At 40.2% G+C, this 576,716-nt stretch overlaps 2 protein-coding genes and 1 pseudogene across 9 annotated transcripts; 2 read left to right on the top strand and 1 right to left on the bottom strand.

The window, feature by feature from the left end:
- Positions 1 to 88,247: 88,247 nt before the first annotated feature.
- Positions 88,248 to 88,749, top strand: LOC109563612 (peptidyl-prolyl cis-trans isomerase A pseudogene; annotated as a pseudogene).
- A 165,080-nt stretch (positions 88,750 to 253,829) lies between these two features.
- Positions 253,830 to 409,174, top strand: IMPG1 (interphotoreceptor matrix proteoglycan 1). Its single transcript, XM_019967056.2, is given in 21 exon segments — positions 253,830 to 253,896; positions 288,091 to 288,324; positions 294,549 to 294,715; positions 294,981 to 295,009; positions 297,465 to 297,516; positions 298,107 to 298,154; positions 298,156 to 298,217; positions 300,810 to 300,828; positions 302,195 to 302,347; positions 310,676 to 310,734; positions 315,116 to 315,136; positions 316,528 to 316,775; positions 318,943 to 319,019; positions 320,003 to 320,081; positions 374,224 to 374,542; positions 374,544 to 374,572; positions 374,575 to 374,765; positions 377,754 to 377,973; positions 397,544 to 397,709; positions 407,595 to 407,691; positions 409,112 to 409,174. Coding segments are annotated over 21 exon segments (2,400 nt in total).
- A 4,694-nt stretch (positions 409,175 to 413,868) lies between these two features.
- On the bottom strand, positions 413,869 to 573,438 carry MYO6 (myosin VI). Of its 8 annotated transcripts, none has more exons than XM_070795753.1 (36): positions 573,206 to 573,438; positions 509,401 to 509,542; positions 504,590 to 504,659; positions 501,267 to 501,340; positions 498,111 to 498,240; positions 496,158 to 496,263; positions 490,996 to 491,051; positions 488,289 to 488,386; positions 487,787 to 487,951; positions 483,314 to 483,394; positions 480,382 to 480,562; positions 474,985 to 475,129; positions 473,740 to 473,897; positions 472,317 to 472,408; positions 470,375 to 470,447; positions 458,638 to 458,765; positions 455,787 to 455,882; positions 455,324 to 455,497; positions 452,086 to 452,124; positions 450,389 to 450,482; positions 442,546 to 442,676; positions 442,383 to 442,460; positions 440,373 to 440,502; positions 438,308 to 438,398; positions 436,611 to 436,761; positions 434,903 to 435,111; positions 434,177 to 434,255; positions 433,137 to 433,300; positions 430,366 to 430,392; positions 429,927 to 429,956; positions 428,119 to 428,157; positions 424,303 to 424,406; positions 421,613 to 421,744; positions 418,981 to 419,007; positions 416,200 to 416,418; positions 413,869 to 415,690 (listed from the first exon to the last, which is right to left on the bottom strand). In XM_070795753.1, exons 2-36 carry the CDS (start codon positions 509,515 to 509,517, stop codon positions 415,491 to 415,493), a joined length of 3,888 nt encoding a protein of 1,295 aa, XP_070651854.1. In that variant the 5' UTR covers positions 509,518 to 509,542; positions 573,206 to 573,438; the 3' UTR covers positions 413,869 to 415,490. The 8 variants fall into 8 exon arrangements, with proteins under 8 accessions (XP_070651854.1, XP_070651856.1, XP_070651855.1 ...); XM_070795755.1 differs by lacking the exon at positions 573,206 to 573,438 and adding an exon at positions 573,068 to 573,086; XM_070795754.1 differs by lacking the exon at positions 573,206 to 573,438 and adding an exon at positions 541,717 to 542,674.
- Positions 573,439 to 576,716: the final 3,278 nt, after the last annotated feature.

The raw sequence follows: 576,716 nt of genomic DNA, 5'->3' as shown, positions 1-576,716 counted from the left end.
GTTTTCCAAACCCAAAAAAGATGTCCTTTTCATTATAGGGGACTGGAATGCAAAAGTAGGAAGTCAAGAAACACCTGGAGTAACAGGCAAATTTGGCCTTGGAAATGAAGCAGGGCAAAGGCTAATAGAGTTTTGCCAAGAGAACGCACTGGTCATAGCAAACACTGTCTTCCAACAACACAAGAGAAGACTACACATGGACATCACCAGATGGTCAACACCGAAATCAGATTGATTATATTCTTTGCAGCCAAAGATGGAGAAGCTCTATACAGTCAGCAAAAACAAGACCGGGAGCTGACTGTGGCTCAGATCATGAACTCCTTATTGCCAAATTCAGACTGAAATGAAGAAAGTAGGGAAAACCACTAGACTATTCAGGTATGACCTCAATCAAATCCCTTATGATTATACAGTGGAAGTGAGAAATAGATTTAAGGGCCTAGATCTGATAGAGTGCCTGATGAACTATGGACGGAGGTTAGTGACATTGTACAGGAGACAGGGATCAAGAAAAGAAATGCAAAAAAGCAAAATGGCTGTCTGGGGAGGCCTTACAAATAGCTGTGAAAAGAAGAGAAGTGAAAAGCAAAGGAGAAAAGGAACGATATAAGCATCTGAATGCAGAGTTCCAAAGAATAGCAAGAAGAGATAAGAAAGTCTTCCTCAGTGGTCAATGCAAAGAAACAGAGGAAAACAACAAAATAGGAAAGACTAGAGATCTCTTCAAGAAAATTAGAGATACCAAGGGAACATTTCATGCAAAGATGGGCTCGATAAAGGACAGAAATGGTATGGACCTAACAGAAGCAGAAGATATTAAGAAGAGGTGGCAAGAACACACAGAAGAACTGTACCAAAAAGATCTTCACGACCCAGATAATCACGATGGTGTGATCATTCACCTAGAGCCAGATATCCTGGAATGTGAAGTCAAGTGGGCCTTAGAAAGCATCACTACGAACAAAGCTAGTGGAGGTGATGGAATTCCAGTTGAGCTATTTCAAATCCTGAAAGACATTAGATATAAACTACACTAAAAAACTGTAAAAAACACAAGACACATGTAGAGGCTAAACAATACCTACTAAAAAACCAGTGGACCACTGAAGAAATCAAAGAGGATTAAAAAAGTAAGTAGAAACAAATGAAAATGGAAGTACTTACAATCCAAAACCTATGAGATGAGAAGTTTACAGCAATAGAATATTACCTTAAGAAATGAGAAAAATCTCAAATAACCTAATCTTATACCTGAAGCAATAGAGAAAGAAGAACATACAAAATGCAAGGTTAATAGAAGGAAGGAAATCATAAAGATTGGAACAGAAATAAATGAAATAGAGACAAACCAAATAATATATAAAGATTAATTAAACTAAAAACTGGTTCCTTGAAAAGACATATATATATATAAATTATACATATATATGTATATGTCACACACACATATATATTTATAATATATATATACATATATATATATAAATTAATGGGCAACTTTTGTGTGATCACCCAGTGAACTATGATAAGACTTTTGGTCTCTCTCAGAGCCTCACAACAAAGCTAGAGCTCTTTCTCAAAAGGGAAGGAATTGTTTGATGAAGATCTGATTTTTCTCGAAAGCCCTAGAAACCACTGCAACTATTTTTCTAATTAGAATTTAGCACAGCTACATAAAATTCTGATTCTCCCAGACACTTTAGACATCACTGGGTCTTAAGGACTGACTGGTTAGCTAAAGATCCACATAAATGATCCAATGAAAAGACTACATGAATAAGTCTTGACAATGAATTCATCTTATACTTCTGACGAAACTGACAGAGAACATTACTTTTAAAACTATAGTCACTATTGTCTAGGTAATAGATTTGAGTGGAGCTTGTGGTAAATAACCTGCCTGCCATTGCAGGAGTCATAAGAGATGCAGATTTGACCCCTGGGTTGGGACGATCCCTTGGAGGAGGGCATGGCAGTCCACTGCAGTATTCTTGCTGGGAGAATCTCAAGGACAGAGGAGCCTGGTGGGCTACACTCCATGGGATCGCAAAGAATCAGACACGACTGAGCAAGCACATAGCACATTGCCTCTGACACCCACAACCAGAATGGATTCTCCACAGTCCCTGCTTCATCACATCACTAGCTTTTAAGCTAAAGTTCTGCACCAGGGGTATTGATCAGCAGAGCCTAGATCTTATGTCCAAGCCATAGCTGAGAGTGAAGCTAAGAAAGCAAATATTTAGCTTTTTCCCAGACATTTCTGAATATAAGAAGGGGATTTAAATTCTGAGCTGTCAAAATACATATAAAAGTCCACTTCATTAGGCATTCAATCGATGTTTATTGATCTGAATTAAACTGACCCCACTTCTGTCCTTTCACATTATGATAAAATATGAGAAAGTGTGAAGTAAGGTTTAGCAGCCTGTCCCACAGCTGAGAGATGCCTGAGAATTTGACCCTGAATTTACTCCTTGCACCATTGATCTCCAGAACATCGTGAGTTAAGATACTATATAATTTAACTGTGTGCCATTCTCTAACAAAAAGATTGTATCTTATGAAGAAAATAAACCATGGGGTCCCTAAAAAACTTAAAATAAAATTACCATATGATTCTGCAATCCCACTCCTGGGCATACATCTGAAGAAAACTCTAATTTGAAAAGATATATGCACCCCAGTGTTCACTGAAGGACTATTGGCAATAACCAAGACATGCAATCACCCTGAATGGTCAAGAAGAGATGAAAGAATAAAGAAGATGTGGTATATATTCATAGACAATGTATGTGTATATGTGTATGTATGTCTATATTAGTACGTATATATAAAATTTTATTCGGCTATAAAAAAGAATGAAATAATGCCACTTTTAGCAACATAGGTGGACATAGAGATTATCATACTAAGTGAAATAAGTCAGAGAAAGATAGATATCATTTGATATCACTAATATGTATAATCTAAAAAATTGATACAAATTAACTTATTCACAAATCATAAATAGATTCACAGATATAGAAAATAAACTTATGGTTACCAAAAGAGAAAGAGGAAAGAGGGATAAATTGGGAGTTTGGGATTAACAGATACACAGGACTGTATATAAAATAGATAAACAACAAGGATTTGATATATGACACAGGGAACAATATTCAATATCTTATAATAACCTATAATGGAAAAGAATCTGAATATATATGCATATGCTATGCTATGCTATGCTATGCTATGCTATGCTATGCTAAGTCACTTCAGTCGTGTCCGACTCTGTGCAACCCCATAGATGGCAGCCCACCAGGCTCCCCCGTCCCTGGGATTCTCCAGGCAAGAACACTGGAGTGGGCTGCCATTTCCTTCTCCAATGCATGAAAGTGAAAAGTGAAAGTGAAGTCGCTCAGTCATGTCCGACTCTTAGCGACCCCATGGATTGCAGCCTGATAGGCTCCTCTGTCCATGGGATTTTCCAGGCAAGAGTACTGGAGTGGGGTGCCATTGCCTTCTCTGATATATGCATATACATATATGTATATATATAACTGAATCACTCTGCTGTACATCTGAAACTAACACAACACTGTAAATCAACTATACTTCAATAAAAACATAAAATAATCTTTTTGAACATATGGTTGAACTTCCTGTTACAAAAATTTTGGAATTCTGTATCTGTTAGTGCTATATATGTTGCAAGACATCAAAAATCAGATGAGCTTAATGAGGCGAATCTATAACCAAAAGTAGTTTCTAGTTCAGTCAGATTGATCATGCAGTTCAAAAACCATTGCCCAGAACCATTTTTGTCTTTATTTCTCTGCACTGCCTTGCACAGCCTCAGTCTCCCATATAGGTATTATGCAACACCCAATGACCCCTCCCACCAACACACACACAGCGACACAGGAACAGACTCTACCTATAATGGTATAGCCAAATAGATGCCTTAGTTATAAACCTGAGAGACTCACATGCTTATTTTAGTAACTGTTGTAGAAGAAAAGCAGAATCTTATCTTTTCCAGAAAAGCTTGGCAACTATCTCCTTACATCGTAACACCTTTGAATGACTTGTGTGTCCATCTCTGAACTCTGTATTATGACTCTGAAACTGGGATGGCCAGCTTAATTTAAAATTATGAAAACTCAACCTTGAAATCAGGAGTAGGTAAAACTGCCCCCCCAAAATTAAATGTGAATGAAAAAGGATGGTTCCATTAGAGGAAACATCTTAGAAAGTCAGGGGATTATTGGTAGAAAAGGCAGGAAATAGATATGAGAAGACACATAATAAAAGCCCAATCTGGATTGGTTTAAATTTTCTGTGTAATTACAACTACCTTCTTTTTTGAGTGATTAAGAACTATGCAGTCCATTAAGTACTATTACTACTATGCATTTTTTAAAAGATTAAGTGATTTTTAGTGATAGAATCCATTCATAGTTCCTAAGTTATTATCTTTCTCAAATCTTTATATATGCTGTTAAATGTCAATCCAAAAACTCAGAGCAGATGTTTCTATTTGACCCTATACTGATGGTACTAAGCATCGCCGTCAGGAACACCAAGCTGTGTCATATACAGATTTACAAGCTTTACCTGTGTCCCTATGCACCATGCCCTTTGATTATTCTTTAGATCAGAATTCCTCGAGACGTTTTCAGTGCTAAGAATAATCCCCAAAATTATTGTGAAAAATCTCTCAAATATCCTAAATTGAGGGCCCTGAAAATAATGATCACTTGGGAACTTCTATCTCTAAAAATGTCTTGAACTTGTGCATTTTTGTGTCCCAGTAAGAAACACCACCTTGTGCAGTGTATCTTCCTCTTTCTTTCTCCAGGAGTTCTCTTGAAACATCAAAATCAGTCCCCAAACTGTCATAGCAGCTTAAGTCCATACTTTTACAGTACAATTACATTTCATTAAAAGCCAATAGTGTGCTAAAATATTAAAAAAAAAAAAAAAAAACAACTAAATTGTGCCATCCTCGTTGACATTGACTTACTGTAGCTAAGCTCACTGTCTCTGGCACCCAACCGAGTAACCAGAATAATGCATTTTTATCTACTGGTGACAACCTTTGAATAGGAAGCAGCCTAGGAAGGAGGGGAAGGGGACGGGTATGTCACTTGGTACAGAAACAAGCAGCACAACATTTGGCTTCCTCTGCACCTGGGCTTTGAAAGAACACTAGGCAAGCTGCCAGCTTTTATTCTGATGCCCCAAAGGCAAAATACTTGCTGAGGTCGCACTGCCACTTCCAGACAGCAGAGAGAGTTTTGCCTTTGTGGATGCCCTCTCCAGAAGTTCACAGCTTGGAGTCGCTGGTTTTCTGCACTGCCCAACTTACTCAGCAAACCTGGGATGAGAGAGTGCTAGGGAAGCATTTTCGTGTATTCACTTTTCACATCCTGTCATTTGCAGTGACCTCAGGGAGACAGTACATGGCATTTGTCAAAGCAGCAGAAACAACGTGTCTGGGGGACTTTTACTTGAGTTGCTTTCTAATTTGAGATGGCAGCAATCTATAAGAATTGCTCTGGTGAGTGTGAAGGAGAAGAAAACCAGGGGCTCTCTGCCTGTGTAGCCATGTTATTTCTGATGATGCTGAATTATATTAAGTGAATTAATACTTTGAAGTCAAGCCACACCTGTCTAATTGTATATTCCTAGATCAGGAAGATCCCCTAGAGAAGGGATAGGCTACCCACTCCAGTATTCTTGGGCTTCCCCTGTGGCTCAGCTGGTAAAGAATCCACCTGCAATGCGGGATACCTGGGTTCAATCCCTGGGTTGGGAAGATCCCCAGGAGAAGGGAAAGACTACCCATTCCAGTATTCTGGCCCGGAGAATTCCAAGGACTCTACAGTCCATGGGGGTCACAAAGATTCAGACACGACTGAGCGACTTTCACTGAGAATTAGATGTCTTTGCAAAAGTAGTAAAATAGATCAAATGTTTCCTTTTATATATCTAGTTATTTAGCAAGCCACAGAGATTCTTATATTTTTACATTATTATTCACCATTAGAACAATAGAGAAAATATTTTTATTACTTCCAACCTCACCATCATCACAATAATTCTACTATCCCATACATTCCAGTCTTTCACAATGTGTATATCGAACTTACATCATAATCATGGTGTAAATCACTGTTATCTTAGAGTAAATATTAGTTTATATTCTCCCTGATTTCACAGAACATTATTTAATAAACATTATCCCAATGTTTTGCCTGTACTTCATAGAAATCATTTTATTTTATTTTATTTTTTTTTTTTTTTTTTTTTTTTTTTTTTGTGTAGTAAAGTTTTATTAAAGTATAAAGGAGATAGAGAAAGCTTCTGACATAGGCATCAGAAGGGGGCAGAAAGAGTACCCGCTTGCTAGTGTTAACAATGAAGTTATATACTCTCCAGTGAATCCAAAGAATGTCTGGAGGTTGTAAAGACCTCATCAGACCTACTCCCATAATTTACATTTTAAGATAACAGAATTAGCCAGAAGGTTTAATCCAAAGACTGTCCTTAATCCAGAGACTGTCCTCAGGCAGGATACATTATTGTTATATAATCCTAAGGAATGTGGAGAAAGAAAAAAAGTTTGTCCTTTCTTCCACCTTGAGAATTCCAGACCCCTCTCTCCTTGGGGACCCCTAGACTCCTTATCAACCTGCCTAGGAAATGACTCTCTCATTCCCCCCTTTTCTTTTAGGAGAATTATGTTGCCTAGGGAAAAGGGGCGTCGTTCTCATTCCATAACTACTTCCGAGCTGACAAGGGGCGTTGTCCCTAAATTGGTGAGGCAACATATTCTCCTAATCCTCATATTGAGGATATCTGATCCAGGGGCCCCAAATAGTAGCTGGAGGAAGCTACAGTAGTAGCAGGAGTTTGAGCAACCATTTGTAACTTAAAAGCTTTCATGCGGCTAGAAACAAATCCAGTTATACAATTACAGATGCAGGGAGCAAACAGCAAGAACAAAACAATCAGAATTAAAATTAAAAGTCACATTATGTCCATAGTTAAAGTACAAAGTTGCACCAGTCCATTTTAGGGTTGGTAGATGTCATCAGATGAAGAAGAGGCATCGCATGTGATTGTTGTCGAAGGTATTCACAGACTTGGAGAAAGTCTTTTCCTTGAAGTGGGGATGTCCACCATGGGAAGCCTTCCACTGATGAAGAGGGGAGCGCTCCGAAGACCCAGCAGTTAGACCGATTGTGGAATGCAGCATAGGAGTGAGCCCAGGACAGGAAGACATTGTCTTGAGGATCCAAGGGCAGACTCAGGATATTTGGAGTCAGCAGAAGTAGACTCATATAGATTATCAGGCCCATCCGCTGCCCTTTGCTTAATTCTAGAGCTCGGGTCAGGGCCACGAGCTCCGCTAACTGAGCACTAGTTCCCTGGGGGAGAGATTTTGCTTCTAAAACCTGTTCAGCAGTCACCACGGCATAACCTGCTTTACGCTTTCCATCCTGAACAAAAGAACTGCCATCTGTAAATATTTCCATGTCAGGATTGTCTAATGGGATATCCTTTAGATCCTCCCGAGCTGCAAGTTTAAAGTTAGGAATTGAGAACAATCGTGATCAGGTGTTTCATTTTCCTTCTCAGGAAGGAAAGTGGCAGGATTTAAATTTCCACAAACTTTAAGCTTAGTTACTGGTCCCTCTAACAACAATGACTGATACTTAAGAAGCCTACTGTCTGTCATCCAAATATTAACCTTAGAATTTAAGATTCCACTCACATCATGAGAAGTCAGTACAGTAAGGTTTCGTCCATTAATTATTTTTAAAGTTTCAGGTGCTAATAAAGCTGCTGCCCCAATTACTCTTAGGCAGTGGGGCCATCCACATGAAACTACATCTGATTCTCTGCTTAGATAAGCAATAGGTTGCTGGTGAGGCCCTCGGGGTTGTGTCAAAACTCCCAATGCCACACCTTTTCTTTCAGTGACAAACAAATTAAATTCTGACCCTGTGGGCAAGCTCAGAGCTGGAGCTTGCAGGAGAGCAGTCTGAAGAACCTTAAAAGCCTTTTGAGTTTCTGGAGACCAAACCAGTTTGTCAGTTTGGGCCTGCTGAGTTTCAGCTATAAGTTTATATAAAGGCCGGGCAAGTTCCCCATAACCCGGAATCCAAAGGCTGTGATTCCCAAAAATCCTCTCAATTGTCTTAAAGTCATAGGTAGGGGGTGATTTAGTATAGGTTTAATTCTCTCAGGGCCTATGGCCCTAGTCCCTTCTGATATGATTAGGCCCAGATATCTAACCGATTGTTGACAAAGCTGAGCCTTTTCTCTTGATGCCTTGTAACCACAGTCTGCCAGAAAGTTTAAGAAATCTTCTGAGGCTCGCGAACAAGCTTCCTCTGTCTCAGCACAGAGCAAAATATCATCTACATATTGTAACACCACTGTTTCAGAGCTGTTAAAGTTTCGTAAATCCCGTGACAAACTTTGTCCGAATAAGTGAGGACTGTCACGAAATCCCTGGGGCAAAACTGTCCAGGTTAACTGAGAAGCTGGCTGCGTAGGGTCTTCAAAGGCAAATAGGAATTGACTTTCTTCCGCCAAAGGCACTGAATAGAAGGCATCCTTTAAATCAATTACTGAGAAATATTTGGCCCGTTCAGGAATTTCAGACAATAGAGTATAAGGATTAGGCACCACGGGGTGTAAAGGAACTACAGCCTCATTTATTATTCGTAAATCTTGAACTAGTCTCCATTTGCCATTCGATTTCTTTATACCCAAAATAGGAGTGTTGCAAGGACTGTTACAGGGAATTAATAGTCCCTGTTCCTTTAAATTTTCGATGATGGGTTTTAACCCTTCCTTAACTTCAGGTTTCAGTGGATACTGCTTCTTATGTGGAAATATGTGTGGGTCTTTGAGCTTAACAACTACAGGAATAGCATTTTGTGCTCGACCCACAGATTTTCCATCAGCCCATACTCTAGGATTTATATTTTGTTCAACTAAAGGGAGAGAAAGGGAGGGCTCCATATTCATGAAAACAGAGGCATGGACCTTGCTCAGTATATCCCTTCCCAAAAGGGGTGAGGGAGATTCTGGCACAATCAGAAACTCGTGTGAAAACAGCACAGAATCCCAGTTGCAAGATAAAGAATAACTGAAATAATACCTTTTGGCTCGTCCAGACAGTCCCATTACGGAAGCGGATCAGGAAGAAAGTGGGCCAGGGGCTTCAGTAAGCACAGAATAAGTTGCCCCAGTATCTAAAAGGAAATCGACGGATTGGCCCCCCACAACTATTAATACCCGGGGTTCCTCAGGTGTAATTAGGACGGGAGCTTGTGTGGGGACCCCCGGGCACCTTCAGTCCTGATTGTCTTGAGAGTCCGACCCGGGAGACTTACACCTCTGGGGGCAGTCTCTCTTCCAGTGTGGTCCTTTGCAGACCGGACACGGAGCCAGGGGCGGCTTAGATGCCTGAGGGCAATCTCGCTTGAGGTGCCTCTCCTTTCCACAGTAGTAGCAAGCCCATCCCTTTTCACCTGGGCCCCTCTGGGCATTTTTCTCAGGCTGTTTAAGAACGTTTTTCATACCCTTGGCGAAGGCTTCTGCCTTTTCCTTTGTCTTTTTTTTTTTTGCCTTTCTTTCTTTTCCTCATATTCCCTACCATAATATACTGTCTGAGCCAGTTCTGATTTGGTCCATACGCCTGTTTTAATAGCTTACGGCGGATATCTGGAGCCGACTGAGAAATCTATCCTTTAAGATCACTTTTCCCTCTTCACTTTTGGGATCAATCTCAGTGAATCTGCGAAGGCCTTCTCTCAGTCTATCTAGGAATTTACCAGGAGCTTCTTTCTCCTGTTCTATATCTGCCAATTTGCCATAGTTTAAAGGCTTAGAACGTGCCAGCCTAAGTCCCTCAAGAATACATCTAACAAAATGACTCTGATCCCATCTTCCTTTAGCTGTGTTGTAGTCCCAGTCTGGTTCTATAGTTGGGACCGCCTGATTCCCAGTGGGGAGGGCCACTATCTCGTTCTCCCTCTTCCCTACTGATTCATTACCAAGCCATTCATCTCCATAAGCAACCGCTTTTCCCAAAACTCGAGTCTTTGACTCAGGAGTCAGCGTTTGTCCCAAGATATACATCACATCCTTCCAAGTGAGGTCATAAGGCAGAGTAACACCTTTAAAAGCTCTGATATATTTTTCTGGGTCCTCTAAATCGTCTCCCAGATCCTCCTTGATTCTTTGTATTTCTTAATAAGAGAAAGGCTTGATTAACTCTCAGAGACTATTTCTCCCGGTGGGTGTTTCATAAAGAGGCAACAGCTTGTGTGGCTGTTCCTCAGTCTCTCTGGCTGCTCTGCGCATATGATCCCAGGGATAGATTGGAGAAACCTGTTTTTCCTCTTCTCTTTGTCTCCTGTCCTCATCTCATCTCTTACTTCGATGGTCTGAGTTTCTACTGAAACCAGAGTAGTCTGAGGTCGTACTGAGACAGGAGTTGTTTGGACCTCCATGTGGGCAGTTTGAATCCCAGTTTGGAGTCCCCGGTACGGGGGCAAAGTAAGAGGACAGGAGGGAGCTGAAGATTTCACGCCCAAATCTATACCCTTAGGACATAAGTCTGGCATATTTCGCAGAGAGAAAAAGGGCAACACATATGCTACTTCTACCCATTTCCCTGTTCCTTACAGAACCGGTCTAATTGTAGAACAGTATTATACTTAAGAGACCCTCCAACTGGCCACCGTTCGCCGTCCTCCAATGGATACCGTGGCCATGCAGTATCACATAGGAAGACCAGGTGTGTCTTTTTTTAAGCCCTGGGGATCAAATCTATCCCAGTTTTTCAGGATACAGTTCAAAAGAGTGAGGCTGGAATTGTTAGCTCCCATCTGTAAGAGAGAAAAAAAGCGACCAAGGCCATTTTTCTACCGGAGGCGTCCCTCCCTGCTCTAGATGGGGGTGTAGACAGACGTTACACCAAAAGCTTTTCCTTCCTGGTCGGACTTAGTCTGTCCCTTACCGACGCAGGCGCCGTACTCGTCCCTCCCGGTTCTACCACCGAGATGGGGTGGGGATGTACCAGGGGTAGACTTGATAGCATCCCTACTTGACATCCAGCTCTTCACCCTTAACCTTGCTTGCCTCTGATGTCACCCGGGGTGAATCAGAGTAACCTTCCAGAATGCCTCCCAAGCTAAGACCGCTGTAGGAAACATTCGTCACCTGAGTGCCTGTGCACGACCTTGAGTATTTCCTGACTACAATAAGACCGACATGAACATAAAACTGAGATGGTCTTTCCAAGCATCACCACACCAGTATAACAGCCTCCTCTGATCCACTAAGAGCCGGTGTTACCAAAGAAAAAAAACCATCGCAGTCCCAATCTGAGTAATCTTTAACCTCAGAGATGTTCTGGGAGCTAGAGCTCCATCTAGCTTACGAACTTTCGATTCCTAGCGAGGCTAGACACTTTCTTGACTACCAATCCAAGTTTGGGACCTAAGCCACAGTACACAGTAACAGTATAGATCACAAGTCCCTTGAAAGTCTATGATCCGATAGATTAGGTTAGTACTTCTAATTCCCAAGGAGTTATGAAATGGTCAAAGAGACCGAAAAGTTTGACCGAGAAAGGAGAGTTCGGTCCACACGCTTTGCCCATTTCTGGTCGGTTCCCGAAGGAGACATTGGGTGCCTCTTGGCATTGGCAGGTCGGTATAACGCCCCGACAGGTTTCTGCCGTAAGCCCTATGAGATCACCGTGGAACCGCAGAGCAGAGCTCCTTACTTGTTTCACGCAGGGCATGCCATTTATTCACACAAGCACACGGTAGAGTTAGTAAAGCACAGCAGAAAACGTGTTCGCCAAGAGAACAAAGAACTAAAGCTCCAAGCTTCCTTACCTTGTCCTGAAGGATCCCGGACGAGCCCCCAAGATGAAAGGTTGTTGTTGAATCACGCGAATACACCGGGATTCTTGGCCCCCGGAGGAGAAGAATTCAATCCGGGGCCAGAGACGAGGCTTGATCGCTCAGAGCTTTTGTGTAGTAAAGTTTTATTAAAGTATAAAGGAGATAGAGAAAGCTTCTGACATAGGCATCAGAAGGGGGCAGAAAGAGTACCCCAGAAATCATTTTATTTTGTATTTTTCCATTGAATTGGTGAACAATATTTCATTAAACAATTCTATTGTTGGACATTTAAGTTGTTCCAAATTATATTATAAATAATGCTGCAATTAGCATCTTGCAGTAGAGAAATTTGGGGAAAATAATTTTGTTTTTCTAGGTACAAAAGCACCACATGCTCATTGCCTAAAACATGGAAAACAAAGCAAAACCTAAAAAAAAAAAATTATCTGTAGCCCCACTACCCAGAAGTAACTATTTTTACTTTGGTAATGTCCTTCCATGCATTTAAGGAATTTTTTCAATGTGATAATATTATATATAATATTTTGTATCCTTTTGCTTCACTATAAGTCATGTGATTAAATTCACATTTAATTCATGTGATCAATTCACTATTCATAAAGTCTGATAAGCTTCAACTTTATAAACAGTCATACCTGGGTCTGAATCCAATTTTCATAATTTACCAGATATGTGGCTTTCAGGTGGTATATAATATCTCCAGCATTAGATTGTTATGAGGATTAAATTTTGAAATGTATTTAAGTGCATTAAATGGTACTTTGAAATGTATTTAAGTGCATTAAATGGTACATATTAAGTACAGATGGCCTCTCTGGTAGCTCAGCTAGTAGAGAATCCACCTGCAATGTAGGATACCCCAGTTCGATTCCTGGGTCCAGAAGATCCCCCTGGAGAAGAAATAGGCTACCCACTCCAATATTCTTGGGCTTTTCTCTGCTCAGATAGTCAAGAATCCACCTGCAATGTGCGAGAGCTAGGTTCTATCCCTGTGTTGGAAAGATCCCTTGGAGGAGGGCATGGCAACCCACTCCAATATTCTTGCCTGGAGAATCCCCATGGACAGAGGAGCCTGGCAGGTTACTGTCCATGGTGTCACAAAGAGTTGGACACAACGGAGCGACTAAGCACAGCACAGCATTAAATACAGCAGTCTTCTCTTCCCTGAGGGTATATGGTCCAAGACCCCCAGTGATGCCTGAAACTGCATGTGGCGCTGAACCCCATCTGTATTATGTTGCTTTCTATACGTACATAACTGTGATAAAGTGTAAAAGTTAATCAGTAAAGAAGTAATGATCTTAACTAGGAATAAAATAGAACAGTTATAACAATATGTTTTACTAAAACTTACATGATTGTGGTCTCCTTCTCTCCATTGAAGTATCTTACTATGCAAATGTAATGCATTTTCCATCTCAGCTAAGTAAGCACTGTGCGGCTTGTAGTTTGAGGTGCCACATCAAAACTACCACAAAACTTATTTTCCTTCTTCACAATTTTAAAGATAGAAGATTTATTCTTACTGTAGATCTAAACAAGCTCAGCACACAATTTTTTTTTTCTTTCCTTATCCATGGAGAACTTTTACCTTTTCACTTAAAGGAAGCACTTATTAGCGTCTCTTTGGTGTATCCATGTTGCCAACATTGCTAGTCTTGCAAGATGTGGCCATTTTTCAGTGAAATCAGAGTCACATGAACATAAGCACCATGGTACCACAATAGTGCATCTGATAACCTAATGATTACTAAGTGGCTAACGTGGACAAAGGGATGCTTCAAATCCCAGAAGGGATGGAGCAGGACAGGGCCAGAGTTCATCCTGCTTCTCAGAATGGTGTGCAATTCAAAACTTAGGAATTATTCCTAAAATCTTCCATTTAATGTTACAATTAATATTACTATTTTGCATGATTTTAATTGTACCATATAATTTTATTATATAGAGAATATAATTAACTCATCCCCAATTATTGGTATTTAACTTATCCCCGCTTTTTCAGTAGTATAAAGAAAAAGATCATAAACATCTTCATTGAATAACAGTGCACTCAGTTCACTAGCTCAGTCCTGTCTGACTCTTTGAGACCCCAAGGACATCAGCAGGGCAGTTGTCCATCACCAATTCCAGAGCCTCAAACTCATGTCCATTGAGTCAGTGATGCCATCAAACCATCTCATCCTCTATCGTCCCCTTCTCCTCCCACCTGTAATCTTTCCCAGCAGCAGGGTCTTGTCCAATGAGTCAATTCTTCATATCAGGTGGCCAAAGTATTGGAGTTTCAACTTCAGCATCAGTCCTTCCAATGAATATTCAAGACTGGTTTGCCTTAGGATTGACTGGTTTGATCTCATTGCAGTCTAAGGAACTCTCAGGAGACTTCTGCTCCTGCTGCTGCTGCTGCTGCTAAGTCGCTTCAGTCGTGTCCGACTCTGTGCGACCCCGTAGACGGCCTCCTACCTGGCTCCTCTGTCTCTGGGATTCTCCAGGCAAGAACACTGGAGTGGATTGCCATTGCCTTCTCCAATGCGTGAAAGTGAAGTCACTCAGTCACGTCCAACTCTTAGCGACCTCATGGACTGCAGCCTACCAGGCTCCTCCATCCATGGGATTTTCCAGGCAAGAGTACTGGAGTGGGGTGCCATTGCCTTCTCTATGCAAGAGACTTCTACAACACCACAATTGAAAAGCAACAATTCTTCGCCACTCAGTCTTCTTTATGGTCGAACACTTACATCCATACATGACTACTGGAAAAACCATAGTTTGACTGGAGGGACCTTTATTGGCAAAGTAATGTCTCTGCTTTTTAATATGCTGTCTAGGTTGGTCATAGCTTTTCTTCCAAGGAGCAAGCATCTTTTAATTACTTGGCTGCAATCACCGTCTGCAGTGATTTTGGAACCCAGAAAAATAAAGTTTCTCACTGTTTCCATTGTTTCCCTATCGATTAGCCATGAAGTGATGGAACCAGACACCCTGATCTTGTTTTTTGAATATTGAGTTTTAAGCCAGCTTTTTCACTCTCCTCTTTCACTTTCATTAAGAGGCTCTTCAGTTCCTCTTTGCTTTCTGTCATAGGGGTAGTGTCATCTGCATATCTGAAGGTATTGACATTGCTCCCAGCAATCTTTATTTCAGCTTGTGCTTCATCCAGCCTGGCATTTTGCATAATATACTCTGCATAAAAGTTAAATGAGCAGGGTGACAATATACAGCCTTGGTGTACTCCTTTCCCAATTGGAAGCAGTCTGTTGTTCTATGTCCGGTTCTAATTATTGCTTCTTGAACCACATAGATTTCTCAGGAGGCAGGTAAGGAGGTCTGATATTCCCATATCTTTAAGAATTTTCCAGTTTGCTGTGATCCACAGAGTAAAAGGCTTTGGCATAGTCAATAAAGCAGAAGTAGATGTTTTTCTAGAACTCTCTTGCTTTTTCTATGATCCAACACATGTTGTCAATTTGATCTCTAGCTCCTCTGCCTTTTGTAAATCCAGCTTGAACATCTGGAAGTTCTTGGATCACATAATGTTGAAGCCTCACTTGGAGAATTTTAAGCATTACTTTGCTAGAGTGTGGAATGAGTGCAGTTGTGTGGTAGTTTGAACATTCTTTGGCATTGCCTTTCTTTGGGATTGGAATGAAAACTAACCTTTTCCAGTCCTGTGATCACTGCTGAGTTTTCCAAATTGCTGACATATTGAGTGCAGCACTTACACATCATCTTTTAGGATTTGAAATAGCTCAACTGGGATTCCATCACCTCCACTAGCTTTGTTCATAATGATGCTTCCTAAGGCCCACGAGTTTGAGTAAACTCCAGGAGTTGGTGATGGACAGGGAGGCCTGGCGTGCTGTGATTCATGGGGTCACAAAGAATCGGACACGACTGAGAGACTGAACTGAACTGAACTGAGGGCCCACTTGACTTTGCATTCCAGGATGTCTGGCTCTAGGTGAGTGATCACACCGTCATGGTTATCTGGGTCATGAAGATCTTTTTCCTATAGTTGTTCTGTATATTCTTTCCACCTCTTCTTAATACCTTCTGCTTCTGTTAGGTCCATACCATTTCTGTCCTTTATTGTGCCCATCTTTGCATGAAATATTCCATTGTTAGCTCTAATTTTCTTGAAGAGATCTATAGTCTTTTCCATTCTATTTTTTCCTCTATTTCTTTGCATTGATCGCTGAGGAAGGCTTTCTTGTCTCTCCTTGCGCTATTCTTTGGAATTCTGCATTCAAATGGGTATACCTTTCCTTTTTTCCTTTGGCTTTAGCTTCTCTTCTTAGCAATCTGTAAGGTCTCCTCATACAGCCATTTTGCCTTTTCAATTTCTTTTTCTTGGGGATGGTCTTAATCACTGTGTCACAAACCTCTGTCCATAGTTCTTCAGACAATATATCAGATCTAGTCCCTTGAGTTTATTTGTCACATCCACTGTATAATTATAAAGGATTTGATTTAGGTCATACCTGAATGGTCTAGTGATTTTTCCCTACTTTCTTCAATTGAAGTCTGATTTGGCAATAAGGAGTTCATGATCTGAGTCAGTCAGCTCCTGGCCTTGTTTTTGCTGACTCTAAAGAGCTTCTCCATCTTTGACTGCAAAGAATATAATCAATCTGATTTCAGTATTGACCATCTGGTGATATCCATGTGTACAGTGATCTCTTGCGTTTTTGGAAGAGAGTGTTTGCTATGACCAGTTGTGTTCTCTCGGCAAAACTCTCTTAGCCTTTCCCCTGCTTCGTTTTGTACTCCAAGGCCTAATTTGCCTGTTACTCCAGGTATCTCTTGATGTCCTACTTTTGCATTCCAATCCCCTATAATGAAAAAGATAGCTTTTTGGGGTGTTAGTTCTAGAAGGTCTTGTAGGTCATCATAGAAGCATTCAACTTCAGCTTCTTCGGCATTAGTGGTTGGGGCATAGTCTTGGATTACTGTGATATTAAATGGTTTGCCTTGGAAACAGAGATCTTTCTGTTGTTTTGAGAATGCATTCAAGTACTGCATTTCAGACTCCTTTATTGATTATGAGGGCTACTGCATTTCTTCTAAGGGATTCCTGCCCACAGTAGTAGATATAACGGTCATCTGAGTTAAATTCACCCATGCCCATCCATTTTAGTTCACTGATTCCTAAAATGTCAATGTTCACTCTTGCCATCTCCTGTTTGACCACTTCCAGTTTACCTTGATTCATGGACCTGACATTTCAGGTTCGTATGCAATATTGTTCTTTACAGCATCAAACTTTACTTCCATCACCAGTCACATCCACAACTGGACGTTGTTTTCATTGTGGCTCTGTCTCTTCATTCTTTCTGGAGGTATTTCTCCACTGTTCTCCAGGTACATATTGAGCAACTACCAACCTGAGCAGTTGATCTCTCAGTGTTATATCTTTTTTCCTTTTTATACTCTTCATGGGCTCTTAAGGTGAGAATGCTGAAGTGGTTTGCCATTCCTTTCTCCAGGGGACCACATTTTGTCAGAATTTTCCACCATGACTTGTCTGTCTTGGGTGGCCCTACACAGCATGGCTCATAGTTTCATTGAGTTAGACAAGGCTGTGGTCCATGTGATGTGTTTGGTTAGTTTTCTGTGATTGTGTTTTTCATTCTGTCTGCCTTCTGATAAGAATAAGAACAAGAGGCTTGTGGAAGCTTCTTGATAGGAGAGATTGACTATGGGAGAAACTGGGTCTTCTTCTAATGGTGGGGCCATGCTCAGTAAATCTTTAATCCAATTTTCTGTTAATGAGTAAGGTTGTGCTCCCTCCCTATTGTTTGGCCTGTGTCTCTGCTGGAGATTCCTAGACACTCACAGGCAAGTCTGACTCAGTCTCTTGTGGGGACACTGCTCCTTCCTCCTGGCTCCTGGTGCACACAAGGTTTTGTTTGTGCTCTGTTTCCCCAGGCCTGTGGACGTTCTGTGATCAAATCCCACTGGCCTCCAGAGTCAAATTCTCTGGGAGTTCTCCATCCCTTTGCCAAATCCCCAGGTTGGAAAATCTGTTGTGGGTCCTAGAACTTTCTTAACAGTGCAAGAATTTCTTTGGTATAATTGTTCTGCAGTTTTTGGGTTGTCTGCTTGGTGGTTCTGTATCCCTCTAATTCTTTAGCATTAATATATAGCAGCATAATTGTTGTGTCAAAGGATATAACTGTTTTTGAATTTTTAGTGAATGTAGCAAAAAAAGTCCAGAAAATGTCGCCCAATTTATACTCCCACACACAATTCACTGCCCTTCTGACTTGTTTACAAGAAAACCTGATTGATGTAAGGAGAGATAAAAATATATGAGCCAAATTTTCAAAAAAAAACCCTCTGTATAACTGAGGATGGAATGGATATAATTTAATATGTGCAACCAGTGATGTACTTCTTTCATTTAAATTTCATGTGCTATTACTGCTACTATATTCAGTCTGAAAATAAACTCCCTTAGAAGAAGATCTTCAAATCACAGTATCCAAAGTGTCAAACTAGGACTTTTAAAAAGTAATGAAGCATATTGCAATCACATTACTTTAAAAATATATATTATGAACTTTTGTAAGAATAAATGATTGAACACATAATAAACCAAAACTCAAGAGGATAACAAATAATCCTGATAATATTGTTGCTGATATTAGTGACAACCCATTTCACAATTTTTAATTTAATAATGTCAGATATTATATTTCTTCTAAAATATTCACATATCACAGGATAGATATTTCACATTTTTTTACTTAAATGCATAAAACTAACAGCCTAACAAGTTCACAAATATCTCATTACAGAAAAGCCATACTATATCATTAAATAATATAAAATAGTTGTGTTAAATGCATTCCTTATATTTCTGAATATTATTATTGGATCTCTGTCATAGCAAAAGCTTACACTGTACTGGAAGTGATTTAGTATCTTTTATTAAGAGATTCCTTTGTGAACACTTTAAAAAGAAGGAAATTTTGGTTTAGGTACTCTACAGGAATTATTCAAACAGCCCCCAAATTAAGATATTTTATTGATTTTCTAAATTTGGGTTGAAATTTACCAGAAAATCCCTGAATGACCAAAAGCCCTTTTGACTTTCAGACACTTATCAGAACCCATGAATTGTCAGAGACAATACATGTCCTGAGCTCTCAAGGAGAAAATCTTTTCCTAATGACTAATGGCTAATGACATAAAAAAAGATAGCACCTATCTTATCAAAGTATGCAATCATTTAAAATAAATTCCTTAAGTCCCGTAAAGATTTTCATCCTTGATAACTAGAAGGGTGATCTTTCTACAGTTCAGGCTAACATGCTAATGTCATCACCTTGCAACCCTCTACTCCCTGCAGGCTGCCACCTTGCAAATGTGAATCCATCTGTTGCAAAGTAAATCAGAAGAGTGTGGTTGAGTCAGCAAAAACCTAACACCACTTCAGAAAAGTCACTCCATTTATGCATGCCTTATAACACTGGGCTAGTAGCATTATCCACCTATGAACCAAATCAAATGTAGCTGCATCTTAACCATATCAGTTCCTTGCTAAGAGTAAGAATTCACACTGTCAGTTGTAACACTGTGACTTCATCTGTCATTAACCAAAGTGGAGTTCACTGATGTTCTAGTTTTCATTTTATTACACACTAAAATTCTCAGATTTGCTTTCATATCTCTGATTAGAATACAATATGTTAGTTAAGTTAAATATCCTCTACTCTCTATTACCTGTGTTATCTTGAATAAGTTTCTCAATCTCTATGGACCTTAGTTTTCTCATTTGTAAAATTGGAATCAGAATGCATTTCTTGTAGCATTGCTTTAGACATTTCTCGAAAGATATAGATCAAATTTATAGTTGATTGTGGCTCAGATCTCGAGCTCCTTATTGCAAAGTTCAGGCTTAAAACAAAGAAAGTAGGGAAAACCACTAGACCATTTAGGTACAACCTAAATCATTTCCTTATCATATACAGTGGAGGTGACAAACAAATTCAAGGGATTAGGTCTGGTAAACAGAGTGTCTGAAGAACTGTGGACAGAGGTTCGTAACACTGTACAGGAGGTGATGGTCAAAACTATCCCAAAGAAAAAGAAATGAAAGAAGAAAATTGGTTGTCTGAGGAAGCCTTACAAGTAGCTGGAAGAGAAGCAAAAGCAAAGGAGAAAGGGAAAGATATACCCAACTGAATGCAGAGTTCCAGAGAATATCAAGGAGAGATAGGAAAACTTTCTTAAGTAAACAGTGCAAAGAACTAGAGTAAAACAATAGAATGAAAAAGACTAGAGATCTCATCAAGAAAACTGGAGACACAAAGGGAATATTTCATGGAAAGATGGATACAACAAAGGACAGAAACAGCAAGAACCTAACAGAAGCAGACGAGATTAAGAAGAGGTTGCAAAAATACACAGAACTATACTGGCAACCCACTCCAGTACTCTTGCTTGGAAAATCCCATGGACTGAGGACCCTGGTGGGCTACAGTCCATGGGGTCACTAAGAGTCGGACACGACTGAGCGACTTCACTTTCACTTTTCACTTTCATGCATTGGAGAAGGAAATGGCAACCCACTCCAGTGTTCTTGCCTGGAGAATCCCAGGGATGGGGGAGCCTGGTGGGCTGCCATCTATGGGGTCGCATAGAGTCGGACACGACTGAAGCAACTTGGCAGCAGCAGCAGCATACAAAAGAAGTCTTAATGACCTGGATAACAGCAGTGGTATGATCACTAACCTAAAGCGAGACATCCAGGAGTGTGAAGTCAAGTTGGCCTTAGGAAGCACGGTTTGTTTGTTCATACTATGAACAAAACCAGTGGATGTGATGGAATTCTAGCTAAGCTATTTAAAACTCTAAAACATAATGCTATTTAAGTGTTTCACTCAATTTGCAAGCAAATTTGGAAAACTCATCAATGGTCACAGGGTTGGAAAAGATCAGTTTTTATTCCACTCCCAAAGAAGGGCAATGCCAAAGAATGTTCAAGCTACCACAGAATTGCACTCATTTCGCATGCTAGCTAGGTAATGCTCAAAATCATTCAAGTTAGCCTTCAACAGTACATGAACTGAAATTCCAGATGTACAAGCTGGATTTAGAAAAGGCAGAGGGACTAGAGATCAAATTGTCAACATCTGTTGGATCCTAGAAAAAGCAAGGGAATTTAAAAAGGAAAAAACTTCTCATGCTTCGTAGACTAGGCTAAAGCCTTTGACTGTGTGGATCACAACAAACTGTGAGAATTCTTGAAGAGATAGAAATACCAGACCATCTTACCTGTCTCCTAAGAAACCTGTATACAGGTCAAGAAAACAGTTAGCATCAGACATGGAACAACAGACTGGATCAAAATCGGGAAAGGAGTATAGCAAAGCTGTATTTTGTCACTTTGCTTATTAAGCTTCTATATAGAGTACATCATGCAAAATGCTTGGCTTGATGGAGTTTAAACTGGAATCAAGATTGCCAGGGGAAATATCAACAGCCTAAGATATGCAGATGATACCACTCAAATAGCAGAAAGTGAAGGGGAACTAAAGAGCATCTTGATGAGGGTGAAAGAGAAGAGTGAAGAAGCTGGCTTATGTATACCTATGGCTGATTCACGTTGAGGTTTGACAGAAAACAATAAAATTCTGTAAAGCGATTATCCTTCAATTAAAAAATAAATAAATTTATTAAAAAAAAAAAAAAAAAAACCCTCAACATTCAAAAAACTCAGATCATGGCATCTGGTCCCATCACTTCATGGCAAACAGATTGAGAAAAAGTGGAGACAGTGACAGATTTTATTTTCTTGGGCTCCAAGAAAGTAAAATCTAAATCTAAAATCACTGCAGACAGTGACTACAGCCATGAAATTAAAAAATGCTTGCTCCTTGGAAGAAAAGCTATGAGAAAACTTGACAGTGTACTAAAAAGCAGAGACACCACTTTGCCAACCAAGTCCATATAGTGAAAGCTATGATTTTTCCAGTAGTCATGTATGGATGTGGGAGTTGGACAATAGAGAAGGCTGAGCACCAAAGAATTGATGCTTTTGAACTGTGATGCTAGAGAAGACTTTTGAGAATTCCTTCGACAGCAAGGAGATCAAACCAGTCATTCCTAAGCGAAATCAACCCTGAATAGTCATTGGAAGGACTGATGCTGAAGCTGAGACTCCAATACTTTGGCCAACTCTTTGGAAACGACCCTGATGCTGGGAAAGATTGAGGGCAGGAGGAGAAGAGAGTGACAGAGGATGAGATGGATGGATGGCATCACCAACATAATGAACATGAATTTGAGTAAATTCCAGGAGATAGTGAAGGACAGGGAAGCCTGGCATGCTGCGGTCCATGGAGTTGCAGAGTCAGACATGACTTAGCAATTAAACAGCAACAACAAAATCTAGATCAAATTTATAGCACAGTATCTGGCACATAATACATTGTTCGGTTAACCATAACTATTATCATTAAGTTCAGTATTTCTTAATTAATATTGATCATTAGATTGTTAATAATACATCCTTAAGATTTTCTTCTGACAAACATTAGATGCACTAAACAATTGGTAAACATAAAATGTTGGCTTAACTTAAATAATGTCATTGTTAAATAACACTTTAAGCAGTTCAGATTTTAAAAATTCTATTTAAAACTCAATTTGAGACATGCATGCACAGCAAGTGGTAAAAAAATCTAAGAAACATGCTGTTTCTGAGTAGCCTAAGTGGCAACTCTGCAATAGTCAATTTCACATCAACAGAAACTAATAGTTCAAGGCAGAGATGGGTTCAAGCCCATTTGCTCTCAATGGACCTCCACCCAGGGCCGTAAGTCATGATATTTGAAAGCTGACCTTGATAGCAAGCAGAGCTTGCAGCCTACCCTGCTCTTGGCACTAAACACTCACTAAACTCAAGCCTTGTGCACTCAACAAGATGAAATGCATGTATGGAAAAAACCAAAACCAAATATGTATGCAAAAGCTGACGGCAAACACTGAAAATAGACCCCAAAACAACAGAACACATAAATTAAAAGCATTCAACAATCAAAAATAATGTTTTAGATATTGAGGTAAAATTTCTATCCCACTAATTTTGTGAGTAGTAATCCCCTGCTCACAAAAACCACCGAGTATTCAAGAGACCAGAATTGTCTAAATCATTTTAACTCCTTTTTTCTACATTTTTTTTCTCTCCTCTGACCTACTCTACACACAATTTCCATAACAAGCTTACCAAACATTCATTAACATATCAATTAAAGGTCATCAGTGATTTTCCATAATTCACAGGATGAAGTCCCCAATTTTGTCTGACCCCTCCCTGTCTCTGCAATTCCATGTCCTGCCCATCTCTGCCTGCCTGCACTCTGTATTTAAGCTTGACTATCACTTATACATCAAATACCCACCTTATCCTCTTTCTCTTTTGACTGCTTTGGTGCAGTCATGCTCTTCTATTATTACCTAAATAGCCTACCTTTCCCTCCAGATTCAGTCCGAAGTCAAACCGCAGAATCTGGTTGTTAACATAAATTAATAGATTCAAAAATAAATGAGGGCTGTAAGACTATGGGACCAAAACTACAGCCCTTTGATTTTTTTCAAGAGGTGCTCCTCTCACATCCACCCCCTACTCTGATGGAGGGAAGATGCAAACCCAAACTGATGGAGATTGACATTGACATTGAAGTCACTCAGTCGTGTCCAACTCTTTGCGACCCCATGGACTGTAGCCTACCAGGCTCCTGCGTCCATGGAATTTTCCACGCAAGAGTACTGGAGTGGGTTGCCATTTCCTTCTCCAGGATATTTTCCCGACCCAGGGATTGAACACAGGTCTCTCGCATTGTAGGCAGACGCTTTACTGTCTGAGCCAAGATGGAGATTAAACATCTACTAATCTGAAGACTATGAGCTCAAAATACAAATTACATTCACTTACAGAAAAGTGAAGTGTATTGCTTGATTGAGTTTTGGGTCTGCGGATGCACCTGCCCCACGTCTGCAAATCAGACCAGCCCAGCACTATCTTCCACAATGATCCTGCTGCCCAGTGATTCCTTTTTCCTCTCCAAATATTGAGAGTTTGTAGTTGGAAGCAACTACTAAAGGCAATTTCTATTTTTATATCTTTGGAGGCTTCTTCATCTATGTAACCATTCCTCAAGTTTCTGAAGGGGCCACATCTGTGTTCCACCATCCAACCCTGATCCTGGAATACTCCAGAGTAAGTCCTTTGTGTTTTGCTGAGAATTCTAAGCCACCAGGGAAACCCTTTCCCCCAGAGATGGAACACAGATGTGGCCCCTCCAGAAACTTGAGGAAAGGTCTTATAGAGGAAGAAATCCCCAAAGAGCTCAGATGGGAAAGAATCTGCCTACAATGCAGGAGACCCGAATTCAGTCCCTGGATTGGGAAGACCCTTAGGAGAAAGGAATGGCTACCCATTCCAGTATTCTTGCTTGAAGAATTCCATGGACAAAAGAGTCTGGTGGGCTACAGTCCATGGGGGCCCAAAGAGTCAGACACGACTGAGAAACTAACACACACAAACACATACCTGGGGAAACAGACTAAAGATATGAGAGGGAAGCAAGGAGCATAGATGGATACACCTGCTGCAGAGATTGACTGAACTCCTTTTGTACAAGTGATTGTTACTTTCATCACATTCCTGGAGGAATCTAAACCTCTCAGTGCAAGTGAAGTCCCTAGAGTCATGGCCCACAGTACTCCTCCACTGCCTGCCAAGATAGACAGAACACACGCTGTGCTGTCCTTAGTCTGACTCTTTGTGATCCCGTGGACTACAGCCAGAAAGGTTCCTCTGTTCTGAAACTCCGCTGGCAAGAATACTGGAGTGAGTTGCCATCCCTCCTCTAGGACATCCTCCCAACCCAGGGATAGAACCCAGATCTCCTGCACTGCAAACGGATTCTTTACCATCTGAGCCACCAGGGAAGCCCATGAATACTGGAGTGGGTAGCCTATCCCTACTCCACGGGATCTCCCCGGCCCAGAATTGAACTGGGCTCTCCTGTATTGCAGGTGGATTCTTTACCAGGGAAGCCCCAGATAGAACATACATACTCCCTTGGAAATTAAGTCCCTGCTGCTTTTGTGTAATAGATACCTTTTGTAGAACATCTGCAGATTTAGCCTAAATCAAGGAACTTTGCAGCCCAGGGATTTATTGATAGATTCCATGGGAATAAAATTCTGTTAGGGAAGGTTTCATATTTACAACAAAAAGCCTAGGGTATGCAGGTGGGAAGAAAGGTTTGCCTCTACAGCGCCTGACTTCTGCCCTTTTTTCTGTTAATACTTCATTGTGAAAGTATGAATCCAACTGTGAGTCCCTCCCTAAATAATGGTGCTTTATTCCCAGCTGTCTACCTAGAACTTAGGAATTCCATTATCAGGTGGATGAACCTGGAGCCCATTATACAGAGTGAAGTAAATCAGAAACAGAAAGACAAATAATATATATTAACTCCTATATATGGAATTTAGAAAGACAGCAGCAACGATCCTATATGCAAGACAGCAAAAGAGATAAAGATGTAAAGAACAAACTTTTGGACTCAGTGGGAGAAAGTGAGGGTGGGATGATTTGAGAGAACAGCCTTGAAACATGTACATTACCATATGTAAAATAAATGATCAGTGCAAGTTCAATACATGAAGCAGTGAACTCAAAGCTGGTGCTCTGGGACAACCCAGAGGGACAGGGTGGGGAGGGAGGTGGGCGGAAGGGTTCAGGACAGGGGCATACATGTACACCTACGGCCAATTCATGTTGATGTATGGCAAAAACCATCACAGTATTGTAAAGTAACTATCCTCCAATTAAAATAAACACGCTATTTTTTTGAAGTCAAGCATCTTCCTTGGATTAATGGTATGCAGGCTCTTCTATATGCTAAGTGTGATGTCTCGCATCACCCATCCCTTTATTTTTGTTTTACCATCTAATACATATGACAGAGTGGGACACCAAGATTGGGGTCAAGCTGAGAAGTCGCATTGCATAGGGGACCTTATTCATCCTCTAGCATTCGCAGCATGGTTTTATGGTGTTGGCACAGGGCAGCTCTTGTGTTCATGGGTCCAGGGGTCTTTGATAAATGGTTTCACCTAAATCTGTTACTTCTGTTTAAAAATAGTGCGTTTTTTAATCTTCAGAAAGAGGAGTTGTTCGCTGTGATGTGTCATTCAAATAGCCAGAGGCATCTGGAGTTTCTAACAGCTGGAACCCAAAGATCCTTTTAAAGGAAAGCCCCCCTCACTCCATGATACCACTTACACATTCTAACTCAAGGCAGAAGTTCCCTGTGGTTTGCTGAAGAGTAACACAGGACCACCCAACACTTAGTAATTAACACATCATTGAAAATCCACTATTCTTCAATTAACATTTTTATTAAAAAAAAAAAAAGCAGTAAATAAAAACAGATTTCAATCAAATCTGTCACCCAAAGAAAGAAAGGAAAGAAGGAAGTAAAAAAGAAAAGATGCCCTCCAGAGTCAGTTTAATGCCATGAACCAGCCAGGGCTGAGTGGCCAGGTTTTTCTGTATTCTCCTAATGTTCTTCAACCCTCTTTTTAGCCTTTCCTATAAACAGATAGATCTCTATTTTTTTATACTTTTTATTTATTTTTAAATAGCCTTATTTTAGGTAGGTAGAATAATGTGAAAGTGTAAGTCCCTCAGTTGTCTGACTCTTTGCGACCCCACAGACTATAGCCTTCCAGGCTCCTCTGTCCATGGGATTATCCAGGCAAGAATACTGGAGTGGGTGGCCATTTCCTTCTCAAGAGGATCTTCCCAACCCAGGGATCCAGCCCAGAACTTTTGCGTTGCAGAGAGATTCTTTACAGCTGAGCCACCAGGGTAGAAGAATAGATCTGACTAACTATTTAGGAAATTCGTAATTCCATAAAAAACTTGTAGTTTTTAATTCTGTTCAGTTCAGTTCAGTCGCTCAGTTGTGTCTGGCTCTTTACAACACCATGAACCACAGCACACCAGGCCTCCCTGTCCATCACCAACTCCCAAACCCATGTCCATCAAGTTGATGGTGCCATCCAATCATCTCATCCTCTGTCATCCCCTTCTCCTCCTGGCCTCAATCTTTCCCAGCATCAGGGTCTTTTCCAATGAGTCAGCCCTTCACATCAGGTGGCCAAAGTATTGGAGTTTCAGCTTCAACATCAATCCTTCCAATGAACACCCAGGACTGATCTCCTTTAGGATGGACGGATTGGATCTCCTTGCAGTCCAAGGGACTCTCAAGAGTCTTCTCCAACATCACAATTCAAAAGCATCAATTCTTTAGTGCTCAGTTTTCTTTATAGTCCAACTCTCATATCCATATATGACCACTGGAAAAACCATAGCATTGACTAGATGGACCTTTGTTGGCAAAGTAATGTCTCTGCTTTTTAATATGCTGTCTAGATTGGTCATAACTTTCCTTCCAAGGAGTAAGCGTCTTTTAATTTCATTGCTGCAGTCACCATCTGCAGTGATTTTGGAGCCCAAAAAAATAAAATCAGCCACTGTTTCCACTGTTTCCCCAGCTATCTGCCATGAGGTGACAGGACCAGATGCCATGATCTTAGTTTTCTGAATGTTGAGCTTTAAGCCAACTTTTTCACTCTCCTCTTTCACTTTCATCAAGAGGCTCTTTAGTTCCTCTTCACTTTCTGCCATAAGGGTGGTGTCATCTGCATATCTGAGGTTATTGATATTTCTCCCGACAATCTTGATTCCAGCTTGTGCTTCCTCCAGCCCAGCATTTCTCAGAAGCAGAAGATATTAGGAAGAGGTGGCAAGAATACACAGAAGAACTGTACAAAAAAGATCTTCACTACCCAGATAATCATGATGGTGTGATCACTCACCTAGAGCCAGACATCCTGGAATGTGAAGAATGTTCAAACTACCTCACAATTGCACTCATCTCACACGCTAGTAAATTCTCCAAGCCAGGCTTCAGCAATATGTGAACCATGAACTTCTAGATGTTCAAGCTGGTTTTAGAAAAGGCAGAGGAACCAGAGATCAAATTGCCAACATCTGCTGGATTATCGAAAAAGCAAGAGAGTTCCAGAAGAACATCTATTTCTGCTTTATTGAGTATGCCAAAGCCTTTTCTTTGATTGTGTGGATCACAATAAACTGTGGGAAATTCTAAAAGAAATGGGAATACCAGACCACCTGCCTCTTGAGAAACCTGTATGCAGGTCAGGAAGCAACAGTTAGAACTGGACGTGGAACAACTGACTGGTTCCAAATAGGAAAAGGAGTACGTCAAGGCTGTATATTGTCACCCTGCTTGTTTAACTTATATTTAACTTATTTAATTCTGGAGCAACCTTAACTGGTACTTTATTTATTTTTTTTTTTTCAGTGTTACAGCTCCATTTTATTTAGAAGATAGCAGGAGAATCTGAGACTCAAAGAGAAGAGAGTGGAGTAGTGCGTGGGGAGGGAGAAAGAGAAAGAGAGAGAGAGAGAGAGTGCGCGCATGCACGTGGGAGAGAGAGTCCGAGAGAAAGCGCTTTGGCTCCTCCTTTTATATTTTTTTCCTCCACCTGGGCCTGCCCTATGCAAATTGGGCTTAGCCAGGAGTGCTGTTTGTTCTGTTTGTTCTGCCTGAAGTCTTCACTCTGGTCCTTGGATCTTCCTTGTCTTTTAGCCGCCGCCATTTTGGACTCCTTTTCCCTATTCTACCTACCTAACATTCCCCCCTCAAGAGATGGGAGGCCCAATTCTTTGGGAATAGGGGTGTCGAAGTCTTTCTGGGTACTTCCTGCTGAACTGGGGCGGCAAGGGGTATATTGGGCCTCCCCCTCTTGCTAGTCTCAATCTTCAGAGTCCTTATAGCGGTGTCCAGGGGTGTGTGATATTTTTCATGGTCAGCTGTAGTTTTATATCTTTGTTGAACTGGCACTGCATTTTGTAGCTGGTTGACCTGGGCAGAGACAAAACAGGTTAGACAATTGACAGTACATGGAATAATCATAGGCATCATCAATATAGCATAACGAGGACTAGTAGGGACATTGGTCAATTTTAAATTCACATGGCCAGGATGGCTCAAGTCCCTCCTTGTTCAGGGATCAGAAGATCTATCTCCTGTCTGTTTTGGAGTACAGTCTCTGTCAAGCTGTATTGACTCCTTAGAGTTATCCTGAGAAATCTTATCCCCAGAAACCAGATTTTGGGGATGTTCATTAGAATGACACTCATTGGTAGTTCTGAATAGGTATCTGAGATCTCCCAGGGGCTCACAGGTGTATTGAGTGTCCTCTTCTGTTTTCTTCCATGGCTTGACTCATGAGTAGTGAATCCAGGAGTCATGTCCTGGTACCTTGACTGCTGTGGGGGTAGAAAGTATCTTTAAAGTCTCAGTGTCACATTCCTTGTTAAGACTGTTGTGATGGTTTAATGAAGCATTTTATTTCTTCTTTTTTTTTTTTTAAATTTTATTTTATTTTTAAACTTTACAATATTGTATTAGTTTTGCCAAATATCGAAGTGAATCCGCCACAGGTATACCTGCGTTCCCCATCCTGAACCCTCCTCCCTCCTCCCTCCCCATACCCTCCCTCTGGGTCGTCCCAGTGTACCAGGCCCAAGCATCCAGTACCGTGTATCGAACCTGGACTGGCGACTCATTTCATACATGATAATATACATGTTTCAATGCTATTCTCCCAAATCTCCCCACCCTCTCCCTCTCCCACAGAGTCCATAAGACTGATCTATACATCGGTGTCTCTTTTGAAGTCTCGTACACAGGGTTATTGTTACCATCTTTCTAAATTCCATCTATATGCGTTAGTATACTGTATTGGTGTTTTTCTTTCTGGCTTACTTCACTCTGTATAATAGGTTCCAGTTTCATCCATCTCATTAGAACTGATTCAAATGTATTCTTTTTAATGGCTGAGTAATACTCCATTGTGTATATGTACCACAGCTTTCTTATCCATTCATCTGCTGATGGGCATCTAGGTTGCTTCCATGTCCTGGCTATTATAAACAGTGCTGCAATGAACATTGGGGTACACGTGTCTCTTTCCCTTCTGGTTTCCTCAGTGTGTATGCCCAGCAGTGGGATTGCTGGATCATAAGGCAGTTCTATTTCCAGTTTTTTAAGGAATCTCCACACTGTTCTCCATAGTGGCTGTACTAGTTTGCATTCCCACCAACAGTGTAAGAGAGTTCCCTTTTCTCCACACCCTCTCCAGCATTTATTGCTTGTAGACTTTTGGATCGCAGCCATTCTGACTGGCATGAAATGGTACCTCATAGTGGTTTTGATTTGCATTTCTCTGATAATGAGTGATGTTGAACATCTTTTCATATGTTTGTTAGCCATCTGTATGTCTTCTTTGGAGAAATGTCTATTTAGTTCTTTGGCCCATTTTTTGATTGGGTCATTTATTTTTCTGGAGTTGAGCTGGAGGAGTTGCTTGTATATTTTTGAGATTAGTTGTTTGTCCATTGCTTCATTTGCTATTATTTTCTCCCATTCTGAAGGCTGCCTTTTCACCTTGCTAATAGTTTCCTTATTGCTGCATTTCAGTATTTCTACCTTAAACATTGATCATCAAAATTTGAAAGTAGACAAGAAAAAACAATCTTCAGACCATCCTGTTTCATGAGTTAAGTCTAACTTAAGCTATTTTCAACTTTCAGAAATGAGTGTTCACAGAGAAAATGATCAGGCACGCATTTCTGAGATGATGACCAGGAAATTACCCTCAGTAGCAGGCTCACTGCTTCCCAGGCTCTACCGCATTTGTGCTTCACAACAACCCTGAATCAGGTGCTGTTAATATTCCAGTTTTAAAGCAGGAGAGAACCGAAGCTTGGAGAGATTAATAACTACAGTCAATGTCACACTGCTGGAGAGATGAAGCAGGGGTTTGGCCCCAGCTATAGCGTTGCAGAGTCCATGGCTACATCACCACACAGAACTGCATACACTGCCATACACTGCTAAACAGTGAAATCCTACTCTCTCACCCAGGAAAGAGTAAACCCTGCTCCTGGACTTCTTAATCAGAAGCCCCCAAACTTCTGATTAAGGAAGGGAACTTGATTCTCTCAGTTACATCACCAAGATTGAGTTCTTATTTCCCAAAGTATGTATTCCAAAGACCTAAATTCAATGAAGAAATAATACTGGGCAAGCCAATGTCCTAGTTTTCATACAAATCATTTAATCTTCAAAATGACATTTCAGGTGGATTTTGTTACAGACGTTTTCATAAAAGAAAAAAAAGAGAGACAGATAAGTGATGCAATTTACCCCTTGATGCACAGATAATAGAGATAAAAGCTGGAATTTATACCCATCTCTCTTTAACTCCAAAGATGACTCTACTAGCTGAATCCACATTGGTCTTGGATGAATTAGAAGCAGCAAAATCACAGCAATCAGATGGATTCTTGTTCTAGGAGTTGATTCAGCTGCCAGTGCTACATAGTAGCCCAAACAGCAGAGAGAGAACACTGCTGAATTACCAGTTCTGATGATCCCCTGAAAAGGATGCTCCTTATCCAACACAGTTCTAACTTCATTCCTCATGGTTTACACTATTATTAGTTCCATTACACACACACACACACTCACACACACACACACACACACGTGTGTGTATATGTTTTTCCTAGAGGTTTTTCCTTTTTTATGCTCTTATAAGCACCACAAGATATGCTAAGAATTTTGTCATGTAACCAAACGGGGTTCTTGCCACAGACATTAAGAATATTTAGTTAGGGCCGCAGAAAACCATTAGAATCTGGCAACTAAATTGAAGCAAAACATGGAAACTCTTCTTCAGAAGAAACAGTACACTTCAAATGATTCATTTTATCTAACTTTGGCATTCCAAATGGATAATTTAAGTGTCAGCTTAAGACTTCAATGGATTAAAACTTCTCAGAAAATGATATTAGAGTTGTTCAGCATCTCAAGTGGTAGTGTAAAACGTCAAAGGTCATCCTTACCACTTCGTGCATATCACCATTTGCTCAGGTCAAAAACCTATGGGGCATCTCTGGTAGCTCCTTACCCTTTGTCCTTTATTCAAGTCCTTGCCCACATGAAATCTTGTAGAAACTTCACACTGAAAATAGAGCATATACCAACTAAAAAGGGTCTCTATAATAGTCCCCAAAATTGATAATATATTACACAAAGAAACCCAGCACATGCCTGCTCAGTCATGTCTGATTCTCTGCAACCCCACGGACTGTAGCCCACCAGAATCTTCCATCCACAAGATTCTCCAGGCAAGAACACTGGTGTGAATTGCCATTTCCTACTCCAGGGGATCTTCCTGATTCAGGGATTGAACCTGTATCTCCTGCATAGCAGGCAGATTCTTTACCACTGAGCCACCAGGAAGATCCATTCCAAAAACTATAACCAATCCAAGCTCTATTCCCTGATCACAAAATACTAACTCCACAAGTTACAAAAAAAAAAAAAAAAGTAAAAAAAAAAATTGTCAGGATAAGTGAAAGTGCTATCTTCCTAACTCTCTAAGAAAAAAATTACAAGAGCTAAAAAATAACAATGATGAAAATATCACAATTGAGCCTATAGAACACAGCAAAATGTGAAATAATCAGTATCAAATAAGAGAAAAAAGTAAGTAAATTAACCATTTCATCTCAAGAAACTAGAAAAAAATTTAAATTATCTTAAAGAATGCGAGAAGAAAAAATTGATAAAGAATATTAGAAAGTTAAAAATTATAATCCAGAAAACAAGCATAACCGATAAATAAATTCAACAGTTCATTCCTGAAAATAAAATAATTAACTAAAATGAATAAACCACTAGCACAATTAATTGAAAAAAGAGATGGACAGAGAAATCATAAATATATAAAAATTTTAAAAATAATGGTGAAAAAGTATAATAAGAAATTAAATAATTAATAAGAAGCAAACAATATCTAGCATAACATACAGTGTTCTAGCAGAACTTAATAGTCATTGATGAACTATTAATATGTTCTGTTCATCCAAGTGTATAACTATCACTGCAATTTAAAAGTTCTTTTTCTTAGATACTAGTCTTAATGAACCTAATAAATGAACTCCTGAAAAGGCAGAGGAACCAGAGATCAAATTGCCAATATCTGTTGGATCATAGAAAAATGAAGAGAATTCTAAAAAATGTCTACTTCTGCTTCATTGACTGTGCTAAAGCCTTTGATTGTGTGGATCACAACAAACTGTGGAAAATTCTTAAAAAGATAGGAATACCAGACTACCTTACTCCTAAGAAACCTGTATACAGGTCAAGAAGCAACAGTTACAAACGGACATGGAAACATGAACTGGTTCCAAATTGGGAAAGAACAGGTGTATATTGTACCCATGAGTACATCATGCCAAATGCTGGGCTGGATGAAGCACAAGCTGGAAACAAGATTGCCAGAAGAAATATCAATAACCTCAGATGTATATGACACCATCCTTATGGCAGAAAGTGAAGAAGAACTAAAGAGCCTCTTGATGAAAGTGAAAGAGGAGAGTGAAAAAGTTGGTTTAAAGCTTAACATTCAGAAAACTAAGATGATGGCATCTGGTCCCATCACTTCATGGCAAATAGATGGGGAAACAGTGGAAACAGTGGCTGACTTTATTTTCTGGGCTCCAAAATCACTGCAGATGGTAATTGTAGCCATGAAATTAAAAGACGCTTGCTCCTTGGAAGGAAAGTTATGACCAATCTAGACAGCATATTAAAAAGCAGAGACACTGCTTTGTCAACAAAGGTCCATCTAGTCAAGGCTATGGTTTTTCCTGTGGTCATGTATGGATGTGAGAGTTGGACTGTGAAGAAAGCTGAGCACCAAAGAATTCATGCTTTTGAACTGTGGTGTTGGAGAAGACTCTTGAGAGTCCCTTGGACTGCAAGGAGATCCAACCAGTCCATCCTAAAGAAGATCAGTCCTGAGTGTTCATTGGAAGGATTGATGTTAAAGCTAAAACTCCAATACTTTGGCCACCTCATGCGAAGAGCTGACTGATTTGAAAAGACGCTGATGCTGGGAAAGACTGAGGGCAGGAGAAGAAGGGGATGACAGAGGATAAGATGGTTGGATGGCATCATTGACTCGATGGGCACGGGTTTGGGTGGACTCCAGGAGTTGGTGATGGACAGGGAGGCCTGGCGTGCTGCGGTTCATGGGGTCGCAAAGAGTCGGACATGACTGAGCAATTGAACTGAACTGCACTGACATCATGTGTTGAATATCACAAAATAAATCTCCAAGAACTCATCCAATAGATGATAACTTATACAGGAAGGAAGAAAGTAGAAAGCTTTAACTACTGGCAATTTTAATATATGTCTCAATTGTACCTTCCTAAACCTTGATTATTAATCTGTTTGATACCCAAATTGTTTCATTCTCTAATTACCTTAGACATACTCACCAATTCTATCTCCAATTGCTCATCCTCCAAACCCTCTGAAACTTCAACCCCTCACCATTTGGGTAAGAAAATGCTAACTTATCATCCCAAGGAAAGGCAGGTTCTTTAGGATAGGGCAGGATGCTCAGTACTATCCAGAGGTACTCAGGAAACTTTGCCATTTCAAGACCCACTTAGTTGGTTATTGTCTTCCCTGGTGGTTCAAATGGTAAAGAATCTGCCTGCAATACAGGAGACCTGGGTCGGGAAAATCCCTTGGAGAAGGGAATTGCTACCCACTCCAGTGTTCTTGGAGAAGGCAATGGCACCCCACTCCAGTACTCTTGGCTGGAAAATCCCATGGACGGAGGAGCCTGGTAGGCTGCAGTCCATGGGGTGGCTACGAGTGGGATATGACTGAACGACTTCACTTTGACTTTTCACTTTCATGCATTGGAGAAGGAAATGGCAACCGACTCCAGTGTTCTTGCCCGGAGAATCCCAGGGACAGGGGAGCCTGGTGGGCTACAGTCCATGGGGTCGCAAAGAATCAGACATGACTGAGTGACTAACACTTTTACTTTGACTTTGTTCAATTTCACATAACCTGCATTTAGGAAAGACTCTCTCTCTCTCATTCTTATTCTAGAAAATTTCCTCTGGACAAAATGTCCCTCTTCCTGTCCCTGCATTTTCAGACAAAGTAAGTTCAGCACTTTCTGTAAACATTCCCACCCTTAATTCTCTCTGGCAGGTTTATAATCCCAGGAGTCTGTTAAAAATAAATTTAAAAATATGGAAAAAACAGAATGGATATATATCATTAATGGAAATGAGTCCTTAAATATCACATGAAACTGTGTGACACCTTTCAAAGTGTTGACAAAGTTGCTAAAACCTCAAGCTCTAGAAACAATGTCTTCTCTAATTTTGTTCCATCATATTACTCTTTACATCAATTGATTCAGTCAGTTGCTGTGTACTGGTCAGGCACAAGGCTGAGTGCTGCAACATGTAGCAAGTATGCTGCTGCTGCTGCTGCTGCTAAGTTGCTTCAGTCCTGTCCAACTCTGTGCGGCCCCATAGACAGCAGCCCACCAGGCTCCCCTGTCCCTGGGATTCTCCAGACAAGAACACTGGAGTGGGTTGCCATTTCCTTCTCCAATGCATGAAAAGTGAAAGTGAAGTCGCTCAGTTGTGTCCAACTCCCAGCTACCCCATGGACTGCAGCCCACTGGGCTCCTCAGCCCATGGGATTTGCCAGGCAAGAGTACTGGAGTGGGGTGCCATTGCCTTCTCCATGTAGCAAGTATAAAGAACTCATAAAACATATGGGAAGTTGATAAGACCTCTACATTATTATCCATGTCTCAAGGAAGAAAATAAATTTCAAATCCACTGGACACAGACGGCCTTTTGTTGGGTACTTGGGCAAGAAGGTGCAGGAATGCAAAAGAGACATAAGACATAGGGCATATAGTATATAAGCCCTCTGAGACCCCACAGTCTACTTAAGGATGTGAAATATCTTAAGGAACATGTAGTTAAAAAGAACTGGCAAAACAACAAAAGCTATATGGTTATGCGCTTCCTTCTTCCCAACCCAAACTTGTCCTGCTCCTCATCCTCTAAACCCATTCTGAAGCCTCTCTTCCAGGGTTAACAAACTGCCTCTCTCCTTATATTCTGCACTCACACACTTCAGACTGCCTCTGAACCTCTGAAATTGAGAGTAGTTATTCTCCCAGGCACCTTCATAGCCAGGAAGTGAAATTGACATTGCCCCTGAAATCAGTGTCATTTACAAACTATACAAAGCAGGCTTCAGTGCCTTCCCCACCCAGCGTCCATTGAAACTGAAATACACTGAGAATCTTGAGAGTTAGTGGTGAGAAACTGTCACGAGGCAACCTCAGGCTCAAGGGTAGGTTGACATTGGGTATTAGGTGCAGACCAATGGTAAGATGAGGAAATTCCAGAGAGAAAGCAGAGACGGACACAGAAACATGAGAGGAAACTTTAATGTGGCCTTTTAAAGAGGCCACAGAGAAACTCAGCTCCTGAGAACCCATCTACATCCCCCAATGGCCCTACTTTTTCTATAGTGCCAAGACTTTACACATCTACACACCAAACTAGTTTAAACTGCTTTGCATGTTTTCTCAGAAGAGACATGACCAGAACATAGGCCATTACCTCACTGCATCCATAAAATTCCTATTTTGAGCCCTGCTAGTCACTGCCTGCCCCCAACATGGATTTCTTCTAAGATGCTGATCACTCCTGCTCATGCACAGAAACTGTGACATATCACCTTGACCTTGCCTTCTGTACTGCCACCATCCTAGGTAACTTCAAAAACCATGCTGATAACAGTGACAGTAAATTTTAAAAGTCAACTTGGATGGGCTAAGGGATGCCAGGATATCTAGTAAAGAATTAATTCTGGGTGTGTCTGGGTGTTTTCAGATTTCAACATTTGAATAAGCAGACTAAGGAAGATCCACTCTCACCAATGTGAGCGTCACCCAGTCCTTTGAGGGAAGCAGAGGGTGAGACTCCTGCCACACTCCCCCCAACCCACCCTCACCCTCCTTGAGCCTGACATCAATCTTCTCCTGCTCTCACACAACAGAGCTCCTGCTTCTCAGGCCCTCAGACTCCGGGACTTATATCAGCACCCTCACCCCCTACAATTCCCTCCCTCCCATCCCAGGCCTTGGGACTGAATTATCCCACCAGCTTTCCTGGTTCTCCAGCTTGCAGACAGGACACCGTGACTTCTCAGCCTCCATAATCATGTGAATCAGTTCCCATAACACAACTCCTCTTATACTGATTCTGTTTCTCTGGAGAATGCTGACTAATACAATACCACATCGAACAGACTGCTTTACTATTTGTTCTTCATTCCCATCATGGCCACATCCCATCATAGCCACCACCAGAAGCTTCTCCAATTCCACCCTTCCCTCTCTGCACCCTCTCCAAGATCAGATCCCTTAATGATAAATTCATCTTACAGCTCATGTCTCACGTGGCCTTGCTACAGAGGTGGCAGGGCTTCCTGGTGGCTCAATGGCAAAGAATTCACCTGCTGATGCAGGAGATGTGAGTTCAATCCTTGGGTTGGGAAGAACCCTTGGAGAAGGAAATGGCAACCCACTCTAGTATTTTTGCCTGACAAATCCCAAGGACAGAGGAGCCTGGCAGACTACAGTACATGGGGTCACAAAAGAGTCAGATACGACTTAGCGACTAAAACAAAATAGATGTGGCATCACCGGCCACATCAGATGAAGCCAAACCTAATACTAGATGGGATATATTCAAGAAGAACTAAGCAAATCTGAAGTTGATCTAATGTCTTTTATTTTTAAACATATATATGCAATGATATTAAAATAAATAAATAATATGTTAAATTTTGCAATGTTTGCTTCTAAGCATATTGAAAAAATAGACATCCCAATTTAAAGATGATGACCACTTTCCATTTGTGTGAATTGAATTCTGCTAGAAGACAGTCACACGTATTCTTGATAGAGGCACAAGCTATATTTTATATCATTTTGTTGCTACGGTTCAGTTGCTCAGTCATGTCTGACTCTGTGACACAATAGACTGCAGCACGCCAGGCTTCCCTATCCTACACTATTTCCTGGAATTTACTCAAGCTCATGTCCATTATGTTGGTGATGCCATTCAACCATCTCATCCTCTGTTGCCCACTTCTCCTCCTGCCATCAGTCTTTCCCAGCATCAGGGTTTTATACATACTACAGAATAAAGTTATTATACACCCTAAAATAACAGACTGTTTTGGGAAAAGAGTGAAGGTATATTACAAAAACATTATCAGATCAGATCAGTCACTCAGTCTGTCCGACTCTTTGTGACCCCATGAACCGCAGCACGCCCTCCCTGTCCATCACCAACTCCCGGAATTCACCCAGACTCACGTCCATCGAGTCAGTGATGCCATCCAGCCATCTCATCCTCTGTCGTCCACTTCTCCTCTTGCCCCCAATCCCTCCCAGCATCAGAGTCTTTTCCAATGAGTCAACTCTTCTCATGAGGTGGCCAAAGTATTAAAGTTTCAGCTTTAGCATCATTCCTTCCAAAGAAATCCCAGGGCTGATCTCCTTCAGAATGGACTGGTTGGATCTCCTTGCAGTCCAACGGACTCTCAAGAGCCTTCTCCAACACCACAGTTCAAAAGCATGAATTCTTTGGCGCTCAGCCTTCTTCACAGTCCAACTCTCACATCCATACATGATCACAGGAAAAACCATAGCCTTGACTAGACAAACCTTTGTTGGCAAAGTAATGTCTCTGCTATTGAATATGCTATCTAAGTTGGTCATAACTTTCCTTCCAAGGGGTAATCGTCTTTTAATTTCATGGCTATAGTCACCATCTGCAGTGATTTTGGAGCCCAGAAAAATAAAGTCTGACACTGTTTCCACTGTTTCCCCATCTATTTCCCATGAAGTGGTGGGACCGGATGCCATGATCTTCGTTTTCTGAATGTTGAGCTTTAAGCCAACTTTTTCACTCTCCACTTTCACTTTCATCAAGAGGCTTTTGAGTTCCTCTTCACTTTCTGCCATAAGGATGGCGTCATCTGCATATCTGAGGTTATTGAGATTTCCCCCGGCAATCTTGATTCCAGTTTGTGTTTCTTCCAGTCCAGCATTTCTCATGATGTACTCTGCATATAAGTTAAATAAACAGGGTGACAATATACAGCCTTGACATACTCCTTTTCCTATTTGGAACCAGTCTGTTGCTCCATGTCCAGTTCTAACTATTGCTTCCTGACCTGCATACAAATTTCTCAAGAGGCATATCAGGTGGTCTGGTATTCCCATCTCTTTCAGAATTTTCCACAATTTATTGTGATCTACACAGTCAAAGGCTTTGGCATAGTCAATAAAGCAGAAATAGATGTTTTTCTGGAACTCACTTGCTTTTTTCATGATCCAGCGGATGTTGGCAATTTGATCTCTGGTTCCTCTGCCTTTTCTAAAACCAGCTTGAACATCAGGAAGTTCACGGTTCACATATTGCCGAATATGTGGCTTGGAGAATTTTGAGCATTACTTTACTAGCATGTGAGATGAGTGCAATTGTGCAGTAGTTTGAGCATTCTTTGGCATTGCCTTTCTTTGGGATTGGAATGAAAACTGACCTTTTCCAGTCCTGTGGCCACTGCTGAGTTTTCCAAATTTGATGGCATATTGAGTGCAGCACTTTCACAGCATCATTTTTCAGGATTTGGAATAGCTCAACTGGAATTCCATCACTTCCACTAGATTTGTTCGTAGTGAGCTCTCTCAAATAATATGGTACCATAATTTATTTCTGTTTCTATTGAAGTGTATTGTTTTATACTGCTGTGTTAATTTATTGCTATTTCTTAAATACATAATGCTAGCAGGGCCAGAGGCTTCCATTCCTTATACTGCAGGGCCCCGCGTGTGTACTGTGTGCGTAGTCACGTCCGACTCTTTGTGACCCTGTGGATTGTAGCCTGTCAGGCTCCTCTGTCCATGGAATTTTCCAGGCAAGAATACTGGAGTGGGTTGCCATTTCCTACTCCTTGGGATCTTCCCAATGCAGGGATCAAACCCATATCTCTTGTGCCTCCTGCATTGGCAGACATTGCTTTATCACTGAGCAACTTGGGAAACCCCATGAAAATATATCAATCCCAAACCCTGCTTGATTAGGACTATTTGTTTTGCTGTCTCCCATTTGAAATTCCAGGCATGCTTTAAAGGCTGATTCTAAATATTTCTAAAGTATCAATCATTCTGGAAACCAAAATATTGTAGAACAATTGAGAAAACAACACTCTTTCTTCATAATCATGACGCCAAAGACTTTGTATTGAATATATACCATAACTATCACGTTTGATTCTTTCACCTCTAAAAAGGAACCTGGGCTTGCTATTCCTATATTAAATGAGAAAGCTAAGACACCTGGCATATTCTACCTTTAGAATTCCTAGGAAGGTTTATGTCCTTGCCCTGTCATTATTAAATATTGACTTCATCCTCCAACATCACTTTAGTCCAATAAGTTCTAAACTGTCATTTGCTGCAGTTTTATACATTATGACTAATTTCACCAATATACATTTTACCCATTTCAATTGTCCTGTGAAGCAGTTTCTACTCGAAGGCCTTCAGAAAACACATAAACCACAGCTCTAAAGCATTCCTGAAAACTGCTTGTCCATTGATCAGTGTCAGTTGCATAAATATATTGTTTCACATGGGGCTTCCCTGGTGGCTCAGATGGTAAAGAATCTGCCTGTAATGCAGGAGATCCAGGTTCGATTTCTTGGTCGGGAAGATCCCCTGAAGGACATGGCAACCCACTCCAGTATCCTTGCCTGGACAATCCCATGGATGAAGAACCCTGGTGGGCTACAGTCCATGGGGTTGCAAAGGGTTGGGCATGACTGAGCAACTAAGCACACGCATGCACACACACACACACACACACACACAATTTTTTTTAACCTGAAGGCATCTGGGACTTAGCAATTAATACCACGTATAATTTGAATACTGAAAACAGTGAAGTTCACAGCTAATCTAAGATCTGATCTAACAGCTCAGCTCTGTCAATCAACCTGCAGGATACCTCCTAATGACCCCTAAGGGCTAATTTATATTACCTGACCCAAAGCTAAGATGTTCCTCAATGAAAAGGAATGGCTTTAGCAAGTATTTCAAGCCCTTGCTTCTTTTCTTAGGTGGTGTATATGATTTAAATAATTCTTTTGTCCTAGACTTCTATAATCTTAATTTGATTAATACACATACAAATATATTGAGTACCACTGAGTCAAATTAATGTTATGAAAACACTGCAAAGTCTGGCATCAGTGTCTAGGAGCCTAGAACTCTCACTTCTGCTCTTAAGTAAATATATTTGGATAGGAATGTTGACTCCAAAGCCAACATCTACTTGGTTTCAGTATGTCCATGGCTTAGACCTGTCATCATATCACATTATGTTACAGGCATTCCTTGAAAAACCACCTTGTCAAGTGCATTTCACAAATGCCTGATATGTGGCCCTGGCAACTTCCAGGTGTTACATGACATTCTGTGTCTGAGTAATACAGCATAATTCACAATTGGTCTGTTTCTCATTTTCAAATCAATTCTGCTGAATGACAAGGAAAAGACTGTTATATTTTGTAGATACTATTCTTTCTCCCCTTAAAGCTATCACAGAAGCTTCTCTCAGAGCAAACAAGGGCAAGTGTCACTGAGGACCAGTGTCTCCTAACAAGCATATGGAAGTTGATCTGTCCTAACACTCTGCTCATTAAGAGCCAGCCAGTCACACACACACAAAAGATCATTTAACATGTGTCCACCCCCAAAATCATTAAGTTCACTTCAACCATCTAATTTCTTCTCTATTTCATTTGGCTCAAAAGCAAAATTGGTGCAATCTTATTCACCACTGGAGATTAACTTCTAATAGAGTTGTTAGAGTACATACATGTGTATGAATTGTTTGCCATTGTTTCAGAAAATGAAGAAGTGAAGACTGGAACAGAAATTGGTACAAAGCTTCTAAATGCTTAGAGTGAGCCTGAAAATTACATTCTTGAAAGTCTTTTTTCAATTTAATGAGAAATAATGAAACAAGCATTTACAAAGAAAATAGAGAGCACAAAGAATCATTAGCAAAAGCAGCAAGCACTTTTGAGAACAAATCAGACCAAGTTGATAGCTTTTCAGTGAAATTATAACACTGATGGATAAAGACAGAAGCTATCTTATGTTTTGTGGATATATGTAAAAGAAAATGATTCTCTACTGCTCAAGTATTTTAACCACATAAACAGCAGAATAATAAAAGTTCAGTCTTTTGATCAACAAGGTCAATATTGGTCAATGTAATTCTCCTAAAGTCTTTTTCTTTTATTAGAGTATAGTTGCTTAACAGTGGTGTGTTAGTTTCTGCTACACAGTGAAGTGAGTTAGTTATACATGTACTCTTTTCAGTTCAGTTCAGTTCAGTTCAGTTCAGTTGCTCAGTCGTGTCCGACTCTTTGCGACTCCATGAACTGCAGCACACCAGACCTCCCTGTCCATCACCAACTCCCAGAGTTCACTCAAACTCACGTTCATTGAGTCGATGATGCCATCCAGCCATCTCATCCTCTGTCGTCCCCTTCTCCTCCTGCCCACAATCCCTCCCAGCGTCAGAGTCTTTTCCAATGAGTCAACTCTTCGCATGAGGTGGCCAAAGTACTGGAGTTTCAGCTTCAGCATCATTCCTTCCAAACAAATCCCAGGGCTGATCTCCTTCAGAACGGACTGGTTGGATCTCCTTGCAGTCCAAGGGACTCTCAAGAGTCTTCTCCAACACCACACTTCAAAAGCATCAATTCTTCGGCACTCAGCTTTCTTCACAGTCCAACTCTCACATCCATACATGACCACAGGAAAAACCATAGCCTTGACTAGATGGACCTTTGTTGGCAAAGTAATGTCTCTGCTTTTTATCTGGATTGGTCATAACTTTCCTTCCAAGGAGTAAGCGTCTTTTAATTTCATGGCTGCAGTCACCAGTCCCTTCCCATTTAGGTCACCATAGAGCACTGAGTTTCCTGTTCTATACAGTAGGTTCTCATTAGTTATCTATTTTACATATAGTAGTGTATATATGCCAATACCAATCTCCCAATTTATCCCACTTACCCTTCCCCCCTTGGTAGTCATAAATTTGTTGTCTATATTTGTCATTATTTTTGCTTTCCAAAAAGTTCATCTGTACCTTTAGATTCCACATATAAGCAATATTATATGATATTTCTCTTTCTCTTTCTGACTTTCTTCATTCTGTGTGACAATCTCTAGGTCCATGAAAACGGCATTATTTTTTCAATTTTTACAGCTAATATTTCAGTGTGTACATGTCTCACATCTTCTTTATCCATTCCTTTGCCAATGGACATTTAAGTCAATTCCACATCCTGGCTATAAAATAGTACTGCAATGAACATCCTGAAGTTTTAACAAGGAACCACTGGCAGTAGTAAGTTCCTGATTCAGGTAAATATTATTACTTTTTCTATGAAAATAAGAACATAAAACAAACTGAGATATTTCTCATTCACATATTTCAGTTCAGTTCAGTCACTCAGTTGTGTCTGACTCTTTGCGACCCCATGGATTGCAGCATGCCCGGTTTCCCTGTCCTTCACCAACTCCCAGAGCATACTCAAACTCATGTCCATTGAGTCAGTGATACCATCCAACCATCTCATCCTGTGTCATCCCCTTTTACTCCTGCCTTCAATCTTTCCCAGCATCAAGGTCTTTTCCAATGAGTCAGTTCTTCGCTTCAGGTGGCCAAAGTATTGGAGTTTCAGCTTCAGCATCAGTCCTTCCAATGAATATTCAGGACTGATTTCCTTTAGGATTTCCTTTAGAATCCTAAATTCACTTATTTAGGAAACCTATCCATAATATTCCCAAAAGCAAACTATAGTAATGTATTCATTTAGTTTTAAGGCACTTACACAATTTAACAACAAAATTAGCCTAGAAAATATATATTATCATAGGTTTAGAGTGAGAAAAAACTTTTCTACATTAACAAGAATGAGAAAATACTATAAATTAGCATTATAGTCTTAGTGAAACAATCAATAATTTATTTATGATATATAAAGTACTTAAGTTACTTCAGAAAAAGCTTTTGACAGCATTCAACATGCATTTATGATAAAAACTCTCCAAAAAGTGGGTATAGAGGAACAAACCTAAACATAATAAGGCTGTGTATGACAAGCCCACAGCCAATATCGCATTCAACAGTTAAAAGCTGAAAGCATTTTCTCTAAGATCAGTAACAAGACAAGGATGTCCATTCTCACCACCACTTTTATTCATTGTGGTATTGGAAGTCCTAGCCACAGCAATTAGGTAAGAAAAAGAAATCATAGTCATCCAAATTGGAAAGGAAGAGGTGAAATTGTCACTTGTCATGTCATAGATGAAATTATTTACATGTATACATAAAACCCTGACAATACCCCCAAAACCTGTTAGAACTAATAAACAAATTCAGTAAGTTGCAAGATACAAAAATCAGTACACAGAAATCTGTTATAATTGTTTACACTAGTAATTAACTATCATAAAGAGAAACTAAGAAAATCATCGCATTTAGAATTGCAAAAAGAAAAAAATATGAAGGAACAAATTTAACCAAGGAGATGAAAGACTATAAAAAATATAACATTGATGAAAACCATTGGAAAAGACATAAATAAATGAATAGAAAAATATTACCAGCTCATGAGTTGGAAGAATTAATATTTTTTAAATGTCCAAAATACCCAAAACAATCCACAGATTCAATGCAATCCCTATTGTCAGGGCTTAGGGCAGGCCACCCCCAAAATATGCCTCAGTGGCATGTTGATTACTTTGAATTAAAATTATTTAAGGAACAACTGAGGCGAGAAGGACATCCAATTCTTCTTTCTGTATTCCTGAAAGCAGGAACTAAATCTCCCAAATGAAAGGTATTCTCCTCTTACCAGGAGGTAGAAAGACATCTTTGTCACCAGAGACTGAGAATTCAGAGCCAAGAAGCCAGTATAAACAAATCTTGCTATTTCTTTACTGATGCCCTACCCAAGCTCAAACTTTCCTTACATTTTTTACTAATTAATCACCCAAACCTAAGTTTCTTTGTCTGATAAAATCCTCACAAGTTTCTCATTTATCTGTATTAAAATAAATATATAAATGTTGCCTGCTTGTAGTCATGCTCTGAACATCATTTTATGGTCTCCTCTGAACACAAAATTAAATTACTTTTTCTCCCATTAACCTGACATGTCAATTTTATTATTAATCTAGGCACAAGAACTATAAAAGGGTAGAGGAAGAAATTTCCCTCTTCCAAACACTATCAAAAATCCAATGGCATTTTTCACAGAAATAGAACAAACAGTCCTAAAATAGCCAAAACACCCTAGAGAAAAAAGAATAAAGCTGGAGACATACTCCCTGGTTTCAAACTATATTACAAAGCTACAGTAATCAAAATGGTATGGTGCTGGCATAAAAAAAAGACACATAGATCAATGGCACAGAATAAACAGTCCAGAAATAAACCCAGCCATATATGGTCAAGTAATTTACAGCAAAGGAGCCAAGAATATGCAACGGAGAAAGGACAGTCTCATCAATAAACAGTCTTGGGGAAACTGAACAGCTACATGCAAAAAAAATAAAACAGAAACACTATCTTATACCATAAACAAAAATCAAATTAAAATGGATCAAAAACTGGAATGTAAAGCCAAAAACCATAAAGAAAAAAAAACAAGGGGTAAGTTTTGAATTTGAACCAAAAATAAAGGCATCAAAAGCAAAAATTAACAAATGGAACTGCATCAAACTAAAAAGCTTCTGCACAGCAGAGGAAACCATCTATAAAATTAAAAAGCAATCACCTGAATGAAAGATAATACTTGAAAATAATACATCTGACAAGAGGTTAATATCCAAAGAACTCATAATTCTCAACAAGAAAAAAAAATAATAAATCAATTAAAAAGGGACAGAAGATCTAAACAGACATTTTCCAAAGAAGATATATTGATGGTCAACAAGAACATGAAAAGGTATGGAACATCACTAGTCACCAGGGGGGTGCCAATCAAAAATACAATGAGATATCACTTCACACCTGTCAGAGTGGCCTATAATCTGAAAGATAAGAAGTAAGTTTGGGCAAATACGTAGAGGAAAGTTAACTTTTGTGAACTGTTGGTTGGAATGTAGTTGCTGTAATCACTGTGGAAAACAGTATGGAGGATCCTCAAAAAATTTAAAATAGAACTACCATATGATCCAACAATTCCAATTCTTGGTATTTATTTGACAGAAATGAAAACATTAGTTCAAAAGGATATATGCAACACCTGTTCACTGCAACATTATTTACAATAGCCAAGCTATGGAAACAACTAAATGTCCATGGATGGATGAATGGATAAAGAAGTTGTGTCATATGTAGAAATACTCACATATGTCACAAAAAAGAAGGAAATCTTGCCCTTTGCAACAATAAATAGATCTCAAGAGCATTATACTAAGTGAAATAAGTCAGCCAAAGACAGAGAAATACCACACAATGGTTACCAGAAACTTGAGGAGATGGGGATAAAATGGGTGAATGGCGTCAAAAGGTACAAATGTCCAATTAGGAAATAAATGTCATAAGAATGTAATATAGAGCATGGTGGCTATAGTTAATAACACTGTATTGTATATTTGACAGTTGCTAAGAGAGTAAATCTTTAAATTCTCATCCCAAGAAAACAATGTACAACTACTTGTGGTGATGAAAGTTAACTAGACTTATTGCTGTAATCATTTTGCATTATATACAAACATCAGATCATTGCAGTAACCAAAGGGGAAAGTTGAGGTGGGACAAATTAAGAGTTTGAGATTAAAATATGCACACTGTTACATATAAAATAGATAACCAACAGGACCTATTATATAGCACAGGAAGCTATACCCAATATCTTATAATAATCTATATTGGAAAAGAATAAGGAAAAAAGAATATATGTATATACATATGCATGTGTTCAGTCAGTCAATCAAGTCTGACTTTTTGTGACCCCATGTACTGTAGCCCACCAGGATCGTCTATCAGTGGAATTTTCTATGCAAGAATACTGGAGTGGGTTGCTATTTCCTAATCCAGGGGATCATCCCATCTCTTGCATCTCCTGCATTGGCAGGCAGGTTCTTTACCACTGTGCCAGTTGGGAAGCCCGTGTGTGTGTGTGTGTATGTCTGTATGTGTGTGTGTGTCTGTCTGTGTGTGTGTGTCTGTCTGTCTGTGTGTGTGTGTGTATAACTGAATCACTTTGCTGTACATCTGAAGCTAACACCTTGTAAGTCAACTATATTTCAATAAAAAATTTTAATATCAAATCATCATGTTGTACATCTGAAAATAATATATTATCAGATGGCAATTATATCTCAAATTTTTTAAAAAAGAAAAAATTAGAATCCTTGTTTTTGAAGTGATAATATTAAAATGACAACACCAAGAAAACAGAAAGGAAACTTTCAGAAGAGATGCCAGAAGGAGACATGTACCAGAACACTTGTGAAACTTCTAGGATGCCAAATGAAAATTGAAACTAAGTTAAATACACATGGAGAGGGAAATCTCATATTAAAGTGTGGTGTAGTCAGTGAAATATCATACAGATAAATCAAGGGGATTAAATAAATCTACACAGGTAAATCTTAAGAAAAGCAAATTGTTCTACTGCTAAATTAAAAAACCAGCAGCTAGTTGTGAGATGATATGAATAAGATGATTCCTTTAAAACACACACACACACACAGAAACACCATATATTGTTCATGGGTACATTTATACTTGCATAGTAAGGTAATACTGCCAAAGGGGAAGTTCAGAACACATTAACTTAAGTTTAGTGATTCTTAGAGGAGGCCATCTTGAGTGGAAGGACAGCTATACTCCAAATACCTGGGGAGGAGAAAGGAGGGCTTTCACAGGTGGAAGCCATGAACCTGGGATGCAGGGGCATGGGGCTATTAGCCTGGCTGTTGAAAGGTGGGAACAGAGGAAAATGAGAAGTGGAAAGGTAAATCTGTGAACTGACTGTGGGAAACTCTTAGCCAGATCAGGCAGCCTTACCTTACCTACAGACAACTGCAAATCACTGACATTGTTCATGGAGGTACCAACACAGTTTGAGTTATTTGGGGAAGACTGGGCTGGGAATTGTGTGCATAATGGATTAAGATAAGAAATGTTAAAGGCAAGTGCCATTAAAAAGCTATCACAATAGCCCATGCATTAAATAATAAGGGTTCTGAATTCAGATGGTCTTGATAAGAGTGGAAAGGAAGGTACAGATGAATGTGTATGACAAAAAAAAAAAACTTGGAAAGATTTGGTGACTAAGAGAAAAAGGAGACATTATAGGCTGAAAGTTTGTGTTCCTCTCAAATTCATATGTTGGAGCTCTAACCCTCAAAGTGATGGTATTTGGAGATGGGGATCTATGGAAGTTAATTGGGTTAGAAGAGAGATGGCACTAGTGGTAAACAACCTGCCTGGCAATGCAGGAGACAGAAGAGATGTGGGTTTGATCCCTGGGTCAGGAGGATTCCTTCTGGAGAAGGAAATGGCAACCCACTCCAGTATTCTTGCCTGGGAAAATCCCATGGACAGGCAGACTACCGTTCATGGGGTTGCAAAGAGTTGGATATGACTGAAGTGACTTAGCACTAGGTCATGAGGGTCAGGCTGTCAATAAGCCCTTACAATAAGAGAGCTTTCCATCTCTGTCTGTCTGTCTTTCTCTCCCACTGCACACACAAAGAAGTCATGTGAACACATAGCAAGATGGTTGGTAGCCACCTACAAGCCAAGATAAGAAGCCTCATCATGAAACCTACCTTGCCAGCATCTTGATCTTGGATTTCTCAGCCTCCAGAACTGTAAGAAATAAAATTCTATTGTTTAAATCACATAATCTTGATATTTTTTATGGTGGTCTGAGCTAAGACAGGAGAGAGAGTGAAGTCATTCAGTCGTGTCCAACTCTTTGCTATCTCATGGACTGTAGTCTACCAGGCTTCTCTGTCCAGGGGATTATCCAGGCAAGAGTACTGGAGTGGGTTGCCATTTCTTTCTCCAGGGGATCTTCCTGACCCAGGGATCGAACCCAGGTCTCCTGCATTGCAGGCAGACGCTTTACCCTCTGAGCCACCAGGGAAGCCCTGAAAGACAGGAGAAGTCAAAGATAAAACTCAGATTTTCAATCTGGATTCATAGGGAAAATGCTAATGACCCTGATGAACAGGAAGGTGAGGAGAGGACCTAGTCTGGAAAGAGACCAATCTAAATATACATAATTTAGATCAGCTTCAGCCCCCCCCCCACCCTCCTCGTGCTATGTAGATCAAATGGGGTTATGTGTTCAGTACATAATAAAGATGAATGTGATTGTGTATAAAATGATAATGCATGGGCATGTCTCTGTAGGATGACCACAGAATGATTTTGCATTTGAGAAATCAAGATTAACAAAGCTGTAAGAACACACACACACAAAAATCATTTGGCACTATCTGCTACTGGTTAATGTTTGGTATATGTTTTTATTTATTCTTCTCTAATGACATTGGTAATAGCTTGCCAAAAAATTTTAGTGCCAAGATTTGAAATATTATATTTCAAATTGTTTGGATTTTTAGTATGTTTTATTATGATGTGACAGTTACACACAATAAGAGGAAAACCACTTAATACCCATTCAGACCAAGAAGAAGTTTTTGCTATTGCCAAACTTAAAATTGAAATCATACTTTTTTAAAGTAATCATCCAGGTATCAATCTGATACAACACCAAGTCTTCTGGACTGATTTTCTTTTTCTTTTACTGGGTTCATGATGGTTTGCAAATGACTGATGGAGGGCTACCCTACAGTGGTTCATGTAAAAGTTAGGATCAAGATGACCACATGTGTGCATGAGTTTTAATAATTTAGAATTAAGAGTTTAGAATAAATAATTAATTTTCTCTTGTTGGCTTTCACTAGTGTTTTATCAAAATCAACACCATTTTCTCCATTCAGCATTCTGTTTGATGAGGATATTAGTAAAAATAAGTTGAAACAAATTTTTTTTTCCATTTTTTGCTCCTTAAAAAAAAAAAAGGTCAAAGACAAAAAAAAAAATAATGTCATTGAGATCAATAGGAGAATGGAAAGGTCATTAAGTTTAAAGGAAAAGGAAAACAAGGACAAACCAACTTGTATAAATTTCATGATACATTCAATGGAATGTGATTCAGCAGAAATCAGTAGAAAAGCTGCTATATAACTAGGCTGGTGTCATCCAAAGCAGCCCCAGGTAATTAAAAATTCTGGTAGCTCAAGAGCACAATTTGAATTTTGGTAACTCCAAAAGCTGACTCTGAGACAAGTAAAAGTATTTGGAAGGTGATTGTGAAGTGAGACAAGGGCATCAGAATCAAGGGCTTGTTGAAGCACACACAGCTGTGTCCAAGGGCCCAGAGCGCACCCAGCAGAAGGTACACTTTTTGGGTGAGCTCTGAAGGTCAGCATTACCAAGAAATTCCCAGGGATGCTGATGTGGATACAGAAACCACACTTTGAGAAAAACCACTTTAAAACAGTCTGGGCATCAACTCCTATGGAAAGCCATCTCTGATGTCCTATATTTTCCCCTGCATTTCACTCTGTTGTGCTGTTCTTAGATGCTCCATCATGTCTGACTCTTTGCGACCCCAAGGATTGCAGCCCGCAAGACTCCTCTGTCCTTGGGGATTCTCCAGGCAAGAATACTGGATTGGGTTGCCATGCCCTCCTCCACGGGATCTTCCCAACCCAGGGATCGAACCCAGCTCTCCTGCATCGCAGGTGGGTTCTTTACTGACTGAGCCACCAGGGAAGCCCAAGAATACTGGAAGTGGGTAATCTATCCCTTCTTCAGGGGATTTTCCTGACCCAGGAATCAAACCAGTGTTTTCTGCATTGCAGGCAGATTCTTTACCAGCTTCACTTTGATATTACCTTGTATTTCTCTCCATCTTAGCACACTTACTACTCTGTACTATAACACTGTCTTTCCTATTCTGTCTCTCTGGAGAGACTTTGAAATTCTTTTTTAAATTTTATTTATTTATTTAATTGAAGGATAATTGCTTTACAGAATTGTGTTGATTTCTGCCAAACATCAACTTTGAAATTCTTGAAGGAAAAAAAAAATAACTGTCTCTCATCTCTATTGTTTGGGGGTTGCAATAAAATAGGCATTCCACAAATACGGGATTAAGGAAGGAAAGTCATAGGGTAGGGAGAGAGGAGACGAGTGAGAAAAGAAAAATAAAGAGGGCTTTAAATCCTTGATTAGCTCAGTGTCTTAAACTCTTCAGAAACCAGGCACTGCATTGAGGACTGAATGCATAGAGTTGATTTGGGAGGGGCAAAGAAACCAACATTGACTGGAGGGGCACAGGAAGAAAAGAGGAGGCAAACAAATGAAAGAGGCATTATAAGGCAGCAAGCACTGTCAGCGAATGAAGTGGGTGATGGAGACGCTGTTGGAAAGAGTGTAAAGTGCATGTCCTCCCAGCAAGGCCGGGGGGAGCTGGAGTGGATTACCCCAACATCCTTCAGCAATCAGTTAGGGGCTGCCACAGGAGTACTTGAATTCTCAGGCATGTTCAGTGACGGTTCTAAGGTCCTAGATGTTGGAAGTCAAGCTGGAACAGGCTGAAATGGTCAAGAGATCCCAGGAGATGGGGTGAAGAACTGACAACATCTGCTATACTCAGAGACCAAAGAGAACTTTCCAATCAGGTATGTCCAAGAGAAAAAAAAAGAAACTGGGTTGAAATATGGAAACTTGGCATGTTCTGATGCACCAGTGAATGAATCTTAGGCATTTCTATTAGAAGAATCTAATTTACAATAGCAGGAAACAATCCAAGGCAAATTAAGGAGAGACACCATCATTTTAAAAAATCTATATTTAAACCTCCCTAATATTAAGCTTTCTTAGAGACAATTTCCAGACTCAGTCATCCGAGAGAAATGAGCATTGTTACAGCTGACAAGAGAGAAAGCTCAGTTAAACAGCTCAGGGAGAGGCCCGGAGAGGCAAAGAATCTGATTCCCTGGGTCCTTAGCTAGTAACTGATAAGCAAAAGAAAAGCGAGATCCCACAGCAAGAAATCTATGAAAATATTCATCTGGCACTTAATTAATGAAATATGTGAATGCAAATATGCAAGGACATCCAACCAGTCCACCCTAAAGGAGATCAGTCTTGGGTGTTCATTGGAAGAACTGATATTGAAGCTGAAACTCCAATACTTCAGCCACCTGATGTGAAGAGCTAACTCATTTGAAAAGACCCTGATGCTGGGAAAGATTGAGGGCAGGAGGAGAAGGGGACAACAGAGGATGAGATGGTTGGATGGCATCACCGACTCAATGGACATGGGTTTGGGTAAACTCTGGAAGTTGGTGATGGACAGGGAGGCCTGGCGTGCTGCAGTCCATGGGGTCGCAAACAGTCGGACATGACTGAGCAGCTGAACTGAACTGAATGAAATATGTATTTGTCAACCCTTTACACAAGCCGCATTGCTGTCAGAAAATAGGTCATGAGAGGATGGTCATGTGCCAGGTCTCAGGTGAGCTCCTGGGACAGGCCACCAAGTGAAGGTCTTTGGGCTCTCACAGGAAATAATTTGAGAGCAAGCCACAGTAAAGTGAAAGCAGGTTTACTGACACAGATATACAATTCTTAGGCAGAATGCAGTCCATCTCAAAAGGCAAAAGAAGCCCCAAAATATGAGAAGGTTAGTTTTTATGGGCTGGGTAATTTCATAGGCTAACGAGTGGAAGGACTATTCCAACTGTTTTGGAGAAGGGGCAGATATTTCCAGGAATTGGGCTATCCCTCACTTTGTTGTCCTTTTTTAGTGGGCCTTGATACTAACTCACGTGGCATTTGTGAGTATGTCATTTAGCATATGCTAATATATTATGAGCATAGAATGAGGCTCAAGGTTCATCGGAAATGGAACCTTCCACCATCTTCTACCTAGTTGCTTCCGACCAGTTTTGTCATATCCTCAGTAACTGTGTCATTCTTTCTTTTTCCTTTTGGCCAAACCACACAGAATGACGGATCTTAGTTCCCTGACCAGGGATTGAACCCGTGTCCCCTACGGTTGAGACACAGACTCTTAACCACTGGACTGCCAGTGAAGTCCCTATGCCATTCTTTCAAAGGTTATGCCCTGGCCCCTTCCTCCTGTCTCATTATGAGTATGCTGTGGTTGGTAAAACTACATTTCCCCCCAACTTGAAAGCACTGTTATAAAAGTCACAGAAGTCCAAAATAACTACATATGTATCCAGGTACACATTTTTCATTTCTGATTATTTGCAATCATTTTTGAAACCTAGTTAATAAAAATCACCCTCAGGTAGAGTTTAACTTATGATTCATTAAGCGTTCAGTAAATGCCATCATGAGCAAAGCACAGGGCTAAGCTTTGTTACACAAATTTTTTTTTATTTAATTTTATTTTATTTTTTAACTTTACAATATTGTATTGGTTTTGCCATATATCAACATGCATCTGCCACAGGTATACACGTGTTACACAAATATTTTCATAGATTTCATGGAAGAAAACACAGTCCTTGGTCTCAAGAGATGTATGACCTGGTAAAAGAGATATGATGGCTGTGTAGAAAACTTAAGGTTGCTAAGCACCATCCCAGAATATAAGGGCTGAAAAGCCAGAGAGGGGAAAGCTTACTTCATGTGAGGGAAGATAGGACCTCCTGGGACAGGTTGCGTTTGAACAGTGTTAAAGCGCCTGCAAGACTAGGCAGTGTGGAAGAGAAATAGCATCTCATGGGTACAAAACAGCCCAGAGACATGGTGGCAAGATAATACAGATGATTTACAGACATGGATATTGAGTGCAACTTGACTCGAACGTACTGCATAAACAGAGGAAAGAAAACAGAGACAGAAACAGATCTGTAACACGCAGTGAAAGTTCTAGCGCTTCACTGTCTAATGGGGCAGCCATTACCCTCATATGGCATTGAGCCTTTGAAATGCAGCTAAAATCATATTTCAAGGTTTAGTAGAAAAGTAGAATGTTAAATATTAATACTTTTACATTGATGAGGTGTTGAACTGATAATTTAATAAAATATTGGGTTACGAATATATAACTTCCTTTTAACTTTTTAATGTGATTATGACAAAATTTTAAATTGTGTATGTGGTGCAAATTGTACTCTACTGGAAAACACAGTTCTAGAAAGAAAGTGAAAGTGGTGGTAGTCCAGCTGTGTCCAACTCTTTGCGACCCCCGTGGACTGTAGCCCACCAGGTTCCTCTGTCCATGTGATGTCCCAGGCAAGAATGCTGGAGTGGGTTACCATTCCCTTCTCCAGGGAATCTTCCTGACCCAGAGATTGAACCCAGGTCTTCCGCACTGCAGGCAGATTCTTTACTGTCACGATAGCTATAAAGCTCATACTTTGCTTCATAACAATTTGGGGGGCCTCAGGATGAAAAGTGCATGGATGGGTGACCTAATGAGATGTATGCTGCAAGACAATTTGAAGAGAGCAGATATCCTTTGGTTTAAAGAGAGGGACTAGGACAGAAAGAAGAAAGAAAACCAAACACACAAGATGTGGTGAAGTAAGTTGCAGTTGGGTGTGCAGACAAGGTTAAGTGATGCTGGGTAGGTGGCATTGGCAGTGTTTGGCCATGGACCAGAAACCATGTAGGAAAGGGTGAAGTCAAGGAGAATGCCAAATCCCTGGAAGAAGTAGCTGGAGTAAGTGTGATGATGTTAACACTGAGGGGGAATCTACTAAAAGAAAAAAGGATGGGGACTTCCCTGGTGGTCTAGTGGTTGAGATTCCACTCTTCCAATGCAGGGTAGGTAGGTTTGATCCCTGCTTGGGGAACTAAGATCTCACATGACAATGAGTCAAAAAATAAAAATTTTTGTAAAATTTTTGTAAAGGAAGACATTAAAAACAAAGAAGAAAAAAAAAGATGGGTTCAGCTTGGGACAAAATGAAATTTAGGTCCATGGGACATACCTTTGGGTCCACAGTAAAAAAGCCAAGCAGACAGCTAGAAATGTGTTAGAACAGATGCTCCTACAACTCAGGAGGTTTTCAAAAACCATAAAAAAAGAAGGAAAACATGCTAGAAGATTTATTTTTTTAATTGTGAAAAGTTATGAGAGACTTTCCTGGTGGCTCAGATGGTAAAGCGTCTGCCTACAATGCAAGAGACCCAGGTTTGATCCCTGGGTTGGGAAGATCCTTTAGAGAAGGAAATGGCAACCCACTCCAGTACTCCTGTCTGGAAAATCCCATGGATGGAGGGGTGTGGTAGGCTACAGTCCATGGGGTCGCAAAGAGTCGGACATGACTGAGCCCTTCACTTTCACTTTCATGTACTCATCATTCAGGTTAGATTGTTTTCCTGTATTTGCGTTTTGTAAGTAAATAATGGTAATTAATATTAAATTTGGTGTTGTTTTTTTTTTTTTTGGTTGAGGAGTTGAATTCTATTTTATATTTTTTATTTTTTAATTGAAGGATAATTGCTTTACAGAATTGTGTTGGTTTCTGTCAAACATCAACATGAATCAGCTATAGGTTTACGTATGTCCCCTCCCTCTTGAAACTAACACTTTATACTCAGGAAATGGAGCCCTCTTGTTCCTCCTTGATCAGACATGGAGGCACAGTCCCAAGTGCTATGAAAACCAGTATAACATTGTCATATGTCACCAGCCAATGGCCTTTTTAAAAAGTTTTAATGAGAGAAAAGCATAAAATAAGGAAAAGCTCACCCTTCATTTAGCCATCATTTATTGAGCTCCACGCTCCAAAATCATTGCAGATGCTGACTGCAGCCATGAAATTAAAAGACGCTTACTCCTTAGAAGAAAAGTTATGACCAACCTAAACAGCATATTCAAAAGCAGAGACATTACTTTGCCAACCAAGGTCCATCTAGTCAAGGCTATGGTTTTTCCAGTGGTCATGTATGGATGTGAAAGTTGGACTGTGAAGAAAGCTGAGCGCTGAAGAATTGATGCTTTTTTTTTTTTTTCCCTTCCATTTTATTTTATTTTTTTAAATTTTATTTTATTTTTAAACTTTACATAATTGTATTAGTTTTGCCAAATATCAAAATGAATCCACCACAGGTATACATGTGTTCCCTATCCTGAACCTTCCTCCCTCCTCCCTCCCCATACCATCCCTCTGGGTCGTCCCAGTGCACTAGCCCCAAGCATCCAGTACCGTGCATCGAACCTGGACTGGCATCTCATTTCATACATGATATTTTACATGTTTCAATGCCATTCTCCCAAATCTTCCCACCCTTTCCCTCTCCCACAGAGTCCAAAAGACTGTTCTATACATCAGTGTCTCTTTTGCTGTCTTGTACACAGGGTTATTGTTACCATCTTTCTAAATTCCATATATATGCGTTAGTATACTGTATTGATGTTTTTCCTTCTGGCTTACTTCACTCTGTACAATAGGCTCCAGTTTCATCCACCTCATTAGAACTGATTCAAATGTATTCTTTTTAATGGCTGAGTAATTTGAACTGTGGTGTTGGAGAAGATTCTTGAGAGTCCCATGGACTGCAAGGAGATCCAACCAGTCCATTCTAAAGGAGATCAGTCCTGGGTGTTCTTTGGAAGGACTGATGCTAAAGCTGAAACTCCAGTACTTTGGCCACCTCATGCGAAGAGTTGACTCATTGGAAAAGACTCTGATGCTGGGAGGGATTGGGGGCAGGAGGAGAAGGGTCTGGCAGAGGATGAGATGGCTGGATGGCATCACCGACTTGATGGACATGAGTTTGAGTGAACTCCGGGAGTTGGTGATGGACAGGGAGGCCTGGCGTGCTGTGTGTCCTGAGAGTATTCACTGTCTCAAAGCCTTTTCCCAGGGAAAGTGAAAAATGTTAGGAACACGTAGCTGGTATGAAAATGTGTTAAAACTTTAAGTGATAAAGATTACAACCCCGGATAGAAACAAAGCCTGAGGCAGAGTGGGGTGAAGAAAAGCACTGTTTTCTTTTCATTCTGTGATTGGTTGATTGGTTTTAGTATGAAAACAATACTAGAGTTTAACACTTTTGAGCATGCTGCATCGTTAAGTGTCTATTGTTTATGTTGATATTCAGGAACCATTTCTAATCAGTGGAAACAAAAGCTGCTCTGTTCTCTATGTGAGGTCACATCTCTAATTTTGAAATATCATGTCCATGATCAAAGATACCTACAGGATTCTCTTTACAGCTGAGAAGACTACACCTTGCAAACTAGAAGCAATATGTATCCACTCGCTAGGGAGACAAATGAAAACACCACATCAAATTCTCAAAGCATCACCTGGAACTGCATCATGGGTCAGATCCAGTTGCACAGGGCTTGGTCAGAGGTACCCTAACAACCCTAAATGGAACACTGTGATAGGTTTTGCAGGGCAGGGAAATAAGAACATTGAAGCCCTGAAGAACCATGATCTCCTGAAAGCTTGACCCCTGAGTCAAGGGAATAGAGAACACATCTTTTTTTCAACCAGAGAGATGGAAGAAAGTAGCCACAGTTCAGGTCTTCACTGATGGCTCAGCAGTAAAGAATCCACCTGCAATGCAGGAGAAACAGAAAACACGGGTTCAATCCCTGGGTGGGGAAGATCCCCTGGAGGAGGAAATGGCTACCCACTCCAATTCTTCCCTGGAGAATCCCATGGGCAGAGGAGCCCAGTGAGCTCTACAGTCCACAAACAGTCGGACATGACTGAACGAACTGATGCATGTACAGTCACAGTTTAAGAAACCAAACGCCCAGAAACTATAACCACATCTGACAGAGCAGGTAAGTTCTGCACAGTGTTAGCACTGAGCTCTGTCATTTTCATCAACTGAGGGGGAACCCACAGTTTTTTCCAGATCTGTACAGCTGGTTCTAGCAAAGCACGATGTAAAATTCCCTAGAAAAAGAAGACACAAAACTAAAAAAAGTCCAAGTGTGGTGATTTTTGACTACTGACAAATTATATAGTCACTTTAACTCGTTTCCCTTCCAAAAACAGAACAGAAAAGATAGATGTAGCGCCAAGATTCTGCTTTGTCAGAATCACAATGAAACTTTCTAGGATACAGTAATGGTACTAGGGAGAGAGGCTGATGGCAAGTCTTAAGCTTGTAATTAACTCTAAAAGGAAAAAGTATGATTGGATGATTATTCTAATAACAGAAGAATAAATGATGATCCGGTGACAGATCAGACAAAGGAGTTCTTTCTCAGAGGAAAAATATTACAGTAATTTTCATTTTAATTTGAGCTGATCTATTATTTGGTAAAACTCCATAGATCCTTAAAGAATATTAATTCAAATCTTCTAAGCTGTTGGTGAAATACACTATAACTTTTTTCTCCTTCTCATTTCTTCAAAAATCCTGACAATGAAGATGTAGTCCCCCATTCCCGAAAATGACGTTCTGTATAACCCTTATAATGATTATGGAAAATCAAGGCATTGATCTTCTCCTCATTTCTCATTGAAATGATGGCATAGTCAATCCCCTTTCCTGCTAGAACATTTGTTTAAATTTAATTACTGTACAGTTAGAAAGCCATCTTGTCACATTAAATGCAAAACATAAATTTAAAAAGATATAAAATATCTATATCCCATGCCCCCTAAATACCAGCTAGGGACAAGTCACCCTAGAACAAAGAGCATTTCTTAATTTTGATATTCAAGTAGCCATTTTTAGAGGGAGATAGCTAACCTTTACAGATCTGATATTGAAGGCCAAGCACTAGGTGAAGAGCTCTATGTAGATTATGGCATTTAATTATCATTCTATCTTATGAGATCCAAAACCAGGCATGCCAAGGATTGACAATACTGGAAATGTGAAAACGCAGGAGAAATGTACACCTCACCACAGTCTCCAACTTCCACCCCACCTATGCACACCCCCAGCCCCGGGTCTGCTGTTCCTCCACCTGTAGGGTCCCTGGGCTGGCTGCAACAGCACAGGCAGCCCTGAAATCCTGGCAGAAGAAAACACAGGCTTAAGGGGCAACTGTAAACATATATCCTGAAGATTCCCCAGGAGAAGAAAGTAAACTCTGAATGTGCTGCTTCTGAGTTTATTCTACTAAAGTAAAAAACAACATATTTAGGGATTTTCTTTCCCATCATTCATCATTTTCCCTACAAATAATAAGCAGAGAATGATAAGAATGTTGCAGAAATGTTTTATAAAAATAGCTGGGTAAAGCAAATGCGGTGATTGATTAACTATAAAGTTAGAGGCAAGGGGGAATAAAGAGCTCCCTGGGAAAGCTGAATCAGAAATGGTTACAAGTAACAGAAACCAAATTACAGGAGTTTAAGCATACAGAGGAGTGGGAGGATGCTGGAGTTTCTTCTGAAACACAAGAAAAATATTAAAGGAACTGGCCTTGGGACGGTTAGATTTAGAAAAACTGATGACAGGAGTTCCTTTAGAAATCTGTTAGTGGTGACATGTGAAAAGCTTGTGAAAAGAGCACTGATTATTAGGGAAATGCAAATCAAAACCACAAAGATACCACTTCACATCCAGTAGAATGATGACTATTTTTTAAAAGAAATGAAAGAAAAGAATGGTGAGGATGTGGAAAAATGGGAACTCTTTGCATTACTAGCAGGAATGTAAAGTGGTGCAGCTGCTTTGGAAAACAGAATGCTAACTCCTCAAAAACTTGAAATGACCATATGATTGAGCAATTCCTCTTCTGGGTATATGGGCTTCCCTGGTGGCTCAGAGGGTAAAGCGTCCTGCCTGCAGTGAGGGAGGCCTGGGTTCAAATCCCAGGTGGGTAAGATCCCCAGGAGAAGGAAATGGCAACACACTCCAGTACCCTTGCCTGGAAAATTCCACGGATGGAGGAGCCTGATAGGCTACAAGTGCATGGGATCACAAAGAGTTGCACATGACTGAGCAACCTCACTTCTCACTTCTGGGTATGTACCCACAAGAATTGAGAGCAGAAACCCTCGTGTTCATAGTGGCATTATTTACAACAGCCAAAAAGTAGAAACAACTCAAATATTCAGTCATGGATGAGTGAACAAACATATTATGGTATATACATACAAGGAAATACCGTGTGTGTGCCTTCAGTCATGTCCAACTCTGCACTCCCACGGACTGTAGTCTGCCAGGCTCCTTGTTCCAAGATCCAACCCAAGTCTCTTGCATCTCCTGCACTTGGCAGGTGGATTCTTTACCACTGTGCCACCTGGGGAGCCCATAATGGAATATTATTCAGCCTTCTAAAGAAAGAGAATTCTGACACATGCTACAACAGAGTGAACCTTGAAGACATTATGCTAAGTGAAATAAATCATAAAGATTGTATTAGAAAGTGTGATACATTCCATGACTCCACTTACATGTGGTACCTAGTCAGACTGATAGAGACAGAAAGTAGAATGGTGGTTCCTAGTGGGTCTAGGGGAGGGGAAGTAGGGAGTTAATGGGCGCAGTTTCAGTTTGGAAGGGTGAAAAAGCTCTGGAGATGGATAGTGGTATTTTCATGCATGCTGAGTCACTTCAGTCATGCTTCACTCTTTGCGACCCTACGGACTGTAGCCCGCCAGGCTCCTCTGCCCATGGGATTCTCCAGGCAAGAATACTGGAGTGGATTGCCATGCCCTCCTAAAGGGGATCTTCCCAACCCAGGGATCGAACTTGGGTCTTTCATGTCCCCTGCGTTGGCAGACGGGTTCTTTACCACTAGCACCACCTGGGAAGCCCTGGGATAGTGGTGATGGTTATACAGTAATGTGAATGTGAGACAGGCCGGGACCTGGAACCTGGGGACTTTGCTACAGTGCCTGCACCTCATGCAACAAAGCACAAAGAAATTATAAGGGACTAAAAACAACTGTGTACATGCATAGTTGGGGAAAATTAGGAACAAGATACATAAAGACCAAAAACCCTCTACCACTTCTGAAATGTCGGGAGCAAAAGCAGGTATTAAGCATGCTCGCTACACACATCACCACCAAGGGGAGTAGGGCAAATACCTAAGCCACCCCTCCAGTCCAATCACTAGACACACCCCTACCATCATCCATTTAGGGGACCAGCTTGCCTGCCCCAGGGGCCCCTGGTCAGGGAGCAATCAAGGGCACCTATTTGTTGTTTAGTCGATAATTCGTGTTAGATTCTTTTACAACCCCATGGACTGTAGCCTGCCACGCTCCTCTGTCCATGGGATTTCCCAGGCAAGAATTCTGGGCTGGGTTGCTATTTCCTTCTCCAGGGGATCTTCTCGACCCAGGGATCAAACTCGAATTGCGGGTGGATTCTTTACCACTGAGTCACCTGGAAAGCCCAGGGCACCACTTCCTGTTATTTGTTTTCACTCTCTCCTGCTGCAGCACAAGTCTCAATAAAGCCCTGTCTGAAATTTTGCCTGATCTCTTATCAAGTTCTATAAAGAGTCCAAGAACTCCGATCACTAACTTGTGTATGTAATGCCATTAAACTGTATGTCTAAAAATGTTGTGTTAGTTTTTTAAGATCACTAGATTTAGATCTGATCTTTGAAGTGTTCAGATCAGATCAGATCAGTCGCTCAGTCATGTCCGACTCTTTGCGACCCCATGAATCGCAGCAGGCCAGGCCTCCCTGTCCATCACCAACTCCCGGAGTTCACTCAGACTCACATCCATCAAGTCAGTGATGCCATCCAGCCATCTCATCCTCTGTCGTCCCCTTCTCCTCCAGCCCCCAATCCCTCCCAGCACCACAGTCTTTTCCAATGAGTCAACTCTTCGCATGAGGTGGCCAAAGTACTGGAGTTTCAGCTTTAGCATCATTCCTTCCAAAGAAATGTTACTAGCTGCCAAATGAGCGATTTCAGGAAAGATAAAAGATAAAAGCCAGGCTGTGAAGACCTAGGATTCTGGCCAGGTATGAGCAGGAAGTGGTGGACAAGTGTGTTCACTGAGGTCAGATAGGGCCCTGTACATGGTGGATGGATGAGAGAATAAACACAGAAATAAATGACTGAAAGAAAGTGAAAGTTTCTACTTTCAGATTAACAAAAAGGATCCTGCAGCTAAAGGCTCAACAATTGATATTTTCTGTTCAGCAAACAGTATCAGTTCAGTTCAGTTCAGCCACTCAGTCATGTTCGACTCCTTGTGACCCCATGGACTGCAGCATGCCAGACTTCCCTGTCCATTACAAATGCCTGGAGCTTGCTCAAACTCATATCCATCGAGTCGGTGATATCATCCAACCATTTCATCCTCTGTCATCCCCTCTCCTCCTGCCTTCATTCTTGCCTAGCATCAGGGTCTTTTCCAATGAGTCAGTTCTTCTCATCAAGTGGCCAAAGTATTGGAATTTCAGCTTCAGCATCAGTCCTTCCAATGACTATTCAGAACTAATTTCCTTGAGGATTGACTGGTTGGATCTCCTTGCAGTCCAAGGGACTCTTAAGAGTCTTCTACAACACCACAGTTCAACAGCATCAATTCTTCGGCACTCAGCTTTCTTTATGGTCCAACTCTCACATCCATACATGACTACTGGAAAAAACTAGATGGATTTTGTCAGCAAAGGAATGTCTCTGCTTTTTGATATGCTGTCTAGGTTGGTCATAGCTTTTTTTGCAAGAGTAAGCATCTTTTAGCTTCATTGCTCGGAGAAGGCAGTGGCACCCCACTCCAGTACTCTTGCCTGGAAAATCCCATGGATGGAGGAGCCTAGTGGGCTGCAGTCCATGGGGTCACAAAGAGTCGGACATGACTGAGCGACTTGACTTTCACTTTTCACTTTCATGCATTGGAGAAGGAAATGGCAACCCACTCCAGTGTTCTTGCCTGGAGAATCCAAGGGACGGGGTGCCTGGTGGGCTGCCCTCTATGGGGTCGCACAGAGTCGGACATGACTGAAGCAACTTAGCAGCAGCAGCAGCAGCAGCAGCAGCTTCATTGCTGCAGTCACCATCTACAGTGATTTTGGAGCCCCAAAATATAATCTGTCACTGTTTCCACTGTTTCCCAATCTATTTGCCATGAAATGATGGGACCAGATGTTATGATCTTAGTTTCCTAAATGTTGTGTTTTAAGCCAACTTTTTCACTCTCCTCTTTCACTTTCATCAAGAGGATCTTTAGTTCTTCTTCACTTTCTGCCATGAGAGTGGTGTCCTCTGTGTATCTGAGGTTAATGTTATTTCTCCCAGCAATCTTGATTCCAGCTTGTGCTTCATCCAGCCTGGCATTTTGTATGATGTACTCTGCATATAAGTTAAATAAGCAGGGTGACAATATACAGCCTTGACATACTCCTGTCCTGATTTAGAACCAGTCCATTGTTCCATGTCCAGTTCTAATTGCTATTTCTTGACCTGCATACAGATTTCTCAGGAGGCAGGTCAGCTGACCTTGTATTCCCATCTCAAAAGAATTTTCCACAGATTGTTGTGATCTGCACAGTCAAAGGCTTTGGCATAGACGATAAAGCAGAAGTAGATGCTTTTCTGGAACTCTCTTGATTTTTTTTATGATCCAATGGATGATAGAAATTTGATCTTTGGTTCCTCTGCCTTTTCTAAATCCAGCTTGAACATCTGGAAGTTTACAGTTCATATACTGTTGAAACCAAGCTTGGAGAATTTTGACATTAGTTTGCTAGTGGGTGAGATGAGTGCAATTATGCAATAGTTTGAACATTTTTTGACATTGTCTTTGTTCAGGATCAGAATAAAAACTGACCTTTTCCAGTCCTGTGGCCACTGCTGAGTTTTCCAAATGTGCTGGCATATTGAGTGCAGCACTTTCACATCATCATCTTTTAGGGTTTGAAATAGCTCAGCTGGAATTCTATCACCTCCACTAGCTTTGTTCGTAGTGATTCTTCCTAAGGCTCACTTGACTTCACATTACAGGATGCCTGGCTCTAGGTGAGTGATCACACCATCATGATTATCTTGGTCATGAAGATCTTTTTTGTACAGTTCTTCTGTGTATTCTTGTCACCTCTTCTTAATATCTTCTGCTTCTGTTAGGTCCATACCATTTCTGTCCTTTATTGAGCCCATCTTTGCATGAAATTTTCCCTTGGTATCTCTGATTTTCTTGAATAGATCTCTAGTCTTTCCCATTCTGTTGTTTTCCTCTATTTGCATTGATCGATGAAGAAGGCTTTCTTATCTCTCCTTGCTAGTCTTTGGAACTCTGCTTTCAAATGAGTATATCTTTCCTTTTCTCCTTTGCTTTTCATTTCTCTTTTCACAGCTATTTGTAAGGCTTCCTCACACAGCCATTTTGCTTTTCTGCATTTCTTTTTCATGGGGATGGTCTTGATCCCTGTCTACTGTACAATGTCATGAACCTCCATCCATAGTTCATCAGGCACTCTGTCTATCAGATCTAGTCCCTTAAATCTATTTCTCATTTCCACTGTATAATTGTAAGGGATTTGATTTAGGTCATACCTGAAACTCGAATACTTTGGCCACCTTATATGAAGAGTTGACTCATTGGAAAACACCCTGATGCTGGGAGGGATTGGGGGTAGGAGGAGAAGGGGAAGACAGAGGATGAGATGGCTGGATGGCATCACCAGCTCGATGGACATGAGTTTGGGTAAACTCCAGGAGTCGGTGATGGATAGGGAGGCCTGGCATGCTGCAATTCATGGGGTCACAATGAGTTGGACATGACTAAGTGACTGAACTGAACTGAACTGAATGGTCTAGTGGTTTTCCCCACTTTCTTCAATTTAAGTCTGAATTTGGCAATAAGGAGTTCATGGTCTGAGCCACAGTCAGTTCCAAGTCTTGTTTTCACTGACTGTATAAAACTTCTCCATCTTTCGCTGCAAAGAATATAATCAGTCTGATTTTGGAGTTGGCCATCTGGTGATGTACACGTGTAAAGTTTTCTCTTGTGTTGTTGGAAGAGGGTGTTTGCTATGACCAGTGCCTTCTCTTGACAAAACTCTATTACCCTTTGCCCTGCTTCATTCTGTACTCCAAGGCCAAATTTGCCTGTTACTCCAGGTGTTTCTTGACTTCCTACTTTTGCATTCCAGTCCCCCATAATGAAAAGGACATCTTTTCTGGATGTTAGTTCTAAAAGGTCGTGTAGGTCTTCATAGAACCATTCAACTTCAGCTTCTTCAGCATTACTGGTTGGGGCATAGACTTGGATTATCGTGATATTGAATGGTTTGCCTTGGAAATGAACAGAGATCATTCTGTCATTTTTGAGATTGCATCCAAGTACTGCATTTCGGACTCTTTTGTTGACCATGATGGCTACTCCATTTCTTCTAAGGGATTCTTGCCCACAGTAGTAGATATAATGGTCATCTGAGTTAAATTCACTCATTCCAGTCCATTTTAGTTAGCTGATTCCTAGAATGTCGATGTTCACTCTTGCCGTCTCCTGTTTGACCACTTCCACTTTGCCTTGATTCATGGACCTAACATTCCAGGTTCCCATGCAATATTGCTCTTTACAGCATCAGACCTTGCTTCTATCACCAGTCACATCCACAACTTGGTGTTGTTTTTGCTTTGGCTCTATCCCTTCATTCTTTCTGGAGTTATTTCTCCACTGATCTCTAGTAGCATATTGGGCACTTACCGACCTGGGGAGTTCATCTTTCAGTGTCCTATCTTTTTGCCTTTTCATACTGTTCATTGAGTTCTCAAGGCAAGAATACTGAAGTGGTTTGCCATTCCCTTCTCCAGCGGACCACATTCTGTTAGACCTCTCCACCATGACCCGTCCATCTTGGGTGGCCCCACAGGGCATGGCTTAGTTTCATTGAGTTAGACAAGGCTGTGGTCCATGTGATTAGATTGGTTAGTTGTCTGTGGCTGTGGTTTCAGTCTGTCTGCAGTCTAATGCCCTCTCTCAGCACCTACTGTCTTACTGGGGTTTCTCTTACCCAGAACATGGGGTATCCCTTCACGGCTGCTCCAGCAAAGTGCAGCCACTGTTCCTTAACTTGGACGCGGGTTATCTCCTCTCGGCTGCTTCTGCACCACACAGCAAATAAGTATATCTTTCCTTTTCTCCTTTGCCTTTAGCTCCTCAGACAACCATTTTTCCTTTTTGCATTTCTTTTTCTTGGGGATGGTGTTGATCACTGCCTCCTGTACAATGTCACGAACCTCTGTCCATATGTCTTCAGGCATTCTATCAGATCTAGTCCCTTAAATCTATTTCTCACTTCCACTGTATAATTGTAAGGGATTTTACTTAGATCATACCTGAACGGTGTAGTGGCTTTCCCTACTTTTTTCAGTTTAAGCCTGAATTTTGCAATATCTGAGCACAATATCTGTGATTCATGATCTAAGCCACAGTCAGCTCCCAATCTTGTTTTTGCTGTCTGTATAGAGCTTCTCCATCTTTGGCTGAAAAGAATATAATCAATCTGATTTCGTTACTGACCATCTCATGATGTCCATGTGTAGAGCTTTCTCTTGTGTTGTTGGAAGAGGGTATTTGCTATAACCAGTGTGTTCTCTTTGCAAAACTCTCTTAGCCTTTTCCCTGCTTCATTTCCAAGGCCTAATTTGCCTGCTACTCCAGGTATCTCTTGACTTCCTACTTTTGCATTCCTATGATGAAAAGGACATGTTTTTCAGGTGTTAGTTCCAGAAGGTCTTGTAGATCTTCATAGAATTGTTCAACTTCAGCTTCTTCAGCATTAGTGGTTAGGGCATAGGCTTGGATTACTATGATAGTGAATGGTTTGCCTTGGAAGCAAACAGATCATTCTGTCATTTTTGAGATTGCACCCAAGTAATGTATTTTGGGCTCTTGTTGACTATGAGGGCTACTCCATTTCTTCTAAGAGATTCTTGTCCACATTAGCAGATATTATGGTCATCTGAATTAAATTCACCCTTTCCAGTCCATTTTAGTTCACTGGTTCCTAAAATGTGGATGTTTACTCTTGCCATCTCCTGTTTGACCACTTCCAGTTTGCCTTGATTCAGGAAATGGCAACCCACTCCAGTGTTCTTGCCTGGAGAATCCCAGGGATGGGAGAGCTTGGTGGGCTGCCGTCTATGGGGTCGCATAGAGTCGGACATGACTGAAGTGACTTAGCAGCAGCAGCAGCAGCAGCATGGACCTAACATTCCAGGTTCCTAGGCATTATTGTTCTTTGCAGCATCAGACTTTACTTCCATCACCAGTTACATCCACAACTGGGTGTTGTTTTCACTTTGGCTCTGTCTCTTCATTCTTTCTGGAGTTATTTCTCCATTGATCTCCAATAGCATGTTGAGCACCTACCAACCTGGGGAGTTCTTCCAGTGTCCTATCTTTTTGCCATTTCATAATATTCATGGGGTTCTCCAGGCAAGCATACTGAAGTGGTTTGCCATTCCCTTTTCCAGTGGACCACTTTTAGTCAGAACTTTCCCCTGTGACCCATCTGTCTTTAGTGGCCCTACATGGCGTGGCCTAGTTTCATTGAGTTAGACAAAGTTGAGGTCCATGTGATCAGTTTGATTAGTTTTCTGTGACTGTGTTTTTCATTCTGTCTGCCCTCTGAAGGATAAGGATAAGAGGCTTATGGAAGCTTCCTGATGGGAGAGACTGACTAAGTGGAAAACTGGGTCTTGTTCTGATGGGTGTGGCCAATCTCAGTAAATCTTTAATCCAATTTTCTGTTGATGGGCAGGGCTGTGTTTCCTCCCAGTTGTTTGACCTGAGACCAAACTATGGTGAAGGTAATGAAGATAATGGTGACTTCCTTCAAAAGGACTGTGCACACACAGATGTACTCAGTGCCCCCCACCCCGCTGCAGGCCACCATTGACCCACGCCTCCACTGGAGACTCCTGGACTCTCACAGGCAAGTCTGGGTCAGTCTCCTGTGGGGTCACTGCTTTCTCCTGGGTCCTGGTGCCCACAAGCAAACAGTATATAAACTACCTAAGAACAGCTCATATACCTGTTACACACAGAGTATGACTTTCTAATTGTCTCAGAAAGAAAATACTGTGTTGAGTTAAACAAATCAGTTAGGTACCATTCAGTCTTATCTTTATCATGGTTTCTGTGGTTTTATCCCTAGAGATTTTGTCATTTTGGCTAACAATAAGTGAAATTACAAGAGAAGATTCATATGAAACATTACCCTCTGTAATTGGAAAGTAAAAAAAAAAAGTGAGACAAAGTAGAAAACAAACAAGAGAAACCAACATTTAGGTATTTACACTTTGGCAATCTTTATAGACAGGCAGTAGCAAATTTTGTTGGTGGTGGTGTTTAGTTGCTAAGTCATGTCCAATTCTTTTGTGACCCCATGGATTGCAGCCCACCAGGCTCTTCTGTCCATGGGATTTCCCGGGCAAGAATAGTAGAGTGGCAGATGATATTTAACCTCCTCCAGATTTAGTAATTTCCTTTTGAAGCTAATTGTGCTTTGACTTAAACTGCATATCACTGCATAGAAATTTATCTATAAAATAATGCTTTTATTCAAAGGGATAAAATGTTCAATTGGAACAACCTGAAGAATTATCTCCCTTACGCAGGAAAAGAGTTAAAATTAAAATAAGCAAATTAAAAGTAAATTTTTTAAGATTAAATTCCAATGTAAAAAAAATGGCAAACCTTGTAACTTTATCAAGCCTAACATAAAGAGACTAATACATAGTCGATCAATAAAGAAAGTATCATGTTACTTAATTCTCAACATCGTTCATCCTGCCAGAGGCGCTACAGTGTAAGAGTCCATCACTCAAGCCTCACAGCTACACTCCGGGGGTTTGGAGCCCACTTCTGACAGTACCCGTCACTTAATATCCCAATGCAAAATACAGATGATGACAATGAGGAGGATGATGGTGGGAGCAGTGATGATGATAAACCTAACAAGTTTGCTGTCAAGATTGGACAGGTAAGTGTTTATAGTGGTAGCTGACACATAGAAAGTGGGACAAAAGTACTACCATTGGGTCTTCTGGTCAGTGCAGGGTCTGAAATTTGCAAATTGTATTAACAGGTAAGAAACAAATGGTACCTTTCAACTACCTCCTGCTGACACCAGTCCTCCTTGTGTCACTCTGCTGTCGTTAGGAACATGCCCAGCATTTGCTCTCCCAAAAGGCGGCCTCACACCAACCCCTCAACGCCCCGTCCCTGTCCTGCCAGGCTGCTTCCTGAGATAGAGGAGGGGTGCTCTCTGCTGCTTCTGATAGCATTCAGCAGCTTCCTTAATTATTGGACAGCTTTATACATGACTGAACACTCAAATTTGTTACAATGACATGATAATGTGAACAAACCAGAGAAATTAAGTAATTGCATACAGCAAATAAAATCACTGCTGCCGAAACTATTTATGTCAAAAAGGAAGACACCTGAAGCAGGAATTCACATAAAAAGTACACTCTTTAGCACCAAAATATTTTTGTTTTACATTGTTATTAATATACACATGAGTGTGAAAAGGAAAAACTGAATATAAAAATATACACTGAACTCATGCTAGTGGTTGCTTCTGAGTAAAAGAAAGAAATATGACTGGAGCATGCGGTCAAAAGAAGCATCACCTGTACCTGGGACTCTGTTTTTCTAACTGTAAAGTCTGTATAATGGTATTATGTACCTCATAAGATTACTGTATGAGATAATTCAGCACAGTAAAATGCTATAGTAATACATATTTTTTTCATTAACCAGGTGTTTTCCAATAAATTGTGTATCATAATGTTACCTTGAAATAAAATTATCTGCTTGCATAATTTGTAATGAAAGACATTTATTTGAAATGTTATTTTTAAATACACTATTTCACTCTTCTATCCTCTCATCGGAGAAGGCAATGGCACCCCACTCCAGTACTCTTGCCTGGCAAATCCCATGGGCAGAGGAGCCTGGTAGGCTGCAGTCCATGGGGTTGCTAGGAGTCAGACACAACTGAGCGACTTCACTTTCACTCTTCACTTTCATGCATTGGAGGAGGAAATGGCAACCCACTCCAGAGTTCTTGCCTGGAGAATCCCAGGGATGGGGGAGCCTGATGGGCTGCCATCTCTGGGGTCGCACAGACTTGGACACGACTGAAGCGACTTAGCAGCAGCAGCAGCAGCAGCATCCTCTCATATTTTAACTATATTTGATCATTTCTATGTTTACAACAGACATATTGATTAAAAGTAGGTGTAAATATATACTCTAAAGAAGCTTATTTCAATGTTATCATAGGTTTTGAATCCTAATCTATCAGTAAGTATATAAAGATATTATTTGTATCTCTTAGTTATAATTTAGACATCAGATCAGATCATATCAGTTGTTCAGTCCTGTCCGACTCTTTGCGACCCCATGAAACGCAGCACACCAGGCCTCCCTGTCCATCACCAATTCCTGGAGTTCACTCAAACTCATGCCCATTGAGTTGGTGATGCCATCCAGCCATCTCATCCTCTGTTGTCCCCTTCTCCTCCTGCCCACAATCCCTCCCAGCATCACAGTCTTTTCCAATGAGTCAACTCTTCACATGAGGTGGTCAAAGTACTGGAGTTTCAGCTTTAGCATCATTCCTTCCAAAGAAATCCCAGGGCTGATCTCCTTTAGAATGGACTGGTCGGATCTCCTTGCAGTCCAAGGGACTCTCAAGAGTCTTCTCCAACACCACAGTTCAAAAGCATCAATTCTTCAGCGCTCAGCCTTCTTCACAGTCCAACTCTCACATCCATACATGACCACAGGAAAAACCATAGCCTTGACTAGACGAACCTTTGTTGGCAAAGTAATGTCTCTGCTTTTCAATATGCTATCTAGGTTGGTCATAACTTTCCTTCCAAGGAGTAAGTGTCTTTTAATTTCATGGCTGCCATCACCATCTGTAGTGATTTTGGAGCCCAGAAAAATAAAGTCTGACACTGTTTCCACTGTTTCCCCATCTATTTCCCATGAAGTGATGGGACCGGATGCCGTGATCTTTGTTTTCTGAATGTTGAGCTTTAAGCCAACTTTTTCACTCTCGACTTTCACTTTCATCAAGAGGCTTTTGAGTTCCTCTTCACTTTCTGCCATAAGGGTGGTGTCATCTGCATATCTGAGGTTATTGATATTTCTGCTGGCAATCTTGATTCCAGCTTGTGTTTCTTCCAGTCCAGCGTTTCTCATGATGTACTCTGCATATAAGTTAAATAAACAAGGTGACAATATACAGCCTTGACATACACCTTTTCGTATTTGGAACCAGTCTGTTGTTCCATGTCCAGTTCTAACTGTTGCTTCCTGACCTGCATACAAATTTCTCAAACGGCAGATCAGGTGGTCTGGTATTCCCATCTCTTGAAGAATTTTCCACAGTTTATTGTGATCCACACAGTCAAAGGCTTTGGCATAGTCAATAAAGAAGAAATAGATGTTTTTCTGGAACTCACTTGCTTTTTCCATGATCCAGCAGATGTTGGCAATTTGATCTCTGGTTCCTCTGCCTTTTCTAAAACCTGCTTGAACATCAGGAATTCACAGTTCACATATTGCTGAAGCCTGGCTTGGAGAATTTTGAGCATTACTTTACTAGCGTGTGAGATGAGTGCAATTGTGCAGTAGTTTGCACATTCTTTGGTATTGCCTTTCTTTGGGATTGGAATGAAAACTGACCTTTTCCAGTCCTGTGGCCACTGCTGAGTTTTCCAAATTTGCTGACATATTGAGTGCAGTACTTTCACAGCATCATCTTTCAGGGTTTGGAATAGCTCAACTGGAAATCTATCACCTGAACTAGCTTTGTTCGTAGTGACGCTTTCTAAGGCCCACTTGACTTCACATTCCAGGATGTCTGGCTCTAGGTGAGTGATCACACCATCGTGATTATCTGGGTCATGAAGATCTTTTTTGTACAGTTCTTCTGTGTATTCTTACCACCTCTTCTTGATATCTTCTGCTTCTGTTAGGTCCATACCATTTCTGTCCTTTATCGAGCCCATCTTTGCATGAAATGTTCCTTTGGTATCTCTGATTTTCTTGAAGAGATCTCTAGTCTTTCCCATTCTGTTGTTTTCCTCTATTTCTTTGCATTGATCTCTGAAGAAGGCTTTCTTATCTCTTCTTGCTATTCTTTAGAACTCTGCATTCAGATGTTTATATCTTTCCTTTTCTCCTTTGCTCTTCACTTCTCTTCTTTTCACAGCTATTTGTAAGGCCTCCCCAGGCAGCCATTTTGCTTTCTTGCATTTCTTTTTCATGGGGATGGTTTTGATCCCTGTCTCCTGTACAATTTCACGAACCTCATTCCATAGTTCATCAGGCATTCTATCTATCAGATCTAGGCCCTTAAATCTATTTCTCACTTCCACTGTATAATCATAAGGGATTTGATTTAGTCATACCTGAATGGTCTAGTGGTTTTCCCTACTTTATTCAATTTAAGTCTGAATATGGCAATAAGGAGTTCATGGTCTGAGCCACAGTCAGCCCCTGGTCTTGTTTTTGCTGACTGTATAGAGCTTCTCCATCTTTGGCTGCAAAGAATATAATCAATCTGATTTCAGTGTTGACCATCTGGTGATGTCCATGTATAGAGTCTTCTCTTGTCTTGTTGGAAGAGGGTGTTTGTTATGACCAGTGCATTTTCTTGGCAAAACTCTATTAGTCTTTGCCCTGCTTCATTCCGTATTCCAAGGCCAAATTTGCCTGTTACTGCAGGTGTTTCTTGACTTCCTACTTTTGCATTCCAGTCCCCTATAATGAAAAGGACATCCTTTTGGAGTGTTAGTTCTAAGAGGTCTTATAGGTCTTCATAGAACCATTCAACTTCAGCTTCTTCAGCATTACTGGTTGGGGCATAGACTTGGATTACTGTGATATTGAATGATTTGCCTTGGAAACGAACAGAGATCATTCTGTTGTTTTTAAGATTGCATCCAAGTACTGCATTTCAGACTCTTTTGTTGACCATGATGGCTAGTCCACTTCTTCTGAGGGATTCCTGCCCTCAGTAGTAGATATTATGGTCATCTGAGTTAAATTCACCCATTCCAGTCCATTTTAGTTCGCTGATTTCTAGAATGTCGACATTCACTGTTGCCATCTCCTGTTTGACCACTTCCAATTTGCCTTGATTCATGGACCTGACATTCCAGGTTCCTATGCAATATTGCTCTTTACAGCATCAGACCTTGCTTCTATAACCAGTCACATCCACAGCTGGGTATTGTTTTTGTTTTGGCTCCATCCCTTCATTCTTTCTGGAGTTATTTCTCCACTGATCTCCAGTAGCATATTGGGCACCTACTGACCTGGGGAGTTCCTCTTTCAGTATCCTATCATTCTGCCTTTTCATACTGTTCATGGGGTTCTCAAGGCAAGAATACTGAAGTGGTTTGCCATTCCCTTCTCCAGTGGACCACATTCTGTCAGATCTCTCCACCATGACCCGCCCGTCTTGGGTTGCCCCACGGGCATGGCTTGGTTTCATTGAGTTAGACAAGGCTGTGGTGCTAGTGTGATTAGATTGACTAGTTTTCTGTGAGTATGATTTCAGTGTGTTTGCCCTCTGATGCCCTCTTGCAACACCTACTGTCTTACTTGGGTTTCTCTTACCTTGGGCGTGGGGTATCTCTTCATGGCTGCTCCAGCAAAGTGTAGCCATTGCCCCTTACCTTGGATGAGGGATATCTCCTCACCGCCACCCTTCCTGACCTTCCACGTGGGATAGCTCCTCTAGGCCCTCCTGGGCCCGCGCAGCCACGGCTCCTTGGACGTGGGTTTGCTCCGCCTGGCCGCCGTCCCTGGCCTTTAGACATATGTTTAATCAAATGAAAGCATTTTCAGGTTAATTTTTAAGGTTAAGTCTAAGCCTAATCAAGCAATGGTATAAAGTGAAAAAAAAAAATTAAAAATCAGTGAGTCGTTAGGTAAACAGAACCACTGAACAAACCTCAGAGGATGGGTCTACTCATTGCTGTATCCCCATTGCCTAGAGCAGTGTGACATTAGTGGCATTTAAACAGCTGTCTGCATTTTGAATGAATGAATGAACTATTAACCTCTAAAGCTATTATTAGGCAGAAAGTTCTGGGTTTTGTAAAAGAAGTGATTCTCAACTCGGGGGGAAGAGCAACTTTCTTATGGGTATTTGGAAATATGCTGTGAGATCAGCTTGTCACAATGACTGTGCTATGGACAGTTAGTATCTGGGGGCCAGGGATGCTAAACTCTCTACAATATGAAGAGAGGTGGAGGGGACATCAGCAGGACAGTTCAGTCCAACAAAGATCTTTCAATGCAAAAGGCAAATAGCAGTCCATCAAGAGCTGCTGGAAGCATGTACCCACTGCCATGTTTGAAATGGATAGCCAGCAAGGACCTTCTGCATAGTAAAGGGACCTCTGTTCAAAATTATGTAGCAATCCTTATGGGAAAGGAATTTGAAAAAGAATAGATACATGTGTTTGTATAACTGGGTTCACTTCGCTGTACACCTGAAACCATCACACATTGCTAATCAACCATACTCCCATATAAAATAAAACGTTAAAAAGAAAAAGAATTACTCCAAGAAGCACTGGGGTGGAAGGGATAAATGAAATAAAGACAAGCAAACCAGAAAAATGAGATCAAAAGGCAGGGGCAGGACGTGGGCATCCTTCATAGTGCTCAGGAAGTCTCTGCTAAGAGTGGAGAAGGAACTGTTCTGAAAACTGAGCCGGCCTAAAAATGCCTCCCAATGTTTAAATCAGAGCTTCTGGGATACATGTACTAGCCCATAAACGACACCAAGCATCTACTTTTTATAGTTAAAAAATATGGAATAATTATAAAATAGAATGCAAATTTACTTTATATAAAGATAAGAGATTCAAAGCAATTTCACGTTTGTGGCAAGCATCTGGGGCATATTCCCAGAGCCCCGTATAACCCACTCCCACACCTTGGGTGGGTGGCACTTTAGTGGAAATTCTGCCTCAAGCCCTGAGCGGTGAACAGTTCATCAGAGGCAAACATCAGTACGAAGTATGGAACGCCGTGTACCAGGAGAGGAGCAAGCAGAAAAACTGCATCTAAAGGAAGGGAAGATGTTCAGGAGAACACAACAAAGACAAGTTCCAGGGTGTGAAATACACAAAGTACGGAAAACAACGAAACGAAGGCCATGTTTATTTCACTTATCATTTGTTAAATGTTTGCATATGCATCAGGCATCATGCTGGGCCCTAAGCACAAAATGAACAACAACAACAAAAAAAATGACCTGACGCCTAGAGTCTCCAGAAGAAGAGGACATTAAACAAATAAACCATTATTGAAACTCACGGAGCACTTAGAGAGACGATAGCAAGGGCTTCTTTTTAAAGGATGAAAAAGAACCTCTCAAAGAAGACCTCTTCTGTGGTTCTGAACAATGATCAGGAACAAGGCAATCTTTGCAGACAAGCATTCAGGGATAGAGGTCAACCTGTATCCAGGCTCGAGGCAGGACTAAGTCTCACACATTCCTTTTGCAACAACAAGGAAAGTGTGGCTGCTATCTTGGTCAGCTGGGAGGAGGGACGTGACATAAAGTTGAGGACAGGTTGGGGACATACTGCTTCGGCCTCCTATAGGAATTTGGGTTTCACCCTAATTGGGAAATCACTGAAGGGCTTTCATCAGGCCATGAGTCAGGTTTCATCTTACTAAGATCACTGCCTATAGTGTGGAGAAGAATTGAAGAGGAGACAAAAACAAGGGGTGGGGAGAACATTAAGGAAGCCAGAGCAAGAGTCAAGGTGAGAGATGATGACAGCTTGGTCAAGGGTGACAGCAACTGAAATAGGAAATACAAATAGATATGAAGCACAGAGTTGGCCATGAATTGGATATAGAGAGTGAGCCAGATGTGAGTAACAAACAAGCATGACTCTGGCATGAGTAACTGCAAGGGTGTCAGAAGCAGGCATGTTCCAAGTGGGCATGTTGGAGGAAGAAGGGTTTCAAGAGAGGTTGATCAAAGACTCAGTTCTGGACTTCCTCACCAGCAGTGCCTGAGAATCATCCTCATGGAGGTGTCTAATAATCAAATCTCCAAGTCAGAAGTGAGCTCTGGATCAGGCTGTGAATTTCAGAGCTCCAGACACACATAGGAGCCTTTAAACACCTGGCGTTGGATTGTTGTTATTTAGTTGCAAAGTCACCCCAACTCTTTGCAACCCCATGGACTGTAGCCTGCCAGTCTCCTCTGCCCATGGGATTGCCCAGGTAAGAATCCTGGAGTGGGTTGCCATTTCCTTCTCCAGGGAATCTTCCTGACCTAGCGGTCCCACCCATGTCTCTTACACTCCCTGCATTGCAGGCAGATTCTTTACCACGGAGCCACCAGGGAAGCGCTATTTAATAGGATCACCTAGGAAATGTGTGTTTGTCTCAGACCACAGAAAACACACTGAAGTCAAGTAAATATGATCCCATGGGAGAATAATGCCATTTCCAAACCTTTGTCCATTATATTTCTCTTGTCAACGGTTTTGTCTGGTCTTTCTTCTCATACACTAAAATGCAAAAGAAAAGAAACAAAAAAGTCTAAATGTTCTGGCTCTGTGTGCTTCACATTTTAATGAATGATTCCATTTCAAAATGTAGCAATAATTGCTTTTTTTATTCATGTGCTTCCTGTGTTATCTGTAATGAATGATTCCATTTCAAGATGTAGCAATAATTGCTTTTTTTATTCATGTGCGTCCTGTGTTATCTGTGAGTTGAGTAAAACGGTCACTAACAAATGTTTTTCAGAAGTTCACTGTGAATCTATAACATACACTACATTAATGTGGGAAGCATGCAGTCTACTTACACGTCTATGCTTTCATAATTCAAATCTCATCGGCCCCCAGCATCACCTTACAAGGTAAACTCAACCCCAGGCTGCATATTCTTCCAGCCTCTCTCTTCCCAAACCCACATAACAAGGCATGACTTAGCAGTCAGTGCTTATACAGCTTCCCACTGCTCTGCTATTGCCCGTGCTTTTCCAATGCCTGGGAAAAATGAAAATGCAATGTTTCTTATTCAAAAATTATGAAGACTTTGAAGGCATTACACCAATGCAGGGTCCCTCTGAGGCCCTGTGTAATTGTACAGATCTGCAGGCCCCTGGAGCCGGCCCTGGCCTGTTTCCTGCCCTGGGAATAATAGTATCTGCTTCCTAAGGTTGGTATGGGGATTAAATGAGGCAATACATGTAAAACAATTAGAGAGTGCCTGGCACATAGGAGACATAATGAAAGTGTGAGCGACACTGTTGTTGCTGTTCAGTTGCCAAGTCGCATCCGACTTTGCAACCCCATGGACTGCAGCACATCGGGCTCTGCTGTTCTTCACTATCTCCTGGAGTTTGCTCAAATCCATGTCCATTGAGTCCGTGATACTATCTAACCATCTCATCCTCTGCCGGCCTCTTCTTTTGCCTTCAATCTTTCCCATCATTCAACAACTAAAGACACTAGAGTCATTTTTGAGTTAGAAAGAGTCTGTCTTCCAAATTTTAATTTTATAATTTAAGCATAATAAAAAAAAGAGTACAAGAAAATTTTTCATTTTTGCATCTTTCATTCTTTACCTTCCTTCCACTGAAACCTTCTCCCACTACAACTCAGCACCCAGCCCTTCCAGGTCATTCCTTCTTTGGTAGCTCAAGGGAAAGCAAAGGTGTAAAGACAATGTCTATGAAATATTTCAACTTCTTCAGGAAGTTGTGGAGAAGATGAAGTACCTAAAATCCATTGGTCAAAGTCTGTTTTTGGAAAGAGGTTCAGCAAAACAGGTCTTTGAGAAAAGAGTAATGGAAAGCAACTCTGACCTGACAAAAGGGAATCTTCCCATGTTGTCAAACTTGGAGGAAAGGAATCAAGGGAGGAAAATCTGCAACAATGGGGTAAGGCCCCAAGACCATTTTTGTCCCCAGTCTGCCTTTTTTGCTTTGTGGAGGAAAAAGTACTTGGGGACTTCCCTGGTGGTCCAATAGTTAAGAATCCACCTTCCAAAGCAGAAGATCCAGGTTCAATCCCTGGTCAGGAAACTAAGATCCCACGTGTGATGAGGCAACTAAGCCGACATGCCACAATGAAGACCCAGTGTAGATAAAATTTAAAAAAAAAAAAAAAAAAAAAAAGAACTTGAACTTGGAATGAGGAACTTAGAATTCATCGTGTTGAAGTTGATTTTTTTTTAAATAGCTTGTTGAGTATTTGACACTCATCTACAATGGTAAAATTTTAGGATTAAAACAGAACAACCAATTTTATAAAGAAAAAAGGTGACTAGAGTCTTATCACTCAAGGTCTCTAATTTCTTTTTCTTCTGTATGTGTCCCTGCTTATTTTTAAGTGCATTTATTCTTTAATTGAAGGATAATTATTTTACAGAATTTTTCTGTTTTCTGCCAAATAATTAGAAGCAGAAATATAATTTCAAATATTCTGTCAATGGATATTTTAAAAGTAATAGCATTTTTTCTTAAATTTACATGAAAAATAGTGTAGGCATTTCCCCTTTCTCAGATATTTTCTTTATACCCAAAAAAGGAGGAAAAAATGACCAAAATTAATAGCAATCATTATCACAGTTGTAGTGATTTTCTTCCCAGAAGCTTAAAGTACTTTTTAAACATCATTTTATAATGAAAAGAAAGCAAATGGACTATTGAATTACTATGCTACCATCATTATTTGAATAATTTTATAGCATCTGTGGTGAATTTTAAGATAGTTGAGAACATCAGACATGTAAGAAATGCAAAATGGCAGAGGCATTTCTATTATTTTTAACCCTGAACTTTATTTTCTCTAGAAAAGTACTGGGTGATTGTGTACTGATAGCTCCTAACAGCAAATACACCAGGGTGAGCCTAAGACAAAATAACAATTTAGAAAATGAGGGACCAAATGGGAAATGTCACATCAATCTATCAGCCTGGTTCGTGACTCATATAGAAAAGATATTTCAATACTGGCATCCATGACAATCCTCATACCAGCTTATCATACAAATTAGATTATTTTGGAATAAAAATTTAGCCAGTAGTGTAGGTTGTACTCAGTTCAGTTCAGTTCAGTCGCTCAGTCGTGTCCGACCCTTTGCGACCCCATGAATCGCAGCACACAGGCCTCCCTGTCCATCACCAATTCCCAGAGTTTACTCAAACTCATGTCCATTGAGTCGGTGATGCCATCCAGCCATCTCATCCTCTGTCGTCCCCTTCTGCTGCTGCCCCCAATTCCTCCCAGCAGCAGTGAGTCAACGCTTTGCATCAGGTGGCCAAATTATTGGAGCTTCAGCTTCAGCATCAGTCCTTCCAATGAACACGCAGGACTGATCTCCTTTAGGATGGACTGATTGGATCTCCTTGCAGTCCAAGGGACTCTCTCAAGAGTCTTCTCCAACACCACAGCTCAAAAGCATCAATTCTTTGGTGCTCAGCTTTCTTTACGGTCCATCTCTCACATCCATACATGACTACTGGAAAAACCATAGCCTTGACTAGACAGACCTTTGTTGGCAAAGTAATGTCTCTGCTTTTCAATGTCCTATCTAAGTTGGTAATAACTTTCCTTCCAAGGAGTAAGTGTCTTTTAATTTCATGGCTGAAAACATCATCTACAGTGATTCTGGAGCCCAAAAAAATGATAAAGTCTGACACTGTTTCCACTGTTTCCCCATCTATTTGCCATGAAGTGATGGGACCAGATGCCATGATCTTAGTTTTCTGAATGTTGAGCTTTAAGCCAACTTTTTCACTCTCCACTTTCACTTTCATCAAGAGGCTCTTTAGTTCCTCTTCACTTTCTGCCATAAGGGTGGTGTCATCTGCATATCTGAAGTTATTGATATTTCTCTCAGCAATCTTGATTCCAGCTTGTGCCTCTTCCAGCCCAGCGTTTCTCATGATGTACTCTGCATATAAGTTAAATAAGCAGGGTGACAATATACAGCCTTGACGAACTCCTTTTCCTATTTGGAACTAGTCTGTTGTTTCATGTCCAGTTCTAACTGTTGCTTCCTGACCTGCATATAGGTTTCTCAAGAGGCAGGTCAAGTGGTCTGGTATTCCCATCTCTTGAAGAATTTTCCACAGTTTATTGTGATCCACACAGTCAAAGGCTTTGGCATAGTCAATAAAGCACAAATAGATGTTTTTCTAGAACTCTCCTGCATTTTGATGATCCAGCAGATGTTGGCAATTTGATCTCTGATTCTTCTGCCTTTTTTTTTTTAACTTTACATTATTGTATTAGTTTTGCCAAATATCAAAACTTATCCACCACAGGTATACATGTGTTCCCCATCCTGAACCCTCCTCCCTCCTCCCTCCCCACACCATCCCTCTGGGTCGTCCCAGTGCACTAGCCCCAAGCATCCAGTATCGTGCATCGAACCTGGACTGGCATCTCATTTCATACATGATATTTTACATGTTTCAATGCCATTCTCCCAAATCTTCCCACCCTCTCCCTCTCCCACAGAGTCCATAAGACTGTTCTATACATCAGTGTCTCTTTTGCTGTCTCATATACACAGTTACTGTTACCATCTTTCTAAATTCCATATATATGCGTTAGTATACTGTATTGGTGTTTTTCCTTCTGGCTTACTTCACTCTGTATAATAGGCTCCAGTTTCATCCACCTCATTAGAACTGATTCAAATGTATTCTTTTTAATGGCTGAGTAATACTCCATTGTGTATATGTACCATAGCTTTCTTATCCATTCTTCTGCTGATGGACATCTAGGTTGCTTCCATGTCCTGGCTATTATAAACAGTGCTGCGATGAACACTGGGGTACACGTGTCTTTTTCCCTTCTGGTTTCCTCAGTGTGTATGCCCAGCAGTGGGATTGCTGGATCATAACCTTCTGCCTTTTCTAAAACCAGCTTGAACATCAGGAAGTTCACAGTTCACATATTGCTGAAACCTGGCTTGGAGAATTTTGAGCATTACTTTACTAGCATGTGAGATGAGTGCAATTGTGCAGTAGTTTGAGCATTCTTTGGCATTGCCTTTCTTTGGGATTGGAATGAAAACTGACCTTTTCCAGTCCTGTGGCCACTCCTGAGTTTTCCAAATGTGCTGGCATATTGAGTGCAGCACTTTCACAGCATCATCTTTCAGGATTTGAAATAGGTCCACTGGAATTCCATCACCTCCACTAGCTTTGTTCATAATGATGCTTTCTAAGGCCCACTTGACTTCACATTCCAGGATGTCTGGCTCCAGGTAAGTGATCACACCATTGTGATTATCTGGGTCGTGAAGATTTTTTTGTACAGTTCTTCTGTGTGTTCTTGCCACCTCTTCTTAATATCTTCTGCTTCTGTTAGGTCCATACCATTTCTGTCCTTTATCGAGCCCATCTTTGCATTAAATGTTTCCTTGGTATCTCTAATTTTCTTGAAGAGATCTCTAGTCTTTCACCTTCTATTGTTTTCCTCTATTTCCTTGCATTGATCGCTGAAGAAGCCTTTCTTATCTCTCCTTGCTATTCTTTGGAACTCTGCATTCAGATGGGTATACCTTTCCTTTTCTCCTTTGCTTTTCCCTTCTCTTTTCACAGCTATTTGTAAGGCCTCCTCAAACAGCCATTTTGCTTTTTTGCTTTTCTTTTCCATGGGGATGGTCTTGATCCCTGTCTCCTGTACAGTGTCACGAACCTCTGCCCATAGTTCATCAGGCACTCTATCTATCAGATCTAGGCCCTTAAATCTATTTCTCACTTCCACTGTATAATCATAAGGGATTTGATTTAGGTCATACCTGAATGATCTAGTGGTTTTCCCCACTTTCTTCAATTTAAGTCTGATTTTGGCAATAAGGGTTCATTATCTGAGCCACAGTCAGCTCCCAGTCTTGTTTTTGCTGACTGTATAGAGCTTCTCCATCTTTGGCTGCAAAGAATATAATCAATCTGATTTCAGTGTTGACCATCTGGTGATGTACATGTGTAGAGTCTGCTCTTGTGTTGTTGGAAGAGGGTGTTTGCTATGACCAGTGCATTCTCTTGGCAAAACTCTATTAGCCTTTTCCCTGCTTCATTCCATACTCCAAGGCCAAATTTGCCTGTTACTCCAGGTGTTTCTTGACTTCCTACTTTTGCATTCCAGTCCCATATAATGAAAAGGACATCCTTTTTGGGTGTTAGTTTTGGGTGTTAATTCCACCACCTTTGTCTTGTAGGTCTTCGTAGAACCATTCAGCTTCAGCTTCTTCAGCATTAATGGTCAGAGCATAGACTTGGATTGCCGTGATATTGAATGGTTTGCCTTGGAAATGAACAGAGATCATTCTGTCATTTTTGAGATTGCATCTAAGTACTGCATTTCGGACTCTTTTGTTGACCATGATGGCTACTCCATTTCTTCTAAGGGATTCTTCCCCACAGTAGTAGATATAATGGTCATCTGAGTTAAATTCACCCATTCCAGTCCATTTTAGTTCACTGATTCCTAAAACGTCAACGTTCCCTCTTGCCATCTCCTGTTTGACCACTTCCAATTGCCTTGATTCATGGACCTAACATTCCAGGTTCCTATGCAATATTGCTCTTTATAGCATCAGACCTTGCTTCTATCACCAGTCACGTCCACAGCTGGGTATTGTTTTTGCTTTGGCTCCATCCCTTCATTCTTTTTTTTTTTTTAATTTTATTTTATTTTTAAACTTTACATAATTGCACTAGTTTTGCCAAATATCAAAATGAATCCGCCACAGGCATACATGTGTTCCCCATCCTGAACCCTCCTCCCTCCTCCCTCCCCACACCATCCCTCTGGGTCGTCCCAGTGCACCAGCCCCAAGCATCCAGTATTGCACATCAAACCTGGACTGGCAACTCGTTTCTTACATGATATTCTACATGTTTCAATGTCACTCTCCCAAATCTTCCCACCCTCTCCCTCTCCCACAGAGTCCATAAGACTGTTTCTCCACTGATCTCCAGTAGCATATTGGGCACTTACCGAGCTGGGGAGTTCCTCTTTCAGTATCCTATCCTTTTGCCTTTTCATACTGTTCATGGGGTTCTCAAGGCAAGAATACTGAAGTGGTTTCCCATTCCCTTCTCCAGGTTGTACTAGTCAGTCCTTATTAGAGAATTTTGAATGCTGAAGTCCTTTCATGTACAGGTAGAAATGATGTCATTTCTCTGAGATTCTATCAGCACATATCACTAATCTCTCTCAATTAAGTATTTAATTCCTCACATGTAGAATTTTCGTACAATTATTTGAAAGTGAGACATATAATTTTGCAATCAGTGTAACTGAGTGGATTAAAGACATTACTCATTTTACAGAGACAGAATGTAGTTCTGTGGGACTGGAATTTGGAATTACAGAATTACATACATTTTTGTCCCCACCACTTATTAGCTGTGTGAATGTGGGCAAATTACCTTAACTTTTCCAACCCTCAGTATTCTTGGCCATAAAATTGTCCTAATAACAGTGCCTGCTTCATAGGGTTGCTACTAGGAGTCATGAAATTATCTATGAGGAGCACTCAATACATATGAACTGTAGGATTTTATTTATACATTCAAATGCATTTAATAGCATATTGATAAAGAATCCACCTTCCAATGCAGGAGACACAAGAGATGTGGGTTTGGTCCCTGGGTCAGGAAGATTCCCTGGAGAAGGAAATGGGAACCCACTCCAGTATTCTTGCCTGGGAAATTCCATGGACAGAGAAGCCTGGATGACTACAGTCCTGTGGGGTCCCAAAGAGCCAGACACGACTGAGCCACTGAGCACTCACAGAAAGAATATAGTGTCTAATATAACTTGGGATAGGAGCAAGTTTAACATAACTTCAAAGATAAATATTATCGGAACCTGCAGCCATTATTACCACAACAGCCATTTTTGAACAGGCTCTGAAGAATTCACCCAGGAGCTCTCAGGAGCCACTTGGGGTAGGGAAGCAACTTGGCATAGGGAAAACTTGGCATATGGAATGGTGGGTTGTGGGGAGCAGTGGTCAACTGGGGACATAAGAGTTGGGGGGGCTAGACTGACACATCCTTCCCTCAGGCCCACGAGAGCATCACAACTTCATCTGAAGACAACTTTGATTCTTCACTTTCTCTCATGCCCACACCCAACCCATCAACTAATTATCAGTGCTACCTTCAAAATACATCTACAGTCTGACCATATCAGACCACCTCTAACTCCAACACTTTGACCTACATCTTCATTATTTTTCTGCTGTTATCCCTTCTCCCATTCCTCCACAAAACCTATTCACAGCTATAATGACCCTGTTGAAACCTGAACATGATCTTGTCACTCTTGTACTCAAAAGTTTCAATGGTTTCCCAATGAACGTAGAATAGAATCAAGAATTTTTTTCTATGAGTTTCAAGGCTATATACTCCTTTTAGATAGCTTTTCCTACCAATCTCCTGTTCAGTCTTCCTGATCCAACTTCAGTGGTCTCCTTAGTGTTCCTCCAACACATCAAACACACACCCATCTCAAGGTCTTTGCACCCATGATGCCCACCATCTGGACTACCTTTCTGCGTGGTATCCACAGGGGCACTTCCTTCATATTTCTCTTCAAATGACATTGTACTAGAGATGCCTTCCTTGACCCTCCTGCATAAACTAAATTCCTCATCACCACCACGTTCTTCTTCATACACCTTTTATTCTTCACAACACCTATCACGACCATCAGACAAATATACTATTCATTGTTTACTGCCTGATCTTGTACTAAAATGTAAATTTCATAAGAGGAGATTATTCTATTTTATTCACCAATGCATCCTAGAATCTAAATTGGGCTTCCCAGATGGTACTAGTGGTAAAGAACCCACTTGCCAATGCAGGAGACGTTAGAGAAATGGGTTCCCTGGGTCAGGAAGATCCCCAGGAGGAGGGCATGGCAACCGACTCCAGTATTCTTGCCTGGAGAATCCCCATGGACAGAAGAGCCTGGCAGGCTACAGTCCACAGGGTCGCAAAGAGTTGGACATGACTGAAGCGACATAGCACACACACAGTATCTAAATTAGTCCCCAGGACACAATAAGTGATTAACAGAACTTTATAATTGATTGGCAGAGTGAAGAAGAAAGTGGTACCCTGGACGACTTCCAATCCTGGCTCATGGAAGTGAGCAAGATGATGGTTCAATTCATCAATGCTGGGCATCCAAGAAGAGGGTCTGGTAAGCAGTATATTAGCTCTCCTTTCCTGCTTAACAAATTACCCTAAAAGATACCAACTTAACATACTAAGCACAGAGTTTCTAAAGGTCAGAAATATGGGAGCAGGTCTCCATGAAATTGCCAGCAAGCTACCTGCCAGGGCCACAGTCATCTTAGAGTCTGTTGTTACTGAAGGGTTCATTCCTAGGCTTGCTCATGTGGTTGTTGGCAGGTCTCGGATCCTCCTTAGTGATTGACTGTAGGTGTCTGTTCTTCTCCGTAAGACTGCTCCCAACAGAGCAGCTGGCTTCCACTCCTCCCCACTCTGTGCCCCACCCTCCCCATACAGTGAGATAGCCAAAGGAAAGAAAACACAAGCAAGAGAAAACTTTCAAGATGGAAGCTGCAGAGTTGTTTAACCTAACAGCATAATTGACATACCATCACTTCCTCCATATTGGTCACATAGACCAACCCTGGTACAATGTGGGAGAGGATCACACAAGCAGTTGGCCATCAGGGAGCAGGGACCCTTAGGAAGATGGCCAGGAAAGGGGACGAACTGTGACTTCAGTAAAGGACAGGCTGACATTGAAAGGTCTCTATGATATTTAAGGGGAACAAGTCAAGGAAAAGTTGGGGTATAGGGCAGTTCTAACAAATGAGGACAGGCCAGGAAAACATCCCTCTTAAGTGTGCTTCAGTGATAGTCTATGGGGTCGCCCAGAGTCAGACACGACTGAAGCGACTTAGCAGCAGCAGCAGCAGTGATAGTTACAGCTCATGATTCAGATTTATTCCATTGGGATTAAAGTTGATCTAAATTCATTTCATTTTATACTACCAATATTATTTCTCTTTTCATTGAAGTATTGTTGATTTGCAATATTGTGTTAGCTTCAGGTGTGCAGCAAAGTGATTCAGTTTTACACCAATATATATGCATGTATCTCCTTTTTCAGATAACATTGTTATTTCTGATGTGTGAATTTTGAAGAATGTATATACTTATTAAAATTAAGGAAAATCTTCTACTCTATATTTAAAGATTAATACAATTATATGTAATTAAATGAACTATTGATTCACTCTGGTAACAACACTTTACTTAGTGCATTAAGGAACATCTGTAAAGGATAAAATCAGAACACATTAAATTCATTTTCCATTTATCCTACACCACTGTGAAGTTTGAGATCATCAGGCAAAAACAACCCAACATTCCCCTATCTGATTGAAATCTTCTCTATTACTTTCCATTTCAGTGAGAAAAAAGAAAGGGTAATAATCCTTCCCATCATGCCCTGGATGCCACCTGGCCTGACCTTCTCTGAGAACTTACTCTCGGAGAATCTTTCCACTACTTACTCCTCACATCACATTCTCTCAAAGGACTCTTCCCTACAGTTTGTAAATACCTGCACATGCCCTCTTCTTAAACAACAACCTTTCTGTACCTTTCCTACCTTTTTGTTCAAGTGCAATCTTACCTGCTTCCTTCCTTTTTCTGCCAAACTTTTCAAAAATAAAATATGCTAGCAAATTCCTATATTCTTCTTTTCATTTACCATAATCCAAAGTATATTCTCATCTGATGTGCTGAAATTGTTCTCCCATAGCCATCAGTGACCTCATAGCCATCAAGCCCACTGGCTTCTTCCCATTTTCAACTTCCCCTGCAGCACTCGATTGTGTTAACAGCCTTCTTGTATAAAAACCTCCACTGGTTCACTATAGACTCTTCTGCTCCCATTCCCACTCTCTCTTCATTGTGGTTCATCTCCTGACACCAACTTCAATATGAACATCTCTTATGGATTAATCCATGGATTTCTTCTCTTCTCTCAAACTGTTTTCTTCTTTGTCAGTTTGATCCAGGCTCATAACTTGAAATACCAGCTGGATGTTGATAATTCCTTTTTATCTATGTAGAGCTCTTATTTTTCTCTCAAGGTCAGCACCACATTTTTAACTGAACTAAATACGTTTCCTCCTTCGTGGGGACACCATCCTCCTGAGCCCTAAGCTGAAAACATTTTCACACCCTTAACAGCTCACTCTCCCTCGGTTGCCCACATGTAATCAATATTCCTTCTGCCCTCATAACAGCTCTAACATCCATTTCATCCTCCACATTCTCACCACCACTAGCTTTAGACTCTTGGGATTTTTCATTTGGAGCACTGGGGAAGTCTCCAAATTGTCTCTATTTTTTTCCCCTTCACATTCTGTTTAATATGTCATTCCAGAATCTTCTAATGTCCCTAGAAAGCTTTCAGTGACTGCTTATTATAAAAGGAAATCCAAACCCTTATTCTGATCTTTTATTCTCTCCAATTAACTGATATATACTTAGATGTCACACTTTTAACCAATCTTACAAAAAGGCCCCAGCCTTCTTGATTTGGTTTCTGCTTTTGCTTGGACTCAGTGACTTAAGATTCATTACTAGTAAAGTCACTGTTTGGCCTCAGATTAATGATCAAATAGTTTATCTGTTAAAGAAAATAAATTCATGAGACCATGATACTTGTTAAAGAACAGTGAGGCAGAATTCATTTAGGGGAATGAATGAATGTCCCTTGTATAGGGACAAGGAGTTTTGCATCAGGGAAGAGAGACTGGACTCAACTCCAAATACAACAGGAAAAAGTGAGGATTAATAGCCAGGAATATAAGGGAGCAGGATGAGGGTCAGGGGATGGGAAATTACTAAGGGGAAATATGGGGGCAGGGGAATTCTGGCTAAACTAACCTAGCAGAATTCTTGCTAAAGGCAGGCCAGGGTGATCACACATCACTTGGAGATGGTAGAGAATGGGGAGCTTAAGTGTATATTGAGAGTGATTTGATATCAAGGGAGGGCTTCCCTGGTGGTTCAGAGGTAAAGAATCTGCCTGCAGCCTTGCAGACTCCACCACCCCAGAGCCTTCCATGCTGTCCATGGTCATGGTCAACCCCACCATGTTCTTCAACATTGCTGTTAATGGTGAGCCCTTGGGCCTCATCTCTTTCAAGCTGTTTGCAAAGTTCTAAAAACAGCAGAAAATTTTCCTGCTCTGAGCACTGGGTAGAAAGTATTTGGTTATAGAATTTCCTGCCTTCACAGAATAATTCCGGGACTTATGTGCCAGGGAGGTGACTTCACACCCCTAATGGCACTGGTGGCAAGTTCATCTATGGCAAGAAATCTGATGATAAGAATTTCACCCCAAAGCATACAAGTCCTGGCATCTTGTCCATGGCCAACACTGGCCCGAACACAAATGGTTCCCAGTTTTTCATCTGCACTGCCAAGACTGAGTGGTTGGATGGCAAGTATGTGGTGTTTGGCAAGATGAAAGAGGGCATGAATATTGTGGAATTTGTGCAGTGCTTTGGGTCCAGTAACGGCAAGACCAACAAGAAGATCATTGCTGACTGTGGACAAATCTAATAAATTTGACTTGTGCTTTACTTAACCGGATGTGAAGAACTGACTCATTTGAAAAGACCCTGATGCTGGGAAAGATTGAACGTGGGAGAAGAAGGGGACGACAGAGGATGTGATGGTTGGATGGCATCACTGACTCAATGGATGTGAGTTTGAGTAAACTCTGGGAGTTGGTGATGGACAGGGGCCTGGTGTGCTGCAGTCCATGGGGTCGCAAAGAGTCAGACATGACTGAGCGACTGAACTTCCTTAACCACAAGACCATTCTTTCTGCAGCCCAGGAAAGGACCCTTCACCTCCATCTGCTAGAAATATCCTATAATCTTTATGCTCTCGCTTTAGTTTTTTGGGTTCCATATTTTCCTTATCCCCTCTTCAACTTTAGTTGGATTTCAAAGTTAAATTTATGATTATGAAATAAAACCTAAACAACAACAAGAAAAGAATCTGCTTGCAATTCAGGAGACACAGATGAGTCAGGCTCAATCCCTAGGTCAGGAAGATCCCCTGGAGGAAGCTATGGCAACCCACTCCAGTATTCTTGACTGGGAAATCCCATGGAGAGAGGAACCTGGTGGGCTACAGTCCATGAGGTCAAAAAGGGCCAGACACAGCTGAAGCGACTGAGCATGGCACGGCGCATGGACAGCAAAGGTAGGGGATTCTGGCTGCACGGACAGCAGGATTGCTGCTAAAATTAACAAAGCCAAGACAGACATGGAAGCCCAAAGTCAGAGCTTAACTGAGAAGAGCTCAGAAGAGTCTGAGGAGATGATCAAAGGAGATTATCTTTGTCAATCTTAGCTGAGTTCAAATACTAATAACCTTCAAAAATTATCCCCATGTCTCATTTTTTGAAGATCAAGAAATGTTTTCAATGAAAGATCTCCCATTGGCAGGTTTAATTATTCTTTTCTGCAAGAGAACTGGTTTCTTACCACATAGTCAAGTGCAAAGTTTTGCTCTGTGTCTTTGTCTAGCTGTATCAAATTTGAAATGCATCCTTTTCCTAGTTTTCTAATGAAAAAAAATTTTAACTGATATGAAAAAAAAGTCCCATGAGACATACTTTTGCACTTACAATCACCTAATAACAAATCATTCCTTATTTATTCAGTAATAATATTTTATGATTTATTCTAGGAATTTAGAGATAAAAATCATTGATAACTAAAGCCACCGATAATTGATGCAAACTCATTGGAAAAGACCCCCGATGCTGGGAAAGACTGAAGGCAGGAAGAGAAGGGGGCAACAGCAGATGAGATAGTTGGACGGCATCATCAACTGAATGGACATGAGTCTGAGCAAACTCCAGGAGATAGTGAAGGACAGGGCATGCTGTAATCCATGGAGTTGCAGAGCTGGACACGAATATAGAGACTGAATGACAACAACAATAATTTTCGTGGGCTAGAAAGCCACCAAAAATATATAAATAATAATTCTCCAAAATATTGGCTAATTCACTAAAGCCACTATTAGATACCATACTAAAATTTAAAACTTCGCAGAGAGCAAATCTGACAAGAAAACAAATCACTCCAAGGAAAATGTTCTCCTTTTCTGCTTGATAACTGACTAAAACGGAGAAAGTGAGTAAACTGAATGATCATCTCCACAGACCAATTTCTCACTGCTACTGCTAAGTCACTTCAGTTGTGTCCGACTCTGTGTCACCCCATAGACAGCAGCCCACCAGGCTTCCCCGTCCCTGGGATTCTCCAGGCAAGAACACTGGAGTGGGTTGCCATTTCCTTCTCCAATGCATGAAAGCGAAAAGTGAAAGTGAAGTCGCTCAGTCGTGTCCGACTCTGTGCGACCCAATGGACTGCTGCCTACCAGGCTCCTCCATCCATGAGATTTTCCAGGCAAGAGTACTGGAGTGGGGTGCCATTGCCTTCTCCGAATTTCTCACAGTCTACGTGATAACTCTTTCAGGCTCTCCAGGGTACTTTCAGCTCCACCAGCCCTATCTCAGTCCTCACTTTCTTGGCTCTAAGTCTGAGCCCAGCAATCGTGGGTACCAAGCTGCTTTCTTAGTACAACTCGTTGTCAGTATGATTCAGTTGGGCATGGAGGAAACATACTTTGCCTTCATAACCAAAAGAAGTGGTTCTTTGACTCTAATTCTTAACTCTGAAAAATATTTTACTTCCTAATATTTGTAAACTTTACAAATCACATTAGTATGTTGACCTGAAAAGAAATACTTTACCACCACACTCTTGACAAGCACTGAGGAGTCACCCAGTAAAGGTCTGTCAAGAAAACACTGGACGTGGAGCCACAAGACCCAGTGTGACTCTCAGTGCTTATCAGCTCAGTGACTAGCATGGCACGTGCCCTCTTTGATTTTCAGTTTCCTCAGGTGTAAAACAGAAGTAATTACCCTCAGGTGAGAGAGTTCTCGTGCCAGTGAAAAGTGAGACACTACATGAGACAATCTTTTTGTGAAAACTATAAAGCAATACACAAGTATAAAGTATGTTTTTTATGAGGCCTCAAAAAATCTCACCTATCAAAGCCAAGCTCCTCACATCACATTCACATCTTTGGAAACTCATATTTTTCAGGTTAGAAAAACATTTAGCTCCATGTGTCTCTGTATGAAACTGAAAAGCAAATGCACTTTGATTGACTAATAGCTGTATAACTCCGAAGAAACCTGAGCTAAAATAGGACTTGGGTAATATTAAGGTGAAATTGAACAATATTAGAGGCAAAAAGTTCTGCTAGATTCCAACTTAAGGGGAAAAAATAGGAAATAAAAATACATACTTCTGTCAAAATCCCTAAAGAAGTTGCCTTTATTAGTGTCAGGAGACACACTTACAGACCACTTAAGGACCAGTTATAATCTTCCTGGAGAAGAAGAAAACTTTCAGTTCTTTCTCCACAAATCATCTCTTTTCTCATACAGCAATATCTTTCCTCAAATTTTCTTATGGCTAAGATTAGAAAGCCAATGGTGCGCTCCATTTTTTCCAATAATTAATACACCTCTCCATATTTTTCTTAAATCAAATCACATCCACTTACAGTGATGTGGCTAAGTTCTCAGGCTAGAGAGATCTTGTTTATATTTAAACATCCATCACAAATAGAAAGGATGATACATAAGTATGTCTGATTAATTGAAGCTCATCAAGTATCTAGTCATTCAATACAGGACTACACCAGAAAGATCTGGTTATTAACAATGGCCGTGGGACCATCATTATGGAAAACATTAGAAGCAGTACCAATCTTAATGAAAAGATAATCTTAACAAATCCTAATGAAAAGATAAAATCAAATTACTTTTTTTCCAGCTCTTCCATTTTTATGTCTTTCTTCCCCGACAGCGCTTCCATGCTATTCTCCAGTTGTCCATGTGGTGTAATCACACACACACACACACACACACACACACACCCCTACCATTTTGTTGTTGTTGCTAAGCCCTGTCTGACTCTTTGTGACCCCATGGACTGCAGCATATCAGTCTTCTCTGTTCTCATTGTCTCCCAAAGTTTGCTCAGATTTATGTCCATTGAATCGGTGATGCTATCTGTTTCATCCTCTGTCATCCCCTTCTCCTCCTGCCCTCAATCTTTCTCAGCATCAGGGTCTTTTCCAATGAGTCAGTTCTTTGCATCAGGTGGCCAAAGTATTGGAGATTCAGCTTTAGCGTCAGTCCTACCAAAGAGTATTCAGGGTTGATTTCCTTTAGTAATGACTTCTTTAATCTCCTTGCAGTTTAAGGTACTCTCAAGAGTCTTCTCCAACACCACAATTTAAAAACACCAATTGTTCAGCACTCAGCCTTCTTTATAGTCCAACTCTCACATCCATACATGACTACTGGAAAAAAAACATAGCTACTATATGGACCTTTGTCAGCAAAGTGGTGTCTCTGCTTTTTAATATGCTGTCTAGTTTTATCGTAGCTTTTCTTCCAAAGAGCAAGCATCTTTCAATTTCATGGCTGCAGTCACCATCCACAGTGATCTTGGAGACCAAGAAAATAAAATATGTCACTGCTTCCACTTTTTCCCCTGCTATTTTCCATGAAATGATGGGAGTGAGTGATAGTCGCTCAGTCGTGTCCAACTCTCTGTGACCCCATGGACTGCAGCCTGCCAGGCTCCTCTGTCCACTGAATTCTCCAGGTAAGAATACTGGAGTGGGGTGCCATTTCCTTATCCAGAAGTAATGGGACCAGATGCTATAATCTTACTTTTTAAAATGTTGAATTTCAAGCCAGCTTTTTCACTCTCTTCTTTCACCTTTATCAAGAGGCTCTTTAGTTCCTCTTCACTTTCTCTCATTAGAGCAGTATCATATTTCTCCCATCAATCTTGATTCCAGCTTGTGATTCATCCAGCCCAGCATTTTGCATGATGTACTCTGCAGATCGGTTATATAAGCAGGGTGACAATATAACAGCCTTTACATATTCCTTTCCCAATTTTGAACCAGCCTGTTGTTCCATGTCTGGTTGTAATTGTTGCTTTTTGACCCAAATGTAGGTTTCTCATGAGACAAGTAAGGTGGTCTGGCATTCCTATCTCTTTAAGAATCTTTTACAGTTTGTGGTGATCCACACACCTACCATGACCCTCATCAAATGCCATAAAAATCTCTATCCACCTCCTTTCAAATGCAGTGGCTTTAGTACCACTTAACTGTCTTCTGCTCATAGCAATGTCTGCACAAATACAAAAGATAAAATATAATATTAATACCATGAATATTTTTAATATTTACACATATATACATATACTTAAATAACTTTATAAATCTAAAATGCCAACTGTCTGGCACTGGCTTTTATGGATTGTGATAGTTTCAGCGCAAAAAAAGATATGTGAAAATGAAAAAGTAAGTAGATAGACAGATACAGACAGCTAGACAAATGACAGCCAAGCAGCCAGAAATTAACTGCTTATATGTCTGTGTATATTTCTAGGGATATCTCTTCCTACTGAGGGGAAAGTGAAAGTGAAGTCGCTCAGTCGTGTCCGACTGTTTGCGACCCCATGGACACCAGGCTTCTCCATCCATGGGATTTTCTGAGCAAGAGCACTGTAGTGGGTTGCCATTTCCTTCTCCAGGGAGCTTCCCAACCCAGGGATTGAACCCAGGTCTCCCACATTGTAGACAGACGCTTTACCGTCTGAGCAGAGAGTTTTTATATCACACTACTTTAGATGACATTCTAGTCTGTTATATGTGAGGTCAATCATGAGATGAAACAGCCATTTTTTCCCTGAACCAAGTACAACATCAAACAATGGACAAGACTTTTGCAAAATATTTCTTACCTTGCAAATGCCTTTTTAATCTTAGGTAAGAACACTTTCTAAAATTGGATTTGAATCCTCACATTACTTGACTTATAGCACTCCTTATTCTGAAGCCTCTTTCTGATGTCTTGGTATCTATGATAGCTTTTCCAAAGAAATCTTTTCTATTTTCTGAAAAAAACTACTTGCTTCAAGAAACTTTTCTTTAGAGTTCTCTTTCAAAGATTATTTATTTATGAAAACAGCTATAATATTGAGACCTATAGTATATAGAGAGAATTACATTATTACATTTATGTTAATCGATATTTATTCTTCTGCAACCCTTAAAATCCAGGAAGTAAGCATAATCCCAGTTCTGTGATGAAGGAAAGCACGTGTATGGCTCAAACTGACAGAGCTACATATAACATACAATTAACACACCACTTGCAGAAGCAACTGACACAATTAGGAATCAAGAGTCCTTTTTCCACTCTTCCCTACATTTTCTTGGTAATTCTGGATTTTAATTTGCTCCCAGAGACACCAATATTTTCCCTGCCTGCTTCAGAAGGCCATATTGAGAATCATATGGGACAATATATTTTAACACAATGTATTGTGTTATTATTAGTATTTATAGACAAAGAACACTACAAACTATTTTTGGCTTTTCAAGAAAATAAGCTCCCAGATTTTACCATTAACTTCCAGAATGATGTGTTTTTTTATAACTTGTTTTACAGTCTTATAGAACTGCCAAATCTTAGATATGGGGCTTAAAGACCCTAGTAAGTATAGTCTTTACCATCTGAGCCACCAGGGAAGCCCCAAGAATACTGGAATGGGTAGCCATTCCCTCCTCCAGGGGACCTTTCTGACCCAGGGGTCAAACCTGGGTCTTATGCATCACAGGCAGATTTTTTACCATCCAAGCCACTAGTGAAGCTCTAGAAGTGGTTAAGCAATTACTTAAGATCCTATAAGTTTTAAGGCACAGACTTCAAGGACAGTGGAGGCCTTCAGTTAGTTGAAGACCATAAGATGAAGTCCAGGAGGCTTAGGCAGTCCCACAAGGTCAGCACAATATGATTTCACCTCTCCTCTCTCTCATCATCTCCTAACACACCAACAGTACCTATGCAGGGAAATAAACATTCATGTCTATTCCCTCCCCAACCGCACATGGAATTCTCTCTCCACTGATTCAAATTCTACCCAAGGTCACACACTATACGGATCTCTGCCTTCCTTGGTGATCTCTGTAGCTATTCCAAACCAATGCCACTGACCAACATTTAAAGTGCTTCTTAGCATCCTTCCTTCATTTTTGCTTTTACTACTATCTGATTGTTTAATTATATATGTCTGGTTTCAACCTTTAAAGTATGAGGTCCTTATAACAGAATAAACTTGGGATTATGGACAACCATCAGAACAACCGTGCAAGTGCGTGCGTGCTAAGTTGCATCAGTTCTGTCTGACTCTTTGTGACCCTGTGGACTATAGCCCTTCTGGCTTCTCTGTCTGTGGGATTCTTCAGGCAAAAATATGGGAGTGGGCTTCCATGCCCTCCTCCAGGAGCTCTTCTCTACCCAGGGATCAAACCAGCTGTTTTCTTATGTCTCCAGCATTGGCAGATGGGTTCTTTACCACTGAGCCACCTGGGAACCCCAGAACAACTGCAGGAAAAGGCAATCAATTGCAGAGCCAATTTGAAAGATGGAGGTAAACATGAGTTAATACCACCATCCTCATAAACCCTCAAAATGTTCATAGTATTGTTTTATTAGAGTGGATGATAATTTTGTTCTATTTGCTATGAAGGACACACTTTACAATGAAATTTGAGTTTCCACCCTCCAATGCTATACTTAGACAATTTAGTCTCTACTTTCCTGAAATGCAACCAGAATCAGAACTGAAAGACTGTCCCTATTAATACTGTCACCAAGGCACATACACACATCATTTAAGACAAAAAAGTAGGCTTGAGACTATTACAGTTTAATTTTACCAAGTGTAGGTGTTGATAATATTTCTAAATATCTCTAGCTATTAGTCATTCATTTCTTCCACTTGAAATTTTCATCTTTTCAAAGTCAAGGAGAAATGAGGGAAACAAGTGGAAAGTTTCACCAAATTTTAACCCTTCTTTCCCAATTTCATCACAATCCTAGTGCTGGTCAAATTTCTAAGACTGTAAATAGACCATTGCTAAACCCAAACCTTTGACCTAAAAGAAAATAAAATATGTACAGAGACTGATCATGTTTCTCAATTGTACTTCCAAAATCTTTTTTAAGTATTATTAAATGAAATTAAATTCAATTTAAAATCACGATATAAATGTGTCTATGTATATTACTTAAAAGTCACCTTATAGACTTTATATTGTTCTGCAGTTTAATGTATTTTAGTTTTTATCTATTGGAGCAGACTAAAGGTAAACTAGAGCTCTGGTTAAAAAAAAAAAAATGCCAAGGAGATTAAATTCTGTATTGGGTTGGCCAAAAAGTTCCTTTGGTTTCTTTAAGTAAAAATAAAAGACATATTTTTCATTTTCACCAAGAACTTTATTGAACAACATATTCACCATTTTGTTCTACTACTTTCTGCCATTTTTCAGGCAACTTCATAATTCCATATTCCCAAAGATTTTTATCTTTTTTAGCAAAGAACTCTTCCAGGTGCCTTTTACAGTCTTCCAGGGAACTGACTTTTTTTCCATTAAGAGAATTTTATAAAGACCAAAATAAATGGAAATCTGAAGGTGCAATAGCTAAGTGAATTAAGCAGGTGAATCAGAAATCCCTAGCCAAACTATAACAATTTTTGCCTGGTCATCAAAGAAACATGCAATCTTGCATTATCCTGAAAGATTATGTATTTTCTCTTGATTAATTCTGGGTGCTTTTTGTTGAGCTTCCCTGGTAGCTCAGCTGGTAAAGAATCCACCTGCAATGCAGGAGACCCCTGTTCAATTCCTGGGTTGGGAAGATCCACTAGAGAAGGGATAGGTTACCCACTCCAGTATTCTTGGGCTTTCCTGGTGGCTCAGCTGGTAAAGAAGCCTCCTGCAATGTGTGAGATCTGGGTTCAATCCCTGGATAGGAAGATGCCCTGGAGAAGGGAATGGCTACCCACTCTAGCATTCTTGCCTGGAGAATTCCATGGACTGTATAGTCCATGGGGTCGCAAAGAGTTAGATACAACTGAGTGACTTTCACTTTCACTTTTGTTGAGTGCTGCCTTTAGTTGGTCTAACTGGAAGCAGGACTTGTTGGAATTATTCATTTGGTTTTCCAGAAGGAGCTCATAATAGAGGACTTCCTTTTAATCCCACCATTTACACAGCACCATCTTTTTTGGATAAAGTTAAGTCTTTGGTGTGGTTGGCAGTGGTTCATTTCACTTGTCCCACAATCCCTTCTGTTCCACATTGCTGTAGAGTATCCACCTTTCATTACCCATCAAATTTTTTTTTAAAAAACAGAACATTTTTGTTACATTTAATTAGAGAATCACACGAGGAAATATGGTCAAGAAGGTTTTTTCTTACTTATGTGGAACCCAAACATCAAAGCAATTAACATAACCAAGCTGGTGCAGATGCTTTTCAATACTTGATTTGAATATTTTGAGTTTGTCGACTATCCCCCCTGTGGTATAACTTTGGTTATTCTTAATTAATGTCTTGATCGCTATCAACTTCAACTGGTCTACTCAACTGTGGAGCATTGTCCAGTGAGTAATCCCCAGCAGGAAACTTCGCAAACCACTTTTGACACATTGAATCAGTGATAGCAGCCTTCCATACACTGCACAAATCTATTTTGCCCTTCTTGAAATAACAAAGCATAATATGCCAAAATATTTTTTATTCCATCTTCAATTTAAAATGGCTACATAAAAATTCACCAATTTTAATGTTTTTTTAAAAAATGCACACTGATATGACAGCTGTCAAAATACAATCTAACAAAATTATTTTGAATGAAATTAAAGACAACTAAGCATTATTAGAGCCATCTTATGGGGGGGGAGAATGAACCCAAAAGTATTAGGAAATAATTCTAATAATTTATAGAAACAGCTGTGACATACCTGTTGTTGAGGCCAAGTTGACATATTAGAAAAGGACACTGTGATAAGAGTAGAAACTCCAAGGCAAGTACAAATTCACATAGTGGAGAATTTAGCAAGAATATACAGGTGGAGTTCCAAAGAAATCTGTGCAGAAGTTAACCTGGGTGGAATATTTCCAGGCAAAAGTTACCTGTTTGCCATAAGCTTTTTAGAAATTGTGAAAGTAGGTTTGATTTTATTTGGATTGATAATTATTATCCCTCTAATAAAGTCCTCTAAAGGCCTTCAACTAAGATGGTACCGAATATTCCAACATCATCTGACATGAATATGCTTGTATACATGGTTCCCTTACCTGGCTCCTTCCTCCAACTGCCTAAATTTCCTCTTGGCTTCAGATTCTCTTGTTCATGCTTATTCAGGTTTGGAGATTTGGCTAATGGTTTTTCTTTCCCGTTGAGCTTCCCCAAGGCTGCTTTGGTGACCTACCTCTACCGTTTATGGGACCTGTGTTCAGCTCCTCCCATTTCAGCATGAACATCTCACAGGAGACACAGTCTACCTTATCTCTAGGATGTAGCCCAGTTTTCTCCCCATGAAAATCAGTATTATGAAAGAGTAATGTGTTAGCATGCCTCGAAGAAAGAAGGAAATGTACTATGTCACATAAGACCACAAGTTTTGAAGGGATTTTTAATTCTTACTAATGGAAAAATGTCCAAAAAATCTGAAGATTCAAGATAGCTTTCTTGAGAACAAAATTCTTGACCCAACTGAGCCCTAAGACTTTTCTCCTGCTTGTACATTCCCTTCAAGAACTGCTCTCAATTTATTTGATTTGGCCTTAAGAGTAAATAAAACCCATACAACTTGCTTAAGCAATCCAATTTTATAATGTTTTCTGTAAATGTCAATCTCCCTTCTATTTCCCTTTTCCCACTAGAATCATAATTTAGTATTGCATTAGTTCAATATTCATTTACCTTTTCTTTCCCTCTATCACCCAGCTATTTGAACATAGTAAATGCCAAAATAAAGTTTTGAAAGATAACAGAATAAGTATCATCTAATATTATATAAAATGCATTCTGAAAATTTTTTTCTTTTGAGTCTTCCAATTGTTATAAGTAAACTGATCTTCACTCTACCAATTTAACACTTCAGATAATATATACATTAGGAGATTCACAGCTCTTCAATTTTTATAACTCTCTTCCCTGAGCCAAGAAATTCCTCCATCACATGATTATATTAAATTCAGAGTATTCTTCAAACTTCAGCAAAAGAGTGGTCCCCCCAAGAAAGCCTTCCCAACACCACCAGACTTCTCTGGTCTCATGCTGTCTCTCAGGGTCTTTGTTTCTTCATGTTGCCTTCTGTGGCAACGTGACAAACATCATAACAAAACCCACCCTCACCCCCAAGACCTCACTCCCACAAAAACATATCCGTCCCACAAACACACCCTCAGAACTCTGCTGAGTAACTGCAGATAATGAAATCAGATGTTTTATCTAGCTTCATCATTGTGAAGCGAGACTGGGTGAGCTCAACGGCAGTCTGCATTACTTTAAATTATAAATGGTCTGATGAGAAATTTTAAGGCACAATGCAAAAAATTTTTAAGCATAAGATGCAAAGGAGAATGTTTTAGAGTAAAGGGGAACTTTGTAACTCCTTAAGTGAGCCATTCATTGATGTTATAAATGTCAACACTATCTTGCCAGCAACTTGTAGCCAACGAAAGCTATAAATGTTCTGAAATCCAAGTTCAAGCAGGAATCAATATAAACATACAGTTTAGAAAAAACATTCTAACTCATGAGGCTCCTATGTTTTTCAACTTACAATTATTAGTCCTTATAAAGAATATCAGCTTTATTATATCTTATCTAATTAAATCAAACTAGGCTTAATCTATTGGAGAAGGAAATGGAAACCCACTCCAGTGTTCTTGCCTGAAGAATCCCAGGGATGGGGGAGCCTGGTGGGCTGCCATCTATGTGGTCACACAGAGTCGGACATGACTGGAGCGACTTAGCAGCAGCAGCAGCAGCAGGCTTAACCTTATAGGTGGGTTGCTTTGAAGAATGTTATCTAAGTCCCATAAGTATTGAGTGCTTTCTTCATTTCCTTTATATCTGGACATAATTTGGGCTTATCTCTTTCCACACAGTACCTCCTGAAATAATTTTGACCCCTGCTAATTTTAGTTAGCTTCACACAGATAAAAGTTTGTGTGCTGAAAATGGTAAGACATTGATGAAAAAAATTGAAGAAGACACAAATAAATGGAAAGATAGTGCATATTCATAGACTGAAAGAATTAATCATTCAAATGCTATGCAGAGCCAACTATAGATTCAATGAAATCATTATCAAAATGCCAGGGTAGGACAAATACTATATGATATCTAGAATCTAGAAACTGAACTTGAAAACAGAGAGTGGTTACCAGAGGTGAGGGTGGAAGAAATGGATGAAGAAGGTCAAACAGTACAAATTTCCAGTTACCGGATACATAAGCTCTGGAGACTAATAAATAGCATGATGACATGTTAGCAATACTATATTGTATACTTGAAAGCTGCTAATAGAACAAGTCTTACAAGTTCTCACCCCACACACACCAGAGAAAAGGTAGTGTGAGTGACGGATGTGTTAACTAATCTTGGTGGGGTAATCATTTTGCAATATATAAGAATACTAAATTATCATGTTGGACACATTAAACCTACACAGTGTAATGTGTCAATTACATCTCAATAAGGCCACTTGCGTGTATGTGTGTGTGTGTGTGTGTGTGTGTGAATTCTACAACCATAGGCATTCTTCCTACAAAAACACATAATTTGCAAAAAGCAAACCAGGTAACAGTGTCTAATAATGAAATACAGCCAAAAGTAGGAAATGGCCATCCTAGCCATCTTTGCAGACACACAACAGAATAAATGATAATATTTTGCACTATGGTTAATCTTGTAAGTTGCCTCAAATCCTCTCTAAACTTTAAATCCTAAATAACAGTGCAACATGATTTTTACTAAACAAAATAAACATAAAAAATATTTGGCTTTTTTGTGATGATCCCACTATCAATCTAGAAGTTAGAAACTTGATAATCATACACAACAAATATTAGAGAAGCATGGCCTACCATAAACTGGCCTGGCCTACCATAAATGTGAAATTGTTCAAACCTTCCTAACTAGCAACAGAGTTTTGCATAAGTGACATCTAGGGGCTTAAAATGATTAACAGGAAAGCAGAGTCTTCAGCTAGAGTCCTTAAATTTTCCCCCTATTTGCATCTGAGTAATTAACATATATATAGTTCAACATCTAGTATAGAATCTATACTTAAAATGGAACTCCTGTTATTAAAAATGCCATTACCTAAGACCATTTCTTTATTTTTTTTTCCTTTTTAAAATAGCTTTATTGAGATGTAGTACACATACCATACAATTCACCCATTGAAGTATACAATTCAATAACTTTTAGTATAGTCACAGAATTGTGCATCCATTAGCACAATTTTAGAATTATAAAAGAAACCCCACATCCTTCATCCATCACCCCCAATTTAAACTATTGCAATACTGTATGAGTTCACTTATTGAAGACTTAAGAACAAAAGAATGGAAAAGAATTTAGTCCTCCCTATTCTTTAATCTCCTATCATTGTCCTCAATAGATTTCATTCTATAATCTCTTCATAGCAATGTTGGAATCCTCTTTATCTACCTTGCTTCTCCAGTAAAGCTTTTGCTGTGGTTCTATTATCTAGGAATAATGCTTGTGATACTAAAGGAAAGTAAGTTTCCACCTGAGGAAGTGGGATGGAAAAAGAGGTTAAGCTATATATTAGCTCCCTATACCTACATGGCACTCATATGAGGTGCGGTAATTCCCCTTGTCCTTGAGGGATGCATTCCAAGACCACCAGTGGATGCCTGAAATCTCGGATAGTACCAAACTCTTATAAATACTGTCCTTGTTACAATGCATACATACCTATGATGAACTTTAATATGTAAATTAGAACTGGAAAAAGAGTAACAGTAATAATGAAATAGAACAATTTTAATAATACACTATCAGTCAGTCAGTCAGTTCAGTCTCTCAGTCGTGTCCAACTCTGCAACCTCATGAATTGCAGCACGCCAGGCCTCCCTGTCCATCACCAACTCCTGGAGTTCACTCAAACTCACATCCATCGAGTCGGTGATGCCATCTAGCCATCTCATCCTCTGTCGTCCCCTTCTCCTCCTGCCCCCAAACCCTCCCAGCATCAGTCTTGTCCAATGAGTCAACTCTTCGCATGAGGTGGCCAAAGTACTGGAGTTTCAGCTTCAGCATCATTCCTTCCAAAGAACACCCAGGGCTGATCTCCTTTAGAATGGACTGGTTGCATCTCCTTGCAGTCCAAGGGGCTCTCAAGAGTCTTCTCCAACACCACAGTTCAAAAGCATCAATTCTTCGGCACTCAGCCTTCTTCACAGTCCAATTCTCACATCCATACATGACCACAGGAAAAAACATAGCCCTGACTAGACGGACCTTTGTTGGCAAAGTAATGTCTCTGCTTTTCAATATGTTATCTAGGTTGGTCATAACTTTCCTTCCAAGGAGTAAGCGTCTTTTAATTTCATGGTTGCAGTCACCACCTGCAGTGATTTTGGAGTCCAGAAAAATAAAGTCTGACACTGTTTCCACTGTTTCCCCATCTATTTCCCATGAAGTGATGGGACCAGATGCCATGATCTTCTGAATGTTGAGCTTTAAGCCAGCTTTTTCACTCTCCTCTTTCACTTTCATCAAGAGGCTTTTTAGTTCCTCTTCACTTTCTGCCATAAGGGTGGTGTTATCTGCATATCTGAGGTTATTGATATTTCTCCCGGCAATCTTGATTCCAGCACTGTAATGAAAGTTAAACGAAGGTAGTCTCTCTCTCTTTTTCAGAGTATCTTATTATATAAATTTAATGCCTTTGCCTTTCAAACTGTGGTGCTGGACTTTTGAGAGTCCCTTGGACTGTAAGGAGGTCAACCAGTCAATCCTAAAGGAAATCAACTCTGAATATTCATTGGAATGACTGATACTCAAGCTGAAACTCCAATATTTTGGCCACCTGATGTGAAGAGTCAACTCTTTGGAAAAGACCCAGATGCTGGGTAAGCTAGAGGGCGAAAGGAGAAGGGAGCAACGGAGGATGAGATGGTTGGATGGCATCACTGACTCAGTGGACATGAGTCTGAGCGAACTCTGGGAGACAGTGAAGGATAGAGAAGCCTGGTGTGCTGTAGTTCATGGGGTCACAAAGAGTTGGACACAATTTAGCAACTGAACAACAATAACAATACCGTTGCCATCTTAACTAAGCGTGTTTGGGATATTCCCTGGTGGTCCAGTGGTTAGGACTCAGGACAACCACTGCCATGGCAGCCCAGGTTCAGTCCCCAATCTGGGAACTAAGATCTCAGAAGCTGCTTGGAGCTGCCAAAAAACAAACAGAAGCACATATCATGCACTGTGGCCATAACCTTTGTGGTTTGAGATGCAACAGTAAAACTAGCAGGAATTTCTTTTTCCTTCTTCAAATTCCACAGATAGAAGATTCATTCTTATGCTAGATCTTAGCAACTTCAGTGACTTCTTTTCTTTCCTTGTTAAGTCAAGAACTTTCACCTTTTCACTTAAATATGTTATAGCTTATTTATTTTTGGCATATAATAATTGCCAGCATCACTCCTCTTGGGGTTTGCAACCATTATTCAGTAAAATAAGAGTCACTTGAACACAAGCATAGCAATAACCTACAGACAGCTTGATAACTGAGAAAGATGCTGAGGGGTTAAAAGGCAGAATACGCTAGACAAAGAGATGATTCATGTCCTGGAGAGATGGAGCTAGACTGTGCAAGATTTCATTACACTACTCAGAACGGTGCTCAATTTAAAGCTTATGAATTATCTCTAGAATTTTCCATTTGACATATATGACCGTGGTTGGCCACGCTAACTGAAACCATGAAAAGAAAAAGTGCAGATGGGCTGGGAGGACTACTGTATTTACTTATTAAAAGTGTTTAGAGTAGTTTGAGATAGTAAAAGCCCATTCATATATTAAATGTTTCATTCAAGCATGTTTATATAATTTTTATATCCAAATATAAAAATCTACTTTAAGAATTTTGATGACTTAAGAAAACAATTACATTTAGACTTCTTGATGCTTGTGTTTTTATATCTGGTGAGTAACTAAGAGATTGAAAAAAAAAACTATCTCAGAATGTTTTAATAGCTTTGATATTGTGTAAAATAAAGGCTTTGGTATTCTTCTTGGTTTTCCTTACTATGAATTAAATAGGAGTATCCAGGTATCTCAAAAATAACACTTTCTTTTCTTCAAAACAAGTCCAGGAGGATTTCTTCAATTCATTGTCAGAATTGCTCTTTATATTGCAAGAAAACACTGGAGTTTTTAAATTATTTATTTAAAGATCTTCACCTCACCCAATTATCAGCAACATGCTAACCACATCTTGAGTTTGGATGCACACTTACCTAGAAAATGGCTGTGGAGGGCCATATTCCCCTTTAGAGACTCAGGCTATTTGGAAGGAAAATTTCTAGGTTATTCCTACAGGATTTCTGGAATCAACTCTACTGGAAACTAGCCCCATAAATACTAAAACAGCTCTTCTTCATTTCCTTTACATCTGGACATAATTTGTATTCATCTCCTTCCACCCATTTTCCAGTTACAATCTAGTTAAGTCCTAACGACATGACTATTAGGAGAAACTGCTGCACTGAGAGAGCACAACTCAGGCAGCACCAGCCACACAGTGGGGATAAAAAAACCAATTCTTATGGTCAAAATACAAACCAACACATTGTACTGGAGAGAGGGAAGAGAGTCATTTGCTATACAATTTTACATTATTTTTAAAACACACATTAGAATAATTAAATATGAAAAGGTATGGAAATAAGAGAGATTTTGATCTGGTATATGGTAGGGTTATAATAGCTATTTGTTGAATGAGTAAATGAAATGCAAAGCAGCATAGTCACTGAAGAGGCTTCCACAAAGAACGCAAAATGAGAAAGACAGTGAGGAAGGTGTCCACTCTCTCCACCCCACTAGCAAGTCAAACCCTGTTGACCAAGCCCCCTCCACACATTCTGTTATTTTTCTACATCCACTTCACAGCCAATTATATCAAGTTGTTTATACCCATCATCACTACTTCACCACCTTCCATTTATTTTATACCTTATTTTTAGTCTGAAGCCATCTTCCCCAAAGCCTCAGACTGACACGAGATGACCACAGTGGAACCAAAATGGCGGCAGAGCAGCTGCATGTATGTGGGGGAGGGCAGTGGGAGAACAGGGCCTGAGATACAGCAGACATACCCAGAGTTTCTCTCACTCTTCCCAATGTGACTCAAAGGGGCCCATGGCAGAGGATGTGAGTTTCTCTAATTGGAGACAAAAGAGATGGAAATACCAGACCATCTCACCCGCCTCTTGAGAAATCTGTATGCAGGTTAGGAAGCAATAGTTAGAACTGGACATGGAACAACAGACTTGTTCCAAATAGGAAAAGGAGTTTGTCAAGGCTGGATATTGTCAGCCTGCTTATCTAACTTTTATGCAGAGTACATCATGAGAAACGCTGAGCTGGAAGAAGCACAAGCTGGAATCAAGATTGCCGGGAGAAATATCAATAACCTCAGATATGCAGATGACACCACCCTTATGGCAGAAAGTGAAGAAGAACTAAAGAGCCTCTTCATAAAAGTGAAAGTGGAGAGTGAAAAAGTTGGCTTAAAGCTCAACATTCAGAAAACTAAGATCATGGCATCTGGTCCCATCCTTTATGGCAAATAGATGGGGAAACAGTGGCTGACTTTATTTTGGGGGGCTCCAAAATCACTGCAGATGGTAATTGCAGCCATGAAATTAAGACTCTTACTCCTTGGAAGGAAAGTTATGACCAACCCAGATAGCATATTGAAAAGCAGAGACATTACTTTGTCAACAAAGGTCCGTCTAGTCAAAGCTATGGTTTTTCCAGTAGTCATATATGGATGTGAGAGTTGGACTATAAAGAAAGCTAAGCACTGAAGAATTGATGCTTTTGAACTGTGGTGTTGGAGAAGACTCGAGAGTCCCTTGGGCTGCAAGGAGATCCAACCAATCCATCCTAAAGGAGATCAGTTCTGGGTGTTCATTGGAAGGACTGATGTTGAAGCTAAAACTCCAATACTTTAGCCACCTGATGTGAAGGGCTGACTCATTTGAAAAGACCCTGATGCTGGGAAAGATTGAGGGCAGGAGGAGAAGGGGACGACAGAGGATGAGATGGTTGGATGGCATCACCAACTCGATGGACATGAGTTTGGGTGGACTCCGGGAGTTGGTGATGGACAGGGAGACCTGGCGTGCTGCAGTTCATGGGGTCGCAAAGAGTCAGACGTGACTGAGAGACTGGACTGAACTGAACTGAGGATTGACAGCACAATCTCAGACCCATGTGAATGGGAAAGCCAGTGGGAAGGGACCACTGTGCACCTTCAGTGTTGAGAACAAACGTCAGTTCAACAGGCATACTGGTACCCAGATCCAGCGGGGGCAGAGGAAGAGATGCACATGACCGGCAACTGAGACCCCTCACTGGAAGCCAGAAAGGGCCAGAGGGCAGCAGGTTCCTGCCCTAATGCTGTGAAGTTCAATCAGGATGCAGTATTGGTGAGCAAGGGTATTCCTGTCCCCAGATTCAGCAGGAAGAAAAGGAAAAAGAGATAATCTGAAAGCTTGAGTATTTACTCAAAAGACACTGACATAACCTGGATGAAACTGAGGAAACTGGAAGGACTATTGTCTTTAAAGAGCCAGATGATCAATCCTGCCACACAAGACAGGTCGCAGGAACAGATCAAGTTCACTTGCAGAGAAATAAAATTAGATGCCTGCATATCTGAGTTGTAACTGTGAATTTTAAACTTATTACATTTGAAAATGGAGAGACTAGAACCCAGAGAAATTCTATAATTAGCATCTTTCCCTGCCAGATGGATCTCCACAGAAGCTGAGCAATTTAAGCTCATGTGGCGGACGATTTCCCCTCCACAAATGACAAACAGATGTGACACAAATTTCCTCATTCTGAAGAAGGGAAATTGAGATGCAAAAAATTTTAATGATTAACCCAACTAAATTCTGTGATTCTAAGTACCCAATTTATTAGTCACAGAAATAAGATCGAGACTTTTTTTCCGCCAGCATCAGTCTAGGTGGGATAAGAAACAGAGGGTGAAGGCCGAGTGAGCACTTGTCCCACGAAAGTGAAGGTTAGGGAAAGAAGACAGCAAGGCCTTCAGTGAGAGATCAACTGAAATTAAAGTGTTTGTTTTGTTTTGTTTTGTTTTAAAGATTTAATTATGTTTTATTTGGTGGAAATTTTTAGGACTTAGGCCTGGGAGGCAGCATCTCAAGTAACCTTGAGAGAAGTGAAAGTGAGAAGTGTTAGTTGCTCAGTCATGTCCAGCTCTTTGTGATCCCATGGACTGTAGCCTGCCAGGATCCTCTGTCCATGGGATTCTCCAGGCAATACTGGAGTGGGTAGCCACTTCACTCCCTTCTCCAGGGGATCTTCCCAACCCAGGGATCGAACCCAGGTCTCCCACATTGCAGGCAAATTCTTGACCATCTGAAGCACCAGAGAAACCCTGAGAGAACTGCTCCTGAAATTACTGTTTTGAACCTGAGTTTTATGTTGCTTTAATTAAATTAGGAGCTCTCTTGTGCTCTCCCTCTCTGATAATTCTTCTAATCATTCACGAGATGTTTATTGAGGGCTTGCTGCTGCTGCTGCTAAGTCGCTTCAGTCGTGTCCAACTCTGCGACCCCATAGACGACAGCCCACCAGGCTCCTTCATCCATGGGATTTTCCAGGCAAGAGTACTGGAGTGGGGTGCCATTGCCTTCTCCTTAATGAGGGCTTATTTCTGATCAATTCAGTTTATTCCAATTAAGTGTTGACAGGAATTAGTCATGTGTCTGCCACTGTGCTAACTTCTCGGGACAGAGGAATGAAATGGACTAAAACACTTCCTGCCCCCTGGCCTAAAGCAGTGGGGAGGAGGCTTTAAGAGGTTACTGTGATTGTGATAAGAGTTAAAAAATATAAAGTATAAGGTACCATGTGGAGCATGAAATCGAATCTAATCTGGACCAGAGCCTTACTCTAGTAATGGTCTTCATAGGCTTTTATTTACAAAAAATAGATACAAATGCATCTTTCTTTGAGGTTAAAATTAGAATGCCTTTTTTTTTTAATGATAACATTTTAAAAATCAGATAGCATAGAAAACCAAAGTAATTTATAAAACTTACAGATTATTGGGATTTGAACATTCACTGAGCACAACCCTTGTGCAACATTTGAGTTCTCTCATTCACATTGTTCCCTGAAGCATCATAATTTATATACATAATATTATATATCTATATGTATACACACACCATATTTTATATCTCACTAATCACTCTTTGAAAGAGAGTGAATCCAAAACCACTTTGTCATGTAAACAGCCTAAATTGATTTTGTACATAGTATATTATAGCAGGCATGGTATTACTATGTGTTCATGTGTAATGAGTTTTTAGACCTAAAAGCTAAACATTGTTTGTGCCAATATTGAGAATGAATTGATTGAAAAAAATGTTTACATTATTTTTAAAGCCCTAAAATCTACGTAGTCTGGAACTCTTTCCGTTGTCCAGTTGCTAACTCATGTCCGACTCTTTGGGACCCCATGGACTGCAGCACATTAGGCCCCTCTGTCCTCCACTATCTCCCGGAATTTGCTCAAATTTCTGTGCACTGAGTCAGAGATGCTATCTGACCATCTCATCTTCTGTCATCCTCTTCTCCCTTTCCCTTCAATCTTTCACATCAGGGTCTTTCCCACTGAGTCAGCTCTTTACATCAAATGGCCAAAATATTGGAGCTTTAACTTCAGTATCAGTCCTTCCAATGAAAATTCAGAATTGATTTCCTTTAGGATTGACTGCTTTGATCTCCTTACAAGGGATTCTCGAGGGTCTTCTCCAGCACCATAATTCGAAAGTAAACGTTCTTTGGCACTCAGCCTTCTTTATGGTTTATAAACTCTCACATTCATACGTGACTACTGAAAAAATCACAGCTTTGACTAGTCAGACCTTTGTGGGAAATATGATGTCTCCACTTTTTAATACATTGTCTTGGTTTGTCATAGCTTTTCTTCCAAGGAGGAAGCATCTTTTAATTTCATGGCTGCAGTCACCATCTGCAGTGATTTTGGAGCCCAAGAAAATAAAGTCTGTCACTGTTTCCATTGTTTCCCTATTTGCCCTGAAGTGATGAAACTGAATGCCATGATCTTAGTTTTTTGAATGTTGAGCTTTAAGCCAGCTTTTTCACTCTCCTCTTTCACTTTCATCAAGAAGCTCTTCAGTTCCTCTCTGCTTTCTGCCATAAGGGTGGTGTTATCTGCATATCTAAGGTTATTGATATTTCTCCCAGCAATCTTGATTCCAGCTTGTGCTTCTTCCAGCCCAGCGTTTCTCATGATGTACTCTGCATATAAGTTAAATAAGCAGGGTGACAATATACAGCCTTGACATACTCCTTTCCCAATTTTGAACCAGTCAGTTGTTCCATGTCTGATTCTAACTGTTGCTTCTTGACCTGCATACAGCTTTCTCAGGAGACAGGAAAGGGGGTATGGTGTTCCCATTCCTAAGAATTTTCCAAAATTAGTTGTGACAGAATTTGGCAACATGATGGCAACTTCAGTTACTGGGAACTACAAAAATTATCTGGAGATACAAATAATTAAAAGTATATTTAACACTATAAAGTTCAAATAGTTTTACAGTAAATTAGAGTATATGTGATATTACTGACATCATAAGATTATTCTCTCACTTGCATTCTGATATGCTCTCATGAGAAAGATAACGAGATGACATTATGACCAGCACATTGGTAAGAGTGGGTAGGAGTGGGCCTGTGGGAGTGTCAGACATGGGAATAGCAAGTGTATCCTACAGGTTACATGTCAAGGACATCTGCTCTAACCGCTAAATGGTCCTCCCTGTTAGGGCCTCTATCCTCTGACCTTGGGTATTTCCAAGAACAGAAAATATCTCTACCATGAGTCTGTTGAAGAAGCAATAGAACAAAATAAAGAGAAATCAGGAAAGCAGCAGCGGGAAAACAGAAGTGGATTTCATTGAATGAATGTGATAGCTTAAGGATAGGAGGGAAAGAGGGATAACAAAAGCAAAACCGTCATTCACACACGTCCCGAATTTTCTGAACCCTTATTCACATTTGAAAATACATGTATCCCAAGAAAAATGTTTCCATCCCCCCTTTTATTGCTTAAGCCATGATAGGTGTTTTAATCCCACCAACAGAAGCATCTGTGGGTTAAAGCATGACTTTAACTCAGAACTAAATTACAGGAAGAGATGGGACAAGAGGTTGCCATGGATGTGGATCATAGCCATGTCGGTGTTGTTCTGAAGTCCCCAGCTCAGAGGAAGCTCTAATTCAGCATCTTATGGATGATGGAAGGCATGGCACATTTTTGGAGCTGGCAGGTGGAGTGGCACCTTCATAATTGGAGGCGCTGGTCTTCTCAGGGCTAGCAGATGGTGCTGTCAGCTTCAGAAACTCAATCTGTATCAATCAGTCTCCCCACAGGAAAGAGTCAACATACTCAGAAAAGTTTGGCTGAAGAGAATTTAATGAAATGACTGATACAGAGTTTCGGGAGAATTTAAAGGAACCAAACAAAAAGGTTAAGCAGCCAGACAGTAAGCGCCATTAAGTGTGAGGGGACAATAAAGGAAAGAGTAAGGTATAGCCAGGGAGAAGGGGCCCCCTGACAGAAGATACAACCTTAAAGAAATTCAGCGACTGCCAGACCACCACATGGCAGAAAAGGATAAGGAGGAATAAATGCCTAACTTCCCTCTGAACTCTGAACTCTGCTCTTCTGCTTCATGCTCCTATTGGCTGAACCTGACTGGAAGCCAAGGTGCAAAAAGCCTAGCTAATGCTGTTCGTGGAAGTCCATGTTCTGGGGTACTACAGGGCAAAGAATGGAGCAGGGAGAAGCCAGGAAGCAGGAAGTAACTCTGATGTAGCCCATAGTCTACTTATTCATCTTGAGCTTTTTATCTTCCTTAATAAATCTACTTAAATTACAATCATGGATTCTGTTGTCTATGACTTAAAAACCAGATCTGCATGTTGTTTGCACTAGAAAATGAAGACCCTTAGGAAAATTAGATGGATTGTCTTATTTACTTGGGTTTGAAGGTGATTAACATGAGGGAGGCCTGGCATGCTTCTGTCCGTAGGGTCGCAAAGAGTCAGAGATGACTGAGCAACTGAACTGAACAGAACATGAGGAAAGCTTTAATGTAGGAGCAGCTCAGTCAGTAAAGAATCTGCCTGCAATGCAGGAGAAAGTGAAAGTCACTCAGTTGTGTCTGACTCTACTACCCCATAGACTCTACAGTCCATGGAATTCTCCAGGCCAGAATACCCAGTCCAGGGATCAAACCCAGGTCACCCACATTGCAGGGTGATTCTTTACCAGCTGAGCCACAAGGGAAGCCCAAGAATACTGGAGTGGGTAGCCTATCCTTTCTCCAGTGGGTCTTCTCCACCCAGGAATCGAACCAGGGTCTCCTGCGTTGTAGGCGGATTCTTTACCAACTGAGCTACCAGGGAAGCCTGCGGTGCAGGAGACCAGAGTTCAATCCCTGGCTGGGGAAGATGCTCTGGAGAAGGAAATGGCAACCCACTCCAGTATTCTTTACAGGAGAATCCTACGGACAGAAGAGCCTGGCAGGCTACAGTCCATGGGGTCACAAGAGTCAGACATGACTTTGTGACTAAACCACCACGAGGATGAGAAAAGACCCTAATGCTGGGAAAGATTGAAGGGAAAAGGAGAGGAGGGCGGCAGAGGATGAGATGGTTGGATGGCATCACCGACTCAATGGACATGAACTTGGGCAAACTCCAGGAGATAGTGAGGGACAGGGAGGTCTGGTGTGCTACAGTCCATGGAGTCACAAAGAGCTGAACGTAACTTAACAACTGAATAACAACAAGATGATGTTACCACTAGAGGATGGTACACCACTACTCCTTGTAATGAGATGCAGGCAAATATTACCTACAGTAGCCTTGTCAACCCCATCAACTTACCCCTGTACAATGCTTCCCAGCTAAAAGGGCAGCTTGCTCCAGTGGACCTCACTGGTATTTGCAGTAACACCCATATGGATTTGCCAGTATTGTGCAATCTGTCATACATGCTTTGCTTCTCTAAAAACTGAATTCCTCCTCTCTGCAGTTAAGATTTCACAGCCTTCTTGATAGAGTTGTTGTTCAAAAATACTAGTACTTGCAACAGCAACTAGCACTTAGATACTCAGTAAATGTTAGTTCTATCTAGACTGGATGAATGGCCTTGAAGACATCTCAGCAAATGACCTGAGCGAGCCTGCATTGACTTTTTCTACTATGCATAAAGGCCTGGACATCATGAATATTTTTTCCTTGTGAATTATCACATCTGAGTTTAAATCTGTGATGCATTAGTTAGAATAACTCATCTCACTTTAGAATTCATCTGCAGTTTGAAGTTCAGGGTCAGGATATTGCATTATTATCCACACATAGCTCTGCTCTTGAATTTAATGCCAAAAAAGAGTGAAAATATAGACTCCCCGCAAAAAAACGATGCTGTAAGGGAAAATTTTTTGAAAAGGGCTTAATAATAGACTCCTAGTTTCCTTCTTTGTTTTACTTTCCTGTTACTTAACTACAGCTATAGATGCAAGAATTACAAGCAGGCAGACTCCCCAAAATCACATTTAAATTACTTCAGATTTTTTGCTTTCTTCTTTTTATTCTTGACTCCCTCTCATTGCTTTTTTCAGAGTTGCTGCCTTTTTTTCCTGCTGCAGAACCCCTTGCTTCAGAGGAAACTCACTTCCCATGGCTACAAACAGCTCCACAGAAGCAATGACTCTCTCCTTCTTCTGCATTCTTCTATTTCTTCAGCCCACAAGGAGACCTTCACCATGTCATGAAAAGTGATCTTTTCCAGGGGAGTTTAGCCTGATTTCATCTTGAAGTCCAAACTGCATTCTGGCAGTTGCATTTCTATTTTTCATCTTCCTTCTTTCAAGCTGAAGATTTTTTGCATTATTACAGAGATAAGGCAGTTGAAGCAGAAAGGACAGAACTCAGGTGAGACACTGAGATCTCTGGTTCAGTTCTGGTTTCTTGCTTCATGTATTTCTTTAGGACAAATGCATGGACACAGAATCCTTTATTCTTAAAGTCTCTTAAACAGTTCTCCTATTAATCACCAATTGGTTTCTTAAAATAATTTGGCATAGCTAAAAGGAGAAGAGTAAGGAAGTTCTGACATATGGTGAAGTTCTCCAACAGCAATTGTGAGATTACAATTTAACAGCCACAAATCTGTATGCACATCTATTAAAAGTGTCTAGAGACTTCACGGGGGAGTGAAAGTGAAAGTCTTAGTCATTCAGGCGTGTCTGACTTTTTGCAATGCTATGGACTGTAACCAGCCAGGCTTCTCCGTCCATGGAATTCTCCAGGCAAGAATACTGGAGTGTGTAACCATTCCCTTCTCCAGGGATCTTCCCAACCCAAGGATTGAACCTAGGTCTCCTGCACTGCAGGCAGATTCTTTACCATCTGAGCCACCAAGGGAAAGTCCCAAACAATGCTAATGGCAGCCACACCCAAATGGCCGGTCCAGGAACCTGAAGAATCTGAGTATACAGGCTTGTGAAGGATAATTAAAATAATTTATGATTTTGTGCCTGCAAAAATATAGACTAAGCTTTTTTTTCTAATAGCAATTTAAACTCATATCCCTACCTTTTCCAAGAAAATTGGAGATATCAAGGGAATATTTCATGTAAGGATGGGCATGATAAAGGACAGAAACAGTAAAGATCTAACAGAAGCAGAAAAGATTAAGAAGAGGTGCCAAGAATACACAGAAGGAACTATACAGAAAAGGTCTTAATGACCCGGATAACCATGATTGTGTGGTCGCTCACCTAGAGTCAGACATCCTGGAGTATTAAGTAAAGTGAGCCTTAGGAAGCATTACTATGAACAAAGATAGTGGAGGTGATGGAATTCCAGCTGAACTATTTCAAATCCTAAAAGATGGTGTTGTTAAAGTGCTGCACTCAATATCTCAGAAAATTTGGAAAACTCAGCAGTGGCCGCAGGATTGGAAAAGGACAGTTTTCATTCAAATGCCAAAGAAGGCAATGCCAAAGAATGTTCCAACTACCATACAGTTAGTCATTTCACATTCTAGCAAAGTTATACTCAAAATCCTTCAAGCTAGGTTTCAGCAGTACAAGAATAAAGAATGTACAAGCTGGGTTTTGAAAAAGCAGAAGAACTAGAGATCAAATGCCCAACATTTGTTGGATCATGGAGAAAGCAAAGGAAATACAAAAACACATCTACTTCTGCTTCATTGACTATGCTAAAGCCTTTGACTGCGTAGATCACATTAGATCACATAGATCACATATGGAAAATTCTCAAAGAGATGGGAATAACAGACCACCTTACCTGTTTCCTGAGAAACCTGTATGTGAGACAGGAAGCAACAGTTAGAACCAGATGTGGGACAACTGACTGACTCAACACTGGGACAGGAGTACGACAAGGCTATATATTATCACCCTGCTTGTTCAACTTGCTATGCAAGGTACATCATGGGAAATCCCCTGCTGGATGAATCACAAGCTGGAACCAAGATTGCCAGGAGAAATATCAATAACCTCAGATGTGCAGATGATACCACTCTAATGGCAGGAATGTGAAGAAGAATTAAAGATCCTCTTGAGGGCAAAAGAGGAGAGTGAAAAAGCTGGCTTGAAACTCAATATTCAAAAAACTAAGATCATGGCACCTGGTCTCATCACTTCATGGCAAATGGAGAAAAAGTGGAAACAGTGACAAATTTTATTTTCCTGGGCTCCAAAATCACTGTGAACAGTGACTGTAGCCATGAAACTATAAGACGCTTGCTTCTTGGAAGAAAAGCTATGACCAACCAAGAAAGTGTATCAAAAAGCAGAGACATCACTTTGCTGACAATGGTCTATATAGTGAAAGCTATGGTTTTTTCAGTAGTCACGTACAGATGTGAGATCTGTATCATAAAGGCTGAGCACCAAAGAAAGGATGATTTTGAATTGTGGTTCTGGAGAAGACACTTGAGAGTCCCTTGGACTGCAAGGAGGTCAAACCAGTCAATCCTAAAGGAAATCAACCCTGAATACTCATTGGAAGGGCTGATGCTGAAACTGAAGCTCCAATATTTTGGCCACCTAATGCAAGAGCTGACTCTTTGCATTAGGTGGACCCTGATGTTGGAGAAGATTGAAGGCAGGAGGAGGTGAAGGAGAAGGCATCTCTGACTAACAAACATGAATTTGAGCAAACTCCAGGAGATAGTGGAGGACAGAAGAGCCTGACATGCTGCAGTCCATGGGGTACCAAAGAGTCAGACACCACTTAGCAACTGAACAACAACAAAACTCTTCCACTAAGCTGACCTAGGAAGAAAGCCACGTCAGAAAGTCAATCCCAGGACTTTCAAAAAACTGGGTGGGTTTCTTTTTTTTCATTTTCTGTCTAGAATATTTAGGGACATTTAATCAAGCTACAGAATGTAAAAGAAATTAATTCTGCAATCTATTGTGACTGCTAAAAAGAAAGACACAGAAGGAAATTTCAACTATAATGAAAGATTCAATTATTTCAATTACATCTCTTTTCAAAATGAACATTCTTTTCCATCAGACATCTGCACATTAGTGCTAATTTGCTCCCCAAAATAGCATCAATTATAATACTTTAACCAAAAAAAGATAAAATACATTCACAAATTATTTAATAGTATTTATAAAATGTAAGAATTATAAACATATCTGATTGGTAAAGTTTTGTCTTTATAGTTAATTCAATTATTATCAAGGACAGCATGTAATTACACATATATATTCTCTACTTACAGTGTGTGTCTCTGTGTGTAAATGTGTATTATTCACATATGTAAATAAATTGCCCTCTCCTCACAGTCTCCTGCATTGCAGGTAGATTTTTTACCAACTGAGCTATCAGGGAAGCCCCTTCACTTCACTTCACAGTCATAAATACCCAAAGAAAACTTTTTATTTATTAACATGTCTTTGCCTTCCGAATTTCCATGAATATCTACAAGCATTGAAGATCCAAAAAAGGAATTAACTGACATTTTCTTTTATGGGGATCCATCTAGTTTGTACCTTAGCAATTGTAAATTCCAGCAAAGAGAACAGTAATTCTTCTATGGACCTTACATTTGGAGATAAAGATCAGATGTGCTTCTCCAATCAGGACATGTCATTACACAGTAAGCCTGTCTTATTATCCCCAGGCAGCGTCGGGACAACAAGTTTTCAATGACAGACAGGAATGGACTCATGAAAGCAGTCTTCAGGAAATCTTAACGAGGATGAGTAGATGAGAACTTGGCACTGATATGCAGAAGCTGGCTCCTACTGGAGTGCCAACTGGTAAATACTTGGGACTTAGGAATTAATACTTAATTTGCTAGAACAATAGTATTTTTAATTAAAATGAAAATGAGTCATAATATTTTACTTCCACCATACAAAGATTCATTAAACTTACCAAAGCAGTAATCATTATTATTACTGTTGAGTACCTGTTATACATTATAAGGTACTTTTTTTAACACATTGATATTCCACTTTATGAGTCAGAAATTATTATTAGCATTTTACAGCAGCAGAACTGAGAGGCCTAAGGAGTTTAACTTACCTAGTTTCACAACAGGTAAGACTCCAAGCTTGGATTAGAACCTTCTCTTTGACTCCAAATTCCCTCCATTTAACCACTAACATTTTATTGCTTCTTGTGCATACATAGTTCCCATGCACAGACCAACACAATTGTTTCTTTTTACCAGCTTAAAACCATCAGAACTGTGCTCTGAGCTAATCATAATGATTATTGACATGCTCATGACTAATGTGTAGTCCCAGGCTGTTTAAATTGACTGCCTTTGAGAGTTTATGCTAAACTGGGTTGTTAGTTTTAATTCATCCACCAACTAAATATTTGTATCAAAATTGCCACAATAGTCAAACCCCTTCATTACATAGTGAATCTATGGTCCAAAATCTTTCCTGCTTCTCACATCGCCTCAACATTCTGCAATGAAATTTCAGTTTAGTACTGATGACTGCACATACTTAAAAAAATTTTTTTAAGTTAATTTTTAGGTTAAGTGTTATCTTTGATCCAAAATAATATAGCAAGTCACAAAGTCCACACTTTCCTATTGGTTTCAATATCTAAAAATTGGATCGTATGATTGAATGTGGAAAATGAAACTGATCCTACAATCCGTACATCCATTTGGCCCCATCTTTATCAGTAAGAGGAACATTTAGAATGAAATCGAAATGTTCTTAGAAATAAGGCCAAGACACAGCTGATAGAACTCCACAGCAGCAATTGACAGGAAAATATCATTTACTTTCAGAAACCGGCAAATTGAATGGTGTCTGGTATGTTGAAAATGTCTTATAAATGTTAGAGAAGGCAAGGTTTAAACCTTGGGGAAGTCACTGAAAGTTCAACCTTATGATAATCACAGTGTGAGGAGAGAGATGCCCCCAGGATTTCAGGGACGTTATTAAATCTGTGGGCAGACTTCTATTGGTTCACAAACTATTCATTAGCACTTCACCTAATCCTGAGTTCTCTTGAAATTGAGAGACCCTTATCTTGTCCATTTATTTTCAAGTAATTCCAATAGGAGAATGTTATTAGATGAGTTTTAAAGATGAATAAGGGAGTTTTGAGGGCAATCAGCAACTGCTCTTTAGCTCAGAGTCATTCCTTATACCTTCAAGAATAACGTAATTTAGCTCAACTTCATTTTCAGTAGTGAATAATTAGTTATCTCACATATACAAGAAAAAAATTGCATTAAAAACTCAATTACTTTGCTCAACTGAGATTACTCTCTAGATGAAATGGCTCATTACCATAAAAACGTGTACTCCAAACAGAGCTTTCTTTGATATTATGAGAAAATACATTTATTTCATTAATAAAAAAGTGAATTTGAAACCTTATGATGTCTACTTTGATTACTCCACATTTCTCCTGATCCCAATATGTTTCCAGGGTTCACTGATTTCCCACAAGAAATTATACATGTAATTTGCTGAGGAACAGTGCTATTTTTTTTTTTTACATTAAAACAAGTTAATAGCTTATACTAGATTGTTCTTAAAGTCCTTTCCAGGGCTACATTTCAATGACCTCATGTTTATATTCCATGTATTTTCATAATTATACTGAATAAGCACACAAAAGAAGCTCTGTGCATCAAGTATATATATTTATGCTATTTTTTCTCTAAAATTTCCCTGATCTCATGTGATAACAATATTCTACTTTGTCCTTTTTCCAACCAGTTTGACAATGAGTTTTATGTTAATATCACCTGTTCCTAAATAATTATTCTCATAAACAATGGTCTTATCTTCCTGCTCAGCAAATGCACTGCTGAATCTGTGAAATTGCAACTGTTACCATGACAACAGAAGTGGCCAACAAGGAGAAGAGGCAAAGCTTTTGTATAGCATCAAGTAGAAACAGCGTGTAATTTCTTAAAGTTGTTATTCAAATTAGATTTTGTGATCTGTTTCAAAAAAAAAAGAGAAGGAAACGTGTAACTTTCTCACTTTTATTCTCTCCTATAGGTTAATAGCTCTAGGACAATCTCTCTGCACAAGATAAAATAATTCCAATCAAATTCAATTTTTGTAAGCTTAACTGGCCTAAATGGCATGGACTAACAGTATGCATAAAATAGAATTGATGCAACACTGATGCTAGTGTTTAATAAAAACAGACCAACCCAAATTATCCTCTGGTAACCCGATCCTAGTTTCACCCAGATTGTTAAAACTTCTGGGATGATAAGAAGAAAGGATTTGATACAGATGTATTTTTCTGTCAGCACATACTGCCCTCCAAGTCAGAGCACAATGTGGCTTCAGGAATAACTGAAAAGGTGGATGGGGAGGGCTAGCCGGGCACACAGACAAGGGCCCTTCACTGTGCAGCTAAAGCAGCTTTTCTGCAATTGGTTTTTCCTCACTCTGCCTCTTAGATCCCCAAGGATTTCAGAGTCTCTAATACATCCCACTCCAGTACTCTTGCCTGGAAAATCCCATGGACGGAGGAGCCTGGAAGGCTGCAGTCCACGGGGTCGCTAGGAGTCAGACACGAATGAGCGACTTCACTTTCACTTTTCACTTTCGTGCATTGGAGAAGGAAATGGCAACCCACTCCAGTGTTCTTGCCTGGAGAATTCCAGGGACAGGGGAGCCTGGTGGGCTGCCGTCTCTGGGGTTGCACAGAGTCGGACACGACTGAAGCGACTTAGCAGCAGCAGCAGCAGCAATAAGAAAACAGATAAGCGCCAAGGCCAGAGCCTGTAGAAAAATGACAACAGGCATTCTGAAGCAATTTGGGCTGACACAAATGAATAAATCTAAAACACAAACGGAAGCCAGGTGTCACTGAATCCTGGCATCCCGCCAGGATGAATTGTGAGAAGCATTGGAAGCGCTGGACACCCTTGAAGTCGGCGTGTTAAAGAGGAAACTGCACAGCGCTTGTCAAGCAGAGTAACGTAGTTTGGGAAGAGAAAGGAGGTGGAGGAAGCTGACAGATCACACAACTCTGGGCCTTCCCAAAATACAAGTAATTTTGCCCACACACGAACAATCTCAAATTGTTTGCCAGTTAATCACAGGCAAACACTGATTTTCCTCGCCCTAGGGATTGTACGAGCAAGGCGGTTAGCGTCCCCCAGGGCACCGGGGGTCACTCTTGCAGAGCGGCTGGTCCACAGTGGCTATCTGGTTTTTATTTCTCTGTGGACAGCATGTGGATTTTTTCTGATCTAAGATTTACAAATGGATTGCACCCAAGGTCCCATCCTGGGCCCAGACAAACCAGAGAGAAACGTGCAACCTGGAACAATACGGAGGAGTCTCAGGGGAGTGGAGATATCTCAGCAGCGAGAGACTCCTCCCGTCCACCCACCCCCACCCCCAACCCCAACCCCCAACAACCCACCCCTCCCCACCCCCTATGACCTCCATCCCCCTCTCCCCCCGCCCTCTCCAGACACAAAGATCCTTGGTCATGGAAAAGCAGGTAAATTCTGAACACAGCCTGGAGTTTGTCACTCTAACTGGTCTCCCAGAAACTGCTGTCTGCTCAATTAAGCTCCTGCTGGTCACTAGACTGGGCTCTGAGGATACAGAGGTGAGCAAGATAAAACTGTCAGTGAACAATTAAAACTTAACCTCTAGCACAGAAACCAAGCTCTTGCACAGCAAGCTGCTCCAGGTGGGCTCAGTGTATAAGGGGCTGTGAGACTCTGTAAGAGCACTGAAAAAGGGAGATGTAACCCGGGGAAGTCAAAGGAAGCTTCTCTGGGGAAAAGACAAATTGGGATGTAACCAGGCAGGAGCCAGAGGCTAGGGATGGAAAGATTAAACTGTGCCAAGGCCCTAAGGACCCATGTGATGGACTCAACTCCAGCAAGTCCAAAGAGGGGGTCCATAGGTATCAGAAGGTGTGGCAATTCTATCCTGTGTTTAAGGAAATGGGCCAGGGGAATTCCCTGGTTGTCCAGGGGCTTCCATGGTGACTCAGACAGTAAAGAATCTGCCTGCAGCTCAGGAGACATGGATTCAGTACTCTGGGTGGGGAAGATCCCCTGGAGAAGGGAATGGCAACCCACTCCAGTATTCTTGCCTCGAGAACCCCATGGACAGAGGAGCCTGGTGACTACAGTCCATGGGGTTATAAGGAGTCACAGAGACCAGTGTCTGCCCATATGAGGCACACAGATTATTGTTGATTCCAGCAATGGAGCCTCCAGATTCCTGTTTTCTGGATTCCCTTCCAAAAGCTCCACCTTCTCACTTCCTTATACAGAATAATTTGCATTTGACCTCCTACTCTTTTCCAGAGCTGTCCTTACACACCTCCAAAGATTCATTAATATGCTCCGACAGAGGTTCTCACGCCTTACCCATTACATAGGGAGGAACTATCAGAGACTGGATTTCATCTTCTCTACCCTCCAGTCTCTGCACATAGTTCATGTGGGATTAAAATAGCTTGCTTTCTATCCAGCTACTCACAGGAATGCGAAAAAATGTGTGGAAATTTTATTTCCTAAATTCACTTAGTTGAAATAATATTAATGAAAATATCTAAACTGAAAATGAAGTAAAAGTGAAAGTTCATTTTTTTTAAATTCATTTTTGCTTTAAATTAAGTTTTTAAAATGAAGTCTACTGCCTGGGCTTCCTTGGTGACTTAGATGGTAAAGAATCTGCACAAAATGAGGGAGACCTGGGTTAGATCCCCGTGTCAGGAAGTTCCCCTGGAGAAGGGAATGGCAACTCATTCCAGTATTCTTGCCTGGAGAATTCCATGGACAGAGGAGCCTGCCAGGCTTAAGTTCATGGGGTCACAAAGAGTTGGACACAACTGAGTGACTAACACTCTCACTTTCATACTGCCTATTTTATAAAATAGCATAGCATAGTGATTAGACTTTGCCAAGGAGACTCCCTTTTTTGTTCCTATTTCTTTCATGTTTTCTTTTCCTTTTTCCTCTGAATATGCATGCTCATTATAGAAACCTATATATAATATGTGTGTGTGTTATATACACACATATATGCACAAAAATGAAATCAATCATTTTTTCCTAAAATTTATTTTTTATGCATTTTCTATCCATAGTTAAAATGATACTATATACACAAAACTGTCCTGGTGCCTCAAAGCTCTTGAACTATAGGGGTTTTTGTTAGCCTAAAATATACTGACACTACATTAAATCAATTGCCAAGACTATGATACAAACAATGTGTGCTGTGGAATGAAGAGAACAAAGAAATCACTGGGATAGTTTTTCAGAAGACCTGTGACTTGGACATGAAGAAACAGAGAAGGAAATTTGGAAAGAGAAGTTACTCTGAAAGTGGGGAGGGCAGGCATCAGGGCAAAGCAAGGGATTCATGCTGAAGACAGAGCAGGATCATGAGGGAAGAATGTTAGAGACAGAGTTTGGGTTGCTTAAGAAGTGGTAGGACAGGCATGCTGACAAGCAGCCAGGTCTAGATATATCAGCAATTTCAATTAGGAGGTAGAAAGAGATAAACTTGGAGAAGATTTGGTTTGATCCTCATACAATGCTGTTGAATTACAGTTTTTGCCATGTTTTAAGACATGATGCTTTCTGAACTTATTTTAGAAAAGATTAGCATAATCAGACTAAGTATCTTTCAGGTAATGAGATGGTTCGTCTATTTTTGCAAATATAACTCTTGACTGCCAAAAAGCACGCTGCAATCCTATAACTAGTAATTAGATATACTCCAATAACTTTTAGATACATCATGTAAAACCATGACTAGCATATGTAAAGTTCTTCTGTACCATATTTTAACTTTAGGGGAGAGAGCTTATTAGTAGTTGCTATAATTATTCTCACTCTTCCTAAAATTTTATCCAAAAGTGTTTGTTTTCTGATTATAATCTAGCAAAAAGCAAGTGCTCAGATCAGATCAGATCAGTCGCTCAGTTGTGTCCGACTCTTTGCGACCCTATGAATCGCAGCACACCAGGCCTCCCTGTCCATCACCAACTCCCGGAATTCACTCAGACTCACGTCCATTGAGTCAGTGATGCCATCCAGCCATTTCATCCTCTGTCGTTGCCTTCTTCTCCTGCCCCCAATCCCTCCCAGCATCAGAGTCTTTTCCAATTAGTCAACTCTTCGCATGAGGTGGCCAAACTACTGGAGTTTCAGCTTTAGCATCATTCCTTCCAAAGAAATCCCAGGGCTGATCGCCTTCAGAATGGACTGGTTGGATCTCCTTGCAGTCTAAGGGACTCTCAAGAGTCTTCTCCAACACCACAGTTCAAAAGCATCAATTCTAGGAAAGATTAAATTTACTTTTGTTTTGTATTTGCACTAGAAGACTTCAACCCCATGATTTTTTTTTTTTAATTTATACAAAGACCCTGTTTCAGAAATAAAGAGAAGAATAGAAAGAGTGGAAGAAGGTGCTGCCTTCTAGAGAGAGAGTGTGTGTGTGTTAATTTTCAGTGTTCAAGGGCCTCTCATTTCATCAGTAACCTATTTATTCTTCTGTCAAAGATATAAGGTTAAAAGAAAAAATTTGCACTTAAATTTTTCATATAATTAGACTTCCTCTAGTATTTTTAAATTATCTCAGGAATGACTTACTATATTCTTATTCCACTTATTATTAACCAGCCCTTCAGTGTCAGACAGTATTGTGCTACAAATTATGTGTTAGGATAAACTCAAGGGAGTTGGCACATAAGCAAAAGCACATTACAAATTATCATTCATTCCTGTTCCAAACTGTAAATGCAATACAGATCTTAACCAACAATATCTTTTTTCCATGCATGTAATTTTTTTTTCCCCAATAGTGAAACTTAGTTTATTCAAAATCACAAATGATGCTAAAAGAAGCCCCCATTGCCCTTTGGGATCTGCCATTCTGAACAGCAAGTCCAAATGGCTTTTCCTCTGTTGTTCAGATGCTGATATTTCAGTACAAGTGTGTGAACCATAGTCAGTAGCAGCTGAAATAGCATCACACCTGCAACAAAATAATTGTTCCTTTTGGTTATCTAACTGGCTACCGCCCCCCTTTGTTTCATTGATAATGATGATCCTGCATTGTATTTTTTAATTAATTTTTATTTGAGCATAGTTGCTTTATAGTGTTGTGTTAGTTTTTGCTGTACAGAAAAGTGAATCAGATATACATATACATATATGTATCTTTTTTGGATTTCCATCCCATTTAGGTCATAACAGAGCATTGAGCAGAGTTCCCTGTGTTATACAGTAGGTTCTCATTAGCTGATCTATTTTATATATAGTAATCGTTATATGTCAATCCCAATCTCCCAATCCATCCCATCAACCCCCTTCCCTGGTTGCTATCCAGATGTTTGTTCTCTACATCTGTGCCTCTATTTCTGCTTTGCAAATATAATCATCTATACCATTTTTCTAGATTGTGCATATATATGTTAATATACAATATGTGTTTCTCTCTATCTGACTTACATCACTCAGTCTCTAGGTCCATCAATAGCTCCACAAATGATCCAGCTTTGTTCTTTTTATGGTTGAGTAATATTCCATTGTATATGTACCATGACTTCTTTATCCATTCTTCTGTTGATGGACGTTTAGGTCGTTTCCCTATTTAGAGTCAAGTAAAATGATATTGCCTGGAAAATCCCATGGGCAGAGGAGCCTGGTAGGCTGCAGTCCATGGGGTCGCTAGGAGTCAGACACGACTGAGCGACTTCACTTTCACTTTTCACTTTCCTGCATTGGAGAAGGAAATGACAACCCACTCCAGTGTTCTTGCCTGGAGAATCCCAGGGACGGCGGAGCCTGGTGGGCTGCTGTCTATGGGATTGCAAAGAGTCAGACACGACTGAAGCGACTTAGCAGCAGCAGCAGCAGCAGCAGCAAATGACACACAGCCCAGGCGGCTGAGATGGCGCACATAGCGCAGGCTAGAGGAGCTACCCCACGTCCAAGGTCAGGGGCAGAAGCCGGGAGGACCCCATGCCCGAGGGGCAGTGGCCAAGAGGAGTTACCCCACATCCAAGGTCAGGGGTGGCGGCCAGGAGGAGCTACCCCACTCTGGAGGAGCAGTGGCTGCACGGGCACAGGAGGGCCTAGAGGAACTATTCCACGTTCAAGGTCAGGAAGGGCGGCGATGAGGAGATACCCTTCGTCCAAAGTAAGGAGCAGCGGCTGCGCTTTGCTGAAGCAGCTGTGAAGAGATACCCCACATCCAAGGTAAGAGAAACCCAAGTAAGACAGTAGGTGTTGCAAGAGGGCACCAGAGGGCAGACACACTGAAACCATAGTCACAGAAAACTAGTCAATCTAATCACACTAGGACCACAGCCTTGTCTAACTCAATGAAACCAAGCCATGCCTGTGGGGCCACCCAAGATGGGCAAGTCATGATGGAGAGGTCTGACAGAATGTGGTCCACTGGAGAAGGGAATGGCAAATCACTTCAGTGTTCTTGCCTTGAGAACCCCATGAACAGTATGAAAAAGCAAAATGATAGGATACTGAAAGAGGAACTCCCCAGGTCAGTAGGTGCCCAATATGCTACTGGAGATCAGTGGAGAAATAACTCCAGAAAGAATGAAGGGATGGAGCCAAAGCAAAAGCAATACCCAGTTGTGGATGTGACTGGTGATAGAAGCAAGGTAGATCCAACCAGTCCATTCTGAAGGAGATCAGCCCTGGGATTTCTTTGGAAGGAATGATGCTAAAGCTGAAACTCCAGTACTTTGGCCACCTCATGTGAAGAGTTGACTTGTTGGAAAACACTCTGATGCTGGGAGGGATTGGAGGCAGGAGGAGAAGGGGATGACAGAGGATGAGATGGTTGGATGGCATCACCGACTTGATGGACGTGAGTCTGAGTGAACTCCGGGAGTTGGTGATGGACGGGGAGGCCTGGCGTGCTGCAGTTCATGAGGTCACAAAGAGTCGGACACGACTGAGCAACTGAACTGAACTGAACAGAAATGAAACAAGCTTAGGTGAGGGGTATTCATTGTAAGTAGGTGACCGGATACAAGCTTTCTTCATTCATTAGTTTTAACAACAGAATAGAACTTAATTATGGCCTGAAAGTTTTGACTTAGAGTGGCCTCAGTGAATAGTATCTCTGTTTCATATTTCACTGCCTCCAATATGAAGAGGTACAGATACCTTGGAAACATAAAGCTTATCCATCATCTTAACTCCGCTTGGTTGGAAAGTCTCCAAACAATTAATGAATCATTTGGAAGGAATTTAACAAATAATTTTGTGAGCAACCACTGTGCTCTGCTGTGCTAAGTTGTGTCAGACTCTTTTGTGACCGCATGGACTGTGGACCACTAGGTCCTCTATCCACACAGTTTTCCAGGAAAGAATACTATGATACACAAGCAGTTTCAAGGTATTCTGTCTGTGACTCAATTTCATTTTCAAAGCAAATTTAATTCTCCTGATTTCTTCTGCAAGTTAACTTTCCAGATTCTCTGAGCAGGGCTGCCATAAATAGGCATGTGTTATTTTTACCAATGTATTTAAACTCCAAGGGGAATCTAGTCACTTGGTAAGGTTAATCTCTTTCATTGTTTCTATTCTAATGGATAAAGTGATATCTCTTTGGGAATTTTAATTTGCACTTCCCTAATGACTAATGATGTTGAGCATCTTTTTGTGTGGCTATTTGCAAACTGTTTATCTTCTTTGTGAAGTATATTTTCAAATCCATTTCTTTTTTAATTAATTTTTTTTGTTTGTTTTCTTATTGCTAAGAACCGAGTGTTCATTATGTATTCTGGGTACAAGTCCTTTACAGATATAACATTTGCTAATATTTCCTCTCAGCATGTAGTTTGTCATGGCATTCTATTACAATCTCTTTTGAAGAGAAAAAGTTTTTAATTTTGATGAAGTCCAGATTATCAATTGGTCCTTTTATAGATCATGCTTTTAGTGTTGGATCCAAGAGATGTTTGCCTAAGTTAAGATCACAAAATTTTTCACCTATGTTTTATCTTAGTAGTTTTATAGTTTTAGGTTTCCTTTTCACATTTATCATTTATTTTTGTTTTAACTTTTGTGTATTGCTCAAATATGGACCAAACTTGTTTTTTGCACAAGGCTATCCAGAGGCCTTACAAATAGCTGTGAAAAGAAGAGAAGTGAAAAGCAAAGGAGAAAAGGAAAGATATAAACATCTGAATGCAGAGTTCCAAAGAATAGCAAGAAGAGATAAGAAAGCCTTCTTCAGTGATCAATGCAAAGAAATAGAGGAAAACAACAGAATGGGAAAGACTAGGGATCTCTTCAAGAAAATCAGAGATACCAAAGGAACATTTCATGCAAAGATGAGCTCGATAAAGGACAGAAATGGTATGGACCTAACAGAAGCAGAAGATATTAAGAAGAGATGGCAAGAATACACAGAAGAACTGTACAAAAAAGATCTTTACGACCCAGATAATCATGATGGTGTGATCACTGACTAGAGCCAGACATCCTGGAATGTGAAGTCAAGTGGGCCTTAGAAAGCATTGCTACGAACAAAGCTAGTGGAGGTGATGGAATTCCAGTGGAGCTATTCCAAATCCTGAAAGATGATGTTGTGAAAGTGCTGCACTCAATGTGCCATCAAATTTGGAAAACTCAGCAGTGGCCACAGGACTGGAAAAGGTCAGTTTTCATTCCAATCCCAAAGAAAGGCAATGCCAAAGAATGCGCAAACTACCACACAATTGCACTCATCTCACACACTAGTAAAGTAATGCTCAAAGTTCTCCAAGCCAGGCTTCAGCAACATGTGAACCGTGAACTTCCTGATGTTCAAGCTGGTTTTAGAAAAGGCAGAGGAACCAGAGATCAAATTGCCAACATCCACTGGATCATGGAAAAAGCAAAAGAGTTCCAGAAAAGCATCTATTTCTGCTTTATTAACTATGCCAAAGCCTTTGACTGTGTGGATCACAATAAACTGTGGAAAATTCTGAAAGAGATGGGAATACCAGACCACCTGATCTGCTTCTTGAGAAATTTGTATGCAGGTCAGGAAGCAACAGTTAGAACTGGACATGGAACAATAGACTGGTTTCAAATAGGAAAAGGAGTTCGTCAAGGCTGTATATAGTCACCCTGTTTATTTAACTTCTATGCAGAGTACATCATGAGAAATGCTGGACTGGAAGAAACACAAGCTGGAATCAAGATTGCTGGGAGAAATATCAATAACCTCAGATATGCAGATGACACCACCCTATGGCAGAAAGTGAAGAGGAACTCAAAAGCCTCTTGATGAAAGTGAAAGAGGAGAGTGAAAAAGTTGGCTTAAAGCTCAACGTTCAGAAAATGAAGATCATGGCATCCAGTCCCACCACTTCATGGGAAATAGATGGGGAAACAGTGGAAACAGTGTCAGACTTTATTTTTCTGGACTCCAAAATCACTACAGATGGTGACTGCAGCCATGAAATTAAAAGATGCTTACTCCTTGGAAGGAAAGTTATGACCAACCTAGACAGCATATTGAAAAGCAGAGACATTACTTTGCCAACAAAGGTCCGTCTAGTCAAGGCTATGGTTTTTCCAGCGGTCATGTATGGATGTGAGAGTTGGGCTGTGAAGAAGGCTGAGTGCCGAAGAATTGATGCTTTTGAACTGTGGTGTTGGAGAAGACTCTTGAGAGTCCCTTGGACTGCAAAGAGATCCAACCAGTCCATTCTGAAGGAGATCAGCCCTGGGATTTCTTTGGAAGGAATGATGCTAAAGGTGAAACTCCAGTACTTTGGCCACCTCATGTGAAGAGTTGACTCATTGGAAAAGACTCTGATGCTGGGAGGGATTGGGGGCAGGAGGAAAAGGGGACAACAGAGGATGAGATGGCTGGATGGCATCACTGACTCGATGGATGTGAGTCTGAGTGAACTCCGGGAGTTGGTGATGGACAGGGAGGCCTGGCGTGCTGCGATTCATGGGGTCGCAAAGGGTCGGACACGACTGAGCGACTGATCTGTCTGATCTGATCTGATCCAGTTGTTCCAGTGCCACTTGTTGAAAAAGTGATTCTTTCTCCACTGAACTGTCTTTGCATCTCTGTAGACAATTAGTTGCCAATATTCTTGTGTGTTAATTTATGGACTATTTTGTCCCATTGATCTACTGATGTCTGTCAATATTGAATCAATATGGTATTGATTATTATAGTTTTATAATGTCTTATTATCAAGTAGTGTTAGTTTCCAACTTTACCATAATCATTTTAAAATTATAAAAGTTTAAAAATGTATTCTCTATTAACCTATATGGGGAAAAACTGAAGAAAAATGGACATACGTTTATGCATAACTGAATTACTTTGTTGTATACCTAAAACTAATACAACATCATAAATGAACTCTACACCAATATAAAATAAATATATAAAAGAGATAAACAAATAAATGCCTACTGTATGGCTCAGGGAACTATATTCAATATCTTATAATAACCTATAATGAAACAGAATCTGAAAAAAGTCTATATGTATATTTGAATCACTTTGGTATATACCCAAAACAGTGTAAATCAACTACAATTAAGAAATAATAAATTATAGAAATGGAAAAATTTGTTAAAAAAATAAAAGAACAAAAGTTTCCCTGAAAAAATAAAAAAAATAAAACTTTAAAAAAAATTTTTTAAACTAAACTAACAGTTATCCTGTTATCATGGAACCCATTCACTATATCCTTTCAATGTTGAGATACAGGTGTGCTGGGCCTATACTTGTCCACACTTGTGTCTGATGAAGGCTACTAATACTCTCCTTACTTTAGAAAGGCAGTCTTGTTCTTAGAAAATACGGCAAGTGTGGCCATTTACAAACAATCTTATAAGCACCTCAAGTACTAGCAATAGGATATGGTAAAATACCCATTACTGTTCACTTTCCCAAAATAGCTTGCTCTTTGAGCACAGTTTTATTTACATACCCATGGGAATTAATTCAAACCTCAGCAAAGCAAGATGTCATTGCAGCAGCAGAACTTAGTTCATGATCTCCTCTAGGGGCTGTCTCAGAGCTGTAGCCCTTGTCTTCTTTTATCCTTTCCACCCTTCAGCACCTCAAACATAACTCTAAGACCCTCCCCCAACCAAAAGTGTCCATTAATAATTAGTGATCATCTACTGTAAAGGAATGTTTTGGGCTAAATTAAACATCAGAATGTTTACCCACCATTTGGACTTCTTCTCTCCTAAAGATAATTGATAATAATATCAAAAGAAGAAAAGTCAATCTCTTGTGGTTATTCTATTTTCAAATAGTATAAACTGTTTTCCTCAGAGACTAGTTTTAAACACCTTGCTGTTTTCTAACAAACAAAGAGAGAGAGGGCCTACAAACAGGGGCTTCCTGGTAGCTCAGCTGGTAAAGAATCCACCTGCAATGCAGGAGACCCCAGTTCAATTCTTGGCTTGGGAAGATGCCCTGGAGAAGGGATAGGCTACCCACTCCAGTATTCTTGGTCTTCCCTGGTGGCTCAGCTGGTAAAGAATCTGCCTGCAATGTGTGAGAACTGGGTTTGATCCCTGGGTTGGGAAGATTCCCTAGAGAAGGGAATGGTTACCCACTCCAGTATTCTGGCTTGGAGAATGCCATGGATATGTGTAGTCCATGGGGTTGCAAAGAGTTGGATACGACTAAGAGACTTCCACTTTCACTTTCACACCTTAAAAATAAAGTGATTTGATTAAAAGAATTAACAAAACTGGTTTTTAAAAAGCACTTTTTTACATACTTTTGCTTAAAAGAATATCATGAGAGTAAAATCACATTATCCCAAAAAGAACTCCAATGTCAGGTAAGAGATTTACAATAAAATGGAAGACTTTTATTGTGTATTAAAAGCCATAAAGTCTACTGTGTTCAATGAAAAAGCTCAAAAAGCTTGCTTTTGAAATATTCAGTGATCAAGGTGTATAGTGATAATTCAACAAATATTTATTTTATTTAGTCACTAAACATTGATTGAACATCTAGGCTGTGCTCAACACTGTGTCAGGGACTGAGGTTTCAAACAAGAATGAATCAAATGTCTTTCGTTTCATAGAAACTTGTGGATGAGATTATCGGAACAGGGAAAAGAGGGAGGAGACAGACCTGTAAGCAAATAATCATAATATCGTAAGTATGCTTTAATAAAGTCAAACACAAAGTATATTGAAAGTCCATAAGAGAAAGTAACTAACTCTATGGTGGGGGATGAAGGGGAACTACAAAAGGTCAGCTCCCTGAAAGATTCCAAAAGAGTGTGTGACACAGGAGCTTAAACCCTCATTGCAGAGAGAAAACCTACCCATATGAAATAGCTACTGATTGAAATAAACACCACTTCAAAGAAATCAGTTACCAATTAGAATTTTCTAAAAGCAGCTTTTTCTATTTAACATTTCTATCTAGAAACAACGATGCTAGTAGAAATTTTAGAAAACTCTTAACCTTGAAAATAGTAACAAGTCCTAAAATAAAATTTTATTTTTTGTTTTACTTCATAAAATGTTAACCCATATTCAAATACTGGTTGTCACTTATTTTTTAAACTAAGCTGTTAGGGAGAGGGAGTGACTGTGTAGTTATTAAAAGACCATACTATGATCAAAAGGTACCATTAAGAGAGTGAAAATGCAAACCACAGACTGGGAAATATTCATAATACATACATCTACCAAAATGTATACCCAAATATGGAAGAACTGCTAAAAGCCATAAAAAAGACAGTCTAATTTTTCAATGAGAAGAGCTAATCAACATTTCAAAACTATATATCCAAGGGACTAAAAAGCTAATTTAAAATGATCAACATCATCATTCATCAGACAAAAGAAAATTCAGTAAAAATGCCCCATCAGAATGATTGAAATTAAAGAGGTCAACAATTCCAAGAATTGAGGAGGATGAGATAAACTGGAACTCTAGTTACTGCTGGAGGGACTATAAATTTGTGCAGCCACCTTGGAAAACTGGGAAGATTTATTAAAGCCAGAGACCTGCTCTGTGTTGTGCTTAGTCACTCAGTCATGTCCTATTCTTTGCAGCCCTATGGAATGTAGCCCACCAGGCTCTGTGTGTGGGGATTCTCCAGGCAAGAATACTTGAGTGGGTTGCCATGCCATCCTCCAGGGGATCTTCCCAACAAATGTGGTATATAGATTCAACAGAATAGTATTCAGCCATAAAAAAATAAGGAAATTCTGTTATTTGCAACAACATGAATGAAACAAAAGCATTATGCTAAATGAAATAAGTCCTACAGAGAAAAATGTATGCTGTGTAATTTCACATTTGGAATCTGGAAAAAAGTTGAACTCATAGAAACAAAGAGCAAAATGGTGTTGCCAGGGGCTAGGTAGTGGTGGAAATGGGCAGATGTTGCTCAAAGGGTGCAAACTTCAATTTGTAAAATGGATCAGTTAGAAGATCTGATGTACATCTGGGTGACTATAGGTAATAACATTGCATTGTATATTTGAAGCTTGCTAAGACAGTAGATCTTAAGCATTTTCACTGTACACCCGCAAATGGTAACTATATATGGTGATGGGTGTTTTAATTAACTTGATTTATGGTAATAATTTAACACTATATACATATATCAAATCATTTAAATATATATAATTTATCACATATACCTCAATAAAGCTGGGAAAAATAAAAAATTTAATTTGAAAAGATAGTAAAAAATTAAAAATCAAAAATATTAATCATTTCTGAGTGGTAGAAGTGTTCATGATTTTTATTTTCATTAAGGTTTCTGTGTTTTTTCAAAATTTCTTCAGTGCATGTACATCATTGTTATATAGCACATTTTATTTTCAAAGTGTGTTATTAAAATGTATAGTTTACTTGCTGTTCTTGTTCTTTTTACTCTATGAATCCTTTATAAGTATTGTACGTGAGAGCTTTTTATCATAAGTACATAGATCATTTCTCAGGCAAATTATAGCTTAAATACTAGCTATTCCATCAAAATCTTGCCCCAAATCAGCAGATAATGAGCATCGCAACTGAAAAAAGTATACAAACACTTCTTCACAGCTTTAGCTGTTACCTTAATTAATTATCAATGATTCTTGATTATAGTATTAATACATTCTTAAAGTAATTCAGTTTCAAGGAGAAACTACTACCATGTACTTCACTACATGATTGTTAATTATCCAGCTCTTTGCAAAAACTTTAAGGTGTTATAGATTAGTAAATGCATTGTGAATTCCTTATATGTCCCAGGTTTCCATGGACCAATAAAATTAGTATGCTGTTTTTGTGCATCCAGAATACTAATGCAGACATTTTTTCAGGAGGCAGAAAGACAATATTACAAACCAAAGTGCTAATCCCATTGATTAAGTTTAATCTTTATTTTTTTATTCATATACATTGATGATAATGTTACTTCTGTTCCCAGTGTCTCTTCAATATAGCGCAGAGAAAAGATTGGGATTTTAGTTTGCTTGCATTCTGCTTTGCTTGTCTGGTTTGTGGGTTTCCACTTTACATCACAAGGAATGAAGTGGAAGCCAGTCTGCAGTCCCACTACCTTTGCCTGAAGACAGATACTGTGTGGTGATTAGTAAGCAGTAAAATTGGCTCTAGGGAGAAGTTTATCTTTCCCTTAACTATAGCTTTCTGAAGTCAAATTACAGCTGGTACTAAGCAACACAATATATATTGGAACAGACTTTTCCAGCCTTAAGAGGCTATTGTTCAAGGTACCTTAATGACAGGCTGTCCACAAGCTTCTGATTGACTGGTTCACAACTCTGACTCCAATGCTCATCATACTGCCTAAAGCTCAGTAGGGAACAAGAGAAGACAAGGAAATTAGCACAGAACTTTCAACAGATCTCAAGAGCTGAGAGAATTGAATTACATCGTAGAGGAGATACCTAAGCCGTAAAATAGAAAAGCTTTGAAATTGTGCACAAAAATGCAGCACAACTATGATCTATTAATGTCTTACGCTCTGTCCCACCTGAACTGACACAACAGACAGATATAGTCGGCAAAAATCCCAAAGGTCCACTCAGTACTTCATGTTGAAAGAATTCTACCATCACTATTGGATCAAAGACTAAGACCAAAACCCAGATGGGTCAGAGTCTGACCTTTGTTCAACCCCAGCTGTCCCTCAAACCTTGCCTTCTCTCCGTGATCTCTCCTCTCGCGCTCTGGGCTGAGTCTTTCTTCCATCACATTTCTGGGAGTGGGGTCTCTCACTTTTGACATATTTGCAAAATCTTTACAGAAAGTATTAAAACTTAAAAAAAGGAAAAAGACAGGAGCCACAAACAGAGATGAAATGTACAAAACAAACAGACGAACAAACTAAATGTTCTGGAAAGTATTTTACTTCAGAATGAAAAATGAACAGTTTTCACTCTGTTCATTGCAAAATACCCAGAATACAATGCTGGTCATTTGAGGAAATGTACACCCCTCAATTTCTCCATCACCCTTTTTCTTAATACTGTTTACCAAAAAGAAACTTCAACAGCATAGGAAAAATGATTTTCCGGGAGCCTGGTGGGCTGCCGTCCAGGGGGCCGCACAGAGTCGGACACAACTGACACGACTTAGCAGCAGCAGCAGCAAGATTCCCAACGGAATCAAGATTGCCTCCCCCCTCACCACCACCTTAATATAATCACTTGCTTATCAGAACACAAAAATTTGCACCATAAGGGTACATTAACTTAACAATGAGAGTCACTCTCAAAAAAAGAAAGAGAAGGAAAAAAACTTCAGTGTGGTAAATATAACATGGATTTCTGCAAGTATTAAGCGTCTAAAATAGGCAGCTAAAACTGGATTTAATATTATTTTGTAAATAAATTATTCCCTTGTCCCTAAACATAAATCTACACATTCACAATAGTCCTAGAAAAGAAATACTGTGATTAAGCATAATATATTATGACAAACTAGTTTCAAAATCCCCAAATTCAATGTCTTGATAAAAATTCTGATCAGAAAAAAATGTGACTCAATTTTAAAACATTGTCAAAACAACATCACATTTAAAATCTTCCACGGTTTACACAAATAATAAGAATTTTCAATTTTCCCATTGTGACTTAAAACACAAATAGTTCAGTTCAGTTGCTCTGTTGTGTCTCACTCTTTGCAACCCCTTGGACTACAGCATGCCAAGCCTCCCTGTCCATCACCAACTCCAGGGCCTTGCTCAAACTCATGTCCATCAAGCTGGTAATGCCATCCAATCATCTCATCCTCTGTTGTCCCCTTCCCCTCCCGCCTTCAATCTTTCCCAGCATCAGGGTCTTTTCTAATGAGTCAGTTCTTCCCATCAGGTGGCCAAAGTATTGGAGTTTCAGCTTCAGGATCAATCCTTCCAATGAATATTCAGGGCTGATTTCCTTGAGGATGGAATGGTTGGATCTCCTTGCAGTCCAAGGCACTCTCAAGGGTCTTCTCCAACACCACAATTCAAAAGCATCAATTCTTCGGCACTCAGGTTTCTTAGTAGTCCAACTCTCACATCCATACCTGACTACTGGAAAAACCATAGCTTTGACTAGATGGATTTTGTCAGCAAAGCAATGTCTCTGCTTTTTAATATGTTGTCTAGGTTGGTCATAGCTTTTCTTCAGAGGAGCAAGCATCTTTTAATTTCATGGCTACAGTCACAATCTGCAGTGATTTTGGAGCCCCCCAAAAGTAAAGTCTCTCACTGTTTCCATTGTTTCCCCATCTATTTGTAATGAAGTGATGGGACCAGATGCCATCATCTTCATTTTCTGAATGTTGAGCTTTAAGCCAACTTTTTCACTCTCCTCTTTCACTTTCATCAAGAGGCTCCTTAGTTCTTCTTCACTTTCTGCCATAAGGGTGGTGTCATCTGCATATCTGAGGTTATTCATATTTCTCCCGGCAATGTTGATTTCAGCTTGTGCTTCTTCCAGCGTTTCTCATGATGTACTCTGCATATAAGTTAAATAAGCAGGGTGACAATATACAGCCTTGACATACTCCTTTTCCTATTTGGAACCAGTCTGTTGTTCCATGTCCAGTTCTAACTGTTGCTTCCTGACCTGCATATAGGTTTCTTAAGAGGCAGGTCAGGTGGTCTGGTATTTCCATCTCTTTCAGAATTTTCCACAGTTTGTTGTTATCCACACAGTCAAAGGCTTTGGCATAGTCAATAAAGCAGAAGTAGATATTTTTCTGGAACTCTCTTGCTATTTGATGATCCAGCAGATGTTGGCAATTTGATCTCTGGTTCCTCTGCCTTGTCTAAATCCAGCTTTAGCATCTGGAGGTTCACGGTTCACATATTATTGAAGCACAGCTTGGAGAATTTTGAGCATTACTTTGCTAGCATGTGAAATGAATGTAACTGTGTGGTAGTCTGAACATTCTTCGGCATTGCCTTTCTTTGGGATTGGAATGAAAACTGACCTTTTCCAGTCCTGTGGTCACTGCTGAGTTTTCCAACTTTGCTCGCATATTGAGTGTAGCACTTTCACAGCATCATCCTTTAGGATTTGAAAGAACTCAACTGGAATTTCATCACCTCCACTAGCTTTGTTTGTAGTGATGCTTCCTAAGGCCCACTTGACTTCCATTCCAGGATGTCTGGCTCTAGGTGAGTGATCACACCATTGTGGTTATCTGGGTCGTGAAGATCTTTTTTGTACAGTTCTTCTGTGTATTCTTGCCACCTCTTCTTTATATCTTCTGCTTCTGTTAGGTCCATACCATTTCTGTCCTTTATTGTGCCCATCTTTTCATGAAATGTTCCCTTGATATCTTTAATTTTCTTGAAGACGTCTCTAGTCTTTTCCATTCTATTGTTATAGAAAGCTGTTAATTTCAATGATGACATCAGTTTTGGTCTTTAGCATTATTTTCTTCATAAAAAAATTGAGTTGTAATGTGCTCATTTCTGGTCTGATTGGTTTTCAGTATTTTATAAATGTATATTAAAAATTTCTTAAAAGCCAACATGTTTAACTATTGTGAGAGAGAATAACTATAAACAGCTTTATTTAAATCATATTTAAAAATTAAAGATTAATAGGTCTACATTTCATTGCTTATTAAGGCCAAGTATTTCTTTTTTATTTGTTTTTTAATTGGAGGAAAACTGCTTTACAATGTTGTGTTTGTTTCTGCCATACAACAACACAAATCTGCCATAATTATACAGGGAGGTGATATAAACATGAGGAAAGCATGGCAACCCGCTCCACTGTTCTTGCCTGGAGAATCCCATGGACAGAAGAGCCTGGCGGGCTACAGTCGATGGGGTTGCAAAGATTCAAACATGACTGAAGCAACTTAGCACACATGTACGCATGACTATATAATATATACCCTTCCTGATAGGTTTCTTGTGAGGATTAAGTGTGCACACAGGATGGTATATAGTAAACAGTCATTAAACATAGTGTAGGTGATGCCTCTCATTCTGCTTTGTCTCAAAGTCTTACATGTATGTATGTGTATATATGTGTATATATATATATCTCTCTCTCTCAAGAAACTCCTGGTGTAACAGGCAAATTTGGCCTTGGAATACGGAATGAAGCAGGGCAAAGACTAATAGAGTTTTGCCAAGAAAATGCACTGGTGAACACCCTTTTCCAACAACACAAGAGAAGACTCTACACATGAACATCACCAGATGGTCAACACCAAAATCAGATTGATTATATTCTTCACAGCCAAAGATGGAGAATCTATATACTGTTAGCAAAAATAAGACCAGGAGCTGACTGTGGCTCAGATCATGAACTCCTTATTACCAAGTTCAAACTGAAATTGAAGAACGTAGGGAAAACCACCAGACCACTCAGGTATGACCTAAATCAAATCCCTTATGATTATACAGTGGAAGTGAGAAATAGATTTAAGGGCCTAGATCTGATAGATGGAGTGCCTGATGAACTATGGAATGAGGTTCGTGACATTGTACAGGAGACAGGGATCAAGACCATCTCCATGGAAAAGAAATGCAAAAAAGCAAAACGGCTGTCTGGGGAGGCCTTACAAATAGCTGTGAAAAGAAGAGAAGTGAAAAGCAAAGGAGAAAAGGAAAGATATAAGCATCTGAATGCGGAGTTCCAAAGAATAGCAAGAAGAGATAAGAAAGCCTTCCTCAGTGATGAATGCAAAGAAATAGAGGAAAACAACAGAATGGGAAAGACTAGGGATCTCTTCAAGAACATTAGAGATACCAAAGGAACATTTCATGCAAAGATGAGCTCGATAAAGGACAGAAATGGTATGGACATAACAGAAGCAGAAGTATTAAGAAGAGGTTGCAAGAATACACAGAAGAACTGTACAAAAAAGATCTTCATGACCCAGATAACCACAATGGTGTGATCACTCACCTAGAGCCAGACATCCTGGAATGTGAAGTCAAGTGGGCCTTAGAAAGCATCACTACGAACAAAGCTAGTTCAGGTGATAGATTTACAGTTGAGCTATTTCAAGTCCTGAAAGATGATGCTGTGAAAGTGCTGCACTCAATATGCCAGCAAATCTGGAAAACTCTGCAGTGGCCACAGGACTGGAAAAGGTCAGTTTTCATTCCAATCCCAAAGAAAGCAATGCCAAAGAATGCTCAAACTACCGCACAATTGCACTCATCTCACACAGTAGTAAAGTAATGCTCAAAATTCTCCAAGCCAGGCTTCAGCAATATGTGAACCATGAATTTCCTGATGTTCAAGCTGGTTTTAGAAAGGGCAGAGGAACCAGAGATCAAATTGCCAACATCTTCTGGATCATGGAAAAAGCAAGAGAGTTCCAGAAAAACATCTATTTCTGCTTCATTGACTATGCCAAAGCCTTTGACTGTGTGGATCACAATAAACTGTGGAAAATTCTGAAAGAGATGGGAATACCAGACCACCTGATCTGCCTCTTGAGAAATCTGTATGCAGGTCAGGAAGCAACAGTTAGAACTGGACATGGAACAACAGACTGGTTCCAAATAGGAAAAGGAGTACATCAAGGCTGTATATTGTCACCCTGTTTATTTAACTTATATGCAGAGTACATCATGAGAAATGCTGGACTGGAAGAAACACAAGCTGGAATCAAGATTGCTGGGAGAAATATCAATAACCTCAGATATGCAGATGACACCACCCTGATGGCAGAAAAGTGAAAGAGGAGAGTGAAAAAGTTGGCTTAAAGCTCAACATTCAGAAAACGAAGATCATGGCATCCAGTCTCATCACTTCATGGGAAATAGATGGGGAAACAGTGGAAACAGTGTCAGACTTTATTTTTCTGGACTCCAAAATCACTACAGATGGTGACTGCAGCCATGAAATTAAAAGACGCTTACTCCTTGGAAGGAAAGTTATTACCAACCTAGATAGCATATTCAAAAGCAGAGACATTACTTTGCCAACAAAGGTTCGTCTAGTCAAGGCTATGGTTTTTCCTGTGGTGATGTATGGATGTGAGAGTAGGACTTGAAGAAGGCTGAGCACCGAAGAATTGATACTTTTGAACTGTGGTGTTGGAGAAGACTCTTGAGAGTCCCTTGGACTGCAAGGAGATCCAACCGGTCCATTGGGATTTCTTTGGAAGGAATGATGCTAAAGCTGAAACTCCAGTACTTTGGCCACCTCATGGAAGAGTTGACTCATTGGAAAAGACTCTGATGCTGGGAGGGATTGGGGGCAGGAGGGGAAGAGGATGACAGAGGATGAGATGGCTGGAAGGCATCACTGACTTGATGGAAGTGAGTCTGAGTGAACTCTGGGAGTTGGTGATGGACAGGGAGGCCTGGCGTGCTGCGATTCATGGGGTTGCAGAGTCAGACACGACTGAGCAACTGAACTGAACTGAACTGATAACCAAATATCTTGTAATCTCATTCTTTATCCTCTCCTTTCATGGATATATCTTTAACGAAAGATTTTTAAAGCATGGACTTGTTTCAAATCATACTGTAAATTTTGGTTGTGGTCAGACACGACCAAGCAACTAACAATTTCACTTTCTTTGAGTTCAAGCGACATATATAATTCTGTTATTCATCCCATGTTGAGTTTGAAATTCCTTTAGGAATATTTAATGGAATGTAAGTGACATTTCTGAAAAATGCTTTCTCTAGGTCAGTGTGTGTGACTCTTAATTATGGCCATTTCTGAGATGAGATTCTTTCATATATATATATACATATACACACACACACTTATGAGAGCAAAATTTCTTGAACCCAACTCTCCCAGTCAAGCTCAGCTCCATCACTGACTCATCATGTGGCCTCCAGTAAATTATTTAATCTCTCTGAGCCTCAGTTTCCTCACATGTGAAATGAACACAATAATTGTACCTTCCTCGATATAGGGTTCTCGTGAGGATTAAGTGTGCACACAGGATGGTACATACTAAACAGTCAGTAAACACAGTGTGATGGTCACATATCACACAGCGTGTGATGGTCCGTTCCACCTTATCTCCACATGAGCTCAGTGCCTGAGGAAGGAACTGGCCCTCTCTGCCTGGCAAAGTTCAGTCTGAAACACGATTGAATGGCACGTGCAAATGACTATGTGTAGAAATGTAGCTGTTTTATTTTAGCTAAAAATCTATTCAAATAAGTCTTTATCAGGTATGTATTTAAATCAATAAGTTCAAATGGTCTCTCAGGTCTGTTTCTCCCCACCACTCATACATAAATTTGGTGACTGCCTTTCCTTGTTGGAGGTAAAACAGTTCTCTTAACTCTTGTGGATTCCTCTTCTGATAAAATTTTTCAAATGCTACCCATCTTTTACAGTCCATCCTGAATAGAACTTCTGTCAAAAATCTTTTCTGACTATAACAGGCAACTTGGCACCTTGCCTTTCCTCAATTTCTAAGGGTTTTACATAGTCTGAATGTCACTTGATTCTACTGGCTCAGATTGCTGCATATCTTAAAATTGAAAACAATTTAAACAAAAACTAAAATCACTTGGAAATTATTGGAAATTATACCTTTGTGTTAATTAAACCATAGGGAAAACATTCAGAAATATATTTCTGATTTCCTCAAATCCCATAGGTGTAAGTTGTTTAAAATTACTTCTTATTTGGTGAATGCATTCTATGTTCCATACTGTAGGCTATGTGCTTTTCCTATCTTGTTTAATTTAAACCTAATGGGTCTGGGTAACCAAGAGGTAGGTTAAAATAGATGGTAAAGAGAATTATTGTTTGAGGAGTTAAACATTATGGATTTTGTTCATATTATTAATTGAATTCTCCTAACAACCTTTGATGGAGACACTAAATTCTCCCTTTATAGGTGAAAAAACTGAAGGTAAATGGGTTTAAATCACTAATCCAAGGTCATGAATTGACCAATAATTAGCAAGTGTCAAGCCCAAGGTTAGAATTCCTTGATTTCTGACTCCAGTACCTGAGGACTAAGCCCTAATTCATTCTCTGACCAACTTGTGACCTTGGGAAAGTGAGTTAAACCTGCCAGACCTCAGTCCCCTTGCTGGAAAGGAATTACTATAAAACCAAAAGCTAACATTTATTGAAAATGTACTTTGTTCATGAGCTGTGGTAAGTGGTTTATGGAAATTATTTCATTCTGTCCTCAGAACAAATTCACAAGGCACTTATTATGATCCCTGTTTTAGAAATAAGGAAAGACAAGCCCAGAGAGTGTTAAAACACTCAGACCACAGAGCTCGTGTGGTTGACCTTGACTTCATGTCCCACTTTCCTCTCCACCACGTGCTACGCTGCCTCCAGGGACTGAAAAAATCTGCCATCAACACTGCGAAGCATCAGGTGAAAGAGTGCATGTGAAATGGCTAGCACAAAAAATGTCAGCTTTGCTTACAAAATCATAGGTAATACCAACTAATGTATTAGGACAAAACTCAGCTCTAAAATATCCTTGACAAGCTCTAAAGGTTGGCCAAATTAACAAGAGGAAATTTCACAGGATAACAGCCAGGCCCTATAATTAAATTTAAAAAATCAAATGTACCTGTTCTGAAGAGAGCAGGCCTGATTAGCAGCTGGTACATAAAAGGATTTTAGTAGATTTCAAACTCCAGGATACAATACTGTAATATAACAACTCCCCCCAACAGAGTCAAAGTTATCTTAGGCTACTTTAATGGAAATTCAGTCTCCAAACAAAATGGACCATAATGGGACTCAATTTGCACTGGTTGGATCATGTCCGGAGTACTGGGGTTCAGTCAGTTTTAGAGAAAATGATGATAGAAGAGCCGAGAACTCAGAAACCTGCCACACTGGACCCTGAAGTTCCGACACTGTACCAGAAAGTTCACACTAGTGGTCATTAAATATTTGAAAGTTTTATATTCTAGATGGCCCTTTAAAGCAAAATAAGAATCATGGTTGGAAGATACAGGGAAGAATGTTCCAGTTCACTATAAGGGCAACTTTCAGAAGCAAGTAAAGTCACATAAAATTGTATGAGGGGCTTCCCAGGTGGCGATACTGGTAAAGAATTTGCCTACCAGAGACACAGAGATAAGGGTTAGATCCCTGGGGAGGGAAGATCCCCAGAAGTAGGAAATGGCACCCAAAATCACTAGGACAGTAACTATAGCCATGAAATTAAAAGGTGTTTGCTTCTTGAAGGAAACCTATGACAAACCTAGACAGTGTATTCAGAAGCAGAGACATCACTTTGTCAACAAAGGTCCACATAGTCAAAGCTATGGTTTTTCCAGTAGTCAGATGTACGGATGTGAGAACTGGACCATAAAGAAGGCTGAGCACCAAAGAATTGATGCTTTTGAACTGTCATGTTGGAGAAGACTCATCAGAGTCCCTTGACGTCAAGGAGATCCAACCAGTCCATCCTAAAGGAGATCAGTCCTGGGTGTTCATTGGAAGGACTGACACTGAAGCTGAAGCTCCAATTCTTTGGCCACATGATGCAAAGAGCTGATTCATTGGGAAAGACTTTGATGCTGGGAAAGATTGAGGGTAGGAGGAGAAGGAGGAAACCAATAATGAGATGGTTGGGTAGCATTACCAGCTCAATGGACATGAATTTGAGCAAATGTCTGGAATAGTAGCAGACAGGGGAGCCTAGTATGCTGCGGTCCATGAGGTCACAAAATGTTGGACACAACTTAGTAACTAAAGAACAACAACAAAATTGTATGAACTTCTTTAAGACTATGAGTGTTTACTTTCATTGTAGGTGTTCAATCAAAAGGCCAACAATCACTTGTCAGAAGTATTATGCAAGCAATCCACGTAAGAGACAAGGGCTCAGAATACATAAACTTACTATATTCCTTCCAGCTTTGTAATTCTATGTGCGAACAGGAGTAGGAAGATTTTAATCTGACAGAAGTTACATACTTCTGCTTGCTTAAATTATTTCAGACAGCACATTAATTGCATAGTGCCATACTCATAAGTGGCTTAATAAATAGTCTCTAAATAAAGAAAACTTTTCTACACATCAAAATAATATGTTGTCTAATAAATTTAAGTTTAAAATGTAGTTTAAATGCATCCTACAAGTTTAACACTTTATAGGCTATCAGATAAGATCAGATCAGTCGCTGGGTCGTGTCCGACTCTTTGCAACCCCATGAATTGCAGCACTCCAGGCCTCCCTGTTCATCACCAACTCCTGGAGTTCACTCAGACTCACGTCCATTGAGTCAGTGATGCCATCCAGCCATCTCATCCTCTGTCGTCCCCTTCTCCTCTTGCCCCCAATCCCTCCCAGCATCAGAGTCTTTTCCAATGAGTCAACTCTTCACATGAGGTGGCCAAAGTACTGGAGTTTCAGCTTTAGCATCATTCCTTCCAAAGAAATCCCAGGGCTGATCTCCTTCAGAATGGACTGGTTGGATCTTTTCAGTCCAAGGGACTCTCAAGAGTCTTCTCCAACACCACAGTTCAAAAGCATCAATTCTTCGGTGCTCAGCCTTCTTCAAGTCCAACTCTCACATCCATACATGACCACAGGAAAAACCACAGCCTTGATTAGATGAACCTTTGTTGGCAAAGTAAGGTCTCTGCTTTTGAATATGCTGTCTAGGTTGGTCATAACTTTCCTTCCAAGGAGTAAGCGTCTTTTAATTTCATGGCTGCAGTCACCATCTGAAGTGATTTTGGAGCCCAGAAAAATAAAGTCTGACACTGTTTCCACTGTTTCCCCATCTATTTCCCATGAAGTGGTGAGACCGGATGCCATGATCTTCGTTTTCTGAATGTCAAGCTTTAAGCCAACTTTTTCACTCTCCACTTTCACTTTCATCAAGAGGCTTTTGAGTTCCTCTTCAGTTTCTGCCATCAGGGTGGTGTCATCTGCATATCTGAGGTTATTGATATTTCTCCCGGCAATCTTGATTCCAGCTTGTGTTTCTTCCAGTCCAGCATTTCTCATCATGTACTCTGCATATAAGTTAAATAAACAGGGTGACAATATACAGCCTTGATGTACTCCTTTTCCTATTTGGAACCAGTCTGTTGCTTGTCCAGTTCTAACTGTTGCTTCCTGACCTGCATACAAATTTCTCAAGAGGCAGATCAGGTGGTCTGGTATTCCCATCTCTTTCAGAGTTTTCCACAGTTTATTGTGATCCACACAGTCAAAGGCTTTGGCATAGTCAATGAAGCAGAAATAGATGTTTTTCTGGAACTCTCTTGCTTTTCCCATGATCCAGCGGATGTTGGCAATTTGATCTCTGGTTCCTCTGCCTTTTCTAAAACCAGCTTGAACATCAGGAAGTTCACGGTTCACATGTTGCTGAAGCCTGGCTTGGAGAATTTTGAGCATCACTTTACTAGCGTGTGAGATGAGTGCAATTGTGCAGTAGTTTGAGCATTCTTTGGCATTGCCTTTCTTTGGGATTGGAATGAAAACTGACCTTTTCCAGTCCTGTGGCCACTGTTGAGTTTTCCAAATTTGATGGCATATTGAGTGCAGCACTTTCATAGCATCATCTTTCAGGATTTGGAATAGCTCAACTGGAATTCCATCACCTCCACTAGCTGTGTTCGTAGTGAGGCTTTCTAAGGCCCACTTGACTTCACATTCAAGGATGTCTGGCTCTAGGTCAGTGATCACACCATCGTGATTATCTGGGTCATGAAGATCTTTTTTGTACAGTTCTTCTGTGTATTTTTGCCATCTCTTCTTAATATCTTCTGCTTCTGTTAGGTCCATACCATTTTTGTCCTTTATCGAGCCTATCTTTGCATGAAATGTTCCTTTGGTATCTCTGATTTTCTTGAAGAGATCCCTAGTCTTTCCCATTCTGTTGTTTTCCTCTATTTCTTTGCATTGATTGCTGAAGAAGGCTTTCTTATCTCTTCTTGCTATTCTTTGGAGCTCTGCATTCAGATGTTTATATCTTTCCTTTTCTCCTTTGCTTTTCACTTCTCTCCTTTTACAGCTATTTGTAAGGCCTCCCCAGACAGCCATTTTGCTTTTTTGCATTTCTTTTCCATGGGGATGGTCTTGATCCCTGTCTCCTGTACAATGTCACGAACCTCATTCCATAGTTCATCAGGCACTCTATCTATCAGATCTAGGCCCTTAAATCTATTTCTCACTTCCACTGTATAATCATAAGGGATTTGATTTAGGTCATACCTGAATGGTCTGGTGGTTTTCCCTACTTTCTTCAATTTAAGTCTGAATTTGGCAATAAGAAGTTCATGGTCTGAGCCACAGTCAGCTCCTGGTCTCGTTTTTGCTGACTGTATAGAGCTTCTCCATCTTTGGCTGCAAAGAATATAATCAGTCTGATTTCAGTGTTGACCATCTCGTGATGTCCATGTATACAGCCTACTAATTAATTTACCATTATGTGTGACAAACCATATTTAGGTTTCCTTTCCTTTTTGTTCTGCTTTTCTCTTTTCAGGGCTGAACTGACAAACTCCCCTCACCACAAGACTCTAAATACTACTATCACTAGCCCAGATCACTCTTCTGAGCTCCATATCTGTATCTCTTACTCGATAGTTCCACTTAGATAGCCAAGAGATATCTCAAAAAGATTATTGTTGCAATTGAGCTCTTAAAGGCCAAATACCACCCACAATCTAGTCTTCCTCCAATTTTCCAAGTCTCAGTAAATGACCCATTCATCCCCAAATTTGTTTATGCCAGAAAGCTTGGAGCCCTCCATGAAAGTTCCTTCTCCTTACATCCCATAACTTGCCTGTAACCAAATAGCAATTGATCTCAAAAGCATTCCTCTATCCACTTCTCTCCATGGCTTATGCCCTCATTCCAGCCCATTCCATCCTCATCTCACACCTGAACTACTGCAAACCCTCAGAACTAGTCTACCCTGTCTTAACTGTTGTATCCTAATTGTATTATCTCTGTTATAACAGCTTATCTTTTGGTTATTTTGCATTTCTATGTAGTCTACAATCTGAGATAGATATTTGTCAGTGGTCTTTTAACATATGGAAGTGGAGGGCAGGATTTCATGCATGGAAAGAAATTCTTTGTGATATTTTCCATATTTTGATTAATATTTAATTTATTAAATTTATACATGTTAAAAAATTGCTTTACTTAGCTCCATAAGATAAATTGAAAGATCTTATTTTATTTCTGAACTTTCAGCTAAAAATAAAAACCTCGATTTCATTTGTTCTTTGAATAATACATAATAATTCATGTTTAACAAATTAAATCCTTTTAAAACATTTAATACCACTTACATACATAATTAATCAAATCCTCTTAGACAGTTCAAGTCTTAATCACCCACTCAGTATACCTGATTCTCTCAACTACATTAAACACAAAAAGGCAGACTTACAAATTGAACAAATACATTTTCTTAGACCATCACTCTTGTAAGTCTAAGTCACACATTGTTTTAACAGGTCATATTTTATTACACATTTCAAATATGTTGGAAAACAAAACAAGAATCTTTTGGGCTAAAAATGTGAAGACATATCTAGATGCCTTCTCTCCTGAAATACTACTAAAACCCAGAGTAAAAGACATTATTTTAAGCAAATCAATACACCTAATCTCAGACTTCCAACCTCCAGAAATATGAGAAATGAAATGTGGTTATTTATAAGCCACCTAGTCTATGGTGTTTTGTTACAGCAGCCTAAACTAAGACAAAACCCGCAAATATATTCGGAAGACTACAGCGCAGAATTTTGGAAGTTAAAAAGCCTAAAGCCAAGAAAGGTAGAAACCAAGTAAGTAGTAAGGAAAGCGAAGAACCAGCCCAGTTTACAGCATAGAGTCTCCAAACTGTTCAGGAACAGGCAGCACCAGGTGTTTCAGGTAGAGGGGCTTAACTGTGGAGACAATTAAGGAAAATTTAGTTTTAAAGGACATTTACATGTTTAAATCGCCTGCCCCCATCCCATTTTTGACAGAGAGTTTATACCTTTGGATAAAGAAAACAGAAGGTCTCTAGACTGAAGAATACTGGAAAGAGTTGGGGGCTTAATTATTACTTCTACACAAGGGAAAATAATGAAACAGCAGACCAGTATAAATGCAGAGATTCACGATACCCTTGCCCCATTGAGCTCTCAGAAGTCTGACAGTCACATCTTCATCCTACAAACAAGTGAGTAGAAGGCCCTTTCCTGGGAATCTGACTAGCCCAAGAGGAGTTAGGAGAGTGTGTGTGTGTGTGTGTGCACACGCACGCGTGTGTAAGCACACGGGCGCACTCACAGGCACACGTGCGCATTCAGTCATGTCCAGCTCTTTGTAAACCTTTGAACTGTAGCCCTTCAGGCTCCTCTGTCCTTGGGATTTTCCAACAATACTGGAGTAGGTTGCCATTTCCCACTCCAGGAGATCTTCTCAACCCAGGGATTGAACCTGTATCTGTTGTGTCTCCTGTACTGGCAGATGGATTCTTTACTAATGGCAGCACCTAGGAAGCCCAGTTCTAGGAAGTTTTTCTAAAAAGCAGCCTACACTAAAGCAGTAGTATTCAACTGAGAGCAATTTTCCCACCCCACTCCCCCAGGGAAAAATTTAGCAATATCTGAACACATTTTGCTGACACAACAGAAAGGAGAGTTTACTAGTATCTAGCAGGTAGAGGTCGGGAATGCTGCTATGTATCAGGACAGTCTCCACCTCTAATGACAGAAAACAGGGAAAAAAAAATCTATCTCCAATTTTAAATAGTGCTGAGGTTGAGAAATCCTACCCCAAAGAGAAATTCAAAGTTCACAATTCCTGACAATCCATCAAAGTTACCAATAAGATTTTTGTCCCCCAGATTTTTAACTGGGAACTGGGAACCAAGAATTATCAGCCCCCTGAGCAAGACTTATAACTTGGAAGATAGGAAAACAGGATCAAAATAAAAGAAACTGAGACCATGGAGGGAGAATAAAATTTCAAAAATATATTATTCATCTTGAAAAAATGAGAGAAGATACTGACTCTGTAAAAATATAAAGAATGCAATAAAGCAGTTTTGGAAACAAAATTCATGCAGGCAAAAATTTAAAAATATCAGTGAAGGATTGCAAGATAAATGTGTACAAATCCCTAGAAAATCGGCAACAAGAAAAAGAAATGGAAACAAGAAAGAAAATAAGAGAGGAGAGAATTAGTTCATGAAGTGCAACACCCATATAATATATGCTCAAAAGAGAGAAGAGAGACAGTAGAAGGAAGAAAATTATTTAAGAAATATCACAGGAAATTTCAGCAGAAAAAAAGACCTTGAATTTCCAGATTGAAAGGTTACACCAAACGCCCAGCTTACTGGTTTTAAACAGCAACTCTAGAAGATAAAAGTTAGTAGAATAATGCCTTTAAATTATAAAAGGAAACTCAATTCTCTACCCAGCCAAAATATTAGCTATTTTTGATGATATTTTTAAAGATATTTCAGACATAAAATGTATTTTAAAGTGTACCTTCCCACAGACATATGTACCAATGAATAAAATAGGGAAGCCAGAAATAAAACTTCAGGTACACAGTCAAATAACTTTTGACAAGGATGCCAAGATCATTCAGTGGAGAAAGGACAGTATTTTCAACAAATGGTGTTGGGGAAAGTGTATAAACATATGGGGAGAAATGAATTTGGACTTGTTACATAATAAAAAAATTTGAAAGTGTAAGTTAAGTTGCTCAGTCGTGTCCAACTCTTTGGGACCCCATAGACTGTAGCCCACCAGGCTTCTCCATCCATGGGATTCTCCAGGCAAGAATACTGGGGTGGGTTGCCATTTCCTTTTCCAGGGGATCTTCCCAACCCAGGGATTGAACCCAGGTCTCCCGCATTGCAGGCAGATGCTTTAACCTCTGAGCCACCAGGGAAGCCTTAAATAAAAAAATTTAAGTGGATCAAAATCTAAACATAAAACGTAAACCTATAAAACTCTTAGAAGAGAATATGTGGGAAAGCTTTATGACACTGCAAATGACAATCATTTCTTAGATGTGACAACAAAAGTATAGGAGACAAAAGTAAAACTATATAAATTGCACTAAATAAAATTTAAACTTCTGTGCTTCAAAGCACTCAATTAACAGAGTGAAAAGGCAACCTAAAATATGAGAAATACTTGCAAATCATTGATCAGTTAAGAGGTTAATATCCAGAATATATAAAGAATTCCTAATAATGCAACAAGAGCAAAATAAACAGGCCAATTTAAAAATGGGCAAAATATATGAATAGACATTTCTCTAAAGAAGATATACAAATGGCCAGCAAGCATATGAAAAATGTTCAACATCACTAATCACTAAGGAAATCAAAATCAAGATCACAGTGAGATGCCACCTCATATCCGTTAGGATGGCTACAGAAAGAGCAACAAAACTCAGAAAATGCCCATAAAATGGGCATCTTAGCACAAATGGATTTAGAATTTAGATTTCTAAATTCACAGAAATGTCCCCAGACTGAATCAAGAGAAATATAAAACATGAGCAGACCAATTGCCAGCAATGAAATTTATCAGTATTTTTAAAAACTTCCAGAAAACTAAATACCAACACCAGATGGCTTACCAAGCAGTTAAAAATGAATTAACACCTATTTTTCTCAAACTATTCCAAAATACTGATGAGGAAGGACTCATTTTGAATCCACCAATGGACTGTATACCTCATCATAATAAAGGCCATATATGACAAACCTGGGTTTCCCCAATGGCTCAGCAGCTAAAGAACTCACCAGCAATGCAGTTCAACCTCTGAGTCAGGAAGATCCCCTAGAGGAGGGCATGGCATCCCCCTCCAGTATTCTTGCCTGGAGAATCCCTTGGACTGAGGAGCCTGGTGGGCTACAGTCCAAAGGGTCGCAGAGAGTTGGACATGACTCATTAAGCATGCATGCATATGACAAAATACAGCCAGTATCATAAAAAACATTGAAAAGCTGAAAGCATTTTGTCTAAGATCAAAAACAAGACTAGGATGACCACGCTCACCAATTTTACTCAGCATAATATTGGAAGTCTTAACCACAGCATTTAGACAAGAAAAAGAAATTTTAAAAATCCAAATCAGTAGGAAGAAGTAAAACTGTCATTGTTTGCAGGTGGCATGATACTATGAAATCCTAAAGACATCATCAAAAAAACTACTAGCATTTATCAATGAATTCAGCAAGGTTGTAGGATATAAAATTAATATGCAGAAATCTGTTTATACACTAACAACAAAATATCAGAAATAGAAACCAAGAAAACATTCCCATTTACAACCACATCAAAAAGAATAAAATACCTATGAATGAATCTAATTAAGAAGATAATTACTAAGGACTTCCCTGTTGACCTAGTGGTAAAGAATCCACTTTGCAATGCAGGGGACGAGAGTTCGATCCCTGGTTGGGGAACTAAGATTTTGCATGCTGCGGAGCAACCAAGCCCATGCTCCACAACTACCAAGCCCAAGCACTCTAGAGCCTGTGCTCCACAAGAGAAACCTGCACATCACAGCTAGAGAAAGCCCTCGGGCCACAGTGAAGACCCAATGCAGTCAAAAAAGAGAGAGAGAGAGAAAAAACTATACAATGGGAAAGTCTGACAAAAACTGCTTCAGCTAGGTGATCAAGGCCAACACCAAATATGAAATCATGTTGACAGTATGCCCCCAAATGATGAAATGAGCATGGTACTTTACCTCTTATGGTCTTCCTGTCCAGAAATTCAGATTTGCACTTTTGCTCTTATAGCCACACTCTAATCATGAGAAAAATATCAGACAAGTTCTTATGGAGGAAATAAAAAACTAAATGATATTTAGTCCTGAGGTCACATGTCTGTTTTTCACCTTTTCCTTTATGGGTCATGTTGTAAAATGCTTGATCTTCTTCTGCAAAATATCTGACCAGTACTCCTCAAAACTGTCAAGGTCATTGAAAAGAAGGAAAGTCTTAAAAACTATATAAATGAAAGAAGTCTAAGGAGGTACAGTGTCTAAAATGTAATGTGGTATATATACTGAATTGGATCCTGGAATAGAAAAAAGGCATTAGGTTAAAAAGTAATCTGAATAAACTATGGACTTTAGTCAACAATAGTAAATAAATATTGGTTCACTAGTTGGAATAAATGCACCATATTAACGTAGTATAGTATAAAATACACACTAATATGTCCCCCTAAAGGGAAAATTGGGTGGGGCATATATGGGAACTCTCTGTACTCTTTGTAACTTTTCCATAAGTGTGATATTATTCTGATAACCTAAAATCTAAAAAATAAAAATGTATTAATAATAAAATAAATAGAAATAGTCAATAATACTCAGAAGCATGCAAGGTGAGTACTGAAATGACTGTTCACATTGAATGGCCAGGTAAATGCTAAGAATGGCAAAAATAAAGCCTTTTTTTTTCTCTAAGACAATATCAAATGTAGGTATTTCCTACATTTTAAAGAACTCAATAGAAGACCCAAAGCTTTCATCAGTTGATGATCATTACAATTAAATTACTTTACTGTTCCTCCCCCAAACTCTTCCTTACAATCTAATTAAATTCATTGTACTACAATTTCAGCTCATCTTCCTTTTGATTTTTCTAGATGAAGACCTGAATATGGTGGACCATAGTGTGTACTTGTGAATGCTGTACAAGTACTTAAAGAAATTATGAAAATGACCTTTAGTCTGGAGGCCAAATAACTGACCCTTTCACCTTTTCTCTCGTGGGTCATATTTCTGTCTTTAATCATCTTTGTGATTTTTTTAACCTCTTTATTAAAAAGTCTCAACAGTGCAAAAGAACAAACTATTTAGCAGACTTGCAGCATTATAACAGCATTGCTAAATTTCATCCTTCAGATTTTCCCTTTTCTTAAGTCATACTCAGACTTCTGCAGTTGAAAAAATAACGCCAAAATTTTGCCCTAAGATACAGAAATTATATTGTCACTGAAATAATATCTTTCTCCAAAATAACACTGTGCAAATTGAAATACCACTGTAGCTTTTCCAGAACCAAGTGTTTAGCATTCAAAATGCATATTTTGACTATCTTAGTACATGCTCCATAATTAGGTTATTATGGACAATCCTTACTTCAATAAATAATAAAGAACTAACCTCATAAAATAAAGCAATTACTTTCAAAATTCTAGCCTTTTCCTTTCTACAAGTAGACTCACTGACCTCTCTTTTTATAACTGCTGAGGTTAAACAAGATATGTCTGACAATGAATTATAATAACACAAGAGTCAATCCACTTAAACTGATCTGAAAAAGAATCATTTTATCTTCCTAAAGCTACCTATTATTGGTTTATCTTCACCTCATGAAGTTAATTTGACTTTTTTATATATAAAACTGCCAAAGTCTTACCAATGCTCAGGAAGGAAGTGCCAATACACTAATTTCTGGAGCGGCTTCATTTACCCAGTTTCTACATCTTTTACATTTATCATTTCCATTGTTTTTTGTAGCTAATGTGTTCCTCGGTTAAATTCATCACACTTGTGACAAATAGAAAATAAGAAATTCACAAAAATTTGACCTATAAATCAATTCATATGTTTTATTGTAATTGTATTGCACGGGTTAATCCCAATGTGGAAGCACTAAATCCACAGTTCCAACTGGTCACACTTTCTCATCAGTCTCTCACCATCTCAAACACACGATTTTTCATTTACATGGGACTAATCTAAACACAAGAATATGAAAATCTTTGCTCACTTCTGATAAAAGTCCCCTGCTTTTTCCCCCAGTTTTCCTACCTTCTCTCCCATTTTCTATCTATGTTCTGAAATTCACTTGTCCCATAAGAATCCTTCTGTAACAGACATATTCTGCCCCACTCACATTCCTCATCTCTTATCATTCTCATTCAGGCCAAGAACTTCATTGCAAGTCTGTCTGAGGAGCCTCTCAGACTAAAGAAGCAGGTATTGATGGGAAGGTCAGAGATGCTGGGAAGTTAATGCCTCAGGGGTAACTCTTCACCAGTGATGGGCAGGAGCTAGTAGGTGTGTTTGTCCTTCTGAGGGGCAACCTGGCTCTGTTCTACATAGTATTGAAGAGGTCTACGCTGACATTGAACTTCAGGTGCCCACAATGACAGTCTGTTTATTAATGCACTTAATAGCTCTTTCTTTTTCTGACAATATTCCCTGGGATCACCTCCCAAATAAAACTTCTTATGCTCAAATCCTTGTCTCAGGGGTCAATCTGAAGCCATGATCTTTATATCAATATTTATTTTTCTTTTCCATTCTCATTCTGAATACAGAGGGGTCAAAGCCACTCATTGATAGTTCTAGCTATGTTTGAGTTAATATTTAAGTTATAATCATGTAACTAGAAATCCTTGCTTGATTTCCATAAGCTCGATAAATTTAAAATTATAATATTAGAGAACTATGTTACCAGTTATTGATGTTTTTGAACTGTGGTGTTGGAGAAGACTTTTGAGAGTCCCTTGGACAGCAAGGAGATCCAACCAGTTAATCCTAAAGGAAATCAGTCCTGAATATTCATTGGAAGGACCAATGCTGAAGCTGAAGCTCCAATACTTTGGCCACCTAATGCGAAGAACTGACTCCTTGGAAAAAACCCTGATGCCTGGAAAGATTGAAGGCAGGAGACAGAGACAACAGAGGATGAGATGGTTGAATGGTATCACTGACTCAATGGACATGAGTTTGAGCAAGCTCCAGGAGTTGGTGATGGACAGGGAAGCCTGGCATGCTGCAGTCCATGGGGTTACAAAGGGTTGGACATAACTGAGTGACTGAACTGAACTGATGTTACCAGGTTCAAAATAGTTTGAGCTAAACTTTGCAATCATGTTGTTAATTTCCTGTAATCAGACATGAGCTTTCAAATTTCAGAAATATACACACTAATACTAGCATGGTCCTAGCATGAAATAGCTTTCAAATATTGGTTCATTCTTCACTGTGTGGGACATGGTATCACTAATTTGTATACCCATTTCATAAATTCTGCAATATCTAGTTGACCTTCAGGAAAATATGAATTTTCTCCATTGCCAACAAAATGGACAGTGATTAGAACTGCAAATAGTCTGATAAAACATTAAATAAGATTTAATGAAATAGTTTAAGTTAAAGGCCAGCTTTCATTAAATAATTTTGATGAGGCATATGGTATGTGAGCATCCATCTGTGCTCCTATGCGGGGTCTCACAGATATTAGGAGAGAGAGAACAGGGGTGGTCAAGACGCTCAGTACAGGAAGGCCCCTCCACTTCACAGAACCACACCCACAAAAAGAAAGTCAAAGCCAACAGCAGGGAACTGGCAAAATTGGATTTTTGTAAGAGAATTTAGTTGGAGTCTGGTGAAAAGTGTCTGTTTCATTTTACTCTAGGCCCTTGATTTCTTTTCCAAATAATTGGTACTGTTCTGAGAAATAGAGTTAATCCTCATTTAATATCCAAAGGCATCCAGTAAGGCACATTGCTGCTTCTCACCATCACACTGAGAGATTACTCTCTGGGATAACTTACAAGTATACTCAGCACCAACCAGAGCTTCTAGAGAAATATTAAGCAAAGTGGCATTTGGTCCCTATAAATTTCTAAGAGAATGAGGATAGAAGGAACTGGCATTTGGTGAGAAGACAAATAGTGATTTTCTCACCATCAACTTTTATTTTCTACATGTGTGCTAAGTCACTAATGTCTGATTCTTTGCAGCTCCATGCACTGTAGCCCACAAGACTCCTCTGTCCATGGGATTTCCCAGACAAGAATACTGGAGTGGGTTGCCATTTCCCCAGGGGATCCTCCCAACACAGGGATCAAACCTGAGTCTCTTACGTCTCTTGCATTGGCGAGTAGGTTCTTTACCACTAGTGCCACCTGGGAAGTCATTTTCTACATGAGTTGTGCTTAATAAAATGGCTTTAAAAAATATTAGTGCTCTTTGGTACAGAAATATAAAAATTCAGGGAGTTAGAATGTTCCTATTATGAAAGGCCCTAGTACTGCAGAATATCGACACTTCAAAGGGCTGAAGAAACAGAAAAAAAACAACGGGCCCTGAGATAGCTGCTCTATGAACCAGCCATCATCTAGGACTTTCTCCTAACTCCTCCTGAATAGTGTATGCATGCAGATCCAGGTGCCATCACACATTCTAAATCAGCCCCCACAATGGCAACACCATCGAAATACAGACGTAGAAATCATGCTGCAGTCTCTAGACGTGTCCACATCCCTGCAAATGGCACAGTTACGTTCCTTTCTAAGACTGAGTACTATTGCATTGTCATGCAGAGTGAAGTAAGTCAGAAAAACAAATATCAAATATTAATGTGGAATCTAGAAAATAAGGCAGATGAACCTTATATGCAAAACAGAAATAGAGACACAGATGTAGAGAACAAACATACGGACACCAAGGTGGGAAAGAGGGGTGTGGAATGAACTGGGAGGTTGAGATCGACATACAGACACTATTGATACTACGAATAAAGTAGATAACTCATGAGAACCTGCTGTATAGCACATGGAATGCTACTCAATGCCCTGTGGTAACAAAGAAGGGATATATGTATACCTGTAGCTGATTCAGTTTGGTGTACAGCAGAAACTAACAAAACATTGTAAAGAAACTAAACAATTTAAAAGAAAGAAATCAGGCTGCAAGGAGTACTTACAGGTCAACAGCGTAGTTACAAGGAAAACTTATCACAAAACTTTTCTCTTTTAAATTGGAAGATAATTGCTTTACAATGTTGTGTTGGATTCTGCCACACAACAACATGAATCAGCCATAAGTATACATGTGTCCCCTCCCTCTTGAACTTCTCTCCCACACCCCACCACTTCTCACCCCACTAAGCTGTCACAGAGCTCTGGGTTGAGCTCCCTGTGTTATACAGCAACTTCCCACTAGATGTCTATTTTATACATGGTAATGTACGTGTTTCAATGCTATTCTTTGAATTCATTCCACCCTCTCCTTCCCCTACTGTGCCCACAAGTCTGTTCTCTATGTCCACATCTCCACTGCTGCCCTTCAAATAGGTTCATCAGTGCTATTTTTCTAGATTATATATATATATATGTATTAATATATAATATTTGTTTTTCTCTGACTTACTTCACTCTGTATAATAGGCTCTAGCTTCATTCATCTTGCTAGAACTGACTCAAATGCATTCCTTTTTATGGCTGAGTAATATTCCATTGTATATATGTACCACAACTTCTTCATCCATTCATCTGTTGATGGACATCTAGGTTGCTTCCATGTCCTGGCTATTGTAAATGGTGCTGCGGTGAACACTGGGGTACATGTGTCTTTTTTTTTTAATATGTCTTTTTGAATTATGATTTTCTCAGCACATATGCCCATGAATGGGGTTACTGGGTTATATGGTAGTTTTATTCCTAGTATTTTAAAGAATCTCCATACTGTTCGCCATAATGGCTGTATCAGTTTGCATTCCCACCAACAGTGCAAGAGGGTTTCTTTTCTTCACATCCTTTCCAGCATTTAACAAACAGATTTTTTTAATGATGGCCATTCTCACCAGTGTGAGGTGATACTTCATTGTATTTTTGATTTGCATTTCTCTAATAATGAGCAATGTTGAAGATTTTTTCATATGTTTATTGGCCATCTGTATGTCTTCCTTGGAAAAATGACTGTTTAGGTCTGCCCAACTTTTGATTGGGTTGTTCATTTTTCTGATATTGGGCTACATGAGCTGCTTATGTATTTTGGAGATTAATCCTTTGTCAGTTGTGTCATTTGCAGCTATTTTCTCCCATTCTGAGGGTTGTCTTTTCATCTTGTTTATGGTCTCCTTTGCTGTGCAAAAGCTTTTAATTTTAATTAGATCTCCCTTGTTTATTTTTGTTTTTATTTCCATATTCTAAGAGGTGGGTCAAAGAGAATCTTGTTGTGATTTATGTCAAAGAGTGTACTGCCTATATTTTCCTCTAAGAGTTTTATAGTTTCTGGCCTTACCTTTAGGTCTTTAATTCATTTTGAGTTTATTTTTGTGTATGGTGTTAGGAAGTGTTTTACTTTCATTCTTTTATCCATAACTGTCCAGTTTTCCCAGCACCACTTATTGAAGAGGTTGTTTTTTCTCCATTGTATATTCTTGCCCTCTTTGTCAAAGATAAGATGCCCATAGGTGCATGGGTTTATCACTGGGCTTTCTATCTTGTTCCATTGATCTATATTTCCATTTTTGTTCCAGTACCATACTGTCTTGATGACTGTAGCTTTGTAATATAGTCTGAAGTCAAGAACAGAGCTTTTTAAGTCCACACACTGAGGCTAGATTGATTTAAAAATGTAACCTGTATTACTATAAATTTGGCAATTAGTAGCCACAAGCATAATTTAACTACAATAGCCCAAATAGGCCAAACACAAGTTTCTGTTATGATGTTGTGGCTAAAAATATGGTGGCTGGGAAAAGAGAAACTCTAGCTAATTGGAGAAGCAGAGAAGTTAACCACAGAAAGACATATTAATACAAATTGTACCTGTGTAGCCAAGAACAAACCTGATTCTGTATATGATCTATTTCTTTAGCTCTGACCCTTGTGCTCTATTGCCTGTGCTTAGTCATGCTGACCCTACACTTTTTAAAAAGACATTGCCTATAGCCTGATATATACAATATAGCCCATTCTCAAGCCTCTGACCTTTAAAGGTCCATTCATATAGATATTGAAAGTTGATTTTTTTTAAGTTGCAGAGAAGAAAGTTAAAAAAAAAATTTTTGGAGGCTTTTTTTGTTGGAGGTTTTTGGTTTTGTTGCTGTTGTTTGTTTTTCTTGTTGGAGGTTTATAAGAACACTGTGACCTAACCTATGTAGAGAGCTAAAATAACAAAGGATTCTGATACCAAGAAGCATGCAACAACCAGCCATATCCCCTTCTTTTAGTATAAAAGAAGCCTGAGTTCTAACTCAGTTAAGATGGTTCTCTGAGACAGTAGTCTACCATCTTTTCTGTCAGTCGGCTTTCTGAATAAAGTTGCCTTTCCTTGCCTCAGCAATCCGTCTCTCTATCTGTTGGCCTGTGGTGCTGTGAGCAGTACAAGCTTGGATTCAGTAACACCGCCTGAGGCCCATTGTGAGACTAGCACCGCCATTCTCTTCCCAACTTTACTTTTATTTTCTTCATGTAAAATGCATCAAGAAAAATCTTAGTCAATGACTCAACTATATTAATAGAATAATATAAAATACATGTCAACATGGTTTATGTCTGGAAGATTACTATAATATTAAAATTAGTGTCAATCTAGGATTTTCATATGTGTAAGAGACAGGAAACTAAGTAGGGAAAAAATAAAAAGTGTTCTGATCCTGAGGTCAATGAATCTAATTTCAATTCTACATAGAAAACGGCCATGACAGCAACTAACCCTCTTCCTCTGGGCTACACATAATGTCCTGTGACAGGAGATGGGGAAAAATCAATTAACATTTTATCATTTAAATGATGATTGATGATGTATTAAAATATTCATGAAGGAAGAGCATGCTTTGAAAACTGGTCAAAGCATCCAAAGTATGGGTGATGTAAGTCCATTAACTGCCTTTTGGAGAATGTATGCATTACAGATGCCATTTACCGAAAATAAGACACCATGTATATAGTGAACTTTGAAGTAATTTCTCCAACAGAATATATACCAGCTAGACACTTAAACAAATATGTGTGATGCACTGTGATGAAAGGATCTATCATTTTATCTATGCCACACCCCCACATCTTGCTTGATATCATCTTTAGGCTTTTTTAATTCCCTCAGGAAAGCATACTCTGACCCTCATGTCTGCATGAAGCATCCCTACATGTCCTTCCATCATATAGAAACCCACACTTATATCACAGCTCCTCTCTCCATGCATGCTAATTCCTGTTTACTATCTAGAAGCTCCACTGGCCAATGCACTTTGGAAGTTGGGGGCCATGCTAAGCTCACTTCCTTTTCTATCCTTAGCATCTCCCAAAATGCCTGGCACTCAGTAGGTACTGCATAAACACTTAAGTGAAATCTGTCTCAATGGGTCCAGAGTCACATTTTAATGATTAACCTATGATTATCAACTAAATAATTTTTATTGGATCAAACTTGTTAAAAATTTAAGAGTCATTCATATATACCAGCATGTCTTTGAGTCATTTCTTTACAACATTTTTTATTGCCATTAGGATAGCCATGGTGATTTTAAGACAAATAACAAATGGTAAGTAAGATAAAATCTACTGCCAAAAGAAAACTTGTAACTAGCCTCCATCCTACCTGAAACCTAGTTTTCTCATTGCTACAACTCAAGTCCCTCAGTTCCAGTCATGCATGACTCTCTGATATGCAATTCAGCCTAATTAGCTTCTACAACATCTTATGGGATAACACCACCACGACCAAAGGCCAGCATGATTACACCTCTCAGATTTCTCATAGTCTGAAACATAACTTATATCACTGAAATGCAATATGACATTATAAATGATATTTTTTAAAGGAGGCATAGTATTATGAAAGACAGAAATAGAGAGCCAGAAGTGATTACATCTGTCTATGGCAGTCTTGGAAGAAAAGTTATGACCAACCTAGATAGCATATTGAAAAGCAGAGACATTACTTTGCCAACAAAGGTCCGTCTAGTCAAGGCTATGGTTTTTCCTGTGGTCATGTATGGATGTGAGAGTTGGACTGTGAAGAAGGCTGAGAGCTGAATAATTGATGCTTTTGAACTGTGGTGTTGGAGAAGACTCTTGAGAGTCCCTTGGACTGCAAGGAGATCCAACCAGTCCATTCTGAAGGAGATCAGCCCTGGGATTTCTTTGGAAGGAATGATGCTAAAGCTGAAACTCCAGTACTTTGGTCACCTCATGCGAAGAGTTGACTCATTGGAAAAGACTGTGATGCTGGGAGGGATTGGGGGCAGGACGAGAAGGCAACAACAGAGGATGAGATGGCTGGATGGCATCACTGACTCGATGGACGTGAGTCTGAGTGAACTCCGGGAGTTGGTGATGGACAGGGAGGCCTGGCATGCTGCAATTCATGGGGTCGCAAAGAGTGGGACATGACTGAGCAACTGAACTGAACTGAACTGATGGCAGTTAGGAAGTCTTCTGAAAAGAAATAATACTTGAGCAGTGTTTTTATCTAGGGGAAAATAGTGTTGACATTAACATATATATACACACATATATGTGTGTGTACATATATACATATATATACATTGAATATCTATATGGACACATTGAATTGAAATGTATGTGTGTATATAGATCCTTCTGAGATGGTGCAGTGGTAAAGAATCCCCTTGCCAATGCAGAAGGGATTCCCTTGAGTAGAAAATGGGAACCATGCCAGTATTCTTGCCTGGAAAAACCCATAGACAGAGGAGCCTGGTGGGCTACAGTCTATGGGGTTGCAAAGAGTTAGACACAACTGAGTGACTAAACATGACGATCACGTCAGACTCACTCACCTAGCTCCCCAGGTAGGTATTATCATCCCCAAGAAAAGGAAATGCAAAAAGGCAAAATAGTTGTCTGAGGAGGCCTTACAAATAGCTGAGTAAAGAAGAAAAGCAAAAGGCAAAGCAGAAAAGGAAAGATATTCCCATCTAAAGGCAGAGTTCCAAAGAATAGTAAGCAGAGCTAAGAAAGACTTCCTAAGTGAACAATGCAAAGAAATAAAGGAAAACAAGAGAAGGGGAAAGGCTAGAGATCTCGTCAAGAAAATTAGAGATACCAAGGGAACATTTTATGCAAAGATGGGCTCAATAAAGGACAGAAACAGTATGGACTTAACAGAAGCAGAAGATATTAAGAAGAGGTGGCAAGAATATTTGGCAAAACTAATACAATTATGTAAAGTTTAAAAATAAAATTTAAAAAAATAATAATAAAATAAAATAAAGACTGTTACAAGAAGCAAAAAAAAAAGAATATACAGAACTGTATGAAAAAGGTCTTCATCACCCAGATAACCACGATGGTGTGATCACTCACCTAAAGTCAGACATCCTGGAATATGAAGTCAAGTGGGCCTTAGGAGACATCACGAACAAAGCTAGTGGACATGATGGAATTCCAGCTGAGCTATTTCAAATCCTAAAAGATGCTGCTGTGAAAGTGCTGTACTCAATATATCAGCAAATTTGGAAAACTCAGCAGTTGCCATAGGGCTGGTAAGGTCAGTTTTCATTTCAGTCTCAAAGGACAATGCCAAAAATTGTTCAAACTACTGGACAATTGCACTCATCTCACACACTAGCAAAGTAATGCTCAAAATTCTCGAAGCTAGGCTTCAACAGTACATAAACCAAGAACTCCCAGATGTTCAAGTTGGATTTAGTAAAGGCAGAGGGACCATAGATCAAATTGCCAACATCAATTCAATCATAGAGAAAGCGAGAGAATTCCAGAACATCTACTTCTGCTTCATTGGCTATGCCAAAGCCTTTGGATCACAACAAATTGTGGAAAATTCTTAAAGAGATGGGAATACCAGATCAACTTACCTGCCTCCTGAGAAATCTGTATGCAGAAACATACAGGAAGCAACAATTAGAACAGGACAGGGAACAACAGACTGGTTCCAAATTTGGAAAGGAGTACATCAAGGGCGTATGTTGTTACCCTGCTTTTTTAACTTATATGCAGAGTACATCATGAGAAATGCCAGGCTGGAGGAAGCACAAGCTGGAATCAAGATTTCCAGGAGAAATATCAATAACCTCAGATATGCAGATGACACCCACCCTTATGGCAGAAAGTGAAGAGGAACTAAAGAGCCTCTTCATGAAAGTGAAAGAGGAGAGTGAAAAAGTTGGCTTAAAACTCAACATTCAAAAAACAGACTATGGCATCCGGTCCCATCTCTCCATGGCAAATAGAAGGGAAAACAATGGAAACGATGGCAGACTTTATTTTCTTGGGCTCCAAAATCACTGCAGATAGTGACTGCAGCCATGAAATTAAAGGACGCCTGATCCTTGAAAGAAAATCTATGACAAACCTAGACAGCACATTAAAAAGCAGAGACCCTGCTTTGCTAACAAAAGTCCATCTAGTCAAAGCTATGGTTTTTCCAGTGGTTATGTATGGATGTGAGAATTGAACTATAAAGAAAGCTGAGCACCAAAGAATTGATGCTTTTGAACTGTGGTATTGGAGAAGACTCTTGAGAGTCCCTTGGACTACAAGGAGATCCAACCAGTCCATTCTAAAGGAAATCAGTTCTGAATATTCATTGGAAGGACTGATCCCAAAGCTGAAACTCCAATACTTTGGTCACCTGATGCAAAGAACTGACTCATTAGAAAAGATCCTGATGCTGGGAAAGATTGTAGGCAGGAGGAGAAGGGGACGACAGAGTATGAGATCGTTGGATAGCATCACTGACTCAATGGACATGAGTTTGAGCAAGCTCCAGGAGATGGTGAAGGACAGGGAAGACTGGCATGCTGCAGTCTATGGGGTTGCTAAGAGTCAGATACGACTGAGCGACTGAACAACAATATACATATTAAACAGGAAAAGGGGGAAATGCCAGAATATCCAGAGAAACAATAATATTCAAAAATAAAGTATGGGAGAGGATCCCAAGGGAGAGCCCAGGGAAGCAGCCAAGGTTTTGGATGCTGTCCTAAGTGCTGACACTTGTGTGTTGTAAGCAGAAAAGTAAAACCATTCCGCACTCTTTATCACCTTAGAAATAGCACTCTAGCTGACAGATCTATAGAATGGATTTGAGTGCTGTAAGGAGAGTCAGGGGGATCAATTAAGAAGCTGCTGCAAAAAAGCAGGCAGTGCTGATGGAACAGGATAGTACTTTTGTGTCATTGCTCTCCTCTAATCAGTAACAATTGTTAGAAGGGTCTTATATTCCATGCTTTTCTACGCCAAACTACAACTCCTAACCCTAGAAAACTGCAGAAGTGGACTCCTACCTCGAGGAACTGAGACTGGGTGGATTGCAAGGGAGGGCAGCACAGGACATTTTTTTTTTCCTACAGAATTCTTTTTCCCCTGAGAGGTACCATTTGACATTATCTATAAGATGTCACTCTAAGGTACCAAATACTGTGTTCAAGGTAAGCTTATGAAACTCCCTCCATCTCCAAAACCTGCTTTCCTGGAGCACTTCTACATATGGCAAACCAAATAAGATGTTATTTTAATTAAATTGTTTCAATCAAAAGATCAAAACCTTGCTCAATCACTGAAGACAGTTCAACAAGGACTGATTTTAAAAGGGAGATCCAGTAAGGATTTTCATAATCTGCCTTGTACTGCCTGAGAATAAGAAGCCTGTTTTGGAAAAATCTGAAGTGACTTGTTCACATTTGTTGATTACGATGATGATAAATTAACATAAACTGTAACAGCTAATTCAGAACCGTCATATCTCACTCTTTAAGAAAAGCAACTGACTCACACAAATATAGTCACCTGATCATTGACAAAGGAATAAAGACAACATGGTGGAGAAAATATTGTCTTTTTAACAAATAGTTCTGAAACAACTGGACGTCTAGATGTAAGAGAAAGAGCTTAGACACAGACCGTACACCCCTCACAAAAATTAATTCAAAATGGATCATAAACCTAAATGTAAAAAAACAAAGATAAAACTCCTAGGAGAAAGCATAGCAAAAAACCTAAATGACCCTGGGTACGGCTGTAACTTTTTAGACGCAATACCAAAGGCATGATCCATAAAAGAAATGATGCATAAATTGCATTTTATTAAAATTTAAAGTCCTGCTTGTCAAAAAACTATCTATTAAGACAATGAAAAGACAAGCCACAGAAAGGGAGAAAATATTTCAAAAGACATATCAATTAAAGGACTATTGTCTAAAATATGCAAAGAACTCTTTAAAACTCAGCAGTGAGAAAAGCAAGTGAAAGTGAAAGTCATTCAGTCATTGCTGACTCTTTGTGACCCCATGGACTGTATAGTCCATGTAATTCTCCAGACCAGAATACTGGAGTAGGTAGCCTTTCCCTTCTCCAGAGGATCTTCCTGACCCAGGAATCAAACCGGGGTCTCCTGCATTGCAGGCGAATTCTTTACCAACTGAGCTGAGGGAAGCTCAAACAACCAGATTAAAAGGTAGGCCAAAAACCTTAAACAGAAACCTCCCCAAAGAAGATATACAGATGACAAATAAACATATGAAAATATGCTCCACATCATATGTCATCAAGGAAATGCAAAGGGAAACAACAATGGGATACCACTACACACTTCTTAAAATGACCAATATCCAGAACACTGACAACCAAATGCTGGTGAAGATGTGGAGCAACGAGAACTGAGACATTCATTGCTGGTGGGAAGGTAGAATGGTTCAGTCACTTTTGAAGGCAGATTTGCGGTTTCTTATAAAACTAAACATACATTTAGCATACTATCCAGGGATCCCACTCCTTGGTTCTTACCCAAAGGAGTTGAAAACTTATGTTCACACAAAATCTGCATATGAATGTTTATAGCAACTTTATTCATTCATAACTACCAAAACTTGGAAGCAATCAAAATATCCTTAGGTAGGTGCATGGTTAAATCAATTGGACAGAGGAGTCTGGTGGGCTACAGTCCAGGGAGTTGCAAAGAGTCGGACATGACTGAGTGACTAACACATATTCACTATTTCCAGACAGTGGACAGTCATTCACTGCATAAAGGAAATGAGATATCAACCATGAAAAGACGTGGAAGAAACTTAAATGCACATTACTAAGTGAAAGGAAGCCAACATGGAAAGGTTACAGAGTGCATGCTTCCTACCATATGACATTCTGGAAAGTATAAAAACTGTGCAGATGGTAAAAAAGGTCACTGGTAGCCACGGACTGGGGAAAGTGAGTGAATTGAAAGTTGCTCAGTCGTGTCTCACTCTTTGTGACCCCATGGACCATACAGTCCGTGGAATTCTCCAGGCCAGAATACTGGAATAGGTAGCCTTTCCCTTCTGCAGGGGATCTTCCCAACCCAGGAATCGAACCCAGGTCTCCCACACTGAAGGCAGATTCTTTACCAACTGAGCCACCAGGGAAGCCCAAGAATACTGGAGTGGGTAGCCTATCCCTTCTCCAAAGGATCCTCCCAAACCAGGAATTGAACCAGGGTCTTCTGCATTGCAGGTGGATTCTTTACCAACTGAGCTATCAGGGAAGCCCCACAGAAAGGGAGGGATAAACAGGTGAAGCAAAGAGGATTTTTAGGGCAACAAAATTAACACTGTATGATACTACAGTGATGGATAAATGTCATAATATATTTGTCCAAACCCACAGAATATACAACACCAAGAATGAACCCTAATGTGAAACCCTAATGTCAAAAGAGCCAGCCTAAGACTAAATATTAAAAAACTAAGGTCATGGCATCCAGCCCCATTCCTGCATGGCAAATAGAAGGAGGAAATGTGGAAGTAGTGACAGATTTCCTCTTCTTGGGCTCTAAAATCACTGCGGACAGTGACTGCAGTCATGAAATCAGAAGACGATTGTTTCTTGGCAGGAAAGCGATGACAATCCTAGACCGTGTGTTGAAAAGCAGAGTCATTACTCTGCCATTTCAAAGGCTCATATAGTCGAGGCTGTGGTCTTCCCAGTGGTCACATAGGGTTGCAAGAGCTGGACCGTAAAGAAGGCAGAATGCCAAAGAATTCATGCCTTCAAACTGTGGTGCTGGAGAAGACTCCTGCAAGTCCCTTGGGCAGCAAGGAGATGAAACCAGTCAATGTTAAGGGAGGTCAACCCTGAACATTCACTGGAAGGACTGATGCTGAAGCTGAAGCTCCAGTATTTTGGTCATCTGATGTGAACAGATGACTCATTGGAAAAGTCCCTGATGCTGGGAAAGATTGAGGGCAGAAGGAGAAGAGGGCGTCAGAGGATGAGATGGTTGGATGGCATTACCGATGCAGTGAACCTGAACTTGGGCAAACTTTGGGAGGTGGTGAGAGACAAGGAGGCCTGGAGTGCTGCAGCCCATGGGGTTTCAAAGAGTTGGACACGACTGGGCGACTGAACAGCAACAACAACAACAATGTTTATTCAATGGAATTATTATGCAATTAAAATATATTATACAATTAAAATATCATTATGTATTTTTTTAAATCCTACTGAAAACTTACATGTAATTTTATCAAATTGTTCATCATTTTAAAGTTGATTTGTTTGAAATTATTTTGCTTTTTTGTATTTGAGTAGCAACTTTAAGGACACCCAAACTAATTTTCAATTAATCACCAATTATTAAGCACTATCGGGCACAGTGCTAAGAAATTTGAGGTCAATAAGACCTATCTCTTTGCCTGGATAGCTTATGATATATTTGACAAACAAGGAAAGCAAACGTTAGAGTCAACCAATGTTGCTTAAATATTCATCTAAACCAAAAATGAGTTTAAAAACAACATATGATGAGCCGCAATATATTGGATTGGCCAAAAAGATATTCAGATTTTTACATAAGATGTTACAGAAATACTAAATGATTCATATCCACAATGATAGAATTAGACAACAGTTGTGTTCAGAGAATGTGGGCAACAGGGATAGAGTGATTTATCCATAAGAACTGGTGTATAATAGGAAATTGAGTTATCATTTCGATAACTCAAAATCATATGCCATGCTTCTTTAACACATGAAAATACAATTCTAATTTCCAGGTTCTGCCTAAAGGACCAGTAGCTGTTTTCAGTTTAGTGTTTGTGGCTCACAAGTAATATGTGTCCATCCCAGACCAAAGGAGGGTGAGCCTTCAACTAAATCCCATCATCCTGGCCACGTAAGGCCTCAGGCCACACTCGGGCCACATGCGCACTTTCTCTTTCCATCTTTGATTCCTCATACAGCAATTACAGCAACACGTGGGCAAAAGCACTGATTGATCTAAATATCCCAATTCTAATCCCCAGAGCTAAAAACAATTTTAGTTAAAGCAATATGACCAAATGTCCCTACAAGAAGTAACAACCCAAAGGGACTGCATGTCTAGCAGAATCCTTTTCTAGCCCTGGTTGATGGATCACATCAATTAAGCAATGCTCCTCACAGTAAAATTAACGCACTTCATAAACACAGGAACTGCACACCAACTGCCATAGAATATTAGAGCCATGTTTTCATCTTGAGTTGTTTTCCCCGGTCTGTATTACCATATTGTTAACTCATATTTAGGCTCTCATAATTCTACTGCTTGCTATTTTCTTCCTCTTGGTCCTATTAGTTTTACAATTGTAATTACTTTATATGGCTTCTCTTTATTTCTTTCTTTCACTCTTCACTATGTAACTTCTATGCTTCAAAATGATAAAGAAATATCTTAATTCTCATGGGCATCCAACAATAAAAATATCACTTAAGCATCTACAATCTTTCTACCATTGGGTAATAGAAACTTCTATATACATTACTATCTTGCCTTCTGAAAATTTGCAACACAATTTTCAAAATTCTTGAATAAGCTCAACTATGATTGCTCCTGTATGTTCCCTAAATACACGGAAACACTTTTTCCAAGGTGTCCCATATATCAAAACCAAAATCCATGGATCAGAGGTAACAATGATCTGTTCAAGCACTAAACTAGGAATTTTATATGCATTATCTCTTTTAATGTAGGTAACAACCCTGAAAGGTAGCTATTATTATTTCTATTTATCAGTAATAAAATGGAGTATGAGGAAGCTAATGTTCCTCCTTCGTTCAAAGTGAAAGTGAAAAGTGTTAGTCACTAAGTCGTGTTTGACTCTTTGTGACCCCAGGGGCTATATCCTGCCAGGCTCCTCTGTCCATTGAACTCTCCAGGCAAGAATACTGGAGTGGGTAGCCGTTTCCTTCTCCAGGGGATCTTCCTGACCCAGGAATTGAATGCGAGTCTCCTACATTGCAGACAGATTCTTTACAATCTGAACCACTAGGGAAGCCCCAGGTCTCATGCAAAATTTTAATTGTTCTGCATCCACCACATGTCTCTCTGCCTCCAAATACACATTCTTCTTACACTACCACCACTAGGCTTCTCTCCCTCCTGCAAGGCGGCAGTGTGTCATCACACTGACATAGCAACTTGGCAATAAACTTTGCATTTTCCATGATATCTTAAAGTTTTTCCCTGAAAAATTTACTTAACAAATGCACATAATTGGGCAAGGAAGTCTAACAGAAAATCATGGAAAATGAAACAACCTCTCCAAATGAATATGTTTGAGAGTTTATGAAAATTCATTGATTTTGATCTTCTTAACTTTTGGTTCCTTTAGGATTTATGGAAGGCAGACTGCACAGTGTTCAGGGAAATCAAGTTACTGTCAGCTGTACGATCTTGGTCTCCATTCAAGTTCAGCCTCCCTCCCAACATGTGTACCCTAAGCAAGTAACAACAATTCAGAGCCTATTTTGTAGGCTATAAAATGACTAGTGCTGCCTTGAGGGCTGCATATAATAACAATCTCTGGGACATAGCAAGTGCACAATTGAAAAAAAAAAATCCCTGATGATGCTTATCATGATTCCTGCAGCATGGAAATGCATCTTTATAAGTAGAAATATCACCATTGCCCTCACCTACCTAAATCTTTCAAGGTGAAGTTCTAATTTCGTAGTGCATCATGTAAGACCTGTCATGATGTAGCCACTGCTTCCTCATCAGCGCCATCGCTCAGCCTTCCAAACTGCGTCTTTTGCACCAATTTTGGGCCATGGACACAAGTTCCTTCTTATATTTGATCTGTTCTGCCCAGATCCCACACATCCTTCAGCCCCTGGGTCAAGCATTAACTCCTCCAGTATGGTTTTCTCAGCTCATGTTCTGGCTACACACCCCTCAATTCAGATTTGCTTTCCCTCCTCTTTTCCCATCATTCCCCTCGCAAGCCTGCAGCACAGCAATAGTTCTTCTGGGTTATAACTGCTGGTGACTTGATTACTTCCTCTATTAAAATTAAGTTCAATGTTGAATGATTAAAAAGCACACTCTCCAGCATACAGGCAATTTCCCCCCAAAATTGAGACTGATATGACCAACTTTGCTTACACTTTGGCTACTAAGTAGACATTAAATTGTAAATACATTTAAAATGTAGTAATCCCTTGGCAATTCAGTTCAGTTCAGTTCAGTCGCTCAGTCATGTCTGACTCTTTGCAACCCCATAAATCATAGCACGCCAGGCCTCCCTGTCCATCACCAACTCCCGGAGTCTACTCAAACTCATGTCCATAGAGTTGGTGATGCCATCCAGCCACCTCATCCTCTGTCATCCCCTTCTCCTCCTGCCCTCAATCCCTCCCAGCATCAGGGTCTTTTCCAATGAGTCAACTCTTTGCATGAGGCGGCCAAAGTATTGGAATTTCAGCTTTAGCATCAGTCCTTCCAATGAACACCCAGGACTGATCTCCTTCAGAATGGACTGGTTGGATCTTGCAGTCCAAGGGACTCTCAAGAGTCTTCTCCAACACCACAGTTCAAAAGCATCAATTCTTCAGTGCTCAGCTTTCTTCACAATTCAACTCTCACATCCATACATGACCACTGGAAAAACCATAGCCTTGACTAGATGGACCTTTGTTGGCAAAGTAATGTCTCTGCTTTTGAATATGCTGTCTAGGTTGGTCATAACTTTCCTTCTAAGGAGTAAGCGTCTTTTAATTTCATGGCTGCAATCACCATTTGCAGTGATTTTGGAGCCCCCAAAAATAAAGTCTGACACTGTTTCCACTGTTTCCCCATCTATTTCCCATGAAGTGATGGGACCAGAAGCCACCATCTTAGTTTTCTGAATGTTGAGCTTTAAGCCACCTTTTTCACTCTCCTCTTTCACTTTCATCAAGAGGCTTTTGAGTTCCTCTTCAGTTTCTGCCATAAGGGTGGGTGTCATCTGCATATCTGAGGTTATTCATATTTCTCCCGGCAATCTTGATTCTAGCTGGTGCTTCTTACAGCCCAGCGTTTCTCATGATGTACTCTGCATATAAGTTAAATAAGCAGGGTGACAATATACAGCCTTGACGTACTCCTTTTCCTATTTGGAACCAGTCTGTTCCATGTCCAGCTCTAACTGTTGCTTCCTGACCTGCATACAGGTTTCTCAAGAGGCAGGTCAGGTGGTATGGTATTCCCATCCATGGCAATTACTGTATTTTAAATGTATTTACAATCTAATGTCTACTTAGTAGCCAAAGAGTAAGCAAAATTGGTGATATTAGTCTCAATTTCAGGGAGAAACTACCATGTGTAAAATAAATAGTGGGAAGCTGCTATAAGGCACAGGGAAATCAGTGCTGTGCTCTCTGATGACCTAGGGGGTGGAATAATGGGGGTGGGAGAGAGGCTCACAAGGGAAGGGATATATATACATATAACTCATTTACTTTGTTTTATTGCAGAAACTAATGCAACACTGTAAAGCAATTATACTCCAATTAAAAAAAAAGATAAACGTGTACTAAAATAACACAGTAATTGCATTTATTCTTTAAAAATAAAATCTTCAGACATCAGATAGTAAGGAACCAATAAAAAAAAAACAAATTTTGCATGACTATTATCAAGAAAGTTTTTTTACTGTTTTGTTTTCAACATAAAGTGTGAAAAAGTTCTAAAACTTTTTATTAATTGAAAGTGAGTTTGGGACACCAGAAGTAGCTCTAATTAAATAAATTCTAAGACATCTGTTTTGTCCTCTAAAGTACAGTTTCATGTTCATTTTTCCATTAACCACTATGAATAAGAATACATTGTTCTTTCTAAAAATAGTTGCTGGCAATTTCCAAGGACATAATTTCTCGTAGGGTAATGAACTATGCATAGAGGTAGTATAATACTGGGCTCTAAGGTTTGTTCCTCAAGGACACTATTTTTTTTCAAGTCCTCTATCAGGTGAAATGGAAACTTTTAGAATATTTGATGAAATGGCTTAAATTCCACAGAAAGATCTATAATTGTTCCTTTTAATTACTTTCATTAATAACAAAAAAAGTTGACCACCAAAGTTTGGGGCAGTGAAAGGTACAAAGATTCATCAGTGAAGCAAGTCATTAAATTTGAGTGGAAAGGAAATTACATCTCTGCTAAATTTTAGCATTTTTCTCTTAAATACTCCAGGATATTTCTCTAGTGAGTAAGAGGTCTTCTTCTTGTGATGTGAATTTCTATGGAGCCTGTTGGATTTTTCCCAAGAAGTCTTTTCTCCACAAAGGAAATTAAATCTATTCCTTCTTATATTGAAAATGAGAATACATATCACAGCAGACAACTCTATATCAAAAAATCATTTAACAGTGATCATTCTGGTTAAATGTACATGGGTATTATATATGTATTTTATATAATTTTAGTCTATTAATATTATGAATATCAATACCACAGAGCAGATATAATATGTATTTTGAAATTTTACCTTCATTTAGGACAAGTCACACATGACTTATCAAAGCATTTCAAGTGAATCCTTAATTTTAAAAGCTACATGTATTTTTTTCTTAATGTTTTGCCCAAGAGTGGCAAGGCTTGTGGGATCTTAGTTCCTAGACCAGGGATCAAACCCGTGCTCACTGCAGTGGAAGCAAGAAATCTTAACCATTAAACCACTAGAGATGTCCCCAAAAGCTATATTTTCTTGAGCTTATCTTTTGTTTTAATTGGGGTATGTGAATGGATAGAGAGTGTGTGTGAGAGATAGAAACAGAGACAGAGACATAGATATAATGGAATGTTATTCCATTATTATTCCATGAAAAAAGAAGGAAAAGAAGGGAATCCTGCCAATTGCAGCAACATGAATAGACACAAGGGCAATAGGCTAAGGGATATAAGTGAGACAAAGACAAATGCTGTATGTGATCTATTTAGACACATATCTGTGATCACAAATTCTGTATGTGATCTATTTAGACACATGTTTATGTGATCTAAAAAGGCCAAACTCATAGAAACAGAAAGTAGGGGCTTCCCTGGTGGCTCAATGGTAAAGAATCCACCTGCCAATGCAGGAGACACAGATTCGACCCCTGGTCTAGGAAGATCGCAAATGCCAAGGGACAACTACTGAGCCTGTGCTCTAGAGCCTAAGAACTGCTACTACTGAGTCCCATGCTGCAACTCCTGAAGCCCACGTGCTAAAAACCCATGCTCCGCACCAAGAGAAGCCACCACAATGAGAAGTCCACGCACTGCATCTACAGAATAGCTCCTGCTTGCTGCAGCTAGAGAAAGCTGCAAAGAAGACCCAGCACAGCCAAAAATAAATACATAAATAAAATCATAAAAACCGCTGATTGGGAAAAAAAAAACAAAAAGTAGTGGCCAGAGGCTGGAGATTGGGGAAACAGGGAGATTTTGGTTGAAGGGTAGAAACTTTCAGCTATAAGATTAATCCATTCTGAGGATCCAAGGTACAGTGTGCTGACTGTAATTAACAACAATGCTTTATATACTTGAAACATGTTTAGAGAGTAAATCTTAAATATCACATATGGGCTTCCCTGGTGGCTCAGATGGTAAAGAATCCGCCTGCAATGCAGGAGACCCAGGTTTGATCCCTGCATTGGAAAGATCCTCTGGAGAAGGGAACAGCAACCCACTCCAGTATTTTTACCTGGAGAATTCCATGGACAGAGGAGCCTGGAGGGCTATAATCCATGGGGTCACAAAGAGTTGGACACAAACAACCGAGGGAATAACATACACACACACATACATACATACAAAAATGTGACTGCATTAGGAGATGGAGGTGCTGCTGCTGCTGCTAAGGCGCTTCAGTCGTGTCCGACTGTGCGACCCCATAGACAGCAGCCCACCAGGCTCTGCCATCCCTGGGATTCCCCAGGCAAGAACACTGGAGTGGGTTGCCATTTCCTTCTCCAATGCATGAAAAGTGAAAATTGAACGTGAAGTCGCTCAGTCATGTCTGACTCTATGCGACCCCGTAGACAGCAGCCTACCAGGCTCCTCCATCCATGGGATTTTCCAGGCAAGAGTACTGGAGTGGGTTGCCATTGCCTTCTCCGGATGGAGGTGCTAACTAACTTTATTGCCATAATCATTTTGCAACGTGTATATATGTGTGTGTGTGTGTGTGTGTGTGTGTATCAAATCATCACATTGTTATATGACATATAACTTACATATTGTATATCATTAATATCTCAATAAACCTGAGGGAGAAAATGTATTTTCTTGGGCATCACCTATCATGGCTTATAGTTTAGAAGTCAGAATGGAATCTAGAGCACATCGGCTCACTCTGCCCCATGAACCCTAATGCAACACAAGCATAGCAGGACCACTGTCAGAAAATAAGGAAACATGTCAGAAAGTCCCATGTAGAGCCAATACAACGACGGATGGCGCGAAAGAGTGCGGAGTGAACCTCAAACTGCGGAGAAAGTTATTGCATTTTCCAGGAGGGACACTTGGCGAATTTAATAGCAGATGCATTGGTGTCTGTGGTTCTAACCAAGAATGAAAAACGCTCAACACAGACCTAGCCCCGGATGTCACTCTTCCTGCCAAAAGGAACTGACTCCTGGGACTCCTTTCACCAAGACAGGAGGAGACAGTGGAGCTTGAAAGCAGAAAGTGGTTGGAGAGGAAGCCAAGGTGTGTTTCTAAGCAACTGCTTATCAACTGAGGCTTGATGTAAACCTGTCATTAAATCAATTTTGTAAGTTCAAACCATATTTCTTAATGAAATTGATGAGACTAGGATAGAAACATGAGTGAGTGCATTGCAGATCACAATGATGAAAATACTTTACCATGAAGTCACTTTTGTTTCATTAGTATATGTACACATGTTTGTGTAAGGAATAACAATGTAAAATGTGTTTCTTACTGTGAATCCTAATGAAAACTGTTGCAAAAACACTGCCCTGGCAAACAAAGAAAGAACAAAAGCCATGAGTAATTATTGGCAGACATTTTAGAAAATGTTTCCTTACCAACAGCTCATATAATGACTTTAAAGTATTTAAAGTAAATTTGAATGCCTGAGTCCTGGTCAAAATTTAATTTACTATGTTAATTTTTTTTTAAAGCCATGTGTAAAACAGCAAGTGGCAAACTGCTATATAGCTCAAGGAGCTCTGATCAGTGGTATGATGACCTGGAGAGGTGAGGTTGGGGGGAGGCTCACTAGCGAGAAGGTATATATATACATACAGCTGATTCATGTTATTGTACAGCAGAAATTAACACAACATTATAAAGCACGACACCCCGGTTTTGTTTTTTTAAAGCACCTGGATTTTTAATACAGGGTCTAAAAGCTGGTGTTGTTACTATCATTGTGGTCTTGGCAATAATAATCATATCTGGGATCACTGCACTGTTTTTTCCAGAAAGAAGAGAATGGCAAAGTATGGGATGGCTGAGATAAAGGAGGTGTGAGGAATGCATACGGAACTCAGTGGATGACCACTGTAATTTTAGGAGTAACCACAGAAAGGAAACTTAGCACGTGGACTCAGATTACAAATGTGTCTGTGTGTGACAAAGCAAAGATCTTTGAGGATTGCTATTTCATTAGTTAACATCATATATTTGTAATGGTGAACTTGTACTCAAAATAAAAGTAGCTTTAAATTAGCTTTACCAATCTTTTTTCAAGATTTGTTTTTTGCAATTGAACATTGAGATCCAGTTTTAATGAGCTTTTAATTTCAAAAGCAATACATAAAAACACTGTGGTTTTTAAATGCCAATGAACACAAGTGTACAATATGAAAACAAAATCCTCCCTAAAATATACCAATCCCATCCCCCAAAATACACATCACACCTCCCTCCTCACTGGTAATAGCAGTTAACAAACCAAGAGTATTTTACAAATTTTTATCTATGCAACTACAAACATACATACACACACATGTGTAATGGAGGAAAGTGTTTTTTAAATAAATGTTTATTCTATATCTATTGTTCTATGGATGGTTTTTCTTCCTTTAACAGTTTGTCTCAGACATCATTCCAGGTCATTGTGTATAGACCAGAGGTTGCAAACTAGGAGCTCACAGTTTACAAATCTTTTTTAAAAATTTTATTTATTTCATCATACAAAGTCATTATTTTCCTTTTTTTAGTGAAAATATCCAGCAACATTGTCCGATCATAAGCAGGAGGCCCTCTGATGCAATGCACACTCTCAGTACACCACAGACTCCTGCAGCCCCCAACCCCACTTTCAGGCTGGCCCTTTAAATCTCCAAGTTTGCTACCCCTGCTTAGATATATTCATATTGCTCTTTCAAAATGTGCATTATAGGCTTGCAGCCTGGGGTCCAAGTCAAGTTCGCATCAGTTTCCCGCCTGGCCTGATGTAGCCAGACCCGGTCCGGTCCCCGCGCCTCTCAACGCCTCGGTGAGGCCGGGTCAGTAAAAAAAAAAAAAAAAAAATGTGCATTATATACAAGGATGTATGGTACAACACAGGGAATATAGCCAGTATTTTACAATAACTATAAATGGAATATTACCTCTAAAAATAGAATCACTGTGTCAGACACCTGTAACTCATGCAACATTGTGCAAAAACTATACTTCAATTTTTAAAATATCAAAAAATAAAATAAAAGTCTGCATTATATCCCATAAGAAATACCATATTATATCCCATAAATAAATACCATAATTTATTTAACCATTTCCTTATTTATATCACATTTTGAATGTTCTAGTTTCATGCTGTAGAGTAGAACTAAATCTCTCAGAATGAACTCCCCCCTTTTGGTTTTTATTTTTTCCTAGAGTTTGTAAAGATCCCAACTCCATAACTGGTAATGCCTTACAAAACTTTCCAAAATACAAAGGATTGTTGTAAAAAGCCTGTTGTCTATAACAGATAATGCCTTACAAGACTTTACAAAATACAAAAGGTTGTTCAATTTTTTCCCTTTGAAAAACGATAGTGTAACTGAAAAACCAGAGATCCAGGGATTCAGAGAGAACAAGGACATTCTAAAAGATAAAGAAAACTCAAGCAGAAGCTCATTAAGATGGGTTCTCTGTGCTATTTAGTTAAATCAAAGTTTTCCTCTTTTTGCAAAAATATGTCCCTGGCTGAAAAGTGACAAAGACCCACTGAATAATTAAGGTCTTCCTTAGTCTCTTTCGGCAGCTGTCTCTATTCTCATTCTCCTATTTCTTTTTTTATACCCCTGGCTCAAAAAAATCTCTAAGAGCATGTAAAGTTCCCATCACAGGGGTTTGCAATTGTGAAAATGGGACAGCAATCCTGAAGTTCAAAACTTCTTCCTCCAAACTGATGCTGTTCACATGAATAAAGCTGACAGCCTTCTAATAAGAGGCTCTAAATCACAGCTACAGTTTAGTAACTATAGTATACACTGAGCCAAAAATCAAAGCTCTTTATTTGCAGGTTTGAGACTATCTATCTACTGAATCTCTTCTGTGTGCGCATGTATAAAGAATAGTCATCTTTGATTATTTTTAACAGGAATAATTTTCAATAGAGAACAATCAGCATCTACAAGTCTTTATAGAATGCATCAAATATTGTTGAAACAAGCTATTTTAAATTAAAATTGCATGTCTGTTTTGAAACAACAAATCCATTTTTTTTTTAGTCCCTTTCTGCTTATGTGAGCTATTAATGGTATTGCCCAGGTAAAGTCAAAAGTTTAGGCTTTACATAAAAGGCGTCTTGCGCTCCTCACAGGAACTGAGAACAGACTGATCAGATGGCTCGGCCTCCATCACTGATTTAGAACATAGCAGGCTCGTCAAAAGAATTCTGGAAATGCTCACGGTTCCTTGCAATAGTCCCTTCCCCATCTTTTGAAGTTATACACAACCTAAAAGTCAGTACATCACGCCAGATTTAAAGAAATCCTCAAAACATCTGCTCCTTTCCTATGGTTAGTATCAAACAGGTATCAATAAGGATTGTTTTAAAACAACCACCCCTATGATTTCAATAATGGCAGAGAAAATTAGCCTCTAAAAATCAGTGTCTCAGAAGATGATGATGGGCTGCAGTCTACGGTGAAATACAGCAGAACTTGCAAAAATACTCAAGCCTTGCAGAACCTGTGCATCCTTGGTGCTCTGAGCTGACCTTCTGACCAATATCCAGAGAGGCTCAAGATTGATAACCTCATCACTGGAAGATCATGCAAATACTGGTGCCTATATGCACCAAGTACTGTGATAGAGACTTGAGGAAATTGGGTAATATTGTATATATACCTTGGGGGCAGACAGATGAAAATAGAATTCCACAGTATACATTGTAGCTAATACCAAAATGCAGTAATGCACAAGAGAGCATAAAGAAGGGACTAACTCTACTGAGGACCATTTTTTTAGTCTTCATTGAAGTTGTTAGAACACTGCTTCAGTTTTATGGTTTGGTTTGGTTTGGTTTGGTTTTTGTCTGTAAGACATGCCAGATCTTAGCCCCCCAACCAAGGATCAAACCCACACCTCTGCATTGGAAGGTGAAGTCTTAACCACTGAACTGCTGGGAAAGTCCTTGGCTTTACCGATCTTAAAATTTGACTACAAATGTCTTATATGTGCAGATTTAATATTTTTAAACCTGAACTTGGACTGCATCATTATAAATATTTATACATAATGTTGAAGAGTTTACATTAAATATGCTTCCACAGGAAAGGTTGTTCCATCCACTTGTGATTGAAAACTGCCTACCTATTTACTTTGCATCCTATACACCTAAACTTTTTAGTGAACTATGAAATAAAACACTTTTAAATAGGAAGAAAAAAAGGAAAAGTGAAAGAGAAAAAGAAAGGAGGGATGGAGGGAGGACAATAGAAAGAAAGAAAGAAACCATAAGCGGTTATAGACTAGGAACTGATTACTCGTCCCAACTTCCCTGAAAGTGCTCTAATACTAGGAAATGGCAACTTGGCTCAAAAATGGCACATGTCAGAAACTGTTTGGAACATAAGAAAAATTCAGAACAGGAAATAAAGAAATAATCGAAAACAGATTTGACTATATTGACTAGAAGCTGGGGTACTGGGTTTAACATATTTTTAGGCATTGGGATTTAGAATCACACTGCAGTGGAAAAGGTGTGCTTAAATCAACTATATAAAGTTCTCATCCATTAGTGAGCATCTGGGCATTCTCCACTAGACTTTTCTATCATCTCCATAAACTCCTCGGTTAAAAACATCCCTCATTCTACCACAAACTCCCCTCCCATCCAGGCTGCCACATATCATTGCATATATTCATGGTTGAGTCCCTTCACCGTTCTCCTGAAACTATCATAGCAGTGTTAGTCGGCTCTACCCCAATACAAAATAAAAAGGTTTTTTAAATGTCCCTCCAAATATAGCCATAGTTAGAGAGCTAAAATAAAGAGACCCTTTCTAACTCTTGCAGTCAAAATTCAGATATCAGGGTAGACAAACAAGTGGTGAGCCCGTTACAGAAACTCTCCCTAGCCAGGCATATTTCTGCACAGATATGCTCCTCGAGTTACACATGCATGAAAACACAAGCAAATTTAATTTTCCACCTTTCGTAGGTCAGAAAATTCAACCAAAGTCAGGAAAATAAGTACTACACCTGTTTTATCACCATCATCTCAGAAGTCATGTTGATTCACACATCTTCAAAAGTGAAGTTTTGAAGTTCTAGAACTTTATGCTGTTCCCAAAACATTTTTTGATATCAGTCTGCCTTTATGTTCCATCTAACCACAATTTGAATGAATTAAGTTATCACTTTGCAGAATAGGCTTGAATTCTCACAGATAAGGCCCATAATACACCTTAGATTTTCACGTAGATTAGAACATCTACATGTACTGGCATCCTTCTAGGCAAGAAATTTTCTCTTAGCTGTGTTCTATACTTTCAAACTATTTAAAAATTAAGCCATAAATTTTGCCCTATCTTCTTATTTTCCAACAGATTTTGTGTGTCTACATGAAGCCAAAATGACTGTGAAATTCTGAGCGCTCAATCAAGACTTTACAAAGCTTTCATCTACAGATAACCCATAAACACACACATTTTTCAGAAGTGGGTCAGAGTTCTACACAATTAGAAAATTCAATTAAAAAAAATGAGGATAAGGGGCAATTTAGCTTCATACAAAAAACTTAACTAAGCTAACTTTTTCAGCATGATTTTTATGGTATCTTACTGATAGAAGCTGTGTCTGACATTGATCATCCTCTTTGTATCTCACTGATAAAAGTACTTCTTTCTTTTTAATTTTATGTCATCCCTTGCTCAATAAATTTCACATTTCTAGAACTGCCTAGGTCACAAACAATTTTTACTTTTTCTTATTATCATTTTCCTTAACAGAACCTCTTCCTATACCATTTATACCTGGAAAACTAATAATGAACTGGAAATTTCCTGAGTAAAAGATTAGATTTATTTTTATATAGTCCATATAGCGCCCAATCCACTATCAGAAAATAGTGGATGCAAGAATAAATTAATTAATTGAAATGAACACTTTGAACTTAATAAATATAACTTCATTTTCCTGTAAACTCCTAAACACTCTGTAGAAAAATTTTCAGTTTTTTTCTCTCTAAAATCTATTGGATCTCTCGCATTGACTTTGGCTTACCAGACCACCAGTGATTCTGTCTCCCTTGCTCAGGATTGATGCTCATGATTTTAGTAAACTTTCTATTATCTGTTCTGAGGAAGCAAAGCAAAGATATGACTATAACCAGAATACAAGTTCTGATTTTTAAAAGATTCACTTTTCTGAATTGCCTCCCTTGGGCTCATATTAAAATGTGTTTGCACTAACTTGAAAAAGAGTATTAAGGTAAGGTTCAAAGATGGATGGTGGCTTTTAGGGGAGAGGTCAATCCAGGATGGAAATTTACTTTCTATACTACTCAAAGTGAGAGAAAAAATTCACATAACTACATACTGAACGTCTAAATACCAAATATCACTTGCTTGCCCACCTTCAAAAACTCACCAGTTAATAGAATCAGCAAGTTTGCATTTTTGCTGCAAATTAGCTGTCAGTAAATGTTGAAACACTGTTGGACACGTATTTTCACTGGGGCTACATGTCATAAACAGATTAGGTTCCTATCAGATGGTCCAGACTTCAAAAAGGCTTTGTTGCTTTTCTTTCTGTGTCCCTGTGGCATCACTATGATAAATGGTCTACATGATTATTCACGGTTAGGAGAATACTCTCGTTCAGTGAGGTCTGTAGATGAGGCAATGAAGCCAGTCTTTTACTAGACTTTCATGTGCCATCTCTTTCTCTTCATCAAAAGTTTACTTTGTACTGTTATGTGCAAATTTATAGCCTCCATGAAGCAGCTTCTGTTTCAAAATCTTGGGTGAGAAATTTCAAAGCCTGTATAGTGAATATCACCTTTTGGTTGCAGAAAAGTAGCAAAGAAAGTTATTGTTAATTTTATTTATTACCTTGAAATTTTAAAAAATGTTAATGGACATTGAAAAAAATTTCATTATTTCAAAAAAAACCATTATGCTGCTGACAAGGAGAAAGCACAATAGATGTTTGTATTTACAAGTGAGTCAATAAAGCCCAGAAATTTTTGTGACCGTGAGCAATTTAGTAGCTAACTATAAAAATAGACCCAAAATGCAGAATAACCACTCTACTTCTTAATTTCCTTTTATAGAAAACTACTAGTAATAATTTTATTAAAAATATAATTTTATCTTAAAAATTTTTATCAAAGACTTTCCGTGTATAAGAAACTTCTGAGATGCCACTTATTTATACCAAATGCAACTGAAAATTATGACTTTGCTTTAAAATTTTTATGTCCAGTCACAGACTATTTATAAACTATAGGTATGATTGACAATTATCATTATTCAGAATGCAGTACTAGTTAATGGCCACATTTTTTAAGGATTAAGTTAGGTAGTGTGCCTTTTGTTATTTGATCCCACTGAGCTCTGGGCAGATTTTCTATAATAAAAGAAAATTTGGCTTCAATAGTCTTCATTGTAATTAATTAGTTAGTTAAGTAACTGATTCATTCATCCAGGTTTTGAAAATCCTTTGCATTACTGTTTTGTTTTGCATCATTGGAGCTAAGATTAAGCATTCGATTTGCCTTGAGTAAAGATTAGTATCTGATACACAAATAGTAAGTACCTAAACAATACGTGGTACTTAGAAAATGCTGTTGCTCTTTGTAGAATTTCTACAAATTCTAAGAATATTGTTACAATTATCTCAGCATGGGGAAAAGGAAAATGAGAGTCTTACCAAATATTCTGACTTTGAATAATTTGCTTTCAGCGTCTAATTTACTAAATATCGTCTCCCTTGACACAACGAAGCCACTGAGCCAATAGTATTTAGACGTCACTTCTCTGAACCAGTGCAAAGATACATCATTTTTATTTATGGTGGTAAATAATCAATTACTTCTAATAAATCAATCTTAGGGGAGATGAAATGACGAAGAGGAAATCTGCTTATGATGAACAGGAGGAAACACCCTCACAGGACAGAGCCCAGGAGGAAGAATGGCCTTACTGTTTTTGTAACACCAAAAACATTTTGTAATGAGGTATAGCTGATTAACAATGTTGTGGTAGTTTCAGGTGAACAGCAAAGGGACTCAGCCACACATATACGTGTATCCATTCTCCCCCAGACTCCCCTCCCATCCAGTCTGACACGTAATATTGAGCAGAGCGCCATGCACTATACAACAGGTTTTGTTGGTTATCCATTTTAAACATAGCAGTGTGTACAAGAGCTACCCAAAGTCCCTAACTATACCTTCCCCTCAGCAACCATAAGTTCATTTTCTAAGTCTGTGAATCTCTTTCTCTTTTGTAAGTTAATTTACATCATTTCTTTTTCAATTCCACATACAGAGAATGTCATATGGTATTTCTTCTGGCTTCCCTGGTGGCTCAGACAATAAAGCATCTGCCTGCAATGTGGGAGACCTTGGTTTGATCCCTGGGTTAGAAGATCCCCTAGAGAAGGAATTGGCAACCCACTCCAGTATCTTGCCTGGAAAATCCCATGGACGGATGAGCCTGGTAGGCTATAGTCCACAGGGTCACAAAGAGATAAAACTGAGTGACTTCGCTTTTCTGTCTGACTTATTTCACTTGGTATGACACCCACTTGGTCTATGCATTTGCAGCAAATGGCATTATTTGATTCTTTTTAATGACTGAGTAATAAGAATGGCCTTATTTCATTGACGTGTCCTTCCTATTCAGACAATGGCCTGAGACCTGAGCCAGTTCTAGAGGCAACCCATGGCCAGGACCCTGGACAGAGACACTTCAGCCCAGGCATGCTTCGAGAGGAGCTACCTCCATCTCACCGAAATGCCATAAAACATGTGCTCAGCTGCTAAGTCATTTCTGACTCTTTACAACTGCAGCCTGCCAGGCTCCTCTGTCCATGGGATTTCCCAGGCAAGAACACTGGAGTGGGTTGCTGTTTCCTCCTCCAGGGGATTTTCCTGACCCAGGGATCAAACTTACGTCTCCTACATTGGCAGGCAGGTTCTTTACCACTGAGACACCAGAGAAGTCCATGGGTGTGTCTTGTCTTGAGGCAGGAGAGAAAGAAGAGAGAAACATGTTGGTTGATACCACTTATTTCTTTCCCCTTTCTACCCTATAATTTGGTTCTTAATCACCTTTATATTTATATACATATATATATATATATATATATATATAAATCTGAAAGGTCATTTCACATCCACCTGTAGGTGATTTTGGAGAAAAGTAAAATAAACCCCTTTCTTCTTTAGCTCATTGAAAGACCATCTAGAACTATCATCAAGATAAATGAATATTTTAAATGAGAAATCAAGTCAAATCCAGCATTATCATTATGAAAACAATGCAAAGTGGGTAACTCACAGATTCAGTTAATTATACAGTAAGAATTAAATGACTTAATTCACATAGAGAAATAAATGCATAATAAGTGTGTGTAGTTAATATCAATAATACCAGTAAACATTTCTGTCACATATTATAGGAGATCCTCAAGCTTATCATCTCATTCACTCTTCATAGTAACTTTCAGAGATAGCTAGTGCTTTCTACATTTTATGGATATAAAAAGCTTAGTTATCAGGTTAAATAACATAAATTCCATCATGTCACTCCCCATCACACACATTAAATTGCTTCATCTTTCATCTTTAGGATAAAGTTCAGTCTCTTTCCCTAGGGTAACTCCTGATGTGGTCCTACACACAAGCCACATCACTATCTTCCAATTCACCAACCCATTCATCTGGACAGGAATGAAGCACCTCCTCTCTAGGCTAACTCCTGGCCACCTGGCTGACTTTTACTTATTTATTAAGACTATGTTCAAGCCATGTTTTTCTCCGGATGGACCTAGAGATTGTCATACTGAGGGAAGGAAGTCAGGCAGAGAAGGAGAAATATCATATGACATCCCCTATATGCAGAATCTAAAAAGAAATGATGCAAATGAATTTATACATGAAGCAGAAACAGACTCACAGACTTAGAGAATGAACTTATGGTTCCCTGGGGGAAAAGATGGGAGGAAGGGATAAACAGAGAGTTTGAGATTGACATGTACACACTGCTATGTTTAAAATGGATAATCGGCAAGATCCTACTGTGTAGCACAGGGAACTCTGCTCAAGGTTATGTGGCAGCCTGGATGGGAGGGAAATTTGGGAGAGAATGGATCCATGTATGTGTATGGCTGGGTTCCTCTGCTGTGCACCTGAAATTATCACACTGTTAATCAGCTATATCCCAATGTAAAATAAAAAGTTAAATAAGATAGACTAGGTTTAAACATTGTACTGTACTTAGTCACTCAGTCATGTCTGACTCTTTGCGACCCCATGAGCTGTAGCCCACCAGGATGCTCCGTCCAAGGGAATTTTCCAGGCAAGGACACTGGAGTGAACTGCCATGCCCTCCTCCAGGGGAAGGTCCCAACCCAGGGATCAAACCCAGGCATCCCACATTCCAGGTGCATTCTTTACCGTGTGAGCCACCAGGGAAGCAGGTTTATTTTAAGCATTATGCCTCCTAAAAGAAGTCAGCCTTGATTTTTCCTTTCCCACTTTCTCTAGATATAGGTTGCTTCCTGCTGTACTCACCTTTTCACAAATTTATCATATGACTTTAAACCTCGTCTGCCCCTACACCTCCATTTAGATGCTGAGGGAGCACCCATAACCATTTCTTGCTTCTATATTCCTACCGTTTTGCACACTATCTGACATAGGACAGGTGCTCTATCTATGGAGATAGAATGAAAGGAAAAAAGGGAATGGGTAAATGAAATGTGCAGAGTGATAAACAGTAAACAGTACTTAAACCCAAGACTTCTCAATCTGAATTCTTTCATTAACGCATTTATAGAGTATCCCTACTGTCTTCTAAGTTTGCCACTAACACTGGAGACAGAGCTGAGAAGGGCATGATTAACACCCTGAAAGGCAAATATATGTACCCTACTGTGCCTCCAGAAAGCCAATTATTATGAAACTATCAGTATTAGACATCTCATTTGAAATATTTTCTTCGTGGATATGTGAAATTGCTCAGAGTTCCAAATACACAGGAGGAGGAGGCAAAGGAGCCAGGCTTTGTTTTTCTTAGACGTTGAGCTGTACACCTGATGGTGATAACCTGAACTTTTCTTCACCTTAGCAAAACCATTAATGCCAAAAAAAAAGTTGCAGTTTTCACAGAATACATAATTAGTCATCATTATTTCCAAGCTCTTTTGATATTGTAGAACTTGACTGCACAGGCAAAGACTTCGAGGTGATCCTGGATCTAAATTTTTAAGAAGTGCCATTTGGATAATCATCATAGAATAAAACAGTGTATGAAGTCACAGAAATTGATTGTGATTTCCAGCAACATTATTTATGTCGTTGGTCTAATCCAGCAACTGTTTAAATTTTTTGCATGACAAAAAAACATATTTTACATGAAGTCATTCACAAATTAAATGTAAAATACTGGAACCAAAAGCTGTTGAAAGAGAGCAAAACCGAACATACAAATTTTCCTCTTGCTGAACGTCAGTTTCAAAATTATGATTAATTCTGACAGAAACTCCACTCTGAGATTTGAAGCATGATTGAGTTTGAAGGGATCTTTTATGTCTAGGAGTGAAATATTTGCATATTCATAGGGAACATGCCTCCTCAGAGTAATGAGAAAGATGCCAGCAGGCCTGTCAGCTGAAAAATGCCTCTGTGCAAGTTGGCATGACAGTGCCTCCCTCCAGGTCTGAAATACTCACCACTGCAGTTTACCTTTCAAACAGGGAAACGAGCCCTTGGGAAGATGGTTGTCAAATGCACTTGGGTTAATTGAGGAGAGCTCTCTGGTGTTCTCTTATATAAAAGGGAATTAAAAGTCTGGAGAAATATAAGAAAGAAGGGGCTCACCAAGAAAGATTACAGAAAGAGAAGAAAAAGTATTTTCAATTTTATTAAAGGCTAGCCCTGCAACATAAAATAAATGCCATGTTTCTCCATCTTCTCTTGTAAGTGCCTTTAGAAATGGAGAATAATCTTCCATATGAGCTTATTTTTTTTCTTTTTTTTAATTTATTTTAATTGGAGGTTAATTTACTTTACAATATTGTATTGGTTTTGCCATACATCAACATGAATCCACCACAGGTGTACACGTGTTCCCCATCCTGAACCCCCCTCCCACTTCCCTCCCCGTACCATCTCTCTGGGTCATCCTAGTGCATATATAATATCGTATATGAAACGAATCACCAGTCCAGGTTCGATGCAGGATACAGGATGCTTGGGGCTGGTGCACTGGGATGAGCTTATTTTATATGCTTTTTTTTCTAGTTATAATAAATTTTACTTCTACTCAGTGTACACTACGTCATGAGAATATTGCATATTGCATTTTTCCATATGTTGTCTTGCAAGTGTTTCAAGATCATGTTAATGATTTATATTAGTCCAGGGACCATGTCTAATTTTAATTGACATTAAGGGTCTGCAATGTATATAAGACACTGTCTGTTAGGAGCAGTGAAAAATATAAAGATCAACAATGGATAGGAGAGATTGAGGGAAGGAAGAAGATGAAAAAAGAACATTCACTTTGGGTTTGGGATGTGTATTAAGACTCTGTCCGACTCTTTGCAACCCCAAGTACTCTAGCCTGACAGGCTTCTCTGTCTATGGAATTCTCCAGGCAATTCTACTGGAGTGGGTAGCCATTCCCTTCCCACCCCAGGGATCAAACCCAGGTCTTCTATGTACTGCAGGAGGATTCTTTATCATCTGAGCCACCAGGGGCCTTTATGTGATACCCCACTTTATATGTGTGATACTTCATTTTACATATATTTATACAATACCTCGCTTTATATATATATTTTATATGTGATACCCCACTTTATACCTCCTATCTGCTGAGACAAGTGCTATTATTATCCCATTTATATAAAGGAAAATTAATCTCAGAGAAATATGCTATTCACCCAACTTCTCACAGCTGGTCAATAGCTGAAGAGACTCTGAACCCAGGCAGAACCCATACATGCAAGCACTATATTACTCTCCCTTCAGAAAAACCATGTGTTATCTAATAATAATTTATATGTGCAGATTGGTTGACAATATTCAGGGCACCTTTACAAACATCATTGCCTTAGCCTTTTACAATGGCCTGAGAATTCTCACCATCATTTTCCAGTTGCGGTAACTGAGAGCCAAATGTTAAAGTTTCCAAAGCGAGAGAAGTTTGCATCAGTATGTATCCATCCAAACAGCAAACACATTCATTATTTCAACTGAAGGTGACTTGGAACGAGGAATTGCCTACCAAAGTGTCAAAAAGCCTAGAGGAGAGAAAAGGAGAAGATGATGAGTAATGGCACAGAACCACTATCATCATTAGAGCAGAATGAACAGAAAAGAAAGTGACGTTGTCCTGAGCCAATAGACTCTGCACTACTGAGAAATGCAGGACCCCAGGTGTCTCTTGACGGCTCTGCTGAAGCTTCTGACTGGTTGCTTTCACTGTTAATTTCCATAGTCACTTGCAACAGCTCCTGCAGCTGCTGAAGCCAGAAGCAGAAAAAAAAAAACAGCTGCTCTTTCTCTCATCTTAAGATCTTATACAAGGTGTTCCGTTGAATAAGTCAAGAGCCTTTAGGAAATAATGTTTTTAGACTGCCAGGCATGTGCAATCCAGAGAATACAAAATGCCAAGTGTGATGCTAAGAGCCAGAAGACAGATAAGTGACACAGTGGCAGAAAGAGACCTGAACTCAGAGCTTCTGATTTAGAATCAGTCCTTTTCATTCAGTGTATATTTATGCAACTACTCAGGAGACCAGCACAGTGAGAGCTGCCAGAGGTTACCATTATGAACTAAGTCACAGCCTTGGGGGAATCACAGTGTTACAGAAATGAATATGGGAATTCTTTCCATAGTATCCCATGCTCTGGTCAGAGCTGAGTCCTCTTTTACAGGGGAAGACTTTGCTGAATTTTGCTATGTCGACTTGATTAATCTGGGAACACTGTGTTTAACAGTGTTTCCTAATACATGTATGTCTGAGTTAGAGTTGGATGAAAGAGGAACTTGCATGAGACTGGAAAACAGAAGCAAAACAAAACTATTAGAAGCCTTTGTGGTAAGCTACTATTAAGGACAGATGAGGTGCCTGGTGGGTCTCGACTCTCCTCCACTCTACCGCCATCCCAGGGGTTGGTTCTATCAGCCACCTAACATTTGGCTACACAGAAGCAGTAATGCACAGCAGCTGCTTCTCATGGGTCATTCCCTGAACTGCCCCTTCACTCCAGTTCCACAGTTGGACGTGCTAGCTTTGCAGATTGCCCTATGATTCCTGTCTGTCCACGAATGCTGGTCCATCAGGCAGAATAATTAGTGATTCCTCCTCTAACCCCTAGGACTTTCACGTTCCAGTTCCCCAATTGTGCATGGGCTAGTGTTAAAGAAATCTTTTATCTTGTAAACTCAAAGTGGCCCTACTCTCTTTTTTCCTAATTGGAGTGTAATTGCTTTGCAAAGTTGTGCTACTTTCTGGTATACAATGAAGTGAATCACCTATATGTATACAAATATCTCCTCTCTCTTTGATCTCCCTCCCACTCCCCCATCCCACCCCTCCCTATCATCTTAACTGATAAAGTTAGCATAGAGTCTCTCAGGTATTTTCAAAAACAAATTGTCTTTCAGAATCCTGGAAAGAATTGCTACATGTTATGTACAGTAAATCATTTCTTATGCCTGGTTCATGATGTTTTCTTACATGCCTAAGACCCATCCACCTCTCAATCAATTTCTCTCCCAACCATCATCATAGTATTCTGATATGGCTACAAAATATAAAGGCTAATTATATCTCTGACTTTAAATTAATAAATAATTCAGCAAGATGTTTCTGGTTGGTCTCCTAGGAGTACCAAGTGGCTAACCAAAAAGAGAACCAGAAGATGATTTGGCTTATTTCTTACCCTATGGCACCCCACTCCAGTACTCTTGCCTGGAAAATCCCATGGACGGAGGAGCCTGGTAGGCTGCAGCCCATCGGATCGCTAAGAGTCAGACACAACAGAGCGACTTCACTTTCACTTTTCACTATCATGCATTGGAGAAGGAAATGGCAAGCCACTCCAGTGTTCTTGCCTGGAGAATCCCAGGGACGGGGGAGCCTGGTGGGCTGCCGTCTATAGAGTCACACAGAGTCAGACACAACTGAAGTGACTTAGCATAGCATAGCATAGCATAGCATTGCTACTGGTAGTTGAATTCTTTTAATTTTTTAATTGAGATTTATTTACATAGAGTGAAATGCATAGATCTTCAGTGTAAAATTTAATCATTTTTTACAAATACATGAACCTGTGTATAACCACCTCTACCAAGATCTAGAACATTCCTAATTTCCACCATCCCACCAAGTTAATCTGTCCCCCAGAAGCAACCCCAGACTAGTTCTAGAATGACATAAAAATGGAGTCATACAATAGGTACTCTTTTGGACATTACTTATTTCACTCAGCATAATATTTTTGAGATTCAATTTTGTCTCCCTTCCCTGGTGTAATGTTTAATACCCTGCACTAAAATGCTAATATGATAAGTTTTCTCAACTTTCTTACAAGTAATTAATTGTTCTCTTGACTGTGTATTGGAAACAAAGAGTATCTACTACCTTTTCTTGGGGTGCCATGGTAACTGCCAAGGAAGATAACATAGATTTGGCAAAAGCCAACCAATCAATAAAAATCAGGGCATGACTTCCTGATCTTCAAGGAAAGGAAATAAGGGGTTTTGAAAAATAATCATAAGTTCTTTTTTGTGAGTCACTAAACCATTAACTGTAATGTTTTCTATGACTTCAGCAACACTGATAGAAAATATCATCATCCAAACTATTTGAAGTGCTGATCAATGAGGATAAAGCCAATACAACAGCACAGGAGAAGTTTTGAAATGACACATCAGCTTATACTCACGTTTAGTTAATTTCAGCGATGTACATTAACATAAAAGACAAATATTGGATGAACTAGGAGCTCTGGGGTGTTTGGATTGCCAGAAGCAAGGACTAAAGTCAGAATTCCAGAGAGTGAGGTGCAGCAGAGTACATCATGAGAAACGCTGGACTGGAAGAAACACAAGCTGGAATCAAGATTGCCAGGAGAAATATCAATCACCTCAGATATGCAGATGACACCACCCTTATGGCAGAAAGTGAAGAGGAACTCAAAAGCCTCTTGATGAAAGTGAAAGTGGAGAGTGAAAAAGTTGGCTTAAAGCTCAACATTCAGAAAACTAAGATCATGGCATCCGGTCCCACCACTTCACGGGAAATAGATGGGGAAACAGTGGAAACAGTGTCAGACTTTATTTTGGGGGGCTCCAAAATCACTGCAGATGGTGACTGCAGCCATGAAATTAAAAGACGCTTACTCCTTGGAAGGAAAGTCATGACCAACCTAGATAGCATATTGAAAAGCAAAGACATTACTTTGCCAACAAAGTTTCATCTAGTCAAGGCTATGGTTTTTCCTGTGGTCATGTATGAATGTGAGAGTTGGACTGTGAAGAAGGCTGAGCGCCGAAGAATTGATGCTTTTGAACTGTGGTGTTGGAGAAGACTCTTGAGAGTCCCTTGGACTGCAAGGAGATCCAACCAGTCCGTTCTGAAGGAGATCAGCCCTGGGATTTCTTTGGAAGGAATGATGCTAAAGTTGAAACTCCAGTACTTTGGCCATGTCATGCAAAGAGTTGACTCATTGGAAAAGACTCTGATGCTGGGAGGGATTGGGGGCAGGAGGAGAAGGGGACGACAGAGGATGAGATGGCTGGATGGCATCACTGACTTGATGGACGTGAGTCTGAGTGAAGTCCGGGAGTTGGGTGATGTACAGGGAGGCCTGGCTTGCTATGATTCATGGAGTCGGAAAGAGTTGGACACAACTGAGCAACTGAACTGAACTGAACTGAATGGCTGTCTCATTGAAATCTCTATGCAACTGTTGGTCTGAAACCTCAAGAGCTTCCCAGGTGAAATCTAAAACTGGCCCCCATACATGGAGGGCAAGGAAAATCCAAACAAAGAGGCAGCTCACTATAGATTGATATGCAGGAGGTTTAATAAGAAAGGGAACTTACATACAAGCCTTGTCTTGGGCAGCTGCATGACAAATAGATCACCACCCCTGCTTGTCAGAATCTTGAGAGTTTATCCAGAGACCTTAATAGGATTCAGTCACATATATACCCAGATAAACTCAATAACACATTGTTCTCTCAAGGCTGTGTGGGACTGGCTCCCACTGTGGGAACAGTGTGTAGCATATACAGTTCCAGTCAGGGGCAGGGGTGAAGAGCCTCTGAGAGCCCCAGTCCAGCAAATGGGTCAACTGATGGTCACATCCTCTTCATGACCTCCTGCAACAATAACACTGGACAAATAAGACAGCATTTGGGGTTTACCATGGCAGAATGCGTTGGAGAGTAGGGGCAGAGAGGAAAAGAGATTCCACCCATGTTGCCAGAGTGCTCTTGTTCAAGGTGGCCTTGGTGTAGAATAGTTTGGAGAGAGGGGGACAGCCACAAACAAGAAGCAACAGCAGCAAGATGATGCCTTCAAGAGGCTCTAAAGAAAAACACGGAAAAGAAGCCAGAGAAGGAAAGGAAAAGAAGATGTAAGCACCTAAGAGCACATGAAAAGTGCAAGTGTTAGTCACTCAGTTGTGTCCGACTCTTTGCCACCCCTTGGACTGTAGGGGACTGTAGCCTGCCAGGCTCCTCTGTCCATGGAATTCTCCAGGCAAGGATATTAGAGTGAGTAGCCATTCCCTTCTCCAGGGGATCTAATCAACCCAGGGATCTGAACCCAGGTCTCCTGCATTGCAGGAAGATTCTTTAACATCTGAGCCACCAAGGAAGCCCATAAGAGCACATGCCCAGAAGCAATTATCGGACACGGTCTGCAGACCTTGAGATCTAACTGGAGAGATTTTTTGCAGGAAAGGAAAGCTTGAGGTGTCACAATAGTAGGGCGAGATGAAGTACATATTACATTTAATTCTCCCAAAATACTGTGAGGCAGTTCACAACAAAAGCAAAGATTATAAAAATCTTAAGTATTTAAAATACAACAAATGTCCTCTTGCTAAATTCTCCAACAACCCTTCCCCTACAAGCCTACCACTGTTCCTGGAGCTTAGTAGGAACTCAAAAAATATTTGCTGAATTGAGTAATAAATAATGTAAATACCAAAATGTTTACCAAATCCAACATTTGAACTAGTCAGTTCAGTTCAGTTCAGTCACTCAGTCGTGTCCGACTCTTTGCGACCCCATGAATTGCAGCACTCCAGGCCTCCCTGTCCATCACCAACTCTCGGAGTTCACCCAAACTCATGTCCATCGAGTAGGTGATGCCAACCAGCCCGACTCCAGAGGATGACAGACATCCTCTGTCATCCCCTTCTCCTCCTGCCCCCAATCCCCCCAGCATCAGAGTCTTTTCCAATGAGTCAACTCTTCGCATGAGGTGGCCAAAGTATTGGAGTTTCAGCTTTAGTATCAGTCCTTCCAAAGAACACCCAGGACTGATCTCCTTTAGAATGGAATGGTTGGATCACCTTGCAGTCCAAGGGACTCTGAAGAGTCTTCTCCAACACCACAGTTCAAAAGCATCAATTCTTCGGTGCTCAGCTTTCTTCACAGTCCAACTCTCACATCCATACACGACCACAGGAAAAACCATAGCCTTGACTAGACGGACTTTTGTTGGCAAAGTAATGTCTCTGCTTTTTAATAGTAAATAACGTAAAAGCAAAAAGTAATGAATCAAAAAAAAATTAGAGAAATGCAAAAAGAAGGAAACAAAGAGGAGAGGGAAGGTTCAAGATGGCAACACAGGAAGATCTTGAACTCATATCTTCCCAAGGATACAACAAATCTACAACAGCATGTGGCATAATTCCCTCTGAAGGAGACCTGAATACCAGATGAACAGAGTGTCCACATGAAGGGTAAAGGAACAGCACTGAGGATAGGAGAAGTAGATATCAGTCATGCCAAGGAAAAAATACACCCCATTCCCTAAAGAACCAAAATGATCTTGAGAAAGAACAAGCTGGAGTTATCATGCTCCCTGATCAAACTCTACTGTAATCAAAAAGTTACAGTATTCAAAACAGCATGATACGGACAAAGACACACAGGTAAATGGAACTGAACAGAGAAGAGAGCCCAGAAACAAACCTACAATTATTTGGTCAATTTACGACAAAGGAGGCAAAAAAAACACAATGGGAAAAAAGGACAGCCTCTTTAATAAACAGTGTGGAAAAACTGGACACCCTCATGCAAAAGAGTGAAACTAGACCACTTTCTGACACTATACAAGCAATGAACTCTAAATGGATTAAAGACCCAAAACCATGAAATTCCTATGAGAAAACATACATGGTGATTTCACTAACATCTGTCTTAGCGACACTTTAGTGGATCTAACTCCAAAGATAAGAAAAACAAAAGCAAAATTAATAAATGAGGCTACATCAAACTAAAGAGCTTCTGCACAGTAAAGGAAACCATCAAGAAATGAAAAGACAATCTACTGAGTGGGAGAAGATATTTACAAATCTTATATCCAATGAGGGGTTAATATCCAAAGTATATAAACAACACCTACAAGTCAGCAACAACAAAAACCTGAATCAATAATGGGCAGAGGCTCTGAATAAACACTTTTTTCCAGAGAAGACATACAGATGGCCAACAGGCACATGGAAAGATGCTCAATATCACTAATTGTCAGGAAATGCAAATCAAAACCACAGTGACAAGACAAATTATAAAACTGATGCCAAAGGTAGAAAAAAAAAGTGTTGTGAACATCTGAGAAGCTGTTCAGAATCCCAGTGCACGTGTAATGAAGGTGAGTGGTCAAGATTTGTAAAGACGAATGAGATCATACTTTGTATTCCTTCTATGGAGAGTGAATTAGAATAACTGATATAGCAAGAATTCACACTCATAGTAAGAACACAGTTTCAAGAGCACTTACATAAAATCTTCTCTGGACATGTTATTCATCTTTTTGTTAGCCAGCTACAGTTGAAAACCAGAAGAGTCTGTAAAGCTTTTCAATCTACAAATGGCCAGTTCCCCATCTCTAGAATGTGCCTGAATCCCAAGTCCCAAGCTAAGGAAGACATCAGCCGCCAATCAGTCAGCTACTGTGGAGCAAGTAATAAGCTTGTAGCATGTCTGTATGACATTCGGAAGTTACCTGGCACTGAACCATACACATGATTGAGGAATACCTGGTTAGAAGAAAAATAAAAGTTCAATTTTAGGAACTCTCTGACCCACAGGCTTCCTATCCTGCCTCAGAATATTTATCCTCAGCTGTTTATCCACAGACTTACCACCATCTAAGGTGTGTCAGCTGCCAGAGAAGGTTGTTAGACATTCTGCCTTAGTTGACAGAGCCATAGCTGATACAGACAACCCTACACAACATCATGTGTGTGCTAAGTTGCTTCAGTCATGTCCGACTCTTTGTGACCCCACAGACTGCAACCCATCAAGTTCCCTTGTCCATGGCATTCTCCAGGGAAGAATACTGGAGTGGGTTGCCGTGCCCTCCTCCAGCGGATCTTCCCAACCCAGGGATCAAAGCCGTGTCTTTTATGTCTCCTACATGGGCAGGTGGGCGCTTTACCACTAGCACCTCCTGAGAAGCCCACACATCATCATATTCATCTCATTTTACAGTTTTTACTTTGCCTCATCCTTGACAGTCTAATCAGAGTGAGAGAGCTGCTTTAACATTCAGGGTCATCCCAACCTCGGCAGGCATCTGATCCAGGTTTAACAATACAAAGCAGCCTTTCTAGTCACCTAGCATGCACTGTCCCCCTACCAACAACTTCATTAGAAAGCCCTATAATCTCTACTAGGAACCATATCATAAAACTCCAGGGATCACATTTGAGAACACACACATACACACACACACACACACACACACACACAGGCTTTTCGGATGTTAAGCTGTGCTTAATTGGGAGGGGCAAGTAAAAACTAATGAAGAAATGTCTTACAAAAAGCATCCATAGTGAATCAGGCTATCACCCCAGTGGTCCAGCTATACAGAATCTGCCTACAATGCAGGAGACGTGGCCATGGCTGAGCCTCAGGTTCAATCCCTGGATCAGGAAGATCCCCTGGAGAAGGAAACAACACCCCACTCCAGTATTCTTCCTTGGAAAATCCCATGGACAGAGGAGCCTGGCAGGCTACAGTCCATAGGGTCGCAAAGAATCAGACACAACTGAGTGAGCATTCACACAGCAAATCATAGTCTATTCCTTGGACTGTAAAAAGAATACTGACAACACAAAAGGCTTTTCTTCTCTCTGTACTTTCTGATTCTCCCTGTTACACCATTCTATTCTGAGAAGAGGAATTAGGGGATCAAAGAAGCTATCACTTTTAGCCAGTGATCGAGAGCATCAATACAACAAATAATTAATAATACTGATCTCCTTGAGTTATTAACTTCATTATCTGATGAAAAAATCATGGAGAAGAAACCTAAGACCTAGAACATAAAATTAAGTTATTCTTCAGGTCAGTAGTAGGCAGAGCACATCAAGGACCCCCCAGGAAAGAAGCAAGGGGAACAGATTTGAGGAGGCAGCCAGTGTGTTTACTTCCCTACCCTGTCAAATTTCAAGACACAATTCTTTTTTATCATTTCTGGAAACATTCAGAGCTGAAAGGATCAGGGACTATGCAGCTGCTTGCCTTTTGTAACTTCACATAGAATGTGTCTCCAGTTCCTGATTTGCTAACTCTGACAGGGTTTGACAAGCCTGGTGAATACAACGCACCTGACCAATTTCCCGGAGTGGGAGAATTTAGAGACTATTTCAGTTAACATCTCAAGAAAAGGGGCTGCCGGGAGAAGTCAGCCAGCTCTGTGGGCCAAGAGCATACAGGAGTTGATGAGAATGAAATTGGATGGGCATGGGACTAAACACCAGGCTGCAGAAAGAGAAAATGAAAGAGATCACATTCAAGTTCTTTAAAAAATGGGCAAATGGGAGGGGAGTCAACTGACTGAGTTTCTCAATTATGGGGAAAATCGGGTCGCTATGTATAAGAACTCAAATGAACGGCAAAAATGAATTCAAGCAAAGAAAGGTGGGAAATTAAGTCCAAGGAAAGACTGTTAGTAAAGTGATTTCCCACTGGGAAGTGAGTCCTGGCATTACACATTATGCTCTATGGGACCTCTAGCCTAACCCGAAAAGCTATTCAATTTTTCTCCAGATAAACAAGGGACGTTTGCAGTAGGACTTCTACTATTTTAAGTTTTTTGTTTTGTTTTGTTTTGTTTCAATTAAAGCTGCATTTTTTTCTGGAATGAGGGAATAAATGAGGTTCCCTGACCTTAAGGCATTGTGGATCCCAGGACTGGGGGTGCAAAGTTCCCTGCGCTGAAACGCCAGATGGAGGTAACTCCAACCCTAACCAATTAGTTTCTTTTTATTAATTTACGTTTTCCAGGATATACCAAGCTAATGAAAAGCACTGGAGGGGACAGCAACAGAAAGAGAGGGAAATCGCCATTGGAAACTACAACCTCCCATTCGTGGCTCAGGCGGTAAAGAATGTGCCTGCAATGCAGGAGACCTGGGTTCGATCCCACGTTGGGAAGATCCCCTGGAGGAGGGCATGGCAACCCACACCAGTATTCTTATCTGGAGAATCCCTATGGACAGAGGAGCCTGGAGGGTTACAGTCCACGGGGTTGCAAAGATTAGGACACAGCTGAGCGACTAAGTGCAGCACAGCACATTCCCAGAGCCATCTGCTAGCACTGTGTTCCCCTCAAATTCCCCACCCACGTGTCTGAGCAGCCCCAGCGGGAATCTGGAGAGAGGGCGGGGCATCCTCTCCTGCGATACACGGGTTCTCCATTTCCTCTTAATCCGTGATGCCTGCCCCAGAACGGTGTTGTTGGAGACATCTCTGCTACTCTGCTCACCAAAGTCAAGGTCACAACTGTGGATGCCCTCACACGCAAGCATACGCTACCCTCCCAGATGCTGGTGGTGCGAAGCTGCTAACCACGCTACCTCCTGGAGTCTTCATCCCTTCCAGGGCTAGCTGTGGTCACTGTAATGGTTCTATAAGTGGTGTCGATGCGGCAGATATTTTATTTCTGTTTCCTTTCCTTTTCACTGGAGCGTAATTTGAGCTCTCTCACCCCAGACAGAGCTCAGCCCTAGGAGGCTGCAGACAGGATGAAACCTGAATGATGGCATACACCATCATCAAAATCCTTCTTCCTCTCAGACACTAGTCCGCAGTCCTTTTGGCTAAATTTATGTCTTTATGTTGGGCTTCCCTGGTGGCTTAGCAGTAAAGAATCCTCCTGCAATGCAGGAAACCCAGGTTCGATCCCTAGGTGGGGAAGATTTCCTGGAGGAAGACACGGCATCCCACTCCAGTACTCTTGCCTGGAGAATCCCATGGACAGAGGAGCCTGGCGGGCTACAGTCCATAGGGTCACAAAGATTCTGTTGAAACAGCAGGCGCACATGTCTTGATGTTCCTCTTTCCTTTGCTTCATTTCTCTCCAAAGAGGTTTCTCTGTTCATATAGTGAGTGAGGCAGACATATCCCTCCAGTCCCGTAGACATGTGTCATCCTGTCTGAATCCAAGGCACTGCTGGGTCATCATAATTCATTCATTTATTCATTCAGCAAACATTTTTCGGTGCCTGTTTTTACCAGAGACTCTACTAAGTGTTAGACATGCAGTGGTGAAAGAGACCAATACAATCCCTGTCTTCATGAAGCTCTCATTGCATGAAGAAAGATGCAACAAAATAATCATAAAATAAACTGGGATACGAATTATATAATTGCAAGAGACTGACCATATAAACACATGAGGAAATTTTTGAATCTGTGCTTTGAAGAGAAGAAAATCAATTTGCCTGTTTATCCTGGAAGTAGGTCAACATAATAAAAGATTCCAATGATTTTGACCTTCTCAGAAAAGTTTTGGAGGAACAGTCAAAACTACCTGGATGTTGTCCAGCATAGTCCTAGGAAATTGAATTATAGATCCCTCCCTAGGTAAAATTTTCACAATTATTTCCTTCTCTGTCTGTGATACAGGGCACTCAGGATAATTGGCCACAGTCAGCAGTCATAGATTTCAGAGCACAAATAGCCTACAGAGGTTCTGAACTGTCTTGGAAATAAGAAAACAGCATTGTCCCAACTCATTCGGAATCGCCTTTGAGGCTGGTCTTGCAGCTCTTTCCTGGAGTTAATTTGGCCAGGGGCTCTGCTAAATGTCCTGTGTAGAAAAAGCCCAAAGATAAAGGTGTCTAAATATGCCCAAGAAACCATTGCAATTTTCACTTTTATTGCCACCACCATCACCATCTACCTGGTCATCCCCACTTTTATATTGGTATTCCAGGACAGGAGGCCTCTGGGAGATGGAAGACAGGGCTGTGGATGAGAAGGCAGTAGGTCCTCCTTGCTCCCTGGCCAGTGAGGTGGCAGGAATTTTGAAAAAAAAAAATGATAATAAAGATTTTTAAAAGGAAAAAAAAAAATGAAGACCTAGTGCTTCTCAGACCCTAACAATTCCAACTGTCTGTGAGGGTGAAACAGAGCGGATCACAGCCCCAGGCCATGTTAGGCCAAAGCAGGTATTCATTCCCATCACCCTGGCTCACGTGCACAAAACCATTTGCAGCATCTCAGCTACCATGGTCCAGGGCCCAGGCTGGTGAAAGGCCCAGAACCAGGCATGAAAGCAAGGGTGATGACCACAGAGATGGCAGCAGAGGCAGCCACAAGAGTGGAAATTGCTGTGAAAGCAGCACTGACCGTATGTCCCATGGGGAAAATGTTGGCAGGAGAGCAGCAGCACCCACGCTCAAGCAGCAGAGAGGCAGGGAGCAAAGGCAATGCATCACCTCCAAGAAGTCCTTGCACACTCTTCTTGGGAGCAGAAAACAGTGATGGGAACTGAGGCTTCCAGGAAGTTGACGTTGGCTGAGAGGGTCTTGTGACTATGAACCTGCTGCTGGAGAAACTCTTTTATGCTTGTAGAGATTAAGATGGTGATATTAGTGTCTAGAATCAGCAAGGAGTTCGGGGATGGATTAGTAGGAATGAAAACACCCACCACATGTCTGTTCTTTGAGACAAGCAAGATAATCCTCTCTATGTCTTCCACACTTCCATTTCTCATCCCCCATCCATAAATAACAGAGCCTCCCACCTTGTCCTCCCAAGATCCTCCTCCTGGGGTGATAGCTGATCGAAGTCCTTGGTCTCTATTCCTGAATCTCATCTCTCTCAGCTATCACACCAGACACCTACCTGGCTTGTACCTTCTGCTCCTCCCCTGTCCTTTATCCCTCAGTTGGCGTGACTTCTTTCAGTCAAACGCTTGTAATAGCTACTCAATATCTCCTATTGATTTTCTCTAGAAGCCCTGGCACACAGTGTGGAATTCAGATGATACTCAAGGTTATTGCACTCCCCCAACACACACACACAAATACTCATTTTTGTCTCATCATTTGAAAAATTGAACTTGCTATTAGAATGTCAGCATTGGGAATTTCTCTAGCTGTCCAGTGGTTAAGACTTCACTCTCCAACAAATGGATTCAAGTTATATCCCTGGTTGGGATGTCTCACAGCCAAAACAGCAAACAAAAAACCCATAAATGACAGAAACAATATTGTAACTAATTTTAAAAGACTTTAAAATGGTCCATATCAAAATAACTTTTTTTAAAAAGTCAAGATAATCAATTTGACCTTGCCTTTTATTATCTCTCACAATCACCTACAGAGTTCAAAATTCTCATATCACATGGTGTTTCAGTAGCTCAAGGTTATGGGTTTAGGAACTTACTAAAATAAATAAATTTACTATATGCATTGAGTTGGAACTTCTAACCATGCAATTCAATGCATATAGTAAATTTATTTATTTTAGACTGATGAGACATGAACTAGTCAAATATATTCCAATCTAAGAGGGGGGATATTTGTGGGCCTGTGACCAATGCAGTTCACAGTATCTCATGCTTACTTTAATCCTCTGTATCACTGCCTTGAAATTCTTAATAATTCTTGAACAAGGGGCCCCCATATTACCCTGGTCTCCACAAGTTAAGTGGTTGGTCCTACTTTTGTGGGTCATGATCACGTAGTCCTCACATTCACTCAAATCCCAATTCAGCAGAATTGGTGGGAAGCCTCCAAATAGAATTCAAATAAAACCAGAGAAGAAGATAGAAAACAGAGATCATCAGCTATAGAATTATCCTGAGAGAGTCTAAACAAGTAGAAGAATTAGGTAGCCAACCTATCTCACAAACAAGACAAAGTCTTCGCTGTTATAAACCCTTTCATCTGTTCTTATTTCATGCTTTCAACCTCTCGGATAATGAAGCTCTCAGAGTTTCCACAAAAGAAGGTCTATAGTAGTCAGGGAGAATGCCAAGGAAGAGTTAGGGTTTGACATCCTCTCTGTTTACATGGGTGAATGTGAAGTTTGTAGAGAGAATATGTTGATGTGGAGAATAAAGAAGTGTTTTCCAAGCCAGACAGTCAGAGTTGGGATTTCCCCAGTGCTCCAGTGGTTAAGAATCTGCTTGTCAATGCAGGGGACATGGGCTTGATCCCTGGTCAGGGAAGATTCCACGTGCTGCTGAGCAACCCAGCCCATGTGCCAAACTACTGAGTCCACGTGCCTGCAGCCCGTGCTCCAAATCAGGAGAAGCCACACAATGAGAAGCCCACGCACCACAACTCGAGCAGCCCCTGCTTGCCGCAACTAGAGAAAGCCTGCACACAGCAATGAAAATCAAGCACAACCAAAAAGAAACAAAAGAGACAGAGAGACAGAGAGCCAGAATTGGCACTGCATGTGCTAAAGTCAAGTGCAATACAAGGGTGTATATGAGGCCACAAGAAGAATGTGGTTGGATGGAGATTGAATGAAAGAGGCAAATTTGGGGGGACTTGAAAGCAGGACTTCAATGGATGAGTAATAAAAAAAAAATATAGGCATATTTTTGAGCAAGAAAAACCTAACATGGTGACTTTCTCTGAAGGCTTGTTTGACCAATTTTTACCTTTTGGTCTTGGGCGAGAAAATATGAAGAAAAATAGCCAACTGGAAGAAGGCTGCAATCATCCACAACAGTGACAGTAAGCTTTGACATTAAAGGAAGAAAATTAAATGTGTTTAAAAAAAAAATAGTCTCCAGAATTTGGGGGATCAGTAGGGAATCCAAATTAAAACAGAAAGAGAAAAGAAGGGCTAATACAAAGCTCTGCACAAGACTTTCTCCTGCTGACAGTAAAGCAAAATTGTGGAGTTGATATTGGCAGTCTTCAGTTTCAAAGAAATAGCGACAGTTTTTTGTGATGGGCTACCTCTTGCAACAGATGTATAAACAAGGAAGAGTTTCCTTGTTCATGATTTGTGAGACTTTCATTTTTTACGACAAACGTTGGGAATATTAAAAAAAAAAAAGTTGAAGAGTGAATGACGGTGATTCACTCTCTACATTATGAAGTCTGGATAGTCACCCATCCATGAATATCATTGGCATTGAATCTTGCTTGTTTAAAGCGTGAAAAGAAATGGATCTGTCTGTAAATTGGGCTACAGATACTGTGACTGCTAAAATCAGAATAATGAAAGGGCAGAGCAAGAAGATAAAATAAAGCTAAAATTGTTGTTGTTGTTCAGCCATTAAGTTGTGTCTGACTCTTCGAGACTCCACGGAATATAGCAGGCCAGGTTTCCTGTCCTTCACTATCTCCTAAAGTTTGCTCAGATTCATGTCCATTGTGCATTGTGTTGGAGATGCTATTTAACCATCTCATCCTCTGCTGCTCCCTTCTCTTTTTGCCTTCAATCTTTCTCAGCATCAGGGGCTTTTCCAATAAGTCAGCTCTTCACATCAGGTGGCCAAACTATTAGAACGTCAGCTTCAGCATCAGTCCTTCCAATGAATATTCAGGACTGGTTTCCTTTGGGAGTGACTGGTTTGATCTCCTTGCAGTCCAAGGGACTCTCAAGAGTCTTCTCCAACACCACAGTTTAAAAGTATCAATTCTTTGGTGCTCAGCCTTCTTCTTGGTCCAACTCTCGCATCCATACATGAGTACTGGAAAAACCTTAGCTTTGACTAGATGGACCTTTGTAGGCAAAGCCTTTTCTGTACTTTTTAATACAATCTCTAGGTTTGTCATGGGAGAAGGAAATGGCAACCTACTCCAGTATTCTTGCCGGGGGAATCCTGTGGGCAGAGGAGCCTGGTGGGCTGCCGTCTGTGGGGTCACACAGAGTCAGGCACGACTGAAGTGACTTAGCAGCAGCAGCAGGTTTGCCATAGCTTTTCTTCCAAGGAGCTAGCATCTTTTAATTTCATGACTGCAGTCACCATCTGCAGTGATTTTGGAACCCAAGAAAATAAAGTCTGTCACTGTTTCCATTTTTCCCCATCTATTTGCCATGAAGTGATGGGACTGGATGCCATTCTCTTAGTTTTACGAATGTTGAGTTTTAAGCCAGCTTTTTAATTCTGCTCTTTTGCTTTCATCAAGGGACTTTTTAGTTCCTCTTCACTTTCTGCCATTAAGATAGTATCATCTGAATACCTGAGGTTATTGATATTTCTCCCAGCGATCTTGATTCCAGCTTGTGAAGCTAAAGTTCAGTTCAGTTCAGTCGCTCAGTCATGTCTGACTCTTTGCTAAAGTATGTGCTTTGAATCTTTTTTAAAAAGCAACATTAAAAACATGCTTTACAGGTGAGTTGAAAAATATGGGAAAGGCGAGAAAAATTAAGAATATGGGAGTGATTGAAATTATTAGGAGGAGGCAAAATATATTTTTAAAAAATGCTTTAGGGAAGGGATAATCTTCAGAGGAAATAACAAAAAAGGAATAAAAGTGATCATCCAGAAACCTGCCACATTTTTCTTGTGTTTAATGTTCAAGATGTCACTACCAAAAATGTTAGTAGCTAAAAAGTCAATTAGGCAACACATCTGGAGCCATTGTGAGTGCTAGCTACACCAGCACAGTATGCAATGGTCATTGGAATACATGTAACACACAAGTAAAGAGTACCTTGGGCAAAGAAAAAAAAAAACAGATGCAAAGTACAAAAGACTGAAGGACATCTCTCCAAGATACTATGAGGGGGGAAAACTCATAAAGTGTCCTGTAAATATTGGGGTGAATGCAATGAACTGTACATAGATGAGGATGAGATTTATGCTGGTGTCATGCTGGATAAACTGATTAAGGTACTTCATCTCTGTAACAAAAGCCCAAGGTTAACAGTGATAAACTTCCCCAACTGTTGCCCAGAAATCATGTGAAAAAAAGATGACTTTAGACAGAAACTGTACAGTGGTTACTCGCTGCACCTGGAGAAGTGCAGTAGAACCATATGAAAGAAATCAGATATAAACCTGTCCAAAGGAGAGGGGGGAAGCTTTTAGAAAGACAGATGGTATTTTTAAAATTATATTGAAACCAGCTTCAGGGGAAATCATTGACAGAGAAGTAAGGCAAGAAAATAAGCATCCATTAACATAATGGGTCTCAGAGTCCAGGTATCATGTAATGAGTGCAGAATGTACAGTAGATTTTAAAGCAATACTTTTAATACAGACTAATAATAGCCCCAATCCCCCAAGAAGTCTAGTCTCCCAGATTTGCCAAAAAAAAAAATAAGAGATTATCATTAATCTGCTTCCAAATGACTTCTTCAAGCCTACAAATTTCCCTGGAAAACTCTCAACCAGGAAATTAATCTCAGTGCGCAAAGAGAACATTCCCTCCACCTAGACCTCAGCTTTAGGAAGAAATTGCCCCAGACAGATGCAGGTTGGGCAAAGAAAAAACACAGCATGCAATCTGCCTTTGACTCTCAAAGCACACTTACTTTAAGAGGACAAAAAAGTCTGATATTTATGCTATACCCACAAAGAAATGCATAGATATGGCAGAGAATAAGGAATATGCAGTGTCCCTTTCTGAGTCTGAGAGTTTTTTCATAAACTGTATAAACTGTAGAGACATCCTACTCTCACCAAGCATGGCCTCCTCCTAAAGCAACTCTATACTCTGCATCTATTGTGTGTGGGTCTTATTGTGTGGGGTAGGGAGAGAGACAGAAAGAGAGACACAGAGATAGGTCAACAGAGAGAGAGAGAGAGAAAGTCGAAGAGACAGGAAAGAGAAACAGCCAGCATAGAGATGAAAGAAGGGCGTACGGAGAGACAGCTCCTGAACATGAACTCTGTTCCCAAGGTCATGTCATTTCCTTCACATCCCAGATCAGCCTGTTCAATCACCTTGCCCACAGGAATTCTGGTTAATGTAGATCTGTGCTGGAATTCTAGGTCTGAGGAGAGATAGTCAAGTCAATTAGCTGCAAAAGTCAGAACAAACAGTAGCCTTTTTCGGGTGCCTGTTGTTGACAAAGAAAAATACACAATGTATGAGTTGTGAGTCTGTGTTATTCAGAGTCTTACTGAGGACTAGAGCCCAGGAGACAGCATCTCAGTTAGCACTGAGGAACTGCTCCCCAAGATATAGCTGCTGCTGCTGCTAACTCGCTTCAGTCATCTCCGACTCTGTGCGACCCCATAGACGGCAGCTCACCAGGCTCCCCCGTCCCTGGGATTCTCCAGACAAGAACACTGGAGTGGGTTGCCATTTCCTTCTCCAATGCATGAAAGTGAAAAGTGAAGTCGCTCAGTCGTGTCCAACTCTTAGAGGAGAGGCCAATTTCTATATGACATGTTTGTTTGGGAAAACATGGAGTCAAAAAGACATCTTGATAAACTGTTAATCACAAGGAACAATTAACAACAGTTAACAATTTTAATGCTTTTCTACGAATAGGAAGACACAATATTCTAGGGTCACTGAAATTCTTCTAGAGATTTACATCTGACTATGTAAAAGCCTGTTTATCTAAAGCATAGAGTGACTCAGCATATTTTTCATCCTGGATTCCTCCTGGTAGCACCGTGGGTGGGCAACTGCAGTGGATAATGACTTAATCCTTGTAGAATTGGTGGTGGGCAATGCTATCTTGTTCATCTTTGTTTATACTATCTTTCAATCTCGTTCTGATGTTTCCTATAGTAATAACAAAGAGAGCAAGTTTGAAAGATACTTCATTCTGAGTTCACTGCTAACTGTATTTATACTGCGAATAAAAAATAGTCTGTCATATCAGTAAACAAAGGATGTTGCAGCCACTGAGCCATCACATTACAGCTGTCCTGACCGTGAGCCCTGAAAGAAAGCAAGATGGAGTCAGGATGCCTCCCCACAGCTGGCGGTCAACTACTGTGGTCACCCACAAAGGTGCACCTCAGGAGACTCAGGATGTGAAAATATGGGATACTGGCCCCAGAGAGCTGAGGTTCAGATCAAAGGAGTGATTTCTATGAACCCAGACTCTTGCATCTTCCCATGCACAGAAAAGTGCTAAATTTGTTAACTTGGGATATCTGGTTGTTCTTAATTAGCAGTAATCTTTTGATGTTCTGACTACCTGGTTTTTGTTGCAAAAACTCCTGCATATCCTGGCTCCCCTCCACCCCTTTGCCTCTTTGGAGCAGTCTCCCAGAGTTATCTGAGATACGGTGGCCTGGGCCTAAGTCCTCAGTTTTGTCCACTGAATGAAACATAATGCTCAACTTTTAGGTTGTGCGTTTTTTCAGTTGACACTACGTAGCTTGTATGTAATTAATAAATCTTACACCCTGCCACTGTTCGCTTTCTTCTCCATCCAGCCACCTTTCATCTTCTTCTTCTTTGCACCTCAACAGTCCTTTCTTCCTTGCTTCTCTTTATCCCATGTTCTTTTTGCTCATTATTTTTTCTACTTTTCCTCTTCTCTCTCTTCACTTTTCTTTCTTTACTTTGAACTCCTTTTGCCAAATTCATTGGGCTTCCCTGGTGGTTCTGTTGGTAAAGAATCTGCCTGTAGTGCAGGAGACCCAGGTTCGACCCTTGGGTCAGGAAGCTTTCCTGGAGAAGGGCATGGCAACCTAGTCCAGTGTTCTTGCTTGGACAATTCCATGGACAGAGGAGCCTGGTGGGCTACAGTCCATGGGGTCACAAAGAGTCAGACACGACTAAGGGACTAAGCACATTCACTTCTTCGTTCAATCCTATCTTAACCTCCTTTCTACCTTCCCTCCAGCTCACCATATTGATTCCTGAAAGCTGTGATGTTTGAATTCAGGTTTTTCCATATAGTGAAATTTCTGTAATTCATCATAATCATGAGAGGGGAAAAAAAGATTATTTAACTTAGTGGAAACTTTGAGGAAGAGAACTTTTCCTAAAGGAACTAGGTTTCAAAACTTTCCAGGACAAAGCAATGAAACCACTGTCACAGAAAGGCGAGCTGTGAAAGCACTTCAACCGATAGTGTATTTATAATTAGCACATCCATTATTTGAATACAAATGCTTCAGCTGAAGATCTTCACTCTAAATCAGCATAAGATGTCCCTTGCTCACTCTATTAATTTACTTAGCGGCCCCTTGTTCATAGATGTAGGTTAAACAAAGATTCTGCCTAACAAAGCTAGATGTCCTAGCAGATGGCCCATCGAAACAGCCTTGTTTGTCTAGTCAAAACAAATTTTGCACAGCAAACACTTGCTGTTCCATGGCCTTGTCATAATCACACTCCATGTCAGAGTCATTCTCCCCGGAGAAAAACGTGTAATTGGGTATTGTTTGCTATTTGCATTGTAAGCAGGCAGAGCTGGCCTTAGATATAAATATGAAAATAGTTCGTTTGTCTGCAAAGTCCTGCTTGCTCCTCTTCTCACCCTTCTCCCTGCTTCTATCCCATAATAAGCAAGTGATCTATTTCCCTGCCTTCTGCAAAACTGCCTTCCTTCTTCCAAGGATCAGTCCCCATTCCACTGGAAATGAGGAAAGGTGATGGGAAGTAAGAAAAGTTAGGTAAAAGGTGGTCTGGAAAAGCATAGCCACGCTACGTGGCTCTTTACAGGATGCATGTTCAGAAAACAGTGGTGTTAGGATGTTCTGAGGGTGGAGTTTTTGGCCCTCTGATGTCATATGGTCAGCCACTGGATGCTCATGCAAGTCCACTTGGAAAATGTATCACATTAATGAAGCTGTGAAAAAGAAAATCATTATCTGTCAAGAATCATTTCATTATTTTACCAATCAACACTGTTATTTGTAAAATTTAATGTATTTTTTTTAATGTCTGCCGAATTTTTAAGAAATTTATATCCTTTTTTGGATCAAAGACACATATTAGCTTTGAATCAGATCATGATGAGGTCTCAAAGCACTTACATTGTGAATGCTCCTTTCTATGAAATCTGCACTGCATCCACAACCCAGCCTGGATCCCCTTTTCAGAAGGTGCACCCTCCAGCTCCTGGTTGTGAAAGTGAGGATCAGCCTGATTAGGCTAACCAAAACTACCCTTGATGAGAAAAGACTCTGAGGCTGGGAAAGATTGAAGGCAGAAGGAGAAGGGGACGAGGGGACGACAGAGGACTAGATGGTTGGATGGCATCACCAACTCAATGGACATGAGTTTGAGCAAGCTCCAGGAGTTGGTGAAGGACAGGGAAGCCTGGTGTGCTGCAGTCCATGGAGTCACAAAGAGTTGGATACGACTGACAGACTGAACAATAACAAAACCTACCCTACCTCAACTAACTTCCACCAGCCTCCTAAGAGATATCACCTCTGATGCAGGGATGACTAGAGTAACTGTTGTTAAAATTGTTTTTCAGGAACTTGGAGCTAGTTCTTAGCCAGTTCAGACTGCTTGAGACCACCAACCTTTCAGCTGGATCTGCGTGAGCATACAATGGCTGACCATATGACATCACAGAGCCAACAACTCCATCCTCATAACAGCCTAATGCCACCATTTTCTGAACACGCCTCCTAAAAAGTATCATGCAGCTTGGATATACTTTTCCAGACCACGTTTTATCCCAATTTTCTTACCTCCAATCACCTTTCCCCATGCCTCAGACCACCCTGCCTTTTAATCCCATTCAGTTCAGTTCAGTTCAGTTTAGTTGCTCACTTGTGTCTGACTCTTTGCGACCCCATGAATCGCAGCACGCCAGGCCTCCCTGTCCATCACCAACTCCCGGAGTTCACTCAGACTCACGTCCATCAAGTCAGTGATGCCATCCAGCCATCTCATCCTCTGTCGTCCCCTTCTCCTCCTGCCCCCAATCCCACCCAGCATCAGAGTCTTTTCCAATGAGTCAACTCTTCGCATGAGGTGGCCAAAGTACTGGAGTTTCAGCTTTAGCATCATTCCTTCCAAAGAAATCCCAGGGCTGATCTCCTTCAGAATGGACTGGTTGGATCTCCTTGCAGTCCAAGGGACTCTCAAGAGTCTTCTCCAACACCACAGTTCAAAAGCATCAATTCTTCGGTGCTCAGCTTTCTTCACAGTCCAACTCTCACATCCATACATGACCAATGGAAAAACCATAGCCTTGACTAGAAGGACCTTTGTTGGCAAAGTAATGTCTCTGCTTTTGAATATGCTATCTAGGTTGGTCATAACTTTCCTTCCAAGGAGTAAGCGTCTTTTAATTTCATGGCTGCAGTCACCATTCGCAGTGAATTTGGAGCCCAAAAAAATAAAGTCTGACACTGTTTCCACTGTTTCCCTTAACTATCCCTAAACCCATCTTAAAGAGATAGGAATACCAGACCACCTGATCTGCCTCTTGAGAAACCTGTATGCAGGTCAGGAAGCAACAGTTAGAACTGGACATGGAACAACAGACTGGTTCCAAATAGGAAAAGGAGTACATCAAGGCTGTATATTGTCACCCTACTTATTTAACTTATATGCAGAGTACATCATGAGAAACGCTGGGCTGGATGAAGCACAAGCTGGAACCAAGACTGCCAGGAGAAATATCAATAACCTCAGATACGCAGATGACACCACCCTTATGGCAGAAAACAAAGAAGAACTAGAGAGCCTCTTGAAGAAAGTGAAAGAAGAGAGTGAAAAAGTTGGCTTAAAGCTCAACATTCAGAAAATGAAGATCATGGCATCCGGGCCCATCATTTCATGGCAAATAGATAGGGAAACAGTGGAAACAGTGGCTGACTTTATTTTTCTGGGCTCCAAAATCACTGCAGATGGTGACTGCAGCCATGAAATTAAAAGACGCTTACTCCTTGGAAGGAAAGTTATGACCAACCTAGATAGCATATTCAAAAGCAGAGACATTACTTTGCCAACAAAGGTCCATCTAGTCAAGGCTATGTTTTTCCAGTAGTCATGTATGGATGTGAGAGTTGGACTGTGAAGAAAGCTGAGCACCAAAAAATTGATGCTTTTGAACTGTGGTGTTGGAGAAGACTCTTGAGAGTCCCTTGGACTGCAGGGAGATCCAACCAGTCCATCCTAAAGGAGATCAGTCCTGGGTGTTCATTGGAGCTGAAACTCCAGTACTTTGGCCACCTGATGCGAAGAGCTGATTCATTTGAAAAGACCCTGATGCTGGGAAAGATTGAGGGCAGGAGGAGAAGGGAATGACAGAGGATGAGATGGTTGGATGGCATCACTGACTCAATGGACATAGTTTTGGGTGGACTCCGGGAGTTGGTGATGCACAGGGAGGCCTGGCGTGCTGCGGTTCATGAGGTCGCAAAGAGTCAGACACGACTGAGTGACTGAACTAAACTGATCCATAAACCCTAACCTTGGGGAAGGCAGATCTGAAACTTGTTCTTCCATCTCCTCTCTTGACTGCCTGATGAATAAACCTTTTCTGTGCTGCAGACCTCAGTGCTCAGCATTTGTCTCGCTGTACATCAGTCAAACAAACCTAGTTCAGTAACAGTTGGGCAAGGACAACTTAACCAAAATGAGCCAATTTGTTCTCTTTCCAGAGGAACTGGAAATGGAACTGAGAGATTCCAGTCATCTGGAATCTAAGAGCCTATATGCTTGTTTTGGAATAATGATGATGTGTCTTCATTGCAAACAGATCTCGAATAAGTTGGCCATTTATATATTTACTGAAGGCAGAGACAAGGACATTTTAGCAACATTTAGGTGAGTTAAATTTCTCACCACAGCTTGACAACAGAATCCAGAAACAGAATGGAACTGAGTCCTAGGACAAGAAATGCCTCTTCAAAAAATGTAACTTGATACCTGCTCATATAAAGACTTATAATACTTCTGACCAATCTGTATATCTTGAGTATCACACATTTCACTCATGCAAAGTCATTTCTATTGCCCTGTGTGCTAATTTCAAAACTGTCTAGGGCTTCCCTGGTAGCTCAGATGGTAAAGAATCTACCTACAATGCAGGAGGCCTGGGTTCAATCCCTGGGTTGGGAAGATCCCCTGGGGATGGAAATGGCTACCCACTCCAGTATTTTTGCCTGGAGAATTCCATGGACAGAGGAGCCTAGCGGGCTACAGTCCATAGAGTCACAAAGAGTCGGACACAACTGAGCAACTAACACACACAGAGCTAAGATGAAGTAAATATATTTGAAACTTGTAACTGTCTTCAGATTTCCATTTAAGTTCTTTCAAATGTTAACTAACTTGTGTAGGTAGTCAAATACTCCTGAAGAAGTACTTGACTTAGTATTTCAAAACTTAACTGGTCCCTGAAGAACAGATTAAGTATGTATGTACAAATGTGTATATATACATACATACATACATATATGAGTGCATGTGTAATACATGAGTGTAGATAGATACACATAGATAAATACACAGACTATCTTCATTCAAGTGTGGCATTTGCTGGCAGAGCCTAAGTATCCAGCCTACAGGGAACTGGGTAAAACTTGTTCCCACAAGAAAGCAGATAGGGGACATCTGATGCTGCAAGGTGAGCACTCAAGACAGCTGCCTTCATATTTGGTCAATTTTGTCCTTCTGCTTTCAATATTGTATGAGACATAGCTGTGCTTCCTGATTTGGGCTTGTACAAGATACCAATATCATTATATTCAATTTTCCCTTTTCCTTAAGTAATCTGAGTGGTACAAGTAAGTCCCCTATATACGAACCTTCAAGTTTCAAACTTTCAAAGACAGGACTGTACATTGGTATATCCAAGCAGGTAAATTAGTACATGTGTCTGGTGGACATTATCACATGTGCAACCTTGGCAAGTGGTTGTGCTTTTGTGTACTTTATAGTACAGTACTGTATAGAGTACAGTAGTCCAGGATCTTTATTTCAAGCCCAGGAAGCAAGCATAAAAGCAGCGGTGATGTAGCTAGTACTGCTGAGAAGTGCCTAGCAATAATGATGGAAACAATAGTGAAAATAATTGAGAGAGTGAAGTGAAGCAAAAAAAAAAAAAAAGTGCGCTAAGTCACTTCAGTTGTGTCCAGGAGGGTTGTAACACACTCTGCCTCAGTCGACAGAGCCATAGGTAATACAGGCAATCCTAGACATCATCATGCGTATGCTAAGTCACTTATTCATGTCCAATTCTTTGTGACCCTATGGACTGTAGCCCTCCAGGCTCCTCTGTCCATGGGATTCACCAGACAAGAATACTGAAGTGGGTTGCCATGCCTTCCTCCACTATGAATGGGTTTGGAAGAATCTTTGCCCACAGTTTTTCCATAATTCTTGTGAATTTGAGATGGTGGGGAAAGAATCTAAAGAGGTCTTCAGCAACTAAGTGACCCTCAGTGAGAAGCTGAGCTAAATTTACAAGAATACATTATTGAATTCCTTGCTGTGCATCACAAGGGGCTTACTAATGAAGACCTGATGGAATTGGAGGTCCAGAGAAAGGACAGAGACAAGAGGAAGAAGTAACAGAAGAACTGAAGGGATTCATGATATAGGAACTGACAAGGGGACTTTCTTTCTTTAAGGAGGCTCTGTTAGTTTTGAGGCGCAGGACCTGGATATAGAACAGTACACGAAGGTCGCAGCAGCTATTCAGAATGCAATCCAGTGTTACCGTGTCATCCAGGACAAGAAAAAAAAAAAAGCCACTGGTCGAACATCACAGGATTGTTTTTTCAAGAGGGCAGATAGAATTGAGTCCAGCAAGGAACCAGAACCTGTGCTTTATTTTACGGTGGGAATGAAACTGCAGCTCGCCCTCCATCTTCCATTGCTGACAATCCTTCAGCTCTGCCACCTCCCACCTCCTCTCCCTCCTCCAGCCAGTAACTCTTCTTGCCTGTTCACTCGAGGCCAGCCCCTGTGTGCAGCTGTTGTACTGTACTACTGTAATTTTCAAGGTACTGTACTGTAAGATTAAAAATGTTTTCTTTATTTTTGTGTTTGTTTTATACATATTATTTATGTGAAAAGTATTATAAACCTATTACAGTAGTACAGTACTATTTAGCCAATCATGCTACTTGGGTACCTAGACTAACTATGTTGGACTTATGACCAAATTGGACTTAGGAACGCACTCTCTGAATAGGACTTGTTTGTATGCAGTGGATTTACTATATCCTGTTACTTTCTACAGAACAATACTAGACTAAGATTAATATTCTTCCTACAGAGTTATTTGCAAACAAAAACAAGAAAATTTGACATTTTTAGTTAGTCTCATTATAGATAAATGTGTGATTTCCATTACGCCTCCTAAAATACTGGAAGTAGCTCAAGGACCCACATATGATCTTCATGGTCAAGAACCACTAAACAAAGGCATAAATGCTCAAGTGTTTTCCTCTAAGTATTTCTAAATGTATGCTCATTTTAAAAGAAGATGACTCAGATGGTAAAGAATCCACCTGGCAATTCAGGAGACCAGGGTTCAATCCCTGGATTGGGAGGAGCCCCTGGAGAAGGGAATAGCAACCCACTCGAGTATTCCTGGAGAGAATTCCATAGACAGAGGAGCCTGGTGGGCTACAGTCCATGGGGTTACAAACAGTCAAGATTTATTGACTACCTGATATATATTTAGAAAACTGTCTTAAGTTTTACCATGTTTAGAAGTAGAGGGCAGCATTCTTAAGGAGGATAGAAATTCTTATTTGCATTCCAAAGGAGGATAGAAAAGCACACAACTGACTACAATGAAGGGTCAGAGAAGGTGGTAAATGTCATGAAAAGTATAAACTCTGAGGGGCGTGAAGGCAGGGGATGGATTTCTCAGCTCAAGTTCTCGAAGTCTTGGGTAGATACTGGGAGACTGGTGTAGTCTGCACAGACAGAGATGTAAGAAAGAAGGAAGGCCTCTCAGGCAAGAGAGACTGTAGGAAAGTATAGAGCCTGGAAGCCAGAGGACTTGTTCTGGAAACAGCAAGACTGTGATTTGGATGTTGTATAAAGTGCCTGAAGACATGATATGAAAGACTGAAAAGGCAAGTTGGAACCTGATTGGTGAAGACCCTGAATTACACACTGAGGTTTCTGAAAATGTATTCTATAGTCAGTGTGTGTATAGAGGGGAAGGAGGAGAGGCTAGAGAAGTAAAATGACATGACAAATTTGTACTGGAGAAAAGTACCTGTGGCCACAGGAGGTAGAGAGAGTGAGAAGATGGAGAGACTAGAGCTGTGAAGCCCGTTAGGAAGCTGTTCAAACCTCCAGCTGAGAGCTAATAGATGCTATTCTAGGGCAGGTGCAGTGAGAATGGAAATGAGGGATAAAGTCGAGAATCACTATAGACTTAAAGATGACAGGATACAAGGATGAACCATATAGGAAATCTGAGGGCTACAAAAAATGACTTTAAAAAGTTTCTTAACCATGGCAATTTGGTTTCATCTTCTTTAAAGGGGAGTTTGATATCTTCTCCCTCACAATATTTTGTGAGAATGAAGGGTATAGTGCATAGAAAAGTGAACACCTATCAAAAAGGGATTTATCAAGAGTGTAAAGAAAGGAGTTTTCTAAAAGCAATCTAGGAAGTCATTGCTAATAGGAAGTAACTTAGAGCCACAGACTTTGGCTGCCTCAACAAGACTTTTCCAAGTAAGGCCCACCCTAGGTCAGAGCCACACCTGATATGAGTTCTCAATTTTAGTATATTGTTGCTGCTGTTAAGTCACTTCAGTCATATCCAACTCTATGAGAGCCCATAGACAGCAGCCTACCAGGATCTGCCATCCCTGGGATTCTCCAGGCAAGAACACCAGAATGGGTTGCCATTTCCTTCTCCAATGCATGAAAGTGAAAAGTGAAAGCGAAGTCGCTCAGTCTGTCCGACTCTTTGCGACTCCGTGTACTGCAGCCTACCAGGCTCCTCTATCCATGGGATTTTCCAGGCAAGAGTACTGTAGTGGGTTGCCATTGCCTTCTCCATAGTACATTGTTAGAAGGGAACAAAGATATGCCAAAGATGATCAACACTCACTGTTAGCCTCAAAGAGGTTGACTGGCAATAAAAAAAAAAAGAAGCAAGAAATTAACTAAAAATGACATCAAAGTACCGACTTGGCAGGTAACATGCTCCATTCCAGCCTTCAGGAGACTTAGAGATGAAGTGATGTTCAGATGTGCCCACTGGTGCAGTTCAAAAATGGATTCCATAACCATGTTGTAGCCACGTGGCAACATTCAAAATAGCTGTTCAGTGGGCATCACTGGTCCAGGGTGGGCTTTTATAGCTGCCCCCAGCAAGTTCCATGAGATTATTAAATCCTACTGCTCTCCTAAGCCATTTATTGTATTTAACAAGTGAATGTCTCCATTTTGTATCTAACGTGTTGTCAATATGCTATCCTGGGGAGAATTAAGAATAAGCCGACATACTAAGCAGATCTGCTAACCTGAGAATATATTGCATGGAAAACACAAGGCATATGAAGGAAGTAAACCTGAAGAAGTTCCTGCTTTATTCCAATCTGTGTAATACCAGCATGCATTCTCAGTCACTCAGTTGTGTCTGACTCTTTGCAACCCCATGCACTGTAGCCCACCAGGCTCCTCTGTCCATGTGATTTCCCAGGCAAGAGCACTGGAGGGGGTTATCATGCCCTGCTCCAGGAGATCTTTCTGATCCAGGGATTGAATCTGAGTCTCCTGAGTCTCTTGCATTGGCAGGTGGATTCTTTACCACTGAGCCACCTGGGAACCTAGAGCTGTAGAAATTCAGTTAGCAAAAATCTACAGTTAGTCTGAACTTTTAAACACTGTCGAGTTGCAGGCAGAAGCAAGGCAAAGGCAATCTCAGACAGGGCTGGCATGAGACCCAGACTTGTGAGGGACACTGCAGAGGATCAAGGGATGAACCAAACAGGACTCCCAGTAAAACTAGGACCAAGATGGTTCCTGCAGATGCTGCTAGTGAACAGCTGGGAATAAATTTGTTTCCATAGTTAACACTTTAAGTATCAGTTCAGTTCAGTTCAGTCGCTCAGTCGTGTCCGACTCTTTGCAACCACATGAATCACAGCACGCCAGGCCTCCCTGTCTATCACCAACTCCCGGAGTTCACTCAAACTCACATCCATCAAGTCGGTGTTGCCATCCAGCCATCTCATCCTCTGTTATCCCCTTCTCCTTCTGCCCCCAATCCCTCCCAGCATCAGAGTCTTTTCCAATGAGTCAACTCTTCGCATGAGGTGGCCAAAGTACTGGAGTTTCAGCTTTAGCATCATTCCTTCCAAAGAAATCCCAGGGCTGATCTCCTTCAGAATGGACTGGTTGGATCTCCTTGCAGTCCAAGGGACTCTCAAGAGTCTTCTCCAACACCACACTTCAAAAGCATCAATTCTTCAACACTCAGCTTTCTTCACAGTCCAACTCTCACATCCATACATGACCATAGGAAAAACCATAGCCTTGACTAGATGAACCTTTATTGGCAAAGTAATGTCTCTGCTTTTGAATATGCTATCTAGGTTGGTCATAACTTTCCTTCCAAGGAGTAAGCGTCTTTTAATTTCATGGCTGCAGTCACCATCTGCAGTGATTTTGGAGTATATGGCTCTTTATACAATATAAATTCTGGCAATTCATTTAAATTTTTCTGTTAAAAAAGCACTCCCCTTCCACCCCACCTCCTTTCAAGTAGTGTCAAGATGGATATTTGATACTTAACAACTGAATATAAAGTTCTGTGATCCTGAGTGGGTGAAGGAAGCAACTTCCATATGAAATCCTTCTTGTTAAGGCCCCCTGTCCATATATGTCCACTTCACAAAAACTAGTCTAGTCCCTTGTGTAGTACAGATGCCCAAACATTGTCCTGCTTTCTTTCTTAACTTTGAGATTCTTCCATCATTGTGTTCTTCACTACCCTGGAAAGTACTTCATTCACTCACTCAACAAATATTTATCAAGCCCCTCCAGGAAGCTAGTATGTGCTTTCTTGGCACACTACCACCAGCTCAGATTACCTGTTCTCTAAAAAGCACAACTTGCAAATCCATTTTCCCTTTAAACCTATCATCAGTATATTTTCTGCCAATATGCTTGACTTTCCTTCCTTTGTGCTCAGTAAATTAGGCTTCAAAAGAAAAGCAACTAAATGCCATGGTTCACAGAATAGACTTTACAGGCTCATCACCAGGTTTGATCTCCAACTCTGGCACTTATTAACTATGTGATCTTTGGTAAATTACTTCACTTCTCCCCATCTTATAAATGTCTCCTTGTTTATTTTTTTTAAAGAAGGACTGTATATTTTTAAAATGCTTTCAAGGAAAATACATCAAGGAAAGAATTATTTGCTTAATAAATTCAAAAATGACAGGCAATAGCATAAAATCCACATGAACATTATAATGTGCTCAATCATTACTAATTAAGGGTCTAATTATACCTATTTCATAGCTAATTTGCATTTTTTCTGGATTTTTTAAATTAATTTATTTTAATTGGAGGCTAATTACTTTACAATGCTGTGATGGTTTTTCCCATACATTGACATGAATCAGCCATGGGTGTACATGTGTCCCCATCCTGAAACCCACTCCCACCTCCCCTCATCCCATCCCTCTGGGTTGTAACAGTGCACCAGCTTTGAGTGCCCTGTTTCATTCATCAAACTTGGACTGGTCATCTATTTTACATATGGTAATATACATGTTTCAGTGCTATTACCTCAAATCATCCCACCCTCACCTTCTCCCACAGAGTCCAAAAAACTATTCTTTACATCTGTGTCTTTTTTGCTGTCTTGCATAGAGGGTCATCGTTACTGTCTTTCTAAATTCCATATGTATGCATTAATACACTATATTGGTGTTTTTCTTTCTGACTTATTTCATTCTGTATCATAGGTTCCAGTTTCAACCACCTCATTAGAACTGACTCAAATGCATTATTTTTTTATAGCTGAGTAATATTCCATCGTGTATATGTACAATTACTTTCTTATCCATTCATCTGCTGATGGACATCTAAGTTGCTTCATGTCCTAGCTATTGTAAACAGTACTGCAATGAACATTGGGGTGCACGTGTCTCTTTCAATTCTGATTTCCTTGGTGTGTATGCCCTGCAATGGGATTGTTGGGTCATATGGCAGTTCTATTTCCAGGTTTTCAAGGAATCTCCACACTGTTCTCCATAGTGGCTGTACTAGTTTGCATTCCCACCAACAGTGTAAGAGAGTTCCCTTTTCTCCACACCCTCTCCAGCTTTAATTATTTGTAGAATTTTTAAATTAATTTATTTATTTTAATTGGAGGCTAATTACTTTATAATATTGTAGTGGTTTTTACCATACATTGACATGAATCCGCCATGGGTGTTTATGTGTTCCCCATCCTGAACCCCCCTCCCATTTCCCTCCCCATCCCATCCCTCAGGGCCATCCCAGTGCACCAGCCCTGAGCACCCTGTAGACTTTTTTTTTTTTAGTATGTAATAACAGAACACACATTCTGTCTATTTATTTTTTAATTTTTAATTTAAATTTATTTATTTTAATTGGAGGCTAATTACTTTACAATATTGTATTGGTTTTTGATGGAAGCCATTCTGACCGGTGTGAAATAGTACCTCATTGTGGTTTTGATTTGCATTTCTCTGACAATGAGTGATGTTGAGTATGTTTTCATACGTTTGTTAGCCATCTGTTTGTCTTCTTTGGAGAAATGTCTGTTTAGTTCTTTGGCCCATTTTTTGATTGGGTCATTTATTTTTCTGGTATTGAGCTGCATGAGATGCTTGCATATCTTGGAGATTAATTCTTTGTCAGTTGTTTCATTTGCTATTATTTTCTTCCATTCTGAAGGCTGCCTTTTCACCTTACTTACAGTTTCCTTCATCGTGCAAAAGCTTTTAAGTTTAATTAGGTCCAATTTGTTTATTTTTTGTTTTTATTTCCATTAGTCTAGGAGGTGGATCACAGAGGATCTTGCTGTGATTTATGTCAGAGAGTGGACTTCAGACCATACTACAAAGCTACAGTCATCAAGACAATATGGTACTGGCACAAAGACAGAAATATAGATCAATGAAACAAAATAGAAAGCCCAGAGATGAATCCACACACCTATGGACACCTTATTTTTGACAAAGGCAGCAAAAATATACAATGGAAAAAAGACAATCTCTTTAACAAGTGGTGCTGGGAAAACCGGTCAACCACCTGTAAAAGAATTAAACTAGAACACTTTCTAACACCATACACAAAAATAAACTCAAAATGGATTAAATGTCTTCTTGTTTATAAGATGGGGAGAATGATAGCTCCTATTGACCTGCTGGGGCTGTTGTGAAAATCAAAGAAGTTGATTTAGGTAAAGCACTTAGAAAGAAGTGTTCCAAACATATTAAGCAAGCACTACATAAAGTATCAGCTTTTATTATGTAAACTCCACTTTTTAAATATTTCACATGTTCAAGGATCCCTGACTGGTCAGTGCAACCTGGACTCTTCCTACCCCAGGTTACATCTGTGGGGCTCAAGCCCTTCAGACACAATACCCCATTTAATACAAATGTCTCATGGTCCTGAAATTACCATCCATTGGTAATATAACCTACCTAAGAACATAATCTCAAAGTAATTCATATAATGCCCCAACTATAATAAATAGGAGATATAAAAAAAACCTTGGAAATAGTGAGAAGAGGGCAACAGAGGATGAGATGGTTGGATAGCACCACCAAGTCAATGAACATGAACTTGGGCAAACTCCAGGAGATAGTGAGGGACAGGGATGCCTGGTGTGCTGAAGTCCATGGGGTCACAAAGAGTTATACATGATTTAACAACAACAAATAAAAAATTATAATAAAATACTATTAATTCCAGGACATAAATTCTTCGGCAAACTACAATAACATCCTCACATTAACGTTCGGGAGGAACTACACTGAATGAGAAAACAAAGTAGTCATCGTGTGCTTGTACTTAGGCTGCAAGGACCCCTGGTGTGCTGCAGTCCATGGGGTCTCAAAGAGTGGGACATGACGGAGTGACTGAACAAAAACAACAAACTGTACTTAGAGGTAGCCTTGTGAAGGCAAAGGCCAAAGAGCACATTAATGAGAGTGTGTTGTGTTGATGAATTAAATACTGTAGGTAGCAATTCTACTAGTAGTTTCCTGAAATGGAAAGAGCCAAACAAAACAGCTTTCCATCTTCCTCCAAATTATCCAGTAATTGTTTTTATAGAAAATTCAATGAATAGTGAAAACTATGGAAAAATTACTTTGTGGTTATAAGAAAACAGAACTAAGGTCCAGTCTCAGATAAGTAGAGACAGTTTTTTACCTATATGAATTTGGTGTTAACATTCAAAAGCAATGAAATACATGGGACAGTTCTTCACTGTGAAGGACAAAGTGCAAGATACTTACCTCCCCGACCCTGCCTGCTGAACCCGTTAGCTCCCAACTCTCTCAAACATCTGACAATCGAAGCAAACCCAGAAATTTCTGAAACAGCCCTTGGGGAGAATACTATCCAACCAAGAACCATTGGATTAAAGAATGACAGAGGGATAGAAGGAGGGGAGATACTTGTTAGGACACAGTTTCATTCCTAAGAGGCCACAAGGCATTAACCCAATTGAAAAAGATCTAGTGGTAAGACTATCCTAACAATGGAGAGGATAGTCTCCTAAAATATTTAAAAGAAAGATTAAAATATTTCTTTCTAGATTTCTCTATATTTAAAAATAATCGGCAACATGAAACACAATGAGCATACACTGAAATATAATGAAAATATTAAGAAATTAAAGGGAATTCTCAGAATCGAATATAAATTAACAAAGCTCAGATTATTGGAAAACTCCCAAAAATATAAAAGTCTCTTCACTTAGAAAATTGCAAGAAAGAGAGAGAAAAAAGGAAAGGATTTATAGATTCATAGGTTAAAGGAGACTAAAACAACATATCAATCCATTGCAATGTGTGGATCTTATAACATAATAAGAATTATAAACACTGGATATTTGATGATACTACAGAGGACAAGGGGACGACAGAGGATGAGATGGTTGGATGGCATCACTGACTAAATGGACATGAGTTTGAGCAAACTTCCGGAGATAGTGAAGTCAGGGAAGCTTGGCATGCTGCTGTCCATGGGGTTGCAAAGAGTTGGACATGACTGAGCATCTGAACAACAACAACAAGACTTATTGTTAATTTTGAGGGGTTATATTTGAATTATGATTATTTTTATTTTTTTTTTAATTTTATTTTATTTTTAAACTTTACAATATTGTATCAGTTTTGCCAAATATCAAAATGAATCCGCCACAGATATACTTGTGTCCCCCATCCTGAACCCTCCTCCCTCCTTCCTCCCCATACCCTCCCTCTGGGTCGTCCCAGTGCACCAGCCCCAAGCGTCCAGTATCGTGCATTGAACCTGGACCGGCGACTTGTTTCATATGTGATATTATACATGTTTCAATGCCATTCTCCCAAATCTCCCCACCCTCTCCCTCTCCCACAGAGTCCAAAAGACTGATCTATACATCAGTGTCTCTTTGCTGTCTCGTACACAGGGTTATTGTTACCATCTTTCTAAATTCCATATATATGTGTTAGTATACTGTATTGGTGTTTTTCTTTCTGGCTTACTTCACTCTGTATAATAGGTTCCAGTTTCATCCATCTCATTTGAACTGATTCAAATGTATTCTTTTTAATGGCTGAGTAATACTCCATTGTGTATATGTACCACTGCTTTCTTATCCATTCATCTGCTGATGGACATCTAGGTTGCTTCCATGTCCTGGCTATTATAAACAGTGCTGTGATGAACATTGGGGTACACGTGTCTCTTCCCCTTCTGGTTTCCTCAGTGTGTATGCCCAGCAGTGGGACTGCTGGATCATAAGGCATTTCTATTTCCAGTTTTTTAAGGAATCTCCACACTGTTCTCCATAGTGGCTGTACTAGTTTGCATTCCCACCAACAGTGTAAGAGAGTTCCCTTTTCTCCACACCCTCTCCAGCATTTATTGCTTGTAGACTTTTGGATCGCAGCCATTTCTGACTGGTGTGAAATGGTACCTCATAGTGGTTTTGATTTGCATTTCTCTGATAATGAGTGATGTTGAGCATCTTTTCATGTGTTTGTTAGCCATCTGTATGTCTTCTTTGGAGAAATGTCTATTTAGTTCTTTGGCCCATTTTTTCATTGGGTCATTTATTTTTCTGGAGTTGAGCTGTAGGAGTTGCTTGTATATTTTTGAGATTAGTTGTTTGTCAGTTGCTTCATTTGCTATTATTTTCTCCAATTCTGAAGGCTGTCTTTTTACCTTGCTAATAGTCTCCTTTGTTGTGCAGAAGCTTTTAAGTTTATTTAGGTCCCATTTGTTTATTTTTGCTTTTATTTCCAATATTCTGGGAGGTGGGTCATAGAGGATCCTGCTGTGATGTATGTCGGAGAGTGTTTTGCCTATGTTCTCCTCTAGGAGTTTTATAGTTTCTGGTCTTAAGTTTAGATCTTTAATCCATTTTGAGTTTATTTTTGTGTATGGTGTTAGAAAGTGTTCTAGTTTCATTCTTTTACAAGTGGTTGACCAGTTTTCCCAGCACCACTTGTTAAAGAGATTGTCTTTAATCCATTGTATATTCTTGCCTTTTTTGTCAAAGATAAGGTGTCCATATGTGCGTGGATTTATCTCTGGGCTTTCTATTTTGTTCCATTGATCAATATTTCTGTCTTTGTGCCAGTACCATACTGTCTTGATAACTGTGGCTTTGTAATAGAGCCTGAAGTCAGGTAGGTTGATTCCTCCAGTTCCATTCTTCTTTCTCAAGATAGCTTTGGCTATTCGAGGTTTTTTGTATTTCCATTCAAATTGTGAAATTATTTGTTCTAGCTCTGTGAAGAATACCGTTGGTAGCTTGATAGGGATTGCATTGAATCTATAAATTGCTTTGGGTAGTATACTCATTTTCACTATATTGATTCATCCAATCCATGAACATGGTATATTTCTCCATCTATTAGTGTCCTCTTTGATTTCTTTCACCAGTGTTTTATAGTTTTCTATATATAGGTCTTTAGTTTCTTTAGGTAGATATATTCCTAAGTATTTTATTCTTTCCGTTGCAATGGTGAATGGAATTGTTTCCTTAATTTCTCTTTCTGTTTTCTCATTATTAGTGTATAGGAATGCAAGGGATTTCTGTGTGTTGATTTTATATCCTGCAAGTTTACTATAATCATTGATTAGTTCTAGAAATTTTCTGGTGGAGTCTTTAGGGTTTTCTATGTAGAGGATCATGTCCTCTGCAAATAGTGAGAATTTTACTTCTTCTTTTCCAATTTGGATTCCTTTTATTTCTTTTTCTGCTCTGATTGCTGTTGCCAAAACTTCCAAAACTATGTTGAATAGTAATGGTGAAAGTGGGCACCCTTGTCTTGTTCCTGACTTTGGAGGGAATTGCTTTCAATTTTTCACCATTGAGGATAATGTTTGCTGTGGGTTTGTCATATATAGCTTTTATTATGTTGAGGTATGTTCCTTCTATTCCTGCTTTCTGGAGAGTTCTTATCATAAATGGATGTTGAATTTTGTCAAAGGCTTTCTCTGCATCTATTGAGATAATCATATGATTTTTATTTTTGAATTATGATTATTTTTAAATGAGTTTATATGTTCTAGGAAAAAAGCTAAAATATTTATAAGTGAAAAACATGAGATTTTCTTGAAAATAATATTGGGAGCAGAGCAAGGCTGTGGAGACATAGCTGAAATGAGATTAGATAAAGTTATTCTCTTTTTGGATATGTTTCACATATGCCATAAATTTTTAATAAATAAATTGTAAAAATGTGGTTATAGAAAAAGGAAGAATTGAGAAGTATCATGGTCTGATAATGTTCTAATTAATGCCGTGCTGAAAATGTGTTGTTGTTTTCCATTCACTCAGTCATGTCCCACTCTTTGTGACCCCATGGACTGCAACATGCCAGGCTTCCACTGTCCTTCACTATCTCCCTCCCAGAGCTTACTCAAACTCATGTTCATTGAATCAGTGATGCCATCCAACCATTTCATCCTCTCTTGTCCCCTTCTCCGCCTGCCTTTAATCTTTCCCAGCATCAGGAGATGCTTTTCCAATGAGTCAGTTCTTCACATCAGGTGGCCAAAGTGTTGGAGTTTCAGCTTCAGTATCAGTTCTTCCAATAAATATTCAGTACTGATTTCCTTTAGGATTGATTGGTTTGATCTTCTTGCAGTCCAAAGGACTCTCAAGAGTCTTCTCCAACACCATAGCTCAAAAGCATCAATTCTTCAGTGCTCAGCTTTCTTTATAGTCCAACTGTCACATCCATACATGACCACTGGAAAAACCATAGCTTTGACTAGACAGATCTTTGTTGGCAAAATAATATCTCTGCTTTTTAATATGCTATCTAGGTTGGTCATAGCTTTTCTTCCAAGGAGCAAGTGTCTTTTAATTTCATGTCTCCAGTCACCATCTATAGTGATTTTGGAGCCCAAGAAAATAGTCTGTCACTGTTTCCATTGTTTCCCCATCTATTTGCCATGAAGTGATGTGACAGGATGCCATGATTTTAGTTTTTTGAATGTTGAGTTTTAAGCCAACCTTTTCATTCTCCTCTTTCATCTGCACCGAGGCTTAAAACTTAAAAACACAAGAAGGGATACAGAAACATCCACAATTCCATCACAAAGTTTTATTTATTTTTTATTATCAGTTTTATTGTGATTTGGGATATAGCAGTAATACTTTTATTTATTCTTTTCATCTATGGTCTCTTTTCCACTTTACAAAGCTTTTAAAAATAAATTTTCCCCAAATCTCAGCAGTGTTTCAGGGTCAGGAAAGGAGAGGAAAGGTATAAAGATGGATACAAAGTAAAGCCTCTGTAATGTCAACATTAATCCACTTGATGTTTACTCCATTGGTTACAGTCTTGTAGGACCCAAGAGTGTCCTACAGTGACACCAGAGTCAGGCAATGTCCTCTGGCTGAAGCCACTAAGACCAAGCACCATACATAAAACCAGGGCACAAGATGTGGATAAAACTTCCCATGTCCCCACACAGGAGGGACTGGTGCTCTGGAACACTGCAGAGGGAGAGCACAAAGATGGCATTCACTGGGAAATTTTTTTTTTTAAGAGGAAAGAGGAAAAAAAGAAGTGGGGATTAGAGTTTTGGGGCTTTTAAATGGCATTTGCCCAATGATGGACTTCCCTGGTGGCTCAGTGGTAAAGAATCCTTTTGCAGTGTAGGAGAAACAGAAAATATGGAATCAGTCCTTGGGTTGGGAAGATCCCCTGGAGCAGATCGTGGCAACCCACTCCAGTATTCTTGACTGGAGAATCCCATGGACCCAGGAGCCTGTTGGGCTACTGTCTATAGGGTTGCAAAGAGTAGGACACGACTAAGCAACTTGGCACACAGGCATGATGGGCATAAAAGAAAGATGCAAAGATGGTGCCCACCAGTCTTAGTCCTGGGGAGCACCCAGCAGGAGTCACATGCATCACCTTCAGTCAAGGCTTTGGTGTTTATACATACGCAAAATCTGATGTGAGACTTGCTTTGCCTGTAACCTGCCTATCAGACATGGAGGTATGGTTAGGGGACACCTATAGCTGTCACCTATGTGAAAATAGATAACAGCTCTACCAATTAAGACTTATCCATTGATTGTATACAGCCCATTTGGCTTAGATCATTTTGCAACCCATGTGTCTCTGACATCTATCAGAATAGATCAGTCGCTCAGTTGTGTCCGACTCTTTGCAACCCCATGAATCGCAGCATGCCAGGCCTCCCTGTCCATCACAAACTCCCGGAGTTCACTCAGACTCACATCCATTGAGTCATTGATGCCATCCAGACATCTCATCCTCTGTCTTCCCCTTCTCCTCTTGCCCCCAATCCCTCCCAGCATCACAGTCTTTTCCAATGAGTCAACTCTTCCCATGAGGTGGCCAAAGTACTGGAGTTTCAGCTTTAGCATCATTCCTTCCAAAGAAACCCCAGGGCTGATCTCCTTCAGAATGGACTGTTTGGATCTCCTTGCAGTCCAAGGGACTCTCAAGAGTCTTCTCCAACACCACAATTTAAAAGCATCAATTCTTCAGCGTTCAGTTTTCTTCACAGTCCAACTCTCACATCCATACATGACCACAGGAAAAACCATAGCCTTGACTAGACGGACCTTTGTTGGCAAAGTAATGTCTCTGCTTTTGAATATGCTATCTAGGTTGGTCATAATTTTCCTTCCAAGGAGTAAGTGTCTTTTAATTTCATGGCTGCAATCACCATCTGTAGTGATTTTGGAGCCCAGAAAAATAAAGTCTGACACTGTTTCCACTGTTTCCCCATCTATTTCCCATGAAGTGATGGGACCGGATGCCATGATCTTCCTTTTCTGAATGTTGAGTTTTAAGCCAACTTTTTCACTCTCCACTTTCACTTTCATCAAGAGGCTTTTTAGTTCCTCTTCACTTTCTGCCGTAAGGGTGGTGTCATCTGCATATCTGAGGCTATTGATATTTCTCCCAGCAATCTTGATTCCAGCTTGTATTTCTTCCAGTCCAGCGTTTCTCATGATGTACTCTGCATATAAGTTAAATAAACAGGGTGACAATACACAGCCTTGACGTACTCCTTTTCCTATTTGGAACCAGTCTGTTGTTCCATGTCCAGTTCTAACTGTTGCTTCCTGACCTACGTACAAATTTCTCAAGAGGCAGATCAGGTGGTCTGGTATTCCCATCTCTTTCAGAATTTTCCAGTTTATTGTGATCCACACAGTCAAAGGCTTTGGCATAGTCAATAAAGTAGAAATAGATGCTTTTCTGGAACTCTTTTGCTTTTTCCATGATCCAGCGGATGTTGGCAATTTGATCTCTGGTTCCTCTGCCTTTTCTAAAACCAGCTTGAACATCTGGAAGTTCACGGTTCACATATTGCTGAAGCCTGGCTTGGAGAATTTTGAGCATTACTTTACTAGCGTGTGAGATGAGTGCAATTGTGCACTAGTTTGAGCATTCTTTGGCATTGCCTTTCTTTGGGATTGGAATAAAAACTGACCTTTTCCAGTCCTGTGGCCACTGCTGAGTTTTCCAAATTTGCTGGCATATTGAGTGCAGCACTTTCACAGCATCATCTTTCAGGCTTTGGAATAGCTCAACTGGAATTCCATCACCTCCACTAGCTTTGTTCGTAGTGATGCTATAATTATATACAAAATGTTTTTTCCTACAGCAACCTCGTTTCACAAGTATTTTAATATACATATGGCTATGTTCTTTACTGCTGCAATTAAACACATTTCTGTGCACATCATGACCCTGCAAACTGCTTCTCAAGGGTCAACTATGGCCTGCCACATTTTCTATGGCCTGTGAGCTCAAAATGGATTTTACAGTTTTAAACAGTTGGAAAAACTAGAAGAAAAATAATATTTATGACATGCAAAAATTACATGAGATTTCAACCTCAGTATCCCTAAATAAAGTTTTATTTGGTGGTGTGCCCAAGGTGCCAGAGTATGAAGACACTGAGCTCACTTCCCAAGGGAACGCCAGTTTTAGAGCTACTGACAACCATCTGTGACAAACCCCTGAAGACTAACAGAAAAGGTTTTCCACAACTAAATACATAAAGAAGAAACCACAAGAGGGGTAGGAAGGGCAGAGACATGATACAGTCGAGACCCACACTCCTGTAACCCACAAACAGGAGGATAATCACAATTACAAAGGTTCTCCCCAAAGAGCTAGGGTTCCAAGCCCCCACACTGGGCTCCCCAGCCCAGGGGTCCTTCACTGTGCAGATGAGCCTTCTAGAACATCTGGCTTTGAAGGCCAGCAGGGCCTATATACAGGAGGAGAGCTGGAGGGCTGTAGAAAACAGTGACTGTGCTCTTAAAGAGTACATACAAAATTTCACATGATCCAAGCTCCAGTGTAGAGAAAGTAATTTGAAAAGTACCTGATTTGGATCCACTTATTGACATTGGAAAATCTCCCAGACAGGCAGAAGACAACTTGGAGTCCCCTTGACAACATTTACACTGATATGACAAACCTAGACAGCATATTAAAAAGCAGAGACATCATTTTGCCGACAAAGGTCCAGATAGTCAAAGCTATGGTTTTTCCAGTAGTCATGTATGGACTACTGAGAGTTGGACCATAAAGAAGGCTGAGTACCAAACAACTGATGCTTTTAAACTGTCGTGCTGGAGAAGACTCTTGATAGTCCCTTGGACATCAAGGCTATCAAACCAGTCAATCTTAAAGGAAATCAATCCTGAATATTCATTGGAAGGACTGATACTGAAGCTCCGATAACTTAGGCCACCTAATGCAAAGAACTGACTCATTGGAAAAGACCCTGATGCTGGGAAAGATTGAAGGCAGGAGGAGAAGGGGGCAACAAAGGATGAGACGGTTGGGTGGCATCATCAATTCAATGGACATGAGTTTAAGCAAACTCCAGGAGATAGTGAAGGTCAGGGGAGCCTGGCGTGCGGCAGTCCATGAGGTCACAGAGAACCAGATATGACTTAGCGACTGAATGGCAACAAGAGCACACTGGCAGCAGTCATTTTGGGGAGCACGTTCTACCATGAAGACACAGTGCTAGGAAGAATTACTGTGGAGTCCTTCCTATAGCCCAGTAGGATGAAGGGTTTATCTGCCCACCATCAAAATGGCACCAGTTCTGGGAACAACAGGGATCCACAGCCAACCACATGGGGACCCAGCCTCACCCACCAGCAGGTTCAGTTCAGTAGCTCAGTCGTGTCTGACTCTTCGTGACCAACCAAACTATTCCAAACTATTGAAGAGGAAGGAATGTTTCTGAACTCATTCTAAGAAGTCAGCATCACTCCCATACAAAAACCAGACAGAGATACCACAAAAAAAAAAAAAAAGAGAGAGAGAGAGAGAGAGAGAAAGAAAATTACTGACCAATATCATGATGAACTGGTCAAGAATCTGCTTGCAATACAGGAGACTGCCAATGCAGGAGATGCGGGTTCAACCCCTAGGTCCAGAAGACCCCCCCAAAGAAGGAAATGGCAAACCACTTCTGTGGGAATGTATTCTTGCCTATATAATACTCCTGTATTCTTGCCTGGGAAATCCCGTGGACAGAGGAGCATGGCAGACCACAGTCCATGGTGTCACAGAAGAGTCGGACATGACTTAGTGACAAAACAACAACAATTGCTGATGAACATAAATTCAAAAATCCTCAAAAAAATTAGCAAATCAGATTCATGGCTTCTAATATGCCTGCAAAGTCAAGTGCATTAATCAAATGCTGGGCTTAGAGCAATGAGTCAATGAAGTTTTTGATCAAGTTTTGAGGGTAAAAACAGCCAATTAAGGTGTGTAAGCTGCTGCCTCTTAAGTCATTCTGGAGTGATTTGTCAACAAATTGGCCAAGCACTGAATTCAGCAGTTATTTTAAAACAGAAGAGGCAGATACATTTTAATATCCTAATCTACAGATTTCTCTTGATTCTGTACCTCTTCTATTTAAGCCAATAAGAATCTCTTCAAGCTAGACACAAACAACCTGTCAAAACAGTGGCTGAGAAAGAAGGTTCCAGCTCATTAGAACTGTGCTCATTACCACCTTAAGAGGCTCCTGGAAAAAAATGGAAAGTTAAGCAGGGCAATTGAGGTTCACGCACAATAAATCCAGTCAGGCAGATTCTTCTAATCTACTGCTCCTAATCTTCACAGACAAAGGCCACTCTGAGCATTTTGAACCACTGTTTAAAAAAAAAAAAGTGGTAAAAGTGTGCATATTCACACATGAAGACAGCTCTTGATTTTCAAATTCAAAATCAGTTTTAAATCAAAGGGAAATTTCCAACCAAAGAGAGAAAGTTCAGAATATTGACATTAACATATGGAAAAAATCTGTGGATAAACTCAGATTGAGAAAAAGAAATCAACGTTGTTTGATGGCCTGATTTTTAAATGTTTGCTTAAGAAAGTGTGAGAGAAGTGGGTGATAGTTTTTCTTAACCTCTCTGGAGTCTAGCAAAGGACTATGGTACATGCTGTTACTAATCTCATTAATGAAATCCCATTTTCAACATTTATTATCTAACTAATAATCCACTGACTTCACCAATGAATACCCATCTCCATCTTTCATTATGATACTATTTTAAAATCTGGTATTAATTGGAATTAAAGACTATTGAAGATTGCTGTATTTATCTCTGGACTGTGGCCTTTTAATTAAATGTTGACCATCCCCTTCTCCTTCTAGAGTATGTACTGAGACCAGGCAATTGGCCATAAATAGAGTGCAGCTCAAACTCACACAGGCAAACACACATACAAATACGTGTGCACACATATGGACCTATGCCCAAGTATTTTAAAGTAAGATGCATTATCCTACGTAAAGTAAGATACAGACATTATTGAATTTTCACTAGAGAGTTGAAGTCACAAGCTTCACTCAGGACTTCTACTGACTAGGTGAGAGCCCAGCTTGTGATCAGAGGCTGGATTTAAATCATTGACTAGCTATGACTAACATTGATTACTTAAGGACTTCCTTGGCCTATAGCCTGCCTAAACCTCAGTTTCCTCATTTGCAAAATGATAACAGTACGAATGTGACATGGATACTAGGTAAATATACTGAACAAAGTCATGCAATGTTTTTTCTTCTGGTTAGAGTGTTCTGGCTAAAATCTTTTGGCTGGTATCATTTTGAAAGCTGCTGAACCGGTAAGTCCATTTCATTATCTCTATGTGCTTTGTGTCACTCTTTGCCAGCCCCTCTAGGACAAATGTCTATGTGTTTCATGCTCTGAACACTTTGAGTCCTACAACAATTAAGCAGTCTTGTAAACTTCCTTTTTTGGTAATTGCTTATCAAGCTGACTGAGCACCTACCTGCTCCTGGAAAGTTTTGCTAACAAGTGCCTCTCTCTGTCTCCCTCTACCACCCTGAACTCTGTTATGAACACATATCTTTCCCACCCCTTCTGCTGGGCTTATAAACAATCTTTTTAAAAAATTGTACTTTGAAGGATGGGGAGTTTGGAATTAACAGTTGCAAACTATTACACATAGAATGGATAAACAACAAGATCCTACTTTATAGCACAGGGTTCTATATTCAATATCCTGTGATAAACCATAGTGGAAAAGAATATGAAAAAAGAATATATATATATATATACCTATACACATATATGTGTGTGTGTGTGTCATTTTGCTGTACAGAAGAAATTAAATACACCATTGTAAATCAACTTCAATAAAATTTTCAAAAAATTATACTTTGACCCAGCTCACTGGTCGAACTAATTCTCTCCCATATTTCACTGCTACAAAGAGAAGTCTCACTCACTGTCCCTTTTTTGCTACCCCATTACTGTATAACGCACTATAAGTGGATTCTGTCTCCACTGTGCTACTGACATGCTCCCAGGGTGGTGGCTTCCTCCCTATCACAGATCTCAGCACTTCCTCAGCCTCATAGTCTCTTCTCTTTGCACCTCCTGACCTTGCTGACCACCCACTCCATCTTGCTCTGTGTCAGGCCATGAGGGCTAGAGGAATTCAGCCATGGAAGATCTTTCAACAGCATCATTTAAACTGGTTTTAATGTCTATAAAATTCAAGTCACTGATGAAAACGCTATAGCTCTCAGAATGTGCATCATGGCTTCATATTGAAAGGAATATATGTAGCTTGCTGACATCAAATCATACCTTATTGCTTCTCTTAGTAGACATGACTGGTAATTATTTTGAAAATGATGTATTTTAAAATGCGTGCAGGTCCCTTTTTCCACCAGAGGCCAAGGGAGCCCTGTAAAGTGGGAGGACGGTGCTGGAGGTCCTGGTGCTGCTGTCAGGGGATGCTACTGGGGAATAAGCCTAACACAACTGCTCCTCCCAGGAGCCCACCAACATTTCCATCCCAGACTTCACCATCAGGGCCGGAATGGAAATTACCTCAAGGCTGTCACACCATCACAAAACTGAGATGGGACCAGCCTGATGCACCCTCACCTCCAGCTGCTCCCTGCACTCTGAGTCCAGCCTGTCCCTACGCCCCTGTTCTCGCAACCCAAGGACAGGGATGAGCAGAGCCACTGGCGTTTGTGGGCAGCCTCAGTGAAGCTCTGTTGGCAGCTCTGCCCCAGTGTGGCAGTCAAAGATGTGCCTTGAGGTCAGAGAAGTGTCCCAAGGATGATCCCAACCTGATGTGGTGGGCATGCCCAGAGCTCTTCATCCACTGCAGTACAGCTGTCAGGCACTGGGGGACAAGGGGCAGAGCCCAGGGTCTTTCTGGAAGACCCCTGAGGGTGCCCCTTCACCATCAAGTTCTGCAGCTGGCAGGATCAGGAAGGCAGCTGCAACTTCAGGGCCCCTATGGGGCCCCAACAACCCCAGCTGTTCTTGCCTCCTGGAGATGAACCTGGAGTTCCATCTCTAACAGTGTGAACAAGTCAGGTCTCCCCACTTCCAGTACAGGTAGGTGCACATTTATAGAGGAGCAGTATACACATGAGGCACATCTGGCCAGGGGCCACTATTATTATTGTGATTTAGTTGCTCAGTCATGTCCAACTCTTTGCGACCCCGTGGACTGTAGACTGCCAGGCTCCGCTGTCCATGGGATTCTCCAGGCAAGAGTACTGAAGTGGGGTGCCATTTCCTAAGGGGACCTGAAAGAGTTCCTGCCTGTAGCAGATGGCCAAGAACTTCCACAAGATTTACAACTTCCCAAGTGGCGCTCATGGTAAAGAATCCTTCTGCAAATGCAGGAGACGTGAGAGACACAGGTTTGATCCCTGGGTCAGGAAGCTCCCCTGGAGGAGGCCATGGCCACCCACTCAAGTATTCTTGCCTGGAGAATCTGTAGGGTCGCAAAAGAGTCAGACACGACTGAAGCAACTTAGCACGGAGGCACTCATGGCCGAAAAGGACCAGGAGATGGCTTTCTTGTCCTCCTCAATGGGCAAGCCCTCGGAGAAGGTTGACCAACTGGAAAAGAACCTAAACTTAGGTTTGATTGTCCTGGAGTGAAGCCAGAGGCAAACTCAGCGAGGACCTCAAGGAGTTCTGGAGGGAACTCTTCAATAGGCATATCCTGCATCAGTGTATCACTGAACATAGACATCCAAGGCTCCTGTGACCTTCAGCAGATCCTTAAGTGCAAAGGAAACTGCAGAGTCATCAGGGCCCTGTCTGGTGCCCCTATGTCTACTCCATGGGTGACCTCCTGTAAAAAGACACTTGTACCATGAGCAAGTGTCAGAAGATGCTGGGCTCTGACGGAATTGTGCCTGCACCCTGCATCAGGGTGCAAGCTTGCATGGTAAGCAATGGTATGGTATGGCAGCTCAGTAGACTGTGCCATCACCTGAGGGACATCCAGAGCCTGTAGGAGAATACCTCCTGGGCCCAGACAAGCATTGTGCACACTGGCCTCATCACTCAGCATTCTCTTTAGCAGATCCATGAAGGCCATTGGGTCTGGGACATCATGGATGGGCACTGAGATGACCTTGAAGAAGCCATACGTGGGCCTCAATCACTAGGTGCAGGCCTTGGTGGCCACCCAGAACCATCTGTACCTGGAAGGCCACTCCTAACCAAATAGCCAAGATCTGGGATGTCTGGACACTCAACTGCATCCATGACCTGCAGACATTGGCAGAGGGGTCACCATGATGGATCACCAGTGACTGCCGCACCAGAAGAACCTTATCCACATGTGTGACACCAAGTCCAAGCAGCAGGTGCAGATCTTGGAGGGCCACGTGAGCAGCGTGCCAGCTGAGGCATCTTGTCACCAGACCAGATCAGTCTCCAGCACATTCTATGGTCTCTCAAGGATAACACAATCAGTGCTGGGAAAGTTTGGACAGAGAATCCAGGCCAGCTCTTGACTTCCTCTGGCCCCTTCCTAGGCCTGTCTGAACTGGACTGACCACACAAGTGATCTCGGAGTCTCTGCTTACCCTGTGAGACAAGACAGCAGGCTAAACAGAGAAGCTCAGCCAGTTGGGCAGTTCCCTCCCACCCTATTCCCCACAAGCCTCTCTCTGCTTGGCCCTGCCATTGTTTGCCTCCAGGACAAAGCTTAGCACCCTCTCTCTGGGTACCAAGAAAAATGCTGGTCCAGCCCACCTTCTGTCCCCATTCCAGACAGACAGCAGGTCTCTTCACTTACTTTTTCTAGACCTTTTTAGATTGTATATAGTTTTAATCATTTCCTGATTGAAATAAAAGCTCACAGACTGTGAAAAAAATTAACTAAAACACATGCAGATTGAAATCTTTAGTTCAGTTCAGTAACTCAGTCGTGTCTGACTCCTTGCAACCCCATGAATCGCAGCACGCCAGGCCTCCCTGTCCATCACCAACTCCTGGAGTTCACTCAGACTCACGTCCATTGAGTCAGTGATGCCATCCAGACATCTCATCCTCTGTCATCCCCTTCTCCTCCTGCCCCCAATCCCTCCCAACATCACAGTCTTTTCCAATGAGTCAACTCTTCCCATGAGGTGGCCAAAGTACTGGAGTTTCAGCTTTAGCATCATTCCTTCCAAAGAAATCCCAGGGCTGATCTCCTTCAGAATGGACTGGTTGGATCTCCTTGAAGTCCAAGGGACTCTCAAGAGTCTTCTCCAACACCACAGTTCAAAAGCATCAATTCTTCAGCGCTCAGCTTTCTTCACAGTACAACTTTCACATCCATACATGACCACAGGAAAAACCATAGCCTTGACTAGACGCACCTTTGTTGGCAAAGTAATGTCTCTGCTTTTGAATATGCTATCTAGGTTGGTCATAACTTTCCTTCCAAGGAGTAAGCGTCTTTTAATTTCATGGCTGCAGTCACCTACTGCAGTGACTTTAGAGCCCTCAAAAATGAACTCTGACACTGTTTCCACTGTTTCCCCATCTATTTCCCATGAAGTGATGGGACCAGATGCCATGATCTTCGTTTTCTGAATGTTGAGCTTTAAGCCAACTTTTTCACTCTCCACTTTTACTTTCATCAAGAGGCTTTTAGTTCCTCTTCACTTTCTGCCATAAGGGTGGTGTCATCTGCATATCTGAAGTTATTGATATTTCTCCCGGCAATCTTGATTCCAGCTTGTGCTTCTTCCAGCCCAGTGTTTCTCATGATGTACTCTGCATATAAGTTAAATAAACAGGGTGACAATATACAGCCTTGACGTACTCCTTTTCCTATTTGGAACCAGTCTGTTGTTCCATGTCCAGTTCTAACTGTTGCTTCCTGACCTGCATATAGGTTTCTCAAGAGGCAGGTCAGGTGGTCTGGTATTTCCATCTCTTTCAGAATTTCCCACAGTTTATTGTGATCCACACATTCAAAGGCTTTGGCATAGTCAATAAAGCAGAAATAGATGTTTTTTCTGGAATTCTGTTGCTTTTTCCATGATCCAGCAGATGTTGGCAATTTGATCTCTGGTTCCTCTGCCTTTTCTAAAACCAGCTTGAACATCTGGAAGTTCATGGTTCACATATTGCTGAAACCTGGCTTGGAAAATTTTGAGCATTACTTTACTAGCGTGTGAGATGAGTGCAATTGTGCAGTAGTTTGAGCATTCTTTGGCATTGCCTTTCTTTGGGATTGGAATGGAAACTGACCTTTTCCAGTCCTGTGGCCACTGCTGAGTTTTCCAAATGTGCTGGCATATTGAGTGCAGCACTTTCACAGCATCATCTTTCAGGATTTGAAACAGCTCAACTGGAATTCTATCACCTCCGCTAGCTTTGTTTGTAGTGACGCTTTCTAAGGCCCGCTTGACTTCACATTCCAGGATGTCTGGCTCTAGGTGAGTGATCACACCCTCATGATTATCTGGGTCGTGAAGATCTTTTTTGTATAGTTCTTCTGTGTATTCTTGCCACCTCTTCTTAATATCTTTTGCCTCTGTTAGGTCCATACCATTTCTGTTCTTCATTGAGCCCATCTTCGCATGAAATGTTCCCTTGGTATCTCTAATTTTCTTGAAGAGATCTCTGCTGCTACTGCTAAGTCACTTCAGTCGTGTCCAACCCTGGGTGATCCCATAGACGGCAGCCCACAAGGCTCCCCTGTCCCTGGGATTCTTCAGTCAAGAGTACTGGAGTGGGGTGCCATTGCCTTCTCTGGAAGAGATCTCTAGTCTTTCCCATTCTGTTGTTTTCCTCTATTTCTTTGCATTGATCGTTGAAGAAGACTTTCTTATCTCGCCTTGCTATTCTTTGGAACTCTGCATTCAGATGCTTATCTCTTTCCTTTTCTCCTTTGCTTTTCACTTCTCTTCTTTTGACAGCTATTTGTAAGGCCTCCTCAGACAGCCATTTTGCTTTTTTGCATTTCTTTTCCATGGGGATGGTCTTGATCCCTGTCTCCTGTACAATGTCATGAACCTCATTCCATAGTTCATCAGGCACTCTATCTATCAGATCTAGTCCCCTAAATCTATTTCTCACTTCTGCTGTATAATCATAAGGGATTTGATTTAGGTTATACCTGAATGGTCTAGTGGTTTTCCCTACTTTCTTCAATTTAAGTCTGAATTTGGCAATAAGGAGTTCATGATCTGAGCCACAGTCAGCTCCTGGTCTTGTTTTTGTTGACTGCATAGAGCTTCTCCATCTTTGGCTGCAAAGAATATAATCAATCTGATTTCAGTGTTGATCATCTGGTGATGTTCATGTGTCGAGTCTTCTCTTGTGTTGTTGGACGAGGGTGTTTGCTATGACCAGAGCATTTTTCTGGCAAAACTCTATTAGTCTTTGCCCTGCTTCATTCCATATTCCAAGGCCAAATTTGCCTATTACTCCAGGTGTTTCTTGACTTCCTACTTTTGCACTCCAGTCCCCTATAATGAAAAGTACCCCCTAAAATGAACGTGGGTGGCTGCAACGGCACATAGAGCGCAGCGGAGAGGAGCTACCCCACGTCCGAGGTCAGGGGCAGAAGCCGGGAGGACCCCATGCCCAGTGGGCGGTGGCCAAGAGGATCTACCCCACAGCCAAGGTCAGGGGCGGCAGCCAGGAGGAGCTACCCCATGCCCGAGGCCAGGGGCAGCGGCCAGGAGGAGCAACCCCAGGTCCAAGGAGCGGTGGCTTCACGGGCACAGGAGGGCCTAGAGGAGCTATTCCACATCAAGGTCAGGAGGGGCTGCGATGAGGAGATACCCTTCATCCAAGGTAAGGAGCAGCAGCTGCACTTTGCTAGAGCAGCCGTGAAGAGATACCCCACGTCCAAGGTAAGAGAAACCCAAGTAAGATGGTAGGTGTTGCAAGAGGGCATCAGAGGGCAGACACACTGGAACCATAATCACAGAAAACTAGTCAATCTAATCACACTAGAACCACAGCCTTGTCTAACTCAATGAAACTAAGCCATGCCCGTGGGGCAACCCAAGACGGGCGGGTCATGGTGGAGAGGTCTGACAGAATGTGGTCCACTGGAGAAGGGAATGGCAAACCACTTCAGTATTCTTGCCTTGAGAACCCCATGAACAGTATGAAAAGGCAAAATGATAGGATACTGAAAGAGGAACTCCCCAGGTCAGTAGGTGCCCAATATGCTATTGGAGATCAGTGGAGAAATAACTCCAGAAAGAATGAAGGGATGGAGCCAAAGCAAAAACAATACCCAGTTGTAGATGCGACTGGTGACAGAAGCAAGGTCCGATGCTGTAAAGAGCTATATTGCATAGGAATCTGGAATGTTAGGTCCATGAATCAAGGCAAATTGGAAGTGGTCAAACAGGAGATGGCAAGAGTGAACGTTGACATTCTAGGAATCAGCAAACTAAAATGGACTGGAATGAGTGAATTTAACTCAGATGATCATTATATCTACTACTGAGGGCAGGAATCCCTCAGAAGAAATGGAGTAGCCATTACGGTCAACAAAAGAGTCCGAAATGCAGTACTTGGATGCAATCTCAAAAACGACAGAATGATCTCTGTTCGTTTCCAAGGCAAACCATTCAGTATCACAGTAATCCAAGTCTATGCTCCAACCAGTAACGCTGATGAAGCTGAAGTTCAACAGTTCTATGAAGACCTACAAGACCTGCTAGAACTAACACCCGAAAAAGATGTCTTTTTCATTCACACCTTTAAAATACTTTAAAAGTCACCTGCTTTTCTAGTGTTCAGCTTAGAACTGTTTTTCCCAAGAAGAGACTAGTTCCATTTTCTGCCTTACTCTGTTTATTACCAAGGACTTGCAGGGGGTAAGAAGGAGAGACAGGGAGCCCTGGGGAAAAGACTAGGCTGCTTGGTGTTCACAAGAGCACAAGGCCATCCGAGTCCTTCCACACCAGGATTCTTTGTCAGATCTCTGAGAAGATAACTAAGGTTGATGAGGATTCAAGGCAGACATCCCTGGAATATTGCTATCATTCACATCCTCTCTCAGCCTTACGATTCCCTCCCTCCATCCCTGTTCTGATGCAGCTTTTGTCAGATTCCATCTCCTGCTCCACCCCTCACTATGTCCAAGGCAGCCCTTTTGGTTTAATCCTGACAGTCAACAGGAGCTGATCTGGGGGGATAAACCCAAAAGATAGGCACCCCCCTTAGATGACATTCCCATCTGTGCTCCCCTTGTGTTTCTGGATGTTTTATCCATCCTCCCTAATATATACAAGGGAAGCTCTCTAAGCTACACAGTGTGACTCTTCTATTAACAAGAAAGGCACTTACTCAAGATGCCCAAAGGGCAGAGGAGGACACTGCATTTTTATCAGAGTTCACAGAACCTCTTCACCCCAGATCATGGATTTAATACACAAGGCACTGTCTACCTGCCCCTCCTACTGATACAGGAAACGCTTTATCAGAAGTCCAGGCTATTGTCCAACTCATCTAAAAGAATTTGGGTGAGGAACACAAAGCACAAAGGAAAACACAAACGCACACAGAGGGGCAATGAGAACAAGGAAGCAAATTATTTAATCACTTTCACAGAAGCGAAAGTTACATACTCCGAGAAGAAGAGTGTGAGTGTCCTCAGAAGTGAGGGGCACACTGTAGGGTTGTTGATCTCCTCTCACTTTATTTTTACCCCTTTGAATGGGTGGAGGTCTTTTGATTAAAGGTGCGATATTCATTGAGTTGAGGCGGGGCCTGTATTGCACCAGTTTCCATCAGCCCCCGGTCTTGCCCATTTGTCTCCTGAAGTCATTGGACATTGGCTGAAAGAGTTGTTCTGCCTTAAATGTTCCCTTACGAGTCCAGCACCACATGTGGAAGGTCGTACAGCGGTCATCAGCTTCCTATGCATTTTTTATCTCACAAGCTCCATAAAAACTCTTTCAGGGTCAGAGTTTCTTGCTCAGATGTTACAAAGTTTCTGTTTTAGATACCATTCCTCTGTTGTGTCATGGCCTCCCTAAGTGCAAAACAAGGAGGTGGCTTTGCTTTTCTGCCTAATGCCTGACCCTGTCCTTCCTGCTTCAGTAGGACTAGTCCCTTCTAGGAGCGGTTCAGCCTCTCCTGGGTAGTCACTCATCCTGATGGTGATGGAAATACCTCAAGAATCCCCTTTGCCTGACCAAATTGAAGAGGCAAAGCAACCACATGAGCAAAAGGAAACCTAGAATCCTAAGTGGACAGTCATTCCTCTACCAAAGAAAAGAGGTGCAAGTTTCCAGAGATGGAAACTGCCCAGATTCCTATGATGCCACTCTATCCATGATGTCCAAATTAGTAGAGGCAATGTGAAGGAAAAGACCAAGGCCAACAGTGGGCTTCAGATGTGATCCTATGTTTTCATCATCTTCTTTTTTTATTCAATATTGCTGTGACTTTGTGATTTATAAGAAAATGTACTTGATCTTCTTCCCTGTTTCTGGCACAGAGCTCCCCCTTTAGAATTTCTTAAGTGTGCATAGTGAGAAGGGTGTCTTTGATTATGTTAATGAGATGGCTTAGGACCCCATGTTAGGATGGAGGCTGGTTGCCAGGGAGCCAACCATGAGATCATAGGGTGAGAACTCTCAGTCCCACTTCCCCTCTGGGGAGGGGATATGGGCTGGAAACTGAATTCAGTCACCAACGGTCAATGACTTAATCAACTGTGCCCACATAATGAAGCCTCCATTTGGTTTTTCAAGCCCAGAATAACAAGGTTCAAAGAGCTTCTGGGTTATCGAACATATAGAGATTTGGGGAGAGTGGTGTGTTCAGGGTATGGAGGCTCTGCATCCTTTCCCCAGACCTTGCCCTTCACATCTCTTCCATCTGACTGTTCCTGAGTTATATCCTATCATATGAAACCAGTAGTCTAGTGAGTAAAATACTTCTGAGCTGTGTGAGCCACTCAGCAAATTTGTGAAACCCAAGAAGGAGATCACTGTAGCCTTCAATCTATAGCCAGTTGGTCAGAAGCCCAGGTGACAACCTGGACTTGCAATTGGTGGAGCAGGACAGAACTCAACTTGTGGGTCAGACACTATCTCCAGATAAACAGGGACAGAGTTGAGATGAGTTATAGGACACCCATTGAGAAGGAAATGGCAACACACTCCAGTATTCCTGCCTGGAGAAACCCATGGACACAGGAGCCTGGCAGGCTACAGTCCATGGAGTCACAAAGAGTCAGACATGACTGACTGACTAAGCATAAATATGACACCCAGCTGGTAGCTATCCAAGAGTTGCTTGTTAGTGTGGGAGAAAATACCCCTACATGTACACATTCTGAAATGGGTGATCAGAATCCATTAGTTCTTAATTTTTCTGATGAGTATCAAGAGTGGCAGGAGAAAAATCAACAACCTCAGATATGCATATGATACCACTCTGATGGCAGAAAATGAAGAGGAATTAAAGAACCTCTTAAGGAGGGTGAAAGAGGAGACTGAAAAAAGCTGGCTTAAAGTTCAACGTGAAAAAAACAAAGATCATAGCATCTGGTCCCATCATGGCAAATAAAAAAGGAAAAAGTGGAAGCAGGGACAGATTTTCTTCTCTTGGGCTGCAAAATCACTGAAGATGGTAACTACAGCCATGAAATTAAAAGATGCTTGCTCCTTGAAAGGAAAGCAATGGCAAATCTAGACAGCATATTAAAAAGCAGAGTCATTACTTTGCCAACAAAGGTCCATCTAGTCAAAACTATGGTTTTCCAGTAGTCATGTACATATGTGAGAGTTGGCTGAGTACAGAAGGCTGAGTGCCAAAGAATTGATGCTTTTGAATTGTAGTGCTGGAGAAGACTCTTGAGAGTCCCTTGGACTGCAAGATCAAACCAGTCAATCCTAAAGGAAATCAGCCTTGAGTATTCATTGGAAGAACTGATGCTGAAGCTGAAGCTCCAATACTTTGGCCACCTGATGTGAAGAGCTGACTCACTGTGAAAGATTGAAAGCAAAATGGAAAGAGGGCAACAGAGGATGAGATGGTTAGATAGCATCACTGACTCAATGGACATGAATTTGAGCAAACTCTGGGAGACAGTGAAGGACAGAGGAGCCTAGCATGTGACCTCCATGAGGTCCCAAAGAGTCAGACATGACTTACCAACTGAACAACAATAAAAAATCACTTACATGCTTAACACCTGTTTTCCTTCTAGAGGGAAACTAGTGAGGACCCAAGAAAAGAACACAGGCTTTGGAATTTAGATGCAGGATGAAAACCCTGCTTTACCTCTACTATTAATAGTATTCTTTCTGAGCTTCAATTTCCTCATCTATAAAGCAGAAATAAAAGTATCAATAGCATTTACCTCATAGAGGTGCTGAGAAGATGTCATCCATGAATATATAGCACCTAACAGATGGACCTAACAGAACCAGAAGATATTAAGAAGAGGTGGCAAGAATACACATAAGAACTGTACAAAAAAGATCTTCACGACCAAGATAATCACAATGGTGTGATCAGTGACCTAGAGCCAGACATCCTGGAATGTGAAGTCAAGTGGGCCTTAGAAAGCATCACTATGAACAAAGCTAGTGGAGGTGATGGAATTCCAGTGGAGCTATTTCAAATCCTGAAAGATGGTGCTGTGAAAGTGCTGCACTCAATATGCCAGCACATTTTGAAAACTCAGCAGTGGCCACAGGACTGGAAAAGGTCAGTTTTCATTCCAATCCCTAAGAAAGGCAATGCCAAAGAATGCTCAAACTACCACACAATTGCACTCATCTCACACACTAGTAAAGTAATGTTCAAAATTCTCCAAGCCAGGCTTCAGCAATATGTGAACTGTGAACTTCCAGATGTTCAAGCTGGTTTTAGAAAAGGCAGAGGAACCAGAGATCAAATTGCCAACATCCGCTAGATGATTGAAAAAGCAAGAGAGTTCCAGAAAAACATCTATTTCTGCTTTATTGAAAATGCCAAAGCCTTTGACTGTGTGGATCACAATAAACTGTGGAAAATTCTGAAAGAGATGGAAATACCAGACCACCTGACCTGCCTCTTGAGAAACCTATATGCAGGTCAGGAAGCAACAGTTAGAACTGGACATGGAACAACAGACTGGTTCCAAATAGGAAAAGGAGTACATCAAGGCTGTATATTGTCACCCTGTTTATTTAACTTATATGCAGAGTACATCATGAGAAACACTGGGCTGGAAGAAGCACAAGCTGGAATCAAGATTGCCAGGAGAAATATCAATAACCTCAGATATGCAGATGACACCACCCTTATGGCAGAAAGTGAAGAAGAACTAAAAAGCCTCTTGATGAAAGTGAAAGAGAAGAGTGGAAAAGTTGGCTTAAAGCTCAACATTCAGAAAACGAAGATCATTATATCTGGTCCCATCACTTCATGGGAAATAGATGGGGAAACAGTGGAAACAGTGGCTGACTTTATTTTTGGGGGCTCCAAAATTACTGCAGATGATGATTGCAGCCATGAAGTTAAAAGACACTTACTCCTTGGAAGGAAAGTTATGACCAACCTAGATAGCATATTCAAAAGCAGAGACATTACTTTGCCAACAAAGGTGCGTCTAGTCAAGGCTATGGTTTTTCCAATGGTCATGTATGGATGTGAAAGTTGTACTGTGAAGAAAGCTGAGCGCCGTAGAATTGATGGTTTTGAACTGTGGTGTTGGAGAAGACTCTTGAGAGTCCCTTGGACTGCAAGATGATCCAACCAGTCCTGGTGGATCTCTCTCTAAAGGAAATCAGTCCTGGGATTTCTTTGGAAGGACTGATGCTAAAGCTGAAACTCCAATACTTTGGCCACCTCATGTGAAGAGTTGACTCATTGGAAAAGACTCTGATGCTGGGAGGGATTGGGGGCAGGAGAAGGGGACAACAGAGGATGGGATGGCTAGATGGCATCACCAACTCGATGGACATGAGTTTGGGTGAACTCCGGGAGTTGGTGATGGACAGGGAGGCCTGGCGTGCTGCAATTCATGGGGTCGCAGAATCGGACACGACTGAGTGACTGAACTGAACTGAACTGAATGGAAAGCTTGACATGTAGTGCTCACAAACAATTATGTTGGTTGATTGATTAACAAATGGAAAAAGTTCTTTATAATACTGAATGATTCATTTTGGCAACCATTTCTCATTTCTACTGATTTCAGGTGAAGGAATATATACTGCCCTTTTCAGCCTACCTTGTACATTTTAAATACACCTCTGAAATTCTGCCAGCAAATAAAGGGGAACATTCATTTATTTAAGAATATATAATTATTATTGATGTTTAACCACCTTGAAGAAGTACTTCTGAATTAACAGTAACCCACAATTAAGAACAACAGTACTTATAGAAAGACCTGATGGTCCCAGAAAGCAATAATAATAATAATGAGTGTTCATCATTTTTGTTTGCTTCCCAAATAGCAGATATCATGTTAAGTTACCAATGTGAAAAAATTAATAAGGTACTACTGTCAAAAGAAACTTTTAAATATTTGTCATTGTAGTATAAATTCTATGCCTTCATGATCATATTTATTGCAACTGAGCAGGACCCAGTGAAGAATTCCCCAGGGACAGATCACACACACACACACACACACACACACACACACACACACACATGCATGCACACACGCACACACACCCACTGTGTCCCCTGCCTCTTGTTTATAGAAAAGCTTTACCTTCCCAGGCCATCTCCGAGTTTCAAAGAGCAAATTTAATCAGAGAAGTAAAAATGCAGAAACAGAGGAAAACAGTCAAGTAAGACAAAATAATAATAGTTTAGCTATGGAACCAAGTCAAGGACTTTGAGTTCCTCTTCAAAGACTACAGACAATATTCTGAGTTATATCCTTGAGCTGTTTTGCAGATGTTGATACCTCTACCATGGGAAGAAGTTAACTGCATGTTAATCACCAGCACAAAGACCCTAGATAGGTTGGAGCTAGAAAATGGATGACTGAGATTCCCAAAACTTTATCCTTTACCTCACCATCAATCAATCAAAGATGTATGCAGAAGCTGATTAGCACCCTGAAACCCACACCCCTAACCAGACCTTCAAAAATCCCTTCCCTGAAAGCCATTGAAACTTTGGGTCATTTGAGCATGAGCTGCCACTTCTCTTTGCTCGTCCCCATGTTGTAATAAAGGCTGTACTTTCCTTCACTACAACCTATTTCAATAGATTGGTTTTACTGCAGGTGGGAGAGCAGACTCAAATTTGGTTCAGTAACAATATCATATAGGATATTTTTAAGAATGCAAAGTAGTCTATACCACATTTTCCTTTAACCAACATGTTTTATTAAGCAGGCTATTAAGTAGAATTTATTTTCAAAACTTAAAATTATTGCTTTTTATCCTAGAGAAAGAATACTGATGTTTCACAACAGGGTTAAAAACTAAGTATAACACAGGGATATACAGCAAACGAAGAAAGTATTTTGTTATCACCCATCAGCTTTCCAGCCCATAAAAATATACATTAGAAATACTTATATATGTAACTATTCAGAAGTAAGGGCTTCCCAGGTGGCACTAGTGGTAAAGAATCCCCGCCTGCCAATGCAGGAGATGCAAGAGACTTGGGTTAGATCCCTAGGTCAGGAAGATCCCCTGGAGAAGGAAATGGCACCCCACTCCAATATTTTTGCCTGGAAATTTCCATGGGCAGAGGATCCTGGCAGGCTGCAGTCCATGGGGTTGCAAAGAGTCAGACATGACTGAGCAACTGAGCACACACACCCACATGTAAGTATGTTTCCATTCTAAGTCCTCAGATCATTTTTCCTGGATATGGTTACTTAAAGGCAGATTCATCTTTCATTGAGTTCATTTCTCGTTTTCAGATGCACAATTTTGAGTAATATTCTACACCAATTTGATTATTCTAATTTTCTTTAGCTACCACCAAAATAATCTGTAGTTGAAGAGGAGAGCTGAAAACTTATTACCCTATTCTACCCTCTAGATACTCCCTCAAAATAAAATTAAAGGCATTTTTAAAGTATAAAGCCACAATAAACAGAATGAGAAAGGAGACAATAGTCATAAAACTTTAAAATGTTTGCAGTAGGTAAAGCAATTAGGTCATTTGAGCCAATTCTCCAGCTGAAGAAATATAGAAAAGCTGGATGCAATATAATAGCATCTGATGGAAGGGAACAGAGAACTAACAAATGATGAAGCAGAACAGAGATTTACAAGAGGTCAGAATCAAAACAAGTGAGCCTAGCTCTGGGGGCTGCTTTTGCCCCAAAGCATTTGCGATCTGTAAGAAACACAGAGGCTGAACGGGGCTTTGAAAATCTCTTGGTAGAAGCAGACAAAACTTGGAGTCCAGGTCATAGCAGAGCCCTGGTAAATTCTGAAGAGCTGCCTTCTAGAAACAAAGGTGAAACTAGGTGATCCATGCCTCCACCAATTACAGCCCAGCTCCTGTGTAGCCTAGAAAATCTCTAATTCAGAAATTTCATTACACTGATCTTGGATTGCTAGTAATTCCCAGTGCTGAGAAGAAGCAAAGGAAAATTCTCTCTGGAAGGAAATATCCTAGACTTCAAATTCTTTCTATAAAATTATTTTTTATATTTTAATAAACTTTTCATATTAGAATAAATTAGACTTACAGAAAACTTGTGAAAATATTAGAGTTCCCCTATACCCCTATGGAAGCACAGTGTTCCCTAATATTAATACCTTCTTTTACTGCGGTACATTTGGTACGTTTAATGAACCAATATTGATACCTGAAACCCATTAACTGAAGCCCATACTTTTTTAAAATTTTCCTAGGGTTTGTTTTTCATTTTAATATCCGTTTTCTGTTCCAGGAACAGAAGACGTGTTCTGCTGTTCTTCTCCAGGACACCACATTGCATTCAGTCACCATGTCTCCTTAGGCAAGTCCTGGCTGTGACAGTTTCTCAGACTTTTCCTATCTTTGATGATCGTGACAGTTGTTAAGGAGAAACTGTCAGGCACTTTGTAGAATGTCCTTCAACTGGGATTTGTCTAATTTTTTTTTCTCATGATAGGAGCAGGATTACGAGTTTTTTTGGAGGAAGACCACAGAGGTAAAGTGCCATTCCCATCGCACTGTATGAAGGTGGGTGCTGTCAACATGCCATCAACGTGACTATGCTGTCAACATGACTCTCTTGTTGAAACTGACCTTAATCAAACGAGATGTGTGTCAGGGTTCCCCACTGTTAAAGTTACTCTTTTCTTCCTCCTTTCCATATTGAACTCTTTGGAAGGAAGTCACAAGTCACACTTAAGGAGTGGGACTTATGCTGCACTTACTAAAGGGATGTTACCTACACAAATTATTTGGAACTGTCCCACATGGGATATTTGTCTACTCTCTCCTGTTCATTTATTCCATAATTTATGTGTCACCATGGACTTGTGGGCATTTATTTTACACTTTATGTTATAATCCAAACTGCTTTATTCCTCAGATTGCTTCAGTCTGGGTCATGGGGACCTCTCTTGGTTGGCTCCCGTGTCCCTTTGACATACGCCACCAGTGTTCAGCTTTTTGGCTCTTTTTTGTTTTGTTTGAGCACTTCCTTACTTTCTGGCACTACAAGATGCTCCAGGTTCATCAAACTTCCTGCCCCGGTTTTAACATCAACCGTTTTTCCAGGAGTCCTGATTTATTTCACTGAAGAACAGGAAGAACCAAGATCTGGGTGCTAAGTCTGCTCACTCCCGGGGTATCATAGCTTCTAGGCTCTTTCAGCTGTTGGAGAAAGAAAATATGTGTATACTAGCCAGTACGTATGCACAAGTCCATAAATGTTTAAATATATACAACAAACTAATTAATATTTGTATGGTATAAATTAATACAGCCATCTCCATTTACGTAAAACTAAGCATGTGTTTATACTGATATCTCCAATTCTACTCTATTACCATATATGTTATTTTTGCCTCTTCCACTTGCTTGTCTCCAACCTCCACTCCAACAGTGAGAAATCTGACTCGCATCATTCATTTACTTAACTGTTCAGTTCCAGCATGCACACAGTTGTTTCAGAATTGTTAACTCATACCCTTCTGGGAAACAATTTTTTTCAACTAGAATACACTGCCTAGGTACAGTTCCTTTTGCCTTTTGTCTGACAGACATTTCCAAAGTTATATAGGTCAGCTTTTCCCCCACCCTCTTCAGTGACGGTTTCAGACATTTTTAATAAAGTTGTTTAGTCACAGCCTGTACTGTCACAATTAGCATAGTTAGGTACTACCTGAAGGATTTGTTTTTAATTTACATGCTTTCAGATTCATTCCTCTGCTATAAAGTTCTATCAGTTTTGAAAAATGTATAATGTCATGCATTACAGTATTATACAAAGTAGTTTCATGCTCTAAACATCTATGTTCATCTATTCAAAGTACACATACCCCAAAATGCCTACAAATGTTTCACCTGTTTGTCCCATCCCAAGTGTCATAAAATGGAATGACATGGTATGCAGTCTTTTCAGAATGGCTTCCTTAACGTAGCAATGTGCACTTAAGATTCATCTGTGTCTTTGCATGGCCCATTTCATACCTATTACTAATAATATTCTCTTGTATGGGTAGGCACAGTTTGTTTATTAATCCGTCTTCCAAAGAACATCTTGTTGCTTCTGGGTTTTGGTGATTATGAACAAAGCTTCTATAAATATTAAAGTGCAGGGTTTTGCATGGACCAACATTCTCAGTTCAGTTGGGTAAATACCTAGGAGTGTGATTGTTGGATTGTACGGTGAGACTGTTTAGCTTTTTTAAAAAATTGCCAAACTGTCTTCTAAACTGCTTGTGCTAACTTGCATTCCCACCAGTAATGAATGAGAAGTCATGTTGTTCCACATCTTTGCCAGCAATTGTAGCATTAATTTGTACTAAGTTACCCTAATAGGTATGTCAACATCCGCGGGATCATCGAAAAAGCAAGAGAGTTCCAGAAAAACATCTAATTCTGCTTTATTGACTATGCCAAAGCCTTTGACTGTGTGGATCACAATAAACTGTGGAAAATTCTTAAAGAGATGGGAATATGAGACCACCTGACCTTCCTCTTGAGAAACCTATATGCAGGTCAGGAAAAAACAGTTAGAACTGGACATGGAACAACAGACTGGTTCCAAATAGGAGAAGGAGTACGTCAAGGCTGTATATTGTCACCCTGCTTATTTAACTTATATGCAGAGTACATCATGAGAAATGCTGGACTGAAAGAAACACAAGCTGGAATCAAGATTGCTGGGAGAAATATCAATAACCTCAGATATGCAGATGACACCACCCTTATGACAGAAAGTGAAGAGGAACTAAAAAGCCTCTTGATGAAAGCAAAAGAGGAGAGTGAAAAAGTTGGCTTAAAGCTCAACATTCAGAAACCAAGATCATGGCATCTGGTCCCATCATTTCATGGGAAATAGATGGGGAAACAGTGGAAACAGTGTCAGACTTTATTTTGGGGGGGCTCCAAAATCACTGCAGATGGTGATTGCAGCCATGAAATTAAAAGACACTTACTCCTTGGAAGGAAAGTTATGACCAACCTAGATAGCATATTCAAAAGCAGAGACATTACTTTGCCAACAAAGGTCCGTCTAGTCAAGGCTATGGTTTTTCCATTGGTCATGTGTGGATGTGAGAGTTGGACTGTGAAGAAAGCTGAGCACTGAAGAATTGATGCTTTTGAACTGTGGTGTTGGAGAAGACTCTTGAGAGTCCCTTGGACTGCAAGGAGATCCAACCAGTTCATCCTAAAGGAGATCAGTCCTGGGTGTTCATTGGAAGGACTGATGCTGAAGCTGAAACTCCAGTACTTTGGCTACCTCATGCGAAGAGTTGACTCATTGGAAAAGACTCTGATTTTGGGAGGGATTGGGGGCAGGAGGAGAAAGGGACGACAAAGGATGAGATGGCTGGATGGCATCACTGACTCAATGGACTTGAGTTTGGGTAAATTCCAGGAGTTGGTGATGGAGAGGGAGGCCTGGCATGCTGAGATTCATGGGGTCGCAAAGAGTCGGACATGACTGAGCAACTGAACTGAACTGAACTGAATAGCTATGTAGTGATATTTCATTGATGTTTCAATTTGCATTTCTTAATGACAAATGACATTGAGCATCTTTTTATTTGATTATTTGCCATCTGTACATCTTCTTTGGTGAAGTGTCTTGTTAAGACCTTTGGCTTATTCTTAATTGACTTGTTGTGTTTTCTTATTTTTGTGTTTTAAGCTTTCTTCATATATTTTGGATACATGTCTTTTATCAGAAATGTGTTTTACAAATATTATCTCCCCATTTGTGACAACTTTTAATTTTGTTTACAGTCTCTTTAGAAGGCCAGAAGTTTTTCACTTTAATAAAATCTAACTTACTCTTTTCTTTCATGGTTCATGCTTTCATATTCTGTTTAAGAATCTCATCATTAAGCCTGAGCTCTAGAAGATTTTCTTCTATATTTTTATAGAATTTTATATACATTTCTCACTTATGTGCATGATTCATTTTTACCTCATTTCTGGATAAAGTGTAATGTTTGTGTGTAGGTTCATTTTTTGTTTGTCTTTTATAGGATTTTTTGGTGAGGGGGAGGATTCATATGGAAACATTTGTTGAAAAGACAATCCTTTTATCCACTGAATTGTTTTTGCACCTTTGTCCAAAATCAGTGAACTGTATTCGTGTGAGCCCTTCTTGGCTCTTTATTCCGTTTCATTAATCTTTATGTTTTTTCTTTCACCAGTACGATGCTATGTCTTGCTTATTGTACTATAACTCTTAAAATATAACTTTCATCATACAATAATAAAAGATAACCACTTGTACAAGGAGATGAGGTAATAATGAATCAGAAGAAGACAACAAACACAACACCCTGAGCTCCATAATTTGAAGTTATCAAACTATTCTTTCTATGTTCAATGAGATAAAACACAAAATTAAAGATTTTAACACAGAGGCATAAACTATTTTTAACAAATAATGAAGCAGACTTGAAAAAGAACTAACTTATCTTTCAATAAAAAGTAAATAAATTAAAAAAAAAAACTAAATGGATATCCAGAACAGAAAAATGCAGTAACTAAAATTAAAAACAGTAACTTATACCCAGCTGAAGATAACAGTGAAATAAAAGATGAGTCAATATAGTGAAAGTTAGAGGGAGGAAAAGGGTAGGGAAAACATGAGTACATGATATACACAGATTTTATGACAAAGGTGGAACTTCAAAACAATATGGAAAATGATTCTTTCAACAGAGGGTGGTGGGATAAGCAAAAGTACGCAGTGGTGCTTACAGATGTGTAGTTAAGCAGCAAAAACAAATAAGAAAAGCAAATAAGTGATCACCATAGAAATCAGAATTAGTGATTATAATTCATAGAGAATAAAGGTCTTTCTTTGTGAATAGGACCATGTATCCCTCTGGAGGGCTATTAATATTCCCTGGTTTTACTTGTATGTTACCAGGGTGTTCACTTCATAAAAATTTTATTGAGCTGAACATGTAGGTTGAAGCCAAGTTTTAAAATATGGATAAATGGCAGCAGACCTAGAAAGACTAATCTTAAACTGGCAGGAGAGAAAGCTCAGAAACAATCAAATTCACATATATATATATTTATATACAAATATTTGTATAAATTGTATATATTTGTATATATTACATATTTATATATATACAAATATATATATTTAGATATTTGGATATATCTAAATTTACATAATATATATAATATATATATATTCTTCCCTAGTAGCTCAGCAGGTAAAGAATCTGCCAGTAAACAATCAGCAGGTAAACAATCAAATTTACATATATATATTTACATATATATATTTGTAAGTATATATATAAATTGTATATATGTATACAAATATTTGTATACATATATATTATATATATATTGCATATATTTATATACAAGTATATATTGCAAGTTTATATATGTAAAAATATATATACACAAATATATATATTTGGATATTTGTATATATCCAAATTTACATATATATATATTCTTCCCTAGTACCTCAGCACATAAAGAATCTGCCTGAAATGCAGGAGACATGGTTTGATTCCTGAATCATAAAGATGCCTTGGAGGAGGGTGCAGCAACCCACTCCAGTATTCTTGCCAGGAGAATCCCATGGATAGAGGAGCCTGGTGGACCACAGTCCAAGGGGCTGCAAAGAGTTGGACATCACTGAGCCACTAAGCACACATGCACTCATTAAATATAAATATATATACATACACATATATATATTCAAAGACATGCAGAGTACTTCTAGATATGTAGGTAACTTAACGGAAGATGACATTAAAAATAGAAGAATAAATTGAAGTAGCTAATAATCACCTAGATTTCCAACTCCCCTCCCCCATTCCATTATTTATATAACTGTCTTTTTGCCATCCAACAGAAGGATGAATGTTTATTTTCTGAACAGGGTAAAGCATTCTCTGGACTATTAAATATTTGGCAGATTTGAGAATAAAGGTACTTCTCTGAAAGCAAGAAGATTAAATTAAAATATATATTAAGACCCAAGTCCCAGACCTATTTCTTCACTCAGGTACTGATATATTGGGAGTTAGGCTATCTCCTAAAATCAAGAGATGAGTATAGTCTTTTCAGGAAGATCTGACCCCCTGGGGAGGAAATATTTAAAGATACTGACTTCAGATATTCTGGGAAAAGATTTGCCAAATGCAGCATAAAAATGTAGAATTCTCAGTTAAATTTGGATCTTAGACAAATAATTTCATAGTATGTCACATGTAATGCTTGTGACAAATTTATTCTACTGCACTGAAGACCACAGTTCACAGGTTCCAATATTATTCACAAAACTTTCAGTCAACTATATACAGACTTTAAAATAGGTGAGTGGTCAGCCAAGAATTATCAGATATTTGTGAAAAGCTTTCAATATGAGATCAAAAAAATTTAAATTCAGCTTGGATGAAACAGGTAACAAAAGAAAGTAATTTTTGAAAATGTTATTAGTATCATTAAAGACGTAAAAGAATTTTTATCCTTGAAATCCTGAAACAGTATCTTATTAAAATTTTTTAAAAAGAAAAGAATTTAAGACAAAAACCACCAAAAACAATTCCCCAGAAATTATAAATGACATAAAAATTTAAGGTTAAAAGATTAAGTTAGAAAATGTTCTAGAAATGAGAGTAGAAAGAGTATGGGGGAAATAGAAGAAAGTGTGAATTTTAAAAGTCAGAGAATCAGTTCAAGAATGCCACCATCCGAATAATACGGGTGGGGAATCTACAGAAATCTCTAAGAACAATGTTGATCACAACACATGAGTTCAATACCTGTTAGTAATTATAGTATATTGCAGGCTCAGAGATATGTAGCATGTATACAGTCACAATAACGTAAGACTGAATTTTCAATACACTGAAAATACAATAAGATTGAGGCAGGTGGAAGGATAGGACTAGAGTTTGTTTATGAGGGTGGGGAAGGATTGGGTGGGGTCAGGGGAGAAGGCGTTCTCAACATTCGTGATTTGACAATGCCTGAAAGTGAAAAACAAAAAGATTAGCAACAGAAGCCTACTATTTAGAGGTACTAATGAGACTACTAGAAGAACTAGCTTAAAGAATTAAAAGTGGTTGCTGTCCACGACAACATTGGCAGATGCCTGTGGGCACTTGCCATCTATCTCTACCACGATTAAATCACGTGCTGCTGCAGCTGCTGATCATCAAAACTCTCTGCGAGGAGTTCAGGGTGGAGAGCCCCGGGGAGGCATGCTGTGCTGGGCGCAGGGGGACTGGCAGGACAGGTCTTCATAGTTAGGTGTTTTCAGGAGCCAAATTTATGAGCCGAATTCTTGTATCTTCTCAAATCTAGAAAAGCCCTAAAATCCTTCATGGTGATGACTGTTCCTCATGACCAGCAGAAAGCTTCCCCAGGCTAGCAGAAACCTTCTGGAAAAATATGTGCTTGGTGACATGTAGCCTCCCTTTCCTAAAATCTCAAATATATTGCCATTTCCCCCTGCTTCTTTGGAACCGTTTCTCAGAACTGTTTGAAGTGCGATCTCCTGGGTTGCAGTCCTCATTTTGCTGCAAATAAAACTAGCAACTCTCATGTGGGGTATTTTTTTAAGTCAACATTACCTTTGAATGCAGGTAGGTATGGTACCATTACTTTGCACAAATCTTGTAGAACTATTTGACTCTATACATTCTGCGAAAAAAAAAAAAAAAATTTAATTTAGATTGGACTTTAAAAGGTCATCTGTGTACTCACAGATGCCAGAAAGAACGCAGTAGTCAAAGCAGTTCAATTCTATGAGAATGGAGACAGTTTTGCTACCTCTGGAGACGAACATATCAAATAACCACATACTTCCATGGGCTCACAATTAAGTTCCTTCAATGGCTGATCCCGCACATGTCACTTTGGAAAACATTTGACCCTAACTGTCAGCCTTCTTCTGAGTTTGTCAGGACTTCCCTGGCTCTCTGTGTCCCTGTAATAGGTGAATAACTAAGGGAAAAAGCATTCCTTCTGTCTGTGGACACTTGTTTTTAATGGCATTTGGGGTCCTGGAGCTGGGCTGACAGATGCTCTTCCAGAAGGTTAATGAGATAAAGGTTCTCCAGCTGGTCCTTAAGCAGAGATTACACCTGAGGGGAAGATAAGGAGATTATTCCAGAAGCAGGCACTGCCTCCTGTTCTTCATAAATTGGCACCCTCACAAAGATAAGCCGAGAAGGTTATCCTCACTCAGTCAATTCAATATTTCATTATTTTTCATATTTCTGTCATATTTTTTAATGTGAGTGTGGGCTGTTCTGTGACTATTATCAGAAATATCAATGCACAAAAGCCAGAATGCATTTGGAAGCTGCAAGAGTTATTTTTTTCCTTTGGATTTTTCTTCAAGTTCAAGGAATCAAAGGTAAGTTAAATACTTCTTTATTTTTTTAACTGCTTATATATAAAATCTATTTACAAAGGTGAACAGTCAAAATCAAGAAAGTCACCACTGTATTTCTGAGGGCTCATATACAGTAGGCCCTGAATTAATCATGACTGAATGATTGTCAGAAATGATTTTCACTTGATTTTTTTGAAATATTTATTTTATATTTACATTATATGTTTTTTATAGTTTCATGCCAAGTGAAACTTACATAAACAAGAAAGATGAATGCATCCTATTTGCTCTTTAAAAAAATGAACAATATTCATAATACTAATGTTAATAGCATTAGTAGGTCCACAAAAAACATGAAATTAATACTTTGTCACTTATGATCAGACAAAAAAAATATTCATTACTTACTCATAGTTAAATCATGAGCTGCTTTCCCTTAGAAAATAGCAAATGTGCTTCATCTTCAGAGTCCATGATGAAGACCAACTCAGAAACTTGGCTGCTTGTTAGGCTATATGCATAAAAGAACTAGGCCCTGAAAGTTTTTATGGCAAATCTTAAAGTGAATCTAAAGAAAGTCACAAAAATAGGTATATTTCAGAAAAATAGTGTACTAAAAAATAACCTGTTGAAGAAAACTTCACTTTTTCAAGTATAAGACTGATCATTATAACATACTTGATCTTCTTAAGACATCTGAAATCAGTAATGTTCAGTTCTGTAATAATGACATAACTTTACACAATCAACCTTTTAACTGAAGCACTGATTTTAAAATGCCTGTGGAAAAGTAAAACACATACTTGATTGCATTTCTTAAGTCACAAAAAAAACAGATTCCAACAGTTATTTTATATGTAACGTCTTAGTCATTGCATTTGGAGGGAAGAGAAAATTTATGGAAAAATCATATAAAAACTCCCTTTATGTTTTGCTACCTATAAATGATAAAGGATGGAGACAAAGTTTACTTACCTTTCAGTTGTCAATTTTATATAAATGTTTACATTTATAAAAACATTTTAATCAGAAACAAATGATGAGATTTCAGTATATTCTGAGCTTACTCTGCTGAAGCAAACTAATTTGTCACTTTCCAAAACCTGACCCATCAAATCAGCTTTGGTTTTATTTGTTTAATTAATTGCTAACTAATGTAGCTATTTTTTCTATTTTCATATATTATATATCAGCTACTACAATTTCAAATAGCATAATTACATATAGAAAGTTAAGTGAAAGAAGCTTACCAAAAGAACTGCTATTTGTTATATGCCGATGTCTAGGAAATAAAGTACTATAACTGCATAATAAAAGATCTTACATGGTTACTTGTTTGGGGCTTTTTATTCCGTAAGAGTCTCCGATCTGTGAATTTCTGTTCATCTTCATTAGCGAGGTTTACCTTAATTAGAGTTTATGTACTTTAGCCAGATTGGTTTCTCATTTATGGCTAATTAGGCATTATGACTGGTTTCCCATTTATGGCTAATTAACCATTTACATAGAAAATGCTTCTGGTAGACAGAGGAGTTCAACTCAATAAAACTAGCTTTTGAGTTTAAAAGCTGGGAATTTAAAGTCAATCAGTAAGCCACTTTAGTCCTTACTCATGTCTGACTTCTGACTCTTTGTGACCCCATGGACTGCAGCACACCAGGGTTCCCCGTCCTTCACCAACTCCCAGAGCTTGCTCAAACTCATGTCCATCGAGTCAGTGATGCCATCCAACCATCTCATCCTCTGTCGTCCCCTTCTTCTGCCTTCATTCTTTCCCAGTTTCAGGGTCTTTTCCAATGAGCCAGTTCTTCGCATCAGGTGGCCAAAGTATTGCAGTTTCAGCTTCAGTATTAGTCCTTCCAATGAGTATTCAGGAATGATTTCCTTAACCACAGAATGGTTTGATCTCCTCACAGTCCAAGGGACTTACAAGAATCTTCTCCAACACCGCAGTTTTGGCACTCAGCTTTCTTTAGGGTCCAACTCTCACATCCATACATGACTACTGGAAAATCCATAACTTTGACTACACAGACCTTTGTCGGCAAAGTAATGTCTCTGTTTTTTAATACGCTGTCTAGGTTGGTCATAGGTTTTCTTCCAAGGAGCAAGCATCTTTTAATTTCATGGCTGCAGCCACCATCTGCAGTGATTTTGGAGCCCAAAAAAATAAAGTCTGTCACTGTTTCCATTGTTTCCCCATCTATTTGCCAGAAAGTGATGGGACCAGAAGCCATGATCTTAGTTTTCTGAATGTTGAGCTTTAAGCCAACTTTTTCACTCTCCTCTTTCACTTTCATCAAGAGGCTCTTTAATTCTTCTTCACTTTCTGCCATAAGGGTGGTGTTATCTGCATATCTGAGGTTATTTCTATTTCTCCCAGAAATCTTGATTCCAGCTTAAGCATCATCTAGCCTGGCATTTTGCATGATGTACTCTGCATTTAAGCTAAATAAGCACGGTGCCAATATATAACCTTGATGTACTCCTTTTCCTATTTGGAACCAGTCCATTGTTCCATGTTGGGTTCTAACTGTTGCTTCCTGACCAGCATACATATTTCTCAGGAGACAGGTAAGGTGGTCTGGTATTCCCATTTCTTGAAGAATTTTCAACAGTTTGTTATGATCCACACACTCACAGGCTTTGGCACAGTCAATAAAGCAGAAGTAAATATTTTCCTGGAACTCTCTTGCTTTTTCTATGATCCATAGATGTTGGCTATTTGATCTCTAGTTCTTCTGCCTTTTTTAAATCCAGCTTGAATAGTTGTAAAAAGTTATAGATTATTTTTTTTAAAGGTATGGAAAATTACCCATAGTACACCTATCCAAACACAACCTATGCTGGCATCTTCATATGTTTCCTCAGTCTTTTTTCTATGCTTATTTAATATTTAAATGGTTGCAGTTCTACCATGCACACAGTTTTACATAGAGCTTTTTGCACAAGTTTTCTGTTAGATCTACATTGGTCTCCATTGTTATCTTGCTTTGACAATCATCATTCTATTGGCTGCATATTGTTCCTTTCAGTTGTTACACCATAATTTGCTTTATCTAAATACACAACAAAAAGAAAGAACTGTTTCTAATTGTTTTGTTATGATGAGTAACGGTACAATAAATATCTTTGTGCAGAAGCCTCTCTCAGTATTTAAGATTCCTAGCATAAATTCACTAGAGTAAAATTATTGGGTCAAAGCAATATCAACAGTTTCATGGTATTTTATTCATATTGCCAAATTGCTCCTCAAAAGTTTTCCTATACTCTTAGGTAATTTTTCCCAATTTGAGTCCACAAGTAGAGTATTTCCTATTCATTAGAGTATATGTACCCAGCACAGATTATTAAGAGATTCAGAGACACGGCAACATTTCAAAAAGTTTCCTTTAAGCTTTGCAGATTCCAAATGTAGTTTTTCCATTGATACATGAAAATGAAATGGTTTTGATTAAATAAAACTGTTTAGGGCAGCAAGACCGTTCAATAGTTTCAAAGAACAATTACTTCATCAAGATACAAAGGGGCCTGTCTTCAATTTTCAAATGAGGATGCTAGTTACATCTGGTGTGTACAGCACAGCTTTATGCTCTTAGCTTTCCAGTTCACATAAGTAATTTCATCTAATTGCTTGTAACATTCCTATGTGTGGAAGAAAGAGAAGAGAGATAACCCAGCCTTAGCAAGCCCTAAAATGGAAATGGTGTTTATCAGAGTCTGTGCTTTTTGCATTATATTTGGTTATACTAAATGAAACCTTTAGCTAAGTTATTATTAGTTCCCCAAGGTAAAGTAACTATTTTAGCAACTGTGAAATGTGAGGAAATTTGCATTTGAAGACTCTCCAGTTCTTGCTAATCCTTTACTACTGGGATATGTTCTCATTTCATAAAATTACCCAGGAAGGTATTTTCCTTTATTGTGGCTCCAAGAACAGAGAACAAAGCTTCATTTATATCCCTGAGATACCTGCCCAATGACAATCACATTAACTTTGTGACTCCTCTATTTTTTCATCTCGGCTACAGTTTCAGAACAGTGTAATTCAAAAGGCTGAAGGCAGATATCCTGAAACTATACCTGAAAAGATGTCCTTAAAATCGAAGTCATGTAAATTGAAGACACTTTGTGTCCAACTTAACAAACCATGGCAGCACACCTCAGACCATTTATTAGATTATATACTTTAAAAAGAAAAAGTGACTGCTGCCTTGTGACCCTCCCACACTTATTTTGAGGATCACTGCTGCTGCTGCTGCTGCTGCTGCTGAGTCGCTTCAGTCGTGTCCGACTCTGTGCGACCCCATAGACGGCAGCCCACCAGGCTCCCCCGTCCCTGGGATTCTCCAGGCAAGAACACTGGAGTGGGTTGCCATTTCCTTCTCCAATGCATGAAAGTGAAAAGTGAAAGTGAAGTCGCTCAGTCATGTCCGACTCTTAGCGACCCCATGGACTGCAGCCTACCAGGCTCCTCCGTCCATGGGATTTTCCAGGCAAGAGTACTGGAGTGGGGTGCCATTGCCTTCTCCTTTGAGGATCACACTTAAGGACTATTGTATGTGTGAACTAATTAGACAGCATTGGCATGATCTATTACTTTCTTGGCCACTTCCCTCATTCGTGAGCAAACCACTACCTTAAATACCAGCTGTATTTGCACACTAAGCCTGTCTGCCAATTCAGATCCTGTAAACTTTTGGTGCCTCAGTCACATTAACAGGTTTTATGCTGTTTTAAAATAATCCATCTAAGGCAATCAAGTTCGTTTTTCACAATCATCTGTAAGTTTATAATTAAATAGATATGTGGAAGTGACCATAATAAAAGTCTGGTTTTCAGCAACCACGGTGTCTGAGTTCCCTGAGAGTGAGAGACAGTGTCACTGGGAGTCAACCTCACAAATGAAGAGCACCAGTCAGATGAAATTATTTTAATAAGGGAAATGGATGTACTTTTTGTTCTGAGTCCAAAGCAAGCTGCATGCCACAGCTTATCCTATACTGAGTTGATGTGGTTGACTGGCAAAGCTGTGGTAATGAGAATTCATATATGGAAATGCCATTGTAAAGTCTGAACGGCAGCGTGCATTACTATGATTTTTTATTGAGAATGTACTCCCATTGCAGCCCCTTTCCTCTGGCCATAGTGAATGTGGAAAGAATATGAAAGAGCTACGAAACAGTGATAAACACTTCTAAGCATGTGGCTGTATTCAGTAGATAAATATTCTCCCATTTACATTCAGGCATTCTTGAGGAGGGCTTCCCTGGTGACTCAGGCAGTAAAAAACTGCCTGTCAACACAGAAGACCCATGTTCAATCGCTGGATTGGGAAGATTCCCTGGAGGAAGAAATGGCAATCCCCTCTAGCATTCTTTTATTTTTTTAATTGAAAAATAATTGCTTTACAGAATTTGTTATTTTCTGTCAAACCTCAACATGAATCAGCCATAGGTATATACATATCCCCTCTCTTTTGAACTTCCCTCCCACCTCCCTCCCCATCCCACCCCTTTAGATTGATGCAGAGCCCCTGTTTGAGTTCCTTGAGCCATACAGCAAATTCCTGTTGGCTATCTATTTTACACATGATAATGTAAGTTTCCATGTTACCCTTTCCATACATCTCAGCCTCTCCTCCCCTCTCCCCACGTCCATATGTTTATTCTCTAAGTCTGTTTCTCCACCGTTGCCCTGTAAATTCTTCAGTACCATTTTTCTAGATTCTGTATATATGTGTTGTTTTCAATATTTATCTTTCTCTTTCTGACTTACTTCACTCTGTATAATAGGTTCTAGGTTCATCCACCTCATTAGAACTGACTCAAAGGCATTCCTTTTTATGGCTGAGTAATATTCCATTGTGTATATGTACCACAACTTCTTTATCCATTCATCTGCTGATGGACATCTAGGTTGCTTCCATGTTCTAGCTATTATAAATAGTGCTTCAATGAACAATAGGATACATGTGTCTTTTTCAATATTGGTTTCCTCAGTGAACATGCCTAGGAAAGGGATTGCTGGGTCATACGGTAGTTTTATTCATATTTTTTAAGAAATCTCCATACCATCTTCCATAGTGGCTGTATTAATTTACATTCCCACCAACAGTGTGAGAATGTTCCCTTTTCTCCACACCCTCTCCAGCATTTATTGTTCGTAGACCTTTTGATGATGGCCATTCTGACTGGTATGAGGTGATCTCTCATTGTGGTTTTGATTTGCATTTCTCTAATAATGAGTGATGTTGAGCATCTTTTCACATGTTTCTTAGCCATCTGTATGTCTTCTTTGGAGAAATGTCTGTTTGGGTATTTTCCCCACTTTTTGATTGGGTTGTTTGTTTTTCTGGCATTGAGTTGTATGAGCTGCTTGTATATTTTAGAAATTAATCCTTTGTCAGTTGTTTCATTTGCTATTATTTTCTCCCATTCTGAGGGTTGTCTTTTCACCTTACTTATAGTTTCCTTTGCTGTGCAAAAACTTTTAAGTTTAGTCAGGTCCCACTTGTTTACTTTTGTTTTTTATTTCCTTTACTCTAGGAGGTGGGTCATAGAGGATCTTGCTTTATGTCATTAAATGTTCTGCCTATGTTTTCCTCTAAGAGTTTTATAGTTTCTGGTCTTACATTTAGGTCTTTAGTCCATTTTGAGTTTATCTTTGTGTATGGTGTTAGGCAGTGTTCTAATTTCATTTTTTTATGTGTAGCTGTCCAGTTTTCCCAGTATCATTTATTGAAGAGGCTGTCTTTTCCCCATTGTATATTCTTGCCTCTTCTGTCAAAAATAAGGTACCCATAGGTGCATAGGTTTATTTCTTGGCTTTCTATCTTGTTCCATTGGTCTATATTCCTGTTTTTGTGCCAGTACCATGCTGTCTTTATGACTGTAGCTTTGTAGTATAATCTGAAGTCAGGAAGGTTGATTCCTCCAATTCCATTCTTCTTTCTCAAGGCTGCTTTGCCTCTTCAGGGTCTTTTGTGTTTCCATGAGGAAATCAGTCCTGAATTTTTGTTGGAAGGACTGATGTTGAAGCTGAAACTCCAATACTTTGGCCACCTGATGCAAAGAGCTGACTCATTTGAAAAGACCTTGATGCTGGGAAAGATTGAAAGCAAGAGGAGAAGGGGACAACAAAGGATGAGATGATTGGATGGCATCACTGACTCAGTGGACATGAGTTTGAGTAAACTCTGGAAGTTGGTAATGGACAGGGAGGCCTGGCATGCTATAGTCCATGGGGTCACAAAGAGCTGGACATGACTGAGCAACTGAACTGACTGACTGATGAATTGTGAAACTTTTTTCTTCTAGTTCTGTGAAAAATGTCATTGGTAATTTGATAGGGATCACATTGAATCTGTAGATTATATTTGGTAGTATAGTCATTTTCACAATATTGATTCTTCCTACCCAGGACCATGGAATATCTCTCCATCTGTTTATGTCATCTTTGATTTCTTTCATCAGTGTCTTATAATTTTCTCTGTACAGTTCTTCTGTCTCCTTAGGTAAGTTTATTCCTAGATATTTAATTCTTTTTGTTGCAATGATTAATGGCATTGATTCCTTAATTTCCCTTTCTGATTTTTCATTGTTACTATATAGAAATGCAAGTGATTTCTGTGTATTAATTTTGTATCCTGCAACTTTTCTAAATTCACTGATTAGCTCTAGTAATTTTCTGAAACTATCTTTAGGGTTCTCTATGTACAGTACCATGTCATCTACAAACAGTAAGAGCTTTACTTTTTCTTTTCCAATTTGGATTTCTTTTCTTTTTTTTTTTTTCCTTCTCTGACATCTGTACCTAGGACTTCCAGAGCTATGTTGAATAATAGTGGTGAAAGTGGACACCCTTGTCTTGTTCCTGATCTTAGGGGGAATGCTTTCAGTTTTTCACCATTGAGAACAATGTTTGCTCTAGGCTTATCATATATGGCCTTTACTATGTTGAGGTAGATTCCTTCTATGTCCATTTTTTGAAGAGTTTTAATTATAAATGGGTGCTGAATTTTGTCAAATGCTTTTTCTGCATCTATTGAGATTTTCATATGATTTTTATCTTTCAATTTTTTAATATGGTGTGTCCCATTGATTGATTTGCATATATTGAAGAATCCTTGCATCCCTGGAATAAACCCAACTTTATCATGGTGTATGAGCTTTTTGATGTGTTGCTGAATTCTGTTTGATAAAATTTTGTTGAGGACTTTTGCATCTATGGTCATTGTGTTGTCTTTGTCTGATTTGGGTATCAGGGTGATGGTGGCCTCATAGAACGAGTTTGAAAGTGTTCCTTCCTCTGAAATTTTTGGAAAGAGTTTTAGAAAGATAGGCATTAGCTCTTCTCTAAATGTTTGATGGAATTCTCCTTTGAAGCCATCTGGTCCTGGGCTTTTGTTCTTTGGGAGATTTTTGGTCACAGCTTCAATTTCAGTGCTTGTAATTGGGTTGTTCATAATTTCTACTTCTTCCTGGTTCAGTCTTGGAAGATTGAACTTTTTCTAAGAACCTGTCCATTTCTCCCAGGTTATCCATTTTATTGCCATATAGTTGTTCATAATAGTTTCCTGCATTGTCTGTTGTAACCTCTCCTTTTTCATTTCTAATCTTGTTGATTTTATTCTTCTCTCTTTTTTTCTTGATGAGTCTTGTGAAAGTTTTGTCAATTTTTTTAATCTTGTCAAAGAACCAGCTTTTAGTTTTATTAACCTTTATTATTGTTTCTTTCATTTCTTTTTCATTTATTTTTGCTCAGATCTTTATGATTTTTTCCTTCTATTAATTCTGGGGGTTTTTTGGTTCTTTTTTTTCCAGTTGTTTTAGGTATAAAGTTAGGTTGTCTATTTGATGTTTTTATTGTTTCTTGGGTAGGATTGTATTGCTATAAACTTCCCTCTTAGAATGGCTTTTGCTGCATCCCATGGGTTTTGAGTTGTCATGTTTTCATTGTCATTTGTTTCTAGAAATTTTTTGATTTCCCTTTTGATTTCTTCAGTAACCTGTTGGTTATTTAGAAACGTGTTGTTTAATCTCCATGTGTTTGTGTTTCTTACAGTTTTTTTCTTGTAATTGATACCTAGTCTCATAGTGTTGTGGTAGGAGAAGATGCTTGATATGATTTCAATTTTCTTACATTTACTGAGGTTTGGTTTGTGACAAGATGTGGTCTATCTTGGAGAATGTTCCATGTGTACTTGAGAAGAAGGTGTGTTCTTCTGCATTCGGATGGAATGTCCTGAAGATATCAATGAGATCCATGTCATCTAATGTATCATTTAAGACTTGTGTTTCCTTATTAACTTTCTGTTTTGATGATCTGTCCATTGGTGTGAGTGGGGTGTTAAAATCTTCTACTATTATTGTGCTACTGTAAATTTATCTTTTTATGTCTGTTAGTGTTTGTCTTATGTATTGAGGTGCTCCTATGTTGGGTGCATAGATATGTCCAATTGTTATGTCTTCCTCTTGGATTGATCCCTTGATCATTATGTAGTGTCTTTCCTTACCTCTTATAATCTTTTTTATTTTAAGGTCAATTCTGTCTGATATGAAGATTGCTACTCCAGCTTTCTTTTGCTTCCCATTTGCATGGAATATATTTTTCCATCCTCTCACTTTCAGTCTATATGTGCCTTTAGGTCTGAAGTAGGTTTCTTGTAGACAGCATATATATGTTTATTCTTTAATTCTTCTAGGTCTTCATTAATTGATTCTTGCATTTTCTCCATCTTGTTTTCAAGGTTTTTGATCATCTTTACTATCATTATTCTGAATTCTTTTTCAGGTAGTTTGCCTTTTCCTCTTCATTTATTTGGACTTCTCTGTTTCTAGTTTGTTCCTTCATTTGTGTAGTATTTCTCTGCCTTTTCATTATTTTTTTTAACTTATTGTGTTTGAGGTCTCCTTTTCCCAGGCTTCAAATCTGAATTCTTTCTTCCTTTTGCTTTCTTCCCTTGTAAGGTTGGTCCAGTGGTTTGTATAAGTTTCTTATAGGGTGAGATTTGTGCTGAGTTTTTGTTTGTTTTTCCTCTGATAGGTAAGGCTGAGTGACATGGTAATCCTGTCTACTGATGGCTGGATTTGTATTTTTGTTTTGTTTGTTACTTAGATGAGGCATCCTGTACAGGCTGCTACCTGGGTGATACCAGGTCCTTTATTCAAGTGGTTTTCTTGGTGTGAGTTCTCAAAATTTCATACCCCTAGGGTTAGTTCTTTGGTAGTCTAGGGTAGTCTTGGGACTTCCCTTGTAGCTCAGCTGGCAAAGAATCTGCCTGCAATTGGGACACCTGGGTTTGATCCCTGGGTTGGGAAGACTCCCTGGAGAAGGAAATGGCAACCCACTCCAGTATTCTGACCTGGAGAATTCCTTGGGGTTGCAAAGAGCTGGACACGACTGAGCTACTTTCACTTTCATTTCTAGGGTCTTAGAGCCGGTGCTCCCACTCCAAAGGCTCGGGGCTTGATTTCTCAATAGTTGCCAGTCCAACAAGCAAAACTAACCAGTTGCTCCAAAACAGGGGCCAGAAGGACTCCAGAGAACTTGGCATCTCAGTCAGGACTTATATCCCCTCCTTCTCGTTCTCACACAGAGCAACAGGGTAGCCGAGAAGGACCAAACTTAAGATGCACAGTAGCGTGTCTGACGTCTGACATAGGCCTTCCTGCCACAGAGCATTTTGGGAGGAGCAGCAAAACACGAAGCGGGCACTCCTCTGAAGAAGAAACAAAGTCCAAGGATGACTAGAGGTGACTGCCCAGTGCCTGTCGCAACTAGGGTTAACCAGGTTTTGTGGAAACAGCATTGCCCACGTGGAGCAGGAACCACCCCCAGTCCTCTGGAGTCCCATTGAGATGCACAGTGACCCTCTGTAGTATTCTTGCCTAGAGAATTCCATGGACAGAGGAGCCTGGCAGGCAACAGTCCATAGGATCACAACAAGTTGGACAGGACTGAAGCAACTGAGCACACACAGCACATTCTTGGGGAAAGTGTCTTTCTGGGTGCCTTTGTAAAGGCATCTTCTTTCATCCCAACTTGGGTTCCTTCATCCAACCATCTTTCATCCCCTCAAACACCACTGATGGAGGAGGAAATTGCAACCAACTCCAGTATCCTTACCTGGAGAATCCCATAGACAAAGGAGCCTGACAGGCTACAGTCCATAGGGTTGCAAAGAGTTGGACGTGACTGAAGCAACTTAGCAGGCATGCATGAAACCCAGGGGCACTATTTTTAAACAACCGTAGTCAATTCAGAGTTGATCACGATGCTTTGTAGCTAGCAATCATATTAACAATAAAAATATTATATTTTTATTGTAAAAGCTCAACCAAATTTTAATTAACTCATTTCTTAGGATTTCACTGCTTGGTAGACAAAGTGCTCATTTCTGGTCAGGAATCTATGGCAGAGAAGGCTAAGTAATGTTCCTAAAATCATTTGAGGTTGGAAGGTTAGGACCAAACCTGAGATTTCAGCTGTATCCAGTCCCATTTTATATCTACTTGGTCTAGTAATCAATTCAGTATAATATAATGAGTACAATTAATATGATTTTTATTAGTCATTCAAAAGCCAACTTTCCTCTGCTAGCAGCACCAGATGATGGCTAGTTCTGGACCATGTCCAACATTTATTTGCATGACTGATCTCAGGGTGGCTGGCCACATCCTTCAGCTCTACCCTAAAAATGGAAGCATCAATTTTAAAAGTTCTATTACTCATTAAGAAAGTGTGACACTCTGAACTCTTCAAAGAAATAGAGTTGTTTTTTTCACGGTGTTGTTTCAAATGCCCAATATTATGGTCTAAGTTTAGTGGCAACACCCTGATGCTGGGAAAGATTGAAAGCAAAAGGAGAGGGGATGGCAGAGGATGAGATGGTTGGACAGCATCACCAACTCAATGGACTTGGGCAAACTTTGGGAGATAGTGAGGAACAGGGAGGCCTGGCATGCTGCAGTCCATGAGGTCGCAAGGAGTCAGATACAACTGAGCGACTGAACAACAACATTAGTGGCAAGTGACTTATTAAGAGAACTGTGGTTTTGGAGAAGACTCTTGAGAGTCCCTTGGACTGCAAGGAGATCCAACCAGTCCATTCTGAAGGAGATCAGCCCTGGGGTTTCTTTGGAAGGAATGATGCTAAAGCTGAAACTCCAGTACTTTGGCAACTTCATGTGAAGAGTTGACTCATTGGAAAAGACTCTGATGCTGGGAGGGATCAGGGGCAGGAGGAGAAGGGGATGACAGAGGATGAGATGGCTGGATGGCATCACTGACACGATGGATGTGAGTCTGAGTGAACTCCGGGAGTTGGTGATGGACAGGGAGGCCTGGCATGCTGCGATTCATGGGGTCGCAAAGAGTCAGACAGGACTGAGCGACTGAACTGAACTGAACTGATGTATCTAAAGGTAGTACCTGACCAAATGGGTGAAGTCAGACACAGCAGGAAAGCCTCTCCTGAACCAAAAATACCCCTCTATCAAAATGCTGAAACTTCACCTACAGGTCTGTAATATTTCCAGATTCGAGATACACAATTCTGAAACACCTCTTTCTAATAATCTCTCCTTCTTGCCTTTGTGGAATATAATTTTCACTATCAGCAAAACACCCCAATCCCTCTGTGTGTTGTGTGCCAAGTCACCTCAATCATGTCCAACCCTTTGCAACCCCATGGACCGTAGCCCACCAGGCTCCTTTGTCCATGGGATGCTTCCCATAAGAATATTGAAGTGGATTGTCATGCCCTTCTTCAGGGGAACTTCCCAACCCAGGGATCCAACGTGCATCTCTTATGTCTCCTGAATCGGCAGGTGAGTTCTTTACCACTAGCACCGTCTGGGAGGCCTCTCTCAATTTCTCCAGTTCTTCAACCTAGCCAGCCCTCAGAATCCTTCATATTAACCCTTGGTACTGGGATCCACTTTTGAACCTCTCTCAAAAGTCTTCTTATTAGTACATTAGAAACCTTAGACCTTGATCTTCTGCTCCATTTGCTTTGATTAACCCCATTTTGGGTAACTAGCTTTAGAGAATCTCTTTAGAAAATGTCAGACAAAATGCTTGATCAACAAATTCATGCCCCAAACCCTTAATTGGGCCCTCCACAGTCAAACTTATCTCTGATTCCCTGATCTAGTCCAAAGCTGATTTTCAAAGCTTCTCTTTCTCTTTGAACCTGCAGTCTGATTCTTCCTCATTTCCATGATGGCACAGTTAAAAGCCAAGGCTTTCAGGTTTGCACAGCAGTGCATTCAACACAGCTCAGTGGTGTCTGACTCTCTGTGGTCCCATGGACTGTAGCCTGCCAGGCTTGTTTATCCATGAAATTTTCCAAGTAAGAATACTGGAATGGTTTGCCACCTCCCACTCCCAGGGATCTTCCCGACCCAAGAATCGAACCTGAGTCTTTTGCATCTCCTGCATTGGCAGGCAGATTCTTTACCACTAGCACCACTTGAGAAGTCCCCAATACAGCACACAGATACATAAGAATTCTGTCACTTATGAGCTGTGTGACCTTAGCAAATTTCTGGGTCCCACACATCTCTCCATCTTATGGCTTCTAATCAATAAAATGGGAAAAAATAATAGCAGAATCTGCTTCATAGGTCTGTAATGAAGATTAGTGAAGCATTTAATACTATTGTAGAAACTTTTGCTCAATAAACACCAGCTCCTAAATGACAATGATGATCATCACGGTTACTATTACCACCTCCTACACTGGACTGGAAGAAGCACAAGCTGGAATCAAGATTGCCGGGAGAAATATCAATAACCTCAGATATGCAGATGACACCACCCTTATGGCAGAAAGTGAAGAGGAACTCAAAAGCCTCTTGATGAAAGTGAAAGTGGAGAGTGACAAAGTTGGTTTAAAGCTCAACATTCAGAAAACGAAGATCATGGCATCGGGTCCCACCACTTCATGGGAAATAGATGGGGAAACAGTAGAAACAGTGTCAGACTTTATTTTTCTGGGCTCCAAAGTCACTGCAGATGGTGACTGCAGCCATGAAATTAAAAGATGCTTACTCCTTGGAAGGGAGGTTATGACCAACCTAGATAGCATATTCAAAAGCAGAAATATTACTTTGCCAACAAAGGTCCGTCTAGTCAAGGCTATGGTTTTTCCAGTGGTCATGTATGGATGTAAGAGTTGGACTGTGAAGAAGGCTGAGTGCTGAAGAATTGATGCTTTTGAACTGTGGTGTTGGAGAAGACTCTTGAGAGTCCCTTGGACTGCAAGGAGATCCAACCAGTCCGTTCTAAAGGAGATCAGTCCTGCGTGTTCATTGGAAGGACTGATGCTAAAGCTGAAACTCCAGTACTTTGGCTACCTCATGCGAAGAGTTGACTCATTGGAAAAGACTCTGATGCTGGGAGGGATTGGGGGCAGGAGGAGAAGGGGACGACAGAGGATGAGATGGCTGGATGGCATCACTGACTCGATGGACGTGAGTCTGTGTGAACTCCAGGAGTTGGTGATGGACAGGGAGGCCTGGCGTGCTGCGATTCATGGGGTCGCAAAGAGTTGGACACGACTGAGTGACTGATCTGATCTGATCTGATCTGATGTGTGTGAAGCAGGAAAATGGTTTCTTTAAAAATATATATATATGGATCATCAATTGTTTCAGCCCTATTCAATGGATAGTTTCTTCTTCTCTCTCTGGTCTGTGATGCCTTTTCTGTCATGAACATGGGTTTGTTTGTTTGCTTGTTTTAATTTATTTATTTTTAAATTGAAGGATAATTGTTTTACAGAATTTTGTTGTTTCCTATCAAGCCTCGACATGAATCAGCCATAGGTATACATATATCCCCTCCCTCTTGAAACTCTCTCCCATCTCCCTCCCCATCCCACCCCTCTAAGTTGATAGAGCCGCTGTTTGAATTCCCTGAGACATACAGCAAATTCCCATTGGCTGTCTATTTTACATATGGTAATGTAAGTTTCCATGTTACTCTCTCCATACATCTCAGCTTCACCTCCTCTCTCCCCATGTTCTGAAAATGGGTTTGTTAATTTTATTACACCTGAGCTGGTACCACATTGCTTTAGTTATTACAAATTTATAATAATCTTGAAATCTTGTAACCATGCTTGCCTGGCATTGTTCTCTTTCTACAGGAATGTCTAAGCTATTCTTGACCCTCCACTCTTCTATAATATGTCTAAAATTAGATCACTAAGTACCACTGAGATTGGATTGGAGTTGTATTGAATATGTAGATCAATTTGGGGAAAAATTGACACCCTTATAATGTTAAGTCTTTCTATCCAGAAACATGGACTATCTCTCCTGTTATTAGTACTTTATAATAAAGTTGCATAATTATATTGTAAAGGGCTTGCACACCGTGGACTTATCCCTAGCTACTTGGTATTAACTGTAATCTTGTAAATAGCTCTCTTATGGCAGTTTTTGTGTAGAAAAGTAATTGGCTTTATATCCCTTAGCTTTGCTGAACAATCTTAATTCTGAAAATTCACTAGCAATTCTTTGGAGTTTTCTGCTTAAAAATTATACCATTTTTGAATAACAAAAACTAAAGATCTCCCTTTTCAGTATTTGTATCTTCTTTATATTTTCTTACTGCCTTCCATAGGCCATCCACTATTGCCTATGTTTATTTCCTTTATATTCTATATAAAGAGAAATGGTGATTGCATACACCATATACTTTGATATTGCATAGAACCTTGATACTGATCTGGAAGGGAATGCTTTCATAGTTCACCATTAAGAATGGTGTTTGTTTTAGATTCTGTACTTGTTTTGTTTTTGAAAATCTGCTACGTCAAGTTTTAAAAAGTTCCTTTCTAGTCCTAAGAGTTTTAATCATGGATAAATAGATATATATCATGAACTTCTTCTGTACCTACTGAGATTATCAAGTGGTTTTTCCTTTTAATTCATTGTGAAAAACTACCTTAATCAATTTCAAATATTAAACCCACCTGATATTCCTGAGATAACTTGGTCGTCGTCTTTTTTCACACTCTGCTGGATTCCATTTGCTAATATTTTATTTCACATTATTACATTCATATTCATAAGTGAGATTGGACCATGATTTTTTTCTCATACTTTCCTCATCAGGTTTTGTAAGAGTTTGATGAAAATAAAGTTATTCTTTCCATGAATGTTTGATAGAACTCTTAGGTGAAGAGTTATATTTATGAAAAGATATTTGGCTACTGACTCAGTTTTTTAAAGATTATAATAACTCTTCTGTCTCTGCTTACATTCATTTTGTATAATAAATTTGTAATTTACATATTCTAGAATTTATCCATTTCATCAAAATTTCAAATTTATCAACAAAACATTGTTAAGTTTCTCATGCCATTAGGAAGTATAGTGATGTCTTCCTTTTCAATCTTGATAGTAATTAATTGTACCTTCTCTTTCTCATGTTTTTTGTTTTTGTTATTAGTATTTTCAAAGGAAAATTTTTTTGCTTTTATATGGCTTTTTCTTCTCTGTTTTGTTATCTTTTCTTTTATATTTTATTAATCTCTACTTATCTTTATTCTTGCACTTTTTTGAATTTATTTTGTTTTCTTTTATTAAATTCTTGAGATAGATGCTTAGCTCATTAATATTTAGCTTTTTTCTTTTTCTAAAATAAGCATTTTAATGAGCTAAATTACCTTTCAAGTGGTGATTTAGCTATATCCCACAAGTTTTATTATGTAAAGTTTTAATCATTTGATAAAGATATTTTTAATATCCAGCATGATTTCTTCATTAACTCATAGGTTAATTTTTTTACTTATATGTTATTTATAAGAATTTTTTTTTCAGTTTTCAAACATAGGGATTTTCTATTTGTTTTTTAAAACTGATTTTTAAGTCATCCAAAAAGGAGGGTTTATATGTATGCATATAGCTGATTCACTAAGATGTACAGCAGAAACTAACACAACATTGTAACATTGAGAACATAACGTACATGCATTACAGTCCAATATATAGTCAATATTCATATAGTTGCATATGTTCTCCCTAAGCTTGAAAAGAAGGTTTATTTTTATAATGTTCCATATATGTCCATTGGTTAAGTTTACTTATGTTCTCAATCCTCTATCTTTATTGATTTTTAATCTGCCAGCTCTATTAATTACCATGGAGAAGGCAATGGCACCCCACTCCAGTACTCTTGCCTGGAAAATCCTATGGGCAGAGGAGCCTGATAGGCTGCAGTCCATGAGGTCACTAAGAGTCAGACACAAGTGAGCGACTTCACTTTCACTTTTCACTTTCATGCATTGGAGAAGGAAATGGCAACCCACTCTAGTGTTCTTGCCTGGAGAATCCCAGGGATGGGGGAGCCTGGTGGGCTGCCATCTATGGGGTTGCACAGAGTCGGACACAACTGAAGTGACTTAGCAGCAGCAGCATCAATTACCAAGAAAGATCTCTTAAAATCCACCTATTATTATTGTTGATTTTACATTCTTTATTGTTCTTTAAACTTTTGCTTTATATATTTCAAGGTTATATTATTTAGTATATAAAATTATAATTTGCTACATCTTTCTGATGACTTTTAAACTTTTATCATTATGTTGTAACCATCTTCATCTTTGTAATGCTTTCTGCCAAGGAAGGAACTTTGTCCATGGGTGTGCTGGAACTGGCCCACAATGATTTACAGGCACTAATTGTTCACATCTCTCTGGGTTCTGTGACTTGAAATCAGTCATGGAGGAGTACATGTATTTTATAACACATAAAAACTGGCAAATGCTACAAATCAGGCCTTCTCAACCAGCCCCAAGGCCTGAGGGGTTACCAACAGGCCTCTGATCTAATATGATATTAACATAGCTAAACCAAGTTTCTTTTGATTACTGTTTGCATAATGTAACTTTTTTCATCCTTTTAATTTCAACTTCCCCGTATCTTTTTTTTAAGTGTGTCTGTTAAAAGTATATAGTGGGGTTTTTTTTTAATGTAGTCTGACCATCTTTGTCTTTTAACAGAATCTTTTTTGTCCTTTTATACTTAATGTGTCCCAAATATACAAATGTGTCCTAAAAAATAATAATAATAATTACATAGTTGTTTATTGGAAATTCAAGTTTGACTGGTGTCTTATATTTTATTTGCTAAATCAGGCTATCCTATTCCTAGCCTTAAACTTCAAAATAGAATAACAGCCAACACTAGGTCAGGCCTTCTGCAAAATCCTAACATCTAGTTTCTCATTTGATCTTCAAAACAAAACAGAACTATATAACATGCAAACATTAAACGATGGTTTTTTTTTAGGCTGGACCCATGATTTAACTTACACTGATCAATTTCAACATGGACTGTTTTGGGGGGTTTTTTTTTGTTTGTTTTTTGTTTTTTTCAGTTTTGCGTTTTTAAATAAAGCATCATTAATGTATATCGCAGGGTTTTGCCAAACAGCCCAAGCTGTATACATTACAATCATTAAAAGCTCTTATTTAAAAAAAAATGCACACATTAATACAAAACTATGGTGGGATTATAGTTATACCTTTTGTTGGTTAGAAAGTTAAAGCATGTAGAGATTATTTGCCCAAGTTCGGGAAACAACTTAGGAAAGCAGAGCTATCTTACTGCAACTTCAGCCCCCCAGGTACTCAAACTGCAATTGACCTTTCTTCTCTACAAGAACTGTGATAGGTTCTTAAGCACAAGAAAGGTAGAGATGGATGGGATGGGGTGGTTGGAGGCACATCCGAAAAGGAGGTTTGCATATAGCTGATTCACTTCATTGTACAGCAGAAACTAACACAACATTGTAAAGCAATTATACTCCAATTAAAAATTTTTAAAAAATAAAAAAAAAATGGATTACACAACACAAATTTTTTAAGAAAAGAAAGGCACAGATTTATAGCTGTTTAAACTGTTTAATTTGTCTCCAACTCTCCTTAAGTAGCTACAGTATCACTCTTTTATGGCAATATATGCAAGAACACTTTACATGCAAGACTCTTTACTCAGAACTCCCAATATACTCTAAGATCAGGCTTACATGAGAGCACTAAAATTTAAGAGGAATTGTTTCATAGTTTGCAATATTAGAATCACAAGTACCAAAAAGATTCAGAAAACAAAGATGCTAGGCTAAATTAGGGATATTTCTGTTATGAGTACTTCAGGCATGGTTAGACTCTACTGAGATAAATATGCCCCAATAGATAGCAGCCCTAAGGATCACGGGGAGAAACACACCAATTTAGCTGGAACCAGAAGAAAGTGGGTATTTTGCCCATGTCATTAATGTGTCCCCTAAGCAAATCTGTATTCCTGCCTGTGATATATTTCCTCAGTGCACTCCCAGCTTCTGAAATTAGCTTCTTCCCAATTTGAGGGGATTTTTTTTATAGACTCTTGGTAGGTCTTTGTGATTTGCTACTACTTGTCTTGTGAATGACCTTGAATGGTTTCAGCAAAATCCTTTGGTCTCTGTATCATTCAAACTTCCGTCCAGCCAGGCTAGAAAAATGCTCTGAATACTGTCACATTCCATAAACATTTGTGAGATACAATTGCAACTCATCATGCACAGATTTCAGATTAACTTGTAAAATTCCATTCTGATTCTCTTATTCATAACCTGTGTGTTTGTTTAACCTCCACATTCTGAAATCTATGGAGATGGTGCCCTAAAAGTTTTCGTGATGGGTCAGTGCCTGGGAAGAAGTAAGAGTTTGTGATGGTGGTTTAGCTGCTAAATCGTGTTCAACTATTGCGACCCCATGGATTGTAGCCCGCTAGGCTCCTCTACCCACAGGATTTTCCAAGCAAGAATCCAGGCAAAAATCCAGCCATTTCCTTCTCCAGGGGAATCTTCCTGACTCAGGAATCAACCCCGGTCTCCTGCATTGCAGGCAGATTCTTTACCAACTAACATACCAGGGAAGCCAGGAGAAGTTAATATAAGAAAAAGATGATCGTTGTTCAGTCACATCCAACTCTTTGTGACCCCATGGACTGCAGCACACCAGGCTTCCCTGTCCTTCACCATCTCCCAGAGCTTGCTCAAATTCATGCCCATTGAATCAGTGATGCCATCCAACCATCAGGTGACCAGGACAACATCCTCTATCATCCCTTTCTCGAGGGGCTTAACAGGGTTAGTCCTATATGGATACGCAGAAGGTACCTGTCTACCCAGGGTGATTTGAGGGGTTGCTAAACATCTAGCTGGGGAAAACACTGGTTCCTTTTTGTCAGCACCTGAAAAGAAGCCTTAACCAGGCCAACCAGCAACTTCAACATAATCGTTCTCACCTCAGTTTCATATCCCGTTTACTTCAACCTGACCTCAGCACTAATCCAACTCCACTCTCCATTTTCCAAGGAAATACACTTTACAGTTAATCACGGCTTATAGAAATACCCAACTCGTCTCACTTTCAATACCGGCTTATTTGAGGGAGAAAGAATTTTGCTGACTTCGCTTGTGTATTCATGTGAAAATCGTTTACAGTTCTTAACATTTTCAACTTTTCTCCTAAAATGCTCAAGTAAATTTAGTACCACAGGAAGAAGCTAAGTGTTGATCCCGTGGCTTCTCACGACCTCTGACACACTACTGCAACCCTTGAGGGCACTTGAGAGTTAAGGGCACCCCGTGGTCCTGAACTGCAGCAGAAACAGTGGCTCTGGATCTGGCAGGTGGCTGGGAATGGGCCTTGGTCAAGAGGCTCCGTTGTGAAGCTTAGATGAAGGCAGCATGAACGATCTCCAAGCTACGCAGTGACGAGCACCTCAGCTGTGTCACTCGACTATCTCAGGACACAGAAGGCCAGTCCTTTCTGAGAATGCTCCTTCCCCTCGAAACATCGTCCTCGAAGGAGTGGGGAGCAAGCACCCGTTTCTGTTCAGGGTACAGTGAAGGACGCTGCCCTCCTGGACTTCTGTGTCTTCACTCCCTGAAAAAGGCGAAAGTTACTCATTTAGTCGCGTCTGACTCTTGTTGACCCCATGGATATTAGCCCACCAGGCTCCTCTGTCCATGGGATACCCTAGACAAGACTACTGGAGTGGGTTGCCATTTCCTTCTCCAGGGGATCTTCCCCACCCAGGGATCAAACTCGGGTCTCCCGCATTGCAGGCAAATTCTTTACTGTCTGAGCTACCTACCAGATATGAAGAGCTCAGGACCCCAGCTGGTCACAGGGCATCCCCCTCCCAGGACACAAAAGACACTACTCCATTCCTCTTTTCTTATTTTTTTAATCCGTAATTAACATTTTTACAGACCTTTTCCGATTCTTCCAAGTATATGAATACATAATTATTTTGTAAAAATTGGATCAGCAAAATATATTTTCAAACCATCATTTTTAATGTTTGCCCAGAAGTCAAATGAACTCTCCTTTTTTTAACTTGGTAGGCATTTTTATTTTATTTATTTAGCTTATTTTTTTACTGAAGTAGAGTTGATTTGAAATATTGTGTTATTTTCTGCTGTACAGTAAAGTGATTCAGTTATACATATATACATACTTTTACAAATTCTTTTTCATTATGATTTATAACAGATTATTGGATATAGTTCCCTGAACTATCCAGCAGGGATTCTGTTGTTCACCCCTCTCTTTTCTACTTCTCCCTTCAATTTCAGTTCTGTTTCTGCCCTGTTACCAAGCTGTATATGTCCTCAGCAAAATTTCCCAGCATCTCACTTATAGATCCTGTCCTTTCTCTCTTTTTTTTTTTTTTCTCAGTTCAGTGAGATGGAAGAGGAGCTCAGTACAGATGTATCCATATGAATATACAAGAGAATAGAAGATAGCAACTGTTGTTTCTTGTAATGGTTTTCCCAGGTCCTAATCCGTTCCTCCTGATGTAGCAAAAGCAGTGGCCAAACCTGGTTTTTGCATTGTGAAGAAAAATAATGCATCTGCTCTGATTCTTTGAGAGAAGCAAGCATTGGCTTTCACCCTCAGCAGGGAAAAGTGGAGCTGAACAAGGCTAGTGCTGGAGGCAAGGAAGGCTGCGATGGCATCCAGCTTCCAAAGCTTCTGAGAGGACAATGGTGTGGCACCCACCAGCTGCATCACTGATAATCACCGTGCATGCGGACTCTCAAGGGCTTCCCCTGTGGCTCAGTCGGTAAAGAATATGCCTGCAATACAGGAAACTTGGGTTAGATCGCTGGGTCAGGATGATCCCCTAGAGTAGGAAATGGCAACCCACTCCAGTGTTCTTGCCTGGAAAATTTCATTGACAGAGGATCCTGGTGGGCTACAGTCCCTGGAGTCGCAAAGAGTCACATACAACTGAGCGACTGAGCACATGTTTATTCCCTTCATTTTCCCCTAAAAAAAAAAATCACTGGAATTGCCCTTAATCCCTATGGTCCTTTTTTCTATCATTTATTCCAACACACTCGCACCGGGGCTGTCACGGTGGAAGTTCAGTAGGAACTACGCATAAGATGGGAAAGCAGAAGTAGGAGCTTTTGCGATCTCTGCTTGATCATGCAGAAGACAGTGTGCTTAAAATCCATGCCACTTTCTGGAACAGCATTGAAGGTGTTCAGTACCTCTGCGTAATTTTTGAGGCGTGTTCAGGTATGTTAAGCATGACGTACATTTAGTTGCCCTTAATCTTTGAAGAAAAACAATTTCAAGTGGGTAACTGAGCATTTCCTCTAATGGAGGGGGGAGGACTGGGATATAACAGATCACAAGCAAGCTGAGCGTTTGCAGAAAGGCCACAACTGCTTATTCTTTTTTGTTAAGGTCTGTCTGGAAAGCACATGTGAAATTAAATTATTATTTTTTAAGACTTCCAGTCATTGATTTGGTCCTGGAGTGTTATCTACTTTCTCTCTGTGGAGTCCTGTTCTTCAAATGGAGATTTTTATTCTGTAGGATTCCAGTAACTTCCATCTCCACTCCTGTTAATTCATTCATTAGCCACTGAAACGCTTTCCCTTAGGAAAACATAATGGGTTCACTAAGTGCTTTTACCAGCCCAGCCACTGCTACTCTCATAACAATAACGCCACAAAAACCCCATTCTCCTCTTCCTATAGTCTATTACTGTCACTATACACGTACAGTAATCCTGGATTATAAACCTGCAATGTTAGATGGTGAGAAAATATTTCTCTAGAAAAGAGTGTCTGGTCTGAACAGGTTAGTAAAGATCCACGTGAATACATAACCTAGAAAGAAGCAGATTCAAGGGCAAGGCTAAGCCCTGAAATGGAAAAGTTGTAAGCAATCTGTGTGTGTGTGTGTGTGTGTGTGTGTGTGTGTGTCTACTAAATTGTGCCCAACTCTTTGTGACCCCCCGCCCCCATGGACTCTACCCTGCCAGGCTCTTCTGTCCATGGGGCTCTCCAGGCAAGAATACTGGAATAGGTTGCCCCAAGGGATCTTCCCGACCCGGGGATCGAACCCACATCTGTGGCATGTCCTGCATTGACAGGCAGATTCTTTACCTCTGAGTCACCTGAGAATCCCAAGCAATCTATGACTAGCAGCCAACTTTAGTACATGAAGGAAAAAAATAAACTCTTCAGTGATATGATAGGGAGATGGTTTCCAGGATGCCAGTCAGTATCAAAGAACCAACCTAGAGCCTAGAATGGAAAAGACACTTTTGACTGAAGGGCTAACATTCACAAGAACTAGAGGGCATGTTTAGGCGGTGCCCAGACAATCTAATTTTGACACGATAAATGAAGGGTCAAAAGCCCAGTATTTCAGAGCAGCCTCTCTACCCCAGCCAGATTTGACTTTTCCTTTGGGTAATATAATGTTGGGATTCAGTGTTTGAATCTAATGGTTGTTTCATTGATTTCCCTTTCTGTACATTTAGACATTTCCAAACTTGTCATTGCTACCCTGGGTGGCACAATCTGGGTCAGCCCCAGGATTGAGTGTTGCAGTTCAGTTCAGTTCACTCGCTCAGTTGTGTCCGACTCTTTGTGACCCCATGGACTGCAGCACGCCAGGCCCCCCTGTCCATCACCAACTCCCAGAGTCTACCCAAACTCATGTCCATTGAGTCGGTGATGCCATCAAACCATCTCATCCTCTGTCATCCCCTTCTCCTCCTGCCCTCAATCTTTCCCAGCATCAGAGTCTTTTCCAATGAGTCAGCTCTTTGCATGAGGTGGCCAAATTACTGGAGTTTCAGCTTCAACATCAGTCCCTCCAATGAACACCCAGGACTGATCTCCTTTATGATGGATTGGTTGGATCTCCTTGCAGTCCAAGGGACTCTCAAGAGTCTTTTCCAGGACCACAGTTCAAAAGCATCAATTCTTCGGTGTTCAGCTTTCTTCACAGTCCAACCCTCACATCCATACATGATTACTGGAAAAACCATAGCTTTGACTACACAGACCTTTGTTGGCAAAGTAATGTCTCTGCTTTTGAATATGCTATCTAGGTTGGTCATAACTTTCCTTCCAAGGAGTAAGTGTCTTTTAATTTCATGGCTGCAGTCACCACGTGCAATGATTTTGGAGCCAAAAAAAATAAAGTCAGCCACTGTTCCACCGTTTCCCCATCTATTTGGCATGAAGTGATGGGACTGGATGTCATGATCTTCGTTTTCTGAATGTTGAGCTTTAAGCCAACTTTTTCACTCTCCTCTTTCACTTGCATCAAGAGGCTCTTTAGTTCTTCTTTGCTTTCTGCCATAAGGGTGGTGATATTTGCATATCTGAGGTTATTGATATTTCTCCCGGCAATCTTGATTCCAGCTTGTGCTTCATCCAGCCTAGCGTTTCTCATGATGTATTCTGCATAAAAGTTAAATAAGCAGGGTGACAATATACAGCCTTGATGTACTCCTGTTCCTATTTGGAACCAGTCTGTTGTTCCATATCCAGTTCTAACTGTTGCTTCCTGAACTGCATACAGATTTCTCAAGAGGTAGGTCAGGTGGTCTGGTATTCCCTTCTCTTTCAGAATTTTCCACAGTTTATTGTGATCCACACAGTCAAAGGCTTTGGCATAGTCAATAAAGCAGAAATAGATGTTTTTCTGGAACTCTCTTGCTTTTTCCATGATGTTGGCAATTTGATCTCTGGTTCCTCTGCCTTTTCTGAAACCAGCTTAAACATCAGGAAGTTCAAGGTTCACATATCGCTGAAGCCTGGCTTGGAGAATTTCGAGGATTACTTTGCTATCATGTGAGATGAATGCAATTGTGTGGTAGTTTGAGCATTCTTTGGCATTGCCTTTATTAGGGATTGGAATGGAAACTGACCTTTTCCAGTCCTGTGGCCACTGCTGAGTTTTCCAAATGTGCTGGCATATTGAGTGCAGCACTTTCACAGCATCATCTTTTATGATTTGAAATAGCTCAACTGGAATTCCATCACCTCCACTAGCTTTGTTTGTAGTAATGCTTCCTACGGCCCACTTGACTTCACATTCCAGGATGTCTGGCTCTAAAACATAATTTAATCCCCAACTTAAAACATCGGTGTCATGTCAACCACCTTCTTCAGTCTGCTGAAAGATGCCTCCTGTGGACTTGTGGTCCTCCTTCCCACCACCTAAATATTTCGCATCTGGCAGGCCTTTCAGGAGTACCTCCCAGTTCAGTGGGAGTCCATTTCAGCATATTAAGTCTCAGCCCTTCCTCAAATAGTCTGCTTTTCTGCAGAATCACAACCCTCACCATCACCTCCATCAACACATGTCAGTGTTCAACAGGTACAATCCCAAAGTCAAAGAACTGATTATTTCATTATCCAGTGGGCAGCTTTCATTATATTATGTGTTGCATAGCGACACCTTCTGGTGAAGTAACGCAATAACATGTTGAATACAACGGGCTCTATGAGCATGCTAGGGCTTCTTCCCTGATAGTTCAGCTGGTAAAGAATCCGTCAGCAATGCAGGAGACCCTAGTTCGATCCCTGGGTCCGGAAGATCCCCTGGAGAAGGGATAGGCTACCCACTCCAGTATTCTTGGGCTTCCCTGCTATCTCAGACAGTAAAGAATACACCTGCAATGTGGGAGACCTGGGTTCCATCCCTGGGTTGGGAAGATCCCCTGGAAAAGGGAATGGCTACCCACTCCAGTATTCTTGCCTGGAGAATTCCATGGACCGAGGAGCCTGGCAGGCTACAGCTCATGGGGTCACAAAGAGTCAGACACAACTGAGCAATTTTTGCCTTCCCTTTTTCACTTATGAGCACATTGCAAACAAAAATTTTTTAAATAAAAAAGTAAAAAGAAGGAAAGGGAAAAGAGGAGGGAAATGTCGATAGCTTTGCACACGATGTCACAGAAATCCTCCCTTACTCATGTGAACCTTGCTTTTGTCAGGAAAGGAAGTAAAAACAGATCTTTCCAAGAGTTTTGCTGAAAGCGCAAATAGAAAAATGTAGGGAAAGTGATATTAAGAAAGAATCTTTTAAGTAGAAGGAGAAAATAATAGAATGTCTACAGGCTAAAAAGAATGATCCAGTAGAAAGAGAAAAAAATGATCCAGTAGGTGAACAAGGAGCATTTCTGGAAGAATATCCTTGAGAGGTGAAAAGTCTGGGATCCAGAGTATAAGTAAAGGAACTGGCCTTAGACAGGAGCACAGATCAGTCATCAGACACAGAAGAGAAAGTGTGAGTATTTGAGGTCAGATGCAGCCAGTGAGGTGATGCAGTGCTAGAAATCCAAGGAGTTATCTTCTGGCTCCTCCTGCTCTCAAAAAAAAAAAAAAAATGTGAAGCAAGGTCATCAGCTGAGACTGAGAATTGGCAAGAAGTGCGGGAAACTTGAGATAAGTTGTGCATAGTTGTCCAAGAGAAACTCAATGGACCAGAGAAATGTAGTGTGATATTATTTAAGGATCATAAATTTAAAGTGAGTCCTAATGGTTGTTTTTCTCCAGCCGAGTTCAGCTACAAGGGTGCAAGTGAGGAGAAGGCAAAGAGCAGGGTTTAACCCTGGCTATGGTTTTGCCTATCAAGTACAATAATTGGGGGGTAAGAGAGTGGAGGGCTTGTCCTCCTAAAGAGCCAGGCAATATTAATTTCCTTTCCTATTACACTCATGTTTTTAATGACTCAGTTTCCTGTTCGTTTGTTTACTCTTGGATAAATTGAAAGATTGTGGGGATGATGATTTTACTAAATTATAATTTGTGTATAAGCCATCTCTTTTCTGTTCTTTTGGTTTTCTTTCACAAAGAATTTTTTATTTGTCTTTTCACTTAGGATATTATCTTTAATAAGATGACTGTATCCAAAACCTCTGATATTCAACACTGTGGAAAGGAGTAGATGTTTCAAAGGAAGATTGCAATAGTGTAGGTTGGCAGGACATATGAAGCTATTTTTCATAGTCTAATGGTTTATAAAACAAATTAACTCATGCCCATACATAAAAGACTCACTATTGCTATAGGAATTTTTCACTAGGTCTCTTAATGGCTATGTATTGCATATCTGTTGTGTACAAAACACTGTACTAGGCAAGCACTGAGGTGAATTGGGGAGAGGGTAGGATTATAACACACAGGAATTTGCTGTCTAAAAGTTCTAGGTATTTGCAAATCCAAAGGTATTTGCAGTCTAAAATCATATATTTACAACAAATTATTGTGCAAGGCAGGACAAAGCAAGCACTACACACAAGGTCCATGACAGTCGTTCACCTAATTTACCTTTACCTACCGCAGTGGGCCTGAAACAGTAGAAACCTAGTGAATACAGTAAATCAGTAAATGTAAAAAAGATCTGAGCCAGGCTAGAGGGGCTGGAGGAACCCACACGTGAATTCTGCACGTGAGATCTGAGAAAACTTAAGAGAGAAGGAGAGCCGGACCTTGAAGGAAAAAGAGGAGCCCAACAAAAAAAGGGGGGAAGAAAAGAGCCCTTCTCTACGAAGACACAAGCCTGAGATGTACAAGCAGCATGGAAGCGCAGGGATGCATGGGGCATGCGCAGTCTAGTCGGCGGACCGCGATGCAGTACCGTGCAAGAGAGTCAGCAAGGAAGGGCGATGCGGTACGCGAAATCTGTGATCAATCAGATGAGTTTTTATCGAGCACTTACCACTGTGCCCAACACCGTAGCTCTTCTAATATCACAGAAACCCTGTAAGATAGCCACCAAAAGTCTCCATTTTACAGTGGAGAAATTTAGACAGAGAGGTCAATTTTATACCTGTTATACAGCTGGTCAGTCACAGAGCCAGGGCCGCGGGCACCGCTGGTACTATTAATTAAAACACTTTGAATAGTGGAGTGACATGTGGTTTGCGTTGCTGCTACATTTTTCTTTCACAAATAACGGACATATTCAAGTTAAATTTAAGTTAAGCGCCATGATTATTAGCTGTTACTCCTCCCTGGCGGCTCAGCGGTAAAGAATCCACTTGCGACGCAGGAGACACAGGTCTGATCCCTGTGTTGGGAAGATCCCCTGGAGAAGGGAATGGCAACCCACTCCAGTATCCTTGCCTGGAAAATCCCATGGACAGAGGAGCCTGGTGGGCTACAGTCCATGGTTGCAAGAGTCCCACACCGCTTGGCAACTAAATCACCACCACCACCTCTGTACTTAGAAGTTCTGAATAGACAAATATATTAATTTCCTCTTTCCTTCACCCAATGATATGACTATTTCCCAAAACTACTGGCTTATGGATTGTTTTCTTTATGATTAATCTACAATATAATATAACTCAACTGCACTGTTATCCAAATGCATATTTAACTAAATTTTTCTAATACGATGAAAAATATAGTTTCTTTTTTAATGAAATCACTTTGTCTTTCTCTTTGTAACTTTGAACTTCATCCAGAGACCGTTGTTGATGACACCCAGTTCATCATCATACAGGTTATACTTATGTTTTATCACTATCTTACAGAAATATTTTCTGCCTCAAAAAATTTTCCAATCTATTAAATGCACTCCTTTTTTATAGCAAGTCTTTCAACTCTCAACTCATTCTCATTAAACTTTTACCCCATACCTTCCAAATACTTATATAAACTAAAACTATCAGCTCATAAAAATGTATCCTGAGAATCGGAGTTCAGTTCAACATCAACACTACAATTTATGCAACACTGAAGGACAGTATCTAATGTGATCTAATTATTTTACCCAAGAGTGCTTTCATTAGCTCTAATAAATATCAGCTCTTTTTACCTCCTCTAAATTTGTAACATTACATGTTTCAATTCTTTACATTACATATATTTTGTTTTTACTTGAAATCCTTGGGAAAGAGACAGATTTCATCAATGTAGCCTGTCTTGTAAATATTCTTGAGCCCAGGTAACCTTAAGCCTCTCTTCTCAAAAATCTTGCCCACATTTTCTCTAGAGATGACAGGGGATGGGGGCACCCTGCTCAAATGAAAGTATTATCAGAGTGGGTCCCCTGTGGTTGGCTTCATGTGATCTGAAGAAACACAGAAGGCTGGGGAATCTGATACTTAGGTCATGCAAGAAACCAAAGAAAGGTAGAGGATGTTTATCCTAAAGTAAAAAAGTGCCTAATATAAAGAAAATACAAGGAACTGCTTGTAGAAGCATCTGTAACTTGGTCTTTGCTAGACCAGAGGGCAGAAGTAGAACTAATGTGTGGAAGCTACTGGAAAATAATTTTCAGCTCAAAGGAAAGAATTATCTGGGTAGACATTCAAAAATGGAACTCGGTGTTTCCTTTTTTTTTTTTTTTAATTTTTATTTAATTAGTATACATGTGTTCCCCATCCTGATCGGTGTTTCCTTGAGGAGGGAGGCAGCCGTTTGCAGAGTACCTGCATTAGGTCTCCTTCCACAGGAGATCTGAAAAACTGGTGACTGTATTATTTATTTTCCAAGTAGGGACACATTGAGAATGAAAGGACAGAAGCAAGAAATCAGGAGACCCAAAGCCCACCAAGTCCCACACCCTCCTAGTTCACCTCGTTGTTGACCACTAGCGACGTGGACTTATGGACACGTGGAGGTTTGTGAAAGATCAGCCCTGGTAGGGAAAGGGAATAGCTCAGATCCCATGAGAATGCAGGGAAACAGGGAAATCTGTGACCTTCTCATCTCTCCTTCTGTTCCCACTCTGATAAGATGAAGTCCAAAGTCATAGATCTAGCAGGATCTCTGTGAGCGAGCCTGGGTATCAGCAAAGTGTTAAGATCCAAAGGGATCTGATTGGGAAAAATTCCAGGATGGGGGCTTTGTTCCCAGAGCCAGGGTGGAAATACTATTCCCAAACCAAGCCATTCAGAGGGTTCTACCAGAGCATAACAAGCAAGTAAGAACAGACCAACCCCAAAGGACCAAAGACTCTGGAGGTGGCTCAGGCGAGAGCAAGACCAGCCTAAGAGCAGGGCCCCACCCTGCAGCCAGGTGCCATGGCAAGGACGGGGAGTGCAGGAGTGTGGGAACACGAGCTCCCCCAGTGGGGTCTGTGCTCACCAAACCAGAGAGGCTTAGAATTATCCGATGACGCACATTTTTTTCTCTTCCGTTCTTCGTGGCTATTGAAATACGATTACAAAACTTTGTGAATGTTGCAAAGAGTTTATTAGAAATTAACATTCCTAAACTAAAATTCCCATCTTACCAACTGCAGTGGCCATTCATGGCTGTGGATTCAGCTTCTAGAATCCCCTTTGGGCAGCTTTTGCCCTGACATGGAATGGGCACCTTCCACTCTGCCATGCAGCCCACCTGACAGAGGGAAGGCTGACCCCCACCTCCAGTTAGAATGAGCCACTCAGGATCATCCCAATTCCCTGCCCAGGACCACTCAGCTCAAGCTAATAGTGCCAGCGTATCCCCATTGGCAGCTGGTATTCATCTAAGCACGTGGCGTGGATCAGCCAGACTGTAGGGAAAGCCTATTTTTCAACATGAACAGGGCAAGCGCATTTAATTTGGTGGAAGCTGGCCTACAAATAAAGTCCCACGTGAGGGGATGGAGCAGAGAAAATGAGAGTAGTAGAAAGGCAAGCAGGGTTTCATTGCAGCAGGCAGTTCTTACCTTTTAGCTTTCTTTCATATGCAGTAATAACTCCCTTACTGTTTAAGCCAATGAGAAGAGGGTTCTCCTGACTCTTCAGCTGAAGGTCTCCTTACAGATCCACAAAACAGTGGTTCCCAAACCTGTCCACATCTTGGAATCACCTGGAGACCTTCAGAAGCTGCTGACCCCTGTGTTCCAATCAGAGATTTCACGTTATTGCTCTGTTGCTTGCCTGGGTGAGCAGACGAGTCTCTAAGAATGGGTCACTCCCCAAGACTGGCAGTGTCCTTTGAGCCTCCTCAATGTGACAGAGAATGTGTTCCTACCCGGACTCCATCAGCCCACTCACCCCACCCCCAGTGAAGGAGGGGTTTATATGCTTTGTGGCAAGGTTTGAATTGCTCTGCAGCTGTTGCTGCTGCTGCTAAGTCACTTCAGTCGTGTCCGACTCTGTGCAACCCCATAGACGGCAGCCCACCAGGCTCCCCCGTCCCTGGGATTCTCCAGGCAAGAACACTGGAGTGGGTTGCCATTTCCTTCTCCAATGCATGAAAGTGAAAAGTGAAAGTGAAGTCGCTCAGTCATGTCTGACTCTTAGCAACCCCATGGACTGCAGCCTGCCAGGCTCCTCCATCCATGAGATTTTCCAGGCAAGAGTACTGGAGTGGGGTGCCATTGCCTTCTCCGGGTTCTGCAGCTACATGCTTACATTTCTGCTTGATCCCCTCATCTGGACAGTATTTCAGAAGCTAAGGGGTGGAGTGCCTTCTTTAGTAAAATGACAGCATCAGTCTTTGTAATCCACATGCTGGTGGTCTCCAGGGGCCAGAGTAAGTGGTCCCAGGTCATCAGTAATTCATCTCTTAAACAGTAGACTGGCTAAAAGGAAGGAGGTGGAATGGGAGGGGAGGAATGGAGATGTGACCACACTGTTAACATGCTCTGACAGCTCTGGACCCCAGTACCCAACTGGGTGGTAAATGGAGATATAAAATAGTATCTGTTTCATCTATATAGTGGAGTTTCCCCAGTGGCTCAGTGCTAAAGAATCTGCCTGCAGTGCAGGAGGTACGGGAGACATGGGTTCAATCCCTAAGTTGGGAAGATCCCCTGGAGAAGGGCATGGCAACCCACTCCAGTATTCTTGCCTGGAGAATCCCATGGACAGAGGAGCCCGGTGGACTGTTGTCCATAGGATCGCAAAGAGCCTGACAGACTGAAGTGACTTAGCATGCATACGCATCTATATAGTACAGCTTTTGTGACAATGATAGGAAATAATATATATAGAAGAAAACTCAAAATAAAATAGTGCTCTGTGAATGTAAGGTATTTTTATGAGAGGTCCACAAAGTTACAAATGAAATCCAGACCTCACCCTACCAGACACCACGGTGGCGGCCAGATGAATGGCTCCAGGAGTTTAATCCTCTGCCAACACCCTCTCTTTGGCCTGTCTTCCACTCCTTCTCTCATCATCCTTCATAAAATATCAAGCATGCTCTGTAAATGAAATTCTAACGCCTCAAATCACTTTCAAGCACACTGCCACCCCCAGAGCCCTGCCCACACAGAAATCCTAGGGCTGCGACTAATGGGCAGGGAGGTTGTTTGGCTGCATTTTTTTCCCCTTGGTTTTTAGAAGCACTCCACTTCCTCATCAAGAGCACACCTCTGGGTACCACAGTGCTATATCATTCCCTACTTGAATTATAATGTCTATCAAAAGAGGCATCTCTCGGGAGGCTTGAGTGCTAAGTGGGGAGTGATTTTTAGAGAGATGTGTGGGAAATCGTTTCAATATTTGGCAGTTCCTAAAGGCAAGATGATTCGAGACTTTTTTTAAAAATACACTTGATCGGCTCATTCTGCTATTCCCTGATTTCTGAAAATGCTTTATCATTGGAATTTGACATTTGCATTAAAATAAAACTTCCATAAGCCACAGGACCAGTTTTTCATTTTCTCTAATCATTTATCGTATGCTTCACCTATAACACACAAATGTATATGTTCACCAGGAAATCAATCTTTTTTTAAATCAAAATATAGTTGATTTACAGTGCTTCAGGTATACAGCAAAGTGATTCCGTTATGCACATATATATATTCTTTTTCAGATTTTTTCCATTATAGGTTATTCAGTTCAGTTCAGTCGCTCAGTCGTGTCTGATTCTTTGCGACCCCATGAATCGCAGCACGCCAGGCCTCCCTGTCCATCACCAACTCCCGGAGTTCACTCAGACTCACGTCCATCGAGTCAGTGATGCCATCCAGCCATCTCATCCTCTGTCGTCCCCTTCTCCTCCTGCCTTCAATCCCTCCCAGCATCAGAGTCTTTTCCAATGAGTCAGCTCTTCGCATGAGGTGGCCAAAGTACTGGAGTTTCAGCTTTAGCGTCATTCCTTCCAAAGAAATCCCAGGGCTGATCTCCTTCAGAATGGACTGGTTGGATCTCCTTGCAGTCCAAGGGACTCTCAAGGGTCTTCTCCAACACCACAGTTCAAAAGCATCAATTCTATGGCACTCAGCTTTCTTCACAGTCCAACTCTCACATCCATACATGACCACTGGAAAAACCACAGCCTTGACTAGACAGACCTTTGTTGGCAAAGTAATGTCTCTGCTTTTCAATAGGTTATTATAAGATATTAAATATAGCTCCCTATGTTATATAGCGGGCTTCCCTGGTGGCTCAGATGGTACAGAATCCACCGACAATGCAGGAGACCTGAGTTTGATCCCTGAGTTGGGAAGATCCCCTGGAGGAGGGCATGACAACCCACTCTGGTGTTCCTGCCTAGAGAATTCCCATGGACAAAGGAGCCTGGCAGGCAACAGTCCATGGGGTCGCGAAGAGTCAGACATGACTGAGTGACTAAGCACATGTTATATAGGAGACCTTGTTGTTTATCTATTTTATATGTAGTAGTGTGTATCTGTTAATCCCAGGTTTCCTATTTATTCCTCCTCCCTCCTTTCCCCTTTGGTAACCATAAATTTGTTTTCTATGTCTGTGAGTATGTTTCTGTTTTGTAAATAAATTCATCTGTATCGTTTTCTTTAGATTCCACATACAAGCAATATCATATGATGTTTGTCTCCGTCTGACTTACTTCACTTAGTGTGATAATTTCTAGGTCCATCCATGTTGGTGCAAATAGCACTATTTCTTTTTTTTTTTTTTATGGCTGAGTACTATTACCAGGAAATCAATCTTTCTTTTACAGATCTCTCCATTAAAATATACGGTTCTGAAATTAAAGACATAGATAATGCCCCAAGAACTGAAGCAACCAAAAATACCGCAAAAACGTACAAAGTGTCAACCATGAGACGAATATTCGATTTGGCAAAGCATCGAACCAAAAGATCAGCATTTTTCCCAACTGGGGTTAAAGTGTGTCCACAGGAATCCATGGAACAGATTTTAGCCAGTCTCCAAGCTTATTATAGATTGAGAGGTAAGGAAAGAGATGTAGCCTGTTCAGACTTCCCCTCTTTTTGTCTCTTCTCTTTCTTCCATACCTAGATTGTCTTCAGCCCAGACTTCCAGTTTCTGCTTCAGTCACAAGAGTTATACAAAATAGCCAACTGAACTGAGAGTTGTGAATAATAAACCTTTGAAACTATGGTAGATCTGTGTTTGTCTGTCTTAAAGCCATGTCCTCTGCAACACAGAACCATTAGGGCATTTAACAAGCCACCCACCCTGTGGCGGATTCATGTTGATGTATGGCAAAACCAATACAATATTGTAAAGTAATTAGCCTTTAATTAAAATAAATAAATTTAAATTAAAAAAAAAAAAAGCCACCAGAAAGCCTTCGCCTATGGGTTTCACCTCTTTGTTTTATTTCTGCCAAAGCCCAGTACTGAATTCGAATATTGTTACTATGAAGAAGCACAAGAATGATTGCGACATCAGGGAACTAAGCAAATTGATTTATGACTTAAGATCTCACTTTTCAAAAACCACGTTACAATCCTGATCCTCCCTTCCTTCTTGGTAAGTTTGCTGATTCAGCAAAAAGGCCTGACGCTGGGAAACCTAGAGGCACAAATTAGCAGTGGTTACCAAGATAAATGCATAGGTGTTAAGGGGATTTACAACACAATTACCGTGGCTTCCAGCAGAGTTACAGCACAGGTTTTACCCCGAGCCATCATCACAGGACTCTTACAGCGTTCCCGGAAGTCATGATGGAGTTCAATCACACCACAGCTGTCAGCGGCTGTCCTTGCCATTCACTTACAACGGATGAAAAAAATTCCCATGGCTTATTTAAACAGAAGAAAGAATCTTTGGTAGCTTCTGTTACATCCCCAGGACCTCCCTGCTGGCTCAGTGGTAAAGAATCTGCCTGCCAATGCAGGAGACTCAAGTTGGATCCCTAGGTCAGGAAGATTCCCTGGAGAAGGAAATGGCAACCCACCCCAGTATTCTTGTCTGGGACATCCCATGGACTGAGGAGCCTGGCGGTCTAAAGTGCCCAGAGTCACAGAGTCAGACACAACTTAGGGACTGTTAACAATTACATCCCCAGGTAGCCCCATATTATGCAAAGAGTCTTGCTGGCTGAATTCTAAACTCAGCTCACCTTCCCTGTGAATGCTGAGGAGGGTTACTGATTACAGCCTTGATCATAATAGACGTTTGCTTCTATTCCAAACAGCGCAGTCACCTGGCTCCAGACTTACTGACCAGAGCAAGCTGGTGCAATTCCAGCCTTGATGTGTTACACGTTATGACCACTGAACAGTATGTCTTCACACTAACATCTCACCAAATTCTTAAGTATTTACATCTATAAGATGTGCAAGGATTGAAATTAATGTGGGGCATTCTTATGGACTTGGAAAGCATCATTAACTAACAGTATCAAAAATACCAAGCCTTGTGTTCCTTGTATGCCTCATTTTATGTGGAAGTAAAGAGAGAACTTGCTTTTTGACAGAAGCCACACCTGCAGAGAAATGACAGGTACTGGATCAGAGTCAGAAGGAGGACTCTAATGATAGAAAATCAAGTGCACTATATTAATATTCTTTATTAATATAATATTTAGCCCAGCACCTCTGTGTAGCGGTTTCTCAGTAAATGCTTGTTGATAGATGCAGGAAGTCATTGGAAGTGCAAAGAAAAGACAGTACTGCTTGTAAAGCATTCATTTGAATGTGACGACACAGTGGTCAGCTAATGACACTGGTAAATTTCATGTTATTTGTTAATAGATAGAAAAATAAATGCATAATATACGCATCGCACTGACCATGAACACAGCTATTGCTGACTATTTTCATGTAGCTTCTAATCTTTTATGACATTCACAAACAGGGTTCATCACAGGAATTTGCAGACTAGACTATTCATTGCTGCAACTGAATTCTTTGCTCTGAATTTTATTCATAGCTCTTTATCCTTGATTAGGTTTGCCTCTTTCATTCTTGCTTCCCTGGATGAAACAAGCCACTGTTTTCTCCCCACAGCAATGACAGCCCATTATCTTTATGGCTGCCCCTGGGTGATATGAAATTTTACTATTCATCAGCATAATGTTTTTAAGTCTAACAAATTGGTTCACAAAGAAACTAGAACTAAGACCCAGCTATAAAGTGGCATTTCTCTGACAGAGTAACCCACTTATTGTTCTCATAGCTGCTTTTACAAAATTATCTTTCTAATTTAGGAGAGACAGCATCCACACTCCTCAAATCAAATGGAATATTGAGCTATTTCTTTTCCCAGTCCTAAAGCAACACAAGGGAAAATGTTCTGTGCTTCCTGATGGAATCACAGGCATGCTCATCAGAAAGCACAGACACAGGAGCCAAGGTCATTTCTGGTAGCTTCCCAGGTAGGACCCTGTGTGCCCACCTAGATGACTGCTGGGGCTGCATCCCTTCAACATCCTCTGTGAGTCCTTTGAGAAGCCATTCTCCCCATGTCTTCCCCCTTCTCTCCCTTCCTCTGTCTTCACTCTCTCTCCCAACCCCAATATTAAAAGTTAGATAGAAGTTAGATCTTTGTTTCATGTTACTGTGTGACCCAGAGAAAGCTAAGATGGAGGGAACCCTGGTTCTTGCTGCTCAAAATGCTGTCCACAAACAGGCGGTATCATCATCAGCTGGAAACCACCTAGAGATGCTGGTACTCAGACTCCACAACAGACCTACTTCATAACCTGCATTTTAATAATTTGCCCAGATAATCCTGCTCTTTGGCCTGCCACCCTTTCTTACACCTTGGGGACACAGAAAGCCCTTGTCCCCATTAAAACTTTTCACCAATGTTCTGAGAGAACATTCTCCCTGAAGCACAAATGGCTGAAGCTGCTTGAAGAATTATTTCCCTAAAGCATTGTAGTTTCTAGAGATCAAAATGTTAGGATGTATCTAGGAGCCAGTGTCTTTTCTTTAGACTAATTTGAGGGACAAAAAAAAATTTTTTTTGGTGACTCCTCTGATGTCATTTTTTTGCCCTCCTGGAAGCTCAGCACAAACCAGGAGAAAGAATCCTTTTGTGATCAGGAAAACAGGGGCACCAGCCCATGACTCACCGGGATAGTCATCCATCCTTATTGAAGGCATAACAAATAAAAACCTTGTAAGCCGAGGTATCAAAAGATCTCAGGGGCTGGGAGGCATCTGGAATTTTCTAACACTTTGTTATACCACTCTGCACCATCCTTGTCTGAACTGGTTGTGAAGGATTGTCACAAGAATTTTGGAGAAATCAGAGCCTTGAGTCCCCAGTCTCCTCACCGTTACTTGAGATCTGACCACAGGACCTCAGCCTTCCTGCTGAATGTCTCAACCTAGGCTGTTTGGTGATGTAGGAAGAACTCCAGGGAACACACACTTCATAGGTGGACAACTTAAATGGCTCATTCCAAGTGGTGGGAGCTGCACCCACCCCCAGCTCTATGGCTTCTGGTCACATTGCTGATGATAAATGACCTGAACTTCTGTTGGTCTGGAATTCTCTTTGTTTCTCAAAACAGAAAGCTAAGAGAAACCCAGATGCGGACCAGATGGGGAGTGTGGGAGGGTAAATCATAGGAATAAAAGTCTCCTAACTAGGTTTCTCATACCTCATTCCTCCCCACGACTCACAATCCTTTTTCTCTGCCTGGCAGTCAGAGGGTTTCTTTAGAAAGTCAGATGACGTCAACTTCTGTTCCAAAGCCTCCACTTGCTCCCCATCCCTCCAGAGGGCAAAATCAATATATTGCAATTGCTTATGACCGAAATCATCTAACTTTTTAAAAAATCTAACTTAATCCCCTAAAATAATTTGTAAATTCAGTGCCCCCTTGCATGCCATCACTTCATGGCATGTAGTTGTAGAGGTGACTGCAGCCATGAAATTAAAAGACGTTTGCTCCTTGGAAGAAAAGCTATGACCAACCTAGACAGAATATTAAAAAGCAGAGACATTATTTTGCCAACAAATGTCCATCTAGTCAAAGCTATGGTTTTTCCAGTGGTCATGTATGGATGTGAGAGCTGGACCATAAAGAGAGCTGAACGCCGAAGAATTGATGCTTTTGAACTCTGGTGTTGGAGAAGACTCGAGAGTCCCTTGGACTGCAAGGAGATCCGGAGATCCAACCAGTCCATCCTAAAGGAGATCAGTCCTAAATATTCATTGGAAAGATTGATGCTGAAGCTGAAGCTCCAATACTTTGGTACTTTCACATCAATATCTGATTCAAAGAACTGACTCATTGGAAAAGACCCTGATCCTGGGGAAGATGGAAGACAGGAGAAGAAGGGGACAACAAAGGATGAGGTGGTTTGATGGCATCACTGACTCCATGGACATGAGTTTGAGCAAACTCCAGAAGCTGGTGATGGACAGGGAAGCCTGGTGTGCTGCAGTCCATGGGGCTGCAAAGAGTCAGACATGACTGAGTAACTGAACTGACTGACTACATTCTTCTTCTAAAGTTTTCATTATAAGCTTAAATAATTGGATACGGTGTAAGTTTGGTGAGCTGTAAATATCGATATTGAAAATAAAACAGGAGTTAGAGCATTCTCCCATATACGGTGGAATCTACCACAGGCTCAATACTTATCATCAAACACTCTTTACAAATGCATGAACACCTCTTCCTAACAGCAGGCAATGTCACATGGTCCCTCTCTCTCCACACACCCACATTTCCATCCCACTTCTCGCTGCAGAGTCTTATCTTAATGTGATTTATATCATACTTGAAAGTCTGTTATGGGGTGCTTGAAGATATTCCTCAGTAACAAAATATACATAAATTGAAGTTAATTATTTTAACTTATTTCCTAAGTAAATAACTTATTTTACTTATTTTCAGAAATCTCTTCTGGATTCAGTTATATTTATAATTATTTTTAATATAGGATTGATTAAAGTAAGTAGATGTAAATTTGACAAAAGTTTTTATTTTTTGTACTGACAGATGCATGTAAGCTCAGATGTTCGGTTTTGGGTAACTAATGTTTATGAATACAAAGTTAGGAACAAGGCTTTGGAAAGAGCCAATTTAAATGAAGAGCCTGTAGCTTAAGCTCTCCTAACCTCTGCCCTGGAGAGATGGGATTGCTTTGGTGCTGTTCCTTTCCTCTGTTAATTCATGTGCCATTATTTGTTATTTCTATTATGCGTTGCGAACATTAGACAGAACTTAACATCAATTTGATCTCTATTCTTTTCCTTAGTTTCACTTAACTGCTAGGAAAACGTGAAACATAAATAAGTAGACAGGAACAGATGGAGTTCTGTTATAGTGATATTCTTATTCTTTAAGTTCCTCTGGCATTTTAGGCTAACAATCACACCATGATCTGATCATTATTTTTAATGATGTATCAGCTGTTGACTCCATTAGGACTTCTAACGCAAAGAATCACAAACTGCCCTACTTGCAAAAACTGTGTGCTATCCGTCAACCAAGTTCCCTCCCTGTCTTAACCTCAAACACAATTATTTCAAACACCCTTTGTGTGGCAGCCCAGGGGCACCATGCCACAGAAAGATCAGGGATGGGGGAGTCGGGCAAGGATGCTGGCCAAGGGGGAGATGAGGAAGGAAAAGTCGTGTCCTTAGGGAAATTTAGGAAAGCGTGCTAGGAAAGCTGAGATCTAGACACTGAGTGTTTAAATATATGTGTGACTGTTAACCCCTTGGAAAATCTGCAGATCCAGCCAGGTACCCAAGGCCCAGCAGAAGACGACTGGGCTACAAGTCCTGTACCCTCTGTGTGCCTCTCACCACAGCCTTCTATGTTCCACCTCTGTGACTCTCAGCCTTGCTCTGGCCACAGCTGACCTGCTTGCTAGTCTTTCAATGCACTCCCTGTTCTTCAGCCTTGGGGCCTCTTCCCAAGCTGTTCAAAAGTCACCTTGATCATGAGAACTTCTTCAACCACCTTATTATAAATAGCAGTCACCCACACATACACATTCCTATCTCCCTTCTTTTATTTTTCTCCCTGGTGATATATATACACCTGGGAGTATTTCTCCCAGGTATATATTTCTCCCTGCTCCATATATACTTGTTGAATGCGTTAATCTCTATGGGCTGTAAGCTAGTGTGTCAACATCAGCCATGACAGAGCCCTCCATGTTTAGGACTGTGTTTGGGTTGGGAGAAGGGCATCTTCTAAGGATGTGGCATCTTCTAAGGCATGCTGCCTTCCAGTGTGCCAGGAGGCGGTGTGGGAAGCCTACCGGATCTTTCTGGATCGCCTCCCTGAGCCGGGGGAATACCAGGACTGGGTCAGCGTCTGCCAGCAGGAGACCTTCTGCCTCTTTGACATCGGGAAAAATTTCAGCAACTCCCAGGAGCACCTGGATCTTCTTCAGCAGGTCAGTTCAAAGACGGTATGTAAGTTAGTCCAAAGTAGCTCCCAGGCCTCCAGCCCTGTCCCCTTTAGAATTAGTTTCCCCAGGGTATGGGTTGGTTGAAGAAATGCTTGGAAAGATCTGAGAAGGCCAACGGTAAATTCATTTCTGCAAAATAACATTGCACAGGCAGGTTGAAGTAAAGTTAAAGAGAAAGAGGAATGAAAATAGACTCTGGCTCTTCGGTTGGCATTATCTCTTGGTAAAATGACTTTTTATCTTTCTGCAGAGAATGAAACAGAGAAACTTCCTTGAGAGGTAAGTACCCAAAATAGAGTGCAGCATGCTCTTGACTTTTGAAGGATCACACGATGGAGTGAGACTGAGCTATTATGCCTTTATATTATTTCAGCTACTGAGATCTGAGTAGGTGATTCTGACAGACAATTTGTGCATGTATTTTGCTGAAGATAAATGAGTATATAAAAGGGAAAATGGATAGACCTTATAGACTGAGATAGATGTTTGCACTACATTTGCAGATGAAAATGAATGCAATACCAGGTGACAATTACCTAATATGGTTTTTTTTACTTATAAGACATAGAGCAATTAAAATAGTTGTTTTTAGAACTGTTGAAAAATATTAGTTACATCGGAAACATATTTAATGCAATCAGAGAGCAACCTGAATTTTGAACTCTCATTTGGTATTCTATAAAGTGTTAGTATTTCTCAAACTAAATTACTGAAGCACTGAGCTATGCCTTCAACAAGAACTGAATATCAAATAAGAAAATCGAAATGAAAAAAAAAAAAAGCAAAGGAAAAGTACATTCGATAAAATGATTAAAGAAGAGACATGCTGTTGCCAAACTCTAAACTCACAAATCACACACATTATATAACATTTAGAAATCTAAATCTGAAGATAATAATGCTGCAGAGAGAGACACAAATTGGGCTATAGGGATTACTGACAATGCTTTTCACATTTGTTCCTTCATTTCTGCTCCCTTTGCCACCACCTGGTCCAGGACCTTTTTAATTTACATGGTGAAAAAAGTCAAATCTGGTCTCCCTAACAGGTTTTCCTGCCTCTAACCTCTTCCCCTGCTTACCTTGCATAACTTCCGCTGGATTTATATGTCTGAGATAGGCCCTTTTTTGCACTGAACTTTGTTCAAAGGCTTTTGAAAATATTCCCGCATCTTCCTCTGGCTCTTAGGATTTTCCCCTCCCCACCCATCTCCACCTGCTCTGTGCCAAGGGTTGAGCGGGAATGATTGCCTCGCTCACCTCCCCTGGCCTCTGACTTCTGAGAAGGACCAGCCAGTGGGGGGCAGGAGACCAGAGGGCAGAGCAGAGTGAGGTGAACGAATGCATCACCTCCTGCACCCGCCGCCTGCAAAGTCTTCCGGACGGCTGGCCTCCTTCAGCCTCCGCCCAGCCCCTGTCAGGCAGCCCTCTCTTCCCACGGAGCCTCCGGGTCTCTGGTTGACATCACCGCTCCATCTCCTCAACCCTCCTGGATGAAGGGAGCTTTCAGCCCCTCGCTGTTACCAGCCATGGGTTCTGCACTCACCCTGTGGTTGCTCTCACACTTGTCCCATGACTTAGCAAGGCCTTTATTACACTCTGAGTGAGCTATCTGTTCCCTGTTAGGACCTCCCCTGAGGGAGAGACCAAACTAATTAATCAAAGCTTTCACCCCCTGACCTTTCCAGCCTTGTCTCCACAAACCGTGACCCCACCACAGTCACCATGACACTTCCCCACCGTGTCCAGCCCACACCCTGCCCATCCTGGGCTCTGACTGCGGTCTTCCTCTCTGTCTGGAGAACCTGCCTTCTCCTCTCCACACATCCAAATCCTGCTCTCCTTTCAAGCCCCCTGGAGAGTTCCACCTCTCCATGACCCTACAACAGAGGACCTCGCTGTGACTTCTGGTCTGCCGTCAGCATGAGCTACTGTTTGGATCAAACAGTCCATCATGGCTATGTTGCACAAACTCAGACACCATCCTTTGAGACCTGATAGCTTACAGTAAGAAATCATTCAGTACGCTTCAATAGATATCACTACTGCTACCCCTTTCTAAATAAAGCTTGCTAGAATGGGCCAACATTATATGCAGACAGCCCTATAACCATGACCTTGGGTTTGCCCTTGGATATCATCCACACTCACAGTCCCTGGCACCTCAAGCCTACCCACAAGTCCCCAGCAGGTCACCATGGTGGGCAATGATTATGTCCAGAATAGGGATTTAATACACCTGCATTATCCAAAAATCTATCCCTCTCTCATTATCGTAACCACAAGAGTTACTTTATCAGATAAACTTAATGACTCTCTGAGTTTGCAGGTTTGAGGGTCTGAGATTTTAGAAAAACTGTTTCAGTCATAGTTCATGTGACCAATTGTCTTTGATGTCAAGGACACAGTTGCAGCATAGTGGAACTATAAAGTTTCAAGCCCCCCAAACATTTGTCTACCATGAAAATGCTCCCCAGGACTACAAAAAGCCAAGGTGCTCAGGAAAAACCCTGGAGTCAAAAATAATTTTTTTGGAAGTTGTTTGAATTTTTCTTCAATGAAAATGTATTACAAGATTACTTTTGTGATTAAAAGAATAGGTAAACCTAGTTTTAAAGTATACTTTCTCTCTAATTTTTAGGTCTAAATACAAGAAAATGTGTTAAATGTGTTTCTTCTGTTGTCATCAAGCTCCTTTTCACCACCTGTTTTTTATTTTCTATTGTGCTAATAGAAAAGATGAAGTAGTCACAAAGGAGACCTTAGGAGAGCTTGGTCAAACCCCTGTGTCTTCAACAGGTAAGCTTGGATGTCCTCATTTCATCTGCTTCTGAACCTTAATTCACATCATCATGAAAGCCTGTTATTTGAAAAGCAATCCTTAATTGAAGTTGACACAGTTTATAATGCACTGCTTCAAAACTGACTATATTTCTAACTTTATAATTTAAACTCATAGCATGAATCTTAGAAAATATAGGAAAAAATAAATGGAAAACCAAATCACCCATTATCCTACCACTTGGAGGCAATCATTACCAATATTTTCCAACAAACAAATTCAAGATAAGATATCTTTGTGACCTTAATATAGTCACAAAAAGAAAAATTAACCAGACCTCATTTGGCAAAAACCACTTAACTAACACGTCTAGGGAAGCACCAAGCTTGGGTCTTGGAAAGGATAATGAGGAATTTAAGTGGGATCAAGAGTGTGAGTTATATTTTGCCCAAGAACACATATATGTGATCCTGAAAGAAAATGAGTTCTGATATCTGTAATTTCCAGAGTGACAGGAAAAGCATGTGACATCGTGACCTTGTTCTACTTTAAACTCCTCCAGTCTCAACGTTGTTCTTTTTAAAATTTCCACAGACGTTGCCAGTGTCTCACCCGGGCCCTTGCCTCTCCCTACCGACGACACACTGCTCAACGAAATCCTCAACTACACCCTCCCGGACACCAGAGTGCCTACAAGAGTAAGACGTTCTCAGACTCAATCTAGCTCTTCACATGTCTGTTTGGTTTTATTAGTAAAACAGGGATGGGCTGGCCATTCGCTGTCATTAGTGCTACCCCTTTCTAATTATTAAAGCTTACTAGAATGGGCCAACATTATATGCAGACAGCCCTTTAAACATGACCTTGACTAACAGGACTTTCACTTAGCGTTAGAGTGAATAAATGATGGATGAATGAATGAATGCGTCTCTCAACTCATCAACAAAGTCCTTTCCCCACCAAAGTGTGATCCCACCCTGACAGCAAGGACAGAGGCTTTTTTCTCAGTCATGTCCAGCTCAAATAGTCCAGAAAAATATCCAAATGACTGAAATCCTGCATGTCAAGATGGGGAAAAATTAAAACAGTGTTTTCTGGCAAAAAGCAACTCTGGCCACCACCCTGTTTGAGTGAAAAGGCATTCAGGATGAGAAGATTGTTAGGGAATTGAATGTTGGTTATCACTAAAGGGGGACTTTTTAATTGACTACCTGATTTGGGCTTCTCAAGTGGCTCCGTGGTTAAAGAATTCACCTGCAATGCAGGAGATGCAGGAGACACAGGTTCAACCCCTGGGTCAAGAAGATCCCCTGGAGGAGAGCATGGCAACCCACTCCAGTATTCTTGCCTGGAGAGTCCCACGGACAGAGGAGCCTGGCAGGCTATGGTCCATGGGGTTGCAAAGTGTCAGACACGACAGAGGTGACTGAGCACGCATGCACAGTCGATTTGCATTGTTGTGTTAGTTTCAGGTTTACAATACAGTGGTTCAATATTTTTATACACTCCATTTAAAGGTACTACAAAATAATGGCTATATTCCCTGTGCTATATGATAAATCCTTGTTACTTATTTATTTGATACATAGCAGTGTGCATCTCCTAATCCAAAGGAGGAGGAGGGCATGGCAACCCACTCTAGTATTCTTGCCTGGAGAATCCCCTGGACAGAGAAGCCTGGTGGACTACAGTCCACGGGATCACAATGAGTTAAATGTGACTGAGCAACTAAACAACAACAATCAAAGGAGGATATTTTCAACCCCTCCAAAAGGCTTTGGGCCCAGACAGTGCAGAAGCAGGCAAATCTCGCTCCCTTTGTTCCAGTGGTGGAGTTGTGGAAGCGCCGGGCAGGCAGCAGACCCAGAAGAAGGCAGTAATATAAGGCTCTTGTGCCCTTTGTCCAACTCAGCCGAGTCCAACTCCTGGTGACCCCATGGACTGTAGCCCACCAGGCTCTTCTGTACATGGAATTTTCCAGACAAGAATACTGGAGTGGGTCACCATTTCCTACTCTGGGGGGATCTTCCCAACCCAAGGAGCAAACATGCATCTCTGGAGTCTCCAGCATTTTCAGGCAGATTCTTTACCCCTGGGCCGTCTGGGAAGCCTCAGTAACGTAAGGTGGTTGTTGTTCTGTCACTCACTTGTGTCCAACCCTTCATGGTCCTCAGGCTTCTCTGTCCCTCACTATCTCCTACAGTTTGCTCAAACTCATGTCCATTGAGTCAGTGATGCCAACCAACCATCTCGCCATCTGCCACCTCCTTCTCCTCCTATCTTCAATCTTTCCCAGGATCACGGTCTTTTCCAATGAGTCAGTTCTTCACATCAGGTGGCCAAAATATTGGAGCTTCAGCTTCAGTATCAGTCCTTCCAATGAATATTCAGGACTGATTTCCTTTAGGATTGACCAGTTGGATCTCCCTGCAGTCCAAGGGCCTCTCAAGAGGTTTCTCCAACACCACAGTTTAAAAGCATCAATTCTTCAGCAATCAGCCTTCTTTATGGTCCAACTCTCACATCCATACATGACTACTGGAAAAACCATAGCTTTGACTATATGGAATTTTGTTGGAAAAGTGATGTCTCTACTTTTTAATACGCTCTATAGGTTGGTCATAGCTTTCCTCCAAGGAGGAAGTGTCTTTTAATTTCATGGCTGCAGTCACCATCTGCAGTGATTTTGAAGTGAAGTGAAGTGAAATCACTTAGTCGTGTCCAACTCTTTGCAACCCCATGGACTGTAGCCTATCAGGCTCCTCCATCCATGAGATTTTTCAGGCAAGAGTGCTGGCGTGGATTGCCCTTTCCTTCTCCAGGGGATCTTCCCAACCCAGGAATCGAACCCAGGTCTCTCGGATTCCAGGCAGACGCTTTACCGTCTGAGCCACCAGGGAAGCTGTAGTGATTCTGGAGCCCAAGAAAATAAAGTCTCTCAGCGTTTCCATTTTCTTCTCCATCTGTTTGCCATGAAGTGATGGGACTGGATGCTATGATCTTTAGTTTTTGAAAGTTAAGTTTTAAGCCAACTTTTTCACTCTCCTCTTTCATCTTCATCAAGAGGTTCTTTAGTTTCTCTTCACTTTCTGCCATTAGAGTGGTATTATCCGCATATCTAAGGTTATTGATATTTCTCCCAGCAATCTTGATTCCTTCTTGAGCTTCATCCAGCCTGGCATTTTGCATGATGTACTCTGCATATGGGCTTTCCCAATAGCTCAGCTGGTAAAGAATCTGCCTGCAATGCAGGAAACCCCGGTTCAATCCCTGGGTTGGGACAGTCCCCTGGAAAAGGGAAAGGCTACCCACCCCAGTATAGTTCACGGGGTCACAAAGAGTCGGACATGACTGAGCAACTTTCACTTTCACTCTGCATATAAGTTAAATAAGCAGGATGACATAAGTAATGTAAGGAAAGGGCCCCAAATCAGAACCTGGATTTTATCCTTATGCTGCCACTGTGATAGGTCTACCATTCTCTGCAGTCTGTGAGGCTTCTCGGGCCCTTTCCTTTTCCTCTGACCCTCCCTCCAAAGCACAGGTCAAAGTCAGGAGGTAAGGACAGGAAGTTCAGTCTCATCAGTTCCACATGGAAACAGAGATAAGAACCCTGCAGACCATTCTTTCTGGGTTTTAGGCTGGACGACTGTAGACCTGATGGAACTATTGCCATGAACAACAAATTTCAATGCTTTGTTTTTCTCAGAAATACTGGTTTACCAACAGTGAAATCTGCCATTGGAAAAAATTAATGAGATTAAGCATATTCACTACAAAATTTCTGAAAACTCCAGTTTGCCTTCTCTTTTCTCATATTAACAGTGTTTCATCTCCTTCAGAGTCTGATATAGGTCCCTCCTTCTGCAGTAAATATGCTCCGAAGTTTTTATTCCACATTCATCACATCCTCCTCTTAACATCCTTTTTCCCACCTACATCTAATTCTTTCATTCAGCAAACATTGGGCTGTACATAAAGATATTAAGATGAGCAAGACTTAGTCCCTGCCTTCAAGGAATTTATAGTGCACATAAGGACAAAAAATAAGTACTGTGACTGAAGATGAAATCAATAAGCCAAGACAGGTTACTGAGGACGTGACCTGCCCCGTCATATATATTTCCCAAGAGTTTTATACAGAAATGGTCTCACGTTTTTTGCTGTGGGGGACTCAGTGAAGTGTGAGAATCACACTGGATTCAAGGGGATTATTTGTGGGATGACAAGATTACCATTAAACAAAACCTCTATATAAGTATATCAAAGGTACCAAATGAGCGATTCAGATGTTATTCACCAGTACAAAGGTTCAGAGAAGGCGAAGATTTCCACCCTAGATGATAGAGGAGATATTATTTTAAATGAACCAAAGGATATAAAAAGTAAAAAGTAAACAAGTGTGTGTGTGTATGTTTGTAAATGCTTCCACAAGAGCATACTGTCATAAAATGACAATGTTCTTGAAGACTCTACGTAATTAACTCATTACAGCTCTGATACTTTGTCTCTCAGTGAAATTCAGAGGCCAATTCTAGTTAATAGGACTTACTCTAAAAGCACTTAATGCTTCATAACCCTCTTCTTGAGACAATAGCAATGCATACATATTATATGATGTAACCATTTGCTTATGCTTTACAGTAATAGAATCACTTCTCTTTTTTCTAACTCTAACACAGGAAAGAAAAATAGAATTCACGGATGCTGCTGAGGATGCACTGGAGCAGAAAGTAGAGCTAAGTATCTCTCTGGCAAACCAGAAGTTCAAGTCAGAGCTGGATAACTCCCAGTCCCCGTATTACCAGGAGGTCGCAGCCAAGTCTCAGCTTCAGGTGAGCAAATCCACCCCACGCAACCAGAGCCCAAGGTATGACTTAGATCTGGGAGCCCATAAATCCCTTCTACTCTTCTTCTGGCGATCAAGCATTCTTTTTACTCTTATTTATTTATTTTGCTTTTTGACCGCTTTCACCCATTTCTGCTCCCCTCCACCCAGCTCTGCCTCTGACAGTCACCAGTCTGTTTTTTGTATCTATGACCCTGGTTTGGGTTTTTGTTTAGGTTCCACATATGCGTGGGTTCACTCAGTATTTGTCTTTCTCTAATTGATCTCACTTAGCATAATGCCTTCAAGATCCATCCATGTTGTTGGAAATAGCAAGATTTCATTCTTTTCATAGCTGAATAATATTCCATTGTGTGTGATATATTCCATCTTCTTTATTCATTCATACATTGGTGGCACTCAGGTTATCTCCATATCTTGGTTATCGTAAATAATACTACAGTGAATATGAAGGTGCATATATCTTTTCAAATTAGTGTCTTAATTTTCTTCAGATAAACCCCAGAACTGGAATGAAGTGGAATTGCTAGATCATATGGTAGTTCAATTTTTTAATTTTTTGATGAATCTCCATACTGCTTCCATAGTGGCTGCACCATTTACACTCCCACCAACAGGGCACAAAGGTTCCCTTTTCTCGACATCCTCTCCAACACTTGTTATTTTTAAAAGGCATTTTCCAGGGTGATAAGTGGAAGAAGTGATACGGTCCCCATCAAGATGCTCTCCCAAGATGTCTCTTCTATCTCTGACCATCATCATAGCTGCCTGTTTCTGACTAAATTAAAAGCTCTTCAAACGTCAGTGCTAAACTTGGCATCTATGTGCTATGATAAGCCTCCTGCCTTCCTTTCCAGCCTCCTCTTAACACCAGTTCCTCACATCCCCCTTTAGACTCCACAGAAATGAAACTGCTTGCAAATCTTTTATCACCATTAGTCTTTACACGCACTGCGTCCTCTCTCTAGAATGCCCTTCCCTGAGTCGCATTGTACAGACTTCATCATGAAGTGTTCTCCTTACCCATCCCGGGCTCAATGCCTCTTCTCTGGGCTAACACCCAGGGCTCCCTGTCGTCACAGCACTGATCACCCTGTCTTGAGATTGTCTACTTACACATCTGTGGCTTTTGTGGTCTCCACTCCTCTCTGCTTCTCAGACGCCCTCACCAGAACCAGAGCATAAGCTTCCCCTTGAGGTCAGGAACTGCTTCTTTCATCTCTGCCACTTGCCTCCAAATACAGAGCTTTGCAGGCAGTTAACTACTCAGTAATTGCAGAAATGCAACTGAAAATAGAAGCACCTGTGAGATTAGGTAACCATGAATTACATTTCTGAACCACCTGGGTGTACAAGCATCTTACTCAACATAGTCAGGGAACCACCGGTACCCACTTCTCGTACTTGGAGAATTCAATGCTCCCCTCCTCTCAGCTGGTGAGGAGATAAATAATGAAATACATTCTTAGCCTCCAATCTCTTCCTGCATCAGCATTCAGTCAACAAAATGGTAAAGAATCCTTTCTACAGACTTCAAAGAGAAAGCATCAGTGTATTTATGGACCAGAGAAGTACTGAGGCATGGATTAGTAGATAGCATGAATTAAAGAATAGTCTGTGAACTTTTCCATTTGCTCTTTGAAATATTCTTTTCAGCAAATCCTCAGGAGAGTCAGAATATTTTTAAATTGGATAATTGGCCATAGACTGTCTTCATCGACCTGTTGTTAATTCTCTAAGCACCTAAAACCACCTGATGTAGAATAATGCAGATAAATTATAGTTTTTTCAAATCTTAGTTTTAATCTTTGTTTCTGCCCACAAGGTAGTCATGAGAATTTGGGGATCACTTCCCTGACCTTGGATCCCTCATTTAGAAACTAAAGATGACCTTGAAGTCCCTTTCCAAGTCTAAAATGCTCTGTATCAAAATAGTAGCACTGTTCTTAGTGTTTTATATATATATATAAACGCATTTCATTTCTCACATGATTCTATACTTAAAGTAAAATCATTTCTCTTTTTGACAAGTGAAGATACTGAGGTGCAGGAGGATTAATTAATTCACCCAACTGACAGAGTCAAGTTTCAGACCCAGACAGCCTGACTCCAGAACTCCTGCTCTTAACCACTATGCTATACTCTCTATTTTTCCCAAATAACTAAGTGTGGGAAAGGATTTTGCATCATCAGCAAATGCACATGCCTCTTCTAGCCTCTGAAAAATTTGTCCGCCAAAGAAGAGTATGTATTACTGAGTCTTGTCCCAAAGACCATCGCACCAGTCCTCTGGTTCCACTTCCACGGTCAGGGGACTGCTTCTGCTCAGCCTTCTGTTCCCCTTCCAGGCACCCCAGCAGTTTGACCTCCCAGCAGCTACCCTGAGAGAACCAGCCAGCCTCACCACAGCCCAGCACTCACATTAGCGCAGCCATCCAGGCCTAATCAGGAATTAATGGCCAGTCCTCTGCAGTAATTTAATTTCCACAATAAACTTAATGACCAGTTTAATACAAATGTCAGAAGGATCGCTTAGTTGTTGTCTGCGTGCTTTCTCTCGTGCAAACATTCGGGAGAACTCCACACAGCTGCCTTTTTACAGCCCCGTTAACATACATCCCAGCAGAATCAGGAAGGCCCCTGTGCATTTCATATTATTAATAAGGTTAACTGGGCACTTAATTAGCAATTTAGTGGTTAGCGCTCCATGATCAGAAGGTCCCCAGAAGATAATTTAGCAGAATTAACTGAAGGCCTTTGTCATCGCCTCCCTGGATGCCTTCTGCACCCTCCTAAGCAACGTTGATTCTTAATCCATTACAGGCAGGTTCACAAAGAGGACAGGGACACGAGCAATCAATCCAGTCCCCCAGAGCCAGGGCTGCAGGGCTGCTCTCCCCACAAGGCTCACTGCTGCCCACGTTGCAGCCAGGGCTTCTCCAGAAATGATTCTGTGTGTGATACATCGTTTTCAGATGCGTAACAGCGTCCCTGGTATCCCGAACCAGAAAGAAGGATGAGTCAGGGTCCGAGTCTTTAGCTACAGATTCTGTAGCTCACACTTGAACCTTCCCTGGACTGTAACCCACCAGGCTCCTCTGTCCATGGGACTTCCCAGGCAAGCATACTGGAGTGGGTTGCCATTCCCTTCTCCAGGGGATCTTCCTAACCCAGGGATCGAACCCGAGTCTCCTGAGTTGCAGCCAGATTCTTTACCATCTGAGCCACCAGGCTGTCACTGGACTGGCATGACAATTGCTTTGTGGCCCCAAAGCCATTTGTTGTAGGGCTTTTGTCACTGAGCTTTCCCACCTGCCCCCAAATAAAGACGAGCCCTCCTTGCTCGCCTCTATCAAGCTCATGGTGAGGCACATGAGTGGAGGCATAGAAACTTATTCCCCAGGCCTCCTGCCCTCGGCTCTATGGGGACTGTCATCCTGTCCTTCCTCCCCCCATGGTGGTGGTTTATTCACCAAGTCGTGTCCGACTCTTGCGACCCCATGGACTGTAGTCTGCCAGGCTCCTCTGTCCAGGGGATTCTCCAGGCAAGAATACTGGAGTGAGTTGCCATTTCCTGCTCCATCCTCCCCCCATCAGTTCAGTTCAGTTCAGTCGCTCAGTCCTGTCCGACTCTTTGCGACTCCATGAATCGCAGCACGCCAGGCCTCCCTGTCCATCACCAACTCCCGGAGTTCACTTAAACTCATGTCCATCACGTCAGTGATGCCATCCAGCCGTCTCATCCTCTGCCATCCCCTTCTCCTCCTGCCCCCAATCCCTCCCAGCATCAGTCTTTTCCAATGAGTCAACTCTTCGCATGAGGTGGCCAAAGTACTGGAGTTTCAGCTTTAGCATCATTCCTTCCAAAGACATCCCAGGGCTGATCTCCTTCAGAATGGACTGGTTGGATCTCCTTGCATAAGTCTGTCTAAAACAACTGACTGAAGGCTTGCCCTGCCCTCCCCAGACTCTGTGCTATGTGGACACTGAAGAAATAACAGGAAATTGGGCTTTTAAGGTGCTAGGAATCCAGTAGGAGAGGCAGAGATTAAGTAAATAAATAATATAGCATCACCAACTCTCTTCCCAGGTGGCGCTAGTAGTAAAGAAGCCGCCTGCCAAAGCAGGTAGATGAATGAGACTCAGGCTTGATCCCTGGGGTCGGAAGATCCCCTGGAGGAGGGCATGGCAACCCACTCCAGTATTCTTGGCTGGAGAATCCCATGGAGAGAGGAGCCTGGAGGGCTAAGGTCCATGGAGTTGCAAGAGTTGGACACAACTGAAGTGATTTAGCACACACACACAGCAACCTTACGCTATATGAATTGTTATCTTATGCCGGCTAAGAAGACAGAGGTCCAGAGAGATTAAGCAATAAACTCAAGGGCTTGCAGCTAGAAAGTAGCAGAACCAAGGTTTAAACTCAGGTGTACACAGCTATCTCCTCCTCACCCAAAAGCTGAGCTACCTTCATCACTGCAGTTGTCACACACTTGGAGTGGGGGGTGGGGAGAGACTATTTATAACACTGGTACAATAAAATATAATTTAGATGGTAAATCAGTCTGCTGGAAAAAAGAAAATCCACGATGCACTCCATAGCCCAGTGTAAGTGACTTGGGGTTATCTGTGCATGACTGCTCTAGTCCTTGGTGTAGATAGCATAGCATCAGCAGTAATTTTAGATACCGTGACAAGGCAGGCATAAGGATGAATTTAGAGAATGAAAAGATGCACTCAACTCGATTAAGCAAAATTTGCTGAGTCCCTACTCTAAGTCTCTACTATAAGACTGGGAGGGAGGGAGAGAGATAAAGTAGAATAAATTTGACCTAAGCCCGAAGTCCAAGAAGCACAGTTTCAGTGAGGGAGGCAGCATTCCCCTCATGGACTATCTTGTGGGATATATGGCAATAAGTTCTAGAACAGTAGAGAGAAGATATAATGGAGCCTGACTTTGGGGAGTTACAAATGCTTTTCAATAGAGAAGATGTTTGAGCTGCCTTTGAATGATGGGGGGTGGGGAAGACAGCCAATGAACAGAAGGTAGAAGTTGCCTCTTAGGCCAAAGGGAAGAACAGTCACAGAAGTTGGGAAAAAGGACCAGTTGTATTTAGGGAGACACAGGGGTTAGTTTAGTGTGACTTGAGGACAGGATATTTGCCAAGGGAATAAGGATGGCAGGAAGAGCAATGGAAAGACACTGGGGGGTGGACAGGGTAAATAATTGTGGGGGGTCTTAAATGCCATTCTAAAGAATGGGACTCCTTTTTGTCTTTTTCCTTTCTCTTTTTTTTTTCCTTTTTCCTTTTTTCTTTCAACCTCAGCCAGGATGATTTTATTTTTTCTTGGACTATAGCTCTTTTATAATGTGTTAGTTTCTACTGTACAGCAAAGTGACTCAGCTATCCATATGCATATACCCCCTCTTTTGGGGGCTTTTTTTCCCATTTAGGTCACCACAGAGCACTACACTGAGTTCCCTGCGCTATACAGTGGGTTCTCCTCAGTTATCTATTTATACAGTATCGACAGGATTTTTATCGAAGAGCCACAGATATGAAACAATAAGCTTGGTTAAAAAAAAAGAAGAAGTGTAGTTAAGGAGATGTCTTCCTTCTCCCCACCCCAACACACCCCCAAAACCCTTCCTTTCCCCTACACATCATCCAGAAAAGCCATTTCAGCAGACAGGCAGGGTGTGCCTGCCATGGGAATAAGGAAAACTTGGTGGCATCGAAAGGCATGGGGGATTTGGATGAGCATGTGTTGGTGACTGGACGGGAGGAATGCAGAGGGAAGGTGTGCAGGAACTGCTGGGCCCTCTGGATGGAAGCTGATGAGTATCCGTAACCCTGACTGATACAGGGCGCCTGGGGGAGGCAGGCAGATGGGGAAGGATGAGACTGACTCTGGTTCGGACATATTTAGTTAGTGGCAAAGTTGGGATCTGCAGGTGAAGGACTCGAAGATGTTTCTTAGGTGATCATAGAAGCCGTGGGAGCAAACCAGATCCCCCATGAGAGGTAGAGGGGAGTGGGCACGGAGGATGGCAGACAGGGCAGGTCCCACTCACCTCTCCAGCCCTGCTTTGGCCCTCCTCTCCCTCCCATGCCTCGCTACAAACTGTTATCACTTCCTTGTGGTCTCTGTTGCCTCCCTGCTTTCCCACTAGTGAGCTGCCCAGGGCAGCTCCATGGTGATGCGTCCCAGGAGCCTAGCACAGAGCCCAGGGCGAACTTTCTGCCTAAATGGGAACATGAGTGCAACACGAGGCTGAGGATGCGGACCTGCAGAACACTAGCAGTTAAAGGAGCGGGTGAAGCCAGAAATATTAATAGGATGGAGCAAAGGCGACTGAGAAAGTGGCCAGAGGAGTGGAAAAAGAACCCAAGAAAAGCAGGGACTCAGTGGAGAAGGGATGGAGAATGCTGCTGAGTTTGGCGAGGACCATCTCATGGCAACCCACTCCAGTACTCTTGCCTGGAAAATCGCAGGGACGGAGAAGCCTTGTAGGCTGCAGTGCATAGGGTCACTAAGAGTCAGACATGACTGATCGACTTCACTTTCACTTTTCACTTTCATGCATTGGAGAAGGAAATGGCAGCCCACTCCCGTGTTCTTGCCTGGAGAATCCCAGGGACGGGGGAGCCTGATAGACTGCCATCTATGGGGTCGCACAGGGTCAGACACGACTGAAGCCACTTAGCAGCAGCAGCATCCCTCCTGGGGGAACCCAGAGACAGAAGGCTGCCGTGGGTCAGGGAGTCACTGAGTACTGCAATTGTAAAACATTCTGATCATATGCCTCATTAACAAGGTCAAATGAAGAAAATGTAAAGTCCGTGTAAATCTAAGAGCGAATCTAATAAGATTAGAAGCTGCTGTTACCATTTTTCTACTCATTCTTTTTTATTCTTTCAATTGAAGTATAGTTGCTATACACTATTATTTGTTACAGGTGGACAGTATAGTGATCCACAATTTTTAAAGGTGCCATTCCATTTATCATTATTATAAAACATTGGCTATATTCCCTGCATTGTACAGTGTATCCTTGTAACTTATGTTATAGACAATATTTTATACTTAACCCCATCCTCCTATCTTGCCCCTCCTCCTTTCTTCTCCCCACTGGTAATCTCTAGTTTTCTGTCTCTAGCTGTCTTTGTCTTTTATGCTATATTCACTAATCTACTATATGCTTCTACTATTTTATTTAGGTACAGCAGCAAGTCTGACTTTAACAATCCTTTAAGCATCACAGAATCTTCCAAATCATATGATACAACGGAATTGAGTTGGGGCAAACCCTGGGAGATGGTGACAGACAGGGAGGCCTGGCCTGATGCAGTTCATGGGGTCACAGAGGGTCAGACATAACTTGGCGACTGAACAACACCAACAATAATGTGCGCGTTAGTTGCTCAGTCGTGTCTGACTCTTTGCAACCGCATGGACTGTAGCCTACCAGGCTCCTCTGTCCATGGAACTCTCCAGGCAAGAATATTGGAGTGGGTTGCCATTTCCTTCTCCCATGTTGCAGGTAGATTCTTTACCATTTGAGCCGCCAGAGAAGACCAAGTGAAAGTGAAAGTAATTCAGTCATCCCAACTCTTTTGCGACCCGTGGACTATACAGTCCATGGAGTTCTCCAGGCCAGAATACTGGAGTGGCTAGCCATTCCCTTCTCCAGGGGATTTTCCCAACCCAGAGATCAAACCCAGGTCTCCTGCATTGCAGGCAGGTTCTTTACCAGCTGAGGGAAGCTGCTCAGAAAATATGATCATTACTCAGTGTGTGGGATTCCCTCATAACTCAGTCAGTAACGAGTCTGCATGCAATGCAGGAGACCTGGGTTCGATTTCTGGATGGGAAAAATCCCCTGGAGGAGGAAATAGCAACCCACTCCAATATTCTCACCTGGAGAATCCTATGGACAGAGAAGCCTGGCGGGCTATGGGGTTGGAAGAGTTGAACCCAATTTAGAGACTAAACCACCACCCAGTGCGTATAACTAAAAGTACTGTAGCCTTCTTCCAAATAATACTACCTTAAATTATTTCATATTTTATATAAGGTAACCAGTAAAGCAGCTCAGAACTACCCCCCTATTATTAGCTTTTCAATGAATAGCAAAGCCCTTTCCTCTGGGTCTCAGAAATAACTGAGAACAAAGAGTTTGGCCTCAATCGTTACTTCAATTTTCATTTTTTTTCCATTAACTCATCAAAAGTGTTTAGGCTTTTTCAGTTAGGTAAGATCTGACCCAGTAGAACCAGAGAGGGTTTCATAAATGTTTTTCTCTCTGCAGATGCAAAAGATATTTAAGAAACTTCCAGGATTCAAAGAGATCCATGTGTCAGGATTTAGGTAAGAAAATTGGACTCTTCTCAATTTTTAAATTTACTATCTCTTTATCCTCTTTTAAAAGCGATGTCATGAGGATTTTAAGGTCCCTTATGCCCCAGTTGTTTAACTCTACCAAATCCTGAAATCTAAATACATTTCAGATAAAGGACTTGTCTAATTAGAACATGACTCTAGGTGATTTTTAAGGCATAACAGAGGAGCTGCTCCTTCCTCCCTCTGGAGTCAGAAACATGGCTTCCTGCAAAGAGCTTGTCCTCTGTCCTTGGCAATGTCACTACAGAACCTTTTAGGAAAATCCCTCCACAAAGACAGACCCAAAAAAATAGCAGTTAGTTACCTTGTTCTCTGATTGACTGTTCTCCTATCCAGTGCTAAATACCATCATTGTTTAAGCAAATCAGTTTGACCCTGGGGAGACCGGGGAAACTAATAGAGTGGTACCCAAGGGGTAAGAGAATTGGGTGGACAGGGGTGGGGAGGCAAGTACCTTTTTATCATTCTGATGTCTGACCGTACTTTTACATCTTTCAGATGTCTGAACCATAGTAATGTATTACGATGCAAAATTTAAAAAATTGAAATTTTAAATAGAAGACATGAAATAAAATAGTGCCACACTGAAGCAGAATTCCATCATGTTCGTAGGGTTTGCTGTCAAGCAGGCATCTCAACAGTCTGATGTGGGTTCAGGATTTGGGGCAAGAATTTTTTTGCATCTTTAAGTTCTCGTCATTCAAAACATTTACAAGTGGGATCATAATATGTTTTTTTTTTTTTTTAACTGTGCCACAGGGCATACAACAGCCCTGGTGTGAGCAGAATGAGATCCCTTGCATGGAGGGGGATGTATAAAATGGGAGGACAGACCTCACTCAAAGTCCTTCCCAGCCCGTCATCATCTGATGTCTTAAAGCAAGAAGGTCCATAGGGCGGGTCCCACACTCACAGAGAAGAGCTTCAGTGGGGGGTGAGGTGTGGGGCTGTCCATCCATTTATTTCTCTCGAGCTATCAGGCACCTCTGGTTTGTGTAATTCCAAAGGAAGGAACTGTTGATGTGAACCAACATTTACCAAAGCAAACTGGTTTTTTTCCCTTAATTTTGAGATGCTGCTCCACAGTACTCCATGTGAAATCAGATGGATTGGAGGGGAATAAAAGGTGATAGGAGGATACTAGTGTAGACGCAAGGTCTTCTGGATAGATCACTGCAGTGAAAGGACAAATTTTTAATTTAAACCTGACGGAAATGATAGGAATTCTCTTGGTGAATGCTCACATACTCATTATCCCTACCCTTCAAATAAATTGAAAAACTAATAATAAAAAAAAAAAAACTGTTTACAAAGAAGACCAAAATGTCAGGCGATGAAATTTTGCATGGTAAAAATTGTAAAGACATATCCCTTGAAAATGCATCTTTCCCATGTGTTTTTCTCTGTAAGAATTTATTCTTATTTCTGTCGAGGATGCTTATAATGTAAATTTGATCACATTTTGTCAATGATTTCCATTATGTTGCATAGAATTAGGCTCCCAGAAAATATTTTGACCTCTGAATACAATAAATAATATGCTTATGAGTGTGGCAAACTTTTAACCATGAAAACAATGCTCAGAATATTGTAAAGCAAACTTATTAGGAAGGAAATTGCTTTCCATGGAGCCAGATCCTCCTACAGAAGACCTAAAACTGCAGGAGCCTCAAAGTACCCTCTTTTTGTGAGCTCAATTTGTAGAAAACCTGATCTACAATTGAACAAGTACGTTTAGATCAGTGACCTCATTTGATTCTTTCAACACAACTGGAAAGTAATTAGAACACCTATTATTACCATAATTATAAGGAGGAGCAGTAAAAGTTCCACTTTAAATATTGCTGTAACAATCATTCAGTCTAGTTAGAAAATGCTGTACCTAGTCGCTCGGTCGTGTCCAACTCTTTGCGACCCCATGGACTGCAGCCCACTAGGCTCCTCTTTTCATGGGGATCCTCCAGGCAAGAACACTGGAGCGGGCTGCCATGCCCCTCTCCAGAGGATCTTCCCAACACAGAGATCAAACCCAGGTCTACACGCATTGCAGGCAGATTCTTTACTGTCTGAGCCACTAGGGAAGCCCAAGATCACTCTGAGTGGGTAGCCTACCCCTTCTCCAGGAGATCTTCCCAACCCAGGAATCGAACCGGCGTCTCCTGCATTATAAGTGGATCCTTTACCAGCTGAGCTACCAGGGAAGCCCAGTTAGAGGGTATACTCCTTCAAAAACTTACACACAAATACCCACAGCAGCTTAATTGTATTAGCCAAGAACTGGAAACAACCCCAATGTCCTTCAACAGAACTGTAGATAAACAAACTGTGGTATATTCTTATCACAGACTTCTACTTAGCAAAGGAACAAACTATTGGAATGCACAACAACATGGATTTATTTCAAAATAATTATGTTGAGTGAAAGATGCCAGGAAAAAAAAAAAAAAGAAGTATGGTATACTTCCATTTGCATTTAACTCTAGATAATGAAAAGCAGGGCTTCCCAGGTGGCACTAGTGGTAAAGAACTTGCCTGCCAGTGCAGGAGACGGAAAAGACTCGGATTCCATCCCTGAGTTGAGGAGAGCCCCTGAAGGAGGGCCTGGCAACCCACTCCAGTATTCTTGCCTGGAGAATCCCACAGAGAGAGGAGCCTGGCCGGCTACAGTCCATTGGGTCGCACAGAGTTGGACGTGACGGGATCGACTTAGCATGCAAGCACACACAATGCAAACTGGTCTACAGTGAGAGAAAGCAGCTCAGTTGTTCCTTAAGGAGGGGGAGACAGAGAGGGATTATAAACAGGGGAAGAAGGGGAAGATTATAAACAGCCATCAGTAAACTTTTGGGGGTATGAATTTGATTGTAGTGATGGTTTCACGGGTGTATATATGAAATTTATCAGACTGTACATGTGCAACATGTGTAGTTTGTTTTATGACAATTGCGTCTCAACAAAACAATTCTGTGAAGTTAATAGGATTAGGGTCTTGGCCCAGGAAGCTCGGTCTTTCTCCAGAGCTTCACGGATTGAAAACTATTGCTGAAAACAAGCAAGAGACAAGCCCTGAATAAATGTCTAGCAGTAGAAGCAGAGGCCATTTCAGTCATATTACATCAAAGAATGACAGTGAATGACTTTGTGATCCAGGCAGAAAGAGCAGCAATGCAAATCCCATCACGTGTGTAGAGTGTCTTTGTCAGCAACTAGCGAGTGAGACTGGAGAAGGCGATGGACCCCACTCCAGTACTCTTGCCTGGAAAATCCCATGGACGGAGGAGCCTGGTGGGCTGCAGTCCATGGGGTCGCAAAGAGTCGGACACGACTGAGCAACTTCACTTTCACTTTTCACTTTCATGCATTGGAGAAGGAAATGGCAACCCACTCCAGTATTCTTGCCTGGAGAATCCCAGGGACGGGGGAGCCTGGTGGGCTGCCATCTATAGGGTCGCACAGAGTCGGACATGACTGAAGTGACTTAGCAGCAGCAGCAGCAGGACTTGAGACATAAAGTGGGAAAACTGAATGTAGCTTCTGAACTAAATTCACATATATGCCCAGAGAAGTCCAGAATGTTTTTTTCAATCTGGTGACCAAATGACCTTTCTGGCACAAACATTGCAAAATGAACCCAGATTTATGGCCAGGGTTTGAATACCAGTTCTGCCACTTTCCAAATGATAGCTTTCCCTCTCTCTGCATCTTCCCTTACTTATGAAATAGGAGTTGCTGTTGCAAAGATTAAATGAGGATGCTCCTAAACTGCCTCCAACAAACCACCCTCTCTGTAAACAGGTATTTGTTTTTCCTGCACCCTGTTGCATGGTAGATTGTACCATCCCCCTTAAGTCTTACTGATGAAACCAATTCAAAAAACAATCAGTCAACAAAACTCCAGTTCTAGTGTCAAGTCTCAAATAAATTATCTTCGGGAATAAACTAACAATATAATGCCATACAGAGGATGAGAAATCCATTTACAAAATATTTAAAAAAAAAAAAACTTCCTGGTACTAGTAGCCCTGAAAACCTCAGAGCTATAGAATATATTTGCAACCTCTATAAAAGGAATATAAGGAAATCAAAGAGTTTAAGGATGCATAATCTTTGAATTAGGGCTCAAATTCTAATAAGAGGCATCATAGAATAATGTTTACTTCCTGAGATTCATATGATTCTCAAAATTTCCATCCAGATTCTGACGGCAGTTTATATATTTCCTTCAAAGCTCTGAACCAACATGAGAGACAATGTAATATGTATATGAATTGATTCATTGAATGCCTCAGTAAATTTCTCGAAAATTCTTTCTCCTTTCCATGTTTCCATTGTGCATGATGAAATGAAGACCAAAGAAAGAAAGAGACGGGTAATTTGAACTTTTTTTCCTACTGTTTTGAAATATAGTACATCACCCACATAGACACATTTATATGTTAATCTCTTAGAGATCACTTTTACATATAAAATCTGGATAAGTCATTGACTATTGGTGACTTAGTCTAATGGGAGTAACTGACCAATTGGTCAGTAGTAAAAAAGAATTCTTGAATCAAGATCACTACATGAGATACACAGGTAAAAGGTGACTTTATCAGTGGAAGTGTCTTCTATAAAACTCAAAAGCTTTTCAAAAGAAAAACATAAAAACACCTATCTGCCATGCAAGTATGTCTCAACAATTTCCTAAATGTCATTTGTGATGGGAAGTTGTCAGTCTGGTTGCACACTCATGCATGCAACATATTTAGGTCTGGAATAAAGCAGAGAAACTGATTTGCCCCTTGGCTCCAAGGTCAGCGTGACTGGGCAAAGGGCCCACTATACCTTAGAGAGCTCAGTAATAGGCATCCAGCTTGGCTCCTGTAATGGGTGAAATAACCAAATGTAGACTTTGACTAATCATGTGGCCTGAAGAACTGCTGAGAATACACATTATTGGCTCCTGTGGCCTTTAAAACATTTTTGTATCCCTCTGTGTGAATTTATGGCATAAACAGAGGTGAAATCTGGTCCTAGACAACAGAGGTAGAGAGAATCCTATTTCATTTATAAATGCATAAGGGCATTGAATCAATAAATATGAGAATAAATACAGTTAATCATGAACTACTTCCCTTTCTCTTTTCTCACATCTTCCTTCCAAGATGTTATTTTAAAAGCAACTTGAGGGAAGACAAAATTATGTTTAATATAGAGTTGTATTTTTTTAATTAAAAAATGCTTCTTGAAAAAAACAGGAAGGAAATAGCCTTGAGAACCGAAGCTTTGACTTGGTTACAACACTTAAACATTATTGCCCTATTGCTCTATCCTACTTCTATTTCACAGACCTTCCTAAAGGAGGCTACTTGTAGAGAAAAAAGACAATTCATCCTTCCTACTGACTGGCCATGAAAAACACCGATCAACACCAGCAACTCTTGGCAATTAACACTTTTTCACAAAGACCTGACATGAAAATCTATGGCCCCTTGATCCAGTTAGCAGTCCCTCTTCAAGCTGGATTTAAGTCTTATCATAACAATCTATTTCAGAGCTAAAATACACATTAATTCTTTCCTACCTTTCAAATACGGTAGGATAAACACTTATCAGTGTTCCTGATAAACACTGAAATTAGTTTCAAGTGTGATATTCATTAAGAGCCCATCAGGAAAGAGGTTGAAGCTGTCCTGAAGCTTTGTAGCAGCATAGTGATTCTCTTTACAAGGCATGTAACAATGGCTTTGGATGCAACGTGTCCCCTGCTGTCTACAGGACAAGCTCCACAGAGATGCAACTTACAGCCATCTTTAAGAAAGGCAAGGCAGAAGCAAAAAGCCCTGCCAGTGACCCTCTGTCACTTGATTCCAACAAAATTGAAAGTGAAGGAGACCCTCATGGAACGACGGAGGAAGAGAAGCAAAGAGAACTCTATCCCACAGCTTCAGAGCTCAGGAAGCTGATCAGCAGAGCCCTGGAGGAAGACCAGTCCTTGGATGTGGGGACAATTCAGTTCACTGACGGTCAGTGGGTGATTTCATAGCTCTGGGATTATCCTCATTCTTATAGAGATAAGGAGACATGAATGTCTCCTGGTCACTGTCATTTTAATGGGTCCTGTAGAGTCGATCATTTCTGTGACTTTCATTGCTTTTTTGTTTTGTTGTTTTGCTATTTTCAGTTGCTAAGTCATGCCCAACTCTTTTCGACCCCATGGACTGCAGCACACCAGGCCTCCCCGTCCCCCACTATTTCCCAGAGTCTTCCCAAGTTTGTGTCCATTGCGTCAGTGATGCCATCCAACCATCTCATCCTCTGTCATCCTCTTCTCCTTTTGCCTTCAATCTTTCCCAGCATCAGGGTCTTTTCCAATGAGTCAGCTGTTCGCATCAGGTAGCCAAAGTATTGGAGCTTCAGCATCAGTCCTTCCAATGAGTATTCAGGGTTGATTTCCTTTAGGATTCACTGGTTTGATCTCCTTGCTGTCCAAGGGACTCTGAAGAGTCTTCTCCCACACCATAGTTTGAAGGCATCAATTCTTCTGCGCTCTGCCTTCCTTACAGTCCAACTGTGACTCTGGAAGGTATCATTTCTGTCTTTCCTCACTGTCCCCAGGGTCTCAATTGATAAAGCTTTCATGACCACTTCATGCCATAAATAACTCTAGGGAAGCCGACAGCTGTAGCTCCATCCAGCTCAACATGTCACCCACCAAGTCCAGGTGGAGAGAAGAACCTGGGTTGTATTCCCTTGGCACAACCCAGATTCCCTCATGTAGTAAATTGGTCAGGGTCCAGGAGGAAACAGATGGCACATTCAAATTAGAATAATTTGAGAAGGGTTTGATAAAGGGACTATTTATAAAGGTTTCCCTAACGCCCAGAGGTAGAAAAGGAAATGGCAACCCGCTCCAGTATTCTTGCCTGGAAAATTCCATGGACAAGAGGAGCCTGATGGGTTACAGTCCACAGGGTCACAAAGAGTCAGGCACGACTGGACATGCACTCTATGCCCAGAGGACTAGAACAGTTCCCTGGGGCTGGAAGCAGTAAGGCCCCGCCACTACCTCTAGGCCTGATCTAACCAGCAGTCCCCAACCTTTTGGGCACCAGGGACCGGTTTTATGGAAGACAGATGAAGGGGAAAGGGAATGATTCAGCAGTAATGCAGCAGTGGGGAGCCATGCGAGAATGGCAAATGAAGCTTTGCTCCTTCACCCACCATTCACCTTCTGCTGTGCGGCCCAGTTCCTATCAGGCCTTGGACTGGTATGGGCCTGAGGATTGAGGACCCCTCCCAAAGACAGGGAGCAAGGAACCACTGATATGGTTCATATAAGTCAACTTCCCAGGGCGGAGAGTTGTGGAGAGAGAAGAGTGTATAGATCTAAAGAAGTCAGCAGGGAAGCAGGACCCTCAGAGGGTGCCTGGAGGGACCCAGGAGCCTGCAACTCTTCACAATTCCCGGTGCTCCAGGCATAATAGATGAGCACTGGAAATGTCATTTTAGTGTGACCTGGCGCGAAACTGGCATTCTCTGTCAGTTCTGTTTCTGTAATTTAGATAGTCAAACTCAACTCTGGAAAACTTTACAAAGATCTCTTGGGATTAGATAGAGGGCATGTCAGTAAAGATGTCAGCAAGCATTAAAGTCCTCTTGGTTCACTTTTGAATTTCTAGTTCAGTGAAAAACTTCAGGTTCATCTCTGAGGCCACCTGATACTCTGGGTTGGTCTCTTGGTTAAATCCTTTGGGATAATCTGAAAATCCAGCTTCAGGGTGGAAGCAAGCAGGGACTCACAAATGGTCCTTGGTTCCAGTATTTATTCTAGACATTCCTTTCTTTGTCAGCTTAGCAATATTTTTGTTCCCACTGGCCTAGCCAGTGAGCCTGCCTGCTTGGTCCAAATGTGTTCAACTAAAGACCTTGAAAACCACCTTAATAACTGTTCTATCACATAGACTTGCACAATGCACTTCCTGCAACCGTCCTTCGGTAGCTCCTAAAGGATCAATGACCACCAATGCATCTGATGCTGATTTCTTGATTATTTGTTGTACCCTCTTTAAGCACTGGCTTTTGCCACATTTTACAACCCTCACTGTTTTACTGCCCCAACCACAAAAAAAAAAAAAAAAAAAAATGGGCAGTGGGGACGTTGAACCCTTGTGATTTTTTTTTCACCCACAGAAATTGTTGGGTCATTGCCAAGCCTGGATCCTGACACCCAGTTGGTGCTGCCCACTCTCCTCACTGATATCACAAAGGTGAGTTTGTTATCCTTTGTCCTTCAAATAGGAACAAAGCCTCCAAACTTCCATCAGAAAAAAACAGCCTAAGGACTGAACAGAGCAAGATCCCCTCTGCAGTGCCAATTGAATCTAAAAAAGAATGAATACATGTATACATATAACTGAGTCACTTAGTACATCTGAAACTAACACAACATTTAAAATCGCTATACTCCAATAAAAATAATCCAGTAAATATAATTATTTTCTGTGTTTTACAGGTAGTACTTGCTTACCCACTTTCAGTGTCTGTATTAATAAGACGTAATACAACTTGCATTTCAAATATCGTTAAATTCAAAGTTTTCTTCAACATAGTTAGAGCTTTGTTCCAATTAGAATCAGAATTTGCCTTTTTTGATAAAACAAATTATGTGTTCGTGAAGTGAAAAAGAATACTTACAGTAGAATGTATTATTTGACTTTGACTTTCTGACACAAATACAAGCATAAAAATGCATTTGTTCTTAAGTATTAAGGTCTCTATATATTTATGGGGGGGTTGCAAGCATAAATTAATGTCTTTGGGAGTACAAAGTTATGAATTCAGTAATAATTTTTGTATTTCATTTAAAGGTGTGTTCATTTAATTTACGCTAAAAGTTGTCACTGGGGGTGCATAACTGAAAGTGCTGACTAAGCTCTATTCCCTTTTTTAATGAAAGAATTCATAAGTTCAAACGTGATTGACGCATGTTTCAAAGTATTTCAGTTATAAGTCAACCCTACACAGGCAGACTCAGTTAGCCGAGAGATTGTATTCTGCTACTGTATCAATGCATCTTTTCCTTTCAGGACTTGTTTCTGTATCAGAACCTATATCAGAATCCACAGTAGATTCAAGTCAACTACAAAATGATTTGTTTAAATTTAATTGAAAAGAAAAAATACAGAGCATAGCCCTTCTCAGATACAGAGCAATGTCCCTTGTCAACAGCTGTCTCTAAATCCTTCTTCAGGATGCTACTCTGAGTCCAGAACTTCCTCTTGGTCAACCGAGGCTGGAGACAGTGGACAGAGCAGGACACAGTCCACCTGGTGAGTAGAGTCTATGTTCTGGAGTCATAGACCCTTCCCGTAGGGTCTACGTTAGAGGACAACATCCTCTCCGAGGAATATATCTACAGCACTGCTTCAAAGTCCAGTGATTAAAGTCCTCCTCAGCCCAGGAGAGGGTTGGCTCTCCACAGCATTTCCAACAGGAGAGCCATCCACTGAACTCCTTCTTCTGACGAGGCGATCACCCTCAGCCTCCTTTCCTCAGCTCTCGGCCCCAGTCCCACAGAGAACACTGAAAGCCCTTTCCCGACAGATCTGATGAAAGAAGCTGAAACCAAAGCAGCACCAACTGCCCACACAGAACAGCTGTCTCTGCTGGGCTTCAAAGCTGAGAGCTTGTCAGGACAAGGTAGGTCCTAAAGCCCGCATCCACGGCAAAGGGCTGTGGCGACAGAGGACGGGGCCCTTACAATCAGTGTTTATATTCCTGTTCACCATATACAGGTTGCCATGGATACTGTCTGTTCTTCCATGTGTGTTTCTTTACTGCCAGTTACCACATGTGTAATTGGTCTATAAGGATGTCAGTAAATACTGAAATCCTCCTGGTTCACTTTTTTAAATATTTTTTACTTTTTCAGTAATTTTTCTTAAATTGAAGTACAGTTGATTTGCCATGTTGTGTTAATTTCTGCTATATAAGAAAGTGATTCAGTCATACATATGTACACATATTTTTCAGATTTTTTCCATTATGGTTTCTCACAGGATATTGAATATAGTTCCCTGTGCTATACAGTAGGGATCTTATTGTTTATTCATCCTGTATATAAGGGTTTGCATGTGCTAAACTCGAGTTCCCAACCCTCCCTGAACACCCACCCTCTTGGCAACCATAAGTCTGTTCTCTATATTTGTGGGTCTACTTCTGTTTTATAGGTGTTTCATTTGTGTCTTATTTTAGAGTCCACATATAAGTGATATCATATGGTACTTGTCTTTCTCTTTCTGACTAACTTCAATTAGTATGATAATCTCTAGTTCCATTCATGCTGCTGAAAGTGGTATTGTTTCATTCTGTTCTATAGCTGAGTAGTGTTCCATCGTTTATCTACACCACATCTTTATCCATTCATCTGTCAACACGTTTAGGTTGTTTCCATGTCTTGGCTATTGTGAACAGTGATGCTATGAACATTGAGATGCCTGTATCTTTTTGAATTACAGTTTTGTCTGGACATATGCCCAGGATTAAGATTGCTAGATCATATAGTAATTCTATCTTTAGTTTTTTGAAGCTTCGAGTTCACGTCTGAATTTTCAAGAATGTTTAATTTTGAGGCGATGGGGTCAAGTTTTCTCATAATTTAAGAGGAAATCTTTACCAATATATGAAGACTTTAGGAAAACAAATACCAATATTCTGCAGAAGAGTCCTTTTTTAGTGCAAAAAATAGTGGATATAATGGCTTTGAAAGTGAAAGTTAGTTACTCAGTCTTGTCCGATTCTTTGTGACCCCATGGACTGTAGCCCACCAGTCTCCTCTGTCCATGGGATTCTCCAGGCAAGAATACTGGAGTGGGTTGCCATTCCTTCTCCAGGGGATCTTCCCGACCCGGGACCGAACCCAGGTCTCCTGCATTGCAGGCAGACTCTTTTACCAACTGAGCCCCCAGGGAAGCCTCTTAGGAATCTCTATGCTTCCCACTTTATACAGCTCTCTGGTGAAGCTCTAAATAAAAATGCCTTTAAGGAAACATGGAACCTCAGAATATGAGGTTCATAAGTATGATCTGTGATTCTAAGTGAAAATGCCAGGGAAGATTGTCATTGTTGATATTTTTACAGGAGTTTTACCATTGTAGTTAGGGCTCTTTACAAACTTCTACAGGTTTGAGTGGTCTATCTCATTTCTATTTTCCTCATAAACCTTGTGTGAAATTAGTATGTAATTTTATTGTATACAAAGTTTTTCCCAAAAACATATATACCATGATTGCAGAACCACCTATACAGATCATATTTGGTTTACATGATTACCAGTGAATGCATGTTAATCACATGATACAGTTATCTATTTCTGCATTATAAATCACCCCTGAAGTTAGTGTCTTAAATTAACAACCATTTATTTTGCCCATAACTCTGAAATTTGGGCAGGAATCAGTAGGGACAGCTCTTCTCTGCTCCATGTTGTATCAGCTAGACTATCTCAACTGGTGTTGAAGATCTTTTTTCAAGAGGGCTCGCTCATGGCTAGCAAGTTGGTGCTCAGCCAGAGCTACTGGCTGGAGTCCTCGTTTCTTCTCTGTGTACCCTCTTCGAGGGGCTGCTTGAGCTTCCTCCCAGCATGACATCTGGTTTCAAAGAGTCATTACCACAAGAGAAAAAAAGTTGAAGGTGCCAATCTCCTCAGGGCCCAGAAACAGTGTCACTTCCTCACATATCGATGGTTAGGCAGCCATTTTGTTTAAAGAGGAGGGAACATAGATCTTGTCTCTTGATGCAAAAAGTAACAAAGCATTTATGCCTATTGATAATCAGCCACAATCCACATCAACCACTACTTTGACTTTTGAATTACTTAAAAGTTGGTTGGATAAAACAAACCAAATTTTAATGACATGAGGGATATAAAGTTCTCACTGAATCCCTTTCCTTCATTATGATATAAAAAAAGCTTTATTATAAGATCAGCATTTCAGATATATTAACTAAAATGATAGTATATCTATGATGAAAGTATTATTGTATTTTCAGAATTGCATTACCATTTTCATTTTATTATACATTCCTTCCATTCATAAATATATCATAGAACACTAAAGCTGGAAGGACTCTTAGACATAGTCCAGTTAAACTTTATGTTTCACAGTAAGAAAACCAAAGCTAGAGATGGGAAGTGCCTTGCTCAAGGTCATATCATGCTGCTGCTGCTGCTGCTGCTGCTAAGTCGCTTCAGTCACATCATAGCTGGTCACAAAGCCAGGACCATCCATATGCTTGGCTTAAGTAGCCCCATCATTTAAAATACTATGTTCTTTCAATCTTGTTTGCCCTCCACTCACAGCCTTTTCTTTTTCTATTTCACTACACCGTCATTGTTTTAGTAGTCTAGCCTTGTTAAGCCTTCACCTCCTAATCTTACCTCCTAATCACCACAGTTTTCACAAGGTTTCACACATTACAGGGACACAATTTTCACAAAAATCACAGATTTTGTTTTCAATTTAGCAGCTTCATTTCCATCTTCATTTTACTTGACGCTGCTGGCTTGAGTTCCTGCTGATGCTGCCTTCTTGAAACCCCTTCATTCGTCTTCCACAAATGAGTCATTCTTGTTTCTTAGGTTTTATCAATAATCTTTTAATTAAAATGCTGCATCATTCCCCAAAAAAGATAATGATTGTTTACAGACATATATGAAACACAGTAAGGTTTTGTTTTTAAAGAATCGAAAGAAAATGGAAGAAAAGATGAAACAAACCTAGGTCAGATGATACTTTTACAGTAGTAAAATGTTTGGGAACAAGACAGAGGTGATGGTTACACTATACTGTGAATTTTCCTCACAATTACTGAATCATTTATTTTTTTAAGTCATCAGATATTTATAACTAACGAATAATTTTAGAATAACAGAATTAAGACAATATTTAGCTGAATAGCATCATCCCGCCTTTTGTATATTTGACATTTTACAATTTGAACCATTTTTTAAAATTTTATTTTATTGAAATATAGTTGATTTACAGGGTTGTGTTAATTTCTGCTGTACAGCAAAATGATCAGTTAACACATATTTGCATTCTTTTCCATACTCTTTTCCATTATGATGTATCATAGAATATTGAATATAGTTCCCTGTGCTATACAGTACAACCTTACAGTTTATCCACTCTGTATATAATAGTTTGCATCTGCCAATCTTAATACTTCCCTCCCCCACCCCTTTCCCCTTGACAAGCACAAGTCTGTCATCTGTGTTTGTGAGTCTGTTTCTGTTTTTTAGATTATCTCATTTGTTGAAACATCCACTTTAAAATGTCAAGCTTCATGCTATGTTTCACCTCAATAATATTTTTTTAAAAGTCACATGATTCTGTAGGGAAAATTGTATGCAAAATAAACATCAGAAAGGTCTTTGTGTGCTTTAGGTGGTTCATGAATTTGGCTTTGAGATTCTTGGCAGACTGTACAGTGAGGACAATGCAATTACACACAATTTGGAATCTGTGTGCTTACAGCATGGTAACTGCTTAGCAGAAAAACTTTCTCCTACAGGTCCTTTTAAGGAGGAGCGTCTGGGTTACAGTGAACCGTGTCCTGTCTGCATCAGCTTCCCTACAGCATAAACTTGCTGTCAGATATTTCCTAGAAAGTGCTCACTTTCTAGGAGAGACATAGCCAATTCCCGAGCCCAGTTCACGACAGCAGTTCCATGAGAGGTCAGGTGCTGACCGACTGCCCTAACTCAAGGATGGATTTTAGAATATCCATAGGAATGACTATACTACATAACCTTCAGCCAATGTTCTATAAAATAAAATAAAATAAATTATGCTCAAAACTGAGCTTTTGATTAGTATTGACCAAGAAGCACTATATTTGCTGGCCTGGGCTTAGACAACAAATATGCTGTGTTGCCAATGAATGGGAGATCCATACACTTTCAAAATGAGCCCAACCAGGGATAGAAAAGACATATTTCAATGACCAATGAAGACCCCAATTAGAAAACCTCCCTGATAAAAAAGGACATTCATGTAGAACAGAGCTGGTCGTGGAACAAAGAGCAGCTCTAGGCAGAACCAAGGCTTCCATTCCTCATAAAATTCTGGCTCTTTCCCCAGCACAGGGAGCTGACAGCCAGACTCCACAGCCCTGCACATTGGCATCACTAAGATAAATCCAGCCTGGAAAATTTTTAAGGTCAGTGTCACCAAACACCCACTAAGCTATTAAAATTTCAGTCAAGTACTCATAGAAAGCTCTCAACTGAAGTAGTTTAATATAATGGTTAATCCTTTGAGATAAAGTACTTGCAAAATGTGCCTCTGGAACTCTAAATAAATTGGTATCTATCTTGCCTGAAATTCTGCGGTCTTCTATTTTTACTTTTTTAGGGTACCCCTTTCTTTCTTGTAGAGCCAGTTGTCTGTTAAGATCACACCTACTTCATAAATATAAGTCATACACCTATAGAATAAACTCAACATACTCTTCTCCATATAACATACATCTAACACATTCAAAAGTAGTATCAAATCATTAGGATAAAAATTGTGTGTGTTTTGGTTTGGTTTGGTTTGGGTTTGGTTTGGTGTAGGGGTGTGTAGGCAGCAATACATTTTCCTTTTCACTCATTAGAATGATGACCTCAACTATCAAAAAAGAAGCTCTTTAGTGTTCTCCAAAATACCAGAGTTTTTCACTTGCTAGAATGACTTTTAAGATGAAAGCCAAATCTCTCAATAATTTGCAATATTTTAAAGGTGAAAAATAAAACTTTAGGCAGAGCTATTTTATATTGGACATTGTTTTGCCTTTTATTACCTTATATTAGACTGGATTCTCCAGAGAAACAGAACCAATAGGGGATTGAGTGAGAGAAGTTGCTCAGTTCAGTTCAGTTCAGTCGCTCAGTCGTGTCCGACTCTTTGTGACCCCATGAATCGCAGCATGCCAGGCCTCCCTGTACATCACCCAACTCCCAGAGTTCACCCAGACTCACGTCCATCGAGTCAGTGATGCCATCCAGCCATCTCATCCTTTGTCGTCCCCTTGTCCTCCGCCCCCAATCCCTCCCAAAATCAGAGTCTTTTCCAATGAGTCAACTCTTCACATGAGGTGGCCAAAGTACTGGAGTTTCAGCTTCAGCATCATTCCTTCCAAAGAACACTCCCAGGACCGATCCCCTTTAGAATGGACTGGTTGGATCTCCTTGCAGTCCAAGGGACTCTCAAGAGTCTTCTCCAACACCACACTTCAAAAGCATCAGTTCTTCGGCACTCAGCTTTCTTCACAGTCCAACTCTCACATCCATATATGACCACAGGAAAAACCATAGCCTTGACTAGACGAACCTTTGTTGGAAAAGTAATGTCTCTGCTTTTGAATATGCTATCTAGGCTGGTCATAACTTTCCTTCCAAAGAGTAAGCATCTTTTAATTTCATGGCTGCAGTCACCATCTGAAGTGATTTTGGAGCCCAGAAAAATAAAGTCTGACACTGTTTCCCCATCTATTTCCCATCAAGTGGTGGGACCGGATGCCATGATCTTCGTTTTCTGAATGTTGTGCTTTAAGCCAACTTTTTCACTCTCCACTTTCACTTTCATCAAGAGGCTTTTTAGTTCCCTCTTCACTTTCTGCCATAAGGGTGGTATCATCTGCATATCTGAGGTTATTGATATTTCTCCCGGCAATCTTGATTCCAGCTTGTGCTTCATCCAGCCCAGCATTTCTCATGATGTGCTCTGCATATAAGTTAAATAAGCAGGGTGACAATATACAGCCTTGACGAACTCCTTTTCCTATTTGGAACCAGTCTGTTGTTCCATGTCCAGTTCTAACTGTTGCTTCCTGACCTGCATATAGGTTTCTCAAGAGGAAGGTCAGGTGGTCTGGTATTCCCATCTGTTTCAGAATTGTCCACAATTTATTGTGATCCACACAGTCAAAGGCTTTGGCATAGTCAATAAAGCAGAAATAGATGTTTTTCTGGAACTCTCTTGCTTTTTCCATGATCCAGCGGATGTTGGCAATTTGATCTCTGGTTCCTCTGCCTTTTCTAAAACCAGCTTGAACATCAGGAAGTTCACGGTTCACATACTGCTGAAGCCTGGCTTGGAGAATTTTGAGCATTACTTTACTAGCGTGTGAGATGAGTGCAATTGTGTGGTAGTTTGAGCATTCTTTGCCATTGCCTTTCTTTGGGATTGGAATGAAAACTGACCTTTTCCAGTGCTGTGGCCACTGCTGAGTTTTCCAAATTTGCTGACATATTGAGTGCAGCACTTTCACAGCATCATCTTTCAGGATTTGAAAGAGCTCAACTGGAATTCCATCACCTCCACTAGCTTTGTTCATAGTGATGCTTCCTAAGGCCCACTTGACTTCACATTCCAGGATGTCTGGCTCTAGGTCAGTGATCACACCATCGTGATTATCTTGGTCGTGAAGATCTTTTTTGTACAGTTCTTCTGTGTATTCTTGCCATCTCTTCTTAATATCTTCTGCTTCTGTTAGGTCCATACCATTTCTGTCCTTTGTTGAGCCCATCTTTGCACGAAATGTTCCCTTGGTATCTCTAATTTTCTTGAAGAGATCTCTAGTCTTTCCCATTCTGTTGTTTTCCTCTATTTCTTTGCATTGATCACTGAAGAAGGCTTTCTTATCTCTCCTTGCTATTCCTTGGAACTCTGCATTCAGATGCTTATATCTTTCCTTTTCTCCTTTGCTTTTCACTTCTCTTCTTTTCACAGCTATTTGCTTTTCACTTCTCTTCTTTTCACAGCTATTTGTCGGCTCCCCAGACAGCCATTTTGCTTTTTTGCATTTCTTTTCCATGGGGATGGTCTTGATCCCTGTCTCCTGTACAATGTCACAAACCTCATTCCATAGTTCATCAGGCACTCTATCTATCGGATCTAGGCCCTTAAATCTATTTCTCACTGAAAGAGGAACTCCCCAGGTCAGTAGGTGCCCAATATGCTACTGGAAATCAGTGGAGAAATAACTCCAGAAAGAATGAAGGGATGGAGCCAAAGCAAAAACAATACCCAGCTGTGGATGTGACTGGTGATAGAAGCAAGATCTGATGCTGTAAAGAACAATATTGCATAGGACCCTGGAATGTCAGGTCCATGAATCAAGGCAAATTGGAAGTGGTCAAACAAGAGATGGCAAGAGTGAATGTCGACATTCTAGGAATCAGCGAACTCAAATGGACTGGAATGGGTGAATTTAACTCAGATGACCATTATATCTACTACTGTGGGCAGAAATCCCTCAGAAGAAATGGAGTAGCCATCATGGTCAACAAAAGAGTCCAAAATGCAGTACTTGGATGCAATCTCAAAAACGACAGAATGATCTCTGTTCGTTTCCAAGGCAAACCATTCAATATCACAGTTATCCAAGTCTATGCCCCAACCAGTAACCCTGAAGAAGCTGAAGTTGAACGGTTCTATGAAGACCTGCAAGACCTTTTAGAACTAACACCCAAAAAAGATGTCCTTTTCATTATATGGGGACTGGAATGCAAAAGTAGGAAGTCAAGAAACACCTGGAGTAAGAGGCAAATTTGGCCTTGGAATACGGAATGAAGCAGGGCAAAGACTAGTAGAGTTTTGCCAAGAAAATGTACTGATCATAACAAACACCCTCTTCCAACAACACAAGAGAAGACTCTACACATGGACATCACCAGATGGTCAACACTGAAATCAGATTGATTATATTCTTTGCAACCAAAGATGGAGAAGCTCTATACAGTCAGCAAAAACAAGACCAGGAGCTGACTGTGGCTCAGACCATGAACTCCTTATTTCCAAATTCAGACTTAAATTGAAGAAAGTAGGGAAAACCACTAGACCATTCAGGTATGACCTAAATCAAATCCCTTATGATTATACAGTGGAAGTGAGAAATAGATTTAAGGGCCTAGATCTGATAGATAGAGTTTCTGATGAACTATGTAATGAGTTGCTCAGTTGTGTCCAACTCTTTGTGACCTCATGGACTGTAGCCTGCCAGGCTCCTCTGTCCATGGGATTTTCCAGGCAAGAATACTGGACTGGGTTGCCATTTCCTTCTCCAGGGGATCTTCCTGACCCAGGGATCAAACCCAGGTCTCCCACACTGTAGGCAAACTCTTTACCATCTGAGTTACCAGGGAAGCCCAATAGGGGATTCGATATAGAGAAAGAGATAGAGAAAGATAGAGATGATAGTGACAGAGGGAGAGATAGAGAGATGATTGAGATACAGACAGAGATAGAGAAAGAGCCCACCTGAGCTTCCCAGGTGGTGCTAGTGGTAAAGAATCCACTTGCCAAAGCAGGAGATATAAGAGACGTGGGTTTGATCCCTAGGTCAGGAAGATCCCCTGGAGGAGGGCACAGCAATCCACTCCAGTATGCTTTCCTGGAGAATCCCACGAACAGAGGAGTGTGGCAGGCTGCAGTCCACAGGGTAGCACAGAGTTGGAAATGACTGAAGCAACTTAGCACACAGCACACAGAGAGATGATAGAGACAGGGAAAGAGAGAAAGACAAAGAAATAGAGATAGGTTTACTATAAGGAATTAGCTCATATGGTTATAGAAGCTGGTGACATCCCAGATTTAAAGTCAGTAAGCTGGAGACCCAGGAGCATCAGTGGTGTAAGTCCCAGTATGAGTCCAAGTCCAAAAAGCAAAACAAGACCAGGATTCTGGCTCAAAGACAGGGAGAGAGAGTGAACTCTACCTTACTTCACCTTTTGTCCTATTCAGGCCTCCAACAGATTGGGTGAGGCCCACCCACATTAGGGAATAAGCTGCTTTACTCAGCCTGCTAATTCACATCTTAATTCCACCCTGAAACACCCTCACAGACATGCCCAATGCCAATAGTGTTTATCCAAATATATGGACATCCCATGGCCCAGTCAAATTAGCCATCACAGCCCTTATCTGGGTAATAGGTCAAAACACCATGGGTTTCTGGTTTTTCTTAATCTTGCCTCAGCCTTTGACTCCAGTGAAAGGAATCACTGAGATGAGCTAAACTGAACGAACCCGTTAGAGAACTGGCTGCTCATGTCCATGAGGTCAAGGACTTGGTCTGTCTCTATTTATTACAGGATCTTCAATGTGAAGCCAGATGCTTAGAAAATCTAAACAGGTAATTAACCCACGTTAAATGAGTTGAAGGAGTTAATGGACAAATTTATAGCATAATACCTCCGTGAAATTCAGAATTGAGGGGTTAATTTGATTATTTCCCTTTTTGAAAGAGGAAGTGAAGTGAAAGTGTTAGTCGCTCAGTCTCTTTGCGATCCCATGGTCTGTCCACAGGATTCTCCAGGCAAGAATACTGGAGTGGATTGCCATACCCTTCTCCAGGGGATCTTCCCAACCCAGGGATCAAACCCAGGTCTCCTGCATTGCAGGCAGATGCTTTACCATCTGAGAAGCTCAGAGAGAGCCAATTAAGTGGTCCAGAATGAGGTGTCTTCTGGTTGGATTGCACACCATTCCCACAATATGCCATCCATATTCACACTTTTGTGGGTCTGCACAAATTATTTTCTGATGTGCTTATAATACCCATCCATCCTTCTAGCCTGAAGACCTCCTACTGACACTTTAAGTTCCAGCTTATGTGCCACCTCCTCTGTGAAGCTTTTCCCCAAGTGCTACCTGAAAAGACTCAGTTCAGTTCAGTTCAGTTCAGTCGCTCAGTTGTGTCCGACTCTTTGCGACCCCATGAATTGCATCACGCCAGGCCTCCCTGTCCATCACCAACTCCCAGAGTTCACCCAAACTCACGCCCATCGAGTCGGTGATGCCATCCAGCCATCTCATCCTCTGTCATCCCCTTCTCCTCCTGCCCCCAATCCCTCCCAGCATCAGAATCTTTTCCAATGAGTCAACTCTTCACATGAGGTGGCCAAAGTACTGGAGTTTCAGCTTCAGCATCATTCCTTCCAAAGAACACACCCAGGACCGATCCCCTTTAGAATGGACGGGTTGGATCTCCTTGCAGTCCAAGGGACTCTCAAGAGTCTTCTCCAACACCACAGTTCAAAATCATCAATTCTTTGGTTCTCAGCTTTCTTCACAGTCCAACTCTCACATCCATACATGACCACTGGGAAAAACCATAGCCTTGACTAGACGAAACTTTGTTGGCAAAGTAATGTCTCTGCTTTCGAATATGCTATCTAGGTTGGTCATAACTTTCCTTCCAAGGAGTAAGCGTCATTTAATTTCATGGCTGCAGTCACCATCTGAAGTGATTTTGGAGCCCAGAAAAATAAAGTCTGACACTGTTTCCACTGTTTCTCCATCTATTTCCTATGAAGTGATGGGACCAGACACCATGATCTTAGTTTTCTGAATGTTGAGCTTTAAGCCAACTTTTTCACTCTCCACTTTCACTTTCATCAAGAGGCTTTTTACTTCCTCTTCACTTTCTGCCATAAGGGTGGTGTCATCTGCACATCTGAGGTTATTGATATTTCTCCCGGTAATCTTGATTCCAGCTTGTGCTTCATCCAGCCCAGCGTTTCTCATGATGTGCTCTGCATATAAGTTAAATAAGCAGGGTGACAATATACAGCCTTGACGAACTCCTTTTCCTATTTGGAACCAGTCTGTTGTTCCATGTCCAGTTCTAACTATTGCTTCCTGACCTGCATACAAATTTCTCAAGAGGCAGGTCAGGTGGTCTGGTATTCCCATCTCTTTCAGAATTTTCCAGTTTACTGTGATCCATGCAGTCAAAGGCTTTGGCATAGTCAATAAAGCAGAAATAGATGTTTTTCTGGAACTCTCTTGCTTTTTCCATGATCCAGAGGATGTTGGCAATTTGATCTCTGGTTCCTCTGCCTTTTCTAAAACCAGCTTGAACATCTGGAAGTTCACGGTTCATGTATTGCTGAAGCCTGGTTTGGAGAATTTTGAGCATCAACGGCAACCCACTCCAGTATTCATGCCTGGAAAATCCTATGGACTGAGGAGCCTGGTGGGCTACAATCCAGGGGGTCGCAAAGAGTCGGACACGACTGAGCGACTTCTGTGTGTGTTCTGTGTTACTAGCGTGTGAGATGAGTGCAATTGTGCAGTAGTGTGAGCATTCTTTGGCATTGCCTTGAAAAGACTCATAATTCCCTAACTCTAAAAAGTACATATACCTTCATCAAGTATTTACCACTCGGTACTAACATGATTGCTATGCATATCTGGGGTCCCTCCAAGAGTGACTTGCTGAAGTAAAAAAATGTTATTCACTTATTCCTTTAAAAAAAAAAAAAAAATCCTGTACTGAGCACAGTCTCTGACACATGCTTGGGGTTTCATAATTCTTTGTTACCATTGTCCACTTCATTGACATCAGTGTTTCTGGAGGATACATCTTCTCCTGTTTCAGTCCTCTTGCATCTCCAGAGATAGCCTCATATGAAAGGTGATATTCTTCATTGGCAAATACTTTTGTCAAAATGAGCTTACTGAACAACTTTAATCATCGCCCTCACATGGGATGCATTAATATCACACTGACTCATGTGTAGGCCTGAAGTGGAGGAAATAGGCAATAAGCCCCTCTCCCAGCCAAAACATTTTATATCCTAACTCTCAACCAGAAGGGCCTGGTCAAGATGTTATTTAAATTGCTCCACTTCAAGATGAAAAGATAATGATTAAGACTTGGAAAAGTCTGTAAGAAAACCTCAATTGAACATAATGACTACTGTGGTCAATATGTTTGCCTTTTCTTCCTTGTCCTTCTAAATCAAGGACCAAACAGTAACTTTTCCCAGACAGAATATGGCATTTACAAAAATAGTTCAGTGAAGTCCATGGGGAAAATCTCATCTCAAAGAAGGAAGGGATGGCCACTTAGCAGAAGCTTGCAATTGCACTCCATCCCTAGATAATGTCTTCTCAATGCCTGGAGAAAGTAGAAACATAAAGTCTCTCCAACTCTTGAATTGAGTCAAAGCTGAGACTGTACTGTTACCAAATTTTATATTTGGGAAATTCAATGCCTTGCCCCAAATTGTGGCATTTCCCAAGAAAACGTGCGTTCTGACTTTCTGCCCCCAACTGAACGGATCTGACACCTTCTCCCTGATGCAGGGCTGTTCAGTCCTCATTTTCTCAAATCTCCCTTCAATGTCCACCCTTTTTCTAGGCTCTTCCCAATTCCGTCCTCAAGTTATGACCCATTTTTTTAATGCAGAGTAGTGATCCCTTTAATCTCTTTTCAGCATTGTAGTGAACAGAGACCATATGTTTCTAAGATAAATTCTGCCGCTTCTGCAAGAGCAAAAGCAAGTAGAAGTGATCATCATTAGAGATTGCCTCTCTCTCTCCCTTCCATGCTCACAGTCCTTCTCGTGAATACGCTCACGAACACAGCAGATGGCGCCTTGCAGACGGTGGTTTCCAGTAACTTTGGCCACTTCATCTCACCTTAGGGCCCCATTTCTCCTTTCCTGCTTTCTCAGGCGAGCTCTCTTTTTCCTCCACTGTATCATGTATAATCTCCTGGTTTTACCCCATATGGCACTAGTATATATGGATTTTCCCAGTGGTTCCCTGTAACTTCTCCACACATCTTCAGATACGAGACCAGTTGCCATCTTGGTGAATTCCAGGGACACGATAGACTACAGAGTCAAGCAAACTCTTCGTGTGCCAGTAAGCCACAGAGTAAGAAGGATTTCAACAAGCTCACTTAGCTGGTAGTGGGATGCTGGGAGGCTATGCTCATTTATTTACTTATTCAACAAATATTTATGTTATGCTTGTTAGATAATGGAGATGAAATAGTGGACAAACTAAGGACACTCCATGACTGTTGTGGTTTGAGTTTCCCTAAAAACGGGCCCTGAGACCAGGATTTGCTTAAAAGGAGTTTGTTTCAGAGATGAACCCAGGAAACCCAGTAAAGGAACAGGCAACAGAAACATGGAAGGGAAGGAAACTGATCCAGCCAGCTAACCCAGTTACCCTGTGACCACCAGAACTCATTGGTGATGATAAATATTTAACAACCAATCTCAAAAAAATCTGGGATATATATGCATATAGCCGTTTATCATAAAAAGTTTCTGATGCAAAGGATATGTAGCGAATAATAATAATCTATAAATAATAAAATATACATATCCTTTATTATTGATTCTGTATAGCCAGTTAAATCTCCTGAGGAGGTTATTCAAACTGAAATCGGAATGACAAGAGCAAAAGTAGCAATGGTGGGGGGAGAGTTTTGCACACAGAGGAGTAGGTGAAGCTGGAAGTAGATGGCGCGTTGGAGAAAGCCAGTGTCACAGGAGCACAAAGGAGTTAGAAAGCAATGGAACTCCAGAAACATCTAGCTTTATGAGCCCTGTTAAGAACATCGAAAGAGTCTTGAGCATGGGAATGACACATCAAATTTGAGTTTAAATAGATCTTTTGGCTGCATTGTGGAAAATTGACTGGAGGTGGGCAGATGCAAGCAATCAATTAGAAAAGTGTTAACAGCAATCCAAGCTGAAAATGTTGCTGGCCTGGACTTGGGCTACTACTGCCCAAGGGGAAATGGACAAAAATGAACTGATCTGAGTGATCTTTAAGAGGTGAAATCGTTATGCAGAATTTTGAAGCTGTGAATGGCCTGGCCTGATTAATATGTGAGTGAGCTGGTCAGAGCCATGCTCACAGATGTCCAAATATTCCATTCCGGTTACCGCTTTATGGTCACATGACCAGTGAGCACAACCTAGGAGGTGCTAGCCTTCCCTGGTTCTCAGATGCTTGGCATGGTTGCTTTTCATCACTCTCATCCATTTTTTCTGGTTCATATTTACATAAGGAGGAAGATTGATAAGTGTCCATTATTAGCAATGCTTTCGATTAATCTGTCAAGTATTTTACAGAAAGGAGAAAAGGAGAGGTCGATGGATACAGAAAACTGTGCCACCTAAATGCGTCAAGATAATTATTTCCAGTGACTCAGGATGTCTCTTTAGGGCCCACTTTAGGAAACTGTCTCCAAGATCACTTCACATCTGTAGAGCTCACAGCCCCTGTGAGCACTTGATCCTCCAACACAGACTGACTTAGAGGTTCCATTCTAACCACCCAGGGGCTTTCATTTGGTTTGGTTTTTTATTTCAATTTTTGGCATCTATCATATTTTTCACTTTGGGTTTAGCATCTGCATCCTATCCTCTTGCTTCTTGGAGTGGCTGCTGACACACCCCAGGAGTTGTTTTTGTATCTTCCTCACTGTAGCTACAGGGCCAGCATCTCAGCAGCACTGGAGAACCAGCTCTGTGGGACATGTGCCCCACACCACAGGCTCTGTGGTCCCTCCTGGGGCATCGGGCATCAGCTCAGTTCTGTCTCCTTTCACACATGGTGGCACTGAGGCAATTAGAATAAACCTGGTGAACTCAAGTCCCAGAATCAAACCTCAGTGCAAAGCAGCTCTAACGACCAGGCCAGTGTCTCTGCGTGCATTCACCTTTAAATGCATCCCCAAAGCAAGCTTTTATGAGAATTTTAACAGAACTCTTATCACATGTAGAGAATTGAGAACATTTTCAGGAAAAATATAAAAAGGTAAGACAAAAGGAAGAAACTAATGTGACATTGAACAGGAAAAATACTGAAGGAAATCTATCTTTAAGATATGAATGCACTGTCACATATGTCTGTGATGTTTTCAAGGCCTAGATTTAGAGGAAAATTAAAATTTCATGTTGAAGGGGCCACCCTGGTGGCTCAGATAGTAAGGAATCTGCCTACAATGCAGGAGACCCAGGTTCAGTCCCTGGGTTGAGATCCCCTGGGGAACGAAATGGCTACCCACTCCAGTACTCTTGTTTCATGTTAGAGATCTCAATTATGATAATGCTACAAATTTGGCTCTGGAAAGGGAGGTGAGTTCATATCGGACCACAGTGTGCTTCCCCTCTGCTCCCTTTATTCAAGACCTATACACGAGAAATAGAACAATGTAAGATTTTTATGTATAAAGACTAAAAATTTTTTTCTGGACTAAACATATGTATGTATACAATTGTTTTAGGTTACAGGGACGTGTATTAGTGAAAAGCAGAAGCACCAAAGAAGGCATATGTGAGATGTAAGTGGCCCCAAGGAGGCACAGAGGCAGAGGTTGGGGATTCAGGATAGAAGACAGAAAAATAAGTAGGAAGAGGGCAAATATCAAGCAAGACTTTGAAAATCAGAAAAAAAAAGTTTGTTCCAACTTTTCAGGAAATCAAGGGGAATGGTGAAGAGGGGACTTGGGAAAGTTGGTCTGGCCACAGCTTGATGGATGAAAAGTAGGACAGTGAGATTTTGTCACACATGTAGTATGAAGCTTTAGGGGCAAGGGAAAGGGTAGGAGCAGAGGAAGAGGGGAGGAAGAAGAAACACAAAAGATTTTATTTAAAACTAGAATAGAATTAAAATAAAAAATAAAACAGGGCTAGTGGTAAGTGGAGGAGAAGTATGAGCATGATCACAAGGTTGAACAGTTCTGTGGTCAACCGTATTATACATGAGACATCAAATTTCTTCTTACCCTGAAACATAATGGAGTATAATGATCAACATATTCCCTCTTTCTCTTTCTTTCCCTCCTCAGCCTCTCTCTCTTTCTTTGAAAAACCAGTACAGGTCAGAGAATAGGGATTTGAATATGTATGAGAAAGGCCCCCTTAAGTAGTTAGAATTTCACCTAGAGGTGAGTTGAATGTTCAATGCATGTATTAGCCAGGCTTCCCTGGTGGCTCAGGTGGTAAAGAATCTGACTGCAAATGTATTAGTCAGGGTTCTCCAAAGAAGAACTAGTAGGGTGGGTGTGTGTGTGTGTGTCTGGAGAGAAACTGATTGACTTTAAGGACTTGACTCTCTGGCAGACCAGAGACCCAGGGAAAGAATCTGCTGACAGAATTTCCAACTCCTATGGGGAGGTCAGGTTCATTTCTTTTTTTTAACTGAGGCCTTCAACTGATTGAATAAGGACCTTCCACACTATAGAGGTCATTTGTTTCACACAAAGTTAACAATTTGAATCTTAACCTCATCTAAAAAATACTTTCACAGAACCGGCTATCTGGTTGACCAAATATCTGGGTACCATGGCCTAGCCAACGTGACACATAAAATTAACCATACTCAGTTCAGTTTGGTCGCTCAGTTGTGTCTGACTCTTTGCGACCCCATGAACCGCAGCACTCCAGGCTTCCCTGTCCATCACCAACTCCCGGAGTCCACCCAAACTCATGTCCATTGAGTTAGTGATACCATCCAACCATCTCATCCTCTGTCATCCCCTTCTCCTCCTGCCCTCAATCTTTCCCAGCATCAGGGCCTTTTCCAATGAGTCAGTTCTTCACGTCAGGTGGCCAAAGGATTGGAGTTTCAGCTTCAACATCAGTCATTCCAATGAACACCCAGGACTGATCTCCTTTAAGATGGACTGGTTGGATCTCGTTGCAGTCCAAGGGCCTCTCAAGAGTCTTCTCCAACACCACAGTTCAAAAGCATCAATTCTTCAGTGCTCAGCTTACTTTATAGTCCAACTCTCACATCCATACATGACTACTGGAAAAACCATAGCCTTGACTAGATGGACCTTTGTTGACAAAGTAATGTCTCTACTTTTTAATATGCTGTCTAGGTTGGTCATGACTTTCCTTCCATGGATCAAGTGTCTTTTAATTTCATGGCTGCAGTCACCATCTGCCAGTGATTTTGGAGCCCAAAAAAATAAAGTCAGTGACTGTTTCCACTGTTTCCCCATCTGTCTGCCATGAAGTGATGGGACCAGATGCCATGATCTTCGTTTTCTGAATGTTGAGCTTTAAGCCAGCTTTTTCACTCTCCTCTTTCACTTCCATCAAGAGGCTCTTTAGTTCTTCTTCACTTTCTGCCATAAGGGTGGTATCATCTGCATATCTGAGGTTATTGATATTTCTCCAGTGAATCTTAATTCCAGCTTGTGCTTCCTCCAGCCCAGTGTTTCTCATGATGTACTCTGAATATAAGTTAAATAAGTAGGGTGACAATATACAGCCTTGACGTACTCCTTTTCCTATTTGGAACCAGTCTGTTGTTCCATGTCCAGTTCTAACTGTTGCTGGTATGTCTTTAATGAGCTCAAAATAGTAGGTTAAAAAAAAAAAAAAACCAACAGGTGCTTTATACCTTAGTTCAGCAGGAAAAGAGGCAAAGTCAGGACAAGAATAAACAGAATCAGGTAGTAATTTGACAATTCATCTGATGCAAACAGAAAGCAGGGTGACCTGATGGAATGCCCTTAATCTTCGTGTGCATGTTTGTCATCAGTGATAATAGGAGGTCAGTATTTGTGCCATTTGGAAGAGGAACCCATGGTAGAAAGAGGGGCAGGAAACACACAGTAGAAAGAGCATTGCCCAGAAGAGAGCCATGGAGAGAGAGGCACCAGCGTAACAGAGGCCAGACAGATGTCCAAGAGACATCTAACCAATTCTCTAGTCATGCATTCCCACCTGAGTCACTTCTCGAGGGACTGGATATATCCACAGGTACAGGACTGCTGTCTCGTGTGTTATCTTGACCCATATGTGGTAACATCAGAATTACGGTGGAAAGGAAAATGTTTCTGACCCTCTTTTTCCCATTTTTACAGAGTGTGAGCCTCTGGTTGTACAAATGGTTTGAGGCCAGAGAGTAGTAACCTGGAGCAGGCAAGGTCACCTTTGAGACTGGGGAATGATTGTCCCCTGGGTCCTGCTGTGGAGAATTGCAGGTTTACAACAGGATCAGCACTGTAATCAAAGAAGCAACTCTTCCATTGAGGGACAGTGACATTTTAGCAATCTTCAGATAGAAATAGCAAGAGGATCTACAATGGAATTCTATCCATTTACATGGACAGAAATTCCCATGAATGTTTCCTTTAATTTTTTAGTTATAAGATGAAACTGCATTTCTAAAGGCATCAAGAGACTACAAGTTGCATGCTGTGGTCAGTTTCTAGAAGGAAGTCTACACAGGCGACTGAGCAAATGGGTCATTGACATGCCCTTCTGCTCGAAGAGATAGGTCACATCATCCATCTGACCTTAAAAATGTAAGTGTCAGAAAACAGGACCTTCATCTTTAGATTCTATCATCACAGAGAGAATTTAATCTCTTTTGACCACTGAATAAGCCAAAAGATAAGAGGATTTTTCAATTTCGTCCACCTCTCTTATTTTTTCTTTTCTGCTTGGCAATGAATGAGATAGAAGAATAACAACTCTCCCATGCTACTTGGCAAGTTCTCTGTACTGTCAGATTAGGTAAAATCCTTGCCAGAGCATGTGTATTAGCTTTATGCTATTTGAAATGTTAATACAAGTGCTAATTCACAGAATTTTAATAAAACGCTCACAAAATAGCATCCAAAGGCAGTACTGACAAAACTTACCAAGCTATATTTATGGAGAGGACAATTGAAAGCACTGACAAGAGGTAAATGAATACTTCTATTTGCATCTATTTGTTTGTTTGCTTTGAATGAGCATGTCTGAAATTTAAGAAAGTGTCTCTCTTAAGGTTTTCAATCCAGGCCTTCATTCTGTAGGATGACAAACTGCCCATTGATTTGAGTCTTTCCAGGAGAGTTTGCCATCACTTTAGTCAAGCCCTCAGTTGTATATTTGACACTCTTTATTTTTTTAATTTATTTTTAATTGGAGGATAATTGCTTTACAATGTTGTGTTGGTTTCTGCCATGCATCAACATGAATCTACCATAGGTATACACACGTCCCCTCCCTCTGGAACCTCCCTCCCACCTCCCACCCCATCCCACCCCTCTAGGTTGTGTGACATTCTTGTAAATTTCTTCAACTTTGAAAGCTAGAGTGACTTGAGGGTGGTAAGCAAATGAGGTGTACCACTGTCTGCTTTAAGTATCTTTTGTATGATAATTTTAAGTAGAGATAGTTGGACATGAAACTGAGAAGAAATATTCAAGAAACAGAACAGGAAATATTACAGCTGAGAGAACTGGGCAGTGGAGAAAAAGAAGAAAGATGGAAGAAGGAAAATAAGACAGAATACAAACCACAATAGCTTAAGGGCCTTTTAATTGTGGAAAATGGACTTCCATGGTGGTTCATCAGTAAAGCATCTGCCTGTAATGCAAAGGGACTGTGGTTCCATCCCTGGCTTGGGAAGATTCCCTGAAGAAAATGGCAACCCACTCCAGTATGCTTAGCTGAAAATCCCATGGACAGAGGAGCCTGGTGGGCTACAGTCTATGGGGTCACAAGAGTGAGACACAACTTGGTGACTAAACCACCACCAATTGTGGGAAATACTCGTTTTAATCATGGGATCTTGAGGGCTGCCAGTGATAGAGACCTTGGGAACAGAACAGCGGCAGTGGCGAGAGGTACCATGCAAGAGGGGGGTCTTATCAGCTGGGGGGAAAGAGGCTTCTGGAAAGGGAGCTGGAGATGGAACTGGAGCTGATTAAGTCCCTAGAGAGCCAGTTCAAAGGAGTAAAGGTTGATCAAGAACCAGGGAAAGGAGAAAAGCTGAACTGATTTGAGGGGGCAGTTCAGTTCAGCTCAGTCACTCAGTCTTGTCTGATTCTTTGTGACCTCGTGGACTGCAGCACGCCAGGCCTCCCTGTCCATCACGAACTCCTGGAGTTTACTCAGACTCATGTCCGTTGAGTCAGTGATGCCATCCAGCCATCTCATCCTCTGTCATCCCCTTCTCCTCCTTCTTTCAATCTTTCCCAGCATCAGGGTCTTTTCAAATGAGTCAGCTCTTCACATCAGGTGGCCAAAGTATTGGAGTTTCAGCTTCAGCATCAGTCCTTCCAGTGAACACCCAGGACTGATCTCCTTTAGGATGGGTCAAAGTCACCCTTTGAGTGGACAAAGCTGCACCACTACGGGGTTGGGTACCTGCAATTAGCTAACTCACAAACTTTACACAGGATTTTCACAGGGCTCTAAGGAACTGGATATTTTTAATAACTGTCATGCACATAAGGGTGAGAATACGCGGCAAGACATTAGTGTCTGACAGAAATTGAGCAAGAGGACCTCCCCATCTTCCTGCAAAGAGGGCTGGGGGAAGACCCTTTTCCACTTCACCCCAGGTGAATCCCTCTGCTGAGGTTCTTCCCAGTGAGGCTGCTGCTTCTGAGGCTCAGAGGATGCTAAGCAGAAGCAAAAAAATTGGAGAAGGAAATGGCAACCCACTCCAGTGTTTTTGCCTGGAGAGTCCCAGGGACGGGGAAGCCTGGTGGGCAGCAATCCATGGGGTCACACAGCGTCGGACACGACTGAAGCGACTTGGCAGCAGCAGCAGCAGTGCTGCCGTACCAGGCCCCAACTGCCTTAAGACTTCCTTCGGAAAATGGAGCCTGCCAGCTGGCATCGCTGATCGCTATGCTGTGCTCAGTCACTTCCGTCGCGTCAGACTCTGCAACTCTATGGACTGTATTCCTCAGGCTCCTCTGTCCATGGAATTCTCCAGGCAAGAACCCTGGAGTGGGTAGCCATTTCCATCTCCAGGGGATCTTCCTGACTAAGTAATGGAACCCGAATCTCCTGTGTCTGCTGCATTGCAGGCAGATTCTTTATCCCTGAGCCACCAGGAAGGCCCATTCACTGATTCATGGGTGCCCTTAATTCCTGCCTGAAAAAGAAAACCAAAAAAATACTGTGAAACTTTCCTGAGATTGCATACTACAGTAGAAGGCTCATTTCTGGGGACTTCCCTGGCCATCCAACGGTGAGGACTCCACCCTTCCACTGTAGGAGCCTAGAAATCCATCTCTGGTTGGGGAACTAAGATCCCACATGTCTGCACAGAACAACGCTCCCCACCCTACCCCACCCCCCCAAAAAAAAGAAAGAAAATATCAGAAGGCTCATTTCTGGAGCAATTTTATCTGTTGTTTCATCATATATGAGAGATATGAAACTCTCCTGTTTTCATGAAACTGATCTGAGGGGGTTTGTTGGTTTGTAGGCTTGTTTTGTGTTTGTTTTTCAAGTTTGCAACCTCCACACACAAATTAATGAATTTCTCAGTTCATTTTTCCCCGGGAAATTCTCATTTTCTCTCCTGTTAGGAAGCACAGGCTGGAGTAGAGATCCAATCTGACATATCGGATTTATTGCTGATAGCAATAAATCTGCAATGAAATCCTCTAGTCCTCTCAAGGCAGGTTCTATTACAGATGTCATTCTCTTCTGTTGTAAGGCCATTTTCCCAATTTCAAGTTTTCTTGGGAAACCCATGATAAACAATAAAGTATCTTTATCCTGATCCCCATCCAGATCTGGGTCTTCAGGGTGCCCACCACCTTGCAAATATAAAGTCAATTTGCCCAGGACTCAATGGACCTGGTTTTTCTTCCTCAGACTTTATTATAGGAATTCTTAGCACCTCAAATGCACACTGGAATATTTTTTCTCAATTCCTTCATGAACTCCTGCACAGACATTCAGCCCTTTCTCTTGCTTCTCTCAACCTAATCTTAGCATGCCTTCAGTGCAGGTGTGACAAGTAGCACCCCAGCAGAACCGGGTTTAGTGAGGCACAGATTTAAGGGCGATCCAAGAGACTCAGTCATCAAGATAATACTGAAATGTAAGATTTCAAAAAAAAATCAAGATTAATGCAGGGAGATTAGGATTGACTTATATACACTCAGTTAAGTTCAGTCGCTCAGTCGTGTCTGATTCTGCAACCCCATGGACTGCAGCACGCCAAGCCTCTCTGTCCATCACCAACTTCCGGAGTTTACGCAAACTCATACACAGTACCATGTGTAAAATAGCTAGCTAGTGGGAAGCTGCTGTAGAGTACAGAGAACTCAACTCTGTGCTCTGTGATGACCTAGAAGGGTGGGATGTGTAGAGTGGAAGGGAGGCTCAAGAAAGAAGGGATATATGTATAAATATAGCTGATTCACTTTGTTGTACAAGAGAAAGTAACACAACATTGTAAAACAATTATACTCCAATTAAAAAATAATGCAAAAACTCATGAGGAACAAAATATCAAAATTTTAAATAAAGATAGCTGTTGTTGGTTCTACAATCCTGCATTACCATATGAAAGTGACAGATATTTCCAATCTGTGCAGATTTTGTGCCCCTTCAGACAGATTTCTGGGGGTTGACATTGGTGCAAATGACTGAATAACGTAGTGTTTCACAGAGAGTTATGGTTCGACTTGGTTTGGGGGGTTCTTTGGTAGTGCTTTTGCTAATTTTTCCTAACTGTATACAGGGGCACACATTTTTCCTTTTGCCTCAGGACCCAGTAGGCCCAGGGAAAATAGAACTAAGTCTTGCTAACTTTGTGTTCTATGAGCAGTACTCCCCTCCAAGCTTTGTACAGCAACCCGGTGCCAGGTCATGGAGTAGCAGGGCTGCAATAGACCAGATAACAATGTAAACAGTACAGACGGGGGTATTTACAAGGATGGCAAAAAGGTTTGTTCTAAGTCACTAAAGCATTCTTTGGGATGAGGAAATGTATTCGTTTTTCCAGGCATTCACTGAAATATGCTTTTCAGAAGGGTTCAGAATTAATTTTTAAATTTTTCTTCCCTAATGACTCACCCAGTCAGTGTAAGATTATCACCTTGGATCTGGTCCACCTGGAAAATGTTGGCCGCCTTAACATGTTCCCTGGACTGGCCAGCCAAATCTTCTGCCCTCTGCCTCCTCCCGATCCCAACACTATGTTCTGGCCCCCTGTGCTCTCTGCGCTCTGAGTTCCCCTCTGCCAGGGCCAGCATTTTTTTTTTAATTGGAGTAGAGTTGATTTACAATGTGGTGTCAGGATCAGCATTTTAAAGTCCCTTTTTGGTGGAAAGAATTCCTTCCTTAGTTGACCTGTAAGAGTCCGAATTTAACCAGGAAAAAAAAAAACAGAAACTCTTTCAGGCATGAGGTTGCCCAAAAAAAAAAAAAAAAAACAGAAACTCTTTCAGGCATGAGGTTGCCCTTTTTTTAGGTCAAAAGTCAAACATGAGCAATTTTATAATGATTTAAAGTATTATTTACAAGAAATGAATTTAATGCAAGGAATCTGTTAGTTAACAGAGGAACTGAGAAGCCAGACAGGAGAGAGGCTGCGCATAGATGCAGAAGAGCAGTGCTTCTACCCCACTCCCACGCCAGGCTAGAGAAACAAAGGTTGGAGGGGGCATTCCTACAATTCATTGCTCATCCACACCCAACACAGAGCTCTGGCTATCCAGCCATTTCATTTCCAGTATTGTAGGAACACACAGGCCATTGCACTTTGAAACTGTCCCCTTATTATTTGCACTTAATTAAAAACAGGTGACTGTCTCCCAATGTATCAAGTAATTTTTTAATATGTTTTATTTTATGTTGGGGTTATAGTTAATTTACAATGCTGTGTTAGTTTCAGATGCTTAGTAAAGTGGTTTGGTTATAGACTATATATATATATATATATATCTCCATTATTTTTCAGATTCTTTTCCCATACAGGTTTTTGCAGAATTATGTACAGTTTCCTATGCTGTACAGTAGGTCCTGGTTAATGATTGGACCAGAACCTGGTGGTCCAGAGTTGACAATAAGAAAGTAAAGGAGAGGCTGATACTCCTTGGTTTATGCAGAAAACCAATAAAATCCCTGACAGAGGGGTTGCTCTGTTCACGAAGGCTTCAGGCACCCTCTTGATGGGGTGAAGGCACAGAGTGCCTTCTCGAGAGGGTCTTAGAAGTCTGGCAGGAAAGTGAACTCAGAGAGCCTCTGCGCTCCAGGGGATCAGCCTGAAAAAGAGAGACAGAGAAAGAGAGAGGGAAAGAGAGAGAGACACAGGGACCAAAGCTCTGATGGAGCAAAGGTGTTTTATTCAACACTGTGTGAGTATTTATACTGTCTTGCTGCTGCTGCTAAGTCACTTTAGTCGTGTCTGACTCTGTGCAACCCCATAGACGGCAGCCCACCAGGCTCCTCCATCCCAGGGATTCTCCAGGCAAGAAAACTGGAGTGAGTTGCCATTTCCTTCTCCAGTGCATGAAAGTGAAAAGTGAAAGTGAAGTCGTTCAGTCGTGCCCGACTCTTAGCGACCTCATGGACTGCAGCCTACCAGGCTCCTCTGTCCATGGGATTTTCCAGGCAAGAGTACTGGTGTGGGTTGCCATTGCCTTCTCCGTTATACTGTCTTACAAGGTAGCTATTTTCAGCAGAGATAAAATTAAAACTTACAAGTTATCAAGGAAACATGAAGTCATCCATATGAAAGAGAGAGGGTTGTAAATAATCACTTTTACCCTATGGTTCATAAAAAGGAAGAGCGTCGTAAATAGCTGCTTATCACTGTATGGAAATGCATGCATACTTCAGCCCCCAGGAGTAGCTTGCTGCTCCACTTAATTCCTGAATATTCAAGAATTAATAAGGGACAGAGGATTCATGACAGATCCAGAACAACACACAGGAAGCCTCCTGTTAAATGCTTCCTGACAAATGATCTAGTATACATATTATAGTATGTATATGTCAGTCTCAAACTCCTAATTTATCCCTCCCCTCTCTGGGCTTCCCTCCTCTCTCTGGGCTTCCCTCATAGCTCAGTTGGTAAAGAATCCACCTGCAGTGTGGGAGACCCTGGTTCAATTCCTGGATCGGGAAGATCCCCTGGAGAAGGGACAGGCTACCCACTCCAGTACTCTTGGGCTTCCCCTGTGGCTCAGCTGGTAAAGAATCTGCCTGCAATGCAGAAGACCTGGGTTCAACCCCTGGGTTGGGGGGATCCCCTGGAGAAGGGAAAAGCTACCCACTCCAGTATTCTGACCTGGAGAATTCCATGAACTGTATAGTCCTTGGGCTCCAAAGGGTTGGACGCAACTGAGCGACTTTCACTTCTTCCACCTTTCCCCTTTGGTAACTGTAAGTTTGTTTCCAAAGTCTGTGAGTCTGTTTCTGTTTGTGTTAAATAATTTTAAAATTGCAACAGAACTGCTTATTTTCCCAGGTATATAGCTCCTTGTGTACCCAAACATATCAGGTTCTACAAAGTAGTACACATCATGATCACCTGGTGTAGTCCTCATTGTTACTGACATCTTCCTGATGTAGTTATCCACCTTAGTTGTACTTGAATTGAAGCAATTTCACTCCATCTTTGGACACCGGCTCTTACCATTATCTTGTTTGCCTCTCTAGACACACTCTAGGTGAATAGATGGATGAAGGGGTGGAGGAGTGGGTGATGGAAAATGGATGGATGTTAATGACAATGATAATGTCCCTGGATTTTAAATAAGGGGATAGTCTCAGCCTTTCTTTTGGGGGCTGCAGGTTGATACACACAAGTGCCACAGTTGATTCAAGGTCATAGATGTAAAATGTGAACCTCATCAATGTAACACTTTATTTTCTGTCCGTAGTTAAAATGTTAAATTAAAAGTAGAAAGAGATGATTTTCTCTGAAAGATATTAATGATGCAAGAATTCCTCCCAGCAGATGTGGAGCATTTGAATGTATTTTCTTAATTCAGGTAATAAATAAACTGTTGCCTGAGTTATTCAGATTCTCTTCTTAATGTTCACATTCTCTGTACATTCAGCCTTTGCAGAATGCTGTAAATCTTCCCTGCACCCCACCACCTACAATGTCCTATGGAGCTGAATTTTTATTACTTAATGCTAATATATGATTAGGCTATTATTTCTTCAAATACTGTTTATTACTTTTAATAAATCTTGCAAATTATTCAAAATCCATTATAAAATAAAAGCAGATGAAATATATTTTAGGTATGACTGTCAATACCAAGAGCATGAAATTAGCCAGGTATCTGAAAGACTAAAGGCAATTTAAGTGATCTTTATAGATCACTTGAGGCTGAGTGGTGCCTCGAGTTTGAAATTAAGACTATTAAGATATCCCCCTCGGAGAAGGCAATGGCACCCCACTCCAGTACTTTTGCCTAGAAAATCCCACGGACAGGGGAGCCTGGTAGGCTGCAGTCCATGGGGTTGTGAAGAGTTGGAACACGACTGAGCGACTTCACTTTCACTTTTCACTTTCATGCATTGGAGAAGGAAATGGCAACCCACTCCAGTGTTCTCGCCTGGAGAATCCCAGGGACGGGGAAGCCTGATGGGCTGCCGTCTATGGGGTTGCACAGAGTTGGACACGACTGAAGCGACTTAGCAGCAGCAGCAGCAGCAGCAGCAAGATATCCCCCCAGAAGTTCTTGCTTCTAAACCATCTTTGAAAAACAGAAATTTAGAGCCAGTCTCTTGCATTCTTCCCTCCTTTGCACATAAGGATTCCCTCAAGCTGATAAAATGTGGTGTACTCTAGTAATATCTTCAAAATATGTATTTACAAAACCAACTTACAAAATGCATTGAGGCAAGATGTTATGGTTTTAATCAGCTGATATACAAATGTCTTCTGCAACTGTAACTTGACAAAAACCACTAAAAACTGTCATACCAGCTCTCTTTCCCAGGAGGATTTATATTCCATTAAGAAGTAAGCAAAGAAAGATCCTACCCAGCTTGTATTGACAACATCCTGGGAATTCAAACATACTTTTAACATATATTTGCTTTTTAGCAAGTTCTATAGATATATGGCAGGAAACATTAATTTTTTTCCCAAAATGACTTTCACGGATATAAAAAGCATTTTATATGTCAAATGGAAGAATGTTTCTGAAAGAACTTCAATGTGATCTTATTATAGCTTTCTTACTTTTAGAGTACAAAGCTGCTGTCTAAAGTTGAATTTTCTTGTCTTTAATAAATTAATTCTAAAGAAGAGTTCCCTCACAGATTTTGGTATTTAACATAAATGTTCATGTAACCCTTCTGGACCCAAGTCTTTACCAGTAAACTATAATAAAGGGGCACTGGTGGACAAAACAGGGATTCCAAGGATTGAGGGCTGAAGAACAATGTTGCTTTACATCCCCCTCAGGGGCAGATCGACTGGGATGCCTGCATCGCTGTGATCTCGGAGAGGCAGCAGTGAGCAGTAGTGTGTTTCTAGATGTTAGTTCCCTGCCCAGGAATTGAACCTGGGTAGCCTGGATGAATCCCTGGTGGCTCAGCTGGTAAAGAATCTGCCTGCAATGTGGGAGACCTGGGTTCAATCCCTGGGTTGGGAAGATCCCATGGAGGAGGGCATGGCAATCTACCTCCGTATTTTGGCCTGGAGAATCCCCACGGACAGAGGAGCCTGGAGAGTTACAGTCCATGTGGTTGCAAAGAGTTGAACACGACCGAATGACTAAGCACACATGGTCTGGATGAAAACTAGGAATCCTGAGCACCAGACCAGCAGAGGCTAGAGGCTAAAAGCTATCTTTCCCTGGCTCTTGACTCCAGTGACAAATGCATTTTTCTCATGGAGGAAAAAACTTTATAGTTTAGTATAGTATATAGCAGGCACAGAGTTTATCATTAGAGGAGTAGCACAACAAGTGGGAGAGCACACAGAGAAACCTTTTGTTTAGTTAAGATAGAAGCAAGGCAGAGATGCACACCCAGAGAGAAAGGGTGTGGGCCTCCTCCCTCAGGAGGAGGAGCACAGTAAAGAGGCAGTTAAATGTAGGACAGTTCTTCTGGGTCTTTGTTTACCTTCAGCCAGTTATTTGGTTTCTTTTTCTACACCTGACCTGCCCTAGGACCCTCCCCAACGTGAGTGTGCAAGTTTTTTCAAGATAGATTCCGATGCAAAGGTGTCTGGGAGGAGCAAGACTCATAATGGCTTGGCATCCCCTGAATTCTGAACCCCAAGAAGCCTTTCTAGACATATGTAGTGTCTCCCTTGTCCCATGGAGGAGAAATATGTGATCTCTTGATCCTTTACTCAACCAAAGTTTAGCCCCTCTCTGTGCCTGCGAGGACTGTTTTCTTACGGTGTGCACAAGAGGCAAAGCCTGGCTATTTACCCTGTTCCTGTTGTTACTTCCATTTCAGAAAGGAAACAGGAGGCTGATTATAAATGCCTAACCTGGAGCCCATCTATCTCCGGTTTCAGGAAATGCAAACAAGAGGCTAGTTGTAAATGCCTAGCATGGAGCCCACCTATCTCCTGCCTCAACTGTACTTTAACCACTGTACATTTTCCCATAATAAATTGTAGACATCTCTTCTACAGTGTTCATAAACTTTTCCATGAATCAGAATCCCTGGAGATCTTGTTAAGACACAGATTGCTGGGCCCTTCCCCTGGAGTTTCTGATTCAGTAGGTGTGAAGTGGGGCAAATTAGCATTTCTAACAAATTCCCAGGGGCTCAGGTGCTGCTGGGGGCCTGGAGCACATTTAGAGAAACTCCACTCCATAGGAATAGCTATTGGGCTTTATTTGACATCTTCAAAGCTCTCTCATGCCTTTGCATTGAATTAATTAATTTCTAAACTTTGCCATAAGATGCACAGAGTAGCTCTTCTCCTTTCCATTTTAGATTATAAATGAAAAACACTGAAGTTTCCCTCCCACTTCCCACCCCCAACCCCTACCCCACCCCACCCCCGTACCCCTCCCTCCCACCCCAAGTATTTCCTGTCTCAGTGACTCCGCTCAGAATGTAAAGAATCTGCAGTACAGAAGAGCTGGGTTCCATCCCTGGGTTGGGAAGACCCCCCGGAGAAGCAAATGGCAACTCACTCCACTATTCTTGCCTGGGAAATCCCACGGACAGAGGAACCTGGAGGGCCCCAGTCCTTGGGGTCACAAGAGTTGGACACGACTTAGTATCTAAACCAGTGACTACAACCACCATCAGTGAAAGTGCCCGAGCGGGAAACCTAGCAGTGCCCCAGGCCCTCTGCTCTCCGCGCCCGCACGTGCAGCACCTCGGTGCCTCCACGTCACGCTGCCCTCAGTCCCGCCTGCTGAGCGTCCTGCTCCCTTCCGTGTCTGGGCCTTTGTACATACTGTTTCTCTTCCTGATAAACCATCAACAGAAAGAAATACACAACCTAAAAGTTGAGATTTATGTTTTATTCAGCAGACCACATGGAGGACTGAAGCCCGGGGCCAAGCCTCTCAGATAACTCTGAGAGACTGCTCTAAAGAGGCAAGGGGGTGGGGAGGAGCCAGGATATACAGGCGTTTTTGCAACGAAGACCAGGTAGTTGGACTATCAAAAGATTACTGTTAATTAAAGAAAATCGTATATCTCAAGTTTAAAAATTTGGTACTTTTCTATGTATAGGATAATGCAGGGGGCTGGGCTCACTGAAACTATTCCTTTTATATGAACCTCAATTCTCTGGGGCCAGTATCCTGCGTTTTCTCATCCTGAGTCTGCTCTGGGTGCACCACCGGGGTGACTGCAGTGCTGGGCGGTGGGGTGGGGGGCTTGGGGGGTGGCATCCGCCCTCCATCCTGAGTTCTCTCAGGGCTCAGGGTGGCTGTAATGTGATGGCTTCACAGCTGCTACATGCTTTTACTGTTATGGCATTTTTTATTCACAATACCTTGATACTTTTAAGTTTTTCTGCAAAATGTTTCTTAATATTTGATATATAATATTGAAACAGTATGAGTTAACCTTTGATACAGATCTAGTACATTTTGTCCCCTTCTTAGCATTCATGAACCCAGTTTCTCCGTCATGCTGGTTAATTTTGTGGTACATTTTGTTTTCAAAATTCAGCATTCCCCAAGTGTGTGACTGGGTCTGAAACAATCTTGCTTGAAACACATGAGGCATGCGTGGCGAGACCTCTTCAGTTGGGAACTGGAATAGCTAATCGCCTAATTCCCTATGGAATCTGAGTCCCATTTCTCCAGCTTCATTCAACCTGCTTCTTCGCCCTCACAAGTGTTCTGACTCAGAAGTCTTCCCCTTCTTCTCCTGGGCTCATTAATTTCAGCGGAGCCTCGTCAAGACCTGAGGTTGAATGGGGAGAGCTGCTCTCCTGAGAAAAAGTGTACACTAATATTGATAAATACAATTACCCTTTTATTGTGAAACTTTATGAGGAATATAAACAACCATGTTGCTAAACTGTCAGACTCAAAATCATTAAAAAATATAGCTGCTGTAATTTTCCTTAACTTGAAATTTCTGAAGTCTGTATTTTCATTGAAAGAAAGTCTCTCTAGACTCCTTGTTTAATGCTCCCTCAAATCTCAGCTCCTGGACCCTCCCCCCTAAACAAAATGGGGAGGAGGTGGTGAATACTGTTCTCAGTAGACCTGCCTGTCCCAGTTCCCGAAGACAGTTGAACTACCTGGAAAATAGGACTTAAGCAGTTTAGAGATTCATTATTGAAAAGTAAAAAACTAACCTTTTGTTTTACATCATGCGACCCACCCACTCTAGTATTCTTACCTGGGAAAATCCTATGGACGGAGGAACCTGGCAGGCTATAGTCCATGGGGTCGCAGAGAGTCTGACACGACTGAGCGACTTCAATCAATCAATCACGTGTTAGTAAACCCACATGCCCCCTGATTGTCATGCCCCTGATTGTTATCTGTTGTAAGTAGCTTGTAATTCACAAAGATTCACCAGAGCCACTTCTTTGGGTGTCCCCACATCCACCCACCCGCCTACCCACCTCTTTTTCTTCCAGTTCTTCATAACGTATATTAGATCTAGCACCTCGTTAAACTACTGGTTGTTCCTGGAGACGATGGGTCTCCCATGTACTTAACACCAGCCTTATTAAGTACACACTGCTGATTCTATTAAGAGTTTATTTATCTGTCTAATTGTCTATATCTCAATTTCTTTATCTGCACCTTATAACTTAGATGTGACTTTTAGATACATACATAAATACATAGAAGGTGCTCAATAAATAGAGTCATTGCCATATTTTTGGCCACTATAAGCATTGACGGAGAAGGCAATGGCACCCCACTCCAGTACTCTTGCCTGGAAAATCCCAGGGACAGAGGAGCCTGGTGTGCTGCAGTCCATGGGGTCGTGAAGAGTCAGACACGACTGAGCGACTTCACTTTCACTTTTCACTTTCATGCACTGGAGAAGGAAATGGCAACCCGCTCCAATGTTCTTGCCTGGAGAATCCCCGGGACGGGGGAGCCTGATGGGCTGCCGTCTATGGGGTCGCACAGTCGGACACGACTAAAGCGACTTAGCAGCAGCAGTGAATGAATTTATCTTGTTCATTGCTACTGCCCCTGTGCCTTGTAAGTAGCCAGCAGCTGGTAGATATTGTGTAGTTTTCTTGAATTCAATGCAAGTATGCATACACGAATGAGTGAAAGAAGCCCTGGCAGAGAAGCAACAACTTTGGGGTAGGGGGGTCTTGGTGGAAGTAAAATGGATAAGTTAGGAAAACTGAATTTTAGGGAGGAGCCCAAGTAAATTTTGAGTAGGACTTCTAAGTTTTCTCAGTCTTTCTCTGTAAATGGGACAACAATGCCTACCTTGCCTTTCTCAAAGAGGGGTTAATAGACATAAATGAAATAAAGAATGGGCATAGAGAATAGAAAGCAAGTAAAACATATGTCAGCAACATAAGACTACACTGGGTCTCACCAACAGGAAAGATGGAGAAAGCATAAAAATGCGTAATTTTCACTGCAGTCCGTGAGGTGCACTGCCTGTGAATGGCAGAGAGTCAGGGCAGAAGGGACCGAACTCTGAAGACACCCAAAGAGGAGCAGAGAAGACCAAGACAAAAGGTCAAATACAGCTTGTATTTAGTGAGTATTTGAGTAGGGCTTCCCTGGTAGCTCAGTCAGTAAAGAATCTGCCTGCAATGCAGGAGACATGGGTTCTATTCCTGGAGTTGGAAAGATCCCCTAGAGAAGGAAACGGCAACCTACTCCAGTATCCTTGCCTGGGAAATCCCATGGATAGAAGAGCCTGGTGGGCTACAGTTCATGGGGTCACAAGAGTCAAAAAATGAGAAGAGTTTTGGTTGCATATGGAAAATAAATTACAAATTTTATGCAATGTAACTAACTCTTATAATACCTATTAAAATCTTCAAAGCTAATTTTACACGAAATACATAAAAATACTGTGTGAGGTATAAAAAGTCAGGGAAGTATATAGCTACTTGGTATTTCAGAGCTCAGTTCAGTTCAGTTCAGTCGCTCAGTCATGTCCGACTCTTTGTGACCCCATGAATTGCAGCACGCCAGACCTCCCTGTCCATCACCAACTCCCAGAGTTCACTCAGACTCATGTCCATTGAGTCAGTGATGCCATCCAGCCATCTCATCCTCTGTCATCCCCTTCTCCTCCCGGCATCAGAGTCTTTTCCAATGAGTCAACTCTTCGCATGAGGTGGCCAAAGTACTGGAGTTTCAGCTTTAGCATCATTCCTTCCAAAGAACACCCAGGACTGATTTCCTTCAGAATGGACTGGTTGGATCTCCTTGCAGTCCCATGACAATTAGTGAGTTCTCAAAGTTACTCAAAACTTTGAAATCTGGAAAATTTAGAGGTTCTGCTTAAAAAAGACTCTAAGTTTTCCTTTTCAAAAAACTTAGAACACTATGAGATGGAGTGGAAAATCACACTTACCAGGTTTTTACTATGTTTTCAGTCCATCTTGAATTCTTTATGTGATGAAGTAAGGGTCCAATAATGAAAATTAATGTTTGAGTTTTGCAATAACCTTAACTTGCCAATTTTCAAACAATTAGAAAAAGTTTAAGAAAAGATTAAATATGTTCATAATCTTATAATCTTCTGTTTCATGTAATTGGATCTTTCTATTATGCTTTAAACTAAAAGAATATTCAGTCAGTTCAGTTCAGTCGCTCAGTCCTGTCCAACTCTTTGCAACCCCATGGACTGTAGCACGCCAGGCCTCCCTGTCCATCGCCAACTCCCGGAGGTGACTTAAACTCATGTCCATTGAGTCAGTGATGTCATCCAACCATCTCATCCTCTATCATTCTCTTCTCCTCCTGCCTTCAATATTTCCAAGCATCAGGGCCTTTTCAAATGAATCAGCCCTTCAGATCAGGTGGCCAAAGTATTGGAGTTTAAGCTTCAACATTAGTCCTTCCAATGAACACCCAAGATTGATCTCCTTTAGGATGGACTGGTTGGATCTCCTTGCAGTCCAAGGGACTCTCAAGATTCTTCTCCAACACCACAGTTCAAAAGCATCTTCGGCGCTCAGCTTTCTTTATAGTCCAAATCTCACATCCATATATGACCACTGGAAAAACCATAGCCTTGACTAGATGGACCTTTGTTGACAAAGTAATATCTCTGCTTTTTAATATGCTATCTAGGTTGGTCATAACTTTCCTGCCAAGGAGTAAGCATCTTTTAATTTCATGGCTACAGTCATCATCTGCAGTGATTTTGGAGCCCAGAAAAATAAAGTCTGACACTGTTTCTACTGTTTCCCCATCTATTTCCCATGAAGTGGTGGGACCCGATGCCATGATCTTCGTTTTCTGAATGTTGAGCTTTAAGCCAGCTTTTTCACTCTCCTCTTTCACTTTCATCAAGAGGCTCTTTAGTTCTTCTTCACTTTCTGCCATAAGGATGGTGTCATCTGCATATCTGAGGTTATTGATATTTCTCCCAGCAGTCTTGATTCCAGTTTGTGCTTCATGCAGCCCAGCGTTTCTCATGATGTACTCTGAATATAAGTTAAATAAGCAGGGTGACAATATACAGCCTGATGTACTCCTTTCCCTATTTGGAACCAGTCTGTTGTTCCATGTCCAGTTCTATTGCCTCCTGACTTGCGTACGCAATTCTCAAGAGGCAAGTCAGGTGGTCTGGTATGCCCATCTCTTTAAGAATTTTCCAATGTTTGTTGTGGTCCCCACAGTCAAAGGCTTTGGCATAGTCAATAAAGCAGAAGTAGATGTTTTTCTGGAACTCTCGCTTTTTCCATGATCCATCCGATGTTGGCAATTTGATCTCTGGTTCCTCTCCTTTTCTAAAACCAGCTTGAACATCTGGAAATTCACGGTTCATGTATTGCTGAAGCCTGGCTTGGAGAATTTTGAGCATTACTTTACTAGTGTGTGAGATGAGTGCAACTGTGGTAGTTGAGCATTCTTTGGCATTGCCTTTCTTAGAGATTGAGATGAAAACACCTTTTCCAGTCCTATGGCCACTGCTGAGTTTTCCAAATTTGCTGGCATATTGAGTGCAGCACTTTCACAGCATCATCTTTTAGGATTTGAAAGAGTTCAACTGGAATTCCATCACCTCCACTAGCTTTGTTCGTAGTGATGCTTCCTAAGGCCCACTTGACTTCACATTCCAGGATGTCTGGCTCTAGGTGAGTGATCACACCATCATGATTATCTGGGTTGTGAAGATCCCTTTTGTATAGTTCTGTGTATTCTTGTCACCTCTTCTTAATATCTTCTGCTTCTGTTAGGGCCATACCATTTCTGTGCTTTATTGTGCTCATATTTGCATGAAATGTTCCTTTGGTATCTCTGATTTTCTTGAAGAGATCTCTAGACTTTCCCTATTGTTTTCCTCTGTTTCTTTGTAAAAATATTATATATTGTTAATGTCACAGGAGTTCTATCCATTATTTATTAAATGCTGTCTATCTCAAAGAAACAACTTATCATTGCTATATCGAGTAATATTTTTAAATGCCACTTCCTCAAATGTACTGATTCTCCATCCAGACTGCATGTTGGAATGACCCGGAAAGCTTTTCTAACAGTGCAGGGGCCGTCTCTGAGGATCTAATTGTGCAGTTCAGTTCCTTTGCAGAAGAGCCTAGATATAGATACAGTTCTGAAAATTTGCCAAGATTTTAATATTCACTCAGGACATAGAGTCTTTCAGCCTGTGGTCATGGTCTCCAAATACCTCAGTTGAATTTCATTCCAACTGCCTTTGACAAACAGTAAAGAATAATTCTCTAAAGGGGTAAAATCATGACTCTCATTCAAATATAAAATGAACACACGTCAAAGATTTTATCCAACTCATTAGTTAACAATGGGACAGATAAGATGTTACAACTGGTTCAGATGAGAATTCAAAGACAGGCAAAATGTAAGTCAGGGATTGACAATAGCCCAGTGGGCCAAACCTAGCCCACCAAGGGTTTCCAAACAGCCTGCATTAAGTATGGCTTTTACATCTCTAAATGGCTGAAAAAAAAAATCAAAAGAATATTTTGTGACATGTGAAAAGAACATGAAATTCAATTTCAACCCCCCATAAATAAGTTTTACTGGAACACAGCCAAGCCCCTTGGTCTACTGACTGTTTTAGAGCTACAGTAGCATAGCTGGGTGGTTGTAAAAGAGAACAGATGAGCCATACAACCTAAAACATTTATTATTGGGCCCTTCTCAGGAAAAGTTTGCCAACCCCTGATATAAGCAATTAGGGATGCTGACATGAATTTGCAAATTAATGCAAAACTGGGTCAAAAATCTACCCGGCAGTAAAATGTAATGCTTGAAATCATTTCTTCCAGAGGAGGGAAATCAATGACCTCCCCATCAGACAAACTTCACTTGCATCTCTATGGACTAGAATTATTGCATTACCTTTAGTTTCTCATAGCTCATGGAGTTGTGAAATAGCCCGAAGACAATGAAAACCACAGAACTCTCTAGAATTAGAAAACCTCTCAAAATCTGCTCACTGATGCTCAGAATTCCTTTGAAAAGACACCCAGTAATCTTTTACATCCATATCACAATCTTTCATAATTTTTCCTGACAAAAAACTAAACTGCATTCACTTTTTTAAAAATTGTATTGGAGTATAGTTGATTAACAATGTTGTGGTTGTTTCATGTGTAGAGCAAAGTGAATTTGTTACATATATTCATATATCCACTCTTTTTACAATTCTTTTCCCATTTAGGCCATTACAGAGTGTTGAATGGAGTTTGCTGTGCTATATAGTAGCTGTCTATTTTATATATGTGTATGTTAATCCTAATTTCCCAATTTATGCCTTCCCCAGCCCTTACCCCTGATAACCATAAGTTTGCTTTCTACATCTGGAACTCTGTTTCTATCTGTGGATAAGTTCTTTTGCATCACTCTTTTAGATTCTACATATAAGCAGTATCATATAATTTATGTCTTTCTCTGTCTCACTGACGTCACCTGGTATGACAATTGCTAGGTTGATCCACATTGCTGCAGATGGCATTTGTTGTTCTTGTTCAGTCACTCAGTCATGTCCAACTTTTTGCAACCCCGTGTACTGAAGCATGCCAGGCTTCCCTGTCCTTCACCATCTCTTAGAGCTTGCTCAAACTCATGTCCACTGAGTCGGTGATCCATCCAACCATTTCATCCTCTGTTATCCCCTTTTCCTCCCATCTTCCTTCAATCTTTCCCAGCATCAGAGTCTTTTCGAATGAGTCAGCTCTTCACATCAGGTGGCCAAAGGATCAGAGCTTCAGCTTCAGCATCAGTCCTTCCAATGAATATTCAGGAAATAGCATTACTTTGTTTTATCCACTGAGTAATATTGCATCATACATATATACCACATCTTCTTTATCCATTCCTCTATTGATGGATATTTAGGTTGCTTCCACATCTTGGCTATTGTAAATAGCACTGCAATGAAGACTGGAGTACATGCATCCTGATTAACCATGTTTTTTATATGCCTAGGAGTGGGAGGGCTGGATCATATGGAAGTTCTATGTTTAGTTCTTCAAGGAGCTTCCATACTGTTCTCCATAGTGGCTGCATCAATTTACATTCCCACCAACAGTGTAGGAAGGCTCCCTTTTCTCTACATCCTCTTCAGCATTTATTGCTTGTAGATTTTTTGATGATGGCTATTCTGACCAGCGTGAGGTGATAACTCATTGTAGTTTTGATTTACATTTCTCTAGTAATTAGTGGTGAGCATTTTCTTATGTGCTTTTTCTAGGCATCAGAAACATACTTTAAACAGAACTTCTTGTATTTCAGATGTGCTTAGGACATCGCCAGACTCTGTTTTAGAACCCATATTCTCAGCCTGCTCTAGGAGCTGGGTACGTACCAGTGACTGACCACCACTAACTGACCCCTGAATGTCAGCTTCTCATTCACAGGCCAAGCATGAGTCTTTATTTGGCTTGTGCCTTGTCCCTGGGCAAGGAGCTCCTTTAAACAAAGGCCCAGGTTCTACCCTGAGAGAGCATGTGTTCCTAGCACACACATTCCCAAACCAGTGTTGTTGTTCAGTCACCAAGTCGTGTCTGACTCTTTGCAACCCCAGGAACTGCAACATGCCAGGCTTCCCTGTCCCTCAACATCTCCCAGAATTTAGCCAGGTTCATGTCCATTGAATCAGTGATGCCACCCAACCGTTATATCCATTGTCACCCTCTTCTCCTTCTACCTTCAGTCTTTCCCAGCATTAGGGTCTTTTCCAAAGAGTCAGCTGTTGACATCAGGTGGCCAAAGCATTGGAGCTTCAGCTTCAGCACCAATCCTTCCAAAGTGTATTCAAGGTTGATTTCCTTTAAGACCAACTGGTTTATAGACATTCTCCATTTTAGATCTGATTCCCCTGTGATTTTACAGCTTCGTACTTCCCCTAAAGAAGAGGCAGCATCCTTCTAAAATTCTTATCTAGACTGCATTTCTTCCATGTACTGGTAGAAAAACAAGTCTGCATAAAAATCAGTTTCCTCTGATATCCTCTGATCATCCCTTAAAATACATGTTTGACTTTTCAATCAATGTTGAATACTTACTGCAATTAACAAAATTCTCATTAAATACACCTTCAGTGTTTTCATGACATTCTTATGGAAAACTCTGTGAGGTAAACAGTCTTCTTCCAAACCTGCACTAAAATGTTTGCATTATTCTTAAAAAATGACTCGCTTTGATCTTAGTAGTTCACAATGAAAATTGCTTAAGGCTGTTCTCTGAAGAGACTCTCTCCTAAAGCCAGACATGTGTCTCCAGGGTGCACTAGTTTGGTTTCTATAAATGATCACAGTTTGTGGTTCAAAGAATTGCACTTGCTAAGTTTTGCTTTCTTGTGTTTGGCTTTGTTTCTCACCACACCCCTAAAGCCAGCAGGGCAGGTCGTATCAGCCTCCTTTCACAAACACAGACACACCAGGCAGTGAGAGTCAGGCCTCCCTTTATGTCTTCCAAAGCACCCCGAGTGAACCCTTTGGTGGCACTTGGCACATGTCTGATTGTACAGTTACTGCCTGAAGATGGAAAGTTCCCTGGAAACAAGGGCTAGGCCTGCCATTTTCATCACTCTAGTGTCAGCAGTGCAGTGAGGAGTGTTCTGGAGTGCGGCTGTGTGCATTTAAACTCCAGTTAACCACTAACTGACTCATTTGAAAAGACCCTGATGGTGGGAAAGATTGAAGTCAGGAGGAGAAGGGGACGGCAGAGGATGAGATGGTTGGATGGCATCACTGACTCAATGGACATGAGTGTGGGTGAACTCCAGGAGTTGGCAATGGACAGGGAAGCCTGGAGTGCTGCAGTCCATGGGGTCACAAAGAGGCGGACACAGTGAACAACTGAACTGAACTAACCACTAGCAACCTTGGGTAAGTTCTTTAACCGATCTCTGTGCCTCAGTTTTCCATCTGTGAAATGGCCATAACAGTGCTTATTTCATTAGTAATGTAGAATACTTACAATTGTGCCTAGAGGGAGAAATGGACTGGGAATTGGGGGTTAGTAGATGAAACTCCAGTACTTTGGCCACCTCATGCGAAGAGTTGACTCATTAGAAAAGACTCTGATGCTGGGAGGGATTGGGGGCAGGAGGAGAAGGGGATGACAGAGGATGAGATGGCTGGATGGCATCACTGACTCGATGGACGTGAATTTGAATGAACTCTGGGAGTTGGTGATGGACAGGGAGGCCTGGCATGCTGCAATTCATGGGGTCACAAAGAGTCGGACACGACTGAGCGACTGAACTGAACTGAACTGAGATGTAAACATTATATATAGAATGGATAAACAACAAGGTCCTACTCTATAGCACAGGGAATTATATTCAGGATCCTGAGATAAGCCACACTGAAAAGGAATATAAAAATAATGTGTGTGTGTGTGTATATATATATATATATACACACACACACATAAAACTGAGTTATTTTGCTGTACAGCAGAAATTAGCACAACATTGTATAGCAACTATACTTCAATGGAAAAAATGAGTTTAAAACTGTAAAAAATAAAAGATCTGTGTCTGGTACATACCATGTAACCAAAAATTAAGAGCATGTCTGGCCACAACTCAGTATGCAATAAATATTTATTAAACAAATGATTGATTGGAATAAAAGCAGAATTGAATCAAATATTCAAATATTCCATCTCCAGATATTCATATATATGAGGGGGAAAAACTATAAATTTCTAAGCATATACCTTGACTCCTGTTAGGTTGTTGTTATTATTGTTTTGTTGTTGTGTCCAACTCTTTATGACCCTATGGACTGTAGTCCACCAGGCTCCTCTGCCCATGGGATTTCCCAATCAAGAATACTAGAGTGGGTTGCCATTTCCTCTACAGGAGATCTTCCCGACCCAAGAATCGAACCTACATGTCCTGCATTAGCAGGCAGATTCTTTTCCACTAAGCTACCAGGGAAGCCCCATGTTAATGTAAAACTTTATTAAAACCTTCCATTACTCATTACTCTCATATATAAAATAAACAAGTCAAAGATTTTGTATGTTACAAATTAACTATTAATAATGAGGCAACAACTAAGATGAGCAGTTTGAAGGAGAATTCAAACAACGCACAATCAGCAATTTAAAAATGAGGAAATATATTTACAAGTTTATGCAAAATTGGTCAACATCCACATAGAAACAGTCAATTATATTCCCCCTGACAAAAACCCTTTGTCTTTCATGAACAAGAGTAATTTGCATTACTCTAGGTATCAGTTCAGTTCAATTCAGTTCAGTCACTCAGTCGTGTCCGACTCTTTGCGACCCCATGAATCACAGCACACCAGGCCTCCCTGTCCATCACCAACTCCTGGAGTTCACCCAAACTCACCTGCATCAAGTCGGTGATGCCATCCAGCCATCTCATCCTCTGTCATCCCCTTCTCTTCCTGCCCCTAATCCCTCCCAGCATCAGGGTCTTTTCCAATGAGTCAACTCTTCACATGAGGTGGCCAAAGTATTGGAGTTACAGCCTCAGCATCAGTCCTTCCAATGAACACCCAGGACTGGTCTCCTTCAGAATGGACTGGTTGGATCTCCTTGCAGTCCAAGGGACTCTCAAGAGTCTTCTCCAACACCACAGTTCAAAAGCATCAATTCTTTAGCACTCAGCTTTCTTCACAGTCCAACTCTCACATCCATACATGACCACTGGAAAAACCATAGCCTTGACTAGATGGACCTTTGTTGGCAAAGTAATGTCTCTGCTTTTTAATATGCTATCTAGGTTGGTCATAACTTTCCTTCCAAGGAGTAAGTGTCTTTTAATTTCATGGCTGCAATCACCATCTGCAGTGATCTAGGTATACTACAACTAAAAGATTGCATAAATAATAAATGGCATGGACTCCTATAGATCAGAAAACCCAGAAAGTTCTCTAGATAAGACACTAAAGTCCTTCACACTTTTTCCTGACACTTTTTAAATATAATTTGCAAAATACATTTTGCAAAATTTAACTTAACCTGAGGTTGTGCAAATTCAACTAATACGTATAGGGAACTTTATGAAGCGTTAGCCACCAATTCAGAAAACCATGTACTACTCTTACCATAGTGGTGATCACTGTGTTTGTGTCCAATACAACATCTGAATCTGCCACTATAGCTGTAGAATTTATAGTGATGTTTAGGAAAACGATAACTCTCAGATGCTCAGTCATGTCCAACTCTTTGCGACCCCATGAACAGTAGCCTACCAGGCTCCTCTGTCCATGGAATTCTCCAGGCAAGAATACTGGAGTGGGTTGCCATTGCCTTCTGCAGGGGAATCTTCCTGACCCAGGGATCAAACCCAGGTTTCCTGCATTACAGACAGATTCTTCACTGTCTGAGCCACCAGGGAAGATCCTGGTGATTATAGATGTTTATAGAAGTGATGTTTATAGATGTTTACATGTAAGTACATACTGAATCTGACTAGTTTATTATGTCTTGTGGTGCTGTAATGCCTTTTGAATTACATATTATACTATTGTAAATTATTTTTTATCTTTTATATTGCATTTTTAACTTTTCATTTTATATTGGAGTATAGTTGATTAACAATGTTGTACTATTTTCAGGTGTACAGCAAAGTGATTCAGTTAAACACATGTATCTGTTCTTTTATAAATTGTTTCCTATTTAGATAGTTCCATAATATTAAGCAGAGTTCCCTGTGCTATACAGTAGGTCCTTTTTGGTTATCTGTTTTAAATATATCAATGTGTACATGTCCATCCCAAACTCCCTGACTATCCCCCCGCCTCCTTGTTCATATTACAGTTTCAACCATGCATTGATTTTTTTGAAAGTGTGTGTGTGCTCGATTATATTCTTGATGAAGCTCATTTCAGGATCATGTGGTGAGCATTACAAAATATTTTCAGGAAAAGGGGTACTGAATTGGTTGGCTTGGGGGCACCTGGCATGGAGGTTGTCTGTGGTAACCTAGATTAGGTAAATTAGGTCAGAGCAGCAACACTGAGGATAGAAACCACATTCCTGAACACACAAGATATGTCTGTCTATTTGTCCTTCCTTGTGCTCAGTCCTCCCCTTCTTCCCACCATAAACACAAACACACACCATGTTCTAAAAGCTTCCTGTAAACAGGTTGTCGTCTAATGTCTCCATTGCAGGTTAGAATATTGATCAAGCCTTTCAGCATATATTACGTAGATTATGACATATTTCTGTAAAAGAAGATGACACACATACATACATATGTATACATATTGTATACATATGTATGTATGTATACATATTGTATACATATGTATGTATGTGTGTCATCTTCTTTTACAGAAATATGTCATATATAATGACATATTACTCAGCCATAAAAATGAATGAAATAATGCCATTTGTAGAAATGTGGATGGACCTAGAGATTGTCATACTAAGTGAAGTAAGTCAGGCAGAGAAGACAAATACCATATGATGTCACTTATATATGATATCTTAAAAAATAATTCACATGAATGTATTTATAAAACAGAAATAGGTCCAAAGAAATAGAAAACAAATATATGGTTACCAAAGGAGAAGGCAGGGGGAGGGATAAGTTAGCAGTTTGGGATTAAGATACACACACTATTATATATAAAACATACCAACAAGGACCTACTGTATAGCAGAGGGAACTCTATTCAATATTTTATAATAACCTATAAGAAAAAAGAGTCTGAAAAGAATATATATATAAGAATTTACATGTTTATGTGTGTGTGTGTGTGTGTGCTTAGTCGCTCAATTGTGTCCAACTCTTTGTGACCACATGGACTGTAGCCCACCAGGCTCCTCTGTCCATGGGATTCTCCAGGCAAGAATACTGGAGTGGGTTGCCACGCCCTCCTCCAGGGGATTTTTCCAACACAGGAGAGGAACCCAGATCTCCCACATTGCAGGCAGATTCTTTACCATCTGAGCCACCAGGGAAGCCCATATATATATTATATATATATATATATATAACTGGATTATTTGCTCTACATCTGAAAAATTAACACAGCATTGTAAATCAACCATACTTCAATTAAAAATTAAAGTTTTTTTTTTTAATTTTCATAAAAAAAAAAGAAAGGGAATATCTTAAACCAAAGCCAGATCCTTTGTGGTATTGTAAAAGCTAGCATAAGAGACTGAGAGACATAAATTCCTACAATGCCAGGTCCTTAAGGGGTTCTGTGTGGATTGTTGCTGCAATAAAAAATGATTGTACAATCTGGTGGCCGAAAGCAACAATGAGCATTTATTGTCACTCCCAGTTTCTGTAGGTTCAAAATCTATGTAATAATTTAGCGGAGTGGTTCAGGCTCAGAGCTGCTCACGAGGTTGCAGCCAAGATGTCAGCTGAGGCGATAATCTTAAGGCTTGACTGATGGGGCTAAAGGATCTGCTGCCAAGATGGCATACTCAGAACCTTGCAAATTGCCCACAAGAAGGTCTCAGTTGTTCCTCATTCAAGCCTCTCCACATGGCCACTTGAGTGTTCTCACAACATGACAACTGATTTCCCTCAAAGCAATTCATCCAAGAGAGCAGGGTGGAAAAAGTCATACCTTTTGTGACCTAACCTCAGGGTCTTGCATCATCATTTCCATAGCATTCAATGGAAGTCAGCCCTCTGCTGTGTGAAGGGGGAATCTATAGGGATCCTAATAACAGGAGGTAGTTTCATCAGTAACCCCATGAGAGGCTACCATATCAGGTAATGTGCTGTGGGCTTTCCACAGTCCCAAATGCACATTTTATGTAATTGTAATCTTTACTATTCCCTCAGGCACATGTGAAATTATTAGTAGAGAGAAAATATATTGATTAGTTCACTTTGCAAGTCAAAGCTGGAAAAACACCTTTTCAATAATCTTGGGATAAATGATTCAGAAGCCATTCAGAACCAAACTATGACCATGTTATTAAAACTAATAAATATTAGTTTCCTCCCATTTCATCCTCAATCACTACCACAATACTGTCACAATTACTTCATTTAGCCCAAAATATTCACTTCTTCGGTGAAATTTTATTGTCATCAACAAACCAAGGATTGTTGTCCTTTTTATCCAAGTCATACTCATAATTTCTTCCTAAAGGGCTGATTCTAAGCTTCTAAATTGAAAGCTATTAGAAATTATGCTACAAGGAAGAGAGGAAGTAGTCAGGTGTGACTCAGAGCTCTGTACTATTTATATTATATGAGGCAGGGTTTAGGTGTAATAAGATATCATAGATTAGGCATTTTTGTTTAATGAGGGAAAACTATAACAAACTAAACTTGAAAAAACTGTGCCTTGCTTGATTTGTTAAAATACACTGACAGCCATAGTTCATTCTGATGATGACCTCTGGTCAGAGGACCTTCATCTTCATAGCCTTGAATCACTTCTCTTAATTACTCATTTTAATCACTTAAGACATAATTAGATATTTCAAAGACATCAAGTAGTGAGTGCAAAGTGTTAAATCCTGTGGAAATGTATAAAATGCCTTAAAGTAAATGAAGTTTATTTTTAATATTCCAGTACCTAGAACATAACAGGTGTCAAATAAATATTAGTTTTCTTCCATTTCATCTTCAGTCCTGTCTCTCAATATTCTTTTTTTTTTTTATTTTATTGAAGTATAGTTAATTTACAATGTAGGGTTAATTTCTGCTGTGCAGCAAAGTGATTCAGTTATATATACATATATAATGTGTATATATATTCTTTTTATATTATTTTCCATTATGGTTTATTAAAGATATTGAATATAATTCTCTGTGCTTAGGACCTTATTGTTTATCCTTTCTATATATAATAATTTGCATCTGCTAACCCCAAACCCCCAATCTATCCCTCCCTCTGCCTCTCAAGAGTTTAAGACTAGATTCTGAGGCCATAACCCCGTAGAAACATCTAACTAAAATAGTAATAAGGCACAATGAGGTCCTCCAAGGTGTAGGAATTAAATTGCTTAACAATTTCGGTTTTAATTGAAGTGTTAGTTTAATGTTAACAGTAATGAAGATTTGGTAGTAAAATATTTTTACTTCTGTGGTGACTCTCTGCATAAGATTTTTACATAATAAGTAGGCACATGTGAAATTTACATTTACCTCAGTTAACCAAGGAGCTATATTTTTTATCTGGTTTATAAAATCTAAAATAACATCTATAGGAAACACTTTTAAAACTGTATATTTCTGTAAATGTTTATTTATGTAATGTGTATTTATATATTTCACAGTGCACAAAAAGATAATATTGGAGATTTCAGTGACCTCAAGTTTCACCAAGAAAAAAATTACATATATTTATGTTAAGAGACTAAATAATAGACTTATAAAAATATTTTTAAATGATACATGCTCATTATTTAAAGTGTTAGAGAATGAAGAAAATTACCAAAAAGAGAAAATAAAATAATATTAAAACTGTGCTGCTCACAAATATTTAAATGCTAAATCTGTCTTTCCAGCTATCTCTCAATACATTTTAAAAGGTGGGCTAGATGAAGTGCTTTTACAAATATGAAATGTTTCTGGAATGCTATTCAAATAAAATGGACTGCATTTTATTTTACTTGACTTTAACATAAGAAAGTGAAACTGAGATAAAACCTAAGAAATTGCTGAATTTCAGATAAATATTTCCTTACTTTATGAGATACTCATTATTAAAAGATCCCTAAAGGCTAAAAAAGATTACCTAAAATATTAATTTGAGACATTATCACATTTACTGTCTATGTACCAACATTAAGCAGCATTTTGATGTATTGTTATAAAAGGCAGGATTATCAGAACACTCACAGTCCAGCCGTCTTCACTCCCTGTATCCCAAGTATTGATAATTAGGTGAGTTATTATACTTTGTCAAGGTTTATAAATTTAAAACTGATTCTGCTGCTACAACTCCTATGGCTTCTTGGACAAATTTCCACATTTAAATGAATTTAAGGCTCAATCTCAAACCTTCTATCACAGCTTCTCCATTCCTGAGTTCTCTGTTTTGATTTATCTTTCAGTTGGCTGGAATGCATCATCAAGTAACTGCTTCGAGGAGGGCTCTGGGTATCAAAGTTCCTGAGGGTTTGGCTACTAAACGAACTAGTTTTCTATTCACAGCACTTCTAAAATCAAATGTGTAGGGGATTTTCCTACATCAACCAATGCTTAGCTTTCCAGACATCAACTGGGTGTCCTCCAACTCATTTACAACACTAAACACCTGCAGTTGGTACAGAGCCCCCAGATAAAGAGCTCAGATCCTCAAGACTGCCCCCTACCATAGATACCAAAGTGCCAAGTTGTCACTTGTACTTCTGATCAACAAGTTATAAAACTGAGCTTTCCCAATTTTTATGGCTGCCATAGGAGGAACTGGCTCCCAAGTCACCCAGCTCTGGCAGCCAATGGCATTCATCATTCACAAGTCCCCCAGAGCCACAGAAAAGGAAAGAAGCAGTTTTAAACGAACACCAAGCCCTTCCTGTGATCATCACCCTGGATTTAGCACAGGGGAAGCAAGCAAACATGCACGGCTCCCATTTCCTCCCTGAAACAGATTTGACTACAGACTTTTCCAGCTGCTGCTGCCCAAGGTTCAGAAATTTAGGAGCTCTGTGTCAGGAACTGGAGGCTGAGATAAATATGTGTTTCTTATTGTATCACAGTTACTTGCTACCTGTAACTTTCAAACGTGAAGGACAACTTCACTTTTGGAGTTTCTTCCTCTGCCATTTTCACTGATGGCCCTCTCTACTATTCTTAGAACTGCTTTTGAATATTCAGTCGCCTCCAAATAAAAAGTGTAATTTTTTCTAAAGCCAAATCGTATTAAAGTATTCTGACAAATATGGCATTTTGCTACCTCACACTTCCCTTCTGTGCAGGCCCACTTACCAAAAGTACTCCCTTTTAACTCTGCTCTTTCTTCTGGTATTTATTCTTGCCTTATTTCTAAATGATATATATCCTTTGAGCCCTCTGTTTCATATATTATTTACTGACTTCCTATTACTGCAATTAGAAATTTGAGGTTCTACAACACCCTTCCCTCTCAGTATGGTAACAACTATTACTGAATCAATATTCAGTGTTTACATTATGTATTCACAGCAGACCTATCTGCCCTAAATATGTTTACTTTCTGTTTTCCTGGAATTTAACGTCTTCTTTGTTTTTGTTTTTCTTTTTTTTAACTAGCATAATGTTCTTTGACATGATACCTAAAAAGTCAAGTTGTTTTAGATCTGTTTTGCATCCCTCATGATGAAATAAATGGCCTTGGCTCTTTGTGCTTGCCATCTCCAATGCAGAGTAAAAACTTCAAGATCAGAATGGCTTTTACTGTTGCCATGTGTTTTACATAAGAATCTGATGAAAACATAATTATTTAAAATACATTTATAAGTGGTGGTAAGGTTTCTAAGAAAGTTTTATTTTGAAAGAATTGACTATAGCCTTCAGTCAGTCAGTTCAATCACTCAGTCGTGTCCGACTCTTTGCGACCCCATGGAGTGCAGCATGCCAGGCCTCCCTGTCCATCACCAACTCCTGGAGCTTACTCAAACTCATGTCCATTGAGTCGATGATGCCATCCAACCATCTCATCCTCTGTCGTCCCCTTCTCCTGCCTTCAATCTCTCCCAGCATCGGGGTCTTTTCAATTGAGTCAGTTCTTCACATCAGGTGGAGATTGGATGGATTGGAGTTTCAGCTTCAACTTCCAATGAATATTCAGGACTGATTTCCTTTAGGATGGACTGGTTGGATCTCCTTGCAGTCCAAGGGACTCTCAAGAGTCTTCTCCAACACCAAACTTCAAAAGCATCAATTCTTCGGTGCTCAGCTTTCTTTACAGTCCAACTCTCACATCCATACATGACTACTGGAAAAACCATAGCTTTGAGTAGATGGACCTTTGTTGGCAAAGTAATGTCTCTGCTTTTGAATATGCTGTTTAAGTTGGTCATAGCTTTTCTTCCAAGGAGTAAGTGTCTTTTAATTTCATGGCTGCAATCACCATCTGCAGTGATTTTGGAGCCCATTATTTCCATTGTTTCCCCATCTATTTGCCATGAAGTGATGGAACCAGATGCCATGATCTTCGTTTTCTGAATGTTGAGCTTTAAGCCAACTTTTTCACTCTCCTCTTACACTTTCTTCAAGAGGCTCTTTAGTTCCTCTTCACTTTCTGCCATAAGGATGGTGTCATCTGCATATCTGAGGTTATTGATATTTCTCCCGGCAATCTTGATTCCAGCTTGTGCTTCACCCAGTCCAGCGTTTCTCATGATGTACTATGCATATAAGTTAACTAAGCAGGGTGACAATATACAGCCTTGACGTACTCCTTTTCCTATTTGGAACCAGTCTGTCGTTCCATGTCCAGTTCTAACTGTTGCTTCCTGACATGCATACAGATTTCTCAGGAGGCAAGTCAGGTGGCCTGGTGTTCCCATCTCTTTCAGAATTTTCCACAGTTTGTGGTGATAGTTTGGCATAGTCAATAAAGCAGAAGTAGATGTTTTTCTGGGACTGTCTTGTTTTTTCAATAACCCAATGGATGTTGGCAATTTGATCTCTGATTCCTCTGCCTCTTCTAGAACCAATTTGAACATCTGGAAGTTCATGGTTCACATACTGCTGAAGCCTGGCTTGGAGAATTTTGAGCATTACTGTACTAGCGTGTCAGTGCAATTATGTAGTAGTTTGAACATTCTTTGTCATTGCCTTTCTTTGGGATTGGAATGAAAATTGACCTTTTCCAGTCCTGTGGCCACTGCTGAGTTTTCCAAATTTGCTGGCATATTGAGTGCAGCACTTTCACAGCATCATCTTTTAGGATTTGAAATAGCTCAACTGGAATTCCATCACCTCCACTAGCTTTGTTCATAGTAATGCTTCCCAAGGACCCCTTGGCTTCACGCTCTAGGATGTCTAGCTCTAGGTGAGTGATCACACCATTGTGATTATCTGGGTGGTGAAGATCTTTTTTGTACAGTTCTTCTGTATATTCTTGCCACCTCTTCTTCATATCTTCTGCTTCTGTTAGGTCCATACCATTTCTGTCCTTTATTGTGCTCATCTTTGCATGAAATGTTCCCTTGGTATCTCTAATTTTCTTGAAGAGATCTCTAGTCTTTCCCATTCTATTGTTTTCCTCTATTTCTTTGCAATGATCACTGAGGAAGGCTTTCTTATCTCTCCTTGCTATTCCTTGGAACTCTGCATTCAAATGAGTATATCTTTCCTTTTCTCCTTTGCTTTTCGCTTCGCTTCTTTTCACAGCTTTTTGTGAGGCCTCCTCAGACAGCCATTTTGCTTTTTTGCATTTCTTTTTCTTGGGGATGGTCTTGATCCCTGTCTCCTGTACAATGTCACAAACCTCCATCCATGGTTCATCAGGCACTCTGTCTATCAGATCTAATCTCTCAAATCTCTTTGTCACTTCCACTGTATAATCATAAGGGATTTCATTTAGGTCATACCTGAATGATCTAGTGGTTTTCCCACTTTCTTAAGTCTGAATTTGGCAATAAGGAGTTCATGATACAAGTCAGCTCCTGGTCTTGTTTTTGCTGACTGTATAGAACTTCTCCATCTTTGGCTGCAAAGAATATAATCAATCTGATTTCGGTGTTGACCATCCAGTGATGTCCCTGTGTAGAGTCTTCTCTTGTGTTGCTGGAAAAGGGTGTTTGCTATGACCAGTGAGTTCTCTTGGCAAAACTCTATTAGCCTTTGCCCTGCTTCATTCTGTACTCCAAGGCCAAATATGCCTGTTAGTCCAGGTGTTTCTGAACTTCCTACTTTTGCATTCCAGTCCCCTATAATGAAAAGGACATCTTTTTTGGGTGTTAGTTCTAGCAGGTCTTGTAGGTCTTCATAGAACCGTTCAACTTCAGCTTCTTCAGCATTACTGGTCAGAGCATAGACTTAGATTACCATGATATTGATTGGTTTGCCTTGGAAATGAACAGAGATCATTCTGTCATTTTTGAGATTGTATCCAAGTACTGCGTTTCAGACACTTTCATTGACTATGATGGCTACTCCATTTCTTCTAAGGGATTCCTGCCCACAGTAGTAGATATCATGGTCATCTGAGTTAAATTCTCCCATTCCAGTCCATTTGAGTTCGCTGATTCCTAAAATGTCAGTGTTCACTCTTGCCATCTCCTGTTTGACCACTTCCAATTTGCCTTGATTCATGGATCTAATGTTCCAGGTTCCTATGCAATATTGCTCTTAATAGCATCAGACTTTGATTCTATCACCAGTTACATCCACAACTGGGTGTTGTTTTTGCTTTGGCTCTCTCTCTTCATTCTTTCTGGAGTTACCTCTCCACTGATCTCCAGAAGCATACTGGGCACCTACCAACCTGGGGAATTCATCTTTCAGTGTCCTATCTTTTTGCCTTTTCATACTGTTCATGGGGTTCTCAAGGCAAGAATACTGAAATGGTTTACCATTCCCTTCTCCAGTGGACCACATTCTGTCAGACCTCTCCACCATGACCCATCCATCTTGGGTGGCCCTACACAGCATGGCTCATAGTTTCATTGAGTTAGACAAGGCTGTGGTCCATGTGCTCAGATTGGCTAGTTTTCTGTGATTGTGGTTTTCAGTCTGTTTGCCCTCTGATGGAGAAGGATAAGAGGCTTATAGAGCTTCCTGATGGGAGAGACTGACTGAGGGGAAAACTGGGTCTTGTTATGATGGGTGGGGCCAGGGTCAGTAAATCTTTAATCCAATTTTCTGTTGATGAGTGGAGCTGTGTTCCCTCCCTGCTATTTATGTGGTGCCAGACTATGGTGGAGGTAATGAAGATAATGGGGATCCCTTTCAAAAGATCCCATGCATGTACTGCTACACTCACTGCCCCGAACCCTGCAGCTGGCCACCACCGACCCATGCCTCTGCTGGAGACTCCTGGACACTCACGGGCAAGTCTGGGGCAGTCTCTTGTGGGGTCACTGCTCCTTTCTCCTGGACTTTGTGTCCTGGTGCACACAAAGTTCTGTTTGTGTCCTCCAAGAGTCTATTTCCCAGTCCTGTGTAAGTGCTGGCAGCTCTATGGTGGGGTTATTGGAGACCTCCTCCAAAAGGGCTTATGCCATACCCGAGTCTGCTGCACCCAGAGCCCCTGCCCCTGTGGCAGTCCACTGCTGACCTGCACCTCCACAGGAGATGCTCAGACACAGTTCCGTCTCAGTCTCTGTCGGTCTCTGACTATAGCCTTACTGGTTTCCATATCAAGCTGAGAGAATATAAGGAGTCTTTTAAAATCACACTTAGATAGGGATCCTAAATTCAGCAAAGAGAAATACAACCAACTTAGTTTAAATTTCAGATAAAGAAATGATGATTTAGTGTAAGTATATTCCAGTGGGGACCCTGTCTTTCACCTACCAATGTACATTTAAATAGCCAACTGTTCTATCAGTGAAACCAACTTGGTTGGGTTTATTGTGAATGTGAATGATTAATGTTAAGAGGCTACAAAGGGGAAAAGAAAGTCATTTTTGTTGGCTGATAACATAATGCTGTAGGGCTTCCCTGGTGGCTCAGAGGATAAAGAGTCTGCCTGCAATGCAGGAGACCCGGGTTCGATCCTTGGGTTGGGAAGATCCCCTGGAGAAGGAAATGGCAATCCACTCCAGTATTCTGGCCTGGAGAATCCCATAGACAGAGGAGCCTGGCGGGCTACAGTCCATGGGGTCGCAAAGAGTCTGACACGACTGAGTGACTTCACTCACTCACTCAACGTAATGCTGCAGACTGTTTTAATCTGACTCAGGTCTGTATAGTAGAAAAGGTGTGAGTGAGTAGTGCAATGCTGACCCAGAGAAGAATGAAGACATATATCATTGGTCTTCTTCCCTGGCCCTGGTCACCTGGAGGGGTGCTGAGATCGCATCCCAGGAGCATGAATTCAAATGTGTTTCTCCATAACACCAAGAGGCCACTGATAGTACTCAAAGAGTTCAATTCACTCATCCCAGATCCCTCCACAGGTGTTCTAGACAGCTCGGGCTGCTATATAGCAAAACATCATAGACTGGGTAGCTTAAACAACAGAAATTTATTCCTCACAGTTCTGTAGGCTACAATGTCCAAAATCAAATTGTTGACTGATCTAGTTCCTGGTGAGGGTCTTTTTTCCAGTTAACACACAGACGCCTTCTTGCTGTATCTGCACATGGCAGAGAGAGATCATCTCTCATGTCTCTTCTTATTTATAAGGGCACTGATTCCATTCATGAGGGCTCCATCCTCATGACTTAATTACCTCCCGAAGACTGTTCCTTCAGATACTGTCACACTGGAGATGAGGGCTGTAACACATAAATTTTGGGAGGAGGCAAACATTCTCTCCATAGCAATGGAGATGTGAATAAAACTACAAGTGTATATCCAGAAAGATCTTAGATGTTAGGAAACTTCATTCTGATAGAAGACAAACCTAGGCATCCTCCAAGGGGGAAAGAAAGGGGGAACTTCTTTGAAATCTGCTTACAATTCACCATAGACAGTTTTTATTTTAAGAAACTAATAAAAGTAATATGATTCCACCTTTCCGAGCTGTTTATCACTTGGAATTTCAGTTTGGGTGATTGCACTCTAGTAAATTAGCTGACTGAGAGTCCAAAGATTATATCTGCCTCCAGACAGTCCATTCATCATGCTTAGTGTTTGAATTTGAGCACAGCTTTCCCACATATTTGCCAAAACGCCACCAAAGTAATCACAGAAAGCTCCCCGTTTTGATCTACCTAATGCCTTAAATATTGCCAGTGGCTGTGAAATTTAGGTTTATTGGAATATTTTAATAACCCACCAATCTCTTTATCTGAAAGCTTCATATAACCACTCTCTTAGTTCATAAATACTTATTGATTTTAATTTTGCACCAAAAAGGGAGTGGACTTCAGTAGTTCTATATGTACTTACTCAAGAAAGCAATGCAAAGTCGTAGTATTTTCAAGATATAATCATGTAGGAATGAAAAAACCTTTAAATAGTATCAAATATTTACTTGCATGGCCAACACAAAGTTCAAATTATTTGTGTGTAACCCACACCCTCACACTTTCAATATTATTTGGCAAACAGGCAAAGTGTTCATTTAGATTATCCAATTTTGGAAAAACATGATTTAAATTTTGATTGGTAAAACTACCAAAATGTGATCATTGTGATCCCAAAAAAGCCAATTGCATAAAATTCAGGCTTGCATGATTGGAAAGTGAACAAAATTTCCAGGCCAAAAGTGCCCAACTAATTGGCTGAGAGTTCCAGATGGGTATGTGGGATCCAAGTCTATGCCAAAGCCATCTGTGGTGTGTACCACCTGCTGACCTAGTCATTTTTTTACCACCTGGTCCCTGTGTGTGCTGTGTCTCACTGGGCAGTAATTCCTAAAATTCTAGGCAATTGGTGCTCTTTTAGACGCACGTATCCACAAGTTTTGGACCTGAATAAAATGGTTATAGAGACCTAGCCTCTGTATCCCTAAGTGTGGATATAGGGCTGCCTGCCCTTTCTGTACCAATTTGTTTTTTGAAATATGATGTGAAACATGGTAATTACTTCATTGTATATGTAAGTCAAACCATTATGCTATACATCTTAAATTTATACAGTGAGGTATGTCAATTATATCTCAATAAAACTTGGAAAAAATCTAGAAATTAAAAAATAAGTAAAACCAAATATGATATTAAAATAATTAATTCAAATGCTATCTTTTCCAAGATTAATTTTAACTTTGGATTTTCTCTTTTGCCTTCTATTCTTTGTGGGGATGCTTGGACATAATGAACTGGTCTCAGGAGCTTCACCCACAGATGGTTGGTCTCCACCTGCTATGACCTCTACCTCCCTATCAGAAACTCTACCTTTTTTTACTGCATCAAGCGTCTTTCCTCAGACTGATCAAAGTGCCACAGACATAATGTCCATTGACCAGACAGTACTAATCCCACGGCTTACTGTCCCCACTGATGATTATTCTGCCATCAGCCCATTGGTTCCGGAAATTTCACACTTGCCTACATCTTCAGAAGACTGGTTGAGTACCAGCAGCCAAGATACAATGGAATACTTAGATGGAGTGGATCTCACTAAGACTCCTACCTCCTCTGAGGTCCCAGGATTCAGTGGGTATGTTTCCAGCCTGGATTATTTCCTGGAGAACATCACTCCTGACCCAGGTTTGCGCTACATCACCACCAGCACCATGACTGTCGCTGCCAGGGGCCGAGAGTTGGTGGTGTTCTTCAGTTTGCGTGTGGCCAATGTGCCCTTCTCCACTGACCTGTTTAACAAGAGCTCGCTTGAATATCAAGCTCTGGAGCAGCGATTCACACAACTGGTGAGTGGACACTGCTTACAACTCTGTGTGTCTCCTTTCTTTTTTGTTGTTACTTTATAATGTAATCACTGCTGTCTTGAGCAATGCAATTCGGAAGAGACAAGCTTCTGAGATATCTGTTGCTGATAGCATTCAACTGGAGTGTTGAGATGGATTTGGATCCAACAGGCAAGAATTCTATGGTAGATGCACGAGGCGGCCACTCAGCTATCTGGGAACAAACTTATTTCTAAGACCTTTTCATCATAGTTCCTCTAGATTTCGTTTTCCTGGGAATAATACATAACCACTCAAGAACTGAACTTGGAATTTATAAATAATATGAGCAGACTTTTCCTAAGTTCATTCTGTTTTCCAGCCATCTGACAAAAGGGTTCAAGGCTAGAAAAGTCCAGAAGAGATGAGGTCAAGTGTTCAGGTATAAGAAATCTTTTTTTTTTTTTTTAGTTCCCTTTATGTTCTTGTAAAACAAACCAACAAAAAAATAAAATGACAAAATGGCTCAGCATTCCAACCACTAACAAAGAAAGTGAGATCATCATCAAAAAGCATATAACTCTGATTACAAAACATCCCCCCAAATCACATATTTATTTTGTTTCTTCATGTACTTTTGTAGAAATACATACGATATGAAAACTGCTAACCTATGAACCTCTCACAGTCATGGATAATTAAATTCAAGTACACAATGCCCATCACAAAGATTATAGAATTTCTGAAAATAAGAAAAAAATATTTGTAAGCTCCATGTAAGTTAAATCACTATGCAAATTAAAACCACATTAAAACCAATTCTTCAAGTGAACTTTAAATAAGACTTTGTGCTATACCCACCTCCCCCAAGTGAGGTGAGTTGATGTTGGGACAATCTCAAGGAACAGAGTCCCAGGGTACCAAGTCCAGGTGTATTAACTAGGATACATCTAGGCTGCCATAATGAAGAAATCAAGAATACAGTAACTTAAATAGAATATGAGTTTATTTTCTTTTACTGGGTGGGTGGGACAACTCTGCTCTACAGAGTCATCCACGGACTCACATTCCCTCCATCTTATAACTCTGCCAACCCCAGGGGTGTTTCCTCACTCTCACATCCAAAGCTGGATCACTGGTACATCATTCTATTTATTTATTTATTTTAATTGGAGGACATTTATTTTACAATATTGTGATGGTTTCTCCCATATATCAACATGAATCAGCCATAGGTACACACGTGTCCCCCCGATCCTGAACCCTCCTCCCACACCCCTCCCCATACCACCCCTCCAGGCTTTTCCAGAGCACCAGCTTTGGGTGCCCTGCTTCATGCACTGAACTGGCCCTGGTCATCTATTTTACATATGGCAATGTACATGTTTTGATGCGATTCTCTCAAATCATCCTACATTGTCCTCCCACTGAGTCTGAAAGTCTGTTCTTCATGTTCGTGTCTCCTTTGCTGTGCTGCATGCAGAATCATTGGTAACTGATACATCTCTGTTTCTATTTCCCTTCTCTGTGAGAAGGGGAAAGTGAGGAACCCCATGGCAAGCAATATCCTAAGCAAGTGATGCCAAAGTTGCCCACACCTCTTTCGCTCATATCCAATTGGTGGGAATTGGTCATGTGGCCACACCGTGCTGCAAAGGAGGGTGGGAAATGTGGGCTGTAGCAAGGCAGCCTCTTAGCCATGAAGAAGAGGAGAATGGATTTGGGGAAAGGGAGCAACTAGTTGTCTGCACATGAAGTGAGGACAGGGAATTCCCACTAGAGGGCAAAGCAATGTTAAGACACAAAGAATGAGTCTAGTCAAAGTACATGGGAGAAAATAGGAGAGAGTAATTCCACACTCTGTATACAATTTCATTTTATTTTCATAATAACCTGGAGGGGGCGGTTAACTGGAGGTGGTACCAACATGTGGGTTTGGGTCAGAGTCTGGTGGGGTGGAGATGGGGACAAAGGGAAAGCAGGTCTGGGCCAAGCCTGGGAGATAATAGTTTGTATCTGTGTCCTCTCTGGGTTTGTGGGTGTCAGTTCATGAAGGAGAGGTCCCACTTTCAGAGCCAGGAACAAAGCAGACATCACTGAGTTTCAGACATTCCTGAAAAGTGATCTGCAGGATGGCTGTGGGGAATTCCCTGGCAGTTCAGTGTTTAAGACTCTGTGCTTCCAGGGTTCAGATCCCTAGTCAGCAAACTAAGTTCCCATGTGTCATGGGGCATGCCAAAAAAAAAGGCTGGTTGTGGGTCTCAAGAGGCAGATGTAGGAATGTGAAGCACAACTCCCTGAAGCATCCTTTCAAGATACTTAAATTCTAGCTTGAAAAAGGTCCTTAGGGAGCCATTTTTTTTCTCCCTCACAATTCAAATAAGAGCACTGAGGTACAACTTAGTAGGTTATGTGGATTGATGAAGTCACATGTCCGGTTAGCAGCAATCTGAGGACTGACACCTAGTTTCCTGAGGACCAAGTTCTTCACAGTTTCCACTGCAGGGAATTTGTGTTGACATGAAACCCCCTGAACAGACCAATGAGCCCATGTTTATGCTGTTGTTTATTTCAATAGGTCATTTCAAATTGGTTGCTTCCAAACAGATGTTCCATTTACCAGGCATAGGTCAATCTGCTACTGCTCAGTTTGGAACATGTTTTTATTTACTTGGATTTTTTTTTTTTTTTTTTTAATAACTGAACCTGGCATCCCTGCTTGGCTCACAGTGTTGACCAGGATTTCTTTTTCAATCCTCTGTTCTGGCAATTCATCATGAAGAAAATCACTGCCCATCCATCTCAATACACAGAAAAGTGGAAATATGGGACATAATCACTGCAAACAGATCATTAAGTAGTGGTGTTCTGGTTTCACATTAAGTCCAAACACAAATATAAAAAAGGAACTGAAATTTATGCCTCAGATAATGAAATGTGAGTATAAATGGAATTAGCAGCAGCTGAGCACTTGCAACACCATTAAGAGTAAACCGTCTTTTGTTTTTGCAGCTGGTTCCATATCTGCGATCCAATCTTACGGGTTTTAAGCAACTTGAGATACTTAACTTCAGAAATGGGAGCGTGATTGTGAATAGCAAAGTGAGGTTTGCTAAATCAGTGCCATATAACCTCACCAAGGCTGTGCGAGGTGTCTTGGAGGATTTTCGTTCCACAGCAGCCCAACAACTTGATCTGGAAATAGATAGCTACTCTCTCGACGTTGAACCAGGTAAAAGAATCCAACCCAGAAAATCGTGGGAGTGTTTTTGGTTTTGCTGGTTTGTTTAAGCATGCAGCTCAAGTTTGAGGCAACAAAAATCAACTTATAATGGCATTTAGCAAAACAATTTTTTGGAAGCTATGAATCAATATAGAAGAAAGGTAGGGCCCTAAGACATGCAAGTTAAGGTTTTCCTTCATTAAAAAACCAAAGAGCAAGCATACCTCTTGCTTCACAATCTGGGCACTTTAGTTTCCTCACAGAACAAAACTTTTGCTATGCCTAAGAGATTTTTCTTTTTTTAGTGTAACCCACACCTAAGCTAACTTACATCCTTCCAGAAGTCAAAAGCACTTTATCAGTCAGCAGCAACCACCTAAGAAACCTCCCAGTCCTGGTTAACTATGGCCATCACCTCTTCATAGCATAATTCAGGATGAAACTGAGACAGTGTCCCAGGGAAAGAAAAATAATCATTAGACCAAAACTCCAACTTCGAAAAAACCCACTTCACCATCACCCAATAGGAGAATCATGTCCCTTTCTATATGTATACCCTAGATCAGCTTCTGTGTGTGCTGCTGCTGCTGCTGAGTCGCTTCAGTCGTGTCCGACTCTGTGCGACCCCACAGACAGCAGCCTACCAGGTTTCCCGTCCCTGGGATTCTCCAGGCAAGAACACTGGAGTGGGTTGCCATTTCCTCCTCCAATGCATGAAAGTGAAAAGTGAAAGTGAAGTCGCTCAGTCGTGTCTGACTCTAGCGACCCCATGGACTGCAGCCCACCAGGCTCCTCCAACCATGGGATTTTCCAGGCAAGAGTACTGGAGTGGGGTGCCATTGCCTTCTCCATCTATGTGTGCAGGTTAAAACAAAGTAGAGTTAGATGTGAAAAAAAAAAAATTAAAGATACAGGGGCTTAGCCTGAAGCTACATAATAGAAAGCAAACATTTGTTCTGATAATAAAGCACAGTGTACTGTACCAGTGTAAGAAGCTATGCCCAAATTGGGAACTGTTTCCACCATTAGCTTCAAAATTCTGTTTTCTAACCAACCGAAGGAAATTTTTTAATTCCCCAGACTGCAAGTGGGCAAGGCTCCAAATCCACTGGCAAAGCGACCTTCGAGTCAGGTTCAAAACAAAGCTTCCTAATTGGCCATGAATTAGTGAAGTGGATCTGTAACATCCTCCCTAGATTTTCCCAGACTAACAAAGAAGGCAGAGAGAAAGGCCTTGGGCAAAATGCAAACAAAAAGCCTCTGTTGGGAGACACTTATCTTTGACAGAGCAGAACTTTGAGCAACTTTAGGAAAATTGCCTCCTACCTTAGTAAATAGGATTATTAAAAAGACAGAAAGCCCTGAAGGTGCTGAGCCCTGAAGCACTTACCTTTGAACACAAGCAGCTAAGCAAACCGTCTGGACCCCCTAGGAAATCAAAGACCTCCTAAACACTAGTAAGATACCTCCTCTTCCCCTGAAAACTTCCAGGGGGTCCTTGCCAGTTGAAATCAGGAAGACCAATTTTTTCCAGTCAATTGAAAACAGAAACATATATAGAGAGAACTTGGCATAAGAGAGGCAAGGGCCCAATCCTCTCCCTTCCTTTCTCCCCTGCGGAGCTGACAGACAACAGAGAGACTCATCCAACAGTAGGAGAAGATCAAACGAGGAGCCCAGTTGAGGCAGGGGAAAACTGGGCACCTCTTAGAAAGAGGGCAGGAAGCTGGTGATGCATTTGCCAGTGATGCTCAAGAGACCCTAGTGATGCTGGAAGGAAGCATTGCACAAAGTCACGACTCTGTAAGACCATGGTCCTGAATCTGTATGCTGCTGATGCTGAAAACTCAGTCTTTGTGCATGCGTGCCGAATGAAATCTCGGAGACAGAACTTTGGGGAAAGTAGAAAAGAATAATGTTACTGCAAAGGGGGCCAGCAGTCGCATGCCTCTCAAAACTGTGTCCCAATCCAGAGTTGGGGGCAGGATTTGGTGAGGAGTTTTATAGCAATCGTTCAAGGGCAGGGTTGCTGATAAGGATTGGGTTGTACCAGGCCTACATTCCTTTATTCTGGCTTTAAGAGGTCCCCTGATAAGCTTCTGGAGTTTCTTTCATCTGTCCTCAGGTGCTCTCTAGATGAGCTTCTTGAGGTTATCATTCTCTGATCTTCTCTGGAAGGAAGAACGCTGACATCTTCCATTTGTTTTGGGTTTTAGTTCTGCAGAAGAGCTCAAAGACACAGTTCTGTGTATCCCTTGAGGCAGAACCAGGACCCTGCCCCGAGGCTGCACCCTTGCTTCCTGACTGCTCCTCCCTTGTCTCAGCACCCTCTGCCTCCCCTGATTAGGACTGTTTAAACCTGCCCTTTGAAACTCAGGGAACGTCATGCTGGCTGGAGTCTGTTCCCTACAAACGAGAAACAGCGGACACAGAAATGCTTCCATAGCCAGGAGCTCCACAGTGTCCTGCTTGGTTTCACTAACAGCAACACTCCATCTCCACAACTGGAAAAATGGATATAGTGACAGTTGCGAGGATCAATCAAAATTATATTTACAACACTTAGCGTAACATTTGATACACAGTAGTTGACTAACAAATGTTAGTGGTTAATATGATAGCATCGTCATTAGTAAATGAGCTAATACTTTGTGATATGAACAGGGTACCAGTGGGAACAATGAAAAGTACCAGGACAAGGTATTTGCATGGAGGGTCCACTGAAATTATTTCACTAATTTCTCATGACCAGTTCTGCTGTGTAGCCTTTCCTCTAAGAAGCCAAGAACAAGAGAAATGAGACAGTGCTAACATGGGTTTCAGTCCCTGCATGCTTGCTATGTCACTTCAGTCATGTCCGATTCTTTTGCAACCCTATGGTTGCATGGAATTCTCCAGGCAAGAATACTGGAGTAGGTTGCCATGCCCTCCTCCAGGGGATCTTCCTGACCCAGGCACTGAACCCGCATCTCTTATGTCTTCTGCACTGGCATGCAGGTTCTTTACTGCTAGTGCCACCTGGTCCTTACTGAAGCCAAATTTATACTGATTACTTAATGGCAGAACAGTAGCGGAAGCTAGAGAGCATTGGGCAGCCTGGGACATTATCTTACTCTACGCCTGGCTAGACAGTTGGAAAATTCAGAAGCTCTGAATTTTTGATACATTGGAGACTCATTGAATAATTGAATGAATGGACAGATGGATAGATGGACAAGGTCTGCCAAGAATGACTACTGTGAGCCAGCCAGGACATAAGTACTGCCTAAACCAGTGGGTTGGAAGACAGCAGATTTAGAAAGCCAAAAATTATTTTATAAAAGTTAAAAATAAATAACAAAGAACTTTATGAACTACATAAATCAAAGTGGATAAATCCAGTATTCAGAAGGGATCTTATTTATAGTGAGAAGCCACTGTGCCATCTACCCCCAGAAATGCTCCTTCCATTCGACAGGGAGCTGGACAAGGTGGGAGAAGCCTGGGCTTCCTCCTACCTCGCTGGTTTAGTCATTTCACAGAAAGCAAAGTGAAGAGTCACCCATGTAACCAGCAACTGGTTGAGATTCATTAAACCATGACCATCTTCTACACACGTGTAATCCAAAACAATCACCGTTCATTCACCACAGTTATAAACTGTAAAAATGTGAAAGTCCCTGCCCAAAGGAACATGCCCAATGGCCAAGGATGATCACCTTACAACAATGCTGGGATCAAAGCTATTCCTTTTTCCTTCAAAGACCTTCTAATGAGCACCTTCTGATATGCTTTATTTTATGGTTCATTCATTCAGTCTTGTCTGACACTTTGTGACCCCATGAACTGCAGCAGGCCAGGCTTCACCATCTCCCAGAGTCTGTTCAAACTCATGTCTATTGAGTTGATGATGCCATCCAACCATCTCATCCTCTGTTGTCCCCTTCTCCTCCTGCCTTCAATCTTTCCCAGCATCAGGGTCTTTTCAAATGAGTCAGTTCTTCCAATCAGGTGGCCAAAGAATTGGAGTTTCAACTTCAGCATCAGTCCTTCCAATGAATATTAAGGACTGATCTCCTTTAGGATGGACTAATTGGATCTCCTTGCAGTCCAAGGGACTCTCAAGAGTCTTTTCCAACACCACAAGACAGACGGGTCATGGTGGAGAGGTCTGACAGAATGTGGTCCACTGGAGAATGGAATGGCAAACCACTTCAGTATTCTTGCCTTGAGAACGCCATGGACAGTATGAAAAATGCTTCTGCAGAGTTCATTAATTTCATACTTCTATGAATTTATTCATTTTATAAAACTTCTTGAACTTGAAATGTAAAATGTTGTTCTTAAAACAAAAAGAACACCTGTATACTTATTGTACAGTAAAGTGTACTATAAATAGTGTCAGTTCTCCTATACAATTTTAGTTTGGAGAAATATGCACAAAATTAGTATTTTGATTATAGAAGAAATGGGCTTCTGGGTTTTAAAACAAATTAAGGGAAAATATGCCCATGATTTTCAATAGTTTTCTTCCTATTTTTCTTTTTTAATCTAGAAGATCACAGGTATTTTGCTCCCAGTTTTTCAGCATGACTAGCTGATCCAGATTTCCTGCTTGTGGTGGTGTATTTGAGTGTAAGCTGTCATGGTGATTGACAGGCAAGCTGATTAAAATGTCTTCCTCGTAGAGTAAACCAATGCAACCACCTGATTGTGCTGCCTCTCAGCTCCCTGGACCTGTAGTGAAGATAATTACTTCAGCTTCCTAGACAACAAGGACTCAGATTTACACAGCCTCTGGCTGTGTAGCCGGTATGGTCTCTTCCGGTGTCTAAAGCTTGGCTGATTCTCAGCAGTGCCCATCCCCCAGCACATAGTAAGGGAGATCACAGATCAGGACACTGCTAATCAAAATCCCAAGTAATACCTAAAGGTCATTTTAGCCAATACATGAAGCCTCCCTGATTCAGACTGGATCTTGCAAGTATTTCCTTGAACTCATTGATGAAAACTCTCCTTGAAAGAGAATTAAAAGGGGAAATCTTGAGGGAGATAAAGGACAGCTGCTGGAAATACCAAACACCAGGAATACATACCTAGCTTTGTCTCTGGGAAAGAATCTCAAGAATCTTCCCTTGGAAAATGGAGAAGGTATCCTACCATTTCAAAGTTTTTCCAACCAGGGTGGCCAAATATAGCAAAACTGAGTTACTGGATGTCTTACCCCTTTGCCCTTTTCTCATCACTTTCTTGGGAGAAACAGGCAATTTGAACTAGATCTCCAAAACACTGGAGGATCTCCCACCTCAAATCCAGTGTTCCGCAGCCCGGGAGCTGCTGGCTTTACCATCCATGCCTCCCACAGCCCTTATCAAAGAATAGCCTCCATGTGTGAAAAACATACCAGTCAATCAGGTAGATAGTGGTCATAGTCACTAAGTCATGTCTGACGCTTGCATCCAATGGACCGTAGCCCGTCAGACTCCTCTGTCCATAGAATTCCCCAGGCAAGAAAACTGGAGTGGGTTTCCATTTCCCTCTCCAGCAGATCTTCCCAATGCAGGAGTCAAATTTAACATCTCCTGCATTGCAGATAGATTTTTACCACTGAGCATTAGACGACAAATACAGTTTAAAGAGGATATGGAAACAGGTTTTAAACAGAGAACAAAAGCAAATGCTGAAATCTAAATAAAAAACAGAAAATACAATCACTGTATCATATCCATTATCTATACAGTAACTTCTGACTTTATAGAGATCTGAAATACCATTATCAATAGTAAATGGTAAATCAGTCCAAGTTACTGTCTTTTAGGTGTCAGCAAAGTGTTTCTTAAAATGCCAGATGGTTAATATTTTAGGCTTTGCAAGTCAATAAAGCAGAAGTAGATGTTTTTCTGGAATTCTCCTGCTTTTTCGATGGTCCAAAAGATGTTGGCAATTTGATCTCTGGATCCTCTGCCTTTTCTAAATCCAGCTTGAACATCTGAAAGATCTCAGTTCACTTACTGTTGAAGCCTCACTTAGAGAATTTGGAGCATTACTTTGCTAGCATGCGAGATGAGTGCAATTGTGTAGTAGTTGGAACATTTTTGGCATTGCCTTTCTTTGGGATTGGAATGAAGACTAACATTTTCCAGTCCTGTGGCCACTGCTGAGTTTTCCAAATTTGCTGGCATATTGAGTGCAGCACTTTCACAGCATCATCTTTTAGGATTTAGCTCAACTGGAATTCCATCACCTCCACTAGCTTTGTTCATAATGATGCTTCCTAAGGCACACTTGACTTCGCACTCCAGGATGTCTGGGTCTAGGTGAGTGATCACACCATCGTGGTTATCTGGGTCATGAAGATCCTTTTTGTACAGCTCTCCTGTCTACTTCTGCTTTATTGACTACACGAAAGCCTTTGACTGCGTGGACCACAACAAACTGTGGAAACTTTTTAAAGAGATGGAAATACCAGACCACCTGACCTGCCTCCTGAGAAATCTGAATGTAGGTCAAGAAGCAACAGTTAGAACCAGATATGGAACAATGGACTGGTTCCAAATTGGGAAAGGAGTATGTCAAGGCTGTATATTGTCACTCTGCTTATTTAACTTATATGCAGAGTACATCATGTGAAATGCTGGGCTGGATGAAGCACAAGCTGGAATCAAGATTCCAGGGGAAATATCAGCAACCTCAGATATGCAGATGACACCACCCTTATGGCAGAAAGCAAAGAACTGAAGAGCCTCTTGATGAAAGTGAAAGAGAAGAGTGAAAAAGTTGGCTTAAAACTCAACATTCAAAAAACTAAGATCATGGCATCCAGTCCCATTACTGCATGGCAAATAGATGGGGAAACAGTGGAAACAGTGTCAGACTTTACTTTTCTGGGCTCCAAAATCACTGCAGATGGTGATTGCAGCCATGAATTTGAAAGACGCCTAGACAGTATATTAAAAAGCAGGGACATTACTTTGCCAACAAAGGTCCATCTAGTCAAAGCCATGATTTTTCCAGTAGTCATGTATGGATGTGAGAGTTGGACCATAAAGAAAGCTGAGCGTCAAAGAATTGATGCTTTTGAACTGTGGTGTTGGAGAAGATGCTTGAGAGTCCCTTGGACTGCAAGGAGCAACAACCAGTCCATCCTAAAGGAAATCAATCCTGAATATTCATTGGAAGGACTGATGCTGAAGCTGAAACTCCAATCTTTTGGCCACCTGATGGGAAGAACTGACTCCTCAGAAAAGACCCTAATGCTGGGAAAGATTGAAGGCAGGAGGAGAAGGGGACAACAGAGGATGAGATGGTTGTATGGCATCACCAACTGTATGGACATGAGTTTAAGTAAGCTCCAGGAGTTAGTGATGGACAGGGAAGCCTGGCATGCTGCAGTCTGTGGGGTTGTAGAGTCGGACCCGAAGGATCGACTGAACTGACTGAATCTGCCCTTTGGAGTTCAGGCAAAGTCATGGGGACTAGAATCTGTTTCCAATAAAAAAGAAACGGGGAACACTGAGAGGCTTCCACGTCCAGGAACCTCACAGTGTCCAGTTCAGTTTCAGGGTGGGGCTAGTCTAGAAAGGCAGGAGGAAAATAAAGAGAGTCCTAGGAATAGCAGGGTACTTCTCCTGCTGTGAAAGCAGCTTTGGATACAAGGTAAAGATGCTCAGCAGAGAAGGAAGGGAAGGCAAGAATGAGACAGTGTTACCCCAAACACAAGGTTTCCCTCTTGGTGGGTGTCTAGCTAAATAACACAACCAAGCCAAAGAGCAGGAGAAGGATGTATCACTTGCAACAAGTAAGGAAAACCCCATGGATCCTTCCCAAAGCAGTGTCTCCCCAACCACCCAATTGGCGAAGTTTTAAGCTAAAGGTACATGCATATTCATGAGGGGCTTGAGAAGAGGAGAATTAAGGACAAAATTAGGACAAAGGTTGAGTCAGAACTTTAGCTGATGGAAGTCAGCAGGGTCAGAAAAGGTCAACATCATCTTCCCTCAGGTTCCAGGTGACCTGGAGGTTGAACCTTCAGGGTAATCTTTCCCACTGAAACAGAACTGGGAGTCTTTACAACTGATATGTTATCTTTGCTATAGGTTTGTAACTTTACAACTGATATGTTTTCTTTGTTATTTCTCTGGTTGTTTGTTTCTGCATTCTTTTGTTCCCTTAAGATTAATTACTGAAAACTGTTCGAGGGCAAACATTATAGCCAGGCTTAGATCACAAAATAGCTTAGGCCAAAGTGGCTTCTCTTATGTCAATAAAGCCAAGCCTGGTTCTATCTCCCGGGAACCCCATCCTATCTGCTTACAGCAGCTCAGTTAAAGTCAGGTTGTCTAACAGCCCCTGTTCAATCTATTTGCATCTTCTCTGGGGCCCATTTTTCTGTTCTTTCTTCTTCCCTCCCCGCCATGATTTATGGATTTTTGAAGTTAAACTTTTAAAAAAATGTGTGAAAGTCTTCAAACTAGGTGTTTAAAGCATTCCCAAGATTATAAAGTAAAAACACATAGAGTTTATCATTCATAAAATGCTGAAAATTTAGAAAATATTTGTTAAAAATCTATAAATAGTTACAATGGACACATAAAGTAACTCATTTTTAAAAGATGAAGGGCAAAATTAATAAAAATGCCTTAAAGATATAAAAATATCCCAAAAGACCTCTTTGGGGAAGCCAATTTTATGGAAGTGGATATTAGGTGAATTGACCTCTAACCTATGAAGTAGCCGTCTGGAGGCCTGGGTGGGGACGATACTGAAAGGATGCATTTGGGTGAGTGAAGAGTAGATGAAGTTCCTTTAAGCTGACAGTTCATAGGTCGTTAGAATCCTCTGCAAAAGCAATCTGGTGGAGCAGCAGGAGCAGAGGCCACATTTCTGTGAGATTTCAATGATATGGAAAATGAGAAAGTCAACATGCCCTGTCCACCTCCTGTCTTACAAGTTGGAGCAAGGCTCCAACCCTTCCACAGATACTGGAAGGTAGGGGGTGCTGTCTTCCTTGATGATTACATTTCAAAGGGATGGCTCCCAGGTCCTGCAGAAAGTCAGGAGTCCAAATTCTGGCAGGAAGCTTTAAAGAGATTTCCATCTCAAACAGAGGAAGAAGTTACAAGTTTTCTAAAGTCTTACTCTTGATGCCAAAAATTTGGCCTCTGTGCGCTGGTGCCAAATCAAATCTGAGAGACAAGAGCTTCGTGTGAAGCAGAGAAGGATTGCTTTATTGCTTTGCCAGGCAAAGGGGGACACAGTGCATTCATGGCCCTCGAAACTGCGTGTACCAACCTGGTGGGATTTGGTAAGGAGCTTTATAGCAGTGGTTCAAGTATGCAGTTGCTGATAAGACTAGGGTGTGTGCAGGGCACGCACTCCTTTAATCTAGTCTCAGGTGGTCTCTTGAAGAGCTGGTCTCAGGTGGCCTTCCCTGAAATGAAGAAAGCTAATATCTGCTATTTATTCGGGGTTTTAGTTCTATTGTTGTTGTTCAGTCACTCAGTCATAACCGACTCTTTGCGACCCCATGGACTGCAGCACACCAGGCTTCCCTGTCCATCACCAACTCCCAGAGCTTGCTCAAACTCATGTCCATTGAGTTCTAGAAAGACCTCAAAAGATAGTGTTCTGTGTATCCCTTGAGCGGAACCCGGACCCTGCCTGAAGGCTACGCTATTGATTCTTGGCTGCTTCTCCCAAGACTGTATCCCTTCCCTTCCGTGATTAGCAACTGTTCGAATCTGCCCTTGGGAACTCAGGGAAGGTCATGGAGGCTGGAGTCTGTTCCATACAAGAAGTGGAGGACACAGAAAAGTTTCTGTGGCCAGGAGCCCCACAGGGTCCTTCTTGGTTTCACAGTAAGGAAAGCGAGGTCAAGGAAAGAAGTCTGGTTAAAGATAAGTTGAGCTTAACAGTCCCAGACAGCTTAACAGTCAGAGGATGTAGCATTTCTTTTCTTTGCCCCAATTTTAATATATTTATAGGCAATGCCCAGACAGACCAATTATTTAGGTACATCTGCAAAATTTGAAACAAAATCCAATCAGGTCTTTTTCTTTTCTTTTGGCCTAATGTCAGGGTGGAAAGTGGATTGGGGTAGCAGTGCTGGGAGGGGGGAATATTTTACTACTTGGGGACTAGAGAGAAGAAAGAGAGAATTTGAAAACCCTCCGGAGATTTCCAGGTGAGTCTCATTTCACATTCAGATCAGCACCAGGATGTGGGGCTGCGTCCTCTAAAGGAGGATCGGCAGTGGTTAGGGCAGAGAGCATCTCAGAGGCGCAGGCAGGTAGGAGAAGCCACACGCTGTTGGTACAGCGTGCGGTTTGCCTTTCACCTTTTGAAACTCCCTGAATAAATGAATCTGTGATATAAAAAGTATAAACCAATGTTAGAACCACCTGATTCATCAACTGAGAAGCTGAATACATCACGGCTTGCTCAGTATTCTGCTGGCATCCCCGGCCACTAGGGTCGTCTTTCATTTGAGCTGCTATGAAAATTCTTCAGAAGCATGTAGGGCTTTTATGCCAGTTAGCTGTGCAGGGTGGAGATTTCAAAAATGCAAAACTCCATATAACTTATTCTAACTTCTTCTCTTCTTGAATTCCTAAAAATCTTCCTTAAAAACAGGCAGACCTCAAGGCTGGTAAGTGGTAAACATTGAAATTAATTACAGTCTGGCATCCACGACACTTCCAGCCAGAATGTGGGTCAACGCTCACTTTCTCTGGAAAGTGCATAATGTGTAAGACTCGCACTTAGTCACCAGCTCTGCGAAGGTGGTAGTTGTCACTCATCACAATGGCAATAAAAATGGTAATCGCTGTTAATTAACACTATTTTTTAAATCTTAATAAATAACTACACAAAGTTATTTCCCCCCATTCCATACTTGAAGAAACTGTGTTTCCTAAAAGTGTAAATAACTTATGTTTTACTGTTAAACAGTCACCAAGGGCTGGAACTGAATTCAAAGGCAGTTTTATGTGCTTCCCTCAACTCTACCTACTGCCTCTTTGTGAAAAAGAATCTTATTAACCCTCCTCCTACTGGTATACTGGAGAAGGAAATGGCAACCCGCTGCAGCATTCTTGCCTGGGAAATCCCACGGACAGAGGAGCCTGGCGGGCTACAGTCCATGGGGTCGCAAAGAGTTGGATTATGCCTTAGCAACTAAACAGCAACTACTGGGTATACGCCAAGTGTTTAATCTGCTTAGAAAAGGTGACAACACACTTCAGTCTAATGAGAATGAACTATTAGGTTCATTCTAATGAACCTAATGAACTATTAGGTTCATTCAACCTAAATGAACTATTAGGTTCTACATCTTACCAAGAGAAATTTCCTACAATATTTTATCATATTCTAGAATACAAAAAAAAAAAAAAACTTATTCTCAGAAACAAAAGTCCTAAACTTCCCTTTCTATGTTCTGTCGTCCCTGCTAGGAGTGTCCCCTCCCAGCTGGGGCAGCCTCAGGGACTCTCTCCAGGAGGCTGTCCCCAGCCTCCCCCATCTCTGTCTCTGGCTGTGCCTCCTGCTGCCCTGTGTTCCCTGTGCTGCCATCGTAGGAGTTTTTCTGTTAACGCCTGCTTCCACTAGGGAACCACAGTGCCGGCTGGACTGCCAGACAGCTTTTGCCCGCTCCAGAGTTTCTGCCTGTCCCCTCAGCCCACCCCCAACCACCCCATGGAGCTTCCTTAAGAAGCTCCCAGGGTCCGTCATCCAACCCTTAATGCAAACCCTCCACGCGAGCCTGGGCTTCCGCCCAGCTGCAGGGCCACCTCCCACGCTGCTGTTGGGGTCCCCATCTATCCTGGGACACTCAGGCCCTAAGATCAGTGCACCCAGAATCCCTCGGTTTGGCAAATATAAAAAATGACTGAGAGCGGAGTTCATTCTTCAGCTTCTAGTCCAGGGTAAGCTACGTGTGTTTGCCTTGGAAGTGTTCCTGAAAGCCTACTATAAACAGGTTGTGGTGTTGTTCTTGAGAATGGTAGAAAATTGAACTGAAACCCAAGCTTCTTATCGCATGCCCCTTCAAGCCAGAAAAATGTCCCATGGATAATTGATTCAATTCCACAAACTTGGAGTGTATGCTCCAACAGCCATGTGCATGGTCCTGCTGCTGCTACGCTTCAGTCGTGTCTGACTCTATGCGACCCCATAGACGGCAGCCCACCAGGCTCTGCCGTCCCTGGGATTCTCCAGGCAAGAACACTGGAGTGAGTTGCCATTGCCTTCTCCATTGTGTGCAAGTGAAAAGTGAAAGTGAAGTCGCTCAGTCGCCTCCGACTTGTAGCGACCCCATGGACTGCAGCCTACCAGGCTCCTCCATCCATGGGATTTTCTAGGCAAGAGTACTGGAGTGGCGTGCCATTGCCTTCTCCGGTGCATGGTCCTATGTATCATCAAATAATTATTCTTAATCCTACCCTTCAGCAATAAGTCATAAGCAAAACATTTCTGGCCAATAATAAAATAATAATAAAATGATAAATATGAACTTGAGTGTAGTTGTTTTTTTCTTTAAGTTCTTTTAGTCACTGACCTGCACAACAATTCTGGAGCCTGGCTATATCTCCTGCTAGCTTTGTTCCAGTAGGACACCTCAAATAGAAGATTTATTATATTTGATCTGGAGCAATATTAGTGATCACCTTCTTTAAATTTCTCTTTTTAGAGAGGGAAGAAATGGGTCTCAAAGATGCTAACCCACATTCCAAGGCCACAGACAATTGCTAGCAGCCAGTTCTTCTCTCCCAGGGTGCTTGGGTGTGCACAGCAAGGATGAGCAGGTTAACTCCACGGCAAGTGAAGCCAAGCCCACAAAGTCCTCAGAATTTAGGAAAATAAGCCAGATGCACATGTGTGGAAGGTGAGGCATCTGCATTATATCTCAGATGAAACCCCAGAAGGGCACCATAGTTATTCAAATGACTAAGCACTCAGCACCAAGCACTGAATCGATACTCATGCCTTAAGAAGGAGCAGTCAGAAGACCAGGCTGCCTAAGGATTCCCTGGGCTCCAGACCCTTTGCTTCATGCATATTAATTTTAAACATTAATATTAATTAGTGTTTAAAATTATATATCCTATCTGCAGTGGTATAGAGACAAATATAATCCAGGCTGCATTATATTAATTTTTGTTTCTGATTTCAAAGAATTTAAAACATGTTCTTAAGTTCCTAAAAGTATGGTGGTCAAAACTGTGTCCAGTGCCCCTGCAGATTATATGGATTGGTATGTGTGAGTTTGTCATTCTTTGATGCCCCAAGCAAAGGAATGACACCCCCTCCTCCCCACCAACAAAACCAGGACTGCAAAGCCTCCGTGGTTGGGGAATGAAGGGGCCCCTGCTTTCCGCTCCTTTCAGACTTGGTCTCAGCCTCCTGGGAACTCCAGGGCTCTGGCTCTGCCTTTCTGAAATGGGAAAAGATGAGCCAGGAGTTTGCAATATAACCTCCAGCCGGCCAGGCCAGATCTGCTGTGGTGATCAGAGTCCTAATGGCTCCACCACTGGTCCTCTGGAGCTGCTCTTCCCACCGCCCGATAGCTGACAGACCTTGCCTCCCTGCACCAGTGCGCTCAGCATCGCAGTTTTCCAGCTCAGTTCAGTCTCTCAGTCATGTCCGACTCTTTGCGACCCCATGGACTGAAGCACGCCAGGCCTCCCTGTCCATCACCAACTCCCGGAGCTTACTCAAACTCATGTCCAAACAGTTGGTGATGCCATCCAACCATCTCATCCTCTGTCGTCCTCTTCTCCTCCTGCCTTCAATCTTTCCCAGCATCAGGGTCTTCTCCAAGGAGTCAGTTCGCATCATGTGGCCAAAGGATTGGAGTTTCAGCTTCAGCATCAGTACTTCCAATGAATATGCAGGACTGATCTACTTTAGGATGGACTGGTTGGATCACCTTGCAGTCCAAGGGATTCTCAAGAGTCTTCTCCAACACCACCGTTCAAAAGCATCAATTCTTCGCTGCTCAGCTTTCTTTATAGTCCAACTCTCACATCCATACATGACTACTGGAAAAACCCATAGCTTTGAGTAGACAGACCTTTGTTGGCAAAGTAATGTCTCTGCTTTTTTTTAATATGCTATCTAGGTTGGTCATAGCCTTTCTTCCAAGGAGCCAGCATCTTTTAATTTCATGGCTGCAGTCACCATCTGCAGTGATTTTGGAGCCCAGGAAAATAAAGTTTGTCACTGCTTTCATTGTTTCCCCATCTATTTGCATGAAGTGATAGGACCGGATGCCATGATCTTAGTTTTCTGAATGTTGAGTTTTAAGCCAACTTTTTCACCCTTCTCTTTCACTTTCATCAAGAGTCTCCTTAGTTCTTCTCCGCAGTTTTTAAGGAGACAGAAATCAGTTCGGACCTTATATTAACAGTATAATTTGATTCCGAGTCTATTCCTACTTCTTTTGCTATTGAGCGCCACCTAGCGATCACTAGGTTTCATCGCATCAAAAAAAAAAGTCCACCGTAAAGGCCTAACAGGCCCTCAGCCGGGACCAGCCCTAAGAAGCCAGGGTTTCAGCCACACTGAGCTGAAATCCTGCCCTAGGATGGAACCCTATCAAAGCAGATGCCTCACGTCCTGTCCAATATTTGAGTGTTAGGGCAGCGCAAGGCAAGGGGATGACAAAATGGTAAAGAATGATGAAGTACAGGATAGAAAGGGAATAATACACAGAACCAAGGATTTGGGACAAGTGACAGGATGTTCTAGGGGAGGCATGTGAGTGCAATGATCCAGAGTTAGTGACACGTGGGCCTGAGACTCTCAGGGGCCGGCAGGAAGGGAGAGTCTGTGTTTAAGCCTGAGCAGATGAGTAGAGTACCTTTGGGATCGGTAACAGAGGGTTTGAAAAAGACAGTCTTGGACCATCAAGGACCTATGAATTTATAAACTGCTTGATGACCTGGATCATAATCTTTTTAGCTTTAACTGTAAAGTGCTTCCAAGTGTCGCCTGCAGGCAGCAAGGACTGTTCACTAAATGCATTTTGATTACATGGTGTAGAGTTGAGAGACAACCTTCCTCAGTCAGCGCTTGGGAATGCTTTTCAAGACCTTTAAAATGCAAACCTACTGCTCTGCATGCATGCATGCACGCTAAGTCACTCCAGTCATGTTCGACTCTGTGTGACCCTACGGACTGTAGCCTGCCAGGTTCCGTCTGTCCATGGGATTCTCCCGGCAAGAATACTGGAGTGGGTTGCCATGCCCTCCTCCAGGGGATCTTTCCGACCCAGGGATCGAACCCATCTCCTGCGTTGAGAGGTGGGTTCTTTACCACTAGTGCCACCTAGAAGCCACTGCTCTGTAGGCTAGTCCCCAAAAAACGACACAGGGAAAGCAAGTACTCTATGAACTAAGTGCACTTGTTCTTCACATTTACCCAATTCAGGGCCCCCAAATGTGGATAAATTCATTTCTCGACTTCTGCCTTATGTGTTCAGTTCAGTTTTACTGGTGCATAGACTATGCTTGGCTGGGCTGAAGGGAATATTGGTAAAACAGAAACGTTTTTTAAATAGAAACTCATGTGGTTATCCCACATTTTCTATTACTTTTCAGAGGGGCAGGCTCTGTGCATTCAGTCTCCTTCCCAAGTTAAAGCTGTTTCTCCACAGCAGAGAGAGGGCGGTGGAGACTCTACTATTCCCTCACGGCCTCTGCTTTCAGGACGGCAGGCCTGAGTGTCAGGCTGCTGACAGCTGTTATTTATTAAGCCAGACCCTGGACGTGAATCACCTGGGTTGTCAGGGTAAATGTGAGTTGTTTCCTAAACAGTGACAAAGATTCCTTTATGTAGCCGGCTTTAGGAACTGTCAGGCAGGGAAACTTCGCATTACTCAGGACTCTGTCCACAGGAAACCTCAAGTTGCAGAAAAATACAACTTTACGGAAATACCTAACAGGTCTACCTTGCTGGGAGACCCAAAAATTTGTTTTCAAGGAACTGCTCTTGCCCACCCATTGGACTGGTCTCACTGACCTCCCGCGCTCTCTTTTTCCACCACAGGGAGGCACTGGATCAGGAGTGAACACGAGGGTCAATGGAATCTCATCCCACAAGCTGCCCACACCCACAGGCAGGGCTTCTGTGTGGTCAGTAAACTTGGCAAAGCAGCTGACTGCGGCCTTCACTTGAAGATGCGCAGTAGACATTAGCTTACCAGTGACTCTGAGAGGCTTACAAGGAAAAAGAGAGGGGACTGTAGCTGGAGTCAAAGTCCAGGGGAAAGAGAAACCCATTATGTTTATTTCATCTAGCACTTAAAAAAATAAATAAAAGATTAGCCACCAAGCCTACTTTTAGTATGTGTGTGTACTAAGTCGCTTCAGTCGTGTCTGACTCTGTGCAACCCCGTGGACTGTAGCCCCCTAGTCGCCTCTGTCCTTGGGATTCTCCAGACAAGAATACTGGAGTGGGTTGCCATGCCCTCCTCCAGGGGATATTCGCAGCTCAGGGATCCAACCCACGTCTCTTACGTCTACCTGCATTGGTAGGTGGGCTCTTCACCACTAGCACCACCTGGGAAACCCTATAAAACATTAAATCCGGCTGAATTCGAGCTCTGCAAATGTTCCCGCATGGGAAATACTAGCTCAGATGATCACTGAAACGATCCCAACTCTGAAACTTCTGAGATCTATGTACATGTTTTCTAAAGCACAAGTCTGTAATATTACAGCCCTCCCCTGCCCACAGATCCTTCATGGCCCTCACCTCCTGTCAAGTCCAAAGTCCTTAGCACGGCATTCAAGCCCTACCAGAGCTTGGCCTGAACTTACCTCTCCAGGCTCAATTCCCTTCCTTCCCATCCATGAGTCTCTGCTCCCTGCTTGCTGGACTTGCCCTGCTCCCTCTTCACATGCCTGTTTCACTCCCACCTCCGTGCCTCTGCTTATGGTGGGTCTGGTCAGAATTCCTTTCCCAGTCTTTGCACATCCAAATGCAATCCACCTTAGACACAGGCTTCAGCAATCTCCCTGGCCCCTGTATCTCTAATGTAACCTCGTGGTTAGAGTTCTTACACTAGACGAGATCCTTGGCTTCTTGTAGAGGAGCATCTGTGTGTGTCTTACTGTCCCCCCTCAGCTTCTTGAAAGAGTGGCTTCATACCGGATTCCTGTCCCCTAGTCCCTAACTGGCTTCCCTGGTAGCTCAGCTGGTAAAGAATCTGCCTACAATGCAGGAGACCCCGCTTCAATTCCTGGGTTGGGAAGACCCACCAGAGAAGGTATAGGCTACCCACTCCAGTATTCTTGTGTTCCCTGGTGGCTCAGATGGTAAAAAAAAATCCACCTGCAATGCAGGAGACCTGGGTTCACTCCCTGGGTTGGGAAGATCCCCTGGAGAAGGGAACGGGCTACCCACTCCAGTATTCTGGTGGACAGAGGAGCCTGGCAGACTACACTCCATGGGGTCGCAAAGAGTCTGACGTGACTGAGCAACTTTCACTTTCCCTCCACTAGTTCCTAGCACATGATAGGTGCCTATTGAAATAATCTGAAGGGTAAATAGCTGATGCAATTCAATGGGAAACCCTTCTAGGCAGAAAGGACCGTAGTCTGGGGACCAGTGGCCTGTTGCGGTTGTTCCATCAGCACGTGATGATACCGACCTTTTGCTTCTCCCCTGGAGAGCAAGGTGTGCTCAACTCCAAAAGACAAGGAAGGGGCTGGAAGGGGCCACGATTCTCCCAGAGCTAACAGTCTGAGATTTATAATTGTCTGTTGATTTGTAATCTACTTGATGAAGATTTTGAGACAATCCTACAGAATTAAGAATAGAGTGAAAAAGAACAATTGATGACTAAAAACAAAACAGAGAAAAACCTGAGGTCTATTTGAATTTTCAAAGAAAAGAACCTCTAGGGATCAGCAAGAGACTGAAAGAGATTTTCAAACCAGGAAGGTCTTGAAACTACTGACTACTGCTTTAAAATGTAACCCTGATCTTAAATATGTGTTTACCAACTAATCGCTGCAGAAAATGTTTGCCTTAAAAAAAAAATTCTAACAAAGAAAAAGAATTTTATTGAAATATAATCGATTTCTAGTGTTTCGTGTGTACAGCAAAATGATTCAGTTATACATACATAAAATATACATGTATTTTTTCAGATTTTTTCTATAATAGGTTATTACAATGTATTGCATACAGTTCCCTGTGCCATACAATATCTTGTTGTTAATCTATTTTATATGTATTAGTGTGTATCTGTTGGAGAAGGCAGTGGCACCCCACTCCAGTACTCTTGCCTGGAAAATCCCATGGACAGAGGAGCCTGGAAGCCTGCAGTCCATGGGGTCGCTGAGGGTTGGACACGACTGAGCGACTTCACTCTCACTTTTCACTTTCATGCATTGGAGAAGGAAATGGCAATCCACTCCAGTGTTCTTGGCTGGAGAATCCCAGGGATGGGGGAGCCTGGTGGGCTGCCGTCTATGGGGTCGCACAGAGTCGGACACGACAGAAGCAACTTAGCAGCAGCAGCAGCAGTGTGTATTTGTTAATTTCAAATTCCCAATTCATTCTTCCCGACTCCCTTCCCTTTTGGTAACCATAGTTTGTTGTGGCTGTGAATCTATTTCTGTTTTGTAAATACGTTCACTCGTATCATTTTTTTTTTAAGATTCCACATATAAGTGATACTCTATGATATTTGTCTCTCTCTCTGATTACTTCACTTAGTGTGATAATCTCCATGTTGCTGATGTGTATATATATGTACCACATCTTCTTTATCCATTCCTCTGTTGATGGACATTTAGGTTGCTTCCATGTCTTGGCTACTGAACATAGTGCTGCTATGAACACTGGGGTGGGTGTATCTTTTTGAATTTAGAGTTTCTGTCTTTTCCAGATATATGTCCAGGGGAAAAAAAAATTAATTCTCTAATGAGGTGGTTGTCAAAATGTGCTCCCCAGATCAGATACATTAACATCATCTACATTAGAGGATTTTTTAAATGTTCTGCTTGGTTTTTTCTTAAGTTTTTTTTTAATGTGGACCATTTTTAAAATCCTTATTGACTTTGTTACATTATTGCTTTTGTTTTTTGTGGGTCCTTTGGGGTTTTTTGTTTGTTTGGTTGCTTGTTTTGGCCATGAGGCATATGGGGATCTTAGTTCTCTGACCAGGGATGGAACTTGTATCGCCTTAATTGGAAAGCAGTCTTAGCCAGTGGACTGCCAGGGAAGTCTCCCTCTTCTGTTTGTTAGCGCCTTAGAGATACAGATTCTTGGTCTCTAAACCTCCTGCATCAGAAATTGTGATGGTGGGGCTCAGGAGTCTGACATTCAACAAGGCCTCTAGCTGATTCTGATGCACACCAGTTTGTGCATAATTAAATGCGGAGCTAAATATGTCATCACCTGTGTCTGTAAACTCATTCATTAAAGATATAGAAATGCTTGGTTCTCTTTACTCCACTCTGTTCTCACTCCTGTACAACTCACATCACAGTAGGGCGATGGCAAACCTTTTCGATCTTCTGTCTTGACTTCTGCTGGTCCCACTGCTCAGGCATCCACGCATCAGTAAAATATACCCTATTTTCTACAGCGGATCAAGCAGATCCCTGCAAATTCCTGGCCTGCGGCAAATTCGCCCAGTGTGTGAGGAATGAGTGGACCGAGGAAGCCGAGTGTCGCTGTCGATCGGGGGACCCAGGCCCTTGTGCTCCCATAGAGGACTGTGAAGACATCCCGGGGAAGGGAACACCGTGCAGGTGAGGCCAGCATCCCAGCGCTGAGACCTGAGAATCTGTTCCTCAGGCTTCTGAGACACCCATCATTAGAATGTCTTCACACGGTCCCTTAAACCCATGATTCTTAAACTTCAGCGAGCATCTGTCAGAGAAGTACTTGTGGAAACACACGTGGCCAGGCCATGCGAGGCTGTTTCTGATTCACTCAGTCTGGGTAGGGCCCACGCCTGGCTGCTGCTGCTGGGCCAAGGACCACACTTTGAGTACCACTTGTCCTCAGCCTTTCCAGTGTTTCATTAAGACCAATAAGGGAAGAAAAATGAGCCTGTATCAGTTTCTAATGATATCTAATGGCCACTTTCCCACTGGGGGCTCATGGCTAGCTGCTTACACAATCAACAAGAAAGGAGAGAAATTTAGCCCTTTTCCTGATGAAACATACCCTGTGACTTTCATGTATCTTAAAGACCATTATCCAGTAGGGGTTAAGAAGCAATTGGCTCAGCAATTTACTAAGCAAGTAGCAAGACACATTTCCTAACTTCTCTAAACCTCAATTTTTCCCCGGATAATGAGACTAATAAAACCCCCCTGCTGGCTTGCCACAAGGGGTATATGAAATGACATTTATTAAACATCTTTACAAAGAACACAAAACACAGAGTATCTATTCAAATAAGGGGGGATTATAATGATGCTGTCAATTTTCCCTGAGTTAATCCCAATTAAAACCCTGACGGGATTTGTTATGGAACTTGACGTTCTGGAAATAAAAATGTACAAGAGAAAATCTTGAAGTACAGTGGTGGGGAGGCCGCTCTATAGGAATACATAACATAATAATCTTTAAAGCATTAAGATACACACAGACCTAGACAGTAGATCAATAAAACATACATAAGCCCCAAACAAAGCCTTATATAGCAGGAAATTTATTTTAACAAGCATTTCAAATCAGTCAGGTAAGTATAGAGTTAACAGCAATAGTTAGTATAAAACTGGCCCTCCATTTAGAAAAATAAAATTAGTTTATTACCACACACAAATCAACATCAAAGATTCAAACCTAAAATTGGAAGTATGAAAATATGAGGAGATTTTTTTTCTACATTTCTACAAATTGGGCTTTGAAAAAATTTTTTCCTGAATAAAATCCAAGAAGACATTAAGAAGAGGATTTCCACAGGGCCAAGGACACCAAAAATAAACAGATAAGCAATGAGGTGGGAGAAAAATATTTACAACTTATAGATAAAGGATGAATATCCCTACTAATAGGAGCTCCCACACATCAATAAAAGGTAAACATACTAATATTAAAATGAGCAAAAAATACAGAGGCACAGTTCATAGAAGATATCCAAATGACCCATGAAGCATAGGAAAAGATAATCAATCTCACTACAAGTAGGGAAATCTAAAAGCAATATGGAGATATCATTCGTTACTCATGAGTTTAGCAAAAGAAGGTTAATAGCATCCAGTGCAAATACTATCAGGGAAAAACTAGTTCTATCAGGCATTACCAGTAGAAAAAATGGTAAGACGTTATTGCAAGAGAAAGTTGTCAATATTTTAAATTTGACTAAGATACTCTACTTTTAGACAATTATCCCTACAAAAATACTTGCACTTTGCAATGTTCACAGCATCATTGCTTTGACTCATGAAACAATTGTGCAGCCTATCGGTAGGGGATCAGTTAACTCCATAGTGTGGTGTTATATTCATTGTGAAACATGGCAGTTAAGAGCAGTAAGACGGTCTACTAGAACTGCTGTAGAAAAAGAGCAAGACATTTCATTAAATGAGAAAAGTAAATTTCAGGATAATAAATGCCATTTATGTAATGTATTAATAACAGGAATATGTACGTCTAAGTATTTTAGGTTCAACCATATGGCATTGCCGTTTTGTCAGTCACAAATCATACAACGTTACACGATTCATTCTAGTGATAGTCGCTCAGTCCTGCCCAACTCTTCGAGACCCCATGGAGCTGCCAGGCTCCTTTGTCTATGGGATTCTCCAGGCAAGAACACCGGAGTAAGTTGCCATTTCCTTCTCCAGGGGATCTTCCCAACCCAGGGATCGAACACATGTCTCCTGCATTGCAGGCAGATTCTTTACCATCTGAGCCATGAGGGAAGCCTACTATTAAGAGACAATGCTAAGTATAGAGACAGGTCAACTTAAAAAGTATCAGCTTGACTTTATCTTGTAATCTGTAGACAATACATTAGAATACGTAATGAATCCATACACCTTTTCCAAAGGAATACCAGAGACAGACAATCATCAATCAGATGAAATAATATAGATGAAGCTTATCTCTCTCAGAGAGATGGGGACTGGGCAAGTGGTCAGGAAGGAAATATAATGTGCTTTTAAAATCATAGCAAATATGTGGACTAATAGGTTCACTTAACTATCATTCCACTTAACAATGGAGAGGAGCAGATTTGTGGTCCACAGTTTTTAGTTATGTGAATATGTTCCTGTTTCACCTGTATAACATAAATGAAAGGGGAGGAAAGGAAGAAAGAGTAACGAGCAAGGCCCCAGTAAGATGTGGAAGAGAAAGGGGTTGCACATGCCCTTTACAAACAATGAATATAATTTCTATTTTAGTCAACCTTATTTCCTGTTTCAGATGGCTATACAATTTGTCATTTTAGACACCCTTCTTCTAGAGGAAGAAAGACCACTTTCTGGGTGGTTATAAATGAGGTCAGCAGAACAAAGCTTTCAGTGATCTGGAAAGCTGTCACGAGGGTTTGCTGTATCTACTGCCTCCACTTGTGCCTGCCTCTGGGGCTGACATGGACCCCAAAATGCAGTTACACAGGAATAAGGTGCCCCTTCAGTTCAGTTCAGTTCAGTCACTCAGTCATGTCTGACTCTTTGCGACCCCATGAATCGCAGCATGCCAGGCCTCCCTGTCCATCACCAACTCCCGGAGTTCACTCAGACTCACGTCCATCGAGTCAGTGATGCCATCCAGCCATCTCATCCTCTGTCGTCCCCTTCTTCTCCTGCCCCCAATCCCTCCCAGCATCAGAGTCTTTTCCAATGAGTCAGCTCTTCGCATGAGGTGGCCAAAGTACTGCAGTTTCAGCTTTAGCATCATTCCTTCCAAAGAACACCCAGGGCTGATCTCCTTTAGAATGGACTGGTTGGATCTCCTTGCAGTCCAAGGGACTCTCAAGAGTCTTCGCCCACACCACAGTTCAAAAGCATCAATTCTTCGGCACTCAGCTTTCTTCACAGTCCAACTCTTACATCCATACATGACCACTGGAGAAACCATAGCCTTGACTGCTGCTGCTGCTGCTGCTGCTGCTGCTAAGTCACCTCAGTCATGTCCGACTCTGTGCGACCCCAGAGACGGCAGCCCACCAGGCTCCTCCGTCCATGGGATTTTCCAGGCAAGAGTACTGGAGTGGGGTGCCATTAGCCTTGACTAGATGGACCTTTGTTGGAAAAGTAATGTCTCTGCTTTTCAATATGCTATCTAGGTTGGCTCCCCTTACACCAATTCAATTCAACAAACGTGTTTGAATACCCATGTGCTTGTTGCCATGTTAGATGCTGGGTAATAGCTAGGAAGGGAGGGAGGGAGAAAGGGCCCCATGGACTGTAGCCCGCCAGGCTCCTCTGTCCATGGAATTCTCCAGGCAAGAATACTGGAGTAGGTGGCCATTTCCTTCTCCAGGGGATTTTTTCCATCCAGGGATCAAACCCAGTTCTCCCATATTGCAGGCAGATTCTTTACTGTCTGAGCCATCGGGGAAGCCCAATAAATAGGAAAGGAGGGAGAGAGAAGAAGAGTAGGAAGAAAGGACACAAGAAGAATGAAGAGAAACTCAATTTCTTTGGGTGGTAGAGAAGAGAAATCTGCCACATCCCCTCAGTTCTACTCTTTCCAACTCCTTGATTAAAGATCCCTTTTCAAATGTGAAGTATTAAGCCCTAAGAGTATTATATCCTCTGGAGAAGGAAATGGCAACCTACTCCAGTATTCTTGCCTAGAGGATTCCATGGACAGAGGAATCTGGTGGGCTGCTCTCCATGGGGTTGCACAGAGTCGGACATAACTGAAGAGACTTAGCATGCATGTATGCATTGGAGAAGGAAATGGCAACCCACTCCTGTAGTCTTGCCTGGAGAATCCCAGGGAAAGAGGAGCCTGGTGGGCTGCCATCTGCGGGGTTGCACAGGGTTGGACACGACTGAAGCAACTTAGCAGCAACAACATTATATCCTCAGCATGAAGATAAACCCCACTGCCCCCATGAGTGCTTCAGACAGATTCTGGAGAAAAATCGGAGCCCAGGGGTGCTCTGAGCATCTCTCCTGGACCCCTACCACCTGTTCTTTGTCTCATCAGTTATTTCTGTCCCTCACAGGATGCCATCATTTGTGTGACTCTGGCAATTTACTTATTTGAGGATCAGATGACAAATGAAGTGTAGATAGGTGGGGGCACAGCCACACCCAGCTGCAGACTGGCTGCCTAGGAACTCCTGAGCCCCTAGCCATTCTGAGAGCCCAGGGCAAAGCTCCACCCACCAGTGGACTAACAACTCCAGGATCCCCAGAGCCCTTAGTCAGAGACCCTGGAACCTGGATTCACCCCTCAGAGGGTAGGCACCAGCCCCAAGATCCCCCTGGGCCACAGGCCCCCCTATCAGCAAGCTGTCTCCAGGTCTGAGACACCTTGGAGCCCTCAGTCAGCTGCCCCACTCATGATGGGCCAACACCTCTTTTAGAACATCCTAGATCCCCAGGCCAGCCACATTAGGAACTGGCTCTGCCTACCAGCAGGCTAACACTAGATCCTGGACCACTGGCTCTGTAACAACCCACCCTAGAGCCAGGTTCCACCCACCAGTGACCTGGTGCTAATCTTGGCACCCACCAGGGCCATGTAGTCAGCCACCTTATGACCTGGTCCCACCCACAAGTGACCAGTAGCCGCCACGCAAGTCAGGGTTTGGCAACCAAATAGACCAGGACCAGGCACATCTACCAGACCATCCGCAGCAGTCAGCCTGGCACAACAGAAGAGCCAATACTGCGCACACAAAGCATGTGTCTAGAGCATGTAGCTCCGGTGACCAGAGGGGAGTGTACCGCTTGGATGCACAGGATATCTCCTACAAAGGCCACTTCTTCAAGGTTAGGAACTGTAACCAACATATCAAATACATAGAAATGAAAATAGCAAATTAAGCAGAAGAATATGCTCCAAAGGTACAAGATAAGATCCTGAAAGAACTAAGTGAAGTGGGGATAAACAATTTACCCAATAAGGAGTTCAAGGTAATGATTGCAAAGATGTTCAAAGAATTTGGAAGACAAGTGGATGAATAAAGTGAGAAGTTAAAAGCTTTTAACAAAGTGAGAAATATAAATAAGCACCAGAGATGAAGAATACAATAACTGAAATTAAAAAAAATACACTAGAAAGAATAGTAGATTAGATGATACAGAGTGAATTGGAAGACAGAGATGTAGAAATCCCTGAAGCTGAGCCAAGAAAAAGAAAAAAAAATGATGACAGATTTAGAGACCTCCGAGACAACATCAAGCATATAAGGGTCCCAGAAGGAGAAGAGAGATGAAGAGGAAGAGGACATATTTGAATACATGAGAGTTGAAAACTTCCTCAGCCTGGGAAAGGAAACAGACACCCAGGTCCAGGAAGCACAGGGAGTCACAAACAGGCACAATCCATAGAGGACCACACTAAGACGCGCTGTAGTTAAAACGGCAAAAATTGAAGAGAAAACATTAAAAGCACCAACGGAAAAGCGACAAGAAGGTAAGGCTGTCAGTTGACTTTTCACCAGAAACTGCAGGCCAGAAGGGAGGGGCATGACATATTTAAAGCGATGAAAGGGAAAAACATACAACCCAGAGTACCCTACCCAGCAAGGCTTTCATTCAGAGTTTATGGAGAGATCAAAATTTTACAGACAAAAAAAAGCCAAAAGAATTCAGCACCACCAAACCAGTTTTACAAGAAATGTTAAAAGGATGCACCAAGCACAAATTCCCATAGCTAGAAATATGAAAATTATGAGAGAAAAGAATCTCTTTGTTAAAAGCAAATATTAATGTATATAAAGTTAATAAATCAACCACATATAAAGCTAACAGGGAGGTTAAAAACAAAAGCAATAAAATCATCTATATCCACAGTAAATAGTTTAGAAATATACAAAAGTATGTAAAACAAAAACAATAAACATGATCTAGGGGAATTAAAAATGCTGGGTTGTTAAAATGCATATAAATTTAAGAGATCAGCAACTTAAAATAATTATATGTATGGCTATTTTATATAAATCATATTTATTTATGTATTGTCTTTATATGAATGATATCTCATGGTATGCACAAACCAAAAATCTCTAATAGATACACAAATAAGGAGAAAATAAATTCAAACATAACACTAAAGATAATAAATCAGAAAGGAAGAGAATAAAAGAATAAAAAAGAAAAAAAAGAACTACAAAAACAAACCCCCAAAATAATTAACAAAATGGCAATATGCACATAGCTATCAATAATTACTTTATATAAGATGGTGGGGTAGGAGGACATGAGCCATGAACAAATCCCCCCATGAACACATCAAAAATATATCTACACATGGAACAATTCTCCCTGAAAAATAACTGGAAACTGGCAGAAAGATGACTGTACAACCAAGGCTGTAAGAAAGATCCACATGGCATCAGGTAGGAAATGAAGAAAAGTGATCAGGTCTGGACCTGTGTCCCTGGAAGGGGGCTCAGCGGAAAAGGGAGATTACACAGGCGAACACCTTCCCTGGGGAGTGAACAGTGAGGGCTCCAGATTTGACGCCCCAGTCCTAGGGTCCTACATGGGGAGACAAGACCCCCTGGCTGGTTGGAAGATGGCTGGGACTAACAGGAGGGCTGTGGGAAGCCTGGACTCAAGCACACAGGTAAGGTACAAACTTCCTGTTGCAAAATAAATGTCACAGGTACGAAATGTGGAGTGTGAGGAATATCGTCGATAACTGTAATAAATGTGTAGAGTGACACGCTGTAGCTAGACACACCGTGTTGATCATTTAGAAATGTACAGGAATCTTGAATCACTGTGTTGTGTAACAGGAAATAACGATAGTATTACAGGTCAGTTTTATTTCAAAAACAAACAAACTCACAGAAAGATGAGATTTGGGGTTACCAGAGGCAGGATCTGGCTAGGGGGAATTTGATGAAGGTGGTCAAAAGTTACAAACTTCCAGTTATGAAATAGATAAGTACTATGACAGTATGGTAAGTATAATTACCACTGCTGTGACATTATAAATTAAAGTTGAGAATACTGAGTTCTCATGACAAGGAAAAATATTTTTTTTCTCTATTTCTTTGTCTTCTACCCAAGATGATGCATGTACATTAAACTTATCATAGTCATCATTTCATGATGTATGTAAGTCAAAACATTATCTCTACACCTTAAACTTTTACAGTGCTGATGTCAATTATATCTCAATTAAGCTGGAAGAAAAAGAGATTGGAGGCTTTAAAGTTAGTCCCAAGTTCCAAGTTTAAGCTCTACCCAAACTAGTTGCAGTCCATGGGGTCACTAAGAGTCAGACACGACTGAGCGACTTCACTTTCACTTTTCACTTTCATGCATTGGAGAAGGAAATGGCAACCGACTCCAGTGTTCTTGCCTGGAGAATCCCATGGACGGAGAAGCCTGGTGGGCTGAAGTCCATGGGGTCGCACAGAGTCGGACATGACTGAAGTAACTTAGCAGCAGCAGCAGCAAACTAGTTGCGACCTTAAGCTACATTTCCCCACTTTAAGCCTCAATGTCTCATCTTAAAATGAGGACAAGAAGAATAAATTTGTGGATTTGGTAAGCAATACCTTAGATGCTCCTGGGTGTCAACTGCTCTGTGCTGGCATTATTAGAACTGTGTGACCGTTATCAACAAAGGGCAGCCCTGTAAGGAAAAATCGATTCCCTACCTGGAACTTACAAGTAGTCTCAGAGGGAAATCAGCTGAGGACACTGAGTGTTACAGCTTTGAAAGCAGCATTCTCTAAAGAACCGTACACTTGGCTGCATTTTTGTTATTCCACCTGAAAGTGAAGAGAGAGATGAGGGTGTCCTGAGGGCGAGGGCCCTGCTGGGAAGATGAGGCCCCTGACACACAGCACGTTTGCACCTGGTTCAGGGCTTCATTCTAGCGCCGAGTCACTGCCATTCGCTGTATTTTCACCTTTTTCTTTCAGTTCCTTTCCTCCGTTCAATATTTATGAACAGAGACCATACATTTTTCATTTCCTTCAGGTTTCGATTTTTATACATAGAATCAGTTGTACTAGCAACATGGCAAACTGCTCCCCAGAATAAACAAAATTTCCACTTTCCAAGGTCTCTTTTTTTGGCCTGATGAGCTTGACTTTTATTAATCATAATTACCATTATAAGTGCACTGAACATGCAAATCTACATCTAACAGAGTAAATTATACATGATTTTTCCTCTTCAGAATTAAGCTTTTTCACTTTGTCCTTCAGTAGGGCCTAACATGTTCTCTATGACATTATTTATAACAATGAAAACCATTTCCAAATATAGGGGCCAGATTAAGTACATGATGGTAAAAAGTGAAATTTATGAGGAGGTTTTAATAATATGGAAGTAATGTTTTAATTACAGCAAGATCATAGGTTTACTCACATGCTATACCTCAAATAGGGTGGGGTGGGAGAAGGCCCATTTTTTTTTTTTTCCTTTAGAAGCTATTCCTAACTCCCTTTTGAACCCTTTCTCCACTGGATAATGGAGGTATGGGGGGAAATATGAGAGGGAGAGCTTGGAGTTTAATATACTCCAATCTAGTTTATAAAACTTCATTTGATTAATAGTTCAAATAATCATTTGAGGCAACTCAGCTCCCTTGGGATATACAGCCCAGCTCACAGGTCATCCCCAACTCCCCTGTCTCCCCCCAGGTGGTATCTGGATGTATGGCAGAGCGAGGTGGCTCTCCTTGTCTTACAAGATCCTTTGAGAAGTTTCAATTGCCATGGTCCCCTCACCGGTGACCTCTTAGTCCTGACACCAGTGTCTGCCTGATCCTTGGTACTCTCGGAGCCTCCAATTTGCCCAACTAGGGCAAATACGAACCAAAAATGCTACCTTAGCTAGAGGCAGGAGGAGCCAGGAACTTGATACTCATCCTCTTCAAACCCATCTCAGTTTTCCGCCTTCTTCCACTCAAACACAAGGACAGGAACAGGGTTTCCCTCCTTCCCCCTTTCCCTGAAATTATACTGGACAGAATATTCACAGAAGGGAAAGAGTTTACTGATAAGGAAATATACATCAGAAAACATCTCACAAATATCATACTCATTTTGCAATTTAAAGAGGGAAAAAAAGCAAGGTGCAAAATGTGTGTACAGTATTATCAGAGGTTATATTACATGTATATATGAGAGTCTGGAACTATATACATACAAATTTTAAATACATTATATTTTTAAATTGATTAACAAAATGTTATTACAGAGTTGTTTTTCAGCAACCATAAGTCAGAATTTGAGTTCAAAAATAACCCCACTTCTTGCAAGATAAACATCACTCTTTCCCATGAGCTTTGTGCAATCCTTCTGAGACCATTGCCAATGGAATAGTAAGCCAACTGGAAGGCAGAACTCAGTGGGGGTGGGGGAATGCAGGAGCATGTTTCCCCCAACTCCAATGGAAGACACCTGCAAAAATATGCTATTTTCACGTGTCACAATCATTTTAAAACATTATATGAGAAAACTGTAGCTGCTCTTAATATTGGTAAGTCCAGGAAACAGGATATGTTGTTTTTGCTTTCTTTTGCAGATCACTAGACCAATCTAAAAATCAAGTGTATGAACCTGGTGTTAAAAAGTTCCAACGTCAGCAAGATAACAAGGTAAGACTGTATTTTTATATGTTGGTTTTAATTGTTGAATTAGAATTCTGAAGGAAATTAAAAATATTTCTGGGCCTGACTCATATTTTAAATAGAGATAAGAAAAAACACTTTTCCTTTATTTGCCAGGCTTTTCAATTTTGTGTTTTAAGAGGGAAAAAGGCAATTCCTGGTACAAAAAGGATAAAGACAGAGGCTGGCACTAATTGAAATATGTAGACAAAACAGTAAGATTTCAGGGAAAAAAAAGCATATTATAATATTTCTAACCTTTTCTTATAAAAATACACATGCAGTTTATCAAATGCATTTCAACAAGGTTGAATTTTTCATAATCATTATTTATATACCTGGAGTTGAGTAATTATATATATATATATATATACACACACACATATAAAATCTTGTGACATGTCTTTTTATTTCAAATAATCAGCTAAAACAAAAATATGTAGGAGAAACATGATTTGTGAACAATGAGCAGCATCAAAAATTCCTAAAAGTTCATCCTCAGATAAAGGTTTCTTCCAGTGTTCAAGATGTCTCTTTGAAAATACTCATCCATTCAATCTTTTTTTTTGACTAAAATTTTATTCTGCAAAGGGAAATAACTTATCTAATAACCAAGTTAGCATAAGAACTTTTAAAATAACTTTTTGAAAAATACCTTGGACAATTTATAGCCTAAAATAACCTAGTTTCAAAAATTATACCTAATATTTATGGTAAAAAATGAGTGTTAATCAGCCAGTGTCCTGTCCAGTCTACCTGAGATCTCTCTCTCTCTCTCTCTCTATATATATATATATATACACACACACACATATATATGGTGCTAAATGGAAACACACACAACAAAGCTTGCAACTGAAACTCAGCATACAGTCAATATACAGTCAAGAGGGATGCTGAGGCCACCACACACACACATATATCCAAGGGGGCACAAAGAATAATGTGTGCCACTTTTATTTCCTAAAACAAAGAACATTGAAAAGACAGGAAAGGGTCAGACTTGGGCCATAAAATGACAGCAGGACACAGGAGCTGATCATGAAATCTCCAGGATGAAGTGTACACCAACTGAATCCAGAAGGACCAGGGAGAATCAAAAACCACATTTCAAATGAAGCAGCAGCCTGGAATAATAATGCTTGGAAGGGCACATGGTGACTGATTCACAAGCTATTTGCCACCCCTGCTTCAAGATACTGGTTCAGTCTGAGAAGGTTTAGGAAGAAATTGACTACATTCTCAGTAGGTTGTAAAGTTAGAGATATCTGGGGGGAGGACATCTCCCACCTTTCAAAGAATATATCCTAAATGACAAGCATATTATCTCATCTACCAGCAGAGCTAATATTGGAATGAATCACTGGTTTTGACCTTGGATGGCATTTCTTAATCTCTTAAAAATATTTCTCTTCCAGGTAACTATGAAAAGAAATTTGAATTACTGACTATAGGATATGAAGAATTTAACTATCAAGATTGGGAAGGAAATTAAAAACTGAAAGTGTACAAATTACCATCTAATCTATCTCAAGAGAAATGACTTGCTTTCTCAAGGAAAATTGGATTCACTCTCTCAAAATTCTGAAAACCTAGGCAGGCATATCCACTGGTCATCAAAATCCAGGCATGTAATCAACACAGAACCAGGACACATCACATTTCAAATAGAGAAGACTTAGATACTTGAAGACCAATAAATTCTGAAGAAAAAGCAGCTTATTATCAAAACCCAAAACACAATCAGTGAAACATAGTAAATATTTTGGTTATTTCTCAGTGACAGTCAAGGTGATAGCAAACCAGGTTTTTGTCTAGCTGCCCTTAAAATATTGCTCACAGATCATTTACAAGTGCAACTTATTATTTGGGGGCAGGGGGGTGGGATTGACCATATACCGGGAAATAAAGCTCTTCACATGTTAGGATGTACATAAAAGATTACGCATGCAAGGAGGTGCAGAATGAATGCATAAGGGACATGAACTGTGGTGAGCACATAGGTGCTCCACACTTCAGTGTCTGTAACTCACATACCTCTTCAGTGCTTAGGCATACTAGTTGTATAAGAAATTACTGCTTACACAGTAGATAATTTTGCTGCCAATAATTCCTAGGTTGTTCCTTTGAAGAACTGGGATATACATATCATGGAAAAAATCTTACTTTTCTTGTAACTGCATAGACCTATTTTAGAGGAAGATATTATATCGGGGAAAAAAGTGAGGTTGTACTTTGTGACATAACCAATTCCTCTTTCCCAACACGGATGAACTGTATGTTTCTACAATTTGGTAACCTCACTGGGTAATCCTGGACACTAACTGTGGTGTGTGCAGAGGCAGACTGGAATCAAAGTGTTCCAGTTCAGCCAGTTTGTAATGTGCATTGAATGAAAAATGAATTCCTCCATATCTCTTTCAAATGTTCAACTATCAATTATATTTGATGCAAAACTTTAATTTCAATAAAATATGATATGTACTATATCTCCATAGATTTATAATGTGTGTTTCCTAGGTATCTCCTGGATTTGCTTTACAGATTATGGTCAATGATTTTAAGCATGCAAACCCTTGGGAAAAAACCACTGATATTTGTCTCCCAAAGGCATAACTTTGACCCCTATTCTCGTCCCAATTCTCCCCAAAGTGGAGTGATGATATAGGATGGAGACTGTGTCCTGATAAAGTGCTGCAAAGCCAAGAATGGTGGCAAGACGTGTACCTGCTCATTTCCACGGCCTTGGAACTCCCCAGAGGAAAACGTGCTTGTCAGAAGCATGACAGGCCAACCAGAAGCATCCAAGAACAATTCCATCAAGACAGAAAATGAAAATCTGACGCCATTACCTCCCCCATAACGTGCCCTCCACATGTGAGTTGTGCTGTGACTACTACAGAGAATGCTGCTTTGGGTAAGGAAAGAGAAGTGGGCAGGCACTCCAGCTTCTGTGGGGAAGGGCTCCTATGGAAGCAAGTGTCCCCCACCCTTTGGATCACCCACTTTATGGATTGGTCTTTTCCAACCCCCCAGAGAAGAGCTGCTGAGGTAAGCCAGCCCGCCCCCCTGCCGTCAGAAGACCCTTGTGGATCACGGTAGGCTTCACATGAGTCAGCCTACAGAGACCAGCTGTCTCTCAGGGAGGAACCTTCTTTGGGTCCCCGGTTTTTACATCCTGTGTCACCTCACAAACAGACTGATGAGGGTCTGGGGAAATGCAGCCAAGATTTGGTTTCTCTTTAACCTAGGCAAAGTGGCTCACATATGATCCTGCTTTTCCCTGGAGGGAGAACCCAGAAGTTTGGGGTCAGAGCTCAAAGACCTTCCAATCACCAAGGTTCCTTGCCTGTTTCTCCACCTCCTGGCACAGAGTTTCCAGTGACTGGACCAACTTCAAGATCCCAGCTTCTCCAATTTATTCCAGGCAACACATGCAACATTTACAACTTTGCAACACTTTGCAACTCTATTAAAAGCACAAGAAGCAAGAGGAAGTTCTACATAGAAAGCATTTATTATTTGTATTTCCAGTACATCAGTATTTTAGGACAGTGTCAGATACACATCTTTAGGAAATAAGGAAAAATTAAGTAACAGATATAATTCATTGAATTTTCAAGATGAAAACAGCCAAGTAATACACCTACTTGGATCTGAAGGTGAGTCTGGTACAGGTAAAAATTAGCATTGAAGATTTTCTTTTTGATGTGAACTTTTCCCTGGTTATCTCCTGTTGAAGACTATGACATACATTAGGCTAGTCATGGGCAAGGAAGACTACACTGATTTGACTTGAACTTCACTGTCCTCCAGATCTGGTCCAGGAATGGGTAGGCTTGACCTCTCAAAGGATTTCTATTTCATCCTTCCACAAGGCTTATGCACAGAATGTCTACTGGCCTTCCCCAGCATGCCATTTCTATATGCTAAGAACGTATACACCAGGCCTGTCTCGGTCCAGGCTCAATAGGTCCATGGGTTCTGCTCTTATATTGCATACAATTCATTCTAAAACTTGGGGAGGATCTAGGAGCACCCAGCCCCCTACACCACATCAGTGCTTTCCGCCTGGCAAGCAGCACTTCAGGATGCATCTCTATTCTTTCTCTCCATCCACTCTTCTCTCTCCTTACTGTTACCGCTGCCCCTGATCCCCTGCCCCTGCTTGTCCTTATTGTAATTTTTAGGTATCCTCTGCCCTCCCTCCCTTGTTAGTTTATCTTCTAGGAGAAATAAAAACACTCATTAATTGTTACTGCTGGCTATGCTACAAAGACAAAAGCTGCCACCCCTTCTGAAGATTGAGGGTGACAGAAGAGCAACCCTCTGTAAACCCCCAGGGGTTACTCGAAGAAGTCTGCTTGCTTTGATCCCATGCTCCATGAGTGGAGTGAAGGCATTTCTCTCTCTTTCACGGTCTAGAACTCAATTACTCAAGCTGTCTGGATCCCTGTTAACCTCTTACATAAAAGCAGTCAAGTCTACCACTAACACTGTAATAATTCACTGACTGATTCATCCAATACTATTTATTCTATTGATCCAGTACTCTCAAGGTGGTTCAGGTGAAGAAACCAAAGATCTACCTATTTGGATCCCCTGAGAACCATTGCAATAACCTGTGAATGAAAATAGCTTTTTAAAAATCCAATTAATAAAACTACAATATCCTCATTATTCTTTGAGCCTGTGAGTTTCTATTCTCTAAGTTTTCACAAATACCACTTGCATTCCGCGTAAGATGCTATATTCTTTTGTGATCTGATATGATCTTTTGTTTCGCTGTCTACAAAAGGGTTCACTATGTTACTGGAAAGAATGACCTACAAAAAGTCACTAGAGGAAGCAGAAAGTAAGTTACAGTAGAATGTTTTTTGTGTACTCTTTTACTTCTTCCTCATGTTATCCTTCGAGACGGTGCCATCTACTCAACCTTACAACCAAGAAAACTCACTTGTCTCTTAACATCTGAGTATTAGAGAAACTTTTTCTTGGAACCTACCCATAGCTCACAATATGTATCTTAAATGTGTTAATGAATTAGGAATTCCATTATAGTAGAATGTGAAAACTTTCTGTTTTCTCAGTTTTAATATTTTATGGACGTCTACCCTTACAAAGCATATGCTAAGGAAGGAACTGGTATTGAGCAAGTAATACAATATTGTAAAGTTTAAAAATAAAATAAAATTTAAAAAAAAAAAAGAAGAAGAATTGGCTCTTAATGTAGAGTATTCTGGTTTAAACTTCCAATTTTATATCCCAATTAAAATGACTGATTAAAATTTAAATTTGCATTTGATTCATCCGGTTTTCATCTGGCATTCCTGGGTGTGACTGAGAACACTGTAAGACGCTGCACCCACATTTTTCAGAACACCACCTCCACTACCTCCCTCAAAGGGTGAAGGGTCCGAGGCTTCTCCAGCAAAGGGGCTTCTGTGTGTGTGGAGCTGTCCTATGGAGGTGACTGGAAGCTATCCGAACTAGGGCAGGTCTCCTGGAGTCAGAACTAACTCAGGAGACTACTTAAAATAGATGTGTTCCAGGACAGCTGTGTAACACAATTAGCAATAAAATGAGTTCAGGCTTAAGACTGCCGATAATTTTATCAGCTATTAAAGTAAAACACTATGAAGATCTGTAACAATGCTTTGCTGTGATATATTTCTTTTTAAAAAAATACTCTTAATTATTATTTCTTAGCTAAACTTTTTTCTGTACCCTTCAGTGATTCAAAGAGCATAAAGGTCAGGCCCATTTCATAAACCCTTAGAGCAGCTAAAGATTTCCAATGCCTAGATAATGATGTGTGGCATCATTCCAAAGAAACTTGATCCGGACAGGATTTGAGCTGTAAAAACAGAACTAAACTGCACTCAGAGCACTAGGTTCAGGCCTGTGCTTGATATGGACACGGACCGTGATACATTTCCCACAAATTCTTCACAGCTTTAAGTTCTCTGTTTCCATAATTTAACCTGTGTGACTAGCTTTCCATCAAGTGCCTGCATGGATCTCGAACGCACATAAAACTGTTTCTGGAAACAGTACTAAAGGCACAAGGCATTAAAAATCTATTTGGTTACTAAATTTTCTTCCAGCACTCTACTTGCTACCAGTTAAGAAAAAAAGCTTTCTATTCACTATCCTGTACAAATAAAAACACCAGTTAAAGCCAAGTGATAAGAAGAGGAAGAAGAGGACATTTATTTTCAGTAACCAGACCGCCTGTCACCAAATCACAGAGGGACCGCATGACCCAGGGGTGGGTGAGTCTACGCGGTAATACAGCTTTCAAAGGATGATCACATCGACGTTCTCAACAGGACAGACAGGACCACTTAATTTCTTTAACAGAAGACCATCATTTGCACAGTGTCGTAATAAATAAATATCTCTACACTAAGACATATTATGAGAGAAGCAATTCTGAAAACAGTGTCTGGCTCACAAGCTCTAATCTAGTCAGCTGGGAAATACCTTCCTAACTGAGATGGCTCTCTCTAAGAGAAAAGAAAAATTACTGGAAATTCATTTCAAAGGTTTAGAGTCTTTGAACATCAGGGAAAAAAGGTACAGAGAATAATTTTATTTTCTAATTTTATTCTAAAATACAAACAAGACTCCTTAGAACTATATCAACATAACTCCTTGATGTATTTCTGTTTCCAAATTCCTAATATGAAAGTTAGAAATATTAGGCTTGAAACTGCTGACATTTGATCAAAACTAAACAGCACACAAACAAAAACATTTTTTTGAATTATCAGTTACATGAAACAAGCAATTTCTAAGTATAGGGTTTTTGAATTACAAAGCTTATAAAAGAGCTCTACAATTACCAGAATCTCAAAGGCCAAAAAAGACAATAGGAATTTTTTTAAAAAAACAGGAGTGTTTTGAAGTAGAACACTAGATTAAAATCACATGAAACAACTTGGACAAGATTCTGATATAAAATTGCAACTGAGATGAAACTGAAATATCTGAATCCAGTCAGTTAAGCCAAACTGCCACCTAAAACTTTCTTTTTCTAAGTGAAACAAAAGTTATCTCAAAACTTTCAAGCATTTAAATGATCCAAATTTCCTTTATTTGTTCATGGAGTATAAGAACATATTCTTATAGCAACACAATGTGATAGAAAAGCAAAACAATCTGTGCAGAATACTATGTACCTTCTCTATCAAAGATCGTATCAGACACATCAAGGCTCTCTCCAGAATTCTAGAACTTCAGGTAAATTGCTTTACTCAAACTAAGACGTTGCAGAACAGGGGGGAAAAAATATTTCCACCTTTGATGGAAATTTCCATGAATTTCTGAAAAAGTGAGTACAGGAAGGATACAGCTTTCAGAGAAAAAACACCAGTGCCTTGATCATTCTAAGTGCCTTGATTTTCGTAAGAAAATTGAAGTTAAGTTTTCTTTATTCCAGTTTTACGGTACTGCCGCCTCCTTAAAAAGCAAGAATTCTGCATTTTTTAAAAAAAAACTTCTTTTCCTAGCGAACAATTAAAATGGATATAAGGTAGTCTGTTGGCAAAGAAAGAGAGATGTCAGAGTCTGTCCAAGTGTAACAAGTATCACACTGAGGAGAGGTCTAACAGTTATAGCTGGATACAGGAAAACAATTTTTTGGTCCCAAAGTCACTACCATAATTAACCTTAAATTAACAAAAACCCATGATTAGTAAAATCTGTTCACTTGTGTAAGTAATCCTAACTTGATCGTGGAAGGGTTTAATCTCTGGGGCACACTCCCTACATGGCAAGGCCTCCCAGCTGCAAGGTTAGTGCACCTTCTACTTTAACAGATTCTGCAGCATGGCCGTGGCATACGTGGGTCTGGCCTGCCTGCTCTCGATTGCACTCTGGAGATACTGGATGCCTCCACAGCGCTCCCAGATTTCTTCGAACTGTCTTGGCAGAATCTCAGCACCGCGCTTTCGAGTCAGGCCTGTCTCTTCAAGATTCAGCTCACACATCTCCATGTCATCCTTCCCTGCACGGATAGAGACATCAGAGAATTAACCATACCTCCTTTCAGATGTTTACTGTAAACTTTATTCCTGAAATGTCTACCAGCTGTCATAGATTTGAGAACTTTTAAAACTTTATTTCCTTCCTTGAAGGTTGAAATTTGCTTCATAAATTCACCAGTAAGAAATGTGTCCTCCACCAAGTATACCATTTCAAATATACTAAGGATGCAGTTGATCCAACAAGTTGCCAGGGTTAATAGAAATGCTACATCTCCTTAAACCACTACAAGGCAACCTATATAATTAAATAGGAAAGGACACAGACAAGTTTCTGTGTGTTCCACGAGGACACAATCCAAGCGATTGATTCCACGCTGTAAATAAGTAATCCTCACCTGATGTGATTTAACTGCAAAACTCCATGCCTCAACCTTGAACTTTACTGCATTATTACATTACCCCATTTCATTCAGAGGGTATACACTACTTTTCTGCTTTATAAATTTTTGTTCATAGGAATCGTACACACCAGCCACGAGGAGAATGGGTGGCTTGTCAGGATGAAGCTCCATCTGCCGGGCAATCCACGGTCCATCAAAATGCGCATACCACCAGCCTTTCTTCTTATTCTGCGGGTCTTTGTACTGATCAGCGGGGCGGATAAATGGGATGCGGAAGAAACGCTGCTGTCGGTTCATCTCGATCTCCTGCTGCCTGGCAGGAAGCTGGGCTGCCGGGTTCTGCTGAGCTGTCACAGGGAACAAGGACAGTCACCCAAGGGAGAAGGTAAACAGTCTTTAATCCTAGAATGCACCACCAATTTTTTTTTAAAGCCAAGACAGGGGGTCCTAATAGTGAATTTAAAACAAAATGTAAATATGAATTATCTACAAATGAATACAATTCAAAGTGTGATTTTTTTTTTAGAATTTTCTCTCCCCCCGCACACACCCCAACCACCAGCACCACACCACCAGCACCATCGGCAGCAGCAGTAACAACAGCAGCCCCCAGAGAATCCCACAAATGCTTGCATCCCTACCTAAAATGAACTCATGCAACTCATACGGCAGGAAAGCAAACTAGTTCTGTTTACTAGATTTATAGTTTTCCTCCAAGGAGTTCATATGAACGCTGCAGAACGATTTTTATGGGACTATTTATGATGAAACAAACAGCAATTTTACAAATCTAAGGGATTCTAGATATTAGACAATTTAACCACAATTTCCTCAAAGAAGTGAAAGACATAAAAGTTTTCTCCTTGCCAACTGATCTGGGGATGTAAAATGGCCCAGATAACACAGATATTTTATGAATAAGATTTAAACAACTTTATGACAACAAAACTGTAACAGGAAGCATGAACCTTCACTCAGATTTACTTACTCTGAAATTAGACTTCTCTTGGAATAAAATCCATTGTAGTAAGTGGAACGTGTATAATATTTGGTTCTCTTTGCCAATAGAAAAGAAAAATCCTTGCTTTTCTGTTAACACTGAGTATTGAGCTCACAGTAACCTCTTTTCCCTTGCTCAATTTTCATTATGGTTGGTTTTTTCATTTTTTTTTTTTTTTTTTTCCTGAAAACACACAGTTCTCTGGGGCAATGACTTTACATCTTCAGGAGCATAATTATGGCAAATCTGTTTCATATTCTCTATACTCACAACTTTAAAGGTAGACCAATCATTTACTGCAGCTCAGTTAAGAATCTCACTGAAACTAAGTATGTCAATGAAAACTTGTATGTCTAAGTCAGGACAGTCACATGGCTTTTGTAAGACTTTCCAAGTACTGAGAGGATGAAATTACTCTTATTCTACCTCTTGCACCAATAGCAAAAGCTACAGAGCAGCTGAATTTATTTCTGTGCAAACAACAGAAAGCAAAAAGCAGTTAGCAAAGTTGTATATGCCTATGAAAAGAGAGTCCCAGCTTTATTAGTGATTTAAAAAAGCTGTATCACCTTCAGCATGTTATCAGAGATGAGCTTATTTATCCTCTCATTCCTATTCCCTCAAAACAACTTACAGCTCAGTGTTTCCACTTCGAGTTTTAAAAACTACCTACTCTTCAGGATATACACTAACTCAAAACTAAAACATTTTATAAAAAGGATTAAAAGGAAAAAACCCTGCCTTCCATCTTAAACAGTGAATTAGAACTCAAGGTCCTACTGATCGAAACATACTAGATACCAATGGCCACCCATTAGTATAATCTACTTTTTTTCTTTCAAAATAACAATCTCCTGTTGGATAAAATTAAGAAACCCAACAGAAAGCCTTGGATGGCTTTGTCTACTAATGTGAGAAAGGAAACTGTATTTGGGAAGCCTGGAAATGAACAGTCATCTGGAAAAGTACAAAGATACAGATGTGGAAAGCCTGAAACTAATCTTCTAAACAACTATTTCTTTCACATTCAATTGTTCTTCTAAAGTGTATGAAAATGTTTCAAATCTGTAAGTTTGTAAGTTACTAGAAGCAGTAAAAAATAATTATGTGCAACCATTTGGCAAATAAATATGGCATTATATTCAAATCATTACTGTTCAACTGATTCTAGAAGAAATTTACTGTACACTAAGATGACTCCAAGATTTTGACATTATCAAAAAAACATGTATCATAGGAAGCTATAGAAGTAACAGAATAATCTCTTCCTATTAAGAGGTATTCTATTAAGCTGTGTACATTATCACATGAAAGTCAGATCTCTTCAGACAGAAATCCTTATACCATTACAGCATTTGAAACCAGCACCTAAAGTTAGTCTTTATTCTAAAAGACTAGCTGCTTATTAAGATAGAGTTTTGCTACAATAAGAATTGTATATACTCAGCTTAAAATGCTAGGTTTTTTAAAAAGGAAGTAATTTGATAAAATAGGGACTTCCCAGGTGGAGCACTGGTAAAGAATCCGCCTGCTAGAGTTCAATCCCTGGGTTGGGAAGATCCCCTGGAATAGGAAATGGTGAGCTGCTCCAGTATTCTTGCTTGGAAAATTCCATGGACAGAGAAGCCTGGCTATAGTCCATGGGGTCCCAAAGAGTCAAACATGACTGAGCGACTGAGCACTTTTATAAAATAACAGATTAATTAAATTTTTTTCTGCAAATATATTTTGGAGTGATCCAAATGAAAGTACTCTCAAATTAAGTATCTTAGTACATATAAACCAAAATTAATGTACCACAATTCACCTTAAAATTGTAGCAAAACAATGTTTAGAAGAAGTTAGTACTTTATAAAATATTTTTAACCCATCTTCCAGTTAGCTCATGAGTAACCACCCATTGACTTACGTGAATTGTTCAAAAATGGTGCAAAATCTGTGAACAAATATTTTATGTTGAAGAAAAGATAAAAATGCCAAAAATGTTATATAAGCATTCTTCTAATTCATAACGATTTCCCATCAATGGAGGTGGTGACTAACAGATAAATTCCCTATCCATAGCCAAGTACTTCTATAATAACCTACAAGTAGATGCTGCTTTCCAACTTTTAAAAATCTATTTTGATTATGTTTGGGGGACATCCTGCTTGATAGACATACAAAGAGGACCAAAATTTAATTTTTAAACACAGCAATATCCAAACAAAAATCCAAAACAGCAACTTAATAATCAACATGAGAGTACCATCAAAGCATTACTAGAATTTTTGTAGGGGAGGGAGGGAAGAGAATAATTCATAAATTCATTAAAAATGCTTTTTATATAGAGAAAAAGCATTACCACACTTACATATACTCAGCAGGTTTTAATTTCTTCACACTGTCTTAAATCTTAAGCTGACAACATTTTTAGTTCGGGATGATGAAATAAAACTACTCTCCAAAGTCACTGTTTCAAGCAAGTAAATATAAATCTTTACTGGGTAATTTGCTACTACCCCCGAGAATTATTTCTGAAAGCCTCTCTCCAGGGTAAATGTGATGAGGGGTGTGCTCCCCTACTGCAGCAAAAGGAAAAGGGTTTCTGAGCCTCCCAATTCCTAACTCTTAACACTAATCATGATTTGTCAATGTCTTACTCTTTAAGGCTATATTTTTGTTAATTGCTACATTGTCATAATTTTGCTTTCTCAAATTAAGGACTTCTAATCCTTCTAAATATTAAACTGCATAGCCATTCCTTTTACAAGTCAAGCAGCTGCACCATTAGGAAATCTTCTGGAGAACAGAATTTTCTCAAATAAGCTGTTAAGCATCTTGGTGCTCGTCATCTTTCAACTGTACTCCTGTGTCAGAATAAATTTTACATGAGAGAAAAATAAAAATGTACTTTTCAGAGCAGAAGTTACCTTCTACCCTGAAAATGCACCATGTTCAATTAAAATTCTCTGAAGACTACATATATGTGGAGTATGTTCATACACAAGTCCTAGTTTTCTTCACATACCTGGATGGGACCCTTGGGAAATTTTCTTAAATTACTCTGTTGTTCTTCCCAGTGGTACATTATGAATGGAAACAGTATGGGAACCAGTAAGGCAAGCCACATTTTATTTGCTCCTTTTGGGGCAAAGTTGGCTGAGTAAGGTGCCAAAGTTTGGTTTGATATAAGAATACAATAAATACTTATATATTCATTAAAAATGTGAATGTCAAATATGAGAACATTTATTTTTTTAAAGAAGTGCAATCATTCAGATGTATAAATTTTAAAATAGAATATAATGAAAGTCAATCAGTTGAAGGTCATGATTAGAACATTACAGCTAAAGATTATCGCTAAAAAAAATACTCCTTTGTCATTTTCACAAAACAGAGCAACTGTGGTAGGAACTTGGTACAGACAGTGAACAGAAAATGGAATCATTGCATCATCTTCAATTCCCAGAGACAAAGTTTTAAACCAGAGAAGAGAGAGGTAGTTAAAAAGAGCAATGTTTAGAGGGCTTTCCACCTGCCATCTCATAGTTGCAAGGCAAGCTTACTGCTCTTTCAAGAGTCTTACATTCTGATTGATGACACCCATAAGCAGTTACTAGCACTACTAATAACACTTCCCTTCCTCAATCTAATCTTTGCAACAGCTTAGAAACACTTAAATTTTACCACCTAATTGCCTTTCATCAAACACTGTTTTATTTGCTAGGAAGGTAGTAAGGAGACAAAATATAACCGTGAGCTCATTTCCTAAGTCAGCTTGGGTCATGCATGGCTAAACTATACTATCAAGAATTGGGAATATACCTCTTTAAAAAAAAAAGATATTAATATGCTGTCACCTTGACATTAACCAGAATTAACCTAATAAACTACTCCTGTAGTAAGTTGAATAAATGAAATTCTAACTATTGTTTTTAAGACTGAAATTACAACTCACAGTTATTCTTACTAAATGTTAAAGCTAGTATGTGCTTTGACTAGGTTATGACTCTTCTGCTGTATTCCCCAATTTCACATACACAGCTTTGCCATTTGAACAGCAAAGTAGCAAAATTCATTTTTAGGATCTCAGTCAAAAAATCAAATTCTGGTTGAGGGAAAATTCTTCTAACCAAGGTACTATTTCTCACTCTTATATTTTCACTGTATTATAAAGTGTTATTTGCAATAAATATTCTTTTTTCATAGTAATCTTTATATTTCCACACTTAATCATTACATATGTCTGTATATGCATATGTAGAAAGAATACATATTTATAGCATTATCATACAACTTCCTCAGTAGAGATAATTTTTACCCCTAGAATTTATCTTAACAAGTAAATTCAATACTTATAAACAAATATGACTTTAAAGATGTATCTAACAGAAATAATACTTTGAAAGACAAGCTATCATGGTTGTGTCAGGATCAGCAGACCCACAGTTCTAAAGTAAGAGGAAACGTGGACAGTTTTACCCAAATGCCTTATGCATAATTACATGTGATTATACACATATACTTTGGAACATTCAGAAGTACAGATGTGTTTTTACCATAATCAGTAACAGACTTTGGAGCACGCTGTTCTGTTTCGGTATTTCTCTTCTTGTTCTTGGATTTCCAAGCATGATACACTTTTAGTCGCCTATGAAATTCTTCTCTGCAAGCTGCCAGGAGCTCAATATCTATCAGTTACATAGAAAGATTTAAAAAAAAAAAGCAATTAACATCCTAATTTAGTTCTCTAGCATAATTATTCTTTGGCATAAACATATTTTTAAATGAAGGTTTCATTTTTAAATTAACAGTACAAAATTAAAAGTAAACCAATTATTGACAAAGATGAGTACTTTCATGGTAATACTATTTTTTAATACAGAGCATTTTCTTATGCATAACTACTATCTTATATCTTTACTCCACACAAGAACTCTGGACCAAATAGGTCTTTTATAGATAAGGAACCTGGATCAGAGAGGTTAAGTCACTTGTCCAAGGTCATAGACCAGAATAATAGAATAAGAAGTCACTGTGCTCAAATATAAGCTAGATTTACAAGCACCGCATGTTTTACATTTGTAATTATGCAGATAAACTCAGTGACAAGGGAAAGAACAATAGTGAGGCGTCCTGTACGATTATGACATCTGAGGTCCTAGTTACAGGGTCCCAAATTCAAATACTGTGACTGACATGTGAACACAACTGTGTGGGAGCCCCTGGATACAGTATTTTACTCTGTTCTGTTGGAAGATAAACAGCTTTAAAAAGGAAAAACTCCACTGCCATTTTTCACTCTGCATTTATGGGCCAAAATTCTTGCTGGAATAATCCCATGGACAGAGAAGCCTGAAGGGGTACAGTTCATGGAGTTGCAAAGAGTCGGCCACAGCTGAAGCAAGTGAGCTCACAGACCAAAAGGGTCTGATACATAGGCATTTAGCTATTACGAATTGCCGGGAGCCAGGGTGAGGAACGCCGCCCGTGGCAAAGCTCATGAGGCATACGCAAAGGCAGGATCGAGCCTCAGGAGTCCCCCTGGAAATTCTCGAGCATCTACCCCCAAAACCAGAGTCTGCCTTCTTTACTGCTTTGTGCTCTCACCTACACCTCTGACTTTATGGGGGGCTGTCCCCCATCACCATCTCTCTCTCTGAAAAAGAGTTAACTTAGAGCTCCAGTTAATAAAGTTCCTGGGCGTGACAAGAGTGTTTTAGTTCACAAACTCCTTTGGAAGTTCTCTAGCTTGCCTGAACAGGTTCTTCCGGCCACATGTGATTGTTCACAGCCTCCCAACCGTGAGAGGCATGAGATGTTCTAAACTTTCTAAATACAGATTCCTTTGAGCAGTTAGAAGATTATTAGTATAGTATAGTGGGTTGATTAGAAATTGTATTGGTGAAGGGTTTTCATTTATTGGGCCAATGTTTGCTGCTAAGTTTCCATATCCCTTACCTACTGTGTCCCTGGGAGTGTACTGATTAATATAGTTGGTGTATAGGAATGTAAGTAGTAGCTTTAATGTTTGTAACCTTGGACCCTTGAGTTAATTCTTTTCTTGTTATAGCTGACCACATCTTTGCCCTATAGGAATGCAACTTTATCTAATGCTTTCAGAGGATGGCGCCTCACTTTAGAATAATCACCTTTAGAGAAAAATAAATTTTCTGAAGAAAGGGTCATAAAATGTTAATAGGCCTCCTGGCCAGAAGATGATGTAAATCACCTAAACTTTTGCATATGGTAAGTTTGCAGGAAGAAAGCCTGGCTTCAATAAGGATCAAGGACTGCTGACCTTGCCTGACTCTACCCCTTCCCCCATTATCCTCTATGCACAACTTAAGGTACAAAAACTACTTTGGAAAATAAAGTGCGGGCCTTGCTCACTGAAGCTTGGTCTCCCCATGTCGCTCTTTCTCTCACCTTCTTGCTGAATTCCCATCTGGAGCGTGGAGGCTCGTCAAGCCTACTAATTTTGCCTGGGCTTCTAAGGTCTGACCGGGGAGGCCTTAGTGTCTCCTCTCCTTCGGGAGAATGGGAGGACGCCTGCGGCCTATGTAGGTGACGCGAACTCCTTGTCTTGGAGTTTTATTGGCTTTCCAGGTAAACCAAGTTATTCAGGCTCTTTTCTTCACTGAATTTCTTCGCTGAGCTATCCCTATTTAACCACTCTTTATATCTTTAATTCTATCGTATCCTGATCGCCGAAGCCGTCTCCCCTTTGAATTTCCTGGATCCACCGGGGCTGGACCCCAGCAATGAATAATGACAGGAATGCTGTGTGCTGTGCTTAGTCACTCAGTCAGGTGCAACTCTTTGTGACCCCATGGACTGTAGCCCGCCAGGCTCCTCTGTCCGTAGGGATTCTCCAGGCAAGAATACTGGAGTGGGTTGCCATGCCCTCCTCCAAGGGATCTTTCCAACCCAGGGATCGAACCCAGGTCTCCAGCACTGCAGGAGGATTCTTTACTGTCTGAGCCACCAGGAAGCACATGTTAGGACAGTCAGTCACTGATACAGCCCCAACTGTAACTTCTCTGCGCTCTTCCTCTCTGGCCTACAAAATCAATTTAACTTAATATCTGTCTTTTAGCTTTGTGAAGAAACTAGGTCTTCATTGCAAGGTGTGAGTAAAAAGAGAATGGTTTCAACTAATTTATATGAATAAAATTCCCACCCCAATCTAGGTATTTACTTGCCAGCTACGGAACTTTCCCACTTTTCATCCTCCCTGTACACTTACCACAAGAAGTATTGATGGTATCACGGAGTTCTGCGTATTTCCACTTACTAAGATCGTGTTTCTTGGTACCAGCAGCCGCCTTCGTGGCTTGTACAGCAGGGCCTCTGTAATTATTACACATTTTTACATATTGAAACTAGAAACACAAAATGTTGACTAAATAGACAAGAAAATGAACCTAAGTTTGCAAACTGGAAACAACTCCTGGAAAATATAATTTTTTTATCTTTAATAGATGAGATTAAGAATGGTATTCTATGGAATGCCCAGGCAAATTAAAATTTTCCACTGCATCATTTTTGTATTAGATTTTAAATCAGAACTTCTGATTCCAATATTCTAGTACCATGGAGTCAGAAGTTCTGATTTAAATATTTTTTAATTTAAAAATTTAAAATATCTGTTTAAATATTTTACCCACACCTGTTTAAATATTTTAACTCATGGATATATGATCATCAAGACTTAATACATTTATATATATATAGTGTGTATATACATATATTCCTCAAAATCAAAACTACAATGAGGTATTACCTTACACTAGTCAGAACGGCAATCATCAAAAAGTCTACAAATAATAAATGCTGGAGAGAATGTGCAGAAAAGAGAACCTTCCTACGCTGCTGGTGGGAATGTACATTGGTACAGCCACTATGGAGAACACTATGGAGGCTCCTTAAGAAACTAAAAATAGAACTACCATATGACCCTGCAATCCCACTCCTGGGCATATATTCAGAAAAAAACTATAACTGGAAAAGATACATGCACCCTGATGTTCATAGCAGAATTATTTACAACAGCCAGACATAGAAGCAACCCAAATGTCCAGCAATAAACAAATGGATAAAGAAGATGTAGGTATAATTAATATATACAATGGAATATTATTCAGCTATAAAAATGAATAAAATAATGCCATTTGCAGCAACATGAATGGACCTAGAGATTACCGTACTAAGTCAGTCAGACAGATAAAGACAAATATCAAGTGATATCTCTTATATATGGATTCTAAAAGAAAAAAAAAGACACAAATGAACTTATTCTCAAGACAGAAAAAGATCACAGACACAGAAAACAAACTTATGGTTGCCAAAGGGGAAAAGGTAGTGGGGAAGGGATAAATTGAGAAGCTGGAATTAACATATACACACTATTATGTATAGAATTAATAGCCAACAATGACCTGTTGTATAGCCCAGGAACTAAGCTCAGTATTATGTGATTATGTGAAGTGAAAGTTGCTCAGTTGTATCTGACTCTTTGCGACCCCAGGGACCATACAGTCCATGGAATTCTTCAGGCCAGAATACTGGAATGGGTAGATGTTCCCTTCTCCAGGGGATCTTCCCAACCCAGGAATCGAACCCAGGTTTCCCTTATTGCAGGCAGATTTTTTGCCAACTGAGCCACCAGGGAAGCCCAGGAATACTGGAGTGGATAGCCCATCCATGTAGTAAGGGAAAAGAATCTAAAAAAGTATATACATATAGATAGATAGGTACTTGTGTGTGTGTGTGTGTGTGTGTGTGTGTGTGTGTGTGTGTGTGTGTGTATAACTGAACTGCTGTGCTATACACTTAAACGATATTGTAAATCTACTATACTTTAATTGAAAATTGTTAAAAAAATCACATACTTTAAGATCATGAGAAGCACATGATGGGTTAAGGGCCAGTCACCTGCAGACTGCTGGAAGCTGCAGATGACCAAGCCCCAACCATTCCTACTGGCTGACTCTCCCTGGACGTCTGGATATTTACAAGTCCCCAGGGGAGTAGCCAAACTGCCACCCTTTGCAGAAGTCTCCAGATATAAGCTAGAAGAGCTGCTTGGAGCCTGGAAACTCCTGTGACTTTTGAGTTCAGGTCAAAAGTTTGAAAAGTTCTATAAGCAGATAAAAAAATCACACCTTGGTATTCAGTGAGTAATAATATGACAACTAGTAAATTAAAGGAAAATGGTTGTAGGTCACGAGACAGATAACGGAGATTCCAAAGGGTACAGGTACTATAATATGCCCCAACTGGTAGGAACGTTTGAGCGGGAAAATAGAATGAAATAAAAAATAAAATACATATATTTACAATATAAAAAGTAAAATAATAAATAGTTTAAAAATTAAATGGGATAAGCTGTTTCACAGTAATGCTCCTGAGGGACGATCATGGTACAATGTTCAAAATGAGCTCGTATTTTCTCAGCATTTTACATTTTGAAAGACAACAGCAATCATGGCAAACAACCGAGACATAAGACACTTAATGAGACTTATGTTATTTAAAAACGATGCTTGAAAATATGAATCGTCCTTCCTGAAATAAAATTACTCCTTCAGTACTAAGCTTAAAATTGAAACAAGGTACTTATGACTCTTCGAAAGGGGTAGTTATGCATTTTTAGAGAATAAAAAGTAGCATACTTCACCCTACATTCTTAAAAATTGTTAGACATGATGATTTTTAGTCACTTATATGCCAAGTTAAAGAATAATGTGTGCCCGTTTAGTCCTTCCTGAATTTTCATGGTTACAATCTGTGTCAAGTTCACTGTAGAATTTCTTCATAAGCTGTGTAACTGGCATTCTTCATGGAGCTTTTTTTTCTTAAATGTTTTGCTCAAAAAGTGCCAGCTGTGTGTCAGCAAGCTCTCCCTATTACCCTTAACAATAAATTATGCTTTTAACATTATTCAAATATCTGTTTTTTCTTTTCTGCATCCTGAAACCACCATTCAATAAGCTTAACCAAAAAATTCTCTTGTCTTCCTAGCTCTTCTACTAGTCTTTTCTAAAGGTAGCTCAAATTATGGGTTTTTGCCATTGTTTTCTTTCCTTTTGAAAGAGAAAGTGATTCTACATTATACAGCTTTATAGACTGTCGAATATATATGAGATGTTGATATACGTAAGATGTATTTTGATACTTCTAAAAATCACACTGAATTCAAATTATTACTGCTTGAAATATGGTTTTACTGTTACCAACTTTTAATTCATAATACCTCAAAGAAAAATACACCTGCTAAAAAGCATATTCAGCATCCTAAGAAGTACATAAATCAAATTCACTTAAATGCCCCCCCCCCTCATCTTTGGAAGTATTAAGATAGAAAATGAAGCTTCACTTTCAACGACTGATTATTTAGACTTGTTATAAAGACAATCATGTGAACAACAGAGTAAGGCAGTGGCAAAATTGACTTTGATTTAAAAAAAATTAATTTGAACACTTTCAATTAGCTCTGTAAGTTCAGAATTGAAAGTTAAAAGGTTATTGATTCGTATCCAGGTGGTAACGGACCAGATCCTGCTGGGAAGTTCCATTCCTTGGTGGCTCAGCTTTTACACCTGGTTTTCCCTCCCTGTGCTATGGTGGGCAGGGGCCTTGGGGCCACACGCTTCCTCACTTCTCTTCCGTTCCCCAGGCAGAGTGGGTCTCAGTCAGGGGGCAGCACCACCCTCAGGGGGCATTTCAAAGTGTCCCTTCCGTCACAAGGACAGGAAGGGTTCCCCCACTGAGACCGAACTGGTGGGGTCCCTGGTAAGTGCGACAGCACCAGCAACAAGGGACAGTCCCCTCTGAACACCAGCTGTATCCCCACTGAAAAAGGCCAATTTACAGGCACTCTGGTTGTTGTTTTTTTTTTTAACCTTTTTCTACGTTAGTGTGGCAAGAGAGCAGAGTGACATTTCTTGTACAGAAAATTTACATGGAAAGAACAGGCTACTCTATATAACAGGTTCTGGTCCAAGTGATGAAAATATGATTTTGATGTGACACTTATCTCCCCAAATTACACTGCACTAACCTACTCAAAATTTCTGACATCTCTTTCGCCATTTGTTCCCTATAAGAAAAATAATAATCCAAGTTATATAAGACAACTATATAAAAGTATAATGAAAATTTCATTAAGAGTATTGCTTTAGTAACCATACACTATTATTTTACTTTGCAAAAGTTGGTAATACACTTTTTGATATATAGCCATAAAATACAATAAAATTTTTGTTTGAATCCAGTTAAAGTTATTTGAACTTCATTTCTGCAGTAGCAACTTTTGGATAAAGTCTCATGAGAGCCATGCTTCTGTGATATTTTTACATATAGAATATAATCAGCATGTTCTAAATGCACACAGGGAACTTGCTGGAATTCAGAATATGTACAAGGATTTTTGCACTGGGGTTGCTTGGTAAATATTAATTAGGGCATAATGGTGGTACACCAAATGATCTATTTTATGGTGTCAGAGTTTAAATAAGAGTCTGAGGTGTTCAAAACTCTAAAATTCGAAATCAAAGCATGCCTAAAAATATTCAAATGCATCAAGCACTTGTTAAATTAAAGATCAGAAGTGTTCTGACCTTTCAAGGATAAACACTTCCCAAAGGCAAAAACGTACTTTTTTTTTTATTAACCAGAAGACTGTAATTTTTCTCAAAATCTGCTTAATTCTGTGTAATGGAATGTTCATGAAATCATGTTCATCGGCTTCCTTAATATTTTATTTTCCTGTTTTGCTCTCTTCCTTCATAATCAATCATTCATTCATTCTATTCATCAGACTCTGGTAACCCCAAAAATCTTATAAATCAGCAAAAATCAAGAGAAAAGAAGATGGCCATGTTTGCTTCAGGACTCAGAGTTGGGCCCTGACCATAAAGGAGAAGATCCATGGCATTTAACTGACTGAAACAAATTTGTTACATCAACTTGCATTGGTAGCTGTTGCATTCATGGTGATTCTTTGTATATGTGAAAACATCTGAGTACTTACTATCGTTTTCTTATAGTTGAGAGTCAGCACTTTCATATTAAAATAAATAAAATATAATAAAAATAAATAAAATATAATAAAATAATTATAGACTGCTGTCTTTTTATTTCTCTTTTATGTGTATTATTTAGAGAAAACTATTAAAGGAGGTTGCATCATTTATGAAACATTTGTTATTGGTACTGGGATCTGATAGAGTTAAGAACCTTCAGTATAAAGGGTACAGCTGGAAAAATAAAAGCTGTTAAACTTCCAAATTTTATATATATAGCACATATACAAAAATATATGCAAAAAGTATATTTTATGCATATAATGTATATGTATATCCCAAAATGTTATTTAGATTCTCTCTGTGGGGAGATTTTCATAACAAAAAGATACACAAACACCACAATTAACAATACATATATATAACTTCAAATTATGAGCTGTTTTAGGTGTTAGCAGAATAAACTATTACACATACTGAAAGACAGCTATCTGCCATGATTCAAATACTTTAAATATTTTGCTTATTCTTATTTATATCTCTATATCTACTTCTATAAAGACATCAGTAAGGGAAATTAAAAACACATTAAAATGGGTGTTAAAGTTGAAACAAAGTTAGCAAACACAAGGAAAGAAACCAAATCATGAACTACTGTGACTGAACACCAAAAAGGAGCATAAACATCTTTCCTGGGCAAAATAATAATGATGATGATAGTAACAAGGACGTAAAATTTACTTCAATGAGGAAAATATTTCTCCTAAAAAGTATCCACAACCTATTAAAAAAGAGAAAAAAAAGGTTACACGATTAAGTCAACTTTAAAAGGGAAATGACATACGGTGTCATTGTGCGTCTTGTTCCGTTAATTCTGTGAAAAGAATACATATATTTTAGTCAATACCATAACCAATTCTGAACTGTGGAAATCTGGATTGTGCCAAATTTGTGTTTCAGTGACTTTGCAAATTGATTTTCAAAACTCCATTATCTCTATTTAACCTATGTATGAGAACACTCAGAATTTTAATGTTTTTAAATCTTCATTACAAATGATTAGAAAAGAATAAACTAAAGGCATTCTGTGAAAATTAAAGAGTGAATATATTATATCTAGATTTGAAAAAATTACTCATGTGGGGTTTGTGTTTGGTTTTAGTAGAATCTAGAAATGATAATATTAGATAATGTGAAATCATTACTTTGCATCAAGGATCATTAGTGTTATTAAATGAGATCGTAATTTGAAATACATTACATATGTAGGAAACAATTCTTACTTAGAAGTTACTGGATGGAAATCCAAGCTGGAAAAGTAACTTAAAATTGTTTACTGCAGCAGAATCTATCTACATATATATTTTTAAATGTATCACACACCCCAAGAACACTTTCATGCCATATATTGAGAACAGAGTTATTTAGGTTCTTACTCATAAACATGTTAGAAAGAGTTCAGTGCTAACTAACGTAACATAAACACTCAAAAACACTTAGTTGTAGCCCATGGAGTAAGATAAAATAATCAAACATGGGAAAATACATAGAGAACATCATCCACAAGAAAGTGTTAATGCTTGTAGTATAGCATATAAAATAACCAGGCGGTTCAGAAGTGAAGGAGTTCACAGGGAACCGAGGGTCAGGAAAAGCTTCCTGGAAGACAGCTGGCAGAAAGGACCTGAAGGGACAGTCCAAGGAGGGGACATCATCCCTACAGCTACCCCACAGAACTAAAACTCTTCTGCCATTCAAGTCATAACTACTTACGTATCTCCTAATTACTTCATAGTGATCCCATCACCCAGTTAATGCTGTTTAATTTAAATCATAGGTAGCTCATCCCTTATGCTAAAGTTCCTAAATGCTCCACTCTATCCAAGACCACTCACACTGGATGAACTGCATCTTTCTGAGAATGGGAAGGAATCCACATATGAGCTAGTATTTTATTCACAGTACACGGAATGACACTGGATACAGCTAAATATTTCAAATGCTTAAACACAGAGTTAAGCCATAAATACCAAAAAGGGCTCCACCTAAGATTTTTCACTAAAGAGCATCAGCCTTCATAATGTCAGCTGTGTCAAGTGCGGCACTGCCTCACACACATCATGGCCAGCCTTGGCTCACTGGGAACCCGGCCTAGCCCACTAGCTGGTTATCCACAAAGGCTCCAGACACATCACCAAGAGGCACATGGAAGGAACTGAATAGCAGCTGGGCTGAACCTGCAGTTAAAAAGCCAGTATCAAGCAAACTCACTTTAACTATAGTAAGAATGTTAGTAATTAAGAGCCCAAAGAGTGGCTCCAAACCAATGAGCTCAAAAATTATTATAACACACAGGCCTATTCAATTTAAATATAACTTTCATGTACAATTCAAGCTCCAGAGTTCCCCAATATAATCATTCACTACAAAACGTGCAAAGGCAACTTAACATACCCTTTTCCTTACCTGTCTTTGTTTTCAGCTAAATAAAATCTAATTGCCACGTTCCAATGTGGACCAAATTTTCTACCTTTCACAAGGAAATAGCAACATCTAGTGGTTGTATTTTAATTATTTTGTTATAAACAGCACTTGGACATTCTGAAAAGTATGGTTACACACAGGCCCCCATATATATACAACATAGGTACTTATGCATAAAGGAATTCCACATCTGAGTTTTGTTTTTACAAATAAATAATAATAACTAATGTTTGTACATTCTATATTTTTAAAAATGAATCTGTTATAGTAAAACCTTCCTTCAACTTTTACCAAGAACTTCTGTATTCCTCTGTTCAGTAGGAAGTTAGACATGAGCAGCAAGGGGAGGCCTGGCTGAAAAGGATGCAACCTGATTTCTAAACTCCATCCCAGACACACCTAGGAGAGCTCACAGATGCTACAAGATAACCACAGAGACTTTGCACCTCCTGCACAGGCACCCTACTAACACAGTGGATACAAAGAGGCTTCTCCAAGTAACCTTTGGCCATGAGGAGCCCAGTAAGGGCTGATGATTTTTCTACATCTAATCTAATTATAACAGAGTGAATTATACGAAGACATAAGCAACACAGTCTGCTGTTATATAACTTGAGATTGTCAATCGGCCTTGAGGGTATGCCTATTTGCATTCCCTTTCATTGACTGGTGGAGGGTACAGACCTACTTTGAACCAGGCATAACAGAAAGGAGACTAGAAGAATAAAAGAGGGAAGCCAAGAGGAGTGGATAGAAAGGGTGAGGAGCCCTCCTTTGGGAGTGTCCGACTAATAAAAGATCTGTCTGCTTAAGCTGAAATGAGCTGTAACTTGTCTGTTGTTTAACGCTTTTTGGTCCATTGCTCCAAAATTTTGTTGCAAGGAGACAAGAACCAAGGAAGAGAAATAAACTGACCTGACATCTCCACACTCCATACTATTTAGAGATAATTCAGACCTGAGGAGCAAAGTTATTTCCATGTGATTAATCTGCCTTCTTGGAAAGGTAAATCTTATTTATTCTAAATCACAATGGGGAAAGGTATGTGTATGTGTAAAATTTCTCAGGGGTTAGGGTACATGATACATTTGAAAAATTTGCAATACATTCCAGCCTCAAATATATTAAGCTGGATTATAACATATTCACCATTTTTATGCCAGTATCTAGTGGCAGATATTTAAAAACTGTCTACCCTTTATACAATATTCTTTTGATAGTTTCAGAGTAAACCAAGATGTTTCCTTTAAGTAGTTATGAACTGAAATAGCAGTTTTAATTTTCAACACAGCTTGATGAAATCAACAGTTTCACTGACTTAAGGGTAAAAGTAAATACAAATAAATTTTTAAGTGGCAAATATACCAGGACCTAAGCAACGTTATTTTCCCCCTACTTCCCTCTCCGTGGAAGGAGAGGCAAGGCAGCAGGTGAGTAAAAGCAGCAGCGCCCTTGCCCAGGCGGCATCGCCCCGCCCATCCGAGCGCCCCACCCCGCCCATCTGTGCCCTGCCCACCTGTGCCCCCGCCCACCTGCGTGCCCCGCCCCGCCCCCGGCCCACACGCGGTACCTGCGCAGTGCCGCAGGGTCGGCCTGTGCCTCGTCGCTGATGAGCTCGGCCTCGCTCCGGGCGATACGTAGCGCCAGCTCTCGGTCCCGGCGCTCCTGCTCCAGAACTGCCTGCTGCTGGGACTCCTCCTCCCGCTGCCGGGCCAGCTGCGCCTCCACCTCTGCCTGCCGGCACAGAAGGCCTTGACGCCGGGCATCTCCGCTTGTTTACCTGCTCATCCCCCTCACTTTGCACACTTGCTCCATACACGTTTTTCTTTTCATTTTTTTTTTTTTAACTAAGAAATACATACTCTTTAACCAGAAAAATCCCATCTTCTCCCCTTCTATATTATGATTAATGTTTCCTCATGCCCAAACCAAGAATCCGCCATTCTATCACTAAGAATATGAGTCTCCCAAACATTACATCAGTAGCCTTGGTGTGACCTGAATACTAACACCTACACTGCAGATTTCAGGAATTTAAAGTCTTGGTTGTGTTCAGGATAAATCAGAAAGCCAAGACAGACAGATACTCAAAATAGGATTAATTATTCTCAGACATGGATTAAAAAAAAAAAAAAAAAAAAGATGGTGGAGGTAGAGAGAAAATCTTAATCCTATTAATATTAGCATCTACAAAGTTATAAAATAACATTTTAAAATATGAGATAATTATGTTGTGACTGAATGCTGATCTGACTTTCCCCCTCTGAATAATAACAAACTAATACTTACTAAACAAGGCACTGTTCTAAATGCTTTAATAGGTATTACCTCATTTAATGCTCACAATTATTATTTATCTCCATCCCAGAAAGAAAACTGTGGCCCACAGTCACTCACTGTAACTCCTGCAATATCACAATTGCTGTCAGAGAGGCTGGATTTGAACTCACTTCCCTAGCTCCAAAGTCCCTTCCCATAACCACTTCTGAAACTGCCTTTGCTCTCTAGGATAAATCAAAGACAATTTATCTAGTAAATGAAGATCTTGTTTTACAGTTTTGCAGATTCTATTTAATAAGAATTCAGTCTGACTGCCTAGAGAGTACAGACCTGAATACGTTTTTCATCATCTTCCCTTTTCTTTCTTTCTTCTTCTTCTTGTTTTCTCTTTGCTTCCATCTCAAGTTTCCTAAAAAAAAAAGAAAAAAATTAGAAAACTCTTCAAAAATTAACAGAAAATAAGGAACTCTTCAGAAGAAAGTTTAACTGTTAATAAATAAATGTTACAAAATGGGAAATCAAATTAACCTCCTGGCTATTACATTATTAACTTATTTTTTGAAAAATAAAATATAACTTTGATAGCAGCTCTTTAGAAACAAAAGAAATATAATTATATTCCATAACCTTTAACATCTCTGGATTAACTTGGTTACCAAGCCTATTTGTAAGGTCTTGAACACACTGCCTCTCCAATTAGACAACTCATATTCCTTCTGTCTGTCCTACTATGGCAAACTTCCAAAATTTTATCAGTTTTAAAACTGCTGAGAAGTACTTTCTTCCTAGATCATAAAATAATATGAAAGTCTGTTTCAAAAAGAAGTTAAGAAACCCTCAGGTGTGAGTTTAACCAAAATTCAGATTATAGTTAAAATCATTTTATGTTATTGTAAAGTGAGCTTACTTTCTCCATTTTCAAACTTCTTCTAAAATCAGTATTTAAATATAAGAATATCACTTTTACAGATAAGAATATTCATTAACCACCATCAACACTTCCGAGTTCAGTATGGTGTCAGTTTCTAATCCAAGGCAACAACATAAATGCCTTACATCCGCCTTTCCTCCTCCTCCTTTCTTCGACGTTGCTCATCTTCTTCACGTCTTTTTCTTTCTTTTTCCATTTCTTCTTGAATGCGCCTCAGCCTTTCCGCTTCTTCTTCCTGCTGCTTTTTTTTCTGTAATGCGCTGAGAAGGACCTCTGAGCTTTTAACTAGAGCATCATATTCTTTCTGTATTTGTTCCCTTGTCATCATCGTGGACTTAAAGAAACAATACAATGGACGTGCACTTAAAAAGTTATATCTTCTGTTGTACAACAATTTGAACACACTAAACACCACTGAACTGTACATTTAAAAAATGGTTAAGGTGGTAAGTTTAATGGTATGTGTTTTACCACAATTAAAAAAAACAAACCAACATACACATACACAGCAAAACTGAAAAAGCTGGTTAGCAGTAGGCCCATTATCTTTTTATATTCCTTAAATATTAATATTAAAAAATTTAAGTTATCTCTATGAACAAAATTTGAGTCTACTTCCTATCAATCAAGTATCTTAAGAGTGTACTGTGGACAAACTAATATACTGTAGTTAAGAGTTTATTTTTTAAGAAATGATTAATTTTGTCAGAATTTACTACCCTTTAATATTAATGATCAAATAATACCTCGGGAATATTTAAGGAATTATCATTATACCCAAAATTGTTGGATGATATTCTTAAATGTGGCTGGGTTGATTTTAATTGATTAATACTGCATAAACAGGGGTGGCTCTGGACAGATCTGTAAAATCAGATCTATCTGATTTTAAGGCTACCCAAATAGCTATCCAAAGCATTTTCAGTTTTCTCTTGACTTTTCTCCATTCTTACTCCAAGATTTATCATTATCTGTAGAAAGTATCTAAAAGCCTCACTTTAAGATATTATATCTCACATAACTGCAATGAATTATGAAAGTCAATGAGAAAAACATTGAGGCCCTAAAATATAATAGAAAAAGATATGACTAAACAGAACATAATCAACAAACAAGCACAAAGAAAAAATTTTCAATCCCACTAGTAATCAAACAAAAATCAAAACCAAAGAGGCCCTCTTGTTTTTTCTTACAAAATATGGGAGAAAATTGTTATTTCAATTAATAGTTAAGTAATTTATGATATAACCTATATGAAAATAATTTAATAATAGGGATGAGGCAATAACATAATGATAGGAATGTGAAATAAAATGTACCTTATAAGAACGATGCAAAAATATGTGCATATAAAATAAGATTGAGAGGAATATGTAATAGTATATAGCTGAATGTGTTAGTGTGAGGGGTAAAGATGTGGAGGAGATTTTCTCCAAATTTTTGATAATATTACATTACTTTTAAAATTTAAAAATTAGTTTCTGAAAGTAGAAAAGCATGAAACAAAATAATTTGCATTAATTTTCTCTCAGTAATGATTTTGCAAAAGCTTACCAAAAGAGTATAATATTTTAGTTAATATTTTGGAAAAATCTTTCCTAGCAACAAATGAATTGCACAAAAATTGTCTTCATTTTAATTTTTTTGCTATGAAAAATTTCAAACACAGAGTAGAGAAAATAATATGACTATCACTTATCACTGAGACTCAACACATGTAACAGTCTGTATTTTTTTTAAAAAAGGACATTTTTCTATAAAATTTCAATATAGTAACAAAAAAACTTAAACTGTTTTTAAAAGTCAAAAGTCATTTGGGTTAAAACTACATACCTTAATTTTGGCCATTAAAGCATCAATAGAAATTTCAAGGTCCTTGACCTGTTTATTCATCTCTGCTTTTCCATCTTTCAATGCACTTACTACTTCATTAAATTTATCGAGCCGTTTTTTCAGTGTGCCCACCTTAACCAGGCCATCAATGCTGCAAAGATAATACTTTATCAGTTTAATTCTACCATTTAATCATAGAAATAGATTTTTCATTTTAATTAAATGCTAAAAATATGACTAAATAGAATACTTCTGTTTTCATGTTATGCAATATTGTTCTTTTTTTTAAGGTCTCTTGTTGAGGGTAAAAGAAATCATCAAATATGGATGTGAATGACATTAATATCTGTCAGTAAGATTTAAGACTTCTATACTTAAACTGAAGAATTTGAGAATTAAAATTCTTTAAATTTTAAAAATTTAAAGAAAAACTTTAAAGACTAATTGCTTTGAAAATGTGTTATAGATGAACAGTTATTCAGACTTCCACGTTTAAAATTTCTAATAATAAAAGAATCAAATAAGAAATAAAGGCTAAATTTACAGTGACACAGTATAATTCCTACAGAAAATCTTGAAAATTATGGTCAAAACATTAATGAGATGTTTTTAAAAACAATGTCAATTTGACATTTAGTAATAAACTCAAGTCACTAAAATAATCAGTATAAAACAGCTCCTTTCAATCTCTTATACTGTTTACATTTCTCTAATCTAACCCATATGGCAGAAAGTGAAGAACTAAAAAGCCTCTTGATGAAAGTGAAAGAGGAGAGTGAAAAGTTGGCTTAAAGCTCAACATTGAGAAAACTAAGATCATGGCATCTGGTCCCATCACTTCATGACAAGTAGATGGGGAAACAGTGGAAACAGTGGCTGACTTTATTTTTGGGGGCTCCAAAATCACTGCAGATGGTGATTGCAGCCATGAAATTAAAAGATATTTACTCCTTGGAAGGAAAGTTATGACCAACCTAGACAGCATATTAAAAAGCAGAGACATCGCTTTGCCAACAAAGGTCCATCTAGTCAAGGCTATGATTTTTCCAGTAGTCATGTATGGATATAAGAGTTGGACTATAGAGAAAGCTGAGCGTTGAAGAATTGATGCTTTTGAACTGTGGTGTTGGAGAAGACTCTTGAGAGTCCCTTGGACTGCAAGGATATCCAACCAGTCCATCCTAAAGATCAGTCCTGGGTGTTCACTGGAAGGACTGATGTTGAAGCTGAAACTCCAATATTTTGGCCTCCTGATGCTAAGAGCTGACTCCTTGGAAAAGACCCTGATACTGGGGAAGATTGAGGGCAGGAGGAGAAGGGGATGACAAAGAATGAGATGGTTGAATGGCATCACTGACTCAATGGACATGAGTTTGGATAAACGCAGGGAGTTGGTGATGGACAGGGAGGCCTGGCGTGCTGCGGTTCATGGGGTCACAGAGTCAGACACAACTGAGCAACTGAACTGAACTGAACTGAATCTATGCTATTTCAAATCCTTTTACAGAATGAGGCAAGTAATGAATGAATGAAGAAATTAATTAACATCCAATAAGTAACAGACTAACATCTTTTTACAAAGAACACGAGGAAAAAGAAAACTCTGAGTATGCAAACTGCTCTTCATTTTGACCTTATAGCCATTTTATATTAGGATAAACAGGTATCTTGGATTCTTTAGACTCTATTCATCTTACCGAGGTTTGTGTCTCCTTTTGCAAAGCCACATTCGAATAGTTTTCTGCATTTTAATGCAGGCTTCAGCTCGATATTTTATTTTGTTTTTCACTATGTGTAAGAGGAAAATATAATGATAGAAAATTATTTAGCTTAAATTAGATTTACAGTATTTCTAAAAACCACTCATTTCCACAAAGCAATCCTCAAAAAACATAAAAATCTTGATGAACGTATTATACCAAACATCAAAATTGGCACATTCCTTTAGTTCCTTAAACTTCTTAAAACAAAAAGTGTATCAACTATATGACTAAGTGTACAGTTTAAATATGCTATTTCCTTGTTACACTACACTAATGTGTCCCAAACTGCCCTATGCAATACTGGCTTAGGAAATGTTAAAACGTGCGTCTTTTTCTTTTTTATCAGGTGCACTTTTTTTTCATTGCTGCATGTGAGCTCTCTAGTTGCAGCAAGCTGGGGCTACTCTTCACTGTAGTGGCTTCTCAACAGGGTAGTGGGGCACAGGATCTAGCTGCATGGGCTTCGGTAGCTGCAGGGGACTCCGGAGTGCAGACTCAGTAGTTCTGGCACACAGGCTGAGCTGCTCCATGCATGTGGGATCTTCCCAGACCAGGGACTGAACCCGTGTCCCCTGCATTGGCAGGCAGATTCTTAACCACTGTATCACCACAGAAGTCCAACAGGTGTGTCTTGAAAAAAGGATTCACCTGTCAAATGTAACTCAGGAAAAGCTATCTGCTACACCTCCTTCTGAAGATTCACAATGAACATACTGAGTGTGGCCTCTAAGGATCCTACCACAAAGGACTCTACTTAACTTCAGTCAGTCAGAATATCCTAGACTAATCTGACCTGGAGACATTCCCCATTAACATCCTGCAACGATTCTGTCTACTTACTGACTTGACCACTGCACAATATAGTCCACAAACAAATAGTATAGTAGAAATAATGTTAATAAAATATGTTTTCCATCATAATACAATGTTTAAAGCTGAAAGCATTTAACTATAGTGAAAAGTATGATCATATTTCAGTCGGAAAGTCATGGGGAAAGAGCTTCTGTTATCTTGTTTTATTATAGTTTTATTTATATTACAGTTGATTAACAAGACCTCATGGTTGTATGTTGCTTACATGGTTCCTTCTCATTAGGTCAAAGGAATTTTTTTTTTATTAGTAAGTGGAAATGTACTGAATCCTTTTCCTGTGCCTCTAGCACTGTTACAGGTAAGGTGGAGAGTTGGGCAGGGGTTTAAAATTTTAATCAAGTTACTGACAGTACTCCCTATGACTAAAGGTTTTGCATAGACCACCACCATCAGGTAACCCACAATTATTCTGTCCCTCATCCTTGTTTTAGGTCAGAGATAAGTAGTTGCTATAACATTCTAAGACTTTAGACTTTGCTGTGTATTACAGAAAAGATATAATCAAAGCCTTTTAGAGACTCTGGGAAGATACGCCTGGGAAGCCAGGAAAACCAGTTTGGGAGCCGCTGAAGTCACTTTGCAAGCTGGGGAGAGGGGTTCCACGAAGAGAGTGGCAACAAGGAGAAAAGATGTGCAGTGTTTGGAGGGGGAATCAAAAGAGTCTGGTGACCGGCATGATTTCAGGGACAAGAAAGAAGAGACAATACAACTGTGAAATTTTCAGTGTGTGTTCTGGTGACGCCATGTGGGTGGAAAGAAAAGTTCTGGTTTAAGTCCCAGAGACTGGGGTATGGTGAGGGGAGAGGGGAGCAAGGGAGAGAGAGTAGGGGAGAGAGGGAAGGAGTCAAGATAGTGAGATAGAATTTTTAGAACAAGATGAAATTAATTATAATACATGTGATTAAAGAAGCTAAGTATCGTACACTCAAGAAGCTGAGGAAGTCGACAAGTACTAATTTATCACATACTACATGTAAGGTGTTACGTGAGGAACCAGGGACATAGTGTGAGTAAGTGACACAGTCCCTGTGGCCTAGCTCTCACCACTGAGACAAATTAATAACATTCCACAAGCCAACGCGTTTCCAACATAATTCCAGGTCTGAGAGTGGAAGAAAACACCTACGTTTGATGACGGACAGCGAGCACCACTGGACCTTCTTCCAGCGACTGCAGATTAGCCAGTGGTTGACCCTCTTCACCAGCTGTGCTAAGTGGTCAGGGTCAGACTTCATAATCTGATCAAATTCTGCAAACTGGGAAATCAAATAATTGACTAATAATATCAAAAGACAGACGTGCTTAAACACACAGCGAGATACAAAATAACACAAATCAAAATCTAGCTTTCTGTATGGGGTCACAAGCCCGTTACACAGACACGTCTCAGTGGAGTTTCACAGCAAACCCAGACACACGTGACTGAATTTTGCTGCCTTTCTCTTCCTTCCTCCAGGACTCGTTTTGTAGAGGTTACGGGGAGGGTGAGTTACTCATTGCTAGTTAGAAGATTCAATAATAAAAAGTAGGAAAAAAAAAATCTTAAATGACCATTATAGATGATGGGCAAAAAGGTTTTATGGCGAGAAGAATGAAAAAAAGTCTAGCATATCTCTGAACTGGCAAATCCATATTCCCAGATAACTGTACAAGCAAAGGTCAGCTCTATAAAATTGGGTACCACCAAAACTACCGTGTCTCTCCCAACCTCATCCTTCTTTTGATCAGAAAGAAGAAACTGCTACTAAGAGACAGACAACACAAATAAAACATCTATTAGGTTATTAAATCACAAAATGAATTATTTCCACAATTTACCACCAAACTACATATTGATTTCTATCCTTTACCGAATATCCCACTACAATATATTGAGGATGTCACACACCTATCAAAATAACAGCTTCTTATAATCAAAATTAAAGGTAACAGAGATTAAAGATCTTTGAAAATTTGCCCTGTGCCTGCACTGTGTCCTTCTGACTGATTAATTTTTCTGGAGGCAGATAAAACCAAGTGCTTTCTCTATAAAGCCATAAATCCCTAAAATAGTTATTATAGATCCGAAATAAGAAATGTTGAATTTCTGATAAATATGCATGACTACAGCTAAGCCAACTATGAATACTTATATATTCATTTTCTTTTAACTTGCTTCCATTTATGATAAGAGATGATACAGGTTTTCTGCAGTAAAAATATTCATAGGAAAGGGCATACATTGGTAATGCATTACACAGATTTCATCTCATGCCTCAAAATGTGAAGTCAGATTTATTTATCTGATTAATTTAGCCTTCAAGGCACTAGAGATATTTACGAATGATTTTGCTAAGTCAAACAAGTATAGTTGTCTATTACATAATAATAATTGTGTTTAAAATTATGAGAAAGCAACATTTATGAAAGATTTTGCTAAGTCAAACAAGTATAGTTGTCTATTACATAATAATACTTGTGTTTAAAATTATGAGAAAGCAATATTCAATCAATATTAAAGAAGTCAAGAGTGGTGAAAATACTATGAACAGCCTCATATGTATTTAGTCATGAAATCTTCCATAACTCAATTTTGTATCATAGTACAAGACCAGTGCAAGAATCTATAAATACTAAAACTATGGGTAGCCTAAGAAAACTGTATTAGTACAAAAGTATGCATACAGCCATCCCTTCTATGATTTGACAGACGTCAGCACAGACTCCAGTCTAATTTTCTACATGCAATACATCTATCATGCTCTAACAGATTTCGTTCTCACAATGAACACTCAAAAGTACTGTGAAACTTTTAATTACTGAAGACCGAATCAATGTTTTAGAAAACCTTTCAACTTGTTTAAAATAGAAGTATTCCTGGTTAACCCTTATTTTAAGTAAAAATTCAACTAAACAATCCTCTGATTCCAATACCTCCAAAGCTAGAGGGAAAAAAACCAAAAACTCTATAGAGTACTATACATTGGAAACTTCTCACCAGTGGGAAAATTTTGTGTATGTGTGTCCCATATATATATGCATGCTCTAAGTGATTATCTAATTTAAGAATAATATAAATCACTAAACACTTAAAATATTCACTGACTCCAACTGTCCATACTAATTATGTTACAGTTTAAAATAAAAATGCATTTACCTTGCCAGGTCTAAAAAATACTTTAGTTAACCCAAACTTGTAGTCAACTTCATTTAAGCCCAAAGCTTTAAAAAGAGCCTGAAAAATAAAAGTTAAGTGCCAATTAGGGATTAATAACAATGAGTTTATAGCTAATAAATCTCAATTTAGGTAGTATTTGTACCTTACAAAATAGTCTTGGATCTAATCTTGCAAGTTTATCTGGCATATACTTTTTATACATGTTGTAGAGTTCGTGAAATGAAGCTCGTGATGGGAAACCACCTTGCATCAAGTCCAAGACAGACACCATACCTAGATTCATAAACAAACACAAGTTTTACTGCCAATCACCATACAGAAGTCCAAAGGTAATCTGCAAATGATCAAAGAATTTTACAAATTAAAAGTGGTAATTTACAGAAATTATCTGCAATGAAATATTACATAGAAAATATCATACTTACATCATGCTTATGTTCCCAACTTATCCATCACCTAAAAACTACTGCAACCAAATTTCATCTCTAGCTTTTTTTAATATATTCAATGTTGATAATATTTAGTGCTGCTAAGACTGTGGGGGAAAATTACTTTTTAATACACTATTTCTGGAAATAAAAGATGCTTCGGGATTTTGAGAGCAGTGCTATAGAATCTGTCAAACTTAAACACATGCATATTTTCTATTTTAGTGAAGACACAGATTTCTCCAACAGAAATAAATGAAGATATCTACAAGTGATGTTCATTGTGTCCCTGTGTGAAAGGCATAATATTAGAAATAAAATAAGTTGCAAGAAAATGAAAATAAAGCAAAACTAGCTTGACTATATTTTCTAGAGATAAACTACTGGTCTCTTGAAAATTCAAATGTAGTTTGTATCTATTTTTTCTGCTGGAAACCTCTGTGTCACAGTATACAAGGCAAAGACCTGCATTTGGCTATTTTCCAAGTTCTGAGATTACTTCTGGAGTAAGATTAAGAGTTTCCAAGACAAAGTCAAACATATTTCCTGGTTCTCACCAGCGCTTAAAGCAAATGGAGAAGACAGAAGACTATGTCACTCTAAAGACCCCCATTTCACTCACCTCTCAAAGGAGCTAGTTTAGTCTACTGGGGTAAAAAGTCTACAGGATGACTATCGACATTCAGTATAACTTTAGTAAATGACTAATTTGAGCCTTGAGTCAGTGTGAGCTTTTCATGGCAGGAACAGCATAAGAAAAGGGTCAACTATTGATAATACCAGGACTTTTGTTTATAAAAAGACCTGGATTTCAGTCTACAGGACTATTTAAATCGATGAAGAAAATAAGACTATTTAATAAAAAGTGTTAGGACAAATGGTTAGACAAAAGGAAAACAAAAATAACATAAGATCTGTACCTCACTCCTTATAAGCAAAATAAATTTCTGGTCAAAAATTTAATTAGCAAAATAAAATTATAAAGTATTCTTAAATGGGTAGGTTTTTATTTTAAAATAATCTCACTGGAAAGAGTGTCTCTCTAGGCAATCATATTGAATTTTAATCTGACTGGCAAAGGGGTAAAACCCCAATAATAGTCAGAGATGATGACAATGTAGGAAAACACACATGTACATTCTTAGTGGGAGAGTAAACCAGTGTAACAGTTTCAGATGGCAATTTGGAACAAGTATTTATATTTTTAATATTAAATGCTAGTAAGTTATTCCTTTGACGATTTTTCACTTCTATGAATCTATCCTACAACTTGCCACATATGTGGGCAAAGATACACATAGAGAAGGTCTATAAATTCACTGGGTCATTGCTAGTAAAACAAAACACAGAAATAACTTAAATACTAATCAAATTATATCACAATCATATGACAGAATATGATATATTAATTAAAAATAATAGGGCAGAGCTCTAGCAAGTATAAAAAATATGTTCAAGGCACAGAGTTAAATGGTCACCTTTTTGAAGTGAGACTTCTTTTTACGTATATTATTCTGTACCATTAATTTTTGTTACAGTGAACATATATAACTATTATAATTTTCAATATAATTATATAATATATGTAATATATAATTTATATATACTACTATAATATATAACATGTTATATATTACCATAAAATAAAGTTTAATACTGAATTAAATATAATATTACATTTAATATAATGGAACACAAAGGCAGTTGTTCTTATGGAAAGAAATCTCCAGAACTAGATGGAGGCTCTGGCTCTGTCTGGAGAAATAAAAGTAAGGTTTAATTGGTACTGTCAGAATTGTTGCCCATGTATATCAAATAAACAAGCACCCTTAGAAGTGTGAGCGTCGTCTGAGTCCCTTGGCTTGCCCTACCACTGCATACAACGTAGGAAGTGGCTCACAGGAGTTCATTAAGAATTTCACGGAGCTTAACAAATTACTAAGTCTGTGGTTGCTTTCTCCACACTTGAAGTTAATTTACTCTAAAGATATTCTGAGGCTTAAAAATGTAAAAATCACCCAACCAGGTACCCTTCCTTCTAGAGATTCCCATGCCCGGCTTTTCCTCGGGGGAGTCTGGTGAGGAACCTCCTGGCGCAGTCCCGGCTGGCCATCTTCAGAACCCTCTCTGCTACCATGCAGGGAGCACAGCCCCCAAGTTAAAGGAAGACCTGCCTTCTCTTACTTTCCCCTACTTTCTCTGGGGTTGGCTGATCAGAAGACAGTCCCTTTAGTAAAAGCTGTCCTAAATTAATTATTCTCCTTAAATTGGAAAAAAAAATAGAAATGGAAAGGCAAAGGAGCATTCCAATCTTAGATGTCTTTATTTTAGAAAGCGTCACAACTATTTTTATTTCTACCAGTTATTGGTAAATGTTTTTGCTTTTTCTCATTACCTAGTCATACAATTACAATTCTAGTCAATTACAATACCTAGTCATACAATTCTAAGCCATTTTACTGCAATTAGTATTATAAAAAAATCAAACCATTATGAATTGGTGGCATCTATTAAACTGCCAACATATCTTGTTAAAATGAACTGCTTACTGAAAGAGGAATCCCAGCTAAAGAATTAGTGAGCCCACATTGTGCTAATCTCATAGTGCACAGAGCTAAATCTAAACACACTTGACTGGCCAGGACATTGGATGCTCAGTAGGAAGTAAATGATATTATGTTAGGCTAACCAAATCCTAAAGAGAAATTTAAATGAGGAAAATAAGCAGACTCCAGGCAAAAATGATCTTGAAGAAAACATTACAAAAATACAACTATACATATGTAGGAATAAAACAGACATCATTTATTTAACTTTCTGGTGGTGGTGGTTTGGTCACTAAGTTGTGTCCAACTCTTGCGACCCCATGGGCTGCAGCTCATCAGGCTCCTCAGTCCATGGGATTTCTCTGGCAAGAATACTAGAGTGGGTTGCCATATTTAACTTTCTAGTATTTGCTAAAATCAGTCAAGAATAAATCTTTATTTCCTAGTCTGTGTATTTAGTATATGCTTTGCATTGCCAGGAAGCAGGAACGTGCATACAAGTCAGAACGGTTTCTGCCCTCAAGAGTTTACAGATTAGAGAAAGGAGAAATTAAATAATCAATCCTTCCAGGGAGTACCCAGGGTTGATTTCTCTTAAGATTGACTGGTTTGATCCCCTTGCTGTACAAGAGATTCTCAGGAGTCTTCTCCAGCACCACAGTTCAAAGGCATCAGTTCCTCGGTGTTCTGCCTTCTTTACGGTCCAGCTCTGACAACCATACATGACCAATGGGAAGACCATATAGCCTTGACTCTACGGACCTTAGTTGGCAGAATAACATCTCTGCTTTTCAATACACTGTCTAGGTTTGTCACGTGTGACTAATTTTTTTAATTAAGCACAATTAAAAATTCAGTATCTCACTCATACTAGTCACATTTCAAGGGCTCAAGAGCCACAAGTACCTAGTGGCTGCCATACTGCACAACACGGATACAGATTATTTCCACCTCCATAGAAAGTCATATCAAACAGCACTGATGGAAGTGAGAAGAGATACAAGTCCAACAAGAGACACCCAGGTGGAAGAAGACGACCCTGCGCAGCAGGCAGGAATGGCCAAGCATTCAGGAGAAGCAGGGACACACGCTGTTTTAGCAGCCAAGGAAAGGCGATGTTACAGGGACAGAGCGGAGCCTGACGCTGCTGCAGTCCACTGAGATGAGGTCTGCAAAGAAACGCCTAATTCAGGATCAGGAGAGTCACCAGAGATCCTACCCAGAATCATCCTGGTGAAAGCTGATTTCTCCTGGGCTCAAGAGTGAGTGGAAGGCAGGAAACTGAGAAAGCGAGAAGAGAATATTCTTGGAGAGAAAAGCAAAACCTGGAGAACAGAAAGTAAGGCCAGAGATGGGACGGGAGTGGGAAGGAAATGCTGGTGAGAGGGAAAGAAGAGGTTCAGAGGGAGAGGCCGTCTCAGATCTTCAGTACAGGTCGTCAGTACTCAAGGTTCCTGAGAAGGCAGGGAGGGATGAATCCAAAACACTACAGTCTCAATGAGGAAGAGAGGCACTTTCTACTTTCCATCAGGAGGGAAGGTATGCAGGCAAAGATATTTGGCGGCACACAGGTAAGGCGTTCAGCTTTTGAGTAAAAACAGGTGAGGCTGCTTGTTGGCAGAGGCTCGGGGCAGGGTGAGTCAGACTGGCCTCTGGGGAGAAACAAAACCTGCTGGCCAGGGAAACTCGGTGGGTGGGTATGAGAACCCTTTGAAGGTTAGCGATCATGAGTTTACAACAGCGCCAATCTGCCTTGCCCACCTTCTCCATGCAGATGAGGAGAAAACCATTCATGGACAGCTAGGGTTTTATGAGAGGGGTCGGGGTAGACGCAGCTGAAAGCCGAAGAACTGATGCTTTTGAACTGTGGTGTTGGAGAGTCCCTTGGACTGAAAGGAGATCCAACCAGTCCATCCTAAAGGAATTCAGTCCTGAATATTCATTGGAAGGACTGATGCTGAAGCTGAAACTCCAATATTTTGGCCACCTGATGCAAAGAACTGACTCGTTTGAAAAGACCCTGATGCTAGGAAAGACTGAAGGCAGGAGAAGGGGACGACAAAGGATGAGATTTGGACAGCATCACCGACTCAATGGACATGAGTTTCAGTAAGCTCCGGGAGTTGGCAGTGAACACAGAGGCCTGGTGTGCTGCAGTCAACGGGGTCGCAGAGAGTCGGATACGACTGAGTGACTGAACTGAACTGAACTGAACTGAAGCTTATATAATTGGGGGAGGGCTCTTTAAGAAATAACTACGAAATTATAAATTACAAAGAATATAATATCAGGTACAGGGTTCTGAAAGGAGCCCATATAAACAAGGCACTCCATAGCTAAAGCGACCTCAGCTTTCTAATACATCTGCCACCAAGAGGAGCAAGAAATGGAGTCCGGTTGGCAAGAGAGTTTCAGGAAGTGTCCCAAGACTGAATCTATAGGAAGGAAAAGGCTGTGCCCTGGAAGAGGCAGGGGTGGTATGAGAAGGACAGAGGATGGGCACAGGATAAAGAAAACAGTCCCGGGCCTCTGACCTACATGACTGGGTCAGGTTTTGGTGTCCTTGCTTCTCACTCTACTACTTGTAAAAAAAAAAAATTGAAAGCACACTTCCCTTGGCTCCCGTGGGACTTTTCTGCACTTAGTTAAACCATCACTCTCTACCCCTCACCTGGCCGTGTCTGTCCTTTCTCAAGGGCACTGTGTTGTTTGTTTTTAATAAGTAGTAGAGTGAGAAGCGAGGACAACAAAACCTGACCCAGTTACATGGGGAATGAACTGCTGTGGGACTGAGAAGGCCATGGAAAGAAAGCCACAGAGAGCACCCATAGAGGAGATCTGGGTTCGCAGCTTAAGAGTTTTTTTGGTTTTCTGAATTATTTTTTATTTTTTAATTGGAGGAAAATTGCTTCACTATGTCCTGTTGGTTTCTGCCATACAATAATGCAAATCAGCCATAATTATACATATATCCCCTTCAGACATGAAACAACAGACTGGTTCAAAATTGGGAAAGGAGTACGTCAAGGCTGTATATTGTCAGCCTGCTTGTTTAACTTACACACAGAGTACATCATTCAAAATGCCAGGCCGGATGAAGCTCAAGCTGGAAGCAAGGTTGCCGAGGGATATATCAATAACCTCAGATATGCAGACGACACCACCCTTATGGCAGAAAGTGTAAAAGAACTAAAGAGCCTCTTGATGAAAGTGAAAGAGAGAGTGAAAAAGCTGGCTTAAAACTCAACATTCAGAAAACTAAGATCATGGCATCTGGTCGCACCACTTCATGGCAAAAAATGGGGAAACAATGGAAACAGTGACAAAGTTTATTTTCTTGGACTGCAAAATCACTGCAGATGGTGACTGCAGCCATGAAATTTAAAGATGCTTGTTCCTTGGAAGAAAACCTATGACAAAACTAGACAGCATATTAAAAAGCAGACATCAGTTTGCTGACAAAGGTCCGTATAGTCAAAGCTATGGTTTTTCCAGTAGTCATGTACAGATGTGAGAACTGGACCATAAAGAAGGTTGAGCACTTAAGAATTGATGCTTTCAAATTGTGGTGCTGGAGAAAACTCTTGAGAGTCCTTTGGACAGCAAGGTGATCAAACCAATTCATTCTAAGGAAATCAACTGTGAATATTCATTGGAAGGACTGATTCTGTAGTTCCAATACTTTGGCCACCTGATGTGAAGAGCCGACTCATTAGAAAAGACCCTGATGCTGGGAAAGACTGAAGGCAGGAAGAGAAGAGGGCAACAGAGGATGAGATGGCTGGATGGCATCACCAACTCAATGGACATGAGTTTGAGCAAACTCTGGGAGATAGGTAAGAACAGGTGTGCTGCAGTCCATGGGGTAACAAAAAGTCAGACATGACTGAGCAAGTGAACAACAACCCCTTCTTCTCCCTCTTGAGCCTCCCACCTCTCTAGGTCATCACAGAGCACCAGGATGGGCTCCCTGTGTTAAACAGTAACTTTACACCAGCTATGTATTTTATACATGGTGGTATATATATGTGAATGCTACTTTCTCCATTCATCTCAATTTTTCCTTTCCCTGCTGTGTCCACAAGCTTGTTCTCTGTATCTGTGTCTCCATTCCTTCCCTGCAAATAGGTTCATTAATACCATTTTTCTAGATTCCGTATGTATGTGTTAACATATATTTGTTTTTCTCTTTTTGACTTACTCCACTCTGTATAACAGGTTCTAGGTTCATCCAACTCACTAGAACTGACTCAAATGCATTCTTTTTTTTATGGCTGAATTGTATTCCATTGCGTGTATGCACCACATCTTCTTTATCTATTCATCTGTCAATGGACATCTAGGTTGCTTCCATGTCCTGGCTATGGTAAAGAGTACTGCTATGAACACTGCGGGGAGCGGGGTGGCCAGGGGGTGGAATTCTCAGGTGGCACAGTGGTAAAGAACTCACTTGCTAATGAAAGAGACATGTGTTCAATCCCCAGGTCAGGAAGATCCCCTGGAATAGAAAATGGCAACCCACTCCAGTATTCTTGCCAGGACAATTCCAGGGACAGAGGAGGCTGGTGGGCTACCATCCATGGGGTTGCAAGGAGTGTGCCACAAGTGAGCACACACACATGTAACTACTATGAACACTGGAATATGAATATTTTTTCAATTATGGTTTTCTCAGGGTATACTCCCAGTAGTGGGAATGCTGGGTCATATGACAGTTTTATTCCTAGTTTTTAAAAGAATCTTCATACTGTTCTCCACAGTTGAAAAGCTTTTATAAATTATACTTCAATGAGGTAAAAGATTATTGTGAAATAATACTATACACCAATATTGTTCAAATAATTTGTCCACCTTTCTTTTCTTATAAATAAAGGAATATAAAAGTCTTATTGTGCTTAAAAATAATCAAGATAGTTGTGAATTATTTGAATACACTGGATGTATTAAATTGTATTTGAACTAAATAAGACTCTTGATACACTCCAACACAGATTATAAAATAGAGAAATACCTGAACACTGAAGCTGCGACAGAATTTGAGCTCCTTCAAAGTCATGGCTTGTCATCTTTAAATTAGGCTTGATACAGCGAATAAAGCTTGCTCCCTAGAAGAATAAAGGTACTTTAAAACATAATACATGCAGCATTCTTCTTTTTCTAAGAATTCTAGCAACTTTCAGAGCATATTATCATTAAGTTATGAGCTTCTCTTAAAATAATCACTAAGGAACTTAAAACAACTAGCATACTTTTACAATGTAAAGCATTTATATAGTAATAATGTTAGAAAAATACTGTTTTATATTTGAGTGCAAAAAACTGTGTTATTGTAAAAAGAAAAGTCTTTCATAATAAAATATGTCAATATATTTAAACAATATATTTCATAGGATGGCATACATGTGATTATACTCCACATTTAAATGTATTTATGTGCTATGCTGCTGTGATAAGAAAACTGCCCTATGACAAGATGAGCAAATAAAATTATGCCTCTTAAAATTTAGGGCAAAGTAATAAAAAAAAAAAATCAACTTTTCTCATCGTTCTACTTTAGAAACATACAGTAGGTCCCTGAGCTGCACTACTGTACATCTTAAAGTTTTGTTAAATGGTATGTATTTTAAAAAGCTTAAAGGCATTCATTTGGAGTCAGTGACCAGATCATGCTGAACGAGGCAGAGAGAACACTGCCACAGACACAGTGAGACTGCTGGGGACTGAAGCTGATACACTGAACATCCAAGTAACGGCTTCTCTTCCAAGCAGTCACACCTGCAAAGCTCAACAGTTATATCAACAATGATGCTCACTGCAAATGCTTTTAGATACTTTTTAGAAAAGCCTTTAAAAAAAAACACACAACTATAATATAATCGTTTAACAGTAGCATCACATTTGGATGATAAAAATAAAATACCTCATCAGGTTTAGTTTTCAAAGAAGTTTTGTCCTTAAGAGATAAATATTTGCAAACAATGAAGATATTTAAGAGAATTTCTTAATGGTTTCAAAAGCAAGTCTAACAATAAATTAAGCAATAATAGCACAGAGAATAAATATTTGGCTTTTCAAAATGACTACTTGAAAATGAAGAGTATTTAGTTAAGTTCTGTGGATTTGTTTAAAAAATAATCTTCTCCTGAAGTCATGCTTCATTAACATAAGCCACATATCAAATTTCTTTCTATGGTGAATTTTCTTTAAACAAACAGAGGGAATTAAAATGTCCAGTTTTTAAAAAAGCCTCTGGGGAACTACTGCCTCTATTATATGGCATAAAAATTCTACATCCATTTTTTCCATATCAACACTGTCACATCATGCTGTCCTGTAACACTGAATGTTACCACCAGAGAAGTACAATGAAAATGAATTACATGCACTGTCTTTAATCCTAAAAAATACATCTTCCTTCTCCATAATAACTAATTGTTTTCACTCTCCTGAAGTTACAGGATAATCTTAGTAACATTCAGAGAATTCTTTATGTTTATAGCAATTTAACTGCACACATACATTTGACTTGTCTTCAGAACAAACCTAACCAAAATGATAACCATTTTAAAAACTGATTTTCTTTCAATGAGAAAATTTTTTTTAATAAATTTTTAATTATTCCAAGTTTACTGTGCTTATTTTAATAATTACTAATAATAGTTTAAGAAGATCATTTAAAAACCCTTTTTTTTTTTAAAGTATACTCACTGTACTTCGAAGTTTATCCAGAAGCAAATTTAACTGTGTCTGTAGAAGAAATCATTTCATTATTTCAGAAAGCAAAAGTACACAACACCATAAGTAAAAATTAGCTCTTCAACATGCAATAATGCTCATCTACAACATGTTACAATTTAACAGCTCTACACAATCTCTTTAACAGAGAGTAACATGCAAAAATGTATGGCTAATACATAACACCAAGGACAATAACTTCAATATACAGAACTTGTGTAATTAAAAGACTGAAAATTAGCAATACTAGAAAACATACATGCATGCTTGGAGGTGGGGTGAATGAGGAAAAAGGATACAAGCAATGAAAGAAGTAAATGAAAATGCAGGTGTGATGCATTCAAAAAGGAATCGATGCAGCAGTATGTGAATACGTGGCCAGCTGGGTGTAGCTTGTGTCACACTCCATTAAGGAGGAGGGTGTGTTTAAAATATCCACTCATGCTATATATTAGAACTGTTTTATGTAACACCTATCATAAATGAAACCAACCTGCCTATCTGTTGAAAGCCTCTTTACTGTTTTAAAATCTCTCATTTCAATTATTTTTAAAGGCTAGGACAATTTTCTCAAAGCAAAATTCACAACAGACACTATAAGTAGTTACTGTGCTTTACTTTTTAAAATAATATTAAGTGATTATAATTTACTCTGGCTCAGGACGTTAAAATCATATATTCCCTTTCCTTCTCTGCAAAGTAAATTGTGTAAAATTGTTATATTGATTTTATACTGGGATGCTTACTGTACTACTTAACAAAAGATAAATTAACATATCTACTTATAGCTATATTTAGTAATAATAATAGGTATACTTTACTGAATGCTTTCTATGAGTCAAACACTGCTCAAAGCTTTTCACAGGTACTGTCTAGTTTAATCTGCACAACTCTAATTAGGGATATATTAGTCTCATTTTACAGGTGAAAGCATTGAGGCCCAGAGAGATAAATTATTTGCCAAGATCATGGAGCTAGTAAAGGCAAAACCAAGATTCTAACAAAGGCCTAACACCAAGGTTCATTCTCTTAAGCACAATACTCCAGCACACTTCACACATTATAGGCTTAAGTTATAAAAACACAATGAATTTAGATTAAAAGAATACACCCATTTATCTGGTTGCCACAGTTTTGACAACCTTAACCAGTCTGGACCAGCACACAAATGAAAACCAAGTGTAAGAGCCGCTAATTTGGAAAGAAAATGACTGCCACAAAGCCCATGGTTCCTAATCCATAGCACAGTACTCTCCCCAAAAATGGAGATAAAGTGAGAATGAAGAATAGAAGCAGCAAAAATGAACTACAGTATCTGAGAGAAGAGGGAAGAATGTCCATTACCAAAGACTAGTGGTCAAAGACCACAAGGCATAACAGCCTTATGCAACTCATGCTTTATTTGTATTTTATTTTAAAACATACAATTGCTCCTGTATATAATAAAAGAATAAGATTTTCATTAAAAAGAAAAACTTTTTCTAAAACACTAATAGTAAAAGAGTTCTGTTTCGATAACCTGAAAACGTCACATTTCACTGGAAAGCCTCTGGTTCTCAGTGATGCTCAGTAGTGTAAATGCTAGCCTGTTTTGTTTTATTGCCACACATAACTTGAATTTAATAAACTATTCTACTATACTTAAAAACAAGAATTACTATTATTTCATTTCAAAGCATCACAACAGAACACTTTGAAATTTTATTATTAATGTTACAGCTTTTAGTTACAGTTTTCAAGTAGTCTGAAGTGCAAAATGCATCCTATTGCATTTAAGCAATTTTAAGCACTTAAAGTCTTAACATAAACTACCTTAGTCCAAAGAATTTTAAGAATGTTTTTTATTGTATTTATATAAACTGTCTAAAATTTCAAGTGTGTTCTTGCCAGCAATACTAATATATCATGTAGGAAAATACTTAATAAATGATCTCTATTTCATACAGACTACTGTACTATTTTAAACCAATCTGTCAGCACATGTTTATGTAAGAATTTAAGAATATCCAAATAAGAGAAAGAATACTCAAGAGAAGAAGCTCATAATTAATAAGAGTTTAAGACCTTTTATTCAGTTACCTGAAAAATATGTGACAAGCTTTCTCTTATATCTATGCTTCAGCTTTTGTTTTATAACCATGATTTTATCAAGTTAGTTATTTAGAGCCCATTTCAGCCCACAGTGGATTTCAGGAAGCTTACATTATCAGTATCCTAGTATTCTGAGTCTTAATTAAATACTGTTCCTAATTAAATCATTTTTTAATATTTGAAGTACACAAAATGAAAGGCATATGTGGTTTTCTTATAAATGGAACAAGACTGTGGAAATGTATAAGAGAGAAATTAATTCTTTTTATTTTTTTCTATTCATTATCATTTATTCATTAAAAGTGATACAAAGTTTTTAAATTATCTTTTTATACACAAAATACTCAACAGTTAGAAACAAACAGGAGTGTTCCATTTCTTAGATGCATCATGTGACAATTCCCTGTCAGACCTCAAGGAATAAATAAATTCCTGATCCAAAATCAGTGAAACAAATGAAGTGTTCTTCAGCGTTAAACAATACGAAGGGTTTGCCACACCAAGTATTTATCTTTTATGGAAGTTATTAAAAGCTTTAATCAAATTTTAGTGTAATATGCACACCCAAAATGCACTATGAGAGAGAACACATTAAAAATGAACTACAAACTGAACCATTAACTGAGCCAGGCTTTAACACGGCAGCCGCTCTATTAAGGAGGAGTCCACGAAGGTGATCATTTACCTGAAGCCCCTGGCAGTGCCTGCTTTTCCTCTCTCAACTCAACTAGGCCTCTCTAGCCATCTCGAGCTGGACTACTCCAGCTAAAACAAAACTGCTGAATGAGGAAGGAAACAGAAAACACGTGGGAAAGAGAAGGTTTGAAGGTCAACCAGACAGTAAGCAGAAGCAAGAACATTAGGAGAAGCAATCAGACATGTGAAGCACCAAGAAGGAACACGTTCATAAAATTACAAGATTTCTGTATGTTCCGTTACTATGCCAACTTTATGTTCTTTTGTATACAAACATCAACAATTCAGGGTCTGCTCTTTGAATCTCACTCATGGGATTTCTCCGAGTGAACTACATTATCCACTGGATAGTGTAAAACACAATTTTTTAATACAGTAAGAGTAAAAAAAAAAAAAATTCTAGCAATACATTTGCCATAAATACCTTAAACTTGTTTCCCACACTGATGAAGCTAAGTTTTCCCGCTTTTTGTTTAGTGTCTTTGTTGTTATTTGTGGATGACTCAAATAATTCCCGGATAAATTTATCCCTGGATTCACATATTAAGGACTCAAGAGACATATGTAAGGCGTCATTATTTTTTTCCACAAACTGCGTCTGAAAAGCAAAGCAGACAGGAATGGTTCAGTCCATCTTGTGCTGATATTCCTTAACACGGTGCTGTCCAACAGAACACTCAGGTAACAGAAACGCTCTGCATCTGCGCTGTCCAATACAGCCACCACCAGCCACGGGGACAGCGAGCGCGTGAGATGTGGCCGGGTCCTGAGGGACTGAATTTTAAATTTTGCTTAACTTTAAAAAGCCAGATGTGGCTAGACATTATGGTATTGTACAGCGCAGCTTTAACATCGAATGGTTTTCTCCCTGTAAATGTTCTACTCACTGTTTCATAGCACACTGCCCCGGCAAAATGCCGGACGATGAAGCCTTCGTCATCTCGGATGTTCCTGTGAACTGCCAGCTTAGACTTTCTAGGAATCTGAAAATCAACACATACATCAGTCATTAAATTATCAAAAATATACAGTGTTAATAACTCCCTTTAGAAAACATCTGGGATGTGAAATACTTAAAATCAAAAAGGGAGTTTTCATACTTTATACAATCATATTGCTCCTTAAGTAAGCCTTCATGTACCAATAAAATCTAGCAAATATTTTTGGTCATAATCTCTTAGGAAGAAAAAAAAAAGGAATAAGACACAAAACAAAACAAAACCACATTATTTAGAAGCACATGCAAAACACAGCAGGCATTTTATAAAGTTAACTGTTTATGTCTAAAGTAGTAGCTGCTGAATTGTCATCTGGAGCACTTTTAAACCACCAGACCATTTACATGAGGTGATTCCTAGGTGTGACCAAGGTTGAGAAGCATTGTTCTACAGAAACACCTGAAATCAGCACAGGGACTCACCAACTGATTTTAGCCATGCCTCCTAACACTTTTACACAATGAGCCCAAATCTATTTGAAGAAAACAAAATCACTTTCTGGTTGTACTATCACTATAATATCTCATATTGGTATCATTTCTAAAAGTTTCCAAAATAAAAGATCACCTCTGACCCACAAAATAGCCTAAGGTTAAGAAAGACAATCTCATTTAAAAATGAAAAAGCTAAGACCCCATAACCTCACCAGGCTTCTCCTGGGTGAGAGAGCTGGCAGACAACAGAGCCTCCCCTCTGCGTGGCAGCAAACAGCACGAGTCAGAGGGTGGCCCTGGGATCAAGATGCCAGCCTGATGCCCAAATCCAACACTTTTTCTCTGTTCTAGGAAAGGAAGTCGCTTGCCCTCTCCATGCCCGTCCCCTCATCTCTAGCATGGGGAAGCAAGCAGGAGCAAGGGCAAAGGATTACTGTGAGCTTAGTCACTCAGTCGTGTCCGACTCTTTGTGACCCTACAGACTGTAGGCTGCCAGGCTCCTCTGTCCATGGGGATTCTCCAGGCAAGAACACTGGAATGGGCTGCCATGCCCTCTTCCAGGGGATCTTTGCAACCCAGGGACTGAACCCAGGTCTCCCACATTGCAGGCAGATTCTTTACCATCTGAGCCACCCGTGAAGCCATTATGAGGATTAAATAAAGTAATTCAAACAAAATGCTTAGAATGCACTTGGCACATGGCAAGCAATTCAATAAATGATTATCATTATTTATATTTTCAAAGAAACACAACAAAAGTAGTGAACCATACAAATTAGAATTTACTGCTGTGCTCTTGTTCTGTTTTGAGGAAAGTGACCAAAGCCCATTCCTGATGCTTTTGTTGGCTGTCCTTGGAGCACTATGTCTCAGAAACCTTGGTCACAATTTGTTGACCAGCAGTCAGTTCTCTTGGCAAAAGTGACTGTGCATCCAGACTGGTTCTCATAGAGAGCAGTGAATAAACAGGACGGGATACACGTCTTCAATCTTAGCGGAAGTTTTCCTGGGGACCCACGCTGTTTTATTTCTATCTCCACTGAAGTGAAGAGAGGCAGCCTTCACATCCCAAGATTTATTTAAGGACACAGAAGAACTGCAAGTCAATGAAACAGGTGGCTATGGGATGCAGTCTCCAGAGAAAGTTAGCATAATTACATCAGCTTTTTCAGTAAATGCCTTCAACCTGCTTATGTTATGATGTATGGAAACAAGAATATCTGCTTTCATTCACTTCAACTCCTGGACCCATCAAAGCAATGACTGTTATACTATGCCCCAGTCTCAAAACTGTAACAGTATAGGAGGCAACTGCAACTCTGAACAGCTTTTCTTTTCTCTTCCATCTTCCTTCCTTCCTGTCTTTGTTGTTCTAAGATGAGGTAGCAACTATCTACAAGGGTGAAATTAACATCCACATTTCTCTGTGCTACTCTGCTCATTCTGGGTCCAAGGACAGAGTTGTGTTTGGATTACGTCAGAGGATGTAGGTTGAGTGTAATGATGAACACAGAGCTACCTAAACAAAGAAAACTCCTTGAGATGCACACTCCAGCCTTATGGAGAATGGCCCTACTGATCACCACCACTGGCAGGGATTCAAGCACAGCTCTATGACACAACAGCAGTCTAGAGAATCAGGTCTTCTGACACTTTTTGGAAGAGTACTTCTCATTTATTTCTCTCTGTGTCTCTTTTTGTCTCTCTCTGTGTCTGTTTTACCCTTCAGCTAATTCTTCTGTTGCTTCAGCTTCTATGACCCTTTCTAAGCACAATTTCCATTCAAAACTCATAAGGAAAGAGCATCAAATGAAATTACTGATCATTAAATGAATTGCTTCTACCAGTCAGACTCTTAGCCACAAGCTTTGCTGGTTTTACAAACGTGCAGACAGGTGGCTGCATGTGACTCTAGGTCCTAACACCCCTGGGAAGTGATCCACTTCACACAATACCTAACAGAGCAACTGATGGCCACTTCATCCAGAAGGGAGAACATAAAAACAGTACATAAATGTACAAAAAAATGTACATAAATCTTTTTGTACATCTTATATAGGAGAAATGTATTTTATATCCAGCCAAAAAGGCCTTGATTGGATAGATCAGCAGCAGCAAAGATATACAGATATAAATTAATGGTCATCTATAGAAGACACAGTGCTGGATTAATTATAGAAGATGTATATAGTTGTTCAAAGCCTTACATAACTTAAGAGTCTAATTATCTAATATCTAACATCTAGCACATCTTTCTGAAAGTTTCTCTTCCAACCAGAGCCTCAATTTTGAAATGACAAACTCACAGAGAGTCGGAAATGGTCTTTGTGCTTCTGGTGAACTGCAGATGTGAAGTGTTGATCACTTGGCTGGGGAAGGCGATTTTCTTCATCCAAAATATCTAATATTCCCATTAATTTTGCTTCAATTAAATCTATTTCAAAAAATTCAAATATGACAGGGTAAAAACACAACACTTTAAACTTACTGATCACAAATTTTGAGGGCTGGTCAGAAACAAAGTAACATGATTTCACTGTTTTCTCTCAAAAGCTACAGAGAGTAAATGAATTTTATTTTACATCTGACAATTTATTAGAAAGCAACATCATATACTCAACACAGTTTAGAGAACAACTCTATAAAGAAAATGACTAACGTAATAACCATCCTGGCTGTAAGCTAGGACAGAGGCCAAAGAGCCAGCAACCTTCCTCTCCCAGATGACCTCTATATTCAAAATGAAGTAAAACTACAGAAGCTTTTGTAAGTGTAGGTTTTCAAAACTACTTACAGATATGGATTCAAAAGCTTTCCAGCAAAACTTCACCAACAACACGTATTTATGTTCCTTACATTCATATGTTTTGAATTTACTGCCTGCCCAAAACAACTATAAAATGTAAGCTGCTTAAATGCAGTAGATAGAACTGTTAAATGGGACAGACTCTAAAAGACAGGAATTAGGAACAAGATGGCAGAGGAGTAGGTGGACATCGAGTACATCTCTCTCTACGGATACATCAGGAACATAGTTTCAGACACAGAAGTGCATGCAGAACACCAGCTGAGAGTGGCCTGGAGTACCTGACCAGCAGAAAACAATATACAGAACCACGCAAAACCCGGTAGGAAAAAGGAACTAGGGGGAAACACAGGAGTGTTAGTATGGTTGTACCTGCCCTCGGCGGGTGGGGGAACTGAAGCAGGGGTCCAATCCCCACATCTGGGCAATTGTCTGAGTCAGAGGAGAAACATTTAAGGCTGAGAGTGAAACAGCTGATCTGTGGCAGCCTAAATGGAATGAGAATCAGACAGTCCTTGCCACAGCCATACATACCCTGGAGAGGGATGCAGGTCCCCTGGAAGGGGCAGCAGCTGGAAGCTGGAGTTTAGGGATTGTGGAGCAATCCCAGGGCAAGAGCTGCTGTTGACTGCAGAGAGACAGGCCAAGGGGATGTGAGGGAGGAGAATATGGTGGGAAATGCCTGTGGAGGAAAGCCAGGCAGCCATGGAAGCAAGGCGATACTGCTGAGTCACACATAAGGGATGGAGCCATCACCACAGCCTCTCTCTCCACTCGCCAGCATTAGCAGGTGAACAACAGAGAGGCTGGCCCATCAAATACCTAAGGCACTACAGAGTAGGACCCCAGCCAGGGAGCCCCTTTAAGTGCCCGACACAAGTATATACTGAGTAGGATCCCAGTCAGGGGGGCCCCCTCTATGTGCTTGACACCCCAAACAACAGAGAAGGACCCCAGGCAAGGGAGCCCTCTAAGTGCATGAATGGGCGGAGCTACAGACAAAGGCTGGCCAGAGGCCTTCTGATCACCAGCTACAAGAAGCTCGAAAAAAGATTCTGAGAGGGCCATAACTCCTGCCAGGGAGGCACTCCATGTCCCTGCACACTTGGTGCCACCAGGGTCCCCACAAGCCAAGCAGCTGCACCTCACCTCTCACTGGTGAGCTGCCACAGGCAAAAAAAGTCTTCCATCTATGCGCACAGGGTCACTTCAGTCATGTCTGGACTCTGTAACCCTGTACACTGTGGCCTGCCAGGCTTCTCTGTCAGGGAGTGGGGCTCTCCAGGCAAGAATACTGGAGCATATTGGCCAATACCGGTTGCCATACCCTTTTAGAGCACTGTATTTCCTGCTGCCCTAGCTTCTAACTCCCCCGAGTACCTGATGCTGCCAGAACCCCTGAGACCCAAGCAGCTGCACCAACTCCACACCTGGCCCTCATGGGGAAAACCCAAGTCCTCCAGGGCAGCCTCAGGAGCAAACCCCAGTGGATGACCCACATGCAGAGGTGGAAATAAAACCACAATTGAAACCCGGGTGTAGTGTGGCTGAGGAAGAAGACCTAAAACCTTCCCACCAGCTGTACAAGCTGCAGATTAAATCCGTACAATCATCTAGGCAGACTCTGTGTCTATGGAATATATAAAAGGCCACTGAGAGCTCCCACAAAAGAAAATGTACTAGTCCTGACAGCTGTAGACATTGGAAGCAAGAATGCACAGGAGTAGGACCAGATTAGAATCTGAGCTGCCCCACAGCAGGTCCAGAGATCAGCACAGTGTTGGAGGGCATCCTAGAGAGGTGAGGGGGACTGTGACTTCCAGCGAGGGAGAGGACTCTGACAGCAGGGACCCAAGAAAAACATTTATTCTTCTTATGTTTGACTTATTCTGTAGATTCTTTTGGATTTTTTTTCTTTTTTCCCCCTTGCCCCCCCTCTGTTGCAGTTGTCGATTTTACTGGCACTATGAAACCTAATTAAGCTTTTGAGCTTTTCTTTTTTTCCTCAGTTACATTTTTTATTATTGTTATAAACCTCTGCCTCTACACTGGGCTTTTTCAGTTTTGTGGAGTTTTCCTTTTTTTTTTTTTTCTAATTTTTTAATATTACTTTTTAATTTTTTAAACCTATTATTTTTCCTACATTTATCTCTTTGCTTCTCCTACTGTTCTTTTCCCCTTTCAATTAATCCTTAATGTACATAAATCTTCTTTATTTACCTTTATTTAACTTTGTATATCTATTCTTTCTTTCCTTATATCTCAACATATTTGTTAATGTTATTTTCATTGTTTTATTCCCCAGTTGGCACCTTGCTTTAGTTTTGTTTTCCAGTTTGTGCTTCAGTTAGTTTTGTTCTGGTAGATACAATTTTTGGTTTCCTTTGCTCACTGGGTCAGTCTATTATACTTTATTTTTGTTGGAATGCTTTGATTTTGTTTATGGGTGGATATGTATATGTGTTTATTCAGTCACACTTTTTATTGTTGTTATAAACCTCTGCCTCTACACTGGATTTCTGCGGTTCTGTGGAGCTTTCCTTTTTTTTTTTCTTTTTCTTCACTTTTTTTCTTTTCTCTTTTTTATAATTTTTAATTTTTTTAAACCTATTATATATTTTCTACATTTATTCCTTTGTTTGCCTTTCCTACTGTTCTTTCCCCCTTGCAGTTAATGTTTAATGTATATAAATCTTCTTCATCTACCTCTATTTAACTTTGCATATCTATTCTTTCTTTCTTTTCTTTCCTTCCTTTCCTCTCAACACATTTGTTGGTTTTGTTTTCATAGCTTTATTCCCCACTTGAAACCTTGTGTTAGTTTTGTTTTCCAGTTTCTGCTTTAGTTAGTTTTGTTCTTAACTGGTAAATATAATTTTTGATTTCCTTTGTTCACCGGGTCAATCTACTGTACTTTATTTTTCCTGGACTGTTCTGTCTTTGCTCATGGGTGTATATGTATATGTGTATGTTCCATTTTTTAAAATTATTATTTGCCTGATTTTGTAACTGCCATTTGTCTGGGGTTCATCTTTGGTTTCTCATTTTTGGATATTTGTTTTAATCTCACTTAATGTCATAACAAACCACTTGTGGAATCTTCATTCCTGACCAGAGATCAAGCCCTAAGCCTTTGGAGTGGGAACACTGACTCCGAGACCCTAAACTACCAGAGAACTAACCCTGCTATTGCTGCTGCTAAGTCACTTCAGTTGTGCCCAACTCTGTGCGACCCCATAGACGGCAGCCCACCAGGCTCCCCCATCCCTGGGATTCTCCAGGCAAGAACACTGGAGTGGGTTGCGTTTCCTTCTCCAATGCATGAAAGTGAAAAGTGAAAGTGAAGTTGCTCAGTCGTGTCCGACTCCTAGAGACCCCATGGACTGCAGCCCACCAGGCTCCTCTGTCCACGGGAGCATCAAACAGTGAGAACTCACACAAAGGAAACCCCTTGACTGCAAGGCCCAGCATCACCCAACCACGAGTGGTGCCCTGTGCAGGATGCCCCATCTGAACAACAAACAGAACAAAAATACAAACCCAATCATCAGCAGACAGCATTACCATATCACTTAGCCTTGTCCATCAGAGGAGAAACAAACAAACAAACAAGACCTCAGCATAAATCTCACCCTATAGGAAGCTTACACAAACCCCTGGACCAAACTTAGGAGGGCAGAAACCCAAAAGGAAGAAAGAATTCAAACTTGAAGCCTGGAAAAAGCAGACCTCAAATACAATAAGTTAAAAAAAAAATAATGAAAAAGCAGAGAAATACTACACAAATGAAAGAACAAACGAGAAATGCAGCAGTCCAAATAAATGAAGAGGAAACAGCCAAACTACTTAAAAAAGAATTCAGAATAATGATAGTAAAGATGATCAAAAACCTTGAAAACAAAATGGAGAAAATGCAGGAATCAATTAACAAACATCTAGAAGAATTGAAGAATAAACACACAGAAACAAACAACACATTTACTGAAATTAAAAATACTCTAAGAATAATCAATAGCAGAATATCTGAAGCAGAAGGAATCAGTGAGCTAGAAGGGAAAATGGTGGCAATAACTTCTGAAGAGCAGATTAAAGTAAAAAGAATGAAAAGAACTGAGGATAGTCTCAGAGACCTTGGAGACAGTATCAAAAGCACCAACATTTGAATTAAACATTCAAAGAAGAAGAGAAAAAAGGGGTATGAGAAAAATTTTAAGAGATTATAGTTGAAAATTTCCCCAACATGGAAAAAGAAATAGTGAATCAACTCCAAAAGGCACAGAGTCCATACCGGATAAAACCAAGGAGAAACACACCAAGACACATACTAATGAAACTAACAAAGACTAAACACAAAGAAAGAATATTAAAAGCAGCAAGGGAGAAGCAATAAGTGACATACAAGGGAAACCCCATATGCATAACAGCTGATCTTTCAGCAGAAACTCTGCAGGCCAGAAGGGAATGGCAGGATATATTAAAGTTCTGAAAGGGAAAAATCTACCACCAAGATTACTGTAGCTGGCAAGGATCTCATTCAAAACTGCTGGAAAATTCAAAAGCTTTTTCAGCCAAGCAAAAGTTAAGAGAATTCAGTACCACCAAACTGGCTTTACAACAAATGTTAAAGGGATTTATATAGTCAAGAAATAGAAGAGAAGAAAAAGATTTACAAAGTCAACCCCAAACAATTAAGAGAATGGTAACAGGAATATATACATCAATAACTACTTAAAATGTAAATAGATTAAATGCTCGAACCAAAAGACACAGACTAACTGAATGGATACAAAAACAAGACCCATATATGCTGTCTACAGGAAACCCACTTCAGACCTCAAGACACATATGCACTGAAAGTGAGAGGATGGAAAAATATATTCTACCCAAATAGGAAGCAAAAGAAAGCTGGAATAGAAATCTTCATATAAGATAAAATAGACCTTAAAATAAAGAAGATTACAAGCACGGGCAGCTGCAACGGCGCACAAGAGCAGCAGAAAGGAGCTACACCACGTCCGAGGTCAGGGGCGGAGCCCGGGAGAAGCTACCCTGTGCTGAAGGTAAGGAGCAGCAGCTGCACTTTGCTGGGGCAGCCGTGAAGAGATACCCCACGTCCAAGGTAAGAGAAAACCAAGTAAGAGGCAGGCACTTAGAGAGGGCATCAGAGGGCAGACGCACTGAAACCACAATCACAGACAACTAGCCAATCTGACCACATGGACCACAGCCTGGTCTAACTCAGTGAAACTAAGCCATGCCCTGTGGGGCCACCCAAGACGGGCGGGTCATGGTGGAGATGTCTAATAGAATGTGGTCCACTGGAGAAGGGAATAGCAAACCACTTCAGTATTCTTGCCTTGAGAACCCCATGAACAGTATGAAAAGGCAAAATGATAGGATACTTAAAGATGAACTCCCCAGGTCAGTAGGAGCCCAATATGCTACTGGAGATCAGTGGAGAAATAACTCCAGAAAGAATGAAGGGATGGATCCAAAGCAAAAACAATACCCAGCTGTGGATGGTACTGCTGATAGAAGCAAGGTTTGATGCTATAAAGAGCAGTACTGCATAGGAACCTGGAATGTTAGGTCCATGAATCAAGGCAAATTGGAAGTGGTCAAACAGGAGATGACAAGAGTGAACATCGGCATTCTAGGAATCAGCAAACTAAGATGGACGGGAACGGGTGAATTTAACTCAGATGACCATTATATCTACTACTGTGGGCAGGACTCCCTTAGAAGAAATGGAGTAGCCATCACAGTCAACAAAAGAGTCCAAAATGCAGTACTTGGATGCAATCTCAAAAATGACAGAATGATCTCTGTTTGTTTCCAAGGCAAACCATTCAATATCACAGTAATCCAACCCTATGCCTCAACCAGTAATGCTGAAGAAGCTGAAGTTGAACGGTTCTTTAAAGACCTACAAGACCTTCTAGAACTAACACCCAAAAAAGATGTCCTTTTCATTATAGGGAACTAGAATGCAAAAGTAGGAAGTCAAGAAACACCTAAAGTAAAGGGCAAATTTGGCCTTGGAGTACAGAATTAAGCAGGGCAAAGGCTAATAGACTTCTGCCAAGAGAACGTACTGGTCATAGCAAACACCCTCTTCCAACAACACAAGAGAAGACTCTACATGTGGACATCACCAGATGGTCGACACTGAAATCAGATTGATTATATTTCTAATAAAAAATTGATTATATTATATTTCTTTGCAGCCAAAGATGGAGAAGCTCTATACAGTCAACAAAAACAAGACCAGGAGCTGACTGTGGCTCAGATCATGAACTCCTTATTGCCAAATTCAGACTGAAATTGAAGTAAGTTGGGAAAACCACTAGACAATTCAGGTATGACCTAAATCAAATCCCTTATGATTATAGAGTGGAAGTGAGAAATAGATTTAAGGGACTAGATCTGATAGATAGAGTGCCTGATGAACTATGGATGGAGGTTCGTGACATTGTACAGGAGACAGGGATCAAGACCATCCTCATGGAAAAGAAATGCAAAAAGCAAAATGGCTGTCTGGGGAGGTCTTACAAATAGCTGTGAAAAGAAGAGAAGCAAAAAGCAAATGAGAAAAGGAAAGAGATAAGCATCTGAATACAGAGTTCGAAAGAATAGCAAGAAGAGATAAGAAAGCCTTCCTCAGCTATCAATGCAAAGAAATAGAGGAAAACAACAGAATGGGAAAGACTAGAGATGTCTTCAAGAAAATTAGAGATACCAAGGGAACATTTCATGCAAAGATGGGCTCGATAAAGGAGAGAAATGGTAGGGACCTAACAGAAGCAGAAGATATTAAGAAGAGATGGCAAGAATACACAGAAGAACTGTACAAAAAAGATCTTCATGACCCAGATAATCACGATGGTGTGATCACTGACCTAGAGCCAGACATCCTGGAATGTGAAGTCAAGTGGGCCTTAGAAAGGATCACTACGAACAAAGCTAGTGGAGGTGATGGTATTCCAGTGGAGCTATTTCAAATCCTGAAAGATGATGCTGTGAAAGTGCTGCACTCAATATGCCAGCACATTTGGAAAACTCAGCAGTGGCCACAGGACTGGAAAAGGTCAGTTTTCATTCCAATCCCAAAGAAAGGCAATGCCAAAGAATGCTCAAACTACCACACAATTGCACTCATCTCACATGCTAGTAAAATTATGCTCAAAATTCTCCAAGCCAGGCTTCAGCAATACGTGAACCGTGAACTTCCTGATGTTCAAGCTGGTTTTAGAAAAGGCAGAGGAACCAGAGATCAAATTGCCAACATCCACAGGATCATCGAAAAAGAAAGAGAGCTCCAGAAAAACATCTATTTCTGCTTTATTGACTATGCCAAAGCCTTTGACTATGTAGATCACAATAAACTGTGGAAAATTCTGAAAGAGATGGGAATACCAGACCACTGGACCTGCCTCTTGAGAAATCTGTATGCAGGTCAGGAAGCAACAGTTAGAACTGGACATGGAACAACAGACTGGTTCCAAATAGGAAAAGGAGTATGTTAAGGCTGTATATTGTCACCCTGCTTATTTAACTTATATGCAGAGTACATCATGAGAAATGCTGGGCTGGAAGAAGCACAAGCTGGAATCAAGATTGCCGGGAGAAATATCAATAACCTCAGATATGCAGATGACACCACCCTTATGGCAGAAAGTGAAGAGGAACTAAAAAGCCTCTTGATGAAGGTGAAAGAGGATAGTGAAAAAGTTGGCTTAAAACTCAACATTCAGAAAACGAAGATGGCATCTGGTCCCATCATTTCATGGGAAATAGATGTGGAAACAGTGGCAGACTTTATTTTTTGGGGCTCCAAAATCACGGCAGATGGTGACTGCAGCCATGAAATTAAAAGACGCTTACTTCTTGGAAGAAAAGTTATGATCAACCTAGATAGTATATTCAAAAGCAGAGACATTACTTTGCCAACAAAGGTCCTTCTAGTCAAGGCTATGTGTTTCCCAGTGGTCATGTATGGATGTGAGAGTTGGACTGTGAAGAAAGCTGAGCACCGAAGAATTGATGCTTTTGAACTGTGGTGTTGGAAAAGACTCTTGAGAGTCCCTTGGACTGCAAGGAGATCCAGCCAGTCCATTCTGAAGGAGATCAGCCCTGGGATTTCTTTGGAAGGAATGATGCTGAAGCTGAAACTCCAGTACTTTGGCTACCTCATGCGAAGTCTTGACTCATTGGAAGGGACTCTGATGCTGGGAGGGATTGGGGGCAGGAGGAGAAGGAGACGACAGAGGATGAGATGGCTGGATGGCATCACTGACTCAATGGATGTTGAGTCTGAGTGAACTCCGGGGGTTGGTGATGGACAGGAAGGCCTGGCGTGCTGTGATTCATGGGGTCGCAAAGAGTCAGACACAACTGAGCGACTGAACTGAATGAAAGAAAGAAATCAAAGATGACATAAACAGATGGAGAGCTATTGTATGTTCCTGGGTAGGAAGAATCAATATTGTGAAAATGACTATACTACTAAATGCAATCTACAGATTCAGTGTGATCCCTATCCAATTACCAATGGCATTTTTCACAGAACTAGAACAAAAAATTTCACAGTTCATATGGAAACACAGAAGATCCCAAATAGCCAAAGCAGTCTTGAGAAAGAAGAATTCAGCTGAAGGATTCAACCTTCCTGACTTCAAATTATACTACAAAGCTACAGTCATCAAAACAGTGTGGTACTGGCACAAAAACAGAAATACAGACAAATGGAACAAGACAGAAAGCCCAGAAATAAACCCATGCACCTATGGGTACCTTATTTTTGACAAAGGAGTCAAGAATATACAGTGGAGCAAAGACAGCCTCTTCGATAAATGGTGCTGGAAAAACTGGACAGCTACATGAAAAGAATGAAGTCAGAACACTTCCTAACATCATACACAAAGATAAACTCAAAATGGATTAAAGACCTAAATGTAAGACCACAAACTATAAAACTCTTAGAGGAAAACATAGGCAGAACACTGGATGGCATAAATCAAAGCAAGATCCTCTATGACCCACCTCTTAGAGTAACAGAAATAAAAACAAAAGTAAACAAGTGGGACCTGATTAAACTTAAAAGCTTTTCCACAGCAAAGGAAACTAGAAGCAAGGTGAAAAGACAACTGTCAGAATGGGAGAAACTAACAGCAAATGAAACAACACACAAAGGATTAATTTCCAAAATATACAAGCAGCTCATACAACTCAATATCAAAAAAACAAACAACCCAATCAAAAAGTGGGAAAAGACCTAAACACACATTTGTCCAAGGAAGACATACAGATGACTAATAAACAAATGAAAAGATGTTCAACATCGCTCATTATTAGAGAAATGCAAATCAAAACCACAGTGAGATTATCTCCTCACACCAGTCAGAATGGCCACCATCAAAAAGTCTAGAAACAATAAATGCTGGAGAGGGTGTGGAACGTTCTTGCTCTGTTGGTGGGAATGTAATTTGATACAGACACTATGGAAGAAGGTATGGAGATTCCTTAAAAAACTAGGAATAAAACCACCATATGACCTTGCAATCCCACTTCGAGGCATATACCCTGAGGAAACCAAAACTGAAAAAGACACATGTATCCCATTGTTCACTGCAGCACTATTTACAATAGCTAGAACACGGAAGCAACCTCGATTTCCTTCAACAGATGAGTGGACAAAAAAGTTGTAGTACATATACACAATGGAATATTACTCAGCCATAAAAAGGAATGCCTTTGAGTCAGTTCTAATGAAGTAGATGAACCTAGAACCTATTATACAGAGTGAAGTAAGTCAGAAAGAGAAAGATAAATATTGCATTCTAATGCACATATACGGAATCTAGAAAAATGGCTGAAGAATTTATTTACAGGGCAGCAATGGAGAAACAGACAGAGAATAGACTTACGGACATGGGGAGAGGGTAGGAGAGGGTGAGATGTATGGAAAGAGTAACCTGGAAACTTACACTACCATATGTAAAATAGACAGCCATGGGGAATTTGCTGTGTGGCTCAAGAAACTCAAACAGGGGCTATGTATCAACCTAGAGGGGTGGGATGGGGAGGGAGATGGGAGGGAAGCTCAGAAGGGAGGGGATATGTGTGTACCTATGGCTGATTCGTGTTGAGGTTTGACAGAAAACAACAAAATTCTGTAAAGCAATTATCCTTCAATTAAAAAATTAATTAATTAATTATAAATAACGGCTACAGGTCACAGGAAGAGAAATGAAGACTCTAACTGCACTGGTCAGAGAAAGATGCATCTTGGGCAGCTAGTGGGGGTGAAGGGGGGGCACACTGACTGAGCTGTAAACGAGAGTCTTCTGACAGATGCAGGACATGGAAGCGGGCAGAAAGCGGGCAGAAAACGGAAGGGGAGGCGTTCCAGCCAAGACATCCAATGACACCATCAGAGGCACGAAGATCTGAGAAGGGACGAGGTATGTGGAGGGATATGCTAAGTGGACCAGGCAGGATATGAGTCCTTTGAGAAGTTATATAAAGTATTATCATTGTGACTGTGTTGTTGTTTTTACCACTGCTGTTCTCTCTTGTCCAAATCTAGCAAGAGTTACTGGCTCAATTGCCAAATTCCACTTTCACAGCAAGGTTTACCCAACAGCTGATTTTAGAGATCGGCTGGAAGGAAAAGACAGCCTGAGCACCAGCTGGGTGACAACAGGGCAAAGTCTCTCTACCAACAACAGACCAGGAAAGAGACTGTTCTCCTGCTGCGTGGCATTATCTGATGGGACCCACTGAACTTGTGAGGCCTACTTGCCACCAGCTGGAGTGTAGAGCCAACGTCCAGAGAACAGAGACGAAGAACGGCAGAGGCTGAGCGAAGCCCCTGCAGACCCCGCGGGGACCTTGCTATACCACGGGCTTCCTCACGCCAAGTGAGGAATCCCTTCACTGCTTGAACGGTTTTGTTTCCTCCTTAACTTAGCCACATGTTAACTGTTTAACAAAGAAAATGCCCATCACAGTAAACAGAAGAAATTTTCAGAATACTTTCAGTATAGCTGAATTTGGTGCCTTCATGTGAAAAAACAACTTCCTAGCAGTGCTAGAAAAGTAAAACCTCTCTTGAATACCACAGTTTCAAGTCCCATAATCAGAAGTATCAATCACAGAGCATAGAAGAATGACTAGTGAAAACATTCACTATATCTTCCTGTAATTCCCCAAAATGGAGTAAAAACAATACATACCTATACAGTCCTGATTATCCACATAATGCACTTCATTCACACCTAAACCTTCCTTTTGATAGAGTTCTTGTTCCTAGAAAAAAATAATCACAATCACAGATATGGAGATGCCATGTGAGAGGAAAGACTCAGTTTGGTGCCAGATATAATCATAACATTTATTGATTAGTCAGTGTACAAAAGGTTCATACCAATTGATTGGGTAACTGAGAAGTCTTACAAAACGTTAGGGAAGAAAAATCCTTGCCCCTAAGGCAAGGTGAAATCACAACTTCAATGGCCAACATAACACACGATTTACATATGTGGAAACGTTCCCTCACAGATAAGCACGCTTTCCCTGAAATACGCTGGGCAGCCAGGCACAGACACAGGGATCTGTTAATAATCACTCAAACCCAAGACAAGACCAGGGCAGGCAGGCAGGAATTTTATCACAGATGAGTGAGCAACGCAATGAACTCAGGGTTATGTATATTTCTTATTTTTCCCCCTGAATGTTTAAATATTTCCTCCTAAGAGACATACTAGCAGAAGGTTCTGTCCTTCTAGGAGGCAGTGTCCACTTGAACTCAATCTGAATCTGAAATTCACTTTTATTTTAAAGAACTGTTATAAACATAAATCAAGACTGTCTCCTCTTCATGCAGTTTCTAGATAAAGCTTGCTGGGCTGGTAGGAAGGGAAGAATTAAGGCAGGTTATGTGAGAAGCATACATGCGAAACTTCACACAGTAATGGAAGGACTAAGGCAGCCGGAGGAAACATTTTCAGAGAAACCCTCTTAACTGCTAAGTACTTGTTTTCACCTGTTTGTTTATGCCAGAACTGGCTTAACTATAATATATAAGGAGAGGTGTAAAAGTTGGAATGTGCTGGGAAACCCAAAAGGACAAAAACATAGTAAGAAAGGAGGAAAAGATGAATGGGATGGGAGCAGGAAAGAAAGGATTTGACATTTCAAGTCCAGATTCAGAGGGGAGCTGAGAAAACAGCAGTGCTCATATGAAGGGAACAGCGCTATGAACCAGCAGCCAGGAAGGTGGGTGTAGACCTGCGGAAGTCACTGAACCGCTGTGGTTTCTTCATCTGTAAAACAAAGGGCTGGACTAGACTAACGGGGTAATTTTGAGTTCCCTTTAACTCTATTTGCTTCACCCAGGAAGATACATCTCAAACAGCTCAAAGGAAGGAAAGGGAAGACTATTAGTAGGAAACAGCAGAAAATTCAAAATACAAGGTAAAAAATGGTGAGACTAATCACAAATCTACTGATTCAAAGTTACCTATACTTACTGTGCACTCTCAAGTGTTACAAAGAACTTTCCTAAGACCTGAGACTGTAAGTGCAGGACAGGTCCACAGTTACCTACTATGAGTATGAGCGGGAAGTTCCTTACCCGACCAGAGACGGCGTCCGGCCAAAAACACGCCACCAACAGGCCACTGGCAGCGCACAGTGTAACCTGGCCGGGCTAGGGAGGCAGGCCAGGCCAGTGCCCGTGGACTCTCCCAACCTGGGGGCTCCGCTGCCATATACAGAGAGAGGGTGAGCAGGTAACGAGTGGGCAGAAGCAGAGACCCAGGGGAAGAGAGGGGTGCCCAGGACTGGGTGAGAGACTGCTGACTGGCAGTGGAGGAGGAGAGAGCCCAATCAGGAAACGAAACAAGAAGAATTTCAAGTCTAGTAAAAGTCACTAGTAAAAGGCAAGATTCCCTCACTTCTGAGGAGGCGCCTATTTTAGAGTTTTTACTTGGCTTGGTCCCTAAGCTCAGATCTCATCGACACTTAGGATGTGCCCCCACAGCCCACACAGGGCCTCTCTGCTTCCCTGGGCCACCTTACACCACACCCCATCCATCCGGGTAACTACAGTCTATCTCTGTACCCTGAAATTTAAAATAGAGGGCAGTTCTTAAATCTAAATTGTACGCCAATTACCTCCTTCAGAATCCTTTCATTAAAAAATTGTTGAAGCTTCTCATTGCAATAGTTGATACAAAATTGTTCAAAACTGTTATGTTCAAAGTACTCTGAAAATAAAACCAGAATCAAGAGTCATCATCAGATCAACTTCACATTAATAAATTTAACTTAGGATAAAATTTTATTGTATCAATGCTTAATTTAACAGTATGTTAAAATGTATGTATAACTGTTTCATAATCCTCAAATGCTCTTATTTCAAGACTTAAATTTTGATAGGCACTAAAATTAAGTATTAGAAACACCTCAGCTTGACAAAAAGTTGTTTGTTAAATAAATATAATATAGTAAAAGATATAAAATATAAGTCACTTGTGACATATTTTTAAGGCACAGGAGTTAAGGCAATCTAAATCGAAGAAAATGACTTAAAATGTAAGCACTTCATATTTTTCTGTATAATCTGTGAGATTGTAGTTAGCAAAAATATTATAGATACTGATGCATTTCTAAAATTAAGGAGTTGTATTACATTATTTCTAAGATCCTTGCAGCTTTAAAATGTTATGACTTTGTGTATTCATGTGCTGGCACAAACTGGTGCAGACCAAGAAACCCATGTCTGAAGACTATGAAATTCTCAAGTCAGTGATGAGTGTTTCTCTAGCTCTGAACAAAAGGTAATGCTTTATTGTAAATTTCAAAATATATATCACATCAAAAACAAAACTCTGCCCTTCCCAAAAATGTAAACACTCATATCTTCTCATGGCAACTGCAAACAAATTACAAAGGACACCACTTGTGCACAGACAGAAGGAACGCCCGCACTGATAAAGCTCAATAAAAAAATGGTCAGACTTACTGCGAGATTTTTACAACATGGTCATTCCGAACAAAGCATTCAGACATGAGTGACTCATTTCATTTCTGGTCATACACACCCACAATTCCTCTCAAATATTTATCTGAATAGTTTACGCATTCGGCAGAAATTAATTGGACATAGCTCTCTGTTGACAACTATCAGTAAGGATAGAGTTTTATATATAGTCATGAGTTTGGCCTCTGTGCTGGGTTAACCTGTACCCAGCTCTACACTGGAGTCAATGGTCTTAATGAGTCAATTCTCTTTATCAGCAACACTGAGGACTTTATTCAGCTCTACTCATTTAAGAGTACTGAGACATGCCTACCCACAGTAGTTTCAATCAATATTTTAAGCATTAGTGTGACCAAAATCCACAAGTCTTTCCTTTTTCCCTGAAACATTTAAATCATATTATGAAGTGAAATGATAGTATGGACACATAACTGGAAATACATTAAGTAAAAGGTACTACAGGGAAAAAAGGCTTTTAAAATTGTAATCATGTGTGGAAAAACTCAGTGTAAAAATATCAAACAGATACAAACTCACAAACAAAACTATATTTACCAAACCCAGCAATATCCAGGACTCCAATAAAATAGGATGATGTTTCAAAAGGAAAACACTGGTTCACTCTGTTGACCACATGATCAAAAAGATGGCTATAGACGGTCTTTGCCAGGGCATCCCGGGCATTGTTTGCCTGTTCCACTTTCAGGGGTACCCTGTAAAAGAAGACTGAGTCAACAGAAATTCTTCCTAGTAATACGTTATGGAAACAACACCAGGTTCCCAAGAGCTGAGCACGCACAGTCAACGCGAAGGAGAAAATAAACAGCTACAAAATGTCAGTTGTGAATGGAAACAAACAAATAGGGCCAAGTAAAATACTACAGGAGAATTATCTATAATTAAAGACCTATTATTGAGTAAAAGAATATTAGGCTCAAAACATCTTTTTAACCTTAATTTTATACCTCACGGTACATGCTGAATACACAAGAAATTTATTCAGAGGAATAATCTTCCAGGTGACTTTCTTAAATGCAAAAGAAACTGTGTTTAATTCCAGACAACTTTAAAGTTCAGTAATTTGTTAACACTGCTTAAGGAAAAAAAGTTGATCTTAAAATCCAAACTGTCCAACTGTACTCTTTCATCTAAGTATTAATTAACTACACGGCATAACAGCATCAGACGCTGTAGATACATACACGGGCCAATGAAGAGAGTGCCACACAAAAGAACTTCCAGACACTGTGCCAAATGCTGTCGTAAAGCATGAGGCACCTTGGGAACACCAGAAAAAATGATCAAACTTCGAAAGAAATCTTAAAAGTCATTCAGGTCAGACTAATACTTCAATCTCTTCTAAACAGTGGTTTCCCAACTTATATTTCTTGCAGAAGAACCCTTTCCTAAAGGGACTCTTATGTGGACACTCCATCCATAAAACATAGAACTGCTTTAGCACACAGGGGAAATGGAGCAGAGTACCACACCCGGGGCTTCTACCAGCCTTCCCGTGGCCTCCAGAAATGTCTCTGTACTGCAGGCACAGATTTTCTTCATCATAACAATAATTGGGAATTAGCTTAGCAGAGAACCAGGCTAAACATACCTTGCTAATATTTCTGAAAGTAAGTTACAGGATTTTCTGTGTAGCTAAAAGGGCTTTTTTTATCCTTACTTTTTAAATTTATTAAAATGGTTTGATACACTCCTTTGCCTTACTCAGCAAGGAACAGAGACAGGATCTGGCTTTTCCCTCACAAGGCAGGACTTGCAAGGAGCAGTGAGCAGGGAACTTACTTTATCACTGTTCCTTTGGTGCCCCCTGCTGTTGTCAGCATGACTCTTGTAGTTAAACTTACACGAAGATCATCTTGATCCAGACCCAGTAATTCAGCACAATATTCCAATGACTGAGTAGATTTATTCTTCAGATTACAACCACCTAACGAAAACACATTTTAATTTGCAATTAATAAACATTACATGAGATTTTCAAGAGGCATTTCTTAGGAAATACACTTCACTGACACAGCTATGAACAAGACAAGGCTTATTTGTGACTTTTAATTTCACCTCCCTCGTTCCCCACCCTTGTCAGACACTCATACTGCCAAGGTCACTGGGCAACTCATTCAGGGCAGCCCATGACACAATCCTTTCAGCCCGCCAAAATTTTAACCTATCAGGGTTTCATTTTTCATGACCCTGCAAGGGAAATATACTAATGATAGATTACAAACCTTGTTAATACATTAAATCTCTGGAGTAACAGAATGCCTTATCACTAAAACTCTCATGACTGCAGAAGACGTTAAGGAGTAATTTCAGTGGTAAACGTCTTGATGTCAGTGTGGGTGTGGATGTTTGTCTAGGGGCAGGTGTGAGTGTGCACACATGCATGTGCTGGTGACACTCGGGGACAAAGGAGGAGGGTAAGGCGGCCACGGCTATTTTTTCTGAACATCATATCTACAGGTTCCTATTTATTGAGGCTGTTTCAAAATGCTTCTTATAGAAAGACAGCATACAATAGTGCTTTAGACTCCGGGCTGTTATAGCTCTAGAATTTACTAGTTGTGTGACCTTGAATGAGTTACTTATTATGCTTAGTTTCCTCACCCATATAATAAGGATAGTAACTGTATCAATCTAATAAGGTTGTTATGAAGACTAGTAAGGGTGGATACGTGAATTGCCCGGAAGAGCGTCTGGTGCATAATAAGCACATATAATTATCGTCTTATTAATAATAATAAAATAATTAATATTTTAGGACTGTATAAATGATTCATTTAAGACTATCTAATTTCAAAATTACAAAGAATGCATGTAATCATATGAGAATTATATCATGACAAATAGATAAACTATTTAACAGACTGGTCTCAGGGGAAATAGACTATGAGATCTCATATGAATAAGGGGTTGTCAAGACAATTCATTGAGGAAAGAATTGCATTTCAAACAAATGGCATTGGACAACTGGACGTCCACAGGCAAAAGAACGTAGCTGGACTCCTACTTCATACCATACAAAGAAATAAACTCAAAGACTTCAAGGTAAGAGTTAACACAATTCTCTTAGAAGAATTCAGACATAAATCCATATGATCTTGGACTAGGCTGGTTTCCTAGATATGGCACCATAAGCAACAAAAGAAAATAATGTGCAAATTGAATTTCATCAAAGTGAAAACCTTTTACGTTTCAAAGAACATTATCAAAAATTTAAAAGACAAATCACAGAATATGAGAAAATATTTGCAAATTATATATCTGATAAGGAACTTATATTCAGAATATACTTAAAAATTCTTACAAGTGAATTTTTAAAAGGCAATCAAATAAATGAGTAAAGAATATAAGCAGTCATTTCTCCAAAAAAAGATACACAAATGGCCAATAAAATCATGAAAAAATGCTCAGCAGCTTGATCCATCAGGAAAATGCAAATAAAAACCACAATGAGGCAGCACTTTGCATGCACTAGAGTGGTGAGAATGTACAACGATTCAGTTACTTTGAAAATCAATAATTCCTCTAAAGGTTAAATATAGAATTACCATATGACTCTGCAATTCCACTCCTAGGCATACACACAGAGAAATGAAAATATATATGCACACAAAAACCTGCACATGAATGTTTACAGTAGCAATATTCATAATAGCCAAAGGTCGAAGCAACCTAAAAGTTCCTCAAATGACAAATGGATAAAATGTGGTATATATCCGTGCAATGAAGTACTAGTCAGCAAAAAAAGAAATGATGTACTGACAGATGTTTAAACATGAATGAACCTTGAAAACACTATGTTAAGTGAAAGAAACTAGTCACAAAAGAGCCCATATTGTTCGATTTCATTTATATGAAGCACCCAGTTGACAGAGACAAGGTAGAACAGTGGCTGCCTAAAGGCTAGGTATTCGGGAGGGTTGGGGAGTAACTACTGAAGGCTATAGAGTTCCTTCTGGAGTGATGACAATGTTCTAAAACTGATTAGAGTGATTATTGTGCAACTCAATACAAATTGTTTAAATAAAGCGGGAAAAAACAATAAGGGAAGAGGAATACTTAGAAGACATATTAAACCTTTAATTCCAGGAAAATAAAATTACTACTAGTTTGTACACACATACACATGATCTAAAATTACATAACTCAAAAAATTTACCACCAATAACTGATCAATTCATTTCAATGCTTCTTTTTTTAACTATTTTGCAAAGTTTGCCTGGAAAATCCCATGAATGGAGGAGCCTGGTAGGCTGCAGTCCATGAGGTCGCTAAGAGTCAGACACAACTGTGCGACTTCACTTTGACTTTTCACTTTCATGCACTGGAGAAGGAAATGACAACCCACTCCGGTATTCTTGCCTGGAGAATCCCAGGGACCTTGGGGGAGCCTGGTGGGCTACCATCTGTGGGGTCTCACAGAGTTGGACACAACTGAAGCGACTTAGCAGAAGCAGCAGCAGCATAAAATATTTATGCTAGTAAATTAAAAGTTTTTTAAAACATTAAAAGTTTCAAAAATGCAAAAAAAAACAAAACACTATAAAATAACGTAAGGCTTTCATGTCACACCTTCTAAAAATGAACTTCTTTGAACAATTTTTTACAATTGTTCTTATAATAACGTATATTTCGTTATGTGGAATTTTAAAAACATATGAAGTCCCAATAGGTATTTTTTTGCATTTCCATCAAGTACAAACTTCTAAATAGCAATGGGAGCTGTCACCATATTTACTAAAGAATAAATTTTCTGATAAAATAATTACAAAATATCCAGAGCTTTTTCAAATTGCAAGGTCATGCCAAAATTGAGCTCTCTGAGACAGGAAAAAATAAATTCTAACTAGAAAGAAATCATCTGAATCTACAGGAAGGATTATAGGAACGATGAAGATTAATATAATAAAATCTTAGCTATTAAAATAAAAAAGACTTAGTTTATTAATTCTTTTGATTTATTGCCTCATTCCAATCTGCTCTGCTTTCTCCTCATTTTCCCTTCAACAGAAGGAAGTTAGAGAAGAAAAATAAAAGACAATGTAAATATCTACTAAGTGCCTTTTGACAATTAAATGCTTTTCAACTAACTAGACCCACATTCATGATTCTCTGTGTACACCTGCGCCACAGGGTAATAACACGAGGTGTGTGAACATGCCACCTATCACTTCAAACAAGCAATATTTCCAAAGTGTGCATTAACTAAACATTTTTGGATATTATTAATACCTGGAATTCCTGCATGCTCCCTTGGTATAATGATGCCACAGAGCAAACGAAAATGTACTCCAACATTCATTACATTTTCAAATCCCTCAAAAAAAAAACTAATACAAATTTTAATGCATACTAAGTATATACCTGATATTGCCTGGTTTTTCTTTTTGCTTGTTTCATTTTAAACTGGGATCAATCACTATTTTTATTTTACTTATGAATTAAAAACACAGTGATTACTACATGGCAGGCATAAGTATTTGCATCATTCTACAAATATTCAACTCATTTATTCCTCTTTACGACATGAGGTTGGACCTGGTATTTATTATTCCCACTTTACAGGTGAGGAAACCGAGACTCAGAGAGGTTAAGTTCCTGCCCCAGATCACATAGGCAGGTAACACACGGTGAACAGATTAGCCCTAGACAACGTACTCTTACATACCATACTCTGTCATCTGATGCTGCGGTCACAGACTCACAGACACTCAGTCTGAAAGCCATTAAGACTGTCGACTTCCATCTGCTCAGAAAGTTCAGTGACAGAGGGCAATGAGGGGCAGTTATCGCACACACCGGAGTCAGTCAAATGTGAGGAGAACCAGCTCTCATACCTACAACTTCACTAGTGTCCATACTACTTAAACTTCTCAAAGGTCCTACTTCTGTAAAACAGAGATAATATCCTCTATCTCATTATCTTTATTAAGTTCAGATTATGACTATGATGTTTACAATGAAACACAATATATGAAGGGTCTTACACGTAGCAGACACATTCATTTTTTAATGTTCTTCCTTCCTCTTGTGCCCCCTCCTACTACTGCTAAGGTAACTGTACTTTAAAAACACTTCCCTTGGAGATTATCTCTTCATTATTTTATGAGTGAAAAAGTCAAGGTTTACAAAGCTTCTGGGATCTGACCCTAAGGCCCACATTACTGATCACTGTGTTACATGGTGCTTTTGATGTTTTTAAAACAATGTATGTATGCAGGAATCAACAATCTTTTCCTCTAAAGTATGAGGTTTTAGGCTTTGCCGGCCAGGCAGTCTTTGTCACAACTACCCAACTCTGCCACTGCAGCATGAAAGCTGGCATGGATAAGACATAAATAAATGCCTTTGTGTATTCTAATAAAACTTTATTTACAAAACAAAAACAGGCAGCTAGTCAGATTTGATCATAAGCCAACCCCCGCATTCATGGATCAAACTTAAGATCATACAAAGAGTTAGTTGCTTAGTCATGTCCGACTCCTTGCAACCCCATGGACTATAGCCCACCAGGCTCCTCTGTCCATGGAATTCTCCAGGCAAGAATACTGGAGTGAGCAGCCATTCCTTTCTCCAGGGGATCTGCCCAACCCAGGGGTTGAATCTGGGTCTCCTGCATTGCAGGCAGATTTCTTTACCATCTGAGCCACCAGGGAAGCCTTGGTATTTACATAGAGACTGAAACAATATGGCTGAAAAGTTGTATCATGAAGGCATTTAAATGCTTTTTCAATGTGCATCAAGTTTAACTTGTTTTCATTTCCGATAATAATGTATATGGGCTTTTACATACTCAATTATCCTAACTAACTAATCTAAGTTTACATCAGTGAACCAGAAAAAATATCAAAATACCTTAAAAGATAGTAGAGGATTATTCTGTTCACTTATTGGAAAAGACTATCATCAGTCCAAAAATTTATCCAAATATGACCCTAGTAGTCAGTTACTTATCCTTCATAAAATGAGTTTATTATTCAAAAACAAATCTCACAATAACCAAAAATGCAGCATCCTTCAGTTGCAAGTTTCATCATGTGACACAATATAGTCTGGAAATGTAGGGGATTAACAAACTAGCACACAGAGTCAAGGTACATATACAATTAAATAACAGAACTTCGAATTTTACTTCTTTTTAAAACAAAACAAAAAGATCACACACAAAAGAAAAACAACCTGAAGTGCTGCCAGCTTCCTCAAAATCAATATTCCCAAGGTGCAGGACCCCAGCTACTACCCGGAACAGATCAAGCTTTTCTTCATCATCCAAGCCAATCTTTTTCATGGCTGTGCACATTCTAACAAAATCTCCATGGTCATCCAACAAAGGATCTTTCAAGGAACCTGCCTTAAGATGCTACAAAACAAGAAGACATCAATTACCTGTGGTCTACACTGCTTAAGTATCCCCAACACAACTACACAAGGTCTACTAACGCTCTATGTAACATGCAAAAACAAAATGTGTCATTCAGAAAACTTCAGTGTTTCAACACATTCAAAAACTGAATGACTGGGCAAAGTGTACACAGGCTCTATATATTATTTCTTTCAATGATGTGTGAATCTACACCTGTCTCCATAAAAATTTCAGTCAAAAATGCAATGAGATGTTTTCCAATTTAATTACAGTTTTAACTCTAAAGATAAGATACTATATAAATATATAAATTGAGTGAAAATGAAGGAAATATCAGTGGTTGAATCAACATAAAACCAAAGATCAAAAAAAACTGAAGTTTTAAAAAACTGTCATAAAAGTTTAAATCTGAGCTGTACCAGTATTCAAAAGCAGTGAACAGTGGAAAGTCTAACAACAATTTTCATGGCCTGGGAATTAATTTTTAAGCCTTTATCTATTAGTATATATGAGGTAAAGTATATTAGTAAGCATTATGCTTATGCTAAGAATTCACGCAATGACTGAAAACATTTCAGAAAAAATGGAAGAGAAAATTTGCTTTCTTTCTTAAAAGAATGTTCATCTAATGTGTTCTTTACTAGAACCTATAATAAACTCAGAAAAAGGAAGAAAAGTCAGCCCTGCAGAAACTAGAAGGAGGAAAAACAAAAGTTACTGGACACAGAAAGACTGGACTAGCAATTTTCCAGAACTTGAGAATAAATAAGCAAAATTAAACATGAGGTAACAGTGTCGGAATTAACTGGCCATTCTAGACATCCCTAGGAGAGTCTTTTTTTCCTCCGGGTTGCCAACTGCTTCCCAGCTAAAGTTGTAGCTGCCTTTCCACAGTGTTTAAAATGTTAAATTATGCATGTGTAAAATTTCTGGAAAATGTCTAGACAAAGAAATTTAATTTTATTTTTCAAAGAAGCAAACAACATGCAGCCAAATTTAAAAGAAAACACATATCATGCAGAATTTTTAGTCTTGCAATTGATCAGTTACTTCACTTGCAAACTGTTTCTAATCAAATGTCTGTGAATATATTGCTATTATAGCAGACTAAAAATACTGCATTCTCCTAAAAATTACACACAGCTTAAAGACACGCCAATGGAACTAGGCAAAGAATTCTGAATAGTCAAAATGATCACCTCATCCTCCTGATACAGAAAACAATAAAAAGTAATTTAAACATATTAAATCCATTAGTCACTTACATATTTTCATATATAAACTCAATAATGTGAATAAGATTCTTAACAATGTATGGTGACTCTAGAATCAGAAAGTGAACATTTTCTTCTTAAGAGAGTACAAACAGTGCAATATTCTTTGGAAAGTAAAATAACAGTCTTCTTTCCTCTCCACTCAGTCTTTCCCACGCCAGAAGATTAAGTATATATATGTATGTGTTTTTTTGCTTTGGGATAGCAGCAATATCCCACTAGGGAATGTCCCAATTATCTTAGTGAAAGTAATACAATTTCTGTATTTCAATGGTACCTTGTAAAAAGATAGATTATCATAACAAAAGAGAATACTGTAATAAATAATAATGTCATTTCTTAAAGTCTCTACCATGGATGTTTACAATTTATAATTCAGACATCTGTATCTAAAATAATAAATAAAATATCAATTTAAACAAACATTAACTGCAGACTCATCTGTTTAGAATTCAAAATAATGGGGATTTTTATTTGTTTTCTATTCTTTTCTATGAATATATTAAAGATATAATTCTCACTATCTTAGAAGTAGTCAAAAACATCTAACTCACTCAAATGCATCTAACTCAAATGCAGAGACATTAAAAACTGAATATAATAAAATTTTGTTCAATTACACACTCAAATCTTTTTAAAAAATTAATAAAGACAATATTAACTAGTCCCTATAATTAATCCTGACTTAGTATTTCATAATTTAAGCTGCCTGAGTAGCTACACCTTCATACCACTTACCACTTAATAAAATTTATAAAGGTTGTAGATTTTTATATTAAGGATTTTATGCTTTTAAAGTAATGCTTACATACCTGTGGCAGATTCATTTTGATATATGGCAAAACCAATACAATATTGTAAAGTTGAACAATAAAATAAAATTTTTAAAAAATATAAAAAAAAGAATAAAAAAAAGTAATGTTTAATGGTATAATTATATTTAATTAATCCTAGAAATACAATAATTTAGTAAAAGTTACACATAAAACTAAACTTTTCATAATAAATTACAGAAACATGCTGCTTTAAAGAGAAATATCACAATAACACATAAGAACTAGTTCACAACAATGCTCACTCTTTGTGTACATCAAAGCTCATTTCAGCCTTGACACAGATAATAAATTATAAAGAGCATATTTTATATTTAATCCTAATGGTTAATATGAGAGTAAGTTTCAAAGCTGTTAGCAAAGGATTTTTAGGCAATTTGATACACTCATGTTTGGAAAATAACAGGAAAAAAAGTGCACTGAGGTCCCACCAAGAAGACCCAGAACCTGCAGCTTCTAGAGATAGCAAAAGAGGAATAAAGTGTTTCAGGGCGAGAGAAGCGTGAGTGACTGTGAAGGTTTTTTATGCATAAGCCTAAAGTAAGAAATCTTACTTGGGCTTCAGAATAAAAACAGAATGTATCTTTCAGCACAATTTTTTTGCATTAAAGATTATAATTTGTTTTAACAGTCTACTTTACCTCAGGAGTTTTTCGGTTCTGTAAAATCTGTTTGTCAGTTTCTTTGTTAGCAAAGTATCTAGTGCAGCCTCGGTTTAAATACTATGACAAAGAAATTTAAAATATCATTAACAATATTATCCACAGGAAAACAACACAAAGGCAAACACAATCTATCCAAAAGTGCTAACCATTTCTACACATAACCTGATTATCATTTAATCTCTCAATTAAAATCAGTACTTCTGTACATCATAAACACTTTACTTCTATTAATCAAACCAGGGATGGTAAAACTCTTAATCTGAAAGTTGAATTAAATGATTAACAGAAAAAAAACAGTACCACAAAGCTTTCCTACTTTTAAAAGGGAGCAATTTTAAATCTTCACAAGATATGACCCACACTGTGGTTTAATATTTTGAATAATACTTTAAATTCTGAACAATTAACAAATAATATCCTTGAGTTTCTTAATTTCTGGTTTTTACAATCAGTCCTTCAAAACATGCCTTTCATCAGATCAGACTGACCAACAGTTAACACTAACTGTACATAAATTACATTTGCTTTATGAACCTTCACAGGTATTCAAATAACAATTTCAGCTTTTACCTCAATGATTTACTTCCCTGCCCAGAAGTTTTTTAAGATTAAGTGCTTTGAAAACCCAGAACAAGGGAAACAACTGAAAAGAAAATAATGTACTGGTCTTCAGCAGAATCTATTACCCATATTTAACAGGTGGGGGTTGTTCAGGAAGGAAGAGCACAGGGAACAGGATGAGAAAACTGTTTAAACATCTCAGCTTTTCTTAAATCAGGTCACTAGGGAGAAGGCAATGGCACCCCACTCCAGTACTCTTGCCTGGAAAATCCCATGGACAGAGGAGCCTGGTGGGCTGCAGTCCATGGGGTCGAAAAGAGTCAGACATGACTGAGCGACCTCACTTTCACTTTTCACTTTCATGCATTGGAGAAGGAAATGGCAACCCACTCCAGTGTTCTTGCCTGGAGAATCCCAGGGATGGGGGAGCCTGGTGGGCTGCTGTCTATGGGGTCACACAGAGCCGGACACGACTGAAGTGACTTAGCAGCAGGATTCTACTCTCCCATGACATGAATTCCAAGATTAAATTATACAGATATCAAGAAAAAATTTACAGTAAATTGAATGATTTAGGGATAAATACTGAAGATAATCAACACATTATCTCCCACCATTATAATGAAATATTAAAATACAGTTAAAACCAGAAAATAATATCCAATGAATTTTTCTTTGCAGACTAAAATCTTGAGGGAAAGAATAAAATAAAAGGAATAATACTGGTAAGCATTTTCAACTGACTTTCAAAAAAGAGCTCTTTTATTTAGTAGGATAATAGTAGCTTAACTATATGGACCCAAAACTAATGTTTTCTTTGCTAGCAAGAATTTTATCCACCTACTGCAACTGTTTTTATCAAGTACTAGGTTTTTGGACAGATGGACTTAATATTAAAATCTAAGAACAATACTTGTTTCTTCTAACTTTTCTGTAACTAGAAAGCTGTAACTATTCTAGTCACCCATTCTCATTCTATCCAAGCCTTACTTACATTCAAAGATCCCTGCATGACTATAATGAATGCTTCCATGGAACATGTGCAAAAATATTTCAAAATTTTGAATAATGCAAGCATTTTTAACCTTTTATTTTCTAAAATACATGTGTAGTTAATATGGATGTTTTTGAACAGATGTAATTCAACAATTCTTTGTATACTGATTTGGATAGAGTCACTAATTTGTATACAGTAGTGACGAAAAAATCTGGGGGTGGGGGGAGTGTTCACCCTACTGCAGTTTCTCCTTTGTCTTTACAACTTTATCCCCAAGTTATAATTCGAGGCCTAAACTAAACCAGAGAAAAACCTGATGAAGTGACCAAGACTCGAAGTCACTCTAAGGCAGGATAATTTGGGGGAAGGAATATAGAGGTGCATGTCCGCCTGCCAGAGAGGTAGATCCAAGACGGCAGATGTTTTTAGTAAGAGCTAATGCTGTTCCTCTAGTTTTCCTCTTACCACCAAAAGGACTCCCTTGTAAGAGGAAATCATGCCCCTAGGTCATGCCACAGGGACAGGAAACTCTGACCTGATAAAGTATTTCAGAGGCTGCCCTCTTAGGGTGGCTGTCCTTGTGCCAGGAAAGACTACATTCTGAGACACAGAAACCACGTTCCCAAGCCCCCAAGTAGAAAGAAACACTGTGTTAAGACAACAGGCATGTCACTTTATCCTTAACTCCGTGTTGACAAAGCCACATCAACATTATTAAATTCCATGTGAGTCATATTAATTTATAGTCTTTTTCTAAAAATCACTGTAGAGAAATGCCTCTTCTACTGTCATCAAGATACTGTGGGCAACTAACAAATTCCAATTAATTTGGTGAGTTCTAGAGAAGGTTAAAGGCTTCCCTCATAGCTCAGCTGGTAAAGAATCTGCCTGCAATGCAGGAGACCTGGGTTCAATTCCTGGGTTGGAAGATCCCCTAGGGAAGGAAACGGCAACCCACGCCAGTATTCTCGCCTGGAGAATCCAATGGTCAGAGAAGCCAGGAGGGCTACAGTCTGTGGGGTCACAGGAGTCGGACATGACTTAGCGACTACACCACCACCACCACCACCACCACCACCACCACTGGAGAAGATTAAACATTGCAGAACTACATACATAGATGCAGTTATACAGCATTTTAGAACAACAGAGTTTTTAAATGTCCAAATATACATTAAAAGAAATTGATTGAAGTAATAAAAAGAAGCCAGGTTGCAAACACACACACAGAACAATCATTAAATATAAATGTGTGTCATGATTCTCAAGTGGAGGACTACTGGCCAAAAAGGACTATGAGAATCACCTGGAGAACTTTACACCAACTGCACTTCCGACTTGCCCCCCACGATTCTCACGACCCAAATAGGGACGCCATTTTCCAGCTGTGAACTTGTAAATTACACTAACCACTCCCAGTCACCACTTCCTGAAACTGAACACTGACTTGTGATCCTTGGCATTCCTGATTTCCTCATGCTTCTCTCGCAACTCCACTTGGGCTTCCTTTCTTAGACAGCTCGTCTTACTCATCCTCTTTACCTCTAGAGTTTGGATCTTGGCACATGCTATTCTACATTATGCAATCTCTCTGCACAATCTTATCTCCTCACTCTCACAGTTCTAACTATCATCAGTGTACTGACATCTCACAAACCTATCCCCACAGCTCTGACCTGATCTTATCCCACCCAACAGTCTTCTGAACAGCTCCACTTGGATATTCCACAGACTCCAAAACTGGACGCATCCTACACACCACAAATCTTCCATCTGGCCCCAACATGGTATTTATAGCCACCCAGTTATCCTAATCAAATCCTGGAAAATAATTTCAGACTCCGCCTTCTCCTTACCTAATTCAGTCTCCAAGTCATGTCAATTTTACCTCCTGTTTCACATATCCTCTCCTCAGTAACCCTGCCATCGCTAAACCAAATTCAGGCATTGAGTAACTGCTATGTCACCGACAGGTTCCCAACTCACTTATCCATGGTTGCAATTTATCTCCATCCCCTCCTCTACCACCCCACCCCACCCCCCGCTTAAAGCTATCTTTCATACTAAACCTGAAGTTAAGTACAGATCTGATATCCAACTTTCTTCCTAACACCCTTTAACCACTCTTTACTAACTACAGAAAAAAGACCAAACTCTCTAGCTTCAACTCCCATTCTTCCTGTCCTTTGCTTTAAGCTATTTCTTGCCTTTCTTTATCTTTTTGCATCTACCAGGAATACCCTTTGCATGTTTCCTCCTCTAGTTAATACCTGAAAATTCCTCAGGATTCTGATCAAGCATCAATTGTTCCACTAAGGTTTTTTCCAAAATTATCAGTTTCCTATGCATCTCTCTCACTCATTTAACCTATCAGTCAAAATTGTGTGCATGTTTTCCACCAGTTTCTAAATTGCTCAGAAGCAGGAACTGTGTATCATTTATCTTTTTAACTATGTCACATTCCTGGTACCCAAAGGCTAAGCAATAAATATTTGTTGAAATGAATTAAGGAAGACAAATAGGGATCTTTTATTAATATTAATTCAGTGGTCAAACTTTTTTTTTGTAAGTAAGTCAAAGGTAACTGTAAAGCTAGCATTACAGAACTATCATAAACTACTTACTGAAGATAAATTGATAACCAATTGATATAACTGGTTTAGCATCCTTCCTTTTATCTACTCCATTATGTATCTTCTCATATAGTGTTATAAACTGAGCAGTAAACCTCCATACAGATCCACTTATTACAGAAGTCACTCTATTCACAATACACTGAACTTAAAGTAAGTTATATGTAACTAGACATCAAAATCCACTGAAGTAAGTTTTAGAATAGAAGACAATTCAATTTGCAAAAACTGTATGAAATTTCTTTTCATCCAACCTACCCGAAAATTATCTGGAGAGCTCAAATGAAGTCTTTCCCTAATATCTTCAGAAGCACCAGCACATAACCTATAAAAGATATGATAATTCCTTTCCTCTTTGCCTTGAACACAGATCCTAGATTTCTCTAGAAGATAATGTGAAACAAATCCTCCAACAACTGAACTCTAGAAAACAAAACAGAGAGAAATTATGGTTTTGCATCTGAAGTCTTAAAGTATAACCTACCAGTGTCAAACTATCTTTCCTAATAACCATTTGTCTATCAAAGAGGTTGCAATATTTATCAAATAAAGGGGAAAAACACATAACTATTAAAAAAACATAAGCTTTAGAATTTACAGAGATCACAGTGAACATATATATTCTCCCAAATATCTAATAGTAAGAGAAAAATTTTAACATATTTGCCATGAGTTCAAGTACACTATCAATTCTATCAAGACTTTTTGCTTTTTCCAAAAACACTTCCCAAATATATTAACCCAAAACTCACTCACTTACCTTTTCATTGAAATGTATTTCTACAAATTTCCCAAATCGACTACTATTATTGTTGCGAACAGTCTTTGCATTTCCAAAAGCTTCTAAGAGTGGGTTAGCTATTAAAAAAGAAATGAAAATATGCCATAAAAATTAACATGAAGGAAAATTACAAAGTAATATACATAGTGTTTCCATTTATTAATAAATACATATAACTAGAAAAATATTCTCAAAAAACTAACATGAATGAATTCACTTGTAATGTCAAATCCCACAAATATTTCTTGACTTCCCTTATGTCAGGCCCTATTAAAGCACAAGAGATGGAAAATTTATTCAAAATTTATCAAAAGAAAATATAAGTGTTATGACAAAGATGAAATTTTCAAAAGTCATTAGATTACAAAATTTATAGCTCAACTTTAAAAATTACTCTCTAAATATTTTTATAGTTTCCACATCAGCCCTACATGAGCAGAAAACAGCAAACCTCCTATGATAAAATACAGGCAAAATGTTATTAGTTGACCTACTTTTAAATATATATATTAACATAACCTCCAGATTTAACATACATGCACATCCAACAAAACCTAACAAATTCAGTTTATAGAATTACCTACAAAAGGTTCTCAGAACAATAATTTTTGAAATACCAATGAACAAATGTAAAATTTTAATTGTCTTCATTTTAGAATGTCTCTCTCACACACACATACACTCTACACTACTGAAAGAGTTACTAGAGTCCATTCATGTACTCCCCATAGTCTCAACTATAATTATACCAGATTAGTGTCACTCTTACTCACACATTCCTTCAACAATCTCATAAACTGCTTCATATGTTTATTGCTCGAATATTTGTTATGAAATAGTCTAAAGTCCATTTCTCTTTGTCTGTCCACAGTAGAAAGCTTAACTAGTCTCCAAATCCAGTTAAAGATCACTCCCAGGTTGCTTCACTTGCTAAAATAAGTAAGAAAGTACTAAAACTGAAAGAAATGTTAGCATGTATGTCACTTCAAGATGTCTATGGTCCTGCCAGTTAACATACACTATCCTCCAATAAGGGGCTGGAGGAAAATGTGGAATAACCCTTTCCACTGGTCCTCAACTACAGCCTGTTACACATCACACAGTGTGTTCCCATGACAGAAACTAGGCTTAGATCCAACTCACAAGTGAATCTGTGCCTCACATAATCAAGTCGGAATATTGATTAGTATTTCATTAAATTAATCCCTAATTTGTTTTTATTTACTCATTCAATTTTAAACGACAATTCTCTCACTAAAGGCACTTTACTGCGATTATACTTTGGTGTGTCACCATACCTCAGTGAGAACTGTACATAAAATTAGAAAATTATTTATATCAAGAAATATGAAAAATCTTATTGATGTAAACTTTAAAAATGTTTATTAGAGTAGAATTTATATTCATGTACATGGATATTTTACATAATTGTGAAAAAGTGTATGTAACTTCTGCCTGCCATGATCTAGTAAAATGCATGAAGGCTCCTGACAAATCTTTATTCAACTAAAAAAATTTTTTTTAAATGTCAGGAGTATTAAAAAGAGCACTTAGTAGATTATGCAATTAAGATGTCTGTCTTTATGTCCCTTCTCCACAACTGATGAGCTATTTACTCCTCAGAAAGTCACTTAGACTCTTTTTACCTTAGTTTTTCATCTGTGGAGCAGGGATAAAACATTACCTACCTTGTATTCTGTGAAGATGTAAGTTAGGTAACCCATTTTAAGCAAATCAGACAACACCTAATGGACCCCACACATGTCAATATCATCATCATTATTAAATACTGAGTGTCTGGTAGGATGGGGGAGCCTGGTGAGCTGCCATCTGTGGGGTCGCACAGAGTCGGACACGACTGAAGCGACTTAGCAGCAGCAGCAGCAGCAGTCTGGTAGGAAAAAGTGAGGAAGTGGTGAGGGACGTGTCAAGGAGGCCTGAAACACCTCAAAGAACTACAAGGAGACCAATGTGACTAAAGCATGAGGATTCACAGGAAAAATGACTCAATCAGACCAGAAGAGGCAGGTACCTGGCCACAAAGAGCAAGGTTTAACCCTGAGAGACATATGAAGCCAATAAAGAGCTTAGAGCAAAACAGATCATTCTAACTTCCACACAGAGAATAGATTAGAGGAGGGGAGACCAGAGAGGCACCTGTGCTCCGGAGGCTACTGCAGACTTGCCTGGACCAGCAGAGTCCAAACAGGGTATGGAACGACTGTCTAGGGGTATACAGACACTGACTGCTTAAGGAAATCAACATACAGCCTCTTGCCTTCCAAGTGTACTCTTTTGTTAAAATGATTTCCCCCAGCACCTCAATTCCAAATAACCCTCTCCTTTTTTCCTTTACTAAAACAAGGTCAACAAAATGCACAGGAGGCCAGAAGGCTTCATGTATTCCTTTCACTCACTCACAGCTCCATAAATGATAATGCACATGCCATGTATCAGGTACTATTCCAGGGATTCTGAATCTATAAAATCTCTGCCCTCTTAGTGTGTACATGGAGTCAGGGGAAAAACGACATTAAGTAAATGACAAGATAAAAACGGAGCAAAGATTTGTAAGAGATTGGAGTTTTCTGATCTCTGTGAGAACATTCCAGACTACTTAGAGGATTCTTCTTAATTTCAGTACATATCTAACAATAAAAAATAAGAATTTAAAAAGTTCTATCACCTTCAACAATTCTATCATCAATGTCTTGACCGGATCCATAGGATTCAGTCAGATACCTGTTTAAAATACAGGATAAAAAAAAAAGTTAGATGACAGTGATATTGCATGCATTATATGGCTTTTTAAAAATATTTTTCTTTATACATTTTATTGAAGTACAGTTGATTTACAATGATTCCAGTGCATAGCAAGGTGATTCAGTTATACATATATACATATTATTTTTGAAATTATTTTCCATTATAGATTATTTTTTTATATTTTATTTTTAAACTTTACACTATTGTATTGGTTTTGCCAAATATCGAAATGAATCCACCACATGTATACATGTGTTCCCCATCCTGAACCCTCCTCCCTCCTCCCTCCCCATACCATCCCTCTGGGTCGTCCCAGTGCACCAGCCCCAAGCATCCAGTACCGTGCATCGAACCTGGACTGGTGACTCATTCCATATATGATATTATACGTATTTCAATGCCATTCTCCCAAATCATCCCACCCTCTCCCTCTCCCACAGAGTCCAAAAGACTGTTCTATACATCAGTGTCTCTTTTGCTGTCTTGTATACAGGGTTATTGTTACCATCTTTCTAAATTCCATATATATGTGTTAGTATACTGTATTGGTGTTTTTCTTTCTGGCTTACTTCACTCTGTATAATAGGCTCCAGTTTCATCCACCTCATTAGAACTGATTCCAATGTATTCTTTTTAATGGCTGAGTAATACTCCATTGTGTATATGTACCATAGCTTTCTTAACCATTCATCTGCTGATGGACATCTAGGTTGCTTCCATGTCCTGGCTATTATAAACGGTGCTGCGATGAACAGTGGGGTACACGTGTCTCTTTCCCTTCTGGTTTCCTCAGTGTGTATTGACTAGAGTTCCCTTTGCTATAAAGTCAACCTTTGTTGTTTATTGCATATCTATTTTTTTAATTAGAAATCTAGCATTCTAGTCATACTAAGTGATACTAAGAGGGATCAAACTGTCATAAAATTTTTAGGCAAAAATTCATAAGTTTTCTGAAATATATATATTATTTACATATGCTGCTAAGTCACTTCAGTTGTGTCCGACTCTGTGCGACCCCATAGACGGCAGCCCACCAGGCTCCCCCGTCCCTGGGATTCTCCAGGCAAGAACACTGGAGTGGGTTGCCATTTCCTCCTCCAATGCATTAAAATGAAAAGTGAAAGTGAAGTCACTCAGTCGTGTCCGACTCTCAGTGATCCCATGGACTGCAGCCTACCAGGCTCCTCTGTCCATGGAATTTTCCAGGCAAGAGTACTAGAGTGGGGTGCCATTGCCTTCTCTATTATTTATATATATATATATATATATATATATTTATATAAAAGCTTTTCTACTACACTTGCTAAAGACTTGAGAAAGAACATCAAAAGAAAAACAAGATGTGGAAAAACTGGAAAACATAAACTAAATGAAATGGGAGCACTGAATATGAAACAGAAAAAGTGAAACGAACTAGATAAAAATAATATATCATCATATAATAGAGTTGTTTTTAAACATGGCTGCTTATTAGAAACATATCTGGGGCTCTGGAGAAAAAAGAGGCAATATCTAGGCATTTGTATTTTTCAACAAATTCCAAGATAATTCTGCTATGTATCTGGATTTTAAAGTGATTACAGGTTTTTCTATTAAACCATAGTTCTGGTGATATAGAGTTCTATTATTTTTCTGTTCACCAATCATAATACAAATAGTACTGAGTAATAGTTACATAGCAATAGTAAAAGATGTTTATCAGTTTTCACAATCAATAGCCAGACAAAAAATAAAAAATAATTGTAAGTCATAATGGAAACATGATTAACCTAACATTATAAAATAATTATATACAATTTGGGGGAGTCGAGCAGAATGATGCGTAAGTGGAAGTGTATACATGTATACATGTTTTCATCGGCCCAGCCAGTCTATGTCTTTCGGTTGGTGCATTTAATCTATTTACATTTAAGGTAATTATCAGTATCTATGATCCTATTACTGTTTTCTTAATTGTTTGTGGTTTATTTTCTGTAGGTCTTTTCCTTGCTTGTGTTTCCTGCCCAGAGCAGTTCCTTTAGCATTGTGGTAAAGCTCGTGTTAGTTAGTGTTAGTGTTAGTGTTAATAGCTCAGTCGTGTTCAACTCTTTGCAACCCCATGGACTGTAGCCCACCAGGCTCCTCCATCCATGGGATTCTCCACGCAAGAATACTGGAGTGGGTTGCCATTTCCTTCTCCAGGGGATCTTCCCAACCCAGGGATGGAACCCAAGTCTCCCGCATTTAGGCAGATGCTTTAACCTCGGAGCCACCTTAAGGCCAAAGCTCATGTGGTGGTGCTGAATTCTCTTAACTTTTGCTTATCTGGAAAGCTTTTGATTTCTCCATCAAATCTGAAGGAGAGTCTTGCTGGGTAGAGTATTCTTGGTTGTAGGTTCTTCCCTTTATCACTTTAAATGTATCGTGCCATTCCCTTCTGGCTTGCAGAGTTTCTGTTGAAAAATCAACTGATAGCCTGATGGGAATTCCCTTGTGTGCTATTTGTTATTTTTCCCTTTTAATATTTTATCTTTGTCTTTAATTTTTGTCAGTTTGATTACTATGTGCTGATCCTACCTGGGACTCTTTGTGTTCCTGGACTTGGTTGACTATTTCCTTTCCCATGTTGGGGAAATTTTCAGCTATTATGTCTTCAAATATTTTCTCAGGTCCTTTCTCTCTTCTTCTTCTGGGACCCCTATAATGTGAATGGTGTTGTCTTTAAGGTTGTCCTAGAGGTCTCTTAGGCTGTCTTTATTTCTTTTCATTCTTTTTTCTATCTTCTGTTTTCTGGCAGTGACTTCCATCATTCTGTCTTCCAGGTCATTTATCCATTCTTCTGCCTCAGCTATTCTGTTACTGATTCCTTCTAGTGTATTATTTATCTGTTTGTTTGTTCTTCTAGATCTTTGGTAAACATTTCTTGCATCTTCTCCACTGTTTTCCCAATATCCTGGATCATCTTCACTATCATTATTCTGAATTCTTTTTCTGGAAGGTTGCCTATCTCCACTTCATTTAGTTGTTTTTCTGGGGTTTTATTCTGTCCCTTCATCTGGAACACAACTTTCTGCTTTTTCATCCTGTAATGTGGTCTTTGTTTTAGCTGCTGTGTCTTCTTGCTTCTTCTGTCTGCCCTCTGATGGAGGAAGCTAAGAGGCTTGTGTAAGCCTCCTGATTGGAGGGAATGGTGATGGGAAATGCTGGGTCTTGCTCTGATGGGCAGGGCCTTGCTCAGTAAAGCTTTAATCCAATTATCTGCTGATGGGTGGAGTTACATTCCCTCCCTGACAGTTGTTTGGCCTAAGAAGACCCAGCCCTGGTGTCCATGGACTTTAGAGCAGGGTTAATGGTAACCTCTAAGAGGGCTATGCCATGGGGGACCTTCCAGGACTGTGGCTGTCAGTGCTCCTGATTCTGTGATGAGCCCTTGCCGACTGACACCTCCACAGGAGACCCTCCAACACTAGCAGGTCGTTTTAGTTCGATCTCCCCTGGGGTCACTGCTCCTTTCCTCTGGGTCTTGGTGCATGTGAGACTTTGTGCCCTCGAAGACTGAAGTCTGTTCGCCCCAGTCCCATGGAAGTCCTATAATCAAATCCCCCTGGCCTTCAAGGTCAGATTCTCTGGGGATTCCCAGTCTCTTTGGCAGGTCCCCAGGCTGGGTAGCCTAACGTGGTGTTGAGAACTTTCACAACAGTGGGAGAACTTCTTCAGTATTATTTTTCTCCAGTTTGTGGGTCACCTACCTGGCAGGAATGGGATTTTATTTTCTTGTGATTGTGCCCCTCCCACTGTCTCACTGTGGCTTCTTCTTTGTCTCTGGACATAGGGTATCTTTTTTGGTGGGTTCCAATGTCCTTCTGCCTGTCGATGGTTTTTCCACAATTGCTGCAAGTTTGGTGCTCTTGCAGGAGGAGATGAGTGTATGTCCTTCTATACTGCCATCTTGAACTGGCAGCCTATATTTCTAATTTTAATATTATTTAACACATCTAACATTGAAACCTGAATCATGTACTGGAATGGCTCACTTAAATATTATAAATTTGTATTTAAATGTACCTACTATTCTATTATAGCTTTTCTGATATTTAAAATCCTATTTGGATGGTTTTTGACATCTAAATCAGCATTATTTTTTTAGAACTCTTTGGGAACATTCTGATTTTAACCAACTATTGTATCTGAAATATGATATACATTACACATAGAAATATTTATCTTTGACACTGGGAGGAGGGCTGCGGGAAGGTAGAAACAAGGTCAGTCATCATAAACTTAAGGTAAAAAATTATTCTGACCACTCTAATAGCAGGAATATTGAAAACAGAATGTAATGGTTGGATTTTGAAGGAATGGTTGGAGATTTCCCTTTGCCTAACCAGCACTGGTCTCCTCTAGGATCCTCCTGAGAATACCATGTCAGAGCTAGATTTCAAAAATCTCCAGCTTAGCTTCCACATAAGGTGCCTGTTTTTGTAACAGAAACAGAGCCCACCATTTCAAACTATGTCATAAAGCATGCAAAATATGCAAGGTTAATCTGGTCAAATCTCAAGGAGATCTTTGTAACTCTTTGTTCATATCATGTTCAAGGCAACACTCTTCACAAGAATCAAGAGACGGAAGCAACCCCAGTGCCCACTGATGAGTGAATGGATAAACAGATGTGATATATAAACATGACAGAATATTACTCCTTAAAAATTAGGAAAATTCTAACACATGCCTCAACATGGATGAACTTTGAGGACATCATGCTAATGGGGGAAAACCAGTCACAGAAAAATAAAAAGTTGTACATTTCACCTACATGAGGTGTCCAGAGTAGTATCAAAAAGGCAGGAAGTAAGAACAGTGGTTGCCTGGCATTTGGGTTGGTCAGGGGGAATGCAGAGTTGTTTAAAGGGTATAGGATTTTAGTTTTGCAAGATGAGAAGTTCTGGACATTGGCTGAACAACAATGTGAATGTACTCAGCACTACTGAACTGTACACTTAGAAATATTGAAAATGGTAAATGTTATGCTGTATATTTTTTACCACAACTAAAAATAGCCAACTTGTTCAAAACATTTTAGGTCAGCTAAATATTCCTCACCTTAGAACAAATTTTGTATTTTCCGTTTTGCCAGCTCCTGATTCTCCAGATACAATGATGGACTGACTCATCTTGAGCACCTTCATGTCTCGAAAAGCCTTATCAGCTGGAGACAAAAGAATACCACACTGTTAGTGAGGAACAAAGTATTAAATAAAAATTTCCAAATGATAGAAAGTCCATTTACTAACAAAAAGCACTTGCGCTCAAAGAAATTATAAATGTGTATTTACAGTTACCAAAATTTTTAAATAAAATCATTTGAAAGTACTCAAAACATCTCTATAAGTATATACTTTAAATATTCTCTACAATTATACTGACAGCTAACTGATATGAAATCCAAATAAACAACTCTTGTATTTGCACTAGAATGTCTCCATATTATGAGCAGTGGCTCAGCTTTTCCTAATACCAGAACATATTTTCAGAGAGATGAAAAATGCTCACTATACATAACTAATGACATCCCCAGAGAATTAAACAAAAAGTAACAAGCTAACAATTAAGAAATCTGGCAGCTAAAATTTCTGCAGGAGAAAAAAAGAAAACACAACTGCACAACAGATCTGTGGTGCTTTTTTTTCCCTCCTGTAATTCTACCATTAAACATAAACATCTTGCAGAATTTACCAACATTTCAAAAACGGAAAAATTAACTGCTTTCAATTGTTTAGAGATGCCATTATTTATACATACAATTTTTAACTATCTTCATTATCCTCCAACAATTTAAGCTGTATCTTTTGGACTTTGCAGACAATATGAGCACAATTTGATTCTGTTCAAGTGGACTAAATTAAAGTAAATTTAATTAAAAGTGAGGTCCTGACAAGTTGGGCCCTATAAGGCAGCTATTTCTCACCCCAGGCAGGTGCTACCCGTACCAGTGAAGAAGGCTCTACAGATGGCTTTTTCCCTAAGGACCCAATGCAAACTCATGCAAGACTGTTCACATCCCTTTGACCAATTCATCAGCAATCTGTTTCACTCAATTCTGTGGAATCGTTGTAAACACTTTTTAGTAGTAGTAAGCAACTACATTTTAAACACGTAACTCTGTCTAGTGATGAACCTGCTCACCATTTCGCCAGCTGATAGAACACATGCAGATGCCCATCAGAGCATCATAGAACCAGCTGCACTGGACTTGGTGCACATATTCACTCTGCTTAGCAGCACCCAGAACATGTGCAGCCAAATCTGGAGGTGAAGCCCAGTTAAGTCAAAACACAGGTACAAAGAGAAACTAACTGCGCTAAAAACCTGAACCAAAACGTGTCACGATTTAACTGCTGGTTATGTCTGAACTTCAAGGCTTAGCTAACATCTCTGTACTTGTAGTCACCAGCTATGGGGAATGCCTCTCAAGCAACTCTATCTCTGCTTTTCAGAGCTAAAGTGCTTCAAGATGAGAGACAGTGCCCAAGAAAGGCAAAGACAGATGCTGCTGCCCTTCCATGCAGATTCTCCAGAAATATGAAACATGTGTCACTGTCCATCCTTTACAATTTAAAATGCCCTGATGAGGGATATGCCACGGAAGGTGTTTGTTCTCACATCCCCCTTCTAGCCGAGGTAACACGCTCACAAGTAAGAGTAAGAGCGAATGGTCTAGGCCTCCTTCTTAGTTGTGGAAGGAGGACACTTTAAAGATGGAGTCAAACAAAAACATTAGGTCACATTTTATTATGACCTACTTTCAACTGGATAGACGCACTTAAGAGAACACAGGCATTTAACAAAGGTAACGAGGTACAACCACCCCATGAGTCAGCAGCAAAAGTATTCCTCCCCACCCTGTGTGAGCGACACGCTCCTAACACAGTGACACAGCCAGGTGCACACAGGCCTTCATACATTCGATTCATGGTGTCTTTTACTAATCCAAAAGAAAAACTGAATGAGTATGTACAACTGAAATAAAAATTAAGATATAACGAAATTACTTACCGATTGCAAACACATGGGGTGGCATCGTCCCAAGAGATTTTCCTTGGTACGACTTTATTGAATCTGAAGAATAGATTTTAGGTATGTCAAAGTATGGGTTCACTGCAATCAGAATGTTGGCCACATAGGTCTAAGGGGGAAAAGCGTAAACATTAAATTTTCTAATTATTATTTTCATTTAAGATCAAACAAAGCTCATAAAAGAAAGAACATACAGCAAGTAGACACCCCCAATTCTCTCTGTAACTAGAACTCCCAAATCTGCATTTCTAGCCCTCAACATTCCCTGATCTCTATTGGACCCGTATTTCTTCAACACTTAATAAATATTTACATCTTCTTATCCCACAGGCATCTAAAACTTGCCACATCCAAAATCAAAATCGCCTCTCTTGACCTCCCTTTGCATCAAAGGAAACACACTCCTTCCACCCTCCCTCCCAGGTTCAAGACACCACCACCAGATCCACGTGCGCAGAGCTGAGCCTCTACTCCTCTGTCGTCTTCAGACACCTTCTGCTGACTCCACTTACAACATCTGCTCTATACCTACAGCCTGCATGTTGCTTATTTGTACTCCTTGTCTAGACTACTTTCTTCACTGAAGAGTGTAGCATAGATCACGGAACCCTCAAGGTCTATGCCCATCACTGAAAACCTAGGATTGATTTAGCTCTGCAGTGACCACTTGGTCCCAGACCTTTGCAAAACACCATATGCTAACTATTGCCTAGAACACTGATGGGCCAAATGTTTGATGAGCAATGAAGCTTCCTTTCAAATGTGAAATTTCACCGTGGCTTCAAAAGACCAAAAAGAAAAACAAAATGCTACCAACAGGATTTATAAAATTCTTTGTGGGTAGAAAGAGAGTTGTGGTTTAGCAATTGGTTTTTGTTTGCAGACCAAACTAGGGCATACGGGACCATATTTTTTTCTCTTCTGTTCTAGCTATGGAAGGGAAATGATGTGGAAACCCCAAACTCTCAGCCTGCTAATCTAAAATTCAGTGAATGCTCTCAAACCTGCTTCCTGGGGTGGGGTGAAAAATAAATTCCAGTTAATAATCTTTCCATGGGAAACAAAAGGAAAGTAAGAGAGACTTTAGTAACCAAGGAAAATGTTAAATGTCTAAGGGAGAACGGTGGCAATTCTGGTCAATGAGAAGTATAAAAATATCCAACTCAAACTATTCTGAACTGCTTCACTCTCTTACCTGTGTTACAGTAATAATCATTCTGCTTGTGTGTTGCTGATATTTAATGGTTTTATAACTAAAAGGCATAACTGGCTAGGCAAAAACCCACCAGTTAATGGCTTTCATTAACTTTGAAAACACTGGTCTTCCGAACAAGAGCTGTGATGCTAAACAGCCACTGTCTAACAGAGGTTGTACACCCAACTGCATGTACATCTTAGGAAAAGAACGCCAGAACAAATAGAAATAATTTTAAAATTCTCCAGAGTGATGCAGACTCATACATGAGGAACAAAAACCTAAAATTTCACAAATAAGTAATTATTTCTATCAGGTATGTGATTCGGCAGAGACTTGTTGATCAAATGCAGTGCTCATCTTTTTATGAAAGTACAATGAATTCTGCATGTAAACCTTCAGTTATCAGTGGCCACAGTCGGCCAGTAGAACATCGCCGTTGCATAGGAAACATTAATGGACCAATGAAAATTCCAGGGTGAGAAGTTTATGCATAATCATTCCAAATAAAAGCCAACCATCTCAATGTTTTATTTTGTTTTGTTGAGTAAGATGATTCTGTAAAGGTAGTTTAAAATGTATAAACTTCAAGAAAAAGATATTAAAACAATTAAAATTTGCTCAGGTAAGTAAAACTGATTCACTACCACCAAGTAATGTAGACATGTAAAGAAAAAATAGTGGCCAGTTCTACCTGAAAGATGGTTACAGCTATATCAGCTTTTACTGACCTGTTACAAGTTACACTGCTTTAACAAACAAACTTTAAAAACTTTATTATTTTAGTACCTAAAACATTTAGCACACATTAGATACTCAACATTAGTCTGCTGATTAAATGAATTTTGCTTCCAAATAAATTTCTAAATAAGAATAGCCATATCTATATTAACTTAAATATACTATTTAGTTGACTTTTGGGGGGGGGGAAACAAAGAGAAAAGGAAAGACTTAATACTGTGTATAAGCGAGGGTAAATTCTTTTGGAAAAGACTAACTAGATTAGTTCTATTTCCCAGCTGTCACTACTTGGACAGATGGCAAAGACTAAAGGTAATTTAGTCAGAATTAAGTAAGTACAATTAGGCAAACTGATAGTGATATAAAAAATTAAGAACGTCATTTGATCTAGGAAGTGTCAAAGAAGCCATGTGTTTTCTTCTTTCAAAAATAATGACGAGCCCCATCTTTATAACAGGAGAGCTACAGCAGGGTAATTTATCTCCAGCCAACAAAGGAACCTGTAACTAGAATAAAACCTCATACATGCCCAATGAATCATGATCATTAAAACACACCATTTAAGCATTCATCTGAATGCTATGGTGCAAACCCTCTTTAATACATTAGAAGCACTGACTTTCATTTTTAAATATCCTGGGCTTTTAGGAAAGTTCTCTCTTTGGAATCAAATATCGCAACTATTCAGGCTCATGATCAGCATTTCAGTGTTCCTGAAATTTCCTCACATATTGCCTTCTATTCTAATTTACATTTTTTGCCATCCAAATTTTTAATTTCATTATGTATGCCTTAAGTCGGACTTAAATGTTTTGCAGAACAATGTGGAAAGTGTATTAATTAAACAGATCTATAGATGTATGCCATAAATTTAAAAATCCAAGTTCAAAATAATTAGTGCTTTTTTAAATAACCAAATTGGGTAGATTTAAGGCTGAAAAATATTAGATGATGCCCTGAATTCATTATTTCATTTCAAAAATATTTCTTAAGTACTATGTACCATGCCTGGTCTAAGCCCTGGAATTAAGAGGAGTAAATTACAAAAAAATCCTCATCCTCATGGAGCTCAGGCTCCATTCAACAGGCTCAGGTCAAGTGTGATCTCCTGGTAAGAAAATTTCAAGCTCAACAAAATCAAACAGCGGCATGTAAAATAATAACCCCCACAAAACTTAAACCACAGGTAAAATACTTACATAAATTCTGTCTTTACTGTATCGAACTTTGATATTATGGAGTAGTGTGGCTTCATTTAAATACATTAATGAACCTGAGATGGAAAGTTTGTAAATCATTAGATATCTGAAGAAAAAAAGCAAAATAAAACAATGCCATCTTAAGCTGAATCACTTGGACTCAAGCTAAAATTCACCTGTTAGGTTAAATTTAATTCCATCTTTTCCCTGGTAACTGTAAACTCCAAAAGCCAATTTAAAATATATCTAGCTTACGTACATGTTATAATGATATTTTTAAACAAATTTTCAGCAAGAGGAGTGTCTCCAGTGAGTATCAGGTGAATACACAGTTAGGAGGGCTTCCCTGGTTGCTCAGCTAGCAAAGCATCCACCTGCAGTGCAGGAGACCCTGGTTCGATCCCTGGGTCGGGAAGATCCCCTGCAGAAGGGCTTTCCTGGTGGCTCAGTTGATAGGAACCTGCGGAAACCCAGTCCAGTATTCTTGCCTGGAGAACTCCCATGGACAGAGGAGCCTGGGAGGCTATAGTGCACGGGGGCGCAAAGAGTCGGGCACGACTGAGTGACTAAGCACACACACGAAGTAAGGAAGGTTGGCTAAAAAATCAGGCACGATTCAAGTGGAAAGACAGTACTACTTTAGACAGTGCTGATTTTTAACAATATTTACTGTTTGTTTACAGGGAGACACCAGGTCTTGGTTGCGGCCTGCTGGATCTCATTCCCTGCCCAGGGGTAGAACCAGGCTTCCTGCACGGGCATGTGGACTCAGCCACGGACCACCAGGAAGTCACGGAGTGCTGACTTCACACATTTTTGACACAACAAAGATTAGTGGATGACACTAATCCAATCTGATGCTCAAAATTTCACAGAAAATAAAAAAGATGCAATTTTAGAATGTGAAAGGAACAGGTCGTTCAGTCAGTGCATCACAGCTGACATGACAAAGTAAGAATCCTGGAGAAATTATTGTGTCTTAAACTAGAACAGCAGCATCGGGGTAGAAATCCTGTTTTTCTGACGTCTGTTCTACTAACACTCTGACACACTCAATTCTCCCAGCCTGATTTACTGGCCCAGCCCACAGTTGGCTGAGCTCCATTTTCACATTTCCACCACACGCTCAGGCAGACAAGCCCACTCTTACCCCACTCACTCCGTTTCCATCATCAGCACTACCACTCCCCACTCATCTGTTCTGCAAGCCGAGTGGATACGAGGACCCTCCTCTCCCTTCCTTGCTCTGAACTCACTTCCAAGTCCTTACACATGTAATAAAGTGCAGCACAGCACCCGCCGCAGGGCAGGCACTCACAACTAACACAGTCTGAGCCTCTGAAATGGCTCTCCTTTCTTTCCAATTCCACAGCCCCAAGCCCAGTGCAGGTCTCATCGCTGCTTCTGTAATCACAGGGGCCTCCCGCCTGTCTACTGCCCCAGTCTCTCTCCTCTCTAACCCTGACTGCTCATGGCTCTCATCTAACCACACTACTGGTGGCTTAGTCGCTAAGTCGAGTCCAACTCTTTGTGACTGCGTGGACTGTAGCCTGCCAGGCTCCTCTGTCCATGGAATTTTCCAGGCCAAAGTACTGGAGTGGGTTGTCACTTCCTTCTCCAGGGGATCCTGGCAACCCAGGGCTCAAACCAGGGTCTCCTGCATCTCCTGCACTGCAGGCGGAATCTTTACTAAGCCACTGCTGCTGCTACTGCTGCTAAGTCGCTTCAGTCGTATCCGACTCTGTGCGACCCCATAGATGACTAAGCCACTAGGGAAGCTTATAACTATACTAGAGCCCTGACTAAATCTCTTTCTTCCTCAAAAATTATCAGTGGGTCTCCATCAACTACCAAAGTCCATATTCAAGTCCAGTATTCAAGGCCCTTAGTAAACCGGCACTCGACTGACCTTTTCATACAATTTTCCATAACTCTCTTTAATATGGTCTGACTTGCAGGCAGACTAAACCATTTATCAAACTCAAATATCATGCCTCTGCATCTCTATGTCAAAAATCTAGCTGTCCTTTATGGTCAGCTCAAAGACGATCCCTCAAATAACACCTCCCCATCCTCACTACCCCATCACCACTAGGACTACTTTCTCCTTTCTTCGTGGAGCTTACCACAGAATGCCAGAAAATACTGTCTCGATCCATGAAAAGGACTGTTACCAATTCTGAATACCCTAGCAAGTTAAAACAGAAAAAATTTTTCTCTCTCATTTTAGATGCAGCAGAATCTCATTCCTTTCTGTTGCTGTGGTTCTGACTGCTAATTGGAAAAATATTATCCCATCAGACAAATTCTCTAGCAATTCTGGAATGGAGGGGAGCTCCACATTTTTCTCCCCCAGTCTCTTACACCTAATAACAACAGATACCATTTACTGAGAGGCTATTAGAGGTCAGGCACTGCGCTAAGCATTTTATATGAATAATCTCTAAGTATGAAACAGAATCATTATTACTCCCATTCTATAGAGAAGCCCAAAGGAGAGAGAGAAACTGCCCATAGGCACCCAGCTTCCTAACTGCTTAGTCAGAATCTGGGCGCTGGACGCCCACCATTACTCTTGTATTCCGCATCTTAGATGGGAATCCTGCAGGCTTGCTCAAATGTGAGCATCCAGAGAAAACCAGCAAGGACAAAACACATTCCTTTATTTACCTCTCTTCTTTAAATGGTTTTTAAAGTCAGATACTTTTAATGAAACCCATGACAACTGGACATGGTTCTCAAATCTTGCCACATAAAAAATGAAACATGATTACTGCTTCATTTTGCTTACTGCTTTTCCACCAAAAATTCCAAGGCAGTTATAAGTCAAACTAATGCTGCACTTTAATATACTGTTCTGAAATCATTTTTTCAATTGGTATTTATTGAATAGTATTTTTTTAATGTTTTTTCTTTAAAACAGAGGCATTACATGGCTGTTTTAGACTCAAATTCCAAATTACTGAACCACATATACCAAAAAAAAAAATCTGATTCCAGATGAGGTTCAAAAAACTCTTCCAAAAAACAAAAGCCCACGAGATCTTTAGTTCAGGCTTCACAGTAAATAAATTATTCCCATTCCCTGTATTTACACAACTGAGATAACAGACTTTCAAGAGACTCCTTCACCAAAGTTTATGTGTGAGAGACCAATGCATCTATGACTGTGGGCTCCTCCATTCACAGAAACCTTCACATCAAAAGGCTACATTTCTTCTCAACCAGGATAGAGAGTACCCTGTAATATAATCACTCATACATTTTTGGAAGGAACAGTTTCCTTTTCTATGATGAGAACTACTTTTCAAATGGATGCTTACAGTTATCTTCCACATCTTTTTTACTGTCCTCTTCTGCAGGAAACACTTGGTTTATGAGTGCCAAAAATGTCTAAAAAAAAACAAAACAAGAGCTTATTAAACTAGAAGCTTATAAATGGTAAAGAAGTCAAAGGAGCTTAATTGTCTGCATACATTGCAATAACAGCGATAATATGCTCTTAAGATGTAATACCAGATCCTACTGTTCAACAGGTCTTTAACACAAAAGCAGGATAACTTTAGTCAAATATATTATCCATTATTATTATGAATGCAAAATCAATAATAGAAATCAATAAAAAAAATCCTGTGCTCTAACACCAAGAGTGGCACAAAACAAGAAGTATGTTAATACTAACATACTGCATAGTACATTACACAGGCATGCTTTTCAATAACTTTTCAAAAAATAAAAATTTTAATGTTTATATATACAGCAATTTTATTGTTTTAAAAAAGGAAAAAGTAACAGCCAATCAATCAAATATACCAACAGACTATAATTTAATTAATGTTATTGTCTGAGTAAAACACATTAGACACAAATTCCTATAGGAATGTGTCAAAAATATAAACAGTATCCAAAACTATTAGGTACATAAAATTACAGATATCTATGAATAAGTTTGGGTTTAAATAAATGTTATGGCAGAAACTTTAGAATTAAGATAGTATCTTGTAAGAGAGAAAGAATGATCTCAAATTACCTCTAAAGAGAATTAAATTTTCTCCATGCCATTCTAATAGTTGCTTATACATTTCTATTTCTCAAACAACTGCAATTACTCCTATGGTTGAAGTTCCGAACCATCCATATCCGAACCATCCATATCAAATAAATCTCTAAGGAAAAGCTGCTCAATGATTTTAGAATAATGTATATAAATTCTATATATGAATATATATGCAACAGTATAAGACAAGGCTACTTCTACGGTTTACAGAGTAAACTTAAAATCCAGGTTGCTTGTACTACCACCATTCAAAGTCATATCCAAATTAGAAAACTGTTATGCCCTGAAGAATCTAGAAGTTAATTATTCGGAACCCACCACACATGTTCTTAACGTTATATTTGAGGGAAGGTTTAAAGGATAAATCACAAGTAGAGAACTAATCTATAATGCACGTTAAGTATATTAATGGTACTATAAAACAATCCACAACTTATAACAATGATTCTACAGGAAAAACACATTCAGAAATAGCTCCCGATGTCACAGGGCCACATGCCACATTCACAGCCTTAGCCACCGGGCTAAGGCCTCCCCAGACTCAGGTGTTGGCTCTGTTATGTTTGGAGCCTCTAAGAGATCAGACAAAGGGCTGCAGGACAAAGCGTTCCTGCAGTGAGAAGGGGAAGCCCGGCGCTGAAAGGGCTGCAGGGAGCCCTTAAACCTAGTTTCTCTCCATCTTGTTTCATCCCCCAAATGACCACCAGCCGCTACCTTCTTCCCCGCTTTACCACTACTCAGGAGAAAGAGGAAATTAGTTTCATTAAGGCAGTTGTTTTCTCTTAGAGGAAGGAGGCTTCTTCTCCTCTCAAGAGACTGCAGTAAACATCTACCACCCAGCAAACACAGGGCATCCAGCCCCAGGACATGGACAAAGGAAACCGCCCCCGTACTTGAGAAGATTACAGTCGAGTAGGAGGGGAAAATGTAAACTACTGTCTCCAATAAAGTGTTACAGAGGTTAAGAATGTATACCACTCCTCAAAGCAAAGAGTAATCAATGCAGGGGAGGAGGAGGAAGAGACAGAGCATCTGTGGGAAAACTCCAGAAAGGAGGTGACTTCAGTCAGTCCTGAGAGATGGATTAGTGTTTGCTGAGCGCAGGGCTCTGGAGAGCGGCATTCCAGGCAAAAGTAGTACTGTGAGCAGAGACACACAGCACCACCCGGATCCCTGAGGACCGAGGGGGAAGGCTGCAAGAGGAAGAGAAACGCACACAAGACCAGGGGTATGGCAAGAGTGTGAGAGGGAGACTGCTGGCCGACAAAAGACGAGACTAGCAATGTAGACTGGGAAAAGGAAAGGTTGACCCTTAAATGCCGCGTGTTCAGGGCTTTAGTCTGAAGGCCAGCCAGCTGCAGATATGGAACATGAAGTCAACTGAGAGGTTCAAGACGGCGTTCTTAACAGAATAAAAGATATCAAAATATCAGAATCCACCACACATGAAAAAGATGTTTCATCTGAATACACACACATGTGTGTTGTTGACATGTAATATCTATTTGTTATCAGTACACATATATACACACATGAATAATACACCTACCTAATGCAATTTAAAATCTATTTCTTACTATGTGCCACAACTGAAAAACTTTAAAAGGCACTGCTATCATCTAAAACATGTTCCCCATGAGAGCTAACCCCCTCTTCCACGCTTCTGTTGTATCAGAAAACAGATCTGTTTAACTTGTCCATTGCTTTCTGTACTTTCTTAATTTTCAAGTGCTGATGATCATTACTCCACAAATCATCCACACAAGAGGCTCCTTCTCTTACAGATATTTTTAACCACATGGTTGTCATGACACTTTATAATTTATTAAGACTCTGACCAGGAAGTAGGAAGAGGGGGAATTAAAAGAAATCACTGAGAATTTGTGCACTTTCAAAAAACTCTGGTGAAAAGAAACTTCAACTTTAGTTATAAATAATCTATAATCCATAGGGTTTTTATGACTCCACAATTTAAATTTTAAGTGTCTGAATTGATTCTATGCGTGTACCTGATTGATACTAATAAGGCACAGCAGAAAGCACATAAAATATTTAAAATACAAAAAAGCATATACCCATAAAGCAAGCTTCTTCCATCCTTGAACTGAATACTTGTGGATACAACAGAATACATATTAATATAACAGAATGTAACTAAGAAATTTACTTTTCATTTCATGGTTTTGATTTACTGGGCTGACAAATATATTAAAAATTAAAAAAAAAAAAAAAGACTTTGAAGGACAAAGAAAGCCTCACTACATTTCTGTCACTTCCCCCGAAATACGCTACTTTGGCATACTGATAATCTTGAGTTAAAAGCACTTGAGAAACAGCAGCTGTAACAAGTGCACTCTGACCCTTTTTATTCCTGAAAGCAAGAGATAAAACTCCCACTTGAAAGGTCCCTCCCTCTACCAGGGGGAAAGAGACATGCTTATCACCAGGGGAGGGAATGGAGGACAAGAGCAATCTGTGCAGAAAAACCCTGTCTTGTCAGACTAACGCCAGCCCTCCCTGCCACTTGTCCACAATTCACCACCCTTAGCCCAAAAGCCCCTGCCTTATCAATTCTTCTCAAATTTGTTGTTTCTTTGTCTAAAAGACATAAAAGCCTCCTGGTCTGGTTACTTCTTTAATTCTTCATTCCCTTGCGAAGGCTGCTATGTTCATGTAAAAATGTGACAGAAGTTGTATGCGTTCCTACTGTGACTCTGTCTTATGTCAATTTAATTTTCAGGCCCAGAGATCCAAAAAGGTAGAGGAAAATTTTTCCTCCCCTACAACTTCAAATATATACAAATAATTGAGCTCATTTTTAAAATTGTTTCTTTTTTAGAACATGTACTGCATTGTTAAGTACAAATAGGTACTTGTTAATAAAAGGAAAAACTAGAAACACTCTGTCTTTTCTTTCCTGAGGGTATCTTTAATTGGCCTCCTCTAACATGGCACATTATATATTATGCATTTAGGTTCCTGGGTTGTTTACAGTAACAGAATAGTTTTCTCTGTGAACAGACCTCATGAGAGATCTACCTTGTTTTTCTAAGGTTCCCAGAAGGATGGCAGTCATATGGCATTAGTTAACCATGTATCAGTAGAATATAAATTATTCATGAACACTGGCAGAGTCTAAAGTAAACAGAAATGATATCAACAAATTTAAGTTAGAAGTCCTACTTAACAGGAATATTTATTAAACTAAGAAGAGCGAAGCTCTCCCACAAAACAAGCCCTACAGTCTCCATGAAAAATGAAGACTCCAGGTCACTTTCCCCCCAAGACTTCCATTTTGTTATGCAGTCTAGTCTGTGTCTAAGCCTAAAAGGAGACAGATACCATGTATACAAAGCAGAAATATGCTTTTAGGGTTTAAAAATGCCATTACAACAAAAAACAATAATAGATGGTTATGTTTAAGACTTAAATACAGTATCTTTCCTTAATAGAAATATTTTTATTCTAATCACACAGTAAATTAACTAAATAAAAAGTTTTTAAAAAGTAATTACAGAATGGATAAACAACAAGGTTCAATATCCTATGATGAACCATAATGGGAAAGAATATAAAAAACAATGTATATATATGTATCACTTAATCATTTCGCTGTACAGCAGAAATTAACATTGTAAATCAACTATATTTCAATTTAAAATTATTTTAAAAATTATTCAAAAGCTAAAGCAAACAGCAAAATTTCATATCATTCACTTTTCATATTTTTACTTGGTAACAGATTGAATATATCACAGATGCATATTCATAACTTTAGTTATATGGCATCAGGAATAAAAATGTTATTGTTTACATTTTATTATGCACATATTTCTTAAGAATATGCTACTTACAGGCTCACTAAATTATTATCTGATTTTAGGAAGTGATATCATTTCCCTCCCTCCCACCCCCGGGGGTCTGTACCTCTAATTCAATCAAATGAAAACTATGATTCACTCCCCAGAAAACTGCTTCCCTTTATCTGAGCTAAAAAAAAAAAAAACCCACCTACTTCATTAAAAAGGGAGATACCCAAGAAATGAGATTTTGAAATCATTCTGAGAAACTTCTTACCTTGCCTTTTTGGTCCAGGGGCTCAATGGTTAAGCTGTCGGGGCCAATATCCACGATGTTGCCCATCTGAAACCCCTCTGTGGGGTGCGGGGCCCACACCGGCCTTCCGTCCTCCATTTTCAAAGGGAGCTACCACAACCTCCTGTTTCAAAGGAACAAAGTAACATGAATCACTTTGGAGTTTGTTTTTTTTTTTTGTAACAATCTTTCTTTCAGTTAACATGTAAATCACAATCCACAGAAAGGCAGGAGTACCCCTGCACAGGTAATCCTCGCCCCACCCTTTACCAATTGCACAGAAGGACCCAGCAGAGGCTGCTCCACCCAAGGGGAACACCTACTCTGCCACCGCCTTCCTTCAACGGCGACTGCAGAGAACTCACTGCACTGCGAGCAGGACAAAACAGAGAGCAATGGTCACAGTGTTTACCTCCTGCCCACTCTCAGTTACACTAGCACCTCATTACTTATCGACACCTAAAGATGCTTGTGCCCACACTCTCCTTCCATGTGGCATTCTCAAATCTTCGATGTCCCCCATGGATTCTTCATCAGGCCTAGTCCCTCATGAAGGATAAGGAGGTCTGGTACATGGTTCAATCGAAAAGCTACTAACTGTTGGCAAGTCGGCAAAGTGCTTGCTGGTTAATGTCTTCCAGGCCATGGTTACATGATGGGATCTGCTGTCCGAAAAGCAGTCAGTGTGATCATGGTGGTGGTGGTTTAGTTGCTAAGTCGTGTCTGACTCTTGTGACCCCATGGACTGGAGCCCACCAGGCTCCTCTGTCCATGGGGTTTTCCAGGCAAGAATACTGGAGCGGATTGCCATTTCCTTCTCCAAACATGATCATATGTAAGTGCAATTCACAGTTAAGAAATGAACTGAGGATTCTCCATAGAAGTGAATGAACAACACTGCTTCAGATCTGGATGACCACACCTATACCTACACACCTTTCCTAAATAATTATATCCAGTTCCAGGGCTTTGAATAGAATCTATATGTAAGTGATGGGCTTCCTTGGTGCCTTAGTGGTAAAGAATCTGCCTGCCAATGCAGGAGACATGAGTGTGATCCCTGTCAGGAAAATCCCCTGGAAAAGAAAATGGCAATCCACTCCAGTATTCTTGCCTGGGAAATCCCATGGACGGAGGAGCCTGGCAAGCTATAGTCCATGGGGTCGCAAAAGAGTCAGATACGACTTAGCCGCTAAACAACAGTTATGTGTAAGTGATGCCCAAATTTACTCCTCCCGTCTGTAACACCACTGAATACCCAGGTATTTTGCCTGCATACTGGACTCCTCCTTATGGAGATATATAACAGATGTAACATTGTTATTCGGAGAAAGCAATGGCACCCCACTCCAGTACTCTTGCCTGGAAAATTCCATGGACAGAGGAGCCTGGTGGGCTGCAGTGCATGGGATCACTAAGTCGGACACGACTGAGTGACTTCACTTTCACTTTCCACTTTCACGCATTGGAGAAGGAAATGGCAACCCACTCCAGTGTTCTTGCCTGGAGAATCCCAGGGACGGGGGAGCCTGGTGGGCTGCCGTCTATGGGGTCGCACAGAGTCCGACACGACTGAAGCGACTTAGCAGCAGCAGCAACATTGTTATTAGTATTGTGTTATTACTCTGTTCCACTACATTCCTTATGTCAGTAAAGGCACCAACGTTCAGTTCAACCTGGAGTCATTCTCAGTTTTTTCAGCTCCTTCCAAATCCTTAATACCCCCTAATCCTACAGGCTCTACCTCCAATAGGTATCTGAAATCCATCCACTTCTCTGTAGCTCCTCTGCCATCCTGGTTAAAACCAGCATGCCTTTTACCAGGACTTTTGTAATGAACTTAACTGCCTACTCCTACTCTTGCCAACACTCACAGACCACCAGAAATTCTATTGAAAGTTAAGTCTGATCATGATTTACTGGCTGCATCAGGGCACGGTCCTCTTGTGGCCCCAAGGCCCAGCACGAAGCAGGCAACTCAACATTCACTGAAAGAATGAAAGAACTGTTCACACAGTTTGGTAGCCTAGGAGGAACTGAAAGGTCTTAAAGTCTAGGTTTGAAATGAAGCTCCACCACTGTCTGACTAGCTCTTAAATAAGTGAGTTAATCTCTCTGATCATTATCTTCATCCTTACCCATAAGTGATAATATCACTTACCTTACAGAATTGCTATGAGGATTAAGTGACATAAGGTTGAGATCCCCATTCTAATGGCACCCAACTGTTGCTATCAACACTGTCTTCTTCCCTTACCTTTCCCCACAGGCTTTTTAAAGCCACCAGTAAATTTCAAAAATGGTCTTGTTAAGTTCTACATACAAAGGGAAACTACAGGACAGTCATGAGGGATCATTTAGGAATCATTAAATATCTGGGGGAAAATCACAGTAAAGCAAAACCTGCACAGTTCAAAAAAGAACAGCAAATTTCCTGGAACTATACAAATTGTTTTCCCATTTTGAACCATTTGCTGCAGCTTCCCAGTTAAGACAATAGACTTCAAGGAGACTCAAATGCATACATCTACTGTTGTTCCTTCATCAAACCCCTAAATCTACTGCAAAAAGATTCTTTAAAAAGGTATCAGTCCACAAGGCGGGGAGAACCCAGGAGATGACAACGACAACATTCCGGAAGCTGGGAAGTGAGTGGCTGGAGGACAGCTGACTCAGCACACCCAAGAGCCAAACCCCAGATTAGAAGGAAGAAAGATGAAAGACAGCTCAAATTATACCACTGTCACTCAAAAGACTTAAAACTACAGTCTTCTAGGAGCAAGGGTGAAAAGATGTCTAACATAAGGGAGACTACACAGAAGCTCTCTGAGAGAGACGTCCTAACGCTGGCCACACGCTCCATACACTGGGCAAACCCCTGCTGTCTCCCATCATCGCCCCAAGAGAAACCTAGAGGTTCTTCTCTGAAGGAGACAGAAAAGTGTTAGTCACTCAGGCGTGCCCGACTCTTTGTGACCCCATGGACTGTAGCCTGCCAGGCTCCTCTGTCCATGGAACTCTCCAGGCAAGAATAATGGAGAGGGTTGCCATGCCCTCCTCCAGCGGCTCTTCCTGACCCAGGGGTTGAACCCAGTCTCCCACATTACAGTCAGATTCTTTACCGTCTTAGCCACTCGGGAAGCCGACAGAGGGTCTCTGGAAAGAGAAACACAAGGAACAATGAAGGGTGTGCAGACCAAAACTTCTCTTCTTGACCAAACTTCACTGAGCCTCTGAGCCCTCTTCCTGCTGAGGCCTCAGATGGGCCTTCAGAGTCTATTCGGTCCTTGTTAGGCCTACAGAGGCCAGTTTAGCAAGAATGCTGCTAAGCCTGTTTAGGGAAATTCCCTCACCCTTGATATCTTATCAAGTTCCTCATCCCTCTGATATATAAATCCTTAACTTGCCTGCAACAAGAGCCCCTTTAGTTCAGTTTAGCAGAAATCCCCTACCCGTGCGGTTTCCACTTAGTTCTTTGCATCCCCTGACCCCTGCTCACTGGCTCCAAGTCCCCAGCTGTCTTTGCTGTATTCAGAGTGGAACCCAGCCTCTCTCCCTACTGTAAACCCCCTATTATAGACTGAATGTATGTGTCTGCTGTGGACTGGATTGTATTCTTCTGAATATTCATGTTGCAGCCGTAATCCCCCTGTGACTGTTTGGAGACAGGGCCTTCAGGAGGTAATCCTGGTTACACGGCATCATAAAGTTAGGATCCAAATCCAACAGGACTGGTGGAGTGTGGAGTGTTAGTCACTCAGTCGTGTCCCAGCTTTTTGCAACCCCATGGACTGCAGCTGCCAGGCTCTTCTGTCCCTGGAATTCTCCAGGCAAGAATAATGGAGTGGGTCTCCATTTCCTTCTCCAGGGGATCTTCCCAACCCCAGGATTGAACCCAGGTCTCTGCACTGTAGGCAGATTCTTTACCATCTGAGTCGTCAGGGAAGCCCCAAAAGGACTGGCAGCCTTACAAAAAAAGGCAAGAGAGCCAAGTCTCCGCCTCAGTGTACATATGTAGGGAAAGGCCATGTGAGCGTCCAGCAGAAACGTAGCTATCTGAAACCCAGAGAGAGTCCTCACCAGACTCCAACCATGCTGGCACCTGACCTCAGACTTCTGGCCCCCTAAGTGTGAGAAAATAAATGTTTGCTGTCTAAGCAACCCAGTCTATGGTATTTTATTATGCCAGCACAAGCAATCTAACACACTCTTATGGTCCTAAATAAAGCTGTATTTGTCATCTTAACAAGTGTCAAGATAATTTTTCTTTAAGAACATAATAGCAGAAACAAAATGCTTATTAGCAGGTACAAAAAATAAAGTTGAGGCCATTTTTTTTCTTCAGAAATCCAAGGAGGGGAGAAAACGAGAAAGTGGGGGCAAAAAAGAAAAATAAAAGGAAAAAACAAAAAATGAGACAAAGATTTCAGCATCAAAATGCCAGGAAAAGAAGATATCCTGCATCCTTCAAAATAAAGAGGGGAGAAAGCTTTGAAATATCCAAAGAAAACTCACCAGAACTGAAAGGCCTGATTTTCCACAGTCTAACCAAAATGCCCATTAAATCCTCAACATAGTAACTGAAAACAGATTCAAAAAAATAAAAATAAAAACCACTGTCAAATTTCAGAACACTAGAAATAAAGAGATGTTGAACATTTCCAGAGAAATGAGAGGAAAAAGGAGGAAAAAACCTGAGTCATACCCAAAGGATTATGAATCAAAATGGCTTCAGCAGCACTGAAAGCAGGAAATTAATAAAGCAATGCCATTAAAATTCTGAGGGAAAATGATTTCCAACCTAGAACACTTAGGCAAATTACCAATTCAAACTGGAGCAGTATGACTCCAGAAGAGCTACTTTGAACACCGTTATCAAACACACCCACTGCCTTTGAACCAAGCCAGTCTGGCCCAGATTCTGATCTGAACTTATCTTACTCTGTGTCAATGCTGTAACTTGTATCTGGAGGGGTGCTAGACACTCAATCCCCCTTCTACTAAATTAAATATTATTTTATATCAAGGGGAAAGTAAAAAAGTGAAAGTTAGCTGCACAGTCGTGTCTGACTCTTTACTCTTTGTGATTCCATGGACTACAGCCTATCCCACTCCTCTGTCCATGGAATTTCCCAAAAGAGTACTAGAGTGGGTTTCCTTTTCCTTCTCCAGGGGATCTTCCTGACCTGGGGATCAAACCCTGGGTCTCAGGCACTGCAGGCAGATTCTTTACCAACTGAGCCACTAGGGAAGCCCATCAAGGGCAAAGTTTTCACTAGAGCAAAACCTGTTTTAAAATAAAACTTTATTTAATTATTTCTGGAATCCTCATTATTTATGACATAAGTTATCTCTCATCAATGAAGTTTAACTTATTCATTCCAGGAAAAAAATTTTTTTTCTTTTAGACATACTACTATTTGGCCCCAGAAAACCATTTAGAACACCAATGCAATCAACGCTCTTACATATTGAGATGCCTGCACAGGAAGAGCACCTAAACAAGTGCTACTGCCCTAGAGACCATAAGCACATTAACAGCTGACTACGTATACACAAAATACGAAGGGAAAAGATGAGCAGCACTGGGGCTGGCTAAGCAAATCTAAAACTCTTGAAATTCTTTAAGTTATTCAGGAAGACAGGGAATGCTCTATAGTGTACTATCATCAACTGAAAATTATCTCATTTTTAGTACTCACCTGATGGCAGCTTTTTATAAATAAGCAGTTCAGTAATCAACAGAAAAAAACCTACAGACAGTAATCTGTAGCCGTTGAGAGGTACTTTCCTAACTTTTCATTTAGGCTTTGTTGAAAAGTAAAAAGTGTTATCACCAAGAGACTCCTTAGCGAGCAAATACACTGGAGGCTAGGGTGACAAATACATTCACATCCATATTCTTTTTTTTTTTCTGCAACTCCAGTGATGATCCCAATAGTGACCATGCACGCCAAGCAGAACGCGTAGACCCAAACCACCACACACAGGTCACTGCCTGCCACGTCACCATCACCTTCAAAGACTACCCTCTTAACGTTCTGTAACTGTGATATACAACAATGCCTTGTTTTAAGTAGCGAGGGTATCCGAAACTGAGCACTAGCGGAAGTTAATTTAGAATTGAGCTGAAAGAGTGGGCGCAAGATGCCCAAAAGGAAGAAGCATTAAACAGGGTAAGAAGAAGCCTTACAGACCGTCTCCCACAGTCATTCACTCTGTAAATTATTACTTATTTGACCACCTACTATATACCACACACTGCTAAGCGCTCAGGGCATAATGACAGGCTCAAAACAAGCAAACAAAAAAAGACGTGGTCTGGCTTCATGAAAGCCTTCCAACAGTAAAACAATCACTTGGAACAGAGAAGTAAACCAAACTGGCAAATATCCCTGCCCTCCAGGATCTTAAATTCTAGCTGGGGGTAAGGGAGCTGCACAGATATATCAAATTTGCCTTTTAAAAAGACTACTCTTTCATCTGGCCAGGCTCCAGCCCAGTTGATCAAAAGAATATTATGTGCACCTTTGGCACACAAGCTTTAAACTGGCAACTTCTCTCGTGTGTATCAGTGTATCCTCAAGGCGATTAGCTTCCCTGGTGTCCAGACACTGAGAAACCTGGGCACCAGGGAACTGCTGGCCGTGGCTGGTGTGCTCTGTGTGTATCAAGCACAATCTTTCATTGAGCATTTCATTTCAGTTCCATAAGAACTTATCTGTACAGCAAATGTCTCAAAAATATTTCAGCAGGTTTCCCTTCTGTCACTAAATTATCTTTTAAAAGCCTTCCTAGAAGTAGCAATACTCATATCAGATAAAATAGACTTTAAAACAAAGGCTGTGAAAAGAGACAAAGAAGGTCACTACATAATGATCAAAGGATCAATCTAAGAAGAAGATATAACAATTATAAATATATATGCACCCAACACGGGAGCACCACAGTACGTAAGACAAATGCTAACAAGTATGAAAAGAGAAATTAACAATAACACAATAATAGTGGGAGACTTTAATACCCCACTTACACCTATGGATAGATCAACTAAACAGAAAATTAACAAGGAAACACAAACTTTAAACGATACAATAGACCAGTTAGACCTAATTGATATCTATAGGACATTTCATCCCAAAACAATGAATTTCACCTTTTTCTCAAGCGCACATGGAACCTTCTCCAGGATAGATCACATCCTGGGCCATAAAGCTAGCCTTGGTAAGTTCAAAAAAATAGAAATCATTCCAAGCATTTTTTCTGACCACAATGCAGTAAGATTAGATCTCAATTACAGGAGAAAAACTATTAAAAATTCCAACATATGGAGGCTGAACAACACACTGCTGAATAACCAACAAATCACAGAAGAAATCAAAAAAGAAATCAAAATTTGCATAGAAACGAATGAAAATGAAAACACAACAACCCAAAACCTGTGGGACACGGTAAAAGCAGTCCTAAGGGGAAAGTTCATAGCAATACAGGCACATCTCAAGAAACAAGAAAAAAGTCAAATAAATAACCTAACTCTACACCTAAAGCAACTAGAAAAGGAAGAAATGAAGAACCCCAGGGTTAGTAGAAGGAAAGAAATCTTAAAAATTAGAGCAGAAATAAATGCAAAAGAAACAAAAGAGACCATAGCAAAAATAAACAAAACCAAAAGCTGGTTCTTTGAAAGGATAAATAAAATTGACAAACCATTAGCCAGACTCACCAAGAAACAAAGGGAGAAAAATCAAATCAACAAAATTAGAAACGAAAATGGAGAGATCACAACAGACAATACAGAAATACAAAGGATCATAAGAGACTATTATCAACAATTATATGCCAATAAAATGGACAACGTGGAAGAAATGGACAAATTCTTAGAAAAGTACAACTTTCCAAAACTGGACCAGGAAGAAATAGAAAATCTTAACAGACCCATCACAAGCACGGAAATTGAAACTGTAATCAAAAATCTTCCAGCAAACAAAAGCCCCGGTCCAGACGGCTTCACAGCTGAATTCTACCAAAAATTTAGAGAAGAGCTAACACCTATCCTGCTCAAAATCTTCCAGAAAATTGCAGAGGAAGGTAAACTTCCAAACTCATTCTATGAGGCCACCATCACTCTAATACCAAAACCTGACAAAGATGCCACAAAAAAAGAAAACTACAGGCCAATATCACTGATGAACATAGATGCAAAAATCCTTAACAAAATTCTAGCAATCAGAATCCAACAACACATTAAAAAGATCATACACCATGATCAAGTGGGCTTTATCCCAGGGATGCAAGGATTCTTCAATATCCGCAAATCAATCAATGTAATACACCACATTAACAAATTGAAAAATAAAAACCATATGATTATCTCAATAGATGCAGAGAAAGCCTTTGACAAAATTCAACATCCATTTATGATAAAAACTCTCCAGAGAGCAGGAATAGAAGGAACATACCTCAACATAATAAAAGCTACATATGACAAACCCACAGCAAACATTATCCTCAATGGTGAAAAATTGAAAGCATTTCCTCTAAAGTCAGGAACAAGACAAGGGTGCCCACTTTCACCATTACTATTCAACATAGTTTTGGAAGTTTTGGCCACAGCAATCAGAGCAGAAAAAGAAATAAAAGGAATCCAAATTGGAAAAGAAGAAGTAAAACTCTCACTATTTGCAGATGACATGATCCTCTACATAGAAAACCCTAAAGATTCCACCAGAAAATTACTAGAAATAATCAATGACTATAGTAAAGTTGCAGGATATAAAATCAACACACAGAAATCCCTTGCATTCCTATACACTAATAATGAGAAAACAGAAAGAGAAATTAAGGAAACAATTCCATTCACCATTGCAACGGAAAGAATAAAATACTTAGGAATATATCTACCTAAAGAAACTCAAGACCTATATATAGAAAACTATAAAACAGTGGTGAAAGAAATCAAAGAGGACACTAATAGATGGAGAAATATACCATGTTCATGGATTGGAAGAATCAATATAGTGAAAATGAGTATACTACCCAAAGCAATTTATAGATTCAACGCAATCCCTATCAAGCTACCAACAGTATTCTTCACAGAGCTAGAACAAATAATTTCACAATTTGTATGGAAATACAAAAAACCTCGAATAGCCAAAGCGATCTTGAGAAAGAAGAATGGAACTGGAGGAATCAACCTACCTGACTTCAGGCTCTACTACAAAGCCACAGTTATCAAGACAGTATGGTACTGGCACAAAGACAGAAATATTGATCAATGGAATAAAATAGAAATCCCAGAGATAAATCCACGCACATATGGACACCTTATCTTTGACAAAGGAGGCAAGAATATACAATGGATTAAAGACAATCTCTTTAACAAGTGGTGCTGGGAAATCTGGTCAACCACTTGTAAAAGAATGAAACTGGACCACTTTCTAACACCATACACAAAAATAAACTCAAAATGGATTAAAGATCTAAACGTAAGACCAGAAACTATAAAACTCCTAGAGGAGAACATAGGCAAAACACTCTCCAACATACATCACAGCAGGATCCTCTATGACCCACCTCCCAGAATATTGGAAATAAAAGCAAAAATAAACAAATGGGACCTACTTAACCTTAAAAGCTTCTGCACATCAAAGGAAACTATTAGCAAGATGAAAAGACAGCCTTCAGAATGGGAGAAAATAATAGCAAATGAAGCAACCGACAAACAACTAATCTCAAAAATATATAAGCAACTCCTACAGCTCAACTCCAGAAAAATAAACGACCCAATCAAAAAATGGGCCAAAGAACTAAATAGACATTTCTCCAAAGAAGACATACAGATGGCTAACAAACACATGAAAAGATGCTCAACATCACTCATTATCAGAGAAATGCAAATCAAAACCACTATGAGGTACCATTTCACACCAGTCAGAATGGCTGCGATCCAAAAGTCTACAAATAATAAATGCTGGAGAGGGTGTGGAGAAAAGGGAACCCTCTTACACTGTTGGTGGGAATGCAAACTAGTACAGCCACTATGGAGAACAGTGTGGAGATTCCTTAAAAAACTGGAAAGATCCAGCAACCCCACTGCTGGGCATACACACTGAGGAAACCAGAAGGGAAAGAGACACGTGTACCCCAATGTTCATCGCAGCACTGTTTATAATAGCCAAGACATGGAAGCAACCTAGATGTCCATCAGCAGATGAATGGATAAGAAAGCTGTGGTACATATACACAATGGAGTATTACTCAGCCATTAAAAAGAATACATTTGAATCAGTTCTAATGAGGTGGATGAAACTGGAGCCTATTATACAGAGTGAAGTAAGCCAGAAAGAAAAACATAAATACAGTATACTAACGCATATATATGGAATTTAGAAAGATGGTAACAATAACCCGGTGTACGAGACAGCAAAAGAGACACTGATGTATAGAACAGTCTTATGGACTCTGTGGGAGAGGGAGAGGGTGGGAAGATTTGGGAGAATGGCAATGAAACATGTAAAATATCATGTAGGAAACGAGTTGCCAGTCCAGGTTCGATGCACGATGCTGGATGCTTGGGGCTGGTGCACTGGGACGGCCCAGAGGGATGGTATGGAGAGGGAGGAGGGAGGAGGGTTCGGGATGGGGAACACATGTATACCTGTGGCGGATTCATTTTGATATTTGGCAAAACTAATACAATTATGTAAAGTTTAAAAATAAAATAAAATTAGAAAAAATAAAAAAATAAAAGCCTTCCTAGAAAACATTTCCCTGTTAATCCTGTTCAGCTATTTATAAAGCATAGGAATTATTTAATTGCTCTAATACTATATTATGAATTCACTAAACATTTGTATTAAAAATTTATCGTGAATATCTTGGTTTTATCAGCAATAAACATTCATTAACAATGGGAAGAAAATACCCACCATTAAATACACACTCTTGACAAAGAAGTAAAATAAGAAAACATCTCAAGATCTAAAAGTTGACTATCTCAATGAAGAAGTAACTTTGGTACTCACTCATTTATTTTTTCAGTGAGTACTTACTGAGTACCTACCAAGTGCCAGCTACTGTTTTAGGCTTATATATTGATAAGAAAATACAGAGGTCTAATGTTTTTTAGTCTAAGACATAAAAAAGGAGCAAGTTAGGCCAGCTAGGACACTTCTCCTGATCTTAGTAGTGCTAGGTCCAGTCGATCACAGCCACGGTCCTAATGAGTGATGGTTTTTACAAAGGTTATACAACACTTCCAAATACAACCTCAGGAAGCCCAATGCGCCCACTGGTGTCTAAAGCTAAGTCCACTACCCCTTGATTCTTAGAAGTAGCCTCAGAACACCAGGGTTAACTTTAGCTTAACCAGTATAGCTAAGATTAACTAGCTAACAAACAAGAGAGTATAAAGGCAAATGTTTTATTAATAAGGTTATCATATGGTTATATTTAATATCTTAAATATTTAAGATATCTTATAAGGTTATTTGAAAACCAGTACAATCAGGCAAATTTCTCCAAATAATCATAATCTGAATTATGAGAACTGGTTATGTAATGTTCTTAAAGATTTTCCGAAAAGAATTATAATTACATTTAAGAAATGAACTTCTACATAAATTACTATCACAAAACTGATTTTAATTTAGACATCACTCAAATAATACATGTAGACAACCTACATTAAGATAAGCTGGTCACAATTTAGATCGTTCTAAAGAAAGTTCTATATTTTTCAGAGATTAAAATCCCAGTTTATTTCAGAAGCTCAAATTCTCTTTTACAGATGTTAAAATATCAGAATAGAACAACAAGATATTCATTATGCCATGTGATTTAAATTTTCCATACCCTGAGACTAATAGTAAGATTTTATTTATTGTCCAATGATTACATCCTGACCACTGGATAATTAGTGCTAGACTTAAAAGCTACTTCTGGGAAGTTTGTCGGTCTTTCAAAAGTGGAGTCTGTGAAAGACTGAAGACTTTTTCACTTTCTCCACCAACAGGAAATGTTAGCCTCCTAATAAATGGTTAATGAAAAGGACAATCATATTTCAAGAAGCCACATTGGTCTTCAAGTTAAAGAAATGCCTTTTCTCTAGGGTCATCCTGCTGCTGCTGCTACTGCTAAGTCACTTCAGTCCTGTCCGACTCTGTGCAACCCCATAGACGGCAGCCCACCAGGCTCCCCGATCCCTGGGATTCTCCAGGCAAGAACACTGGAGTGGGTTGCCATCTCCTTCTCCAGTGCATGAAAGTGAAAAGTGAAAGTTAAGTCGCTCAGTTGTGTCCGACCCTCAGCGACCCCATGGACTGCAGCCTTCCAGGCTCCTCCATCCATGGGATTTTCCAGGCAAGAGTACTGGAGTGGGGTGCCACTGCCTTCTCTGAGGTCACCCTACCTACGTAAAATGGCCCCACTCTGCTCAAAGTAAAACATTCTGCAGCTTAAATTGCAGGCCCTTGTTCCATGTGACTCAGATTTGTCAGGAAGTAAAAGTTTCTGTGTGAGCAAATCCACAGTCTAGACTGTACAATATCATTCATCAAGATAATAAGAAGTCTGAACATCCTTCAGGCCTTTAAACACATCTGTGACATCTCTGGCATTTGAACCCTCTGGGAAATCAACCCTGAATACTCATTGGAAGGATTGATGCTGAAGCTCTAACACTTTGGCCACCTGAGGCAAAGAGCCAACTCATTGGAAAAGTCCCTGAAGCTGGAAAAGACAGATGACAAGAGAAGAAGGAAGCAACAGAGGGTGGGATGCTTGGATGGCATCACCGACCCAATGGACATGAGTTTGAGCAAGTACCGGGAGTTGGTGATGGACAGGGAGGCCTTACGTGCTGCAGTCCATAGGGTCACAAAGAGTCAGACACAACTCAGCAATTGAACAACGACAAAAAAATGTCCCAAAACAGGAGTTGAATATTTTCACTTATGAATAGCAGAGTTGTTTTAAGAGATGGCTGCAAGTCCAATCCAATTCAGGCCACCGTTCTCCTGAGACAGGAACTCATTAAACAAACAAAACGAATCAGGAGGAATAAACTCAGAGAAACACAAAAATTAGAAAGGAAGGGGAGACGGTGTTGCTTCACTGTCATTTCTATCACCCTCCCATAAATGAGCCAACATAATCCAGGATACTCAATGAAGTTCTCAGGCAATTCATAAGACTAAGAATTTGTTGGGTTTTTTTTTTTTTTTGCTGCACCAGGTCACAGCTGTGGCATGTGGGGTCTGGCTTCCTGACCAGGATTCGATCCTGGGCTCCCTGCATTGGGAATATGGAGTCCTACCCACTGGACCACCAGGGAAGTCCCAGGGTGTGTTTGTTTAATTGTACTAACTAGGGTTGCGTGTGTGCATGCATGACACATTTATCACACAAAACAGGGACTGACGACACACTGACTTTTCTTCTCACAGCTGGGATGGAGCTCAGCCTGTCAAAGGCAACCACAGAATCACAACGTTTCCCAGACCTTCACTATGCACAGACGTCACACTGAATCACTCCCACATGTTATCTCAGTTCATTTTTACAGCTCTGGGAGGCAGCTACCATCCCTGTTCCGAAAGTGAGGTTCAGAAGTTTGGGCAAGTTAGCCAAATAGAGACAACTGAGAAACGAGTGTGGAGGATTAGAGTCCTGTGCAACTACGCCCAAATTCATAGTCACTGCGCTACACAGCTCTGCCTCGGCAGGGGTGTCGGCACGTGGTGGTGTATGTTAGTCACTAGACCCGCAGAAACACCTGGCTGGATAATCCTGTGCTGTCCTGATCTGTTTTTTAATGGCATAAGAAACGAATGAAAGTTAAAAGATATGTATGTAAAGGCTTTATGAAAACCTTCTTACTGCTGCTTTCATGAACATTAAAATGTTTATTATTTCTTATTCGTAAAGTCTTAACTTGGATTTAAATCCTTCAATGGGCAGCCTACAGGGAAGCACAAACTAGAACTTCTTTTTGGCCTGGGTGCTCTGTGCTGAAAGACAAACATGATGATTGCTGCTGTTCCTGTTGCTCAGTCACTAAGTCGTGTCCGACTCCTTTCAACCCCATTTCAACCTGCAGCACGCCAGGTTTTCCTGCCCTTCACTAAAACATGATCATACGTGGAGTTAGTTCTGCCTGCCAGTTAATACTGCATTTAAATGACTAACAGAGAGTCAGAGAGATAATGAAAAGGACTGGAGTTTTTCACTGGACTTTTTCATTTTATTAATTCAGTTATATTTTTATATTATTCTTTCTGAACTGCTACATCAGTAAAAATAATGCAGTAAGAATGTTCAGATATTCTAATTGACTGCAACTACTTCCAACCCTACTTTACAATATGCTTTGAAGACAGTATCTACCAAAATATCTGTAAAAATTCAATTCTTCTCACTTTTTAAAATAATCAAACATGCCTCGAGTTTTCATCACCGCATTGACTTACCATCCTGTATCTGTGCCCATATATTCTGCTTTCTCGTCCATTACTGAGACCGAATGAGTCTTCCTCAGACCTAAGACAAATTCCTCTTTTTATCCACCAGATCCTACCCCCTCGGGCCACACAAAGACAGAGCTGCTATCTCTGCTTCCCACCCATCTCCCCCTCATCACAATCGACTACCCTCCCATTCACCGTCTACACTCACTGCCTCCATTTCCGCTCTTCTCCTCACCTCTTGAGCCCCTGCCTTAGCAGACTTCATCCCTACGCTGGAGGGTCACTAGAGACCCCGTCACACTGCTAAGACACATGACCAGGGCTCAGTCTTCATCTTACTCAAATCAGCAGCTCCACCTGACAGACAGAGCTTAGGACTCACCCCTGAAGCAGCTCCTCACAGCTTTCAGGATCCTGAGCTCGTCTGGTGTGCTCCCTGGATTGCCTCAACTTCTCTGGCTGGATTCTCCTTATCTCCTCAAGGTCAGAAACTCTTGGGGAATCAATCCTTGGGCCTTTTCTCTTATCTACTCTCATCCCTCATCAAGCGTTATTTCACCTAGTCCGAAGGCTTCATGCATTACCCCACCACATGCTGATAACGCCCAAGTTTCCACCTCAGCTGACTCCTCTCCCCTCACTCCAGGCACCCAACACCCACAGCCTCCTTCGCATAGGTTCAGTTCAGTTCAGCCGCTCAGTCATGTCTGACTCTTTGCGACTCCATGAACTGCAGCACGCCAGGCCTCCCTGTCCATCACCAACTCCCGGAGTCCACCCAAACCCATGTCCATTGAGTCGGTGATGCCATCCAACCATCTCATCCTCTGTCGTCCCCTTCTCCTCCTGCCCTCAATCTTTCCCAGCATCAGTGTCTTCTCAAATGAGTCAGCTCTTCACATCAGGTGGCCAAAGTATTGGAGTTTCAGCTTCAACATCAGTCCTTCCAATGAACACCCAGGACTGATCTCCTTTAGGATTGACTGGTTGGATCCTCCTGTACTCCAAGGGACTCTCAAGAGTCCTCTCCAACACCACAGTTCAAAAGCATCCATTCTTCGGCGCTCAGCATCACTCTTTAGGAAAGGGCAGCCACCTCCACCTTCTATCCTAAAGTGGCCTCCGACCTCCCCTTTCGATGCATTCCTCTCTTGGTCCTCTTCTCATCACGTGACAATGTCACCCTCACTCGTGTATGAGCCCCAAACTTTGAAGTCCTCCTCAACCTTCCTCTTTCTCTCCATTCTCTGTCTAGTCCTTCAGCAAACCCTCTTGGCTCCATCTTCGAGTTCTATCCAGACCTGGAAGGGTCTCACCAGCGCAACGGGCCCCACCCCAGCCCGCATCTACACGGCCTCTCGCTAAGACTGCCACCGCAGCGTCTGACTGGGCTCACCTTCTCTATCCTTCGCCCACACAGATCAGGGCTGGCCTAGCCGTCAGTCGGATCCTTTTATAACTCAGGCCAGTGCCTATCTCTGCTCCACTCTCTCCAAATGCCTCCCACCACTCACAGAACACCTAACTCTCCCCAGGGGCCCACAGGACCCTTCACAAAAGCCCTCCCTTACCCCACCCCTCTGATGCTACTCCACCTCCTACTCCACTCCCACTCTGTGCTGTTCCTTGAACACACTATTAGTGTTAGTCGCTCAGTCGTGTCCGACTCTTTCGCAATCCCATGGGGTGTAGCCCACCAGTCTCCTCTGTCCATGGAATTCTCCAGGCAAGAATACTGGAGTGGATTGCCACTGCCTTCTCCAGGGGATCTTTCCAACCTAGGGATCAAACTCGGGTCTCCTGCACTGCAGGCAGATTCTTTACCAGCTGAGCCATTAGGCATGTGTTTATTTCAGGCCTCTGGTCTTTACTGGTGCAACCCTCTGCGTGAACAACACTGCTTTCTCCGAACTTCTTCAGGACTCTGCTTCACTGTCACCTTCTCAGGGAGGCTTCCCTCATCATCTCACTAAAAGAGAAACCCCACCCATCCACCGAAACCAGCACCCCTTAACACTCCCCTCGATTTTGTAATTCATATAGCACTCACCATCTGTCATACTAATTATATGTTTTGGTTATTTAGAATATCAGCTTCTTCAATCCAGGGGCTTTATTCACTGCTATAAATCAAGATGCTCAGAACAATGCTTGGCACAAGATAGGTAGGTATCTGTTAAACTGACAAATTAATTCTATAGTCTCACCAACTGTAAAATAGCTAAGGTCGCTGCAGTGAGATTCAAAATCAAAAACTGAGAAAGCTGACACTTCAGGGTGCCTACTCCAGTCCCACCAGAGCAAGTGTCAGGCTTGCTGGAATACTGAAAGCAGACTAAGGAGATCCACTTGGACCTGAGGGCCCTCGAGGTGGGCACTTCAGTACTTTCTCAGCAGCTCCCAGGTCCAGCTACTGATTCGTTAGGGAGCACACCTCATGGTGGGTGTTTCTGAATGGTATGTTAACCCATTCACATTTGTTCAGCCTCACAAAAAATTCTCTATTTTCTTGGGTTAAAGATAAGGGCTGATGTCACATATCTCCTATGACTCCAATACAGAGCAAACAAGAATCCAAGAAGAAGGTGGTAAATGTCACTGTGACCCAGGCAGTCCTGCTCCACAGGATGTGGGACCATGAAGCATCCTCTGATGCAGTGGAACTCATTGCCAACGGAGCTGGGACTCCAACAGAACACTCTTAATAACCACAAAGGCTCAGAGAAAGAAGTTTTTCAACAGAGCAGAAATTCTGTTTTAACTTTTAATTAAAGTCACAAAGTAAATATATCTCAGACACTTGAGTTTAAAAAAAAAAAAAAACAAAAAAACAAGCAAGTGTAAGAGAAACAATAAATCTTTTCCACAAAATCGGACTTCGACTAAATGTCCTAGGATTATGAGGTGGGAGCCTGAGTCAACCATATGCTGTTCATTAATATCTTCTAACAGGAACTGCACCAGGTTTGGAAGGACAAACTGAAACACATTTATGGACTTTAGGAGTCATTCTTCTTTCTCGACTACCAGCCATTAGCAGGACACGCAACCATTACAGCACCAAAATGTTAAATCTCTGACAAATCCATGCCAAAACAACTCGTATGGAGAATATTGAGTGATTCAGCTAATTTCATTTCTTCTCACTTTTATATTTGGCATAACTATACTTATCTTGTGGCTTCCCAGGTAGCTCAAATGGTAAAGAATCTGCCTGCAGTGCAAGAGACCTGGGTCAGATACCTGGCTCGGGAAGATCCTCTGGAGAAGGGCATGGCAACCCACTCCAGTATTCTTGCCAGGAGAAGTCTATGGACAGAGGAGCCTGGTGGGCTACAGTCCATGGGGTCGCAAAGAGTCGGACACAACTAAGCAACTAATACCTTCACTTTTCATGCTTATCTTAAATATTAACCATTTGAAGTAGTCATAGGATGATGAGGCTGTGTAAGTATTTTAAAAACATGCTTTCCTACAAAATACAATTTTTTTCAGCAGATAACATCAAACAATTATGGACCAAACATAACACATCCTAAAAACTCCAAAAACTTACAAAGTTATCTCCCACTGCCTTTAAAGAATTCACACCAGTTATTTCACAGCAGGGTCAGGGGAGAATAACTAAGATGACAATATCCCAGGTGCCCAAACGCAGGGGTGAGGAGGGAGGTGGTCAGAAAACCAGCACTGCAACGCTGCCCCGAAGAGTTATAACGTGGGTAAAGTTAGTCTACACCGTCTTCTCTTTCCTCACCTTTCTCCACCTAAGCACACTAACTCAGGCATCCAAACAGGCAAAAAATCAAGACCCAGTGGCTATCTTAACTCTTTGAAGTAAAGATTCAAACTCCAACCTACACAAACCTTCCTTGTTAGCAAGTAAATCAGGAAGGGGGGAAAAAAAAAAAAAACCAAAGGAAGTATTTTCCTGCTTTATAGACAAGTCTACATTTGCCTGCCTTATAAACTCCTAGGGCTTATACATTTTTTAAAACATTAATTTGAAAATTTCAAACATTGATGACATTCACAATGATCACAATGCTTCTGGATCTATCATCCTTGTTCCTCTCCCGCCTACAAACACCTGTGTTCTTCCCTGGCCCTGCTTTTCTACACAAATAAGAGACCAGAGACCAAAGTAAAATAGTCTCATATGTGAACATTAAGACAGGATGACTCTGGCTACCTGACTGAAGTCAACGCAGGGGTGTGACTTTAGGTAGAGTGATGTAAGCTGGGTTTCAAAAGTCCAAGGATTTCAACAAGTAGAGAATCGGGGATGGGCATTCCAGACAAATGAAAGAGCAAAAGGAAAAAATCAGAATTGCGGAACTGAAACTGGAGGGTACTGAGGAGAAAAAAAAGAAAGCTGGCAAGACAGATCCATGCCAAAGTATAAAGGGCCTTAACTCTTAATTCTTTATTCCACAGGCAATGGAGAGCCATCTGATTAGATCTGCATGAGAAAGATCACTGTGTTCTGGTAGAAGAGCCTGTATTTAAGAAACCAATATGATGAGGGGGAAAAAAAAATCCAAATTCAAGCAGCGTCAGATAGAATGACAAAATAGGACGGAAACCAGATAGCAATAAATAATTAGTGAATGCATGAACAGACAAAAAAACAGAACAGGCTTAGTAACTGACTGGATGTTTCAGACAAAGTTAAAAGAACACTGTTACAATCTGTTGGACTGCATACACCCTCCAAGCAGATACATTCATTGCTGGCCATCCAACCAGGCAATTCCCACAAATGTGCTGGAAAAGTAAGTGACAGAAACAGGGTAACACAAGAGATTCTCAAAACATGGATAAAAACACAAAGATTTACCAGTCGACAAAGTTTAGGTGAAAATTAGATTTTTTTTTAAAGGTAGATTTTTATTAAAAAGTATAAGTAGCAAAATAAATCACTGTAATTGGGATTTCCCTGAGTGGAAAAATCTACTTGGATTTTTTATTTTTCTGAGCAAGACTTGAGACAAACACAATTTATACACTGCTATGATCCCTCATACAGTGTTTTATGAAACTACAATGCTTTTGTCAAAGCACTTAAAGAGTTAAACAGTTAACTTTTCACAAACAAAATCAATTAATCATTCTAAAACTGTAAAATAGTGACCACACAATCCAAACATTCCTACATCTTCCCAGCTCATAAAACATGACACCTCAAAGAAATGCTACTTCCAGGGTTAAAGGGCTTCAGTTTCCCTAAACAGTGAAAAGTAAGTGAGCTGTTTTGTTTTTTATTCAGCTCTCAGGGTGAAAACTCTCTCCTCCATTGCACTTTGGGCATTTTGCCTTTACTCCAACATAGCTATGAATGGTTTCCTTTAAAGCTGCTGCTTTCCACCTACACCAAAATTCAATCTTGAGTTTTTACAGTATCAACTTTATTTGTAAAGTTACTAGCTGTTAAGGTCAACTGAGTCCAAAGACTTTAAATCAGAGTAGTTCTTGTCCTCAGTTACTATTTTTATAATCATATGCATCTTGTGGACATAAAATTACACAGTAATTATTCAACAATTAAAATTCAACTCAGCTACAATTTAGTCTCAATTCACAAGAATTACTGTCCTGGAATAGAATCCGCTAGAACCACTGAGTACTCTTCATGAATTTCTTCTCACCCTGATTTTGGTCTTCTTTTCTGTCAGTTTAAGCTGCTCACTTCAAGTTGCATGAATTACAATCTTCCCAAGAGTCCTATGCAATACTGATAGCACTTCATGATGACGTACTTTATATTAACTTTTTTTTATTAAACTGATTTTAAATTAAGAACAGAGTATTTAAACCAAATATACTATTTTAGAAGGCTTATATAACCAACCCCAGGGCCCTGTCCTCCCCTCTCCCCTCCCAGCCAGCTGCTCTCTGGACCCGCAACCCAGCATCACCGAGGCGCCCTTCCCTCCTGGGTACACGCTGGAGCCCATTCACGTCCACCTTCGTATCAGTGATAGACTGAACACACACACACACACACACACACACACACACACACACACACACACACTATATTCTAGGATGAAAGTCGTTTCTCTTTAGGATTTCAAAGGTGTAACAATTAGCATCCAAGGACTGTTCTGCCTTTCAGATTTCCCATACTTAATACTCCTTTTCTTATCCCCTCGGAACTGCAAGCTTCAAGGATTGAAACTCCCAGAGGACATGTTAGGTGTGGGGTACTTGGATTCACTGAGCTATACACTCAGGAGAGGACGTTCACGCTGGGGGCACAAGTCACACAAAAGTGACAAATCCTCCAATGTTACTTCTTTAGAAAGCCTCACTGTTCTCTTTCTGAAAGTTCTATAACCTGATGCTGCTCCTCCGAGGCCTCTCCCTTTCTCCTCCTTTCTGTCATGCATCCCTCACCTCTTTATTCCACCTAAATGCCCCCATTCAACTCTCTATTCCTGTCATCGAAATTTTTATTCTGTAATCACATTTCTAATTTCCTCCACCGTCTTGGTTTCCTTGTTGCTGTGTGTTTTCCTATTGTTTCTGTTCTTTCTCTTTTCGTGAGAAGGCTTTTCCTCAACATGTTTGTTTTCCATTCATGTTTACAAGGCACGAGAAGGCTCTGACCAGAAGCTCTGTAATCGCCCGGAGGGCAGTATTCATTCTCAGTAACCCAGGCAGGACTCAGCCTCTCTGTGGGCACAAGCCGCTGGCAGTATCTGTTCACCTTACTCGGGTAAAGGTCCGTTTTCCAGACAACCAGGTCTCTGTCTCTGGCGAGACAGTTATGGAACTGGAGGCCTCAGCTCTTCACATGCAGACTTCTGGCCAAGCCCACCATCCTCTGCCCCGAGCCTCCAACCCTCACTTCTGCACTAACCAAAATCCCTGAGCCCAAGGCCTCGCAGGGATTCTTCAGTTTGATCTAATCTGCTCTTGTTGGGTTTTGTCTCTGCAAGATCTTAGAATATAGATTCCTCTGCTTAACTAAGTCAGTTTAATACTCCTTTATCCAAATTTGCTGAAATTCCTCATCTGCTGCTGCTGCTGCTGCTGCTGCTAAGTCGCTTCAGTCGTGTTTGACTCTGTGCGACCCCATAGACGGCAGCCCACCAGCCTCCCCCGTCCCTGGGATTCTCCAGGCAAGAACACTGGAGTGGGTTGCCATTTCCTTCTCCAATGCATGAAGGTGAAAAGTGAAAGTGAAGTCGCTCAGTCGTGTCTGACTCTTCACAACCCCGTGGACTGCAGCCCACCAGGCTCCTCCATCCATGGGATTTTCCAGGCAGGAGTACTGGAGTGGGGTGCAATTGCCTTCTCCGGAAATTCCTCATCTACCACTGCCTTAATATTAACACATTAACAATTTTTAAAGAGTTTTTTCTTAACTTAATTTTTTAAAGTTTGCCATTAAATGGCTTCCCCAATGGCTCAACAGTAAAGAATTCACCTGCAATGCAGGAGATACAGGAGACATGAGTTCTATCCCTGGGTGGGGAAGGTTCCCTGGAGGAGGGCATGGCAACCCACTCCAGTATTCTTGCCTGGAGAATCCCATGGACAGAAGAACCTAGTGGGCTACAGTCCATAGAGCTGCAAAGAGTTGGCCACGACTGAAGTGACAGAGCACAATTAAATGCATTTCACGTAAGTAAATTCTGGTGAGCTCAGTGACTTGTATTCTACTTCTCATTATAAAACTGGGATTGTTTTCCCTAAGAGGAAAGAGGCTTAATCCCAGGGTAGAATAAAACCATTTAGTATCTTTTAAATTTTAAAGTCATGAAAAGAAAATTAGTTTCACAGAAATGTTAACTGAAATACTCAAATACATACAATAGATGAAAATGCACAATAAATGAAAAACACAAGCAGCAGAAGCCAGCAGAACCACTGCTCCTGCCCATCACTCTTCACATGCTGTGCCCACCACATAGTACCAATCCCACAAAAGGCCTACAACTTTTACATTTTTGCTTTACTTCAGTATTCTCAAATACTACATTCTAAGATTCAACATCTGGATAAAAACAGATGTAGAAAGATGCAGGAAACTTCAGAGAAACTATGTGTGGGGTGGTGCTGTGTGTGCACGTTCACGCAGAGTAAGCGTGAGAGAAAACATTAACGTCATCTTTCGGCAAGACAAAAATACAGGTTTAGGATCTTGAATTCTCTGGCACAAATTCTCCCTTGTTAACTCTGTAAAAATAATTATACAGTCCAACCTATCTTCTAGAGAATAATCTAATTTTACCTTGTTAACAAGACACTGACAGCCCATGGCATCATCCAGTGTACCCCATTAATATCAACAGAGCAAAACCGGCCAGAACACGCTAGATCGGATCAAGCCGTTCAATAAATTCATCTTAACTCAAAACTTAAAAACCAAGAACCAAGTAACAGCAGAGACTGGTGGACCAACTCTTCAGCAGAATATCAGAATTAACTGTTTCTGCAATAATGAACAATCAATGACCTATGTTATTGTCTTCATTTCCAAAAACAAAGGCAGAGATAAGTTAAGTGACTCATCATCCATAGCCATAGAAGACTGGACACTAGAACAAGGCTACTCTTTGTCCATCCATTTGCTTTTCCATTAAACTGTGCCAGCCCTTCAACTTCCTTTCAAAAATTGGTTTCTATCAGAGCCACAAGAAAATTCTGCATTTTAATATATATTACTTAACATTCAATTTTTGTTTGCTCCCCAAAAAGATTCAACTATGCACTTCTAAATAGATTGCTGACAGCCATTCAGAAACAGCAGATAGTGTGGCTCAACGGAAAACTTTTTAAATGTTCAACCCAAATGCTTCATAATTAAGATTCTTATATCAAAATGAAAAATACTTTTTTCATTCTTATATCAGCTGAAAAATCAGACTCTTTGATGAAGTACTTTTAGTAATGGAATAAAATCAAGAGGAAAAGATTTTACAGTATCTCTCTATTATTAAGTGCCAAAATTATTTTTACCACCTAATGTAATATATATTATTATGTTTTAATCATATACCATTATAATTTAAATTTTTTTCAGAGATTCAGGTTTCACAGCAGATACAATTTTATCCTACCATTAATAGGATCATAAACATTATACATATTAAGTTCATTAATTCTTCAAAATATAAAATCTCATCTAAGGAAAAAAAAAACACACACACACAAATTGAGCAACAGATCAAAATAAGAAATTCAATAGGACTCCAAAATTTTTCTAACTATAACGATTATTTTTTATAATTAAAAATTTGGCCATTATGCTACTGCAGAAGAAAAATAAATCTAGTAATTAAAAATGTCATAACAGTTGCATAATTGAATCTTCACTTTATAATTTACTTATTACCATTAAAAAAATCCAGAAACTTAACATCAATGATAAGCTCCTATAAAAATTAATGTGAACAAGTCTTCAATCTAATAACCAGAAAAATGCAAATTAAAATGAGATGCCATTCTTGTCTACAGAATTAGAAAAAAACCTTTACTGTAATAACTAATGTTAAAGAAGTTATGATGGAACTTATATCTTCAAGCATCATTGTGAAAAATATAAACTGGTATTACAGTTCTGAAAAGCAATACAACTCAAGAGTCTTAAGGGACTTCCCTGCAGATCTGGTGGTTAGTACTCCCTGCTTCTACTGCAAGGGGCAAGGATTCAGTTCTTGGTTGGGGAACTAAGATCCTGTATGCTGTTTTAAGAATGCTTAGACTTTTCTTATTTCTAGGCATCTATATTTAAGAAAATAATGAGAAGTTTAGCTAAATTCTGTAAAGTACTTACAAAAAAAAAAGACAATGAAGAGAAAAAGAAAACAGAAAAACAAAGAAAAATCTTAGAAATAAACTAAATGTTTAATGATAAAGGACAATTAACTAAATTATAGTGTTGTGTAATTCAGCATTTGAGGAATCAAAACCACAGGTTTGAATATCCAATAAGAGCCACTCTGAAAAACCACAATACAGTGATTTACAAAGGAGTGACACCTACCAACACTGTTATTGTGAGGATTAAACGAAATACCACATATCTCAACAATCATAACATGTACTTTTTTCACGTGCTAACATGTTTAGAACTAAGATCTATTTAGCAATCAATGGTGTGTCATGACTTAATTGGTAGTGTTTTTTTTTTTCTCTTTCAACAGCACATAAAATAATTATGTACTTTAGAATTGATGGTTATTAGGATGGAATTTCGGAGAAGGCAATGGCACCCCACTCCAGTACTCTTGCCTGGCAAATCCCATGGACAGAGGAGCCTGGTGGGCTGCAGTCCATGGGGTCACTAGTAGTAGGACAAGACTAAGCGACTTCCCTTTCACTTTTCACTTTCATGCATTGGAGAAGGAAATGGCAACCCACTCCAGTGTTCTTGCCTGGAGAATCCCAGGGATGGGGGAACCTGGTGGGCTGCCATCTCTGGGGTCACACAGACTCAGACACAACTGAAGTGACTTAGCAGCAGCAGCAGGATGGAATTTAGATTCAGTGAAACACAGCAATGGACTGCAGAGCCTGGCTCAAGTTTGAAAGGCGTAACACGCATTACAACTTGCGCCTTGATCCAGTCATCTGGATGGCAAGTGAGCCTGCAGAGCCTCCGGCCGCCTCCCTCAGCCCATCGGGTGAACCGGTGGTAACACACAGAGGACCTTCCATTACTGTCTTCAGTTAAAGTCTACGCTGCATATGAAGGAATATCACATTGCCTTAACTGTCTTCATTTCTTTAATAGCATGGCAAATGCTTATTTCTTTGGGTAACTACTTTTTCTCACCTCCTTCTCCAGCCATCCTCAACCCAAGCATAATACTCCCCAAGCCACTGCTTGATCAGCTTCCTCTGACAAGATCATTCCAGAACCAAAGCTCTGGCGTCAGCTCTCTCTGAAGCTTCTCCCGCCTCAGCCCAATCTCTTCCCCCCACTCTTCCTCATATTTGGTCCCACTTTATCCCACATAAAATCTTCCAATAAAGCATGAGAAAATGTTATTATACTAGTGTTTACTTAAGCTCTTCCCCCTAAACTGAAGCACCTAATGATGAGGACATCTGATTCATATATGTGTATCCTCAAGCCAAGGGCACAACAAACCTTCTATAAATGCTGCGATACACAGAGGGATTTAGAGAGCAACGCACAGAATTGGCAGAACTAACTATACCTTGATACTCCAGAAATAAAATTGGCATCAGAAATAAATTTTTAGTCCTACATGTTTGTCATAAAATATGAAAATAGTTCAACTTTTCTTATATACTTCATTTAGCCAGTATTTTCTCAAAAGAAAACAGTCAAGGAGTTAAACCAACACATATTTTACACAGCCCTCATGCAAAGAATTCCACAATTCATCCTGACGAAAGAGCAAACTTGATGATAAAATTCACAAACATAGATACAAAAATCCTAAACAAACATCAGCAAACCAAATCCAGTAATAAATAAAAGTACAATGTATCACAACCATATTTCATTTGTTCCAAGAATGCAACTTTGTTTCAATATTTAAAAATCAATGAAAAGATACTCAAAAGTATAATGGATGGCAAAAGCAGCACAGAAAATAATAATCAACACTGTAATCATAGGAGAAACACACCTTAAAACCCCAATGAAATACTACTATGCATCCGCTAAAAAGGTTAAAATTTTTAAAAATGATACTCCCAAATGTTAGCAAGGATGCAGAACAACTAGAACTCTCATATATTGTGTACCATACTATCTGAAATCCTACTTCTAGGAATTTACCCAAAAGAAATAGCCACACAAAGACTTATAACCAAATGTTTACAGCAATTTTTTTAATTGCCACAAACTGGAAACAATTCCAGTAACCATTGACAGATGAACAGATAAACAAAAATCTATACGATAGAAAACTACTCAGTAATAAATAAGACTGAAGTGCTGATAGCCAACAGGAATGAAACTCAAAAGCATTAAAAAAAAAATACACAAGACACCAGGAATATATAGTGTTAGATAGCATTTACAGGCAAAATGAATTTAAAATAACAGGAATCAGATTGTGGAGGGGATCATGAGCTGAGGATGGGGCACTTTGGGAGGAAAGGGAGCTATTCTAAATCTTAAACTATACTCCTTGAAAATTGAATTTTATTGTATGTAAACTATACCTCTGTAAACTTGAATTTTTTTTAATCAACTATTAGGATTCATTTACACTACAAACACCTGGTAAAATTCAACAGTCAATTGTGATTTTTTTTAAAAAAAAGAGACCCTCAGAAAACTAGGAAGAAAACATAAATTCCTTACTTTGATCTAACCAACTATGAAAAAAGAAAAATGATATGTATTGGTTAAACACAGAAAGTTTCTCCTTTAAAAACAGACACTGTGTAATAAGGGAGCCTGTTACCACCACCTCACCATTTTAGCTGAGGTCTTAGCAGATTCAGTAAGGCAAGGAAAAAGCAAAAGACATGGAGGGTGGAAAAGAAACAATAAAAATCTTATTTTCAGACCTGACTATATACAAAAAGATACTTTTCAAATCTACAGATAAATTATAGGAACAATAACTGAGTTAAGTAAATGTGTGAAATAAAGATCAATGTACTGAGTGGATGACATTTTTGCACATGAACAATAGTTTAAAAATTAAAAATTTCCAGGGACTTCCCTGGAGGTACAGTGGTTAAGACTTTGCCTTCCAATGCAAGGGGCATGGGTTCAGTCCCTGGTAAGGGAACTAAGATCCCACATGCCTCATGATTACAAGAAGCAGTATTGTAATAGATTCAATAAAGACTCCTTAAAAAATGGTCCACAATAAAAAAAATCTTTAAAAAACAATTTCTGAGATACCATTTATAATAGCACCAAATACCGAGGAATAAATCTATTTTAGAATATGTCCATCCCCCCATAGATACCTAATTACAGAGCAGAAACAGTAACTTTCTATGTAAAGTGACAGATACCACCTTAATCAAATGATCAAAATTCTAGTCAGTACTTCATACCCCTTCTGAAAACGTACGGCCTAAATCCCACCATGAGAAAACATTAGACAAACGTAAACTGAGAGACTTCATGCAAAAGAGCTAGCTTGAATTATGCAAAAATTTTAAGGTCATGAAATACAAAGAAAGATGACAGGAGACTAAAGCAACTTGATGACCAAATACAACTTAGGATCTGGGGTTTATTTTTGCTATGCATGAACTCTGATTATGATCTGAAAATTTTAGATAACATTTGGTTATTAGGAAATATATACAGAAGTGTTTAGGGGTAAAGGAACAGGGTTCTGTCTGTAAGCATTATGAGGGGAATAAAGAAAATGTGGTAAGGTGTTCATTTAGGGAATCTCGGTAAAGGATATTTTTGTAAAATACAGGAATTTTTGTAAAGAACACTGTTCTTAAAACTTTTCTATAAATTGCTTTGGGTAGTATACCCATTTTCACTATATTGATTCTTCCAATCCATGAACATGGTATATTTCTCCATCTATTAGTGTCCTCTTTGATTTCTTTCACCACTGTTTTATAGTTTTCTATATATAGGTCTTTAGTTTCTTTAGGTAGATATATTCCTAAGTATTTTATTCTTTCCGTTGCAATGGTGAATGGAATTGTTTCCTTAATTTCTCTTTCTGTTTTCTCATTATTAGTGTATAGGAATGCAAGGGATTTCTGTGTGTTGATTTTATATCCTGCAACTTTACTATAATCATTGATTAGTTCTAGTAATTTTCTGGTGGAGCGATCCAAAAGTCTACAAGCAATAAATGCTGGAGAGGGTGTGGAGAAAAGGGAATCCTCTTACACTGCTGGTGGGAATGCAAACTAGTACAGCCACTATGGAGAACAGTGTGGAGATTCCTTAAAAAACTGGAAATAAAACTACCTTATGATCCAGCAATCCCACTGCTGGGCATACACACTGAGGAAACCAGAAGGGAAAGAGACACATGTACCCCAATGTTCATCGCAGCACTGTTTATAATAGCCAGGACATGGAAGCAACCTAGATGCCCATCAGCAGATGAATGGATAAGAAAGCTGTGGTACATATACACAATGGAGTATTACTCAGCCATTAAAAAGAATACATTTGAATCAGTTCTAATGAGGTGGATGAAACTGGACCCTATTATACAGAGTGAAGTAAGCCAGAAGGAAAAACATAAATACAGTATACTAACGCATATATATGGAATTTAGAAAGATGGTAACAATAACCCGGTGTACGAGACAGCAAAAGAGACACTGGTGTATAGAACAGTCTTATGGACTCTGTGGGAGAGGGAGAGGGTGGGAAGATTTGGGAGAATGGCAATGAAACATGTAAAATATCATGTAGGAAACGAGTTGCCAGTCCAGGTTCGATGCACGATGCTGGATGCTTGGGGCTGGTGCACTGGGACGGCCCAGAGGGATGGTATGGGGAGGGAGGAGGGAGGAGGGTTCAGGATGGGGAACACATGTATACCTGTGGCGGATTCATTTCAATATTTGGCAAAACTAACACAATACTGTAAAGTTTAAAAATAAAATTTAAAAAAGAAAAAGAAAAAAAAAACTTTTATGAAAGTCTGAGATTAAAGTTAAAAAAGAAAAACACACACAAGTAAGACTATTACAGAGCAAACTATAAAATACCATCATGAGGAATTAACAAAGGCCTAAATAAAGCAACACGTTATGATCCTAGACGAAAAGACTCAACACTAAAGACTCAACAGTGTAGATGTCAGTTCTCTTCAGTGACCTCTACGTTCAATGCATCCCAACTAATATTCCAATAGGTCTTTTTTTTAGGACTTCACAACCTGATTCTAGAATTTATACAGAAATGTGAAGGCCAAGAATAGCCAAGACATCTTTGAGAAGAATGAGATGGGAAGGTAAGATTTATTATAAAGCTACAAGACAGTGTGAGAATGGAACATGGGCAAAGAGACCAATGGAACACCACAGATCCGAGCACCAGGAAGCATACATGCACACCTGCTTAACAACAAAAGCAGCAACCCAGAGGAGTAAGCAACGCAGGGGGCAGGTTCCCCTTTCAACAAATGCTGCTAGAAAAACAGAAACACGTCTGGGAAAAAATGAAATTTCATACCTACTTTACATCAAACACAAAAATTATATACAGGTAAGCTACAAATCTATATGTGAAAAGCAAACAATAAAGCTTCTGGAAGTTTTACAGGAGATTATCTTTATGACCTCAGAACAGGGAAGAACTTTAAACGTGGGGGGGAGGGAGGAAGATGAAACACAAAGAAAAAGATGCACAAATCTGACAAGCTAAAAATTTGTGATCTTAATTACTACACAATTCTATTTTCCCCCAAAGAAGGCACTTTAGCAGAACTTCCAGTTACTGAGTTATGACTTTCTTCTTCATGATGAGAAAGATTGCTACTCTGTGTTTCAAATGATTAACTTGGGGAAAATCTCATGGTTAGCACTCAATGAAATAGTTACTGGGTAAGCCACTAGATAAATAAATGAAAATTTACATTTACTTGATGAAAAATACATATTTGGAGGACAGAAGAATGCACTGAGTATTAACACATAGAGTTACAGACGGACCCCTACACTGTTAACTGTGGGTCTCTCCTCCCAGTTCCAAGGATTAACAAATTAAACAGCAGGTAGCTTTCACTTTCTCTATAATGGTTTCAAACCACAGAAATATGAGTACTCTTCCATCTCAAGTTGGCTGGTACTTTCTTTCCCAGCTCCATTCTCTTTTTCTTTGCCTCCTAAAGTAGGAACCTTTCTCCCTCTCTGGTCTTCTTCTTACTGTCACACCCTGTGGTCTGCTGGTTTTCCCCAGACTGATTTTATTACACTATGTCTGGCTTCAGCTTCACCTCCATTTCTCTGTGCCCAGCCCTAGTTATTTCAAACTTCCCTCCCAACCCCTCAAATAAATACATCCCTTCAGGATATCTTAACCACTTATGTAGACGGTCTTTCCTCCAGGGCCCTACTGAAGGCAAACTCTGATGAACAAGAATCGCATCCCAACTTTTTCCACCCGGTCCTTCACCTTACAGCAGAAATCTGATGCCGCCCTTAAACACATCTGATGCCTGCCTTCTTCTGTCCCCGACTTAGGAGATTCACAAATATGAGTCAAGATCATGTAACTGTGTTCCAGTCTAGATGAGAAATTTCTAACTCTCTCAAAACGGCTAGTGAACGCTAAATGATAATAAAAATGACCACAGATGGGTAGATCCTAGACTTGAGTAGGAGAGAATTACTGCTATTGTCAAAATAATCGATTTTATTGACCTCTTGACACAGCCCCAGGCCTTGTCTGATTATGGCATGTGTCCACACCACTGACGCAGGGAGGACAGCTATGAGATGCCATCTTAGGGTGGAAATACCCCTCTGTAAGGGGCTTCCCAGGTGGTGCTAGTGGTAAAACCCACCTGCCAATGTGGGAAACTTAAAGAGACGTGGGTTCGATCCCTGGGTTGGGAAGATCCCCTGGAGGAGAGCATGGCAACCCACTCCAGTATCCTTGCCTGGAGAATCCCCAAGGACAGAGGAGCCTGGCGGGCTGCAGTCCATGGTGTCGTCGCAGAGAGTCAGACCTGACTGAAGTGAATGAGCACACACAGCACACCCCTCTGTAAAATATTCCATTAGCACAATAAAGGGCTCCACCAAAACGCAGGAGAGATGGAGGCACGCTGAAACCAAGGCTGTTTCAATGTCCTAATTTCACAAGTGGGGTTCCCAGGTCAGTGCATCCAATCAGAAATTCTCATCTGAAATCAAAACAAGAACCTATGCCAGCAGGCAGTTTCCCAAAGGACAGAGAAAACCAAAGCTTTGGGAGAAAACCAGAGGCACTTTGAGGAAAGCAAGACTAAAAAAGTAAAAAACCCCCAGAGGATATCTAAGACTATGGCTTGTTCTTTGGGAAAAGCTAGGTTTGCAGCAAATCCACTTCAGAGAGGTTCATGAAGACAGCCAGAACCCTTGGTCAGACAAACAGAGAATCTCTATTTTCAGCTTAAGAGATAGTTAGCACAGAAATAATAGACATGGGGCAAGGAAACAAGGACAGGTGGAAAACAGGCTGAAAAGGGGAAAGGGAAAGAAGAGAAGAGAAACATGAATCTCAGGATGGGCTATCAGCAAGGATGAAAGCTGAACAACCAGGGCAACACACACTGGCCAGGAAAACAGCAACTCACTCAGCACTGAAAACTGAATGACGGCGGGCAAGGGGAAATGAGAGCTCTGTAACCACCACCAGATTTAAATGATAAACCATAAGTCATCTTTCTACTTTTCTTTCTAACCAGCTATAGAGAAAAGTTTAAAAAAAAAAAAACACACCAAGATTCTGCGGAAGAAGAGTGAGTACCGTCACCTTGAATATAAGGGTAAGGAAGAGACAGAAACCAAAATAAAACTACAACATAAAGCTATTTTAAACGGATACAAATTAAGGTAATTAATGAATATGAATTGTATTTCAACCTATCACTAACATCCAACAAAATGCCCAGCACAAATTCAGATCCAAATGCAAAGCAAATGCGTTTATGAAAATTCCATTTAAGCCAGAGAACTGGGAAACCCACCGCAAAGTGACCTCCGCCATCAGCCACCCTGCACTTTGTAATATTTGGAGTGAGGCTGCTCAGAATAATTAGTCTCACTGAACTACAGCACTGCTGCTCATTTGTTCCGGTGGTTTAGGTGACGCCTCACCCTCCCGTACCTTTGTCTTATCTTATCTTGCAAAGAAACAGTTTCTCCAAGTGACACTAGAAGAAACACATACAATCCTGCAAACCTGGGAAGCCTGGACGATCTCCCTTTCACCAGCCTGAACAGGTCAACTTCTGCTGGGGTCGCTTTGACACATCTCATGTATTCTGCTCCCCAAACACGTTGAAGAGTCGCCCATCCACACACACGCAATTCACACTCCCCTTTCCCTACAGTCTTCATTTCATTCATGTGTCATTTACTTCTATTCACAGCTTCAAGAATCAAGTAAAGCACTCCTCCCTGATAATCCTCACAATCAGGTGTCCCTTCCTCTAGATTTGCTTTCAGCTTTACAGAACAGCGTCAGTTTCTGTTTTGTTTCGTGCTTTGTTAAATTTTAACCTCTTTACTTAGAGTTCTGTTTCCGTGTCCTGCCTATTCATATACTGCCAGCACTGAATGTATCGTATGTAGGGAATTATTAAATATTTGTTGATCAAATAATGTAGCCAACGCCCTCTTCAATCCAAATGACTAAACAGCTGTATGTTAAGGTTAGAATCTGAACAAATGATAGTGTCAGATGCTAAAAGTTTTCAAGAAAGCAGGTATGTGTCATTACTAGTTCATCTCTACGGAACATATCTTGTCTCCGTAAAGAACAAAAAATTGGTAATATGCTTAAGTGGAGTTTTAACATCACACGTTCACAGTGTCCTAATTTAAAAATGAGTTTTACCATTACCCAGAAATGTTGACAAACATCACAAAATGGTTTCTGAAGTAAAACTGACACATTACAATAAAGTATTACAATGAAAGACAACTACTGGCTTTAAAAGTGCTTATCTTGAGGCTCACAAAACTTATAAAATTAACATATGGTTGCCAGGGGAAAGGGATAGTTAGGCAGTCTGGGATGGACATGTACACACTGCTGTATGTAAAATGGATAACCAGCAAGGACCTACGGTACAGCACAGGGAACTCTGCTCAATGTTATGTGGCAGCCTGGATGGGAAAGCGGCTTGGGGGAGCACGGATATATTTTCATGTATGGCTGAATCCCTTTGCTGTTCACCTAAAACTATCACAACATTGTTAACTGGCTATACCCCAATACAAAATAAAAATTTAAAAAGAAATAAATAAAGGTGCTCATCTTTTTTAAAAAAGCATTTTTAATAAGAACTTAATTAACAAAGGTATTGTTGTATACCTGAAACTAACACAACTACATCAACTATACTCCAATATAAAATAAAAATCAAATTTTTAAAAGTAATTCAAGAAAGTTAACTGGCAGTCAAAAACACAGGGGAAAGATTACCTTTTATTCTGGTTCTTTTTTAAAGCATTATTTTTTTCCACCAGGAAATAAGAAAAGTGTAGGCAGAGCTATTCCTATTATTTATATTCACTAAACCAATATCAGTCATATGAAACTAAACACCTTAAAAAGAAGTAAACAATTCATTTGCTGCTCAATTCTTAAGAAATCATAAAATACACTAGAAAATGTACTGTACAGTATGTGTAAGATGCTTTAGGCTTTGACTACCATAAATAATGGAGACAGAAAAACACTTAAAAAAAAGTAAAATTCATGTCAGAGGGGACTATTTACACACTTAGCTGGGTATTTTATGATCTGCTGCCACTGCTGCTAAGTCGCTTTAGTCGTGTCCGACTCTGTGCGACCCCATAGACGGCAGCCCACCAGGCTCCCCCTGTCCCTGGGATTCTCCAGGCAAGAATACTGGAGTGGGTTGCCATTTCCTTCTCCAATGCATGAAAGTGAAAAGTGAAAGTCAAGTCGCTCAGTCATGTCCGACTCTTAGTGACCCCATGGACTGAAGCCTACCAGGCTCCTCCGCCCATGGGATTTTCCAGGCAAGAGTACTGGAGTGGGGTGCCATCACCTTCTTTGACTTTATGATCAGGTCCTTTTAATACAATACTCGTATCTGTTTCTGTTTGCTTATCATATAGATCATGCCAGTGCTAACCAAAAATCACTGATACATGTACAAATGCTTAAACTTAACACTGCAAATGCTACACTCAATTACAGTATTTGAATTCTAATGTAAATTTATTACTTGTCTATTTGTCAAACTAAAATGTATTCTTATCTCTCCATTCCTCTACACAAAAATATATCTTTATTCCATATTTTATTAAACAAACTGCACCTTTTTAAGTTTGAGGACATTTCTCAAGGTCTTAAGACTTTAAAACATTTGATTCTAAAAACTGAAAGGCAAAAAATACTTTTGTCCCTGTGTTTTAGCTCAAGTCAAATGAAACCTAAACTAACTAAAATGAATTGGGGGTAGGGAGTTAAGTGTTTCTTTATACAAAATGATGAATTCAAAACAATTTTTTTTTTACCTTTCAAACACCAAGTCTGTATTTCAAATAGCCAGACATGTCTCTGTAAAGAATTACACCAGAAATCCACATTTTATCACCCATCTTTTTCATTAAATTCTGATATTTCCCCTTAAGAAAGATATTATTACATAAAATTAAACAAGATACTTTTTTTCACGCATTACACTGATTAAAAATTAAAATCCAGTAACATCAAGTTCTTCTACGGAGTGGTAAATTCTCTGAATCAGCACTTCTTAGGATACACCAAGGCTATTCACTATAGCATTATAAGTAAGAGAGAAAAACTACAAACCGTCTAAGTATCTAGCAATAAGGAAAATAGCTGAACAACTACATAATGCCTGGACTACGGAAAACCATCAAATTAAAAGCAATAAAGTAGATCTAACCTTCCAACATGGCCACGTAAGTCATGTGGTTACATGAAAAAACAAAACTGAAAAACATTTTGCAGAGTACTCATGTCAAAATACACAAAACACACACAAAATGACAAGCATAAAACTATAAATAACACTAAAAGAAACAGAAGTATACACACCAAACTGAAAACAAGGCTTGGTTTCTAGAGGGAGAAAAGGTGGTGTCCATGGGAATGTCAGCTGGAAGTATACTGTTTTGTTGTGGCAAATCACTTGCTAGTTGATTAAAATGAATACACTGAAAAAGATATTACTCAAAAAAATGTTATGAGGCTTTACTAAAGAGCAGAGGAGGACTGCCCTGGTGGTCCAGTGGTTAGGAAACTGACTGCCAAAGCAGGGGACATGGGTCCCATCCCTGCTCCGGGAAGATTCCACATGCCGCTGAACAATGAAGCCCGTGAGCCACAACTACAGAGCCCAGGAGCCTACAGTCCCTGCTCCACAAGAGCGGCCACCAAAATGTGACCCCCAAGCCCTCAGCCAAGAGCAGCCCCCAACTGCTGCAACTAGAGAGAGCCTGCATGCAGCAATGAAGACCCAGCACAGCCAAAAAATAACTAAATAAATTATTTTTTAAAAAAAGAGTAGTGGAAATGGGACTTCCCTAGTGGTTAAGATTGCACTTCCACTGTGGGGGACATGGGTTCAATCCCTGGACAGGGAACTAAGATCCCACATGCTGTGTGGCATAGCCAAAAGGAAAAAAAAAAAAGAGTATGGAGGAATTAAAAAATAAAATTTCCCTAATAACAATCCAAACTATCAGACTTTACTGTGTGATAAAACGAAAATGATTAAATATTACAGTTTTAAAATAACTGTTCAACCATGCTCCAAAATAAATGTAGGACAAATTACCATTAATTAGGAAAAGAGAAAGTGCAGCATAATACTTACCTGATTTCACAATAAGAGTTAATTAATAAAGTTTTAAAAATATGTATATTAAAGTATGAATACTTCTTGTTTCTAATTGGTGCCATTATAAATGAGTTTTCTTTTCTCCTTTACACATTTCATATTTTTCAAGTTTTCTGAAGGATAGTGACTGCTTTTATAATAGAAAGAAAAGAGTTATCTTTAAAGTAACTTTCATTTAAAAACATAACAAATTGTATGGAAACTCTAACTGGTTCTATACATGTATGTGTGTTTACAACAGTCTTTCTTACTTGGTAAACTTGTTCAGGCCAAGAAAAATAGTACACAAAACTTCAGGATGCAGGTCAAAAGGCAGAATATGCGCAAATTACTACATTTAGCTTTCTAATTTTTCAAAATGATTGATCAAACCCTAACAGTTATGCAAACAAGCAGACCTGGTCTCCACCATGTATCCTGCACCACATCCTCCAAATTATTAAAGAAAGGGTTCTTTGAGCTGAAGTCTCACCTTCCTTAAACAGATCTTTCTTACCGTTACCATTAGTTTCAAGGCTTTTCTTTTTTTTAAGCAATATTATAGGTACCTGGGTTCATTAAACCCTTGACTATCCCAATCTCACCTGCTTTAATAATCAGGAAATTTTTTTTTAAGTTATCTTTAAAGTAATTTTCTAAGAGGTTTTAGGTTGACAAGATGACCTAGAATTTCTACTTGGAGAAAAAACTTTTTCAAAGAAGCAGACAATATATCTGCAGTCCAAATTTGTGATTCAATTATTCACTGAATAAACATTTACTGAGCATCTAATAAAACAGGGCCAAGTCTTAGGTCCTAAACACACAAGAATAAACCTAGTGTTCACAACTCACTGAAGGAGAAAGACCAGGTAAATAAACCAGGTAAATAAAAGTGTTGCAGAGAAACACTTAAAAGAAGTGCTGAGAGAATTCAAGGGGGAGGGACTGGGTGAGACTGGGGTGGGGGACACAGCAAGGACAAGGACCAGGACAAAGGAGACCCATTCTAAACAGAGTAAAGCCGAGCAGAACAAAACCTTAAAGCAGCGGCATGCTACACATTCTAGGAAAATAAAACAAAACTCCACTGTGCTCTGGAGAAGGAAATGGCAACCCACTCTATCCAGTATTCTTGCCTGGCGAAGCCCATGGACAGAGGACAGTCCATGGGGTCGTAAAGAGGCGGGCACGACTGAGCAGCTGACAGCCAATGTGCTCTGCAGGTCAGGACTCAAACTACTTGCGAATGTTACTGTTCCCACAAATGCATGAGTTAAGGCCATTTAAAAGCCACCTTCACGGGTCTATAAAAGTAGTCCTAAGAATTTCTGACACAAGCCATAGTCCCTCAAACAAATGTATTGCTAAACACCAAAACTGTTAACCAATAACAAAATAACATTAACGAATAACAACCGAAAAAGCTCGAGCCTCGAACAGCCTAACTGGAAAAGGAGAGGATCCTTTTGACAGGTCACGTGCACCTCCTGACCTCCCAGAGGTCACAGCACTCACAAATGGGCCACAGATCAGCAGCAAGGCTCTCAGGGCAGGAGACGGGTCTCCTGCAGGGCCAGGCATCCACTGGGTGCTGCTCTCTGCATGCTGCCGGAAGACAAGCCAAGGTAGGCCTGGAACCCGAGAAGGTATATGTCCGATCTGGACAGTTGCCAACCTATCCCATTCGAAGCATCCAGGGACCAAGTCCAGCCCAGCCCCCACGCCCGGAGCCCAGGCAGCAGCACCTTCTGTTTGGACTCCCGACCCAGAGCTGACCTGCAGGCACTCTTCCCTACCTGCTGATAACCAGACAGGAATTTGCTCAGTCCAGCAGCTGTGCAGCCTCCAGCCTGACCACTGGCAACCCAGCAGCCACAGCTTCAAGTCCTGCAAGGATCATATTTACTATAGAGAGCACATGGTCTCTTGGGACAGAAACTAAGGACTGCAAAACAGCACCTCCTTTACCTTGTATAAATGATAATACTAAGCATCACTCTTGCACAGTTTAGAGCAAAATAATCCCCCAAGGTTTCAGGGAAGAGGGGATGTTAACGGATAAAGGGAGAGAATTCCCTGACCGTCCAGTGGTTAGGACTCCAAGGGTGCAGGTTCACTTCCTGTCTGGGGAACTAAGATTCTACAAGCTGCAAGACTTAGCTCTGAAAAAAAGGCAAAGGGGAAAACTTGGTTTCTCTAAATTACACCACAAAATTCTAACCATTACTTAAGAAGCCATTTTTTGAAAGGTAAAAAACGAAACACCCATGATGCTTCAGTATATTTCAATATTTATAGATGTCAATAGCCACGTAAAATACTACTTACATTCATTCTCTAACACTGGTTTTAAAAAAAATCTAAAAGGGTATCAGCAATTTGGTGGCATAAAGTTACGCAAATAAAAAGAATGTCAAAAGTAAAAGGCAGCAACCCACTCCAGTGTTCTTGCCTGGAGAAACCCAGGGACGGGGGAGCCTGGTGGGCTGCCGTCTATGGGGTCGCAGAGTCGGACACGACTGAAGCGACTTAGCAGCAGCAGCTCTTTATATGGCATATTATAAACGGTGGTGAGCAGAATTCATCCTGATTCAGTGTCTGACACCTAGCAAGGTTCCTCAGACACAGTTGGTGCCAACAATTAGTGAATGGATAGGGAGATGGATAAATTAAGTTCTAGAGTCTTAAAGGACTAAAGATTATCATCCAAATGTGAATTAACAGCATAAATGCATAAATAACAGTTAGAGAATTTGGTTTACAAAGTGTGAGGTTAAAAATTATTTCCTAATTATAGCTTTTTTTGTTTTTCTTTATGTAAAGCAACTACAAACATTCCTGGGGCTGTACTGGATACTTAAGTTCCTATTTTCTTGAGAACATAAAGATGATACATGAAAACCTTGTTTTTCAGCCCATAAGTAGCCAACAGACAATGAATAATTGGTCATGACTTAAAAGCAAGTAGCCCATATTGATTAAAACACTATTAATATTAAAAAAAAAAAAAGTAAAAGGCAAGTTTTTTCAAACTGTTGGATTATAAGAAGGAAATCTAACAATTCTTTAAATTTGCACAGGGCTATAATTCATATCTGGGCTTCCCTGGTGGCTCAGACAGTAAAGAATCTGCCTGCAATGCAGGAGACCCAGGTTCAATCCCTGGGTCAGGAAAACCCCCTGGAGAAGGAAATGGCAACCCACTCCAGTATTCTTGCCTGGAGAATCCCATGGACAGAGGAGCCTAATGGGCTATAGTCCATGGGGTTGCCAAGAGTGGGACATGACTAACTAACACACAAAATTAGTATAAATTCATTCATCCCAGTTGGTGCAAAAATACTGGATTATCATGCTTTTTAATTATATCCTTAGAAAAATACACAATTCACAACCATTTTGTTATACGAAATTAAAAAACAATAAACATGTATTACATGATACCTATAATACCATAATAAGAACACATTTGCCTTGGGCTATAAATAGACATTCATCTCCTTAAGTTATCAAGTAATTATTAAGTAGGGCTACAACACTTTGGTATCTAAAGGTAGTTATTTTTCTTTATACAGCAACAATACTCAGAGGACCCAACTCATAAATTCCAGGTATATAAACGAAATTTCCCAAATCATTGTACAAAAATGGAAATGCATGTAATTTTTAAGGCTTTCCAAAAAGGACATGGGGAAGGGGAGTTTAATTTCATTTTTGTGAAGAATATATAGGCACACACATATACACACAAAAAAAATACTAGAAGATCACCCAACGATATGCCAACAATAGTGATTATCTCTATGTGATAGAAAGACAGAGCAACCAGAGATCAAACTGCCAACATCTGCTGGATCACAGAAAAAGCAAGAGAGTTCCAGAAAAAACATCTACTTCTGCTTTATTGACTATGCGAAAGCCTTTGACTGTGTGGATCACAACAAACTGTGGAAAATTCTTAAAAAAGATGGGTATACCAGACCACCTGAACTGCCTCCTGAGAAATCTGTATGCAAGTCAAAAAGCAACAGTTGGACATGGAACAAAAGACTGGTTCCAAATTGGAAAAGGAGTAGGTCAAGGCTGTATATTGTCACCCTGCTTATTTAACTTATATGCAGAGTACATCATGTGAAACGCTGGGCTACATGAAGCACAAGCTGGAATCAAGATTGCCAGGAGAAATATCATAACCTCAGAGATGCAGATGACACCACCCTTATGGCAGAAAGTGAAGAGGAACTAAAGAACCTCTTGATGAAAATGAAAGAGGAGAGTGAAAAAGTTGGCTTAAAACTCAACATTCAAAAAACAAAGATCATGGCATCCGGTCCCATCACTTCATGGGAAACAGATGGGGAAACAGTGGAAACAGTGTCAGACTTTATTTTTCTGGGCTCCAAAATCACTACAGATGGTGACTGCAGCCATGAAATTAAAAGATGCTTACTCTTTGGAAGGAAAGTTATGACCAACCTAGATAGCATATTCAAAAGCAGAGACATTATTTTACCAACAAAGGTCCATCTAGTCAAGGCTATGGTTTCTCCAGTGGTCATGTATGGATGTGAGAGTTGGACTGTGAAGAAAGCTGAGCGCCGAAGAATTGATGCTTTTGAACTGTGGTGTTGGAGAAGACTCTTGAAAGTCCCTTGGACTGCAAGGAGATCCAACCAGTCCATTGTGAAGGAGATCAGCCCTGGGATTTCTTTGGAAGGAATGATGCTAAAGCTGAAACTCCAGTACTTTGGCCACCTCATGCGAAGAGTTGACTCATTGGAAAAGACTCTGATGCTGGGAGGGATTGGGGGCAGGAGGAGAAGGGGACGACAGAGGATGAGATGGCTGGATGGCATCACTGACTCGATGGACATGAGTCTGAGTGAACTCCGGGAGTTGGTGATGGACAGGGAGGCCTGGCGTGCTGCGACTCATGGGGCTGAGCACCAAAGAATTGATGCTTTTGAACTATGGTGTTGGAGAAAACTCTTCAGAGTCCCTTGGACAGCAAGGAGGTCCAACCAGTCAATCCTAAAGGAGATCAGTCCTGAATATTCATTGGAAGGACTGATGCTGCAGCTTAAACTCCAGTACTGTGGTCACCTGATGCAAAGAACTAACTCATTCGAAAAGACCCTGATGTTAGGGAAGACTGAAGGCAGGAGGACAAGGGCATGACAGAGGACGAGATGGTTGGATGGCATCACCGACTCAATGGACATGAGTTTGAGGAAGCTCCAGGAGTTGGTGATGGACAGAGAGGCCTGGTATGTTGCAGTCCATGGGGTCACAAAAGTTGGACATGACTTAGCAACTGAACTGAAACTGAACCTGAATTAACATACTGGTCTAAATCCCTCAGAATGCAACTCAAGCAAGATTTCCTCTGTTTCCACTAAAAAATGCTGTCTGATAAGTGATCATTGTCTTCTGTATTTGAAAACATGTCTGAATCACATCATTATTCTTCTTTTTCAATTAATCAATTTCAATCCCCTGAAATTTTCTCCAAATATGTGGCTCTTATTCTGAACCCTAGTTTCTTCAAAATGGTTCAGTTGCAAAGTTTAGGATTCATAAGCCAAACATTTGAATTCTTATTTACTATTTATTATAACTGGAGGAATAGACATAATTTTATACAAAATTTGGGCAAATTCAATCAAGTGTTTATAATACCCTCCATACATAAACATCCTGCCCTCCCAGAATATGAAATTTCAAGTTTCTAAGACTTTCTTTCATTCTCCCCTTTCACTACCATCACTAGCATAGTATTTTCACCAATGGTATTATTTTACTTTTTACAGATTCTATGTCATAATCATGACCATTTCTTACTCTGTTTTTAAGAGACATATATAGATAAATGCGGAGAAGGCAATGGCATCCCACTCCAGTACTCTTGCCTGGAAAATCCCATGGATGGAGGAGCCTAGTAGGCTGCAGTTCATGAGGTCGCTAAGAGTCGGACACGACTGAGCGACTTTGACTTTTCACTTTCATGCATTGAAGAAGGAAACGGCAACCCATTCCAGTGTTCTTGCCTGGAGAATCCCAGGGACGGGGCTGCCTGGTGGGCTGCCATCTATGGCGTCGCACAGAGTCGGACACGACTGAAGTGACTTAGCAGCAACAGCATATAGATAAATGTATAGTTACTTCCTAACCTCATGGAATTAATTTAAATTTTTTTTGCAAAGTCAAGTAAATATAATTAAAATCCAAATCCTTGAACAAGGTAATTGGACAATTTGCTTTAATTATCTGTATGTTTCCTAAAATCACAAGACCCCTAACACAGTCCATATATCATCTCCCAACTGTGGAATTTCAGTAAGGCCCCAATATCACCTTTACCTTACAAAAACTTGTGATGACCTAATGTCTACCTGACAGGAAAAAAAAAAAAATGCAATAAGCTGTGAAACTTCTCAATACTCTGCCTCTCCAACCAAAAATACATCTGTAACTTCATCCACTTCTGAACAGAGCTGACTTCTCCACACACGGTTGTGACTCTGTGAGTTCCCAGCCCTTCAGAATCCCAGTGCTCCAGGCTGTCTCTGAACTAATTTCAGTCATGTCCTCACCACTACCTTTTCTTCCTCAGATATAATCTCTTTATCTTACGCAATTTGGAGTTCCCTGATGGCTCAGACCGAGTCTGCCTGCAAGACAGGAAAGCCGGGTTTGATCCCTGGGTCAGGAAGCTTTCCTGGAGAAGAGAATCCCCCTACCCACTCCAGTATTCTTGCCTGAGAATTCCATGGACAGAGAAACCAGGCGGGCTACAGTCCATGGGGTCACAAACAGGCAGACACAACTCAGTGACTAACACTTTCGCTTTCATTTTAATGTTCAGGTTGTAATTTTGACTGATTTTTTTCCCTTTAAATTTTATTCACAGAGAAAACATTTAGCATCTGGTGTCCAAATATAAATACTGGAGCTCTGATGAGGAACAATTATAGATAAATGTATCGTGAGTTAAAACATACATTCATTCATTTCTTTCCCTTTTGTTCATTAATCAATTTCTTGGAATATATACACACTTTAGCAAAGGCCAGTAAAAAAGCATTTTGCAGAATCCTTTTCACAGAAAATTTTCGTAAGGAAAAGCATTGCTAACTTACATGGATATCTCCTAAGTCTACGTTTCTATATATTTCTTAGGCAAAGCTATCTACGCTACCATTTTTTACAACACTTAGATTCTTTATATTGTTACCTGTCAAGGTTCAGCTGAACTGTCAATGTGACATCAAAAAATCAGAAAAGTCAACTAAAAGATATCTTGCTTTCAATTACACATATAAGTCACTGGAAAATGTCTATAAAACTAAAGGTATATGAAAAAGAGTAGATGCCAAGGACTATAGCCTGCCAGGATTCTCTATCCACGGAATTTTCCAGGCAAGAATACTGGGGTGGATTGCCGTTTCCTACTCCAGCAGATACTAAATAGAGCACAACACATATTTAATGCTATAATAATAAACAACATGATAAAATTATTTCTGGCCATCTTTTCAACTACATACCTCTTTATGTATCTTCATGACAATCTCTCTCTAGTATATCTTTGTGGAAAACTAATTAACATATCTTACAGCAATAATTTACTTCTAACCTCTGTTCATTTTGATACTCACAATCTCCTTGAAGGTAAAAATTAGATTATCTCCATCTGGGGCAAATCTCTCATAAGATAAAGAAAAATTCTTGTATTTAAACTCATATTCAAAATAGAGCAGATTATTGGGATCTCAATATTCTAAAACTATAGATAAAAGGTTTATTTATGCATTTTGCAACACATATGGCCATTAAAAAGCTAACAATATAACACCTGTGGAGACAAAATACGATTCCTGTAGTAAATTTGTTATCAGTTGCAATGAATTACTATTAATTTGAGTGGAATCTGTGAACCATATGCTATTTTTAAAAGAACTACATATATTTACAACTATCACATTTGCAAATTTACATCAGAATAAATATTTTCATTATTTCACTAATTATTTGTATTTTCTACTCAATTTAAGTTTCAGTATTTCACCTGAAATCACTCAATAATGAATTAAAGGTGATGATCCAATAAAATTAATGCAGCCAAAACAAAGGTCTAGAAGGACAATTCAAACTGATATGACTCCTGTGGGAAGGGATATAAAGAGCATTTTACATTTTACTTCAAATTATTCTGATGCCATTAATGATACATAGAAGGCAAAATAAGTAGCGAACTTAGAGAAGACAGTAGAGATGAGAATCATATCTAAAATATTTTTGCACTGTTTTAACATTTACTGAGTTTTCCCGAAATAAAATATCACATAAACTGAGAGAAGACTGTCTTTCATCTGGATTCTCACCGAAGATGTTTTTTATTTTGGAGAATATTCTATTACAGAGCAATGCTGATCATGGTATTTGAGTCACCAATATGACACAGCTCTATGTTAGTCTAAACTGAAGTAGCTGCATTCATGACTGTTTTATATACAGATGTTAGCAATGGATTACTTTGTTCTGTATTATAGTATAAGAGTATCTAAGCCTTCACATACTGAAGTATGTGTAGTAATATGTAATTAATATAAATATATTTAATTTATATAATATATATTGTTTAATATAAATATATTTGTGATACATAATAATTACTTCATTTATGTAACATCACTATATTTTTAATTATACATGCATACACATATGCATATACATGTATGTGTAGGTTAATTCAATGTAGTAAATGGAGTTTTACAATTGTTTTGAAAAGGGGGTCCCACGTCTGACAGAATAGAGAATCACTAGTATTAAGTAAAAGAGAACAGGATTGAGGCCAGAAACAAGGCATTTTAAAGGATGAATGAAAAAGAAAGGGACAGTTGGGAAGAGTAGACAGAAAGGGAGCACCCTGGGAGACAGTACGTTACCAAAGGAGAAAGAAGTCTGAAAAAGAAGACGCTGTCCTCATCATCAGCTGGTTCAGAAGAGGCTGACAACTGAAAGTAAGCGGGTGGATTTGCAAACGGGAAGGGCAATGGCGATCTGGGAGCAGTTGAAGCAGAAATAACACTGCAGTGAGTAAAAGGGTGAACAGAAGAAGAACAGAAAACAGCGTGCAGAGAATTTGCTCGTAAGGGAAAGAGAAAGCAGAAGAACACAGAGATGACAGGGTATAAAGAGGAGGGTTTGTTTCTGGCTTTGTTGGTTAGGCTAGGAAAAAGCCCCTGAGAGGTGAATTCAGACTTATTTTAGATATCAATTCCTCTAAGTACGAAGTGTGAAGAAATATTCTCTCCTACAAACTGAAGTGCTTCTAGATGATACATCATTTTTTTTTTTAAAAAGTAAAATAAGATTAACAATGAGCTGTTAATTGCTGAATCTGAGTGGTACAAAGTGGTGCACACGCTCTTTTCTGAATACGCTTAAAACCTTCCACAATAAAATTATTTTTAAAAGAAATACACTCCAAAAGATGCTCAATTATTTTTCGATTTTCTATATAATCATATCCTGCACCATCTCAAATGTTAAGCTGATGATACTCATTTTTACTAAGGTATATAGAGGTTTCTCTTAGTAGTAATTAGACATTAATTGCTGAATTATCTTAATTTTTCACCCAATCTTCCATCTGATCACAGCAAGCCATTTCATAGCCAACTAGCTGAAAAAAAGGGAGAAGGCAATGGCACCCCACTCCGGTACTCTTGCCTGGAAAACCCCATGGACGGATGAGCCTGGCAGGCTACAGTCCATGGGGTTGCTAAGAGTCGGCACAACTGAGCGACTTCACTTTCACTTTTCACTTTCATGCACTGGAGAAGGCAATGGCAACCCACTCCAGTGTTCTTGCCTGGAGAATCCCAGGGACAGGGAAGCCTGGTGGGCTGCCGTCTGTGGGGTCACACAGAGTCGGACACGACTGAAGCGACTCAGCAGCAGTAGCGGCATAGTTGCTTCACAATGTTGTGTTAGTATCTACTGTACAGTAACGTGAGGCAGCTGTATCTTTACGTATATGCCCTCCCCCTTGGAGGAGTCCCCAGCCCGCCCCTACCCCTCATGCACCCCCCCAACTTCCACCCCACCCCTCTAGATGGCCACAGAGCGCTGAGCTGAGCTCCCTGAGCCACACACCAGGTTCCCACTAGCTATGCATTTCACACGTGGCAGCGCACATTCGTCCATCCCACTCTCCCAGTTTACCACCTCCCCGACTCCCTTGGTGTCCACACATTTGTCCTCTACATCTGTGTCTCTTTCTGCTTTGCAGAGAGGTTCAGCTGTACTATTTTTCTAGATCCCACATATATGTATTAATACATGACACATGTTTTTCCCTTTCTGACTTACTTCACTCTGTATGACAGACTCTAGGTCCAGCCACATCACTAAAAATGACCCAGTATCATTCCTTGTTTAGCTGAGTAATATTCCATGGTATACATGTGCCACATCTTCTTTATCCATTCCTCTGTGGATGGACATTTAGATTACTTCCACGTCCTAGCTACTGTAAATAGTGCTGCAATTCCTCAACTTCTTGACAAGGAGTATGAATTAAATTAACTTGAAGGTAACGTCTGATGCTAGGAAAGACTGAAGGCTGGAGGGGAAGGGAACGACAGAGGATGAGATGGTTGGATGGCACCACTGACTCAAAGGACATGAGTTTGAGTAAACTCTGGGAGTTGGTGATGGACAGGGAGGCCTGGCGTGCTGAGGTCCATGGGGTCTCAAGGAGTCAGACATGACTGAGCAACTGAACTGAACTGAATGTCTAATTCTAACTCTCCAGGCATCTCCACGTCAGGTCTACAGAAAACCTGAACACACAACTCCAGTGGGCAATGATCCAGACCAGCAGTTCTCCAAGTGTGGCCAAAGGACTGCTGGAGATTCTGAGACCCTCGCAGTCAACACAGCAAAACAACTTTCAAAGTGATACTAAGGCATTTGCCCTAATAATGCAGAACCAATGATGGGTAAAACTTCTACCACTTTAGCTAGAATCAAGGCAGGGGAACCAAACCGTACTAACGGTCACGGCTGCCACAGTAAAAAGGAGGCTGCCTCATTTAACCTCTGATGTGAAACTAGAGATTATCATACCAAGGAAGTAAGTCAGAAAGACAAAAACAAATACCACATGACATCACTAACATGTGGAATCTAAAATATGACACAAACTAACCCATCTGAGCCCATCTATGAAACAGATTCACAGACACACAGGACAGACAGGAGGCTGCCAATGGGGAGGGAGCTGGGGGAGGGATGGAGGGGAGGCTGGGGTTAGCGGATACAAGCTTTCATACACAGAATGGATAAACAAGGTCCTACTGTTTAACACTGGGAACTATATTCAGTATCTTACGATAAACCACAATGGAAAAGAATATATGTATGTGAGAAGGCAATGGCACCCCACTCCAGTACTCCTGCCTGGAAAATCCCATGGACGGAGGAGCCTGGTAGGCTGCAGTCCATGGGGTCGCTGAGGGTCGGACACGACTGGGCGACTTCACTTTCACTTTTCACTTTCAAGCATTGGAGAAGGAAATGGCAACCCACTCCAGTGTTCTTGCCTGGAGAATCACAGAGACGGGTGGGCTGCTGTCTCTGAGGTCACACGGAGTCGGACATGACTGAAGTGACTTAGCAGCAGCAGTGTATATATATAACTGAATCACTTTGCTGTGCAACAGTAATACAATATTGTAAATCAACTATATTTCAATAAAAAAATAATACCTCCAAAGTTGTTGCTGTTGTTGTCAAGTCACTCTGACTCTTTTGTGACCCTGTGGCCCGTAGCCTGCCAGACCCCTCTTCCATGGGATTCTCCAGGTAAGAATACTCGAGTGTGTTGCCATCTCCTTCTCCAGGGGAGCTTCCCCACCCAGGGATCAAACCTTCATCTCCTACATTGACAGGTAGATTCTTTACCACTGAGCCACCAGAGAAGCCCCAACTTTATGATATTTTGATCCTCAAATATAAATCTGTCATATACACGGGGATGGTGCACAAATTACTTCCACCCTAAAACAAAGTACAGTGTTGCCCCAAGGAAAACATTCACAAGAGTGTCTGAGTTAGCGTCTTCAGGAACTGATGTTTTTTCATGAAACGCTATTTTCACTGGAAAGAATGACTAACAAACCTTGACTAACAAACTCAAACTTGAGTTTTTGGTAAACAAGTTTTGTTTTTCTGAGTGAAGCCTGTCACATCAAGGAAAGCAACTCACAGTATTTCTTAACAATGATACAATTCAAATGAAAACAGAATCTGGGAAAACCTGTATGTGTCACCTTGAACATAAAACAACTTATCCTGGAGAAGTATAAACACTTGACTTTTTTGATGAGATTACATATATTTTGAAGGTCTGCATAACTCAGGGAAATAGTATGTTCCAAATGACCATTACATTATATTATGAAATCACATACAAGGAGAAGACCCATTTAAAGTGCAAAACTGAATAACAAATTTTAATGTCACAAGATACAAAAAATTTACTGATATGGTTTAGAATTTCACTTGGGACTTTAAGAAATTACCATTTAGGAGAAAAGGAAAGATATAAACATCTGAATGCAGAATTCCAAAGAATAGCAACAAGAGATAAGAAAGCCTTCTTCAGCAATCAATGCAAAGAAATAGAGGAAAACAACAGAATGGGAAAGACTAGAGATCTCTTCAAGAAAATCAGAGATACCAAAGGAACATTTCATGCAAAGATGGGCTCAATAAAGGACACAAATGATATGGACCTAACAGAAGCAGAAGATATTAAGAAGAGATGGCAAGAATACACAGAAGAACTGTACAAAAAAGATCTTCATGACCCAGATAATCACGATGGTGTGATCACTGACCTAGAGCCAGACATCCTGGAATGTGAAGTCAAGTGGGCCTTAGAAAGCATCACTATGAACAAAGCTAGTGGAGGTGATGGAATTCCAGGTGAGCTATTCCAAATCCTGAAAGATGATGCTGTGAAAGTGCTGTACTCAATATGCCAGCAAATTTGGAAAACTCAGCAGTGGCCACAGGACTGGAAAAGGTCAATCCCAAAGAAAGGCAATGCCAAAGAATGCTCAAACTACCGCACAATTGCACTCATCTCACACGCTAGTAAACTAATGCTCAAAATTCTCCAAGCCAGGCTTCAGCAATATGTGAACCGTGAACTTCCTGATGTTCAAGCTGGTTTTAGAAAAGGCAGAGGAACCAGAGATCAAATTGCCAACATCTGCTGGATCATGGAAAAAGCAAGAGAGTTCCAGAAAAGCATCTATTTATGCTTTATTGATTATGCCAAAGCCTTTGACTGTGTGGATCACAATGAACTGTGGAAAATTCTGAAAGAGATGGGAATACCAGACCACCTGATCTGCCTCTTGAGAAATCTGTATGCAGGTCAGGAAGCAACAGTTAGAACTGGACATGGAACAACAGACTGGTTCCAAATAGGAAAAGGAGTCCGTCAAGGCTGTATATTGTTACCCTGTTAATTTAACTTATATGCAGAGTACATCATGAGAAACGCTGGACTGGAAGAAACACAAGCTGGAATCAAGACTGCCGGGAGAAATATCAATAACCTCGATATGCAGATGACACCACCCTTATGGCAGAAAGTGAAGAGGAACTCAAAAGCCTCTTGATGCAAGTCAAAGTGGAGAGTGAAAAAGTTGGCTTAAAGCTCAACATTCAGAAAACAAAGATCATGGCATCTGGTCCCATCACTTCATAGGAAATAGATGGGGAAACAGTGGAAACAGTGTCAGACTTTATTTTTCTGGGCTCCAAAATCACTACAGATGGTGACTGCAGCCATGAAATTAAAAGACGCTTACTCTTTGGAAGGAAAGTTATGACCAACCTAGATAGCATATTCAAAAGCAGAGACATTACTTTGCCAACAAAGGTTCGTCTAGTCAAGGCTATGGTTTTTCCAGTGGTCATGTATGGATGTGAGAGTTGGACTGTGAAGAAGGCTGAGCGCCGAAAAATTGATGCTTTTGAACTGTGGTGTTGGAGAAGACTCTTGAGAGTCCCTTGGACTGCAAGGAGATCCAACCAGTCCATTCTGAAGGAGATCAGCCCTGGGATTTCTTTGGAAGGAATGATGCTGAAGCTGAAACTCCAGTCCTTTGGCCACCTCATGCGAAGAGTTGACTCATTGGAAAAGACTCTGATGCTGGGAGGGATTGGGGGCAAGAGGAGAAGTGGACGACACAGGCTGAGATGGCTGGATGGCATCACTGACTCGATGGACGTGAGCCTGAGTGAACTCGGGGAGTTGGTGATGGACAGGGAGGCCTGGAGTGCTGCGATTCATGGGGTCGCAAAGAGTCGGACACGACTGAGCGACTGATCTGATCTTAGTTGTGATGAATGACTGAAGCATATGTACACAATTTACTGACAAGGTCAAATTAATACTTCCTTCCCCAATAAGATATCTGTAGGATGCCAGATTTTCTTCATCCAAAGTTCAACCAAAAAAAAAAAGCAAAATAATGCAACAAACCAAATCATGAGCAGATATGACAATCGAGCTATCTTCTATTGTCAGACATTAAGGAGTTTTACAAAAGTGTAAAAAGTAGCACTCTTTCACTAATTGGTGTTTTGGAAAATAACTGTTTTTCATAAAACATGTCATTTCTGCTAAAATGCATAAATTTTTATTTTTAAACAGATTAAGTATTTTTAAAATTTCTAATACAGCAAACATCAGTAAATATAACTAAACAGATAAGCAAAATCTTTACAGAGTCCTCAATAATTAACGAGTATAAAGGAGTCCTAAGACCCAAGATCTGCTGATCTAAATAAAACCTCGCCAAATCATTTGCTGGCAGTTCACACACTTGAGTCATTCACCATCTAGGAAGAGAAGTGGAGCATGAAAGAAGATACACATATATTATATCACCAGTGATGAATACTATAATACAGGCATGCTTCCAAAACAGTAAACTGGGGAAAGCTACTTTCAAAGATTTAATTCAAGCAGGTTCTGAGAGATGGGTAAGCCTGACTAAAGGCAAGTATTCCAGACAAAGGCCTGTTTGAAGTGGAATAGGGAGATTCAAGAACCGGGATGTGTCTGGGGAGCAGGTCGATGGGGCCTGGGCACAGGACAATGGCCAAAGAGTGACGAATGCGCAGGTGAAAAGCGGGCCAAGAGATCAGTCCACAAAGAGTGTCAAATCCCACAATAAACGTCTGGACTTGCCAATGTATTAAAGCGGTAAACAGGGACTCTCACTGAGGAAGAGATCATTACAGTCAGATGTCTACTCTGAAAGAGAACTCTAAAGGCAATGCACAGGGCAGCCCATACGCCGAGGGTAAAGGCCAAATGCAGGGAGCCGTGCAGGAGAGCAGGCGTGAGGCTGCACCTGGTCCCGGGCAGGAAAGCGATGGCCGACCTTCACAGAGTGTGAGGAGTGACGTGAGGAAAGGTGAGTGAAGTTCTGAGCGTGAACCACTAGCTTAAGGAGGGGATCGTAAGGGAAACGGGGGAAAAGCAGCTTCTGCCTGGAGGTGGTCTGGGAGGAAATATGTGAAATGGGAAGGTGTCTGTGAAGACGATACGTTCAGGGATGATTTCTATAGTTCATGAAGATGTCTGTGGAGCATCAGTCTGGAAAGGTGCTCAAGATAACACAGAAAGCAATCTGAGAGGAAAGCGGCATGAAATGAGAGCTGATATAATTATCAAAAATAAGAACAGCGTGAATAGAGCAAAGTGCCAAGCACAGGATTTTATGAGACATGAACAGTAAAGGCATGGGCGGAGAAAATCAAGCAGCAAAAACTAGACCGCAAACGTTGGAGATCTGGGAGAGTGCAAGAGCACAGGCGCTGAGAAGGAAGAGTTGAAGGAAGACTTAGCAGCAGCAGCAGCTGAAAGAGGTTGGAAAAGAAGAACGATCTAAATGAGGCCACTGGATCTATTAACTAGGAGGTTACAGAGCAGTCTCTGTTGAGTGTTCAGGGAGAGAACACAGATTACAATGGAACTGGGTTCACGGCCTCATTAACAAGGTATTAGGTACAGGAAATAAATATTTTACTAAGGACTGCATGAAACTGTGTATTCCAAACCAACAGTCTGTCCGCTTTTCAACCATAACAACTGTTTCATAAACTCTCACTCTAAACTTTATCTGTTATTTTTAGAGGATGTATTTCAGATTCATGTAAAACACTTACTTTGGCATTTAAACAGAACACTAACATTTACCTAATAAATTTTTATGACACAAAAAGAATTTACTGTTGTGCTATATATTTAACCTCAACCTACTGCTTAAAAGAACATTATTCTTCGTCTAGATAAGCCTACTAAAGTACATTTTAGTACAAATACAACAAACAGCACTTAATAAACCCATTTTTTCAATCCCTTTTTATTAACAGTATCAAGCACAGTATGAAGTCAAACTCAATTTAGGCATATTCATATGAAATGTTTGTTTAGCCGGGTCTGTGTTTATACAAAGGTCGTATGTGAAAGACCCAGACTTATTAGTATAATCTAGAAAACAATCATTTGTTTTACAAAAGGATTCTTCCCTTTACAAAAGAAGTCACTTATTGGGATCCTTTAAACAAGCAGCTTTCCAAGGATAACAAAAAATTACAATTTAGTTATTTAACTTACACAAAACTTGACAGCAATACATTTGTTTAAAGCAGACTAATAAGGTAAGTGAAAGGGGTAGTGGTTAAGGAATTTAAAACGTCATCTAGAATGGTTTAGCCTCTACACGCCCACAAGGTCTCCCCGGTCATCAGTCCGAGAGGCCGCGGCCCTGTGAACAACAGGAATTAGTGGGCAGGGACACCAGAGCGCATCGCAGAGGACCTATCCGCCCTGGACGAGAAACCACGCCGCTGCTGCCTAAGGGTCAGGATGTTATCACCCTCGTTTAGACAGAGAAGGACACAGTGGCTTAATCCTCAAAGCTTCAAGTCTTTAAAAGAACATACAAAAGAGGAAACTAACATTCTAAACGGGACAGAGGCTCGGATCCAGACCCCCAGAAGACGCCTTCAGCCCTGCCCCCACTACAGGGTCACCTAGGCAAGTTGCTAGACCTCGGTTTTCTCAGCTACAAAAGGAGGTGAGAAGAGCCACCTCACAGGGCCCACATTAGAATTAATGAGGAAAGGACTATAGGGCTCGCAAAGTGGGGGTACGTCACTGGCCCTCAGGAGCTACCAGAACTGTACTCTTGGAGAGTCATTCTGGGCCCACTCCTTCAATCATCATCATGAGACACTGCTGTCTTTGACTGCTCAAGCATGCTCAAGTACTCAGGTGTCTGTAGGTCCCGAAAATAGTCTAGGTCAATGTTGTTGCCAAACAGCGGGATCGCAGAGAATAGGACCAAAGTGCATGAGATTCTGGGCCAGTTCCAGAGGCACACTGTTAATAAACAGCCCACTTTCTGACACACTGACATTCCACGCAGCTGTCAAGCTATCTCCATTTATGCTAATAACTCGTGAAAATCATCATAGCAAACAACTGGTTTATAAATTCCTAATTTACGCTGCACACCCACCCCCCTTTCAAAAGCAAACTCATCAGTCAAACTCATCAGTAGAATCTATCTCTATAAAATACAAAATTCTGACTCAAATTTTATTCTTTGACTTACTGGGTTGGCCAAAAAACCATCTGAAGTGAATCTGGTCATATGCTCAAATTCATTCAATTCTCTTCCTCCCCTCCCCCTCGCCACCACATCTGATACAAAATCTTTCTTCTCTGTCCATGGAAATTTCCCAGGCAACAAAACTGGAACAAGTTGCCATTTCCTCCTCCAGGGGATCTTCCCGATCCAGGAACCAAACTGGAGTCTCCTGCCTCTCCTGCACTGACAGGCAGATTCTTCAGGACTAGCACCCCTGGGAATCTCCAAACTAATACAAACCTCCTCATTAGCAGGTGGATACAAAACAACTATTTTTACACTTTAAAATAGTTTTCTCCATCATCTGGACAGCCAACACAAGTCACAGTTCTGTTTGCAGCCTCAAGCACAACAGATACATAAATCATCTTGCTCTTCTCATCTTCAACTCAATAATGACAGGCCAGAAACACAGAGAAAGTAATTCATTCCCTCGCAACACACACACACATGCATACTTTGTTCTTCCCCAAAATACCAAAAGGATAACAGACAGCAAATCATGCCCACAAACCAAAACACAGCTGTTTCATCTAATTTTAGAAAAAAAATAACAAGGAAAGGGAGAAAAGTTCTCTCTGGAATAACTCAATCCTCAAATCAAGGAAATTCAAAGAGCATAACAAGGAAAAGCCAACAGCCTCGATCCTTTCCTGCGGGATACTAATTCTATCAGCATCAAATCAAAATAAACAATATGCTTTCAGAAGATTTCACAAAAGTTTGAACTCGTTCCTTTCAGAAAAAGGCTCACTTACAGGAAAAAAAAATCTAAATATATGATTTTCAAGCACAGGTGTGATTTTGTTTACTCCAAACCTGTTTATTTTTTCCACCATACTCTTTTAAAGACAAGCTGAGAAACTTATTTGTTCCCTTTCCAAACCCCCCTCCCAGTTTTAACATTTACATAGACGTATCGTTTATTTGTATGTTAAAGTTTCATACCTAGGTGTTGGTTACTGATTAATTTGGTCTTTTTTTGGAAGCTGTGAATAAGACCCAGTCTAGCTGCTGCTTAATCTGAATAAAATCTTGGACTCTTTCCCCTGGAACCCGTAAGAGGGGAAATGTAAATTATTCTAATTGCCTTGTCTCAAGTAATGCTCATAAACTAGCGATCTTCACGCCACCTCTTTAAGGCGAGAAATCTTTTTCTTTAGTAATCTTCAGGAATCTATCCAAAGTGAAGACCAGAGGTTTAAACTTTTAGCCACAATTCAGATTAACTAGGTAAAGTTGGCATTAGCAGAAGGCAGCTGTATAACAGTACACTGTGACAGATTCATACAGAAATTTAATGTGTCTTTAAAAGGACTTGGGGAAGAAGAACAATTATTTCATAATAGTCCTACTTCTATGAACTGTATTCTGGTGTTCCTGCTATCAGTCCAAGTGAATAGGAAGTATAAATTCCAGAAGGCAAAGGACTTATCTTACCAAAATATTTTAAGCTTAATCAGTAAAAGATTTTTTTTTTAATGAAAAACATTCATTCTATCAAACCAAGACTACCCAATGAAGAAAATTTCAGAAAGACTTACTAAGGCATAACAACACATGTATTAAAGTGCTATATGTTAACCTGCCTAGATTATGTTTTTCATCAGGCTATATGGATCATTAAATTTCCTAATTGTTTGATTAAATGAGGAAGTATTTTCTAAAAGCATGTAAAAGACAGGTAGTCTCAAGTACTTTGCAGACGCATCACAAAACTAGAAATTATTTAAAATGCACCAAGCCAATGCAACAGAATCCCAAAGTTTCCAATTGATGCCTGAGTCATTCCACTGCACCCCCTTCCCTCTTCTGCTCCACTCCTGCCCAAGGCTCCCTACTCAGAGCCATGCTAACCGGTCTCCCCAGCTGCCTGATAACAGAAGCCACTGGCCAAGACCCAGAAGACAGAGGATGCCGAGAGCCCCGGGAACGTCCCTGCTCCCTGCCTTGAAGCCTGGGCTCCCACCCGCCCTTCTCCTCCTCCTCGAGGCCAGCTCTCTACTCCCAGGATCTCTGGAGAACTGAGGGCTTCTCACCACTGCTATCCCCTGGGTACCTCCCCACTCCATGTTTGCTTCTAAGCCCTGCAGTCTCTTCCCTGGCACCATCCAGGATGGAATCTCTTCCTGCTGGGACCTCACCTGCTGTGGCTAATAAGCCCAAGAGTGGTTATTCAGAAACAGTGCATTATCTAAAGAAATCCAGCTAAAAAGTTTAAAAAGGTCTTAAGATTTAAATGAGGATTATTTATATAATACTGCTGTGTGTGTGTGTGTTTGTGTGTGTGTGTGTACATACATGTGCGCTCAGTCGTGTCTGACTCTTTGTGGCCCCAAGGACTGTAGCCCACCAGCCTCCTCTGTCCATGGGATTCCCCAGGCAAGAAGACTGGAGTGGGTTGCCATTTCCTTCTCCAGGGGATCTTCCCGATCCAGGGACTGAACCCGAGTATTTTATGGCTCCTGCACTGGCAGGTGGATTCTCTACCACCAGCTCCATCTGGGAAGCTCCACTACTATTTGTATAGTCATTTAAAAATTAAACATGACCAGCTCCCTTCCAAATGAAACTGGTTAATAAGCTGAAATACTCTCTACAATTAACGTGTGAAATTTAACACTGCATTGTCCTCTCAAGATAAATGCTGTGAGCTCCAAATAAGCTTAAATGAAAAAAACAATCAATGGAGAGATTCTGGTAACCGATGTTTCACTTCCTTCTACCACATGCTGCCTGGTTAATCCAAGCAATGTTTTGGTGTTATTGCCAACACCCTCCCAAAGCAGAGGATGAAGAAAAGGTGTCAACCAGTGGTTCTCAAATTTTGGTGCACAAATAAATCAACTGAGAAGCTTATTAAAATGCCATTGCTCACATCCCACCCACACCTCTCTGACGTGTTTTTACTAGTTCCCCAGATAATTGTGGTGTGCACCTGTTTAAAACAGGTCAACCCTTCAAGATTTCACCTGAATCTCCAATACATAGCTTGTTTTTCCTTTTGGATGAACATTCCACGTTAAACATGGGGAAAACCCCAACTCGGTAACAATAATACTGTACCCTAGCTATGTGCTTTCGCTGTATTAGTATCTAATCCAGTCCTCATGAGAACCACACCAGCTAGGTAATACTGTAGCCTCCATCTGACAAACTGAAGCCCAGAGAAGCGAAGCCGTGTGACCCTGGTAACAAGAAGCAAAACCCGGATGCCCTCCCCTCTGCCTGCCTTCCCACTTTGGGGCTGGATAAGCAAGCCCTTTTCACAAATGCAACTCTGGAGCCTGGGGGCTGGAATGAAGCGGGTCAGGGGTCAACAGTAAGGCAAACAACAACAACAACAAAAACCCACCTTGTCCCTGCTGCTGCTGCTGCTAAGTCGCTTCAGTCGTGTCCGACTCTGTGCGACCCCATAGACGGCAGCCCACCCTGCCTCCCCCAACTCCCCCCACTCGCCCAACAAGCTCTCCTGACCCTCCGTGCCCACCCCTCACTCACCAAGCCCTTCCCCCTGCGCGCTGTGCCATGATTTGTGGGCGGCACGACGCAAGTCTGTCGACTCTCGCCACGTGAGCGGCTGCGACCACACACTGAAGATGGCAAGGGGTTCAGTCCCAGCTTCTCCCAGTACTGGCTGGGAGCTCGAGCCAGTTTAACACGCCTGTGTCTCTGTTTCCCAAGACACAAGTCACAATGCCAAGGGCACTGAAGCAACCCAGTGATTAACTGAGCTAAGGTACACACAGCACTCGTCTGACAGTACCTACACACGGCAAGCGCTCAATAAACAATAGCTGCCATTAAAATTATACTTTGCCAACCCACTCTTCTCCCTTTACTTTTCTCTCAGCCTTGTTTCCTGAAACTGTGAAAAAAGGTGGAACATATTAGTATTTACCAAAAGTCGACTGGTAACAGGGCTGTGACTCAGGGGACTGAAGGCCAAGAATAGAATATTTTAGAGCAAATGAGGCTTTCAGTAGCCCTCAAATTGCACCACTTTGACAAGTATTTCCCAACTTTAGGGTCAGCCCTGTTAATCACATACTAGAATGAAGAGTCTATAATTAACTTAATTCAAAACAACAATAAAATGTCATTCAGTACGAGGACTTGGTTTTAATGTATCACCTTATCGACACTTAGAACCATGCCTCCACGTGATAGACACTCAAATATTTGTGGAATGAATGAAGGCATATACATACCAACAGAGTCACACCTTACAGCTCATTATGAGTCTTTACAAAAGCAAGATAACCATCAGATCAGTACCAATGTGCCAAGTCATAAAATTTATTTTCAAAATTTCCCCAGAATACTTTTCTCCTTTTTTAAAACTAATTGCAGTTTTCTCTTAAAAACTCTACAACTAGATAACTATCAACATGACTCCATTAATCTACTGAAAATGTTAAAATGTTAGAGTAGTTCCATAATAATGCATCATGCTCGTCTTCCACCTTACATTTAAAAAAAAAAAAAAAAAAGGAAGAAAAAGGAAAAACAATGTGTAAAAGTACATATTTAATAATTATCACTTTAGTGACCCTGATTATTCAGAATTTTCTGACCCATCTGACTTAAATCCATAAAATGAAATAAGTCACTGCTGAGAGGTTGATGAGAAGAACTGACTCATTGGAAAAGACCCCGATGCTGGGAAAGACTGAAGGCAGGGGGGAAGGGGACGACAGAGGATGAGATGGTTGGATGTTATCACAGACTTGATGGACATGAGTTTGAGTAAATTCACCAGGGAGTTGGCGATGGACAGGGAAGCCTGGAGTGCTGCAGTCCATGGGGTCGAAAGAGTCCGACACGACTGAGCGACTGAACTGACTGACTGAAAGGTTAACCCCAACTAACACCTAAGAGCTAAGAGACCTGGAGGAGGGCGGATCTATGGGAATATGAGGGCAGAAGGTCCAATTCTCAGGGATGCTCCTAAGCAGCCTCCCATGCGGCCTTGAACAAAGCACTGCAGTGGCCATTAGGTTTAGTTCAGGTTTTCCCATAAGATGCTAGGAAACACCAGAATGAACGTTTTGGCCAACCCAATACTTTTTTTTTTTTTTTTTTGGTCTCCATTTTCTCATCTGCAGATTAGGAATAAACTTACCACATCTACTTAATCAAGTTTCTCTAGGACCAAATGTACATAAACGAATTCCAAAACGGGAAAGCACCCCACGTGTAAGGTGTTCACTTCTGACGTAAGCGTCTTCAGGTTTTAAGTGGATGCTTCTGATTATCTTTCTTTTCACATCTGTGCCATGCTTTCTGTACCCTAAATCCAAAGATCTGCCAGGACAGGGAAGAACCAGTGCCCATTAACAACTGTATTTAGACACAATGGACCCTCAGTAAATACTGGTTGGAAAAGGTGCTGATCCATAAAGCACCTTTAGAATAGAAGTATTTTAAATCTGCGATATCGAATACCTTACCTGTACAGGTTAAGCGGCAGGTTACCTTCAAATAAAAGAACAAGTGACGTAAGGTACATGAGCGATGCCTGTGGTTCTGTGGGAGCACCGCCTGGCTTTGTGCACATCACTCGGCAGGCATGTGAATATCACCCGAGGAATGTGCCTAGGTATTTTGGTTTCACTGGAGGCCTGCTTTGTGAATAGAAAAGGCCTTCCCCCTCTCTCCGACACTAGCAAGGTTTCTAGCCGGATCTGTTCTTCCGGTTTGACTTCCCACGCTTCAGTACTCACAGGGAGAACTCTTGCAGACTTGTGGTCATTTCTCAAACCACCGTATCATTCTTCAGTTCAGTTCAGTTCAGTCACTCAGTCGTGTCCGACTCTTTGCGACCCCATGAATCGCAGCACCCCAGGCCTCCCTGTCCATCACTGACTCCCAGAGTTCACTCAGACTCACGTCCATCGAGTCAGTGATGCCATCCAGCCATCTCATCCTCTGTCGTCCCCTTCTCCTCCTGCCCTCAATCCCTCCCAGCATCAGAGTCTTTTCCAATGAGTCAACTGTTCGCATGAGGTGGCCAAAGTACTGGAGTTTCAGCTTTAGCAACATTCCTTCCAAAGAAATCCCAGGGCTGATCTCTTTCAGAATGGACTGGTTGGATCTCCTTGCAGTCCAAGGGACTCTCAAGAGTCTTCTCCAACACCACAGTTCAAAAGCATTAATTCTTCGGCACTCAGGTTTCTTCCCAGTCCAACTCTCACATCCATACATGACCACAGGAAAAACCATAGCCTTGACTAGTCGGACCTTTGTTGGCAAAGTAATGTCTCTGCTTTTGAATATACTATCTAGGTTGGTCATAACTTTCCTTCCAAAGAGTAAGCGTCTTTTAATTTCATGGCTGCAGTCACCATCTGCAGTGATTTTGTATCATTCTTACACTACTCAATAAGAAAAAAAAAAAAGATTCATCTTTGAACACCATAATTAGGAAGATATCCTAATAGTTATATTTTAAGATTATTAACAGTCCACTAAATGTGTCAAATAAAAGTGTAAAATTTTAAATGCAGACAGTCCTGGTTCCTCTTAACATTATATATGCCTCAAAAACAGAATTAAGCTTATTATCAAAAACAGAATTAAGCTTATTAAGCTTTAGTTAGTTCTTGATTATCCACACACACACACACACACACACACATACACACACAAAAGCAGATGTGTTACAGATCATCCATTAATAATTTACACTTAGCCCTTGGATGATGGTTTTGTATTTACAGTTGAATTTGAGTATCTTCCAGATGTGAAATTCCCCGCAGTTTAAAACAAATAAACACCTGTAACAGAAGTCACCCAACTCCGCCTTCCTACCATTTTTCTGCTCATTTACTCAACCACATTCTACTGCCGAAATGACTCATTTGCTACAGAAGGTGGACTTTGTGTGCTCATTTTTGTTCTTTATGTCTATTATAGCTCAAGGGACAGTCCTGAAATAAACACAGGCCATTAAAAAAAACTGTTCTAATCGAACAGGTCACCATTTAATCATGATCTAAAAACCATTTCCCCCCTTAGTATTACACAGTTAATTATGTATTATTTAAAAGGCAACTACTGTATTTATGGGCAATAGTCTACCTCATTTTTAAGTTCTAACTAAGAATATTATGCTATTCATTTTAGCTACAATGAAAACCAGTGCTACATTACAGTCTGATTCTAGTTCCTATAACCCACCAAAATTAAAAGTGCACAATACGTGTAATATTCTGAAATTTACCCCCAAAATGATAAAGCAACATCATATCATTGTTTAAGGCTGTCTACCTAAGAATGAAGAAACAGAATTCAAAATTAGTTCCACAGGCCATGTCCAGCCTTTCTCAACATCACGCCTCTATACCTCCTTCAAATCTGCAGTTACATTCTTTAGCACAATACCAGTTCTGCAGGTTTACCAGAACAGTCTACCAAATGCACCTGAGATCAAGGTAACCTGCTCTGGTGGAAAGGTCTGAGGTTTCACGGTCAGAGGACTAGAGTGTGAATCCAGAATCTCTCAGGAATTGACAGGACCTCATTACCTTGAGCAAATATTTAATCTCTGAGCCTAAATTTCCTCAAGGGACAAGTTAGGACAGGTGGTGCTAGTGTAAAGAATCTGCCTGCCAATGCAGGAGACTCAAGAGATGCAGGTTCGATCCCTGGGTCAGGAAGATCCCCTCGGTAGGAAGTGGCAACCTGCTCCACTATTCTTGCCTGAAATATTCCATGGACAGAGGAGCCTGGTGGGCTACAGCCCATAGGATCACAAAGAGTCGGACACAACTGAGCACCAGAGCACACACAAGACCACCAACCTTGAAAATTATTTTGTAGCTCAAGTTCCTCACTGTTCTGCTCACGACAGGTGCCTAATAAATGACAATTTTATCCTACTAAAGAGCCAGTGACCAATTATACTAATACCAAATATCTCATAAGGATCACAGATAAACTGTATGGAATTTATTACAGTTATCATACTTTTTTTCAATCTTTTACTTAAAATGTTTTAATATATAGAAATAAAAAATTCACAAGAGTTAAATATCTTTGTAAAACTGACATTTGACGTAACAGACATGGTACTTCGATTATCAGCAGACTGTAAAATTTTCTTAAAAAAAAAGTCTGGAGTGCTTATATTTATTCAAACCTCATGGTCATTTCTTTAAAATGTTATTTAAAAAGCTGCGTTTTATTGGGAGATTGGGACTGACGCATCTCCGCAATTGATACCATGTATAAAAGAGACAACTGATGGGAACATACTGTGCAGAATAGGGAACTCTCCTTAAAGCACTGTGATGTCCTAAATGGGAGGGAAAATCCACCAGAGAGGGGGTATATGTATATGTACGGCTGGTTCACTTTGCTGTACAGCAGAGGGTAACACAACACTGTAAGCAATTATACTGCAATAAAAATTAATTAATGAAAAAAAAAAGAAAGTTGTATTTGAGAACCCGGAGATAGCCGGGTTATCTAAACAATGGACTACATAATCTACCACAGTCTCCAGGCAAAGTCACAACAGGATGAGAAAACGGCCTCAGCTTCTCTCAGATTTCCTGGCCACTGTTATTTTAAAACTTGATCACACAAACATAAACAGAGGAAAAAATCCATTTCAGATTAAGTCCACGGGTTACGACTTAGGATATTTTTAAGACTTTGCATGGATTTACATTAAATTCTGCAACAGCTTATTACATTTTTCTTGTCCATGTTTCCAGGCACTAATGAAAAATACATATATTATACATAGTTTAAAATATTATATAGAGAGTTTTTAATCATCATCTTTTCTTGAAGTTGCTCACCACTTCCATTACTCCCTCTTAAAGTCAGTTTTTGAACACTAAAATATAACTTAAAAGCCAACAATAAATAGCATGTCACACAGAACATACAAGTGCGACTGGGCAAATGTGCATAAGACTAAAATAACTTTCGTTTACCACTATGCAAGTAATTAAGCTGGATATTTAAAAGTCAATGAGTTATTTTAAAAGGTTGCTTTGTTTCAAGCTCTGGCTATAGACCAAGTTGTGGTGTTACTAAAATTAATAATAAAAGACACCAAGGTAATTTTTTCAGTAAACAATTTCCAATGGCAAACCACAAGCCAAGGAATCTAAGAAGTTTAGTTAATTTGTAGAGAAACGTCCTTTTGCTGCCAACCTTTGTACCATGACCAAGTTCAAGATTCACATTTTATGGTGTGAACAGTGTTCAGCTAAATCTTAAGAATAACACTTTTTAAAACTCTCAAACCCTGACGATACTTAGCTATATTGCCTCTACACGGTCAGAGCACACCAACCAGGAAAACTTACTTAGCAGGAACAGGAGCCTATTAAATTGGGGCAGTGTTCCTAGCTCCTTAGATCTGTAGATTAGGATTTAAGCATTCCTCCACTACAAACTTCACTCCAGATAAAATGTAACACTTTTTCTAGAACTATATGGAAATATTTCTGATACGGATGCTCGAGTAACAATAACCCTCTCAAACTACTTCCTTATCCCAGAGCTTGAGCAATTTTAATCGTTTTAAAGAGTTTTGGAAACTAACAAATATGAAAAGCTCTTGTTCAGTAGCAGATACATAAATTAACATACCCAAAACACTAGACTAACCGAAGACTAAAAATGCAACTTTAAATAGTCCCAATCCGGGCTCCTATATGATTAATAGTAATAGCAGCTGATTCTCACAGAACAAAAAGCACTCTTTTTGCACTGAATTTTAAGCTCGTGGACGAAAGAGAAAACTGTCACGGAGCGCCCAGGTCTGAGTTGGACACCTGAGTGCTCTGTTTCAACCTGGGAGCCAGAGATGATACACAAAGGTATCTTAGTGATGATAAACCCATGAAAGGAGACTCTCATTGTCCTGTGGAAATGAGACCCAGCCCTGAGCTCCCGGGAACAGCCGCCGCCCGGGCCCACTCATCACCTGCTTCACCCTCGGCGTCCTCGGGAGAAGAACCGAGCCGGCTCTTCGACCCCGGGCGGCGGGCGGAGGCCTCGAAGCGAGGCCGGGCTCGGACAGCGAGGCAGCAGAGGGCGAGGCGCGGGCGCCCCGGACACTCACCGATGCGGACGCGAGGGCAGGTGCGCGGCGGCGGGGCTACCTGTCGCCGGTAAGGCTGGTGGGTGGGGTGCGGGGCTGACGAGGGCGAAGAGACAGCGACGGCGAGTGCCGGCACCAGGACGGGGCGGCGGCGGCGGCGGCGGCGACCGGTCTCCGGCTCGCTTCCTGCTCGGACAGATCCCGGGTCCGTCTCCACCCGCCGGCCGGCGCCCTGCCGAGTCCCCGGCCCCGCCGCGCGCACGTCACGGCTACGGAGCGCCCGAGGGGGCGGGGAGGCCGCGGGCCCGGCGGGCGGAGCGGGCGCGCGCGCCGGGAGGGGGGGCGCGCGCCAGGGAGGGGGACGCGCGCCGGGAGAGGGGGCGCGCACACCGGGAGAAGGGGGCGCGCGCCGGGAGGAGGGGGCGCGCGCGGGGAAGGGGGCGCGCTCAGGGAGGAGGGGCGCGCGCGGGGAAGGGGGCGCACTCCAGGAGGAGGGGCGCGCGCGGGGTGGGCGCGCACCGGGAGAGGGGGTCGCGCACCGGGAGGAGGGCGCGCGCGCCAAAAGCGGGGGCGCGCCGGGAGGAGGCGCGCTCGGCTCAGGGCCGCCCCGCCCCTCAGCTCCAGCCCGCGGCGCCGAGCCTCCCGGACCTGGTGGGCGCTCGGCTGCTCCCGGAGGAGCCGCCCCTTGCCTGGCCGGGAGCCCTAGTTCCTGCCCCCGCGAAACCGCCTGGTTCACGGGGCTGTGGTTCCCGGCGACTGCAGAGCCCCCTGCGGACTGTGGGTGCAGGGACGGTGCAGTCCGGCTGCAGCAGGAATCAGTTCCCGGACGGAGAAAGTCGTTCGGGGACAGGGCGAAGACCCTGAGTTGTGGAGAGGACGGGGTGGGGAGGGGGGGGTTGGGGGGAACCGGGCCGCTTGGCGGAGGCGGGGGGAGGCGGACTCCCCCGCAGCCCCGGGCTGAGCTGCCCAACGAGAGTGGTCACCTCCCCGTGCAACAGACTTGCTGTTCTGCTTTTGGGAACGGGGGTCTGAGATGGAAATTTTGCATTTCTTCTGCCCTTCTGCCACCGCCGTATACACTTAATAGAACCCAGATATAATCTGTTTGTTTTACTGTTTGTACAAGTGACATACCTGTGAGTCATATTCGAAAGTTTAATATGATGAAAATATGTTTTGCCTTTACGACAAAAAGCTTTTTTTTTTTTTTTAAAGAAAATGATATGATGACTATAATGCTGTAAGTCTCCGCGGAAAAAAAAAAAGCTAATCGTACTCACAACAGAGAATTACCCTGTGAACATTAACCCGGAAACATTCCAAGTAGCAAGGGAAACCTACAAGATTCTGATCAAGGACAAATTTGGGAAAGCTTTGGGAAATCTACAAGATTGTGATGGGGACAAGTTTCAGTTATTTAGATGTTCCACAGTTCTAGGGGGAAAGCTAAGTTATGATGAGGTATTTTAGCATAGAGTTAAAACATAAGATATTAAGAATAAAATAGGGAAGTAAGAAAGAGGAAGAGAAACCAAGAAAGGAAATAATTGACAGCAATCTCAGAAATTTAATTCCAGATTGCCAGGAGGTAAAACTTAATTAGATTTCAAAACGAAAAGGAGTGGATGGTTTCAGTTCACTGCTTTGACTTCATTTTGGATTTAAGAGTAAAAGGCTTTGACAGACCAATAGAAACCCATACACACAACTCACTATGAGTAGGGACTTGATTTTTCTCTCTCCCCCTCTCCCTCCCCTTCCTTCTCCACTTGCAATTCATTACTGTCTCTTTGCCCCTAGCTCCCTGCTTCTCTGGCTTCCCCGGTGCCTCAAAGGTAAAGAATCCTTCCGCCCAATACAGGAAAGGAGGGTTTGATCCCTGATGGGGAATATTCCCTGGGGAAGGAAATGGCAACCCACTCCAGTATTGACAGAGGAGTCTGGTGGGCTACGGTCGCAAAGAGTCTGACTCGACTTAGTGACTAACAACAGCCCTGCCTCTCTGGTGTATCCAGTTCCTCTTCCTAACAACTGCTATCTTGTTTCAGGCCACCATCCGTTCACGTGTCTTATGCTGCTTTAGCCGCCAAACCAATTTCCCAGACTGCAATCTTGTCTGCTCCTAATCCAGTCTGTACAGTACCATCAGATTTACATTTTATAAAATGAAAGCCTGATTAGGTATTCCTCTCTGTAAACTCTTGTGGCGGCACTCCACTACCTCCTTGGTGGTTTAGTCGCTAAGTCGTGCCAACTCTTGCAGCCCCATGGATGGTAGCCTACCAGGCTCCCCTGTCCATGGGATTCTCCAGCCAAGAATACTGGAGTGGGTTGCCATTTCCTTCTCCAGGGGATCTTCCCGACCCAGGAATCAAACCCAGGTCTCCTACATTGCAGGCAGATTCTTTACCGACTGAGCTATGAGGGAAGCCCAAACTCCTTAAGATGTCTTATATGATCCTTCAACTGTTTTTGTTTGACTAGCATAGTGGGGATCTCCTTTGTCTTTTTTTTTTCCATTGAATTTGCATGCCTCTTCATTGTTTCCTAGTTTATCACCGTGCTAAAATCCATAAAGCTGTCCTAACAGCTTCCTCACAGAGTTACCTTCCTTGAAAATTGCTGGCCTTTGAGACTACTGTCTTAGCCGGGCTTACTTGTCTAGTTTCATTTCCACCCACTGCCTTTTGCCATTTCTTGTACTTTACATTCAAGCCCTTCTGAAATGCTTGCAGTACAGAACAAACTGAAGTGTTGCCAGACTAAATACAGTTAATTCTTCAGAATACAGCCTATTGGTCCTCTCCAAGAAATTTTCCCTCAAAACCTTATTTCAAAACTGAGGTGCAATATGATGCTCTCTCTTAGCACCTATTGCATGTACGTCTTCCAACACTCACTTCCCCATCCGTACTTTAGTTGTTTACAAGTACTGCCCACCTGGACTGTAAGCTCCTTGAGAGCAGGGTAGTGTCCTTAATTTGTCTTTGTGTCCCTGGTGCCAGACATGATGGCCTTCACATCTCATTTAACAGTGCCTATTGTTATTAAATAAATGGGACGCGCGGATAAACAAACAGCAAGAGAATAGGCAACGCTAGGAAACAGCATATGTTGCTGAGCATAGTGGATATAACTGGATCTTACCTGCTGCCAGAACTCATCCTAACAATGTATTCCATACTTAGGTTTGTAAACATTTCAACTTCGCTCTCACTCACTGAGTATTTGTAAGACTCTTCCCCAAGTCTCTTTGTGCTATCCCATGGATTCCTAAACTGAGATCCACAGACTTCCTATCACAGATGGGGTCTCCAAGAATTACCTCTGAGATCACATGCAAAATCTTGTGATTTGGTTCTTTCATTTTGATAGGAATCAATATTATAGGTATCTACTGAGTCTTTCCACCTTCTCTGACTGATAGCCAATTTAATAGCTTCAGCTGCATTCTTTGATGCCAACTTTTAATGTGAGGCAAGCCAAAGACCACGCAGAAACTCATTCTCTTTCCTCTCCCAACTGCTTCAAA

The sequence above is a fragment of the Bos indicus genome, chromosome 9, assembly GCF_029378745.1.
Source record: "Bos indicus isolate NIAB-ARS_2022 breed Sahiwal x Tharparkar chromosome 9, NIAB-ARS_B.indTharparkar_mat_pri_1.0, whole genome shotgun sequence".
Classification (NCBI taxonomy): domain Eukaryota; kingdom Metazoa; phylum Chordata; class Mammalia; order Artiodactyla; family Bovidae; genus Bos; species Bos indicus.
This window is presented reverse-complemented; position numbering and strand designations above follow the sequence as displayed.

What these genes read in the sequence shown, in the direction of transcription:
- MYO6 (XM_070795753.1), bottom strand. Translation starts at nt 509,517, where the DNA reads ATGGAGGACGGAAGGCCGGTGTGGGCCCCGCACCCCACAGAGGGGTTT. An exon ending in AAAGTCTGTTACTGATTATG is followed by an intron (nt 419,008 to 421,612) that starts GTAAAAACACAT and finishes ATTTGTTCACAG; the next exon opens with ATTTTGCACCATTTTTGAAC. An exon ending in ACCCATTCTCCTCGTGGCTG is followed by an intron (nt 415,691 to 416,199) that starts GTGTGTACGATT and finishes CTATCCGTGCAG; the next exon opens with GGAAGGATGACATGGAGATG.